At 40.4% G+C, this 532,955-nt stretch overlaps 2 protein-coding genes across 5 annotated transcripts; both read right to left on the bottom strand.

Annotated features, from left to right (window-relative positions):
* Positions 1–65,792: 65,792 nt before the first annotated feature.
* Positions 65,793–88,566, bottom strand: MTNR1B (melatonin receptor 1B; the record flags this gene model as incomplete). The annotated part of the gene is made up of 2 exons (XM_084302251.1): positions 65,793–66,661; positions 88,350–88,566. The coding sequence occupies 2 exons, from the start codon at positions 88,564–88,566 to the stop codon at positions 65,793–65,795; spliced, it is 1,086 nt and encodes a 361-aa protein (XP_084158377.1).
* A 110,050-nt stretch (positions 88,567–198,616) lies between these two features.
* Positions 198,617–523,914, bottom strand: FAT3 (FAT atypical cadherin 3; the record flags this gene model as incomplete). 4 transcript variants are annotated; one of them, XM_084300861.1, is made up of 28 exons in its annotated part: positions 198,617–199,236; positions 199,880–199,915; positions 202,296–202,355; positions 206,168–206,281; positions 207,811–208,466; positions 209,579–209,732; positions 219,416–219,884; positions 228,942–229,099; positions 230,103–230,237; positions 239,890–240,688; positions 243,180–243,377; positions 243,928–244,071; positions 246,707–246,844; positions 247,439–247,653; positions 250,755–251,144; positions 261,616–261,849; positions 263,296–263,449; positions 264,515–264,711; positions 271,369–275,442; positions 278,283–278,493; positions 280,080–280,355; positions 290,445–290,584; positions 299,829–299,897; positions 300,320–300,530; positions 302,485–302,799; positions 328,969–329,030; positions 424,904–425,218; positions 520,620–523,914. In XM_084300861.1, 28 exons carry the CDS (start codon positions 523,912–523,914, stop codon positions 198,617–198,619), a joined length of 13,839 nt encoding a protein of 4,612 aa, XP_084156987.1. The 4 variants fall into 4 exon arrangements, with proteins under 4 accessions (XP_084156987.1, XP_084156988.1, XP_084156989.1 ...); XM_084300862.1 differs by lacking the exon at positions 299,829–299,897; XM_084300863.1 differs by lacking the exons at positions 199,880–199,915; positions 202,296–202,355.
* Between the last annotated feature and the right edge of the window lie 9,041 nt (positions 523,915–532,955).

The following is a 532,955-nucleotide window of genomic DNA, read 5'->3' as shown; positions in this document are numbered from 1 at the left end:
TGCCCAGCCAGTCATCCCATTATAGGAATCTATAAGCTTGGTTAAGCATGATTTCCCTTCAGTGAATCTATGCTGACTACTCCTGATCACCTGAGCCTCCACGTGCTTGGAGATTACCTCCAGGACAAGCTGTTCAATCACCTTTCTAGGGATGAAAGTGAAGCTGATGAACCTGTAGTTGCCTGGATCCTCCTTCTTGTCCTTTTTGAAGACTGGAGTGACATTGACCTATTCTCCAAATAATTTGCTCACTCCCTGTTGTGTTCACTTATTGTTGGTCTTAGAAAATTGGACTATGCAGCACTAACAGCATGTAGAATTAGTCTCTGGTTGTACAACTGCACAATAACTGGCTGCCAGTCAGTATTAGGTACAAAGATGTTAAAGAGTTCCCTCCTGAAAAAAAGAAAAAAAGAAAAAAAAAAAAAAGAAAGAGAAGTAGTGGGAGTCATTTTCTTTCTCCAAAAATTGCTGTCATTCAGTTTGTCTGAAATATTCCCTCCTACACCATGTATTATGTCCAACCAAGTAGGAGTTAATAGTATTTCACTGATACAAGGTATTAAAGTAATTCTTACTGGTGATGACACAGCACACTCAAGAAACTTTGCTCCCACTTTCATTTTTTCCTATTTTTCCAACGTGATTCACCCTCCTACATCTTTTTTTTTTTTTTTTTCATTGTCTTGAATAATTTCTCTTCAAATGCCTCAACAAAATGTAATGCTGTATAAAAGCTGGAAACTGCTGCTTTTGTATTGTAGTTACTATTAATAAGACTGGTGCGAGCAGTTCTCTGATCAACGCAACCTAATTTTTCCCTTGTGAAGTGTAATGTTCAGTTTGTAAAAATTGGACAAGATACAGATCATTCATTAACAGTTTCTCATAACTTGAGCAGGGTCTCAGATATTCCCTCTGCTCTAGTCTGTCATTAGTATAAGTAGGTTCCACACGAATACCCTTTTTGAGGTAAATATCATTCCTGCTCTGCAGTGATATTGTCAGCCACGTAGTAGAAGCAGTATGAGAAGGTACAACAATCCACGTGGCATTATGTTTTCTCCCCAGTCTGGGCAATGAAATGGATACTCCTTTGAACAAGAAGGTGCTGCAGCCTGGGATCATTACAAAGACAAGTTAGTCAAGTTATGTTCAACAAAGTCTAGCAATGTCCCAGCAGTGATATAGAAAAGGGAAGCCACTTATCGGCTCATTTATTTCAGTTTGTTTAATGGCAGCCATCTGAAAATAAATCACTAGTTTCCCTTTGCTATCGGCAGAGACAAGGGCACCTTAAAAAGCCATTAATGACACCCCTAGGTGAGACAACCCTGTGGAGGTGTCTGTTTCTCTCCATTCAGTGTAGGAAAGAGAGACAACTGTGAGGAGATGCACAAAATGCAAGAGAAATTCTACTCTGCATGGTACAAAACTGAGAAATGTCAGTGGGAATTTCTAGCCTCTCAAATCTTACTAAGGGAAGAGCTAATCTGGTATCCAGTTTAAATAAAAGCTGTACCATTGCTGGAATAACTGAATGAGCTTTTGAACTCCAACAGCTTTGAGGGGAATATTATTACCACGATTTTTCCCTTTTAACCAATACTGAGTGAAGAAAGGGAGACCTAACCAATGTACACAGCTTGTAATACAGAAAAATCTACATAATAGCCAAATGCCTAGGATGCTGTAATTTTGATCAAATGTATAGGACCAAAACAGAACAAAGGCCTTCAATGATGGGAAGGAACATTTAATTATTCAATGTAAAAATGAATAAATAAATACATTTACATTTATGATTCCAAGAATTTTGTACTGAGAGAACAGAGTGAGAGGTAAAGTCAGAAGAGTAAGTCAACAGCTACTATTCCCTGTTACTGCTGCACCCTCATACTGAGTCATTCTTGCAAGGTACTGAACGATTGCTATGGGTTATGAGTTATCCTACTACTGCCATAGTTCCTAGCTAGGAACTTTTCCACCTAGTTGAAAATAACCATTATGTTTGAGCGGGATGCCCAGACCCCTTGTACAGCCAATGGTGAGAGAAAAAATCATCAGAGATGAAGGATTCATCTCACCTCTCCTACTGCCAACTCTTAGAATATAAAGAGATGCCCTCCAAAAGGCTTTTCACAGTTGTTCTCTCTGCTTGTCATGAAGAGCGGGAAAAGAGGTGCTATGTGCCTCTTTTAAATTCTTTTGACTGACTTGAAGATGACTATCTTCAAAAGCAACCCCTGTTGCCTCTCTGGAGGAAAGGACTAGTCTAAGAGGGGAAGCAGCAGTCTGAAAAAAGCCAGCTGTTTTTGTACCAGTAAGAGAAGTACTCAATGCTGTACATTGCATGGGCAGGAAAGAAGCATAGCTCCAGCACGCTCGTCAGGTCCTTTGCAGAGAATTAGCAATGACAATGTTGTTGCTGTAATGCCCTTGGAAACAAAAACTAAATTGCATTGCAGAAGGTGATTTCCATGGTATTGAAAATAAATGCAACAAAAAGACTATAATTGTATGTCATAATAACAGTTGTAAATGTCAGGCTGGTGGAATGGGTTATTTGGAGGAATGCAACAACTTCATAAGCCTTAGATTTTTCTGCTTTGGACTTAACAGTGTTACTGAAACAACTTCAGAGATATTGAAGGTTCACCAATAAATTGTTATGCTGTGGAAAAGCCATCTGCTGCTGGAAAATGCAGATTATCCTTCCAAAGCTACAAGGAAAATTATTTTTATTTATTGCTCTGGACAGTTTTCAAAAGAAGTGAGCCTGTGTCTCCCAAACTAGATATGGGATGTATGAAATGACCACTGTGACAGAATGCTACTTCTGCTATGTATTTTATCCTCTGATTTCTTTTAATTTTAGTCTATTGAAGTCATGGTGACATTCCTAACCTTTAAAAATGAATCTAACAAAAGCTACATAGACATGGAATTCCTAATTTAATTCCTTCTGATGAGCAAAGATTTCTTACTGTGAGTAACCACTTCCCCTCTTTGAAAGACAGCAGCCCATTTTTACCTTGAGAAGGGTATGCACATGCAATCTACTTTTACTGTTTGTCTCAGCTTTTTACATCACATCTATCTTTTGGGGAATCTGGACATCTCAGTGCTATATTAGCACTGGTGATGCAACATTTTGATGTGAAACCTTAAAATATCTGAATCTACTATTTTAATATAAGGTAACCTTTTCCATCAGAATACTGAAGTCATTCAGATACTGAAAGATAGATTTTTAATTTCTCTTTCCATGCATATATCTCTTTGTACTTTAAAGACTTGTTGCAAATCAACAGCAGAGTTAACCTTAAGAACTTGACCTGTATGGAGGAGTTAGTAAATGGCATTAGCTCCAATGAGGATGCTAATACAGATGGAGTGCCTGATTGGTAATGAGAGATTAAATGTCAAGTGGCACTGTAATAAACAACTGATGCTGCTGTCACTCAGATTTAGTCATCACTTCCCTAATCAAAACAACGCAAATTCAAACTTAGACTGACAGGATGGGTCAGAAGCAGGAGCAAGAGTCGTAGAGTCTCACCAGCTTTAAGTAGATGCACAAATGTGAAAAATTACATTGGATTTTGAAACCTTCAAGACCTAGTTTGCTTCAGTTTTCATAAAAAAAAAAAAAAAAAAAAAAAGAATTGTGAAGAATTGTGACTAGATCCACAATGTGGCATCAACAAAACAAAGACTAGAACCTAAACTAGCAAAAGAGCGGCTGAAGGGTAATGAGACAGGTTAAACATGCCAAAGTTGTCAGTGAAATGTGATAGACAAATCAATCTGGTGAAATTTGTTGTTTGTTGATTGCTGAAGCAATCTCAGAATTTCTACTAATTAGTTTGGAGAAGTTCTGGAGGGCAAATGGAGCCAAGAAAAAAGAGAAAGCGAAAAGGTTTTGGGGAATAAATTTGAGTAGCCTCATTTCAAATCCAGAAAGATGTCAGTACAATAATGAAATTATAAATTTATCAATCTTGGAGGTGAGAAGGGAAGTAAAAGAGAGACATCACAGTTTTGTCAATGACAATTTGAGCCAAACCAAACTAATTTCTGTCCTTCCATGTAGCTGGCCTAGTGGACAGGAAGGAAGTCATCGTAATTAAATCTTCTGGTTTTGGAAACAATGTTGGCACACCCCTGTTACAGAAGACAATACAGCCTACCTTATCTTATTATAGTGTGGATAAACTGTAGTTGGCATTAACAAGAATCCACAAACTTGAAAGACTTTTAGGTAAGGTTCCCCCATGATTTTAATAATCTTTTTCAATGGCCTAAGGAGTTAATTTGAATTTGCAGATGACACTTGCCCAGGAATGACTGCAGAAACTATTGGAAACTGGGTTAGAATTCCTCAGTCTTTTTCTAAGAAAAATAGCCTGAAATCACCTGAAATCAATGATACAAAATGAAATTAAACAAAACAAAGCAAAACAACAACAACAAAACACAACCAAACAAACAAAAAGAGAGACTACTTAGGGAAGTGAATGGACAAATAGAAAAGGTAATGCACAGAAAATAGTTGGGAAAATAGTGAAGCACTAAGCCAGAAGAAAAGGATCTGGGACAGCATGAGACAAGTTATCACAAGCAGCTGGTGTGACAGCTGTACAGAGATATGCTCTCCCAGACACCATATGCAAGGTCTGGCAGCCAAGCAGTCTTTTCTTTTTATTCTTCTTATCTTCATCCATGCCGATTTGGCCTCAGGCAGTGTGGTCTACTTTGACATCATGTTTTCAATGTACAGATGTGCATTTTTAGAAAGAAACACACAGTATTGAAAGCCGATACGACAATGATAACAATGATGAGAGATATAGAAAGCAGAAGTGAAGGCTAAGCAGTTTGCCTTGCTGATTCCAGGAAAGCAAAGACATGACAATTGCATTTGATTAAGGTTTTTATAAGGAAGGCCTGTCTCAGCAATATTGTTAGTGGAAGGCATTTTGCATTACTTCTACACCTTGTGCTGGATTCAAGGCTGTCAGAGTGAACTCAGAGCTTCTAAGGAAATTCACTGGTTAAAATTTGATACAGATTTTTAAGGTTGCATCCTTCAATTTAGGTGCCTACTTACATTTTAGCATGGGTTTAAAAGAAGTGCCTCAATACTTTGGACCAGACTGATTTCTGATATTCAAATACCCAGTGTGCAGAAAGCACAGGATTCCAGTTAAAATTTGGGCAGTGTCTTACAAATAAATACATAGGAGATGCTGGTCAGCAGGAAAGTGGTTTCTTTTGCTTTTGCACAGCTGCTCAAATGGGTAGTGGGGTGAAGTGGCGCTCCAGGGCTGTGCTGAAGTTAGGTGTGAGATTTATGAGCAAGCCTTCCTCCTGCCAGCTCCCTGTCTTGATACCGGGGAGCTGCATGAAATGAAGATTGCCATACTGGAGGGATGGTGATGTTAGGTAGGATGTCTCGGGAAGGTATGCATGGAGAACACCCATAAGAAAAGGTGAAGAGGCTCCCTGAGATAAGAGGGCTTAACAGTGTCTGGGATTGGGTGAGAGCTTGGGCTGTTGGTGTTAATCTGTTGTTGTTGTTGTTGTTGTTATTGTTATTATTATTATTATTATTATATTTTAATTTATATTTATTTCATGCCCATGTGCTGACAATGAGCTGCAGGAGGGTGCAGCCAGCAGCAGGACAAGGCAGTTGCTGCAAGAGGGTTTAGTCAGGACCTCAGTTCTGGACACAGGCACTTGAGTGCTCTTCTATATCAGGCTCCAAGTGCATAAATGCAGAGATGATAATAAAGCCCTCCATCTTCTTTAGCAGTGATCTAAGAGTACTCTTGACATACTGTTTTATCATTTTAGAAAATGCTTGAGCCCATTTTTGACAGAGATATAGCTGCTGGAAAAACAGGAGGTTCTTTCTTCTTCTCACATCAGTGCCATCAATAGGCCACAACTTAAGGCCATATTTTCTACCGCATAGTGCAGCTCCCTGGTTAGGGAGAGATGAGGTGGTGCCAAGTGAGCTAGGGTATCTTCATGGCAAAACTCAGCGTCTGCATGTGTGCCAGAAGCAGCAGAGCTCTGCCGACTTCTGTGTGCACCTTTCTGAAGTGAGCAGTCTGTGGGGTGGAGATCTCCCCACAGGCCCTGTGTCCAAGTCTCTACCTTTAATTAGTCAGGATCAATCTTGTCCTGCATTCTGTACTTCATACACAAAGCTAATAATTGTTTATAAACCCACCAGTTATGAAACATCTTTCCATGCTTCAAAAAGTCCTGCAAGGTTTGCAAGTGTTAGATAAGGTGGATCTCTGTTCTTGAGATGTCCTGGTTTTGGCTGGGATAGAGTTAATTTCCTTCCTAGTAGCTTGTATGGTGTGATGTCTTGGATTTAGGATGAGAATAAAGCTGATAACACTCTAAGGTTTAACTGTTGTAGAGCAGTGCTCACAAAAAGCCAAGGTCTGCTCAGCTCTTGGTGCTGCCGTGCCAGCAAGGTACCTGGGGGTGCACAAGGAGCTGGAAGGGGACTCAGCCAGGAGCTGACCCAGACTGGCCAAAGGGATGTCCCACACCATGTGGTGTCATGCTCAGCAACAGATATAGGGTGGCTGGCTGGGGGACAGGAGGCCATTGCTTGTGGGGGGGAGGAACACTGGTCAGTGGGTGGTGAGCAATTACATTGTGCACCATTTGCTTTCTATATTCTATTTATAATAATAATAATAATAATAATAATTATTATTATTATTATTATTATTACTACTATCTCCCCTTCCTTTTCCATCCTGGTAAATTGTCTTTATCTCAGTCCATGAGCTTTTATCTTTTTTTCCTGATTTTTTCCCCTACCCCACTGTGGGGCTGGGGGGAATGAGCGAATGGCTGCATGGTGCTGATCCACCTACCAGGTTAAAACACACAGCATTGCTTTAACTGGAGAGAAACTAAAGAAGGTGGGTTTGATTTCTAAGAGCTTTGAGTTGCTGAGCTGAGCTGTATCACTTAAATAAATAAATAAATAAATAAATAAATAAATAAATAAAGGGAAGTGTGACTATGAATGAAGAAATAAAAGTTAAGTGATAAAGTGTTAAGGAATGATCATTTATTTTCCCTTCGGGGTGTGTACTTTTCAGAAAGGTTTTACCTTTCTGTGTGAGATGGTCTGAATGCAAAGGATTTTCTGCTGTAAGTTTATGTGTTGTCTATTATTCTGTTTAGAAGGGAAATGCATATTGACACATTTAGTAGGTGATTTACAGAAGAAGAAGAATAAATCTGATTTTTCTATTCCAAGGCTCTTGGAAAAGTATGGGTTTAAGGAGTGGATAAAAAGATGGATAGTTGATAAAAACAATAAATAATGAGATTATATGAAAGCAATAAGAAAATGGGGACAGAAAACATGATCTCAATGAAAATATGTCTCTGGAAAAGGTAAAGAGAAACAAAGAGAATGAGGAGGCAAATAAATTGAAATTAGAAAAAAAAAAAAATTGAAACTTCAGGACAAATATAATATGTCAATAAGAACAGTGAATTTGATACAACTATGATGAGTGCAATAGGGAGAGAACCTCTTCTAGCAAGAGGGCCTGGGTCTCGTGGCCCATTGTTCAAGGACACTGCTCATCTCAGGTGTGAAATGCTGCAGTGCAATATGTCTTTTTCAGGACTGAAGTCTCCAAAACTAGTTAACCCTATCAGAGCAAAATGTTAACCTCTCATTCAGAGTCTGCTAAGTCAATACAAAGAGTGAGGGCCAGACATAGATATCCACATCTGACAGGTCATGTGAGGCTGCCTCTGTAGGCCCTAGAGAGAAATGGGCCCTGATGCACCTCATACTAAAGCAGTTGACTGAAATTGGCCAGAGGAACCCCGAACTGAAATGGTGTTTCACTCCACGGGTTAAAAGTGCCGACTGAAAATCTAGATTTAGGTAAAACAGATTTAGTGGGACAGATTAACTGGCATAGTGTGGTGGCGAAGTACGGTTTGTTAACTTCAGCACAGCACAGGGATTACTCTCATCTGATCTATGCCCTGCTCTGCTCTGGGTTTTCATAGCTGTGTGTACCTGTGGTCTTGCTATCTTGTGTCTTTCCTTGGTTCCACTCTATCACTCTGCTCTTCAGAGGGGCAACAAAGCCCTCAAGTGTGACTGGGGAAAGCCATCACAGTCCTTGTCCCATCATGTTGGGTGGGCAATCCATTTTGTGTATGAAGTTGTGTCTCTAATATGGGAGGCCTAATTTCCATTACAGAACTAGAGACATGTAACAGAAACTATTGAAAGTAAAAATGAATGGTATTTATTTGGATAAAGAGTACTGTGCCATCACAAAGCAAGTGGTATTTTCAGCTCTGCTTCTGCAGCTCTCAGGCTGCTGACTGCTGTCAAAGCAGCAGCAGTGAGGAAGCCAGCAGTGACTCGAGGTTTACAGAGTGGGCAATTAGCAAGCAGTTTTAGACCATCTTCTCATGCAATCAATAGTGCTTGATGGTCATTGATTTTTGTAAAGCCAGCAGAAGGCATGTTGTCGCTATTTGCAGTGATCTCCTAGCATTTAATTTAAAGTGTGACAGAAACTAGGGCCATGCCAAAGCAGTCATTGGTGGCTTCTACAAGGGCTGCTGAATCCTTGTCCTTCTGGGAGCCAGGCTGTCCCAAGCACAGGTGGCAAACACCATTTTCAGGTAGAAAATAGGCAAGGCTCAAAGAAAAACAGCCTAAACTAGTCTAAAATAAGAGTATTTAGCCCATACTCTCTTATGTTGTATTGCTTCCTACCCTCACAGAAAAGTAAGTTTGAAACTTATCCTCCAGGCAATCACTACCTAAGTTTGTGACTTCTCTTGCATATTAGAGAGCTTAGACTATTAAAGAATTATGTACCGGGTTTGTAGCACAGAGGTTAAATAGACCCTTATTTTTTGTGGGTATAGCACTGCAAAGGTCCTTAGTGGGGTTCTGTTAAGAAGATGAGAAGAAAGCACAAGAACTGCATTTCAAGTAGTTGTGAGTCTGTAAGTAGCCAAAAGTGACTCCAACTTAGTATCTTCACAGATCTAGTTTGGTACTTCTAAAGTGACGAGGACTCTGGCTGTTTTGCAGGCTTTCTCTATAACCTTCAGTGACTTCTCCCAGCCAGACCTGCAGAGAGCGACCCGAGGTGCTCCTGCACCACTGAGCATCCCTGTCCCTGGGAGAAATTCACAGAGCGGAGGGAGGTGTAACACAGAGGAGAAAAATGTGCTTTCGATCCCAGTTATACCCTGATGACTTGTTTTCTTTTACAATGTATCACTGCATCTCAGGAAGACTGCATGTATCCTTTATTGTCTTGGGATCTAGGCACCTATCATCCTTTTTAATTACAGATATTTTACCCTCGTTTTTTTCAAGAAAGTAAGGGCAGCATTTATACTACCCAGCTTTTATGTAACTGCTTAGTCAGTAAAACACTTATTCAGACATAAGGGATTTTTACATAATAACATGGGTCCTGGCAAAGCCCCATGTTATGATGAAAAAACTATTCACTGGAGAAAAAGAAAGAAAAATAAAAAGGAATAAAATTCAAATTAGATATAGTATTTGAACAATATTGCTTATTTATTTATTTATTTATTTTTATTTTTTGCATTAGTTTGCCTAATTTTCTCATCAGAGTTCCACAGATTTTTTGGGGGCAGGATAGGTTTTGTTCCAGATCTTATATCACATTTATTTGCAGATATCATATTAGTGCATTAAGGAAATCATTTGGTTATATGCTCATAGGTTAAAAAAGAAAATTTAACAGAGTTGTAATTTTCTCTATGGCCTTTTATAATGAGAAACGCTTCAGGAATAGGCAAATTTAAAAACCATGATGTGTTTCTCCCTCTAGCCAAAAGCCTGCAGTCACTGATGTAAGGGCCTTTCTGCTCTGCAGCGCTAATGCAGAGTGCGCATCTCCATCTAACCAGGCGGGGGGCTATCAATTCATGCCAAATATTCTGGTACTCTTTCTTTACCCGCAGGGGACAGGAACAGCTGCAACAGAACAACCACTTTTTCCCTCCCTGAAGGTCTGAACTCCTTCTCTTGGTGGAAATGGCATTGCAGTCTGTGAGCCAGATGCTGGGGCCAGTCCTAAGCAATTTATCCCTACAGATGATCTATGGCGATGGGAACCATTTGCTGGAGAGATTCCCCTGTTGGAGGGGAACAAGAGTTATCAAACCTTATTCACTCTGCAACAGAGAAGTGGTACTTTTGCTTTGTTATGTTACGTTATTAGGTCATGTTACTTCACGTTGCTTTGAGGTCATAAGGGGATAAGGGAAGAAAAGATTGCAAATGGTCACAGAGTTTTTTTGTTGTCACGTTGAGTAAAGGCCCAGACTTGAAACAATCACTCCCCTAAAAAAAGATGTCAAAAAAGGCTTCCAAAAGCCTTCCCAACCTTCTGCTACAGCTCTGAGATGGAGCCCTAGTGGCAATTGTTATGAATAACAATTTTTATTGTTTTGTTTTGTTTTTGGTGTGAATAAGTGTACAGGAACCTGTTTTTTGAGTAAAAAGTGGTGTTGCATCCTTTCCCTTATTATCAGTCTTTCTGATCTATCACAAACCCACTGCATTAACATTTCAGACTCTCTTTTAAACCCTCTTCTCTCTTTCAATTTTGCAGTCCAGTGGAATAGCTTGTCTTACTTAAATCTCTTGGCACTGTACTGCAACCTTTTTTTTCTGAAATTTGCATCACTTTGAGCAATGTTCAGTTGCCAGCCTGTTGTCTTCTTTCTCTGACCCAATTAATTTAGTCGTGGTCCATTTCATCCTTGGATGGTTTGCAGATGATTGCATTGTTGCATATTGTGTACATCTTTCCCTGGAAGTTTCTCTGTTGGTGTTGCCAGCTGCCTGTCAGCCCATGTTGCACATTCAGAGGTACCATTCTTCCACAGAGCTCATGCCAGCATCTCAGACAGAAAATAAGGGTGCTCTTCGTTCATGCAAACCTAAGCCAGAGTTACACTCAGCCTCTCCCACAGGACTGACATAAGACTTGCATGATTCCAAAGCAACTGCTTTTGCTCTGTGTAAAAAAAAAAAGTTTACAGAATAATTTTAATTTTAAATAATTTTAAAAATATTTTAAAATAATTTTGTAAAGACATTGCCTTTATATGGGATTAAATCTTGCATGAATAGATCACACTGAATGCAGTATGTGGCTGAACGCGAGGTGGTGTAAAAGATGTCTTTTATTTCCTGCACAGGATCAGAAACTCATTCTTGCTATGCAAATACAAGTTCAGAAGGCCCATCCTTAGCTGCTGCACACAAGCCATGTCTGCCTTTTGTAGCAGAAATATGCAATGCTTTCTGTGTCTGGATGGATGATTTATTCTGCACCTTCACAGATATGATGAGGAGATGTTATTTGTACTTTTCTGCAGCACTTGTGTGGAATTTTGAGTAGGTCTAGACCAGGGCTTTCTACACGTCTATTTGTTTGCCTGAATCATTTTGGAGAGTGGAGGAAAAGAGCCAAGATGATCTTTTTCTTGAGTCATTTTAAAAATTGTAAGGCATTTCATCAAGGAAAGTTAGTGACCTTCTGTAATCTACAGCAGTGTTTATGAAGGTATGAACCTGCTGTCAGTAGGAAAATGAATAGCATTTTCCAGATTAACATTTCAAAGGGAGTTTTAAAGAAATTGTTCCAGAGCCAGAAGCTTAACAGAAGAAAAGGATAAGAGCCGTAGAGCATAAAGCAAGCAGTAGCAGGAGGCTCAGTAGCAGGTAGTACTGAGGGTAGCATTTAAAATGGTTACATCTACATGGCACTGCCATATAAAAGCTGCAGTCATAGGAAAAGTCCCTTTAGCCCCTTTAGAATATGCTTACAGTGAGGTAGGTGATGAGAAGAAAGCAATGAGGGACACATGGAGCAGTGGAAAGCTGATTTTGACGTGGTGTCTTGTTATAGCCAACCCAACCTTGACATTCCCATGATTTCTATGGAGATGTAAAATGTTGAACAAAAACAGTGTTCCCACAGCAGTGCTAGCATTTTAATAGCAGGATGGGTATTTGAAGGGTTACTGCAAACTCTGTCCTATGCTTGGATCCCATCCTTTAAAATCCTGTCCATTCACAAAGCCATGTAAGTTGGAAGGGACTTCCAGAGATTGGGTAGTCCTCAAAGCAGGGCCAGTTCAGGCAGGTTACCTTGATAGGATGAGTTTTGGATACATGTATCTCTGGGGATAAAGACTCCTCAGCCTATTCCAGTGTTTGGCCACCCTCATGGGGAAGGCATTCTTTTTGTTTTTTCCTTTGTTTAGCTATCTGGAATTTCTCATGCTCCAATTTGTCAGTTACTTCTTGTTTTATCTCTGTGAATCTCCAGAAGAGCGTGGATGTGTCTTCTCTGTATCTCTTATTGGATAGTCTGGACAGAAGTATCCTGTCCCCATGTTAGATTTCTCTTTTTAAGGACAAGTAAACCCAGTTCTCTTGGTGTCTCATTTCATGCCATGTCCTCCTGTCCACTAACCACTGTTGTCGCCTCGGTTGGACACAACCCTGTATGTCAAAGATATAAAGAAGCCAAAACCTGGAAGTGAAATTCCAGATCTATTGTAACAATTACTTTTTACAGAGATTGTTTATTAATCCCACAGCCAAAGGAAGAACATTTATTGAGACTTTATTCCTTGTGAGAATAAAAGAAAAAAAAAAGATTTTTTTTTCTCTCTCTTTTTTTTTTTTTTTTTTTTTTTTTTTTCCTAGAGGTCCAAGAGAAAATTTATTGACAGGAAACTGTTTAAACAAATGGGAAAGTCTATAGATTGGAGTTAAGCACAGCATAAGTGCTTAAACCCAGTGACATATTTATCATGCTTTTTCCCTTTTGTTTAGAGTCCTACATGTTAGGAGGTAGAACTGATAATGAAAACAAATATTTAATCACTTCAACCTCATTTATTAGCCAAGAGCATTCATGCCTCTGTCTCCCAGAATATTCAAGTTTTAAACAAAGGAAAACCTTTTCTTAAAGTCCCAATGGTCTTTTCAGGTAGATTTTCCCAGTTTTCTATCTTCTTCATTTTAATTTCATTTTCAGCTGTTAATCTCCCTCACTTCTACATTTACTCTCAGTAAAACAAAACTGCTGTATTCACTGGCTGCAGTAAAGATTTAACACAGCTTATATTATTATTTACTATCTGTGTTGATCTTAAGCCTAATAACTCAAAGCCTTGGCCTGATACAATAATGGACAGTAGACAAATGTTCAACACAGTTCTTTCATCCTAATAGAGACAAGGCACAAAAAAGTCCTCTAATCTGAAGAGACATGTCACTTATAATGTGGGATCAAAAGAGTTATAAAAGATGATGGACTAGAGGGCAGATATTAATAGCAGGATTTTCAGAAGATTGTGAATTATCTCTCAGGGACTTGAACAAAATGGCAGGTCTACTTAAAACTGCAGAAGATTGATGGCCTCTAAAATAAAGTTTTAAGAGGCATACTAGCATCAAGCCAAAAAATCAGTAGTAAGGAACTGAATTCAGATTTTCTGACTCCAAGGTAAGCACCTGTCTAGAAACTCTATGGGTAGAATTGCAGTCTTTGGCAAAACCCTGATTACCTTCAATAGGAAGGATTTCATTCTCAGTTTTTCTGTGTCTGTCATACAATACTTTACAAATATCCCATCTATAATATATAAATGAAAAGAAAAAGAATCACCCTTGCAAGGTGGTAAACAACTCACATTCATCTTAATGCAATGTTAACTTTAAAGCTGCTCTCTGCCTCCCTGTCGGTGTTTCTTCCTCCTGTGGGTCCATCAGGAAGCCCGGGTGAGCACACAGGTAGCATTCTCAACAAAACCAATATACCAAGCTGTGTTTAATCTTATAGCTTTTCCTTACCTCCATTGTGGAATGCATTTTTTTTTCTGTATAGTAGAGTAGCTTTGTCATCTGTCAAAAAGCTGAAAAATTTCTTTTGATGGAGAATAAAATTGATCTGCTGGCAAAAAGAAATATTATTTCTCCAGCCCAGAAAACTGCAGAATGTCATATTTTGCTGAGAGAAGAAAAACATGAGAAACTGGAAAACTGAATAGAAAACAAATATAGGATGTCTTTGTCTTGAAGATTAGGAGGAAAAAGAAGAACTGGCCTTAAAGAGAAACCAGGGAAACATCTTCCTTCCCAACAGGTATCAGACATTCAGAAAAAAATGAAAGAAGCAGCACAGAGCCCAAGAACACGGAGATTCTGCCTGGTGGACTTACATGGATGGAGGAAAGAGCTGCCACCTGTGCTGGAGGTTCAGCAGGACTTACTATGGGTCAGCCCAAGCTGCTACTTTTGCAAATATTATGGGTGTTGTTGTCATGAGCAAAAAATACCTCTAAGAGGTTCAGTAAGAATTCATGCATTTATAAAAGTAACCCAAGGCATGTGTCCTGCAGCAAATTTATGGGTCATGGCTTTTGGTATCAGGCTGAAAGTTCATTGAAGGGGCTGGGGAGGGCTTTGCAAGCAGCAAATTTAATCAAAACTTTAGTAGAATTGCACATCCTACCATTAGCTTAAAAAAAAGTGTTGCATGCCTTTCCATCCTAGGGTAAGAGTTATGTGAGCCCCCAAATGACCCCTCTTTCTTTTTGTCTTAAGACATTTTAAAAACTCTTCCTTAAATTACCATTGCTGTCAAAATTAATTTTGATTTCATATAGAGAGATCAGATAAGCATGAAGTGTGATTCTCAAACAATGTGGATGGGTATGATTTAGTGATGTCAGTGTACTGATACAAACTCACTGTCTCTAAAATTTTAGCCTTCATTGTGACAAGTTTTCTTCCCAGTAAAAGCATTCTGTGACAGCCAACACAGACTTTGTTGCCACTCCAGTCAGTAATAATAAATACTTGAGCACTATTATTTCATTTGTCTTCGGTGACCTGTATTTTATTCGTGAGCGTTTATTGATGTCTTTAAGTTGCAGTCATGTCTCTTAAAAAATTCATGCTTTTAAATCAAATGGCACTTTACTCTTGGCAAAGTGATAACCCTAACACTATTTTCATTCATCTTTGGACATGAAATCTTGCTGCTATGATCATTTTCTGTTAGGGTCTAATGAATCTCCTTCTGATAAATTATTCTTATTTTTCAAATTAGTTAATCCGCAATAAAAAATAACTAAGATGGCTAAAATTGAAAATAAGGAAACATTAAAGAGGGAATTTTTAAAAAACAATGATCAATTTAACTGTGCTCAACCATCATAATATGAGCTGCACTCTCTCTTGAGATATCTTAGATCTGACTTGTGCATCATCTGAGATTTTTCTGTTTTTAGCTAAACATCTGGAGCTAACAGAAGGGAGGCAGAATTGTGACCTGGAAGAAAGAAGCTTGCACTACTGTCTTTTTGGGAACTTGTACAAATGAGCTGCACCGATGTCCTTCCAATCTGATTAGCTGAAAAGGGGGCCTGGAGAACATACAATGCCCCTGGCATCCTCAGGCTGTCCTTCTGGCAGGGTCCAAGGTCGCTGGTAGAGAAGAAGAACCAGTGGAAATGAGGCACACTTGTGTACCACGAACTAGGACTTGCAGGAAGTGGTTGAGTGCCTTTCTGCTGACTTCTTGAGCAGCAAAGACACGTTTTTGGAGGACATTTGGTATAGTAGGTTTTGCCAGTGGAGGAACTGATGTTGTAGTTTCCAATCTGACAAGCACTGGTGTCCCAAGATGCCAAAACCCCGTGGTTTCAGCAAGGTGGAACATGCTGTTTTGCGGCTGGACAGCAGCACACACCATGCTGACTGCTGTATTATTCCATCAGCTGTCTGCTATTTCTGCAGGTTTTCTCTGCTTGGCTGCCCCCTCTTTGTTCTGCTTCTTTTTTTTCCCAGCAGGGCTTTTATTCAACTACCCCTGTAGAAGTTACCAAGAGACACTCAAGCACTAGAAACCTCAAGAGTCTGTAGTAATTTTTTATTGTAATACATGATATGCACATAATTATACATCATGATATAGATAAGGATTTAATTACACCTTATTAAATTGATTTGCCATAATAAACCTGAGCTATAGTGTAATGAAAATTAAACAGGAAAAATATTTGCTTTCGAATAATCTAAAGGGGATTTCAGGACAAACTGAAAGAAATTCAAGCACACAGAAGTATGCAACACACCTCACAGCTTCCCATATGGGCTGTGTGTATGTCTACACTGAAGATAGCCACCTTGAGCCCTCTTTTTAAATTGATATGTAAAAGATGTTTCAAAATCAAGGTTCATCTTTTCCAGTCTAGAGGTCTAATTTGAGAGGAATTGAAGTGTTTCATACTTATGCCCATGTCTCTTCATCAGCTACAAAGGGAACCTAAACATGGGCACTAGACTTTCAGATTGCTCCCCAGTCTAAGTTTCTCAAGCCACCTGTAGGCATTAGAGACAAAATTTTCTTTGAAACTTTCTTTGAAATGTTTTAAAATTTCATTAAAGATAAGAAGTATTTTGTCAGTATGTCCTGGACATTTTTTGTTGAAAATACTTTGACAGGAGATTTTTGATTGGGTTTGTGTCTAATCACTTGTCACTGAACTGAAACCTCTGAAAAGTAGGAAAGGACATGTTTGCAGAAAAAAATAATAAAAATTAAAAAAGATATATATATGTATAAATAAATATAAAATTATTATTATAAATATAAAATTATTATATATATATATATAATTTGTAAGTGAAAAGGGAGAGTTAGTTTGAGATATTTTTGTGAATGTCTCTTATTTTCACAGATGTGGAGGAATGTTTGTGAGAAGTAAACTGTTTGACCTGCAAACAGGATGCAAGTATTTATGTTTAGTGGTGAATTGCATGAATCCATACACCTAGCCTGCTGCAGGACAGAAAGCCTGAGCGTTTGGAGTGTTTTAAAGCACGATCTTGATAATTTCATATGTTCCAGGAAACCTGCTGAAACCAAAAGAAATATCAAGAAATACACTGTCTACAGGTGTATTGACTAAAGTAGCAAGGAACAAATCTAATGATTTCTGATTTTTTGGCCTCAAGACCACACACTCTGCTGGCTGCCTACTCCTGTGAGGCCTGAGCAGTATTTTTAGAAAAATAGTTCAGTGCAATGTATAGGACAACACTGTTTTATTTATTAATGTACTCGTCATATAAAAGGATATAAATAGCCAAAGGAATAGAATATTCTCTAGGTTTGTCCTGAAAAATCCAAATCAAAAGGAAAAAAAAGTCCTCAAAATAAATTGAAAGGACATAAAACGTAAAACAAGAGCAGTAAAGTACTCTAGGGAATGTGTTCATAGATCTATTACTTCCATTGCGATACATGCTTCAAGGCCTTAAAGGGAACAAGGCCTTGCTGATGTGCATAGAATAGCTAAAGAAAACATGCCCACTTGTGTCTTATTGCTTAATTAAATGCTATATAAATTATTGATGTACCATGATGGTACACAAGAGAATATAAAAAAGAGTATTATAGGAAAACATCAGTTCAAACCAGCTGTCCTTTTCTACAGATTAGCTGATGTTTTCAGCACCTAAAAGGAAACTAAATGATGTATGAATGAGGGAAGGAGCAGACAGCCAAAAGCAATACAATTAGTAAACTGTCACTATGTTTTTAAAGCATAAAATTGCCATAGATAGTACTGCCTGGGGGAAAAAAAAATTATTTTCAAAGCTCAGCTTCAATGAGAGGATATTTTGTGGGTGACAGTGGTACTTTTCAGCTGAAGTTCTACAAATAGTAATAAAGATTAATGGGATCTCTCTGTTTAAGCCTTTAATAAGTCTCATTAACTCAGTTTAAATGAGTGTATAAGCAAAATGCTAATTCAGGATTTGGAAGAGATATATTTTTTATAATGAATTAAGAACTATGGAGTGGTTCCAGCAATGGCTGGTCCAAAATAATCTGAGTCAGAAGTGAGCTGGCCAAGCAAAATAGAGACACTCCATTTAAGTCACTAAAAAAAAAAAAAAAAGGCAACTGGTCTATAAATATATGACTGTCTTATCCACAAGAAACTGAAAAATGTGTTAGAACAACCACCAAGAACCACCAAAGTCTTCAATTTCATTGTAATAATCAAAAGGTTACTGATTTGTTATGATAATGTTGAATTTGAATTCTGAGCTTTCCAACACAAAGATTTACATCTACTTTGAGTTCTTATTGGCAAGACAGGTCTGAAATAAAAGTTTTATCAAAGGGAGAAGAATATGGAACAGGAGTTCGAGCCATGAGTCAGATTAGAGCAGGGTGAAGCCTCAGTTCCCTTAAGAGGGTATTTTACTCTTTCGTACTTACACTGTCTTCTTTTTTTCTCTTGTCTATGGGACGAAGACTTCCTAATGTCGAGCTCCAGAAAAGCAGCAGGAATGGGGCTGGAAACAAAGCTCACTGTTGCAGTTATTAAAATGTAACCCGTCAAGGACACATCAGATGAGCAGAGTCCATAACTTTGTGTACCAAAAGGGAACACAACACAGCTTCCAGTTCTACTCCAGTTCAGATGCTTGACTTGAAGTTGCCTGTTAGACATTCCTGGATCCAAAAGCAAACCAAGGACTCTTCTTCCTTGGGAAACCTCAGCCTCAGAAATGTCTCAGGTGCCATGGTCCTCACTTGACTTTAGCTTTCTTTTGTCATTCTGCTGAAAGTTACTTGACTTCTGAGAATGCAGGAGTGGGAAAGAGTGAATACTTAGAGTCATTTGCACTCAGCAAGGATTTGCTAACCCATCTTGCTGCCTTATGCAGCACACAAACAGAATTATCCATCTGTGATACATCAACTCTGACATTAATAGTCAAGAGATTCAGATCAAAATATGTTTTATTTTGGCCTTAATTTTGTCATAGGATAGTTTAATTTTTTATATACTGTATATATATATCTATTCATAAGAAAATAACAAAACATTTATTTTCAGATTGCTTTTAGCCAGATGGTTCTTCTAATGGCTAAATGAAATACATCAGTGGAGTCAATATTTCTACATTCAGCTCTTTCTACAATCAGCTACAAGCACTTCAGTGCACTTCTCTGTAACACATTTCCTCTTGGGATCCTTTGGGTTTGGGTCTCCGAAGACTCATAGGTAGTGTTCATTTTTATCTGACTAGCTATTTGATTTGTTGAGGACACGGGGGACATATATATAATACTACAAAAAGTAGAGAGTCCATCTCAATGACAGATTCTATATGACAATATCTTTACAAATAGTGGTTGGTTTCTATTAAAAACTGTCAATAAAAACTGCTGATATCATACCGATTTGAAATAGTAATGGTTAATTCAGTGGTTTATATATTTTTTAATACTTTTTATTATACTTTTTAATATACTTTTTTTTTTTTTTTTCCCTTCAGACATTTTATAATGTTCCAATTCACTGGCTCACATTTTAAGATAAGTTCCCTTGGAATCAAATGCACTTGGGATCATTGCCTTTATTGAGGAGACCGGGGAAGAGAAGATTTGATAATAAAATGTGTCTCCTTTGGAGCTCATATTATAGGGCACTTGAAGAAATTGTTGAGAACTTTTTTCAGAGGTTGTAGAAATGTGCCGTGCTTGTGCATAAAGGGAGTATAATCTAGTTCTCTGTAATAACATGAAAATAATAACTAGAAAATCACTTGTCTTTGTAAGGATATCAGATTTTAAATCTGGTGACACTTTTCATTTTCCCATATTTTTATCATAAAATCATATTCAAGGCAATTGTTTGCTCTCTAAGGCAAAATAAATGTAAGAAACTAATTTCCAGGGCAGAGAGGAAAAATTAGAATGAAAACTTGAGCAAAACCAGTGGCACTTATTTATTATAATTCTAACACCACTACCATCACTACCACAACTCTCTCTCTCTCTTTTTTTTTTTTTTTTTTTTCAGTCTGTGATTTCAGAGAAAAGTGGGCTGATTCATTTACTTTTTTTTTCAGGGTGGCTGGTAATATGGCCACTGCAAAGTGCCAGATGTTCAAAGCCCCAGATGGAAAACATGAGTAATTTAATGTTGTTTCTTCTTGTTCTCAATATTCCACATCCCCCAGGATTGCAGCAGTGCTGAGCATCCAGAGGGTTTCATGAATGAGTGGCTCATTCAATGGGTACACAAAGAATATTACTAGAGATGAGACTGAGATAATAGTGTATTTTCCACATGTATGCCACAAAGAAAATGAGTTATCTACAGATGTATGCTGGAGAGATTTTCAAGGATGGTTGGGTTCAAAGGTAATAAGGTCATAGGTGTGAAAGATAGTGGAGGGAATGTCTCATCTGGAGTCTGATCTTGTGGGTGCAGAAGTGAATGAGCCTCAGCTTCTGGATTTGGTAGGCTGCAAGAAGTAAGGCTGTCTCTCTGGCAAAATGACTAAGATGACCTTTTGGCAACACCTTTGAAGGATTAGAGCCACTGGAGGATAGAATAATGACCTTGATTAAGGAGAGATGAGTAATTGTACAACATCAGTCCATGCATGACCTCCTGGATGAAATGTATAGTCTTTTCCTTCCATGAATTTGTAGTAAATACACGTATTTTAGTAGAATTAAAGATTTATTTTTCTTCTGGGAGGAATGATAGAACTATTTCATGACATGAGCAGTAAAGGCATCCCTTTGAGGTGGTAAAATCTAGCTGGGGGCTGCCTCTTGCAATCCTCTGTGAAAAATTTTCCCTGACATTAAAGCTGGCAAAAGAGGGTTGCTGTTAATAGATCCACTGACAGTTTGGTAATGAAGCTATCTGTCACTATTGGATGTATTGGATAGTATTTGATAATGCAACACCAATTCTCACCACCATATTCTTGGAAGAAAAGGTGACAGAAAACAAACACCTCTCCCCCCATCCTGTGGCTTCCCTTTAGTTATCATTTTGGTAACAATTACATCAGCTTTCCATCAGCATTGACCTTGTTGCAGTGTCTTTGTGCTGTCATTTTAATAGTGTAATTCATTTGGCAAAAGTTTTCAAATGTAGTGAAAGCGCTGCACCAAGAAATAAGCCAGACTGTAGTAGACATACTCACCCAGTCAAAATCATTGTCCCATTGACCACTCCTGCAGACACAGACATTGAGGACAACATTTTCTGTGGTGGTAGCATAATGTTCCTGTTTTTCTTGTGCTTAGCCTTTTTCTTGTGAAAAAGTGACAAATACAAGAGCAATAATAATTTCAAAAATGAGGTCATTTTGTAATCACATCTACCCAGTATATGACAATACCTAGTACAATAGGTATTTAATCATTTCATATTTAATATTTTTAAATGGGACAACTTGATATGTATCACTGTATGGCAACAACAACAGAATTCTTTCTAAGAATAAATATTTACTGAGGTTTACAACCATAACACCTATGACATGCAGAAGATAGCTTACCACTTTACATTTCCTATCAAATTTAATCTGTTTGATTAGTAGATAACCTGGGTATAATCAGTTCAGCAACATGCTATTCCCTCTGTCATGTGCCAAATAATGTTTGGCAATAAGTCATTTGAATGATGTTATATTAGATTAAATTCCTGTATTGCCATTTATACTAAGATTATAAAATATTACTGTTTCGTATTTTGCTTGGTTCAGAAACATCTTAATGTTAGAAATAATGATTTTGTGCTTTGGATCAGTCCATCAGGGATTTCTCTCCCAATGCTCTAGGATAAAATCAAGCTGACCTAATGTTAGGGCCATGTGTGGACAAAAGGCCTGAGTACTGAATTCAAAGAACCTAAGCTCCTCTTCTGTTTCTGTAGGATCTAAATGATTACCTCTCTGTCCTGGTTTCAGTTAGAACAGAGTTATTTTTTTTCCTAGTAGCTGGTAGAATGCTATGTTTTGGCTTAGGATGAGAAGAGTGCTGATAACACCCCGATGTTTTAATTGTTGCAGAGCAGTGCTTACACCAAGCCAAGGACGTCTCAGCTTCTTGCTCTGTCCTGCCAATGGGCAGGCTGGGGGTGCAGCAAGAGCTGGGAGGGGACAGACCCAGGACAGGTGACCCAAACTAGCCAAAGGGGTATTCCATACCATCTGGGGTCATGCTAAACAATATATAGGGGTGGCTAGCCGGGGGGAGGGGGCCGGACTGCTCGGGGTTAGGCTGGGCATCGGTCAGCGGGTGGTGAGCAATTGCATTGTGCATCACTTGTTTGTACACATTATTATTAGTAGTACTATTATCATCATTGTACTATTATTATTATTGTTATTATTATTTTCCTGTCTTATTAAACTGTCTTTATCTCAACTCACGGGCTTCACTTTCCATTTCTCTCCCCCGTCCCAGAGAGGGAGGGGGGAGGGTGAGCGAACGGCTGTGCGGTGTTTAGCTGCCTTGCCGGGTTAAACCACGACACTCTCCCTGTATGATAAAGGACAAAAGGTAGGACCAATTTAACCTGTGAACACTTCCAGATTTGTGGAACTGCTGTTGATAGGCAGGTTGTGGCAAAAAGCTTTTCAAAGCTCCTGAACTGCTTTCCAGACTGGGAGAAGGAATTCCAGTATTCCCAGTTGAGTTGATCCTTTCTAAAAACAAAACAAAACAAAAACAAACAAACAAAAAATCACTGGAATGACATAAAAAGAACTGAAACAAGGTAGGATGGGATGTGTGAAGTCAGGCAGCATCAGGCTTCAACATACTCTGTAGATAACAGAGGAATGATATTGAGATGACTTTTCCTTCGATTGTAGGAAAGATTGTTGAAAGAGATGATGTGCCATATTTATTACATAAACTTATTGTCTTGTAGTCAATCTCAGATTCCTTATCCATTGCTTTTCCTGGACTCTGACATGCTTCATTATTTTTCCATGAGAGATTTCATGGTATTGAGCTGTGCCTGGGGCCCCATTTGTCAATGAGATCTCCAGTTCAAGGAGTGATCACATTGAGGCCTCCTGTGTCTCACAACCCTGAGCAAGGCCTATGTCAAGGGCAGGAGCAGAGAGTACCCACCACAGTGGGGGCTCTTTTGTATCTCTTTTGCCCAGTGAGGGCTTGTAGATAATTAGTTTACACAAGATAAATCAGCTTGATAACTCAAAAGTTACAAAAAGGGATTTGATCATAAAACTGAGTGGGGAGCTTTTCAACCTTTTGTGGTTGAAACTATTAAAGATTAACTTCCCCCTAGGTAACCAGAATTTAGCCAGGAAAGCAAATACAATAATGTGGTCCTCTATCCTGGAGCTCCCAACTATATGTATCTGACCTGAACAACCAACTGGTAATGGAGATATTTCCATGCTAATTAGTGACGTTTCTCTGTCTGAACAGGGTATAAATTACTGAATGCTCAATTTTTCTGACCTTACCCAGAGAGAAAGCCTTTGGTGATAGGCGGTAATAGACCTATTAAGTCTCAGAATGATCTATGACATGATTTACCCATTAATTTAGCTGTCACATCACTTCAAAGCATAATATAAATCTAGACGGGAAAAAGGGAGAAGGGATTGCCTGGTAGAAGCAAGCAGGAGAAATAACAGCCTGAAGCTGGGACAGTAGGAAGTCTTTGTCATCCTCCTGCAGGATGAAAGGAGAGGATGACTGGTGTGAAGATGTGACAAGAGAAGAAGGTAAGGGTACAAGGCAGTCCCTGGAGAAGAGTGGGAGATGGCTCTGTGAGGTGTATGGGAAATGTGTATCAGTCTGATCACTTCATCTAAACCCATCACCCGAGTGAAAAGGTTGTGTGGAGCTGAAGTTGTGCTGTTGTCAGCATCAGCTGCGAGGGAGAACAGCAGTCTTCACTTCTTTTTCATTGTCTATTTGTAACACTTCTTCTCTTTTTAATTTTTGGATACTGCTCCCTCCTGATCCATCATCAATAAGCAGTACAACAACACAAGTCAGTGTGGTTCGATAACTGTACAGCAGTATACAAGTTACTATAGTTTCAATAACCTTAGGTTGAGAGTTACCCACAAAGAGCAGACCAATAAATTCTGGAGTATGAGCTCTGCAAAAGATTTTACTAAGAAAAGTTTGAGCAGATGGAAATACAAGTTTGCTTGAAGGCCAAAGATTGGAAAGTCTTGTGATAAATAACCTCTATCAGTCAGCACAAAACAAATAATTTGTCATAACAAGTTGATTTTGACTGCTTGTTTTCAGACATCACGTCTATTAATTTTTCTGATTAAATGAATCTCCTAATGCAAATCATAAATTATTTTAAATTTGTCCTGTTAGATTTTCTACAAGTTTCAGCCTTCCTTTCTATAGATGTACACTGATAAAAGTAGTAATATAAATGTATAAATTGCATGAGAATTAGCTTGTACAATCCATAGTAGAAATGTGTTGTGGGTAAGAAAAAAGTACTGAAGGATTAATTCTAGGTTTCAGCATATGTGGTATTTATTCTGCATTGCCATAAAGATTGAGGTGTGAAAGTAGAAAGAATGGTAATGTTGAGAGTTTGTATTGAATATATAACTTTTATTTTGATCACCATCCTGCTTGAGACTCAAACAGCATTGGAGAAACTTTTGTTTCCTTAAATATGGCTAATTTTGTAGCTAAAACAATCAGGAAAAGAACATTGGAACAAATGCATATGTATAATAAGGAGGAGTAAGTATGGTGTGAAAAAACGCTGCTGCTGTACTGCTGTCAGAATTTCTATGCTATAGGGATTTCACAGGTAGTTATTACTACATTTCACTTTCTGTTGGAATGAAATAGTTTTGAAATGCTAATAATTTTCAGATAGTAAAACTGAGTAGGGTTCTGTCATTAACAAAGCAGGTAGTAATCTTTCCTTCTCTCTGATGTATGTACCCTTCCAGAAAAAATCACTGGAAATAACACTTTGCTTGACATCAGTTCTTTTCCAGTGTGGCCACCACACTGGAAAAGGATGCAAAGGGTGAGGAAGATATGGGGAGTGCATGGGACACTGGGAGTTTCAGAGGAAACATATTCTATATGTAAAACAAGAATTTATTGTTATTATGACTGAAAACTTAAACTGTCTAATCCAAGAATCAGTAATAGTCCTCATCTAATAATTACTGAAAAAGAAAGAATATTTCAAGGCAGAAAAAGCTTAATATAATAATAATGTAATAATTATCATTACATTGTTTTTTTTTGTTGTTTGTTTGTTTTTTAAATTTATTTATTTATTTTTTATAATTTTTACCCTGCCCAGTTTCTAGCCCTTTTCTTTCTCACCCCTTCCCTGCTTCTCTGGGTCCTAAGGTCAATGGTTTCGTTTTGGTGGTGGTGGCAAAGTGGGGCTATGGCCAGTTGTCAACATCTGCAGTCCTTTGGAGGAGTAGGGTGTTCACAGTGGTGATTTCCTCTTCATCATTCCACAGCCCACCTGGGGTCATGTTTATGGGTTTACTAACACATCTTTATACATTGGTCTTTCTTCATTGGTCTGCAACTCCATATTGCAGCCAAATTTGTTGCATGTAGTGCATTTTACATATGTTGGAAATTCTTGTCATTTTCTCTTTGTTACCCCTAAAGGCAGTTTTGTCCAGACCCAGCTTGTACAGTTTGTGGAGGTCAAGAAAAGTACAGACAGAGCAAGCCTGACCAACCTTCTCCGGAGGCCTTGAAAACTCAGTACAAACTCCATCACTTATTAGTGGTAATGGCAGTACAGCATTACAGGGTTATGATTTTTTTTTATTAATAAACCTTTAACATTAGGCATATTTCCAAAGAATAAATAAAAATTTTCAGAGATAATTTGACTGAAAGTTGCCTTTCTCTTTGTTTTTCAGACCTCCCAAATTAACTGTGTGCTCCATCTGTTTACTGTTGGGTTAAGGACCAACTGGGTAAAAGAAAGAAATTGAATTCACTAGGTTTTCATTGTACTGCAGACTCCATAAGAAATGACAGTTTTGTCTTAATTGTCTGTAATTGACTAAGAACATGAAGGGGCTCATGTGGTTGGAATCTCATCCAAATTACTTGGCAGGGGACCACTAATAAATCAGATTAGTAAAACAGGTAAGCCCACTGCTCCTGTCATTTTAAATTGAATTAGTTTTCAACCATCCAATTTCTATCTATTGAAGATATTCCAGGGTGTTCAGTGATGACTCACTTCATCTGAAACATCCACCTAAAGAAAAATACTTGCTGCAGAAGAAAGAAGACAAAAGGCAGATAAATGGGAGCACAGCTCACAAAGGGCCTGAGAATATTTGCTGCCTTTTATATGATTATTCCTGGTAAACAGAACTTGGATTATGTTGAACTGAGACACCTATAGCTGAGATGGTTATTTGTTGCTCTCTTTATAATTAATGGATAAAGGAGGTTTCAGTTTTTATGTTTTGCTTGTTTTTGCTTTTAGGCTACAGTTCATCTCATCTAACATAGTGCCGTGAAAATCTCCCAGGGAAATCCCTGGTGTGAAAGAAAATGAACACACTCTTCAGGAAATACCAGATCTGGGATCAGATAGCAGCATTTCACAAAGCACAGTCCTAGCTCCAGTTACTCAGGTTTCAAAATTCATAATAAATTCATCAGAAACAGAGAAGAGTTTTTTTTTGTTGTTGTTGTTTTTTCCAATTTATTTTATTTTTTTGTTTGTTTGTTTTGTATGTGTATATGTGTGTGCTTTGGTGCTGTTGTCGCTGTTGTAATTATGTTTCATAAAGAACTGCTAGAAAGCACTGAGTCTGAAATCCACCAAGCACTCACGTAACACCGTGTTGCAGTGGTGCACTGTAGCACTGTTTTTCCCAATGGTATCAGCCATCTGGCCCTTGAAGTTGGGTATTTTTATAGTTCCAGCCTTCCAACCCTCAGCCTGCTCATTTCCTGCTAGAAGGGGTAGAAGTGTGTCCTTTCAGCAGAATTGTATCTTCTGCTCTCCAATGTGCATCTTTGGTTGATAAAACTATTTCAGCCTGGCTGCCAAGTATCTCAAAGCAAACAGATCATTGTAAGGTCTCCCTGGAGCCTTCCCTTCTCCAGGCTGAACAACCCCAACTCCCTCAGCCTGTCTTCACAGGAGAGGTGCTCCAGCCCCTTGATCATCTTTGTGTGGTCCTCCTCTGGACTTGTTCTAATACTTCCATGTCCTTCTTGTGCTGGGGGCCCAAGAGCTGAATGCAGGGCTCCAAGTGGGGTCTAATGACAGAAGAGCAGAGGGGGACAATCCCCTCCCTCACCCTGCTGGCCATGCTGCTTTTGGTGCAGCCCAGGACATGGTTGGCTTTCTGATCTGCAAGCACACATTTCTGGTTCCTGTTGAGCTTCTCATCCACCAACACCCCTGGGTCCTTCTCCTCAGGGCTGCTCTCAATCCATTCTCTGCCTAGCCTGTGTTTGTGCTTGGGATTGCCCCAGACCAGGTGCAGGACCTTGCACTTGGCCTTGTTGAACCTCATGAGGTTTGCACAGGCCCACCTCTCAGGCCTGCCCAGGTCCTTCTGAATGGCATCCCTTCCCTCCTGCGTGTCAACCCCACCACACAGCTTGGTGCCATCAGCAACCTTGTGGAGGGCACCCTCAATTTCACTGCCCGTGTCACTGATAAAGATACTACACAGTCACACTGCTGTTTTCTGTGTTGTCTGGTAGGAAATGATGTGGATTTAATGGGAAGAAAGGCTTAAGGGAGCCACTTTCTCCTTCTGGCCTTATTTGCACCAGCCAGTCATACACATAGGCTGCTATCTGTAACCATTGTCCCTCATATTCAAGATGCTCCTATTAGATAAATAAAGTATAACGGCCCAGTCACAGGCAAGTTGCATGGGCTGTGCAAAAAGTCATGTAGGATTAGAATTCAAAAGTAATTCTTAGCTGAAAATGTCACACAATCCTCTGGAAAACACTGCTGAGTTAAAGAAGTATAATGTGCCATAAGAATGTCTTTCTCTTGTATACCAGCATAAGAAAAGTGCGATGAAACTGTTCTCTAACCCCAAGAAGCTCTTGTAAACTTACTTGCTGCAAATATTTATGACATTCCCTCCTAGGACTATTCCTGTCTGAAAGGCAATAGTATTATTTATCCTCTCACCAACATTTCTAAGTTAATATTCTTAAGATTCATGTTGTAGAGGTAAGCACATGATGTGTGTGTGAAGTTTCCTTGCAGATGGAATCTGCTACAAGAGATGAGATGTAGCTGATGGTTAAGGAGTCATGAAAGAGGTACTGGGTTGGGATAAAAATGAGGGTGAAGGAAGAAAGTGGGATGAGAGTTTTGCAAGCAGAATGCATGGAGATGGAGCAGGGGAGGAAAGAAGATAGACTAGAGCTGGTACTGTGAATGTCTGAGCCAGAAGATCTATTTGAGCAGGGCAAGAGATATTTTATCATGCAGTTCTGCATTTCATCTGCTACACAACTTTCATGTCCTACAGATAGCAGCCACTGACATAGTTTGTTTCTATCCTCAAAGCAGAGCTCCCTGATGCTGACTAAAGACTAATTATAAGATACATAAGAACAAGTCTTGCATGGGCAACATCATTTTTTTTTTAATTCTTTCTTAACTTTTGATCACTTGATTTTGAAACTGAATCAAGGTCCTTTGTCAGTATAACAAACACAGAACACATAAAACAGTACAGTTTGATAGAATTACTGATCAAGTTTTTATTCCTCTCATTTTTTTTTGTCATTGTGAAATCCCCATACTAAAATTTCAATAGGCAGTTAAAGAGCTAATTGATGCAAGCAAATGAGGTAAGTTTAACACCATTAGCATGTCTTAGTGCTAATGGCATAATGTTTACTTTGTCTAATTAATTACTGCATTTCCATCCCATTTGAGTTATCTATCAGAGCACATTTCACTTCATAGCATCAGCTAACAAGTTTGAATTTTAAGGTTAATATAGTAGGATAATTCAAAAATATTGGAAGTAATGCAAATAAAGAGAGCAGATAAAGTGACTAGGATTGACTTACAGGAGTAGATACTTTATTGGTATACAAATTATCAGAGAAAAAAATAATTATCTTTTGTCTAGAATGAAGAAAATATCAGGCCTAATAGCACTGTCTTTATTAGCTTGGTACTCTGTGGATGGTCCTTGTCAAATTTTAGGGGTTGAATATAAGTTAAATAAAATATGATCAATAAAATGCTTAGTTGGAATGAGGGGAAGAAAGAGTATAATGGGACAAAAGAGCAAAACTCATAGTTTGTTATTTCTGAGACTCTGTGAATAATAAATTTGTTATCTAATTAATGCTATAGAATAATGCCAAGGTACACAACTAATCTGTTTGTCAAGCAGGATAGAATGTAGCAATGATCTGTAATAGACTCATGTGGTGGTGATGAGCTCTCATCACTGCAAATCCTGTTCTTTTCATTGAGACTAATATTTATGAACATCAGTGAGAGGCTGAACTGCTAGTATCAGGGAGCACTGTGTGGTAGGATTTTGTGATCAGTCATTTTTACCACATTCTAAATATTGAAAGCTCACATTCTTACACATTAGCCAGTGAGTGTGCAGGATGATTGATAGCAATGTTCTGCAGTATATGTAAATATTTTCAGGTCATGGTAATGATTCAGTGTGATAACAAGTGGAAAGCACTGTGCCATTTCAGGTGTCCACCTCCTTGCAGTCAGCCAATTAAGCACAGCAGGGAAGTGCAAGATGCCCCACAGAAATCACCAGGAGGCAGTAAGAGTAACTGGGAATTTCACAGTGTCACTTCAATTAGCATGTTTAACTATGAGTGCTGGCTGGATAGAATGGTGGGGTAGCTGCAAATGCAGCATTTGCAAAGATGCACTTCAGACTAGACTGCATGTGAGAAATGCTAGATTGAGTGGAAGTGCCTACTTCTGGATAATTATCATAGCACTGATGTGTGACGGCTTATTTGGGTCAAACTTCAGGTCAGGCAGAGTGTCTTTGTAGGGGACACAAGAATAACTGCCATGACAATGCAGTGTGTTTCTCTTTTCTGTTTGTAGATATAATCTCTGCAAGTGATTCCATCAGAGCCACTGGAGCATCTTGTACTGGTGTAACTGGTGAAGGATTAGCCCATGGAAGGAACTGGGCTATTGTTTTGCCTTTTCCAGACCTCAGGGAAGCTAGCACCCAAAGCTTTGTCTTAACCAACAGAAGAGTACTTCCCAGTTTTGGGGCTTTGGCTTGTATTTAGGTAGCAAAATCAGATTGCTGATTATTTTTGCATGCTAATTGTTCCTTAATGTTATTTCTTATTGGGAAATCTCTTGTTAGGAATTTCTGATAAAACAACAGTGGCCTGACTCATTTCCTCAAACTCAGTGGGGGGTCCTTGCATTTGACCTTGGTGGATTTTTACTATGTAATAGGAATATTAGATGTGAAAAGGATTAGCAGTTTAAACTTCAAAAAAGTAGTAAAATATTTGTTTCCACCAAGGGGATTTTGCAGTTAGCAGGAAAATAATCAAGATTTTATATCTTTCATTTATAGCACTAGAGTGTACACAACAGTCTTTTATATGAATAAATATCAACACAGATACTGGGTATTGCATTTCCCTAAAGAATTATTTTCTCTTCTTTCTGTTTTCTTCCACCTGACTCCCACCTTTTTCTTACTACATAAATGATGAAAAGCAAAATCATTCTTTTTTTTAATTTATTTTTATTTTACTGTTTTTTTTTTTTTTTTTTTTTCAGAAAAATGTTGTTTGTTTTCCTGTTGGTAATGGATGCGTGGAGAACAGCCCCCTCCTACTGGATCAGAGTTTTTGCCTCTAAAAACTAATGACTGAAGTAAGTGCTCAGCAGGTATTTCAGCACTAAGCAAATACACAGTTTTCCAGAAAGGCTGGGAATTTGGAGGTCTGAATTCCCTTGCAAATCTGACTTTAGTGTCACTGAGAGAGTCATTGATATCTGAGCAGTTATGGCCTTAATGGATGTGGAACATTTTTATTTTTTTTTTTTTGCTCTTGCCAATTACTAGAATTGCACACTTGAAAAATAATTTCCTAAACTGCTTCCTTTAAAGCCTGTTCAAACAAACAGGAACTTTTGTTTCTGTTATTGGCTTTATTTAAAATTGACTTAATTAGTCTATTTCTGATATACAAAGGTAGCCATTAATTAGCTCGCTTTTTAACAGAAAAGAAGCACTGGACTGAGGAGGATAGAAATGCAAGTAACTACTAACGATCACTGGGATTAGGATATGTATGGAGGACACAGTGGGATGCTTTCAGACTGTCTGCTGTTCAAAATTTTGCCCTTGGCTTAGAGAAATCAGGAACAGATTCCCTCCAAAACACCAGGGGGAAGACATGCTCCATTAGGAACTGGCAGTACACTGGTTCTGTTATTTTTAGCTGACTGCTGACCAAACCATCATACTACCTACTTCTTCAGGTTTGTCAAAAGGAGGAAATTCCAAGACAAATTAAAAGTTGTGATTTGGATAAAACAAGATCATGTCACGTAAGTACCAGTCAGGGAGTTTCTCAGGATTAATATGCCAAGCCTTCTTATGCTGATGTTCTGGTGAGATCCATTAACTGCTATTTGCTCTCTTCTCCCAGCTTGGAGACATCTAGCATGTCTGGGCAGCTGCTACAGAAACCATCAGTGAGCTAGCTGGTGGTTGACTTTTCACATGAGACATTTGCTCTCTTAATCTCCAGCTTTATGATGGTCTGTGTATATATTTTGTCAGCTTTGCCAACAGCTTTGTGTTGGGTTGTATGGTTAGTTTATTTAACCTTTGCTGCTTATATAATAGGATTAGAACCAAATATTCATAAAGTCCTCCACAAATAAGCATACATTTCATCTGTGGGAATGGACAGTCCTTTTTCAGAAAATTCATTTCAATATGGTTTAATTACACTGTCTGTTTTCTACAAACCCCTAAACACATACTCTCTCCTTTGTAATCAGCTCCAAGACCTCAGCAAAGCAGCTAGAAGTTTGTGTGAGGTCTGATGACAGCTTTTTCTATAAGCATGCTTCGCAGAGTAAACACCTGAAAAAGTAAGAAAAGGTGTTTTTAAAGGGGAATAACTTGAATTTAATTTTGACATTTTTAAAATTAGTTCTGCAAAACCTATCCATTCTCTTAAAATGGTTCAACAGATTCTTTTGACAGAGCTCTACATAACTGATGCTGAGATGTATTGTGCCACCACCTTCTGATGGTGATGGGCTCACTAAGAGGGCAGCTTAAAAGATGGTGCTACTAGCAAGGAGTAATTTGCATTAAACTACTATCCTTATGGAAATAGCTTTTCATTTGTTCTGGGCCACTACTTTGGACATTACTTTGAAGACATAACTTCCACCCGGAGGACACATGTTGTTGAACATCTAAATCACAAGGTGCTTCAGAACATTTTTTCTATTATTTCAAGCAGTTTTATGAAGTAACATTTTCCAGCTACTTGGGTTTGAACTAAAAACAAAACAAAACAAAACAAACAATCAAAAAAAAAAAAAAAACACACCACAAAAACAATCACATGAACAAAAAAAAAAACCCACAGAAAATAGAAAAAAAAGAAGTCAGATTTGGAATACATACAAAAAGTATGGAACTACCTAAATTTATGGAATTTTTAAGTGTGCTAAGCTAAGGAGCAAATCTTATGGAAAGTCTTTATGGAAAAGGTGGCCTAAAGTAAAAGAAATTTAAATTCTCAGATGGAAGATCACTGTGTTTTAAATGGCTCAGGATTTAAATTAGGATTAAATAAAAAAATAGGATTTATTGAAAAAATATAAAGGAATAGAGGTAAGCAAACAGCGCTGGGTGCACCGGGAGTCTCCGCTCCACCAGGACGCACACCAGTTACATCAAGCAGCTGATTTTTATGCTCCTAGACTAATACATATTCATTACTACTTCAAAAAAAATAGATTATTATAATTAACTTCCGGGGTCCAGTCCCTCCTACTGGAGCATGCGCAGTCTCCTCTGGGGGTCTCTTCTGGGGGTCTCTAGGGGTCTTTCATGCTGAAGGCTCGTAGTCTTTCTCTCCCCCTTTGTACTTACTTGGCACCATACCAAGTTTATAGAACATTCTCTTCAAGTCTTGTCTCCCAGCCGTCCTTCAGCTTCTTTCTCCTTCCTCTTTATCTCTCGGCCCCCCGTAACCAGATACCAAAGATCTGCATAGTATCCCATAACAGTCACTAGTTGTTATCAGTTGTCCTGAAACTCCCAGACATCAAACACAAACAGCTTCACGGGTAATTAAAACATTCTTCCCCAGCCATTCACAGACACATCTATAGCAGTGTTAGAAATAGAAGTCCGGAATAACAAAAGCAAACAGGTTCATAAATTTAAGGAGTGATAAATTGACTAGAATGAGGGGGAGACTGGGACACACTGCAGCTGTGGTTCAAGAATTGAATTGCCAGTGCAGGGCCCAGAGGCAGACAGGATTCAAACAGAATTGTTCTTTATGGACACAAATTGTTAAAACATTCCTCACAACTGGAAAATCCCATCTCTTGTTATAGACTTCCTAACAAAGGAAGGTTAACTTACTGACAATTTATTTGTGTGTAATGTTAGAAAATGAAATACCAAATCTTTCTACCCTATATATCATAAGTAATGCAGTAGGGATTAAGAAAAGCAATAAAGACAGCACACTTCATTGGAAACTTGGGGAGGCTGTAGGCTTTTCTGCTCAGACTGCCCAAAGCAGGGCATGAAAAATCTACCTACAATCATTCTCGATACCCTGTGCCTGAGTGGTAGGTTTAGTCTTGGCTACTGCTGATTATTAGTGATGTGCTGAGCTGAAAGGTTATGATGTTTGTACTCTTCTCATGGTCCATGGGTTGGGGCAGAAAGTTCACAGCACATACTGGTCAGTGAGCGGCAATGATATAGCATCATCCTGTTGATCACAGGTTGCAAGATGGGTTATGATGCCAACCTGTACAATGTACATGTACATGAAAATGCTACAAATTGTACTGGATGAATCAGTAAAGATAATTTTTTTGAAATTATATGAGGTAGCACATCTACAGCAGAAACAAGATAAAGAAAGATTTAAGAAATATATAGCCAACTAGGACTATTGAAATTAATTATTTTTATGCATAACATTTTAACAACTTGTAAGCAATTTCTGTACACTCTTAAGAAGCTTCACAACTCTTATTCCCCTTGATTCCTAAAAATAAAACTATTTAATGGACAGTGTATCAATACGTATTTTCCAAGAGCCATTTTCTGTTTTGCACAATGCATTACATAAATACTGATTTATTTGTATAAATTTTTTCTAATCTTTACTTAGGCTAATGTATAGCTATTATGAATAACAGGAGATATGCAGAATTCTACATACCTCCTCAAGTTTAATTGCCATCAGGCTTCCTTCTTTATCATTAAATACAGGTTGTACTCAGCTTGTAAATGACAGTAGATTTGCATAAAGTTCCAATGTAACTGCTTTAAGCATTATCAAGTGTTAAGGTTGCTCAAATTTAAAATAACTGATAAGCTGCTGTGTTAAGTTTAGGGTTTAATTTTAAGCACATAACTCCTATAACACACATACAGGCTGCATCAGACAGAATACCTTCCCTTCTGGTGAATAAACTTCACATCTTCAGTTAAGATTCAGTTAAGCAATACCCGTCCTTCATTAAGCAATTCAGTTAAACCTACAATAGCCTTAACTGCTGTGACTGCATTAGAGACTGTATTGCTCAAAAGTGTTGTGTTCTGTGTACCTTTAATCTCAGCTGGATTGGTCTCCAATGCTAGAGTCTTCCTGAATCAAGCTTTCATTGTAGATTTAAGACAAAATTAAAATAGCTAGATAAAAGTCTTCAGTGCTTCATAAGAAAGTTCATTTGTGCATAGTCAGTAGACTCTGACATATGGACTTTGAGGAAGATAGCAGCATTTGCAAATGCTTAGGCTGTTTAGATTAGGCAGCAAGAACGACCACAGACCCATGGCTGAAACACACAGAGGAAATTTGTTTTCATTACCTTGCCAACTGGGGGATCCCCAAAGCGATGCTCAGGCAGAGCAGGGATGCAGGCACACAAGGGGATGCAGGCACTGCTGAGCTCAGTCCATGCTAGGAGATCACCAGCCTGCTCTTTACACCCATTTATAATGGGTTTGTGCAGGTGCACTTTTTACCACCATGCTGTGATTCCCATTGTGCTTCTTTGATCTTCTCTGTACCAAGATCGGGAGCTCAAGCACATCTGATAGGGTGCCTCTGAGTCTGCCAAACACCTGTGGTATCTATATACAGAGCACAAAAGGTAGTAGGTAAATTATATGTGTTTTTTTTCTATATTACTGCTCCCCCACATTTATGAATTTCCAGCTGCAAGGTCACTTGAGTGTATTTACAGTCCTCACCAATCTTCCATTCTCATCCTGTCCTCCTTGCCAATCTTTTGCTTTTAACCCGTTCCTCCCAACAACTACTTAGACAGAAAAATATTATTTTTCATTATTTTTCCCTAGTCCCAGATTGGCAGATTGGTGTCATACTAAAATAGCCCTTGTCTCAATAATGGAAGAAGTGTAAATGTATACTCTTTAGTTGGATCAAGTGGTTGGTAACAATGTCAAGTGTTCAGCTAAACTTTAAAAAATAACCTTACTTCTCCTATCTTATGTATTCCACCTTGGCTGCAGTGCTGTGTCCTCCTTTTACATAATAAAAGAGGGAATATATAAAAATTTTGCAGTCTTATCTGCTACATAAAGTGTCAGTAAGTGCATTGCTAAGAGACTTTAGAAGTAGTTATGGTTCAGTTGCTCTCTGACTGCTGCCTTCTTTGTGTATAGAACAACCTGATCTGTCTTGATTTTCTGTGATTCATCAAATAATTTTGCCAAGAGGAAAAAAAATGGAACATTTTGTGATTTGTCATCACAGCAGGAATCTTGAAGTGAGGAATAAAATATGGGAAGGTTTGTGACAGGATTTCAAAAATTCAATTTAAATAGTGTTATTGCATATTGTTCAATATATTTTTAACCGAAGAGCTAATATCTTCCTTTAAGAGAAATGCTGGGATAGTTACATGTATTCTGAAAGAGAGCAACAGGGTAGGATACTGGAAGTATCTTCCAAAATTGCATTTCTCCTCTTTTTGCTGCCCATTTCACAGTTGCTCCACCTTCAAGTCCAACTAACTGCACATTACCGCTCTGTGAGGTTTTTCTTCCAAATTTCATGAGGATATTTCTCCCATTGCCAAAAAACAACAACCAAATTCTTACAGAAATAAATATCAAAAAGTAAAAATCACTTTACTAGTGATTTAGTAATTCAGTGACAGTGGTTTAGAGATGTGATAGAAACTGTTTTTATGATGGAAAATTTCTGTGGAATTTCAAGCAGAGCTTAAAAACCATGCTGAGCTCCCCTTGCAGCAAAGCCTCCACCTAGGCAATGTGCCCAGTTCTGTACAAGCCACCAAATGCAAGCAGCACATTGCCATGCTGCTCCCATTCTCTTCAAGCACAGACAATTTATTTTATTTTTTTTTCCATCTCCACAGCCTAAATTTGTCACTGGCTGAGTTAATTTGAAATTAATTGCCTTACTGGTGGAAAATGACAATTCATTTAAGAAAAGTCTGTAATGATTTAGTGCTCAAATATTTATTTTGAAGCAATAAAAATTTATATAAAAATATTTATATATATATATATGTAATTTATTTATATAAATAAAAAATTAAAATATTTATATATAAAAATAAAAAAAATATTTTGAAGCTTTTTGGTCAGAGGTAAAAAAAAAAAGAACATGTGGCCAAAGGACTGTATGAGGAGGAATCCAACTTTAATGAAGAAAACTAACACTAATAATGAACTTTTTGAGCTTACAACTTGAATTATGCTTTGACTCCATTTCTTATTCTGAAGTTTGCAGGCAGCCTGTGCCCTCTTCAAATGAGCACTGAATTTGTCAATGTCCATAGGTTCCACACATCAATTTCTATAGGATGTATTTAATTAATATTTGTGGCAACTAGTTGTACAGACCATAAAGTTTTATTTAATCTGGTCATTAATATTTCCCTCCTGCTAATCTCTCTCTCTCTCCTGGTTATATGTCCACTTCAATAATTGATGTGAATACTACTTGTGATGCCTTTCAAATTATAATCTCAAAGTGTGTTAAGGACATTAATTGATAAGCTTCATCCAGTGGTAATTATATAAGGGAATAATTTATTCTTGTGGATTAAGTAATGCACTGAGAGAATAATCTATTTCATCCATCCTAGCTTCAACAGAAGAAGCTGTAAAATTCCTGATTCATCTCATCCCAGCTGTAAGGAATACACACTTCCAATGACTAAAACACCCACAATATCCCAGTGCAATGATCCCATCTTTCCCCCTACAGCTTCCAATAATATGACCAGATGTCTCAATTTTGAATCTGTTAATTATGCTGGTTGAAATGTACTGTAAGGGAAACAAGCTACTATTCTATTTCAGACAGCATCTGATCCATATTACTGTGAAACATAAATGCAGGATGTTGTTAAACAGAATAAGAAGAAACCACTCTTGGGGGAACATTGGACAATTCTCATGCAATGTGAGCTCCATGACATGAGACTGTCCTGGCAGTCTGAAAGCTGGATGCCTGTGAGGTGTAGGGAGTTAATGGTCTGAGACTTAGTGGTAAGAAAAGGCATAAAATGAGAGCTATGGGCCAAATGAAGGGTATCAAACAAGAGTTGAAAGCTAGAGAAGGATTTACCACAGGAACAGCAACAACAGTTGATATGTTCCAGCTCTGCTTCAAGGCAGTAAACAAGGACAAACTTCAAGACTCAAATAAACAAAGATAGCCAAAAATACCCAAAGCTCAGATGGTAAGACAGGCAAATCTATCTTCCAGCATTCACCCTGTGTCTTCATTTTTTTCCAGGGAGGTTCTTCTTCTCTTTCTCTGACTACCTCTCTCTCTTTTTTAATGTAAGAGGTAAATGATGAAATAGCAATCAGAAGGTAAATTGGAGTTTTCTATTACCGGGCTGGTGCTGTGTGTAGGAAATACACATCTCATCAGACCAAGGTATCAAACTCACAATTCTCTGGAGCCTTGTACTCCAAAGGGTTACTCTTCAAAGCCACAGTGGAGTCCCATCAACTCGAAATAGTGTGAGGGGAGCTGTCACCTAAATGAGGTTTATATAAGTGTTTGTGTGGGGGGTAAGAGGAAGAAGGAAAGTATGGTATGCCGGGGTGAGGAGCAGGGCACACTTGCATGAGGCTGTATTTTGGGTTAACTTAGGGGTTTGGGTGATTGTGATCATTCAACTTTGGTACCAGCTGAGCACTTGCTATGATCTGAGTATACAAGTGGCTTTTTAGAAGGAGCCAAAAAAACATGTTTCTATTATTAAAAATAGCAGTAACCATTTGCTTCAGTACATTCTGAGGAAGTTTAATCAGAATAGTCAGAACTTAGGTTCTGGGCAGCTACGAAAAATATATGACAAATTGTACAAAGGAATACATTTTATTGCTATGAACACTAAGCTTCAATCAATTTGGTGTCCTGTTTGATTTGTCTGAATGCCTGAAAAGTGATGCTTTTGGTGTGACCTTTTGTAATGCAAACCCATATGACATGGTGCCTTTACTGATTTATGTTAAACAGTTGGCAGCTCTCACCTGTTCTGGATCCGCATGCTTCTGATCTATCCTTTTCTTTTGCCAGCAGTAAGGAATGAGACAGAGTCCAAATTCAGGCTGAGCAGATTTCTCCATCCATATTGGGTCTCCATCCGTATTGGGTCCCAAAGGCATCTGTTGTGTGGTGCATTATGACACACAGCAGGAAAACTCCTGAGCTAGAAGTGAACATGGTCAGCAAGATCTTGCAAAGAGGGAAAATCCCATAGCAAACATTTACCTTGACAATGAATATAAGAGAGAGAGCTGCCTGCAATGGGAACAGAGAGTAAGAAGCCAACGGATTCTGCCAGTTTGACTTTCTTCTTTTTGTGAGTACAGTGATGGCTGTATTTAGGGCTGGCAAAAGCTGAGTTGCAGGATGTCTGAACATCTCAGCTGCATTGTAGGAGGAAGGGCACAACTTTGTTGTCTGCTTTGAAGACACATCATGTGCAAGGTGATAGCTTCACTTATCTACACAGTCAAGCATGGTAAGAGAAAAATACATGAAGTGAAATTTGGGGTTTGAAGGACCTATGCTACATCCCCAAAGTCAAATATCCTCCAGAGAAAGAATAATGGGATGACCCCAAATGTCTTTTCTGGTCTCCAACTCCCAGAGTTGAATTAGACCCAGAGATCCTGTGATTTGACAGCTGAAGCACAGGTCTTCCTTAATACTGTTACACAAAGTACTTTGAAGGTCCATGGGAGTTATAAAGCTTTATGTTGTTGTTGTTTGTACAATATCTGAGGGCTATTGAATGTTTCCCCTGCCCCATCCCAACTGGCAGAAGAGACATTTTTTGTTTCTGTGATAAACTTTAGTGTGTAAATCCTGAAGATTAGAAGGCAGAAGGCTCCTAGGAAAACCAAGCAGGACTTCCAATTGTTATCTTATAAATCTTATGATTTTAGTCTCCATTTTGCAGGGATCTGACCTGTCACTGTTTTCACATGAGATTTGGCCAGATAGTTCAGGCTGTTGACTGTTAGCTGGAACCTGGACTAGAAGCAAAGAGTTGGATTTTGAAGTGAGCAGAGGAAATCATATGTGTCAGCATATGTCTGATTAGAAAAGTATTTTGCTCATAAGCTCTACCTGCCAGGACAAAGGATACTTTGCATGTGCTGGCAGAGCAGCTAAATTACCCTTTTCTACACAGGCAGTATCTATCCTTCTCTCTTAGATATGCAAGCTTTTATTCATTTAAAGAAATTGTTGTTGTAAAATGATGAACTCTATCTTGGTCTGTGTCAAATTACACTGTCTTATCCCTGAGCATAGGAGAAGAAATACTCTGTAAAAGATGCTGCTGCTCTCTGAAGCTTTTCTCTTTTCTGAGCTGGACTCCTGACACGTGCAATTTCTGTCCTCAGTAGGTTCCCATTACAGGCTCCTTTTTGTCTTCCTAAACAAAATTAGCTACTTTTCTGGCTACTAAAAATGATAAAATATGCTTATGAATGTGAGTCATATCAGCCATGCCATATATTTTGACATTAAAGTGGGTGGTCAGAATTTAGCCATGCTTTGGATCTAATCTCAATGTGACATTTAAATGAAAGCTGAGGTCAGTGAGGCTATATTAGCTGAAATAACAGGAAGAAAAAATCATCAAGATCTCTGTGATGTGATGTTGACAAATTTTAATGGCCCTTCAGTGAGCTCAAGCATCTTTTAGAGGGACTTAACATCTCAAAATAAGTGCTTCCTTATGAAATAATAATTATAGTGTCTGGATTTGCAGGTACATGATGACAATTAATTTTCATCTCATGCTGTAGAAGAAAATGAACCTTTCCAAAGTTCATTCTGTCAGTCATCACAGTCAGACAGCTTAGACTAACATCCTATTTCATTAGCAATTGTTGTATTTTCAGGTTTTCATAGTGGGTTGCTTTTAACATGGATCAGGGAGGAAGGAGGGAAGGAGGGAAGGAGGGAAGGAGGGAAGGAGGGAAGAAGGAAGGAAGGAAGGACGGACTTTTTGTGCATGATGTTAAACATTTCCAGGCTTGAAGCCTATAATCTTTTAATCCTGATACCCCTCCCTGCTTTTGACAAAGCCCACACAGGTGCAGAGCCTTATGGTGTTGGGTGCTCTACAAATGCAAAACCCAAACAGGTTCAATTCCAGACACTGAACTTGTGAGGTTTTGCAGTCATGCTAGGGAAGAAGGCAGCTGACTTAGGAGTATCCTGTCTAGTTTTGGGGTCCCTAGCACAGAACAAATATTAACAAACAGGAGAGAGTCCAGTGTAGGCCTGCTGGCATGGAAATGAGTATGACTTATGAGGAAAGGCTATGAGAACTGGCTATGATTAGCCTGAAGTAAAGGAAGCTAAGGAGTGATTTGATTGCAGTTGTCCACTCACTTAAGTAGAGCTGCTGAGAAGATGCTGCCAGCATTTCCTCTGTGGTGTGCAATGAAAAGACAACAAAGGAAAATGATTCAGCATAAGGAAACAGAAATCCTCACCTGAGGGTTGTGCAGCTCTGGCATAGGGAAGTGTAGAGACCTCCATCTCTGTGAATGTTTATAACTCAGCTTGACAAGGCTTTGACAACTTTAACTTTGAGGCTAGTCCTTCTCTGAGCTGGGAGTGAGTCCAGGTGACCTCCAAAGATCCTTCACCTTTCTGTGATTCCATGACAAGTTTCATCTTTTGAAGGAATTCCTGGAAGTATTGCTACTACTGGAATTGCTGGTAGTGTCACCACTGGAAGTAACACTGAAAGTGTCACTAACAGCATGGTACCTTAAAGTGTTGTCGGGGGTGCAATATAAGGATTGCACCCCAGTGAAAAGTGGGGAATACTCATTGCTGAAGGGGAACCAGAAGATGTTACTCCATTAATGAATTTGGAAAAATTACTGAAAGGAATTATTTGCTTGAGGGATATTGAAGGAAAACACTTTACTGACAGAAATAAATGGGAGATTGCTGTATATATTAAAGGCCTTCAAAATCTTAGTTTTCATGAATATCCGTGCATACTACCAAAATGCTACAAGGAATTGGCAGGTAAGCATCTGATGTGTCTGCTACACAAATTAATAGAATTTGTTCTGTTGTGTATAATAGGTTATGGCCTTCTGTTTTTCCCCTTGCTAATGGAAAGATCCTGGAAAAATCAACTACACCTAGTGTAGTTGTGAGTGGCCACTGTTAATTTGTCATTCTGTTGTCGGTACTTAAATTAACTCTTCTTGGGCAAGAACTTTGTGTAGCCAGGACTTGCCTGCTGGCTAGGTTGCAGGTGGGCTTCTACCAACTCCTGTTGGGAACAAAGACTATTACCTAAAAATAAGAAATTTACTAACAGCAATAAAAAAATTACTTTTAAATTCAGCCTGTAGTTCTGATTAATTGCATAGAGATTAAAATTTCCCAATAACAGAAAACATATCATTTAGCCTTGTATTGAAGGCAGTCTGGTGCTCTCAGTATGTGTTTGTTACTTTAACTGTGCAAAGATATTTTTTAGACTAACAGAAATGCAGACAGAAAAGAAGCAGACTTTGAAAAATCCCTTTCATTAAGACTCTGGCTTCTTGATATAACTGAATTCTGGGCACAATCCACTGAATTTGGCATGTTACCCACAGAAGTACAGCAGTTTCCTGTGGCAGAGACTTAACTGCAACAAAAAAAATAAACTGGAATTGTTAGTTGGAATTGCTTTTGGCTAAGTACAAAACAGAAGGCAAATGTAAGGTAGTAATAAAGTAATGGTCTTAACACAATATGGTGATAAGGGTTTGGCTGACAAAATATAAATTAATTATTTGGCTTTTCTGCTAGAATTTAGTACTAAAGCATCATTAAATGTATTGTTCAACAAATACATTCTGGAAAATGATTGGAATTCAAAATATGGACTATATAAAATAAGTTATAAAAAGCATTTCAAAAGGGATTTCATTTGGAAATTTCTTTGGGGTGAAGTACATCATTATCACCACATCAGCATGCCTGTAGCTTAGAAAGGTTATGCAAGGCTGTAAGCATGAATGTAAAGTGGAGCTTGTTTTGTTTTGTCCCCTTTGGTACTGGGATGAGACACAAGAGCTTTAGATTCTAGATTCAAGATTCTAGAAATACAAAAAATATTAACTTGTGTCTCATTTCCTATTTAGTAGACCTAAGATACTGTTATAATTTAGAGGAACTATTGGCTAAATAACAAAACTTAAAAAACACTTTATTGTCCTTTAAAATCACATACAGGAAAAATAGAAGATACCTGAAATCAAAAAAGCACAGCTTTGTCCTTATTGCAGGTTCTCTGAAGCTATTCAATATTATTGTCTGGCAGGGACAATGGGTTATCTGGCTCTTGTTCAATCTCGTTAGGAGAGAAGAGAAATTCATAACATTGAGAAGATATAACAAGTGCCTTAACTTGATTACTTGGGCTTTATAACCTACAAGCTACGTGCCTTTCAGATCTTGCCTGGTAATCCTATTTAACAGTGAACCAGTGTCCAGTTGTGACACTGAAACTCTTAATGTTATCATGCCCAGTTCCTGGTCTGAAACATCTTCAAATTCTGTGTAAAAAGATAGATATAAGATCTCTTTCAAAAAAAGTAAAGACTGAAGGCTGCGTTAAATGATATTGGAGTTGTATCAGATAAAAGCAGGAAGCCAATTCTACTATTTTTAGAGGAAGAAATGGTAGCAACTCATTGAGACCTTCAACTGATCACCTACAGAGAATGTTTTATTTATTTATTTATTTATTTATTTATTTATTTTTACTGAGGAGCTTTGGCTTTTTGGAAATACAAATTAGGGAAAATCAGGATTAGGAAAATTACTTTGTGTGAGGGAGTTGCATGGCAGATATGCCAATTTACAGTAGTAATCTTACGGCTTAGGGGATTTTCAGGGACCTTATCTGCAGGCTAATAACCAATTAATAATGTATATTTTTGTTAACATTTTTAAAATTCTTTACTAGACTCAGTTTTGGTTAGTAATGAAATGAAAATTAAGGGTTCTCATGGTAGGATTTAGAAATATAGTAATAAATGCTGATAAAAATATTAATGTAGCTGGTAAAAAGTGAGGCCTAACCTTTAGATTAAGAAACACATAGAAAATGAAAATGCAATAAAAAGCATGCAAAAGCCATGTTTAAAGGAAGTTTTCTCAAATCATTCTCCAAGTTCTGAAAGTTTTGTATACTACATAATCTGCCAGATCCTTATCTCTACCTCTTGATCAATAGCTGTTCCCTTTTTATAATAGTTTTGTTGTTCAGCTGGGTAACCTGTGCTGCCAAAGGGGTGCAGACCCAAGTGGGTGAGTTTACAGCTGGGGAATCTGGGATCAAAATTGTCTTCTAGGACAAGAGGGAATGGCCTCAAGTTGCGCCAGGGGAGGTTCAGGTTGGAAATGAGGAGACATTTCTTCTCAGAAGACCAGTCAGGCATTGGGACAAGTTGCCCAGGGAGGTGGTGGAGTCACTGTTCCTGAGGGTATTTAAAGAAAGGTTGGGCCTGGTGCTTAGAGACGTGGTTTAGTGGGTGACACTGGTTATAAGGTGATGGTTGGACCAGATGCTTTTGGAAGTCTTTTCCAACCTTAATGATTCTATGATTCTAAGAAAAACTGAGTGCCAGCAGCCAGGAAACAAAGAAGAGAGTCTGTCATTTAAAGATAGGAATTCAGGGGAAATCCACAATATTTTGAATAAACTGCATTAAAAAAAGTGAATTCAACATCCCCCTTGTGTGCAGCTGTGACCACGTCACACAACATAAATTCTGGATCTTCAAGGACAAAGAAGTGTACAGCTGCAAGGTCTGCAGCAAGGCAAGCAGCAGAGGAAGAATTAACTGCTGAGGGAAAGGCCATTTGCTCCAGGTACCCACTGAGAGTGTGCAGGAGCACAGCTCTGAAGTGTGTGTCCATCTCCACTAGAGTAGAAGCTGCACACCACAAAGGGTGAGAGATTCACAGCTGTCTCCATTTCCAGGCAAAAGCAACAGCTGTGATGTATGGAAAATCCCATGCAAGGACGGTAGGCACAGCCTGTGCTCAGAGGCCTGGAAACTCCTTGAGATATGCCAGAGAGTACCTGCGAGGTGAAATATTACAGCAAGCAGCTGGGGCCTGAACTTCCAGACTGCAGGCCAAGACATGGTTCTGCTCAGTCATGTGAGCCCTGCTAATGATCCTGCACAGATCCAAAGTGGCTGTGAGATGCTGGAAGGAGAAGGAATTGACTGGGGTCTCCCATCTGTCCCTTCAGTGAAGGGACAAAGCACATCCACACAAAGATGCATCCAGTAGTATAATCCAGAATGTATAGCTGAGCAGCTGGTGCTGTCAGGAGGGCTTTCTCTGCTTCATCCAAGAATATGTCGCGAGTCATTCATTAACTGATGACACAGTCCAAAATACTAAAGGGGAAGGAGAAACTCTGAAGATTGCTTTGCAAAACTGTTGAGGAAAAAATTATTCCAGGACCAAGACTAGTGTAGGACAATGGACTACAAATGAGTATAAACAGTGCTGACTTGCTGACTTGGACAAAAGCCTAGAAACTAGAGGAGATGATTAGTTACTATAGGGCTGTAGGAGCAACAAACAGGATCAACGATAGGCTGCCAAATTTTGTGAGTTTCTGTATATAACATAAGAAACATGAGGATTATATTTGTGAACCTGAAATTAACGAATGTAGGTAATCAAAATGGGATTTAATTTATAGAATAGACTTGGTAAGAAAATTCACATAATTGGTATGTAAATATAAAATGGTATAGCGTGTGGACAAAAGGAAGTAGTTGTTTCTTGCATATCAAAAACATGTTAGATCTGAGGTCTTGAACGTTGTAGGAGGGGTGTTATGCTGAAAATCTCTGGGCAGTGATGAAGAGGAAAACAGAGATGACACAAGACTGGACCAGCAAATGAACAATGTGGATGACACCTTGTGAGAAATAAGCATAATCATCCAAAGCACAAATCTTTTGAGATATGAGGAATCTCTACCAGCTGTGAAAGGAACATGGGAACATGGATGCAATATCTGCTCTGCTAAACGGTGGTAGACAAGGACTGATCTTCGTGTCTGAGGACAAGCAGACACACTAGTTTGCTTCTTTGCTGTTGAGAATAAACCTTGTTTAGAGCAGATGGGCCCTGCATGCACTCCACAGCGCTTGGCCTTGAGTCTGCTCTGCCCCCTCAAGGCCCAAGGCATAACCATGATTTTGTATGTCATCTTCCTTTGCAGCTGAATATGTCTGAAATCACGCAAGGTATATCTTGCCAGGCTGCTGCTTTCATAGTGTGCAACTGAGAGCACATGCTGCTTACCCTGTGGGTAACATATGAATGTAGAGGCCATTGAAAACAGATTAATTGTCATATGCATTCATTTGTCAGATGTGGTTTAGCTTACTTTTTTTCTCCTTTGGAAGAAGAGTAAAATTCAGCAGGCTTTTTAGGCACAGTTTTCCTGAAATTCCATGATTTATTGGCAAGAAATGAAGAGGGTGTGGAGAGATAAGGCAGAGAGGAAAATTTAGAAAATAAATAAAATAAAAACATCAATCTCGAAGAGAAAAAAAAATCTAAAAAGATATTTCAGTATTGCCCAGTGACACGTTTTAAAAGGAAAAAAAAAAAAATTTCAGAAAATACATAAATATTTTGGTAAACAATTTTCTGAAATGTGTTGGTCAGAAAGCCTCTAGCAGTTTGAAAATATGAATGTCCCTAAAACACGAATGTCTCCTACTTTCCAACTTCAAAGTTTCCCTTTTGTGCTTTTTGTATAGTTAATATTCTACATGTTCATTCTGGGTTTTGTACACTTGAATTTTCTGTAAGAGGTCTAAAAACTTACCAACCACTTCAACTCCTTATTTGAAATGGGACATATGAAAAACCTATATTGTTTGCTGTTTTTTTTTTTTTTTTTTTTTTTTTTTGAGAGAGAGAAAAGAATGATTACCAGGATCTGGAAGCTCAGTCTATTTTTTGAGGTTATTGTATCTGCTTGTTGCATTCATTTATTCTATTTTTATTATTTGTTTATTATTTATTTATTTAATTAATGTATTTAATTAATTTATTATGGTGTCTATAACACCATCAAGGGATCTTTACTGTTTTTTCTGCAAATCTGGAAAAATAAACAAGCTGACTATATAAAGGAACCAAGAAAACCAGAGATGATTCAGGATTTAGCTAGTGAGGAACACAAATGTATGAGCAAATCCCTAGAGGCCTGGCTATATTTTCTTCTGTAATTATACTGAACAATACTGTTACAAACCTATGGATTTTCCTCCTAATTCCAAAGTAAACTATCAATCACCTTCATTTCAAATAAATGGAAATTGGCCTGGCTCCTATTGATCACCTTAATCCTCCTTTCAGAGGGAGAAACTCCCATCTCTTTCAGCACAGGAAATATTGATTTCTGTAAGAGCATGACTCTTACTGACCCTCCTATTTGAAGGCTCTGTTGTTACTCCAGGGAGATCCCTTGGCCTCTGTCATCTGTTGTGTGCTAGAAGAGGACTGGAACCACAGCATCAGTCATCATGCTCCTCTTATAGCCTTTGGGGTTTGCTCACCCCACAAAGTAGCCAATGGGCACCCCCAGACCCTGAAGTTTTCATCACTGGAGGGTCTGGAGTCTGCCTTTCCCAAAATACCTAAGGATGTTTTCTTGTTGTTCAGACAGCCCTGGGAGGTACCTTAAAAAACTGCAGTGTGTTTATCTGCCTTCAGAAGAAGGGCTTCAAAGGTAGCTCTGTGGATGTGACCCCTTTGTGCCTGTTTAAACACATACTAAGTTTATGAGAGATTCGACATAGTCTTTGGGTGAAAGGGCAACTCTGTTTTACCTAATTGTTTTCCAGGTAAGAAATCTCCAGTATTTTCAAATTATCTCATATAAATTGCATAGCAGGAGTCTATTTCCTTAATAAATAGTTTGGTCCTCTTCAAGAAAAACTGCACTATCTGCCACAGGGAACATCACTCTTAAGGCTCTACAGGAAAGAGTTTCTCTTTTAGGATTATACAGCCTTGCACTTGTTCGATTCCAGAGAATTTTTGAAGCCTTTATTTTGGAAAATATATATAACTCAGACCATGGCACCACACACTTATCCTTGGTTTTGAAACTGGGTGAGTGAAACTAATACACGTCACAGTGAAGCTAATAGAAATTCACTCCCTTCCTCTCTCGGCAAGAGATTGATTTAAAATAGTTGCCCATATTATACTGCAAGCAAACTCCTATGTGGACAGAATCTTTGTGCTATAATCTGAACAGATTATAATAGTAGTCTGAATAAAAGATTATTTAACATTTTCTACAATTAAAATTAATTTATTGCTATTAAAATAATGTTATTTCACCACTTAGGAGAGTAAAGATCTCTATGTTTTGTCAGGAGGCTTCACATTTGACAAAAAACTTGCTGAAGGTTGCTAGCTGAACAATTTCTTTCCAGCATAAAGGCTGTGACACTCCTGTCTGCTATCAAGGAAAATGCCTCTTGCAGAGCAAAGCACATACCTGACTTCTGTGTGTTTGAAGCAATATAGTTAGAAAAAAGCATGCATCTTCCCCTTGGAGATTATATAACTCTTTATGCTTTGCTGATACATGCTGCCAAGTGTGGTGCCTCTGCTTCATGACACAGTTTTAGAATCAACACACACAAACTAGGCAGTCTAAATGAAAAGAGTGGGGTGGTATGAACAAGGTAATTTACCATTTCACATCTCTTGAAACTGTGTGTTATTGCTGTTTATGTCTGGTCATTTGAAATAAAATTTCCAGTTGTTAATCTCTTGCTTTAACAAAGATTTTATTTATGGGGCCATACTTACACAATACTTGAAAGTAAAGTAAAACAAACAAAAAAACAAGCCCACAACAGTTGTGTTTACATGAAGAAAAAGGATTCTTGATCTTAAGTTTAACCTATATGATATCCATATAACAATTATTGCTCCTACTTTTCTGCATAAAACACAAAGTCATTACTGTATGAAACTTGCCACCTACAAAGGCAAAAAAAATGTTTGGAAAGAAAAAAAGATGCAAGAAGGAAACATAGCAAAGTCTCCATATCACATTTCCACATTATTAAACAACTTTGTGTAGATATACGTTTAGGAAAGAAGGCTTGGGACAAATAGTCAATGGTAGGTTCCTTACTTTAGCTTTTTGCATTTGTAAAGTAATATATTGAATGGGAAATCAAAAGAATTACCAACCATCCAGCCAAATCTTTATACTGGTAAATGTACTGAAAAGCAAATATCAAGCACGGGTTACAAAATTATTTCAGAATGTGAATGTTTAGGTTTTAGACAAATGGCCAAGACAGTCCTAAATTTATCCCTGCATATCTGAGGGTCCTTCAGTTATCATACTGGATTTTCCTCTCTTACTCGGCTAGTATGTGGAACACTTTTTTCATGCCCTGATTAATCCTTCTTCTTTACACCATTTATAAGTATTAGTGGCTTATCTGTCCCAAATAATGAACCCAGAAAGAAAGGTTAAATGATTCTGGTGATACCTTTCCAGCTGCCAAGCAAAAGAATGCAATAATTGAGATTTGACCTAATTTTATAGATCTCACAAACTGAAATTAAATTATATTGAAAATATAGGATACAGGAAAGAAAATGGCAATTCACTAATTTTTTGAATTCTCAGTTTTCTGATGTTTAAAAATACCATGAAGGAATGACTTTTTATCACTTTTTTGGTTAAATGAAACACATATTCTTATTAGTTTATTAAGCAAAGTTATAGTGATGAAAGGTCAAGGTAATCAAGTACTATTTTTACTCATAGTGTAAGTTACCCATCCTTTCAAAAAGAGTTGGCTCTGCCAGCCCTCCTCCCACACTGTCAGTGATAAGGAATTGTTTTTGAACAGAAGAGCAAGTGACGTATTACAGCTAATCAAGATATTGATTTAACACTTGCCCACAGGGAGAACTGAGCAGAATGCATAACAAAAAAATCTTTTATTGTAAAACTTTAAGATCTATTCACAGTGAGTAGGCACTGGCCTTGCAAGTTGCCTCAGGCAGCCGGTGCTTCTCACTGAGCTGGGCTATCCTCTGTCCCTCAGGGACTGTCCCTCAAAGGGTCCATGCTGGGACAACTACTATTTAATATAGAATCATAGAATCACAGAATGATTTGGGCTGGAAGGGACCTTAAAGACCATTCAGTTCAAAACCCCCTGCCATGGGCAGGGACATCTCCCACCAGCCCAAGTTGCCCAAAGCCCCATCCAGCCTGGCCTTGAGCACCTCCAGGGATGGGGCATCCACAGCTTCTCTGGGCAGCCTGTGCCAGGGCATCACCACCCGCTGAGTGAAGAATTTATTCCTAACATTGAATCTAAACCTCCCCTCTTTTAGTTTAAAGCCATTCCTCCTTGTCCTATCCCTACACCCCCGACAAAGAGTCCCTCTCCAGCTTTCCTGTAGGCTCCTTTAGGTACTGGCAGGCTGCTGTAAGGTCTCCCCGGAGCCTTCTCTTCTCCAGGCTGAACAACCAGGATCCAGCTTTCAGGTAGTATCCTACAGCTTAGGAAATCCATGTACAATTCCTAGTATTACAACAATTTTGTACAACTTTAGGTAAAACCCTTGTACCTTCCCAAACCCTGGTTCCCATTTATGAAAGGGGGTTTATAATCTTGTTTACCTTCCACCTGCTGTCAGCCTTTAGATGCTTGTTTTGCAGGTCAGACAGAGCTGTGTGTGGATAGCATCTGAGCACAACAGGGCTCCAAACTCCCTTGCAGTCACTAGCCTCCAGTAACACAAGCTGTGAGTGAATTAAAAATGAAAAGCTCTGTATCTCTGTAAATGCACAACACTCACAATGTGGCCTTGGCTAATCTGAAAGCACTGGGGATGCTTTCCCCTGTACAGAAGAATAAAAATTCTCCTGTTTCAATCTTTTTTCCTGTCTGACTTTCATAAAGTACTTACCTCTCAATGCCTTGGTTTTCAGAAGTGGATGTAGTATTTTCTGGCAGAACTGTTCAAAAGATTTAACGTCTCTCTCCTTCTCCACCTCCCCTTCCCCCCCAAGCACTTTATGATTTCATGAATTGAAGTACTGGTTGCTGAAAGATCTTGGTTGCATTTTATTCTGAACCCAAGATTCTAGCGTTTAATTAATACCTGCAAGTTCTTTTCTTCTGCACTGGTTTAAGGGATAGGTTCATGGTTTATTCTTCACAGAGCCCCACCCAGAAGGGTGCACACTTAGAATCATAGAGTCATTAAGATTGGAAAAAACCTCCAAGATCATCTGGTCCAACCATCCCCTTACCACCAGTATCACTCCCTAAACCATGTCCCTAAGCACCATGTCCAACCTCTCCTTGAACACCCCCAGGGACGGTGACGCCACCACCTCCTTGGTCAACCTGTCCCAGTGCCTGACTGCTCTTTCTGAGCAGAAATGTCTCCTCATTTCCAACCTGAACCTCCCCTGGCGTAACTTGAGACCATTCCCTCTAGTCCTATCACTGGTTACCTGTGAGAAGAGGCCAACCCCCAGCTCCCCACACCTTCCTTTCAGGTAATTGTAGAGAGCAATGAGGTCTCCCCTGATCCTCCTCTTCCCCAGACCAAACACCCCCAGTTCCCTCAGCCACTCCTCACAGGACTTGTGTTCCAGTACAGTTCCACTTACAACGTGTGATGTGGTTGTGTGGCTGTCCCTGTCTCCTCAAGTAGGTCAAGACAACAGTGGTAGCTGATTTAAAAAGGCTTTAGCTTCTCCTTTCTATCTCAAACCTTGTTGGCATAACCAGTATATCTAAATACAATATTCACACCTTCCGAAGTTTTGGTCTTTTAGTAACATTAATTTCTGGGGGAGGATAAACTACTACTTCACATTTTCCCTTTGAATCTGTATTTTGTCCCTCTAAAGCCTTTTCTACAACAACAGCAAATTCTTATCTTCTTCTGAACATCTCCTTCGTATAGTTAAGTCTCTCTTGTTCCCTTGGAGAGCAATTCCAACTCCATTTGGTTTGTGGGAAGGGGAGCTGGTGTCAATGGCTTGCAGGAGTTATTTCAAGAAATGTAGGTCCCAGACTGAGAAATATTTAGTGTATGTAAAATGGAGGATCAGAGACCCAGGCATAAGGTCCTCCTCCAAATTGGCTCGTAAATTGCTTACTCTGCATAAGTCAGAATTTCCCCCCTATGCTCAATTTGTACTGCTCAGTCTTTTGTCAATGTCAAGAGGACCCAAGAAAGCAGATGGTCCTTCTGTCATAACTAAAAAAATCAAGTCACAAATCTTTTCAAATTCAGGGAAAAAGAATGAAAGAGGAGTAGAGGGGAGAGAGAATGAGAAGAAGAATTAAATTCATATATAAAAAAAAGAAGTATATTTAAAAGAGACTGCTGTTTATTCCATTACATATTTTTTCTGTTTTGTTTTGAAAAAAAAAAAAAAAAGAGAAAAAGAAAAAAACAAATAAACAAACAGAAAAAGAGAAAAACAAAGTCCGTATGGATTTTAACTTTTCAGTACAATACTATTACTGAGGAATAAATGTGCAAGGTAGAACAGAACAACTCCTGCTCCATAACTAATAGGCAAGGAACAATTACAGTGTGAAATTGAGCTTAAACAGCCAGGAAACATCCGTAACAGATGTACCTAAGGAAATGAAGGTTATTAAGTTTTCCTAATAGTTTGCCAGATTATTTTACCACTTTGGTGTAGTCAGACTATCATAAACTTGCAGACAGATTTTTAAAGTTGGAGACTGGGATTTTCAAAGAGACTTCCTTAACCCACTGGCTTCAGCTGGAGTAAGAGGAGTTTTCCATTGGCTTCATCCAAATCAGAAATAGACTAAGACATCTGAGAATTTTCAAAAAACATAATGATCTGAAAACATTTTTTCTGGATCTGCTGCTGATGCCACCAAACAAAAATTTGGAAATCCTGAGTGTCTGTGGTGGTTTTACCGTGCTGGGCAGCTAAACCCCACAACCGCTCTCTCACTCCCCCTCCTTTAGATAAGGAGGGGGAGAAGTAAAGCAAAGAACAACTCACAGGTTGAGATAAGGATAATTTAATTAAAGGGAAATAATTATAATAATTAAATAAAGACTACCATGAACTAAACAATTTAACTAAGGGGAAATAAAAGGGAAAGGGGAAAAAGGGAGGAAAACAAACAAACAAAATAAATGAAAGCGATATGGAAGTGCAGAGGAAAGAAATTACTCTCTACTTCCCACAAATGAGCGATGATTGACCACGTCCTTGAAGCAAGGCCTCAACGCACGCAGCCGGTGTTCGAGAGGAGGACCGACGTCTTCTCAACGAGAGCCCACCCCTCCCCTCTTCTTCCTGTTTCCACCTTTTATTGCTGAGTGTGACACCACATGGTATGGAATATCCCTTTGATTGGTTTAGGTCAGCTGCCCTAGTGATGTTTCTCTCCTCACTTTTTTGCCCACCCCCTAGGAGGGTTAGAGAAAGGCCCAATGCTGTGCCACTGCTGCTCAGCAGTAGACACAACACTGGTGTGATAACACTGCTGTTCCAGCTACAAGTACAGAGTACGGCACTGAATGGGCTGCTGCCGGGAAAGTTAACATTCCAGCCAGACCCAGTACAGTGTCATGAGGTCATGTATGGAAGGGCTTCCCACCACCAGTGAAGCCAAGTTCTACAAGAACCTTCAAATATGAGTCACAGGGAAAAAATTCCAAATTTTAAGACCACATATGTCTTTTTGAAATGTGTGTAAGGAAGCGTGTGGGATAATGAGACCAGGTTCAATGGTCCAGGTGTCTTTGAGACATATATTCCCTAAGTCCTTTGAAAGATTACTGAATTAAGCCCGCAAGAATCTGATGTACACATTAGACAGTTTAGTCTGGTTATTTAAATTGTACTTCCATATTTAGGCTCCTAAATAAATGTTTTGGTTATGAGACACAATGAACAACATTTACTCACTTTTTGATTAAATATCAAGATGCCTAAATTGCAGAGTTTGAAAAAAATGTCCCTTTTTCTTGACACCTGGACAGTCATTCAGATTGGGACAGGAAATACTGTTTTTAGCAGTACAGGTGCAGGCAAAATACTTTAAGAGAGGAAGATGTTCTTATGCTAATTCACCCTGATTTCTGCAGCTGAAAATTTCATGAAAAGAATTATTCTCCAAATTTCAATCATTTATCTAATTTTTTTAATAGTTAAAAGTGAAAAGAGCATTCTTTGGATGTTCGAAAGTATTTTTATAGACATAAATGCAAGATAAAGGAACTGCTCTGAAATCAGATCTGTAAACAAGTACTGGAGTTGCAATATGAAAACAGTGAGCAATTTATAATACTACTTACCCTCAGTACATCATTTCTGTTGCTTACCAAGTGATAATAGAAGAGAAACTTATGTTTCTAAAATTGAACGGGCACTTTATTGGACAGTGAGATGTTTATCAAGATAATGTGACAGTTTCTTGTGTTCCCAGCTGTTCTTTGCATGTCTCTGGGTTCTATTCTAATTGTTACTTTCTTTTCCAGTATGGGTTCTGTTGCTTTGTGGAAGGGTTTTTTACCCAATATCATAGACTTTTAGGTTAATTTCAAATTAATGCATTTTTCTGATAAATAGCTAATAAGAATAAAGCCACTGCCCCATTTTAATGACTTAAAAGCTCAAAGAGTAAAAAATATAAACATAATAAGAGGTTATTTATTCCCTTTCTCAAAACTTATGTTGATAGGGAGCTCTGTAGGACAAGATTCTCTTTTACTCTGTATTTGTACTACAGCCTCTCACTCTCTTCTAGATGCGACTAGACCTCTTGACTGCTGCAGCTGAAGAAGAAATCCTTGTGAAGGCCAAGCCGTCACAAAAATAAGACAAGCTTCAAAGCTTGTCAGGATGGTCATAACAGAAGGATGCAAATGCTGGACTAGAAATGCCATTTATTTTTTGCCTTTCTTTTTTCTTTTTTTTTTTCCCCTCTGTAAAAACTCACAGCTTCTTCAATGTTGCTTCTATTTGAGATTCACTTATGAAACAATGATTTAGCAAGACCTTCCCCAAGAATCCTGTGTGCATTTAATCATCATTTAATATACAGCCACCACTAATATCTTAAAAGAGAGACAGGCAAATAGCAGGACTCTCCCTCTGTTCTGGCATTTGAGCGGACAGGCTGAACTCTAAGAGTGCACATTTCAGTCGTCATATTTTGATGTAGTATCATCACCTTTTAAGTTATGAGATTGTGGCTGGGCTCTAGCAACTGTTACTATTAGATTTCTGAAGTTAAACTACTTAAAATGTTCAAAGATTTTGGTTTAATCTGTCAAAAAATATATGGCACTTACTGCGTACTAACAGCAGAGCTAGTTATTGATTAGACCTCTCAGAAGTGAAGAAGAACAGTACATGTTCTGGTTCCTCCTGATTTTTCTAAGTAAACAGCAAATTCTGAAGAAGAATAAGTTATATCAGAGCTGTGGGCTGCACCCTAAGCTGAGTTTTTCTAAACTTGCATTAACCATTTTATTCAGCAACACTTAGTGATATATTTTGTTCACTTGCCTCTGCACTGCCTACCCTTGGGCAGAGGTGCCTGTTTGGAAGACCTGTTGCCACCAAACCCAAGCACTGTAACCTGCCTGGAAGGCACCAGGAAGGATATCAGTTCTTTCAGCTGCAATTTCAAACTCCAGTTCTTTCTTTTCAGGTTCCTACTCTTGAAGTAGGAGACTGAAACAGACTGTCCCAAGTAATGTCACACCACATCAGTTACCTGCATACAAAGAAAGATGAGAAAGATTCTCCCACGTTGTCTGCCATCTGAGGTCAGATGTCTCCAGAGCTTAGAAGAGCTTCACTTGCATCATTTTTCAGTGAGCTACTAATGCTGACTTTGAACTTGAGTAAACACTCCTTAATAATTTCCAGTCTCAGTTTATGAATAAGGCATCGTCTGTATATGCTGGAAACAATATTTAGCTCATCCAGCCTTCATCAGTGCTGACTTTTAATACATTTCTGAAAATCTTCTGCATGAGCTCATCAGAGTAAAATACTTTCTTCACCTCTTATGGTTTCTTAGATTCACTCATCCATGTGTGGCCACTGCTGAGCTAAATAGAAGTTTTAACACCCTATAGCCTGCATTTATCTGCCCTTCACTATTCTCCGTCTAAAATGATCATGTCTCAGATATACCACCATAAAGTATTTGTGAAATTTCTGTCTAATCCAATTCATTAGACATGATTTAGCTTCTTTTGTACTGTTTAAAGTAGATCTCTTGTAATTCTAGTTGTAGTGACTAAATTCTCTTAGGAAGAGATTATACAGACAGTTATCCCAATGGATGGGAAGAGCTGTTGGACACAGGCCAGAGACAGAAAATCTTTCATCAAGGTCAGCCACAGCCAAAGACAGGATTTGTGACATCAATCTCAGGATATTTTGCATACAGGTAATATATGTGGGCCATCAAGGAACAGATCCTGCTATTGAATACACACCAAGGTGTCAAATTGACATTGAGATACAAATTACTGAGATTAGCGTTGAGTGGATTTGGGGATTAAATCTAGCCTAACAGGTAGTTTAAATGAAGAGCATAAACAATTGAAACCTCAGGCCCAACCTTAAGATAGTTCCCTTCCTAAAAAAGAGTGGAAGTATTTCACCTGGTTATTTTAGGAACCATTCTTTCTTCCTCCTCAGAGAGCTGACAGTTTGCAGAATGATGTGTCAAGTCCTCCACAGATCAGCTCTATCCTCCACTGACAGATGAGTTTAAATTTATTAAGCTTTCAGCATATGTTGTGTTTCTTAACCCTGGGAATTGCTTTTGTTTTAGATGTGATTTTTCAGCCTGAGGTCTCTGCACCACTGGGGACTATAGATCTATGATCTGTAAAAGCAAGCCAGTTCTCAGTTAGCTTATTTAATTTTTAGGGGTTCATGGAAAACATCCTAGAGGTTTGGGGTTCTTTCATAAGAAAATGATTGAAAGAGGAATGCTTTGCTCTGCTTTTTTACATTAGACATAATTATTACTGTCAATTAGTTTTGATTGACTTTCATACATTTATTTAATTTGTTTAATCATTTTAAGTCAAACTCTTGTTAAAAGGAGTTTCTGTACTGCTAGGTGTTTGTATTAAAGATGTTTGCATGAAATGAAGCTGACAAATTACTCATTATCTGAGCTGTATTCTCCAGGAAAATTGGTGATTTAGGAATATGAAGAAATTTGAAAACATCATGTGTTACCTGAGTCAGACCTGGTTGTGGTGGATGTGTAGGCTGTGCTCAGAATTGGTGTGGTGTTCATGGTTATCCATCACTTTCCAAATCTCCCAAGCCCTACAAGACAGAAGTGCAAATTCGAAGTGCTTTTTGGTATTAGTTGTTCATTATTAATGTTGTAAAGCTTTAAAATCTGAAACATTTCCTTTTGTTTGTTTCTTTGTTACATCAATTGCCTGCCTTATACCTTGCAAGATTCCCTGCTAAAACCTTCCTTTCTCTGGGGGTGAGAAGCCCCCTGAGGCAGCCAGGGAGAGGCAGCAGGGAGAGCTGCCCACCTCCCTGCCTACACTGTGACTCAGACCCGTGTAGGAGAGTCTCTAAATGCTGTATGGAAGGCTCTTGCCTCCACCCTGCTGTCGTAACATGGGGTTTTAACTCACCTACTGTGGATGTGCTGTATTTGTTTCCAAATGAATAATGAACAAACTGCAGGTACTATAAATATTCTGTGTAGTTGTTTAATGAAACACAAATGGCTGTCAATAAAAAGGACCTTTCTGAATTAGTGAACTACTTGCCCCTCAATTACAACCACACAGGATGTCAAAAACCAGTTAATTACCTTCTTTAGGGCTCTGTAATTCTGTTTTTAATGACTACTCCTCCCTATTAGTCCAGTGCAAAAAAAATGCCCCTCTGATGAGTTTCTGTTTTTGATTAAAGGAAAGAAACAGCTCAAGGAGGAGTCTTGCTGCCTGTCCATCAGTCCCTCTTGCTCACCAGAAAATTTGCTGTTGCTTGTTGCTTGTTTTCAGGGCTCGGTATGGTGATGAGCTGTGGTGGGATCAGATCTGACAGCAACTGAAGTCACTACCAGTGAGACTCAATTCTAAACTAACACATCAAAATGAAAATTGTTATGTGTGAGACAAGTGTCTAAGCTCACATCTGAAGCCAGTGGAGACTCTCTCATAAAATGTGTGGAGCACTGAAAGCAAACAGCTAACCAACTCTTAGGGGCTCAATTCACCTACATATGAAGAGATATCTTAGGTGATTTGGAATGCCCTAGGGTTTCTCCAGAATGGTTCCTGAGTCCCATAGGTCTTTTACCATACATGCCTTAAGTGTAGCCTCAGATATCACAGCTTACTGGAAACAACATTAAATAACTTTTTTTTGATTTAGGCAACTACAGAGTAATAACATATCCTGAGTTGGAAGCAACCATCAAGAATCAAGTTTAGTGGCAGCACGGGAGATTGCAACGGTCTTTTCCAAATGCTTTTTATAAATGCTAAATGCAATCTGAGAGCTACTGACCTCTGTTCAAGTGTAGCTTCTCAGTTAATAACTTGGCTGCAACCACAAGTACATTTTCTTCTGCTGAAAGGTATCTGAAAAATATCTATGGTTTAGTTTGCTCATTCTTTCAGAATAAGCTAGTTTAATACATGGGTGACCAAAGGATCCTTAATCGAATCTGCAGCACTCATCTCTGAATGAGGAGTGAGAGAGCCATTATCCTTCTCACAGCTAATATCTCTGAAAAAAACATAGGAAATGATTCAGCCCTTATTACTGTCACATCTCATACAGTAGAGAAGTAATATGAATTTTACAAACAAAAATTGATCCTGTTTTCCTAAAGATAACTTGGGGATCTGTTTCTTCTTTCCTGGTGCTTCACACTGCAGATGAAGAAGTCTATCAGCAGATCTAGCACAGGCAAAAGGAACCACACAGTAGCTGTGAGGTAATAAAAAAACTTGCTTCCCAAGCATTTTCTTTTAAGAGGTTTTCAAAAATAATTTTCCTTCATTCTTAAGTGCTCTGTTACAATTTATCCAATTATCACTCTGAAGAAACAGCCTAAATGCAACAGCCATGTAAGCTGTCAACCACTAGGAAAAAAAGACCTCATTGACTATTTATGGCCTAATGAGTAAGGATTATTCTTACCTTCCAGGAACATACATCTCTTGTATAAAACAGAATTTCTAAAGAAATAACTGATTTCTTAATATGTAAAGCTTTGTAAAATTTAAGGTCTGCATTGTTAAAACCTATACTTTTTTTTTTTCTTTTTTTTTTTTTTTTTTTAATTCTGGTATTCAGTGATGTATGAGGAGAAGAATGAAAGAAATTTTTACTGTTATAACTACAAAAGTACTTTGGTGTCTTGGTGTTTCCAGGGGGAAAAAATATTTCTGCATGCTTCTGTTGAAAAGTGTCATTTGCATTGCAGAACTCTTTATCCCATTATTACCAGTTCAAGTGGTCACTTTACCATAAAATGGAGAAAACAGGGTAACAAGATGGAGCATGAAATTTTAAGTGAGATTTTCACACACTGTGGGATGAGTGGAAGACCTAAAATCAGACCTTTTAACAGCTAGCATGTCTTTATTTCCTAATTGCATCCCCCCTGTGACCTCCAAAGGCCTATGGTGGCTTTGTAGATGGAAAAATACGAGTCTTTTATGGCATAACAGCTCTAGGGATCTTTTATATATATATATTTTTATGGTATTATATGTTGACGTATATCTGTAGTTGATAATTGTAAACTATCAAGTGTTTGCTGCCAGCACACCAAACTCTCAGAGCAGCTCTGCACACCAAATCTTTCTTAAAGCACAGGCAGCACAGGGCTGGTGGGGAGCACATCTCCCAGAAAGATTTAAGTGCCTTTGAGGATTGAAGAACTGCACATTGTAGGGCCAAGGTCCTCTCTTCAGCCACATCAGTGCTGTCCAAAAGTGCCTGAGGTTGTGGAGTGCCCCTAGGGTTTGTGTGGGAACAGAGCCCAGGACCTCAATGGAGCAAATCTGGGAAGCCAGAACTGAAAGCTGGTGGAAGTGCCGGCTCTTTACCTTACCACAGTCACAAGGAGGCCTTGTCTAAGCTGGGAAAATAATACTTGTAAGACACTGAACCAATACCCCTGCTTCAAGTTTTCCATGGCATCAAGGAAAATACAGAATGATTTAGCCTTGTGTCATTAACCTTTAAAGCATTCCATTCAAACTAATAAGAAATATCATCTGGGAAAACAAAACAAAACAAAACAAAATAAAACACAAACACAAACAAACAAAACTCCCCAAATCATTTTTTTTTTTTTTTTTTTTAATTCTGTTTGTTTCTAACACTTCTGGTTGGTTTTATCTCTACAGTAATAACAGTTGTTTTCTTTACCATTTAGCCTCATGATACAAATGTTAGTGGCAGCACTGAGGCAGCAGGACAGTAAATTTTGCTTCCATAGTCATTGAGGTCCCATGGGCTTCTGCGACCATTTCCTGAGCAATCTGCCATGGTCTGTAAAATGTTTTTTTGCGAGCATTTACTTGTCTCCCATGGGAAAGTATGAGAAGTTCAGCAGAGTGAGAGGTGCTGTTATTTGTAAATATCGTGAGAACAGAGGCATTTTCCAGAATGAGAGTCTCGTCACTCTGAGAACCAGAAATATGCTGTTTGCTTGATCATTTATCTTACAGCAGCTCACAATAAATTTGTCCTCATAAGCAGTACAATTTGACCTCTTACTCAGCATTTTGCTCTCTACAGCAGTATGATTTGTAGTGTCAGCAGATTTATAGAGAGCAGTGAAAAGAGAAAAAAAAAAAGGCAGAAAATCGGCTTACCTGGGTTTCATTTTCAGCCTGCCATGTAGGGATAGTTTCAGTAACAGAGATTCCTGCTGCTCTAGAGAGCATTCAGTATGTACAAGTAATAGTCTGCGTGTGGTGTATAAGGTCTAGGAGGTTCCCATGCCATGGAGATGGCTTTATGATTTTTCAGGAAGCCATGAATAAAAATTTTGAGACATTTCTTTTCATTAAAGACTGCCTTCCCAGGAGTAGCAGAAATTTAACAGGAACAAAATGATAAATTCCCTGTCTTTTGTATATTGTCCTGTTTACTGCGTACTGACTAAAGACAGACAGAATGGATTGGATCACAGGAGTGATTCCTGTACAACTATGAGAATTCTGATGGTATTATTGAGGTTGAGAGGGGAAATTTACAGCTACTCATATACTGATTACCACACAGATGTGAATGTTTAAGGCCAGAGGTAGTCTTTATTTTAAAGTTCCTTAAAATTATTTTTTTTTCCTTTTAGTAAATTGTCCAAAAACATAGAAAAAGTGCTAACACTAAAAGCAAGAGGCTGCGAGAGAGGTTGTCCTTCCTAGATAGCTGTTTGCATCAGGTGTAGGGACAGATTTTAAGGCCCCTCAGCCATGTAAGCAACGTGTCCACCTCAAGGCTGAGGAAGCAAGGCTGGACCAAGCTATTCCTGACATGAAGAATGTAGCAGCATGAGGAAAAGGTATAAGTGCAGGGAAGAGCCACAGATAAAGTCCTGGAAAATTGCTGCCAGTAGAGGATTCTCATCCTCACCTTCTATATTCACAGCAATCAGGCAACATCTGTTTTGTGGAGAAAACAAAAAGCAGTGAAATTCTCCATGTCTGGAGACTGCTGTGCATCCTTGTGTAATCTTTCACATTTTGCTATCATGTTAATTCCATGTATGTCTTCAGTGTTTCATGGGGACTTCTGAAGGTTAGAAATTCTGAAGTGTGGGTGTCTATGGTAGAGTACCTTCTGTCTTGGACAAGGATTATATTATTTTATTGTCTGGACTTTTGGCAAAACCTTTTGGATTTCTTTTTTTTTTCCATGATGAAACGGTTACATTTACACTAAACACATACAAGCAGGTGGTTTGCCACAGGGTTTCATTGTAACGCAATTTAAAATTATGGTCACATGGCTTGTTTTCACAGGCTTGGCTTTTGTTTTGGTTTGTTCTGTATTTTTTTTTTTCTAGGGAAAAAACACCAATGTTTATTAGTTTTTAATTAAAAAGCACAGTTGGCATCAATGAAACTCACTTGTCACTACCTATAATTTCAGTTGACATACATTTAGTGAATTTTATCACAACTGTAGGTAGAAGGGAACTTCAGCAAGTTTACAGAAGAGTAAAATTAGTTGGTATATATTGCAGACATAAAATACAATTTTAAAAATGTTGTTTCTGTAGCCAGACCTTTATTCTTGCAAAGAATAATTATTTATGCAACAATTTCAGGGTTTTATTCTGCAGCCAATGAACAATTTGGAGTTTTGCGTACACAAGAACATGAAATTGTTCTGTGAGTGGACACCAAAAATATCCCGTGGGATGGTCCCAAATGTCATCAAGGACTGAAGTCCTTGGGGCTGAACACAAATCTCTGCAGTTAGAGTGTGGCAGTCCCACCTCTGTGACCAGGGCCAGAGAGACACAGAGACAAAATTGGTTGTGTTCTTTGTAGTTTCAACCTCCAAATCTAGCTGTTACTTTCCAAGTATCTTTTTTTTTTTTTTTTTTTTTTTTGACAAAGCAGTTAATGTGGTTCTTACCCCAAAATAAATTATTTACAAAATTATGTACAAAAAGGTAGATTTAAAAAATATATGTTTAGCTATTTTTCTTACTATGACTGGAGGCGTTACTAACGAGAGAATGAACAGGAATCAGTTATACCTCTTAAAACTGATATCCACAGCAGTCTCTATACATGCTCATTGTAACTTGATGCAAAATTTTAATTTATTATTATAGACCATGTGCAAGATACACATAAAATAGCAACATATCAACAGATGACTGAAAATAAATTGTCTTCCATAATTTCCATTAAGTCTACAAATGTCCTTAAATGACAGAAATTGTTCAGATGAAGAAAGTTTTGTTATATACATATAAAGAAATACATACAATCTTCCATAGATATTCATTCATAGTGAGATTCCCAGACCTGTGCAGTTCTTTGAACGTATGAGCAGAAAATAAAAGTAAACATTTTAAATCCAAATATGTACTTAAAAGAAGTAATGGAGAGACTGGAGTGCATTTCTACCCCTGAGAATGAGCCAGATAGATTTGTTCTATTTAGCCAATAGTTTGGTATGAAAACCTGATCTCACTGAAGTCAACATCAATATGATTGCATCCTTAGCCTTAGTTTTAATTCTTCCTTGAGCATGACATTTTCACTTGCACAGAGAGACAGCATAAGGCTATTGCATCTCTTCAATCTCATTTGGACTTTACCACATTTCCATTTCCCTCCTTACTGAAATAGGATTTAGGAGTGGTCTTCACCCACGTACGTAAGGATAAGTTTTCTTCTAATAAAGCTCTATTGTAAGAAAAAAATCTTGAATACAATATTTATTTTAATAAACACAAAACACAGTGCTTTTTAATAAAGATAAAATTCAATATTTGAAAACACAACACGTTTTCTACAAACAGACTTTGTCCCTAAGGCCCTGGTATTGCCTTCACTAGTTAGCTGTGCAGAACATTGGGTCTATGACTTTCTTCCTTCTTTTGCTTAATGTATCTATGTCTGCTGATAGAAATACTTCTGAGTCTTTATAAATGAAATAACAACTTCCTCAAAGATGCGTAGATCTGTTGATACATTCTTCCTGAGTATACTTTCAAACCATTCTTCCTGAGTATACTTTCAAACCATGTTATAAGCATATCACCTATATTGATGGTTAGTTATATTTTAAATTGCATTTCAATTTTTTCTTCATATAGGGAAAATGGATTTTAAATTGTAATAAGTGAAGGGAGAAAAATAATTTAAGGCATTTTATGGAGGTAAATTGATACATTACTATATGAAAAAATACTGTTACATAAAGAGGTTTCAGCATGGAAGAGCTGTATTTAGTCATCTAAATTAATTTAAATTTTATAAATTTATTTGATTTCCAGGTCAAATCAAATACAATTATTTGGAGTAATGTCTAGTATAAAAGCTTACTTTAAGAGACATGAGTTATTGTCCACATGTCAGGACTTAGTATCTGTCACATTACATCTACATTTATTTTGTGGCCACCAGGCAGAGCAGAATCCCATTCAGGAAATGTCGTGGTGTAGAATCCATATGTAATAATTTAGAATTGTTTCAACAATATCCTATCATTTGTGAAAAAGGATCAAATTTCAAGCATTTCTTTCTCTGAACAACTATTTGTTCATTGCATCCACAGCTTCTCTGAGCAACTTGTTCCAGGGCTTCACCACCCTCTGAGTGAAGAATTTCCTCCTAACCACAAATTTAAATCACCGTTCTTTTAGTTTAAAACCATTCCCCCATGTCCTACCATTATCTGCCTAAGAAAAAGTTGCTCTCCATATTTTATAAGTTCCCTTTAAGTATTGAAAAGCTGCTATGAGTTTGCCCTGGAGTCTTCTCTTCTTCAAGCTGAAGTTACCTGACAAATTTTCATAGGTCTTAATTAACTACTTCTTGTAGTGGATTCTAAATCTCTAGACCTTTAATCTAGAGAAAATAGTTAAATTTCTTTATATATCTATTCACAGAGTTTGCATTGCTCATCAGTCTACATTAGGTTACATTGGTTTAGACACCAAGGGTGGATTTTGTGCAAGATTACATCTACATATGAGGCAAGTATCTCAGCTGCAGTTATAATCAAAAGGGCTTCCTCATTTGGCCACACACTGGAGTCTAGTGTCATCTAGGGTATACTGCTTGGTGTCCTGTTGCCATTCCAGATTATAATTTCCATCATGTTGCAAATGTGTCATGTATGTCAAAGTGCATCAGATGATATTAGTTGTATATTTTTTGGGGAAAAAAAATGGGACAAAATGAAAATTAATTCTTCTCTAAGGGAAGAATTTTGCCTAAAGTACGTGTGCAAGAAATCAAACACTTGTATTATATTCTCTCCTATAAACTAAACTACAGAAGATAAACAATAAATACACTGAGATGGGGAATACAGTGTATGTAATTAAAACAAATAAACAAACAAACAAAAAACTGTCAGGAAAGATACTAATGTTAATATCTGTGATCATACCAACATTCTTCTCTCCAATTCACAAGGTTGATTCAAAGATACAACTACTGCCACCAGTACATGCACAGAAATCTGATGTTTGGCTTACGAATGGAAAATAGAGTATCTATTTCACCCTTTCACAGAATCACAGAATGGTTGGGGTTGGAAGGGACCTCTGGGTCCACCTGGTCCAACCCTGGCTCAAGCAGGGACAGCCGGAGCAGGCTGCCCAGCACCACATCCAGGCAGCTTTTGAAGTTCTTCACGAGGGAGATTCCACAACCTTTCTGGGGAACATGTGTCTGTGCTCTGTCACCTGCACAGTAGAGAAGTGCTTCCTGGTCAGAAGGAATCTCCTGTGTATCAGTTTGTGCCCATTGCCTCTTGTCCTGGCAATCAGCACCACTGAAAAGAGCCTGGCTCTGTTCAGTTCCAATAGTAAGGAGAATACTAATTTGCACAAGCTGGTGTCTCCATAGACAAGTACCTTCACTGCACCTTGTAAGACCTGAATCCCGACCTTTGGTAAAGCACACAAAGCTCCTCCTGGAGAGAAAAATGCCTCATGTCTTGGAGCAGAATTCAGCTCTCAGAACTAAAACAGCTTGCACTCACTTGTTACTTTAATTTTGAAATGTATTTTCAATTGATATCTTGTATAAATTATGAGCTGAGAGCAATGTGCTTTATCAAGAAGACAACATTACAGTCACAAAGTGCTATCCAAATGAAAAGCCCCCAAGCAAGCAAGAATGATGAGAACATTATAACTATATTATTGGAGCTCTCGATGACAGACTCTTGCATTGACTATCACACACTTACAAAGTATCAGTTTTCATTTGGTCATTGTTATTTAAAGCAGGAGAAGGCTTGCTCTTCTGGCCATCAGTTCCTCCTTTGGATGTCTCCTGGAAGAAAAGCCTTGGCATCCACAGTGACATTAAAATTCGTTTGTATTCATTTCTAAAATTCTGGTTAAGAAGTCCATATATTATTGCATTAAGGCAGCTGTTGAAATAGGCCATGAAGTAGCTTATAATGAATAACCATTCAGGAACTTTTGGTGCCATTTCCAAAGGATCGATGGCTACTGCCAGTCCTATGAAGTTCAGAGGTGCCCAGCAAAAGGCAAAAATCACGAAAACCACAAACATGGTAAGAAAGTTTCTGAAGTCACTTGGCTTCAGTCTCGGCTTTGTTTCTGACTTGACTCGTCTTCTAACTTGAAGCACTAAAACCCAAATTCGAAGGTAGCAGAAACTCACAACAGTGATAGGGACGATGAAATGAATTACCACAACAGCTATTGTATAGTAGGAGCTTGCAGTCTGAACAAATGTGCATGAATAGATGCGTGGATCGTACTTTAAAGAGCCAACAAAAAAATTTGGTACAGTTGCAATTACTGTTAATACCCAGACTAAGGAGACGTAGAGCATTGTGTTCCAGCAGCTATACACTTTATCATAGGCAAAGCTATGACATATATAGCAATATCGGTTTATTGCAATTGCAGTGATGTTGAAAATGGAGCCTATTACACTTAGTCCCATCACAAAGCCGCTCACTTTACAGTGCATTTCACCCAAAGTCCATCCATTGTGGAAAATAGCTAAGAGCACCAGTGGGTATGGATACAAGGCCACGACCAGGTCAGCCAAAGCCAAGCTCACCACAAATGCGTTACCTAGGGAAAAAAGAAAAATACATAGACATAAGTCTGTAAGCAAGTGTAGTTGTGAACAAGAAAAAAATGTGTTACTTTATTTTGGATATCTGCAATATTAAATTATTGATGATGTCAGCAAACAGCAGCTGTATAGCACCGATAGGTCTGTAGGGGAAATAATTTTGTCATTCAACTTAGACCACCACAGAAATAGCTACGGCAACGGGATGTTTCAGATCTTTTGGTGACTGGACTATACTCTCCTTTCTATTTTGATCTTTAATAAACATAACCATCAATGAGCCATTACATAAGCACGTGCTGAGGTGTTTCGGTATTGCTAACTTTGCAGCTGGATAGAAAAGGAGAAAAAGAAAAAAGTCTAAATTGCTCCAGGTGGGCAGGTTACTATGTCATTCTAACCTATAACTGGAAAACTAACAGGCTTGACAGTTATCAAGGGGAAGAATACATAAAGGCTAAATCTACAGGGATTAGAAGAATGCATTGTTTTAAGTATATCCTGAATTGCTACACAATAAACTGTAATATAGAAATTTTCTGCATGAATGGCCTACCCTGCAGTTATTTTGCCAGTGGATTGACTAAGGAAAAGTGAATTGTCTTCATTATCTCATGTAGAAAGGCATGTTTAATTATATGCACATGGTAAAAATGTGCAATTACAAGAGAAAGAAAGTATTCGAATGCATAGAAGGAGCCTTCAGATCATTTTCTGCTGATTATATTCAAAGAGATTTTAGTGATATGGTTGAAATTTACTGTCTGTCTTTAAATGGTGAGCTGTTAATCAGTTTGAAACTTCTGGATGCTGTACTTAAAGTAACTTTAATAAAACAGTGAGATATTCAACAATGTTCCTGAAAAATCGGGTTCTTACCATGGCAAGTAGTGTCCCCCTTGCTTTCTTGGAAAAATAGGAAATAACTCTCTAAGAATTTCCCAGGAGACAGAAAGGAGTGGTATGAACTTTAGATTCTTGGTAGCATTAAACATATTTCTGGCTCCCAAACTCAATTTTTGCTTCAAATCCTTCACAGCATGAACTGAAGTGCAAAAGACACAACACCTTTTGAAACTGTGTGGGCAACACTATTTTTTGAAAAGAGTAATTAGGTGATTAATCCTACAAATTCTGAGCTTTCTAGTCCTCATCAAACCAGATATTCTCCATACATTTAACTTGAAGCACAGAAATACTGCTGTGGATAAGGAGACCATTAGCTGGGAGATGGAAAATGCAGAACCCTGTAGGATTACTGTTTTAAAAATGGCAGAATTTCACTTGTATACTGTTTTTTTTTCCACTCACTTCTGCATCTGTACGTTGTTTAATCAAAATGAAAGAATGGGGAACCCTCTTTCTATCATACAGTTTAGGAAAGGGGTGAGCATCAGAATTTCCACACAAGATAGGGAACTTAATGGAAAACAGGATTATTAATGCATAGCCACAGAAACTCAGCTCATCTCAAGACAGGTGTACAGTTTTAGAAGTTTCCTTGTTATACATTTGGCAGCCTGTCTCTCACTCTCTTTATACTTTCAAGGCCACATAAGTGTTTTCACAGCTACAATTCACTGACATGGTAAACCCTAGCTAGAGCTAATTTAGAGCAAAGCAAATATCTATTAGTTTTTTGATCTGTGAGGAAAGATTGAAAAAAATACAGAAAAAAAACGAGGGGTAGATGATAACAAACTTCAAGTAAGTGAAAAAGGAAGGATGTAATATATTCCCATGTCTGCAGTGAGCACAATCTTCATTTACAACAAAGATGCCTGTCTAGACTTGGACAAAGATATTTTAATGGCATGAAGAAGGTGGTGCTGGAACATCTTGCTTTATGCCTGCTGTTGGAAGTTGTAAGAAAAAGTTAAATAAACAGTTCTCAACACTGGCTTACTGGCCCAGCTGACCCCTGTTTTGAGCACAGGAAGGATGAAACATGACTTTGAAGGTCTTTTCTAGCCATATGAAAACTATGGTAAAATGTAACGCTAACAAAGGAGCAGGGGCATCTTTACCAGCATATACTTACATCACAGCAACAAGGATTACTCTTGCCCTTTTTTCTTACTGTATCTGACAGTAGAAAATAAAGAAGTCAGGAGAAACAAACTTTTTTTTTCTTTTTTTTCTTTTTTTCTGTTTTTTATAAGAATGCATGCTAAAATTAGTCTATTAAATCCCTCAGGCCTCCTAGCATCACCTAATAGTTAAAATGTAAGTATTCAGTTAAAATCAACTGAGCAAGCCGCTCTTTCAACCATATTTGAAAGGCAAGTGAATTTCTAAATCATGTATGTAGTTTAGAACTTCTTGAAAATTCCATCTACCATGAATAGGGGCAGTTAGCAATGAACTTGTCAAAAATATACCACTTTGCTACATAGAAGAAAGATATTGTAATATGTATAAAGACCTCAAGCAATCTGTCATTTTTACAGCTGTTCACAAGTTTGTGTGTTTTCACTGTGCACCACAAAGTAAGATCAAAAGTGTTTTATTTTTTTATTATTTTTATTTTTTTTTCTATCTTTCTACATGTTTTACTGCAGAATGAAGTTTAATATTATATTACTGAAATGAATAATCTAAAAAACTAAACAAAACAAACAAACAAACAAAAAAACTAATTCATAAGAAATGTCATCAACATTTTGGGAAACCAAAGGTCTTAGAGGCCTTTTAAGTGCTTGGAGAAAGTAAATGTTCCTTGGTATACCTAAGAAGCAGCATTTGGAATGACTTTAATGATATTGATAAGTTAATCAGAGGAAACTTTTGGCTATCTTTAACAAAATAGAAACCACAGAGTGCTCATCTAGTTGGAATGATTATTATTGTTTGTTAATTTACCCAACAGATTAAACTCCTAGATTTCATTTTCATCAGATAGAAGATTATATTTATTTATAAGAAACACATTTGCTCAATGGAATGGAAAGGCCACTTAATTGCAAGAAATAGCTAGTAAGATCTTGACTTTAATGATGCAAATAGGAGTTTCGTCATTTTAAAAAAATCACTCCTTGATCATTCCTTGGAAAAGTTCACAGTAATAGATATTCTCAAGAAAATGTTAGACTGACAGACTGTCCAGGCATATCTCTAGTGCTAGCTCACTCTTCAACCCCCTTTTTTTATTAATTTGCTGGACTCTCATAACCTGTCCTCAAAATAATCTGAAAAAGAGAGTTCTGGAAGTCTTCTGATAGCTTTCTAGTTGTGATTGGTGTATAAAGACAGCATCAGGGCACAGTTTGTAGACAGCCTTCTAGTCAAAGGCACAAGGTGTCACTTCATGGACGTGTTGTTTAATCCACCTGTAAATTACTTATATATAAACACTAAGTGTATACAATATTTTTTTTCTGCTGTTTTTTGAAATGGTCACAAAATACACAAGGTGTGTCTAATCCTTTATTTCATTCCTGTAATTCATTAAAGGGGAAAAATATCTTTTACAGTCTCAATCGGAATTCCAAAGTTTTGCAAGTTATATTCCACTTGCATAAAAAATCCCTCCTCAGTTGTGATATCACCTCTTTCTAATGAAGATCCTGACATGAGGTATGGTATGAAAGTTGCTGGTTGCTTACAATTTTTGTTTCTGACTACCAGAAATGGAAACAAAATGTTATTTCTATAATGTTGAACTCAATGTTATTTCCTTTACTGTTGGTATAAATTATCTGCCTTTTAAGTCTCCTTAATGACTGCTGAAGTTAATGGGAAAATTGCCATAGACTTAAAGGAGTCATTAATCAGACCATTAAAGATAAAATAAATAAAGACCTCTTATTAACAAGAACATGAATCGTTGAAAACATTTGGTCCATATAACAAGAGCAATAGCAATAAAAAAACAATTCCTAGAATTATGCTTGGATGTAAAAGAAAAAAAATATAAATCAAAGTCTAAGCCCCTTTCACAGCTCCCAGAAGTTTTCAAAGAGCAAATTTTATCATCAAACAAGGAGAAATGAGTGTGTTACCCCCGAGGCATGTTAGCCAGGATTCATTACAACAAGTGGCTGATTTGATCTATTGTTTGAGTCTAAACCAACATGGATGGAGATCAAGGAGGCATATGCAAAAATCTGAAGAAAGCAAGCAGTCCTTCAGCCAAAATGACTGTCCCTCCTTAATCTCCCCTTGTCTGTAATTAATAATAGAAACTATGTAGCTCTGTTACATGGAATTTCTCTTGTGCATGGTCATCTTTTTAGGTCCAAGCCTAAATACCTTTTCCAGACCCCAATGTGGAAAGCAAAACATGACTCTGGAGGGACTGAAGAACGGGCACCAGGTAGGTAGTCATTTTTGTTTCTGTTTCTAAGATGCTCCCAGTAAATTTGGATCAAACAGCATGCCAGGAGATGTTAGCTGCTCCTGGAGACAGGCTGATGCTGATGCTTCTTACGTCCCAGATGAAGGAAAAGGGAACAGGGACTGAGTGTTAAACCTACACCATGATTTCATTCTCTGTTGTTCATGGGATACTGCAGATACTAACAGCCTTGGATTGGCAAGTGCTGTTCTGGGACATAACCAACCACAGAAGAGAGAGCATTACATGGTTAATATCAAGCAAATTAAACTGGAACTTATAAACAGAACGTGGATGTCTCATCTTCCTCACTGTTTTTTTTTTTTTTTTTTTTCTTTTTCTTTTTCTTTTTCTTTTTCTTTTTCTTTTTCTTTTTCTTTTTCTTTTTCTTTTTTCTCTCTACTTTTGGCTTATTTGATTGGTATTTTTAAATATATTTAAGATCTTGCAGTATATTTTTTAAAGTATTTAAGCACCAGCCTCTTAATCTGTTTAAAATCACCTGTCTTTTTTTTTTTTTCTCACCATGTATTAGGAAGAATAAATCGTAGAATCATAGAAACATTTAGGTTGAAAAAGATCTTCAAGATCACCACGTCCAACCATCAACCCAACCTAACAAGTCCCACCACTAAACTGTGTCCCTTAGTGTCACATCTGCATATCTCTTAAACACCTACAGGGATGGAGATTCTACCACTTCCCTTGGCAGCCTGTTCCAATATCTAAACACTTTTTCCATGAAGAAATTCTTCCTAATATCCAGTACAACCCTCTTGTGATGCAACTTGAGGCCACTGTCTTGTGTCCTATCACTAGTCAGCTAAGAAAAGAGACCAACACCCTACTCACTGCAGCCTCCCTTCAGGTAGTTGTAGAGAGTGATAAGATCTTCCTTCAGCCTCCTTTTCTACAGGTTAAACAAACCCAATTCCATCAATCACGCCTCATAACTAAATTTTTAGTCCTTTTTTTTTTTTTTTTTTTTTTTTTTCTCTGCACACAGTCAAGCAACTTAACATCTTTCTTGCAGCGAGGGGTCCAAATCTGAACACAGTACTCAAGATGCAGTCCCAATAGTAACATATACAAGGGGACAATGACCTCTACAGTCCTGCTGGCTGCACTAGTTCTCATGCAGGCCAGAAAACTTGGTCTTCTTACCCACCTGGGTACACTGCTGGGTCATGTTCAGGTGGCTGTCAACCAGCACCAGGCAGCTTTCCAGCCTCTCTTCCCCATGCCCATTCCACTGCATGGGGTTGTGTTAGAGGAAGCACAGCCGAAAGCACAACAGACACCAGTAGAGTCAGATCATGCTTCATTTTATTGCCCGAATAGCCTAACTTTTATAGTGAACTTAACAGGGGCGGACAGTGTTTCACACAAGATTAGTGGTCAAAAGCACTCAGACAAACAACTAGAAGAAAACATCCCCACCTGCAAGAAAACAACCCCCCTTGTGATTAGCAGTCACGTAGACCTTTTCCTTGAAGCCAGCTGCTGGTAACAATATTTTTCTGAATTCCTCAATTGGGCAATGTGGCAATCATTGTCGTGGGAGTTTCTCATAGTTACTCTGGTAGCTTGGTTTGCTCAGCTACAGCAGGCCATGAGATTTTCTAAGGCCTACTCCTGGTTGCTTAAGGCAAGCTCAGATCGAACAATTGTTCCACGGACTCATGTCCAGGCCCTGTATGCCAATTCCCAACAGGGTTGTTGTGCCTCAGAAGCAGCACCCAACACTTACCCTTGTTGGATGTCACACAGCTGGATTCGGACCATTGATTTAGCATATTCAGATCCTTCTGCAGAGCCTCCCTACACTCAAGCAAATCAACAGTGCTGGCTAACTAGGTATCATCCACAAACTTTTGGAGGGTGCACTCAATTCCCTCATCCAGATCACTAATAAAAATATTAAACAAAACTGTTCCCAATACTGAGCCCTTGGGAGCAACACCAGAGACCAGCTGCCAAGTGTACTGAACTGCATTCACAATGACACTTTGAACCTGGCCATTCTGCCAGATCTTAACCCAGTGAACTGTATAATCCTGACTGCCCAATGCAGATGAAACTCCACTTATATCAGTAGGAATGAAGCCAGCAGAAGTGGACACTAGCAGCAGGTGAAATAGTAGATTAAGTTTTTCACAGACTGACATTTGAATTCCCTGTGACAATACAAGTCACTATGGTAATCTTTGATTTACTGAGAAGTGTTAACGTAGTGTAATGTTCAACAATGTGTTACTAACAGAAGATTTACCATAATGCTTTGAGAAAGTGTCGGACAGGTTTTTATTTTCTTTGAATATGACTTTTTGAAAGCAGTGATGCACTCCTTTGTAGTTTTGTTTCATGATATCACATTTGTGGGACATACTGCAGATCTAAATGTAATGGGAAGGGACAGGTGATAAGTTTTCACTAGAACTGCAGTATTTTGGAGATTCTGGCAAAACAAACAAACAAAAAAAAAACATAAACAGTGAATTGTGGCTGGACTTTTGACCAATGGAACGTTCAGCTTATTTCTTTTTAGGAAATATATGTTCTCTGAAATTGTTTAAAATATTTGGTGACTTTAGTGTATTTGAATTATTTTATGCTATGTGTAAGGGAATTTCTTTAATATTTCTAGGAGTATTATATGCAGAACAGAAGGAGAATATTTACTGTAGGAGTTATCTTTTTCATGTGAAGCTACCTATGGGCTTTGAGAGAGCTTTCTGTTCAGAAGAAATTCAGGCTTAGATACCTTGAAAGTCAGAAGTTTGTGTTCCCCAGTAGTTTTCACACAAAAGTCCAGAATCTAGACCAAATCGGGTTTAAACCCTAGCCATCCACATTCTGGACAATGCTTTTTCCAATCTGATTTCATGCTGTTATGCAGAATATGAGAAAGGCACTCCTCATTTTCAGATAAAACAATATGAACACCTGACTTTATTTTATTTTAGTGGAGAATGCTCTGTACACTTCTTTTCAAGATGTGCTCCAATGTAAAGAATACAGGATTCACAGGATTAGAAGCTCAGAATGTAAAAGGTAGCTTGAGATTGTAGTTTAGAGACCAGCAGACTGCTGGACTGGGACAGACTGGTCTTCTTGGCTCCACATTTGCAACTGTGAATTGAAGCTGGAAGCTACATTTGAAGGAGTTGAATTTTAGGCCAGTAAGCTATAGGTCTCAATTGCCAACATGGTCATGATGAAAAGAGGCACCTAACTTGAACTGCTGATTAGTATTTCTTGGAGATCATGACTTTGGCATGCTGGGCAGCTAGGTATTAATATAATTCAAGTGAGCAAAGCTTCAGTTTTTTCTGCATGCCCAGACTTCTCCCTGTGATTAAACTAGTACCTGATCTGAGTAGTTTCTGAGTAGTTTACTAGTGACCTAGATCACTAGTACCTGTTCTGAGTTTGCCATCTGCAGGTTCAAAAAAATATTTATAATGCTGTGCTGTTAAAAATTTAGTAAATGCTTGAGTTTTGTAACCCATAGGTTTGTAATTTTACTAGTCTGTGGTTTCTCTGGTGCAATTATTCAGAACAGGTAGGGACGCTGGTGACTCTCTATTGCCACCTACTGCACCAGAGCTAGCCAAACCAGAGACAAGAAATTGTACTGCATTAACACTAAAAAAAAAAAAAAAAAAAAAAAAAAAAAAAAAAAAAGTTTGTTCTTCCAGAGCAAAAATCTGATCACTACTCAGATAGTACATTTATGGGGTGATAAATATTTTTCTGAGTTTCTGATACTTCCTAAGACTGAATAAACTTTCCTAGTACTGTGTGTTTTTTCTGAGAGAAAAGGGAAAGCCAAAGATGCAAGACAGTCTCTTCTAGAGAATCCGCTATTGCCTTAGTGGTTAGAACACTTCAATGGTAGAAGACCCTTTCTTTGTAAAAGGACTTGAGACTATGTCTCCCATAATCCCAAAACAGTGCGTTACTCACCAGCACTGCTGCTCTTCTGGGGTTAGCCTGCATGTCTCTCTCTAGATTATAATCAAGAATTCCACCCTGGAACCACAACACACAGGATATCATTTATACTGTAGAGTGCTCTTCATCACTCTGTGTGAAAGCAAAAAAAAAATAAAAATCTTATGACTTAACAGGTGGGAAACTGAGATGACAGATGCAGGTACTCTCCCAAAACAGAACTTTGGAAGAACACTCATGGTTCATGAGCCTTTTTCTTCACTAATGGATAATTCCAACTCTATTAGGCACAGCCTGCAAAAAAATGTGTGCCTGTCCAGCATACTGCTCCAAAATGACACCACAGTGGGTTACTGGTACAGAGGAATGGGGCGACAGAAGAATCAGAGCTATTAAGTAAAGTTAGTAGGGTTCAAAGCAGACAGAAGGAGTGGTTGCTGCAATAGGTAGTAAGCTTGTGGAACTCCTTAACAGAGGAACTTGCAAATGCAGAAAGTTTACTTATATTCAAGGGAAGGTTGGAAAAGTACTTGAAAGAGATATAAATCGAAGGTCACTGAACAGATAGAACATACTAGGTTCAGTATATCCTTTGAGCTGCAAGGAAGCACAAACTGAGAGCATAGAGGGGAAATATTATTATGGTTGTTCTGTTCTTATTTTTTCCCTGAGTATTTGATTACATCTACAATTAAAGAAAGTGTATAAGGCTAGGTATGACCCTGGTCTGTATCAATATCCCTACTTTTATGAAGAGGACACTAGGTTTCAGTGACACTCTTTGCTGCTGACAAAGAGTCCAATATGGAAAGCTGTAAAACACTATGGGTGCAATCTAGTCAGACCCTATAAATTGCTAGATAACCTATTTTTGTTAATAATGTACATTTTTTTTTAGTCTTCCAACACTATGTTGTATTTCATATACAAAAAGTGAAATGCATAGCACTTTTAGTGCGTTCTTTTGTTAAAAATAATAATAATAATAAAACAAACCAAAACCCTGAAGCCTAAAACTTGATTCAGATCAAGACTTTTAGTGGTAATTTCCACGAAGATTTAGTCAACTACTCTGCGGGACTCCTAATAAAGGTCAGGTTTTATGGGACTTTGAGAAACCTGCTCTAGTGGAAAGTGTACATGCCCATGGCAGGGGGGTGAAATTAGATGATCTTTAAGGTCCCTTCCAAACCAAACCATTCTATGATTCTATAACTTGCAGTGTGTGACAGATGCACAACCAGTAACAAGCACATGCAAGCTAGTTACAGCTGCAAAAAAAGAAATCAAATCTAAAGTAGTTATTGCTGCTACATATTTTTAGGGGTTCCTGAGTTCAGACATGGTGGGGGATTCTAAGGCAGTCTTGGAATTATTAAAAATGGTATCTGATACACTTCAGTAAACATGATGTCTAGAAACATCTAATATTGGGATCACGCAGGTTGAAAAGTTGCCAATGCTTCTAACATTCTCTGGAGTCCCTTCAGTATGACCTTGTCTGTCTTCCTTCCTTCCTTCCTTCCTTCCTTCCTTCCTTCCTTCCTTCCTTCCTTCCTTCCTTCCTTCCTTCCTTCCTTCCTTCCTTCCTTCCTTCCTTCCTTCCTTCCTTCCTTCCTTCCTTCCTTCCTTCCTTCCTTCCTTCCCTTCCTTGTCTCTCTCTTTCTTTCTTTTTAAATCCCTATTTTTTTCTCTCCTGTTTCCTATTTTGACAAAGAAGAAAATCACAGAATCACAGAATCATTCAGGTTGGAAAAGACCTCTGAGATCATCCAGTACTACCTTGAATAGATGACACTTGATTAAAAGAGCCATTATAAACCTTTCAGTAAGGAAAACTCTTACCCTTCTTGTTCTTATATTTTAGAAGGCCCCATCACTGCACATGCATATGGAGTTGAATATCTTCAGAAGATGTTGTCAGTCTGTGCCATCTGCTTCTTTGGAAACAAGGTCTTAAAGTAAAGTATGCTGACATGATTCATCTTATAATGATACTCATAGGTTTGTAAACAACATTTAAACTGATGAGTAAATAAAATGCTTTTATAAAAAGTGATCATATATTCTCTTCTAAAGCATTGGCTGGTTTGTGCTTCAACTCAATTTAAACAAAGTGTATAATGATCACTTCCTGAATTAAGGTCTTTCCTCTGAGATGCTAAAAGTGTTGCAAAAAGACTGGAAATACACTCAGTTTGTTCTGAGCCCATGAGTCATGATATTGGTGAGCTAGTTAAGTGAAGGTAGTAGACATAAGCTTATAACCAGAGAATCATTGAAGTTGGAAGAGATCTCTGGAGATCATCTAGTCCAAGCCACCTTCTCAAAGAAAGGTTCCTACAGCAGGTTGTTCAGGGCTCTGTCCAGCCAGGTTTTCACTGTCCCCAGTCACAGATACTCAACAGGCTCTCTGGGTAACCTGCTCCAGTAAGGTACCTGATCCAGGTAGGAGCAGGTATACAGCACATTTACTGTTCTTACTAGGGAATGGGGGGAAGACAAAAAGTATTGATCTACTAAATAGCAGAGGTCACCTAAGAATCTACCATTTATTATATAGGTAGGAAAAAAGACATACTAACAAAGAGATGGAGTTCCTTGGTCAGAATAACAGGTCCTAGTGCAGATTAGAGCAGGTTTTTGAGCATTGTTTTGACTGTGCTTCTTTCCTCGCATTCCTTATGACAGTAAAATCTGAACAGTCTCTGTCTGGATATAAAGGTCTGAGACCAACAGAGAATCTGTACCAGCAAAAATTTACAGACCTGGGAGGCTGGGGGTGGAGTGTGGTGAGGGCTGCACAGAAAACGGGAAGAAGCACCAGATCTGAGCAAAAAGACTTTTGAAAACCAATTCCCACTGGCTTGGGCAGGGCCAGAATTTCTCACCTCATCTAGATATTCAAATGCTAGGTTCAGCATACCCAGTTTGCAGAACCCCTTCACATATGCTACTTTGATCATCTTTGTGCACCATGAATTTGCTGAGGGTACACTCTGCCTCATTTTCTAGGTCATTAATAAAGATATTAGGGTATTTATCTCAGTGAACCACTGGGCACACCAGTAGTGACTTGTCTCCAACTGGATTTTTTGCCACTGATCACAACCCTCTGGGTTCAGTCATTCATTTCAATCCACCTCACTGCCCACTTATCTAACCCCAGCTAGTCTTAAGAATATGTTATCAAAGAATGTCCAAATCCTTACTAAAGTCAAGATAGACAACGTCTAGTGCTCTCTTTTCATTCACCAAGCTAAACATGTATTTGTAGAAGGCTATGAGGATTGGATAAGCATAATTAGGCACTTGTAAATCCAAGCTGGTTACTACCAATCATCTTCTTGTCCATCATATGTATGGAAATGTTTTCCACGATCAGTTAATTTACTATTCATTACCTTAATGCTGAATCAAAAGTGTTACCTTCTTATAGCATCCTGTATTTTTATTGACTGCTTGTCTTCCAAGCATTAATTAAGTCAAACTTTGCTTAGGATACGATATAATTAACCTAAAAAATAACATCCAAGAACAGGAAAATAATTAGAAATGTCACGTGTTCTCATAGGCTGATGCTACCCACAGATCTGTCTTGTACATTATTATTACAAATAAAATTTCTGGAAGTGACGCAGAAACAATTTCAACTCTTCGAATAAGTTCTGTTGGCCTCAGTGGTACTGGCAGTGTTTGAGAGTAAAAGAGAATACACAGTCACATTTCTTAGAGTTTCTGAAGTATTTCTCTCTCAGTCTTTGGCAGACTATTTTTATTTACATTTCATGTATGAAGCACAGAGAATTCAAGAGCATTTACTGAAAATAGAAAATATGAAAAACTTTGGTGGAGCTACTACATATTGGATAGTGTAATTATCTGGTGTCTGTAGGAAGGCTTTGGAAAAAGTAATCTGTTTGCTTCAGAATGTATAGAAGTATTAATTGTGTAAGGAGATTGACATCTGGGTTTTGTAAATTTGAAGTCTGTACATAATGGAATTAAGCAATCTTGCACGTAGCTGTGATGTGGGGCTACAGATTTTGAACAGCTTGACATCCAACACTGGGAAATCTATTACCTTCATTTCATACTTATCCAGAAGTTGTTGGGTACTGCTGACTCCTTGTGCAAATCTCTACATCCGATATGGTGGGTGACACCTGCCTTTCTTAGCTCTTGGCTATGTGAGATGGGGTCCTCAAGCCAGAACCCAGAACTGATAACAATCTCAATGAATTAGGCTAAAAATGCCTGCAGTGATGAGTGGCTTTATCTCAGAGCAGTGTAGTAGCAATTACTGTACATTTTACTACATCAGAATGGATTTGCTGAGATTCTTTTGAGAAAATATAGGAATTAACTATACCTGAGAATCTAAAAAAGATGGCTGTTTATTTTTAAAGGACAACATGGAAGAATGTACAAAGGTGTGTTAAAGTTGCAGGCTGCACTGCATTTGCAGATTCAGTCACAGATGGTTTGTCTAAGTGGAGATAGAAATTCCAGTTAAGGTGCTGTGTGAAACTTTTCCTCTCTAACAATCTACAGTTTGCACTCTGTGCATTCCAGTGGGTAACACCCGACTTCAAATGAGTTTGCTGGAACACTCGATCTTCAACTTAGGTGCACAAGAGTGTTTCAGAACCACAAGTTGTAGTTCACATAAATAACTCCCAGTCGGCACGTACTGACTACACCACCTACGTATCTTGCCTGATCTTGAAGTGAAGCATCATGTCCTAATAGAACATTCTCTTATTTGTCAGTAGAAAAGCTGAATAGAGTTGACTACTTGTAAGAACATCCTAAAAAAGAGCCCTAAAGACTACATTGCTGATGAACCTCACCACAGGCAGGATCACAGTGTGACTAGATTAAATAGCTACATTCTTTCTAAACTATGCAGATAACATTCAGTAAAGTAGATTATTTTTACTTTAATGAAAAGGACTGTCCAAGCTATGAGACAGAAGGAAATAAAAATGCCTAGATTGATCAGATAACAATATTCGTATGTGATGACCATAATGTCCTTTTCACTATTTGAACTCAAATTAAATATTGTGTATACTGATATAATTGGAAAAAAAAATAATTGTTTTTAGTATGAGAGGACACTGAGAATTTCAGGCAGGCTTTAAGCAACCTTGGAGATATGAGGATGTCCTTTATAGGTCCCTGTCTTTTATACAGGAATATATTTTACTCTTCAATGTTAGCTCTGAATTTATACTTTGTTAACATAATGATATTTACAAGGCCCATGTATTAAGCAGATATTATTTCTTATTAGCCATACTGCTAACTCCAGCAGCTGCATGTGATTTCCTGACAGCAGGTGTTGCGCTCACTGTGCAAATACAGCAGTCTAAAAGAACGGATGAACAGATGTTGTTCTATAGCAGAAAGAATATGATGCTTGTGGAAGTGATGCAATATTGGTATAGTCTTCATATGGGCATTTAAACACTGAAAATTAGCCCAGTTCAAGTCCATAAATAGTGGCTGAAGAAAATTAGTATCTTTGTGAGAATTGGTATGTTTTTTCTCTAGACATAGTGTAAGCAGAATTTATTAGACAGTATAATCAAACATCTCTATAAATAATAAATAATTAAGAAAGAATCCCAGCAGTCCAGATACCAGCAATCAATAATGCCGTTCAATGAATGTGTTTAGGCTAACGTCATCACTTGTCATACCGAGACATGACTGTTCCATACTCAGCTGCAATGTCAGGAAAACATTGACCAATACAGCTCATTCGCTACCAGTATCGAGGCCAGCAGGACTCCAGAGCTGCCAAAGTAGCTACTCTCGTTAAAGAGCACAATGAAGCTGCACCCACAGTGATTTAGACATATTTTTGTTAGCTTTTGCTGGAAATCTGTTTCATGCCCATATGAAGGTGGAAGTTTAAGACCAGAGCAACTGCTCAGACTGATTTTTAGAAAGATGTATGCTACCGTAGCCTTTCTTCCTCTCCACAAAGGAGAAAAAGGTTTCATTTTATCAGCTCCAGATAATATGGCTGTTCTCATAGGTATTCTTGGGAATAAATTAATGTATTTGACACTCTAAAGCTAGGTACCAGTACTTCCTTCTAAATGATAATTTAGAAGAAGTTAAAATCTGGAGCATATCTAAAGATAATGTTACTCAGAATAAGTCTGAGTTGGAGTAGGAGTAGGATTTACTCCTAGAGGCAGAGCATGGTTTGTCACTGATTTAATGAATTGACTATAGTCTCCCATAGCAACCTCCATATAATAGTTCAAGCCACCTGGTAAATATATGTCTCCTAAGAATACTTGAAAAATTACGGCCTTTTAACTTCAGCTGTGCTGGCTCTCTGTGAGTAGATTTGGTCTCTTAGCTCACTGGTTGGTTGTGTCAAAGAGCACCATAAATCCTTGAAGATCTTCTGCTGGTCCAACGAAGAACAGAGCTTTACTGCAGAGAGGTCACGCCTCATGCAGTCAGTGAGTCTTGAGAAGGAAAAGCCTGTCCAGAGTCCAGGAGAGAGCTGGCTGCACAGGGAGTGCTGCTAAGAGACATAGGAATTTGCATTCTCAGCTGCCAAGAGGTCTTTCTAATTTCTTATCCCTGAGAATATGTTTGCACTGTATGTTTCAGGGAGATTAAAGCAAGCTTACTCATACTGAATTGATACTAAAAAAAAAAAAAAAGGCTGTGTGACTGTGTTACAGCTGGATCTATGGAGAGCCTGGTTATGGTACTGCATGCAAAGCATCACGCTTACATCATCATTTGGCTTTCCTTTAGCTCAAAGCATGAGCAGCGTAAGCTTGTGCCAACTGAAACACACAGTGTAAATATATCCTTAGATTCTTCTCCTACAGGTTCAAGTAAACCATTACATTTCCCCAGTCCAACTAGATGCTTATCATTCTCTTTCCTCTAACGATAAGAACACCAATAGCTCTATTTACCCAGTAGAATAAAACTTGACATTTTTTTCTAAAATAGAAGTATCTTGGAGTTGATCTTGGTGATATGTTTCCTATTCGTTTATCAAGAAATAGACTACTTTCTGTACAGGATTAAAAAAAAAAATAATAAAAATTTGGAGCTCTCATCTAATATGGTATTGCCAGGTGCTTTGAAGGAAGACACAAAATACACTACAGTTGTACAATAACCTACTTCAGATTAGAATTTTATTCTAATCCTTAGGTGTTAGGATTTGGTTTAAATCTATCAGTAACACATTTTGTACTTTCTCCATTTTTTTTTTTTTGTAGCATTAGCTGCTTTGACTTTGTTGGATATTTGAAAATATCCAACAAAACTCCTTCTGTTAAAAAATAAACCAACAAACAAACAACAACACACATTTGGATAAATAAAACAAGATATTTAAGAAAGAGAAGTCAACTGTTTTGAGGACCTGAGGGACTTGAATGTGGAGGAAGCTTGGCATTTCTTCATATTGGAGATACAAATAAATAAATACCTGGAACTTGCATCCAAAACAAGGAAAAATATAAGGAAAAGTTCCATATCTAGATGCAGGAAAAGTTTTCTCAGCAAAGACACCATGGACAAGAAAAGAGGCTAGATGGAACTGAAAGATATTTCCACCAAAGAAAACTTCTAGAGAGAATAATATGGATAAAGTGGGAACTGGCAAAAACCTAAACTCAATTGGCTTTGCAGAGACTTGTAATGAAGTGCCCACTCACCACACATAAAAGGAAGGAGGAGAAAGGAGTTACCGGGGGAGAAAGAATCTGAACAGAGACTTAAAATCAACTCAAACCAGCGGCTGGTCTGAAGAGAGATTTTGCTACAGTTTATAAAAAGGACAGTAATGGTGAGCTTAGGGACAAGGCAGTCTGTCAGGTGAGGAATTATCATACATGCAATAAAGCAAAAGTGTCTGCAGGTCAGAAAGATTGATTATACTTGATAGCAATAATTTTTTAATGTCCTTTATCTTAGAGGTGGTGTCATGGGCTCTGACAGGACAGAGCTACTTGTGGGATGTTTGAAAATGGGATGAAAGTGCTCTCTTGTTCTCCTTTCTGGTCGGGAAGTCCTGATTTCTGCCAGCCTGTGGCAGAGAGCTTTGTTCTGCATGCACCCTCACAGCAGCTTTGCCATGGTTCCCCTGCAGCTGTGATGCTCCCACACTTTAGTACCCATCTCCCCCTTCCTTCCCTGGTGCTGGTTCAGTTGCTGTTCCATTTTGCATGAATGGTCCTTGCAATAAGTTGGGTAAACAATTATCAGGGAGTAATGAAAAACTTATTAATACTTGTAAAACTTTATTAATAAAATACTACTAATTCCCCTGGAAGATCCATTTGCTGATCATATCCTATGTGGTAGCATGGCACCTGAATTAGGTGGGGAATTAGCTGGAGAGGATGAATGGATTGAGAAATCTTTGGGCTTTTTAATCTCTGGACTTTAACTGCAGACAAGGCTATAGAAACAACATTTGGAAGGGAAGAAGAAACAAAGATGAAGGTAAAGGCTAATGGTATAAATTTCAATGTGAATTTATAAAAAGAGGCAGTACAAAGTAATCTGATCATCTTTACTTAATAAAAGCTGGACTTTCTGTACCTGGAAAACTGCTCTAAACTGATCTAGCTTTGGAAGCATATTTGCCATGGTACCACACATTCTGCTGCCACCACTGCCTGGACAGTGATGAAAGAAAATTGCTGGACCAGAGGGAGATAACCTACATTAGACTAACTTTACTTCAGAAAAGTTAGGTCACTGAACAGAGAGAGGATGGATGAATTTCTATTGTAACACAAAGTTTGGACCCCACATTGCTATAGAGAATTGTCAATATATATATTTTTTTTTTCCTTGAGGATTAAAAGAGTAGAAAGTGGATAGAGTATAATAGTATGAGGTCAGGTAAGAAATTGTGGGGACTGAAAATACATAAGAAAAAGAAAACCTGTATTAGCAAGTTACTGCACCAAGAAGAGTTATCTATATGATGCTATCACATAAAACAGGTATCAAGACATACCACGTCTATTCTGTCCACCCAGGGAAGGACAGAACAGAATAAGATGTCAATATTATTTCAGTGAAAGTATTGGTGGTACTTCGTCTTTGTTATTTTTATCAGTTCTGTCCCCTCTTGTTCAATAAAGATAAATTCAGCTTGTATAGGTGAATTGAAATGTATGAGACAATCAGGGAAATGAAGAGTGTGTAACGGAAAGTAAAAGCATTTGGCTAGTTTACTGTAGAAAAACAAAGGCTGAGAGAGAAATAGTTGTTTGTTTTCTATTAATATGGCATAAAAGTTCTCAATAGGGAGAGAAATAATATATCCAAGTTAAACGACAATTTTAGTTCCACAAATAAAGCCCACTATAAATTAGCAACTAATAAGCAAAAACTTAAAACTATATTAAAAAAAAAAAAAAAGCTTGAACCACAGAATTATTATAATGTGATAAGATGATAAAAGAGCTTTATTTTAAGTGTTGGGTTCAATGAACTTTTGAGAACATTGAAGTCATGTTCCCATGAATTCCTCAATATTGAGTAGCTTCAAGGCTAGAGATCCTGAATGTGAGAAAGAATGTGAAGGCTGGCTGGCCATACACACAGTCCTAGGAAAAATAAATCTACAGATCCAGGATCCAAGAAGTCAGGAATACAAAAGTTCTGCTTAGTGTGGTCCTACCTGAAACCATCATAAGTTGATTTCATCAGTTGAAGTGGATATCTACACCGAGATAGTCTGTCTTCATTCTCATTCTATTTAGTGGAGATTAATGAACAATGTTGTGGGCTGAATCATGTTGTCCAAACAGATGTCAAAAAATAACATGCCTGAACTGTGCACTAAAAATTATGTTTCCTCTCCCATGATTATAAGGGGATGCTAAAGGAAGAAGCTCAGAAACAGGTATCTCCACTGTAGTCTTCTAAAGTTAGGTAAGATAAATTCCTTCCCAGCAGACAGCTGTCCTCTATCCCATTGCACAGGAATAATAATAGGAAAGGCATACAGTAGGGAAAGAGAACTGCTGTAGTCAAATATATGAAGAATAACTGGAAACAGGGTATAACAGTGGAAAAAACTATATAACAGACAGAAACATGGAGTGAAGAATACAGAGAGGGAAACAGACAGGAAGAAGAGTACAACATTTGGTTATATTACAAAACATTTTTATTTGGTATAAAGACAAGTACAAAATTATAATTACATATGTAAAAATGTTTCATTTCATGCAGATGTCTATGCATATGAGTAACATGTCCAACTCTAACAGCCACACACACATACACAGTCATTATTTAATCAAACGTGCAAATGTAGCTGTGTTCATATGGGTGGGAACAAAACCCCATGAATTTTAATTTATTTTCCATGGTAAGATCATCTTGCCATTGAAAAGAAATCAGTCCTATTGCACTGTGTTAGTTATATATAGAAAGGAAAATAGTGGAGGAAGAGAGTAAAGAGGGCTGACACAATGCACTAGAAATATCACTTTCTGCTAATGCATTCTTTGGCAGTGCACCAAGATTAATAAATATTAGTTCCCAGGTCTGCATAATTATTTGAAATTATATTGCCTAATTCTCACCTCACTGTTTTCTGCTGGCTTTAAGGCCAGTAAAATACAAATGGTTTGCTTTATTTCCCTCCCATAGGAGATGCCTGGTCAGTTCCTACTTCCTGAATTGCATCCAGTTAGGCTGTTTCCCAAGCCCATAATGTTCTATAGCTATGCCTATACAAGCGTGTCCTGAAACTCTTAAAATCATCTCATGATTTTGAACTTGAAACACCTTCAGAACACTTGACCATTCAGCTTGATTGTTCAGCACAGGTGAACTTTAGCACTTGAAAAGTTTAGCACTTTAAAAGCTGCTTCCAATTAGGCATACTTAAATGAAGACACCCAAAATCAATAGTCTCTTTTGAAAATTCAGTACACAATGTCAAATAGAAAGACAGGCTAATTTATTTAATCTCTCTGATATACAAGGTTTTATTTAATTTTCTAGGGTTTTTACCAAGTTATTTTCCCTCTAAAATTAGAAATGATAAAAGCAATAATTTCTATAAAATTGGTCACTTTTAGAGATCAGAAATTGCTCAGCCTCTCACAAGCAGGCTGGGTGCAGTTATGTAAGACAAGCATGTTGATTCATACCAATTATGCTGTGTGTTACTTAGAAGAGCCTGCACAAGTTCTCCCCTCCCCCTCCGAAAACATTGAGATGTGGGAAAGAGGCTTCTGCATGATATGAAATGATTTTCCTGTTGTAAGGCTGGCAAAATTCCCGCTGCTTAAGGAGTGAATGAGCAATCTCTACAAACTTCAGTTCTACCCATTCTCCATTTCTCGCCTACTGAGCATAATACTTACCAACAGAAAGGGTAGTGGGTCATTTTATTTCACTCCATCCTCATGTCTCATGTTATATAACAACATTAAAATAGATTTGCTTTTGACCATGCTTTGATTTTAAGGGGAGTGATGTATAATTAAATTGTCTGCAATTATCAGGTTTCTTTGGAAATCCTAGAAGAGAATAGTGTTGATAAGTCCTGGAAGTATGATAAAGCCCTGATTTGCTTTCTGAAGGGAAGATTATTATCTGTACTACAGAAGCAGGCAGAGCTGCCTGATTTATTTCTTATAGAACATTGGCTTAATTGAAGTTCCATACTCTCATACCTATCTAAAAATCTCTCTCATTAACTTCTTCAAAGAATCAGGTGTTCATGGTGCTTCTCCTTGTTTCTGCAGTCATCCAGACCCTCTCTCCTCTATCACAATCATTACACTAGCTTCACCTGTTTGCTCTCTGATACTGCTTCCTACAAGTCTAACCCCCTGCACATCATTTTCCCCTCACCATTTCATTTTCTCCCACATACTCTTGCTAGTGCTAACACATTGTTTCTGGTCTGCTCAGAAAGGAGCAACTCTAAGTCCACCTGTGGGCCATTCTTCTTTCCTTGTCTGAGACCAAGGGCTCCCAAGCACTGCCTTAGATCTCCACCATCTCCCCATTCCCCCATCACTCCACCTGCAGCCCCTTATAACTCTCTACCACTCTGCTCCCTCCTTATGAATTTCTCTCTGGAAAGACCTCTGAACATTTACCAAACTTCTTTCAGCTTTACCCCCAAGATCCATCTCCCCCTGATGGCAAATTAAAAGCTGGCCGTTTATTTAAGGTATTTAACTTCATGAAGATTACACAGAAGGGATTCCCTGATGTTTTTCATTGTACTTATCAAAGATGAAGAGATGGTTGTGATAGGGTCAAGTGACATCACATGAGGGATGATCCCAGAAGTAGTTCAATTAGTGTATATTTGAATTAGGTAATAAGGCCATGTCTTATTTCAAGAGTCTTAGGATGCCATGGAGCACACTGATCATTCTTGAACCTTATTCTCCCAGGCAAACTCTCCCAGTTCAACCCTCCCTCTGCTGAGCTTTGAGCAAATGAAGCTGTTCCAAAAGTCCCTCTTCTGCTCCCCCTCCCTGCCAGGATTTGATGCCAGGGACCAGCCTCCCTCTCCAGCAAGAGCATGAGCACACAATCCTGCTTAGCAGGTGCTCTAGTCACACTGTACTCTAGAGGAATTGGAACCCACTAAAAAAAGAACCTGGAAATTCAAGCCCCCAGTGCCTCCTCCCTTCTGTTTGTTTTATTAAATTAATTAAAGCACCCGGTTGTTTAATTAGGTGTGAAGTTGAACAGATACAATGCAGAGCCCCCGTGCACCTGACTTTGCTCAGGCAAGGTTTTGTCACCCAGACCTGCACACCCATCATGAAACAAGGTCTTTAGGACCTGAAACAGCAAACAGCAGCTGCTTGGTGCTATGAGACCTTGGGCAGGGACAGGGGACAGAATCCCTACCCCACTAGCACCGGGCAGGTGGGTGAACCTGACAAAATAAGGCGGTGGAGGGAAGCAAAAAGTTCAGCACTTAAAACACACGGAACCACATTTCAGAGTATACAAACACACACAAAAACTATAGACACGAGTGAGAAGAAAGCCACTTTATTTCTGGTTGCAGGGCACTGGGTGAGCAGCCGAGAGGACGGTGTCCCAAGGATGCTGTGAGCTCCCACACCTCACAGCCACGCTTTAACCAACTTCTTTCTTCTTTCTTTCGGGCACTCTTAGCTTCTGGTATTTTAATATTTTAGCTCCACGAAGACTACATAACGCCTCATTAAGAGCCGCTTAATGACCTGCAACGCCTCCTTAAGTGCCAGGGCACGGCACAGCCGGGCAGGGCTGAGCTCCCTGCTCACGCTGTTTGCTCCGATAGAGGGGAGGCTTTGGGGACCCCTGGGCTCCCGCTGCCCTCTGCCGGGGGCTCGACCCCTTACCTGAGTTCCTGAGCTTGCGGTTCTTGAAGACGGAGACGATGACCAGCAGGTTGCCCAAGATGTCCACCACCGTGGTGAAGATCAGCACGCTGGAGAGAGCCGACACCACCCAGGCGGGCCGCGGGGAGCCCGCCGCCTCCTCCTCCCGTTCGGCCGAGCCGAAGCGACCCCTCCCGCCCGGGTCGCAGCAGTTCCTCAGGGAGCCATTCTCCAGCATCGCCGCCGCCGCCCGGCGCGCAGAATCCCCACTTGCCCCGTGCCGCCCTCCCTCCGCTGACTGGGCAGGCGGCGGGGCGGCAAGGCTTTTAACGGCCGCGCCGCGCGCACGGCCCCGCCCCGCCCCTCCCCTCACGGGGCTCGGGGCAGGCGGGGGGCGGGCACTTCGCTAGGCCACGCCCCCGGCTCCTGAGGGAGGGGAATGGAGGAGAGGGAAGGGAAGGGAGACAGGTATTGGGATGGGAGGTGGTGGAGTCACCACTCCTGGGGGTGTTTGAGGAAAGGTTGGACCAGATTATTTTAGAATCACAGAATCATTAGGGTTGGAAATGATCTCCAAGATCATCTGGTCCAATCATCCCCCTCCACCAATGTCACCCACTGAACCATGTCCCCAAGCACCACATCCAACCTCTCCTTGAACACCCCCAGGGACGGTGACTCCACCACCTCCCTGGGAAACCCGTCCCAGTGCCTGACTGCTCTTTCTGAGGAGAAATGTCTCCTCATTTCCAGCCTGAACCTCCCCTGGCACAACTTGAGGCCATTCCCTCTAATCCTATCACTAGTTATCTGTGAGAAGAGGCTGACCCCCAGCTCCCTACACTTTCCTTTCAGGTAGCTCCAGAGAGCAATGAGGTCTCCCCTGAGCCTCCTCTTCTTCATACCAAACAACCCCACTTTCCTTAGCCGCTCCTCACAGGACTTGTGCTCCGGAGGTCTTCTGCAGCCTTCATGATTCTATGAGACAACTGCAAAAGTCACCGACAGGACATGCAATGTAACAGCTCCAAATGTATCAGCTTTGAAAAATACATGTATTTCAGTTTTTCCTTTCAAGCTGCAGAGGTAGACAGTGGAGTGTGAATGAACTTTTTTTTTTCCAGAAATTAAGTTTGAGATGTATAGCTTGGTTTGAGGTCCCACAGTGGCAGGTGCCTCTTATTTGCATCAAATAAGATCTCTGGAGATCCCTTCCAACCTCAACCATTCTGTGACTCTGTGTGATTCTGTAATACAAGGAAAATGCATGGGACAGAAGAGGACAGGCCCTGCATGTCCTTGTGCCTGGCTTCCAGCATGGCAAGCACAGTTACCAGGTGCCACTGATGGTGTATCAGTGGGTTCACATTGAACATGCTGACAATTAGGGCTGCTCACAGTGGACATAACTCCAAAGGGTCTTGTGCTTTGTATTTTTTTCAGGGCCAGACCAACTGGGCTACATTGGGTCCTTCTGCTTCAAGGTTTTGCCCCACTTTCCAAAATGATGTTGAAGCTACATCTTCAGAAGAGGTTACCGTGTAGCTATATTCTTCCTCTCCGTGTTTCCACAGCTCAGAGGGAGAGGTATACCCCATCGTTTTTCAGGAATTAGATCTTGAGTTAACCCACCTATGTTAAATTAATCTGCAAAAATTGTGGAGCAAGTTTCTGTCTATTCTAGCAGCACATATATGGCATATTGCTTCTTTGAGACTTACCTCTACAGAGAAGTGCACTGGTTTATTTAAAATACTATAAATTATTCTAGGTACTTCTTTTTCCAGTTTAAAATAGTTTATGGATGTCAAATTTTAATGTATTACTAATCACTTAGATACACTAAACTAATTTTGGTTGGAATCTTCATAAAAGTGCACATGTAGATTTTTGCACCAGTCTTATCTGCACCAATTAAAAAAAAAAAAAAGCCATACCTCAGATACATTTTTTTTAATGTAGAAAGGTATATAAGGTATGTGAAGAATCCTGTTTCTTTTCAAACTACAGATGATTCATGGCTTGAACCAAAGAAGGACTGTCTTCTGAGAAGTATCACTTCTGAATAGTTATTTTGCAGTTCTGTCATTGCTATAGGAAAGTATTTCACATTTGCAGAGCAGACTATTTCTTAATGTAAGCAGAAGTTTACTTGATTTTTCTTTTCCTTCCTCCAGAAATTTAAAAGGAAGTTTATCCAAGGAAATGCCCATTTTCTATATTGATCAGTGCAAAAACATTTTTTTTCCCAGTGAATAATAATCCACCTGTAAGAAGAGTTTTTGCCCTATAGAGTCTTCCTTTATCTGCCTGTGTTCCAATTTCCCTTTTCAGAAAGTTGTTATCCTCAGTGACCATCATCTATGTACTACTCTAGTCTTATTAATGAGACAGTACAGGCACTGTCTTATTTTGAAGAACATATAAATATTATCATTGGTTTACATGCCTAGGGCTCTTTCTGGGCATCTTTCCAGGGTCTACATAAGTGCTTTTAGGAAAAATGTACCATTTTGTTGTCCTCGTGTTATTACTGCAGGATTTATCTTTAAATGTTTGTTAAAGGCTTAAACTGTCCCTGAGCATAAATGTGACTTTTGAAGATAGGCTGTACTCCTGGCAATCTCCAGGTTTTATGTTTATCCACCCAAGAGGAGTGCTGTACATCTTTGCCTGCCACACACAATTGTTATATGTCATCACTCATTTTGTTTTATAGCTCCCCAAAGTGTGCCAAGTGATTTAGAGAAAAATTAGAAAGCTACAACCTGGACTTGGCCTGAAGTACAAGCCTGTTGCAAAATATGAGATGAAGTAAGTGTTGCTGGCTTTGTAACAGCAGCCTGTCTTCCATGCTTGCCCTGCAATTTGACAGTGACAAAACAAGTAGATCGGAATCAAAATGGTAGCCCTTCTGCCTCAGCAATCTGTAAAGAGCAGGTTCTTCATCTCATATGAATTCTCACTCTGTTCATTTGTATCAGTAGCATAAGTCAGAATGCTTATTTAGGGTTATCTATACAAGGATATGTTATAAAAGTTAATTGGATTTGCTTTTTTAAATGAGTGATTAAACTGCATTAAAACCCTGTGGAAGTTCTTAGTCAGCATTTTAGTGACCTTATTTCAAATTAATTCAGTTCTTTTCAAAAGTGAAATGTGTGTTTAAACATATTGATTATTACAGTTAATATTATCATAGAATCATAGAATGGCCTGGGTTGAAAAGGACCTTAAAGTTCATCTAGTTTCACCCCCCCTGCCCTGGGCGGGGTTGCCAACCACTAGAGCAGGCTGCCCAGAGCTGCATCCAGACTGGCCTTGAATGCCTTCAGGGATGGGACATCCACAGCCTGTCTGGGCATCCTGTGCCAGTGCCCCACAACCCAATATGATTTATTTCATTGCAGAAAGCATTCCATGTCAAAGAAAGGGGTAGAATTTTAAGACCCTTCTAAGTTTGGGGAGATTTTTGTATAATTCTTTTTCTAGGAAAAGTAACTGTTTTTTGTGTTTATTTCTGACAGCAATCCCAAAAGTTTCCTAAAGCAAACTGTACTTGTGCTGTAGGCTGAGACTGGGAATTGCCTAGATGGTGGAACAATCAACTATTCCATACATCACTCTGTGGCCAGAGGCTGTGCTCTCATTTACCTTTTTTTTTCCCCCATTCTAAACACAAGTGGTTGCTTCCTAGAGATATGTTCATGCTCTTTGTTTTCTGGGTTTTGTTGATTTGATTTTTTGAAGAGACTTATCTTTAATTGGTTACAGAAGTCAAAACTCTTCATGAACATGAATGAAATTTCAGAAGACAGAAATTCCTATTGGCATCATCTCTTGAATTTTGAGCAGCAGAAGAAATTACATCTCTGCTATGCTTATGTTATCACACATTTCCAGAAGACCAAAGGACACTCAGAGCTAAAAAAACACATTCTAGAAAGTGTTCCTACTCTTAATTTTATCAGCTTGAGTTAACTAATTTTATAGTGTACACCATGGCTGAAGCTGGAGTTTGGGTTCCTGTAACACTTCCATTTCTATCTTTTTATTTATTTATTTATTTATTTATTTATTTATTTATTTATTTATTTATTTATTTAATAGTTCTATGTAGAAGTTTGAGTGAATTCAAGCCAAAGTACCATTGTTAAAACAAAACCTGTTTCCCATCCATTGCTGGTTTACTGATTGTGAGCCTGAACAGAAAATTTGTATTTCCTTTAAGAAAGGAGTGGCTGTCTTTATAGAAACAGAAGATTCACTTGACAACATTTTCCACTCTGAGTTCAATTTCTCTCACTGTGCAATGTTAATATTTTTAGGTAGAAATCTAAGTCTTAGTGGGGCTTATTTTGTTGTCCATAAATTTCCATCCCTTTTTTTCCTGCTAGAAATTTCCTGCTGTAAAATGAGATCTGCCATCTAATTCTCAACAATTTGTTGGTATTTTAGTCAGATTGATTTTCCATTGCCCATAACAGGATCCTTTTGCTATGAAATGTAATAGAAAGAGTCTCCTAGTTTTGAAACTTTCATCTAAATATTTTGGGCAAAAGAAAGATGGGGAGAGTGAAGGGGTTCAGGATGGGTATATCTCATCGCTTCACTTCAGCCACTTAGTAGTAAATTTGTCATCTGTCTTGTCTGTAAGTCAGCTTGGGAGAGTTGTGGGGGTGAGGAGAAAGTAGGAGAGAGAGGTGAGGGGGCTAGACAGAGGGACGGGTAGAGAGTGGGGAAGAGAGAGAGACATCCAAAGGGAAGTGCATGTCTGTCACTGTTGGATAGGTGTTGAATGCAGTTGGAATGGAGTGTTGGAGGCACAACCTAGGGCCTGCCTTTCTGCAGAAACTGAAGAGGAGCTCTGATGACCAACTTTGACTAGATACTTCACTGTTAGGTGATTAAAAGTGAGTCTTTCTTTCTGAAGATTACTCTAAGGAGTCTCAGCAAGGCCAAAACAAAAACTTGGTCTCCTGATTCTGATCCAGTGTCATCATTTCAAATATGCTCATCTATTCTGCCTTGCCTATTCTTTAGTGTAAGCATATATATACATAGTGTAAGCATATATATCTATGTATGTATATACACTTCCTCTGTATACCTGTATACAAGCTACTGTTGCTATTTCACTCCCAGGACTCTTCTACCAGATTGTGTGGTGCTTTTCCAATGTGCAAGCATTAGGCTTGGAATGAAAGAAACTGATTTTCATTTCTGACCCAACCTCATATTCCAATTTATATTTTGTGGGGGTGAAAGGCTTATTCCATAATCCCACAGAACCCTTTGGCTAATCCCATTTAAGATGGAAAATGGAGGCAGAAGAAATTAATTGGTTTATATTATTAAAGTGAGCTACCACAATCCCTTGTTTGTATAGCATTCAGGAGTTGTTATCTCTATCCTTCAGCGTATTTTGCAAGCAGCTGCTAGTTTTTCACAGCCAGCAGGCCAAGATGGGCTGGAGAGAGCTTTGCACCAGCAGCCAGGAGCTTCTGAAGTCGTAGCAGTGAGTGTACCATGGATTTGCCACAGCCATGGCAAATCTGTTTTCATTCCTTTGTCTCTTTTGTTGCATTAAAATGAGGCTAAGAAAACGCTCTAATGTATGTCTCAGAAGGGAATTGAGAGTTAATTAGTTAATTACTTAAAATGTACTTAATTTTGGTGTGCAGCGTATTGTATTTTGCTTAAGTTAATGCAGAGAAGCCATGGATGACCTCTGCTGCATTAAAAATAGGCTGTCTTTCTCTGCCAGTACAAGCAGGAACAGATGATTTGCTTCACAAATTTGACCATGAGTTCAACAACAGCTGAAATTTCCAACCAGGGAAGAACTGGGTTTGGTGATTCAAACTAGGTCACAACTAATATAATTTTTTTTTATGAGGAGGTGGGTCAAGTTTCATCCTTCACAACCTGTTTCCATCAGTGTTGTCCCAAAGACAGTATGAACTGTACTGTCTTGAGCTCTGCAATGGTGGCAAGGTATCAGCTGAGAGAATGGAATGAAGCACTCATCCTTCTGGGTGTCTGTGAGGCTCCTTTTTATTGGGCAGTGAGTTTACCCCTTCAATTCATGCTGTTGAATATGGGAGAAATAACCATTAGCTAAGGATTAAATGTAGATATGACCTCTGGAGTTATAATAGTAATCAAGCTGGACAATGCTTCGGTCGGGTATTTGATGCCAGATCTCCCTAACAGGAACAAAGAAGAGTAAGAGAAATTTCATGCAAAGTCTTTATCAAATACAGGCTTGGGGAAAACAGTAGCAAGTAACTGTATTCAAGATTTTATTGAACACTAAAGATGTGTTGTTTAGAACATAGAGTGGGCATTTGAATTGTATGCTGATGACACCAAGAAGGACTGAGGTGTAGGAAATTTCCTGGGGCTTAAGGGTCCCTAGGGCTGAATGGGCTCAGTTGCAGCCTGGGACCATTGATTCCTTTTTAATCTCCAAGAAATACTCTGTCCATAATTGCTTATTGCTTTTGTTAACATGTAGGCTGAAAGTTTCATCTTCATTCTTAAAGATAAAATGTTTTAAAAAAGGAAAAACAAAACACAAAAACGTGACATATTGAGTTTTATCTTTGTGTCAGAAAGCCAGGGTGCAGATTTCTTTCATTTGAAGAATATGGGTAGTATCTATGGAACTACTATCCTGTATATTTCCTCGTCAGGACCCTTAATATCATCTTCCAGTATTTTTAAATGCAACTGTTATGCATTGTGCATCAGTTAAGAAAATCAGCAAACGATTAGCTGCTGTATCCGTAGAAAAAGTCATCCACATCACACTTTCTATTGTTAAAACTCAGGATAAAAGGAAATGGGGAGAGGCAAGAATAGAATTACAGATCCCTTTCCTTCTAACCAAGTTTTAATGCAAAACTCCAAGGCTGTTCCACAGTCTACTTTCTTACTGTGTCTTTCCCGTGTGTTTCTTTATCCCATGGTTTTCTGTTCCATATCCCTAATCTTCTAAGTATAACTCCTTATGTCCACAGATACTTTTCCTGTTCCCTCTCCACTTGGCATGGCAAACATGACAAGTTCCTATAGGCTTTGTATGTTCAGGTTGGTCTGGCTGTGTGCAATGTAGACTGACCAGGTGGCTGATGCAACAAAAACAAGGCATAGAGTTATAACAGCCTTTTTCTCAAAGGAGTGGAATTTTGGCTCTTTCACTTCTAGCCAGCTCCCGATCTTCACAAAACCACTTGGAATATAATAACCTGGAGTCAAAGCCATGACTCAAATCTGGTGTGCTTTAGCTAATGTTTAAAAGTGATTGGGAAAGACTAACAAAAGAACAGATGTGTTAATAGAAGGCTTGATTATCATAAATCCCATTTCCCTGGGAAATTCAGGTTACATGTGGTTGGTTACTTAGGGTTCTTCTATGCAGATTACCAGGTGCTGTATCCACTTGGTTCTTGTATGCCAGGGAAATAAGGACTGAAATTGGAGTGGGAACATGATGGACTGGTGGGAATAAAAATGAAGCCAGACTTGGCAATTGCTTGATTAGAACAGATCATTTTCTGACAACCAGCTTCACACTGACCAAATAACATGCTTAGCTGGGTTTGTTTTTTCACTGTTACCGTATGAGTCAGAGGCAAGGGTCTGCGCTTTCACTTTGATAAATAACTAGAGTACCAGTGAGTCAGCAATGGATGATCGTACGGTGGTATTCAGTTGAAGTAAAAGATGACAACTCTCAGGGTTGGGAGACAGAACAACAGATTATGTAAATTGAAAATTATTGTCTGGATTAATTACTTTGCTTGAATAACAAAAGCTGACCCACTAAATTATCTGCCACCCTAGTTACGGTTACTGTTTTGGGGAAATGCATTCATGTGACACTTTCCAATGAAAGTTAACATGAAGTCTAAACACTGCTTCAGTTACTATAATAGTGTTTGAGACAGAAACTGAGACTACTAAGGTTTCTCTCTCAAACACTATTATACTGACTGAAGTGGTGTAGTGCTCTTGTGAGCACTTCATTCCAGGTGAATTTCATCTGTTGAGGTGGTTGAGGTGGGGTGTGGTTTTATGGGTATGGGGTCATTCACTGCACTAGACTCTTTCTACTTACTGTTGAAACTATACATCTAGTTTAGGATTTCAGTATGTCAGTTTCAGAAAGGACTGAACAGAATCTCAAACTATTTTTTCATCTAGGGTGCAGAAATAATTATGCATTTCTTCTGGCACTCTCATAGCACAGAGGACAAAATCAAATTAGAGGACAAAGTTATATTTATGGTAGATGTTAACTATTCATGCATTGACTGGAATTCATTAACTGGACAAAAGGCCTGGAGGTATGTTTGCGGAAGTGGTTCAGAATTGTTTTTTAACTCAGTATGATTATTAATTCAATAAGAAATGAAGTACTTCCAGACTTCGTATTCCTGACATGGAGGATATGATTGAAAGCAAAATATCAAATGAAGACAGAACCATAGAATGCAGAATCCATTTGGAACATGGTATAATGGCACTATGTTTAAAACTAACAAAAAGGAAAAAGTCAGAACAGCTAGCTTTATAAAGTGAAGCTTGGCTGGCAGAAGGTGAGGGTTGCATGGGTTACAGAGAAATGGTACAGGATATGGATGAAAGATAGGAAAGGAACAGATGACAAAACTACTTTTCCAGTTTTAAAATTTAATTAGTACATTATTGAAAACAGGATACTTGAAAAATTACAGAATTCTAAAGTGGTTTGGGTTGGAAGAGACCTTTAAAGATCACCCAGTTCCAACTGGGAGTGGGATTGTATCAAAGGCTTTGTACAAATCAAGGTATCTGACATAAGTTGCTCTCCCCTTATCCACCAATTCTGTCACTCCGTCATAGCAGGCCACCAGGTCAGTCAGGCACAATGTGCTCTTAGTGAAGTTATGTTGGCTCTCCCCAGCCACCTTTCAGTCTTCCATATGCCTTAACACAATTTCCAGGAGAGTCTGCTCCATGATCTTACCAGGCACAAGAGGTAAAGCTGGAAGGTCTGTAGTTCCCCAGGTTCCCTTCTTAACCTTTTTAAAAAGTGGGTGTTAAGTCTCCTCTTTTGCAGGCACTGGGGAGTAAGATAAGCTCTTATTCATCAAAATAGGATCTTCTTGTCTTCAGTGAGACTGGAAAGGCTTCAAAAGGAAAGGAAAAGTAGCCCTGCAGTACTGTGTCATAGGACTTTTCCATTTTTGTAACTTGAGAAGAAATACTGAATGTTCAGTAAACTTTACTGATGTTGTGATGAGTTTTCAGTTCTTAGAGTGCCCATGACCCATAACTTGTGTTTTGCTGTGTGCTGCCTGCTTCTACTTCTGGTATTTAAAACTGGATTGTTACAAGCTTTATTTGTTTGGAAAAAAAAATAAAATCAAATGTAGTACCGAAATAAAGTATGTCTTTCTAAAATTTGTGTTGTGTCAGCAAAGCCTTTCTGAAATTCATGTTTATATAAAATAAAGGTTTTGTTAAGAAGATTCCACTAATAGTTTAAAATGCTATCTGTAGCTTGAACTATTTTTTTTCCATGTTAGTTTTACTGCACTTGTCCAGCTTGTTCTTCAGTTTTAAATGCTCTACCTCTTCTTAGTTTAGGTATTCTCTTTTTCTTCCCAAACCTGCTGGAATGCATTAGGAGGGGCCTCAAAACTGATGCTGCGCTTTTTTACCTTTTTTTTTTTTTTTTTTCTTTCTACTTCTGGGGTTCATATCGTGTGTGGCTCTCCTATGTAAACCCTGCTTTACTCTTATCCCTCTTTTTCAGGTCTGATTGCTGCTGATAGTTATCACTGTAAGTAACTCATGGACTCATTCCTGTGTCTATTATCCTTTTGAGTCTTGTTAATCTCTCAGAATTATCCTTGCTTGTTGGAACCTCTGTGCTAATTCAACCAAAGAAACGGTTACCAATCTGATTCAGTGGCTGCTGCTCAAGCTAGGTTCCCATACTGTTGCTATTGGTTTTCTTTGCGCGGCTGCCTTTATTGCAGAACTGTTTTTTCAATACTGCACTTTGTGGTTCAAAACTCTTCTGTTCCAGATTCCCCAGCATGATCATCATTATCAGTACCCAGTGTGGATGAGTCTGGATCATTCTAAGATGTTGATAAGCTTCAGGCAGCTCTATGCAGTCCTGCCTGCACTTAGTCTCACAGTCAGAACAAGTAAATGCTACTTTCTTGCACTTGCACCCTCTCAAACATTTAGATTTCAGTTTTGCCTCTTAAAAACACATTCCAACAGAAATGGCTATGTGGAAGGTGTGCAAAGAGGAGCTAGCATTTGATCTAAAAGAAATGATGTAAATGTGAGCAAAGGGCTGTTTTTGTCTCCATCAGCCTTCTGACTTGCTTCTTTCCAGTCAGTGAGGTCAGCAGTGGACTCTAAGGATGCGAGTAGGGGGAGAGATTGCCAAGTTTTGGAAACTGATTATAAATGGAATGCTTTCACATATTAATATTAATGCACCCTGCCTACAAATAGCAAAAGAAGGTTAATTTTAGATGACTAAGTCCTATTCAGTGGAATACAGATCTGAAGAGGTGTTGTATAACTTAAGCATCAGAACAGATATGAAAAAATGAGTTTTGTGTCTGACCATTAGGCCAGGAAGTTTTATCATATTAAACCTGTAGGTTTTCATGAATGGCTGAAGGTACATGAATTCCTTCATCAGTTTCACAGCAGTTTCATATCCCTTCCTAATGAATTCCCTCATCAGTTTCACAGCAGTTTCAAATCTGTTGCAACCAGATTTTAGTGAAGTTGGTTACTTTGCTATTAATTATTAAATGAGACTATATTATCCCTAATGGGCTACTGAGCCACAGTTCCGTCACCAAAAAATGTTTTGGCTTCCATTTCAACCATGCTAATAATAGCCTCACCTGTCTTGTTGCGTGCTACAATTACTGTAGTGTTTTACTTGCTGATTACTCTAGAGGCAACAAAACCTATTTTCGTAGCATTGTGGTAGAATAGATACAGTAGCAGTACAATTTTGTTTTTTTACTGCCTTTTCAATGCCATCACATGAAATCTATTAAGTGCTTACAGTGGAAAAAGAATGACATATTCATATGTCTCAGTGACTCAGCAGCAGGTGTATTGATTTCACAGAAAAAATCTAATTTTTAATCCTGCAAACTCAGTTTTGATTGTGATCATTAACTGTGTTCTTGACTTCCCTATTATCTCCATAATTAATAAAGAAAACATTTTGAAGTGAATACACTGTGCTTTGTTCTTTTTGTCGCCTACGAAATTGTTCTGACAGCTTCCTATCTTCTCCACAAAGGTAATTCTGAATTGATTGTGAGACTATAATTAGAAGAGGCAAATCTTACATTGATTTCCAGAACCCCTGCTGAATAAACAGGATTTACAATTAAACAACCAACCAACAACAACAACAAAACAACTATGCTTTTTAAAATTTGAGACTCAACAAATTTGATACTGAAATCAGTGAAAGAGTAAATAAAGAACTCCAATTCACCTTGTAGATTTTTAGAATACTTTAGTTGTTTTAGCACCAATTCTGATCCAAAAAAAGAAATATTTAAGTTTGAATGTGTTTTAGTTCAACTGTGTGACTGACTATCTTGACCAAAGGCAAGTGGTAATCTTGGTAGTGATCTCAATTTGTCAAAGCAGAAACAAGAACTCCAAGAGCTCTTAATTCATGAAGTTGTTTCATGCTAAACTTCAAATCACATATTCTGAATTGGTCTCATATATTTCAATAAATTAAAAGGATTTTTTTTTTCTTTAATAAGCTAATTACCTTTAAACAAGGGATCAATCAATATTGTTAATAGTAGAATCCTTGCAATACATCTACTTAATCATACCCATTTTCACATAATGATGCATCTACATGCAGTTTGTTTAATAAGACCTTTTCCCTGTCTGCTAGATTAAACAGTAGCTGAGTAACAGCTTTGTCAGAGGAAAAGCACTTTTCAATTGCTATTTCTTCAGAAGCTTCCCTTCCACTAAGGATTAGGAGGCTGAACTCTGAACAGCAATGAATTAGATAAAAATTTGGAAAGGGCACTGCATGGTGGTAGAGTTTGCAACAGTGTGGGGAGCTCTACTGTATGTATGCTCTCCAGAAGGACCTCCAGAGGCTGGGAAAATAGACGGACAGGAACCTCATGAAGTTCAACTAAGAGAAGTAAAAAGTCCAGCACTTGAGGAAGAACAACCCTAGGAACTAGGACATGCTGTGAGCCACCTGGATGGAAAGCAGCACAGCAGAAAAGGACCTGGGTGTCCTGATGGACAGCAAGTTGAACATGAGTCTGTAAAGTGCCTTTGATTCTAAGAAGATTAACAGTATTCTTGGCTGCTTTAGGCAAAGTATTGACAGCAGGCCAAGGCAAGTGATCCTCCCCTCTGTTCAGCACTGGTGGAGGCCACACCTGGTGTGGTGTGTCCAGGTCTGGGCTCCTCAGTATAAGAGAGACCTGGGCATGCTGAAGAGAGTCCAGCTCAGGGCCACCAAGATGATGAAAGGACTAGAGCACCTCTTTTATGATGGAAGGCTTAGACAGCTGGGACTCTTAAACAGGACAAGAGGATGCTTGTGGGGAGCTCATCAATGTGTATAAATATCTGAATGAAGGGTGCAAAGAGGATCGATCAGGTCCTTTACAGAAGTGCCTGATGCCAGGATAATAGGCAATGGGCACAGACTGGAACACAGGAGGCTCTTTCTGAACATAAGGCAATACTGCACTGGAACAGGTCATCCTGAGAAATTGTGGAAACCAAGGATGGGGTTTGTTGTAAGTTTTCAGGATTCAGTGGGATAAAGGCCTAAATAACCTAGTCTAATCTTGTAGGTGATGCTGCTTTGAGCAGGAGGTTGGACTAGAAACCTACTGGAGTCCCTTCCAGCCAACCAACCAACCAAAATAAAACCAAACCACCAAAACAAACAAACAAATCCACCAAGATAATTTCATTAGAATATTGGAATATTGCTTACAATCCAGGAGAGCTCAGTGTGGTTCCCTGCTCCTTAGCGCACCAGAGCCAATATAACTTGATTAGAAGAGGAACTTGTTTTGCTTAGTTAAGTACTCCGCCATCTCAGAAACATGGGGGGAACAGCACTGAAAAAGAGAAAGTGACATAATAATATATCTGCTTGCCTGATGTTGGTTGTATTTTAAGCATGCTAGAGATGAGATATATGTTTTAGCTGGTTACTGTTTCATTGTGATAACAGAGCTAAATTTCACTTTAAAAGCCTGGGAATGATGCTCCGAGTGTGTCCATGTTATTTGTATTGGTATTTTCCACAGAGTAACAGTGAATTAAAGGACCAATGAAGAGGCACATATAATTGATACTACAAAATAACTGAGGTACACAGTGCTTTGAGTCAATAAAAAAAAAAAAGGAATGTTAACTGTGACCAGATACTTAAATGAATTTCAATGAAGAGATAGAGGTGCAGAACAAGATAGAGCAGGGAGGCATTTAAGACCATTTAGATAAATTAAATGGATTAAATTTCTTGAGATCTGCTGAATTTCATTCTGAAGTCAATAAGAATTCAACTATTAAAAACTACCTCCAAGGATTTCCATAAGGGAAGAGATCTGAGCAGGCTGCAGAAAGCAAAATTTAAAATCAACAAGACAAAATTAAATAGAGACTGTTAGGAAGAGGAAATTTAAAAATGTGAATAACTCAGCTGAAGAGCTGCAGCAAGTGATACAATAATTCAGAGACAAACCCAACAAGTTAACATGTCAGAGAAACTGAGGTACGCTGCAATGTTGTTTCCAGAAATATAAGTTCTGTGATACATTAGCACAGCCAGATTGTATTGGTCATTGAGCAACTGAAGAGGAGATGCCCCTGCCTACAGCATCTCCTCTGGTGTTGGAACTAGTTGATCTTTAACAGTTCCTTCCAATACAAACCATTCTATGAGTCTATAAACAGAAGACTGTTTCAGACTGTTTTCTCAGAGCTCCCTCCAAGAAAAACAAAAGGATTGGATAACATGATGTGAGATGAAAGGTCTAAAGGAACTGAGTATATTTAGTCAAGTAAAGAAAGCAGGAAAACAAGTATAAAAATAGCATTTTGGAATTTAACAAGTTGTTATAAACAATGAGCAATTGTTCCCCACATTCACCATGATTCTGGAAGACAAGAAGAAGAATTCTTATTAATTGCAATAAAGAAAAATGAGTTTCTATTTTAAGAAAAGTTTTTAACTGGAGGTTGGAAGTAGCTTTTTGTGGGGAGATAATGAGACATCTAGTTTAAGAGAGGAAAACCAAGCTCAGAGAAGAGGCTTAAGGTTTGTTGCCAGAGAGCTAGGTCCTAGGAACAAGGTGAACATGGACTCTAATACAGAATTTGTGGAAATTCTTGAATACAAGTCAAAGAAAGTCATAACTCATTCATGTCCTCCCATAGACAGACCTATGAAATAGGTAATTAATTACTGAAGTGCCATGCAATGCTATTATTAAAGAGTGTCTGTACAAGACATGGCATACTGTGTGAAATGTGCAGTCTTGATATGGAGCAGAGTACATATTAACGAATGAATGAAAATACAGAATGCAAGACAGTACATCACTTCTGAAAGACAATGAAAATATTTTAACGTCACTGCTTCTCATTTATGTATTGTAATTGTGTTCCCATTTGTTCTATTTCCAGTTTACACCAGGAGTCAGCCCTAGAGTAGGAGGGGGAAAAAGGTGGAGGAGCAGAAAGAGAAACTATTGGAGAAGTTGACATTGTAAGGCTACATTCAATGGCAGTGTGTATGCCTGTGAAGGGGTGAAAGACTACAAAGCCATTACAGTGTTCTTTAATTGGAAGTGATAATAATACAGCTGCTGTCAAACTGAACACCCAACCCACCTCTTGTGCCTGTGTATGAATGCCAGTAGGGATGAAATATTACTCCTGAGGAGGTTTGTGTGACAAATGATGTCTGCTTTTATCAAGGGATGTAGGAGCAAAGAAGAAAGGAATAGGCTCTATGTCTTACCAGCTGTCCACACTTCTATTCTTTAAAGATGGATTATGTAGGTGAAAATGCTAAGGGAGGTGGTGGGTGGGGTGGGGTTATTATCATCTGAAGATGAGGTCTTGTGATCTATGTGGAGGTTTACAATAAGCCACTGTGTTTGTATGTCCAAAAATCTGTATTCCAATGTCAAGCTGCTTGATTGCCCATGCATCTAGAATGGATGACCAGTACATCTGAGGTCATTATAAGTAATATCTTTCCCTTAATGAACTTTGAGGTTATGAACTCAGAGTTAAGCTGAGGAGCAGAATAATTCTTCAATTATATCAGAGGTGGATGAACTTTCTCCTTTTTTTTTTTTCCTCATCTGCTTTTACCTTTTACCGATAGAGGCAACAGGTTTTACATGGCATGCTGTACATAAACACAGAGAACAGGCCAGGAGGCATTTTTGTTAATATTTTTGTTAATTCATCACTTCAGCTCAAGATAATTCCTTGATGCCTTTAGTGGCTGTTCTTTCAGAATATCTGCAAGGTGATGTAGAGTGTTTATGAATATTTGCAGAAGGTATCTTGCTCACTGTAATTATTCTTACACTAAACAGCTGAGAGAAGCAGATTAGTCTTCAGTATCATCACTGTGCTGATGAGTCACTCAACTATTATTCCAAAGGAGACTGGGCAATTTATTTTGCTGCCCCTTTGTCTTCCAAAGGGTATCAATATTACCTGGTGTCTGTTGAGCATTGATAGTATTTAATGTTTTTTAGGATATAAAGCACAGTTCTTCCTGTTAGAAGTTAAAATCCTACAGGAATCTGGTATTTGGTATGCAATCTCACTGTGAAACTGCAAAATAAAATTGATCGCAATTTTTAATCATTAATTGTTACAGATTTAATTGACCATTTTATTGAGGACAGTATGGAAAAATATAATGAAGCTAGGATAAAGCTTAAGTGAAATGTATAATTCCATACATATATATATATATATTTATAAGGTCATTCTTAAGCACAACAGGTAAAATCTTCCACAATGAAAAAAAACATATCAAAGAAACAGGGCTGTTTCTTTTGAATGAGTGTGTCGTGGTTCCGCTCGAGTGGGCAGCTGAGCTCCACCACAGCCGCTCTCTCACTCCCCCTCCTCAAACAGGAATGGGGAGAAAATACAATGAAAAGGGCTCAAAGGTTGAGATAAGGACAAGAAGATCACGCAGTAATTATTGTAATGGGCAAAACAGACTCTGCATAGGGAGATAGTAAGATTTATTGCTTATTACTAACAAGCTAGAGAAGTGAGAAACAAAAAGCACCTTCCCCCCCCCATACACCCTCTTCCACCTCCTACCCCCGAGTGGCTCAGGGGAACAGGGGAATGGGAGTTATGGTCAGTCTACAGCACTTTTTCTCTGCCGCTCCTTCTCGGTCACTCTCGTCCCCTGTGCTGTGGGGTCCCACCCACGGGATGCAGTCCTTGATGAACTGATCCAGCGTGGGCTGCCCACAGGCAGCAGCTCTTCCAGAACTGCTCCAGATATGGGTCCATACCACGGGGTCCATCCCTCAGGAGGAAACTGCTCCAACCTGGCTCCCCCACGGGCAGCAGCTCCTGCCAGGTCACCTGCTCCTGCATGGTCTCCTCTCCACGGGCTACAGGTCTGGCCAGGAATCTGCTCCGGCAGGGGTCTTCCACAGGCAGCAGCCTCCGTCGGTGCAGGGCCACCTGCTCCAACGTGGTCTCCTCCATGGGCTGCAGCGTGGAACCCTGCTCCACCGTGGTACTCCCTGGGCTGCAGGGGGACATCCTGCTTCACCATGGTCCTCACCACAGGCCGCAGGGGACTTCTGCTCCAGCGCCTGGAGCACCTCTCCCCCTCCTTCTAAACTGACCTTGGCGCCTGCAAGGCCATTCCTCACTCCTCTCACTCTCCCAGCTGCTGTGTGGCACAGCGTTTTTTTTTCCTGTCTTAAATATGCTCTTACAGAGGCGCAAAACAACATTGCTTATTGACTCAGCTCTGGAAAACAGTGGGGACCTTACCAAACATGGGGCAGCTTCTAGATCCTTCTCACAGAAACCACCCTTATGGCCCCCTGCTACCAAAACCTTGCCACGTAAACCCACTACAGTGTGGGATATTTTCAACTACTTGTTCATAATCCTATTAAATTTAAATTAATGAAGTGGGCATTTCTATGGTAAAACTTCTTTCTTGCTGAAATAGATATTTAAAATAGCTCAAGAGAGCCACAGTTCTTTCACCATAGATACCTATAGTTGAGTTGAATTAGATCCTTGATGAGTTTCTCATTACGACTTCTTGCTTGCTCGGCCTGGGCCAAGAAGAGGTTTTCTGGACAGACCTTCGAAGAAGCAGATAAATGTGAAAATTGAGAAATAGGTTGGCTTTTTAATAAGAGTTACATATGGGATGTTGCTAAAATCAATTATATGCATTTAACTACTTTCAAACTGTTATGGAGATACTATATAAGAATCCAAGAATAGTTGGTCTCTGATAGGGCAGCAATATAGTTTGAAGAACATTTTGCCCAGATTAGCATCTACCATTGAAAATTCGCTTTCTCTCTTAAAAGGAAACCTAACCTCACAAGCTCAGAGGTGGGTATGTAAAGTTAGACAAGATGAGTGGCTCAGAGTGCACTAAGAGATTACTGCAAATTTGTAAGCTTTGCATGACTGCAATGATTAAATTCAAGTTAGGTAAGGCAGGGCTGAAGTGGAAGTGGTGAGAAAGGCAGCATCTGGAGAAGTCGAGGGGAGAAGCACACCTCCACTGAGTAGAAAAAAATGCATGTACCTTTGCTAGCTTTGCTAGCTTAGTTCAGTATTCTAATCGCAGCCCTTCTTGTGTGATCTGAGGACACAGGAAAAACCACTAAGGAGTTTTTTTTCTTTTTTTCCTAATGCTTCTTCTTCTAGAAGCATATTACCCCAGACATTTCTTGCTCCAGCACTCCAGCATAAGAAGCACTTTTTTTTTTTCTTTTTTTTTTTTTTCCACATAGCACACACAGCATGCAAGAATTTATCAGTCTCCACATATTTTTGTTTTCTGAAGTGTGAAAGGAAACAGTGACACAATTCTGTGCAGTTCCCCTCTTCCTGTAAGGCCTACAGCCGCGGTCTGGAGGTGGATAATTCTCAACCTTAGACCATCTTAGTCAGATTGATGGCATGGACTCTTGCCTTCAGGCATGCTCACACAGCACCTGTTTTTACTTCTCAACTCTCTCCAGTGGGGTTGAGAATTTTTGGTGCTCTACCTCATAGACATAGAGAAGAAATTAAAAAAAATATTATGGTCAGAGCCCAAACATTCATCAGTAGATATGCTCAGGCATTGTGTAGGAACACAGAACTGGGGTAATGAAACCCTATCCACGTGTCACTGAGGACAATCATGTATAGAAGTTAAACTGAGAAGTTGCCACAACATGGGTTTGTCCCACAGCATTCCTCTCTCACACTGCAAAGATCTGATAGTAGATCAAATGCTCAGTGTGTCCAGGATAATTCACCAGAACAGGAACAGTTTGCCAATATACACCTGACACAAATCAGTGTTTTCACCATGGTCCATGTGATTTGGCAGTTAGAGCTCCAGTAACATTTACTCCTTGAAACAATGATGAGAAAAACCTCTCACACAACACAACTTGCTTTATCATAAATATGCATGAGCTGAAGTCCATTCTGTCAAATTATAATTATAATTCAAGCTATGTGGAAGACAAAAAGTTATTTTCTTTCAAGACTTACTAATTAACTAAGCAGACAGATATGTACCACAGTGAAGAGGGTATCTGACTTGCAATTTATTCTTGTCAAATAGAAATGTTTCTCACTCTCTTTTTTATTTTTCTTTTCATATCTTTTAGTAGAAATGAATTTTCTAGTCAGAACAACAGCTAAACAATGCAGTTTGCAGTAGATAGTGAATAAAAGCTCATGTACTGTCTTCACCAAGGTCTAATGACTCATACAGGTGTTAACGATGAGTGAGACATGACTCTTAATGCAAGATCACTAGGTCGTTGGGTTCATTTATTTCACATTGTCTTCCTCAGGTTGTCAGGAAGAGTTTGGCCACGAAGTGCAGTCACCATTGCTCATTCCACTGAGTGTCATTGCTCTTCGTTATACCATGTAATGGGTATGAGTGTAACTCATTTTCTCCCTTTTACTTTAAGCATCATTGACTGTTTTGGGTCGCTCCACAGTTTTCTGAAGTTGGCTGATCTCATTTGTGGCATTTGAATACACCAAGCTTGGTAAAATACAAACCAGAATTACCACAAAACTGTGACGGATTCAGTTTGAAATTAAGATCTTTAAATCAGGGTGTCTTCTGTAACATATGTACTATGTTTATTCCTCTCCATTTCTTAGGAAAAATTGGTTCAGTGATGATGTGCTCCTTATAATTTCTGGTGTGAACTCCACCAGGTCTCACTGACTCAAATTCATTATTTGATGTGTCCTTTTTGTGTTCCAGCCTGCATTTGTACCTCCCTGTTGAAGTTCATGTGAATCATTAAGTCTTTTTTTCCAAATAAAAATCTAAGAAGCTACTGAAAACTTGACTATTATCTATATTATCTCTCATTTGCTCTGCAAATAATATCAGGTGTTACTAGACCTGTCCTATCCTTTGTTCTTCTAATTTTCAAACATTATTTGAAGGAATATTTTCTTATTGCTTTTATGTTACCCACTAAGCAAAACTCACTTTTTACCCTTTTATTATTATTATTATTCACATAAGCTTATGGCATTCTTTATATCTTTCCAAGTTATGCTCACTATTTCCCAGTCGTATGATTCTCTATTGATTTTCAAGTCTTTAAAGATCTCTGATGCAGTCACAACAGCCTCTAGCTATATTTTTCTTCTTCAGTAGGATGGTTTGCTATGTTTCATCTATTTCGGTAACTTTCAAATCTTCTGCTCTCATATTTCTCTTAGATTATCCCAGGAAGTTTTCCTAGTTCCCAGCTAGTGGTACAAACTTTAAGCTCTTTGAGTTTGACAAACTGTGATTCTCTGAAGTTGACTGTTGATTGCAAGAAAACATGGCAGAATCATTCTGGTTTGGAGGGATGTAAGGAAATATCTTATCCAACCTCCTGGTAAGGCAGGGTCAGCTGTGAGATCAGACCAAGTTATTCTGTTTTGTCCAGCTGGGTCTTGAAAACCTTCAAGGACAGAGATTCTAAACCTTTATGGACCATTAAATTATGATAAGCCCCTTCTTGAAAGAGCATATCTGAGAGCTTCACCACCTGGCAGGAAAACAGTAATGTAAAACCAGAGGATTAGGGGGTCATGTTGTCTGATGGAGTCATGTCCACATCACAGATATCACCTTGAGAGAACTTTTAAAAAAAATAGCTATAAGAACTATATTATTGCAATTCAAATGCATCCAGAATGGGAGGGAAGGGAACTGGAAATTCATCGAGTGATCTCTGATCTTTCTTTTTTTCACGGCTGCTTTAAATGCAAGAGTTGGACACACCCAAGGATGGATCCATGACTTCCAGAAAGGTCTAATTGGTGGAAAGTGACATTAAGGACTGAAGAAGCATGAATTAAAAATGAGAAGCTTTAATGCTAGCTACTGGGACCTACTATAGCAGATAGAGAGATCGTAATTTTAGATGCAAAATTAACCCAGTTTTCCTATGTCAAACAACACTGTGCTTCTCTTTAAAACAGCTCTATAGATTCTTGCAAAATATGTTTTCTTGTTTACAAAAAGAAATAAGAAATGATGTATCACAGGGGGCATAAAAAGGATAAACTCTTTTTCTCCCAGATGAGACTCTATAAAAAATGCAACAATCATGATTGAATTTAAACTTTCCACTCACATAGTCCTTAGTGTAGTTGATGCTAAAAAACAGAGTTGGGAAAATGGTAATACGGGCACTGAGAAAAGGCAGAGGCATAACACTTGCAAGTGACATTGGCAAGGAAGCAGCTCAGTGGATAGGGAATGTGAAGGTGAAGTGGGATATATACATTTGCCTATATGTCACTCTAAGTGAGAATACAAGTTTTGTGGAAAGAGTATGGGAGACAGACTTTATCTGAAAAATGAATAAGGCAATCTGGTGGAGACAGGGTGAGTTTCAAAACCAAGGGAGAAATTTTCATTTTAATGTTCCTCTCCAAGTGAATAAACTTGCAAGTATGCATCTTGCAAGATACATACTTCACATACTTTGCAGCAAACAGCTCCACGGTAGCAATCATTCTTAAATCTGTGTGTCTCTGTATTTGATAGGTGTTTCATCAAGCCATAATGATTTTGAATAGAATGTAAAAATACATTTTGATAAAACTTGTTCTCGTGTAGTTGCTGGAACATATAGACAATGGGAATGGTGTTAAATCTGAGTTAAGAAAAAGACATGTAACTTCAGACATGTAGGGGTCCACAGAACCACAGAGATGCTCCCATACAGGGTAAGACCCAAATTTGCTTGAGATGCAAAAGTGTTCAGTGAGTTTGTCCATTAATATGGACACTACAACAAGCAAATTGTTCTGAATTATTTTGTGATATTTTGATCAAAGCAGAAGCTATGGCTTTAGCTGAGCTTTGATGTACATTATTATTAGCAAAAAGAAAATTTGTCTGTTACTCTTATATGCAGTAACTTTGGTACACCATCATTTTTTGCATGTAATTTACCGATTTGGGATTAGGATTACAAGGCTTTATTGGGTCAAGTCTGTTGGAATGAATCAAAGTCTTAGACACATGTTCTTTCTTGGTGAAAGAAAGAGGAAATTGACTTTACAAAGCTCTGAAAATCCCAGATAAAAAAAACGAATGACTAAGAAGTTATGAAATATCATTTCTTACAGAATCTTAAAATTTCTTACAGGATTCCTGAGACATGAAAAACCTGTTCCTGACCTTGCTGAACATGCTAAAGAACATGAGTGACAGATTTTTCATTGTACAGCCAGGAGGAACAAGAAGCATCGACAAGCTGTTTTTGTCTACTGAGAACTAAAGGAACAGAGCAATGTTCTGTGCAAGCAGGGAGACAGACAAGACGTTAGCATCCTTACTCTTACCTGATGGTCATAGAATTCACTTCAACAGTAGCCACAAATAGAGTTGCACTCTGATGAATGAAAATACTAAAGCAAACTTTCAAACGAGGGATAGATTTAACTTTATGTGGTTGTTATGTGGGAACACAGTTTGAATACTCAAGACAAATGTTTGACCTGTTAGAAAAACCTTCTAGAAATGTGAATATAGACTTTATCAGATGAGAAGTACAGCTTTGGGGAATAAATATAAATGAACAGAAATACTTCAATAAATAAATACATTTAAATTTATAAATTTAAAATAAATAAGCAAATAGATAAATACTCTGACAAAATCAGCATTTTTATAATGTCTGGTGAGTCAAAATGTGATGATAGCTTCTAAATTAATTCTCTCCCTTTTTAGATTGCCATTCGTCAGAATAAATGAATGAGCAATAAAGACTGGACTAGATTTATCACTGAAAATGACTGGTTTTCACTGTGTATATAGTGTTGCTTTGTTTCTTTTGCTTCTTTTAAACCTCATATTAAAAAGAATCACTTACTCTCCCATCTTCTTGTTTCTGTTAAGAAACACAAGAGTCATGCAGTCCTTGGTTATAATGTGTAGTGTCTGCCTTAACCTATTCTATAAAAGAGATGGATTCTTTCACGAGTGCAATTCTAAAAGACTTAACTAAACAATTCCTGTACAATTCCTGCAACTGTAACTCTTGTTAATACATCTGTAGTATATTACTCTGATGAAAAATAGAAGGAATTTTACTTTGTCTAGATCAAATGATACATGCATAAACAGACAGATAGATAACCAAACAGATGTATGATCTTGAAGGCTCTGTTATAATCAAGACTCTGATATTTTGATCTCTCTTCTGTCTTCAGTCACAACAATAAAAAAAAAAAAAAAAAAAAAAAAAAAGCGTAACATTAAGAAGTAACTAAGGTGTTAAAGGCATATTAATATCAGACTTTGACATGTATAGCTGATGTTTCTTCCAAGACTCCCAAAACAGACCACCCTTGGTTTTGAACTCTGCACACTTACTTTATCATATGACCCTGGAAAACAAGGGCAGGACCATTCTGTTGTCACAGCAAAACCCACCCAGAGAAGTACCCCAGGGTGAGCTGTTACCTAATACAACTCAGGATAAGAATGTCATATGTGTCTGTACAAGGTATTTTGAGAAGAAATAACAGATTATAAATTAATACTGAGATTACTTAGCCATTCAGTTGTACAAAACCTTTTATTCTCTTGCATAAGCATGTACTAAACAGTTGTTCGAATTATATGAACAACTGTAGTTCAACTTAGTCAAAATACAGCAACTTGTTGAACCTCCAGTTTCTGTGAGTTTGTCAGAAACAGTGGAATGAGGTCTGAGGTGAATAAACCCTGGCATCCCTTCTTCACATGGGTTATAGCACATTGCCCACTGCACTGCAACGTCATTCAGTTCTGCTAAAAGACTGGAGTACTGGGCTGCCAGATTTCAACAGCATTTCATTCTTCAATTAATCCCTAGCACAGCCACTTCCTTTCCAGTATTGATAGGATGGTTGGCAGCAATGGAAGAAACAATTGCAGCACATTTAACATTCTCAAAGTCTTTATCAGATTAGGGTTTTTAGCTAAAAGGTGAGAAATAATCTGCTGCTGAGTGGATTGGTGCCCCTAAGCAAAATGCTGAGGTGCATGTATTGCTGCTCAAGATAGCATCTCTTTGATAGCTGCTCTGGACTTCTGCAGTTTCCTTGTTCTCCAGATGCTGTAGGCAATTTGGAATTCTCTTAATTGAAACCTTAAGGTATTGTGGGAGGATAGCAAACATGTGAAGAACATTGCCAGATATTTTTGTATCATTTTACCCTTAATTAAAGGCATAACACAAAATAATGTCAGTAAGAGAAAAGATCTTTCAATACCTATGAAGTTTAGAAGCAATAAGTAACAGTTTCAATAGCTTCGTCCAATTGACTATAAACATTAATTTACATAAAATTTTATAATTTATATAAGCTTTCTGTGTAAGTATATTATGTATATGTAATAGTGTTTAGTCTTTTTGTTGGATCTACCCACACTATTCTCCAAAAAAAAAATTACTTGGAGAACTATCCAATCAAAATAAAAAATTCAGTCTTCTACTCTTTTTAACATATAGAATCTATGAATAATGATTCTATGATTCTAAAAGTAAAAAGAGTAGAAGATTGAATTTTTAAAGCTCACTCTTCTTGCATCTTGCTTTCCTCCTCCCTCTCTTGTTTTTGGGCAAAGAACTTTTATGATACCTACAGTGTAGGGGACATGACATAAACGGAACTCCATGAGCCAGTTTATTGAGTGGAAGAATAGAGTGAAAACAAGTCTGATACTACTCCAAGCAAATGAAAAATTGATTAGACATTCTACAATACAAAGATAATTCCTGAAAATTAAGACAGATCCAGAGGATAAGGATATATAAGAAAATCCATATACAGCTTTCAAAAAGTGAACTGGCACTATATGCAGACATAATTATTTATTTGTTCTAGCATTACAAGGTACCAGATCCAGGAAATGTGAAATTCCAGGTTATGGAACAAAATACATTTTATTTATCCCTTCAAGAAAGTGTTGGATACTAATGAGGCTCAGTGAAACCAGAGCAGAGATAATGCAAATCTCTGAATAAGTGATGTGTGTATTCCTAACTCAATAAATGTAGTTTAAAATCTGTGGGTATTAGTTACAGGATCAAAGAAGAGCAGAAGAGCTTAGTCTTGTTTTGCCTTTCTACAATCAAAATAGTTCTCTTAAAGTAGTGTATATTACCAGTAAAAATATTACATGTTCCAGAAGAGTAACTAACAACAGTAATTATCTTGTCAGATATAAAGGTTTCAGAGAAAAGAGTGCCAGTACATATTGATTCTGATGGAAAACCTCCAAAATCTGCCATGCAATTGCTACAACAGGCAGTTCAGAAGCAAGGCACCATAAGCTTATGACTCATCTGTGGCCTTTAAGAGGTCAGAGTGTGTAGGATAGAACTGTCTGTGGGTTTCATTTCTTAGCAGGAATGGAGCCACAGGATATGATCAGCTGACGCAACAATACAAATAATCTCCCAGACTTCGTTAACAATTGCATACTCCAAAGAGACAGTGTCAGAATAGATGAAAACCCACCAAATTCTGCAAAAGACATATTGTCAAAGCTGGCACACGATTTCATGCTACTTTCTGTTTTAGCTTGATTTGCTATATTCCGTTGGTATTACAGCACTTTCAAAAAGGAACATGCCAATGAATAGCTAGACTACAAAACAATCTTTATGACCCTATGCTAATATAGGAAAGATATGCCAATGAAAGAATAAAAGTGATACAATGAACATTTGTCTAAAAGTATGTATACAGTCAAAATGTGATGTAATGTAATTTATATGTAGCACATAATTTACACACTTTGCCAAGTGTTAGAACATGACTGGTTCTGTTAACTAGGTGACATTAACTTGTTTTTCCTGACTCTGTGTGTGATTATAAAGTGATAAATTCAAGATCTCCTTATTTTTGTCCTATTTCATTCTCCATTGGATGCTCTCTTCATCTTTCTTAGGTGGACCTTATTTCAGTTAAAATCTCTGCTAACTGCAACATTCCTACTGCAAGCCAGCAAGCTTAAATCTGAAAACAGCATGCAGTCTGTATGAAACCATATGACTGCAGTCTGACATAGACTCATCTTTGTGTACACATGGCTTTGTTACATGCTCACCCTTGCAATGTGAAAAGTTTTGTTCCCATTCAATGAAAGAAAAAACACACAAATAAAACAGAATTATCAGACTGTATGGTTCTTTACGTGGTGATTTCTCTCTCTCTTTCTTTCTTTTCTTTACATCCCAGAAAAAAAAAAAAAAAAAAGAGCTATGAAAATCTGAAGTAGATTGCCTGAGAACCAGTGTAATAAAATTGTCGTGTTATTTTAATAATATAAGGAAATAACAAGAGTCTTTCAGCAGAAGATGATGGAAATGCATTTAGGAGGGAAAGTGTTTAATCTCCTCACTATATAAAATTTTCATGTTCTATTTCCTCCTGTAGAGTAAGAACCTTAACCCTGATGTGGTGATAAAAGTAGAAGATCTTTCAGCAAGGAATCATATTGATTTTTTTTATTAACCATGTGTTCTGAATGATATATATATCATATCACAAGTATATATATATATATATATATATATGTATATATATATATATATATATATAAACTTCACTTCTTGAATAATCGAGAAAAAATCTTCCAAACTGCATGCTATTGCATGGAAAACATTATCCAACTGATCACAGCTTGGGGTGGTGTCACAAGTTAGGGTGGTGTGACTGCACTCAGTTCCACAAGGCACCTGGCCAAGTCCTGGAAACTGCAGGAAATTGGAAAGAGGAATTGGACAGTCAGACAGACTGTCTGATCCATCCCCAATCCCATCTATTCCCAAGAAAGGGATTCCAGTGACTTCTGTATGTTACAGACATTTGTAGATTATCTCATCCTATAAAACCTATGAGCACTGCTGAACTTACTGAATACAAGATGCCTAAATTAATTTTGCTCTTCAGCTGCTCAGGGCACTCATGATACCATGACACCACTACTTCTCATGTATTAATGAACATTTCCCACAGTGCCACTGATAACAGGCAACAATTACTATCTTCATCTGTACTTGGGGAAATGCATCACACAGAAATGAAATAGGATGCAGAGCCAGGGGCAGAGATCTAAACATAGGTGTAGAGGTAAGCTAAGTGTCTGAACTCCTGCAGGAATTAAAGCCCGGAGAGCAGTGAAGCTCACCTTACAGCAGGTATCACTAAATTGTACTGTAGCCTCCATTTACAGAACTGTTCATTCACTAATTATAACCATTGCTTAATTTCTTGATTATAATTGGAGCTTAGACACTTAAGCCTGTTCAGTTATTTCAACACAGGTGTCTAGGGTCATCTGAGGTCCCCTTTGACTTCCAGCTACTTCAGCAGAAGCACATGGGTCTGATATGATAACCCTGCATAAATGTGTCAGTTCCCCCAGAAGATGTAATTGGACAAGACTCCTGTCTAGGAGCAGAAGAACGAGGAGCCATGTTCTTCTATCAACACTCTGCAATTAGGCGCATTAGTCTCCAGATTAATTCCCACATAACCTTCCTGTGATCATAAGGAAAAAGAATCACAGCCAAGAATTAAACCCAGCTATTGAAGAATTGAATCAATTTTAATACTTTAATCAAAAGACCATCTACCTCATTTCATCTACCTCATTGGAGTTTCCTGCAGCAACCACAACCTGTTTTCCCTGTGTGCTTTACCTGAGTACTTAACTTGAGTGATGTCTATCCATCTGTAGTTCATGTCACAACCATAAAGCAGTTCTTCTTTCCCTGAGGAACACTGATAATAAGAAAGAATTGTTTTAAAACCCTGATACACTTTGCATTTTTGACTACTGCGTCATTACTCATGCCACTGCTTCTGATGAGACAAATGAACCAAGCCAAAACTAGGTGCTTGGAAGTCACAGCTGCCCAACATGTGAGAGACACTGAGAGATAAGAAGGACCTCCTGTAGCACATGGGCTAATGCTTCACCGTCCTTTTTCCTAACTACCCCCAAGTCTAAGAGAGGGAACCAGGGCACATCATTTGGGGATTCAGTTCTTTTAGCTGTCTGAAAATAAATCACTGCAATGTGATGTATTTGTTTGTAGGAGGAAGCTTCTCTTGTTAAGAATCAATTTAGCTCAACAACAACTATAGTAGCATTTGAGATGCTGTAAGATCTACCTAACTAATGGATGCAGGCATCTTTCAGGTTCTGTGCCAGCCTTGCGTGGCTGCACTGGGTGGTGTCACAGGGTGACATCCTGAAATGACATCAGATGTCTCTGTGGGGCATCTGAATCAAGCTTTTCTTGTTGACTAAGACATTAGTGTTTTTTTATTGATAAACACTCTGGCAAGCACATACTGTGTTTGCAAAGCACCAGATCCCTGAGGTTCTGCTCTACACTGCTTGCTCATTAAATACAATTTTATTTTTTTGACTGTAAATATTAAATAATAGCCCATTTGCATTGCTAGTGGTTTTAAGCTAATTCAGTCAGAAGCAGAAACCCCGCACATGCTTTTGATTTTCTTTGGCTGATGCATTTATGCATAACTAGGCTGGCTGAGAAGAGCAAAAGCAACTTCTTTCTGTTTCTGAAATGGCAATGTTGGCATGCTGGGCACTTGGTATTTGAGTCTTGAGAGAAGAAACTAAGAAAGTGAAATGAGTAAATTTATTTTGTCCAGAAGTGAAGTTGTGCCCATTGGCTAGATATGTATGATGCACTCTCCACATTCCTTATAATGCATGCTTTCGTAGGTGATGGGACAAAAATGACTCACTAGCGTGTAGGTGGGCTACCAGCTCAACTGAGATTTCTAACTTTGACAGTGCTTCTTAATTGAATCTGACAAGCCCATATCTATCTTTTATATAATATTTTATAAAGCCCTAAGGTCAAAATGCAAGTTCCATTCCTCTTGCTTATCTTCTCTTACAGAACACTAAATAAATAAACAAATAAATAAATGGACCAAACCAGCTGGAACTATGTATTATTTAGGATAATACATAGAAGATAGAGTAAAGTAATATTTTTTTTCCTTCCCAATTAAACTCTGTAAATATCAGCAAACCTGGGTTGTTGTTATTGAATGTAAAGCTAGTCAGATATTATTCCCCCAGTGGCTGGAAGGCTGCATTGATTATTGGCTGGAGAAGTCACTGTGTGTATGCATGTGAAACACCCACGGCTGACGGTATTGCTCTGCAGTGCAGGGTAACTCTCAACTTTATAAAGTACTGTAGCTATAAGGAATGCTAATGCTTAGAGTTAGGGAGTCAACAATAAAATGATGATTTTAAAATAAAATCTTCTTTACGAATATGACTCTGTTCTAAATAACTAGATGAATTGTTTACAAGGAGCTCCTCTATGTATGGTTCTGTTCCTCTACCAACAAGAGAAAACTGATTATCAGGAGTCCTCTCTCTTTATATTGGATTACAGAAAACACAAAATTTGGCAGATACAACATTATACAAATATTAACTACTGAATGCTAAGGATGCCAGATGCCTAGGCCCTTGAAATAGTGTTTGTCTATCTAATTTTACCCATTTTGGTCTCAAGTGTTCAGGCTAGTCATCTATTATCCATAGGGAAAGAGAGTGACCTATGTGGTCCCTCACTGCTGATTCATCTCTCCTCAGCCATCTCTTTCAGAGTAGGATTAACTGTCCTCTGGATGCTAATCTCTCTCTTACTATCTTAGTAACCCAGATAGACAGGCTTGTAAGTAGAAAGAAAGATAAAGCAAAACAGAAGAGGTAGAGTTTGTGTTACCGATGTATATTTATCACATGCTTCAGTTGCTGCAGCTCAAAAATGAATTCACCTGTTTTAAAAGTAGTGTGGTAACATCAGCAAAACTGCACCTGAAGAAAATGAAGTCAAAATTGAGTCCAGGAAAACCACAGCAATTTGTAAGTTTGAATGAGAGGTAAAGAGAATTGCTTTCAAGGAGTCTCCCAGTAGCTTAGTGGAAGGCTAGCATGGTGCACTGCAAACAAAGTGAACAGCTGTGTGCTGGAGAATTTATCAGTCATGGTGCTTGCTGTGCCACCCCATCTGTACACCACCATCTGTGCAGATTAGGGGGTATAATTCTACTAAGATACAACATGACCACCCAGCACAGGGAGGAGGATGGGAAGGGACATCGGAGTGTTGGCAATAGGTGTGAGTCAGCAGGAGATATGCCTGCTGCTGGTGGTACTCCTCATTCTTTGGAGTTGTCTTGCAGTTCCCATGAGGAAACGAGGGGTTACAACTGTAGGGGAAAAAAAAAAAAAAAAAGAAAAAAAAAAAAAAAGGAGATGGGGGCAGTATCAAAAACATTGAATCCTGGTGAGAATGCAAGAGGGAGAAGATGAAGCAGTGCAGCCCACAGGCTCAGCAAAGATTCAGCAGTTGGTGGGGAGCATGAAGAATCTCATCACACAAATAAAAATTGCCTGCTCTCCATCCACACTCCCTGCCCTATTCCTCTCATTCCCCAAATACACACCTCCAACCACCATTTCCCATCCACTCCTTGACCTATTCACTTTGTCTGACCACACTGATGGGTTTCACTCTTAACTGAATGGGAGGCCTGCACTGCCTTAACCATATCTCATATTCTTCTATTGAAGGGTTTACTATGTTACTCAGCTTCAATGAGTAATTAGTTTTCTACAGCAATTTACTACTTCCAATGGGGAATGGAGGATTTCTAGCTACCTCCTAGGCCCCCTAAGTGGTTAACTCATGGCTCCTAACACTACTGTGAGTTGCTGTGATAACACCAGTGAGGAGCAGGAGGCAGGCTCAGAAATCCTTGTGCTGAGAGCTGTCACCAAAACCAGGACCTCAGACAACAGAGCACCTGGTACTATAAATCCATCTATCTGTGAAAAATATGAAAGTAACATAGTTCATTGGCCAAAACCCCAAAACCGTGAGTTTTTTTGTTTGTTTTATTTTGTTTTGTTTTCATAACTAGTATTAGGGTCTGAAGACAAATCAGTGATAGATGAGGTCTCTTGTTCAGGAAGCTACTCTAGTATGAACCTGACTTCCCTAACTGAGCGCCCCTTCTTGGGGAAAAAAAAATTGCTCTAGGTTAAAACTTACAATTTCTCTTGTCTAATTTAAGAATCCTAATTGCAAGCAGAGAATTAACACTCTTTAAGGAAACTATTTTATATAGAGACTGTCTCTCTATATTGGCGTACATGAACAGTCTTTGTAATTTGAATAACTGACGTCTTAATACAGACTTTAGAATAATTTTAAATCTCAAGTTGATGACAGTCATCAGGTAATAAAAGTACTGTTCTGTTTTTTAATACATCTGGTAATCAAACATTAAAAATTCCCAGCCAAGCTGTGAGGCCCGGGAGAACATGACAGTAGGCAGTCTGAGAGGTACTGGAAACATCAGATGAGTGTATGAGACAAGTAGACTTGTGTGGGCTGGCAAGTTTTTAATAAGCATCACAGTACTCTGTAAGTTTCCACACTCGCTAGCAGTTTCTTTCTCACATATCCAGGAGGGTCTGTCGTGATGCCGAAGTACACATTTGTTTCAATTTTCTTCCATTCAATTTGTACGTTTTCCTGTTCTAAGTGCTCTGAAACCCACACTCTTAAAACTTGCCTCTTTCTGAAGATCCCAGATCATTGCATGTTCATCAATCTTACCCTGGTAATTTATGGTCTGCTACAATCAGAAAGTTGTTTCCAAATTTGCTAGGAATTAGTGTGTGTTTATTTTTATTTTATTTTATTTTTTTTCTAATACATATAATCAAAACTACCTATGTGGTCTGATTATTTGCATTTTTAAAAATCAACAGCAGCAATAACAACAAATGTCCTTGCAATTTTCCTTAGATTCTAAATATGCATTAAGTTAGTGGCTGTCCAGCAAAGTATGAGACAATTCTTCACCTAGATTTTATCTGAAGTCTCACTTCCATGTGACTGCAGCAGATAAGAGGAAGAAGAATCTTGGAGTTTCACTGATAAGGAAAAACTGGATTTACAGCTACATTTAATATATTCTCCATCTTGAGGGAATTGCAAAACTGTGGAGAATCTGCAGCATGTATGAACTTTGCAGAAATAATTATTGGAAAGAGGAATGTCCGTGCCCCTTCTAAATTACATGGAAACAAATGCACCCCAGAACCTGATATAATTAATTAAATCTAAAATTTACATTACCCTTACTAGATATCTTTGTGCCTTCCACTATTCAGCCACTTCTTGGAAACCAAACCTCCTCAGCGATGAAGAAAATAAATACCGGTAATGCTGACAGTGATTTCAGTAGGTGCATTATGAATACAGCCCTGCACTTTGCAATTACAGCCCTGCACTTTGCAATTACAGAGTGACAATTAATTCTAGGTATTTTTATTATGTCATTAAAACAGTCACTTCAGAGATGTTGGGAACTTGATTGCCCTAAGCAGACACTACATATTGTTGTCCAGGAACGTTTATTTACATGAATAGGCATTTAACTCTCACTTGCCTTCATTCATGATGAAATGCTCTGTTTCTTTAGCCTAATCTCTGCTGTAACTGTAGTACTTTAGACTTAAGCGAGTTAATAAGGATCTTCTGACCAGAATAACTGTACAAGAAATAGCATGGACTAAATAGAGGGTTTGAAAAAAAGACTGTCCATAACCAGTATTATGCATTTGTTGCCAAGAATGAAGATAAAGATAGGTTTTTTTACTCTTGTAACTGTTAATGCTTAAAATTCTGTTTATGATCAAAGATGCACAGCTTATGTAAATACATATATATATATCCAAGAATTTATTTTTAGTATGCTTGAAACATTATTGGTAAAATCGTTATTAGTTCAGGTATAATTGTTACAGAAAAAGAGAGAATAATAATGCAGTTACACCAAAAGCACGTCTGAGTCCACAAGACCCAGAAACCACAGTTGGAAGCTTCTCCATCACTTTGTGTTTGTGAGTCAATGTTGCACAATTTTCTAAAACTGTTCCGCAGGAAGGAAGGAAGAAAGGAAGGATGCAATAATAGCTGCTATCAAACATGACAGGGTAAAATCATAAAAGTTAAAGTTCTGCAGGAGGACAAACAAAATTGTCTATCAAAATTATGTTGTCACCCAAAGCAGAAGCAGTTCTTTGACATCAGCAGTGAGAGGAAGCTGTCCTCAGCTGCTCCCTAAGAAAGATCCTTTGACATCCATTTTCTTCAGAGAAGAGGTGGGACAGGCATGCGGAGCCTTACTGACATCTTTTGTTTCCTCATGCCTCCCTTAAAAAGCAAATGTACCTGAGAACCCGCACCATGTACTGGCCACTTTCCCTCATCCCCACCTCAACCCCATCCATATCTGCTTTTCTTGCCTCATTTTTCAACCACAGCATCCTACACTTCTCTTCCAAATCTTCCCCCCTCTCCCCAAACACCCGTGGTCTCTGCCCTCCGTATGCAGACTTCCCAGGGACAGGGCTCCCATCCTGCCCAGGGAAGAACAATTTCTGACTGTGTCATTTGAAGCCTAGATGAAGTCCTGGATTTAGCCATTACTGCTGATATTGGGAGATATCCTGTATCTCTACCCACTTTGTCACCATTTTCTATGTACCCTATAATACACCTATAGGCCTGTCACACTGTTGGCTTCAGGAGCAGACCATGGAACAACAGGAGAGGCCATGTGATGTCCTGGTTCAGTTGTAGCTAGCTTATTTGGAGTCCTTGGTACTGAAGCAATTTGTTACATTGCATTACTAGAAACTAGTATATTTCAACTAAATATAAACTTTAAAACTAGCACCACAGAGCAAAATTTCAAGCATGGGATAGTATCCATGGGATGCAATAAATGGAGTTAAACAGATCATTTTTTTTTTTTATTTAAAATTGCTCTGAAATCTGTGAAGGGAAAGGAGCTCATAGCATACCATAAAGTTTTATAAAGAAAAATAATGAGAAAACTTTCCACTGTAGAAAAGGGAAAGAAAACCTAGTCCCTATAAAATGATGTAATTGACAAAAAGTGTTTGCTTTTTACTGTTGTTTCAGTAACGTATTTATAGACCCTTTGATTGCTAATCTTTCCTGTGGGTCTGGGATGTTTCATATATCCCACTGAGTGGTAAAACCAGGCGTTAATGCTGTGGGCTTAACTATCCCTCTTGGTCAATCAGCCTTGGTCAATCCTGGCATTTCTGAGTGGTATTCTCCCAGATTATGTAGCATTTTCTCTACTCTCTTGCAATTTGTACCCGTTTTGAAATTATCCGCTTCCACAGCTCAGAATCTCATTTGAATCTCTCCAGTCCTTGGGGTTTCATAGATGAACACACAGCTGGTATAAATCTCGAAGAACATTCTGTCTACAAATGAGTTTCTGTGCAGTGAATGTCTGCAATAACAGCAAACTGGACTAAGGACTGAAAATGTCTCTTGCTGCCACATTCATGCTGGTAGGAACCATTATAAACAAAACATTAAATTCACCCTAACAAGTTACTGTCTGTCAGCTCAGCCAAAGTTGCTTGTTACAATTGGTATAGTGGTACAAACCCAAATCCGAACAGATCAGCTTAAAATGACACAAAACATGAGCCTCTGTCCATAGTTTAGCTACTCTCTGACCTATGAACACCCCATGTGTCATTAAAATCACTTGAATACTGGCATACAAGTTTACTGTGCTGAAACTCTTCTCACTATACTCATGAGTTTTGCTATTTTACTAAAATACCTAGGTCTTGGGGTCAGGTAAATGCCAACAGCATCTTAGTTTCCTTATCAGAATGCTTTGAAGTCATTATGTGAAAACAAGAAAGTAAACGAAAATCCTTCAACTCATAACCCAATTATTTTCAAAAGCAGGAAATCAGGTAAATAAAATTTAGACTATATTATTTTTAAGTACAAAAATTTTGGTAAATTCTCAAGACTTTGCAATGCTCTACTTAGATATTTTGAAGTCTCATTGCCATGGCTATTTCTAGTTTGGAAAATGTTAAAATTGAAGCAGTGAAGTCATGTTCTATGATAACTATCAATCCCATCAGTCAGGTATGTTGGGTTCATTTATGCCACTCTGTTAGAACAAGTTCATCCTGCCCAGGAGCACACACTGAAGGAATACCAGCCAGCCCCAGAGATAAGCTTTGAAGACCTGGTTGCAGGGCAAATGGCAAAGAGCCACGAGAGATCTGCATCTACACAAACGCACGCAGACACGGTTGGACTTGATGGCATTAGGGGTCTTTTTGAACATAAACAATTCTATAATTCTATGGTAGACTGGTTGGAAAAGGAACTTTGGAGTCCACATCTGAATAGCAAGGAGGGAAAACCATCCCCCGAGGTAGGGTGCAAAGGGGTACAGTTCTTGGGAGACAGCCATGGTGGTGGGTCAGGCCTTGCTAAAGGCATTTTTTGTAACTGTTGAGCTGCTGGCTGTGCTTCAACTGCCCTGAGCCCAACCAATCCCCCTTCATTTAGGCAAGCAAAGGGTCAGTCATCTCCAGGTGTGTGTTTGGGATGTGTCTTTGGGACTTTTGTCATAAGGAAGAAACTGCTCTGACCACTGCCGCTGACTGCTGCCCCCCAGAGGAAAGATTTGCCAGAGGAAAGGAGGGCAGGATGGGCTTATCTGGGGACACACATGGTGGACACATTAGCTCTGCTCATAGCTGTTCAGCAGGCAGTGTGGTGGCAGTTTAAATTTCTTTTTTCATTCATATTTTACTGCAAAATCTTCCCTCTCATCAGAATGGCACAGAAAGCTCTATGCCTATGAGATTCCCTGTTTAAAGATTATTTTCTTTACAAACCACAATGTCACAGTGTACTTTATGCTCTCTGCCTGCCCTTACTCTCATACAGCCCTCTCATCCTGCCAGCACTTCCTTCACCATAGCTACAAATCCCATTAGGTGAGGTTACCAGCTTGAATTAAGAAAAATGTTATCTTTTCTACATTTCTCAGTGTCACTTCAAGCAAAGAATTATTATGGCAACCATCTAGGTGGTCTCCAGGAAAAGAAACTACGTCAATTTTGAGTAATTTTTGCAAAAAAGAAAAAAAAAAAAACTAGCAAAACATTACAGGCCATGGAGCTGTACTCCACTGTTACTGAAAAGCTATTGTGTTATAACAGAAGCCATCAGCTGCTGCTGCTTAAATTCAACTTAATGTTCACCTGGCCATGGGAAGCTGATCATTTTTTTTGAGCCAGAAGCAAGTTTTGAGCAGGCATCACAAGAAGAAAGGTAAAGCATTAGTGTTAATATTATTATTTTACTTAAGGAACACACCTTGTTGTGAATTAGAGGCAATAAAGTAATTTTCACTGAAAGAAACGTCTCTTTAAAAAAAAAATAAAATAAAATAGAGGCCTTACTTAATAAGATAGCTTTTTGAAATGTAATAAAACTTATCCTCTCTTCACCTCCTCCTGATGAAAGCAGTGATTCAGAACCTGACTGAACAGTCACTCTTTGAACAGTGACACATCTTGCCCACTGTTGACATTTGCAACATCTAGCTTTCGGATTCCTTCCTGTCCTTTGGAAGCAACATACAACTAGAAAGCCTCCCTAATATCTATCCATTTAGTAGCAGGGATGCCTTTTGGTTTTAACAGTAATTATTGGCCAGGCTTATGAGTTTGCTCTGCATAAATGTATCTGCATCCTTTTTCTTTGCTTATGTGCAAAGTTGTCTAAGACATTAAATGCTAATTACACTGAAACATCAGTGTGTTCTTATGTGACTTTAAGTGTTTGCACACTTGGATGCAATGCTGCTAATAATGTCTTTCATAGACAGTAGATTCACTCTCACTTGATTTTTTTTCCTTAGCGTTTTTGCAGTGTCCATTTGTATTATTTTCTTTTTTTTGGTAGACTTCAGCAAGGAACTTTTCCTAGAACCAGAGGACAGAAGCAGAATAACTCTCTAAGGTGTTGCGTAGCAGGAATTTTCCAAGAAGAATGAGCAGTAATGCATCAAACTGGAAAGCTACATTGCACATAAAGTGGAATAGTAGCGTATTCCGTTTGATTCTAGTTGTATTTGCTTGATAATCCATTACCGTCTGGATATTCCAGTCCCCTAAGCATTATCAAACCCACATATTTTTAAAATCTTCCATCAGAAAGATGTATTCTGTTTGTCCTCATAGATACAGGAGTTTTGCATACACTAAATTATTTCTTAGATTAACTTCACTGCAGGATGATCAAGATTCATTTCTGAGCCAGGAACATGTTTCCAGTATACAAATTTCAATAACTGAAATCTCATCATTCCATATGGACAGAGATTGCATTGTATTATAGGGAAGCACAGACTCTGACTTTCCTAAGAGGACATATTTGAAGGTATCAGACTATCATTCCTTATAGAGGGGTCAGTTTGGAGGAGCTTTTATGAATTATTTTACACTTAACTTTTAGGGTTAATGATAGCCAAGGTATCTAGTAGCATGTGTGAAAGGTTAAAAAATAACTTGAATACTTGAAGAATGAAAAATACCTGTAAAATCTCTAAAGTAGTATTTCCTATGTAGCATATGTGCAACAACTTAAAGGTTATTTGGCAGGCTGAGATTTTCTCCATAGGCTTTAAATCTTTGTTTCCAAAATGTCTGAAGGTGGAATTTCTTGGTGTGAACTTATTCAGCAAAATTCTGGAAGACTTCAACTATCATCTTCCATGAGAAAACACTAGTGGATTTTACCTGACATATATGAAGTTCTTCATGCAAAGAAAGTAAGACAAGAAAACAATGAAAAGCAAACCCATTGGGCAGGTATTTTCAGACATCATTTATGTGTAATATTTGCTTTACTCTAAGTTTTTTAGGTAAAAAATATCAGTTGCCCACACAGAAAATAATGTACAGTATATGAGTGACAAGTAGGCTAAAACTGCCTCGTAATTTATGTTCATACTTGTGCACTTCAGGTTTTTTATCAGGACAATCCTCTTAAACTCAGATGATTACTATTTTCATATTTTGTTATTTTTAAATATAGATAAATTTTTTCTGGTGTTCATCTTTGCCATACATTTTCTACGCAAGAGTGACTTTAGGCCCAAGGAAAGTGCTAGTAATTATGCCTGTCTACATCACATTGTGAGGAAAACAGATATTGGTAGAACTCAAACTAAGATTTATGACTTCATAAAACACAGCATTTAGGTGACTAGATGTTCTAGGAAGACATAGGTATAAAATTTGCAACCAATTGTGGCTATCTGCAGGCAGCACATCACTGATGAGATCTCATGGAACAAAAGTTCTATAATTGAATGGATTTCACTGCAAATGCGTTTTCCCAATATATTTTCTGCTGAATCATCTCATGCACTGTAAATTGAAATAAATGCAATGCATGGGCCTCCTCAGTCACAGCAATTCAGTATCAGAAGCTATCTGTGCTTTATAAAGGCAAGAAGTGAAACGCCTTAACTGTACAAACTGCATCTGTTTTCTTTTCAGCTGAGGTTTACAGGAAGGAAAAAAAAAAAGTATTCAGATAAATACAGTCTTTTACAACTCAAATGCATGAAAACATACAAAATTTGGAAGAGCAGTTTGGGATATATCTAGTACCTTCATGTAACCAAGATAAGGAAGAACCTGGAAGTTAAACAGTTTAAATGCTTATCAAGAAACAAGAGTTTTAAAGCCAGCTTTGCTGTACCTTATATGAACTGGGGACATGTGGGAACCTGGAGTGTAGCTGGCTTTCAGCAAGCTGAGTGTGGCTTTACATAAGCAATGAGCTGGGAAGCTGTCCAGGGAATATTGACTTCTGGTCTTCTGGATCCAGGAAATAATACTGTGAAGTCCTGAGGGACAAAATTAATCCTTATTTAATTAAGAATTTTGAATAACTGAGTTTGGATAAACAGAGTGGTAAAGTAACCAAAATATCTTCAAAGCAAAATAAGGGAACTGAGAGGCATGTCCTTGTTCAGCCACTCATCAGTAAGGATACCTTCTTTGCCTTCCTGCCTTTGCACATGCTGGGGATAAAATGGCAGGCTGTGATGGGATCGGTGGAAGCAGAGCTGTAAGCAGGCTTTGGTGGATTCATGAAAGGCATCTATCAGCAGTGTCTTTATAGGATTTACTGTGCTACCATTTGTGTTAGAAGAAAAAATGAACCTTTGTCTTGGGTCTGTTTGGGATGGAGTTAATGCTCTCCACAGCATCCAGTATGGCATTGTGCTTTGGATTTGTGCCCAAAACTGTGTTGATAACACATCAGTGTTTTAGCAATTGCTGAACAGTGTCCGCACAGTGTCAAGGTCCTTTCTTTTACCCACTCTTTCTTTTACCCTTCTGTATGCTAGGGGTGCACAAGAGATTGAGAGGAGATGCAGACAAACTGACCAAAGGGCTATTGCAAACTATATGATATCATGTTCAGCTACAAAAGGTGGGAAAAAGAAGGAGCGGGAGATGTTCAGAGTAATGGAATTTGACTACCCAAGTAACTGTTATGCATGATACTAGAATCATAGAATGATTCAGGTTGGAAAAGACCTCTGAGATCATCCAGTCCAACCTTAACCTAATACTGACAAATCTACCACTAAACCATGCTACTAAATTCTACATCTACATGTTTCTTGAAGACCTCCAAGAATGGTGACTAGACCGCTTCCCTGTGCAGCCTATTCTAATGCCACATAACCCTTTCAGTAAAGAAATTTTTCCTAATATCCAACCTAAACCTCCCCTGGCACAACTTGAGGCCATTTCCCCTCATCCTGTCACTTGAAGCTTGCGAGAAGAGCCCAATCCTCACCTTGCTACAACCTCCTTTAAGGTCCTTTACTATTATCTGTAGCAAGGTAATAGTAAAGGTAAACTGTGTAATTGTAAAGTATACTAAGGTCTCCCCTGAGCCTTCTTTCCTCCAAACTAAACAACCCCACTTCCCTCCAGCCCCCAGCCTTCATTTTTACATGCTTTTCACTTTTAACTTACTCAAAATATGCTCAAGAGACTATAATTGACCTAAGGGAGAAATATGTAAACACACAGTTACACGCTTAATTCTTTTGCACAATTGTGCACAATTGCAAGGACACATGCAAAAGAGGCATGAAATCAGCTGCTTATTTGACTCTGGACCAATCATTTTCCAAGTTATTTAATATGAGTGATGTAACTGCTCTGTTTCTGTGACTGACCTCTAGTTTAAGTCCCCTCAGAACACCACGCCAAAGGCTGTCCTCATTTGTAGTTGCACAACTGCATTGATTTCAGTGATGTTGCACAGGAATGGCTGCAGACAGGAGCTCGCCTGGGTCACATTCCTTCCTCCACTGCACAATCAGTCATTGTTTAGATCTTATTTTTGCCATCTTATTTACTAGCCACTTGCATTACTAATGCAACAGTGTATGGGTGATTATTTTACAGTTCTCCAGCCTCTATACTGCTGCATGCCAGGTCATCCTTGCCTGGGCAGGACTCCCTCCTTTGCTTCCTCACCCACTAGTTTATCAGCATCTTCTTTGCAAGTTATCAGATAAAATTTGATTTTCCTGCTTTACAGCAGTGTGAGAAGAATTAATTTAGTGGGGCAATGATGGAGAAATGCTTGAGGCACTACTAAAGTTTTCTATTAAAATTTAAGGTAGATTGGAGTTCAGATGATTCCAGTCCCACAGTTACTCTCTCACTCATTCAACATATTTTGTGTTCATATAAGACCATTATGGTACATGCAGATCCCCAAACTTTGTTAGCCAATTTGCTTCAAGCATTAACTACTATTGTCACTGTTAAGAACTGCTATTTTAGTTCTAGTCAGGATATATCTGTCTTCAGCTTTCAACTGCTGGATTCTGTCAGAGGCCTGAGAGCTTGAAAACCTACTTTTTTTTTTTTTTTTTAGGCCATGTTATCTTAGCATGGTAACACAAAAATCCAGCTTCTTCCCTTTTTCTTTTGACTAAATTGGTTTCACAGTTATGTAATAAATTACCACTTTTTTCCCCCCCCTCAGCTGTTTACAGGATAAAGTTTTCATACATCCACATGAGTTCAGCCCCCAGGTGCCTGTTCTGGAGGGACTGAAACCATTTGCATCCATTTATAGAATAGGACAGGTTTTGCTGTTTTTCAGACCAAACTGGGTGATATGGGATAGATACCATGTACATGAAGACAGCTCAGACCATGTGCCATCAGTAGCAGCACCCAGAAGCTAGCACAGCCACTAGGAGCTTTGTAATGTCCAGCCAGCAAGGGGAAGAGCTGGCATCTGTTGCATCAGTATCTCAACAGCAGTCCTTTCTCCACACCATGTTTGAGTACCAAGCTTGGAAGAAAGATATGTTGGTGCTTATAAGGAAGCACAACCAAAATTCATACATTTGTCCCCTTTTTTTTTTTTTTTTTTTTCAAAAGCAGACCCAAATCCAAGGAGAGACACACAATAATTCATAGAGAGGGTTGCATAGGCCCCTGCTCTAACAGTAGATGTGCATTAATTTCTTGAGAGGGCTAAGTAAGTCACTCTTCAAGTCCCTGTACACATTAATGCCCAGGGAAGACCAACTCTATTAAGGGTATGTTACTTTAAGGGTACTTGGTCAAGAATTCAAATTAAAGGGAGAAAAAAAAAAAGGTTTGTAAGAAAAGCAGGAAGTCGTAAACAAGAACCTATTGGGACACAAACCTGAACAAAAAATGATAAGGGAGGCAATGATGAGAACCAAATCTGGTGATTGAAGAAGGGACATGGGAGTGTGAGAATGTTCATTGCAGCAAGGTTATAGGATCAGTGGTCTTGTCAACCGGGAAACTAAGGAAAAAGGGGGAAACCAGAAAAAAAAAGAGACAAGCCTGGCAAAATAGATATAGACACAGTAACAAGAAACACACCTTGCCAGTCATACTAACTGATGGGCTATCAAGAAACCATGGGCCCTACTTCCAAGAAGATTTATCTGGGTTTTACAACTGGCAAGACTGTAAATCAGGGGAGGCCTCAGGCAACAGGCTGCAAGGGGTGCAGGGATTAACAGAACTATACAAACCCATGAGGAAACATGCAAAGGGAAGGGGAAGCAGGGAGGAGCAACTCCAGCCTTCTAAAATGAGGCCTAGGAGGATGGTAAAGTGAACAACATAACTGAGGAGCAAGGTAAGTTTGAAAGGTGTTTAAAAAATGTTTGCAGTCAAGTTTATATGCCATTGCATGTTGTTATCAGAGTGTGCCACTGGTCTCAAACCTATGTCTGTTTCTCTGCCTACATTTTTCTTGTCTCATTGCCTCCTTACACCATAACAATGCAATCTCATTTTCTGCTCCCTTGGATTCCTGGTGCAGTCAGTCATCCATGTGAGGTGCAATGCCATTGTATTTTTCATCCCTTTCCCTTGTTTCCTTTTCAAATCTTTTCAATTGAGTAAGGACCCTATTACAGAAACTTTATTTCTTGGAAAGTAATGTGTGCCATTATTATACAAAGCCATAACCTCAAAATGTCATTTCAAAGTAAACATGAATGGTTTAGTGCAGAGTCTACCAATGAAGGACCAATTTCATAAATACCTTGATTTTTTAAAGTCTTTATCTCTCACACCGTACGTCCTCAGAAGCTTTAATGGCCTGTTAGAGGCAGAAGTCAGAAGGATGAAAAACTACAGTGAAGAGAGAAGTTTACTAAATACACAATTCAAAGCCCGTTTCATCCAAAGTCTTACATTAGCATCTATAGCTTACCACCCACGAGACACAATTTAAATGATGGATACTGCTATCTAGAACTTCATGGCATTCAGTTATGCAGAATAGCAGAGACCATTGTCCTCAAGAAGCTACTTCATAGCATCTTGATAATTTTTAATCTGGGACATACAGTGGAGCAGGCTGGAGGCTCCTTTAATAAACCACCAATATGTTGTGCCTACACAAGATCAGCTGCCTCAGCCCCTTCGCAGCCCTGACCATTTGCTCCAAGATGTTTCAGGGACAGATGTTTATTGGTCCTGGCAATGCTGCCTGCACCAGTGCCACCAGCACCAGGTTCAGAGCCTGTTTTCATGCCAGAGAGGAGCCAGGTGATCCTCTCTATAAAAGCGTCTAAAAGATAAGATTTTGCAATTCTAAGTCATTTTGACTGTTTGTTTTGTTTTGTTGTTGTAGTTAATTTTTTTAAAAAAGTTTTTTTGACTGTGTTACTGCCTGCAGGATTGCCTAAGGGCACTCACCTTTTCTCTCTGCCACCACAGGGACAAACTGGGTTTTCCATGAACCTAGCTTAAATCCTGAAGAAATCAGGTGCTGACTTGCAGTAAAAGTCACTGTAGACTAGGCCCCAGAGACCTTTACCAATCTTATTCTCAGAAAACAAAGTGAATCAAGGGTTCACTCATTTATGAGAGTGTTAGGAGGGAGATGAAATAAGCTTCCATGGGAAGCAGAGGACAAAAATAATAATTCAATTGTGTTTTTTTTTTTTTTTTTTTTTGTTCAAAAAGACTTGATGATTTAAGTCAATTTAATCAATTTCAACTGCCTGAAATCTGGGTATCTATTTTTATTAAAACACTTTTGTTATATATTTAAAGTAGGTATCTATCATTTCACTTTTCAGCAGACCACAGATGACTCAATGAGACTAGATGCATTGTTTTTAGGAAGCAGCTGTAAAATGGAATGAAACCTGTCCTTGGGGACAATAACTCCAGGAAAAGCTTAGAGAGCCTAGTCCATACAAGCTGGAATAGAAAAAGAAATCTTTTTAGGTAAAAGTCAGGTGGCAGATACTGTCTGTGTTTCATTCATACTGTGCTTTACACCTTTGGATAATGGGCAAGAAAACTCCAAACTGTTCCAAGCTAAATCATGTCAGCAAATGAACCACTGGCATCCTGCATAATCTGAAGGATTGGATCTCTGAAGGTAGTGCTCTGAACTAGTTACTGGCTCCTGCTGTCAGCTTTCACCCATCAAGGTATGTTTACCTGTCCTCCTTTGCCTTTCCCTCCCTATTATCAGAGGTTACAAATCTCTCCTTTCTGTGTATTTACTTTCTCATGAACCTGTGCCTTCATTCAGAAGCACGAAATAATCCAGATTTTAAAAATATGTTTGAAAAAGAAGTATTTTTCAAAACCAAGACAGAAGCAGGAATGAATAGGTGGGTTGGGTTGGGTGTGGGAACCACCCACCCTAGGTGCAATAAACAGAGTTTATTTTTTCTGTGCTGTCTCAGTTCTTTAACTGAGACCTTGCTGCGGTGTGCATCTGTCTCTCTGTAAGAACACAGTCTTGTTTGAGATTGCTGAAGAAGACCATTTACTTAGGGAAAACAAAAGAAAAAGGTAGAAATAAAAAGTAGCTCTTCTCTACTTACTATCCACATTATACCACTGGGTGTATAAGAACAGCAAAATGACAAGTTCCTGTTCCATAAAAAGAATTTGCAAGACCAAGGCCAAAGTAATGCTGAGAGATACATTGATAAGTAGACAAATGAAGCTACATATCACATTCCTGTGACTATTGCCTAAGTAGGTGTTGGGGAACATTTTAGTCACAGTAGACTATTCTACCTTCCAGCTGCCCACCTGGGCAAGCATAGACCTTATGTAGGACCTATGCTATAGTTGCATAGAGATATCCTATAACATCCTGATAAACCGCAGCATCTCAAGTGGATCTAGTCACTTCTTTTTAGACAGCTAATTTTGTTCCTCTCCATCTGCTTATATTTTTGGTGGGAGAAGTGTCTTAACAATAATTTGAGTCATGGAAGAGGTAGGAACACTGGAAAGAAAGGCAAAGGGAAAATACAGATTTAAGGACATTTGAAAGGACTGGAGTATCTGTGGGTGGAGTGATACAGATGTTTTCTGTGGATGCATACGATGTGGTTTCCATCATACCTCAAGTAGATCCCTTCTTACACGTTGCACACTCCAGATGCCCCTCCACTCTGTGCAGCCACACAGAGGAAAAACAGCAACCAGCTTCATTAGTTGCATACATGGAGCAATAAGCTGTGCCTTATAGGCAAGAAACAGTGACTTGAGCAGAAACTTTGTTTTATCCATGTCCCTGGAGAAAAACCAGTGAGAGATTTCTGTAGCTGAGCTCAGAAACCAGAAATCCTCCATCCCAAAGATGGACTTGTGTGCATGTTGTCACTGTGTTCAAGAAAAAGGGTTATTTATGAATGACCTGATGGGAAGGGTAAATTAACTTGCAAGGTGAAAGCCTTTTATTTGCTGTCTCAATAAGGCCAGCAGTCCAGGGCTTAGAGTGAGCCCTCATACCTCTCAGTGCTCTCTCATACAGGCATTTCACTGCTATTAATTACATGTAAATGTTTCTTTGCCCAACATAAACTTGCAGCTGTCAATACAGCCAACACTAACTACCAGGAAATCATTTGTCTGAGAAGGAAATGTTGCAAGCTATCAAGTCCCTGTAGTGTGCTAAAACATCCGTAGAGGCAGACTGCCAGTGGTTTATTATAAACTATGGACCATATGTTCTCCTGGCTTCTACAGTTTTGAGCAAGGAAATGTGTCACTAAATAATCCTGAAGGGAAGGGATAATGCCCTGTGAAGAGTCATAATGACATTCTGTTGGAATGGTACACCAACAACTACTTTCCGGAAGACTATGAGGACTAAAAAGACCAATAGAGTATAAAAACTGGGTTGTTATTAGTGTGCATAGGAAGAATGAACTTGGCAGGAACTGCACCGTATGGCAGCTTTAGGAAATTTGATAGATGTCTGAGGAATATCTGTTGTTATTCATGCTGATACAAGAAGCAATAGTCTAATGCATGTATCTTTCTCAGCGGTAGTCAAGACAGGTAAGTCAAGACAGTCAGGACAAGTATGTTTCACAAGACTCAAGGTGAAGCAGGCACATATCCTTACTAACGGTCTTACTAACCGTGCTGTTGAACCAGCTTCATAGGATGCAGTGTATATACGATTGGTGTTGAACGAGAACTGAATCTGGCAAGGCAAGTTCCACAAAGGAAGCAGACTGAACTGAGGCTACATCAGCCTTTATCATCCTAACCTGGTAACATTTCTTTACAGGTTAATGTAAAGCTGCTATCACTAGTACCCAGAATGACTCTCACAGTTTGGTGCAGAGTCCTTTAGAGCTTGAAAATATGTTGACAAATCAGGCACTGAGTGAGGTAAAGAAGAGTGAATTGGCAGTGCCTAAGGTGTAGAGACAAACCAGTTCACTAGAAATGAAACTGAAGTACATGACAGATAGCTTCAAGAATGTGCTTCTCACTGGGCTAGATTAGGGGAGAAGTCAAGTTTATTCTTGCAAAGTATGAGTTTGGCCACTTGATTACAAAATTACTTAGTTATGAAAAACACCTAAACCAAAATCATAGATCACTGTAGCGCAACCTATCTGAAGTCATTGGGGTATATACATTGGGTGTCAGTGGCAAGGTTATGGATTTATGGTAGCAGATAAGCAGTACAGAAAAGAGGTCAGGGGCTGCCCTTGCCAGACACTCTGCAACAGACACATCCAGCCACAACTGAGCTCATCAGCCAAGGTGGTGGCACCTTTGTGAAAAAAATATTTCAGAAAGGTCAGAAAATGATGGATGAACAGAGTAACAGGCAAAAAGAAGTTAGAAACAACCAAGGGAACACCAAGGTGAGAGGAGGAGGTGCTCAAAACTTTTTACAAAGTCAATTAGTCTGTTGACTACAGGTCAGTGTGAAGGACCGCATGCCAGAGCAGATTTTCCTGACAACACTGTTGCTGATGAAGAACCCATGCAGAAGCAGAAAAGTGTGAGAATAAAGGAGCAACAGAGTAAAAATGTTATGTATTGACCATGATCCTCCTCCACTCCATGCCATTTATGCCAAGGGATTCTGGAGTGAAGGAGTGAAGCTGAGCCTGGGAAAGGGTGGAGAAATGGTGATGCTTTAGTGCTTCTTTGTTCCTCACTACCCAAATCTATTTTAGTTGGCAATAAATTAAGTTTATTTTTCCCCAAATGAAGCCTGTTTCACCCACAGTAGTGACTGGTAAACAAGCTTCCTGTCTTTATCTTGAGCCAGGAGCCTTCTCATTCCCGTTCTTTTTGTTTTCCCTGCTCTCCTGCCCTCGTCTCAATGATGGGGGAGTGAATGGACTGCTAGGTGGGAGTCTGGTTGTTAGCCAAGGCCAACCTACCACAGTATAGCATCCATACACACTACATAGACAACAGACTTAGCAAATAGTGTGTTTTTATACCACATCTTACTGCCACAGCTTTCGTCATTTTTGGAGCCTATTATGTACAGGCTTTTAGATGCTTAAAATGATGTCAAACAAATCCCCAGACAGAAAACTGCAGTTCCATGTGTTTGCCTCTGTCATTTCAAAATAAACTTCAGGAGATCTAATTAAAAATAAATAAGTAAATAAATAACAAAAATGTCAAGCTTTAATATACACATTCTTAAAATTCATTCATTAAGGTCTAGCATTTCTATCCTTTGAGAAAGTATCAAATTCAGTTGACAATCTCAAAACAAAGTTGTGTTTTTTGACATGTCTCTGAATCGCTCTTAAACTTTGTCCAGTTACAAAGTTTTAGAGCATCATTTTGCATGTGCTGTAGAGATTGGCCTAACTGATTGCAGCTTGTTTCTCTGACTACTGCATGTGCATCCATAGGGTTCATGCATATAGTAACATGCTGCCACCTCAACGTGGGATGTTCAGCTGACAGTCAGGTATTATTTCAGCTTATAAGGTTCCTCTTACACTCACTCAGTTTATACGCACAGAAAGCATACATAAATGCTGTGTGACGACAGTCCAACCTTATGCTTGACTTCAACCTTAATGACACAAATTACTTATCTCAAAAAAGCATGGCATGCCAAGGAATTCCATCCTGTGTCTTGACTCCCAAAATATTTTTGCCTATGTAAAATGTTTTTTTTTCTTCTTTTTTTTTTTTTTTTTTTCTTCCCATTTTTCTGAATTGGAACTAATAAAACCCACATGGTGCAGCTGTGGGAGTGACTCAGCAGTATGGCTTGGCATCTTCATGCATATGACATCCTGTGACATAAAGCAAAACATTTTCAAGATAAAATTCTTAGTTAAATTATTTTCTTCCTCAAGGGCAGTTAAAATTATTTTGAAGGAGAAGCAGTAAAATTGAGATTCCAGTACACCAATCTCTCAAGATGGTAAGCATGAAAATGATATCAAGAATGTATTCTACTTCAAATTTTATTTCATTCATAATTATTTTCATGTTTTCCAGGCAGAATTTAGGAGTATTTGAAGCAAGGCTTCTAATAAGAAGCACATGGCAGATGTAGTCATGCTGATAACAATGGGGAGTAATGAGAGGAGAAATGTTTTGCTAACAAGTACATTTTACATTGTAGATTTTTCCCCAGGATTAAGGAAGGAACCTGGAATTTAATAGCTAAAAGAGAAAAAGGGTAGATTTCCACTGGACTTTGAATTAGACCTCTCAGAGTTCATAGTGAATGCTATCATTTCTCATTTAATAGAAAAAAAACAAAAAACAAAAAACAAACAAAAAAAAAAAAAACAATAATTGATGAATTCATCTGTTTTGATTTTTTTTTTTCTCCAGATCAGAGATGGTTCTGCAAGGCCTTGCAGTATAAATAAGATTCACCTGCTTGAGGTTAAAGAGGCTCTTATTGGTTAAGTTTCCATCTGCAACTTTTTTCCTCTTTCAGCATCTGTATCTAATGTACAAAGGTTTATAAATGTCTAACAGACGTCTCTCACATATTCACACTCACATCACCTCAAAGAAAGACACCTAACACACTCTCAATTATCTAGCACCAACATTCCTAATGTCAAGATATTCAACTTCTGTTCTAACCATGACAGTTCAAAAAGACAGCCTGCAAACAACCTCTGATACAACACATACTCATCGTTTTCTGTGGTAAGCTAACAAACTATGCTGCAAGGAAGACAATATCAAGAACAGGAGTTTCACTGCAGCCTTTAGTTACCGTGGCTGGTTAAGAGAGTGTTACTGGTTAAGTTACTGGTTAAGAGAGTGCTCATTGGCCTTGGCCAGAACAATGCTGGAGGCATCAAAACAATCCAGACTCCAGGGCCCCAGAAGATTCCATAATAGTGTTTACATCACTAATATGGCCATACCCAGTGTGTTCACCTTGGTGCATGCCCTTGCCTCTCACCATTCAGAATAGGCACTGAAGGGAGTCTAGGAGGTTAACTCTATGCGTGTAATGACTTCTCATCTTCCATTCATACTCCTACTTCATGGGCAAACTGCACCAAACTCCAGGCAAAAGACAAACACCATTCAATTTTTATGTGAACTCCTTACCTCTGAACAGTCCAGCCAAAGCCACCATTGTCCTGGATGCCAACACTGTGCCACAAGCTCCTTCTAGCACCAACTGCCTAGTCAATGACTTCTGGGGAATCTCATCAGGATTTGTGAACTTACATTTCTTCTACCTTTGAACTTCTATTCCAGCACGTATCAATACTTGGAAGCTGTTCTTTCACAGCATTACCACATAAGGGCCATATAGAGTTACTGTAATTGGATCCACATGATTAATTCCATGGCTATTTGTAGCAACCCATCCCTACATCTCTGCCAGACTCAGTGGGTTTGTCCACAATGAAACAAATACTTGTTCTTTGGGAGACTGTACTTTGGACAACTGGTCTATTACCCAAAACGTATGACCATAGAATCATGATGGAAAAACTTGCTTAAGATTTCTGAGCATATGCTGAAGGAGCCTATCTTTTGCTTTCAAAGACATAAATGTATTATTCAGTAGTCCTCCGTTCTATACTGAGGTGGGGGTTGAGCTTAAGAGAGAGAGAAAGAGATGGTAGCTTAATAAGATAACTGCTTTATTCAGACAGAATAATAAGAGGAATATAGATAGCAAATAAATCTTGGATATCAACATCTAAGTTCTATCAGATGTTGGATACATGCAGCATTGAAGGGAGCCTGGCAGTATTTTCCCATGGCACACTGTGCAGAGTAGATCCTGTCCACAGAGAGAGGTTCTCCCCTTTGGTCATTTGATATATAATTTGTAATATCTAATTTCCTTAAAAGAAAATAACCTAGTTCCTAAAGGATGTTCACAAGACAACTTCTTGCTCCACTTTTAGATAAAGGCAAAGCCATGCAGGTAGTGTAATCACGGGTACTGAGTCCGAGTGCTTGAACTGCTCCTCAGCTACAACCAGCTGGCTATGTTTTTTGTGCAGCCATGGAGTTTGTGCAGCACAACACAGGCCTGAAAGCCTGTCTTTCATTAAAGAGGGTGAATCCTAGTGAAGAGAACAAGAGTTTTCAGGAGTCAGAGATTGCACAGCATGCTGTATCAGCTGTTGTTTGCAGTGTGCTCAGTGCAGACTCACTTGCACATGTCTGTATGGAAGCACTCTTGAATTATAGATATATTATCTAGCAGATGAAGGACTGGTTCTGTGTATCCTCACAGTGAAAGCTGAGGATAGCCTGAAGTGAAAGCACTTGCTTTGTGTGGGAGGAATCTTAGGCCACTGATACACAATTACCTCCTACACTTTGGCTGGTATGTGTCACACTTTGAAAAGGGTATTAAACATTAGACAAGACAACAGAAAAACATTCAGTCAACTGGTATTTTGTTCTGCTCTGTCTGCACTCCCTATACTCCTCTGAATGCCATCCTAGTATACCCCTTTCAGCAAAATTATAGATTTTTAGAATCTTCCTTTTATCCAGTGGAGCTCCTGCAGGTCTCTTTGTTTTGCAGGTGACGCCTGGATCACTCTAACAGTGTCCTGTGAGACCACTGGTCTTCCCATCCCACCAACTTCCTTCCAGGGCCTGGCCACCACCTTACCAATAGACAACTTAGCTGGTCTCCCACACGTATACCAAGCTCTTGCAGTTATAAACCTTAGCTAAGACTGCAGGGGAGTTCAGCTTTCAGAGCGAAGTGTGATCCTTAAGGTACAGCGTGTAAGGAGAAATAGACATGCTGTACCTTGCCCTGCAGTGCATCTGGGCTAATACTGCATCTGAAGTAGTGGCTGTGAAAGATGATAATTAGGGAGAGACTGTGAACCTGCCCTATGCAGTCAGTAGCTTAAGGTGTTGAGGTCAAGTCCCTGTGTTGTCCTGTCACTTATCTGTTCATGTACCTGCTTTCCAAGAATTTATCAATACCTTTTTGGACCTGCTGTAATTTTAACTGCAGAGTACATAGGCATAAAGCCTAACACCTGAATAATTTTCTGGTCACCCAATTCACAAAAGGTAATTGAAGTCCACGCACATTCCTCACCTCCTTGTTAAGTCCAAAGATGTAACTTACAATAAGCTACTTCATTTCTCATGTAACCAAACTGTATCCCATCCCACAAGGAGAAAATGCACCCACCCATCATCCCTGCTTCTAAAATGACAAACTGTATAAACTCTTATCAGAGTATTTGCCACACTGGTTTCGCCACATATGGTTTCCTTTTTCTGGCTTTGGCTGGTATTTGGTTAGTAAAAGAAAATCAACAAAAAGAAATTCAGGGTCTCTGAAAGCAAGGGTGCTTGGCAGGGAAAAATAAATAAATAAATAAATAAATTATGCTGGTCTAACTGAAAAGCAAAATTTAGATATATCTGTTTCTTCCACTTTTTTTTTTTTTTTTTTTTTTTTCCAAGTAGTCTCCCACTTCTGTTGCATTATTCACCCTCTTCCTCCTCCCACAAGGTTTCCCTTAAGTCATATTTCCCTCAAGGCTCTGTTACATGTCTTTTCCAAGAACATTCTGTTTTTGAACTCCTCTGATACATTATACCTGTCAGAATGAGGTAGAGCATTTGCCAGGGCAGGAGTCCTGACTTATAACTTGATGTGGAGTGTTAGGGAGATTTACAATGCTACAGGGGTTATCAACAAGTCTAAGCTCTGCTTCATTTTTTCTCCCATAAATATCATTTTTGCTCTCATCAATGTTGAGAGGTAAAGTTACAAACAGTTACTGTGCCTTCTGGTTACAGCTGCATGGCATCTCTTCTAAGCCAAGGATCTCAAAAGGTTTGCAGTCCTGTGGCATTCTGTTTAAGAGACAAGTGAAGTTTATTATTGCTTGTTGACACATTGAACTTCAGTGATTTGATCAAGACCATATTTGTCAACTGCATGGCTAAAACCTCACCCAAACTTCCACCATTTATTTCTCTGATGTGAACAACTTTTAGTAAGATTCAGTTCGTCTAACACTAGCAATCTCACAATGCAATGTGGCTTTTGTTACTTAGTATAATGAGATACTGGCTTAGACCAAAGCCTGGCATGTAGATAATAGAAAATCAAGTGAATCCCAGTGTAGGTTGCCTTATCATTATTGAAACCTAGGAATTCTCTTAAGTCAGAAAGAAAAAAAAAAAAAAAAAGCATAAAAAAAAAGCATAACAGTCTGAAGGTAAAAACAAAATCTCACTGTTATGTTTATATTGCCAAAAAGGCACTGGACCAGTGCTGTGCTGCTAGTGTGCTTGCAGGCTGGGCTGGGGCTCTGCTCTCTGACACTGCCCAGGCACTGTGCAGGCACAGCAGATGGTCTAACCAACTCTGGTTAAGCCAAATGAGCAAGATTGCATCAATTTTGCCTCCTTCTGCAGCACATAGCCCTCCAACAGTATCTCAGTAGTCCTTACAACCCAAACACTCCCCAGTGTCTCTAGGACTCACTTTTTCGGGTAAGCAGCGCATATCTTGAGCTCCTCACTGTGAAAACATCTTCCTGCTCAGCTGGGGCACAGCCCCACATCATGGATCTGAACTTGTAAAAAAAAGCCCACACGGGAGCTAAGTAGTAATTATGGTTTAAGGGATACAAAAGACACACAACACTGCACTGAGAGAAGACCAAGGGCTTAGGGCTTGCAGCCTTTCTTCCTGGCCTCATGGCAAGATGCCCCCCAAATTCAGGTTTATTTAGCATGATAGGTGTAGTCTTTGATTCAGATGCAGTCTCTGATATAGTCAAGACTATATAAGCAAAGCATAGAATTATGTGTAGTGATTCAAATATCCTGAACATAGGATTAAATAGCTTTAGATAGGGACCATATTAGGATTATCTGACCCAACTCCACTCTGCTATGATCCTAAAAGGTTGAAATGACCATTATTTAATCATATGAAATAGCAAAACTAATGGGACCAGAAGAAAAATATTCTCATACTTTTAGAAGAGTAAAAACACTATTTAAATGGAAATAATCCTATTACCTCAAGCTTTCAGTGCTTTTCCTACAATTTAGAAGACATTTTCAGACTTTGCAAAAGTGATACAGACACTTAACCAAGAGTTGAATTCTCAGTAGTATGAACTGGCATAGTTCCAGCTAAGCTAGTGGCCTTAGAGCAATTAAATTCAAGCATGAATCTAGCCCGAGAACCACAGAAATTATCTTCAAATTGTGACTGAAATTGTGTGGACTGCTAACTCATTAAATAGCATTTCAGTTTCTCAGGCCAGCATCAGTTGTAATGCAAATGAAATTGCACGGCTCTTTTGAAATCACATTAATGAACAAGGGATGTTCTTATCTCACATGCAAATGATAATTCTATGGTGAGGGAAACCTGCACATTCTCTCCCTCTGCCTCACACTGTCAGCTAATCACAGGCGACAAAGGACACCCGGGGATTCCCAAGTGCTGGAGAGCAGCCGGCAGCAGGATAATGCAGACGAACTTGAATGGAAGGACAGGATTCGGGACATTTCAGGAGGATTTCTATGCTCAGCTAAATGTCAGAACCCATTGAAACTCACGCAGGTGAAACCATGTTCTCTAATGAGCCAAAAGCAGATTGCTGCCATCGCCACAGCAGCGCAGTGCTATCCAGGACTGTCCTTTGCTCCACATGGGATATTGAGTGAAAGACAGGCTCAATAAATCATTAACGTATTCACTCTGCAGGCAGGTCAAATGGTAATTAACCTCGTGCTCGTCCCTGCTGCTTTGAGAGCTAACTCAGTATCTACCATGCAGCTATAATTTGATCTGATAACTGCTATAATGGGGAGGAGATAAAGGGAAGCAGAGCATCACAGGAGCCATGAAAGGAAGGGACAGGCTGACCAGGCACTTCTTTGACTAGGGTGGACCCAGCCATAGGGACCATTGTGTTCAGAGGCTGCTGTAGGCAGTGGGACAGCCTAGGGAAGATGGGGCAGTCTCCAACAGTGCCTATGCTCTCTCAAGCTCCAGGGCTTGCCGTGTCAGCCGTCCCTCCTCAGGCCTGATGTGCAGGTCCAACCTTGCCTAATGGCTGAGATGTTCAGAGGCAGCTCTGCTAATGGATGTAGCCTTCTCAGGCAAAGACCTTCATTACTCCCATGGCAGCAGTTTTTCTTTTAGAGAAGGAAAGGTTGGACCTGCCAGTGTGTTTTCTGCAATGCTGCTTCTCTCTGGCAGACACAAGAAGCTTCATCAGCAATAAAAATAGGCTTAGTGCCATGTCTTGGAAGCACTCTTGATACTGCAATGTACAAATAGAGAAGGGAAGGCAAAGGTGCTTTCTCTATCCCTTTCTCCTGTGAAAGGTTTTCTGCTTTTGTGCTAATGGCAACTTCTATTTGTGGAACAACTGGAGACACCAAGAATATATAGCTCTCCTGCTCCATGCAAAACAGTTTTGCCTCTAAAAGACTATGGTATCTTAGAGACTGAGGGAGAGGAATTTGCAGCCCCACCAAAGGCTGGCAGACCTAATGCTCCTCTGACTTTTTAATGCCTTCTGAAAGGCTGCTTTTCAATCCTGACTCATTTTTGGGTAGATTAAAACTGGAAGTTAAAACTGTCCAGAGAGATAAAAACCACTGAACAGAGAGCTTTTCCTAAAGTGTTACACAGGTCAGATTGTCTCAGCAAGACTGGCTTGGCTGATTTTTCTACTGGCATACTAGACGTGTGAAGAGGCATTGCACTCCTCCCTAGAACTGATCAATCACCTTTTTAAAATGAGGATGTGTTAAAGATATAAATGCTTCTCTTCAGAGCATCACAGAAAGGCACAGGTCAGCCTAGTTAAAGTGCTGGCTTTTGAAAGTACTTTATTTGTTCCCTACCTAAACACAATGACACGTGGGTTCACAAGAAGGGCAGGGTCATTGAGCCTGCTGTTTATTTAATGTAAGGGAACACACATGCTTTACCCAAATTAGATGACAGGAGATTACTGAGGTGGGATGAGTCCACATGATGATACTGCTTGGAGAAATGTCTCTAAGCCCACATTGACATAATTTTTAAGTATTGTCACTGAGCTTGCTTGCTTTTTTGATCAAAGTAGCAACTGTGGGGTAGAGGTCTTTTTCAGTCTAAAGGATTCTATGATTCTATGACTGAATGATAAATACTCTTTCACAATGGTGGTTAGGGTGGAGAGTGGAGCACAAGGCCCAGAAGGTTGGAAAGTAGGAGAATTTTTTTTCTCAGAAAGAGTGGTTGGGCATTGGAATGGGCTGCCCAGGGAGGTGGTGGAGTCACCATCCCTGGAGGTGTTTAAGGAAAGGTTGGACGTGATGCTTAGGGACATAGTTTAATGGGTGATAGTGGGGGGGGGGGGGGAAGCGGGAAGAGGAGGGTATGGTTGGACCAGATTATCTTAGAGGTCTTTTCCAACCCTAATGATTCTATGAATCTATGATTTCATAATTCTATGATTCTGCGAGGGGAGCAGCTCCTTAGGAGCTGGGGGAGCACAGGGAGGTGTTCCTTACAGAGCTGGTGCACGGGTGGCTGTTGCTTTGATCCCAGTTTTGCTTCTGGTTCCTTCTGCCGCCCACAGCACAGATACAGAAACGAATCATTTCCCACCTCAGGCTCCATAGCACTTAAAAGACACTGTGAAAAACATTATTCTTTGTGGTAAAACTTTTTTTTTTTTTTTTTTTTTTTTTTCTCCTCCACTGATGAATGAATTAATGACCACAAAGTGCATGCACATTTTAGGATGGTGGGTGCTCCATGACATGTGCACAGTGTCTTTTATGTCAAAATCCGCTACCTCTATTTCCCAGCACCCAGGCAGCACAGGGATAATGTTGGCCCCAGGTAGGAAGGAGCTACCACAACCTGCTACACCTTCCAGTTGACAATGGACCAAGAAGTCCGTTCCCCGTCAGTCTGGGAGGCAGCCATTTTGTGTCAGTCACCATTTTGATGGCAGGGAGCTGTGGCTGGCTGTGGCAACTCCCAACCGCGCTGTGCAGTCAGCAGCAGGGGAGAAGAGGTGGCCCCTCTCACCATGCTCAGGGACACCACCACTTTTGGTCCCCAGCATTTTGTCCATCTGCCTGAAAATAGTGGCTAATAGGTAATAGTTGAGGCCCACAAACTCCCTCTTTCCTGTGGCTTGAAGAGCCCCTTGCTCTGCAATCTCTACAGATCCTCAGTGAATTGAAGATAGGCAGCTTGATTTTAACTGATAAAGCGTTTTTCGTGGTGACACACTGGTGTTCAACTTGGGAAAAAAAAAAAAAAAAGGAAAACAGGAATGATGAGACTTGTTACACATTCATTCTCCTTGTCTCAGTGTGGATTAGAACAGTTGCATTCTCCTTAGTACACAAAGATTCTGTTTATTTGTTTAACTTTACTCTTTTCTTTTTTTTTTTTTTTTTTTTTTTTTTTTCCTTTTCCAAACCTAAGTAGTCAGCAATGAAAAAAATCAATAGTAGATTCAATAACAGCTTCCCTCTCCCTGGTGTTGAAATGATCCAGTAGTCTGAAGGAGCACTGATGGAACAAATTAGGCAATTGCAAATTGATGTTCATCATGGACTCTGCAACCCACGATTCTCCTGAAACAGAAGGCTCAGGTTTAGATGCTGAGGATTGAACTTGAATTTGCAGAGGACCAACACTTGACCAAGGCTGAAAACTGACTCTCAGGGTCCTGAGGCTCACAGGCTTGGTTTGGATTTTTTATGACCCGCAGTAACTTCTCTAGAGAAGAAAGACCAACTTTTGGAATGGTTCATGGTGGTTAGTCATTCATCATCTCCAAACCCACCAGAACAGAATATTTCAAGTTGGAAGGGACCCACAATGATCGTTGAGTCCAACTCCTTGCACCACATAGGACTACCTAAATATTAACCATCTGTATAAGAGGTTGTACAAATACTTCTTGAACTCCAGCAGGGTTGGTACCATGACCACTTCCCTTGGGAGCTTATTCCAGTGCTTGACAACCCTCTTGGTGAAGAGCCTTTTTGTAATAGCCAATCTGAAATTCCCTTGACTCAGTTTTATGCCAGTCCCTTGCATTGTATCGCTGGTCACCAGAGAGAAGAGATCAGCACTTCCCCCTCCACTCCTGCTCATGAGGAAGTCGTAGACCACAATAAGACCACTCCTCAGCCTTGTCTTTTCTATCTGAAGAAACTGAGTTATCTTAGCTGCTTACCATCGGTCTTGTTCTCTAGACCTTTCACCGTATTTTTTGCCCTCCTTTGGATGCACTCCAATATTATATCCTTATGTTGCAGCACCCAAAACTACACTTAGTACTCAAGATGATGCTGTACTAGTGCAGAGTAGAACAGGACAGTCACTTCCCTCGACCTGTTAGCTATACTGTGTTTAATGGACCCCAGAATACAGTTGGCACTTTTGGCTTCGAGAGCACACCGTTGACCAATATTGGTCTTACCATTAATGAAAAACAAAACAAAACAAAACACACCTTTCCTTTCTGTGGGGCTGCTCTCCAGACTCTCAACCCTGAATCTGTACAAACATACATAGAACTACCCTATCCAAGGTGCAGAATTCAGCACTTGCTCTTGTTAAATTCACAGGGTTGGTGATTGCTTAACACCCTAATCTATCAAAATCTCTCTGCAAGGCCTCTGCAAGGCCAAGAGATGTAATTAATCAAGATCTTTCTACTCTCAAGGGAGTAGACAGCTCCTCCTAATTTAGTATCATCTGAAAACTTAGTGTGCAAATGATCAGATGTCATTTTATTGTGCAACACAGATATTACCTGTTGACAATAGTCGCAATGTGTTTGAAACACCAAGGAAAATTAGATTACCTGAGCTTATATTAAGGTGTTCCTATATGAAGCCAGTAGGCTCTAGGCTGCAGAATGCATCTCAGCATGCTTCATACAATTAGGGAAGGCACTGTACTCAACCACAAAGAGTCAGGAAGGCTCCTGCCTTCACTTTACGTTCCAGTGAAGAGCAATACTAATGTTCTGAGGCCACCTACTGTTTACTTTTTACACCTACATGTTAATGTATAGGATGCTCTCCAAGAGAGCAGTCTTAATGACTGGAAAGTACTCCTGATAGTCCTTAAGGAAGTCAAGGTGCATCAGAAATAGGCTTGTACTACTTTAATTAGTAATACGATTTTTTCATGGAAAATAAGTATTACCATCTTGATAGTTTTTTACTTCATTATCATTTTATGTAGTCTCCATAAGAATACCATTAAAAGACACAGATTCTCCCAGAGCATCCACTTTCAAGTACTCAGGAGGAGTCGAGATGCACAGAGTGAAACCCTAGCTTCACTGACTCACAAGCAATTACTCCCCTTTGCATCAGTAGAGATAAGTTAGGGTTTTTCGCTCTCACATTTCATCATAACAGGAATTTTCTGATCCCATGCTGTTAAATCCATCTGCTGCCTCAAGGTTTGGCTTGAAGCACAATGAATAAGAGAGAGAGAGAAAAGGAGGAGGAGAAACAGAAGCTGTTATCCACAAGAAAGTATCCCAGACTGAAAACCTCAAGCCAAGCCTTTCAAGACCAACCATTGCAGTACAAATTGAATGAAAGCTGAAACTCCAGCCACTGCTAACTATTAGTAGTGGCAGAAATAAGTTAACCATATTATACAGGGGCTACTTTTCATTTACAAATTTATTACACATTCTCAGCTGCTATTAGGCATGAGTGTTATAACATAGGTCCCACTTGTCTTCTCATTAAACAGAGTCAATTGGATGTTCAGCCCTTCTCTTTCAGTGTCAGGTAGTGAGCTGCAGGATGTTCAGGTCTGTTAATACCAGGCCCTCTGTCCAGCATCTGGCTTATCAAGGCTTCAGTGCATCAATCACTCAGTCAATCATCAATCAATCAACTAATCATCGACTTATTCCCTTCTGTCAATTCTACTCCTCTAAAGCTCTCTTTTACCTATATGTCAAAACCATATTCTTCAGGATTTTTTTTATTCTTCAACAAAAATCTGTTTTTCCAAAGTCATTTCTCCTTAGTTTGCTGTACCTCACTGGCTAAAAAAGCTTATTTAGACTGGATAGCAGGTCTAGTTGTGCAGAACCATTGAGTACAGTCCACAAATCCAATGGGAGAAGTTACATAGCATGTTCCATAGAGGCGCCATCATCCACCTACAAGGAATATGAACACAAGCTGAAGCATGTGTAAAGCCTTGTATTCTATTTAACATTCTTGTTTAGGTTTAGGGGGGAAAGCAAAAACTAGATATGTTTGCTACCCATAAACACTTAAAAAAAAAGTAAACACTAAGGAAAAACAGAAGAATAAGCTGAAAAAAAAAAAAGAAACCACAAGAAAAAAGAAAAAAAAAAAAAACAAACAACCACAACACACTAGCCATAAGTCACCCATAGGTAAAATTTGAAATGTTATAAGAATAATATCTTTAACAGTTTAGTTAGAGTGGAAAAAAATGGAAATAGATGAGCTTTGAAAATGCAGCTTATTAAAAATAATAATAATAATAAAAGAAATTAGATGATGTAGTATTTCCAACACAAAAGATGTGACACAGTGACTTGAGATGTGTCTATCCCCCCATTTGGTTTTATATTTGTGAAGCTGTTGCTATCTAAACACATCTCATTGCAGCTTTGCAGGCTCCAGAAACCAGGTGAGAGAAAAGGACTACTTCCCCCAGTCCTGATGTTCTTTGCAATCACTCCAGGGTTTAACAGACTGATCCTGGAAAAAAAAAAAAAAAAGTCTTTTGAAGTTACTTATACCAACACTGACTAATGATAGAAGCTGGGAATTCTGGCTAATGGGAAGGAAGGTTATATAATTATCATTGCTGAATGTGGGGAGATAATTCTCATGATTTGAAGTGGAAGAATAGAGTTCTTCCACTGTGAGCACCAAATTAAAAAAATGTCTTCCAGGCCATGTATGGGCATAATACATGTGTATCAGTCAGCACTAATCTTGCACAGTGCTGCCATGTGCAGTACACAAGAATCTTAAGTAGTCAAAATAATAAAAATTAAAAATATGTTGGGCTTTAGTCCCTTCTTTGGAAGAGAAAGGAGATCAGCTAGTGGAAATTAACAAAGACACTGGTGGAAAGTAAAAGTGGGAAATCAAGGAAATAATAATCTATGCAAAATGTAAATTGTGCATAAAATAAAGGAAATGAAAGGGAAAAAATGTAATAGTGTTAGCAATAAAAACACTCTAGCAATGACAGACTCCCATTATTAGGTGCAGATGGTGTAATGCCCACATACAGTAGAAAAAAATAAAATAAAATAATATTTCCATTCTAATCTTGGTTTCCATTCTACTGCTAAAGGCAATGATACCTATTACTTGAAGTCTTTAGAGGATTTAGCTTATTTAGGCATTCCTGTTAAAACTCAGTACTGTGCCACAGAAAACATACTGAACGGAATAAGATCTTGGTAAGTGGTTACATCCATGTCATATTTGCAAAGCCAGGACAATTAAAACTGCTAGACACCATTCCACTCACTTTTCCTTTCCCACACAGCTGTAGTGCCACTTACAGGCAGTGTGTGAGCCACATGTCCAGTATCTATGCTGATTAAAGGCAGTCTGAGAAGAACCTGTGGAGTCCAATCAGGACTAGCAGTATGTCCCAAGATTTATCTCATGAACACGCTTGACTTGGATCTAAGCAGGAGAGAAGGTTGCAGTTCAGGATCAAGAACAGCTTTAGCCCACACACTGTGAAAAGGTCTGAGATATAAGAGATGATAGGAAACATAAATGGCCGTCAGAGGTTGGACTCGATGATCTTGAGGTCTCTTCCAACCTAGAAATTCTGTGATTCTGTGATTCTGTGATGTGAAACATTGGTATTATCAAGTGTAAGCCTGTTTAAGCCATTAAATCTCATCATCACGTCTCCAAAATCACAGCAGACTGTAAAACTGCACATTAAGAGAGTCATGGTGAACAAGCAGGTGCAGACAGAATAATTAATCAGTAGTGCTTAGTATCCTTAGTTCATCCAAGTGGTGCTTTAATGAAGTTATGCATATATGCACAAAGTGGTAACACTGTATATAGAACACGTAGAATGGAAGAGTGGATCTGGTTATGAAAACGTTTTACAGACTACATTGAACAAACAGATGTTATGGTACAAAGAGCTAGTGTCACCTCTGAATATGATCAGGTCAATAATTATTAGACATAGACTGCTTTTTCCAGGGAGTATTTGGCATAAATTAACCTAACGCTGGCGTACTGCATCCTATCAGGGTTGCTTCTTAAAAACTGGAGGTCATCAATAAAGAGCCACAGAAATATGAGGGGTGAAAGAAATTCTTGTTTTGGACCAAATTAATGAGCTTAATGTATTTAGTTTTTTAAAATCAAAATGGGCAAATGACTTGTTTCCCACCCATAAGACCGCAGCGGAACACCAAACTCTAAAGAATTAGAAAGGAATAAGAAGAATCAATGCCAGAAGATGGAAACAATCATTAAAAAAATATGGAATTAGGCAGAACTTTTTCTACTGGAAGTTATTAACAAATGAACAAACCAGCAAGCAATGAATGGGCTGTTCCTTATGTCTTCATATTTGGCTAGATGTCAGTTTGGAAGGTTTCCTTCAGTCTAGAACAAGACTTAGTCCATGTATGCCTGGGTGAAATGCAGTGGTCAGTGTTATGCCAGGCTTTGTGAATCACTGAGTATTTTACCTTCCCCCTACTGTTGTGTCTTCTGTTGCCTCCCATCTCCAGCTTGCCTGCATAAACACTGAGTATAGGAAACCTGAGCACTTCAGACCTTTTATTATTATTTACCCAGTCCACAGGCCATCTCCTTGAGTGCAGGTTGAAATGATCTCTTCAAACATCAGAACACAGACTCACAACTATCCATGTATTAATCATAAAGTTCTGTAATCACGGGTTCCGTGCTTTGAAAACCATCTAGTGACTCATGGATGTTGTCAAGTTATGCAATGTTCACAATACAGTCTACTCAGTGATTTGTTTTTAAATTTTTAGCAGGCTGCTTACAAAGATTTTTTATATCAAGCATTGACATAGAAACAAGTGATATTAATGAAAGATAACCAGCATCTCTTCATAATTAATACTACCTAGTCATCAGCAATAGCATAACAAAGAATCAGGTTGACATTTGTTTCAAACCATTTCCAAAATAATTTTGCCTACTATAATTACATCTGCAGAGCAAGTCTACTTTCCATATATGGTGTGTGCTCTATTTTACTCAAGATATTACCAAACTAAAGAAAAATAAATCAGTTTAGTGTTAGTTGTCAGTTTACCATGCCTTTGTTTATTTCTTCAGACTTTTAGTCTCTGCTATAATATGCCTACAATTAAATTTGAGCAACCTGATTTAGTGGCAGGTGTCCCTTCCCATTGCAGGGGACTTGGAACAAGATGATTTTAAGGTCCCTTCCAACCCAAACCATTCTATGATTCTATGAAAATAAGTTTTGATGACAGCTCTTCCCTAATGTGGAATACTAACAAGAAATCTTACTTGTTTCTCAATCAATTTGCTTCTTTTTCAGAACATTTCATAGCAAGCTTTCATATATAGTTTTCATGATGTAAATTTGGGAAAGAGAATGAGGACATAACTGTGTGTATGAATAAAATGATCAAAAATAATTAAATGCATAATTAAGAGACAGTCATGCATTATTCCCTCTATGAATAGGACAGTGTCTATAAATGTGGGAGTGGTTAGGTGTGACCATCGATTTGTGACTCTCTTTAGTTTCCTTGTACGTTTATTTACTCTTGAAAGATGTGTTATTCTTAGAGTGAGAGGAAGTTCCCTTGAAGGTGAGGTGGCCAATTTGTATTCTGTGGTGATCATTAAATTAATTTCTTGCCCACTGCTGGTATTTCAGCAGAAGCCAAAACTGCTACCTATTACATCCTGTGCAACTCCTGTGACTTTTGTAAGATTGTATGAACTATAAATTAGTGCAAAAATTGGTCCAATCTTTATAATATTCTTTTAGGAACTTATAGCACCATTTCCCAGTAAAAGAAAAAACGTGTTTATTTGATAGAAGAGCTACCACCTAGAGTCCTTAGTAGCATATGGATAGAGTAAACCACTTGGAAAAGAAGTGTCCTTGAATTTTCTTGCACAATCAAAAGTGCCATTTTAAGTGGCATGATTCATAACTTCGCAAATTCTATAGTTTTGCAAAGAGCATTTATACATGAACTTAGAATACAGGGTGTTTAAAATGAGTAAGTAGTGCTTAGGGTTATTTCTATTAGAATAGATCACATTAATTAGCCCTGGTATGGAGGGAGGAGAATTTTCTCTTGAATGCTGTACTTTGCAGTGCATTATTAATTTTCTCTTTCATTCCTTTTTAGCTCATTAGCTTTTAAATGTTATAGCTTGATGCTGAGGTGAAGCTGGAAGTATCTGTTCACTCTGCCAGCCATTTCACACCATCTCACAGTTGTTTTCATTAGTATTCATTTATAATGTGGTAGTGCCCGATCTAGGTTAAGAGTGCAAACAGCTCGTAGGGATGACCATTATGAACTCTTAATGAGAGATTTCTTTCTATGCCATGTTAACAACATTTTAGGGTCAAAATAAATTAATGGAAGTAATGAATTAGAACCCAAATAACTTTCAGGTTCTAAATGCAAATGGCATAGAGGGAGAACAGAAATATGCAGTGGTGAGATTATGGCATACAATGACTAGGATCTGGAAAAAGAACTGAAGACTGGAAGATTTCCCCTCCAGGTGGAGTGTTGCACTGTGTAACCACATCACTTAACACTGTCTTTGGGCTCTGACTCATGGCCAAACAGCTAACATTTAACAACTGAACTATTCTTGGGAAAAAGTTGGTAAAAATATATAAAAGCCTCATAAAATGTAACCAGCCTTATTGACAATGTAATTTGGATGCATAGGGGAAAAAACAATATGCTTACACACTCCAGTAGTCTCACCTTTTGAGACTGAAGAGTCTGACATTCCTTTCCTGTGACAGAGGGAAGGAATAGCTAGTTATTATAGCATCAGGACATTGAACCTCATGCAGTGTTTTAGTCAACAAACATGCAACCAACTGTGGTACAGTGGAGTTTTAAATTCAGTTGTTAAAGGAATGCGAAAGTAAAGGGAGAGCCAGACTGTAAACATCTTTGCTATCCAAATACTGATACTTTATTTGGAAATTTCACACCATAGTTCCATATTGCCTATGGAAAATACATGTTAGCAGATAGTGCTAAGCAACTGCATCTTCCCTCTCTTTATAGACAGCAAGTGCAAGAAGGAAGCCTTGTTATAAGTTGATGATGACAGTATCAACAAGATGGGGTAAAAGGGTTTTATTGAAAATGGGAGGCAAGATTGTAAGTGGGATAAGAAATGGCAAAGGGCAATACACCACAATCCTAATGCCATATGGAGTAATTTTAATATACAGAAAGATAAGTGCAAGGTAAAGAAAGACAAAAGGAATGAAAGGATGCGCTGGTTGTTGCTGCAATGTGGAAAATTGAAAATGAATTGTCTGTTTAGAGGAAGAAAACAAAAGATTGAAAGGGAATTAAGTACAGTCAGATTTAAAGTGAACAGTGTGTCTGAAAAGAGGGCATACCTTGAAAAACAGTTAGTGCCACAATTTAAGGAGAAGGAGAGAAAACACTGTGCAAAACTATTACAAGGTAGCATAGACCCCATGAAGGTTTGGACAGCTATGTATGATTGTGATTGGGGTAGAGACATTTGGGACAACCCAGATGAATGTGATGGGAAAGTAAGTAATTCTGTATTGATGTGACCTCTGAAACAAAAAATCACTAATGGTGCCCCACAAGAGGACAACCCACAGAAGCCAGAGACCACTAAAGTTCAAGATTTTAAAACCTATGATCTGCAGAAAGCTCCAGGAACATATCAAAAACAACCTGTGGAATCAATAGCGGAACGGTTATGCTGACTTTGGCATAATAGGGTGGGAGGAGTGTCTCCATTCACAAGAGAGGCAGATGATTTAGATCCCTAAAGAACCTGCCTGTGTTGTATCTGGTGACACCTGAGGCTGTAAACAGTTGTCCTGGTTTTGGTTGGGACAGAGTTAATTTTCTTTGTAGAGGCTCGAACAATGCTGTGTTTGGATTTTTAATGACATTAGCAATGATAACACCCCGATGTTTAGCAGTCACAGAGCAGTGCTCAGAGCCAAGGACTGTTCAGCTCCTGGTGCTGCCCTGCCAGCGAGGTACCTGGGGGTGCACAAGGAGCTGGGAGGGGACACAGTCAGGAACTGACCCAGGCTGACCAAAGGGATGTCCAACACCATGTGGTGTCATGCTCAGCAATAACAGCTGGGGTAAAGAAGGAGGAAGGGGGAGATGTTCGGTGTTTGTCTTCCCAAGGAACCATAAGGTGTGATGAGCCCTGCTTGCCTGGAGGTGGCTGAATACCTTCCTGCCAATGGGAAGCAGTGAATGAGTTCCTTGGTTTGCTGTGTTTGCATGCACAGCTTTTGCTTTATGTAGTAAGATATCTTTATATCAACCCATGAATTTTCACACTTTCACCTCGCTGACTCTCTCCCCCCCATGTGTGTTGGGGGGTGAGCAAGCTGCTGAGCGGTGCTGAGCTGCCTGCTGGGTTAAACCACAACAACAATCCTTTACATTATTCTTTTGACATACTCCATGCTACGAATGTCATAAAGCTCTACTTAACTGACCTACAATTTCTCATGGATAATTTCTCAACCTACCTGCAATTTCGCCTTTTGTCAAAGAGGTTTGTGTCAGGTACACTGCAGAAAGTGTACCTCTACCACTGTGCCAGAAATTAAAAGCACCAGGATCTGGTGTTCTTAGGACACAGCTGAAACATGTGAGTTATCTGAGTGCACTAAGATCTGTCTTTTATGTGTTAAGAGTGTACTGCCAGAAGGATTATACAGGACGACAGGGAAATATTTTCAGGCGGATAAGGTTTCTCCCACACTGTGAAAAACATATGACTCATTCGATGTTAATCACATCATATTTTTGTGGTGGTTTGTGATAGCAATTTCTTCAGTTCTTGTCAGTAATTTACCTTCCTAATAAGGTGGAGCTACTGAAAGGGAACTGAGAATCAGTAGATTTTGAAAGTCAGTGAAATCTGAAATGTGAACCTAATGATGAAGCTCCTCAGCTTTATACTTTCTCCCTTGATCCTCTTATCCCCCTTCAAGTCCCTTCTAGAAATCTGCAATATTTTGGAGATCTGGTAATTTTGTTCCTGAGTCTGACCGTACCTCTGTTTTTTGCACTCATTCATGGATTGAATCAGCACACCTGCCCTTGGATGTCAGCTGTAAAACTTGCACATGTTGTATGGCTTTCAACAGGGGTACCTTATTACATGGCTTTGTGTCCCCTACCTGGAGACAGATGGTTTTCAGTAGTGCCAAATCGTCTGTGGACACATCCTCTCTAGGAACTGGAAGGTCATGCAGAGGTACAGAACCAGTAAAGACTTGAGGCAGTAAAGCTACATTATGTGGTACAAGGTGGCATGGACCTCTGTGCCTGGTAAGAGCACAGTCTTGCTTCCACCATGATGTGTGCAAGCTGGGAACAGCCCTACCTTCCTTCCCTAGCTTAACAGCACATCTTACCCCATGATGGGTAACATGTTGGGCACCAAAAAGGACTGTGGTGGTTTTACTCAGGTGGGCAGCCAAGCTCCACCACAACCGCTCTCTCACTCCCCCTCTCCTCAAAGAGGAAGGGGGAGAAAATACAACACAGAGAACTCGAGGTTTGAGATGAGAAAGGTTTAATTAAAGGGAAAGGGAATGGGGAGGAAAAACAGAAACAAAAGAAACAATCAGTCCGCACGGAAGCACAGAGAGAGAAAAAAAAATATTCTCTACTTCCCATCAACAAGCGGTGTTCGGCCACGTCCTGGGAAGCAGGGCCTCAAACGCGTAGTGGTTGTTCAGGAGGAACAGCCCCCTCCCCCACGAGAGCCCCCCCTTTTATTGCTGAGTGTGACATCAGGTGTTATGGAATATCCCTTTGGTTGGTTTAGGTCAGCTGCCCCGGTAATGTCCCCTCCCCATCACTTGCCCACCCCAGCCTGCTGGCTCTTGGGGGCTTGGAAGGAGTCCTGATGCTGTGCCAGCACTATGCAGCAATAGACACAACACTGGAGTGATATCAGTGCTGCTCCAGCTACGAGTGCAGAGCACAGCACTGTGTGGGCTGCTGCAGGGAAAAGGTGACTCCAACTCAGACAGACCCAACACAATAGGGAACTAGCTTCCAGAAATACATGAGGTCTGAACAAATCCTCCATGCTGAAGAGGCTCAGGACAGTAGTCTTGCTCCCAACACAAGTATGTCCTTTAGGAGGTGGCGGTATATTGTTATACTGACTGGGTAGCTCTGGATCTAATGGTGCCTCCCAGCTCAGCAGTTCAGGTACAGCATTGCCCCAGGGAGCAGTCCTATTCCCAGTGAGGGCACAATCCACAGACCTCCAGTTTGGGGTTAACACTGCATTAGAGCTCTCTGTGCCTATGGCACAGGTAGTCTGAGTCATCTAACATGGGCCGTTAGGTGACACGTGGAAAGGAAAGCATTATATGTATTATAATGTTCCAGGGAACAGAGTGTTCATTCAATTATAAATGACTTTGTTAGCACAATTCTCGAATAATTATTCTCTTGCATCACTTTTTTTTTTTTTTATCTTTGCTATGATAATAGTTTTAGTGTATTTCATTCTAACCCATTAGAAATTAAGTTTCCAGCCTCCAGAAATTAAAAGTTTTGCAGATTCATTTGAGCAATGCAGTGTGTGCTACATCATAGATAAAATACAGATTACAAATTCATCCACAGTTAATGCTGTTACTATATAAAATAAATGGGGAAGCAGAGATTTAGGTAAAGCTTAAAACAGTGGGGCCATTTCAGCAGCTAATTCAAGATATAAAAAAAGGATGTTGATGCAATGAAGACATGGCAGCCCTGTGTCCCTGAACTCTCTTCTAGATCAGAAAGACTTTTACTTCTACATGTTCTCTTATTTAATTCCTAGAAATATCAGCTTTCTGAGTCAGCCAAGGCCAAACCATTTCACTGACAATTTCCACAGCACTGAAGGAGGTCAGAGCCCTTTCATCAGGCCAACTACTGTAGTTCCACCTACACAATCTCAAAATCAACATTCTGGATGGTCCTCTTCATTGCACAAAAGCATAAAATACTTTCAATGCAATTCATTCAACATAGTGTTTACAACAAAATATAAGTGAGATGCAGCTGTTACAACAAAATCTTCCATTTCCTATGGCATTGGTATAAATTCCTTCCCTTTCCCTCTGCCCCCAAATCAGTAATCCCCCCCCCGTTTTTTTTTCTTTGTATATGTATGTATGTATGTGAAGAAATGAATAGAGAAAATAAAGACACTTGGAGAATAGAGAAAAAATAGAGAAAATACCTGCTTTTTAGCTGAAAGGCCTATTTTACATAACCTGTTTCTTCAAATTTTCCCTTTTTTGTGTGCAACAAGCTCTCTGTCAGTGTCCCAGCATAGCCCATCTGAGTCCTGCCCAGAGAACAGTAACTCCCCACCACGTCTTCTTTCTCTTAATTCAGAAAAGAGAGGCTGGGAGAACCCTACAGAGAGACCCTCTTCCTTTGCAACATGGATATGGAAATTTCAGAGTTATCCAGCTGACTGGGCATTGAAGAAGCTTGGCTCATCTTGTTTTTGAACTTGAGTGTATTGCAGTTAACTGATGAACAGTATGACAAAGAATGAGGCATAAAATTTTTTCTCTTCTCCCTTTCTCTCAAGTGTTTGTTCATTTATCTTTTGTTATACTGGAGACTCATTAGAGAGAAGTGCTCTGAATCAAGGTTCACGTGAGTCATCACATTAGCCATGCTACATGGTAGTGGAGGTGGAAAAAAGTGGAAGAGAAGATTTGAGTGAGAAACTTGAGCAGAAGGTAAAAGCCTTAAGGCACCTGAAATTCTCCAGAAATGCTGCTAACTGGAAACATCACTGGCAAGAATTTTGTCTACTCATGAATGCAAATAGAGCTTCTGGAAAGGAAGACATGCGAAAGGTAGCTATTTTTATTTTAATATTAATGGGTTGGACACACTAGATATAATAACTATGTTTAAGTGAAGAAGAGCATGACAGCTAGACAGTCAGACATTTGAAGAGTTCTGTGCTCTGGGAAAGAATGATTGCATTTGAAAGACATTGGCTTGATAGAGAGAAAGGGAGGAACTGCTGCATCATTTCTAACAGATTTGAGGTCGCAGGGCTGAATATGCAGTTTTGAATGTCTTGCAGAATATGAGCCCAGATATTCAGGTATTCAGATATGTCAGGTATTCAGAAACAGAATGGCTAAAATTACTCTTTTTTTTAAAGCTGGGAAAAAGAAATCAGAATCTTTCAGGCCGCAAAAAAAAAAAAAAAAAAAAAAAAAAAAAAAAAAAAGCTGCTTGGAAGGAACAGAACAGTGCATAGTGGACTGGATCAGGAAGATCCAACTAAATTTACAGAGGAAAAAACAAGCCACACATCCTGAGAAATGCAAGATAGATTTGCAAGAAGTGGCAAGATAAATAAAGTGAGAGTTTGTCTTGAGGAGATCTAGTATGCCCATAAGAGGCAGTTATTTTGCAAAAGCATGAAAAAAAAAAAAAAAAAAAAAAAAGGAAATAAAGTACTTAAGGAAAGGATTCCTAGTCTATTCAGACAACCAGAAATCCTCGTGAGAGTTGTTCAAGATACAAGTACATCCACTATATCCACTATGTAGCTATTACTCTGAGGAAAAATGGAACCCCTATAAATATGGAAGCCCTATAAATAGGCTCAAATACATGGGGTATTGTGCAGAGAATATTTTATATATTTGAACAGAGGAAAAAAACAACAAGTGTAAAATTATTCTTTGTGATTGTAGCGTAAAATCATTCTTTGTGATTGTATGTCTCTTACTATTTCTTTTTTCATTTTTGCTCAGGAAATAGTTAAAAGCCAAAAGTTATTATTATTTATTTATTTATTTATTTATTCTCCCTCAAATGTTACCTATTATTGAGTTGGAACTCAGCCTGCACCAGGGCTGGGAACAGTCTCACCTAACTTGAGATGTCTTCAGTGTAGACATCTTCACCTGAGCTAGCCCACTGTGTCCCCTTATATGCAAGAGTGGAACAAAATATTTTTTAATTTAAAATGCAACCAATGCATTTATTTTACATGTCTGCATCAGGGTGGAATGAATTGTGCCTAAGAATTTCCCATTTCTCTCTGCCTGTTGGGACACAGAGGGAAGGTGGCTCGCTTAGATGAATTCTGATAAATCCCACTGAAGGTCTCAATGGTTTGTGCTTTAGGAGGGTGAGAACCCAGAAGGTTGCAATCAGTCTGTCTTCTGGATTCAGCAGTGCTGAGACAGAATACACCTTACTATCCCACTTACAGATATTCTCAGGGAAACACGACATTGTGTGTAAAACATTGGGCTTGTTTTTATCCACTGGGGAAAAAAAAATATTTATCCATATCCACTTCCAGAAACCGTCGTGGGTTAAACAGGACATCTTCTTTATTAATATATTTTTACTGATTATGATAATTTGTATGACAAACAATACCACTTATAATAATGGGAGATCGTCATAATTGGATCACGATGATTTGAAGTGTTTCACACAAATACTGTGATTTTAAACATTTGCAGTCTAAAGTGTACACAATATAATGGTCTTATGGGGACAAAAAGCTGTGTGTTGTGATGGTATGAGTTCAAAAGACAGTAATTTCTTGTGAAATGGCATTTCCAGTGACAAATCTAAACTGCACTTCTGAAGACTATGTGTATGGACTGGCAGCCACCATGCTGTGAGGAGATTTTCCCTGGACTGAACAGTGACACGATCTATGAGTGGCTAAGCAAGGCTAAGCAAGGCTCTATTGCATACTGAAGGGTTATCTCGGGGTTATCTTGGGGGTTATTTTGGTTACAAGCTTCCTAATATAATTCTCTTAACCACAACTGATGTACCCTTGCCTAACTACTCTGCTTACGGAGCTCCAGCCTTGTGTCCGGGCTATGGTGACTCGAAAGACTTTAACAAGTTCCTGTCTGCTGCAATGAGATCATTCTCTCCCTTAAGAACCACGTTCCTAAGTATTTTTTTAAGGAAAGCTTACGATAGAATGTTACAGGATTGTGGTGACTCTTCTTGTAAGCCCATATGACTTTTATGCATCCCTCTTTACCTTTTATATGCAGCAAAGTGAAAAGAGCAATAATTCAAAGCAGGGACTGGCTACAGAAACATCTATGTGCAGTTAAAGGCAATACCAGTTAGGGGCTGAAAATTAAAATTATACAATTTTCTACCCACATTTTCCTGCTTACTCTAAAACACTGTTTATGCACTGCATGAAGTCTGGTCAGGGGTTGTAAATGAGTGGAGCATCAGAAAATCTGAAATAGCAAAGAAAGTGAGTGTACCAATGGGTCACCTAGCTGAGCAGTTGTTGTCTGATCTCTGAAGCCTCTACCCAACATGGCACAGTTGTACCTGAGGAGATCTGCTGCCTCACACACAGGCTGAGCTGTGCAAAAAAGGCATGAAAAACTCCAGTAATGACAACATGGGCTCCTACCAGCAAATGTCCACGTGGGGTTTTGGCATGTTCATCATGCTAGACCTAGCTGTACATTCTTATGTTGTGTTCAGTTTTCTGATTTCTTCAGTTTGGCTGTTCTTTCACTCCAGTTTTTATCTAGGCAGATAAACCATAGAATCATAGAATCATAGAATCATAGAATATCCTGAGTTGGAAGGGACCCTTAAGGATCATCAAGTCCAACTCTTGACACCGCACAGGTCTACCCAAAAGTTCAGACCATGTGCCTAAGTTCACAGTCCAATCTCTTCTTAAATTCAGACAGGCTCGGTGCAGTGACCACTTCCCTGGGGAGCCTGTTCCAGTGTGCAACCACCCTCTCTGTGAAGAACCCCCTCCTGACGTCCAGCCTAAATTTCCCCTGCCTCAGCTTAACCCCGTTCCCGCGGGTCCTGTCACTAGTGTTAATGGAGAAAAGGTCTCCTGCCTCTCGACACCCCCTTACGAGGAAGTTGTAGACTGTGATGAGGTCTCCCCTCAGCCTCCTCTTCTCCAGGCTGAACAGGCCCAGTGACCTCAGCCGTTCCTCGTACGTCTTCCCCTCCAGGCCTTTCACCATCTTCGTAGCCCTCCTCTGGACACTTTCCAACAGTTTCATGTCCTTTTTATACTGTGGTGCCCAGAACTGCACACAGTACTCGAGGTGAGGCCGCACCAGCGCAGAGTAGAGCGGGACAATCACCTCCCTTGACCTACTAGCGATGCTGTGCTTGATGCACCCCAGGACACGGTTGGCCCTCCTGGCTGCCAGGGCACACTGCTGGCTCATATTCAACTTGCTGTCTACCATGACCCCCAGATCCCTCTCTTCTAGGCTGCTCTCCAGCGTCTCATCGCCCAGTCTGTACGTGCAGCCAGGGTTTCCCCGTCCCAGGTGCAGGACCCGGCACTTGCTCTTATTGAACTTCATGTGGTTGGTGATCGCCCAGCTCTCCAACCTGTCCAGATCCCTCTGTAAGGCCTTTACGCCCTCATTTGAGTCCACAACTCCTCCAAGTTTGGTGAGTTGCCCTATCAGTGCTGCTTGCCTCCGCCTAAGAGTTTTGGGTAGAGAATTAATTTGAGATATAAAATGAGAGGAACAGTCATCCCGCTTGACAGTCACATTAGTGATTACTCATATTTTCAAATGAGTTATGAATTAACTTGCTTTTCTGGAGTGTTTCAAGTTGTTTGAACTGCAAACTTAACTTTCCCAGGAAACAGAGGGTAAAAAATCTCTAATGCAACAGGGCTCCACAATAGGGCTTCTTCTTGTGGGATGCTTTGCATTTTTCAAGGTAGAGCTGACAAGTGAGGCTTTGCAGTGCATCAATGAAAACAACAATGAATTTACCTTTAATCTTTGAATTGATAATCCTGATAATAGCGGATAATGAATCACCACATAAACAGTCATTTTGTAATTTGTCATGTTTTTAAGAGTAGTATTTTGCTTTCCCAAGTAAGAATCTTGCAGTCCCCTTTCCTATGACTGTCCCCAGGACTGGACATTTTGAACATGCTGGATACTAAACTATTACATGCAATTATATATATATAATATAATTCTGTTGTATATTAATTCTTTCAAGAAACACATTTTTGTGAGTATTACTGTCCAGGGATAGAGAGATGTCATCATGCAACAAAGATCTCCACCACTAACCATGTATTTTGAAGTACACAAGTGGGAAGAACAGGTAACACCTCTATTTCTCCATGCGGCAAGGCTTGAAAAAGTTGTGCTTGCATATGTGGTTAAGTCTAGTCTGCCAAGTCAAATTTGCCAAGTGTAGACAGCTGTGGTGGTGTCAGATCTTCCTGTCTTACAGGGTTTGTTACAGCCCCTTTGCCATTGGAGTGGGTGAAGCTGAGTGAGTGCCCATGCCTCGGTTCGCAGTGTGCGTGCCATGACTCCTGTGCATCAGCTGAGACAGGGACCTGTAGTTGTGCACAGCTTTAGACCTTCAGGTTTTTAATGTGCTATTCAGAGGAAAAAACCCAGAGGAAAAAACAAACAAACAAACAAACAAAAAAAAACACAACATGCTTTTATTAAAGATTGTATGCAAAGATTCCAAAAAGTTCTATACTGTATGTGAGATCAGACTTGAAGTTTTCAGGAATAACCTGAAAATATTTTATTCTTTCCCAATAGCCTTTTTCTTATCTATTAGGGCTCATTCTCCTAGCAAGCTTCCAAGGAGGGTAAGGAGACATCATGTGTTTCTTTGTTCCTCCTTGTGGTTGCCTATAGCCCCCTTCTATACAGAAGGGAGAAACTGTTAAGAAGATGCTGTTTCTGTCTCAAAAAAAATGTTCCAGGATGTAGAAAAATAATTAATAGTTTCATATCTGAATTCAAAATCTAAAATTATTTTTGTAAAGAACTGTGACAATATTTTGGTTTCAGCTAATAAAAATACTAGCTTCTCAGTCATTTAGAAGGTCTTAGGCACATTTTAATGTGCATAAATTAAATTTTAATTTTTAATGTTTGTGGCTTAAATTAAATCTGTAAAGGAAAAGCTCCTTTTTCTTGAAGAATATCAAATCCAACAACACTGCAAAGAGACGTTTAGACAAGTTGGATTTCTAGACTTTTGCCTGGAAGGAAAAAAAAAAAGTTTGGTTTCACCAAATTGGCATTTAATAAGAAAAATGCAATGATTTTCTGAAATGTTCATTTGTTTTCATGAACCCGAGTCCTTTGTATTTTCTCTAGCATTATCCATCTGAATTGCATTGGTAGAGAGAGTGGAGTAAGGTAAGGGACTGGTTAGCCTAACTTCCCCGTCAGTGTTTTAGGAATGTGCAAAATACTTTGGCAAATCCTGGTAGGAAATGTAATGTCTCCACAGTGGTTGTACTGGGGGTGAATGCATTAGTCTTAAAACTGTAAATTCATTATCATAAAATCCTTACTGTATGGCTGCACAGCATCATGTCCAAAAGAGCTTACTCTCATTGGGGTCTTGAAGCAGAATAATATATGATATATATTCTGATAGCAAAATATATATTCTGGTATAAAAGATAATAAATAATTAAAGGAAAGGAAAGCGGAAATGTGAAAGTTGCACCTGTGTGATCACTCTGTTGCTCTGTTACACCAACAGAGATAATTACCTGCCATTCATATTTTTCAGAGGATAAACTATAAAAGTATTCAGATAAAGAAATCCAAATAAGTCTTGTACCATCTTCAGTTGGATTCTAGTGTCTTACAAAACAAATGAATGTCTTGGGACTGTCTGAAGGAGAGCTAATATGTTCAAAATGAAGAAAACTTCCATCCCCAAAGTGTCTTTTCAAAGTCACAAATGTTCATGAAACACTTGAACTTGTTTTGAAATTGTCATATTTTCTACAAAGGGGTTCATCAGAGGACAGTATGTACCTGCATATTTTTCCTACAGTACAACAGATGCAACCAGCTCACAATATCTGCGCCCATGTCGATAAGCTAATTGCAGGTGAATCAGTGCAAATGTTGTGTATTCACAACTGCTTAGGGCTAGGCAGTCACATGGGAATAGCAATTTCAGCACAACTGTTCCTAAATAACTATCTGCATAAAGACGTTTACTTGGGAATGAGTGTTCATGCATGAAATAGCTACTGTCCTTTATTTTCATAGCACAAATTAATCTGACTTAACTGCTAGATGTAGGTGTATGCATTATAAAAATCTAATTTTCTATTCAAAGTTGAATATAGAGTAGAGAGACAGGAAAGGATTTAGTTAGAAAAGCAAAGCTTTTTTTATTATTATTATTATTATTTTTCATTTTTTTCCAGCTTCAGGCTTCAGATTCCCTGAGAAAAGGGATTTTTTCCTTGTTTTGTCTTAATCCCAGACCAGACCATAGCACAGTCCATCCTGATCCCTGAAGAATTCTGTTGGCACAATGAGGGAGGAAAGGGAATTGTGTTGCTCATAAGGATATACCATGAGTGAGAGGAGGTTTGAAATTAGTAGAAATATTCATTTTAACCCCTAAAATCTTAAAAATCTTTTTACCTTTTTGTTCAAGGAATTTCCATGTTTCCTAGACTGCAGATTAGGCTGCTGTATATGGCTCATTACTTTTTAGCCCAATAAATGAAAAGGGCCACATTAGTAGAAAGTGACACTAATTTTATTAGAATATTATTCAAGAACATTAGAAAATATTATTGTCTTTTTATGGTTCTGGATTTTTTATATGCTTTCTATTTTATCTAACAAGGATCATTAACACTAAGAGAATAGTTCTGTTTTCTTGCACATGCTGCTAAACAAGTCTTAATACTTCAGGTATATTAAACAGAATGCATCAAAATGAAAGACCCAACTTTTAAAAGCTCCCAGTACCCTCATCATTATAAATGTCGAAATTTTGATACTCTTATTTAAAATAAATACGAGTTGAATATATTATTCTGGAAGCTGCACCATTAAGAATAATGGAGTAGTTTACATAGCAATGTACTGCTCACCAAGAATAAGGATATCTGCACAGCCCCTGTATGTAGGTGATAAAATGAAATAAGGATAGTAATATTAGCAGGCCTATGCTGAAATAAAATGTTTTATCAGACATTATAGCTCATGGGAGACAAGTCTGCTTTCTACTTTTTCAGACAGCTGTTAACCTCATCTTCAAGGACTGGTGCATTTGTCCTCATCTTTTCTTGCATTTTCCACTGAGAGGTCACACTCCAATATATTCCTCATCAGAACAAGTGGTAGAAGTCAGTGGTAGAAGTATTTAGGGCAAAGAAGACATCTAAACAGAGATAAGTGGACACTTTATGAGCAGAAACATCCTGCTTTAAGTAAACACATACCATCCCGTCACTTCTATGTGTGAATGAAAGAACTGCAATGGGCAGCACTTTGCATGATGGACTCTTTTCCAGTTTGTCTTCAGCTGCAGAGATGATTTCCTAAAGCTGCAGTGATGTGGGAGGCATTTGTGCTCAGGTGAGACTGAAGCACTGCAGAGGCCAGAGTCTCCAGGGAGAGAATTGCCTCACTCCATTTTCCTTTTTCAAGCATGCAGAAGTCATATGCCTATTACTGCTGTTCTTTCATTCCCTCCCCACCACTGGCTTCTTTCCACACTGCCTGCAAGTTCATGCCAGTCCTGCAGTGCTTTCTGCAGATCTCTGCACAGGTCCCCATGTCATCACCAGGAGACCCAGATATGCTTTGGCTCAAAAGGACTGTGTAACACCCCACTCCACCCCCCAAATACATTTTTTTTGTTAGTTAGCTAGTTTGTTTGTTTTCCAAAATATACCCCAGGAACCTGTGAAGAGATCTGTGGCTGAGTCTCAACCAGAGACTCAGCAGCTCCAGAGCTGCTGAGGCACTGGCAGTCCATCCCCGAGCAGCCATCAGACCCAGGCTTTCATTTATCACTAGTGCGTAGCTTCCAGATACCACCAGCAGGTTCTCAGGGGTTGCTGCTTTTGCATCAGCTTTCTTTTAGGCACTGGAAACAACAGCAGCTGCTGCGTGCTGAACAGAGCTGAAAAAATCATCACACTTGCTAGCATTTTGGGAAATATTACCCTTAGTGGAAACAAGCAAACACACAAACAGAAATCTGGGCAATGCTTTGCAGAAGCAGGTGGTCCTTTTCAGCAGAGAGCACAGGAGACAGGCCATGCAGTGGACTGGATGCTAGAAGGGGCTTTGGGAAGTCATAGGAAATAGTCATTTAGGTTGGAAATGGCCCTTAAGATCATCAAGTCCAGCCATTAACCCACCATTACCAAGTCCACTACTAAACTGGTGCCACGACCACACGTCTCTTAAACCTCCAGGGATGATAATGCCACTACTTCCCTGGGCAGCCTGCTCCAATGCCTATCCACCCTTTCCATGAAGAAATTGTCCCTAACATACAATCTAAACCTTCCCTTGCACAGCTTGAGGCCATTTCTTCATATCCTAAGTCCTTGCTGTGGAGTGCACTACAGACTGCATGAGGCCTAGTGCAGACCACTGAATTCCTCATCAGCAGGAGATGCAAGGTCACTGATGGACACCTCTGTATCTCAGGCCCAAACGGGTCATTGACAGCAAGAGAGAACTGAGGGCCAGAAGAGTCAGTGTGGAAGAAGGCACAGAAAGTAGAAGGTTGGACACAAGGAGAAGAGATCTAATGGGGCCAAGGAAAAGGAGTAAAATGTAGAGAAATAGAAGGCAACTTCTTGCTCCATCCTCTCCATCGTATACCTCTTCCTAACATTTTCCCCATATTTTGATTCTTGAAAATAAGCTGAAGAGCTCTAGTTATGGGATTATGAAAATCACCGTGAATCCATTAGTCCAAACCAGATTTTCTCTCCACCTTTTTCACACTTTTTAATACTGAAGGAAAACCTGTTCCAGAAGACAGAAGTTTTAGGTCGAAGTGACATACAGAGAGACTCCTGCTGGAAAATAACAGTTGATAAGGAGCTGATGCTCTGAGTCAGTGAGCTGCTGACAATAGCATTGCTCAGGCACTTCTATAAACCACGTGCTGTCCACAGCAGACATGCTACTAGCAGATAAAATACACCCTTACCGGATGAGCTGGATTAAAAATCTAATCCAGAAAGACAGCCCGCTAAAACTTTGCTATTAAAAGGTAACTGCAGTTGTCCACTGCTCAAACTAAAGACGAAATAGAAAAGCAGGACGAGGCAAAATTCAGGATTTATCCTTTGCTCCAGAGACTGCAGTTTTCTGCCCCGAATGTGGGGCTTTCAAAAGTCTGCTCACAGAATTATATGGGGATCCCTGACCCAGAGCCATTCATGGAAGCCTTATGTAGGTACTGAAGTGCCACTGCCTTTGTCAGAAAAAAATACATTACTAAGGAGTATGGAGTTTCCATTCTGAAGGCCTTGCAGTGCCTATCACTTGGCCCAAGTGGAGCACCTTAGCTGCTCTTTCCTGTTTAGGGTTCCCTCAATAGGGAGCCTTGTGCTTGGCAGCTCAACCATGGAGCTTTCAGGCTGTTCTTTCTTATTTCTTCATGCCTGTGACATGTCCTGAGGCTGGAGCAAAAATATACTGACCTTTCACAAGCGGGGGAATACCTAGCATTTAGCTCTTGAGACTGGGATGTCTGGTAGCTATTGCTTCCGAGTGTCTGTGACTTTTTCTATGATGATTATTATTTTTTATTCTGTGATTATCCTACTGAGGAGCTCTCAGCCTATGCATACTTGGTGGTCTTCCATGCTGTTGTGGTTTAACCCAGCTGGCAGCTAAACACCACACAGCTGTTCACTCACCCTCTCTCCTCCCTCTCTAGGATGGGGGAGAGAAATGGGAAAGTGAAGCCTGTGAGTTGAGATAAAGACAGCTTATTAAGACAGAAAAATAATAATAACAACAATAATAATAACAATAATGACGATAATAGTACTACTACTAATAATGTGTACAAAACAAGTGATGCACAATGCAATTGCTCACTACCAGTTGACCGATGCCCAGCCTAACCCCCACCTCGGCCCCCCCGCCCCGGCTAGCCACCCCTATATGTTGTTTAGCATGACCCCAGATGGTATGGAACACCCCTTTGGCCAGTTTGGGTCAGCTGCTCTGGGTCTGTCCCCTCCCAGCTCTTGCCGCACCCCCAGCCTGCCCATTGGCAGGACAGAGTGAGAAGCTGAAACATCCTTGGCTTGGTGTAAGCACTGCTCTGCAACAATTAAATCAGCATGTTATCAGCACTCTTCTAGTCCTAAGCCAAAACATAGCACCCTGCCAGCTACTAAGAAGAAAATTAACTCTGTCCTAACTGAAACCAGGACACATGCCTACGTTTGTATCTTGCTTTTGTGGTGGGCCTTGGGAATACATTACAGAAACACACACACACACACACAAAACAAACAAACAAAAACAGCAACAACAAAACCCACCAGCTTTACCCTGTGATATGAGTGAGGATTTAACTGTTTGTCATATGAAAATCACATCCATTACCAAGCTGGTAACCCAAGCTGTCAAGACAGACATAAAAAGACCTCATGGTAATGAATAATTAATTCTCCTGTCCCAGATCAGACTCACTGATACGTTGGTGGAAAAAAGAAGTAAAATATTGGAAGGCAAATAGAAAATACACTAATTAAAATACAAAGTCTGAAGCACGGAGCAATGTGAATGGTAGGATCCTCCAGGAAGTGCTTCAAAAGTGATAGCATTTTCCTCTTTTGAAGTAGAAAGAAGGAAGTTCTTACTGTTTCAGGTTCCATTAAGAAAGAGGAGAGACAAATGGCATTTAAAATAACCAAAATTCCACATAGGAGTCAACAAAGTACAATTTTCTTGGAGGAGTCATTTCACCCTGACAGTCTTTAAACAGTTATTCTGGGAGATCTTTCACTCACCAGTCATAACTGGCGTTAAACTGTGTATGTCTGTGTCCTCCTGCCTGCTATGAGTACTCCTGGCATTATGCACACCGTGTAGGGTTATATCTTAAAGTAAGTGCCATTTTGAAGGCCTCTGGGGAGAGGATACTTCTCCATTCAGGAATGTCATTTTGTCATTGCTGTATATGTATGTTGTTTTCTACCATAATCTTTAATAGAGCCTTAGCAAGTCTAACTGCTGAGATTTACCATTTGAGTGGCCATGTTCTGGTGATGATAGATGTGACTAAGTGTCCATTTCTGAGGAAAATGCAGAGTTGTCCCAAGTGAACTGAGATCCTTGATCTGAAAATGACACAGCTGGAGACACTGTGCTTGCTGAAAGGTTTTCCTGCATTCTCTGCAATGGTCAGTTAGATGCCCTCCAGTAATTTCTCATTCCCATGAAAGCGAATATCATTGTACAAACAAGAGATACAGTTCATGCAGTTTACTGAGAAAAAAAGGTCATTTTCTTTTTATTCTAGACCTGCTGGCAATGCCATTTCATTGGCATGGCTAAAAATGACATTTCCTTGACAAAGGTATATTTACTATGGAGGCTAATTGCAATCTATCAGACAATATTTTTATTTATTTATTTATTTCTACCATTTGAGCTTATCTTCAGTGCTTTTAACAGGTCAATACCTGATTTCTGTCCCCATTTCTGAAGGCAGGGTTTCTATTCCTATTGCAATGGTGTCTCCTCAATAGCACTGTATGAACTGGGTTAATGCGTCACTGCTTCCCTGCTATAAGAAATGGCTACGTGAGATGAAATAATGGTGGGTGGATGTCTTGCCTCCTCAGATAGAAGTGGCTTCTTGGGGTCTCTAAGAATCCTGGAAGTCATTTTTTCAGTACCTGAATGCATTTACTGAAGTTAAGTATGGGAATTCTCTGTCTAGCTTTTCTCTGGAAAGGGGATGATACCATAAGTCCTGGGAGAGAAGCTCAGCAGTGTTTCCGGGCTTGGGGGGGGGAGGAGGTTTAGAAAAGTTTCTTGGCTCAGGGACTGGACTGGATGCCCATCTCCTGACTTATTACTGAAACAAGGTTCAGCTCTGTACAGTCTGCCTCCCTCACTGGGTCTGCTTTGAAAAAAAAAACACAACTCATCTGTGTGGGCAAGAGGTTTCATATTTCTTTACCAAACAATTTTAACTTGAAGTCCTTATTTTTTAAAAATGAGCAATTGCTGAAACTCATCTTTTTCTGATCAGAGAAGGAGGGTGAGGTAACTCAAAAAACTCCTTATGAATTTCTCATAAACAAGCTTGAAAAAAAAATATTCTGTTTTTGTTTTTAAGCAAGCAGGATCCACTGATGCAAACTCTTTAAGCATCCTTATATTTTAAAAATACAGTGTGCTGCCAGAAGAAATAATAAAAAGCAAAGTGAATCTCTGCCTCCAGATACTCACTGCATCTAATGAGTCATCTAATCAAATGTCAAAGCAGATGCTTGAAATCAGACTATACTTGAATGCAGAGGAGTGGCCTTCTTGAACCAGTCACCAGTATCACAGTGACTTAGTATTGTACTTGTAGAGTCTAAATTACCTTTTCTTTCATGCAGATAGCCAGGCACTCTCAAGTAAGTTCACCTTTTGTGTATTTTCTGTCTCAGATCCATCCTCTTATTTCTTTTAATATGGAACGTAAAGGGCTGTCTCTGAGAAATAGCTTCATGCTAGAGCACAGGGCTTCAAGTTTTCCACAAAGAAATCAGAAGTTTATTTTTTGATGTGATGAACCCACATTTTTAGGACAATCGTAAAGTGAGACTATGGACAACTGGCCTCCTAAATCAAAGTTTTTGTTTTTGTTTCTTTTATGAAAGTCTCAGATTTGAAGTGAATTTCTTTTCTTCCTGTTGCATGTCTGTAGGCACTCAGCACTACTATCACATATATGAGACATAAGACACAGATGTGAGGTTGCAATTCATTTTTGTCTGCTTATCAATAACGCAGTTCTTTATAATTAGCACTTAATTCTACTGCAGAATGAAAATTATCAGAAGAGCTCATTATGGAGTGTAATCTTTTAAGCCAATTGTAATTTTTTCCATCAAAACTTTTGTTCATTGAGATGAAAAAAGCATTTATTCACCATAACAAAAGGTTGAAGGGAAGAGAGATAGGAAATATCTCTCAATATTTTAGGAAAAAAGCTAATGGAAAAGAATCTTGGTCTCAATGGGAAAAAGTAATAACAAAATTGGGTGATATTCAAACCACCAACATATTCCTGTGTCCCAGTTTAAGTGGCTCTTGCTTATCTAAAGCTCAAAGTGTTTCTAATGTGAAACCAAATTTTGTGAGTTGATGTTGCAGCAGACATTATCAAATGCTCTCTTCCCACTGTAGCTGCCCCGTATGCTCATTTCATTCAGTTTCCTGCATACCTAAAGTGATGTGCTGAGGAAGGTGATGTAGAAATGTCAATGGACTTCACAATGCTGTGATTAAAGCAGTTTTCAGGAAACAAGTGACGTGGCTCTAGGCATTCTTTAAATCCATGAAGGGTTGATGCCATAAGTTTCCTGTTAAGGGAATCAAAGATGGGGGACTCTAAAACTCCATGGATTTCACCTTTGTAGCTCACTGCAGATGATGTTGGTTGGGCCTAAGATCCCGGGAGTTCCTCCAGTCTCAGTTCAATAGATGCAACTGCTAAAATGCTGGTACCGACAGAAAAACAAACATCACTGAAATAAACATGGATATCAGACAACCCGATCCTCTTTCTTCCTTTGCTGAGGGGATGAATTTGCTAATGGTTTCTCTCACACACACATCCATCCCTTCAGGAGCTGGCACTAGTGAATTTGTTTATTCAGTATCTGTCCCCTCTACAAGCTCTGCAGGTCCTGGGCTCCTGAACTCTGTGTACCTATGATCTGTGGTCCTATCTTCAGTTGCTGGACCTCAGACCCTTCATCCTGCTTACAAGATAGTCCACCTTAGTGTTCACAGTTAACTACACATGCCTACAAATACACACAGAATACAGATTGCTCTCATACAGAAAAAAAATAATATCACAAATAGGGTTTAACAAGATGTAATAGCCTGCAGTGATTAGGTGCAGGGACAGGCAAAACAAACTTAAATACCATCAACTTGTTTACCCGTGACCAGATTTGTTTCTGCCTCTTCCTCTCCATTTTCACATGATCACTAACCTGATTTCCTTTTATGATAAGATCACCCATATGGTGGACCAAGGGAAAGCAGCTGATGTGATTTTTTTGGACTTCAGCAAGGCTTTTGACACGGTTTCCCATAGGATCCTACTGGACAAAATGTCCACCATACAGCTAAATAAAAACATCATACGATGGGTGAGCAATTGGCTAATGGGCAGGGCCCAAAGGGTTATGGTAAATGGGGCTGCGTCAGGCTGGCGGGCGGTCACCAGTGGGGTCCCTCGAGGCTCCATTTTAGGGCCGGTACTTTTCAATATTTTTATAAACAATCTGGATGTAGGAATAGAAGGCATTTTGAGCAAGTTTGCTGATGACACCAAACTTGGAGGAGTTGTGGACTCGAATGAGGGTGTAAAGGCCTTGCAGAGGGATCTGGATAGGTTGGAGAGCTGGGCGATCACCAACCGCATGAAGTTCAATAAGAGCAAGTGCCGGGTCCTGCACCTGGGACGGGGAAACCCTGGCTGCACGTACAGACTGGGCGATGAGACGCTGGAGAGCAGCCTAGAAGAGAGGGATCTGGGGGTCGTGGTAGACAGCAAGTTGAATATGAGCCAGCAGTGTGCCCTGGCAGCCAGGAGGGCCAACAGTGTCCTGGGGTGCATCAAGCACGGCATCGCTAGTAGGTCAAGGGAGGTGATTGTCCCGCTCTACTCTGCGCTGGTGCGGCCTCACCTCGAGTACTGTGTGCAGTTCTGGGCACCACAGTATAAAAAGGACATGAAACTGTTGGAGAGTGTCCAGAGGAGGGCTACGAAGATGGTGAAAGGCCTGGAGGGGAAGACGTACGAAGAACAGCTGAGGTCACTGGGCCTGTTCAGCCTGGAAAAGAGGAGGCTGAGGGGAGACCTCATCACAGTCTACAACTTCCTCGTAAGGGGGTGTCGAGAGGCAGGAGACCTTTTCTCCATTAACACCAGTGACAGGACCCGCGGGAACGGGGTTAAGCTGAGGCAGGGGAAATTTAGGCTTGACATCAGGAGGGGGTTCTTCACAGAGAGGGTGGTTGCACACTGGAACAGGCTCCCCAGGGAAGTGGTCACTGCACCGAGCCTGTCTGAATTTAAGAAGAGATTGGACTGTGCACTTAGTCACATGGTCTGAACTTTTGGGTAGACCTGTGTGGTGTCAAGAGTTGGACTTGATGATCCTTAAGGGTCCCTTCCAACTCAGGATATTCTATGATTCTATGATTCTATGATTCTATGATTATTCCTTCCTCAGCTAGCTCTATCCCTCCTTTTCCCCTCCTTTTCTCCTTCCCCTAAAATGTTCCATAATACATCTTGCACATCCTCACAGTCCCATTAAAACATTCCATAACTTATTTTGCACAACCCCACAAGTGCCTCAAATATTCCATAGGAAGCTTGATTTTATAGATGAGACCCATGCTAATCTTATTCCTCCTATCCCTTCTTAACTTTTCTAGCCAGACCACCTCAAGAGAGCTCTTGAGTAGTTTCTTCAATATCCCACAAATGAGGGACCTGAAGGTTCTGGTCTATTATATTTTCTCTGTTATCTATACCTTCTTGTGATTTGTGTGGCAAGATGTTTAATTTATTGCTTCTTCTGTTTCTTGTCTATGTCTCCTATGATAAATAGATGTTTAGCAGGTATTCTTACAAACAGTGATAATATGTATGTAATATATTTCACATACACTTCCATTCGTTCATGTAACCATGGGCCACAGATTCAGACTCTGCCTTACTTAGATTCTCTTTGGCTCCTTAGATGTGTTTGAATCCACTCAAGCAAAGGAAGACCCAGCATCCTGATCACCTTCTTTCTGGGCAAGTCTGCCAACTTCCAGATTAATAAGCAAAGGCTATTGTGTAATTGCATCTTCTTCTGCCTCTTTTGTTAAAAATCATTCTCTGAAAGGTCTTGTTGTTCCTAATATTACATAAACAGCAGTGATGGCTCCAGTTCAGGCCCATATTAAGACATAGTCTGTGTTTTTTGTTGTTGTTGTTGTTTTTTTTTTTTTTTCCCTTGCTAGTTGTTTCTCAGTGTCTTTGTTGCTCAATATCAAGATGTTGTGAATCAATCTGTAGAAGCATGAAGCTCTTAGGCATTTTGTTTAGTCAATATAGAGAAGTAGATTCCTTTTTTATGTGCTTTAAATCACTCTTGATAAGAACCAGCATCTCTTCAAAAGGTGTGTACGGCAGCTAGGTGCCTCACTTGGGTGCTCCAAATCATTGGTTTTAGGTAATGCAATAGCCAAGTTAGATACCAGAAGTATGCCGGTCTGAAAACAGCTCCCACTTCACATTTTACAATTCTATTGCTGACAAATGGGTCAAGGGGAATTTAAAAGCGTGAGTATTTCCTTCCTATCCACTCCCACTCCTTCTCTTTGTGTTTGCATGAACAGAAGTGTCTGTCAGCACTCAAGAATGATGTTTGAATCTGTTGCTGAACTTCAAGTAAGTCTATCAGAGAGTTACAGGGCTAAACTATGGGAAGTGCTCACAAGGTTTGTGAAGATGTGGGGCAGGTGAAGGAGACCCTGAAATGCCTCTACAAAGGGAAAGCTTAAGTACTACCAGTTTAGACATCATTGCCTACTCCTGAGACACAAAAACATTGTCAAGAAGGTTCCATTGACTTAGTTACTTAGAGAAATACTTGTTGCTTTAAGCATTCCCCCTTATTTTTCTGATAGAAAAAATAAAACAAGTCAACACAATCATTCCTCATACACCAATGAAGTACACCTTTTAAAACTTTTTAACAAATAAACATTTTTTTTAAATGAAAAAAATAAAATATTATGTCATACGAACATTTTTTGCTGTGAGATAATCATTCTCATTTGACATTTTAGATGACTTTTTCTCACATGGTCCCTCCCAACCACTAAGTAGTCCAGAGAAGTTGTGGAGTCTCCCTCCTTCAAGGTTTTCAAAAGCTGCCTGGATGTGGTCCTGGGCACCCTGCTCTGGGTGTCACCGTTTGAGCAGGGGGTTGGAACAAATGGTCACCAGGGGTCCCTTGCAACTTCAGCCATTCTATGATTGTGTGATATGGCAGATGTGCTGGGAAATAGGGTTATGTCTACCTTAATTTAACATTTTTGTTTTCTTTGCATGTTTCCACATGAAGGTTTGTATTGGGTTTATGTGGCAAGGTGTTAGTAGTGGGGAGGCCGGAGGAGTGGCCTTTGAGAAGAATCTAGAAGCTGCCTCATGCTTCCTCTCATGAAAAGCCTACACCAAAGAGCAATTCAGTCCTGTGTAGATATATCTACATAGCAGTTGAAAGCCTCACAGCTAATGAATGATTTCATCAGCACAAAAAGCCCTGAATTATTGTCTTAGTTTTACTTAAAAGAAATTGGTCAAATCAGTATGAACAGGCAATGAAACCCCACATCAGTGAGGCCCAGATCTCTTTCCTCTTAGTAGACAATCCTTCCTACGCTACTTTGTAGGTATTGCACGTCTGAATCTGTTCCAGGAAATAATATGAGCTAAGAGCCAGTTCTTCAGACTTAAGGGTATATGGCATGACACATCTTGACCTCAGAAAAGAGTGTCCTCATGCATGCAATTGCCTGAGAAAAGTCCCTGGCATGTTCTGACCTCATACCCGGGCATTGCTTGGTGAAATACCATCTAGCGTGGGCCAGAATCAGACAGCATTACTTATGGTGTCATGCTGAGGTTCTCTAGAGGGGAACAGTTGTCAGAGAAGCAAGAAAAGGTGTCTTATTTTCTCCTCTCAAAGTTTGATCTTGATTTTTTATATCTATGTACTTCATGTCCAGATATGCTGATGAGCAAAAAATCAATGCATAATTAATAATGACGAATACTGACTAAACAGTAAGTCCTGAGGGGATTGCAGCAGCACTGGAAAAAAAATAATTTTGCTACCAACAGCAACATTCTCTTTAGTCTTATAATTTAAGAAAGAAGTGGTAACCTGTAGATGTTTCACTGTGTACTTTCGATACTGTCACCTGAGCCCTGGTTACCAACAGCTTGTGGTGCTTTTATCAGGCAGCACATGAAGCACAAAGCTACCACTCCATGCAGAAATATGACCTGTTCTCAAAAACTGAGAGTGACACTCACAGAGTAAAGGGTAGAACCACAATATTCACTGGTTTGATGTCACAGCTATGAATTATGAATTTCTTAGTCATTGCCTCCAGACTGGTATGCTAATAAACAAGTGCAATTTCTCTCATTCATTTACTGTGGGTGTTAATATAAAGAGGCTTTTTTACACATCTTTAGCTATCAATGCAGAGAAGCTTTTCATCCATAAACAGAAGGCTTTAAAGTTTCTTACTATGTTTTAAGTGCTATTATGCTGGTTTTAGCTTCAAAAGGAATCAATAATTTTGGCTGCCTGTGTTTAGGAAGTCTCACTCTAAGTCTGATTTTCTCAGCTCTCAATATGGGCTGAAAGCCTTTGTAATAACACCATATCTCAGAGCAACCTTCAGAAAGCCTGAAGGTCAGAATGTCGTCACCTTTTTCCAGCTACAGAAATGACAGCATACAGCCCAGAGAGTATCTAGCAGAAAACCAGAAAACCAAGCCACTTTTTTATTTTATTTTTTTTTTAATTAAAGTTTCTTGCACTTGATTTTAAAGGGACTTTCTTGAAAAATATACGCTATTCCAAATGCAGATGTGCATGCATATATTTGTCTGTGTAGATTTAGATAGTGCCTTCAGGCCTTGTTCAAGATCAGCCTGCTATATACAAAAATTGTTATAAGAAATGCTTTCCATCCAATCTACTGTGTAGGATAAGGATCTGTGTAGTTAGTTGTCTTGTGCTGTTCAGGAACATAGATCCTCATCAATGACACTCCTCAGGACTGCAGAATCTTTACCCTTATGAGCAGAAAGCCATCTCCATCCTGCACTGTTTCTGTCCAATGTATTCTGTGTGAGACCTTCCATTTCCCTACAAGCAGAGGACAAATCACATAGATTGGGCACACGTTCACCAACAAAGACAAAACTAGCTGGGACATGTTCACACATGGGATCATACAGTAGGTGAGGTGGTGATCTATGAATTGAATTTTAGTTGTTGAAATGAGAGGATAAAAAATAAGAGCTGTTGAGTATCTACTTATACTGCCTGGGACACTCTCCTGCTGCTTCACAACTTGTTTTGTCCACAAAGTGGTTGTAGACCTGTAACAGGTTCCTGTAAAATGCATCTGATTCTTTCTTCCCATAATAATAACAGTTCCAGCAAGTCATACCTCATCTTCTGTTTACCTGGTTCAGACCCACCTGCCTATGTATCTGTTGTTTCTTTACCAGCCTGATGTTTCCTTTATTCTTTCAAAAAGGGATCCCTTCGCTTTGGACAAGTGCCCAAGTACTTTCTGCTTCAAGAGAGAGCTGAACAGGCTCAATCAGCCATTACTGTTAATTTCTAGAGCTTCCTGATTGTCTCTTTTCTTCATTTGCTACCTTCATGACTTCCTTACATAGCTTTTACAAACGAAGCAGGCTGATCTTTTGATGTCTCATACTTTGTGCTGTTGGATGGAGACTAAAGATCTTCACCTAGCCTCTGAATTGAATGGTTGTTTTTTTTTTTTTTTCAGACTCTGTAAACCAGGACAATCCAGAGCATTACACACACGTGCAGAAAACAAAGCTTTTAGTGTAATGTGCAGAAAATGTATAGTGTTCCCTTCTCTGCACCAATATCACCACTTCACGCAGACACACACATACACAAACGCATCCTGTTAAATATTTTGCCATAGGATATCATGCATACTTCTGCATGACTGACAAGGGAAAAATGGGCTTTCAGGGAGATTTAGGGAATGTATGTCAAGTGGATCTAAACATTTCAGAAGCCGCTGGGCATACTTTAATGACAATTCCTCTGACAATCTTGTTCGCTGCTGTAGTCATGTGAACCAGACGTCTGATCAGGTGGTGAGCTCGGTGTCACATTTGTGATTTGATAATGTAGAGAAACTTGGAGATGAAACTGTGGAGTTATGGTAGTGTAGGAGACTAGGGGACCAGTGTGGTAATTCACAAAATTCAGTTTAGAATGTTAGCCCAAATGAACAGAAAGATCAGGAAAGAAAAAATACTAAAAAGATAAATTTAAATATGAATTTATGGGTGCAGTTATCTAAATGAATATGTCTAAAATAAATTGGATGATTTATGCCCTAAAAGTGCTCATTTCTTTCTTTTGAATTAAAAGGGGAATTTGATAGTATCTAGCTCAGATGCCAACATACATCTATATGATATTCTTGAACAAAAAATGATAAAAAATAAGTTAATAATATCAACTCACATTGTAAGGGAGCACTGGGTTTTGTGTTCCATAGCATATTAAATTATGAACATAAGAATGTAGGATTAGACTAATAACCCATATGTCATGTCTGCGATGGTGGCTAGTACAAGATGCTCTAAGAAAGAATAAGAAAGAATATAAGAAACAGGATAACTTTAATATGTAATGATCCTAATTACTGGAGAGGACTGGGAAAATCTCTTAGGAAACACCTGAACCAGAGTTTTTATTCAAACAGCTTCATTTAATAACCACCAAGGGATCTATGAAACATTCCCTTTTTAAACATAATTATAATTCTGTTCATATTTTCAGTTCCATTTATACTTTAGACTTCATAACTATTTTAGCAAAGAGTTTCACAAGTTAATTATGTGTAAAAAAATTACTGCCTTCATTTTGTTTCAAATCTACTGCCTAATAATTTCATTTGCTTCCTCTAATTCTGTATTAAGAACAGTGTATGATCATTTCCTAGTCATGCTTTCTAAAAAACACTCAAAATTACAGATGTTTATAGGTCTTTATTGTAAAACCTTTTGCTCTTTCTAAGATGAAATATTATGAAATATTATGAAATATGTAAAATATATTACTGTATGGAAGAATACCATTATTGCTATCCATTCCTGCACCCTCTGTAGTTCAGCTAAGTCTAATGTGAGGTGGAATACCATAACAGCATACAGACATAAAGATAAGGGTGCATTGTGTATTTTGAAAAAAGCATAATTATGTTTTTGCTTGTATTTTCAATTGCTTTCCTAATAATTCCTAACGAGATTTCATTTTTCAACTTCCAATCATTAAGTTGATATTTTCTGAGGAAACTTCATTTTCTCAATGACTGCTCATGATGACTCCTCTACTGCTTTTCTGAATAAAAATACACAATTAGAGCCCATTATAAATGTAGTCAGAGTAATTTTGTGTTGCACAGTACCTGACATTTATCAACATAAAACTTCTTCTATTTTATAACGCAGTTACCCAGAATTGTGATAACCTTCTGCCTGTTTCCGATCAGCTTTAATTTTGACTATCCTGAATCACTTTTATATTATGTGTAAACTTCAGTACATCACCTCTATAAATAATTTATGAATATGCTGCACTGCCCAGGTTCTAGCAAAAATCCTTCTGAAATTATTTTTGTAACCTCTCTGTAATATTAAAACTCATGACCTCTTCTAAACTTTTATTTCTTATGTTTAAAGTGTTCTTCCCCAGAGGGATTTCCATCTTTGCCTATCAGCTTAATTTCTTTGGTGAACTTCTCTTGATGGACCATACTGAAAGCTTTTTAAAGGTCCAGGTAAATCACATTGACCAGACAATTAATACAGCATCTTCACTGATGTCTCCAAAGAACTCAAGCAGACTTGTGAGAGATTACTTTTATTCACCAAATCGGTACCAACTCTCTTCTGATACATCATATTTATTCACATGTGGCTTAATTCTATTCTCTTTCATAGTTTCCCATTAGTTTCTTAATGCAGTGTTTGGACTTCTTTGCCTGTGGTTACCCGGAGCTAGCTATAAAAACTGGCTTCACAGTTGCTGCCTTCCATTCCCCTGCCACCCTTATTAGCTAATGCAGTAAGTGTATTAGTTAGAAATGCAACATTTAAGAAAAAGAAAGATAGGGGTAAATCCTAGCTAGTCTAAGGAGATAACATATCAATTCATGATGGGACAATCCTGGCTTGTTGGTAAATGTGTTTAAAGAAATTTAAATTACACTTATTGATCATATCTGATGCTACAAGAACTTACCTCCAGAAACGTAAGGGTTTTTTAAGCCCCAGTTAGATGAGAACCTTTACCCTATGCTTCAGTTTTGATGCTTTCAATAAAGTAGTACAAAAGAACTTCAGTTTTAATCTGTCTTCCTCTTACTGCTTTGCTTATATTATGCCAAGGAGCAAAAGCTAAGGCCTTCCAAACTTTCAGTGGTCAAATGTTCATGCAATGGAAGAATTTTTAGTATATTTAGAATATTAGTGGGGAATGTCATACATGCTCGTTCTGTTGTTTCCATTCCCTAGGCATCCATTTATCGCCACTGAGGATTTCTTTTCTCCCCACCACCTCAACCCCCTTCCCCAAGAATTAGGGATTTGCAGATGCTGGACACAGCATGTTTCCTTTTGGAGACACCTGTGCTCTGGCCACAGCAGCCAGTGATCGCTGTGTATTAGCCTCATGTGCTGGCTTCAGAAGTGGAGCAGACATCCATGCTTTAGGATTTCCACAGATATTCCAAGTCCTTACACAGCTTCTGAGCTGCCAGTGCCATACGTGTTTGTCCATGCATGCCATCCTTCTGCTGAGCCACATGGACCTTGGGCCTGAGCTGCTGTGGCTTTTTTTTTTATGTCCTTATAAGCCTAGGCAAAGCTCTAGGCAATACAGTCCCTACGTGGATTTGAGTCTTACCACATTGCTTCAGTCATTTTAATTTGTCACAATATTATGAAGCATATTGAATATTAAGCAATTGGAGTTTGTTTGCTTTTATTTTCTTTTTTCTTTTTTTTTTTTTTTTTTGGAGGGTGGTGTGTGAAACTTAAACCTTTAATTTTATTTTGAGGGTAGCATTGTGGATGGTAGTGGGCTTGTCAGCACTGGATTCTGTTCCCAGCTCAGCCACAGACTTTTAGTGTAACCCAGTTCCTAAGTTCCTGTTGTAAATAGATTGATTTGGTGCATTGAGAGTTAAGTTTTTCCATACTGAGCTAAATTCTAATTATCCCTTCTACTGTAAGTACCCAATTTATTTTGGGAGACAATGGTATGCAACTTAGCAAAAGGGCAGCAAAATTATTGCAATATTAATAAAAATGCATCACAACAGTTGTGGAATAAACTATAGGACTTTAAATCAGAGAAGTAATTACAGGCCTATTATCCAATATGGCTACAGCTGCTCTGTGTATTTATACACACAATTGCTTTCACATATACACCAGGAGGATTAGAATGAAATAAAACCCATGAAAGGAAGTATTTATCCAGGGAGTTAGAGCAGAAGCAAAGATTTCCTTTCCATACCAAGAAAAATGGAGCCAAGCAGCTGCTCAGTTATTTTGGATTCTTTTTCTTACTTGACAATGATTAAAAATGTTAAGAGCACCAAAATGACACATCAAGATAATAAATGAGGTTTTCTTTGTGATCAGCATTTGTCGTCAGAATTTCTATTCGTCTCAGCAGTATTTGGCAATTTATCAGAAATCCCTCCTTCCAAAAACGATTGCACTGAATTTGCTGCTTCACATAAGTCATTTATTTTCATTTTTTTTTTCCCCTTGAATATTGATATCTTTTTCATCTTAAACCTCTGGCAATCCAAAGAGGAAAATGAGGAAATCAGTCAGTAATAAGGGATCTCACAAATTGTCCATTTTAACTGAATGAAAATATAAAGCCTAAATAGATGAAATGTTTGTGGGTTTTAGGCTGGGGGAAATCACTGCTGATACAGCTATAAACTCCACTGTGGCCTGGCATCCACTTTCCTGCATTTCTGTTACGGCCATGCACAAATGTTTCTGCCATGCATCTTTTCTCAAATGTGATATTCAGTTGCATTCTGGCCCGATTCACAAATTATGTTTTTAAACGCTGCCTATTTACTGATAATGCTGCACTTTGGCATGGTGTGGTTTTATGTGGGCACAGAACGGTGTTTTATCCCTTTAATTTGCTTTTAGAGAAAGAAAAAAGCACATGAAAAGAACTTTGAGGAGCAAAGTTTTTATGCTGCACTCAGGAACTGAGGGACAGCAAAAGACAGAAAGACTAAAGATGAAGCTGCATGCCCAGAGGTAGTTTCATAACCAGCTCCACTACAGAGCTACCAAGCTTTCCTTGCACTGCTTTGCAGGACAGAGGTGACACCACCATACACTTTAAGAAGCGATGAAATATACACCTAGAATAACATACCATGAAATCTTCTCAGATGGAAAAAGCGTAGGGAGGAGGAATACCTCAGCTTATCACAGCCACCACAGGCATGCTGGCTCCTGACAGCACCATCTTATCATGTCTTGAACAGCGGCTCCCAGGCAACTGGCTCCTTGCAGTGCCGAGACCATCAAAGAAGATTAGCTCTGAAAACAGTTAGTAGGACAAAAGCAGGTGTCCTGGGATCCTGCAGCATCCTGCTCTGCCAGAAAGCTGTGATATAGCTGACACCATGAACCCAACCTGAGGACAAGAAGAACCCCCGGGGCGTAAGCAACAGAAGCAACAAAGCAAGGGGAAGTGATGGTGGGGAGAGGTTATTGCTTGGTGGCAAAGCTGCATGGATGGAGTGCACATAGCAGGGAACCAGGCATCAGGATGTGAAGGAAAGGGCATGTGAGGGTTGTTGGCTGGTGAGCTGCATTGTATTTGTGCACTGGGCTTACACCAATGCCAGCATCGCTGCTGTGACTGTCTCGGGTCATGACCAGAATCTTCAACTGCCCAAGATGCTGCAGAGAAAAGTTCTTCTTCAGCTTGAGTATTGTCTCCTCCTTGAACCTTCTTTCAGTTAAAGCTGCTTTTTCATTCAGTGTGATTTCCCTGAGCTATTCTTTCCTGTCATCTCATTCCACATCGTTTATATATTCTCTGCTTCTTCAACCAAAAAGGAAAGCAAAGGTTAGAAAGGAGACAAGAATTCAACTAGGGGCTGATGAAAGGTCCAACCTTTCAGGAAAAAGGAGACAAGTATACTGAGATGGGAACAAACAAAAGACCAGAGTAAACATGGAGATGTCTTAGTGCTGGACAGAATGGACAGCTTCTGCCTTGCTGCCTCCTGTGTGGAGATTTGCTCTTTGCCTGTCAGATTGCTCTGGGCAGGAGGGCAGGAGACATTGCTGGGACTATGTAACCTTTGAGATGAGTCAGTGTATATTATTTCAGTGTTGTCTATCACATATTAGGTATTTGACAGCACGTTCATGAGAGTTTTACATCATTGTGCATTCCTTCATGTCTGGGAGGGACATGAATCTGGGAGTTGATAGCAACATGCTGAAAGATGGTTAGGTGAGCCAAGACATGGTAAATTTTTAAAGCACTTTGACTTGGTTGCAGTTAATTATGTAGCCATCACTTGAAATAAATTACTTGGATTTTGTTGAATTTCCCTAGGGCCATCATGGAATCTGGATGGGTAAACTCATTACTTACTTGCAAGCCTTCAAGTGCTTATCCAGTCATACGTGCTAAATGGGTAGTTGATTTTCTTCCAAATCCTAAAAACCCAAGCTGACACTGAGTTTTTCAGCAGGACATTAACCTGAAATTCAGTGAGAAATATGTATCTGACTTGAATCAAAAGTGCAAAACTCAGTGACTGGCTTCTGCTGTTGAGGAAAATTAGTGTGGCAGTGTCTTTGTGAGCACTTACAGAGCACAATAGTTCTGTGGGAGGCAGCAGTAACACCTGACACAACAGCTTTCTCTATAATAAATCTCAAGATGTCATTGTCCTGTCACTCCGACACATATTCTAATTCCAGGACCTAGCTGAAAGCCCCAACTCTATTGTCTCCTGTACTGCCAAGGGTGTAGCTGTGATCATTCCTTATCTGTCTATGTGTGGGAACATGCCAGGGACCTTTATGTTACCTAAAGCATTCAGTCAGAGCTTCTACTGAGTGCTTTGGACAATTTGAAGTTTTTCTTTTTTCCTTAGTTCCTGTAAGTGATGAGTAATTCTCCCCCACATGATAAACTCTGTTGCCCCCCTGAAATGAGTCTCCTGTGAAGAAATCACGTCAAGGCAGTGATCTAATGTCAAAAACATCTCTGGCTCAAAAAAAAAAAAAAAAAAAAAAAAAAAAAAAAACAGCAAAAAAGAGAGAAAATAAAAGACGGAGAAAAAAACACCTTCCCTGGCAATTTACAGGAAAATTTATTTCTTCCTACAGAGTACATGATGAGTGATTCATTTGCAAATGCTAAATACCCTCAGAAGGTGTTTTGGAGTAATATTGCTGAAGTCTTCTGCTCTCCATATTACAGGCAATATGATGAAACATCCCTGCTGGATTAAAAATATCATTTTACACAAGGAAAAAAGGGGGGTGGGGGGAGCGAAATAAGAAAGAAATATTACAAGTGACAAATTAGTGCTCATAAATCAACTACATGTCCCTCAATGGCTTCTAGCAAAGTTCAGGACTGCTGCAGCTCCGGCTGCTCAGGCACATGCCAGGGACGGGCAGGAGTACTGCAGGGGGCTCTGCAAGGCCCTAAGGGTCCTCTGGCCAGGTGCCATGTGGATTCTGTATTTTACATGCTTTTTGTTTCCTCTCTATGTGAATTGATCATTTATGTATGTATGTATGTATGTATTTATTTATTTAATTTATTAGCAATGGGAGGAATTAATTTTGATGACATTGGCTGGCTTTCTGTGTACCACAAACCAAACAAGTTTCCTGGGTGATCTGTCATTTCTTTAACTATTAGCTGAACCACAGCTTTTCCACCAGAGGGATAGATGCAGAATGGATCAAGATCAGACAGGTGTGATCTAAAGATGTCCAGTGATAGACACTCAATCCAAGCTCTATGTGAGTGATTTCTAGATGTTAATTCCCTGCCTTTGCTGTAGATCTAATCTAAAATAGGAACTTTTTTTTTTTTTCCCCCCTGTGGTTATTTTTACCCATCTTTTGATACTAAATAAATAGAGATCCCAAACTTTTATTTTGTCACTGTAAAATTTGGGTCACAACTCTCAGACCCATCCTGTTGCTTTTCTGAATGCTTTGCAACTTCACAATCTCCCTTTTTGAACTGTGAGGATTTGAATGAGTTATAGTAAAGATGGAAATATTATGTACCTATTACCATTTGGCATTTCCAAATATGCAGCCAAAGATACTACTTCTACTACTTCTGAGTAGTTTACTAGGACACAATACCAAGCCACACTTCCTTCACCTTGTGAAACAGATGTATATTCACTTCTCTGAGATATATGATTGCATGTATTAAAAAGTGCATCCTAATCAAAAGGTTCTGGCTTGCCATATGCTCCAGCCTTCTCTGTATATTCAACCAGTTTTCATAATCATTTACCATTCAAACAATAGTTCTGTGTCATTGCATCATAAATTAGACAAGCAAAGACTTTACTAAGTCTTTTTAAAGACTTCCAGATAATTTTTGTATCAGTAGGACTTGGATAAGAATGGACCTCTTCTCTGTTCTTCTGGAAACTTGTGTGCTGGGTGATGATGATCCACAGATTTAACACTACAAGTCTGATATTTAAGTTATGTTACTTCAGTAACTTTGTTTTTCTTAGAACGTTTTCACCAAGTTATGCCAGCCTCTGTGGTCTGATTCAGCTCTAAATGCTGTGCATATCTGCCCTTCTATTTTCTTTTAGTTGAGACCTCAATGATATTGAGTTCCAGCTTTGCCCACATTAGCTGCCATTTAGTGACTGAACTTCACAGAAGCCTAATGCCTACTGGCCATACCTTCAAAACATATCGTACTAAGGGGCAATACAGCAACTCTACACACACAGGGCAGGGAATGTGTACCGTAGGGTGTGGAGCTCAGCCACACAACTGGATGAACATAGCCATGGTCAGTGCTTTCTGGTTGTACTAAGATTACTGTCTGTGTTCATGTGAATTACGGCGACTGCAGAGAAGGAAAGCAAAAAAAGATGATTGTGGTCTTTAATACTGTGCACGTGCAGCCCAGCAGCCCTGCCATTTGAACAGACTGTCATTCAATTTTCTTGAGGAGAGGAACAGGAGGGATCTGGGAAAGAAGATTTTTAAGGAGCTGGGCTGAATCAGTTGCCTAAATACAGGCAACTGAGCATGCATTCATCTAAGCCCAAGACATATGCACGTGACTGGCAAATTTGGCACAGAATCTGTAGATGTTTGTCCTTCTATACCAGAGCCTAGGTGGAATATCTGTCATCTGAAATGACACTGAAGTAAGCAGCTGAACTGCACCATAATGTTAATCCAAACGTAGGTGTCTGTGAGTCACCCAGGTGCCTAAACTCCTACTGTAGTTAATGGCAAACTAGTCAAGTAAATGACTCTAGACCAAGAGTGAGCCCTTGAGGACAAGATAGTCAAAGGGCATTGAGTTTACTTCTCTTCCTTTATGTTGAAACACACAGTGCAACCATAATCAGACTCTGTAACTGCACATGTCTGTAGTCTGCTCTATAAGGGTCTACATATTTTGAAAGTTCATTCTACCATCTTCTCAACGGTAAGGCTGGTAATAGTTTGGTATAACTTCTGAACTGAAATAAATTTAGGCAGCTATTGAGCTTGCAGTTCGCAAGGAAGAGATACAGTGCTAGCAAAGCAACAGAAAGAAATTTCCCATAAGGAAATCCCCAGAAAGATCAAGGACAGTGAGGCTTGGGCTCATTGGATCCCAGCAAGACCCAGTGGCACCAACCACAACAGCTCAGGCACCAACCACAGTGGTTCAGGCAGGGTTTCACAAAGCCCAGACAGAAGGAGGGAGATGTTGGTACCGGAGGCACCAGATTACTCGCCAGAGTTATGAGGGCCTGGAAGCTTTGCTCAGGGGGAGCACAGCACCCTGTAGGGCTGTAAAAGCTGAGGCAAGCTGTGGCAAATGTCTCAGCTGTTAGCCTGGACTGTCTGTATTTCAGACAATATATGACAATTGTTGCAGAAGGTAATGAGAAGCTTTCTTATCATGGTAGAAAGTAGAAAATACAGGATCTCAGGGGAAAGAGTAAGAAGCAAGATCTAAGGTTTATCCGTGCAGCTAGGGCAGTGTTTAGGGGATCAAGAGAGCACACAAGGCAATAAGGGCACTATGTTGATCATAAATTGCAGGGTTCTGGTAGCATGGAGGTTTGGGGGTGACCTGTGTGGGAGGAGGTCAGGAACTGTCCACTATTAGTCACAGCTGGTTCTGTCCAGCTCCAAAATGATGCAAACAACACACTGGATGCCAAAACTTTGTGCTCAAAGATGTTTAAGGAAAAATGTTAGCTGCAAGGGTCAAGCAACATGGGAAGAGACACGTGGGAAGACATGGATGGAGGCATTGCTGGGGACATCTTCATGCCAGAGAAGGTACCTCAGGGGGACTGCGGCCATGGGACACCCACACCAGGGTGAGGACATGACTGGGGACTGCAGCTTGTGAGATAAATATTTCCCTAGCATTTTGTTTATTTGGTTATGTTTTTCTCTTCTTCTTCTTATTTTTTTTCCTTGCTACCCAAATGAGTAATCAAATTTTTGTGTTAATTGGAAGTGAATTAAATTAAGCAAAATTCCCTAAGTAGAGGCTGCTTTGCAAGCACCAACCTCTTTAGTATCACTGAGTGAAGCAATGCAAGTCTCTGTGTTCTCCAGACTCTTACCTGGGGATGTGCTGCTCTGCACCCAGCTACAGGCAGCCTGAGGGAATAACCTGACTGATGGTGGGAGGAGGCTGTACTGTGGTCACCAAGCTTCCTTTGAAGAAGGTGATCAAACTGCAGTATCCAACACTCTGGCTGATCAGGCCCTCATACTTTAAAAATGAAATGATTATATTCTTCTCAAGTTACTTAAGTTATTTCAGTTTGCAATTACTCACTTTTTTTTTCTTTTTTTTTTTTATTTTATTTAATTAATTAATTTATTTATTTTTCATGACATGGCTCTGATTTATTGCTAATGATAATCAAAGAAATATAAATATCCTCACCTCTGGCCTGGGGAAAAATCGATGCCACTTTCCAAAATGAGAGGTCTTTATAACCCAGATGAAGCCTAGCACTTAGCAATATTACAGTATTATATTCACATGAGATCTCACAGCACTGCAGTCCTTCTGGTACTTCTGGATGTGGTCCTGCTGTGTTGTGAAGAAATCCTTCATCTTTGGAAGAGCAGGGTAAGCTCACATTTTCTTGCCATACCAGAAGTCACCCATTTTGGCTAATGGATATTCAGTCTTACTGTTTTTTGATGTAGATTCTTCATATATCAGGACATAGTGTGCTGATCTAGGACTTCGTGGTCCAGGATCTCCTCTGCTTCTTATGTGAATACCAGCACCAGCTCTGTGAGTACCTAAGCATCCTATTCCAGCATCCCATTCCTTGCAGTTACACCAGCAGAGGTTTGTGCAAGCCCTATTCCTCACAGGTGGAGAAGATCCAGCTTTTTTTCCTGCTCTAGGAGAATGACATTGCTTCAGTGAACGTCTGTCCACGAGCCCACACTACCTGGTTCACAGCTGTAGGCCTCCAGAGAAAGCAACTTTCCTAAACACTTCTAGGTTTTTAAAAGACAGAGGGAGGAAAGAGCTAACCTTCTGGTTAACCTAATAAATCCTGTGTACTAAGCAGGTCTCCCTGACTGCCCAGGTGTATTGGTGTTTATCTTGAGTATTGTTGGCTACATCAGGCTATATGTGGATCCGTTCAATAGGAGACAATGTTAAGACACCATCTGTCAGCAGAAATTTTACAATGGGAACTAGGTCTTAATGAGATCTTTGTCTTCTTGCTTTAGGAACATATATATTTTTTCATAGAGTAACATGACTTTGAGGTTTGCATTAATTACTGCTGCTAGAACTGAACAGTAAGCAGAGATAATTTTTTTTTTTTTTTTTTTTTTTCCTGAGGACCTACTAAATAAGATTTAGGTTTACTGTAATTCATAAAAGGCAAATAACTTTTATACATGGCAACAGATGGATTTCAGTTGAATAGAAAACATTTTATTTCTTAGGACGGAACACACAGAAATAGAATCATAGAACCGTGTAAGTTTGGTCCCTTAAATTTTCCCCATATGTCGTATGCTCCCAACCATCTCAGTGGCTCTCCTGCCTCTGTCTGGTTTGCTAATCTCTCTGACTCATGAACAAAGATGCTTAAAACAATTACATGAACAACAATTCCCAAAAGCAAAACATGCACTGAATGTGGAATCCATAGGATCCAAGATAGAAGTTTGTGGCTGAGGCTATCATCTGGAATCCTTAATTGCCACTGAAGACACATGAGCTCTTCTCAGCTGTTGTCCTTCTAAAGTAGACATTAACAATGGATTAGGTGACTTAGCATCCTGAAGTTCCTACATCCCTTCACTGAAGGTAAAGCAGCCAAGGATGGCTGGGTCAAATGGAGGTGCCAACACTGGAGACATGTGAGGAGCCCTTGGCCTGTGACCGCATTTGTTCTTTGCTGGGAAGGAAACACAAGGCACAGTTTTTGTGCTGGAAAACCTGCAGGGAGCAAGCCCTAGTGCTCTGGGTATTAATCTTTGACTAAAAGATGCACAGAAGCTGTTAGTCTTGCTTTGCTCAAAGTGGGATGGGGAATGGCAGGCACTTGGTTTCCTTGCAACCTGTCAATTCACACCTACATTGAACAAGGGTATTTAAGTTTCTGAAAAAAAAAAATCCAGGAGAAATCCTTCCTGCTTCTCTTTAGACAGTGATATAGCCTCTGCTGTGTTGTAAACTGTGATGTAGCCTCTGCTGTGTTGTAAATTCGCCAGGGGAGTTTTAGGTTAGATGTTAGGAAGAACTTCTTTACTGAAAGGGTTGTTAGGCATTGGAACAGGCTGCCCAGGGAAGTGGTGGAGTCACCATCCCTGGAAGTCTTCAAAAGACGTTTAGATGTAGAGCTTAGGGATATGGTTTAGTGGGGACTGTTAGCGTTAGGTCAGAGGTTGGACTTGATGATCTTGAGGTCTCTTCCAACCTAGAAATTCTGTGATTCTGTAATTCTGTGAAACATCCCATTCTCAGGGAGACCCAGTGAAGTCAGACACATTGAAGACAACAGGAGTGACCTAATGGACTTAATAAAACCAGTATGTCACCTTTTGTCTGTATTAAAGTTAAGTTACTAGCGCAACTTGATTTCTCATATGATCACCTTATGACATTATGTTTAATTAATGTATTTAATTTTCTGTATTTTTTTAAATAAAATAAATCACTTAAAGTGACTTGAATAAAAAAAGTTTGTTCTCTTTTTCTCTTTGTTATTGTCCATACAAGTGTCCCTGCAAACACTCCCAGGTAACTGATCAATAGGCCATAGCAGGCAACTGCTTTCTCTGCTTGGCCAGTTTACAGCAGCATTTATTCCCTTGAGAGCAATTCATGACACGTCTGAGCAAGCCAAGCATCAGCCAAGTGGGACAGCGGGAATTGGCTTCTGTGCAGCTTCTTTGTACCTCTTCTCTTCCCTAGGCAACATCACAGCAGCTGAGTTGTGTCCACAGAGCTCAGTGGATTTACCTTGGCTTGCACCAGAGCACGTCTCCTGCAGGAGGTGCCTGCTGCTGTCCTTTGGCTCTGGTGGGAGCGCAGGTGAGGTGTGCTGCAGAGAAGTATTCTGGGGAGAACATACACCTGAAAGAATTAAACTAAAAGAGAAAAAAAACTGCTGTTACATTTTCCTGGCCTCCTCTTGCATGGAACTGGGCATGTTTCTACAGCCAGGAGCCTTTCCTCCAGCAGGCTGGTGTGCCCTTTGGAAAAGGCTTTCTTCCCTGAAACACATGATTGCTGGCTGAAAAGAGGCAGGGGGCTTCTGAATTGCTTTCTCTGAACTCGAGAGAAAGTCAAAGTCATTGCACTGACTTTTCCCCATTGAGTGGTAAGAGTGGGGGCAAGCAGCATGCAAAGGGGAAGCAGAAAGGATGTTACCAACAGGGAAAGGTCTTTGATCTGAAAATTGAGATTAAGTTTGAAGATAGGAAGGGCAATCTCCTCTTCATTTCCTGATCCCCAGAGAACTGTGGAAACCCCTGATTGTTTCTAAAGGCCTGGGAATGCTGGCCCTGCTTTCCATGCTGTTTTGCATTACAGGTATTTCTGTGGAAATAAAGAAGATTCTTCTGATAAAAACTCAGGTCCACTGAAATCACCACAGCCATGGTTTCATCACCCGCTGCTTTCCATTTTTTCCCATTAGATTTTACCTCCTAACGTTTAGACACCATGTCTGCTGCTGGGTGATGTTTTATTCTCTGGCAGCACAGTTTGTGATAATGGGGGAAGCTGTTTTCCACTATGTTCACCTGGTTGTGCTGCAAAGTTGCACAACCTGTTACTACAACACATGGCAGGAAGAAATAGTTCATTGTTGGCGTGAGTTAAGGGGACAACCAGTGGTGGAAATTTTTGACAGGACACTTGCATGAGCTTTGACCTCTTTGCCACCCCAGTTCTCATCTTTTCCATCCTAAAAGAAATACTGATGTTGTTCTCTAGCTCTGGACATTAAACTGAGGCAGGAATTTTAAGTCGTTCAGTCCTGAATGTTCTCCAAACTAGTCTTTCCTGTCTGCTTCTCTGCTCCATCTCACTATACCAGTGAACTTCGCTGACCTCTGGTACTACTTCCACTGCCATGAGTGTTTCACTGAGGATCAGTCAATATCTGCTGGGAAAGGTGGAAAAGCAGAAAAGCTCTTCTACAAGCAGGGAATATACAAACAGTGATATAAAAAGGAAACTGGCTTACTTATCCATTCTTGGAAAAATCTTGTTATTCTTAGGGGAAGAGAGACTTTTAATGTTGACTTGGTATTCTGCCTTTCCACAGTTTAAATCCTGTTTCAAGAATGTTGAAGAAGGGTATTTGTGCCTTGGCTAGCAGGCTTAGTTCAAACACTGCTCTGAGTCTCACATTTTAATAGGATACCACAATGCAAGCAGCATCCCTCCTCCTTGGTAGTGCAAGGCGTGCTCCTAACTGCTTCATGGCAGGGCACTCAAAGAGCCCTGGAGGGAACACTTCTTTCTGCACTGGGCTGTGGAGTAGATCAGATGTGTTCAAGGAGAAGTAGATGGAGTTCATCCCAGAATGAAGCCCCTGAGCAGACCGAGTATTGTGCCCAGCACAATGAGGGCTCTGTCTGGGCCAGTGCTTACACACCTGAGACCTCCCACCTGAATTTGTCCCAGCTGCTAGTGCCATGATGCTGGAGGACAGAGAAGCCCATCACAGGAGGCAAATCTGTCCTGCTGCGCTGCAGAGTGGGCTCCTGCTTTACACACTACCTCCGAGCACCCATCCCTCGTACCCCTGCTAAGCAGCTAACCCAGAACAGCTGAATTGCACCTGAATATGGCTGAGTTGATGAAGCTCAATGCCTAGATGGCTACATGATGTGTTGACACCCTTTGCATTGTTTAAGGTTTGTTGACAACCTTTGCATCGTTTAAGACTGTGGTTTTAATTAGGTAACCACATTAGTGTACACACACCAGCCAAGCAACTCTTGGCAAGGATCCTGCAGTGTGAGTAGGGGCCCCTTTGGAGGAATTGCCATGTAATAATGAAATGAATTTGAAGAGTCCAAGCAAGTAGCATTTTCTGCAATACTGCACACAGTGAGGTAATGAAATGCTACATTCCTTGCAGAACTGATGTCTTATCTTGTTCCCTCCTTTGAAAGTAGGAGAAAAACCAAGAAATAATCAACACAGCTGGGCTTTTCTTTTTGTTTACTTGGAAAACTTGTTTTAACCATCAACTTTAGCAAATTTTGGCAGTTACAAACCTGTACACTTTTTTTGTTTTGTTTTGTTTTTATAGCAAAAGAACACAAGACAATACTGCCAACAGCAATTATGAAGGAACAATTAGTTTTCAGATGAGGGACTATACCCACTCAAAGTGATAAACCTTCCCTTTTGCATAAGGTTTAATCTGTTGTCATTGGAGATATGACATCTCTTAATAACTACTTGAAATGGCATAAAACTCATATCTCTAGGGTTGTTGTTTTTTTTTTTTTTTGTGCAAAACACATTGATTTAAAAAAAGTCAATAAAAAACATCTTCTTAAAAACAGAAAAAGTTAAACAAAAAGAGAAGAACCAAAAGAAAAGTTACAGTACATTTTGAAATGATTAAAAAGTACCAGTTTTCAAATCTAAAACTTTTTTTTTTGCTGTTACCTTAAAAGTTTAAACCAACTTTGATGACCCTTTAGGTTTATACCAAACAAACAGACGAACAAACAAAAAGAAAATTAAAGCGACCTGATTGGCATCAAATATCTACAAAAGCCTGGTAATTTGAAACCATTATATACATTATTTTATAAACTTCTTTTTAAACACCAAAACATACATCTTTTACAAACCAGCCTGCTTGCAACAGGTAAAATTTACAAGACAATCTTTTCTGATACAGTGCTTTAAAGAGAACTGCTTTCATTCCTAAACATCTTTGTCACTTCCTGAAAAGCGGCAGCATGGGCTCATTGCATTGTTAAATAACAGCTATTCAGGTACTCCTATGACAGAAGAATGCTACAGTTCTGAGGGCTCCAATCTCTTTCCACAATACAGTTCAAGTGCACTCTTAACACTGGTAAAGATTACTTATGGCCTTTGTGTAATACGACATACTTGTAGTTATTGCTTTTCATTATTACATAATGAAATGAATTTAATTTCATTTCCTCCCCATCCACCCATCCCTGTGACGATGCAGCTGATTTACTAACTGAATGCTCCTTCTGGTCATGGAGATGTTAAATGTCAAGTTTATGAAACACAGGCTAAAGGCCATGGATAATGGGCAATACTGTAAATTTCTAAGGCTCTATTCGCAGTTTAGTGTATTGAGATGGACAGAGATGCAAAAAGCACAGTTTTACTGCATGGCAAATGATGGTAAATGATCAGAGGATGAACTTTAAGATGTAGCTCTCTCTTTGGAAACCTATGAAATATCCGTTATTATTCAGTTAATAGATCCCCCAAAATACCAACAAAGCATAAATGTACTTTCACTACTGGCTTTAAATTGCCTTTTTTTTTTTTTTCCTCCATTATTAAGCATGCAACCTTTCCAAATGAAGTGTAGCAGAACTGGTCCAGGGCACCTTCAACTCTCCTGTGTCTGCAGTTCTAGTGGCTATGAGGATGCACTATAGCATTCCTTTAGCTTTTCAAACAGGAGCTTGATGAGGAGTAAAGCCATATTTTTAACCATTTTTTCTGTCCTGCCCATATGTTTCTTTACAATGGATGTTAAATTGAGCCAACAGCAACAATTTTCATGTCATATTCTTGAAGATTACCACCTGTCTGGCTCTCAGAGACAACAGGCTGCTGCCTCCCTAATAATCAGTGTTTCGGTGTCATGCATTGCCTCACCATGCTGTATCCAGGCTGAGTTTCTCACTGAAGAGGGCACCAATACATCAAGGCCAGCACTACTTCAGACTATACTAGAGAATTTAGAAAAGAGAAGAAAAATACCAAGGACCTAAATCTAACTTGCCTGTGGGACATGCAGAGGGGTAGAGCCCGTGCTGGAGCACACAGTTTTCTTCTGTCAGGAAAACAGAGGCAGCAAGAAGCCTTTGTCTCCTTCCAGCCTTGTGCTGCTCTACAGGGTAAAGAAAACCACAGGATAATTCAGGATCAAGGATGTCACCAAGCTTTAGGAAAATTTCTGGGCTGTGTGGAAATCACAGTACTGTAGTGAAGCTCTGCTGCCCCATCTTCCTGGTTGCTCTCCTATGCTGTTTCCTACAGGAGCAGCGATAGGAAGGCAGCTTTATGGTGGTCTTCTAGCAGGGCTATCCATTTGGCCCTGTGGGAGGGAGGTGATGTTGTGTCTCCTGTCTCCTTGGGCCCTGTGCCCAGCTATAAGATACTGGGTCAGGATAGCAATCACATGCAATACCTTTGGGTCTATGGTTTGTTTTGTTTATTTTGTTTTTAGGATGTTTATAACCCAAAGGCAAAGTAATCAACATATTTAAGTACATAAGCCTTTTGCACAAGGCCACTTATTGTGGTATTGGCAGCATAAATTACGATGTCAGTCACTTTAAGGCTCTTCCCACTGCCAGAGTTATCAAAAGGCTCTCAGTGTGTATGGCATTCGGACCAAAACACGGAGAACATGCATCCTTTTACTCCCACGTACATCCCTCAGCAAAGTCAGTGATTTTTGACACGAGCATGCATTTGCATTTTAAAAAGTTGCTTATTTCTTGGTTTGCTTCTTTACAAAAAGCAAAAACTGTCTTGATCCTAAGGGTTTTAATCCACTGATAGTGCAAAGCACTTAAGTCTATGAAACCTCTCTTACAGCTGATCCTGAAAGAAAACACTGTGTAGTGGAGCCATCTACAGGAATGTGAGCTGAAATACAGACACGCAGGATCAAGGCCAACCAGATCAGCAGATGACAAGAGTAACAAAACTAGGGAGCTGGCAATGGCAGCAACAGCGATATAAAAATAACCATACGGCAGAAAAAGAATTAAATGTTGGATGGAACAATGTAAACACTAATTCTTACATCAGGTTGTGCATGTGTTTTTTATCTTCCAGCTTAGAAAATTAGGGCTTGTCCACATAGAGCAGTAATGAAAAAGAAAATGGTTTGGATTAACAAGAGGATGTTAATACGAAAATCTTACTCCCTAAGAGGTATTTCACCTTGGGATCTGCATTCAGGTTCTTATCACTATGCAAAAGGGCCAGAACAAAACCAGAAAGACCACATCAGTACCAATATCCACAGAGGGGCATTTGTTTGAGATGGAAAAATTAGATTAGGCTCATTTGCTTTGGAGGGGAGGAGATACTGAGGTATAGAAATGAGTGGGACAGAGAAGGCTGAACGGTGATCCTTGGCATCTTCCCCACAGCACTTTAGTTTGTAGACGTTCAGTGAAATGAAATGGCAACAACATTAAAACAGAAAAAAGTACTATACATTGTATTTATGCATATTTACTAGTAAAATTCACTATCAACAAGATATTACTGAGGCAACAAGCTTGGTAAGAAACATTGATCTTTTCTGTATGGCAATTGCTAGGCTCCTGTGGTGTTCTCCCTTGTGACACTTCTGATATGTCCCAGTAAAGTTTTGATATCAGAGTCTTACTCAAGATTTTTCATTGAAGAAAAGAAGATGACAAGTACACTTCATAACTAGCTGGGGACTAAAACAGAAGTAATTGCATAATAGATAAAAATGTCTCACACCAAAACTGAGTAGGAGCAAACCCCATGTAAACTACAACTGGATGCTAAGAGACTATCACATTCTCAGAAAGTCATACCAGCTTTAAAATTGCTTCAGAGCAGCTAAGCTTGCAGCTTTGCTTTTCCAACTCAGTTGTACCTAATCTTGAAGAGACATCAATCTAATCCTTGCATCTCATTTCCTGCAACACAGACTTCATGAACTATGCAAATCATCCTCTGTCTGTGCCTCAAGGCTTGCCAAACCACTTTGTGGTTTATTGACAAATCCCTCAGTTCCTTGCAATCGCGATACAAATTTCCATTATTCTTTTTTTCTTGAAAACACAGAAAGAATAGCAGGGAAAGGGAGTTGAAACGTACCGTGAGCACATTCAGAATATATCACCGTTACAGAAGCATGTTTACTTCGAGAAGACCAAGTGACATTCATAAATTCAATGGACAGAAACTACTTGTGGACAAGTACTTGATAATACTTGTATGTGCAGTACATGTTATTTCCAGAAGTTCACTCATTTTTTCATGTACCTGTATAAATGAGATGTTTTCTAATGAAGAATTGCCGCATATTGTACCTACTCTGAGAATTTTAGAAATCCTGTTTTATTAAAAGTGTTACAAGCTGCAATTATTTCAATTATATTCTATTAATAATTTCTTCTTGTTGGGGGTAGTCTGTGAACAAACACTTTTTGTATGTCAAGAAATGGACAACAACTTAATTTTGGGTGAAGCTTAAGTCAGTCAAGAACACGCCCTGGAATACAACTGATGAACCTATTCAGTTAACATGTTTGACTAAGAGACAGGATATGGAAAGCAGCATAGGAAACCTGTTAATGAATCTACTTATTAGCAACAATGACATGCATTCAATAGCTTTTCAAAATGACTGAATTATGCCATGGCAGGAATGGATGAAACTGCAGCAGTAATGCAGACTACAGACTCACATTCATTGTATAAGGTATAGAGATGCTGTAAAATGAAGTGGTAGAAACATTTTCATAGCACTGAGCAATGGGTACATGTATTCTGCTTTAATACATTGAGCAAAAATGCTGTATATCCATATTGCACTTAGCTGCTCGGGCCAATCACTGTGAATGGCCATTTACTCCAGTCAGGCTGAGGGAAGAATAAAAGCATAGTGATGCCATGGTTTTCCTCATTCCATGATATTCTGATGTCTGCAAACAACCTTTGGAAGTCCTCAAATCCTACGAAATCACACAGATCCAACAGAAAATCTAAAACCGTATCTCTGGCCATGGCCCATCCGTGCAGTTCCACCGACTCAGTCACTTTACAGCAGCCGACAGCTCATCCCATAAACTCTAAGGATGGACATTTGCCAAATGATGTTAAACTAACGATTTGAGATTATAGCAATATTTTATGCAACTTAATTGCAACTAATTTTACTGCAATAATTGTAGCATGATGACTGCTGTTAAAGAGGTGATTGCCCAAGCAAGGAATTTCAGAAAAATCAGCCATGCTACATAGATACCTAGGTTTGCTAGCTGTTTTCAGATCCATGTTCACGCTGCATACAGAAGTCAAGAGAAGCTGTAGGTATGCGTCTGAGGCAGAACCGGGCTGCTAATGAACCAGACTCTGACATTGCTAGAAGTTCTCATGGGTGAAGTTGTACACACGCATCTGACATCAGGTGTTAAAACACGGCAACCAAAGCGGGCCAACTTAAATATATAGGCTGTATATATGTTGCTGTATATATGTTGCGGTATATGTATACAAAGTAGAATGAAATGCTATGTAACAAACAAAAGTGTAGATAAATATTTATGGACAAATGACTGGTAGCTTGGCTTTGATATATCAATTTGTAAGTGCTGTTTTTTAAGCCATCTGACATGTTGTACATAGCAGCCTCAGCGATCAATTGCTTTCACTCTTTCACTGACATAATATTTCATGCAATATTGCATCTTGGAATGATCCATAGCAGTTCTTTAATACTGTAGGGAGATCATAACACTGTAACACTTTTAATAATACAATACCAAAAAAAACAACAATCCCCAACCCTGGGTAATGGTGGGAGGGAGAGAAGGAATTTATTTAGCAGTGAGATCGTTTCCTCCTTCCTCAAAAGCTCAGTTTTACTCTTGGTAATAAATAGAAGGTACATACTCTCCAGATTGTCTGTAACAATTTTGTGATGTGTAATACTTAACACAATTGGTCTCTTCGCGTCTGCACATACAGTATCATTTCTGAACAAGTTAATAATGGGTTATACTGTATTTTTGCATTGCCCAATATATATAGATACACCTTCAGCAAAATTTCTTCTCAATATTTATACTATTAATTGGACCAAATGACAAAAAATAAAAATAAAAAAGGAAGAAGAAGAAGAGGAAGAAGAAGAAGGGAGCTTCCTTTACACTTGTGTCTGATGCTGGGTCTCCACAAATGGAATGTGAACATTTTCTAGGTTGAGTTCCTCCACGCTTTCATAGTCACTCATGGCTACTTCGGAGTCATCAAAGCCACAGCTGGCTGAGACGTCAGAAGAGGAGGCATCTAGGGAGTTGTGCAAGGATAAGGGCATCTTACCTGCACTAACGTTTTCTGTGTTCTGGCTTGGGCCAACAGCAAAAGTACTAAATTCGTTACCAGTCTGAGCCCCTGCGGTGTCCGTCTCATGGGGGAACTGGTGAGGAGGGAGGTATTGGCTGGGGTGGAAGTGCGGCCGTCGTCTGCAGTCGGGGCTGAGCGTACTTGCCATTGAGACTGGCTGCGAGGGCGGAAGGGTTTCATATTGGTCTGGATAATCCTCTGGAAGAGGAGGTGGTAACTGGTCCTGGCTCATGAACTCCTCTTCGTGAGGGGGAGGGTAGTCGCTGTCGATGTCGTAGCCACCAAGGTAGTAATCTGTTTCCAGCTCTCTGGTGCTGCCGTGGTGAGCTGAGCCTCCATCTGCTGTCTCGAAATTGGGCACTTCTTCGATGTCGGATAAACGAGCGCTTGGCATCCAGTCAGAGGTATCCCAATGATACGCTGCAGTGGGGAAGAGAACCAGAGCTGTTAAGATGGGGACACTAATGGCAAGGGGGTGTTGAGCATGCACTGGAGTTTGCTAAAGATCAAACTCTCAATCCTCACAGCACGTTTAAATCACAGCATGCGCCACAGGCCATCGCCGCGGGTCAGCCATGCTCTGACCAGAGCGGTAGGAGAGAAGGACGAAACAGCATGATGATGCTAATGCAAACAAGCAGAGAAACGAAACACAGCTAATCTAAGGCCGTGTTCACATCTTAGGATGTTACTAGGTTGTATTAGAAACTATGACGCTGACAAATCAAAATGACAAAAATCTCTGAATTAATGCTTTTCACAGTTAATTGGAAAAAAAAAAAAAAGTCAGCATGCTTATGATACAACATCTAATCTCCCCTTCCACCTCCAATGACTTTGTTTCAAGAAAGGAAGTGTGCAAGCAAACAATCTGATCAACCAACAGACTGAGAACTGGATCCTGAAATAACAAAAAAGTGTCTGGCCATTCTCATGCAGCATTTGCAACCCAACAGAATTCAAACAAAAGAACATGTGAAGCAGTTCAAGAACAAACAGATCAAGTCAGTGTCCTCCCACCCCAGCACAGTCCAACAGGCAGAAAGGGTCTCAGAAAAATCACCTCTGTTGTAGTTCTGTCCTTGATCCATAACAGACACTGTTAGATACAAAGTGAAAAGTAAAAACTGGTAACTTTGAGCGTGTTACCAGCATAGTCTTACACGTGAAAATACAAAACTCTGCATGCATATTTCTAAAGTACACTTGGCTCGGTGTCATTTTAATAGGATTTTAAATTGTTCTTTATTTTAACGTACAAGATAAGCTTGCCCAGTCAAATGCAGACATACATAAAGAAATGATTGTCATGTGCATTATACTCCTTTTCTATCATATCTTAATTATCTACCCTCACTGAACAGATATGGAGTTACATTACAGCTGGAATTCTTAATACAAAAAGGGCTATCCACCATCTCTATGGTTTATAATTGCAAAGTACATTTCTCTCTCACTTTGAAACAGAAAAATAAGAATCTACCATTCTCAGGGCCGGTTCAAACAAATCTGGGCCCACCTGGGCTCAGATACCATGGTGATGGGCACGGTATAAGAACCTGAATAGAATAGAATACAAAGCCATTTAATGGGGCCGTCAGCTACAATGCCCCGCAACCCCGTACCCACCTCCCACCTGCACTGCCATGCTAGCTGGTGGGAAAGGAGGCATTCCAGTATGGAGAGGGTGCAGGGGCTGGGGAGAGAGCAAGGAAAGAGGTTTTGTGTGACAAGAGCGGGGAATAAGCTGCAGCGTTTTCTAGATGGGATGCTCTTGTTCAGCCACATGTTATTGGGCTTCATGCAAGAAGTCACCGGGCAAGGTCTCTGGATTGCCTTGCCGGAGGAGGTCTGGTCAGATGAGCAGCACCTGATGGCATGACAGTCCTTAATCTCTGGCACAGATGATGTCAGAGAAGGTTATTCTCCAGGCCTCCATCTATTAACACCACTCTTGCCCTTGCTTATCACCACATATGCTGCGTGGTGACAGTGATTTATTTGTTAGCTCGTTAGTCAGATAGCAGCTTTCTACCTGCTCTGCATTAGCCTGGGCTGAGGAGGGTTAGGGCTACCGCAGCTTTAGCAGCACTGTCTGAACCGGCCCTAACCACTCTTCTCCTTCGTCATTCCTCTCTGCTGGATGAGGATGTTGCTGTCTTTTAGTCAGTGTAATGACATTGCACCCGAGATGTGTCGGGTCCTTCCGAGCTGCATGGTTTCGGGATCCAGGAGAACCTCACTAATGTGCTGACTCGCACCACCTGCTGCAGCTCCCTGGGGCAGGAGCCCAGTTCTCCCACCGTGATGCACCTGCAGCCCCTGTGCAACTAATGATGCACTGCTTCCACCAGCTATGCTGCTGGGCATTCAAGATTAGTAACCCTTATGTAAGGAACTGGGAAGTGGGCAAAGCATTTTCAGTGACAGCCTCTTGAAATTGTTGCCAGGTTGGCTTTTTCTGACCTGTAAAGCATGATAGGAAGCCATTGTGTTTGCTTATGCTTTCCTTTAGGAATGCAGAGACAATTACAGTGGCTGTGCTTTCATTTCAGTGTTTTTTTATTTTATTCTATTTTATTTTTCTGAGTGAGACTTTCTTTTTAAGTTAACCTTGTCTAGTTCATTTTATACAACAGCCAGAAGAATGGCAATATTATACTTCAGAAAACACACTATGGACTATATTTTGGACTTGTGGATAACCAAGTTGATACTGAGTTGACATTTTCCCAAGAATAGCATAAGTGCTCTACAAATAAATAATACTAATATTTATTTTTGGTATATCACATTTCCTCAATGCTTTATCAAAGAGGCAAATTGTAATGTTCTTGTTTTACCGTTAGGGAAACCACTTGTAGCATGATGGGATTACCCTGAGGGCCAATGGCAGAGCTGAATGTTCAGCTCTGTTCAGTAGGCAGAGCAACCTCAGGGGAAAGGCAGTGGTGGGCAGGCTGCTTGCTATGTGTCATACCTGGAGTTGTGTCTATGCATCTGTTTGACACTATTACCTGGGAGAATCCAGCTACCTGCCCACCGCCACTTTGCTCCTCTCCACATAGTCCCAATGGAGTGCATAAGCCAGCTTTACTGCAGCCAGGATACTTTACAGCCTTCCTGCATCTTCTTCTGTTTCCCATCCTCTGTAGATGGGACAATCTCAATGACTTGGCTCCACTGTCAACCTCATCCTACTCTCTCTGAAGGCAATGGCAATAAGCAAGCAATAACATTGACTGAACAGAAGATGATGATGGCCTTGACACCTTTTCTACCACCTCCAATTCCCCATAGATATCTTGTGTTACACCACCCTGGTGTTCTTGGGTTTGCTGGTGAATATGCTGATTTGCAAATCCCAATCCCCACCACAGGTTTGCTTGTCAGTGTAGATTAGTGAGGTTCTACTGGAGTGTTTCACAATGAAAACAAGAAGCATTGTTGCATAACAAGAAAGAAAAAAAATTAAATACCTTCATTTTCTATAGTGTCAACTACATTGTTGACAAGCTGTATGACAGTCACTATGGAAGCTTGCAGGGGAGGGAAAGCAGAAAATAAAGGGAAGGGAAGGACAGCTTCAGGTTAGTATTTAAAACACATGTCATATGTTACCACAATAAATTCTCTCAAACAGACAGAACTGACATAGAAAAAAAAAGTCTGCCGACCAATGCATGATTTATGCAGTGGGTTGCAGGACATTTCATTTCAGATAATCCAATACATTTTCAGAGTGGTGATAAATTCCAAACCAGCATTTCCAAAAAGGCATACGGCATGATGTGTATCACCTCATAAATTCAAGCAGACTGGCCAGCTGATTCAATTAAACAAAGCAGTATCTTGTCTACCTGACACTAATTTCTAATTCATTCTTGCTTAAAGGTCTCCAGAGACCATGCCATGTGCTCCAAGGGATCATTATCTTTTAGACCAACGCACCATCTGAAACTGTGCTAAGCTTAATCTATTTCCTAAGAGAATGTTTTACTTATTTACGGTTTGAGCCATGCAATGCAATACCTCTGGGACATAAAGCAGTACTGCCATAATTAGAAGTACACAGTCAAGTAGGTTTGGTTCAAATTCAGGTCTTTGCTTGACAGAATATTTTCATAAATGCCTTGTGTGTTCTCAGCAACTATTTAATCAAAATATACTTTTTCCTTGAAATAATTAATATATGCCACACAATGTTTTAACACAGAGAGGAACAGTGTGTGATCTCCTAGCTGATCTGAATTTTGGATAAACTAACAACATTGTCTTTGACTACTCGAGATAAAACCCAGTGAAACAAGAGGGGACTCCCATTACTTTCAGTGGGTACTGGGTTTTCTGACGTCTTTAGCTAAAAGAAAACTGATTGCTTTAGAATAGGCTAAGAAGAGGACCCGAAATGTTGGGCAAGAAATACATTGCTGTTTCACACAGCTGATAGACTTAGAGGTCACAAGAAGCATGTTGAAAGCAATTGCAGCTTTCAACTTCATGATGAACATTGAGGGGACTGTGTTAAATTTTGAGCATAGGATCAAGTATCTCATCCAATTTCCTCAGTCCTTGTGAGTGCTTGGCAAAAAGTCTTGATAAACCAAAGAAACCATGTTCTATGTCTCTGTTGAGTGTTTATGACATCAGTGGCACTGGTAATTGTGTAAGCAAGGGAGGCTTGTATTGGCTAATGCAAATAAACATTATGGAAGAGTAGGTGGCACCATGTAATTAGCTGTTGTGTGGCTGGAAAAAGAGGTGGGCAGCAGCCAAAAGATGCATGAGGAGCCTTGTCAGAGCTAGGGGGAACCACTGCTTTGGCAGTAAAGTTGCAGCCCCATCCTAGTCCTGGCTTCCCCACATATTGCTGATGTGAGTGAGACAAAGCAAGGAAGGGGTGGAAAGAAAAAGAACTCCACCAAGAAGAAAGTCCACTACTGGGAATGTAAGCCAAATGGGAGTGGGTAATATGAGAAGGAAAAGTGGTGCTTCTGCCAGGGATCTGGGAGCTATGGACAACTGAGAGTAAAAACAGGAGGTCAAAAATCAGGCCCGTTACAAGAGTCTTTGTGGCAGATAAAGGATGGCTCTGGTGAGAGCTGAGCAGAGAAGGGAGGGAAACTTCCACCCCAGGCAGTTCAGTGTAAGAGAACATCCAAATCTAGCACTTCCAAGGGTGGAAAATTGGCATCATCAACAGCAGTTCCTTGGACTGTTCAGCACAACCAGCAATTCAACAGCAGTAATAGTAACCTAAAAGTCCACTTTTGCCACATTCTCCTGTTTCCAAATTGCTTATTATGGAAACCTGCAACTTGCTTTTGAAGTGAGTTTTCAAAACATTATTGCTGAGACCAGGCAACTATTTTTCTCTGTGACCGTTAACAAAAATTGTTTTTTGATCACAGGGAATACCATTAAGTACTCTCTGCAAGACTAGGGGAGCTGAGAAATTTAAATGAGGTAGATATGAGAGTACACTTGGGCTCAATATCACACTCAAAATGTTTTCAGGGTGAAAAAAAAAACAACTGTTCAACCTAGTACTGCAAATCTGAAGACAAGGCTCCAAGCAACATGGAGAGGGTGAGTGGAGGTTGCCTGCACCTGACAGTAACTGAACAACATAGGGCTGGTCACACCTTCAGCAAGATGCATCCCAATGCTTCTCTGGTGAAAAACAGGCTTCCCCAGCCAGAAATGAATCACAAGTATCACAAGAGAGTGTTGGCACATTTGTACAACAGCAAAACAAAAGCCTGTCCTCCCTGTCTAGCCACATGGACCTCAGCTTTGGAGGAAGAAGCCTGGCCTCTCCTGCCTCCCCAGAATGCTGAATTGTACCCATTGCTGTTTCAATGACAACCTTTTAACCTTTGCAGGACTGTGAAGCAGAAAGAATTAAAATGACAGGAGGGGGAAGAATTTATGGTTTCAAGAGGGATATCCATTATCCCCTATGTACAACTATGTGAGTGTGAATATGCTTACTTATGCTTGTATTTGTATTTTAGGTTCTTCCACTGCAAAACCAACCTGACACTGAAAGAAAGCCAGAGCATGCAGTCTTGCACTGACCTCTGAAAAATGACTCAGATGATTTAAGTTACTTTCTTCATTCTCTCTGAAGTTATTGATTTGTTTAGACCTTGAACTTGAATTGTTACCTTTAAAGGCCATATTTTCATTGTAGGTTTCAGGAAAAATGAGTGGGCACAGAAGGCCCAATTCAATTTCAGTACCGTGCCACTGCCTGAAATGGGGGCAGGATAAGATGCTTGAAAAGCCTTATTAGAATTTGGGGGATATAAAAAAGTAGCCATGTACAATAAATGAACACATGGATAATTATTATAGAAACAATATTACAAAAGGTTTTTTTTTGGGGGGAGGGGGCACAGGAAAGTGCTGAGAAGTTTAACAAAAATATTCATGATGCTTCAGTCACAGCTGAACCAAAAGGAACTGCAAGTGCCCTTCACTTTAAGTGCTTTTTCCAACATTCAGGAGTACCTAGGGAAGAGCTGCGTGACTTGACTGAGGAACTGAGTCTCCTGACAGTTCATTAACTGGCATCTGAGGAATCTAAGTGCAATGTCTTTGTGCTAATCTTTTTCTGTGTATCTGCATGAGGCTTCCCAGACATCCATCATCCCTCCCTGGCAGAAACATCAGGGCTTTTCTCAGCACCACTGCTCAACATGCATGGGACTTCAGAACAAAGGTTTGGTCTGACTTTGCACACTGCTTTCTGGCTGCGTATGGCTCTGCCCACGTCACCCACAGAGATAATGATGTAGGACATGAGAGGGGCAACTAGTATGCACTGAGCAAGGATTTAATAGCGCTCTATTGTTAGCTGAACTGTGATTGCCAGGGAGAGGCCAAGCCACCAGGGACTGTCCCATCCACTCATTGTTGCGTGCTGAGCACCAGCAGAGTTTTGTTGGGACTGTGAATGAGACCTGGCAAACTGCAGAGAAATTCCCTTTCATTTGACTCACGAAACATGAAAGTCATCCTCTTTCAAGAGAAAAAATGATGGAAAATCTACAGTTTAACTTGCTACCTATTAGTCAACTTCTATCTTGGCAACATGAGTCTGCTCTATCATAACTCTGATTTACTGTAAAGCTTGGTACTGAGGCAAGAGCTCCAAGAATCAAGATTTTAATTACATTCCTGTAATTTAAAAAATGGCCACAAACTGAGGGTTTGATTCCAGGGCTTTCTGACTTCCAGCATCATTAAACGGTTTTCCAGATGTCATCTAATTGTTTTTAATAATGTTAGAAAGAGAGTTAAATGCCTTTGTCCCCAGCATAATAAAGAGAAAATCATTTCTTACCATTGTCATCACCCGAATCAGACTGGAAAGAGCTGAGGGACTGTACTTCAGAGTTGCTGCCTTTATTACTTCCTGCAAAACAGGTCACTTCTTCAGCGTCATCAACCCCTTTACCTTCATTGACAGCAAAAACAAAGCACAATGGTACTCTATATGTATGAGCATTCGCCTATTTATACCACGGAGCCATCTAAATGCTGCCCATAGGTAGTCTTCTATTATTTTTGTCAGAATAAAATTATTCCCTCCAGATAGAGGAATTGATCCATCGGTCACGAAGGCAGCTGATGACAATACCCAGATTTCTGAAGGGTTTGAAGCCCAAACAGTCTCTTGAGTAGCTAACACCATCATAATTTAGGAATAAACATCTGTATTCAGATGCTTTTGATACCACGTAGTCTCAGTGGCAAAGAAAATGATGACTTTAAAAATGTGGTATAAACATCTTATACAAGAGATTACAGTTGCATTTATCTTTACTGTCCATTTTCTAACTTGAGAGCCTTTTTATAGGCTCACTCAAAGCTCAGAAAAGTTATTGGGCATCTTTTTATTTACATCAGTGGCCCTTGGATCCACCATAAATGTAGAGTAGATTATGCTACAATTTAAATTGTTTTTCATCACAGACATTTGGTCTTGACAGCTCTTCTACAGTTCAGAAATGTAACTGCAGCCTGTGGTATAAGTTCACATGTAATTAAAAACAGACATTCAAATACACATTCTATGAGTGATAACAAGGAAAACACATCATTCACAGTAAGCACTGAGAGACAGATGTGTTAGTTAATTATGAATGAACACACTCAGGTGCTGCAAACAGTCAATCCAGGTAAGTACAGCTCTCCACCTGCTATCTGTAGATATTTCTACCCAGCATGGGGCACCTGCATATAGTAACAGCTGATTTACTCCTGCTGAGAAGCAGGGTATATAGTGGATGGAGTGAGTGCTGCAGTAATGAAGCTGCACTGATTCAACTCATTGACAGCTGAGGTCCATCCCCATGGTGTGGCATCATGCTGTGCAGAAATTCATGCAGATACCAGAAGCGTCAGTGGCAAGAGCACCCAAGAGAATACAGAACAGAGCACGTATGGAGGCTTACGTGCTGATACTTTCAATCAGCAGAACTATATTTAATGGCTAAAAAGGTCAACCACAACACAATTGTGAAATACAGCCTGAAGGAATGAAAAATGCTCTATTCTTTCACTAGAAGACCTTGGCCAATGTGCTGCCTTAGATGAAAATGTGGAGGTTGGATATGAGGCAGTGCTAGGTTCCTCTCTCTGATGTCTGTTCTTATTCCCTAAAACAATAAGGCAAAAAAAAAAATCCTAGATCATGGAGTTTTAGTTGACAATTTTGATCAAAGTTGTGTCGCAACGGGGTTGAACACTCATTAGGAAATATTAAAAAGAGGAAGCATGGCTAAGAAAAGAAACCCTGTGCTCTGCTAAGGCAAACATCTCTCAAATAAATCAAATCCCTTCTTTGAGAAATATAACAATTTGAAGTTTGTTACCCTTCAGGATAGAGCATTAAGTGTAGCTGTGCTGCTCTACCAGCTGCACCCTGAAAAAGACCCCTAGCTATGGTGGGGAAGAATGAGGACATCATGCAGTGCTACTTACTTTCTGTCCCAGCATCCCACGTGCTCTTCCTGATGGAGTCACAGTCGGAGCGACAGGGAGACACGGCGGGCAGGTTGGGAGCCACGCTGCACACCACAACACCCCGCCTGGCTGTCAGGATTCGAGGGGACTCGGGATGAAACGTTGTCATCTCCTGGTGCTCCACGCCAAGCCCATCCACTATCTTGTCCAGGTTATTCCGCGAGTCACTCTGGAAGCATGGGGTATAGGCCATTGGCCTAACGGGCACCTGTGGAGGCCCAACCTCTTGGTAGATGTTCCTGCTGTCGCCGCTGTTCCTGATGTTCTTGAACTGGATGCCGTTGCTCTTGTTGAGCAGGGCGGCAGTGGCTGGATCCTGTACAAGCGTGATGTTATTGCGGGAGTAGTTCTTCCTGAACACTTTCTTGCGAAAAATGATAAAGAGGACGATCAACACAAATATGACAAACAGGACCACAGCTATTCCTATCAGCTCCTCCTTGCCGACGTATGAATGCCCAGCTTGTATATTGGGAACCACCACAGGGCGAAGACCACAGTATTGTCCCACATAACCAGGCGTGCAGTTACACAGAAATGAACCAAATATGTTGACACAGGAGCCACCATTTTCACATTCTTCCCTTTCACACTCATTGATATCTTCTTCACACCTTAAAAGAAGAAAAGGAGAACATAGGGTCTGGGGAACACTTAGCAAACAGCCCAGCTTATAAGTGGTGACTTATCTTCTCAAAGTGGTACAGCTACAGTGAACAGCTTGCTGGTGCTTGGCAAATTATCATATTATTATCATATTATTTAATGGCATTTAAATTTTTCTGCAGCTATTCCATGGCTTTTTAAGACAATAAAATGAAAATGTCAAGAATGAAATAAGAGTTTAAAACATCGGATAGGAAAAGGCTCCTTGATCCTAATAAGGCTCACAGAATGTATTAGAAAATATCAGAACTTTTATATCATTTTTGGACCATAGGATGGGATTCAATATAAATATCAGGGGGATTCAAGGAGAAAACAGAGTTGAGAAAAAATGTAGTAAAAATATTCAGAGACTACTAATTTGAGAGAAGAGGAGAATATACTGACTTCTACAATTTATTTAGGACTGGAGATAGAATGAGCAAATATTAGAGAAGTGGGAAGAAAAAATACAGGAACCCTAAACAGAGAGAAATGGGGAGAAGAACAAGTGATCAACAAAAACGCAAAAGAAAATAAAAAGTCCAAACAGACAAAGCAAATGAGAAAAAGGCAGAAAGTAGGTCAGAGGATTTTTTGTTTCTACAGCAAGTATATATATGATCAAGGTTTGAATTTAAAAAATGAATGCAATCTATTAGGTTTTTATGCTAGGTCTAAGGTGACTGAAACTGATCCATTAAAAAAAATATATTACATACCAGCTACCACAGACTTTAATGGATTTATCAAAAAGCCTCTAACAGTGAAAACCATTTGAAGATCATAGCCTAAAACAAAACTTTGGAGCCAAGTTCAGAAACCTCATGGATTTCTCATCTCTCTTTAGCTTGCACTTGTTATAAGGACTAACTTTGGGGTTGTTCTTTTTGTGGAGGAATCAAAGAATCGTCTAGGTTATAAAAGACCTTCAAGATTATCAAGTCTAACCATTAACCCGACCTACTGAGTCCCATCACTAAACCACGTCCCTTAGTTGAGTACAAAATGGCTAATCAGAAAATAAATCCCATCAGTGAACTGAGATGCTCCCGTTGCCCACCTGGGAAAGTTTACTTACGTTACTCCAGTCAGGCCATTCTTGCAGTTGCAGATGAAAGCGTTGCCAATGGGATCGCATGAGCCTCCATTCCGGCAGGGATTTGGGAAGCAGGCTGTGATCTCTGATTCACAATTTCTTCCAGTAAACTGGGAGAGGCAATTGCACTGGTAGCCTGGGAGACAAGGGACACAAAGAAATACATCAGAAGTCCACCGCTGTTATCTATCTAGAAGCAAGGGAATCCATTTGGCTATTGTCCTGGGGGGGAAAGAGGATGTTTATAGACATTCTGGTACATCTCCATGGTCCACACTAATTTCAGTAGAATATTTGCTTATCTCAGATGTCTGAGCAATTGGAGCTTATTTCTACAAGCAGGGACAAAAGCAATCAGTGCAGCTCAAACTACTCTGAACATCATTCATGTAAGAATAAATGTCCTCTGTGAACAACCTTGGTTGTGGTAAATATTCTGGATATGCGATATATCTCTCACTTTTTTTGAAACAAAAGACCATATTTTTCAATAGTAGCAGCCAACACTTCTGTTGGGGCTCTATCAAAGATCAAACACATGAGCTGAGAGCTCTTCTACATCTGCCTTTTACAAGGACAACACAGCAGGGATGTGACTGAAATAATAAAACACCTGATAGTGACACAACGCTTTCATAAGGTGCATCATGCAGGCACGAACTATAAACTTCATAGCACCAGCTGAACTGGGCAACACCACCTCTAATCAGAGCTGATTAGGTGCCATGTGTGCTATTAAGAGATTGATTAATCACTAGCTGCAGTAAATCATGTGTAGCACCACTCAAGTGGAGGGGGACTCTACAGAGGATCAAAGTCTTTCTTCCACGCTTCTTGCAGAGAGCAACATCACTCAGAAACAGTTCCTGAAACCATCAATTCAACACCCAAGTACCAAATGTCAATCTTTTTTTTTTTTTTTCCCCCCTTGTGACTTCATATGGCAGAATGACATTGATAAGAACCTTATTTAAGATCATAAAGAAATCCAGTGAGACAATGCATATCTTTATGTTGTGAACTGGATATTGATATCTGAGTGCTTCTTCACTTGAAAAGAGCAAGGAACACCTACTTTCAAAATCTAAGTGTCCCAAACCAATGCGTAGGCAAGTTTCAAGCTTCAGTTATGGGATTCTCAAACCAAAGCAACTGAAAATGGCGTATTAAGCACCTGTAACAAGGAATCTTCCTGCCATTAATACTGTTGAACCTAGAGCTGAAACGGTTCAATGCAGCTCAATTCAATGTCAAAATTACAGGAGATAAAGCTGGTATACCTGAAATACTGTGTCACAGTGGTGAGATTTTAAAACTCTTTTTTTTTTTTTTTTTTTTTTTAAATCCCTATATCTACACATTTGAAATATATATATGCATTCTCCTAGTTCTAGGAAACAAGGCAGGAGTTTCTGGCACAGTTACAAGAAAGAGAATTTCACATCAACAGTACAGAGAAGCCCAGTGGTGGTATGAGGCAAAAGTAATTCTGAATTAGGACCCACACATCTTTTATGTCCTATCCAGTTCAATTCACCCTGCTCAGTTACCCTAATTGAATTTTTTCATGAGGACAGCTTTAGAGAACAAACTTGGAACCAGATTTACCGGCTTATTGAGTCAAGAGTCCAATCCCATCTAACTGAAGATATATGAAGTAGATACTCAAATACAATGCTGTTTCATTGTCATGATCAAAAAAAAAAAAAAAAAAAAGGAAATAGAAGCACTGTTGTTTTTTTAAAGTTGCAGAATTAAGAAAAGAAACAATTCCACTTTAAGGATTCCTAGAAGTCGTGTTTTGGACAGCACAAGAAAGATGGGATTATTTTTGGTGTCTTATACACATCTCACTCAAACAATGCCAACAGCTTTCTGGACCCGTAGAGAGCTGGGATTGAAGAATTACAAAATTGTGACTGCAGCAGGCATCACATTTTGATGCCATTCTTACAAAAGGTTCATTATTAGCTGGTAAAATACCTAATCTAGAAATGCCTGAGGTAGAAATCATAACATGAATAAGTAAGGCTGTTTCAGTGCTACTTTTTATGACTGAACAGTGACATCTATGGTTCAAAAATTTACAGTAATGTTTTGTATACTTTTATGGTCTCAGGGAGTTTAAGTGAAATGAAAATGTTCAGTGTTTGTTGCCTTATGTAATAGCAGAATAGATCTGTTCTTTTATTTGTTAACTGACATTTTAAAATGATATAACTTTAAAGTGACTTTAAAAAACAGCTTTCTGCACCCATGTTGCTAGTTGGCAGTCAGCAGGAAGACAAAGCCTTCAAATCATTCTTAACACCTCTTCTATTTGTTTCAGCTGCACTTAAGTTCTGGGTTGTCATCCTCTAACACATTCTGTTACATTTATTCACTGCAGACAACCTGAGAATTTGATTCCTTTTTTTTTTAGTTGAAAAAAATCCTTTTTCCAGTAAGTATAAAAGGAAGATGGACTTATTATTATCCTTGCCAATTGTTTATAATAGAGATGCACTAATTTCAGTTAGCATTTGGTATCAAGAGGAGATAGAAGTGAATGCACCAGATGGGTCAGAGCTCTACTGGGTGATGTATGAGCAAAACTGAAATGAATAGTCTGCTTACGAAAGTCAACATTCTTGACTGAAGTTGATTTAATGATGGTGCAACGCAGTCAGATATTTGAAGGCTGAAGTATTCGGCATGGATTCTAAGTCTAGGGATCAAAGTTAGTAATAAAAAGGCAACAAAGCTAGGAATAAAAAGGCAATAAAACAAGGCAGTGTTAAATTACAATATTTATCACTGACTTTTCTTCCTTTTAGAAGCGCTGCCATACACCTGCCAATGCTGAGCCACTGGCAAAAGACATCAAACTTTCCCATGACACACACACACTCAGAGCTGTGAGGCATTCATCCGGGAGGGCTCCAGCACAGCAAAGCATATGTCCAAATCCATGGAGTAGGGAAGCGAAGAGCCGATACCATGGCTCAGTTCACAGCATGGGTTGACTCGGCCAGCAGACTTGCCAGACCTTTTATGCGTTTCCAAACCTCTCGGCAGAGGCTGTAATTTTGCCTGGTGCTGCACATTGTGGCCACATGGCCGTGGACGAAGTGCAATCCTAAATAAAACCTTTTTGGTCAGGACTGCATCCTAGGTCTAACGAAGAATTTTTATTACATTTTTATTTTAATATCCAGGCAATGTATCATGTATTTCTTCTCATCTGTTTAATGCAAGAATAATAAGCAAACTTCCCGTGTCCAAGGACAACACAGCTGAAGAAAAGGCCAAGTGCCCCTGTCCTCTCAGTCCAAAAAGAACATTACTCTTTCAAGAAATCTTGGGCTTGCTCCTGTTCACAATGAAGGCACTGGAAATCTTGGAAATTCATCAACATTTAAGATCATACAGTCCATCTGGCTTCCCTCCAAGAAATATGAATATTTCATTTTGCATACTGATGCTGAAGAATGTTGATACGCATTCTCCAAGGCAGCAAATCTTGTGCTGTCACCATTGCATGGCTTCAGAGGGAACCAGCAGAGGAAGACAGAAAGCTCTGACAAGCACATGTCGTAGGGTAGGACCAATGCTCCCAGCATGTGCCACAACAGCCTGTACCAACAGCTGACCTATAAGGAACCACAAGCAATGAACAATACTATTGCCCAACACTTACACAGACATACCCCTCTACTGCCTACATGTAGTTTTGGGCATTCCAGTTCTTTTATTAGGTTTCTCTCATGCTCATTCACTAATCTGAGTGTGTCCTCCTCTATCCCTCCTCAGGTAGCTGTGTCACATCCTCTGACTCCAGCAGCTTCTCTTCTTGACTTCTTGGTATGTCCCTCTTCAGTCATGTAAAGAGTCAAGAAAAAAAGGGCTTTTTCAGCTCAGACTTTACTGAAGAGCAACAAGCGGAATGTGAGGACAGCACACAGGCTTCCTGTCTATACCTATGTTTGCTTGGCACTTGGTAAGCAGCGACAGTGGCAAAAGGCAGGCACCATGCCATCAGCAGATGGGATGCTGTTATGCAGTGAACATCTCTGTTGGTAGAATTCCCAGCCTGAGCATCTGAATGTCTGTCTATCCTCAGGTTTACTTGGCTTTATTGAAGAGGATGCTCCTAACTGCTGCCAATTCTTTTTTTGAACATGTGTATGCTTCTCTTTCTATCTATCACATGCAAGAGGAGCTGGCTTTTATTTGCTATGTGCATTCGCTTTTGCATTTGATCTCCCCATGTAGTTTCTTCTCCTGCTGTGCTGCTAGACCTGACAAACTCGATGTCAAGAAACAGGCCTGCCCTTGGCCCTGCTTACATAGTGTCGTGTGGTAAGTTAACTGATGGGAAAGCTGAAGGTGAAAAACATCTTTCACAACATTTATGTTTTGGTGTGTTTAGAGATATACCTGGCCAGCTTCAAGAACCGTGTATTCTTCAGCCATACATATTCCTGCCACTTCAGATTAAACTTAACTGTCTTCAAAGAGATGATCATTGCTCTATGTTACAACTTGGTAGGGAAATGAGCCTCAGCCTATGTTGAACTGGTGTTTTCTATGACAGGATTAGTGTGTATTTGCTTTGAAAGTGTGAATCTAAATCCAGATGTCTAAAAGCATAGCTATAAGTAAGATTGAAATAATCAAGGATATGTAAAAAAACTTTAAAAATGAACTGATGCACATTTGGTACTAACTCATGTCACAGCATTTTCGTTTGTTTGTGTTTGTGTGAAAGAGACACCCAGAATAGACAGCTGGTGAATTCACAGCTATGGCAGTAATCCACACATTTTCCCCGATGTCATTATTACCAACTATCTAGACCTCAAAAACACCCATGTGGTTGATGTTGCCAACTTGCTTTAAAATGTATTAAAATCACCACCTAGGTATCATGCCACATTTTTCCTCCCATTGGATTTTAACTCTGTTCATAAAAACATAAAATGAAGGAAGAAAAAACGAGGAAAAAAAAAAAAAAAAAAAAAAAGCACTGACTTACTGTCCTTACACTGTGCCCACAGTCCTTGACTTCCTTGATATTTTTGCTCAAATGCTTCCTATTCAAATAAAATTGCCTACTCATATAAGCCATTTACTTCAATCAAAGCCAGATGTATATAGGACTGATCATATTAAAAGGAAGTAACTATACTTCTAATTGTAGGCTTTACAAGTACGAGGTTTTCTCTGTGGTTGGAAAGCTTGGCGCAGTATTCAGATTTGATTACAGTAAAGCTTTCTATTGCTGTGATTGCTCATGTTGTTATTCAAGCAGATAAACATACACTTACTATTGGCAGAACTAGTAATGCCACTCTATTATTAAGGTTGTGTGACATTTCCCATTTTAAGACCTCGTATTCAGCAGCTTATAGCTTAACCACACTTTAAACACTTGGTTGAGTTTTCTTGGGAAATTTCAGTCCGAAGAGCCAAGTTGTTAAGGAACGCGAGGCAGTTTGTCAGGTTTCAAAATGCTAACAGCTTTCTTTAAAAATAGCTTTACTGACCCATACTTAAGGGCAGAGACTAAAAATCTGGAAGAATGTGGTCTACATTACAGGGTTGTGGTTTCCAATGGCTCCAAGAAAACTGTACTAAAGCTGAAGTCTCCTTTTGCTGGGATTCTCCTGATTGTTAGCAGCACTACTGGTGAGTGTTTTTCCCCCTTTCCCAGGCCCTTTTAAGCATGCATGAGATGTCCCCGTGGGGTTCCAGGACACACTGTACCCTGTTTCAGCTTTAAACAGATAGCACTCGACATCTACTGCTGCCACGGGACTTAATTCAGACCTGTGGAAACATGTGAGAGCAAGCTGAGGTTCCTGTTGTGGCCACTGGTCCAGAAATCAGATTTTGGAAGCAGAGAAGCTCTTCTGTGCTCCCAGCGATGTCTCAGAGCATCTGAGCTATCTATGCATCCTCCTGTAGCCTAAGATCCCCATCTTGTCCTCCTGTTCCATACCTTCACACTCCTCGTGCATACAAAGCACCACTTTAGCAATTCCCAAAACAGGGCCATAATATTACCCTATTCCCATAGCTGCAGCATGAACTAAACAGCAGTCAGAGGCAGCTTTTTATTAACGGGGAACAGGACAGTAGGCATTTACACTGAAAGGAAGAACTCACAACAGGAGTACTATTACTGAGTTTGCATTTTAGATGATCAATTTATGCAAATTGTGTGTAAATTAGACACGGCCCCTTTGATTTCAGGCGTCTAGCCAGCAACTTTCATGTTACAATGTTGGATAACCTTTAGTTGACTGTTTTCTTTTAAAGTTAGCTACAAATATGTGCTTTCTTTTTCTCTCTCTTAATTTCCTTATAAAGCACAGTAGGGTGCTTTTTTTTTTTTTAAGAAAAAGGATGTTAACAGCATATGAAATCTGCTCTGTAAAATTCATATTAAAGAATTCATTTATTAAAATAAATCCTATTATTATTCCAAGGGACCATTATTCTCCAGAAATGCTAATAGGAAGAAAATATCATATTAGTATGATATTAGTATTAGTAAAGAGATCTTGATGCTACTGAACGCCCTGGGACTGGAAATGTGACTTTGCTTGCACAGTGTATTTTTAAACATTTCCTCTCCCAGAAAGCTGCTGTTTCCTTTCTTAAGATAAAAAAAAAATGAAGATTTATTACATTTTTATTCTATTTTAAATGAAATCCATTTGCTAACGTCTATGTCAGCGAATACGTCTGGCGATTCTTAAATGCACATTGCAATTTGTGGCTCCGTAACTAGCATTTGCAGTGCTGTTGGGCTCTCTGCTCTAAGGAATTTAATTACATGGTCTTTTTGTGCATGGAGGACACTAGCAACAGAATTGTTTTGCCTGGTGGAAAAAAAAAAAAACCTGCCCATGACTTCTCCTGACGGGGCTGGGCTACAGAACCACCGATGTACAGTCAGGGCCCATTGCGCTGGAATTATGGCTTTATAACAATCCCGTATTTACATACGCTGCTGAGGCAGTAAAAACAGCAAACAGATTTTTGAACGGCAGGCAGCTGAAACATCCCCACAGGGCACATGCCCCCTCACCGAGGCAGGAAGGCAGGCAAGTTAAATCAGCTCTGCGTCTGCATTCCAGCAGCGAGTTATGTTGACAAGAAAACTGTGTGTGCCATTCCAGTAATAAAATGGGTCCAACCTTCAGAGCCACTGGTTTCTCCCCACCCCACTGCTCCCCTCAGTGTGAACTGGCATGCACAGGGAGCTGGGAAAAAAACACACACAATTGCTGTGAAGCAGTTCATTAGAAAGGTTTCAATTTACTCATCACGAGATCGTTGAGCAATACTGTAAATAGGCTTAAATAAAATCAGTAGAAGGAGTTGTTCTCGTGCTTCCTAGGATGCTAACTTAGGGAATGGTTAACCTCATTTATTAAGCATGAAGTCTGAATCAAAGCTGTGTTATGTCCACATACATATTACAGACCTATTTCCTAGGGATTTACGTAGTTTTTAAATAATTCTATCAGTGGCCGCAGCATCCTTCTTCCTCGGGATGAATTTATTTTGCCCTTGTTGTGCAGCTCTCCTTTTCTTGCCTTTCCTCAGTAAATAAAGACCTATAATGGCAAAAGCAAGCAGCAGCATCCATCCTTGTGCTGCACAGCCCTGTGTCTCATTGCTCCCACCTGACTGCACATCTCCATCCACCAACAGCAACGCCGATGGCACCCCTGCTGCACCCTTCACCCTGCTCACTACAACCCAAGGCAGGGTAGCAGCCCAGCCTCTAACATTTAGCAGGCAGAAGTGCTTGCTGGGCCAAACTACAAATAAATCCCAAATGAGCTGTGGACTGATTCTGCCTGTGGCTGCACAAGACACCCCAGAAAACAGCGTGGCTACACCCTGTGCTCTGCAGAAGCACAATCCAGCTCCTCCACTCAGTACAAACTCCTCTGTTGAAGTGCACTGTTAAATTTTTGGAGGGAGATACGAGATCACTGGCATCTATGTACTGTTGGAGTTCAGGACAGGCATAAATGTATGCATATATGTATTTAATTATTTTTACTAAAAAGGCATGGCTTGAAGATGGCCCAGGGTTTCTTAAGGTAGAAGGGTCAGAGCCACAAAATCAACTAACTATGGAGGACAATGAAAGTAAATGCTGGCACAGGAGATGACAGCTGAATCGAAGCCAAGGATCCAGAGGGGATGCTAGCTGAGACCTCGGCATCAGAAATCCACACTGCTGGGGCTTACTATATAAGGACAGAACACTTCTGTCTGACAGTCAGTTTTGCTCATCAGATTTCAGCCTTGAAAACTAAATTAAACTGTTCTAGGGCTTAGGAGGTTTCTGAAGTTTAGGAACAAATAAATAAATGAGTAAATAAATAAATAACCAACAAAAGCAGTTCTGTGAACAGGACCTTCACAAAAATACCCAAATTAAAAGCACCACACAGGTTGGGCACAGAAAATCTCAGTCTTGGTGAGGGGTTGGAAGGACTTTAGAAGATACTGGTGCCAGCATTAGGATGCATGGGGAGGACAGGGAACGTGTCCTGCAGCTTCCTCCAGGTGTGCAGGTTTCAAAGACATTCTGAAGTAACAGCCAAACACTCAGCTAAGAAAATGAGCTAGAGAGTGCAGCAAAACACCTACTCCTGGGGGAACTAGGAGGGAAATATGAGAGTGAGGCTGAAAACAATGAAAAGCAGAAATTACATTTACAGGTATGGGGGAACTGCATAGACACCGTTAAGCAAAAAGCCCTGGACAGTGGTTAGATGGTTCATAAAAAAAGCCTAGCGGGATTTTCCCTAGGGAAACATGAACCAAACCACTAACAATAAGTGAATGGAAAGCTCTCTGCTTCCAGAAGACCTCCCTATTAAGCATCCTCCTTTCTGGACTGGAAAATGTCCTTGCCGGGACACGGGGAACATCAGATCTTGTCAGTTCACTGTGGCAAATTTTTAGTTTGCCAGAAAAGGTGAATAACACTTTCTGCTAATACAGTGTAGGAAACTGGATGGGAAAGCTGTACACTGCAGAGATAGAACAGCCCTACAAAAAAAGGCCCTGTATGTATGCCATTTGCTTTTTTCCTACTAAGATATTCTTACGGTCAGGGTACCTTGTGCATTAGATAACTAGGTAGTAAGTCACTATCACCAAATCACGCAAGTCAATGTATAACCACTGGATAGTAAACCCTAACATGAGCACCGTTTAAATCAATGCCCTATAAACTTTGGTATTACTCAGACCTTGAAGCACTCAGGCCTCCAAGGAAGCTGTAAAATATACTTCTGGGGGTTTATAATAGTGCGGACTCACTCTTCTACATGCAGACATGGAATCAAATTACGTAGTCACAAAAGGTGTTTGTAGACAGCTCAGTAATTATTTCTGACAGCTTCAGAAACAGAGAAGGGCAACAGTACCGCTGCATCTGTGATGGACGTTCAAAATCACCATCTTCGTGTACAACCTTCGATGCTGTAAATGGATCCTGAAAAATCCAGCTGAGCATTACAGTAATTGCAATTCTATTGGTTTCTATAGAAATAGGATTATCCTAACAGCCAATAAATCAATTTCCTCCTGGAATACTAATGCAATGAGAAGGGGCATGGTTTCACCCTTATTTATAGAGCAAACAGCTTTTACACAATTTGCAATATCCATCAGAGTTTTATAGAGTTCATTAGATTTTTTTGTTTTTTTTCAAACATGCTGCTGCATAAAGCCATCTCTGACAATAAATTGTAGAGGAAAACGAGGGGGAAAAGCCATAAAGTAATGCAAAATATTTACCACCAGATGGCACGCTCGTACAGGTGCCGCCGTTCTGACAGGGATGCCTCTCGCAGGCGTCGGGGTAGAGGACACAGCCAAGCTTTAATTCGGTCAGGCCAACCACTTCTGCAAAGCTGCTGCGTTTGTTTTGGAGCGGCAGCTCGTTGTTATTTAGGACAACTGAATCCAGGCAGCCCTGAAAGCCACTCAAGACCTGCGTCGTTCTCTTGTCGGTCAGGCTGCGGACGTTATCCACTTGGACCTGGGCTCCGAAATAGACGGAGCTATCCGTGCTGAGAGTCTGGAAGTAGAGGGGGGCTTTGCGGCGCTCCACGTAGCTGTCGTCCAGGGACAAGCTTGTGAAATTGCGATTCAGCTCCAGGAAGACAGAATGCCAGCTTCCGTCGTTGACGGCCCTGCCAGAAATCCCCAGGATTCCCGGGCCGCTCCCGCAGTCCAACTGGAACCAGAGTTTGCCATCCACAATCTGCAGGAGGAGAACAGAAATCAAAGCGCTTCAGACACTCAGACGTCTCGTAACACGCTCTCAGAGAGAATCTGCAAACACAGAGGATTTCCAGTCTCTGTACAGTGCTAAAGATGTCTCCTACATGATGCTGAAATAGCAAAAGCTGTGCCTTTATCATCAGCAATAAACAAACAGTGGTTAACCATTACTACTTAGAATTCACCAAAAGCCAGTTACTGTAGGCAAACTGCAAATACGGAGAAAATACAGAAATATAGCTGCGAAACACATGGGAAGACTGGGAACCCAGGGTGTCTCACTGAACAGGGCATGGACCACAGGACTCCTGGTCTGCTGTAGTGCTGCTGCTATGCCGTCGTGCTTCTCTGAGCAAGTCCTGCTGTCCACCTGTGTGCTGCATTTGTGCTGTCGGTGGTTGATGCTACCAGACAGTGCCTCAGGGCAAGCAGCCACCTCTGACGGAGAGAGATGAAGTCAATGATCACTGCTATCAGCTGTGATGTTACGTGCTCTGGTCACGCATGAATCCCGTGCTTCCATAACCTTTTAGAGCATCTCAGCAAGGTGTGCATTTGTCCCTAAGTTCAGTTCCTCTAGGGATAACAGTGATATCGATGGGGAAGGGGACACCATCAGGAACACTGAGGTTAAGCCAAGAGATGGTGCAGCACTGCCTGAGGGTGGCAAGGCTAACGGGAGCATTTATGATGCTCCAGGGAGCACTGAGAGTTCAGGAGCACATCCAAAATACTTGTATACCAACACACAGTATGAAGAATGAATGGGACAAAGTGGAAGTTCTGGTCCTTTTCCAGAGCTATGATACCATTGCTACCAGTGGGATGACTCCCACAACTGGAGTGCTAGGAGGGACAGGCAGAGCAGGCGAGGTGGAGGTGTTGTGCTGTCCAAAAAGGAGAGATGTGGCTGTACAGCCTTTGTCTTGAGGATGGTGCAGCAGAGAGCCTCTGGGTGAGGTTTATGGGGACAGACAGCAAAGCAGATTTCATCCTGGATATCTACTATTGACAGCCCACCCAGCATGACAGCACAGATGAGCCATTTTATATGCAATTAGGGGAAATCTCTGGATCAGTTGCCCTCATCCTTAGGGAAGATTCCTTCTTCAGAGCCATATGCTGGAAATATACTGCTATGACCAGCAAGCCTGGGAAATGCCTAATGCATGTTGGAGATAACTTCCTGACACAAGCACTTAGTGAGCCAAGGAGGAAAGGTGCCCTCCTGGACCTGCTGGTTGGGTAGAAAAGGCTGACTGATGTCCCATGCCTGTCAGTGCTCAAGAGACATTTGGATAATGCCCTCAATAACATGATTTATCTTTTGGTTTGCCTTGAACTGGTCAGATAGTTGGACTTGATCTGTGTAGGTCCCTTCCAACTGAGCTATTCTAGTTCCAGTTCTAATTCTAATATTCTGGTTTGCCAGAAGTCAGTTATTTTCCAGGGAGGCTATGCTATCTGCTCTGCATATACCTCATGTAAGACAGCTTCCAGTTTTCCTCTTTTCCTCATGTTTATGCTGGTTTCATGGCTTTAGAACAACTTTTGTGACTTCTTATGATTGAGACACTAGAACAGGTTGCCTAGAGAAATTGCGGATGCCTCATCATTAGAAGTGTTCCAGGTCAGGTTGGACAGGGCTTTGGGCAGCCTGGTCTCGTGAAAGGTCTCTGCCCATGTCAGGGGTTTGGACTAGATCTTTCACAGTCCATGCCAACCCAAACTATTCTATTATTCTGTGATTCTATTTTACGATTCCTCCCTCATGCCCCTTGTCCAGGAGGGTGGCTATAAAGGGAATATGGCTGACAAGTGCTAGGCAATTGGCAAGCTGGAGTGCTGGAGGAGAATGGGATGTAGATGTGCTTCCCATTTAATCTGCCCATGCATTGACTATAAAATACTATAGCCCTTCCCCCCTGATAGGGAAGGTCTAAAAGTAAAATCCATCAAGAACTATCTTATGACATATTAATTGGATTCAAGCTATCTGAAAGTTCTTGTAATTATTTTACCTTGATGCCATAATCTAAGATTTATTTATTCCTGCAAACCCCATCTCAAGACAGTTCTGTCCTATTATTTATCCCTCTGAAAAGCTCAAGGTGCTGTGTCCTTTTGCAGCCTTCCCTGCAGCACAAACTGTGCTGTGCACCACCTTGCCCGTAATGCAATGCTATTGCTCTCCTCTAGCAAAGCAGGGGTGCAACAGCTGTCAATTGCTCATAGGTCAAAATACTTGAGACCATACATTTTACTCTAGGCAAAGAAATACTCCTCAGATTACAGTCTGAGTACTGTTTGCCACTTGCCAGTACTCCAGTCTTCACTAAACTTAAGTCTACATCATACATTAAAGCACAAGTTCCCCCTTGATAATCATACTATTGTTATTGTCAGCACTTTACTGCCCTTGGAGGTTCACAAAACTACTTGGAGAAAAACTATGGGTAAAACCTTGACTTCTCATGATCTCTGGACTTCGTGTCTCCACTTTCCAGATCTTAGTCTCATAACCAGTTGAATTTGAACCAGGGTGTAACCTGAAGCCAAGCCACATGGTCCAGGTGAGGTGCCACCACACCACACTGCTCCACTGCTCTGCAATTGCTTGGACAGGGCAGATGCAGACACCAAACACAGTGAGCTCCACACAAATGCCCACTACCTAAAATATTCTGAATAGCATGAGGGATGAACAGCATGTTGAAGGAGCCAAAAGAACAAGAATTAGGTCCTGCTACGGGCAACTGGTTATATTGAAGTCCTTGACCTGTAGGATGTAATGAAACTGAGAAGAAATGAGGTCTGTGATTGTAACACATGTTTGAGGGATGGATGTTGCTTGGTACTCCTACAGCTCAATCAAAAAAAGGCTAATGGATGCATAGAAAAGTAAGTCTGGACCATTTTTCATTAGAAAGTCTTTTCTCAAAGGACTCAGAACTCAGCTATAAACTATTTCTGTAGATTGAAATTAGGCCTATTAATGGATCTGCTCAGGAGGAATCTCAGTAAACAAGATGCCCTGAGATGATTTCCTGAGATGGAGCAATAGCTTTACTTTTCTCTGTGCAACAAAATAGTCCACAAACCTTGAAGGTGCTGCTCAGAAAGCATGGTCTGTCTCAACAGGAATACAAATCGCACAGAAAAATACATGCCAACATATTACACTACGAAAAATGGCCATCATTGGATAGCAGTTAACTTTCCTCTTATTCTAAAGATTTTTTCCTATGGAAACTGTACTACTGATTGTATATGACATACATATACCTCCCCTAAGACTACTTATACCCTGAAGGACCTACTGCCTGCATGTCTATTGCCCTTATTCACAGAACATGCTTTTCCAATTATCTTTATAAATACAACACCACATATGAGCACCTGGGATAAATATTGCAACATTTATATATGGGAAACGATGATGTATAAGATTCACCATTAAAATATGTTTTATACATCTTTCTCATCCATTTTTATTTCTTTTTGCCAGCAGATGATCTGACATACACGATAAATGTATATTATCTGAAATGCTGTGCTTCCTTCCTTTTATTAAAAAGGCACTAGTGACCCCCACCTTAGGCTAGAGTGAAAGATGGGAAGGATGGTCCAATTTGCAGTACTAGCCTAAGATATGATAGATATGCATGGGAATCCACACTCTGCTACACTCTTCCTCTGGGATCTCAAGCAAGTCATTATTTTCAGGTCTCCATTGGTAAAACAAGGGTAACATCATTTCCCTACCTCACACCAGTGCTTTATGGATAAATACATTAAAGACTCTGACATGCACAGAATCCCCTAGCACTGGGACCATAAAAATAGTTTTATTAAATGGATGGTCACAGGCCTTGCTGTAGTGGGGCAGAGTGGAATTATTTGTCCCCTGCTGGCCCCGAGCCTCTAACAAGGTTGAGGAACACCAGAGGGCTCCTGTCCTGCATACTCAGCAGCTAGGCTGGCAGGGCAGGGAGGAGAAAGGTCTGCTGCAGAAGGGCAGAAAGACATCTCCTCCCCTAAGCACTGAGAATTCAGCTGCAGAACTTCGATTCAGCAGTTAATTCCTGTGATTCCTCCTAACTGATGTAACGTCAGGGGCACTGTTTCATCCTCAAAGAGGAATCCTAGGTTATAGCCTGGACTTTGGTACCATGAAAAGCTGAACTTTAAGTAAACTTCTGACCAAATGAGGTACATGCAAACAAATAGTATGGAAATCCAATAAAAGACCAATGCTTGTGCCAGGGCTCAGCGGTTATCCAGACAATAACCTCAGAGAGATGACTAGACTGACTGACAATTTGTAGCACCAGACTCTCAGCTCAGGACTGAACATGTGACACTGCTTTTTTCTCCAGCTATGTGAAAATAAAACAAACAAAAAAAAACCACAGCAGAAAGCTTGAGTTATTCTGTCTTACAGCAGAGACCTGAAAACCCTGCAGCCCCTTGGTAATGCAGAGACCCTCTGCATCTAGATGAAACTTAGGAGATGCTGCTTCAACCACAGGGACACACAATTCCCATGGCGCTTCCAGCTGCCCACCTCTGAAAGCTTTCTGGGCTCAGTTATACTGCCTCTCATTGCACTCATTAGGACAGTGAGGTAAATGCACACTTAAACATGTATGCTCTTGTAGACACAAAGTTCCTCACATATAAAGTGGGCAGAGAAGTACAAAGAACGGAGACGGCTCCAAAAGGTGATGCAATCTGTTACATTTCAGTGGTTTCATTCAATGAGCAAAATGGAGCCAAGCACATACTGTAAATTATATTAGAATATTAGCCTGGCTAAGATGTTTGGCTAACATTCATATTTGTGTATCAACATAGGTAATAAAATGATCAAATGGTTCTTCTGAGACCACCTTAGGCTCACACAGTCCATCTGCAGTCACACACCATGGATACAGCATGCTGCCTACTAATCTATCTGGGGAAATATTTCATTAGCTGAATTACATTTCGGGTTCGTTTGTGTAAAACGGTATATTTAATTAAAATATTACTTGTTTCAACTCCAGCCATAGCTGGGATCATATCCAAGCTTCAGTCTTATCCAGCATAAGCCATGCAGCAGTAATGCATTAAAATGTATAATACACACTTAACTAAACCATGCAAAGTTTCACATTAACTGCCTGGACGGGAGAACATATGCTTGCCTTTTACCATTTAACAGCTATGTTTCTGGAATGAGGAGAAACTCTTCCTTTACCTATTTTTAATCCTTTGAGTTTTAGAAATCAAACCAAATCTTCACTATATTCCTTTAAAAAATGAAATAAACTGTGGAATTTTCTTTTGGAATGGCCTCATTACGTTTTAAATTGTTAACTTTTATTTTTCCCAGATAGATGCTACATAGGAAAAAGGAAATGGTGATGCTGTTTTCGGCATATGAAATCCTCCAAAGGAAAAAAAAATGGCCATCGACCTGCATCTCATTTTGCTCCAATTGTCTTAAAAGCAGGAGTGCACAATGAAAAAATGGCCAACCTCTCAAAATCGATGGATGAGCTGCTTTATTTGAAACAGCTGAATAAATAACACCCTTATTATATTGTATCAACACAGTGTAGCTGGTAGGCTTTCAGCAAAGTAGTAGACAGGCAGTTTGCTCTATGGAATTGATTATTCATCCAAGGACACCATGCTATGATTATGAAATATTTCCATCACTAAAGTTATCATAAATGTATGAGTTCACAAAATTAAGCTGGTCATTTAAACAGTGAAAACCATACTGCAGCATTAATTTTTAAATAGACTGCAACAGGGGAGACTTGCTTGAAAAAAATCAATGCCACTATACACCCCAACAATAATGTTGGCTTCTGCCTGTTCTCCCATGGGTTTGTACTATGTGGTGGGTCTAAACTTCTTCCAACTCCACCTTCGTTTGGGGTTTAGTGTTGGTGCTGGGCCTTCTGGTGCTAAACCAGCAACATACTTAAGTATATGCTTAAAATTAAGTTATGTGAGCAGTTCCAATTGCCTTCAAATACAGGAAGTTAAGCAAGTGATTAAGTGCTTTGCTGGAGTGGTGCCAAGGTGCTCAAAAGAGCACAGGATCCCATCCTTTATCATTTATTTGGAAACCTTCTCCTCATGTTTAATTTAATTGAAAGCAATGCTCAAATGATAACAACTTCACATTTATAGACCTCTAATTAATCTACTCAATGGCCTCGTTTCTGAGAGCCTCCCTATCTCACAACATACGTACTTGGTTAAAAGAAAAAAAAAGAGAAAGCTTAACCTCTGGATTACAAATGAAAAAATATAAGCTCAGAAGATCTAAGGGTAACTTACCTGAAAACACTTGAGTAAGGGATCCCCAAAGTGCAGTTCATGAGTCAGTTGATATCCTTGAAGAGTCCTGCTAGGGCCACATCCCTTGAGCAGAATGCCACTTGGCTACCATTGAGCACCTTTGTGAGACCTTAGTCTGATGCTCCTCTGCTATATGAGCTTCATGAACAAAATTAGGAATTCCTGACCTTTTAAGTGATACCACATCTCCAAAACCACACCAAATGTAATGCTTTTCTTTTCCTTAAACCTTGTGCTTATAGAATCCAAGGGACAGATCTGGGAAAGGACTTACTTCAACAGAAAATCCTGCCCTACCTAAAAGATGAAAAGCAAGGTGTTAGACTCTAGGAGGGGAATTCCCTGTGTCATTCCCTGCCTGATGCATTGGAGATAATGGTACCCTTGCATCTTAGCACTGCATACGTGACCCTGGAACTCACCCATCAGACACATGATGGGCCCAAAGATTAAGATTAAGTGTCATGAGATGGATTCAGATCCTTCCTTGCAGCTAGGAAGCAAAAAAAAAAACAAACAAAAAAAAAAAAAAAAAAACACAACAAAAAACATGACCCTGAGATTGGCCTCTGAGACAGGAGCAGAACACCAACTGTTCTTGTCACTGCTCCTTCAATTATCATTTTGTCTTCCCAGTACCTTTCAAAGCAAAATGATTAAGTGATTGTGGGAAACCATGGCCAAAACCATGAAACTCCTAATCCAGAACTAAGAACCCAACCCAGACCACTGCCATGTGGGGCTCTCTTATTTATTTTTATGTAACATCATGAATTTTTCGCTTTTGGCTCCAAAATTGCCTGGCTTCAGCTGGAGATTTCCACTCAATTGCCTACAACCCAAAGATTATCAAACTTCTCCAGAAGGAGAGCAGCCTGAGTTCAGTCCATCAGCATCAACACATCTCCCACTTTGCAGCAGAAGCATTACCCAAGTCATAGAGACAGAGGTAACAGAATAGTGAAGGAGCAATGGCAGGTTTTAATCACTGCAGCTAGGTCTATTCCCAGAATACTGTCAGATGAGCTTCATGGGATGTCTGGTTCCGAAGTAGGCTTTGGTGGCTGGCTTAGCTGTTGCAATGGTGATTCTGGACATGCTTTCTCCTAAAGCCTAGGATACCTTGGGCTCAGGGGTTACTTCCCTAACCAAAGCTCTACCGAACTGCAGTACAGGATGGATTTCCCCATGGAAATAACTTTTCCTATCACCAAAGCAAGGGTTAGTGTTTTTACTTTCATCCATGCCTTCCATAAAACTAGGAATAATAACAATGATAATAAAAATTGTAATAATCAACTCACTTAAAATAATTATGTGGAAAGGTAGATGTACTGCAGAGTCCACTTGTTTGTAATATTTGAAATAAATGTTATCTAGAACAGGCATGATTTAAAACACCATCATCCTGACCTGTTGGACTCCCTAATCACTGCAGTTTTATACACTAAACTCTAAAAAAATAAATTTTCCTATAAACACTCTAACACCATTTCAGTCTGCTTCTGTATCATCTACTACCATTTTCAAGTGGCACCTTTCACCAGGGCCATTTGTTATTTTTATAAGCATTTTTCAAAACTAAATTGCAACATTCCCTACTGATAGATACTAAGAGCAACCACACTGGAGGCTTCAAAAAAGATCTTCAACCTTTCAGCTTTTTTTTTTTTTTTAACAAAAAGTATATTAAAAAGTTCAAACAGTGCCTTTCTACATGTCTCAAAGCAGACTTTAATCGTCTCATACAAATCTCAGCACTGCTGAGAGTTCCCAGAGAATGAAAGACAATACTCCTGCTGATGAAATATTTCAGTCCAACAGCTATAAAATCATTTGTTGCTTGTTAATAATAACTCATCTAGCAATTTTAACATTACCATTCAGCCAAAAGTGATGTGAAGACTGTAAATACAGACACAAAAGGCTCTGTGGCATCTCTCCCACTGCTGAATTACAGGACATGGCTGAGTTACCAAAGTCAGCATCTTCGTTTTGTACCCTACAGGCTCTAGCAGAAATACTACACACACATCTTGGATGAGCCCATCCCTCCTTTTCCATCCAGCAGATATTTGCCATTCAAAACAAACAAACAAACAAAAAACAAAACTCAACAAAGAATGAAAATGCACTGAGCTTATCAATTAAATATTGATCAGCTATCAATCTCCAGCTACCCCATGCCTCTCTGACAAATAATTTTAGTTCACATAAGGTAGAAATCTACATATTCAGTAGGAGACATGTTCTAAGCAGTTGGTTTCTGGAATTCACTCGACAGCAGCAATGGCATATTCTCTAACCACAGGCATGGACACAGGGGAAGAGCAGCTATTTCAGCATGCCTTGTTTTGACTATATGGTCATATAAATGGCCAAATCTTACATCTTGTGCAGATTGGCTCCTGCATGCAGACACATATAATATTCTCATAATGAACAGTGCCCAATAGAGCATTTTCCAAGTAAAGTACCACTAACAAGCTGCTTTTTTGATTGTTGTTGTTGCTGCCATTGTCGAAATTGCTGTTTTTTCCCTGTTAGCATCAAACTGATCAGGCTTCATCCTCTAAATCTACAGCTGAAATGAGAACAACATTCCCCAAATCAAGAGCCAACAGGAAACATATAATCAAGAAAAAGAACTGCAGAAAAGATAAGTTATTTTAATTACCTTCAGAATTATACAGGGATTCGCTCTGGTGTACATTATAATCCCATTGCTTTGCAGAGTTCGCAGACGTAGAGCCAACTTGAATTCCTCTTTCTTGCTATTTTCAGAAACACGGTATTTAATGTAACTATTCCCAGCAAAGCTAAGGGAAGTGTGGCCTGAAATAATCATTTTGAAAAGACACGTTCTTTTAGTGACACATGAAAAAATTCCATAACTGTCAATCTAGTTAATTACAGCAAATGAGAATGAGTTTAGGATGAAACTTGTAAATAAACTCCAACCTTGATGGGGAAAAAAAGCTTGCACCTACTAATATATATGGTATTTTTTCATGAAATTGTTTTTCAGTGGATGGGGGAAAGGTCTATTTCTCCGTATTTATAATAAAAGAGGGTTTTCTCCAAGTGTTCAGCATTTTTAAGGTTATCTACCCCTGGTCACACCTATCTCTCCTCACTTGTAACAGAGGGAGTTAAAGACAACCATGTTTGTACAGCAGGGAGTTGAATTATGGGTATAAAGTCTGGTGTGGGCAGATGGCAGCCAAACCTGTACAGTTAATTCCCTGCAACCACTGCCCACGACCACTGTGAAAGAACTTATTATCTGCTGTGCTTTTTCCAAGAACACATCACGCAGCCTTGGATTCACTGAAGTAAATGGAAAGCTCCACTTCATGGGCTCCCTACCGCTCTCTTTGTATCCAAGGGAACAACACAGCTGCAGAGAACTGACACATGTCCTGAAAGTTTCTTTTTGGGATGCTGTAGTGTTTTCATTAGTAAAGGCTGGAATTTTGGTGATCTACATTGCAAGCAGGAGTTAACTATAGAGCTTTGCCCATGGCAGGAAAGCATCTAGCATAACAGTCTCTAGGAAAAGTCCTGTTTACTCATCAGCCTATTTCAATGATCTGGGATTCAACCCAGTCAGTAGGAATTTCCCAACAGAAGCTTGATCATGGTCTTCATGCAGCCCCGTAGCTGTAAAGCCGATTTTCCAGAGCGTATGAACAGATAAGATAGACCAAGTGCCAGTGCTGACAAGGGTTAAACAGTAGGTCTTCTGTTTACTTCAGTGGCACCTCTATCTGCAATATGAGAATGACAGCCCTTTTTTTTGTTCAAGTATATCCCCCTTTACCACTGTGACGTGCACCTGAGCATTCGCCAAGCTTTCCAGGTGGGCATTGGCAGATGAATGGTCTCCGGTTAGCTTCGTACCCCACACACTGCATGTCCCCTGGACACGGCTTCTCCAGACAGGGATCATTAGACCCTGGGCACAGTCCTCCTGCAATAAGTTAAAATACTGTCAAGGACACGGTGTAAAACATGATCTTTAGTAATGCAGAACTAATAAAAGAAAGACAATTATTGATCTTGCTCTTCAGTACAAGCCAAGCATGGCTTAAGAATACTAATAAATAAATAAAAAATATTTCAGGAAGAGATGCCCTGCAGACAAATACTTAGCAAAACACTGCTAAGTTTTTTTCAAAGGGTGCTCTAAAACCTACGGCAGAATATTATGAAAACTGGCTATTATTAGCAGTGACTGGATATACATTGGTGTTGTGATGCTCAGACCAGTCATTTATTCACAAAGCCTTGTTTACAGGGAATTTAGGGCTACCAGAAAGCAAATAACTTGTAGTTACACAATCCTTTTGCCCAAGCATGCCCACGTAAAGCAAATTTAGAGAAGTAGAGTTCCCTGAGAGACAAAATAAGAAAAAACAATTCCCTGGCTATGGAATGACAGCTGAACTTTTCATCTTTGTACTGCACAGGGCACACCTGCAGTCTGAGCACAAGGCACAGGCTCTGTCTTCATGTTCCTCCTGGCTTTTCCAAGACCTCACATCCAATTGCACACCTTGCCCAGGCTGCCAAAAACCTATCCTCCTTTCTCATGGTTGTAACTACAGAACTTCTGTTGCATATGAAACTCCGTATGTCCAGGCCAAGACCAAGCAAACAAACAAAACAACAAACAAACACACACACACACCAAACCAAACCAAACCAAACCAAACAAAACCAAACCACAACAACAACAACAACAACAACCAAACAAAACAAAAACAAAAAACAGCAAAGGAGGAATACTTGTCTTGGACACTAAAAATGCAGAGAAATTTTGAAAATAAAAAATACAGTGACTGTATTTCCTGATATTACCTAATTGAGGAAAGAAACAATTTTAAATAGTTAGTTGCAACTGATGATTACAAAGGGGGAGAGTGTAATTTGGATAGAATTAGTTTGAATGCCGCTGTTAGCTCTTTCCTTATATGTTTTTAGTATGGAATATAATTTTGCTCAAGAAAAGGTGAATTCAAAACTACTACTAACTTCAAAATAGAAGTAATATGAAGAGACAGATGCATACTGTTTTTTAAATTCACTTAGAATACTATCATGTGATACAATTTCATTAAGGTTCTTTGAAACCTAAATTTTTAACGTGTAACATGCTGAGTATGACAATCATAGAATCATAGAATCATAGAATATCCTGAGTTGGAAGGGACCCTTAAGGATCATCAAGTCCAACTCTTGACACCGCACAATGGCTAACTTTAAAGCCTGCCAACATTATACTTCTTGGATAGAACTTCTATATAACTTTTTCAAAGTGTCTAAATATATGTTTCAATTGCTCTAATCTTAATTTTTTTTTCAAGCACTACCAACAGTATGCAAAACACAATACAACTGTTCATGCTCAATTTATGAATTCTCAGGATTACATGAATTTCTCAACAGTTAGCCTTTTGCTGGTCGTAATAAAGAATTTAGTACATGCAGGGTCAGCTTCTACCTCTGGATGTCTGTGTGCAACTGCTATGAAGTTATATGCTTTCAACTGCAGGAAAAGCCATTCCCATCCTTGCTTCTATTGATTTGCAGCCAGGGCTTGAACTAAGAGAGACCCAGTTGCTGGGAATGGACTGGCTTCTCTTTTTTTTTTTTTTTTGCCTATCAAATTCATTTACTTCGAGTAATAGATACAGGCGATGATATTAATGATAAAAAGCCAGCACCTTCCTACCCATCAATTTCTGAATATTGGCAGTTCTTGGTTATTGTAGAACCTTAGTCATATTCAAATATTACTTTATTTTTTGAGCATATGTATTTTATTTACAATTTATAAAGGAAGAAATCAACCTGTCATAGAATAAATCCCTAAAGTAATGAAAAAAAGAATCTTATTGCTCTCACATTTTAGTACAAGCCAAGCAGAGCTCATAGCAAGCATAGCTGAAATTACCTGGTACTGTAAGTATTTTCTGGAAAAAGAAAAATTACCGCTGCAGGTTTCAAAGTGGACATGGGCTGACTACAAATATGGCAAGGACTGTAAATGTCTTGCTTGATGTACAGCACAGTCAATTTAATCTTTAACATCCTCCCCTCCTTTGTCAAACATTTGTTTGAGAGGTCTATGCAGTAAACGATTTACAGTACTGCCTGTAGCACTGTTAGAAAATGATGCATGGCAATCTTTATTAATCAGTTTAGTAGGTAACATTAACAGGAATAACAGCTGCAATATACAGTCACACTTTAAGTCTCATCCTATCAAGAAACAAATGTTAGTTTCTGCATTGCAGAATTATATTCTATTCAAATACAAGGTCTACAAAACTTAACCAAGAATATGTTTTTTATAGCTAATTTTTTAACCAGTTCTCTGGAATTCAGTAACAAGTTACAATTACTTCTGAAATTATATTGGGTGATTAAATATCTATATGCTGGCTTGTACGTTCTACTTGGCTCTGTAGGCTATTTTAATTTATTCTTATGTGACAAATACACAGAACTGTGCTGTGTGCATAGATTCTCTCTTCCCTGAACACACTTAAACCTTATGTGAAGCTGTAATTCAAATGAACCTCTGCATAGCTGACAGACAAGTCATTTGGACAAAGGCCCCACAGCTTCTTGGTGCGAAGAAGAAAGGGACGGAGATTCTTGAATATGGCTCTCCAAATTTTCACAACCCCTAACCCATGACTGCATCTTTGACATGAAGCAATAAAGCAACAGGTTACTTTGTTATCCATCTCTGCCAGTGTTTTAGCTGATTCAAGCTCTGATTTGTACTTGGGAGTCATCTTTCCAAAGTCCAAAAATATATGGAAAGGATCTAATGTGTTTAGTATAACTGCAGATACACTAAAGAACTGCTTATCCTGGCAGGCCAAGAATAGTTCTTCTGCTAAGCTACAAGAAAATCAACTTTTTATTCATCCTGCTGCAGCAGGATTTCATAGCTGTCACAAAAGTTTTAAAATATTCAGACTTGGGAGAATAAATGCTTTGTGCCTGTCTGTATGGTTATAAGTACGTAAGTTACAAATCTGTATTATTGCTTTGCCCTAGCTAACACGCATTTTCAGGCTGATTTCACAACTGTGTGAAGCAAAATTGTGAAATCGTTCAAGGGTACTTTGTCCACATCAAAGATTTACAGCTTGAGTTTAAATAAAATTATTCTAATATTGCATTTCCACTCCAAAGAACAGTCTATTTACCATTCAATAGAGTTTCAAGAAATATGGATTTGAATTGATCTCTTTTTTTTTTTTTTCCTGTACCCAAGTCCAGAAAACCCATGGTATTCTCTTGAAACTCACATTAGTATTAATAGAGCTGTTCTCTACAGGATATCCCAGAGACGTAAGGGATAGTGTCAACCAGAGCATGGCAGGGAAGGTGGAATAGGCCCACTTGATTCTGACAGTTCATCTTCAGTTTAATTGTCTGAATCAAGCTAAAAGTATTACAGACTCCCTACTGGTATACTGAGGAAGAAAACATATCAAAATGAGACATTTATTTAATTACTGTACACCCAAAGAAGGATCACTTCCAGGAATGTAAACATATTTTTTAAATTGCGTGCTTCATCAATGTTAACTTGAGCCTTGAGGTATTTGGTGTGTTTTTATAAGCCCATTCTCCTGAATCTCTTGGAATATATATGTATATATTCAGTATTAGCCCATTTCTCTCATTTGCAGAAAAAAGCTGGAAAGGTGACTCTGAAGGTCAGTCCCAGAAGGCAAATAAAGGGAAGTTCCCATCTGCTACTTTTAAAACAATCTAATGATTATTTTAGTGATATATTGGGTTTATATGGCAATGTTTTGGTAGCAGGGGCAGGTTGCAGCAGTGGCCCAACCTTGGGCTTGAGGAATTTGAGATAAGGGTGATAACTACATGAGGTAACGGACAAAACATGGACTGGACATGGTTGGAGAGTGCAATAACTGTAGAGAACTCGTATCGTAATGTGGTGGAGCAGCCCCCAAGGTGATTGCAGCAGAAGGGCAGGAAGTGCTCCAGGCACAAGGCAGCACAAGTTCCCCTGCAGCCCCTGGAGAGGCCCCTGGTGGAGCAGGCTGTCCCCCTGCAGCCCATGGTCCCACATGGAGCAGATCTCCACACTGCAGCCCCCCCATAGGTGGAGGAGCCCCCGGTGGAGCAGGTGGATGTGGCCTGGAGGAGGCTGCGGGCCATGGAGAGCCCCCGCAGGAGCAGTCCCTGGACTGGAGCTGCAGCCCGTGGAGAGGAGCCCACGCAGGAGCAGAGGGTCTGGGGGGAGCTGCCGCCCACCCGTGGGGGACCCGTGCTGGAGCAGTTTGCTCCTGGGGGATGGACCCCGTGGGATGGAGCTGTGTGGGAGCAGTTCCTGAAGAGCTGCAGCCTGTGGGCAGCCCCTGCAGGCTCAGTTCGGGAAGGACAGCATCCTGTGGGAGGGACCCCACGTGGAGCAGGGGCAGAGAGGGACCGTGAAGGAGTGGCGGAGACGAAGCATCAGGGACTGACCGCAGCCCCCATTCCCCGTTCCCCTGTGCCTCTCAGGGGGAGGAGGTGGAAGAGGGTGGATGGAGGGAAGGTATTTTAAGTTTGCTTTTATTTCTCACCGATATAGCTTGTCAGCAAAAGGCAATAGATTATATTAATCTCCCTAAACTGAGTACGTTTCACTTGTGATGGCAACTGGTGAGTGATCTCCCTGTCCTTTTCCCAAGCCATGAGCTTTTTTTATCATCATATTTTCTCCTCTTGTTCCTTTGAGGAGCAGGAGTGAGAAAGTGGTGTGTTGGAGTTTTGCTGCTGTGGTGTGAAACTACCACAAGCGTGAAGGGAAGACAGTCAACCCATGATACTTGGGTTGACTTGGTTAGCTTCTGTTGAAGAAGACTATGCTTGTTTAGCTTTAATTTGCTTTTAGTTTTGGAGCACAGTGACCAGGTATTGTAGGCAATGATTACAGTACACATATAAATGCATACACCACAAACTTGGTTCTGCACAGGCCAACCATGGGTTTCAGTTAGCTTGAGAGCCCCCAGAACACACTCACGGTATGTCCTAAGTATGTCCTACCACACAGTATGTCCCAATGAATCAGTTTCTCTTCCAGTTTTAGAAGAACGGAAGTTTGGCCTACTCCATCCACTGTTTGGTAACAGCTTCCCTTAAGACCTAGGTGACAGACAAAAATCTCCACTCTCCCTGATTCTACAGTCAGGTCCCCACTTCATGCTTCAGCTCTCCTGGGTTTCATATGAGATCCTGCATTCTCAGTATAGGTCTTAAAATAGAGAATATTCTTAGGGAGAAACATCTCCCCTTACACAAGTGCAATGTTAAAAGGACTGTAACCAATTTAATGAAATCTATCAAATTTATCTGCAGTTCTTTGTTCCCAAGCATAGACAAGACACCTTTTCCTTTATTCTTCCTGGCTGTCTTGACAGGACAAGTCAAGAGGCACTAGTATGTGTGAGCTTCCTGGAACTGGAAAGAGCAGAGGTTGTTCAGGATCCTGGTATTAGGACTGGAGTTGTACAGACAAGAATCTGGGTTCCTTATGCCCAATACTGCAAAACACTCAGGACTCTATGAGGTGATGTGTGCTCTGAGGAACTGAGGAACAGACCACCATTTAAGATTAGTTCCTAGATAAATAGCAGGTCCTATAATGCATCACAGTCTATGATTTCCTTTTGTGAGAACATTCACGACATGCTAGAAGTGGCTTCATAAAGTCTGAATTGCCTGGTTTCACGAGTGGTCCAAGACTGCTATTCACTTGATTAAATAACATAGATGTGAGTGTCTGCACTTTCGCTGAACACTTCTGGGTCTATTAGAAAAATTCTTTCAAACTATTAAGCCAGAACCATATTAAACACTTGAAATGGAATTCATCTCATCTAACTTTAGGGCATGATTCATCCGACTGATTTTAGACATCCAGGGAGAGATGTATCACATCATTAAAAATACCTCATTCTTTCCACTGTCTGGAAATGAGGCCTGGAGTGACCAGCTCACATGTAGATATATACCCACATTTGTCAAGATAATTTCAATCAAGCCTTCTCCCGTATTAATGGAACCTCACTTTTATAAGGTTATAACACAGAGCCATCCACTATAGCAAAGTAGACCCAACAAAACCTGCTTCTTTCCTGCATCTTTGTCTTAACACAAAAGAATTACTTTGCCACATGAAAAAAGCAAAACAAAACAAAAAACACAGAAAAAGTGAAATAGATTTCTGCTTCTGAAAAATGAGAATGTCATGAGAACTATTTATTATATATACTTATTCTGGTCCTCCTATCTTTATTTCCCACAAGCACTGACAGATGTTTGCATGCCTTATATCACGTGATGGGAGATTGGCAATTGCATAGGCCTTGTAGACCCACTGAAACAAACCCCAGTTTGTTACTATATTTTTCACATGAACACAAGCAGAAGAGCCAGAAATCTAAGGAGACAGTCTGTTATTGGAAAAAAAAAAAAAAAGTCATTCAATTTTATTGATTTTAAAGGCTTTGATTGATATAGCTGAACTTTCGAACTTATCCTTCCAGAACTGAGCTGCTGATCCTTAGAAGTTCACACACTGCCTGCTTTACAGTCTCCCTGCATTTTTATGTTAGATAACTCCGTTTGCTCACAAAGGTAATCTAGGTAAGTTATGCACAGCTGGCATGCATAAATTGTGCATATCTGTGACATCTGCCAGTGGGAAAAACACTCCAAGTATGATACATATTTCAAGAACGAGTGAATTAGCTCAAACTCAAGCTTTCAGGGTCATAATTGAATCAGACCACTGAAAACATATGCGATATTTTAATGGGCTTGTCATATTTCAAGCTATTAATATTTACTGGACTGGGTCATTAAACTATCCTAGTAACAAAGGAAGTATAATGCTTTTATTATATTGATAGTATCTTGATAATGCTGTCTTGTAAAAGGAGGTATGATAGATTTATTCTGCTATTCTGTTCTCTTTTCTTCTGGTTTGCTGCATTTATGTCCATGTACAAAGGATCAAAGGAAATATTTGGATTTTTCTGATCAAAGGAAGTATTTGGATTTTTCTAAGTCTTACTGAGCCTAGACCTTAGTATTCATGAAAGTAGTGCCATACTCAAGTTTTCTAATTAATATATCCTCAGAAGCCTGTTAAGCTCCTAAGGGACTAAACAAAGTGATGTATCTGTGTATTTACCTAAACAGCAAGACATTTCTTGTGGCTCCTTTAATTAAAAACATTAGAAGAGGATGACACATTAAGTAATGTGCAGAAGGGCAAAGCATGAGGTTTTTTACTTCCTAACAAGGTCTCTTATTTCTGCACAAGTAATAGGCACCTATAGATCAACTATTTGGTGACCTATATATTTAAATCAGCGGCTTTGGATGAATTTCTGTTACAGTCTGGATGGTGGACTTGAGATGCACAAGCCCATGCTAAGGCTTCTGGATCAACATGGGAAATCTGCACCTAGCAGCTTGAATGGGAGATGTGGGACCCATCCAGCTTCCCAGCTGGACAAGGAAATATCTGCACCAACTGTTCTCAACAGCAGTCTTCATAGCCATGATAGATGGTCCAGAGGCTATGGACCACAGACAGTAATTTAGGCAGCCTGCAATACTTAGAACCACAGAATGGTTTGGGTTGAAAGGGACTTTAAAGTCCACCCAGTTCCAACCCGCTGCCATGGGCAGGGACACCTCCCACTACACCAGGTTGCCCAAAGCCCCATCCAGCCTGGCCTTGAGCACCTCCAGGGATGGGGCATCCACAGCTTCTCTGGGCAATCTGTGTCAGGGTCTCACCACCCTCAGAGTAAAGAATTTCCTCTTTATATCTAATCTAAACCTACCCTCTTTTAGTTTAAAACCATTCCCCCTTGTCCTATCCCTAAACTCCCTGAACTTTTTGAGGATTGATTGGTACATGACAGAAAAAATTAGAAATCACTGTCCTAGCTGATTTTTTGTGTTTCCATTGCAAACTTGCTGAGCAGAGAAGAAAAAGGGGAGAGCTGCTGGATCAGAACTGTTCTGTATTGTAAAACCCTTTTTTGGAGCTAAACTAATAGATTATGAGGCACATCCACTCACTATTAGTTTCTGAAGGGAATATACATCATTACTGACTTTAATAAGTAATGAAATGAAATTATACACAGTGAAAATCTTGGCTGCCAGAAAAACAATTTCTGACACAGTGAGGGCTATCACCATCCCTATGGAGATGAGGATTTGTGATTTCTTGGTACATAAATGAGACAAAGCTATGACTTAGGGAATATAAAAGTGTTTTGCAGACAATGCTCCTGCATTGGCTCCAGGACTCAGCTGGAGGATATTGCAGCATTGTCCCTTTCAAACCTGTGAAAATCCCTTTTTATTTCAGAGCCTTTCATGTGTAACAAAAAGCCAAGTATTGTTATAATAGATGTATCTGTTCAGAACCTCTAACGCTATTACTTAAAAATTGACCAAACAGTCTGCTCTTGACTACAGAAAACACCGCAGATAGAGAATTCTGATATTTTTATAGAGATGAACTCCTAAGGCATTACTATTCATGTGCTGCAGGACACAATGATTTCTGGTTAAGTTTTATGCATTAAGGCCTATTTTCATTCCCACTGAAGGCGATGGTGTGACATGAAGTCCTGCTGACTGCTGCAGAGACAAAGGTTGGCTATTGAGAGACACAGCTACGGAATTCTTGTACAATTGTGTGTGTGTGTGTCTGCATGTGTGTTTAAGATGAGGGAGACTTAGATGTATTGATTTTACAGCAGCTTTTTTCTCTGCTCTTAAATGAAGTGGAATGAGGAGCAAATAGCTTGGCAAACAAAAGAAACAGAACTATTATTATAACTGCCTGAGGTGTTGTACTCCAAGTACAGAATCATAAGGAAGATTGGCTCTTGAGTCTATTTGTCATATATACCCATGCAAAATCGCTGCCAAAATGTGGAACAGTCTGAAACACAGAAAAAAGAAACAAAAAAACAAAACAAAACAAAAAAAAAAACCACCCTGACACCTACTGTAGCATTGAAGGTCAGAAATGGTGCTTGCTCTCAGTTACTCAGTGAATTATTTCATTGGTTTCCGCTCCACTCTGCAAAACTGGAGAAAGGTCTTTCCACCTGCATTGCTTAGATCATGGGTCCTTTTCCTTGGGCATTCTTGGTGCACTGCTGCAGACCAGGCTATTCTACTATGACTACACGACAGCTTTATTCCGGTGTTGTTGGAGACCGAGTGAGAAACCACATCACTCCCTCTCTTATCCTTCCTCTCCCCTTCCTTCCCCTCCCCTGGAAGTTTGTTGATGGCTCTGATTATGGAGCCTCCAGGAAAGCAGTCTTTGTCATAAGAGGCCAAAGTTCATCAACTTCCATTTACATCAGTAAACACGAACAATTCTTCCTGAGCCTGAGAAATCAATTCCCACAATACATCAGCCAGTCGTGCTTTAACGGGCTGAATTGAAATGCCCCTTCTAATCTGCATCAGAGGAATAAAAACAATCCTATCGCATAATGTGTAAAGATGGGAGGGGACGAGGGAGCGGTACTCACCATTGCACATGCAGCGCACATTCCTGTAAAAGCGGGGGCACACAAAACTAATTCGTGCTGTGCTATAGGTCATCAGGGAATGTGAATCAATAGATAGACTTTGCTCACAGTGTTGTTCCTGACAATCCAGTCCAGAGCAATTCTTCTCCAAGATAGCAGAAATACGAATCACATTTTCCAAGTGTCTCCTTGCATTGGTAAGCTTCTGAATCAAAAAGGCAGGCTTATAGAAACCACCGTTGTGCATCTGAACTGCAAACAGCATGTCAAGCTGATTGTTGCCTGCCACCGGCTGAATACTGATGATGTGTAGGCTGTCTTGCTTTTGGGAGAGCACTGCGTTTCGCAAGGTACGCCGGAACCCATGCATGTGAAGGCCCACAAAGTCTTCTGGGGAAACATTCTCAAAACGAATGGTGACGGTGTTCTGCAGCATTTCTTGAAGCAACTGCTCGACGTGGACCACAACGTCGATGGGTACCTGGAACCGGCCATCACTGACAGAGACATTCAGGACATACTTGCCATTATCGAGCCCTCCAAGGGCAATGATCTTCCCATCATGGCTGTTAACCTTGAACAAACTTTTCTGCTCTGATTTCAGTGTGTAAGTGAGGACATCATACACATCCTGATCTGTGGCGTGAATTTTCCCAATGACTCCACCTGGAAAATCATCTTCTATGGTGACAATGAAAATCTCCAGTGGAATGGCCGTCGGCTTGTGAATGCTCTCTTCAATAACCCTCACCTGAACGTAGGTGTGGGAAACCTGCTGAGGCTTCCCAGAGTCCTTTGCCTAATATAATTAAAACAAATAAAAATAAGCCAACAAAATATGACACACATACAATGCAGCTGTCAACCATAACTTTTTGCTATATGTATTTTCACAGCATCAGTAATTCTGAAGACCTCTCATAAGAACTTCCCAAACACATTTGCAAAATACATATGTAAAGAAATGTCTCAGCCATTTCTAGCAGTGGAACTTACAAACTCTTTAGGGAAGCACAGATATCTTATCTAAGTGGATTGCAGAGAGAAATGTGTCAGCACTATGTCTCATTACTCAAACTGAAATGTTCCCAGGATCCCACAGCTATCACTTGCCCCCTTCACAACACAGCTATTTGAAAATGGTATATTCTGCAGCAAATGGAGTTTGGACTCACTTCTACTCTGGAAACGACATTGCATCTCAGTGAAATACCAGCAGCAGTTTCTGTGCTCCTTGGTGTGCACCACAGTGTTTCAGACCTTGCTTAGCTTATGTGGATACAAGGGAGTTCAGAGTTTTTCTCAAGCGCTCTGTGTGACTTTCCCTGAAGCAATCAAAAACCATGCTTGAAATAAATAAAATTTATCATCCTCCAAAAGTGAAATAGGGTGCCTGTGCTGCTCCTAACAATAAAATATGAGAGAAGCACTACACTTGGACAGATGACTCCATGACCCAGAGCACATATGATAGCATCATTTGCACTTTTTTATAGGGAATAAAAGAGCAAATATGACAAAAAACCCAAGGCCATCTTGACAGAAAGGTGTGCAAGCTTGAATCAGTGTCCTTTTCTGCACTAAGAAAAATGCTTCACTGAAGCCAGTATTAAGATAAACCACTCCAAACATCCATTTGCTTCAGAGAAGAACAGACGGTTGAAACATCACTGGGCACAGACTTAGCACATATTGAAATAAGTTTGTATTTGGACATGGAGAGGAAGACTTATAAAGAAAAAAAACAGGCAGGATGGCAGTACTAATATGGACATTACCAGGAAAGGATTAGTAACTTGGAGACACTAAAAATCATGCTTCCTAACCACGCTGGATGGAGAATTTTAGAAAAGATTTTATGTAGATGTGCATATACACATACAGACACGCATACATGCAGAAATTATTTCCCGTTCCATTTTCGGTTTTAACATTACTTTTTAATAAACATAACACAGAGGAGGAATCTGATGGTGGAAAGGGAGAAGCAGCAATCTGGCACATATAAATGGAAAAAAAGATTTCTATATTCTATACACAACAGAAAACTATAAAATATGATTTCACTGCAGAAATCCCTAAAGAAAATAAGACTGGGAGGAATTGGGCCTTCACAATCCAGCTGCGTGGTTTTCTGAATATTTTGGTGCATCTCAGTGATTGCGGTCTGGCTAATATTTCATTTATATGACATACTTGGATCTATATAGCTGAGGATGCTGCTTAAATGTAATTTACATGCCCAATTTTGGCTATACTGGAACTTTGGCTAGTGAATTGTCCTGAAAGGAGGATATTTTAGGATGAGGACATGGTAAGAATGAAAGATATATATATATACACACACACACATATATAGATTTTCTACAAGGCTCAAAAAATGGGTTGCAAGAATATTAAATTGCAAACCTGTAAAACATTACTTTCATATGAACTGCTAATTAGCAACAGAGCTTAAATTTTTTGAATTGTACCTAGCTGAGCTTGTTACTGCTACAAACAGTATTAAAAATACTCATAATGGAGCAGTTATGCTCTGTTTCGAGAAATTAACTCCAGTACAGCAAGCTGAGGAAAACTGCATTTTCAGACTTAGATGATATGACCGTGTCCCATTTCAATGAAAAGGTGCAGTTCACTCCTTAGACCTGCATATTTACTGAACCCTATTACATTTTCTCTGGTAAACCTGAAAAACATGGTCCAATTACTCTTGGATTTATAGTTTTCGGTAAACAAAATTACCGTGGTTACAAAGTTCCTCAACAACGACTCTAGAGCTACGTTTGAGCTTGACTGTTATATGTCTTCTTTTTACATTCTTTAAAAGCTAAGCTGACCTTCGAAATGTGATTTCATGAATTCTTGGTAGGCTTCCAAAAATTTGTGATTAAATTTACGACTTAAAAGCAGAAGTGATTTTCCTTCCTAGAACAATATTTTGCTGTCACTCGTTCTGTAGTGTATTTATATGTATATAATGCTTTTTAGCTTATTTTCCTCTCTTAGCTACAGAAAAAAAAAGGATGAAAATCTTAAATCATAACAGCTGCTGCTCAGAAAATCCATTTCATGCAGAGAAAATTGGAAAGGTGGCTGGCTACCTATTTATATTTATACAAAATTGGGTTTAGGGACATCAAAGGAAATATACTATATTGTGTACACATAAACTGGAATGCATGGTATTTACTTACAGAAAAAAGTCAATTAAAACCAACCCTTACAGGCAACTTGCCACTATGAAGGCTGTCTTTCCTTCTGTGCAGACACAAAAAATCAGGGCATACCTGCACACAGAGCACATATTCGGTTGCAACCATGTGCTTGAAGATGACTGCAGATCTCAAGACGCCATGAGGGTCCAGCGTAAACTCCTCCTCTTCATTGCCAGTGAGGATGGTGAAGGTAAAAGGGGGGCCATTGTGGAAAGAGTCTTTGTCCGTCACTACCAGCTGCAAAATGCTTGTGCCCACTGGTTTATTTTCCTTTACACGTATACACAGCATATAAAGTAAAGGATTAAAATGATACATCTCATCACGATGATAAAATACCACATTTCACTATCAAGAATATGCAAGTAAATGCTCTTTGGCCAAGGTGTCATTTCACTGTGGCATTTATTTGGCACTGCTGCACCCCATGGACTAGCATCAGAGATGGAGGCACCCACTGCATTGCTGGGGAGTGGTCGATCATACCCCGTCTGATCAGGACCAACTAACCACTAAATCTTACACCCTGAGCAAGGTGTAGAGAAGTGCAAACTCATCCCAGCTCAGAATTTTGGAGGCCAGAGTACATACCCTGGTGCAACAGGGATGAACAGTAAAATGTGCGACAGATGCTGAGGTTAAGGAGTCTCGGCAAACAGAAACTTATCAAAGAGTCAAGAAAGACGTGTTTATACTTTCCTTTAAATAAGATCATTTGATACATCTTTGGCAGATAAATCATCAAAAGCTGCTTAACTGAAACCAAATGCTTTTGCATTTTAAAAGTCAGAGAAGGTTTTGATGTGCAGGATGAACTTACTTGAATTACAGCTGTATAGTTAGCTGGAGTAAATACCGGGCTGTTATCGTTCACATCAGAAATATCCACGTTGACCGTCACAGAGGAAGACAAAGGAGGGGTGCCACTGTCTCTTGCCTGAATAACTAACGAATAACCAGATATCTGCAAAAAGGTGAAAATATTAAATCATCATGAAAGCGGTCCTAAATTTTAACTCATGTTCTTTACATCCACTGCACCACCTACCATATTCTAGGGAAAGATGTCTGGCCTCATTACCTTCCCTGCCCTTTGTATAACATTAGACTGTTTATTGCCAGATTGTGTCCCAAACTCTATTTTATAAGGCTATCAATAAACCTAACACAGCTTCACTGTATTAAAATATCTTTACTAGATGATGCATTCCTGAAACGAAGGGACAGACATGAAAACAAAGGACGGATAATATCCAAACTCAGCCTAGATGTCAGCTGGGATATGTGACCTGATTCTATTTAACTTATGGGTGGTTTCCAGGATAATATATGTTACTTATTAGAGGAAGCCTCAATTTGACACAGTGTTTCTGACACGGTGATGGAGATCCAACAAAAGTTCACAGACAGTTGGCTTACACACACTGAAAAACATTTGGAATCACCAGGGACAACACATCCTCTGTAGCAACAGGCTCTTATCCACCATTCAGTAGAAGATAAGGGAATTTTTGAGCATGCTTGTTTGCAACAGGCAGAAACAAGTCAGCATAGTGTGGGCTGTTCAGTGCATCCCACCAGCTGCATCACCCACGGGCCCTCTACATAGGGATGTGCACGTGCGTGAGGTGTGAGCATATATGGCGATTTGGAAGAGATCTGTGCACAGTTTATGGATGACAGTTTGATTTTATGAACTACATCCTTATGTCGGCCTCCTGTCTTACGACCATCTTCATGTAGTGCTCCATGCTCCCCAGGGAGAGCTGCCGACACGTCTGCCCGTGAAACCTTCAGAGGGGTGGAAAACAAAGGATGACCTGTGTATGAGATAAAACACCCGCTCCAGCCTCTTGGAGTGGGGCTGGGGAAAAGCATGGTCCCACAGAGGGCAACAAAGAAAAGTTAAAGGTATTTTTTAGGGTGGGGGAAATCCAAAAGGACACAAAGGTCAAAGCCGTTTGGGTAGGAGGGAAGAGGACAGGCTAAATGTATGAAACAAGGAGGATCTTCTGGGCTGTGGGACCAAACTAAGTAAAAAGGGAACATTTTTAGGTAGTTTATAAGGAGAAGAAAGGGTGCAATTTGCTGAGTGTGTAGTGACAGAGTCAGGAGGAAAAACCCGTAACTATGGAAGGTCAAGAAACTGAGGCAGAGCATTAATAATTTTTTTCCCCTTCAAGCTTTAATTTTTACTGCTAGTCAGGATTGACACCTTTGTGGGATCTTTCCCTAATTTTGTGAGAGTTTGTTTTCATTTCCATATATCCCAGAAAGGCAAATGGCAACAGACATGGTTTGTACATGATTAGAGCTCTGGAAATGAGTTTTCTTTAAACTGCTAAAACCTGGGAGTCAGCACTGCCTTTGGGGATCTACAGCAGATGGGGCATCATGTATCATTTCCCCTGACGAGGTCAGAGACACTTGTGTCTAGGAAATGTGCCAAGGAAGCAAAGGAAAAGACAATATTACAGCTCACTTTAACTGAGAGAAACTTAGAAGAATGCAGATCCGAGAGTTGGCCTTAAACACGCACAGATTGGTGAGGGTGAAAGTGTGTGTCTGAATGCAGACACATATGCATATATCTCGTAGCTATGCCAAATGCAGAAACCAAACACAGTCATGCTAAGAAATTAAGCCTGTGCCATATAAGAAAACTACCTAATAGCAAATATTCAACAAGCACAGCCATTATTACTTCCTTGTCCTCACCAGTCTGCAGTATAGTCGTTCTGCCACCAGCCACTGGCAATTTAATCCTGCCTTTGTGATAACACAGAAAAGATATTTGCCTCTGTTTCAAGCAGTAGCTCTGCTTCCAGCAGAGAGCTGTTCCAGCTGAGCCCATATTCTGGGGATAGTAATCAGCTTCCTCAGCCGCATGGCTAGGGGGAAGGAGGCGTGCATTTCTTCATGTGTTGCAAGACTTCTGAAGTCATGTAGTACTCTCTTGCCCTGCTAGTAGCACAGGCAACTGTATTCATTTATTTATTTATTTTATTTTCCTAAAAGCTGATAATTGCTAGCTATGACAAAATGGTGATAAATCACCCTGAATGAATAATCCAGTGAGCAAACAAAGCTGCAGACGCCATTTAATGAAGCACTCTTTCACTTTTGGTGCAGCCTGGCTACTCCATAACATCACCTCCCCAGTGACATGTTTTGCAGAGCACTAATTAATGGCTGAGGTCTCGGCTCGGTGCTTGGTGCCACAATCTGCAGCTCGCTGTAATCAGTCCGTTGCATACACTGCTGCATGCACGTGCAGGAGAGAGGAGGCAGCTCATTAACACAGCAACAGCTGCCGGTGGCACTACAGGAAAAATCCAGGGAGGCTTTCTTCCCCAACCTGGCTTCTGCGGTTGTGTTGGTGCAGGATGGGAGAACTTCCAGGGCAGTTGGCTTGCAAATACAATTGGGGATAGGGTTGGGGTGGGAAGAAGTGGAAGAACATTTGAAAGACCTGCTGGAGCATCTTAAGCTGATTGCTGCAGAATGAAAAGCAGCTTCTTCACAACTGGCTAGCAGCAGAGTTGAAATCAATACACATCTGTAAGTCATTGTAAGTTAAGAAATCCCACGTGTCTTACCCTTTCTCTATCCAATTTCTTTTTAACTTTCACGAGTCCCAAGCCAGGATCAACCGAAAATTCATTGTCTCGATCACCACTCACTATGGAAAAATGAATCTGGCCATTGGAAGGACTGTCCAGATCTTCCGCTATCAACTTTTTTGAGAGAAAAGTGAAAATTAGCAAAACAAATATTAAACCATCTGTATGCTCCATTAACTGCTCAATGACCCAAGAAGCAGGACTCCATACACTGTCAGACCAGTCACATCCGAACCACACACCACCACTGCATCAAGCCAATCAGCTTGTCACAGAAGACTCTCCTTGGACCTTTTCAAAACTCTAGCATTAAAACATATAAAAGGTTTTAATCTCAATGAGCTATATAACAAATGGCATATAACATAAATACAATATATTTCACTGAGAAGTTGAATTCTGTCTTCCAGTAAAACACACTTGTTTTAAGCTGGCTCCTGAATTACACCTTAAACATATCATTGCTCTTTGACATCATATAGGGGAAAAAAAGAAACATTTGGTACTACTTTTTTTTTTTTTTTTTTTTTTTTTTTTTGAGGGGGGAGGGAAACAGGCAGCTATTGGGAAAGCAGTAGCAGATGCAGAATATTGGTTAGAGAACTGTTTGGGTGATTCAAGATGCAGTAGTTGCCATTATTAGCGCAGCAGTATTTTACTAAAGGTCAGGCAACAGAAGGCCTCATCCTGCCTAAACACGGCACTCACCATTATAACAGAATCACCGACAGCGGCGTCCTCGCTGATGACTGCACTGTAGACCACCTGGCTGAATTTTGGCGCGTTGTCATTAACATCTGTCACATTCACATTCACAGTCGTAACAGCGCTCAGGGCTGGAGTACCTCCATCTTTCGCTTCCACTACTAAGTAGAAATCCTTACACGATTCATAATCCAAAGCTTCAAAAATGGAAATGGCTCCTTTGAAGCAAGGGAAGGAATGTCAACATACAGCAAAAAACAAATACTGTTGTGGATTAAGGGATTTGACTGTAGTAAACAGTACAGCATGCTATTTATCGCCACTGCACAAACACAAAACATGTTGTTCCATCTTTAACACTGCCCAGTCCAATAAAAATATTTGGTCAGTTTTCTGCTGCTGTCATTTGATTAAAGAATCATGCCAATTGCACTTGGGTTGCCTCTACCAAAAGGACCTTCAAAGACATGAAATAATTAATGGTTTCTCATGAAAATAACTTTTATTATGCCAGTACTGTAGATGGAGAAGTGGATGCCGTATCCATCCATTTGCCTGGGCTCATGTACAGAGCCCGTGGGAGAATTGGATGAAGACTCTGGAAATCAACACCGACAAATCAGCAGAAATGAACTCCTACGTAATTAACTTCTCATGAATTAAATACTAATAAATGTGGTATGAATCCCTTTGAGAAATGAGTTGTCTATCATTTATGTGATTAAACAGGGACTTCCTCAATAAACTAGGTTTAAAAATTTTGGGTTCCTGCACCACACAACCAAAACTAAGATTATCTGTAACTTGACTCACTCTCTCCTAGACCTCTTTTGGCACAGAAATGCTTTTTATGCATGTTCTCTACTTGTCTTCCATGTATGCATAACTTTATCAAGAAGGGGGGAGTGGGTCGTGCACAGATTACTAGTGATGACTTGAAGGAGGTGATACTGGGCATGGCAGGAAAGACTTAAAAGCAAATCCATAACCTCAGCAAGCCAAATCCTTTTCAGTATAGACTCATCAGGAGAAGGGATGTACAGGGCTTAAAGGTCATTTAGTCCAACTGGTACACAGCAAAGGTCAGCTAAACCTAGTAATTTTTGAAGGTACTCATTTCTAATGTTCTTAAAAAACACCAGCAATATCACTTTCCTGTTCTTCTTAGGAAATGTATTCAAGTACTTAATAATCATTACAGCTAGGAATTTCTTTCTGTCATTTATCTGAAATAATCCAAATGCAATTTAAGCCAATTCAAAACTTCTTTTCTCATGAGTGGACACAGAGAACAGTTTATTCCCCTGCTCTTTGTGGGTACTTTTACATAGGTAAGTACTTTGAATACTATCAGCATGTCTTCTCTTTCCTAGCTTAAATAACTTTAATTCTTTTAGTTTTTCCTGGTAAGCCTCATTTTATAAACCTCAGATCATTCTTCTTAATCTTGTCTGGGCTCTCTCCAAATGAATCCTACCTTTCAGCATGACTTGCTGAAAGCAGAAGCCCTGAAGAGAAGCTTCCAAGTGGCTAGCAGGGAGTCCCCACTGATAAATGGTGTGAGAAGCATTATTTTTCAAGCCCTGATCAGGCATGCCACATCAGTACCCGGCTGTCTGGAAACTCGGCTCCTGCCTCTAAACCGATAATAATGGAGCTGTCACACATTAATGAATAATAAATAGTTTTTTTTTTTTCCCTGTGTGATTAAGCTTCATTATGGGTTTTTATTGATTTATCTCCTTGGCTTCATTGTCAAATGTGAAGTTAAGTATTGCCGTCTAGGCGTATTTATGTTTAAATTTTGTTAGCACTAATCAACATTATGAAGATAGGAGACAACACACAATTATGTTATGTTAAGGCCCTTATATGTAAGGCAGTAGCCTCCAAAGAGACTGGAGAGAGATTTTTGCACACAGTAATGTAAATGACACAATGCATCATTTTGAGATTTTCCAGGTTACTGGTTATTACAGCTGCACTCAAACAAGTGCTACCTTCAGCTTTCAAAATCCAGACTGTTCTGCTCAGAAGCTCTGGTGGCGGATTTGCACTGGTCATCCTGAATGGCATAAGAGTAAGGGCATCCACTACAGGAAACACAGAAGCATCACCCCATGTGGAGCAGGGGCAGAGGGTGACTGTGAAGGAGTGGCGGGTACGAAGCGTCAAGGACTGACCACAGCCCCCATTCCCTGTTCCCCTGTGCTGCTCGGGGCGTGGAGGTGGGATAGGGTGGACTGGGGAAATGTGTTTGTAGTTTGCTTTTAATTCTCACTGCTCTAGTCTGTTAGCAATACGCAATAGATTATATTAATCTCCCTACACTGAGGTGTTTTTTTTTGCCTATAATGATAATTGGTGAGTGATCTCCCTGTCCGTATCTCAAGCCATGAGCCTTTTTTCATCATCTTTTCTCCCCCTGTTCTTTTGAAGAGGAGGACTGAGATAGCAGTGCAGTGGTGCTCTACTGCCCATCAGTGTAAAACCACAGTGATGTACAACCAAAAAAAAAACCCAAACCAGAATGGCTGAAGTCAACTGTCAGACAAGACAAATTAGGAACAAAAAATGGAGAGCAACTCTTTGTTCAATCAGATAATGACAGGACAAGGGGGAATGGTTTTAAACTAAAAGAGGGTAGGTTTAGATTAGATATAAAGAGGAAATTCTTCACTCTGAGGGAGGTGAGGCCCTGGCACAGATTGCCCAGGGAAGCTGTGGATGCCCCATCCCTGGAGGTTTTCAAGGCCAGGCTGGATGGGGCTTTGGGCAACCTGGTGTGGTGGGAGGTGTCCCTGCCCATGGCAGCGGGTTGGAACTGGGTGGAATTTAAAGTCCCTTCCAACCCAAACCATTCTGTTAATCTTGTCAGTTGAGCTATACAGAGTTGTATAAATCGTGTGGTCACTGCCTGGCAAGGTAGGGCTGCCAGCTATTTGGTGCTGATAGTACTGTCTGATGCTTGCTGTGGTCCAGATCTTTACTCAGCTGATAGGCAGTTAAACATTACAAGTGTACATTACTGACAGGACTGCAGAGTTTGGCTAATGGGCTGTCACAACTATGCTGACTTCAACAGAAATACTAATGGAGAAAGCCATTCTCCACTCAAGTCAGGGCAACTGAGTGGGACTGTAATTTACATCCACATCCAGCATAGCATTGGTTTCTAACTATGCAACTAATTTCACATTGACAAGCTCTGAGTCTTTGTCCTTGGAACTTTTTTTATGGTCCAAGAGGTTTATCCAAAGCACTCACATTTTTTCCAATGCTTTCATGTTGTATTACAAGTAAGAGCCAGTTTACAAACCTGTTTTTGAGTTAATCCTGAACTTCCCCTTCTCATTCCCAGATCTGATGAGATAGGTAATCTCAGCATTAGTCCCAATGTCCTGGCTTGTAGCAAAAACAGACAGGACTTCAGTGCCAGGTGAAGTGTCTTCAGGTACAGTAACGAGATAATCTCTTCTTTCAAAGACGGGGGGATTGTCATTAATGTCTAGCACTGTAATGGTAACCGTCGCAAATGAGGACAAGGTCAGCACAATGCTCTGATCTGAGGCCTTTACACTAATGTTATAGGATGACTGAAGCTCTCTGTCAAGTGGATGCTCCAAAATAATGATCCCTGATGAGCGGTCAACTGAGAAGTAACCATCTGCCGAGTCTGCGAGGGAATAGGTAACTTTTCTGTTTACACCTAAAAGAGAAGCAGATGTGAAAATGATAATGTGAAATAAAAAATATTTTTTTAAAAAAGCAAAACAACCTTATCTCTAACCACCTAATGGAAAACCTAAGGAAAATCTGCTATCACACTCATTGTTTCCAATTGGTGTGGAGCACATGGAGGTAATGCTGTACCTGAAGGTACAGCATTGCTGAAGGGTTTGGGGATCAGGACATGCTCTTCTCACATGTCAGATCTCTGTGGATGACTTGAGTTCCTTCCCTCATCATGATGCTTTTTAAAATGATCACTTTGCAGAAGTGCTGCATAACGAAACCTGAAAGTATCCAGATTGTTCCTTGCCCAAAAAAGCTTACAACTGAATTAGGTAAGACAGGCAGAATACTGAAAATGGAAATGTCTCAGCGCACATCCAGAAGGAATAGAAATGTATTTAAGGGAAAAATAAACACATAAAAATTCATCAGGTGGCACAGAATGTACTTGCTACCAGTGCTGCCTTGATTCCTGTGTTGAGAAGCAAAACATTGTCAGAAGATGATACCTTTTAGACAAAAGCTTCATCAAACAGCTCCTGCAAGAACATGGACATTATAGAAAGAGAAGTCCCCCGCTCCCCCAGTTTAAGAGCAAAAATTGAATTGTACAATAGCCCATGTTTTTCAAAGCCTGCCTGTATTTCCCAATACATAACAGTTATCCTCCTGGCTGCTGAATATGTAGATCCATGCTAAAGTTGCTAGTAATAAGGCCTGAGGGGAAGGTACCGACTTGGTTGTTTGCTGTACTACAGTGGGATAGCCATTTCAAATCTAATTAAATGTGAACACAAATGCAACCTCACTCAAGCTCCCTTGGTGCTGGTTGTGTCTGTGCTTTGGTCCTGGGTTCTCTGCTAAAAGATTATAACTAAAACACAAAGATCCACTAAACTGGAGTGTCTCTGTTTTTAACATCTCTCACTTGAGCATTTGCTGCCCTTTTTTGCTGGAGAACAGACCTTACAAGCCTGACATTACTCAGATGAACAAGAGCTACCAATCCCTTCTAGGCATATTTTGTTAATTTAAAATTTGTGACAGTATTATTCTGCTTTCCAGCAGCAAAGCATCGTAGAAATGACTGATCAAAAGCAGCACAAATCACATTTGTTTTCTGCTTGACGTAGCAGGAGTAGAGCATCCACACAAGGGGGAGCTGGGAGACTCTTTTCTTCAACCATGCTCACACAAAAGCTAGAGCAACTACAAAGTCCCAGACCCTACTCAGATAGCATTAGGAATTACTGTTTGGCCTCCTAAGGGAATAAAGTTTTTATGCTGTGCTTGAGACACCAGAGGATATTTCAAACGTCCAAATGCCTTTAGAACTAAGAAAAGTTTAAATGCCAATATTGTAATGAACCAGATTTTTTTTTTTTTTCCCCACAGCATCACAAATGTAAAAACTGCAGAGAAGCTCTCCTTCAGCAAAGCATACGAGGCAGATGAGGAGACTTTCTGTCTTACACACTAAGAACTGAGCTCAGCACACAACCTAGTTGGAGACTGTTGTGTGTGTTGGGACACCTAGATCCCGAACACCCTGCAGCCTGATGGAGACCATGCTCATATCTTCACTTCAAATGCACTGCCACCTGACAGTCAACTAAGGTGACTGAACCAAAGAAGGAATAAAACCCTCTGGAGGGTGGAAGGTTTTGAAGGTCTGAACGGCTGGAGATATGTCTGCATTTCTGTCAGGATCTCCTGCTAGAAATCCTCCTCTAACCTCCACAGGGACAGAACTGACCAGAACTGTTAATGAGCTGTTAATTGGAATTGATCCCTAGGGATGCTGGAAAAATGGATTTTGCCTGATTAAGAGCATGCTGCTGAATAGCCAGCTTACACACACACATCTCAACTTTAGAGCTATTTAGAGTTATGTACTTGGATCTCTTGGTATCTTCCAGCTTCTATATAGAATTAAGCACTTCTCTTAAGCAGGGACCTTAACACACATCTTCTGTGCCTACGTGCCTGTGACTGCATGAGAGGCTGAGATTTGTCTTGGTTTTTCTCCGGCATAAAGACCCTGTTTGATACTCATCACAGTGTTTCTTCCCACAGAACTTCCAGGGGTGTGGGTTATCACATAGCAATCTGTCCGCATTAATAGATTGATGACCAAAACAGTCTTATTTTTTCCCACAAGACCTGGAAGAAAGACTCTTACAGGTGAATTTATAATTTTATGCATTGAGATGGAGAAAATCTGCGCAGAGGGCCTGAGCTGGGACAGCCACAGGTACCACTCCTTGGTGGCTTCCAGCCTGAATGCAGAGGCACAACAGAAAGAGAAATACATATCTCTACAGTGCTTAATGGGGCTGCAGCTTAACACTTGTTCCTTGGAAGGACAATGAATTCAATGAAAAGCTGCAGCAGAAACAGCACTTTGGAGGAAGTGTTGTGTTGTATCAGTAGCTGTCTCCCCTCAGCTTCCTGGCTCAAGTCAGGAAAATAAATGGGCAGGAGGCAAAGATGAGTTAGAGAGTTATTTCCACTGAAATCCAAAGTACTTGAGTGTTTAGGGTTACCATATGCCTGGACAGAAGCATCCACCAGTTCATGTCAGTGGCAGCCCCGCTGTGGAGTTGATGGTAGACTCTGCTGTGATTATAAACTTTTTTTCTGTGGAAAGGACACAACTGCTCCAACACCACAGTTCCTGGATTGGTAAAGAAAGCAATCCTCCCACACTGCTTGCCCACAGCTGTTGGGGGATTAATGTTTGCAAACTGTGTTCTGTCTATTCACTTACTCACTTAAACTTCTCAGATTTCTAAGGTGAAGGTGCCAATCACAACCATAAGCTATTTGAACATGGAAAGCTTTGCAGGAATTACTATTCCTATAGGAGGATTGCAGTATATTTTTAAAATAAAGGTAAAAGCTACCACATTTTACATTTAGACCTGTATTAGCATATGATAGAATATTGCCCTTTGCCAAATCTCTGGTGTGAAGAGCTTGTACAACAGCCATCTAGTACCTCAAATGTCATCCTTCAGCAGGGATTTTTCTAGTTTTCTTCTGTACTAAAACAAAGGAACATATACTGAATGTCACATAATAAGATCTTCTATGTCATTACTGCTTTGAATAGAAACAGGGAAATAAAATCTTTCTCTTTATAATTAAGAAAATCAAATTGCTCCTTGTCTAAGTCAATTGAAAATGGTGGAGTTACAACACAGGTTGATCCAGATGAACATCACTAAAAGGCTGAGCATTAATACAAAAGGCACAATCCCCATATGACAGTGAATTTCTGCAGTGGGCATTACCTGCTTACTGCATCACACATGATTTGAAACTTATACATATTCAAGACCTTATATAGTGTGTTACTCCTCTCTAGTTGTCGTCTGTCACCTGAACTCATTTTTTAATGTTTTTCCCCAAGTATAGCTAGCCCACTCATTCTTGTTTATCTGTGGAGAGTGAGACTTAACTTTGTTGTCTGCTCACTTACATTTTGAAAACCTTGGGAAAGAAAAATAATGGCAAGCATTAAAAATAAACAAGCAAGAAGTAAAAAAGAAAAAGTGTCCAGAAAGAAAGCTGTAAAAATTGTTATTGCTTATCAACTCAGCTGTTAAGTTTAGGCATTTTACCTGATTATTTATTGTGCTTTGTCTTTCTTCTGTTTCATGGTGTGATTGTTAACAGTGGCACCTATCATATTTTGTGATCAACTAAATGTTAACTACAACACCAGTTACTGGTAGGTAGAAGTCTACAACTTCATTAACAACAAACAAATACTAAACCAGATTTTATAATTCTCCATCATTTTGAGATGAAAGGGAGAGAAATCTTGACAAAAGTACCTTGCTGAACTCTAGAATAATTTTCAAGTTATTTTTTCAATTTAAGCAGAAAAATCTAGCCAAGTTCAATCCATAACACTGCTACTGAGACATGCTTTCACTATGTTGTTCCTTTTCTGTGGAGAAACAACAGCTTTAACTCCAAAAGCAGTTTTCTGGTTTGGTTGGATGTTGTCTTCTTCAGTAGGAAGACAAGGTCTTTCTGACTAGCTCTTTCCTTCTTTCCTTCTTTTTTCTAGCAGGGATTTATATAGCCGAGGGTGTGGGCATACACAAGTTTGTTTCCATCCGTGGTCCTGAGTGCTTCACTTCTTCATGATTATCAGGCATAAGCTTGATTATGTTTTCGAAGTGACGAGAGGCTATGAAGTAATTGGAGGTGTAAACACCATTTGGATACACCTAATTTAGAGTTATGCTGGCTGCAGTAACACTGCATCTGACAATACTGACAATTTATCACTATGCTGAAATAGTGGTGTGTAGCAGGAGAATGCATATATATGTATGTATGCATCTATGCATATATATACACACACATAGACATAAATATGTATGTTTCAGTGGCCCAATTCAAACACAGGCCTTATTCAATCAAAGTAATCCAGGAGGTGCAATTCTTTCTGTTTGTCATGCATCTAGTTCTCTGACACCATGTTGTTAATAATGTCTTGGAAATCTCAAAAATAAAAGAAATTAATGGGAACAACAAAGTATAAGGATAGCACCTAGGCCATATTACCCGTGTTTCTTTCCTTTCTACCTGGCCTCTTAGGATGTTGCAGAAGGAAATAAGAGTGTTTTGATGACTTCTGCTTGCTGAACACACACTAACTCTGAGCCATCTCAATACACAGATACACATTATTGTAATGCAAGATGGGTGCTTGAGTTCCCCTGACTACCTATTTGCAGCTTTAAAAATCTGACCCTTTGAAGGATTCAACAATAGGGTCGCATAGTCTGACTGCTAGCAGGATTGGGTCTCCTAAGTGTCAAGGCGTGGGAAGCAAAATATGGAATACGAAGTAGGGCTTATTTAGGTAGAAACCTGAGTTTTCTACAATAATCCCCAAACACCTTGTTTGTTTACCTCCTAACACTAGAGAAGTCTCAACTCCACTGAGTCTGACTATCATTTTTTATTTGGCAATTTTTCCGGGGCCCAAAGTGCAGCATCTCTGCATTCCTCAAAGTGCTCCTGACTTTATTAGAAGGTGAAAGCTAGGTTTTCTCCTGAACTGCTTTCTGAGTTAACTTGAACCTGTACATGTCCTCAGGACTAACCAGTCTGCCTTGGCCAACCTGGTCTAGTAGAAGGTGTCCCTGTCCATGGCAGGGGGTTGGAAATAGATGATCTTTAAGGTCCTTTCCAACCCAACCTGTTCTGTGATTCTATGATGACAGTTCGGTGCTCTTTTATAATGCAATAGTAGCTAAAACTTTTTTTTTTTTTTTTTTTTTTAAACTTAGCTGGGGAGGATGTAGGGCTTTGCTCTCCCACTCTCCCTATGCAACAAAATTCAAATGCTTAGAGCACCTTAAAGGAAGGAGGAGTAGGTACATTGCTATAGGCTATTACTTTTCATTGAATAAACCCTGGGGTACAGAGCACAGAACCCAGTCACCCACCATGCTACAGAGCAATTCTCACTTGTGTTTTTTTTCTCCAATTCCTGAAACCTTTTTCAAAACAGCTTCAGTGATGATGGAAAAGACCCTCTACTTCAACTGTAACCTGAGTCTGCATAACCCCTTACTTATGCAATGTTGTTTTGAATAGCCTCAAAAAGAGGAACAAATAATTCAGGTCTTCCATATCCTGCATTAGTATACTATCCCCTGGACTATTTTATAAGGCAGTGGGGCAAAGAGGTGAGTAAATATACAAGAAGCTCCACATATGTTTTTTAGAGAATGAGCCTTCCTTGCCATCTTTTTTATAAACGCTCAAACAACATCATCTAGCTAGCCGTGGCTTCACTGCTAAAGCTATCTACCTAGTAGCTGGGTTTTATTACCTCTTCTATCCTATTATTTGTGTTATCCTTCTTATGCACATTTCAATCTTCATTTTCTTCTTTTTCAGATCCTGAATGCCTCAAAATTTTCCAGACCTGCTTTAAGGGACCTGCCTAACATAAACAAACCACATTTGAAGCAGAAGTTTGTTGTACATTTGCTTTGCCAGCGAATGTCAAAATCAATGTTGCCTTCAGTATTTTCATGTGCCATTATGCATTATACAGAAATGTGCTCTTTAATCAGGTTGTGACCGCCTTGCCTGCTTCTCTGCGATCTCACCTGGCAGCACTTAACTCTTCCCTGTGTGGCCCAGCTGGGTGTGCAACAGGCTCACTTGCCCTAATTCCTTCAAGAGCAAAGCCCATTGCTGATACAGCTGAAATCTTGACTAATTACTTCCATACATGTGTTGCTGGAAATGGTCACCACTGAACCACCTTGGGTTGTGCTCACTGACACTTTGATGCCACTTTCTACAGGCAAGTGTTTTGTTTCATAAACCCCAGAGTGCTATGTCCCTTGGCCATTATTTTACAAGTATTTAGTTTTTATTCTTTTAATTGATTCTTCAGTTTTCTTGTTGACCCAATGAGAGTACAAGAAGGAAAATAAGGTATAATACTTTTCCTGCGCAACCCTCCTGGGGGTAGATACACTCCAGACTGAACTGACTGAAATCTAAAGGAGAGTCTACATTACCATTCTTCCCTAGGAAATAAAAAAAATCAAAAACATCTCTTATTTCCTGTGCACCTGCCTTACAAGTGTACATGGTAAGGGATTTTATTGTATTTTTTGGCAAACTTAGTCTTTATTGAAACATCAAAATTCATTGAGGCCTAAGACTGCTGGGAAAGCATCAGTTTTGTCATAGATTTATTTCAAATCCAAGTTAAAGCTTTCCATCAGAGGCATAAAGCAAATGGCACTCTTCCCCCAGTTCACCAGTTCCCCAGCAGCCCACCGTGCAGATGATGGGACACAGTCTGCTCCCCTGCACTTAGTGGTGGAGGGCAGGGTTAGAGAGCAGATGTCTCCCAACAAGAAGGTCAAATGACTTCCCCAGACGGGCTCAGTCCTTTCTGCCACAGCTCTTTCATTTTACATGAAGAGGTGAATAATTAGTTTCCCACACCGAGAACCAGGCCGATTAAAAGCTTGATTGATTAAAACTCTCCACATTAAAGGTACTAATCAGAGGGCTACAGAATCTGTCTCATAAATCTTGGTCCAAAGAGTATTTCGCTCTACACAACTCTTTAAAAAAAGCACAGCCAAACTCAAGCACAATTGACCTGTATAACCTGTATGTATAAACTTAAGGTAGCCTCAAGTATTATCCCAGCTCCCTGAATTAGGCTTTCAACACCCATTTTTCCCTCCAACCTACCTGAGTACTGCAGCTTCAAATACTGAGTTTGTTTCTGACCATTCACAAAAAAAAATCAGATCTCTGCTTTTCCCTATTTTTGTCACAATACGTGGTAATTTTTGCTTTTTGTTCAGCCTCCTTTTCTTTTCCTAAATGAGCCAAGGTCACGTGTACCCGTGCTACATCAACACAGCCTCGAGGGGCATCACACAGCCAACATGGGACCCACGTGTCCTGGACAATGTGCCCAGCTCTGTGCTGTGAGGCTTGTAGGTTTGCAACCAGCTCAGTTCATCTCATTCTGAGGCTCTACTCCAAGCACACAGTGTACACACACACACACTGAATACTCAGTTCATAAAATTGCCTAAACATAAAAGTTTTCCCAGACAGCACTGCAATCTTTTTGCTGCCTGCAAGCACCATAACCTGCTTTAGTTATAGCCCAGGAGAAATACCCATGGCCAGAAGAAGGAAAGAAAAGCTTCAGTGATACAACTCAGTACAAATCCTGCACAACTTGGGCTGCAGCACTGTATGCAGGCAATAAAACATGAGCAGCACTGAAAATGATTATGGACCTGCAATTCAGGTAGCAATTTGGGCTCCATGTTTATTTTGATGTTTATCAGCTTTCTAATTTTGTGCTTGCCACAAAGTCCCATATACGTTTCCTCAGTGTTGCTGCTCTAGCATAACCCTAATTCCTTTGAAACAGGCTGATATTGTAGTTGTCTGATGAGCTTGCTCAGATAATTACACCTCAGTGTTCATGCCAGCGCTTCTTGTGCCCTAATTTGAACAGAATGGAGTAATTTGGCACTTTGATTTGAAGACAGTGGGAGGTGGAAAATCTACCTGCTCCCCATGAACTTCTCTAACAAACTGTAAAATCAGCACTTGCCCTTCATTTCTTAGTTTGCACATATCAAAACCTGATGGTGGCAAGTTAGTAGGAAGTATTACCTTGTGGAAATATTAAGGTTTTCCAATGGAAAAAAGGATAGGAGAAAATATTGTTCTATAATAAAGTTATCAATATTTTAACAAAGGGATGTGTGTATCCACTCTCTCTTCTAAGCATTCATTTAACTTAAGATACCTAGATACATGGAGAGGTTAAATGGAAACCAGCTTGCATGCTACTACAGTTAAGTTCTCAATAGCTAAACCCATTTATTTTTTTTTCTGCTGAATACTGTAAAGCAAAATCACAGCTCTTCTTCAGTATGTCCAGCTGGTACAGGCAGTTTCTAAGCATGTAACCAAATTACAAATATATGAAACAACTTATGCTCCAGTCCTGAAATCTCCCAGAATATTATGAGTTCAGGAACTTTAAGAGACATCAAAGGCACAAAGCAGATACAACACTATTTTCCTGTTACTAGAAATTATCTTAATTATCCAGCACTGTCTGACGACAATATTTCCAGTTTTATGTTAAATGCTATTTAGTTACAGGCAGTTGCAGACCACAAATTGACTTATCTCAAGTTTTATCTCAATGGATTCTACATCAATATTCTTACCCTTATGGTACCTGGTTCTCCAAAACCTAGAGCATAAGAACTGTCAAATTTTAAGATTGATTGTAAAATGTTTCCTGAACGTCAAAAGTTGATCTGTATGATGATTCCCAGCTTCATTTATGTTTTTAGGATAACTCTCCACAGGACCCAACAGGAATATCGTATTCCATGGAGAATATCAATAATATATTTCTACTCTGTGTTGGGAACATTACACTACGTAAACTTAATCATTTTGCAGCAACAGGGAATCAGTGATTTTGGTATCAATAGAATAAATAGTATTAATAGAACAGTAATTGATATAAAATCATATTTTAGAGAACAGAGTCACTATTATATGATAGTGTCTTGTCTGATTTTCAAATCTAGTCATTAAAGGAAAGGCGTACTGTTTTCTTATTCATCCCTGTCTTTAACTTATCTTGTTTCAGAAAGAAGATGTAGCAATTAGATCATGGTTTTTTTTTTTTTTTAATTATTATTATTTTATTTTTTTTTCCATAGCTAACCATCTTATTATGCAAAGTTGGTGCTAACAGGAACTTTTATTGACAACTTTCAACCCTAATCCCTTGTGACTCTCCACTCCTTGAATGTCATCTCACCTATGAGAGAAATGGTAATTAAGACAATGGAAACGAACAACACTGGGTGTTCAGACTGTTCAGTAGCTAACTACCAGTAATTGGCTCTTCACTGCAGGACAGTGTCATAAATTTTAATAGTGATTTTTCAGCCAAGCATATAATGCAGCACTTCATAGATACTTTAATGAACGCTTTCTGCTCCTTTACTGATTACTGTATATTTACACTATCAACCTGAGTAAAAATTGGGACTTCCAGCATGTACTGTACTTTAAAAAAATATATTTAATTATTTTTTATCATTCAGTGAAAGGCCTGCTTTTTATGTGAAGCTACTTAAGCCACAGTTTTTACAAAACATCTCCAAAACCACAGGAAGAAAAAATAAATTATGGGATTTATTTATTCCAGCTGAAGTGAATAAGCTGAGAACAAAATCTGATATTCATCAGGTTTTACCACTGTGCTATGAAAAATATCTTTAAATATTTATAACTGGGCCTAGATTTCAAGGTTAAGGTCCTCATATAATAAACTATTCCACTTCAAAAGAATCTACATTTAAACAGCTAGAACATTTATAGTGTATATTCACAATGTACAACAATAGTTTCATGCTAAGGTAACCAGCTGGAACAAATGGGAGTTATAGCAGTATAAAACTCCAGCAATATTGTGATTAATCACATATAAGTCCCTATAGCACTTAACTATATTATTTGCCTACGTAGAGGCATGGGTATCCAAAACCATGGTTCAGGAAAGGACGTGAGACCACTCGAGGAAGAAAGTTGGAATTTACCCAAAAAACTATCACTGATCAAGAGAATAAAAGACTACACACTTCTGTAGCTGCTGCAATGCTTCTTCTGTTTGTAACACCATCATGCCAAGCTCAGCCATGAGCATTGCAGGGTAACAAAAGAGAAGACAGAAAAATGGGGATTATCCAGAAACAAGGAGGAAAGAATGAAGAAAGATGAAAGACTGAGGAAAGAGGAAAGAAAAAGTCATCTGCATTGCAGTTCCAACAACCCAGAGTTTTCCTGTACATTAGTTACTGTTTGCAGTGTCACTCTCTTACCGACATCGGGATCAGTGGCTTGGACTCTTGTTAGCAAGGCCTTAGTGGCAGTATTCTCATAGACACACGCGGTGTAGTGATCAGATGAAAACACTGGTGGGTTATCATTCACATCTTCTAAAATAAGATGGATTTCCGATTGGCAAAACCTGCCACCACCATCCGTAGCTCGGGCAATCAGGTTGTATGCAGGGATTTTCTCTCGATCAAGTGGCGCCAAGGATTTCAGCTCACCTGAAATTGATTAAAAGCAGCAGTTGTAATTACTGCTGTAGCAGCATCACTAATACTAGACAGTGGGAGTAGCTCAAAAACATGTATTTAACTGGAATTTACAAGAAGAAAAAACAACCTTGCTTATTCCAATGAGCAGATTAAAACCCCACAGCAGTGTCACTTCTCACCCCTCTCCACCCAAATAATTGAGCTGGTGGCATGACTGCAGGTAGGACAAGCCACTCATGGTGGCCTTTGAGAATCTGCAACTTCTAAGAGCATAACATGGTATGTTTTCTGAAGTCTGTCTTTTATTACTCTCAAGATTTATAGACTTCAAGACTTAGAAAAGTCACCATGAATCTACTGATGACAACAGCCATAATGAACTGCAAAGTTTTCTAATGCTACCATTCGAGACAGAACCAATCTCTTCTCCCACATTTTAACCTCCAATCACCTCTGAATTCCTGTAGATGCCTCTGGCATCTAGCTTGAATATGACTTCTTATTCTTATAACACAATAAACAATAGCAGCAAAGACAGTTTCTCACTCAGACTGTGAGAACTTTACCCACAATCTGCTTTCCACAGCACTGATAAATGACAGCAAACGTGGCCACATCTGCAAACAGCCATTATTAGTCAAAGGGTAAGTTTTGGTTTATTTTGGTAAAGGGAGTAATTTGAAATAAAAGACAAGATTTGGTCTTAAGGAGGGCAAAACTTCCCTTTCCACACACTGCACAGACCTCTGAATGCCTCTTGTCGGTAGCACTACGACAATATCAGGTGCTGCCTCCTGCTAGCCAGGTGGAGGAGGCATTGCACAGGGATGGACTTAGGCTGTCATAACAGAAACTAAATTCCCAGAAGTAACAGAAGTAACAAAAGAGTGGGATTTTTATTCATGGAAAAATTATTTTATTTAGCTTTACTTTATAACAAGCATGAAATCTGGACCTTCGCAGAGATCAAAACCTTTTTCAAGACCCTCTGCCAAATGAACAACACCTTTGTAGCACTCCCCTGTGCCCACAAATTCATTACTGATATCCTTTTTCTACTCAAGTCTGAGTATAAAAAGAATGTTGTTGTTACATGGTATAAAAGCCAGTAATTCCAGATCAGGGTGGAAGACATAAAGTCCAAATGTGAAGGAGAACCCTGCTGGCAGCTTCTCCTGTTCTGCACCAAGACAACTCCAGGACAAGGGCCCCATGTCTCTGTCCTAACTTGAGGTCTGGCTGGGAAACAAAAGGGTCAGCTTCTACTGTCCTGAACACAACACTCAACCTGGCCAACAAACGTCCCACCCAAAATTACCACTTTGGAAGTGGTCATCCATACCTGCCAGAACTGGAACTGGCTGATAACCAAATGTAACCTAACTTTAGTTAAGGAAATTGGTACCCGCTGAGGGATTAAGAAGGCTATCTGAAAACGTTTAGTTGTCATCTTACCATTTTCTGGATCTAAGAAAAATTTATTGTTCCCAGGACCGTAGAGAGAGTAGCGAATTTCACCATTGGACCCAATGTCAGCATCTTTAGCTTTGATTTTTAGAATGACTTTGTTTGATGGAATATCTTCAGGAAACAGTGCTGTGTATGCAACCTAGAGAAAAAAAACAAAACAAAACAAAGCAGAAATGTAAGCTATGCAATAACAGTGTTTTATAGCTATTGTACAACTTTTTTTTTTTTTTTTTAACTCTCTGTAGTGTATTTTTCTATACAGGAAGCAATTTTCCTTTATGTAATACAGTCCTAGAAATTCAAATTGCTGCTAAGCCTTGAGGTGTCACAAAAACAATGCCAAATTATGACTCTTAATAGGGCTAGTCTTAGGTGTAAAATGCAGTCACATTTTCTGTCTTCCATTTCTTTCATCAACACCCATGAAATGGATGTGTGCTAATGAAGACAGCTGTTTTTATCACATCATCCAGTAGTGTTGAGGGAGATACGGATTGTGATTCCCCAGAGTGGTGCTTGTAATGACAGCAGTCCATTGGTGATAATGTAATGATGGGAATTACATGTGTGTATACATATGGATATATAAATAAGATTCTGCAAGCTGTACTGTTAAGGAAATCTAGTATTTATCGTGCCTTTTGTTTCACACACACCTTCCTATCACAGTAATACTGGTTTCCCACATTACCTCTCCATAGAATAAGAGACAGCTGATGCTGTGAAAGCTGTGGTCAGGCCATACTGAATGCATGCCTGACAGCTTGAGAGCAAGCTATATTCTTCTACCTTTTCTACTGTGTCTCTGGCTGCTAGCCACCTGACACATTTGGGAAGGCTGGAGTTAGATTAGACTGAAGACATTTTCACATTGATTGTGAAGGAAAAGCATTTTTTTTTCTGTTGGGGGAAAGTGGCTGCCCTATAGCAGTGCTACCTCACAACCCTTTGCATTTTAGAAAGCCAGCTAAGAGCATATTGCAGAAGAGGGAGGAGACTCCTCCACTGCCTTTGCCAGGCCATTATCCTTTCACCTTGGCTTCACAAGACTGTTGTATCCTGCTTCCCTCCACATCACTCTATATCCCTCACCTAAGACCTTCAGGATGAAAATGGGCATCTCCTGTAAATACAGCAGTGTCATCCACTGGGAAACCATCACTTCCAGCACCACAGAAGATTGCAGAGGGTGTTGCTAACTCACCCGCTCACAGACTGGGTTGTTATCATTAACGTCAGTGACCGTCACTTCCACAGCAGCTTGGGTTACAAAGAGGCCATCCGTGGCAGTGATGTTCAGGTAATACACATCTTGTTCTTCCCGATCTAGTGGCCTTTTTACATAAACCTTCCATTCGTTCTGAACCAGTCCCAGAGCAAACTTCCCTTTGGGATTCCCTCCTGCAATGAGACAAGCAACTCACAAAAGGTTAGGGCATCCCTCCAGGGCTCCCACCTGATTTAAGCACAAATACAGACTCATCCTAGGCGACCAGGAATATGCAATTGTCATTTGTTTTCCAGTGACAGGTGCTTTCAAACTTGCAGATTCAGGAAATCTGTAATGAGATTACGTTCCCTGTGTTTATTGCCCCCCAAACGGCTTGTATGAAAGTGAACCAATAACTTTCAGCGGAAACAAAATCCATTTAGCAGAGCTGAAGATGATCTCTTGTTTAGTTCCCCTTAAGGGCAATCAAATTCAAACTGTGAACAATCAATAGTCCTCTCAGGCTGGTACAATTGTCTTTCCACTTAGTCTCGGGAGAGGATGTAATACACCGCAGCTCTTGTTACCAAGACAATTTCATTAGCTGTTGATTATGCAATCAAGGACTGGAAGTAGGTTCTATTAAGGAATCCTCTAATGAAAGCTTTATCATACAGCTGTGCCTTTCTTCTGCTCATTAAAATTCTATTTTTTAAAAAAGTTTACACGACAGAAGAAGACACATTAGTATTAAATAGTCCTAACAAGAGGTCATTTGAGGAGCAGTTGGAAGATAAGCACTACAATTAGGTCAAATGTATCAGAGAGTGAGAGCTGGGGAAAGCCAGTGAGGAGTGCAGGAGTCAAAGCGGAACAGCTTTTTATCATGCTGTAACACCAACAGCGAACCTCGTAACATTGCTCTTTCACATCATTAAACCACATGGGGGAAAAAGCAGGCTGGAAGAGGGAAAGATTTGATCCACATCATCCTCAGGAAGGAAGGAAGGACATTTCACATGCCGAAGGTACAAGGAATCAAACCAGGGATAGCTCTTTAATGTCTCTCACAATTATTTACACTTCCATTTGAAACAGTACCGTCCTCTGCCAGCTCCACAAAGAAACCACTATCAAGCACCTTTCTTTGAGCCTGTTTTCAACCCCCTTGTCAGACCAGACAGAAGACCTTTTACGCCAACCACCCAGTCTTCTATGTCCAGTATCTAACATGTTTGGTCTGTAAAAATATATCTGCACATTTAAGGATTTAGGATGGAGCACAAAATAGTTATAGCAAACTTGTGTGCTATAGGAACTGAGTGAGGACAAAGAAAAAACGATCACACTGCTCCACTGGGTAAACTTTAATTCCAGCTAACCTGGTACTAACTCTTTTCCCACCATATTAAGCTTTCTCCTGTGCAGAAATGCAATCTGAGAACTGCTATCCATGTTTCTCATGTATAAAAGTGGTATAAAAATATTAAGGGAAAGCTTATTCTTTCTTGTGTCAGGATCAAGAATGTCAAACATGCTAAGTTTGGCTTTGCTCACAACTTATTCAGGGTCCTGACATGTGTCAGGGGATCTGTCCGAGCTTAATGGAAAGACCAGGTTCTTAAACCTTCCTCTCTAGTTCAATGTTTGAGTAAATTAGTGTTTAAAAAAAACAACAACAAATCCAACAGAGAAAAGATGTATTTGAGCTGCCTCTGCTGTCAGGAGATTAGGTGTCACTGCTGTTGTTTCTGGTGGCACAATTCTGTCAGTTCCTGGGGACCAGCTTAGCAAAAATAAGGCAGAGAAGATCTGAACTTAAAACTGTGCTTAAAATGAAGCAAAAAAATGTAATGCACATTTCATGCCTTCTTTGTACATCAAAAAGCAAAAAAGAGGTCACGGGCTGTAATCTATGCCTTTTTCATTAGCTACCAATGACAAGTTAGACTGGTTTCTATTTGATATGAACACTAAGTTAGTTGAGATGGGCTGAGGAAATCTTTCTCGTTAAGCATCACCATTTGAGCTAAGTGTAATTGTGTCAGAAAACAACGTTGTAATGAAGAAGATTTCCCGAAAATTAGTCAGATATGCATTATAATTGTAAAAGGCCCTGTAGTCATACAGAGCACAAAACAGATATGTCACAGATATTTGCTGTTGATAGAAAATCAACTTTTTAGGTCACAAAACCAAGCTGATCTCAGTTTTCCCACTGATTTCTATGACAGTTTGGAGTAACCATCATAGGACTCAGACAAACCTTGTTTAACCTACTGTGTGATATAAACTGACTTCCCCTAAAGAGGGTTACTTAGTATGTTGATGTGCACTGCAGGCCAGTCTGAATACAACCCAAGGCAATGTGAAGCTGTCCACTGACTTGAGTCTTAATGTGATTGTCAAAGAAGGTAGACCCCTGCTGATTAACATTAAATTCTCTCTATTCAGCTCAACATCAGCATAAAAAAGCTTAATGCTCTTTTAGAAAAGGCTGTAATCTTATCACAGTGAGCTTAATGTTGTAAACCATTAATAAAAATGGTCTTAAATACTCTTATTTAGTTTCATGATATCAGTCAGTGCTTTCCTGCATATTAGTTCTTTTGTAAAAGGAAATGATTAACTGTCCTGAGCTACTATGAAGCAATGCACTCAAGGTATGGATATCCCATTGCTAAGTAAAGAGGAAAGGTAAAATCTAATTAAAATCAGCTGGTGGCTTTTATGGCTGGCAGTAACACTAGCTTGGAGCAATTTTAAAATCACTGTTGCTTTGTTGTTGATGGAATAGCTTTTGAATCACACAGGAATTTTGGGAGTATATATTAAAAAATGGTCCCTGGAATCCCTTTCTCTCCTCACTTCACTAGAAAAGGATCGATTTCAATGGCCAAGAAACCTGTGTAATAAGCAGCAAACATGTGAAACAGTTTATTTGCATGCATTTTTCATGAGTGCTACCTTTCTTCTCTCTTGCTTCTCAGGACTGGCTATATACTTTGTTGATGGAAGACAAAGGAGGAAGTTGTACTATACAATGTAACAGAAATAATAAGATGTAAACAGTAAAATAATGCCAAGACATATTCTTAAAAAAAGAAATGCAAGAAAAAAAAATCCACACTGTGGCCCAGGGAACCATTTTCTAGTACTTCTACATATGTCTCGATGCAGATCTCATTCTGCAGTGATTAATTAACTTTTTCACTAATATATGTAAGCAGATTCAGTATCCTAGGGGCGTTCTAATTAATTAGTTTTTCACTCTGAATAATGTAGCTTTTCTAAACGGAAGCCTCCTGACTACATGTATTAATGGATTCTTTAAAATCTGTTGGCAGTTTTCTTATGTTCTACTTTGAATGTCACAACAGTGAAGTGCTAGCTACAAAAAACACTCCAGTAACTTTTTAGAATGGCTTTGAGGGTAAAAGAATCAGCATTATCTTTTATCTTTTGTTACTTGAAGTTTAAATAATGCTCTCCCTCCCTCCCTAGTCAGCAAATAGTACAAAGCCAAATCAAGCTCAAGTTTAAGAAAAGAAAGAAAACAGCTAGATACAAATGAAATGCAGAGACACAGTGATCCAAAATAAACGAATCCTGACACACATCATTACTAAAGCACACACAGAGGGAATTATAACGGCTAAAAGGGAACTGAAAGCTAGAAGCCAGCAATATCAGTTTTCACTGCAATGCTGATCTGGGAGGGAGAACTGAATATTTACTGGCTTATTTATTTAGATTCTCTCTTACATTTATGCATCTATTTAGATACATTCAATTCCTAATTAGAACTCCGGGCATTTGTAACTTAAAATCAATAGGTTTACCCCCCACCCCCCACTTTAAGATGTTGCATGTTTACTGAGCTGCCAAAATTATAAACCCAATCCTCTTAGCTTTACTATTGTAAAATATGCATACTGTTCTTCAGCCTGCAGTACAAGTCTTCCTCAAACATCTAAGCAAACATTTCTGCAGAACTCCAGATCTCAAATATAAAATAGAAGCAAACAAACAAATTTTAATACTGTTGTCTGTTCTTACATTTACATGCCTGATGGAGCCTAATTAATTCAAAACACTTTACAATACCAAAGTCCTAGCAACTGACATTTTTCTGATGGCTTTTCCTTGTTTTCCACTGTTAAATCTCAGTAATACCTAGCTGTCTTTAGGCTGGCTAAACATCCTAGCTAAACATTGACATATCCCTGTTGTTTGTCAAACTACCACAAATTATAAAGGCAATGAGTTTGAATGAGCCTTCAGAAGGAAACTACTGTGCTTCCTAAGTGCACTTGTGTCAACTAAACTTTCTAATGGCTTTCTACTAAGATTTTTATATCAAGCTTTTCCTTTGTGAACATCTCCACTTGTTATCAAACTCCAAATAACAAATGAGAAGTGCAAAATTTTTTTCCACTATCAAATGCAGATTAAAATGGCAGTTTGAAAAATGGAGTTTGAAAATGGCGACTACTTGCCAGTAATCATGGACACATGTCCTAAAGGGAAGGAGTTCAAAACAGAATGTATATTTACCCACCAGAATGCATATTTCCCTTTTCAAAGTTGTTCAGAAGGCTGCAATAAGTGTTTGCATTTCCTAAAAAAGTGCAAAGGGCTCTTAAGTGATCACATCTGTCCCAGAATGTTTCCTCCTTTCATCTCCTGAAAGATGATTTTTTTCCATCTTTTTTCTGTGTGCTACTTTTCATGACGTGTACTTGCACAAAGCTGGTTTTGATGGATTCAAATGTTGTAATTTGTCTTCTTTTCCCTTTTTATCAGTGTCCTGTTTTTCCTCAGAAATTGTTTATTGTATTCATGGAGGTTTCTACAGCTCAAAATGCATCCAAAAAGATACAACATTTGAATAATCACCTGGCTAATCCGATCCATGAAATATTCAAATGCAGTTCCCAAGCTTAATTTGGGGTGTAGTGTGAATAGACTATTTCATTACTTAAACTATGTCTTAATATCTGAATCAAAAGAACCTAGTTTCTCTATGTTCATTTCCCAAATTCAAAGGATATACTCAGACAGTGGAGTTTCTGAGCTCATATGCTCTAGTAATTGTATAGTAGGCATTAGAGAAAGTTTGTGGCTTTGACATCTAATGTTTTCAGAAACTAAAAAAAATGGCAAAATAACTGACATATTTTGAACTGTGTTAATTAAGGTACAAAATGACTTGAAGCTTTTGAGTCATATACGACAATTATTTAAAAGTCCAATTTTTGCTAAATTAACAGCATAGGAATGTGAAGAAAACAGATCAATACATAATTAAAAGCATAATTCATTATAAGAGATGACAAAGTTTTCAGAACAAAGAAAAAACAGTATCTTTGATTAACAGGGCATGCTAAAATATTTTTGTTACAAACCTTAAGGGTTTGCATTTCCTATAGCACTTTATATACTGGCATCTCAAATACTTAATATTACAAATTGCTTCAAATATTACAAAATCACTAAGGTGAAGCACTACTTATTTAGTTTTAGACATGTGGAAACTGAGGCACCAGATAATGCACCTTGTTTACAGCCTTCAAATCCTGTGCTTTACTCACAAGCCTAATTTTTGCCTCTAATTCTAGTATCCTACAACATGTCGCACTACAGACACACTAGCTTTTGCAAGCCTTCAAACTGAATCTAGGCTTTTATGGAAACTATGAATCTCTGGCTCCTTTGAAAATGATGCTACTTCAGATGCATAACATGGGCACTCTGTAGATTACTGGAACATCCCACTTGTCTCTATAAACCATCCCACAAACATTTCCAATTTAATAGCCAACATAGAAGTAGAAGTCTTGTACTCCAGAGCAAAATAAACAAACTGTTGTCCTGTGAGTTGTCAGACTTTTCATTTTTGCCCATTGCCTTCTACTTGTGTGCAGTCTTGTGTAATTCTAATCCTATCCAATGAGATATATGTGAACTTGCCCAATAATCTGGCTATTACTGTGTACTTAGTATTGGCTCTTGGACTGTGAAGTTTAGAGGGAGTGACGAAGTTTTTCCCTAAAAAAAATCTATTGGACAATGCAAGCTGTAGGCAGAAAAATAACTGCAGCACCCCATCACTCACAATAAACTCACACAAAATCTATCCTGAATCTTGGGGAAAAGAAGGAAAGAGCAATGTTACCACACTTTGAAAAATATGTTAGTAATGCAATTGAAATTGCCACATGCTGTATATAGCAATGCATGGCAGCTAACTGGTTCTTCAGAATGGATTACCATTTCACCAGCCAGAAATCTGGGCTGATAAGAAATTGTATCCCCATCTTGTTCCAAGGTTGCTCCAATGTGCAGTTTTCTTAAATAGTGCTATTTTGAAATGGTTCCTACATGCACTCTCCTCTCTCAAAAAGAAAAAGGCTATTCCAAAAAATTTAATGCTTGGAAGTGTGAAGATTTTCTCCTTAAGAATGAAAAGTTCTTCTTCCCTTGGCTGGAACATTGTCATGATATTTTCCAAGCTGATATATTAATTATGATGGGTTGATGGTTCATGTTACATTGCACTGCAGCAAATCATGAAGAATTATTCTGGGAAGTTAGAGAGAGAATCACCTGGACAGACACAGACTGACACAAACACAAACACACATTCCCTTCCCTTCTCAGCTTTGCTAGTTGCTGCAAAAGTCTGTCCAAACTAAAGAAAAAAAAATTGAAGGGAGATGCATTTGTCTGAGTCACAGTGATAACTTAGCTGAAACCCTTGATAATTTTTCTCCTTAAAACTGGACACATGCACAGTTCTTCAGTAAAGCTGTTTTTGGGAAGAAAGCATGCTTGCCGTTTCTTACCTGTAATATGGTAGCTAACCTGCCGGTTGACATCAGATGTATCTTCATCCCAGGTGCTAAGTACAGCCACAACTTCCCCTGGAGCATCACTCTCCTTCACTGATCCTCTGTAGACCTCATGCTCAAAGACAGGTGCGTTATCATTTATGTCTGTCACAGTGACTGAGACCAAGGTGGTTGATGACAAGGATAAGGCTTCCCCTAGATCTGAGGCCACCACTGCAAAAGTGAAAGCAGGATCTTTTTCATGGTCCAGATCCTTCAGTGTGCTAATCCAGCCACTGTTGCTATCAATGGTGAAAGCTTCTGTGATCTTCTCCAGCTCTGATTCCAATGCGAGTGTATAGGTGACCTGCCCATTTGCACTTGAGTCTGCATCAACCGCTTTAACTTGCATAAGTTTGGTTCCTACGGGCATCCCTTCCATTATTATAGCATCATAGCTTACTGTTTCAAATATGGGCTTGTTGTCATTTATATCCAACACCTTCACCTCCACATCCACTGTCAACACAATGTCCACTTTGTCCAACTGAATGGTAGCTGCAACTTTAAAGTGAAATGCAGAATTTGTCTCATGGTCAAGTCTCTTATCCAGTTTTAAGAGTCCCGTGTCTTGTTCTATGATGAACACACCATCTTTGTTGTTTTCTGACAGCTCACCATTAACTGTGGTGTACAAAGCACCCTGATTAGGTGTAACATGAACAATGTCAATAGTACTGCCTATGAGGGTATCTTCTGCTATGGTGAAAGAATACTGGGGTTGGGAAAAGGAAGGTAAAATGGTTTCTGGAGGTAAAACATGGATGTAGACAGGAATGAGGGAGTGCTTTACAGGAATGCCACCATCAACTGCTTTGACAAAGAATGACAGAACTGTGTTTTTCAGTTGGTTAAAGCTACCCTTGGTGACCATCCATCCATTGTCTGGATCTATTTCAAGCAGATCAGCTACTGAAACTGAGGCCTCGCTATAAAGAGAATAGGTAATTCTGGAATTGGCTCCATCATCTGGATCTACTGCTTGCACTTGGGTCACCAAGTAACCCTTCCCAACATCTGCTTTGACGCTTGCTCTGTATTCAACCGTCATAAACTGGGGAGCGTTGTCATTCTCATCCACTACTATCACTCTCACAGTGCAAAATGTAGTCCTGCCACCCCCATCAAGTGCTCTCAGAAATATACCAATGTCACTTTCCAGCAGGTTCTCCCGGTCTAGTCGCTCAGTTGTCAGAATCTGGCCATTGTTATCAATCAAAAATCGGTCCTTGGCAAAGTCATTTATTATGGAGTAGCTTATCTGGCCATATACACCTGAATCCCCATCTGTGGCCTTCACATGAAGTACCTTAGTTCCAGGAGCTGCATTTTCTCTAACCTCTGCAACATAAACACTCTGTGAAAACACAGGGCTGTAGAGGTTGGCCCCAAGGATCTGTATATGCACCTGGGCTGTGCTGGTGAACAACCCATCTGAGACAGAGACATTTAGGCTGTACATGGGCTCCATTCGTTGCTTCCGATGGTTGGAAAGGGTGATTACACCACTCTTGCTATCCATAATAAAACTGGTCCGATCGTTTCCTGATAGGATGCTGTACTCCAGTCTGTCAAAATCAGAGCTGTCAGCATCTGAGGCTTGGACGCAAGTCACAAAATGACCCCGAGGTGCCAGTTCACTCACATACGATTCATATATTAGCTGGTTGAAAATTGGAGGGTTGTCATTCATGTCTGTTATTGAGATACTTACAAGAACTTCACTGCTAAGTGGTGGGAACCCATTATCAGTTGCTCTGACTTTCAAGCTGCACTGCTGTATGAGTTCATGATCCAACATACGTGCTGTCAGAATTAGGCCACTTGTGCTGTCTATATGGAAATAATCTGTGCTGTTAAAGGTGTCCTGGACTATCTGATACTGCACAATTTTGTTATTGTCAGAGTCAGCATCAGTAGCAACAACCTGCAATACAGGAGTCCCAATCAAAGATGCTTCAGATAAAGTAGCATTATAAGCTGACTGATCAAAAACTGGAGGGTTATCGTTCACATCATTAACAATCAAGTCCACAGTGACCTCAGCTCGAGCACCAGTGAGAGCATCGCTGGCTCGCACCATTAGCTTAAAAAGAGAATTTATTTCATAGTCCAGTGGGCTGATGACACTCAGAACTCCGGTATCAAAGTCAATATTAAACTGATTGTAAGGATCTCCATCGACAATGATATAAATGATTCCCTGGCCTTCTGGACTGGTTGCATTTATGCTTAAAATTGGTGTGTGAATTTCTATATCTTCATTTACAGAAGCTGTATAGAAGGGCTTGTCAAACACAGGCATTGCTTTGTTAACAATAGTAATGGGGAGCTCTACTGAAGCAGACAGTGATGGGTTGCCACCATCTTTTGCAAGAATGACAACTAAATACTCTATATTAGATAAGTCAGAATTGAAGGCTTCTTTGAGGGTGACACTACCAGTTCCCCTATCAATTTCAAAATGTCCATAATCTTCCTTCAGAAGATATGACACATCACCATTTTCATCCTTATCTTTATCAATAGCTGTCACTCGATATATCAAGGTACCAGGCTCAGCATCAACTTGCACAGCAGCGTAGTATGGAAGGCCTACAAACACTGGTGCGTTGTCGTTTATGTCTTCAATGTAAACCCTCACGACCACTCGAGCAACACGAAGGTGATCTAGTTCACGGCTTGCTTCCACCACCAACTCATACAGCTCTTGTTCTTCTCGGTCAAAGGGTATGCCAGTCGTCTGAATGACTCCTGATGTGGGTTTGATTTTAAATTTGTTTCCTGGGTTTAATATGCTATATTTCAAGGGCTCATTAAGACGGTTACCAACAGCATTTACCACAGCGATCTTTGTGATATTGGTGGTGTTTTCTGAGATAGACGTGGAATAAAAATTTTGTGTGAAATGAAGCCCGCTATCCATGGCTTCTTTTACCATTATTGTCACCATAGCAGTGCTATAAAATTTCCCATCAGATACTCTCACTATTAGCATATAATGGTCTTTGGAGAGGCTATTGTTTTTAATTGTGAGTATTCCTGTGCTTGAATCAATCAAAAAATGGTCCAGATTGCCTTCAATTAGACTATATGTGAGTTCAGGAGGGATCTCTGAATCTGGGTCTGTAGCCTTGACTTTGAGAACCTCAACACCAACATATGTGGGCAGAAGCAGGACAGTCTCAAATACTGCCTGGCTGAAGACTGGTGGGTTGTCATTGACATCAGTTACCTCAATGGTTACTTCAACAGGGCTCTCTGCTGTAAGCTGAGGATTGCCACTGTCTCTAACATGCACATGGAAGTGGAAGTGGGCTATTGTTTCATGATCTAAATTTGCAATGGTTCTAATTGCACCTGTGCTGGAATCTACTGTGAAGTACTTTTTTGCAGTAGATTCAACGATTTGGTAGACGAGCAAAGCATTCTGGTTGCTGTCAGCATCAGTGGCACGTATCACAAGGGGGCTGTTATTTGCACTTCGGACTATGCTATTTACAGGAGCAGCTTCGCTTATGCTGCCTGAGTACTGAGAGAAGAGAAAAACTGGTGGGTTATCATTTTCATCAACAATCTGAATGTTCACAGTGGCATTTGATGCCATCCCTGCCATATTTGTTGCCTGTACAATGAGCTGATAAGAGGAAGCACGTTCATAATCAAGGGTCTTTTGACTGGTGATGACTCCAGAATATGGGTTTATAGTGAAGACTCCATCCACATTCCCATCTTTAACCTCATAAACTAACGTGGACTGACTGATTGCAGAAAGAGAGATGACAGAAGTACCAATATCCATGTTTTCATTAATCTCAGCTTGGTATTCTTTGAGAGTGAACTTAGGGTGGGAGTTATCTGCCATTGTCACAGATATCCGTACAATTGCTGTTGCAGAAAGTGGTGGAGAACCTTGGTCAGCCACTTTAACCGACAGAACAAACTGTCCCATTGTGGTTAAGTCTGGCTCCTTCAGTAATGTAATGATCCCTAAAACTGGTTCGATCTTGAATGTGTTTCCTGTATTTCCTAAAATGGAAACATTGCAAGAAAATTATAAATGAAATACAATGCATTTAAATGATAATTAATAAAGGGAAATTATCTGCAATTTGTCAACGACAATTATTTAAAACAAAAACAAACAACAACAAAACAGCAAACAAATATAAAATAATTATAAAGGGCCTTTTAGTCTTTCTTTCTGAAAATCAGGCCATCCCAGTAGGCAGTGCAGGTGTTCAAACTTTCAAAGACTCAGATGCTGCTGTTTATTACCTTGATTCTCAGTGTCAACATTTGAGCATGTGGTGCATGTATATTACTACCACCAAACTAGGAAAAAGCATCCCTAAATTATGGGAGTTAGTCAAATACATGTACACCTAAGGCAATGAAACTAGATCAGAGGCTAACAAGCCAATTACATGACAAATGGATAACAACTCAGTCTCTTAATTGAAGGGGATATTAAGCAACCGTAGAGAAGATTACAGTAGTTCAAGACTCAAAGAACTGAATATAAAAAGGTTAAAGTGGCATTTAGAAAAATAAAACTGAACAAATAGCATAGAAAAGAGATTAAAGTATCTTGTGGCACAAAGGTTTATCATACGATCTCTGAGGAGGATGAATCTAGATGAATGAGATTTAGAAGAAAATGTCATGAAATGTCTGGTATAACATGCAAGCAGGGATATCACTGCACAAAGGTGAAAACAGCAAGTTTGGATCATGGACCTTCTTTGGGGTCCTTTTTTTTTTTTTTTTGTCTTTTTCCTTTTTATATAGCTGCATTGCCTACCTCTTCTTTAGCAAGACAGATTCACATCTATTGCTATGTATCCCTATCCTGTAATTAGAGTTGCTTTTATTAAGCAATCAGTATTTGCTGGTTTCTTGAGTGTCTGCTTGAAAGAGGACATTATGTGCATATATGGCATGAATAAGCATACAGACTCTTTTTCAGAATTTGATTCTAAAAATATACAGCATGTACTGAGTTACAGCGATTCCAATCATTATAACATGTTTCTGATATTGTGGTAGTTTATACTCTAAAATGTAGAACTACTTCCAATCCATCCATGAAGTGAAGAGAAATATGTCTCATGAAACTGGTGATAAACAGATATTTTTTTGAGTGGTGATTGCTACAGGTGCTGTGCACAAAGAAATAAATATGAGGATTGTAGCTGAAATACCAAACACATAGAATCCTAAATGAAGTGAGTTAATGTATATTATTTTATAGATGCAATTCACTATCTGCTGTAAATTCTGGTACTTGGAGGCTAATTTAAGCCACGTAGTACTGTATGTAGTTCAATACTGGTAGTAGCTTTCTATTTATATCAATCCTTTCAGATCAGTAAAGTTTACTTGACTAGATAAAACAAAAATTGTGCTATTCACTGAGGAGCTGAGGTTCTGCCAGAGCTACAAATTCTCATAAAGAACACAGTATTTGTCCCACTTGCAGACACTACAAATGCTGCTGTAGTTGTTTTGTCAGTGCTTGCTAATACAAAAGATTTGTAGCCACTGATTGCCTTACGTAAGGCCAGAGCTCATTCTTCTCCCTTAGGAATCTGCTATGAAATTAAACAAAACTTACTTTCTCTACCATTTGCTCTCTTCACATGTAAGGTGATGTAAGTAATTCCCCTGAATGAAGGGGCTGTATACTATTTGAATGCTGCAGTTAAAATTAGTATCCTTAACTGCACAGATTTTATGGATCATACAGCAGCAAAAGGCTGAATTTTGATGCATCTGGGATTTGAACATCTGTGGATAATGAAACTGCGGGAGTGCATGGCTTATAATAAATGGAAGTTTGAAGTCTGACACTGCAGAGAGAACTCGATGAAACAGCAAAAGGCTGTAATAGGAGAGAGAGCCTGTAAGAAAGAAAAAAACACGCAGACTGAAAAAGAATCATCTAATAGCCAAAACAACCTTTCTAATCTTTGCTTTTTTTTTTTTTTTTTTTTTTTTTATCTGCATCGTGTGTTCTATTACCAGTGGAATAAAGCCATACTCCTAGCATGTCAGAGGGCTTCTTACATTGTGGTGGCACCTAAGAGTGATTGGGTTGGAGCCCATCATAGGAACAAGTTGCCAAGAAAAAGCTGCTAACAGGCTTGAAATACAACACTGCCCCAGGAAGCTGTGTGGTCTACTCAGGGTTTGTTCTGCAATATACAATGCTGTCCTGTCTGGGTATGTGTAAAACATTAAAACAATAAAAACTCCAAAGGTTACAAATTTCCACTTCCTCCCCTCTTTTCCAGGCACCCGTCTTGGATATAGGCTAATGGTTTAACTTAGAGATAATGCCTAACTTCAGATTCATACGAGCCAGAGAAAGTTGCATTTGCTTGTGCGTGTAGCATAGATAATGTGAATTTCCCATGACCTTGCTGTTATACTGACAGAGAGATGCTTTTGCTGTTTCAGTTTATATGGTGAATATAAATATATGAGGCTTAACAGCAAAAGCAATTTTATTCTGATATCACTATGGCTTCCCTTAGGCTTCTGTTGACATACAGTTGTTTCAAGAGCCATTGTGCCTCTAAACAACTATGGCTTTGCTGGCAGAAATTTTTAGTCTCCATGCTCCTCTGATCCTAATATTGGCAAAGATGCCAGGTTGTACCAGCTGTTGTGGCATTGGTTTATGGAGGATCACTAGGCACTAGACTGAAGCCAACAACCTGAAAACTGTCTCTATCAGCAGCTTTCAATAACTATTTTCCATGATGTTTTTGAAGGAATGACTTAGAGGTAAAAGGCTCAGTAGCCACCTAGTGAACGTCAATGAGATTCAGGGCTGATGCCACATTTTCAGCCTCTGTCCTAACCTGCTTCAATAGTGTAGATAAGCTCTGCATTTTCTCCTTTATCTTTGTCCAAAGCCGTGACTTGCAAAACTGCTGATCCAATAGCTGCTGATTCAAATACTGAGGCTTCGTAGAGTGGGCTGGTGAAGTATGGGCTGTGGTCGTTGGAGTCTTCCACATTTATGATGACTCTGGCCAGGTTTCTTCTGTAAGGGAATTCTTGATCTCGAACCTATGGAAGAGGTGCATGATACACTATTGGTATCCATTTTCTAAAACTTCACAAATTTTAGTTATCTGAGTGCTAGTAATGCTTTCAGTTCAGTTGAATACAAAGTAATAATAAATTACATTTGATCCAAAGAACCTGCAGTCTGAACCACAATCACATATGAAAAACAAGAGCTCTGAGACTTTTTTTTTTCAATTGTGAAAAAATGAATGGTAAGTAAATATTGTGGCATGCATTTTTGGAATAGCAACCATATGACATCTTAAATTCAGTTTTCGGATTGCAACACATACCTTTTTTTTTTTTTTTTTTTTTTTTCTATACATGTTATGTGGTCATGCCCTTATGCTAACTCTCCCCACTTTACAGCCTAGTGGCAAACATGCCTTGCACACTGCTCCTTTCAAAGAACTACAGAAAATTTTACCCACTGTCATCAGTCAGGTCATTGAGTCGAGTCATTGAGCACTCGTATCTGCCAATGGACTCTTTCAGCATTATATATGTACATTCCATTTTGAATATGATGATAACAGTAGCAATCAGACTAGGAATAATCTTAAAAATTGTTAAGCACTCTCAGTGTTAGCATCATTTATTGCCCCTCTCTCAACTCCATACTAAAGATCTCTGTACACTGACAATCCTGCCAGCAGCCCTGAAATTCGGTTCCTGATACACAGGGCAAAAAAACCTACTCCATCAGGTAGAGATCAAACAAAAGCACTGAGAAGTGAAACCCTCTGTGGTTCAATTTATATTTATTTCTAATCCTGCTCACAAAAGAGCTTGCAGCTTTTTACACAGTGTGCTCCAACCCTGCTCAGCTCCTGCTCACTGTGTCTCCCAGCAGCTCTCAAATCTTGGGCTCTCCCACCCAAAGCTGTTCCTGTACCTAATATGTTGTGAGAAGTTCCTTTACAGAACTTCTCTGCAGGGCTATTGGGTATTTAAAGAAAATAGCAGACTACAATGTTTAAACGAAGACAGATTTTTTTTGTTTTTATTAACCTCCACTTCACAATATACAACCTTCACTTGAAAACTGAGACACTTATGTTCTGTATCTAGGCATACGGAGCAAAAAATGGTAATTAATTTTCCCTGCATACCCAAACATTTGGAAAATGTAGCTGAAAACTGTATTTATATAAACAGTTTATGTACTGAAATACGTCCGTAGAAGTAAACTATAAATGAGGCTTGTATTCAGAAGGGCTGTAGCATTCTGTATGGCAAGAAAGCCGTTATCTCCCTGTGAATAACTTCTCAAATAACTTTCAGCCTCACTTCAGAAACTCTGAAAATTACCTTGAGTGAGAAGACCAGATGCCAAGAGATTAAATAAATTCCTGCTTGCTCTCCCTTGAGATGGCAAATCATTTCATATTAGATACAATGAATTGACTGTAAGATTCATAGAAGTCCAAATAAAAAGGTAAAATAAATACACAGCAGGGCAGGCAGGATGAAATTAATGACTATTTACTGCAGCGGAAGTACTTTGCTCAGGCAAAGAGTGAGGCATGTTTGCACCTGAAACATCAGTGATTGTGTCTTGAGCCAAGTGAATATTGCATTCTTACCATGACATTAAGGATGTGCTTATCTTGAGCTTCATGGTCTAATCTCTCAGCAGTATAGAGAACCCCAGTGCTGGGATCAATTCTGAATTTTCTCACACTGACTGCATCGATGCTGCTGTGAATAGTGTAGCTCAGCTTATGTTTTTCATCTCTGTCTATGGCTTCAATTTGCAGAATTTCAGTGTCAGGGAGGATATCCTCTGAGATGGTGACATCATAACTTGGTTGAGAGAATTCTGGGCCATTATCATTGTTATCCAACACTTTGATAAGAACCTACAGTTAATAAAAGAAAAAACATTTGGAGTTATTGAAGTCTAGTCAGACTGCTGAACAGGCACCTGAAGAAATGTAATTTACTTTAGATGGCTGATGATGTTACGTTGCTGTATGGTGGGACTGAGAACCATCATTTAATGGAAAATACTTACTGTTCAGATCAAAACAAATAGTAAGGATATGACTTCGGTGGCAAAATGTTCCTGATTACAATATCTACTTGGAGGCTGATAAAGAAGTCCATGTGAGAGATTTTCCATATCTACAGATTGGCAAATACTCCTGCAATGGTAAATAGTAATGGTTCTGTTGTCCCTTACAAGTGCGCTAGTTACAAGAGACTTCTGCAGCTATTATGGGATTTCCTTTTCCCCTCACTGTTAGTAAGGCAAGAAAAGAATCCTTTTCAAGTTACTAAAATCCATCTTTTATACAATCAAGAGTATAAATCCTATGAGTATAAATCCTGCATTGTTCTCTGCCCCGCATATTGTGTTGGGGCATACTAGCACTATCAAACCATGCCATCAGTGGAGACTCCAAGTTGTTGTTACATCCCAGGCTAATGTCAGGTAAGACTTGATGAGGACAGACCAGGAATCACCCTGCCACGACGGTGCTGGCCCACCCCACACTGTCCAGGACAGATAACCTCAAGGTACTGGTGCCAAAGAGGGATTATTTTTATGGTTTCACCTTTGCTCTTCCTTTGCCGGTGATGCTTGTCTTTATTGCCAACTAACACAATTTCCCCTTGAACACCTACTCATTTCCTTTCCATTGCAGTTTATGAATGGCAAGACTGCTGCTAAGAATGTGAATGAACACTATGCCACTGGCTTCAAGCATGTCTTAAACCTTAGGTACTAACCCTTAAAGAAATGCAGAGAGGGGAAAGGCAGCCAGAATAATGTTGTTGGTGCATACTACACCCATCTCAATGCATCACAAGCTGTCCCTGGTAACTAATAAGAAATAACTGGTAACTAATAAGAATCACTATTTTCCAAGTTTTGACTTTGGACAGTTACATTATGCAATGTCATATGTGTGTGGCTCTGATGAGGTTTTGTGTTTTTCACAACTGGAGGAGTCACATAGTGGTGAAAATTTGCTTTCCAGACTCTCTAAGCTGTAGGTTACTTTGGGTGGCACAGCAGCAAAACCCTTGAAAAAGAATCTAATACTGAAAGATGCAATGCAAAGAGTTGCCTCTTTTTCAGTACTGAAAACAAAAAGTATCCTTTGCAGAATATGCCCATGAAAACACACCTGATTTTATAATGAAGGAAGTGAAACAATCTTTTTATTCAAAAAATTTGAAATGTCAAATAGTCCAATGAACTGCATGGGAAAGGCTGTGCCCAGGACTCTTCCTGAAGATTAGATGACTTGACTCATCTCTCATAATATTTTCTTGGTTGCTCTGGAAAGTACCTGGCTCATTTTTAAGAATATACTTTATTACTTTGCTTGATCAAGCCCTGTAAACCCATACATTCTTAACGGAAGAAAAATACACTTATACTTTTACTACAATATTGCACAAACAGATGTTGGCCTCAGAGAGAAATGAAACTTTAGATTTCCCTGATCTTGGAAAGGTTTGCAGAACACATTACCAGAAGGAACATGAGGAATTGTAAGCAGCAGTCATAATGAACTAGCCTGGGAACTGTTTAAAAGACAGCTGAAATAAAATGTTCTGTAAGTTAAATGGCATAGAACTTCAACTGTGCATTCCATACAATTTAATTTTCAGCAGATTATGGTACGCCAGAGTGAAGCAGGGAGAAACCTATATTAAGTAATGCTTCAGTCTTGGACAGATAGCAATAAAAATGGGGTGAAAACATACGTTGCTGGGACTATAATAATGATGAAAAGTTACAAAGCTTTTTATATTTTTATCGTTGCTATACAATATATCAAGGCATGTTTCTGACCTGACTCAGAAGAAAACAAACAATCAAAAAAACCCACATCTGAAAAGGATGTAAAGAAATGAGTTGAAATATATGAAAGAAAGACTCAGGGAAAAATAAGCCTCCATTTCTACTCTAATGGGACACAGAGCCAGTGCTGAACAACTTTTGTTAGTGTAAGGAAGGGACATTGAGGCAATCTGAGCTTGGGACAATATGATTATTGGTTTTTAGCATTTAAAGGCACCTTCTCGAGCAGTTTTGATACCCTGAGTTCTTGGCAAGTCCCACTGTAACATGGGCAAATTATCTTACTGCTGCATTGCTAATACAGACAACAAAAAACACATTTAATTTTACTTTTAATTGGTGGCCAAAAGCTCTGTTATATATTGTTTTATATATTCTAACAAAGAAGGAAAAACTTTTCAGATGGTTTTGCTGGAAAACACTGCAATTTTGATTCGGCAGATGCTATTACAGCACGGTCTACTTTGAGCAAGTAAGCTGCCATCTGGGGGACAGGCTCCTATGTGTGACTTTGTTTTTAACATTGCTGTGTGCAAGCTCAAACTATTCTGTGGGAAAAAAAAAAAAAAAGAAAAAAAAAGGTAGAGATACACAGCAAAATGTCTTAGAGGTACTGCTAGAGCAGCAATGTGCTGTTTTGTTACTGTGTGGTGTGCGACCACCCCAGTGTGGGGCTCACTTCCCATTATAACTGGTGCATTTTGGGCTCATTCTGGCAAATTATGAAAGCAGAGAAAGGCATAAAACTTTATCTACCACAAAGCTTGCACCGTGACTGTGCAAGCCATGGCTCTGTGATTTATGCCTTTACAAGACTGTGTAAGCTAAAGAGGGTAGGACTGCATCACCGTCAGAGACCAGGCTTAAGCCATGAGGCTACAGAAAATACAGTGTGAATTCATGAAGCAGCACTTCTTCCCACTGAAAAAGGCATAAGATAATGTCTTGACACAAAGATAGCGATCGTGATGGTGCCTGCAGAGTGGAATGGGTAAAGGGGAAAGATTAAAAATGAGGTCATCAAACTGTGTTCAGCAAACTCACAGGGAACTATGTGCAATGTTGTTTTGATAGTTTCAAGAACAGAACTTTATTATTATTATTATTATTATTATTATTATTATTATTATTATTATTATTATTATTATTATTATTACTATTATTTCACTTCCTGCCTACTGTAAAACTGATCAAGTGCCTGTTTAAGTGGCAGGCGGTTTACTACCTAGAGATGACAGCATTTTAGTGATTTGTCAAGTGATCCACGTTGCAATACACATTATTTATTACATACTCTGTGTTTCAACAGCCACTTCCATCTGGAGATGAAACAGTGGGTTAGAGATGCTAATGAATAAAGAGGTCGTTACTGATTCATAATTTCTTCTATCAAAACAGAGTTAGAGCATTTCTTATTTTCGTCAGCTGTCCCTCAAAATCCCTGCGAGTCAACTGTGATTTTAAGGTTATGGTCTCTCCTCGCCGGGGGCTGGGGTGGGAGTAAATCTTCCTTGTGACACAAGGAAATCAGACTATGTAAGTGACTACTGATTACAGTGTTCTGGCAAACCTTTCAGCTATGGAAAAAAAAAGTAACTCTATGTTCTTCAGAATTTGACAGTCTTAGGATCTACCTGAAAACAAATAACATCAAATAAAATGGAACTTAAGGGCCATTTAGAGTAGATATTAGTCCTTCAGTCCTTATAGCATTTTGGCAGAGCAAGTGACTATTATTATCCTCATCCTGTACACATGAAAATACTGCCTGGCAGAAAGACTAAATGATTTAACAAAGCCATGTGAGAAGTAAAAGCGGGGAAGAAGTTCAGGGTTACATTCTTAGGTTTATTTTTCAGCCACCCCACTTTTTATTAGTTCATTTTAAAATCCCACTTTCCTATGCAGAAATTTCCTGCCAGGGCAGCATGACTTCTAGTAAGGTGTTATTTAAAAAGAGGGGAAAATCTTTTCTTTTAATAAAGGACAAATGTTACATTGACACGAACACCAGGCTCATAGAAAATCAGATCCTACAAACATATGTGAGACTGAGCAAGCTCAATTCCACCAGATCGTTAATATGAGGAAAAGTTACTCAAATTCATTTAATGGCTGCCAAACTTGGACATAACATCTTGGTACTACTGGCAAATTTCCCACTGACTTTACAAGGGCCGTGACTCTGCTCCTTGAAGCTTTGAGCTTTAACCAGCCTGGAACATGTCTTTCAAAAAAACACCTAAAATCAAGTCTTATCCTACCGAAGGCACTCAAAGACTCACAGCGTATGTGTACTTTCATATTTCCTTCAGATTTATTTCCAAATGGAATATAAGACTAGAATGAACTGTGTTACATAAATATCATTTATTATTCCGTAGGTGCCCAAGTGTTGAGCTGTGACAATACCCATTCTGCAAAAGCCAAGACAGGCTATAACAGCATCTTCAGAAGGTGACAAATGGAAATGCTTGCTGTTTGTTTGCTGCTAAGTAGGGATTCCTCTTGCTGCGGACTATGCAAGGTCCTAAAACACTAAAACACTTTCCACAGATAAACATTAGCTGCGAGTCTTTTTTTTTTTTTTTTTTTTTCCAAGCTCATAAAGTAAACCTGCAGCAAAGCAGTCTCTGCCCAGTTCTCCTTGAAAGCTCGGATCTGTTCCAGTACATGGCGGGCTCCAGAAAGGCAGGCTTGCCGATTGCTGCGTCCATTGTGCACGGCCTAATTTATAGTCCGAACCAGCGCCTCACTATAAAAGATCTGCTTCTCCCCGCTCACTTCCTATTTCCCACAGTTAAAGCAAGTTTCAAATAAAGGATTCACGGGCCTCCAAGCTTACAAATTAGGCAAAGTAACACTCAGACCATTTGCGAAGATTTTGTATTCAAAATGGTAAGTGAAAGGCCTAGAGAAATACAATCAAATCAAGGCAGAACAAAACCTAATGCAGGAAGTCTCTCCAAAGCTGTTTTTAATGTTGCCCATCACAAATACCTTTGGTTTAGGCACAAACGTATTTGAGTGAAGACTGGATACATGCCAGGAGCTGCTTTATAGACATTTGAAGCTGGAAGAATCTGCTTGGCTAATTGCTTGGTCTGGGCACAGTGTTGTAATACAACCTATTAAGCGCCTGAATTGCGTAAACTCAGGTTACGCTTTTGTACGGGTTTTTGAAAACCTATTTTGATTTAATATTGCTTTCAACAGTGTTACCACACAGCTTTATTTGCTACTTCCTGACAAGTTTTTCTCTCTCCAAGCCCCAACCTTAACATAAAAATGCAAACAGTTTCCCTGTGAACTTCAATGGCTTGTTATTTATACTTTACCGTGCTCCTTGTGTTGTATTAAAATAGGGGGGAAAAAATCTTTGTTTCCCAGGCAAGCCAGTGCTGAGATTGCTGGATGGGTCAGAAAAAAAGTAGGATTAGGATACCTCTAGCTTGGAAGAAGCATTCAACTGAGCAGAAGTAAAAAATTGAATGGAAACACCACATCTTCTTCGTCATCCTATAAGGATCCACTGTCTGCAAGGGCACTGCTCAAGGTGTCTGTCTTCGGAGGAGCGATTTATTCAGAAGCAGTCGACATCTTGGCATATTCCCACTCTGCTGGAGATGTGTGTGCAAAAATGCTGAATTTCGACTTTTCTGAGGGCTTAAACTTGTTTAACAGCTGCAGACTCACCAAAGGGCCAAATGTCACCGTAAAAATGCCCCTTGTGTTCTGATGTCTTATCTACTTAGTGGTCACAGTCCTCTAAGTAGCACTTTTCACAGTTTAGTTAAAAGAACCACCTTCACTCAGTGCGACTGATCAGCTCCTTGTTGTAAAAAAAAACACAACACCTTATAAAAAAAATGTTTTCTGACAGGTGAGAGCAAGTTTGCTATCCTGAAACTTGCAGCTAAAGGTCAATCCACAGCAGCAGAACGAATAAAATTCCACAACCTTTTGCAAGGAGAGACAGGAGGGGCAATGAGTGGTAACTTCTCCCTCCTGCTCTTTCAGCCTCGTTGGTTCACGTTGAAGGCACTGCAAGTGACCATGTATTGATCTACAAACACTCAGGGGGAAGTATATGTTCCCCTCTGAGTGCCCACACTAGGTGAACTGCCTTCACCAGCAAATAGTGAGAAGGTTTGTAGTAACTGAAACTGAGGCATTTTTTGCCTGCTAGCTTGGAAGCATCAGGCTTCATGCTTTAAAGCATCTTTTTTTGAGTGCTAGGATGATGAGAAACAAGGAGGAGGCAAGGAAATATATGAAAGAAGACTGCCTTTTTATGTATAATATTGTGACTCCAGGAGTTTGTTCTTCAAAAAATAATTGCCTGCTAGTACAAGATTCTCCATTAAAGTGAAAGATATCATCACTTAGATGATCGTTTCCCAGTGTGCTGTACTTTTGTGGGTATTTTAGCAGTATGCATTATTAAAAAAAAAACACTATTCCTATGCTATGCTTGGAAGTAAAGGATGTGAGCTGTCCAGTGGAGAAAAAGAAAACCAACAGCAGAAATTTTGGTATAAACCTGAGGCATGACCAAGAGAATCTCTGATGCCACTTAGTCAAAGTAAGTCAATATTCTGGCAGGAATGGGTGTTTAGATACCATTACATACCATTACACTGGTTTCTTGCTGGAGGTTCCTCTCTCTGCTTGTGCAAGGACAAAAGGCCCCCTCCCACCCTGCTGGTGGCAAAGAGCAGGCTGCTCCAGAAAGATGTGGTCCCAGTTTTCGCCAGCATGTGGAAAACAGAAGCCCTGTCCCCCCATCCCCTCCTCAAGGCCAACAGCTCGCCTGGCAGCTGCAGGAATCATGTTTCGCAGGGATTTAGGGCCAATGTACATGTTCAGCCTTTCATAAATTACCATGTGGCCTTGAGCAATGATGAATTAAGCTAAGGGGAAAAAAAAAATACAAAAGCTCTCCGCGGCTTATTCCTGACTTAGCCTTCCTAGAAGTTAATCAACCTGACAGAAGCTTTGAACCCACACTCCAAATATATAAATCAAACTAGTCAACATTTCTTCATCCTCCCCCATCACCACCGTGCTCGGAGCATGGCAGCACGGTGAGAGGCAGCAGCTCAACAAGTCCTGCTGCTGTGCTTCTCACCTGGGAGCTTGCATTCCTTTCTGCTAATCGCTCCCAAACCGATTACACCTTTGCTTACAAAGGAAATTGGTGATTTTTTTTTTTTTTTAATGTTCCTTATGTTCTCTTCACCTCTTTTCACAACAGCAAACTGTTAATACAACAGATGTAGCTTTTAAATCAAAATCGTTTCCTTCCTCTGATGGTAGAGCAGTGAACCATGTGTGCAGTAAGGCACGAAGGAAGCAAACAGTTTATCAGAATCCAAGGCGTGCAGGAGCATTGCTGAAGACCGTGCCAGGGATCATGTTACTGAAGCAAAAATCTTTGGCATTTTTACGCTGTATTTTGCCACCTCCAACTGCGTAACAGACAAAAGGCCAGAAAGAGATAAAGGGGAACAGGTGCGGTGGAATAAAAAGCAAGACTGTTCCATTTGGCACGCTGATGATCAGCTGCTTCACAATGAACCACTGCGCTTTTGGGGGGCTTTGTATTATTTGATTGCTGTACAAGTGGATGAATTTATACATTTGCTTTCCTACCACTTCCTCTTCTACTGTATCTTTTTGCAGCTATAGTTAGAAATGCAGGTGGTGCTGTGCACATGAGACAAAATAATTCCAAGGTCATTTTACCGGAACTCAAACAAGGCCACTGACAGCCATGAGCAGATGCTTTTTTGACACTTTCTATGACACTTGCTATGACATTACTTATCAGTTTTTTGTATTTTTTTTCTAAAAGGAAATGATGACGAATAAGGTCACCAAAGGCTCTGAAGTACAGTCAAAAATACAGTCTGAAAGTTTTGTAGCATGGAGGGATAATTAGGCAGGCCATCGTTCTGGCAGGTTAGAGATAATGATTGCTTTTGAAATCTCTGCTGTGAACAGTCAAAGAAACAAATTCTCAGATGTCGTTCAGGCCACAATTAAATCCCCAAACAGTAACCATGTAAAGAGAAGGAAGTGGAGGGAAGGAGGGCTTGTACCCATCACTGATTATCAAATGCTATGCTATTGCAATCTTAGATCACTATCTTACATTTTTAAAATAGGTCACATCACTGTTACAAAGAATGTTGAGGCTTCTTTTAGAATGCAACAGCTTTGCTGAAATATGTTTTTACCATATGTTTTAATTAAAAATGTAGGGTTTTCATCAAATAGCTTTTGAGGACTGTCACAGGGGTCATTTTATTAAATCATAAGCAGCAAAAACAAGAAACACAATATCCAGGAAAATACAAATTATTTGCATCCAGCATGTTTGAAATTCCCCCTGCTTTTTAATACTTGTTTGGCTGATATGTTTGCAAGAAATAACTGTTGGCCTAGGGATTCAACGCCCCACTTCTGAAATGTGGCCTGAGAATGTCGCCAAGACTGAAAAAACAAAACAAAACAAAACAAGAAATTACTTGAGGGCTGAAGAAACAGCCTTATGGAAAGAGAACGTAAAGAGGTCAGTCATTCTCCTGCACTTGTCTGCCAGAAGACTGGGAGGTGAATTGACTGCTCTGTGTAAGTGCCTTCCTGGGGAGAAAATACTGGTTTTTAAAGAGCTCTTTAATCGAGCAGAGAAAGGCATAACAGGGAATACAGGCCAGATATAATCAAGTTAAAAAATAAGGAATGTTTTCGGCCGAGAGGCAATTAATTACTTAAACTAACAGGGAAAATAGTAGATTTCCTGCCACTGAACTTACTCTCAACTGATGTTTTTTTATCAAGACTGGATTATCAGGAGAAGTTATCAGATAGGGATAATTAGATAGAGATTTTAGGGTTGGTTATAAACAAGAATTTGGATTCAGAAAGCACTCAGTGATTTAACGCTCTCTTAGGAACGTCAGTGTTGCAACTCAGTGCATACAGATCTATATCTGAACCTTTTGAGCACAAAGGCAAGGTAAGACAGAAGAATCTACCTGTAAGTGTATGTATCTATATAAATAAAAAATGTTCAGGCTTTCTTTCTGCATTATCATGTAACAAACAATGTCACAACCCTATTTTTTTTTTAATTTCCTTTATAAACCATATTTAAACTGGGATTCAAGACTGCACACAGGTGTCTTGTACAAGCAAGTATGTGTCTCTCCCTGTGTCAAATAATATTCAGGCTATAGCAGACTTTACACTTGGACACTAATTCTGATGTAGGATTTCAGGCTCTAACTAACCCATACCCCACAACTCCACCTATTATTGGGTTTTGGAGTCATCCCAGCACTGCCTGGACCGAGAAGTCCTAGTCCCAGTGTCATGTCCCTGTGTCATCATGTCCCGATTCCAGAGTGGTGCAAATTAGTCAAATGTCCAACCACCTTCCTCAAACTGGTTCCTACTGATCAGACACCCAAGCTGTGTGTCAGGATCTCCCCCAGGGATGTGGCAGAGCCAGCATTATCCTAGTCCTTCACATTTATCTGGCCTTTTTAATTGCTGAAAGGCACTGACCCTGATCAGAAAGACTGGTTTTAAAGGGTTGACTGGGGCTGTCCCCCAAAAGACAATGTAATCACAGACAGTGACATTAAAAGGAGAGATCCTTTAAACTTTAAGTGTCCCCTCTGAACAATTTTGTCTCTGAACAATTGATTTGGTGTCACACATTTGGGTCTTGGGAGGATGAGAGGTATAAATTCCTTTTAATACAATCAATAGCAATATTCCCCAACATCACAGAAGCACTGTTGTATTTTGGACCATTATGTGGTGATACAATTGTCAAAATCTATCATTGCTGCTGGTGATAGGGACTCCCTCAGCTGGAGGAAGGCAAATTACTTTTATGTGAGCACGAAGAGGACAAAAGGAGAAATACCACTTTGAAGCATTCACCAGTCCATTCTTTACAACCAGACGGAAAGCCTCTGAAAAATATCCCCTCCATTAGTTAACAGTGGTCTCAAAGGATGAGGTTTTAGTTGAATGGCAAAGTTATTAATTTTTATAGCATATACATTCCACTAAAAAATGAAAAACTTGCCAGAAAATGAATGTGATATTCTACCTGTGTCGTGGCAATGTTTGTTCCATCGGTGACTTCCACAGTCATATTATATATTGACCTCTGCTCTGCATCCAAGGGTTTTGCAATGACAATAGTGCCCACTCCCTTCTCCGCGTCGAAAGAACTATCGTAATTCCCTCCTAATTGTTGCACAAAAATACAATTAAATTAGCCATCTCTGGAAAATTTCCATTGCAAATGTTCCTACAAGTGGGCATATCTGTTTACTGGCATCCATCTTAATGGCTTGCCTTAGCATACACAGTACATCTACTGATATTTCTTTGTTCGTAACTCATTTATATTTCAAAGCACAGTTTGTATATTGGAAAGCAGATATCATTAAAATGCACTGCAAGAAAAAAATCTAGCTGTATATTTAAGTGAACCATAACTGAGTCTATAAAAAGAATGCAATGGCTATAAGCCCGTAAGATGTTGCCCTTGCAGTTTGAGTAATGAACAAGCACAATAATCTTTTTGTATAAAAATCATTTTAAGATGGTTTTGTTCCACAAATTTTATTTTCAGGAATTTCTCACTGATGCTTGTGGGTGCGAAGACCATTGAGTCTAAAAATTACAATTATAATAAATTTAAAAAATGCAAATAGAGATTTGTTATGTTAATTTCAAGGACAATGAAAATTACTGGCAGCAAAGGTCACATTCTACTAGTCTTTTAGGAATTATTTAAATAGATCTGACAGGATACACATCATAAATTCCTTTCCATTAAAAAAACCCTCACAAAGCACTGTTCTGAAACTAATATCCCCTTATCCTGTCACACACTGAATGATGCAGCAGTGAAAAAACCCTCCTGAGTCTCAGGTAAAAGAAAAAAAACAGTAAAAGAAAAAAATCTATTAAAAAGTAGGAGAAAGCCATAAATAATTTGAGATTAAAGGGTTACAGGATTTCTCAGCCACAGCTATAGTTTATAAATTAGAACCACTCATTATGTTCAAAAGTAAAGCATACACTCCCTGCTGCTAAGCTGCTTCTTACTCACTCAACTCTAAAGTGAAATTTATTATGAGTTGAGTCTGTAATTTTTGGAGGCTGGGGACAGGAAGAGGTGGAACACAACACTGCTGACAAACGAACTCTTAAGGTATATTCATCACACAGCAATGCAATGCCACTAGCTACAGACTCTGACAATCCAGTTCTGCAAAGTGGTAAAATGCTTTCAAGTCCCACTGGCAATAAAACTTGTGTAAGAGCTGCTGTCTTGGCATTAGATCCACAGGTAGAAAGACATCTCCATTCCACTGACTTAGTTCTTATGCAAAATAAATATGTATATATATATTGTACCTGCTGTATTATCACAAAATGTCTCTCATTTTAGGGCTGGAGACAGAGAAGAGGAGGGGACAGTTTTCCTTGCTCTGCCTTCAAGTCCTGTATCTGCATGGTTTGCTGATCAATAACTGGACTTATTCTCAGAAATAGTCATGCATTTAGTGAGAGGAGAAAGGCTTTGGGATTCCAAGAATTTTCCGATTTAGAGGAATAACTGCAGGTGAGCAGAATGAAATTGCAGCCCCTAAATACCTTAACATGGAGAAACCTTCACTTCTCTCTCCCTTTTGCTCAAGTTACTTCAAAGAAAGAGTAAGCTAGAAGAAGCACTGCTTTGTCCGTATCTGCCTTGGAGGCCATTCAGGTAAGGTGAGAAGAATAGGGGGGAAGGAATAAGAGAACAGGTGATCTATGCAAAAGAAAGACAGAACCAGTGAACTTCTGCCCTTTGAAAAAAATCCAAATATGATCATTTCAGACTTGACATCAGGCTTCCCTATGCTGAATATATGTATATACATATTTATAGCTCTGAGCCTAACAGATGCTGTTGTGGTTCTCCAGGAAAATACTGACACTGGATCTGCTGTGATTTATGGAGCATAGAAACATTGCTTATTCCCTAACCTCCTTCTGCAAGCCCAAGTTGCATATTTTTTCTTGACTGTTATATATATATATATATGTTTAAAATTATTTGACACTAGGAAAGAAAAGTAATTGTCCTTGACATTTAAGCAATACTGAAGTATTTGGACATTGATCATATGTTCATTTTATTATTATTATTATTATTATTATTATTATTATTATTATTATTATTATTATTATTATTATTATTAAAGTTAGTCTGGCAGAAAAAAGATGTCATCTCCCAATTAATGTTTTAAATTGATTTACTTGAGAAAAACTGTACCATGAAAAGTAATGCTGAAAAAGCATCCTTTGAAGAAGAGAGTTTGAGATTCTTGCGAGGAAATCTCTGCTGAAATGAAGCTAGCCTTGGGACAGTAGGCACTTTACAAAGAGAATGTTTCATACTGATAACCATGAAAACAAAATGAAAGCCTATACTTCAAGATGCATAATAACCATCTTAATAAGCACTCAAAAATTATATGCTATCAACTGGCATACATGTCCAAAGAAACCCTGCCTTTAAAAGTTCCAAGAAGGAAAATGGAAGGATTAACAATAAATGTTTCAAATGCCCTTCTTCTATTGGCTTATTGCAAGGTGTGGAAGGCACTGTATGTGTATTGCAAATACCCCAACTTCTTAAAAACACTTTCACAAAATGTAGTATACTCTTCCCATAAAATATGAACTGAATAAATCATGAAATCACGTGATTTTTTTTTTATATGGTATAGACATCTTTCAAAATAGTCTAGAGATAAACAAATAAATCTTGGGCACCAGCCACCCCACTCTAGCCTATACTTGTAACTAACCAGGCAATGCACTTTATTCCATATTGATTCATCTTCTATTAAACAATGCAGAAACTGCATCAAAACTGAGTCAGGGATGGGTCAAAGAACAACCCATTGTGAGATCTGTGGTTATTATATCTTCTGGAGTGAAATACTGATTTATATTTTATTCAGCGTGGTACACTTTAATAGACCACAGTCAGCTGTTGGCAATGAAGAACTTGCCAAATGGTTGAACTTCTGGGAATAACTTCTCTTCTGGCCTGGTATATTGTGTCCTGCTGCTCATCTAAAGTACTAGGGATGGTCTGGAAATACTTTGTACTGCTCCTCAGCCTTGACATACCCTCAAAACAGAACCTCATATGATGAATTATTTTGAAGTTACACTGAAGTATAATTATTGAATTAGGCATAAATGCTAAACTATAAGTCTTAATAGATGTGTAAAGTATGTGTAAGGCCTGTTTGAAGACCCCAGAGAAGCACTCAACAGAATTATATTTGGAAGACGGGTGCTGAAAGTGTATAGACAGAGAGGAGTCATATTAAAAAAACAACAGGATTTTTCTATTAAAAACTAGTCCAGCTGAACTATTCTGGGAATTGCATGGGAAGCAACTTTCTTCCAAAATGTGCTCACATCGAGGACAGAGGGCTGAGGCTGTAAGAGGTGACAGCTGAGGAGGTGTCAGCGTTACACATTTCTGGAGTACTGAGTATTCTGAGGCCAGTTTTCAAAAGCATGCTGCTGTGTAACTCCAAATCCTTTTGATGCAAGTGTATTTGCATTGCTGTAAACTTCAGCAGTATCAGTTTTACCAGTGTTACTATTGACCATTTAACAATTTCTTTGATCACAATCTTAGGATGAAAGCAGGCTAAGGATGATGAAATTTTGTTCATCTGTTCAGTTTTATTAATGTGAATTTATATTACTTATTCCATTTTCTAGCACATGGCACATGCTTTCCTTTTTATTATCTAGTAAAACCTGCTTTCAAATACAAGATATGTAGAAACTGTCTTTGCTAATGTGCTTGCAATTGCATTAGGAAAGAAATATTTCAACTGAAGATCAAACACTGTGAGTTCCTTGGGCACTTTAGGAAAATCAGTGATAAAAAAGGCAAGTTAACTGAATGGGCAAAGTGGCTACTCGTTGTCCTAAGACATTTTAACACTGAATGACTTAAGAGAAATTGGCTGTTGTTGCCAATACACTGCAGGCTAAGATGTAATATTGATACATCTTCAATACAGATTAAAGAATTCCCTTAAAATACCCTGATAAACTGAAACCCTTAAGGTGGGAAAAATCCACATCTAGTTGCAATGTCATCTTTAGGTGAGACTGCATATTGTGTTTGGATGTTATAAATTAATCCAGAAAGTGTTTTGTTTCTCTAATTGACTATTAAGACTCCCAAAGACAGCTAGCATGGATATTTATGTCTATACTTCGGACATCTAAAGTGAAATGATATGATTTCTACCCTTACTTTCTCGAGATTGATCTTTATGCTCTTGCATAAACTGTGGAAGCAGTAAATTTCCATAACTAGGAGATTTTTATGTTATCTGAAAGCATGTTGTCATTTATATAGGATTTTCCAGTATAACTGTAGCCAATTCCAGATGTTATCAAACTCAGGACAGCTGCAGAAGAAGCCCCTGGTACAAAGGAGCTTATTTGTTGGTCCTTGCTACAGCTTCATGACTTCTTTCCAGCACAGCCCTTATTTTCAATTTGGGAGATGCTATGTAGCACATGTAAGAAGGAGGTATCAGGGAATTGAACCTGAACACCTCTGATTCAACAGCCTACCAGTTGTGTTCTTGGTTTAGATTTTTTTGATTACATTTTTTTGACTGAATCTGGAGTGTCACCTTGTTTCTTAGCTCATTTCTGGGCTTCATAATCACTATCAGCATATTTTTCTTCTGAAAAAAAAAAAGTCCTGCATGCTAGAAAAAAAATAATTTTCCTTTTATAAAAAGAGATGGCTAAGAAAAAAAAAAAAAAAAGGTATTGAATCTTACATGACTAACAGGAGGGGTCTTCTGACGTCAAGCTTACCACACATTTTGTGCAATTTGGTCAAGGAAAGATTCCTGAACTGTTTAAAAGGGATTTCTAATGAGATTTCTAGACATCAACTAGAAAATTCGTGTAAGGAAAGATACAGTGCAACTACCACTATACCCTTTTTAGAATTCAAGAAAAAAAAATAATTTTCATGCATATTCTGCTTGCATTTTGATTATTGTATTTGCTGCAAGCAATGAAGGTTATTTTGTAGTGCTCGTCCTAGATGGAGCTTATTTTTGGTAGGAGGCTGAGCCTCTTTATGTTCCTATCAGCTGCTGATACGCTGTTTTAGACAGGATTATCCTGCTGTGAGAAATCATTTCCTCCTCTGAGAAGAAAACATGTCAGCAAACCTGGAGGAGTTGTAGGCAAATGAGTCCCATCTGAGGGCCTTTCTTCCTTTTTTCCAGTGGAATGATCAAGAAGAGTGGGATTGAATATACACCTGAGAAATGTCTGATGACTGTGGAGATTCTGAATTGCTGGGTCTTAGATGCCAAGATTAATTACTCTGAATTCTGGAGGAGGACATCCCCAAACGAAGACCCTTCCTTCACTGGCAGATAGCAAAGAACATACAAGCTAAGCTACATGTTCAAATGTAAAAAAGCCAGGATGTATCACAATCTTCACACAAGACTCATTTGGCTTAACATGACGGAAGAGCGGAGAAGAGAAATACAGGAGACGACCTAATTTAGAGAGTAATACTCTGGGACAACTTTTCTCAGAGCAGAAAGGATTCTTACTTGTCTTGCCCCAAAGTAAACTAGCAACACTGAGGACACTGATGATAAAGTGGGTCTATTGCTACAACTCTCACGTTGCTCAGAGAAGAGACTCAGAGGAGAATACAGAAAGCAAATTCACCCTGACTCTCACGGACAAGTCTGAAGTGCCTCTAGGATTTCCAGGGAAAGAACCAATAGCCAAATTTCAAATATTTCTGTTTCCAAAAATAGGAAATAAACTTAACGATCACCTTATGAAATACTCATTTGACTACAGACTTTTGTTAATTACAACATAATACATATTAGTAACATAACATGCAAAGATTTATTGTCTTATGTACTACATCACTCTAAGAAGAAGAAAATACTGCAGAGTTTAAGTTTTCAGAAAGATAAAACTATTGCAAGGAGATTCAAAGCTCTGGGTTTGCTGCTAAGAAGCCAAAGGTAAGGGCAAAAAAGCAGAAAATAAATTAGAAGGTATATTAGCTAGTTCTCTGAGAATATAATTGAAAGGAGGCTAGGGAGGTACATGTTTTTGATGTTAAGGAAAATTTGCAGAACTGTGAATTATATGGACTATTAATTAAAATTAATAGATCTTAAAATTATTGCCATTTAAGCACCCTTGATAAAAAACTCCAGATGTACTTTAAAATTTTGTCTGTTTTATTAAGGCATGGGCTGGGAAAGATAGAGGGAGGCCAATTTGGAGAATCAGAGAGATGTTATGCAACATGCTACTTAAGCAAAAACTAGCACCATGCAGCTTAGCTCCAGTGGTCAAAGTAATCATCACACCATTTCCACCACTAACAAAGGAAGAAAGAAACAGAGGGTTCAATTTACCTGGGAGAAATAAAGATGTCATGAATTATCTTGGAACTTCTTTTAAAATTTTTTTTTTTTTTTGGAAATGACTGAATAAATTTAACATAACTTAAACAACCTGCATTCATGTCTTTTGCATTGTGTGATCTGCATGAACTGAGAATGGTATTGAATGCATTCTGAAAACAGAAAACAGCAGTGACATCTCAACCATTCCCAATTAAACAACAAAATAACCAACCAATCCTGTTTGTCTCTAGTCTCCCTGTCTGCAAGGCACCATTCCCTATCTTAGAGGTGATTAGCTGAAGAACAAGCAGTATTTTAAGGTGCATACAATGTATGTGTAAATTAGATACTGAAGTTAGGCAAACAGCAGCCTAGAAAGCCTAATCTTCAGCCACCCTTCCCCCCTTCTTTAGCTTGGAGAAAGTGCATGTTATGCATTAAAAAAGAGGTCCTCTGGAATTCCAATGCCCATTTAGTTTGAAAAGGTCATAAACATAAAGGTCAAGCTGCAAACTCTGTATTAAACCATGCCTCTACATAAGCCTTCAGGGCTTTTGTTGACATTACTGTGAACTGTGCACAGAGGTCCAAAATCACAAAATACCAGATGGAGTGGGATCAGGTCTAGGTTTTACAACAGCATAGCAACCCTCTCTTGCATCAGCAGTCCAGTACAGCTTTCCATTTCCTAGAACTAACTTCTACTAACAACCTATATCTTTCACTGGGCTTTTCATCAGGCACCATTGTTAGAATTGTAGAATCACAGAATGGTTTGGGTTGGAAAAGAACTTAAAGCCTATTCCATTCCAACCCCCTGCCATGGGCAGGGACACCTCCCACCAGCCCAGGTTGCCCAAAGCCCCATCCAGCCTGGCCTTGAACACCTCCAGGGATGGGGCATCCACAGCTTCTCTGGGCAGCCTGTGCCAGGGCATCGCCACCCTCTGAGTGAAGAATTCCCAGTGTTCCTCCAAAAGGAAAGTATTGATATCTCTTTTTCTACATGATGATATTGCAGAACAAGAAGAATAAGTGTTCTTGATACTGACACTGACTAAAGGCAGCAAAGATAACCTAAACATGAAACAGTATCTATAACCCTCTCAGGGTGGACTTTGTGTTTGCAGCCTGTATGCAGAGCGTCTGAACAACAAAGTCATCTGCATGCCTGGGATTGCTGGCTGTTCATATTGCAGAAACGGGGGCTGTTGCTAGCGCTGTTGTTAATAACAGCAGTAATATTTAATGGCAACATTCATATGGCAACAGTACCAAACTGGATGGTCAGGGTCATCGATTTCTCATTAAGTCTAGGGGAGCTCTGTCTCCGTGACCCTCTGCATCGTGCAGCATCAGGAGCTATAGCCTATAAGGAAACCATTAGCATTGTTTGAATAGCCAAAATCTTCTAATCCATTTGAAGTATTTTAGCCATAAAGGTCACAGTAAGTGACAAATTAAAGGCTTAAATTTCATTATGTTCTTCCCATCACCTCTGTTTGTGAGGCAAATGTGAAATATTATTATAAAGTGTTGCTAGATTGCAAATGAGTCTAACAATGTAAAAGAAGGCAGCTGAAGAATGGGGGCTTCTCTCAGTGCTTAACACAGGCAGCATTTTAATGAGTCGGTGAATTCACCAAGGAAAAGACCAAAAGGCTGTGAAGGGCAGAGGAGTCCAGCAAAAGGTTCAAATGGGAAAAAAGTGTCAATAATATCAATAAAGACGGATTTCTCCTGGGACGAAAGTTAGGGTCAGTGAGGAAGAAAAAGGGAATGTAAACATTAGCTAATAAATTGCATGCAGCATACTGAAACAGCCAAGGGAATGGGAGGGAAACAGTAGGAAACATATGCTGTCCTTCCCCAGAGGCTAGCAGGAACCCCGGAACATGATAATAGCTTTGGGTTTAATTTTAATGCTGTTGGCACCAGAAACCTTGCTACAAATTCAAAGAGGAAATGCAGCTGCTTCTGCCTTTCATCTGCACAAATTGGCAATAAAAGGTGGATGAAAATGACTCTGACAGACCCTTTCTCTTGTGGTCCTTGCCCTTCCTGTGGGCTAAACCCATCCACAAATAGCTATGCTGAAATGGAAGCCGGGCTCAATCCCTGTAAATAAAGACTGCTGATGCACCCTTTCCACTAAGTCTGTAGCAAAGGCCTTTGTTTCTCTAATCTTTCATATAGTATTTGCTTTATAACCCTTCATTTAAATAACACTGCTTTGTGCAGACAGTGTTTGACATCCCAGGATACACAAACATTACCTACAAGTATCTGCAAATATTAAATACCGCTGTAACTTTGCAGGGTCATTGTGCTGCTGGGGGAAGTCTCGATTTGGAGATCTTTTATTTTAAATGACGTAACCGAATTAGCAGCAGAAGCAAGGAAACAATGCTTAGGAACATTGACTCCTGTTTCTCCACTGCAACCAAGTGAGACCCTCTAGTCCCTGTCTTTCTGGCAACTACATCCTTAAGTGCATTTCACTGGGATTTTAATACTTCTATGGCATTCCCTCTGCTTTGCTAAGTATACTTCTCTCTCCCTATTTTTGTAAGCAATTTTATGTGAGGCAATTTTGTGGTTGAAATCTCACATCAAAACACATTTCTCTTTTTCAGCTTGCATTCAAGACAAACTTTTGGTGGCTCCATTTGTAACCCATATGTTGATGCATCCCATTCTGTTTCACAGTTAAATGGATGGCACTGGACTGTGAAAAGTTTGAATTAATTATTTGTGATAAACTGTGGAAAATCCGTGAATAAAATGATAATAATTGGACACAAATACGGTAAAAGCTGTCATAGAAAGAAACGCAGCACATCCATGTGTCGCATTGCATCCTGTCACAGGCACTTATGAAAGATGTAATATAAATTGTCTCAAAGAACTTGCAAAAATAAAAGGCAGCCTGGATAGTTGTATTTTAGCAAATGTGTTTGCACTAAGGGTACCTTCTGTTGAACAGTTCTGCCCACAAGCTGTCTGTAGAATATAGAACATCTCTCGAGCATGCTTGCCACCTTGAAGCAGGGCAGTCGGAAGCAGAAAAAAAAGAACAGAATGCAGAAAAAAAGGTGAAGAAAGAGAGAAATGAGGGACAGCAAGTCTAAGTACCATAAATACATTTAGAAATGAGATTAGCAAAGTATGACAATAGAATTTAAATGACAGACAACATTAAGATTGCAGTAAATAACATACTATGAAAAAAAACAATTCAGCCATACAGCGCTTTTTTCAGCTTAGCTAAGGAGTCATAACAAAAGCAGGAATATTATTACTATTGTTATTGCTATATATATATAGCATTTCCATTTCAGCATTACAAAAGTGGTTTTAATTTTGGGGAGACAGTTCATGTTAGTTGTCTTGCTCTCAAAACCACATATCCATACGCTTTGCTTTTGAAGCTTCTTCCTATTGCCACTGGCTCCCAACTTACCGACAATATCAAACCAGAGAGGGATGTTAGATGGCTGCACAGAGACCACCCCAACGATTTCCGTCACTTTATCACTTTCCATGATGGTGAAGTTGTAAAAGGGTTCATCAAAAGTCAGTGGCACTGGCGAGGGTGCAGGCTTTTTTATCCACTCGATGTGGAGGCGTGCAGTTGAAGATTTTTGGGGCCGGCCGTTGTCCACTGCCTTTATCTGGTGGGTGTAAAGAAAACAGGACCCAGACTGAGCATCCCAGCTTGGCAGTTCAGACCTAATTCTATCACAAGAAGACACCTTCTTGGAAAATGGCCCTTTAATTTTTTATGCAAAATCCCAGGGAGAAGAAAAAAAAAAAAAGAGGGATTTAAGCATTTACTTCACTGTTATTCATTTTTTCCATTACACTTTGACTTTACATTGAAAAGACTGATTTAAAAGTGAAATATTTTGACAGAACTGATGGTGTGAGGCCTCCTGGAGATGTGCACCATACCCAGATCCCTGTCTCCAGAGCTGGCTTCCCTCTCTGATGACATCTTCCAGCCAGTTCTGTCTTGCAGCAAAGGTGGCAGTCCCTGTGTTTTAAGCCATGCACTTAACAACACATGCTCACCCAGACCATGTTTGATTGCTTTCAAGTCATCAGTATTACAAATAAGATTGGTATTCCTTATATTACCTTCATTAGTATTATATTTGAGTTAAATATGTTTCAGATCATTTCCCCCATTTTCCCAAACAAATATAACTTAAGATTTTCCACATCTATTTTCCTTGTTTTCGTTTCTCAGTAGTGTTCACTAGTGCCTCCCAGCTTGGTTCTAATTCTTTATTTTATAATATACACTAGAGTGATGGATAGACTCAATATTTGCCTGTCATGCTTTATGATTTTAGACAAGATGACCAGTGACAAACACTAGGGATAAGACAAGGGAGAATGTAGGTTACAAAATGGGTGCTTCAGTGAACAACATCAATGCTCTGGGAGTACGAGGGATTTTTCTTTTATAAGTAAATGCTTCTGGCTATATAGGACCACCGGCGTACAAAAATGCTGTTACTATGCCTGTTAAAATAGGAAATATTTTCCTGAAATACCATACCCTATTTCTTTCTCTGGAAATGTGTTAAGTGGGTTTGGTGTTAGCGCTCGTCACCCTGCTCGGCTCAGGCTGGCAGGCCCTTAGGGGAAAGAAGCTGAGTAGAAGACCTTCAGCTGTTACATTACAAAGGGGGCCAGATCCCAGACGTGCCTTCCACCTCTGCACAGTGAAAAGCATTCACTCAAAGGGTGCTGGCCTCTGATTACTGGGTATCTCTCAATATTTTGGTATTTATGCTTTTGTTTTCTTGTCACAATTTTCAACCCCATGAAAGTATCTCAACAGAGACTCATTATAAATGTAAAATAGAATGTAAATGTCATTGCTTCCTTTACTACAGGCCTCACTGTGGACCTCTGACAATTTTCTGTCTATTATTTTTTACATTTTTGGTGAACTCCTCCAATACAACTGTGGCTTGTTGCTGTAGATGAAGATTACACATGCAAGCTCTGTCTTTCTTCATATCAACAATACCATCTTGTCTCCTTTCTGTCTTTGGCCACGTTTACATGGTTTGAATTGTGGCAGAATAATTTTGACAGAGATTACTTTTAACTGAAATTGCTGCCACACTTAAATCTTTTAATGCACCAAGAAAGGTACTATTACATACAGTACACAGTACTTCCCTTCCCTGAAAGCTTCCAGATTTGGACAATATAAGGACCTTTCTATGAGGGCAAGCAGTTATGTCCACACAAAAGTTGTATATCCATTTGTAGCTGCATCAGCCCAGTTCAACATGATATAATTTTGTAAGCAGACAAGCCCTTGGTCTTCAGTTTTGTGCATTTAAGGGAATGACTTAGTTCAACAATCTGCAAGCTAATTCTGAATAGTCAGAATAATTCAGTATATGTCACAGCATGAACACTCGCAAACTCGATTTTTTGTCTGTAGCTATATGTGAACATGAGATTTTTAAAACACATTTAGATAATCTATGACTTTATATATAGGTCACAGATTAAACAATCATGTATCACTCTTTATATAACAGTGTCTGTTTTTTAAAAAAGTCACACCATGGGTTTGTATACTGATGGAAGAGTACTTACTGTTAAGATGTCATAACTCCCTGCTGTGAACTGCTTTCTAGAAGAAACCATCCCTGTTTTAGGATCAATAAAAAATTTCCCATCATCATTTCCATCCACAATGCTGTATGAGATTTCTGCATTAGGGCCTTCATCTTTGTCAAAAGCAAAAGCTCTGTAGATTGGCTCCCCTCTTTTCTTACGGTCCCTCTCTGGCAGTTTGATCTGATAGACTTTCTCCGGAAACTGTGGTTTGTTATCATTCTCATCCAGAACCTGAACCACCACCCAAACCGAGGACTGCTTGGGAGACGTGCCCCCATCCGAGACGGTTACCTGAAAAACAACAGCAGCAGAGGCATTATTCTGAACGGGTAAAGCAGAACTTCATAAAAGGGCATCGTGAAACATGAGGAAATATCCCTCTTTCCCCAGACCTAACCTGTAGTTTACAAGGTCTTCTACGTGATAAATACTTCTACCCAAGACATCCTCACTACAAGCATGCTGAGTGCGTATCTGTAATACACCCAGAATGGCAAATAAAGGAATCAGGAATATTTTTCCTTTTGAGATGAATCTATAACAGGTAAGTTGTGGAGGAGGAACCTATTCCTCAAAACAGCAAATCCTTTTACCTCAAACTTGGCAAGACTTTATCTCAGAAGAAGAGTGAACTGGAATTAAGCCATAAGCAGTATATCTACTTTTTTTCCAAACATATTTTAAAATTTCTTCAGTCACACAATGAAGAATTTCTTCCTAAATCCTAAAAGAATCCCTGTCATTTTTTCCCATTAATTATTTGGAATTTCTTAAACAATGACAGGATTTTCTGTCGGTTCTTTTCATTCATTACCTGGGATTTGACAGCTCATTACTTCCAAAACTACTTTATATGAGTGTAAGAAGCACAGAGAGGCATGTAGTAAAAAAAAGTCTGCTGCACTTTGTAAAGAGCACACTATGCTGGCACATATACTTAAGAAATAAAATCTTTGAGACAAAAGTTAATTAACAATTTAGCTGCAACTTAAACATAATTACTAATACTTTTCAGTGTGAAACACTGTGAGAAAAAGATGATCAAAGTTCAACAAACACTCAAGAGCTTCATTAATATGCATTCAAAATGCAATCAATATGTTTCAAGCTTCTCCCTAAAATTTTTGATTGGATTTCCTAAAGATAAAGAAATAATACAGAAAGTTATTTCTGTTTTCATGAAAGAAGTTCAGATTTCACTTTCAGCTATGTATGCTAACATGGAAAATGCCACAGCAGCAACTTTTTGTGATAGCAAGCCAAGATATTATGTGCAGTTGCCTGGCCTGTACCCATCCTTGCACATCGATTGCTTTGCTGGTTAACTGCTCAGTGCTTTATTTCTCCTTAAATGTTTCTGTGCTCCTTTACAATAATATATTCCTCATGTCCAATCCTGAGGCAAAGCAAACATTTTCTGGGAATCCTGTCCCATGCTGTTGTTCTTGCCTTGCAACAAGATATCTAAACTTACAGTAACCCTGATTTAATACTGAGATCAGCAGAAAAATAACATTTTCAAAGAGAAAAGCAAAACACCATTTGTATTTCCTGGTTTTAACTCTACTATTGAAAACTGATACATTAGAAGTGACTAAAGCCTTAAGGACTTAAATCCCTTATTTACAGATGAATAAATAGTGTGGCAATATACAGCGGCAACATAAAATCCCCCAAATCAGTCTGAAACTTATTCTCCCAGAGATGTGTAATGGCCTCTTGCTCCTAACATTGCCACCAGGGTTGGCAATTAGCACCTGCTGGGATGGCCACCTCATGATGGGGAGCTGAGATCCAGTCGGGATCCAGTCCCCATCATGCCTTCCACCAAGGTGCCACCTGTCAGCAAAGGGGGCAGTGGGTGCTGGCAGGTTGTGGGGAGAGCAGATTCCACTCGACACACTTTCCAAAATGTCATTTATCCCACCAAACGGCAGCACATGTGGCTGTGGATCTGCCTTTCCATCACGAGAGAGCAATGCCACCGGGGAGCTCAGCCATTCTGCTTTACCGCTCCAGGAAAACTTCAGAATTTTTTCAGCAAGTAAAAAGCCAATTCTACCAATATTCCCCCTTCCTATTACAGGCAATGAATAACTTTTGACCCACTTTTAAGGCTGATCCCATTTTTGTTCTACTTTGGCAGAACTGGCTGAGCTCTCAGCAAAAACACAGGTTAACAAAGAAAAAACGCTTTTGGGATTTCTGCTGACTCCACAGACAAAGTATTCAGTGATACTGGGCAGTACAGGACAGCTGTACTGCTCAGAAACAAGGGGAGACACACTTATTTAAATGTTGGACAAGAATACAAAAAAAAATAAATGTATTTTTGGTGGGGCTAAGGCTTTTAATGTATAGGAAATACAATTAAGACTAGGGAAACGTGTTTTCTGAACAGAACATGAGTGAAAGTTTTAAAAAATAAAACAAACACATTTTCCTCAAGTTTTAAAAACAATTACCTAAAAAAAAAAAGGAAAAAAAAAAAAGGAAAAAATGAATCAGGGTGGAGAAAAAATTTACAAATAGTAGTAATAACAAAATCTCTGAAAAACAGTGATACAAGCAGCCAAGCAACTGTTATGAAAAACCTGTTTAAGTCAAGATGCTGCTCGAGAAGCTAAGCCATCCTCATGTCTTACCAGCACACAGTCTCACAGTTTGTTAGGTTACTGCTGAAATCACAGCTAAAATGGTATGGCAGCAAATAGGTACAGGCATTTGTTTGTTTTTGAAAGCTAAAACTTGTGGGAAATCCTTTCTGCAACAGAAAAGTTGCACTGAAAATATTTGCTGACAGCTAATTGAAAATACAAATGGCTAAAACACAAAATGACAAGCAATTAACAGAAATTAACAGAGAAGTCCCAGAGTTAGTGAGTTCAGCTCTGTCTAAAATTTTACATCCCTGGAGAGGACGACATACCAGCTAAGCCCTTTTCTCTGGGTAACACTCAAAACTTTTCAAAACGACAGGTTCCAGCTCTGCTCGAAAAGCTCCGAGTGCCAGACATGGGAAGCTGAAGTGTAAGTTAAAGCCCTCTCATTGCAGGCGTGTAAATTAATTAACTAAGCCGCCCCCATACCAGAGATGTGATTATGTGATTATTATGTGAATATGACCCTCTTTTCTCCTTCATCAGCCTAACCCCAGCCCAGGCTTTTTATATGCCAGCTATGAACAAGGTGAAGAGCTGCAGAAATTTCCTCTGCCCCCACAAAAAATAAAAATTAAAAAAAAAAAAAGCTAAACCAAAGCAACAAAAAAATAGCACCACCACATTAAAACAAAATAACTTCTTTTTTTTTTTTTTTTTCTTTTTCTTTTTCCCAGACAACCCAGCACAGTGTCAAAACAAACCATAAGGAACTGGGGTGACTGGAGCATCTGCCCAACATTGCTCTGCAGGTACCACTTCCATCAGGACACTGCATCACGCCAGCATTTAGAGGCCCCTCTAAACAATGCAATTTCAGTTCAAACAGAACCATAGTTCTCAGCAAAATTCTTAAAGAGCCAGAAATCACAGAGAAAAGTAACAGAGGAGGGAAGGGAGTTTGGGACATTTGTAGGACACAGAAGCTAATTCGCAGCTGGTATCTCTGGAAATGAGAAAGGCAGATGTGCAAGGCATCAGCTTGCCAGGAGAGAAGCTGTCATTCAGGACCAGCAAGGTCCTTTCATTTAGAAACCTGCAGATGGCATGGTGGGAAGAAAACAGAGAAGAAAAAAAGGTGATATACATCAATGACAGAGAAGACACTCTTGACATACACTTGTGAAGATATGGCATCAAAAACCCCAGAACAGGTGAATCTCTGAGTCATTAAGGTAGGGAAATTAGCTAGGTCAGCATCAAACCTTCCCAGAGGAGATGAGGAATTGCTGCTTGGTCGGCTTGTGCTTTTCTAAATGCTGAACACCTTCTCCAGCCATGCTGACTCTGGTATCCAGACACCAATGGATGCAGACACGCTGATCCTTGCCCAGGTACAGCATGAGATGGGGTTCGCCAGCTGCTATTCCTTCTGCCCTTCTGGTTACATATCACTGCTAAAGCTGTGTCAACACAGACTAAATGGAGGTCACCACCTCCCAGAGCTGGGATACAGCCATGGAAACAGCTGAGGTTTAATTTCTTGACCCACCATACAAAGAGCTGGTCCCCCATTCACCAAGGCAGAAATATCTTAAAAGGAAAATGAAAACATGTTTTATGGGGTCTGATGGCACCAGATAGCAAGAATATGAACTTTAGATACCACTTTCATGGTAAACTCTTAGGTATCACTGCTTTTTTCCCATAATCTAGACAATTCCTCTGTAATTTTCTTCATAAAATGAACAGTTTTTTAGGTATGTGAATTCACCTGTTAGCTTTAATGTTTATTATTTTACTGAACCATGTTAGCCAGCATGGCTAGCCTGCTGGCTAACATGGTTCAGTAAAATAATAACAAAACAGGCTGTTTTGGTCACCTGGAAATCTCTTTGGTAGAGTAACAATAATGTACCTTCAACAGGTACACAGGTATACTTCAGGACATAACCTCCTGAAATTTCTTCTATTTATATTAGACATTTTATTATTATTATTATTATTATTTTTAGAAAAACACACAAAGACTATCTCCTTCTGCAGAATACAGTAAATTCAGTATAACAACAGACCTTTGAAAATCCGGGTAAGGCAATTTCCACCTCTTTTGCAGTGCGTTTGGTCTGCAGACTTTAACACTACCTGAAATAAGTTTACAGGAAACCAGGACTGAGAGATACTCGGTCATATCCATTTTTATGCTGGAGCCCCAGAGATCAACTACAAAGACATTTCAGCAGTGGTGGACCTTCACAGTGAAAACCAAGGTCAACGTTATTAACATGCAACATCTGGAATGTTAGATATGAAAACTTCTTATTTTTGTGACCATGGAGAAGGCATGGAGGAGACTCTACTGCCAAAGTATTGGTTAAAACACGGGCTAGGTCTAGCTGACCTCAATGCTGGTGACATTAATCATTGGTCTTGAGACAGTCACCCCTCCTAGGAATTGGAGGGTGACACTTAACTGAAGAAGGATTAGCACCCAAATTTTTTCAGAATACCTATGCATCTGTGAGGACCACCTTCCTGACTTTGAAGTACAATGCAGAGCCTCATTAACAAAAGCTCATGACTTCCAAGATAATTATTAGCTCAGCTGGAGAGAGTAGCTAGCAGGGATCTTACTTTAACAAGTACAACAAGACAATCAGCAGGTGTTTAATACAAGTTATCAAGCCTTGAGAAGAACAAGAATCTTCTTCCATATCATTCCTTGGCAGGAGGAAATACTCAGCCTACCAAATTTTTAAGTCAAGAGAGGCTGCCACATTACTGTCATTAGCATTGCAAAATGCTGAAGATGTCATATTTGCTTGTTTACTTTCCTTCGTGTGATACTACTTAATGCAAAAAGACTGAGCCGAGATGCCTGCCTCTCATCTGAGGAGTGTGCATAATGAGGCTTTCAGGTAAAAATTTCTCCCTTCCCTCAGCAGCAAAGCCAATTTTGCTTAGAAAACTTAAGAAAAGAGAATCTGGTTGAGTTACTGGAGACAGAAAAATGATCAAAGGGAGTCTGAGAGCTGAGGCATACCCCCGCTGTTAGTGACTAATGGGTTTGTTTCTTCTGCCAATGCGCAAACGAGCTGCAATACCTATTGTAAGAGTGTCTGGAATCCAGCCCAAGTAAGAGAAATAAAAGACGATAAAGGAGAGCTCATTGAAAGCTGAATGAAACCTTAAAGTCAAATACACTGAATTACTCTCTATGCCTACTTCAGAGAGAGACTGAAGTTTGCAGCTAAATTCTTACAAGGAAATATTTTTCTGAAATACATAATACTACTGAACTACATGTCAGATTATTGGTACAAAGTGAAGGTAGCCAGGGTCAAAGACATACAAAATAGAATAGAAAAACTCCATGTTACATATTTTATTTATTTATTTGTCCAGCACAAATACTGGTTTAGCTGTAGCAAACTGGACTTTTTTTTTTTTTTTTTTTTTTTTTAAGCCTTTATTTGGCAGCTTTGGAAAAGAAGTGGGCATCTGTTTATTTCACTTACCCTAACAGAATTTAGCGCTGTCCCAGAAGACAAATTTCTTAAACACTTCTTGTAGGAAACAGTGTCAATCATATCAATATGATCTTTCCTGATTTCCTTTAAATGTGTTAATAAGGGGGACTCTTGTTTTCAATCATAAAAAATTAATACATTCACTCTGGCCAACTATGAGAAATAAATAATTTAGAGTACTTCTAAAAACCAGATTATTACTGACACAAACTCTCTAGGTGGCTGATTAGAAAAGTCAATGGCTTCCAGCCACAACCAAGCTAGAAAGCAATGCATAATGGTCTGTTACACCATTTGAGAATTAACGATGACATCAGGTAATTTCAACGCTGTATTGCCAAAAGACAGGAAGGAAGGAAGGAAGGCTTTTTCATTTGGAGTTAAATGCTCCCTCCAGTATCTGCAAACCTAAATATTAGAAGAGTGTGCTGAAGAAAGTCTTACAGGCTTCAAATCTTAACTTTTGTCACTCATGGTACTGAGACCAGAAGATGGTAAACAGATGGAAAACTATGACCAGGTAGTATGAAATATCAGAATGGGTGACCTGAACGTCCAGAAATACTCCTAATTGAAATTAAAAAGTCCCTTATTTTGTGTTCTACTTTATTCTACAAGCTTTTTGAAAAATTAAAAAGTAAACAAGAGCCATAAACTCTGAAAAGAAACTTTGGACTTACATTTTACCTTTAGTAGCAACACATGGAAGGATCTGCATAGCTTTCAACACTGAGTCTATAAAAGAAAAATAATTTTCCATGGGCATTACTTTTAAAACTTGTTACAGTTTGGAGACACTGGCAACCTTTATGCATTAGGCTGTGTTTAGAGTATTCTTCAATGGGTATGTGCTATGATGAGTGCAGAACCAGGTATTGCTACATCAAATTCCCATGATGACAGAACAGTCTGCTCCATTTCACAAGTAACTCCTTTAGGTAATCTCAAAATAGCATCTTCCCCTTCTTTTCACTAAGTAAAAAGAAAACTATAGTCCTCAGGAGTAACAAGCTCATCTAATTTTGTCTGTGACAAACTGTAGATAAAATTTTGCCTGGAAGTGACTCTACGCTGATCACTCCCCTCAAGTCCAAATGTGCCTCCTACTTCCCTAGATGGTGTTAAATACCAATAACCTTTACCTCTACTACCTAACAGTAGCATGTAGTCAGTTATCATTCAGGTGACAATCATCTGTTAGGAGAAAGTATTGTTCTGACCTCTTAGGCTATACCGCCACCAACTAAAGTGACGCTTGATCTTGATGTTATCACATCCCATGTCGTGGAGTTCGTAACTAGAGGAGTGGAAATTTTGAGATGATCATAGTAGGACACCCATCTTTGTCTCCAAGTAACAACTGTAGAGGCATTTTGAATACATTAAAACTTTCCTTTTTCAGTTGAAGAGGCTACAATAACGAATCTTGCTAACCCAACATACAATGAAGGGAAAACTGGAAAGCTGAAGACACTCCAAATAGTCCTCTTATAATATCTGGACCCATGAATGTTTAATCAGCTTCGAACTGAGACCTTACAAACATGATAAAGACTGATACGTGATTGCTTAAGAACAATTTTTAAAGGGATTTAGAACTTCTTTAGAATAACCTATTACTAAACAGAAGTATAACTACCCTCATAGCCTCTAAGCAAGAAAGAGGATAAAAGTTGTGTATTGATCTTCACAGCAAACTTTGAAGAAGGTGTTTAGCTCCTGCTGATAGTGAAGATTAAAATCAAAGAGTTTTGTGAACAGAAAATGATGAGTAGTCAAATCTGAGAATATTTCACTTCAAGCAGCTTTAAATAAAGTCAAGCTTGCAAATTAAGATCCTAAGGCAGTTTACTGTTAGGAGTAATTTCTATGTTGATTGTAATTCCATTCATACCTGAATATCTACTTCAGCCATTTGTGGATTTTACTTTTCTCATAAAAAACACTTGTGATCAAATATTGATATGTGAGACCATTCATCTATACTGTATCTACTGCTACGGATAATGCCCTTCTCCAAAAATCTTATCTCAGCACTCAAGAAATACAGCAGCTCTCAGTCTCCGTGCTTCAGAAGAGGTATGTATCAACTTCTAAGCTCACTGCACTAACCTTTTCTCAAATATTAAACTACCTTTCATTTTCCATCCACAAAACTCACTTGATTACAATCTTCACTATAAGCAGGAACCAAACTCCTTCTTCAGAGTTTACTCAAAATTATGAAGATTGTTGCACATTACCAGTCTTCTCTTTTTCATACTAGACCAGTCAATATGTCTAATCATGTACTAGTGAGAGAACTATTTAATAAAGATACAAGATTTTATTGATGCTTCCAAGAATTTTTCTTAGAGCTAATGTTAATAATTTATTTTATGTCTCAACTATCAGCAGAAAGACTATGCTCAAAAATACATGCTAATATATTGCCAGAATTTAATCAAGCTATAGTCATTGTGGAGTTAATTAATCAAGCAGCAAAACAAATTATACTTTGCATACTTGCTCTGGTGTGCAGCTGCATCAGTTTGTAGAGTACGTCCCCAGATATTCAAACTGATGGGAAATTAAAGTACAGCAACTCTTTTAGCAGAAACTCTCAAATACAGTGCAGATGATTGACTCTGTGTGGCAATACCCTTCCAAATATTTTGCTGTAAGTCAGTAGCACTGCCTCCTGCTAACACAGCACATGTTGCTGAACTTACTCAAAGAAAAGACATAATGTAGGAGCTTGTTTTGCATGTCTTTAGAGATATCATATGGCATGCAGTTTCTGTTACAATAGAGTAATAACTTCAAAGAAAACTTTCGGTATTCCAAGGAAATGTTGTCCTCTGTTCTGAAGTATAATCTTAAAACTTACTTTTAAACAATTTTAGGTGTGCCAACAGCCAGTGCTTACTGCAGGTTGATGAAACAGCCTTAGGTGAAGCTCTGTGATGGTCAGTCTTGAAACAATATTTCTATTATTCAGTAGGTAATACATTTATTTGGCTACCACTGAGTTAAAAGATATATGCTGTAATTCTTTAAAGTTATTAACTTTATAGGTACAACACATCCAAATTCTATTCTGTTCTGTGAAGCAGAACTGTGTATTTTCAAAGGAAAGGTAGCAGTATTTTTTGTTTTGTTTTTGTCTTTTTATTTTTTTTCCTTTCTTTTTAATTGCTCTAACAAGCAGCCCTAGGTTGTGTTAACAGCGGATGACACCACCTTGTCTCTGGCAGATAGGCAGATTAAGATGCATCCATCCCCATCTCCAGCTCCTCCTCCAGCCATTTGTTCTTCCCCTGTCATCGGTTTGCAGCCACCTTCACCCGTCAATAAACTGTTTGTGCATCTGTGCTACAGACAGGATTACCGAAATAATCAGGGTTTAAAATGCACTGCTGAAAGAAAACAAAATCCCCCCAAAGGCAGATGGTTAACTAGTCTTGGGGTGGCAGTGAGGAAGCAGAACAAGGCAATGAGCAGCAGGTCCCTAATTCAGAGGAGGGAGAAATTTCTAAGAATGCTTTAGACACTGAAGGAAAATGCATTGTTTAACTACAGCTTTGGTGAGGAATTCTGCTATTTCTCTACAGATAACCTCTTACTCATCTCCCTATTTCCCAAACCCTACCACAGAATTCATCGCTTAACAACAAGCCTTTGATTAATATCAAAGTAGCCTAAACCAGAACCAGACATCTCAGGGTGAAAGCCATAGAGTCCCCTCAGCAATTGCCATAAACATCCGATTTCCATCTTACACTATTTTTCTGCAATGCACAAGAAATAATGAATGCTCTCTATCCATGCATATGCTGGGAAAATTCTATGTAGAATGTCTCAAAGACAGTTTTATAGCTGATAGCCTGACTTGTAGTCTCTGACATTTAAATGCAATTTTTATTTTTCCATGTAAAAATGAAGCTTCTAAAGTTTTATGTTCAAAATAAAGCTTATCAGTTAAAAATCTGATTAAGAAAAAATGAATTTCTTAGTCAGGTAGAAAACATATAAAATCAGACCCTTAAGGGGTATAGTTCATTTCCAATTTTTGATCCTAGGGAGATATTTTAAATTTGTAAAAGGCCAAAAAGGACTTTTTATACCTCATAAATTTCACTGGTTTTAGTGAACTGTCACTCAGGAAGACTGTTGTGACCTTGCTTATTGATCTAAAAGGAAAATAAAAATCAAGAGTTTTTTTGGTGATATTCAAGTTATCCAATATAAGTTTCTTTTATTGACAATGAGGTACAAAGTAAGATTTCAGTCCACTTAGATGAGAATATAATTGCAATTACTACGTAATTCAAATGTATGTTTGAATAAAGTGATTTTTTTAGTTAGGTGAGGACTAAAAAATGCTCAGAAAAATCAGGTTGCAAGATAAATATAATAAGATAAAGGAGATAAGCACAAATAAGGAGGTTCGTTGTTGGAGCTGTTTCTAGAGTTGTGTTTTTTTAACTGCAATTTCATCCTGTTTTTGTCAGACCAAGTTAAAGTAAACTAAATCAATATTTGCTTTGATTTTAGCAATAAAAATACTACTTGACTTCTTGATGTCTACTTCACAACTTTCTGTGACAAATTAATTTTAGACAGATAATAAGCATTAATTGGGCCGTATTTAATCACAGTTTCATCTAATAGGCGACACAGACAAGCCTGATTATCTCGCTCTCCACTTGTCTTCATTTCGAAGTGTCTATAAATATCTACTATCCAGTTTGCATTGACATGGGGGTCACTTCTACAAGCTGGTTGAGAATCAGCATGGGACTGTGAGCCGGGAAAAATTCAGATGCTGATTTTGGAGCAAAACTAACATTCATGGACAACCTTTTTACTTCTTCCAAACTCAGTATCCCAATTTGAAAAGTCAGCCTGGAAAGCAGGCTCAGGAATGATGTCCAAGACAAAATATTTGAAACTGAAATTCAGCTAATTGTTCCATCAGTAAAGGACAAGAGCCACTGGTTCCTTACCTGATGGGTGCATGAGGTCTCTGAGTTTCATTGGAAAGAGTAAAACCTTTTTTAAAACCTTTTTTTTTTTTTTCCTTTCCTTTAGACAACACTGACACAGCAAAGCATACATTTAAGGATCAGTGCACTGTAATACTTTTTCATCAGTTCAGTTCTCTTCTCAACTTTCTCTCTGCTCAATTACTACAAACATTCACAAGTACCTGATTAGCTTCGGGATCCCAAACCACACCAGGGACAGTGGGGTATGCACATACTGCATGGCTAGAGATACAGGTAAAGTCTAAAGACGTGTTTCCCTGCTGAATCAAGCTCATGTTATCTGAGCAGCCAAAGAATTACAGATAGCTGCTTGGTGGAGAAGGACCGAGCCAGCTGTGGAATCCTCTGACTTGGAAGTCAATGGGAATTTTCCCATTGACTTTGGTGATAACAGGGTTTCACTAGAGCTCAACAACCTCAGTTGGGCTTGTTTTTATTTCTCATTCAGCTTTTGCCCAGCCCTCACCTCCAGCTGTATAACAAGTGAAGTACCTGAAACTTGTACACCTTCAGCTAAAGGGTAGAGAAGATGTGCACCACTCTAACAGCACCACAGTAGGTATCAGGAAGAATCATACTTTTACACCCTGGCAAACGTATTATGTTTTAAGAAACAGTGATATACATAATTTCCGTCTTTATTTATTTATTTTTTCCTGTTGGAAAGATGTTTACGCATATAGCTAGTGATCTTGCAAAGAGCAATGTATATGAATAATTTTCAAAATGTCTTGAGACCATATTGACAACATAAATAAATAGGTGTGAGTATAGGAACAAGGTCATCTTGGGGATTATGAAACTCAACATGAAACTCAGTCCCGCAGTTTTAACATTCCAAATGTGTTGCAAAGAAAAAAAAAATCTTGGCCAGAAAACTGGATTTCCCTGAGTAACACTCAGAACCCATTAAAAATGTTCAGTTTATTAATATTAATTAATCAATTAATACTATTATAATTAATTAATTATACAGTTGCCTGGAGTCCTGGAGAGGGATCTTTGTGTGCCTGAATAATAAAAAGATGACATTCTACTCCTGCAATGCATTAGGAATTTTAAAAGAACACAACTTTTAAAATATTCTTAGCACTTCTTCTGCAGTATTAGTCTTTAACGTGCATTTGATTTTTGCAGCCACAGGATGGCATTAACTGCTGTGCAAAGGGGCAGTGAAATGCCATTTGACCCTGGGCAGAGTACTTTCCATCCGGGGAAGGGAAATATTTCATTAAGAAGGATTAATATAAATTCACTACTTTCTACTGATGGCAACCACTTCTTCAAGAATGCAGTATCAAGATCTTACCATGCACATTCCTGAAGGTTCAAGTTCTGAGAGTGTGGATATCAAGGCCCTCAACAGATACTTCTTTTTCCTGACTTCAGTAATTTGGGACTTTCCAAAACCACAGAGCAACAATTCCAACTTCAGTACCAACAACTGCATAGAGCACTTTCACTTCCAAGGTTTATGGAGTCATAGTAACTCTTTAATGGATTTATATAGGCTCATAATTTACTGTTTTTTTTCCCCATTAAGGCTGTATATAGAGTAGGTGGTGACACATGGCATGCCAGCGGGAAGACAGTTGGACTGAATGAATGGCCAAGGTGACTGATAATTGGATTGCAAATGTCAAACCGTGTGGTTGAAAAGCTGGGTATATCAGCCCACACATCCTTTTCCCAGTTGTGAAATTAAAGTTAGGAGCAGGCACAATAAGCTACAAGTAGTTCCGATTTATAGAGGAGGGTCTGAAGGCAGCAGTAAGCAGCATCCAATTAACTTCAGTAGAGATGTCCAAGGCCACTGGTAAAATGACTGGATTTAGAGTGATGAGCAAGAATGTCAGACCAAGAGACAACCTAGCAATGCTATTAACCTTTGTGAGATTGCCCTGCCGATAATGTGATCTGGGGGACAATAAAACATGGCATGAGACAATATGCCCAATTTGGTAGTGCAAGACTGATACATGGGAGAAAAACAAGAATTTTCCTTGGTTCATTTTACAGGCCTCCAATTAGCCCTCAATAGGTGAAGGGAGAGAAAGGAGGGAAGCAGAAGGAGTCCCTCTAATGAGTTGCTTTGTTGGTTTGTAGCAGAAGAGATTGAAAAAGAAAAGTTTTAGGAGCTGCTTTGCTTTTAAGGAAGTCTCAGGGGGTGTTAAATGGGCTGGGCACTTTGCTGGAAATAGCCGTGAGAAAGCTCCTGATTTATGGGAGTGCTTGAACAGCACAAGTGCATCCTGTCAGGCTCAGTACTGGAGGCGTGATCCCTTGGCACAGGGAGATCAGATATGTCAGCCCCATGTGCTAATTCCGATGGTTAGATGCTAGGGTCATGATGCGCTGATGCTTACCCTTGATGACACCATCTATAACACCACCACTGCTTCCTTTGGGAAACTGTACACAAAATATGCAGATATTATGCTTGTTCTCTGTAACTCCATCTAGTTTTAGAAGTGGAGGATTAAGAGAGGGTCTAATCCATGGATTACTGATCTGACAAAATATCTAAATCTTATTCACAGGCTTATTGCAGCAAAGGCAGATTGTCAATCACGAGAAGTTTAAGATGCAATTCCTGCTTTGCTTTGTGAATCTGGTGAATCTATGTGCTCAAGAACCTTTACAAAATAGAGCATGAATATGTAACTGATTGAGCTGCTTCTGTTTAGGCATCCAAGGACCAGTAGAGCATGGCTGCACACCTAGAGAAGCCGGGGGCTCTGAAGTTGCAGAGCTTGGAGGTTTTCAGTCCATGCTATGGCAATGAAGAGAGGGATGGGACACCAAATTAGCCCTGCAAGAACTGAGGAGCTGAAAACACAGCCCACAGCTCCAAATAGGATAATTTGCTCTGTCAGGAAGCAGAATAAATGACAGTCCCATGCTGAGCACCATGTTGCAGCAGTGTGGATTTTTTCAGGAGCTCAGCAGCTTTATGGAAGTTGGATTTCCTGTCACTGGTGTCATCTACAACCAGGCAGCCTCCAAGGCATGCAGAAAAAAACAAAATCTTCTCTATGCATCAGATTCCTTTTTATTAAAAAAGCCACAGCTTTGAATTAATGTGTTGATACTGAGAGTCGGATATTAGAATTAAATGCCTGAACAGAAGACACTTAATGCAAATATTATTTTACTTTTTAAAATGCCATTCCTTGGCGGAGATGCTTGAGTTAAGACTTCAGTCAGGCTATATGCAGTGGTTTGCAAAAAAAAACATGACAGATCCTTAGCTGTAGATATACTTGGTAAATACCAGTGCAAAAAGGACAAGATCAAGCTTTAATATTTTAGTTTATCCCACAAACATATGTCCAAAACTGCAGCACAAAGAGCGAATTTGTGCAGGTCCATTGAAAAAAAAAAAAGTTTTGTTGGGGAGGATGATATGCAATTGAACCTCATGTGTCAATTAGCACTTTTATTCCTTCAGCTAAGTGTTTTGGACTTCTTTTGAGACTAAGGTAATGCACTTATCTTGTTCAGTCAACAGAGGCCACACCGCTATGGCACACTTTGCTGTATCACATAACAAGAAATTGTCTCTGTTGAGATAAAATGGGTAGTCTAAAACTTATGGCTTTCTGGAAATTTTGGGGGTATTTTTTAAACTATGGTCCTGTTTTTTGAAAAAATAGGTGCCAATAGAAAGTGACAAGTTTAAAATCTCCATGTCTTTTTCAATTAAGTCTTTTAAATACCTTTGTGGCCTTGAAGGTTAAGAACACATTTTTATTTATACAATACCTTAAACGTTATCTGGAATGGTAGTAGAAGGGAACAGGATCCACAGGGAAAAACAAATATATCTTAGGCTATGACAGAAAGTATTAAGCTTTCTATTGATATCTTGATTAAAGATAACATGTTGGTCTTCAGAAATGTTGAAGTCATAAATTGACAGACCACTATTAGCAATATTTGTATTTTTTACTTTCCCAGGGAATGTGAGAAAAAATAATTCACTATTTTCATTCTGACATTTTTGCTCTCTGTTATTCATGTTAATCCTTGCTTTTGAATATTTAGAATATTCCTTGCCAAAGAAAGCATTATTTTTTTGCCAAAACATAAAATGTACTCTAGAACTGCTATGATAACATTTTCAACATCTCTGTATCATGAGATTAGCAAACAGCAATATTACATTTCAGAATGAGGAGATTAATCTGTTTTCTGACAACCGAAATTCGTTAGGCTGGGAAAAGAAAATTACTGCTTTTGAGGGCAGATTTCATTGCACTTGATGCTTCAGGGCCTTTGTACTTTTCTGTTTAAATCATATCTTCATAAAAAGCAAAAGAATTGTTTGGTATCTTATTATCAAGCTGAAGTCAGATAAGAAAAGCATTAGGATTCTTATGTTCCATGATAATATATTTAGAGAGAAAGAAGGTGTCAAATATGCTTATTAAACTGATTCTCAACCTGATTAGATGTTTTCTTATCTCTAGGCGTCTAGTAAATACTTTAATTTGTGTCATGTTACAAATTATGTTAAATACTCCAATCATATTTCACCACATATCACACAATGATGCACTTTTGCCACAAGAAATTATTCTGAAATACTAGAGTAAACAAATTTTGCGGACTACCACATTTTTGCATGACATTTTCCTGCCCTTTTTTCTATGTCTTTTTGCTCAAACTGCATGTTGGAGGATTATGTGGCAGGGGGACAGGGTGGCAATCTGGTTAAACAAAAGTACAGACAAAGAGAAAAATATATAATATCAAAAGACATTACAAGATATGGTGAGGAGACTGTAAGAGATGTTATAAGACTCAAAGAAAATGTAGTGAACTCAAAGTATACTAGAAAGAGGTTCTCACGAACTGCACAGCCTGGTGAGGCCGTTTTGGGGAATGAAGACCTCCCAGTGCATCACCAATACTGGACACTATGAGACCCTGGACAATATGAGCATTAACAATGTGGAGACAAAAAAAAAAAAAAAAAAAAAGTCAGAGGAAGAAGCAGACAAAATGTGGATGATGCAAGTGTGGACTGACAGATACTATAGGTACTCAAGGGAGTGGACCTCAGGAGTAAGGATGGTCTTAACCATGATGGAGAAATGAAGGTTGTAGGGAAGATAATTCAATCTAACTGAACTTGAAAAAATTGTTCTAGCTTTTCCCTTGCAAGGGGCTTCCTGGAAACCAAAGGGCACACAAGTGAAGTGGATCTGTGGGTGTCCTGGGAACCATCTGCAGTCAGACTTCATGGACACTGCAACAGCCTGGGATCAAAGAGCATATCTCAAACCAGCTCGGAGTCAACGCATGTCAAAGGAATTGCAGATTTAGTTGAGATCCCAACAGGATATATCACAGGGTGGTTGGATTGTGTGTGTATGAACAGCAAGTGTCCCTGAAAGCACACGACGGATAGTAAAGATGTGAAAATACCCCAGGTTCAACTTTTGTTAGAGATAACAGGCATGAATTCTGAACAGCTGAGTACAGATCATCCCAGAAGAAAGGACGAAAGGATGCAAAACTTGTGTAATGGCATGTTTCTAAATTCTGGATTAATTAAAAGGCATTCTAGGTTTTTCTGTGCCCAGAAAAGACTTTAGCACAGATGCAATGTATTGCTAATGGAGAAAAAGATGTTTCCCTGCCTTAAATGCAATACTTAGCGAGAGAGGCACGAAATGGAGACCTCCACAAAATGTGTGTGTGCATGCATGTGTGTGTGCTCACACTTACAGACATAAATTAGCAGTCTGGCAGCTGATGGGTATTGCAAATGCTACAGAACACACGATATAGCACTAAGGCAGACATGCTTCAGATAACACAAAGACTCTGTACATTTAAAATAGATTCAAATCATGTGAAAGATTTCCTGCTGCTTCTGCAGAAGATTAAAATATTGGTACATTCATAACACAAATGTGAAATTTAGTAAAGCCGTGTGCCCTTCACAAGGACTCTGTCACACAAAGCACGGAGCCTGGCACCAGAGACACTCTGAAAGCACACATTTGACCAATTTGGGGCTGGTAGGTGGGCTCCACCCCACAAGAAAAAAAAAAAAAAAAAAAAAAAGAGCTACAGGTCTTAAGAAACATACAACAAAGAAAAATCCTGAGCTTATCTCTGAGGTAATCCATCAGCGGGAAAGCAACATTAGAACGAATTCCTAAATCCTGACAAAAAAGAACTTAGTACAGATTAACCACAGAATTTGCCTATGTAACCTTAGCCTGAGGAATGATTTATAATACAAGAAGGAAGACCATTAATATATCCTTCTCTGTTTCAACAGCATTTAACACATGGCTGCAGACCTAATTTTCAAACCACACAATAATGTTTGGTGTTTTAATAATACTTTTCCATCCCATTTACATTGATCTAATGCTCTGCCATCACATAGTTCTGCAAACAGAGCAGAAAAAAAACAGGTGTTGGGTATATTTTAAATTGCTTTTCTCTCATGTGCTAACTCACCCATTTCCAGACATATCTGGGGAAATGCAGCCATGGGTGCCAGTGTTTAATTCCCTCATCCTGGGTATTACCATGGATAACATCAAGAAAATCAATGCCTCTAAAACAGGACTAAGTGTATCACTCAGGGCAAGCAAGAGAACTCAAGACTTTTCCCTCTCTATGCTGACAACATATGTAACTTAACATAATACTAGTTAACTGAAAGGTCACTTGTACTATTTGAATTCACAGCTGCATGATGCTAAGTCTAGTGAGATTTTAATTAGGTCCAGCAGGTTCAGAAAATGCTGATGCATCTCTCTGCTCCCAGGAGATGCTCAAGACCTTGCTGGGTGGCAGCCTGCAGGCTGGATTTGTGTTCTGGAACAATTCTACCCTTTCTATTATGCTTACAGAAGAGGTGGGAAACACCTGATAAAACAGCACATGAAGCCTACACACTGAGTATCTGCTTCCACACGTGCATGTGATGAGGTGCTTAAAGCCAAGATCTGCTGCTGGATTGCTGTGGGTCCACAAGGAAGATCCTAGAAGAGGCATTTGATGCCCAGCATGAAAAAGTTGACAGCTCTATGCTTTACAGATTTTCATTTCTTCATTTCATGACCCAACAGCTCAGGTCAGTGATTCATGAAATCTGTAAAACAAGCTCCCTCCCCTCTGACAGCTCCAGATATATGCAAATCGTTCCTTCACTAAGGCAAAGCTCTAGGCAATCAGAAATGTGATTTTTCAAGTGAGACACAACACTTGTAGTAGACGGCAGTGTGTGAACCAAAGCACTACCCCTGGACAACTCTGATCTTGCCATGAACTTCAAAATTTGAACCTGAATTCATACATGCAGAATCATCAGTATTTTTATACTGGATCAAACTGTAACTTCTCATCTAAATGGCTAATAGTTTTCTAAACCCGTGTTGTAATAGTAATGGTTCAGTGCTCATTTCTAGGCAGACTCATTGCCCAGTGAAACACTGTTTTGTGGAAGATATACCCAGGGCTGTATTTCGCTGTGGATGGATAATCTGTCATGATATATTTTGATAAACTGGGAAAATCAAATCTCTTACTAAAGGAGAGAGCAAATAATAAATGAGCTGTGTTTCTCTATTTTAATACCCAAATAAGTTAACACAAGCTTATAATGTATGTATATAAGCTGTGTAAAGTATTTGACTCATTCCTATAACTGCAACATTTGTAAGAAAAACAAAACAAAAAACAAAACAAAACAAAGTTCTGCATACTGAGTTATCTTTGATTTAGGAAGTTCATTGAACATAGAAAAGTGGATTGCTTTTCTTCATTACTCTTGGTATCCCAAATCAATAGAATAAATTAACGAAACAAGTGTGGGAGATTTTTAATGTTGGCCTGAAATCCTGCCCTGTAACTTCCATGCAGCATCAGATTATCTAGATGGCTAAAGCATTCTCCACCAGAGGCCAGAATCAGATATTTGAATATAAACAATGCACTTATTGAACTATTAGTGGTGTGATCATCCTTTACATCATCCTGGTGATAGCATGTCTAAAACATTTTAAAGAAAAAATAGTCTAATCTTGAGAGAGCTAGAAGAATTAGATTAGTAGTGTCTAAAAAAATAAAGACTGAAATCAACCATAAGCACAAGGCCAAAAGCAAACAAAGCATTCACAGGAGTGACTTAAAAGTCTACAGATGTTGTAGAAATGTCACAGACATCCTTAGCGCATCCAGTCTCTCAAGGCTATTGGTATTTCACTGAATAACTGAAATGAACTGAGGGTCACAGCTGTAGATATACACAGACCCATTCTTGCCCCTTGCCTTTGGTCTGTATTATGTCATCAGGGTTGTGAGCACAGTTCCTGTTGGCTATCTGAATTTCACATGGGAAATTAAGGAATTTAAATAGAAAACTTTTTTTTTTTTAAATTAAAATTATTTTTCCCTACTATAATCATTTCATGGAGGTTTCTTTCTTATTTAACACCAGAGCAAAATTAAAATTCCACACGCATGAAGAAAAATGTTATTAAACTCCATCTTCCCAATGCTTAGGCTTTGTCGTCTGTGTTACTTCTCAAGTCGCTATCTAAAATAAAAGGACATCTGGGAGCTATTTAAATTTGCAATAATCAAGGAAAAGAGAAGAATCTGTAAAAATGCCGTGCCTTAATTATTTTGCAGTTTAAAATTCCTGTTCATATCTCTTGCACAGAGGCCAGTGAACTACTAATATTTTCAGTGATGCACTTGACGATTCTCCATCTTATTGGATCACATTAGCTAGAGATGATAGTCTGTGCAGGGAGACCACTTATCAGTGCAGACAGATGAATCACACCAGGACTTTCCCCATATTTTGCTGTGTAAGACTTTATGCCTGAGTACATATGAGAAGCAGCATGCAATGTCATATGCAAATCGGTTTCTGAGAGTTTTAACCTCCGGTCACCTCCTGTCTTTGGGAAGTTGTTGGCTTCTTCTGAAAACAGCAACTTAATGGGGAAAAAAAAAAAAAAAGGAGTGAAGGGGAAGAGGAAGAAAGTGAGGCCCCTGCGTTTCTAGAAAGCTGGTGCACAACAACTCTCAAAGAACAGAGTGTGCAGGATGGAAATCTGCAGCGTGGGATGGGTGAGCTCAGTGTGTGACTTTCTACACCATGAACCCAGGTCTCAGCTAGAACAACCACCTCACCAACCTGTCCCATGAGCAGCTCCACCCTTGGGGCAATAGCCTCTGTTGATAAACCCACAGAAGACTGGTATCAGATGAGAATTGTTTTGCTGGTTTTAGAACTGCATCTTTACTTCCCTTTGTTTTTTCCCTTTCCTTCCCCCACCCAGTTTAGAAGTTGTCATCCAAGTTCAAAGCATCACCATTCAAAGTGGACATCATGACATAGATTTCATTGACTTTACTCTCTATACTTATTGTTGTTCCACTACAAACCCTTTCAGGCAAAATCAAAATAATAAAAGGCGGCAAGCACTGACATTCTGCAAAACTTTCAGCAATCATTTTTAAACTCAAGCTGAAAATAAGAAGCTGTTTACCTACCCTTTTAATCTTCCTTGCATCATCTGAAAGGCTTCAATGTTAAAAACAGAAAGGCATGTGCCTTTGGAGCCTTTAAAACCTCAAACAAAATGTTCAATCAGACACACTACCTCATTTTTACCCCATCACCAGCATGTCACCAAGAAAAAATGCAGCTTTCTCTGCCAAATGTGGGCAATGCTAAAGATCCATGAAACAAATGCTTACACAGATTCCTAATCCAGGATTTTAGCAATCAATGTTCTGTAGAGTACTATTCAGCTACATAAACCCAATGAACTTCAGCTTTAGTACTTCTGCTGTGAAAAATACACACAAGCATATTACCACACTGCTGTCTATATTTTACAGAAAACATGCCAATTTCTCACAAAGGACCACTTGCTTTAGACATCATCAGCAGTGAAGGATACAGCCTAAATGAACAGACTCAAAAGCAAAACAAGGTTAAGTATATTAAGTTCCTGTGTGGGAGAACTCAGAGAAAAAGAGGAGGATGGCAGAGAATGCAGTGTTGGTTCAGCGCTGAGCCACCAGCGTGGTGTTTGTGGGAAGAGCTGAGGAGGCAGAGCTATTTTTAAATGCTGCTTTTCAACATTTTAAACCCCCCTTCCCCCAGAAACTGTGGCCACAAAGTTTCCAGCAGCTCTTCCCCCTGTGATATTCCTGACCAAATTCCAAGGGGAAAAATGATAGTCCCTCCATCATCCACCCCCCCCTCACAATTACAACTTCCCATTCAATGAGTGGAAATTTGAATTCTTTTTAGAAGGCTACAATTACAGCACATTATTACTTTTTCCTCTAATTACTGCATATAAATGCACGCTATGTAACAGTTTATTGCACCCTGTTAGTGTACTTACAGTAAATAGAAACCAATATGCTTCATTCAGCCCATGTATTTTGACACTCACATCAGATTTACCAATTTATCTTCATTACAACCCCTTGCACTGTTACTGACATCCTTCTCAGAGCTATGCTAACGCATCACAGTGGGAAGATTGATGAGGCTTGTATATACTGATTTGCTGCCGACGCAAGGCACTTGAGAGGCACTGTTATTGTTCTGATAGCACAAAGTTGGCTAAAAATTAGCTGCACTAAGCCAATGCTCTGCTCTCACTTCTCCTCCTCATTAATTACGGTACATGGCTTGGACCTTGGAAGGTTAAGTCTGTTGTAACTATGTTTTTAAACTTATTGTCTTCAGTTGCTTTGTCACTGTGGCAGAGATTTAAAGTTCTGACCATGTCTGTTAGCAACTACTTTTATTCCTCAGATCTAAATAGAGGCTCTAAATAGACAGATTTTCCACCATGACCGATATTAGAAGACATTTCTGAATGAATCTACAAGGATACATTTAAACTTAGTTTGGAGTAACGGAGATCTGATATGGCTACAATTTTCAAAACCGGCTAAATGACTTAAAAGCCTGCACTTTGCGTTGTCATCAAGGAGAGACAAAATAGCCTCAGCACTTTAAAAGCACCGATCTATTATATTCCTTTATCGAGAGGATGAAGAGGTCATATCTCACCACAGATAATTTATCTCTCCAATCATAAAGTTACGGCACTTCAAAGACTTGCTACAGCTGAACACTGCAGCCTGTAGCACTTCTGGCTCATTCTTTTACTGAATACAGGTCTTACACCCCAGCAGTTCCCAGCAAGCTGAACTCTCCAGCAGTGGGTATGTTTTGCAGAGGCTTTCCTTGCTAGATGCTCAAGTAAAGTAGCATCTCCAATAGTGCGTTCAGAAACCACTCAGACTGAGAAAAGCACACACTCAGATCTACTTTCCAGGCTGAATGAGCAAGTCAACGAGCTGTAGCCTGGATTAAACAATCCTCTCCTACCAAGCTGCACATGTACGCTGGAAAGCAGAGGAGGAATTTTTCATATTCTGGACATCTCGAAATCAGCTGACATAATACAAGGCTACAGATACTGCAAGAAATGGTTTTACTCTTTACACTTATTACTGGACCTCCAACACTCCAGCAGCTGTTTGCATATAATCACATAGCAAAATCAATATAGGTAAAGCTGTCAGACCAGGATTAGGAGGCATCTACAAAAAAAAAAAAAAAAAAAATTGGGAAGAAAAAACTGGCAGACTGTTTTCTGTGTTTTTCTATAGCTCAAAATCTTCTACCATTCTCCACTTTCAGCTTCTTATTTTTACTAAATTGGTGTAATACAAGAGAAGATAGAGTTAAGTGTTACAACAAAAATGAATAGAGGAGAACAAATACCCAGAAGACGAAAAAAGTGAAAGTGAGTAAGAAAAGATGGGAAACTTATAGCCATAGAGCTGATCTGTCCAATTACTGAAGCAAAATAAAGACAGATTACCAGAAAAATGCAATTGCACCTCTCTTGGAAATACATTGTTATTTTCATTTCCTTGCAAAGCAAGCAGGTAACTATTAGAATTGCCTTTCTTGTTTCAGATGAGTATTTAAATATTTCATCCCTGCTACAGACTATTTAAAAAAGTCTGTGAAATATTTCTAATGTGTTTGGTTTGCTTCATGTGGGAATGTAATGTAATCAAGCGGTCATTTTCCTCCCATTTCAGGCAGAAGTATTCCATTAGTAAGAATCCACTAAAGCAAGAGATCATCCTGTGTAAAATCCAGTGACATCCAATTTCAACCTAGGCAGAAAAATGCTACTTGATACCAAGTGCTGAATAAAACCTACAGCCTTCCAGGACATTACAAATGTGTCGAAAAATTCAGCCCTCGACTTGGGACCTGAAAAAAAAAGTAGCATGGGCAATGCAATGCCACAATCAGTGAAAGATCTAGGAGAAGGAATATGGTTTTTTTTGTTGTTGTTTGTTTGTTGTTTTTGTTTGTTTGTTTGTTTTGTTTTGTTTTTTTCCTCCTCCGCAAACACACAAAACAAAAATACAACCTCTACAAACAACATCACCAAAACAAGCAAAAAAACCCACAAACAATTATTATTAAAAGGAGTCCGGTTCTGACTTCCTGATGCATCCTTTAACCCAGGGTCTAGAGATGCTTTTGCATTCACTTTGAGACACTCATTGGTAACTTCAAGCCTCGCAGCACAGCCCTGTGACAGGAGCCTGGGGGTACCATTAGAAAAGTCACACAGACAGATCTGTTCAGAGAAGGGAATTCAAGGAGGAAGGAAGAAGTGATGGATGGAGGATCTGGGCTCAGAACTTGCTTTGCTAGAGATTTCTTGTGTAGTTACAAGTGCAGCCATTTAGATTCACATTTCCAACCTTGGCAGACAAAAATACACATACAGCCCTTGCTGGGAATTCCTGTTTTCTCCAACATAGACAGGGACAGGCTACTCCAGAAGAGTCACCCCTATGCCATCACCTGGAGATGAGCAATGGCACTACACAGAATTATAAGGGCTAACATCTCCCGTGTTATTTGACCTAATTTTCTGAATAACTTCTGCAATGAAGTGGAAATGCTGTCACTAATGGAATCTGCTCAGTAAACACTGGCCAGTGTAGTATAGCATCCCTGTCAAATTCAAGTGGGAAAAAAAAACACAGGCTTATTAAAAATAATTAGCAAGTTGTATCCAGAAAAGGTCTGTCAATGCCTTGCACATGCACTGGGCATAAGGGACCAGGGGTTGTCAGGTCAAGCCCTATCAGAGCTTTTCAAAGGGAACCACATTTGCTGTCTTATAGAGCAGACAGACTACTGCAAGGAGGGTATGAAATGAAGCTGAAAGGGAAATACTGTACTACTGGGAGACTGCGGTTGTCTTGGCAATTAAAGCTTACCCAGGGGGTTAATTACACAGAGCCAGAGCCAGGCATTTTATAAAATGTGTTTTGAGAGTGCCACAAGAATGCACACACCTCAGCCAGCCCAGCTCTGAATCTCCAGCAGCGAGTTTGCTCTGATCCCAGGGAACCCAACTTCCAAGACGTTTCATTAGCAGCTCAAAAGATCCATTTGGCCATTGAGGTTGTGTCTCCACCACTGCGTGGTTCCCTTTCTCACACAGCATTCCCAGTTTGGCTTTATAAAAATGTGGTCCCATCCCTGCTTCTCCAGGAGACTGTCACAAACCTCCACGTTCAGCAGTTTCTCTGCTCTACAGCCTGCCCTCCGTTTCATTCTACTGCTCCCCATTCTACTGCTCCCCATTCGAAAGTCTGGGAGCAACCTATGACTTTACTTTCCTTCTGCTGTGTCTTCAGTCTTCAGAATATTATACACCATTATTTTTTTCAGATGAGACAAAAAACAGAGGAAAGAATACATTAGCATGTATTATATTGTCAACTACAGCTTCATTCTTATATTTATTTTATTTTTATTTTTTTGCTATTAATAGTAACACTTTCCCATCGCTATGGGAATCCTCTGGCAAGTGTGATTTTGGCATGTTTCACAGAGCTCTTAGGGAGGCACATGAATGTGAAAGAGACTTATAGACCTAAGATTTTCATCAATAGATATATTTCAAAATCAATGCTAATTTCATTCAGTTTACGATCTTCTCTAACAGTATAAACTGGAAAGCTTGCAGTTATTTGAACACATGATTACTTAACAGTTTCCAGTGTAATAAATCCTAAAAAGGGCAAAATCCTTTTATTCCTTCCATTTATTTATGGCCTGGAATGTGTGGGAATCTACAGTGTATTATCAAGGAAAAAAAAAAAAAGCCATGTACAGTAGTAAATTAACCCTTCACTTTTGTGTTCTCCATTACACAAAAATAATATTGGATTTATAACAAACTAAAATAATCATAGAATAGATAAACGTGCATTTTACTGCATTTTACTGCCAAACAGTGATTGCATTGGGAACTATTTTGTCTGGATGTTTTTTAACTTGTATGGATTTGAAGAGTATTTCCTAAAATATATAGTAGGAATGATTGATTGTTTGGGACAATATAGTTTTATTTCATTTGCACCACTATGAATCACAAATTTCTTATTTCACAAATCGATTAAAAAAAAAAAGTCATGGACCTTCTACCCAAAGGAAAAAAAAAACAACACACACTATGGTGTACAGCAATGCTGAAGAAAACACATGTAGTAATACCACTAGTATACAAATATATCACTCTATATCCAACATGTGAGCTATTTATAAAGAAAAACTTTCTGTTAAGATTAGACCAAGAATATGGTTGATACTTAGAGAACATTTTTTTTTTTTTACTTGAAAATTGTCATTGGTAGTGCCAATAAACAAAATTAAGAAATTATACATTGATTCTGATGATGCAGTGAAAGTGAGAAAGGTCAAAGTTGGCTTTCATCCAAAAAAATATTCTTAGACTTGAGATTCAAATTTTAAACTTTTCACTTCAGGGGCTGGAAACAGTTTGGTACACAAATTGCAGACTACGCAAGGTGTATGAAGTAGTGCCTATGCAAATCTTGCCAGGGTTGGGGTGATGCCACAAATTTTAGAAAAAGTATTTTCCTCTGGAATATTCTACAGTTCTGTTAAAAATAAAATGTAAAAGCTACAATAAAAGAGGTAAGTGAAGCAGATTTGAGGTGGAAAACAAATGTTGTTCATATTTGTTCATTTTTTTCCTGAGCTTGTGAATTGCAAGATGTATTATTACTTCCATATAATCAGGCACACATCTTTGTGTGTGTCTGTCAAACACTGAGAGAAGGGAGAATTCCACTCTCCTGGCATAGGAAGAAGTTATTTTAAACTACAAAAATCAGTTAACCTTTTAACATATATTTTCCACTTAATCTTACCTCCAAAAAATGCTCTGCTTGCTGTTCCCGATCCAATTTTCTTGACGTTGTTGTAATCAGACCTGTGAAAAGAGGATGATATTTGATTGTCAATACCCGTTGAAAAATATATGTCTCTATCGACCAGAAGAAACAAATTCATTTTTCAAACACTCAAAAGGAAAAAATCTATTTGAAGCTATATCAGACACAGATTTCTTGACATCTGTCAAGCCTTTTCTTTTGCAGCACAGCCATTATGACTTTCTGACTAACAATAAATCTTAAAAGAAAATAGCTGTGAGAAAAGTAACTGAAAAACAGTTAGCTGTGTATCTACACTTAACATGCTACATTTATTACACTGAATAAAACACCTTACTAAAGAATCACTATTTGTCTTATGATTAAGTGCTTCAATGAATCATTTGCATTTGACTGAAATCCTTCCGTAAAAAAACTCATTAAAGATTTCAGAGTTCTCAAACAACTAATGGGATAGGATGCTGATTACTTCCATGCCAAGAATACTTGACAAAGAAGGTTATTTCTGTAATAACTACTTGTATACATAATGATTTCCAAATGTAATCATTCTAATGCATTAAAGGTTTTGTACCACAATTTCATCAATTTGTTCCATGCTCAAATTGAGTCTTTAAAATAAAGTACCCTTTTACATGAGGATGATCAAGATATCTTTTCTTTTAAAGCAATGCATTTTCACAAATGATTAACCTCTTGTGAGATTTATACCAAGTAAAGAAAATTAAGAACTTCCAAAGTTCCCTCAAGAAAAGTAATGCATACTGTTCTATGAATACAACTTTTTTTTTTACTTTTTTTTGGTAAAGATTTAAAGGTTAGACTTGAGTTTTCCCTCCTACAAAGTGTTTCTTTGGATAGGGAAATGAATTGTTTGTCTATTTCGTGATAGATTCTGACAAGAGTAAAGGGACCAAATTTTCCTATAGGTATGTAAGTTTTTGGAGATAATGCCAGTGGACAAAGTAGCTCTCAAGAATTCCTCCTCTGCAAGACTACCAAGGAAGATAAATATTTCATGGATTCCCTATAAGACTTAGTTATTTAATTAGATTAGACAATCATCTAAACACATATCCACGATGACCCTGAATTCTTCAGAAAAGAGTTGCAACAACCTCTTACATCTACATAACGCCTTTAGTCCCAGAAGGCTTCTACAGCTACTGCTCCTCATACATTGTCACCTTCTGCCTAGAGGATCACTTCATCTGTTTTGGTCAGAAAGGGGGGTAAAACACATTGTGAAAAAAAGGTGAAGCGTTACTTGAAGTAATGGAAAGGAAAGTCCATCCTGCCTCCAATATTTCAGGCTCCTAATGAGATCTACCAGAACACAGAAGTGACATCCAAGGGGAGGTCAAAGACATCAGAGTGGGTTGTGACAACAATCTCTGTAATATTATTACATGGAAGAACAAGGTGCTGGCAAAAGGCTGAAAAAGCGAAACAACTGGTATTTCCTGCATTGAGCAATTGTAAGTATTCAAAACAGTTACACCATATGGGAGACTTCTACTCACTGCATGAGTTTTAACAGACATGACAGAACGGATGACAAATTGGTGTCATTCACACAAGATCCCCCATGTCTAGAGAGAATGCAAAGATACAAGGAAGAAGTTCTTAGTTATAAAAGAAGCTTAGCCTCAATAATTGGATAAATGAAAGAATTCAATTGTGAAATAATCTTCTTTGTCCCACGCATGGTCACTAGGGACATTTATCATGACCTAACCACAGTAAGGAATATGATCATTTTTACACCATCTTCCATTTTTTTCCTCCTTAATATGCCACTATGAACTACATCTACCTTCCTTTTAAATAAGAAATGTTTAGGGTACTTAGTATGTTGAATATTAGTTAACATCCAGTCTCCCCCCCAAAAACAAACAAACAAACAAAAAAACAAAAACACAAACAAAAACTACCGAATGCCCAAGCAATGCTTTAAATCATAGAAGCTCTCTGTCCTTATCATCTCCTTCAGGCAAAGGATTTCACATTTGTTTTGAAGACCAAGAGCTAACATCTGACACTGAGCATCACTAACTGTCAGAATTTATAGTACTTGTCTTTCACTGGTAGAACTAAAGCAGTCTCACAGAATCGCTGTTACCATTATAGGTTTGGGATTTTTCTTTGTTTTCTTTTTTTTTTTTTTTTTATTTTTATTTTTATTTTTTTCAGTCTAGAGCCTTTTGGATTGCCATAACGGTCAGAGCGCCTGCAGAACAGGATTTACTTCTAAAAGAGGTGTATGAACATATGGCAAGTCTCTACAACAAAAGTGCATATATCTTAAAATTAGCAGATCTTAACAGATGTAGTAACGAGACTTAGCAGCCAGACCTGAAGGACAGATAACCAGGCCAATTAAACAGAAACAACAAAACCTTGGACTGAATACTAAAATGCAGTTGTCTTTGATGAGTGTCAGGCAGCATAAATACAGAGCTCTACAACACAGGATACCACCACAAGCAGTTCTGCAAACCTGATCCTGAAGAATGGTGCTAGCACAACTCATTGCTTCTGCTGTACTCTTGCATATGCATTAACTCTACATACAAGCTCTACCTACAACTACCAGTTACAGGCAGATTCATTAGGTTGTTACAACAAACTGGTCATTTGCAGAGGGGTCTCTAGTTTTGGTTCCTGTACTCTGGAGGATTCTCCCATCTGATCTTCTTGGTTGCCCCATTGCAGTCTCTGGACTACTCCACAGATGTTCTTGAAGTCATTCGTAGATCCTTCTACACAACAGTGGTGCTTAAAGCCACATACATGTATACATAAAATAATAGCTATTTGTTAATACTTATTTAATTGTGGTCATGTATTAATTCAAGTAAGAATTTGTTCCTTTTAGATTATAAAACTGTATTTCAGGGAATTCTGTCTAAGACAACCTATAGCTTTACCACACCAGTTCCTTCATGAGTTTTATGAGAACATTGCTGTGTCCCTTCTGTATTCATTACCCCGTGCCACAAATTCATAATAAAAGTAATATTTAGCAGGATGTACAACTTTCTTTTACAGATCCAGGGGCAACTGAGAGAAACTTGGTTTTGCACAAGGGAATATGTACCAACTTTAGTTCTTCTCTAACTGGATTAAATCGTCATACTCTGTTATGATATGAAGACATTATCTAAAGAAAATAACTCACAGAGAAAAATAAGCCCAAAGAAATGAAGTTAGGATGTACTGCAGGTTATGATATAAAATCACAAGGGGACAATGATGAAAAATGACCATTTCTTTTTTTCCCCATCTTCAATTTGTGCCATAGCTCTTCTAGACACACCATCTGGTCAACTGTCCAAAGCCAGCTGGGAAATATAGCAGGCATTTATCACAAAATAGCAAAACCACTAATAAACTTCAGAAAGCATACCACACCTCTCAGATGGTTCCCCTCAAATTTCCAGTGAAACACTGTGGTCCTGATAGGTCCAGGAGATACTTATAACTGTGATGATTATTGAAGAACAGCCACGACATTTAAGAGAAAAAATGGACAGTTTTCTGACTTAAAACTCTCTGTGCATCCTGGCCATGTAACAGAGCCATTTTGTCAAACTCCAAAACATTGCTTGATCTGGTGTTTCAGCCTGGAGATAACTGTTCTTATATAGTTTGCTTTTCTACAAAACCTCTTACTTTTGATACTGGAGCACTTCTCCCATCCTAAATAAATGAACTGTTACTCTTCTCCTGTTACAGAGTTTGGAAATGATGGAAGATGAATAAGCTCGCCCTGCAGAATATGTCCCTTTGGCTTGCAGGACACAATTCCCAGCTAACACTGACTGCAGAACACCCTTCCAGCCCCTCACTCTACACTAGATAGGACTATCATCCTTTTCTGCAACCTTTCCCTCAAAAAGGAAACTCAGCCTGTAGATGGAGAATAAATTCCACTGTCCTTCACCACACTGCCTTATAACCTCCATGAGAGAGCTGAAGAAGTGGTGTGAGCAAGAAGGCAGGCCTGCTCACAGCTTAGGTACAGCCATAGCAATACAGAGAAAAGAACAGGACCAACACTAAGAATTCCTGACACTTTCACCAATACATCAGCCTACCCAATTTTCAGCCAATGCATCATCTTGGAAACGAATCAGCAGTTATTAGGGCTCAGACATGTGCTCAAGACATTTAAACAACACTTAGCACTGACGCTTGGCAAAATGCTTTAAGTGCACTGCAAATGCAAGGTGAAAAAAATAAAACGTTCACTGAAAGATTAAAATCTGTATGAGTTAACTTTGCATTTGAAATGAGTGAAGCATGACGTTTCTAGTGAGCAAATGAGGAAATTTAACTTATTACTAAATGATAACTTGATCATCATGTCTTAGAATTAGTTGCAGATATGTGTGTCTGTGGAGGCATACACATGTATGTTTATATATATGCAGAATGAAGACGACATAAAGTCAGGAATAGTTATGAATTCAATAGTATGATGAATCCTTTAGAATTATTTTTATAAAAAGGTATCTTTATTAATAATAAAGCCAGCAAACCTTAAAGAGGAGCAGCAGCTTATAGGTTCTATTGAGTTTATATGTTTTATTATTCAGAAGAGGCATGATGTTCTGTCTAAAACTGAGTCTTTTGTGATTTTTTTTTTTTTTTTTGAACTGTAGTTCTGCTTGGATGCTTAAAGATGTGGCTAAGCCAAATGTCTCTATCTGAGTAATATCCCACAGCATTCATTGCTTTCTGATGATATGCAGGTAGTAGGCTCAATCTAGTGCAATTCCACTGCAATCAAAGCAGCTCTGCAAATTTATGCTAGCTAAGAATTTGCTTAAATGACTGTAATCTTTGCATTTTTTAGTCAAAAATACATGAAAAAAGGCACAAAATTATTAGTTTATTTAACATAAACAAAGCAAGGAAAACAAATTTAGAATCAAATGTAATTTAAGGCCAACATCTTTCACTTCAAAATGCATATTTGCATTTGTATATCCAAATTATTCCTTCCTCAGAAGGCTGTAATACTGCTATTAAATCCAACCATAGCTCCAAAATTTAATTTAAATTCTACCATTTTTGCCAATCTGTATCATAATTTCTATTGGACAGTACTAAAATGTAAGTGATGGTCTGAAGCTAAAACAGATACTTAAGTTTATTGTAATTTTTGTTATTAACTTGCCAAGAAATGCAAGGTAATATGCAAGCAGGGTCAGAATCTTAGAGATTTGTCAAATTTTATACAATTATAGAATGGTTTGGGTTGGAAGCGACCTTAGGGACCATCAAGTTCCAACCCCCCTGCCATGGGCAGGGACATCTCCCACTAGACCAAAACCCCATCCAACCTGGCCTTGAACACTTGATGCTGATCAAAGTGAAGGTGACAACTAAAGCTGGGGGAAATAATGCCAAAACTTCACTAGTCCAAATATTGTTATCCGAGGATCCTATATTTAATAGGCAACACTATTTTATCAAGTCCATAAACTATCAACTAGTCAGACAGTGTAGACAATGTACATAAGCTTTAATTTATATGCTGGAAAAGTTAAGCATTTCTTTATTTTCTTAACAGTTATACAGGCCAGCATGTCTAGACATTTCACCAATTACTTTCTCTAACCTTCACTATGAACTGCTCAAACTCCTGGAATAATAGGTTTATTATGGCAGATAAGAACTGAAACATCAGTGTGACGAGCACCATAATGAAGAAAAATGAGAGGGGCATCCTGGGCAGCAGGGGCAGACCAAGGGATACAAACTGGCTGGAACTGAAAAAGACACAATTACATTGTCTATAACCTTTTGCACCTTCCCAGACAAACAGGCATCCGACGACTCTATCTAAGAGCAGCATGGATGAGCTGGGTAGGCGTTGCTCACCAACATGGCAATGACTCAAACACATCTCCAGAACATTTTGTTTTCTCTTCTGGAAAATTCGAGGCACTCACAATTGCTCTTGGAGACTGAAATGGTGATGGCATGTGGAGAGCTGCAAACCTGTTTGCTAATTCAGATTTCAATGCTTTAATTATAGTGGCCAATTGCCAATTGGGATTTTCCAACTGAATAATCCATGTTCTGCCTTCAGTTAGCTCTCTTCTATCAAAGAAGCGTACTCATACAAATGAATCATAGAATCATAGAGCCACAGAGTGGTTTGGGTTGGAAGGGACCTTAAAGCCCACCCAGCTCCAACCCCCTGCCATGGGCAGGGACACCTCCCACCAGACCAGGTTGCCCAAAACCCCATCCAGCCAGGCCTTGAGCACCTCCAGGGATGGGGCATCCACAGCTTCTCTGGACAGTCTATGCCAGGGCCTCACTACCCTCTGAGTGAAGAATTTATTCCCAATATTGAATCTAAACCTTCCCTCTTTTAGTGTAAAGCCATTCCCCCTTGTCCTATCACTGCACACCCTAACAAAGAGTCCCTCCCCAGCTTTCCTGTAGGCCCCTAGATACTGGCAGATCTCCCCAGAGCCTTCTCTTCTGCAGGCTGAACACCCCCAGCTCTCTCATCCTGTCTTCATAGGAGAGGTGCTCCAGCCCCTTGATCATCCTTGTGGCCCTGCTCTGGACCTACTCCAACACTCCAACAAGTCAATGTCCTTCTTGTGTTGGGGCCTGAGCACGGCACTCCAGGTAGAGTCTCATGAGAAATCCTTATGTGTCTTGTGTGCTTAAGGAGATAGACAATATTATACAAATACATATATATGCATTGTATATACAGTTGAATATTTGAGCATACATATGGTATGCATACCATGTAACATACACAATGAGTGAATGTTAAAAATTATCCTAAAATATACTCTTTTACAGAGGTATATTAGCTCTGAGGTTTACCAATTTTCATTCTTTCAATATATATTGGTTGTCTGAAACCTTTGTGTCAGAAACAAATTAATCCCTGGACTTAAGAGAGTCACTGAAGAAAAATTCACGAAGGTCAGTTATACACGAAGCCTATGGCAGAGAAAACTTCTAAGCACTGAATCACTTGAACTGTGCACAGAGGGAAACATTGCTACGTTTGCTTCTTCTGATGCTTATTCTCTATGTGTCCAGACCGGCTCACGGCTGCAGGTGTGATCCTGAACTAAACTGACCTTTGGCTTAGAAGAAATTCACATATTTTTCAATACCATGGCACTTTGGGACCAAAAATCAGTTTGCCACAGGCTATTTTCTAACACAGATTGAATTTCCCTAATATGGCTATGAAGCCAAGGAGAGTTCAATAGCCTTCTCCTTAGGAAATTAAATTATTTTCATTCAACCTGTAGATGGATAACCTTACCTGAGCTGTGTCCTGAAGTACTGCTTAAAAGATAACAGAACCTGCTACGGAAAGACAGCATATTTTACTGCTGTCTTTGGAAATACTGCAAATTTTATGGCATAAAGCATACATTTTTTGAAAATGAAAATTTAAAGAACTCCTTTATTAATATCTCATTTCCAAACTTGATTTAGATGAGATATGAAAAAGTATGTATGTAACAGGTAACAAGCAGGCTAAAGTAAAAGAAGCCCAATATGCTCCTCAGTTTTAAGCCAATGACTGAGTATCTCATAGAGATACAAAGATGAGTAGGAAAGCAACTTCCTCCCCTTCCCCAGAAATTCTAACTGGATACAATTTACTGCATGCTTTACTGCTCATTACTAAATCACTTTTTTTTTTTTTTTTTCTTCTGCCATGCCTATTTATAAAATCAGTGAACATACTGTTTGCCTCGGAACATACTGCCTAGCTACAAGTCATAGCAGAGCATGCTTTACATCTTCTTCATTTATGGTGTTGGGGTCTTCTCCCAGAAGAGCCAGGCCAGCGCAGGACCATAAATCTCAGGGCTTGTCCATTACATCAACACGGCATGGTGTAGATGGGTTAGCCAAGGTCTTGGCTAGAAACTTTTCTAATATCTGGTTATTGGGGAAAACTGTCTCCTGATTAAGATACTGATCTCCGTCTTCACAGAAATCAGTTTTGAAATGGAAGTAAAAAAATAAAATTAGAGAGGGTTCTCTGCAGAGGTATTGTGCCTCACTAGATGCTTATCCTAAAACACAGACACTATCTTGCCACAGTCCAAAGTAGATGTGCTTCCCAATCTTTCTCAAACATTGTAAAGAACTAGAATACAGAAGGAAAAGCACATGAAGATATCAAAGGAAACTTTCTGTAAAGCTGCCCTTGAAAGCTTTGCTTGGGGAGAAAAATGCCTTGGGATTGTTTGCTGAAAACATGGGCCTTTTAACCCAACAAGTTAAACAGACAAAAGGAACTGCTAAAGCAAACACTACTTTTCCAAAAATGCTCTGTAAATTCAGCAACTGGTTATACACACCACTCATTTCCTCAGGCTGATTTTGCAGAAATTCATATGGGAATGTATGGGTTTACTGATGAGTTTTCTAGAAATCTCAAATATTTATTAACAGTATACACAAAGGTATGAATACAGCCTACATATCCTGAACACAGAGAAGAGTACACAGCTGTTCAGAAATAGAGCCATCATCTGTCAACTGTCCCACTGCTCTTTGATAGTATGAAAGTAAATTTAGGACTTTAGATAGAAAAAACAAGGCAGCCAAAACAAATAGCATCAGGATTTTCAACCTAATTCAGGAAAGTAAAACTATCAAGTATTCCTGACCATAGAAATGCAGAAATGAATTGCAATAACCAGGGTAATTTTATTACCCATAGGCAGTGAGAGGCGTTGTAAACACTCTAACAGCACATTCATCTCCTGCAATAAATTAGGGATCGACAAAATGAAATTGAATTTCAAAGATAAATGATAGAAAATGATGTAAATTTTACTTGGAGATGTAAACAAACATATCATTTTATATAATTACACATGTAAACCTCTAATTTAGGAAGGCTGTATTCTGATCTAAATGAATGATACTTCATTGAACAAGAGAAAAAAAAAAGCACAGCAGGCAAGCCTGTGCAATTATGTGAATGACTGCTGCCTTATTGTTTTTCCGGAGGTGACAATGAGTGAAATGACCTCTTTGAAGCAAGCTATGTATAAAAAACGATTGCTTTTAAAAACAGTTATGTTTTCTAACACGTAGTCATGTCTGAAAAAAAAAAAAAAGTGAAGAAGGAGCTGAAGAAAAATCTTTTAATTCCTTTTTAGCTGACCCTTCTGTCTCTCGTGAGACTTCTCTTTGCTTTTCACTGAAAATACCAAAACTCTGCATAAAATGCAAAGCAAACATTTACTTTAATGAAGAACTTGGAGTACGCTGTTAAAGCTTTTTGGCTTTTTTTTTTTTTCTTAAATTATGTTTAAAATGGCACTATGGTGTGACAGTCTGTTCAGCCTTGTGAAACAGAGAACTGAAAGGGACTTCCCTTTTTCCCTTCAAAAGTCAGTAAGTGCAGACTTCAGCTCCTGCAGGCAAACCCACCAGGTACACATTCTCATAAATACTTCTTTTCTCTCTAAGAGGTCAGGTTTTCTGTTCCCACATTGCTCCTGGAAGGCTGTTTGGGAACATGACTGCTCTCATCAGAACCCCCTGATTTCCAGACCAAGTGCATTTCTGGGCACTTTACACCTATTTATTCTTTTGCTTTCTGGCACTGAGAGGGCCAGAGGGCAAACCTGGGCCATAGACCCCGGATCAAACCTAGGCCATAAACCCCTGATCACTCACAGCTTTCTCCTTGGCTCTGCCTTCAGCTGCAACTAAACCGACCGAGCTCCTTTGGCTTCCTCTCACCTAATGAATTTTCCAGTGCCCCTCTTGCACTGTAGTTCTAGCACGCTCTCCCCCCCCTAACCTGATGGATGGGGGCTAAACACCGTGCTCCAGATAACATCTCCACAGGCCTCATGAAATAGCCTAATGAGTGCCTCCAGTGGATGCACTGTGAGCAGAGAGAGGTAGTCTTGTTATTAGACCCCCAGTGCAGTGTTTCCTTTACTCTGTTAATGAATCTCATCCCATTTCTGCTCCTTGAACCCTCAGGCGTTCATTCTTTCCTTCTTTCTTCCCCGGCCCCTGCGAATTCTGGTTGGGAGAAAACACCCACTTCTGAAGCAGGCATCCCTGACAGAAACACCGAACAAGATCATTTGTCTAGCCAATACTTGGAAATAATTTGTTAATGTGTGCCCTTCAGCATGCAAATTCCTCTTTCAAGACTCATCACTTTTACTTCCTCTTTAGTCAGACCCATATGCACATATCAACTCTCCTATTAATCTCCATGTCCTCATGCCTCATAAATTCCACAGGGCAACCATATCAAATGCATTACTGAAGTCCACGTGGATGACACATACAACATTTCTTAGAACATCGTTTATCTTATCAGTGACATCAAGATAGGCTGCTACGATTTATTTCTGGTAAACATATGAGCACTTTCATCCCATTTTCAGTGTATTTCAATGTTTTTAATTTTACTGTTCTTCTAAATATGTCCAAAAGCCTTGCAGATGACAGAGGTCAGACGAAAAGTACTGTGACCACAAGGCTTATTCTTCATGCTCCTGCCTGCCTGCTCTGTATCATGGACATTTCATTTGTTATCTGCCAATTGTACAGTTCAACTCCAAGATTTGATAATACCACTCGATAAATTACTGGCTGCCTGAGTTCAATGTAAGGTGCCGCTTCTTTCACATTTCTGGAATGGAGATTATCATTGTTATTTTACTTGCTAAAAGAGTGATGTCAGTGAACTGTGTTTCGCCGGGTAGAAGCCAAATCCCAAACAGCTCTGGACAGCAGGACACAGTTGCAAAGCTGCCTGTGGCATCCTGCAATCACCACTTGATCCTGGCCACTTTAGACCATAAACAGTGCCTGAACTCAGGTGGGCTGCAGCCAGTGCTTCTGCCACCCCAAAAAGGCTCCCCTCAGGGCAGGGTGGTGGAGCCACCACCACGCACACTGTCTGCAACCCACGGCTGCAATTTTAAAATGCAAAGACCGATAATACACAAAGTGCCCAAGCTGTGCTGGCTCCTCCAGCACAACTGATGGGCAATTTCTCCGCAGTGGCATCGCCGCCTGAGTCATCTGTTAGGGCCATCGTGCTGTGAAACAATTGAGAGAATGCCCTTGAGGGACTGTCATGCAGGGGCTTAGCTCTCCTAAAACACTTCACATGGAAGTTCACTGTTTGCGGGATCAGGGTTTTTAAAGTTCATGTCCTTTATTTAAGCTTAAATGAAACCATAAGAATAGAAATGGCATTCGTATCTTCTTTTGTTTTCTGCTCTTAAAAAATGCAGTGCTGCCTAAAAACCTAATTGCTAATACGATGCCTCAGCAGAGATTTTAACATCCCCTTGAATCGCTTTCATTTTCAGGGAGAAATTACTGAATTCTATTTGGGTTATAATTAGCATGTAATTATTACTTGCAGGAATAGCTATAAATATATATAACTGGTGGCTAGCTTAGTAACCAGCGCACATAATCATTATACAATTTTCTTTAATTTTTTTATGCACAAAGGCCTCATAATTCTGCAAAAGTGACAACAGAGCCTAACTAGACTCCAGTTATAATTTATGCTAATTAATTTCACTGTTTGCAAGAAAGAAGACTTACATAACATGGGAGGTGGGGGTAGGTGGTGCCACTTTCAGTGGAAAGGGGCTATGCAAATGTTCCGCATCCCATCCTGCATGTTGAGCCTTGTTCAATCTCTTTCTTTGGCATGCTATGATATAACAACAAAGGCAGGAAAAAATAATAACAACCAAGTCTCCAACGTACGCTTTTGTGTAACACATGCATAGGTCACTGCATGATGAAGTCCTGGTATTTGCTTTTCTCAGTTGAGGAGGAGGTGTGGAGGTGTGCAGGGCACAGCTGTCAGTTCTTCCTCCTCATCAAGACGCCCTCATTACCTTTTAAAGAGAAATGATTTTGCGTTTTTCCACATACACCCTCAATGAGTGCTGTTCTTGACAATGGGAAAACAAGCCCGTGTTTCTTCCAACTGCACTCAGAAGGAAGGCGTTGATCTTTCTTTCCCGGCAATTGTCTCCCGCTCAGCAAAGCCCCCATGCTGGGAAAGCAGCGCCTTGTGCTAACTGCAGATTCCGCAGGTCAAGTAAATCTCATCTTCATCTCCAATAAAGTATGATTCATTGGCGAGGTGACCTTCCTGATCCAAATGAAGAACGCAGAGCTGCAGAAAGAAGCCTCGTAGAAAAGATATATGGCCTTGTTTCATGACATACAACTCGCAGATAGACCTATGTATATCTCAACACTCTTAAGATCCACTGCCCTTCCCAGGGTGGTCTCCTGCCTAGAGACCATATAGAAACGTGTCTGTTTATTTCCAGCTCACCCTCTGCCTTGGTCTGTAACCTTCCATGTGACATTCGATGTCTCTGTGCTTCAGTTTCCCATCCCATAAAACTGGGATAATTGATATCTTTCTCTGTAAAGTGCCTTGTGATCAATAAAGGAAAAACTCAGTTATGTAAGGGTAAGATATTATTATTAACTAACAATCTCATAAAGATCTCACTAAGCATTTTCCAAAATTTATTGATAAATAAGTAAAGAAAATCATTTAGTTAAAGAATGAAATGGATCCTCTGCTTTCTTTTTTAACTCCTCTGTGCAGGGATTTATTTAAATTATTATCAGCAGGTGAAATGTAGCATTATCTCTGACCCCCACTTAGTGGCTCAGCACGTAACAAATACCAAAAATGCACAGTGAGACAGGAACAGAAGCAGCAACTGCTTTTCTCTGCAAAATAAGGCCAGTACGTCAGCTTTGCTGAGCAGCTGTCAGATCAGAGAGGCAATGTAGTGGGCCCTGAGTACCAGTGTATCTTTGGCCGAGGAAGAGCAGCAGAATCAGTTGATTGCAAAGAGCTCTCAGTTAGGCACCAGATGAGAGGAGGGATCCTTCCACATGTACAGGCAGATGGAGCAGAGGAAGGACAAGCAGACCCAAGTTGCTCAGCCTGGGGTCTTGGCAGTACCCTGAGCACTGTACCCTGCTGGCTGCCTTTTAAAAATGGCACTGATTTCTTTATAGCTCCTTGAGTGACTGAGGAAGAACCTGAGGGTACTGGGATGAGAGTGTAGAAGGGATGGAGGAACTAGGAGGTGCGCAGAAGTGAGAGGATGTGGGCGTGCATCAATCCTGTGAGACTGTGCTGAGCAAGTCTTTGCCACTGGTGGGGCAGGTGACAGAGGAACAAGGGCCGGGTGTCACCAACACAACCAGGGCTGCAACATATTACTGCTGGAGAACAAAACCACCACATTCTTTTTATTTTCTGTCTGAAGCCCAGGCTCATTGTATTTTATCTATCACTGCCCATATACTCCTTTTATGGCTCCATCTTCTTTCTATGTTCTACCTTCTCCTTTCTACTTTCAGTTAGCACACAGGTCTTCATATCCCACTTCTTCACCCTCTGAAGGCTACAGACGATGTTGTTCACCCACCCAGAAGAGGGCTGAATGTGACTTGAATGAGGCCTCACCTGTGCTTCTTTCCTGGTCATACTGATGGAGCTCTGAGGCACTCCTGGCACTACACGACAGAACCGTGAGGCCAAGCAGCAACTGAAGCCACTTCTCTCTTCCTTCCAACAGAGTAAATCGAATTTTGTCCTTAGCTGACTCTCTCTTGTAAAGATCCCTATCAGAAATATATTTAAGATGGATATGGGTTAAGTAGGAATGGAAACATATGTGTGTGAAAGCACTAGAAGAAATGGCAGTCAGGCTTAAAAGAAAGGTCCTTGTCAATAAACCAAGGAGGTAAGTGACAGCGGGCAAACTGGTAAAGTGAGGAATGTGCTGTTTACATCTGGGCAGAGAGCACTGATAAGGTCCCAGCACTGATGACTTGTCAGCAGAAGACTTGTGGTCTGATAACAGGAGGGCAACAAGGTTACAGGACAACACAAATCCCATCATCCCAAGAGAAAGACAGATGATGGCCCTAAAGAAACCAAAGATGAGAGATGAAGTCAACAGGCCGTGATTAACAGAAATGGAAGAAAGCAAGCTTCTGATGCTAAGATAACTGTTAATCCCTAAATGCTTTAAAAGACCTGTCCAAACTCAATTCATTGTCAGTTGGGAGGAACCTAAGAGACATAGTGAGGATTTCAGCTTTGCACGCAATTTATCTTGGCCACAGCAACTGGACACATGCCCTGAGTATGAAAGTGTGAGTAGCTAAAACCAACTTACAGAACAGGTTAAATAAAATAAAACATCCTTCTAAAACATCCCTGCAGAAGGTCTTGGACTGAATTTTGTATCATTTACCTGTAGCACTCTTATTTCAGCAAGTTTTAATCTAGACAACTTTTCTACCAGCTTCTCTACAAAGCAGATGCCACTTTTCCCTATCCTGCTGACCAGAAGCTGAGGACAAGCACGAGGATAATACACACACACGTTGAGAAATCTATTCTGTACTAACCTATCATGACTCAATAGCTAGTTGTTATTGCACCACTGGATACAAAGGCTCTGAAGCAGAGTGGGATGCTTGGTGTGCTCATTTGCATCTCATTACCCAGCATGCTCGTCCTCCTCAGAGTTATTTTCATAGCGGCATTGTTGTCCGAGCCCTGGGAACAAGTGGAAAGATTTGGTGATTTTGGATGCATGCAGTTCTTTTCTACTTACTTTGCTCCCCTTTTACAATGAAAGGCTTTGCAAAGTGGTGAAAATGAACCATTTTTTTTCATTTTTAAAGCTGGATGGGTGTTGTTTCTTTCTTTCTTTCTTTTTTTTTTTTTTTTCTTTCCCCAGTAGTTTAAGCTATCAGGAACAAATCTTGAATAATAAATAAGATTACGGAAATGTGAGCCTAATGTTCCTCTCTACAAGGTGCTCAAGCATGAAGGTTTTGATCACAGAGTAAGAAATGAGATTGAACTTCCTTCTGATTTAAGTTTCGTTTGTACAAAGAACTATTCCAGCAAAATGTGATTGCAAGCTCATCATTCAGTGAAGGGCAAATATCTTCAATCGCAATCCAGTAAGATTAGCAGCTTTCTGTGTGCGTTACAAGCCTCAGTGAAGAGAACTGAACATACCGGCTTCTGTCATTGTCTGCATCTAAGACTGTGATGATTTCACCCTGTCCAATTCATCTCAAAAGCTGTAGCTTCCAATTAGAAGTATGAGTTGTCAGCCAGAATAAGTGCCTATCATTTGAGCCAGAGCAGTTTTGGTTTCTGGCAGTTGTATTGCATCAAAGGGTTGATTTACAGATCAGTGTTTTTTTTGTTTTTTTTTTTTTAATCCAGTAGTAAAGGGAATAACACTGCCTCAGACATAGAACTCAAAACAACACCAAGTTACTTAAAATTTCCACAGTTCTCTGTATGCTTTGTAAAGTTGGAAATAAAATTTCATTCCTCAATGACTTTATAGTTTTTCAGAGGCACCTCAGAAATAATAAAAGGGAATAAAATCCAGGAAAGTCTAAGAACCTCAACATCATATTCTTTAACATCTATCATACAAAGATTACATTGTACTCCATAAATGTCAATGAATTCAGCATCAAAAGCCAGTGTGAGGTTTGGAGTTAACTGCTCTATGGGTTAAACAGATTTCTCTCATTTTACAGATAGGGAATCTTAGCTATGAAATTAAAAATGTGTTGAAGACTGGTGCAAACCATAGCAGCAGCACATTTGTAACTCTTATCTTCAGTCTCTCAGGTTTGTGTTTTAAGAATGAGATCAATTTTGAGATTCCTCTTTGGGATAAAAAGTGCACTGTGTGGCTAAAAATCATACAAATATATGACAGAAAATCTCCAAATAAGAAGAAACCACTAGTGAAAAAACGTGTTTTTAAGGGTAAGATTCAGTACCTCCTTAAAACGTTCAGAGCATTTGCTGCAGGAGGCTGAGTGGCATTTCACAGCAGGATTGTGTGACGATGCTTTTAGTGTTCATGCTGTACAACCCTTGATGAATCAATTAGGCATTCTCACTCACCAAGTTATTCATTTTACTAGCAGCATTGTTTTTACAGCACAGTGCTACATCTAGAAACTGGTCCTGTAGGATCCAAAGGGATCAGGTTATACCTGCTTTAGGTCCCCAGGATGTGCTTGCTGAAATTAATACCAACCCAGAGAAATCAGGAAAATGGATTAGGCATTTAAAACTTTTTTAAAATGCAGGAAATCACTGCCAGCTTCTTTAAAACCCAAAGCTAACACTAGTACAACATACTGCATTCAGCTTGGAGCCAGTGAGTTGGGGCATCACAGAGATGTGCAGGCACTGGGAGCAGAGACCAGAGACCACTTGGCAGCTGGGACAAGGCTCCATCAGAGCCAGGAGAGGCACAGACCTAATCACATCAACAACAAAACTCACATCCCATCAGGATTCCAAAGGGCTATGATATTTGGTATTTGATGTTTGGTTACAGCAACACCCAGAGCTAAGCGCACCGTTAGCAGCCAGATGATTGTGATCGCTGCTGCACAAGGCATGGTGGTGGTGGTGCACACACAGGGGCACACAAACCTGCTGTGTCTGTTTCTCTTCCACAGGCAATGCTTGTAAGGAGCAGGTGGAACTAAACCCAGTCAGAATGGCAACAATGCAAAGTAAGAAAATTGCAAACAGTAGTTCAGTAAAAAATGAAACGAGCAACAGTTCATTAAAAGTTCACTAAGACACACTACGCCTGACAATAATTTTGCTTGGTCAGTCATAGGCAGGAAGGCAAAAAAAGAAAGATTAAATGTCTTTTTAATAAATGGATTAAATGTCAGTAAGCATTCCTGAGTCACACCACTGCAGCCCCTCTCAAAGCCAGGGGTTAGTGCAGGTGCCCCAGACCAGGGTAGGATCCAGGTTCAGGAGTACAGACAGATTCACTGCACTCACCTGCTTCTTTCCTAGTTACCAAATATCCCTGTATGGTGAAAGGAAAGAACTGGAGACTTCTTGAGAATGATTTATATGGTTTATTTCAGATATCCAAGCTAAGAAGAGATAAAATGCAGCTTAAGGGTGTCTATCTCTCCAGCCACTACGGAGGCAGTTTACAGAACCAGCTCAGGTGTGGATACCTATGGAGACTGATAAGAGGACTCTCACCCTCTGTGTCCCAAGAGATAAAAAACAGCTGGCAGAGGGAAGCAGAAGGGGACTATCCTGCACTCCCAGATTTGGGGCTGTCAGCGTGGCCTTATGCCATAAATTAGTGTAGCCCCAGAAACTGTCTGGGAGCTGCAAAGCAGCTCTGAATCAAATCCTTTATTTTTCTAGGCTACATCACTCTCTGCCCTCACTAATATTTCTGCCCACTGGACCCTTTCCATGCCTGTGTGCAAGGTGCAGGTCAGGAGGGACCTCCTCCATCCCGCAGCTCCTGCAGCTTGTTCATCCTCTGGCCACCAGAGGTGGAGGAAGGAGATAACACCTGTGACCCCTATTTCTGCCGCGGAGATGATTTCACCTTTCTATTCAGTTTTATTTCTAGGTCAAGATAAGAATGATAGATTAAGAACAAAAATAGCTGAGCATTCAGTCTGGAAGATGTTGTGCTGCTCATCCAGCCGGCCGCCCCCCCCAGCCAGCCGGCTGCCTCTAGCTATGCCAGTTATTGATTTTTGTACCCAAACATTTACACTGGCACAACCCCTAGCGAGTGCAATTATGTGGGTATAAAGGTGCTTTATACTAGCATAGATTATGAGATAAACAAGCTCATTTATACTGCCGTAACTGAATTCACTTCAGGGTATTTGCGCCACTTTAATGGTACCAGCGTCGTTAAAGCAACACAACTTGTGTCTCCAGACAAGACCTCAGCCTAACAGTAATTAACACAAACACTTCCAGCCACCCTGAGCAGCTGAGGTTTATGTTAGAAATAGCAAGTGACCCATAACAATCTGCAGCTGTATGAGAAACCCCCACAAAACAGCTCAACCTTCACTTGCTTTTGCCACTTGTACAGGAAGGATGTTTTAGCAGGAGGCCTGAGAGCTGAAAGCCGCCAGCGACCACCTTTCTCTTGAATCTGGGCAGCGAAACAAACAAACAATCCATTCAGCCTACAACATTTTGCTGTAAAAGCACTAAAAATGGGGACGGGATGTCGTGTGGCCACAGGACCTACCAAACGGTTCACTCGTTGAGGGCTTTGGATAGACATCAAGATTGGTTTGGATGGGGCATGTGTCAGCTCATCCTGGGAGAAGCTGTGCCCTGCCTGGTATGAAACGTGATAAAGGGAAAGGAGCAAGAGCCCCCCTCTCTCTCAAAATCCCTCCACAGGTCAGACTGAACTCCAAAACACAGAAAAACAGATTGCGCCTTCCGCTGAGGCTGTGTTTGCCAAGAGGCTGCTGAACCCATCAGTGAGATAATGGGTAAACATTTTGCTTAGCTGCATATTCCCAGTCTCTTTATCGCTTTTTCCTAAATGACACTAGAAGAATCTCATGGGAAAGTACAAGAAATTCCTGGTCCAGAAAGCACGAGATCCAATAAGCTGTCAATGCAGACACGTGGGAATGCTGCCATGCGACAGGGAGCTGAGGCACAGCACGGAGGAGCTCGGTGACTTGCTCGAGGTCCAACCCTTGTATGCATGGACAAGGCAACACCAAAGCTGTGCCTGCAGCAGGGTGGACACTGAACAGCCACACAGACTCCTGATTTCCAACCATCTTCCCCTTCCCCAAATGTTTGGGAATGTCATACATCATCAGAATAAAGTGCGTGTATCATTTAAAATACACATGACATAAATATGGAAAATGCCCAACAAAACTGACACGTAGAGTAAAAATCGTGGGGTGAAAAATGCAGAAGTTCTATTTGGAGGTGTTGAGTTTTTTTCCTTAGGAATGGAGATGGGGAAAAAAACAAAAACCCAACTTTCTTTGTACAGGAAGCAAATCTGTAACTGAAAATACAGTAATGCCAGATGGGAAAATGAAATATCAGATGGGACTCCTCTTGAGATTAAGACACTTCCATTTTGGTGTCTACATGCGAGATAGGGGACTCATCAGTACTTGTTTGCCTACATGCAACCATCGTGGCCTTAGGGTCTTTCTGCCAACATTCACTGAAGCGATGTGGCCCTCCTGCAGGTCCTGTGCACTTGTCAGCCCTACAGGTGGATGCTCAGGTGTCTGAGGGCTCCTCATTTCATCCCCACGTCCATGTCTAGCCCATGTTAAACCCCTCGTTGCAGGGAGAAAAGAAAACGATGCCCCACCTGGTGTATCATGGCCATGTGATGACAGGGGCTTCAGTGGAGTCCCTCCCACCGAAGAATGATATAGGACCCTACTTTTGGCAGTCTTAATTTCATTTTCATCCTGCATGGCCTATTCTCTGGACCTTATTTAGCATAGAGCTGTGCTAATTCTTACCTCCCTATACTGCTCACCACCACTGATAGACTCCCTCGCAAATGTTTTTGACAAAAATGGGCATCAAAAGAAGTGCTTTTCTCACTGAGTCTCAGCTTTCCAACACTTTTTTTTTTCTCCTGAAAAATCCCACACCTCTTCATTGCAGTGTTTTCAATTTCCATATCTTTCTCTAAATTTAGGAGTTTGGATTTGAGGATCCCACTGTGATGTCTAAGTGATACAGTGTAGGTTCCCACAGCCCTCGTATCAAGAGGACAAAAACTGGTGCTCAGAGCAAACAGTCTGAGCAGGTTGCCCCAGTCTAGAGAACTGTAACCTGCAGAAAAAGCAGCTGGACTGCTATTCTTGTAAGAGCAATGAAATGCTTTTTACTTTGATTTTTCATTTAAAGAAAAATGAATTTGTATATGACATTTGTAACAGGAAAAGAAGAAGAAGAAAAAAAAAAAGACGCAGGCTCTCATTTGCTTTACACTGTGATACATAATTTTGTGGCATGTCACCAACTGAAAATCGTCCTTGCAGAAGGGATTTCTTGGCTGACACATATTTGGTTCTTGTAGCACTGTCATCCCTTGACTGTGCAATACGTCCGATTCAGAAGGACTGTGGAGCTGAGTCAGACCCTCAACAGCTCTTGAACGAGCAGGTGCTCAGGGCTATAAACAGGCATATATATTTTTTCCTGTCCTTTTCAGTAAGTAGCTACCACCATCAGCAGCTCCTGAGTGGGACCTGCTCAGTGTTTTCCTGCCCTCCTGCCTGAAGAGGCAAAGGGTTCCCTTTGAACAGGGGGCTGGGAGATTCATCAGCCACAGGGGATGCTGTGCCACCATTCTTGCTGCACCTTCCACAGGAATAATGTTTATATGCAGTTGTTTGATGACTCTGTGTTAAAATATCTTCTATCTAGAAAAAAATACCTTTCCCATAAATTTGTGAGAGCTATACCATGGCAACACTGTGCTGTCACAGGAAGAGAATTAATATTTCAACTGATATGAAGCCAAACAGCGCACAGGATGGAAGTCATCGTGTCTAATTTTAACTGAGTAAATCTGGGTGTCCCGTCTGAGGCTGTAATTTAGGTTTCTGCTGTAAGAGGCACAGGAGGAGCAGAATGGCATTGGGACTGTGGCTGTCTCCCCACTGCCTCCATGTCTACATGCCTGCCTTAGCATGGATGCCTAACTCAAATGGTGACACAAAAACAGGTCATTCCCATCCTTCATGGCCAGGGACACAACCACAAAAAGCTTTCCTCACCACTTCTTGCTCTTCTCCCCTCATTTCCTTCACCCACTCAGAGAAGCTCAGTATGTCTGTGGGCAGCAGTGTGCTGGTATTCAGAAGTTTGGGCTCCTTTTGGCAATTCAGTCCTGAGGTTTAACTGTTTATATGGGAAGACTTAATGAGTACAGTTACTTGTGTGAAAACACAAGCATCTGTGGTTGTGATTATGGCTAAATTCAGACTGGAACCTCAGCTGTCAATAGTTTATTATCTTTTCCAAATTATTAAATTGCATCCCCTAATTATAAACGGTTTATTTTGAAAAGACTGAGAAAGGTGACCTGCACCTTGCAGGCAGGAGCGTGCTTTCCGTGTGACCTTCCTGTCACCCGAAGCATAACGATGCAGAAATAATTGGGAAATTCCCTCCGATGTCACCTCTCGGATTGTTCTTGCCGCTCCTCGAGCCTGTCATCGCGCTGCCGCCTGCTCTTGGTAATCGCTGCTGGCACGGGCCGTGCTCGCACCACGCTGCATTATTAGCAAGCTGTCAGACACCGGCAGCTCACAGCCCAAGTGCCAACACGGGGAGCTATAGGGGTAATAATGTTGTGCGTTAGGTAAAAATAACTGAACTTTTAAAGTTTTAAAAAAAAATAAAAACACCACACACACTTAAAAAGCCCCGGGGATTTACGAGGTGGTCGCAAACTGATGTTGAAGAGCAGTACTTTATTTGCGATTCATATTGCAAGCCTACCAGGGTTGGTGGAGGGGGTCACTGCTGCGTTTTAACAGCTTTTTACAGGCTGGATGGTGCCTGCAAGCCAAACCCTGAGAAGGACTTGAGCAAAATTTGCACCTAGTACCCACGCCGGCAGGCACCACGACTCAAGACACGTGCTCCTGGTCCCAGACATCCCGCGCTTGCAGAGGCTGTCATCCACCACGGGCCTGTGGCAGCGACAAAGCCAGCACCACTCCTTTGGCTACAGCTCCCTGCAGAGTCCAGAGGAAGAAGGAGAAGCTGCCAAGGTGCTCCCCATCCACCTGCACAGGGACACAGGAGGGGACAATGATCCCCTGCAAGCCCGGCCTCATGTTTCAAGCAGCCTGCAAAGGATGGGGGAGGATTCACACTCTGCTGTAAAAAAATATCCATCAGGAGTCAAAGTCCAGCTGTCAAACAGTTCATTCCTCTATACCATCTTCCCCTGCATAAGGAACAGCCTCTCAGTTCAGTTTTCAACCTAACACCTCATTTAAATCTCTCCTGAAGCCCATAAAAATCTGTGAAAGGCAGTAAATATTTCAAGAATAACTCCAAGTTGCTTCCCTCTCACCAACTTCCCAGCATATCATTTCCTCCGCCTTCCTTGTTTCTCTTGTAAACCCAGGATATGGGAATGCCATCAACTTGCAGCAATGATGATTGTTCAAGTATTACAGAGACAACAGGATAATAAAACAATTTACAAGCAACTTGAAACACTTAACAGCTGACCTGCTCTCCGTGCCTACGAAATCAATAGCCAAAATCTTCCCTCCCACAACAACTGCAGTTTAGGAGTTTGGTCACTGTACTTCACTCCATAGTGCCTGCTTCCAAAATACTAAATGCAAGATTCATTTACAAGACACAGGAAACTGGACAAAACCTGTGTGACTCCCAGAAACAACAGAGAAATACATTTCTCTCTTGCTTACACAGATGATCGATACTTGATTTTAAAGGAGCATTTTAGCCACCACCGATTTTTTAAACTGGCACTTAGGAGAACACTTTCACTTATTATTCTCCTGGTATTGAAGACCTATTTTACCAAACTGAGCAAAGGTTGTGTAGATGCTGAACCCCTAAGACATAAAGGGCAATTCCTCTCGCCAAAACATCTTTCAGAAAGAAGATAGTGAACAATATACTGGATGTGCCTGAGCCAAACTTTAATTTGAATTTTGGCTCTGCCATATCAAGTCACTAGCCAGTTGGCAAAAGGATAAATCATCAGTCATCTGTGCCCATTTTGTCAAATCTTATCATGTTTCTTAGTACAGGAGTATGACGTGATGTGGTGACGTGGTTCCCACCCTTGCAAATCAGAGCCAAAGGCCAAGACAAGTGACCACAGGTAACCAGGCCTTGCGTGTCTTGAGCTGCATGGGGCTCCACTGTCTTCTACATACATGCAAAGTCCACACAAACATCTAGGTCAAGCCACTGCCAAAAACTATAAAAAAGCGTGGCCCTGAATGGCTGCAGTGCATCAGCATGCTGACAATGTCTACTTCTGAGCCAGCTTGCCAAGCACACAAATCTACACTTGAAGGAGTTATAGGTAATTGAAGTTAATGCTCAGCAGGAGGGTTTATGTTATTATGCACCTAGGCATAAGGTACAAAGCTGTATTTCAATATTTCATATAGTTTTAAAATGTAGTAATTTGGGATGCTTCAAACAAAGGTATCTTAAAAAGGTCAATTTTTTAGAAGACTAAAGAACAGCATCTTCTGAAATCAGATCCCTGCTCATTATTTCATTTTGGGTGCCTCTAAACCAAAGTAACTATTTTACTTTTCAAAATCTGTCTGAATTTAGTTAATGGCTTTAAATTAGGATAGATAATACCTGCGTGTTTAAATTTAGCACCTGGGAAAGACTCTTAGGAGTCAGTCCTATCTGTTAAACTCCTCTCTTCATGATGAAGTCAGGTGCAGATTTTACCAGATAGAGTGTCCCTCCCGTTAACCACTGAACACTTGTTTGTGCTTTTTGCTTGATGCTCTGCAAACACACGGTGACACCTCTGGCTTCAGATCAAAGGCCATGGGTAAAGACTCTTAAGCTGGAAGCTCCCCTGATAAAGGGGAGTAGGCTTACTCCTAGAGCCACTTCTTCACGTGCAGTGCTTGTCAGAGAGAGGTCCAGGCAAAAATGTCCATCTCTGCAGGCAATGGAAAAATGGAAGGAAATACACTGCTGCCAAGGGAAGAGGAGATACAAAAGTTGAAGGCTCCTGAGCGATCTCTACAGACACTGAGGCAGTGTAAGAATCTGGCTGCCTCTGCTCTTCAGACAACCGAGGAAGTAGGTAAAATGGGGTAGACTGGGGTAAAAGAGCTATTAACTATTGCTCCTCTACAGGTAGAAAAGGGAGGAATCCTGACAAGAAAAATAAGAACATAACTGTATGCACATATATAACACATGAAATAACAGAGCTCTAAGGCTATAACCTATGTAGGTCCTGTGGGGAATGTATTAGGCTTCTCTGCTGAATATGGATGGGAGGAAAGCAAGGAAAGGCAATGCTGATGGGTGGCCTCTCATGAGGCAGCTGATAGATCAGATAGACCTGTCTGATTTTCCTATGAAGTGGAAGTTTAGAAAATATTACAACCATCTGTATCTGTTACACCTGTCAGAACATGATGGGTCCAGTCAGTCAGTGATCAGGCTGACAACTGCATCAGCTTCTCCTTCGCTTGGGTAGCTCTAAGGAGTAATCAAAGCTGCTGTCAACTGGAAGCCATCATTTAAATTTGGGGATCAAGCACACCTTTCCTCCACAGTTTCATGGGCACCCTGTTCCGTGCCTGTCTGCAAATGAGATATTTTCTCAGCATAAGTTTATCTGAGAGCTACACTTCTGCTTGCCCATCTGGTCTTACGAGATAATTCTTGGGCATCTTTTGTTCTCCTTATTCCTAATGCACTCTTTGCTTGTTTAGCTAAGCTGAGGAATAACTCAATTTATTCTGCCCTTAAAACGAAATATTAAAGAAATCTACTTGTTTCTCTGAAGAAGATAAGCTATCCCTTTGAAAATGATAAGCTATTTCTTTTGTAGACAAAAATTAAAAACACCATGAAAAATCCCTCTGGCATTAACATGTCTTCACGTTTAAATAGCTAACAGCAAAATATCCATTTTAGTGGACAGTATCTTTGTATCCCATCAGTCCCCTTCTACTAAAGACTGGACTGTCAAGAGGAGTGACCAAAAGTCCATCCCCAGCGCCAGGAACACAACTTTCCATACCTGCTTTCCTATAAAAAAAAAAAAAAAAATCTTAGCTGAGAAGGGGTTTGCATTGAGGATCTGATCAGCATATAAGAAAGCATTATTAATTCAAAGACACCAAGGCAGTAGTTGAGTGTGATACCAAATACACAGTGGACTAAAAGGAAGGATTTAAACAAACTTGGCTCTGACTTTCCACATTTACGCTTCTTGGTTTTCAGTCTTTGCAAAGAATGCTTTCTTTCTCTCTCTCACAAACATAAGGAAGTAAAAAAGTGAGTGACTTGTAGCCATAGGGAAGAAGTTTTTCTGATTTTTCAAGAGAACAAAAAAAGTAGTTCATGCTTGCACCTATGAAAGTGAGGATATGCTGTGGCTAGGCAATCTAGCTAGCACACGGAAAGCTACACGGGGGATCTCTACCGGATGCTGTAATTATATTTGCATCACCTGGGCAGTAGGAAAAAGGTGGAAAGAAGCAAAAAGAAAGACTCAGATAACAGGTTGAGTTACAGCTGCTCTGCAGGTCTTCCATATGGTGAATCCTTTTGCAACCCGGCAAGGGCAGCTCCTGCAACTAGAGCCACTGAGCTTTTAAAAGCTCAGCTTATCTTTCCAAAGGGGACAGAACTAGGATTTAGTAGATACTACTCTTTTCCTCCATCTGAAGATAAATTAATCTTCATATATTACAGAATACACTGCAGGTAATCTTTACTGATTCAGAACCAAAATATGAGATGCAAGCTTGAAAAAAGCTGTAGATGGGGCAGAATATCTCAAGATTGGATTCTGGGGCATTAATATAAATTTAGGAACCAAAGAAATGGAAAGATGATTGAATAATATATATATTTATATATATATATACCAAACTGTAGGTTTTGTAGGGAAACTTCAGTATGATTTACAATGTGATAATGCAGCTGAAGACTAGCTTAACTACATTGGCTCCACTGCCCCTGTTTCCCATTCATGCCATTGTAATTTGTGTGAGAATTAGACCTGGCATCCTAATGAAATTTTAATTAATTATTCAGCACAAAACCTCAAGAACATTTTAAAAACCGCAGAAAGCGGAAGCAAGTACAGTGCAGAGACTAACCAGTTGGGAATGCTGTAGTGCTGAGACAAAGAGACATTGTGTCAAATGTATTTTTGAAAGTCTGAAGCAGCCCCAAAGAATACATCACTGACACAGAAAATTACTAAACATTTATAAATAATACAGTATGCTCAAACCTATCACAGTGCAAACAAAACAGATCAGCAAGCTATCAAGTAGCTGATGAGAGAGGAAGACATGAAGTCAGCCTGCAGTCAGCCAACTGATGACAACTGGTGTAAGCAAGGGGGCAGGTGAACCAGGGTTGTAACAAGGGCTGTAGCAAGGCGGGTGCAATGGTGCTAGCCATACTCACTTTCCCGACTGTTCTTACAACCACACTATGCTTCAGTTCCTGCAGCTACAGCCACTGCTGACACTCGTCAGCCATTGGGAAATTCTGCAAGAAAATCAAGGTACAGGGAGGAGAGGGATAAGGGAGTGAAAGGAAAGTTGTGATGCTGAAGATTATTTCCAGCAGCAAAGTGGAAATGACATTGAAAGTAAGCTTCACGGATAAAAGACAAACGCAGTCGAGAAATCCTAAGTACTACTAAAAGGCTCTGCGAACGGATATGTCTATTATGAGAAACAATATAATTGGCTCTCTTGAAGTTTGAATGTCACTCAGAGAGTTTAACAAGACAAAGAAGTAATAAATTGTATCTAGAAGGGGAGTTTTTCACTAAACCATCACTGAACAATAATGCTAGATAATACGTCGTAATGCTATAATTTAGTACTCCTGTCAGATAGAAATTAAAGTAAAGCAGCATGGCTTTATTTATAGAATTTGACCGACAGGGTCAAATCATCACTATATAAACAAAATTGGTAATGAAATATAATAGGTTGCAGCCATATTAACTACTTTAAGATGTAAAAAACCTTTTCCCCTATCTTTTTGTTGATGTCCAAATGCCAAAGGCAGAATGATACTTACTTCATAACTTACTCTCATTTTCACCTTCTTTTCTGAGGTAAGGAGAGGACATGATTGTGCTGACTGATAAAAGCCCTCAATAGCTTTGAATAGGTGATTTCAACAAAATTTAACACAGGGGTGTGTGTCTCAATGGTACCGATTCAATATATTTAGGTTGGACTAGATGTTCTTAGACATTTTTACCAACTTAAATGATTTCGATTCCGTATTTTGGGAAAATGAGCAGCTGTAGACAGAAGAGACCCAGGAAGATCAGGGTGGTTACAGTGGACCTGCTTGTGATGAAATGTAGAAGCTATATTGCATTTATGTGGCAAGGGTTTGGTAGAAGGGAGGGCTGCAGAGGTGGCCTCTGTGAGCAGAGCTCAGCAGCTGCCCCATGTCAGATCAGAGCCAGCTCCAGACAGCTCCAAAAGGGACCCACTGCTGGCCAGAGCCGAGCCATGAGCGATGCTGGGTGGGCCTCTGGGAGAGCAGATTTAAGGAAGGGGAAATCTGCTGTGCTACAGCAGCTGGGAGAGAGGGGTGAGAGCTGAGAGAGAAGCAGCCCTGCAGCCCCCAAGGTGAGTGCAGCAGGAGGGCAGGAGGTGCTCCAGGCACAAGGCAGCACAAGTTCCCCTGCAGCCCCTGGAGAGGCCCCTGGTGGAGCAGGCTGTCCCCCTGCAGCCCATGGGTCCCACATGGAGCAGATCTCCATGCTGCAGCCCTCCCATGGGTGGAGGAGACCCCAGTGGAGCAGGTGGATGTGGCATGGAGGAGGCTGCGGCCCATGGAGAGCCCCCACAGGAGCAGGCCCCGGGCTGGAGCTGCAGCCCGTGGAGAGGAGCCCACACAGGAGCAGGGGGTCTGGGGGGAGCTGCTGCCTGTGGAGGACCAGTGCTGGAGCAGTTTGCTCCTGGGGGATGGACCCCATGGGACGGAGCCATGTCAGAGCAGCTCTTTCCCTATTCTTCCTGTGTTGCTCAGGGGGAGGAGGTAGAAGAGGGTGGATGGAGGGAAGGTGTTTTTAGTTTGCTTTTAGTTCTCAATGCTCTACTCTGCTAGTGAGATGCAATAAATTATGTTAATCTCCCTATGCTGAGTCTGTTTTGCCTGTATGGTAACTGGTGAGTGATCTCCCTGCCCTCATCTCAACCCTTGAGCCCTTTGCATCATATTTTCTTCCCTTTTTGTTTGAGGAAGGGAAGTGAGAGAGCAGTTATGATGGAGTGCAGCAGCACAGCAGGTTAAAACCACCACAGAAGCCTAAGAACAAGCAGGCACCAGCAAGGATATCCAGTCCTGAGCTCTTGATTTCGGGTTGTGAATTTAAAACTTGCTGTCCTACCTCCTCAGAGAACAGCAAAACCTCAAGGCATGTTCATGAAAAATCTTGTTCACAGAAATCTCGTTCTTTCCATGGGCACTACAACACAGCAAAACAAAATATCTAAAATTAATTGGCTCTGAGAGAAGGCACAAACTGGAACACAAATCGAGGAGCTCATTTGTGGAGAGTCTCACCTCAGAAATCCTCTAGTTCTGTGTTGGGCATTTTAATCCAGTTGTGGCTAAGTAAGAAACACCAAAGCAGCCTCAGCAGTAAAGCACAGGGTCTAAACATACCCTCCCAGGTAAACGCTCATGACGCTGTGAGGGAAACTCACATTTCTCTTATTGCTTGCTGTGTTTCCCCTCTCTCCTTCCATTACAGAAAGTGTTATTTTTATATCGAAAGCCAGCATAAAATAAAGGATACAGCAGTTATCAGTATAGTGCATCCTACCTATTACATTCTCTGATGTGGAAGCCAAACTCATCTCCTGGAAGAGCACAGATGCCAGCTTGAACCTTCAGGGTGAGAGGACACTGAATTTCCTGGACGAGTGCTCTAACCACAGCACTAATTCATCAGACACAGAGATTCTCTGTCCTTCCTACAGCCTTCTTCCAAAACAGCATGGCAACAGCAAGGTGCAGGGAGTCCAGCTCTACCAGCAGGTGTTCCTTACGCTCAGAGAAAGCATCCTGGATTGAGTCCATCCCATTTTATATGTGAATTACAAACCAGGCTGATTAGCCCTGTTGAGACCACAGCCATCCAGGAAAGAAAGTCTCAAGACCCTGGGATAGGGAGGAGCATTCAGCAAATGCAAATGATGTGAAAAGCTGAAGTAGCCTCAGGGTTGTGTGTAAATAATTACAGCTTTTGGGACTGAAGTTTTAGATTTGGATATCTACATTCTAAATCTCATTTTAGGCAATCAAGACATTTTCTGGATCGTGCCTCCAGTGGCTAGGTTTCCTGTTGCCTAAGTGTAAAATAATTACTTTCTACTGGAGAAAACACTTGAGCATCCATTTATAACCAATGGAGCTTGGCTCCAGAACTGCTGATATTTTGGATGTTGGTTGAACAATCCCACTCCAGGTGTTCATTTCACACAGAAAAACAACACTATAAGCCCCATTTTCATCCTCAACAGCAGTTTAACCAGCACCCTGGAGGTAGTGCGTGCAGATTTGGTGATAATACTGGGGGGAGGGAAGCAGGCGATGTTGGCTTGGATACTTGCTCAGAGAATTGGAACAACTGCAGAGAGTTGTCCCCTTCAGAGAGAAGGGGACAAGAAAAGAGAAGGTTTTGCCATGCACTGTGCAGTCTGAATGCTCTGTCCCAGCATTGGTGCTAGCCTCAGGCACACAGCATGTACTTTGATCACCCTTGCATACAGCAGGTCCATCCATCTCACACGCACAACACTTTCAAGACTAATCCCAAGCAATTTCCTACAGACAGTTATAAAACTCAAACAAGATGATTCCACAAAAATCCCCAAAGCAATTCTTGTAGTAAAACACTATTTTTTCCCCCCCATTACAGTCTGTGTTAGGAAGAAAACTCACCCATTGTGTCTCTTACTGTACAGCTTAACCTTTTGGATGCCACACATGGTGACAGGGTTGCGTGTGGTCTAGTTTGAGCAGTCACACACTTCCATGCCATGAACTTACTATGCCATGAAATATGCCCCAAACACAGCCTCTAGCTACAGCCTCCAGAAAACTTCCAGGGCCAAGTGTCTGTTTTGTGCTCAGTGCTTTACAACACAGTGGTTATGCAAAAGTGATACCAGCAGAGTTCAACGGCCAGAAGATCTGGGTCATAGCTTTTCATTGGGAGAGCAGCTGGTTCTCACATGAAAACACCAAGATTACACTCAGTGTACTTAAGGAACACTGTCTACTTCAAATCTGTTGTCTGTAAGAAAGGATAAAAATGAAGGTAGTTTGCAGCTATTGTATAAAGCCATCAGTGTGCCTTCCATCAGCGTGTCTCAAAGCAATTAAAAAATAATTTTAAACAATACACCCACCTAAGACATCCTACAAAACATACTAATTTTCCAGTCCTGTTTTGCCATTTAAATACAAATGTGTTCCCATGCAGATACAGATTTTCAGCTTCTTTTCCCAGATCCCACTTTCATGGCATGGACTGTATAAAGTCAGGCTATTACGGGGATCCCCCTGCCTGCAATGGAGATTGGTCCAGTGGGATGTGGGGAGAGGCAGAGTGTGATGCTGTGGTGAGGGGTCATACTCCTCTGCTGGGGGCCAGGAGGCTGATGGATACACAATGTGTATGAGCCTGGACACCAGGGTTGCATAGGGTACAATGGGGCAGATGGGTTAAGTCTTTAATAACTAGAACGAGATTCTCAGTATCCCTATGAGACAAGTTTTCCAGGAGAAAAGACCTTGTAGACATGGAAAAAAAACATGCAAGATATACACAGAACACATTCAGACTCACGCTGCTCTGTGTCCTTCCCTACTTTATTTTCCAAACAGAAAGATGTAAGAGATCTGAGTGCGGGTAAGGGCTGTGCGCTGCTAAATGGAACTACATGGTAGTAACAGAATGGAGCTTAAAAGCACAAGAGATGTTAGATTCCAAACTTAACAAATAGGAGAAAAATAATTGAGAAGGAAAGCCTGTCACTTGGACAAAGAGAAGTAAAGGTACCCAGTATTGAAATATTTCCCACAAAAGATTCAGTTTCAGGACAACTTGGTGCTTTAAACATGGGACTGTTGTCAGATTCCAAGGTTTGGACTGCTGCAAGGACCAAGACAAACTTTAAGTGGTCAAAGGATAAGGAAGGTGTCCAGAGTGAAGTGAAGGGAGACTAGATTAAGCACTTCTTATTTCAGTGAAACAAATTCTGAGTTTCTTAAGTCCTTGGCCTGCAATTGGATTTGCACAGCTTGAGCCTTGAAATCCACGTGGCTCCATGGGCAGCATCAGCAAGGTTACATACTTCTTCGGCTACCACTGAGTGGAACTGTCAGAAGTCATCAGTCAGCGATAATTTTCATAAATACGAAACTGATTGAAATTCATAATAAGAATTTTCCTCTTAGAGAAAAACTCAGAGAAGCCCCAAGATTCCACTGGGAGAAATTCCTTCTCTGTAAAGCAGCTGGCAGAGCCTTCCCATGCAGCTCCAGAAAATCACTCAGACTTGACCATGTTTGAAACCTCGCTAGGGCTTGGGGTCACTTTTGCTTCTCCATGTTTTGCAGGTCCCCATTAACCCTTTCCACACCTGTTATTGCAACTTTTTCTGCAGTTCAGCACCACTCTGCAGCCTGGGAAAGATCCTGCTGAGGCTTATGGAGCTTCTCAGCAGAGAGGTACTGAGATCTCTCCCTAGACCAGAAAAGGTATTAAACTTGTAACTCCATAGTACTTGTGTTTGACTTTCACAAGACCGCAGAAGGACGTTTTGTTGGAGCAAGAACACAGGCAGACTGAGATGGCAAGCTTTAAATCCTGAACAAGGGCATCAGAATTAGTCCTTCTATTGCTGTGAAAGAGACCTTTAAAGTACTTCACTTACTGATAAACCCTTCTCAACATATTCATAAATTATTTTTGAACCTCAGAATGCTGTAAAAAACAGATGGAACAACTCAGATTAAAAAAAAAACAAAAAACAGTTTAAAACACTGACCAATTTGTAGTGTAAAAGATTAAACCATAAACTGCTTTCCTGCACACCTAGAGGTAGCCAATGTCTTTAAAAGGAGGATAAAAACCTAAACCCAGCAACAACCAAAATGCAGAGCTTTTCAGCATTTACAGGTTATTCCCTAACCATGACTAGATGTATTGCATCATAAAATGTCAACATCAAAACAATATAGAAAAAATAATTACAGACAGTGTTAGTGTTGTAAGCTGATAAGGACCAGATGGTCTTTTGTATTTATGGTTTGCCTTGTGCATACAAATGCTTTTGGGATCTAATTAGCCTTCTACAAAACTCAAACTGGGTAATTACTATCATTATCCCCTTTTCAAATAAATCTGAAGTCTAAACTGCAATTAAGTTTTTTATCTTACAATTCATATCTATGCATTTTAAGAATTGTTCTTTGCTATCTTTTCACAAATCTTCTTTTGGTGATTGACATAAATAAAAGGAAGGAGCTGAAAAAAAAAAGGAGGATGAATTTGTTCAAAGATGAGTTTTTGGTTAACAGACTTAAAGCATTTCAGAGAAATGCAGCATTCATGTTGAACAGGTTACTGATTTCCTCAGCATTCGATTCCTCCACCTTCATGGCTGTTGAATGTCTCATATCCATATTGACAGGAATCACTAAAAACAAAAAATGAGGCACAACCAGCAAGAGCTGATGACAAATGCATATAAGGAGATGTATTACTTCTCCTGTACATACAGTGATCATCTTTTATATGACACGAAGTGGCAGTCATTCTAATTAACTTTTGACTTTCTCCTCGTAGGCAACACATAGGTTGATGATGGGCTATGAAAGGGTAGTGGTGCAAATAATAAGCAAGAATGTCATTTTTATTGGTTTCTTGCCCTCAGGACAACTAATCACATGACAAAGGTAGCACGCTACAGAAGAGCATGACAGTATAATAATGTACACCGCTGAATTCGTTTAATGGAGAATTAATCAAAATCTGTCCAAAAATAGATAGCAGATGAGATTACCGTGTTATAAGTTAATCATCCTCCACCCCCATCCCAGACAAATGATTACAGGTTATAGAACTGTGCTGCCATTTCTTCTTCCGTGAAGGAAAGGACTGAGCTAAAAGCTGATGCTGTAAGAAACAGCACTTCTGGAGATGAAGGGAGTACATATCAAGTGGCCGAAGTTTTGATGTAAATGTCTGTTTTACTGCTGGAATGTTTTCATTTTATTTTACTACTTCTGTGAAGCCCATTAATAAACAATCAAAATCAGTATTAAAAACAGACCAAAAGCTCTTATATTTCAACCTGGATGTATCCTGGAATAATAACACCAGAGGCTTCCCAAAATAAACTTTTACAAACATCATCTTCTTTCTCACGTCAAGTGCTTACACTGGAAATACATTTATTCTAGATTATGCTGTGAACAAGATTTTGAGGATTTTTAACATCCCCAGTTATGTCAGATGCTTCTGCTCAGGACCATGGGGTAATTCAGGCTGAAAAGGCCCCCAAGAAGTCCAGTTTGCTGCATTTTCCACATGACTGCTCATCCTCTTTAAGTTATGCATGCACATGCACGCTTATACATGCCTATGTACAAACAAGGTTCACAACTGCATTTTTTATTAACATTTTCACAACACAAAACCTTGCAACTTTGAACTCAGAAGAGAAATGCAGGCTCCTGAGGAGAGATTCCCCAAACCCCTGCTAGGTTTCCACCCAGACACCTAAATTCCCATCAGTGCCTGCATTCCTGAGCCTGCATCTGTCGTATTACGAAGAAACAGTTTCACACCTGGCTGAATCTTCATGCGACTAAAATTAGGCACCGATTTGTCTATCACCTCATTCATTTGAGGCAGTGTTGGGTAAGTGTGCTTAGAGCTTGCCTAATCATACAGAAAACGAAAGGCAGCCCTGTATAGCCATCTTGCCTTTCCTACCTCCTCACCCAACGATTTAATCCCTTCTGCTAAGGTATATGAAATCGAAATTCAGCTCTTCCCTCCTCCTCCTGCCTGATAAGGACCAGAGATTTGCATCCAGGTCTGAAGGAGCACTGCAGTCACCTGGCAGTAGCTTTCTGAGACATACCCTTTTAGTGAATCTGTTTCATTAGAGAAAGAAATAATTATATATTCATGGGAGCAGGGGCAAAAAAACAGATTTCTCTTTTCCCAGTTGAGTGCCTGTATCACCTGGCTACTGAGTCACTGTCACTCTTTGTGGCCTAATTCTGTAATGATTTCCATGACAACAGAACGATTCCCTATTTGAATATTGTGGAGTCTGAAAAAAATCTTTGCAGGTAATAATGCAAAGAAATATCACAGATCATATTAAAAGCAGAAGAAAAAAATGGTAAAAACAGCCACTACCCAGGAAGCAATCATCATCTCTGACTTCAGCAGGCAATTTCTCTGTGTTTGCAGGCTAGCAATAGAAACTGCTTATGTGCATCAAAATATCTTTTCTGCCATAGGGAGATAAATACATGCTTAGTTGCTGATTTCCTAATCTTCAATTAAGAAGTGCAGCATGTCAAAATGCAGCCTTCCTTGGCTCCTTAAATATCTATCCTTTGTGTTATTTGTTTTTTTTTTGGGGGGAGGGATTTTTTCACTTGTATATTTGATGTTTGTGGCATGCAAGGCAATCTCGTTTTACATTAAAAAGACTTTTTATAATTGGGAATTTATAGCTGAAAAAGGCAGCTCACTTCTCAGGAGCTGGAGTTCTTTGCAATGTGCTTGCATTGCATGCACATATGCATCCTATGTGCCCAATTCATTCAGCTCACAACAATTTGTTTCTTTCCCACTATTTTTCACAGAGCACGTCTGTCCTATCTCTCCATGTGTTGTACATCAAAGGCAGAAATTCCGGCGCTTCTTCCTCCTGTCATCCCTCCCACAGCAGACCCCAGAACACCACTCCGAGAAAAGAAGGAGGCAAGGCAATACAGTGCACACATAGGAACTGCATTGTAAAAGATTCCCTAAATAGTTCCTCAGCCTCTGCCAAATGCTCGTACAGATGCACAGACTGCAGAGCAGACCCCAGCCCTCTGTAAAGTGAGCCCTGAAGCTCTGAGCTGGTAGCAGCTGTGGGAGTACCCTGGAGACGCATGCTGTTGAAGCCACATCAAGCACCATGCTAGGGTTTTAGGAAGCTTCAGAGAGGGGCTTTGCAAAGGTCAGGAGAAAAAAAAAAAAAAAAGCTGCTTCATGAGCTACAGTGAAATAAACTGACCACTGCAGCTGTGTTGAGGCTTGAGAGGCTGCTGCAAACCTCGATACACACGGAGGTTAAGTGAAGAGGGTAAGTCAAGTCAGGTTCGGTCAAGTTTGGGGCTAATATCACTGTGATTTATATCTTCCTGTTATTCAGATCCATATCTATAATGATTTCAGGAAAGGCTCCGTTCAGTGAAGGTAAAGAAAGAGGCTTCTTTTTACGTTAAGCAAACATGGCAAATCCTCAGAAGTGAAATTAGTATGCAAAAAGAGACAGAAGGCCTTGCATCTCCCTTTCTCAACTAAGTGTTGTCCAAATCACGTGCAGGGACTTCAAGCAATGTTTTTGTCAGTAAAGATGGGCTTAATTTGATGAAAAGTGAATGTCTGTGTGTGGTCCTCTCTCTAGTCAATACAAAGGAAAAAAAATAAAAGAACAGCACCATGAACTTTTCTGGGAGACCTTCATCTCTCCCTAAGTGATGCATCTGTAAAACAGACTATGTCTTGGAATGGCCTATGTCTTCCTGCTGATCACAGAGGAACTGGAGGAAAACAATATAATTCAGGATGAAAGGGTGTGTGGAGGACATTTAGCTCAATTCACTGTTCACGTTAGCACCAAAAAGATCAGTTTGCTCAGGGACTGGTGTAATCTCCAAGGAGGTATACTCCATAACTTCTCTGGGCACATGTTCCAGCGGCTGACCACCCTCATGATGAAAAAGTTTCTTCCAATTTACAGCTGGAATTGCCTGCACTGCAAACTGTAAGCCTGGTGTGAGAAACTCCGTTATGGTTACAGAGGCTGCAGGTGAGGAGAACACAATCCTGGGTGTTCTTCCACTGGTAGTACAACTAATATCCTTCCCTGACTTTCCTGACTATCTGATAGCAGATGTCCAGAACATGCAGCATCTGTAGTCTCTAAAGACCAACAGAGTGTTTTGGCATTCTGGCATCAGAAATCAACACAGGGCTGCAGTTTTTGCTGTTTTTGGTAGTGGTGTTTTTTTTCCTTATCTTCAGAGCTTTACACCACAATCTCTCATGTCTTCTGGCCATGGAAACAACTGAGAGAAAAGATTGGTGGTGAGAAAATAAAAGAGGACCATAGCCTTGTAAGGGCCTTGCCAGCCTTCTGTGTGGGCAGGGTATGAGTGGCAGACATCTGCCACACAATTCTTGTGCTTCTTGCTCTTCAATGGGAGGATGAGACTAGCTGGCTGAGCGCAGACTGGTGCAAATATACCCCTGAGGTAAACTTCTCTGACTCCTCCATGGGAATCTGTAAAGCTGGACTTCTTCTTCATGTGCTCCTCCATGCCTCCAAAGACACACATCTGTGAGGCTGACAGAGTGATAAGCACTTATCAAATGAGGGGGATGAATCAGACAATCTAAAACTCAAATCAGAAACTCTTGTTCTACAGCAATGGAACGTAAAATACAAGCAGAGGAGGATTCATGGTGTTACAACTACACATCCTTGATGGTGTGATCTGCTTACGGAATCAATACTTAAGTGGAAGGAAGGCCCATAGCCAAAACAACCATTTTAAGAGGGCAGAAGATGTCTCTAGAGCCAAAAGTCTTGGAGTGGTGAGCTGGCAGCAGGCAGGCTCAAAGTCTCAGGAGAATTTCTTTCAGAGGGATCCCATGGCTTCTGTGGGAGGTGAAGATCACCCAGATCAGCAGGTGTTATCGAAGAGAGAGCCTGGAAAGCACATCTCTGTAGGCAATGCCAATGGAGCAGAACTAGGAACAACTTCCAAATGGAGTTGGAAAGATGGGAAATTCATGGCTAACACTTCTGGACCAGCACGAAACATTAAAAAAAGTGCAGTTGCAGCTGCATCTTTCATGAGCATAGTGCTGTGAAATCAAGTGACACCTCCAGGCACATCAATACTGATGGAGAAATGTGAGGAGAAGTCTACCAGTATGAGACACTGAAATTCACCATGCAAAGACACAAAGCCATGCTTGTGTCAGACGTGCAGTTGCTAGCAGCCAGAAGAGAAACTGCATTTGCTTTGTACTTCCATACCTTCCAGAAGCTGAAGAGCAGAGCTCTTCAGGGAGCTGGGCCAGCATCAGTACAGCATCTGTGGACTGAGCACCACGTGGAGCTGCTAAAGTTGAAAAAGCTGGAAAGAGTTTCTCAGAGAACCTTGCAGCCAATTTCTCTCTCCGAAAAAATGTTCTGGCCTTGGGTTTCACTACAAGCTTGTGCCCACAGAAGTTACTGCATGCAGCTCAGTCCTCTGCAACACGAGCAGACTCCATTAGGCAACCTGCAGTCAGCTCGCAATGTGCTTTTTCCTGTACAAAACATGGACAGCACACAGATAGCACAATTCCCATGTACACAGGAGACCATGGAGATGGATTCATAAAACCCATTGACCTCAGGAGAGCCACAGTGGAGACTGGAGAGTACAAGTCAGTTAGGAGATGATGGAGGCATCCTTATTTACCGAAGACATTCAGTGCCCAGTGGAAGCACATCGTGTCTGAACTGATGTTGGCCCAAGCTTTGAGCTTGAGGTTGGCCTAGACAACCTCATTGGGTCCATTTCAATCTATTTTTTTGTTTGAAATGATTCTGTGGATGAAAACAAGTCAGAAGAGAGAGGAAAGGGAAAGGAATGCCAAGTAAGTTATTCACAGGACATCTGCAGAGTGTGCATGCTCTGTCTAGAGTAACAGCAGTCAAGGGGAGCAGTAAGTATGTGAAGTCACCCATGGCTCCTTTGCATGGGGTACTTAGAGCATCTGGCTATACACATGACATACAGATATGCTAAGCAAAAAGCCTTAGCATTTGTGTGCTGGAGGTGCATGGAGGTCTGCAGTGCAGTGTGCATGCAGACAGGCACTCTAAGGATGACTATATTTTATTCCCCAGCATAAAACTCAATTGTCCCAATAATGGCATGGCTTGCAGCCAACAGTACTGTTGTGTTTTGCTCCAAACAATAATTGAGTTGACAGTCCATTTTTTCACTAGGGGTTGAAATATCAAATTTGATCAGATATTAGTACTGATGCTGCTGCATTTTGCCAGCTTTCCAGTTTTTCTGGATGACAGGTGGATTTGTGATCACAGCACCTTTCTGGATGACAGGTGGATTTGTGATCACAGCACCATGACTGAGGTCCACAGCTGCCGCAGGAGATTGCCTTGGTCATGGGTTCAGAAACTTGTGCTGGAGAATATAATACAGTGCAAGAGTGGGAAAATGGGTCAGAAAGATAGGAGTCAGACTCATGAGTGACAGGAGGCTTTGCTTCAAAAGTCAGGCTACTGTGAATCCATAGAGTCAGCGAAAATGTTGTGGTCTGTGATACCTTTGCTGCAGTTTCCCAGCCAAACTCCTGCCCCTTTTGGGCTTTGTTTGAATTAGTATTTGGAAGAAAAGTGAAATGCAATACAGACAAGGAATATTACAACATGCTTCTTCTGTAGCTTTGTTAAACTTGAAGCTGGTGACTACATTTCCAGTCACTGAATCTCAGATTTTATTTAGGCTTTTATTCAGGGAAACACACCGTACATATGGTTTAGTCTCCTTGTTTTCAAGAACATGCTTAGCTTGAGGAGTGTGCTTAAATGCTTTCTCAAGCTGCTTTGCGATATGTGCTTTAACGCGGGCTGGCATAACGGCTTAGCCATGCAGCAGCTCACCCAAAAAGTTCTTACTACCCAGATGGCTCATTACACCTCTCTTTTGCAATCTCTGCTGGATGCCAAATGGCTCCTAAGTGAAGCTTAAGGAGTTGTACTTGACCTTCTATTGCCATGTAGAGTTGATATTGCTTGGGAAACCATCCCTCTTCCCCTTTATAAAGGCCAAGCAATCACACTCTTCTGATGCAATGGTGGTGAACGAAGCTGCTCAGCATAAAAGCTCCATGATTTGAAAAGGATGAGAGCAGGTAGGGAGTTCTTGAATATGTACGGCTTGATGATACTTCCTCAACTGTGAAATGCAGCTTTCCCCCTTCAGAAGCTACACCTGCTGACACTCTGCAAACCTCACACAGTCCCTGTTTCCAAAGAACTGAGAGTTAAGTGAATATATTACATGTGCCTGTCATTCTTCCCCAATAACGTTTCTTTTTTTTTTTCTCTCTTAGCCAATTTTAACCTTAATTTGACAGAAACGAGAATCTTCTATCCAAGTTCTTACGAATTTGATGAAAACAAGCAGCCAAGAAAAGGATGGAGGCCCACATTAATGCCTCTCTCTGCTCTAAATGTAGCACAACTTTAGCTGACTTAGTGGTAATCAGAGACTCCATGTGGTAAAAAATGAATTATGAATGGGAGAGTCACGGCAAATCTGCAACTCATCAGCCACCAGCCCTGAACAGGAAGCAGGACCCGGTAAACTGCAGGCCTGAAAGAGCTACTGTTTTGGGGTAGAAATGAAGATGGAAGAAGGGCAAAAGTTATTTTTTGTTAGAAGAATATAGGGATGGTTCAGTTCATTCTGGAATCAATAAATATGTTTTCTTTTCTGGGAGGAACATTGTAAGGACAATCACGTTTCCTGCACTTGGTGCATCCTTGATACTCTTGTGATTTTTTATCCTTTTTGGCCAGTATTAACCAAGCATGACAGAGGGACAGCTAGAGAAAGGAGAAAAATACCCAAGCATTCATTTCAGTTCACTTCTAAAATCCCATCAGTTAATCTCTGCAGTTGTATATAGCAGCCCATGTGTCACTGTCAGAATACTCTGAGAACAGGAAGGCAGAAGAGGGGAATTCGAGAGATGTATACAGGGAGAAGAGAATCATTCTCTTTTCCAAACTTATGAAGTATTTTGGTTGTTTTTAAGCATGATTTTGATTAATGTTTTTTCGTAACACAACAAACTTGTAACAAGCACAGCAGAGGAAAACATCCTAAATAGCACAAAAAAAAAAAAAAAAAAAAAAAAAGTATTATTAATAATTACCATCATTATCATCTCTCTGGAAGAGCACACTTTTCTTGCTGTCAGACATAGAAGTTCAGTCTGAGGTAATACTAAGGACTATCAGTAGGTGTACCAAATGTAAAACCATTAATCACTCTAGTTCCAGGCCAGTAAAAGAATAGGGTAATTGCACCCAACTGACACCAAAGGAGGAGGAGAACAACCTCCCTCAGTTGCCCTGTACCTACCGTTCTTTGAGGAAACTTCTCTTGAGAAGCAAACGCCCAGTTGATGCCTCCAGGTTTATGGCCCTTTCTGGAGTGGAAACGTGCGTAAACCTACAAGCTGGGAACAGGCCCCTGGGCTAACCCTCAGCACCTGCTCTCAGTTCTGGTACAGACCTGAGCCAGCAGCTCTTTCAGGTGCTCGAAGACTCCCCCCTATTTTGTTACAGTGCTTTTCTTATTCAGATACAGGAGGGCAGTGAGGTGCAGTGCACAATACTCCCCTAACCCCAAAACGTTAGCACCCATTGCCTAGCAAAATGATCAAATGTAAGCAGAATTTTAAAATGAATTTAAACAGATGAAATGAGCACAAGACCCAACTCCCTTCTCCTACCAACACTAGATGCTAACATTTTACTCTTGGTCGCAATGGCTTTCACAAGGGATGAAGTTCACGCATGTCCTACGGGCTGCCGTAGCTCTGAAAGAAAAAAGCTGGGTTTGCATTCCAAATGATGATGCATTCACAAATATCCTCCCCATGAGATCTCTTTGGAGGAGCGATGATGACACAATTATTACAAATAATCTCGCTTCATTTGCCAAGCTGATTTGATTCACAGAAATGACTGAGCCATAAACTCAGTGGAGTTTACACGGGACTTTGAGCTAGAGATAACCAGGGACTCCAAGCAGTGCATCAAATGAGGAGTGTGCTGCTAACCCCAAACTGCTGGTGTTGGCTTCCCAGTTGCTCAGAGTGTGGCTCCTCCTTCACAAATTAGAAATGCTAAATTTAGTTAAAGTTAAAGGGAACAGTACTGATATAGAAGCAAGGGAACCATGTAACCTGATGTACTGGTACCAAAGCATTGGCTCAGTCAGTGATCCTTGCATGCAATGTATCTCTTTGTCATTTCTGCCCTAACCAATGGGTCTTCCATGCCTTAGCACAGGATGCTTGATGTTATGTGGCTCAGACGATTTCTCCTGGCTTTTCAATTCACATGTCAATCTACAGCTTGCCTATTTACTCTGGTTTCCATTGGAATTCAAAATTAAAGGACATTAAAGGACTAGTATAAATGAGCACTGTTTCAGTGAAACCTCTAATCATTGTAATAGAGCAAATCTACTACATATCTCTGATCAGAAAGGTGGCAACTCTAATCCTCCTCATCACTCAACCCTTGCTTCCTCCCAACTGTTGCAAGCTCGACAGGATCTGCTGCCATCGATCTGAGAGTAGTTTTATTTCTTTTCTCTGCTTAGACTGTGTTTTTATGATATTTTATGACCATTCACACACTGTCAACAACCACCTGCATTTCAGTATTGGACCTGGAATGTGAACTGGAAGGAAGATTGTGTCTGTGCTTCTCTCTTCTCACAGACTGTGCCTCTTGTAGACCAGCTCTGCCGAAGGAAGTAGGGGGTGTCCCCTGAGTCAAAGCCAAGTGACAAAGATGGACTGGGGCTATATAAACCCCTCCAAATGTTTTCCACTAAAAATGCCTAGTGATACACAGCCAAGTCCAGAATGGTGAAGTAACATTGTGTGCTTCAAGCATGAAGGAACAATGTGAAAAGTCTTTCAGCAGGGAATTGTCTAAGACATAATAAGGGGCTGCCAAAGAATTCAGGTTCCTAATGGTCCTACCACTTCATAACAGTGACATCTTGAATGAATGTCTGTATTTGATTAAATTATACTGTAACCGGTGTGCTTTAAGGCACTTTAAGGCAATTGATCTCTATATTTGCAAGTACTCCAAGCAAGACCATATATGACAATGGGTAGCCTGCTACAGAGAGCATGCTGTCTGCACTCCAGCCTCAAGAGCTTTGGATCTGTTAAAATACCATGGAATGTATGTTAATATATCCATGGAAAGGGGCCATCATACTGACTATTACCCTTGCTGTTTCATTGCCAGGCTCTTTCAGAGCCAAGGCAGGACATTTCTTTGAGCATTTGTATTTCACTGTGCCTTCACTCCCATCAAGCCACCCGTAACACATATTGCAGTCTGTTGCAGGCTTCTTTATACCCTGAGGGAAGAGAGAGGTGTGAGCTGTTCAGATCCAAATCCTCACATAAACACGATGCAGCCTTTTAATTCTGCTTTTGTTGTAACTCAGTTCCCGAACTCACCTTTCTGCAAACCTGAGAGAGGCAGGACTTGGTACACACAACACGCCTGGAGGCCTCTGGCTCAGCCACAGCCCTGTTGTCAAACTCTCATGCTCATGCTGTGCCTCCAGTTTTACAGCAGTAATTAGATATAAGATCTATGCATGACCAGAAGCTTTGTTAGGCTTTGTGGTTTTAGTTACATTATTAACTAATTTGCTTTAACTTCAATCTTGCTTAACTTCATGCAAATGCAGATTGTCTCCCCCCCAGAATCATGCTCAATACAGAGAAGGATTACCAAACCTAAGTAATCATGATACAACTAACCCCATGAGTCAACAGAGTGCAACTTATGAGCTACTCTAGGGTTGAACCATGGACAAGTAATTCTGAGTGAACCAAAAACTCAGGAGAAGGAAATTGCTATCATCAACATCATACTCCTGTTGCAAAGAGCAGATGGTACTGGCAGCTCACCCTCCTAATGCATCAGAGAGTGGGAACGTGACACTGGAGGAAAGAACATATACTCGTGGACATGGCTTTTCCATGTTACTAATGATCCTTTACAGAAATTTGGTGCTGTGTATTAATGTTATAACTTGTCTAACAATAAGCAGTTGTTGCATTTTGATTGAACCATTAAGACATTAATTAGAATAAATATAAATTTTGATTCTTGCATTCTCCAATCAGATATCTTGCTTTTGGTCTCCATTTTGTATGAAAACATTTGAAATTCTGTATGTAAAATAAGCATATGTATATATACACTTAAAGTGATTTACAGAAGACTTGCATTTAACAGCAGTGCAGCTGTGGAAACTATCATAAGGTTGAATCATGAATTTAAAGTTAATGAGACTAACTCAGTTGCTAGAAGATCTCTACACTGGTATGAAAATCAGTCGATAAATTGCATGAAATATCTGTGAAAGTGGTCCTCTGAATCCCAAAGTTATATACTTTTCTAAACTGACTATCAGAAATTATATTCTTTCCATTACTTAAAAATATTTAACCGTAATTTGTGCTACCAAGACCATTTTTCCTTCTTAAGAGAGATGATCCAGCATGAATCAGAAGACAAGAGCTGCTTTTATAGCTAAAAGGGACCCAATCAATCAGATCTGTGTTGTTCTTAATAACAACAAAGCTCTGAATTCAGTCCTTAACCCACCTAAAATCCGTAAACCAAAACAATCTCTTTTCTTTATTTTACTTATAAGAGTCACTACAAAAAAGAGCTGCTAGTTAAATGAAAATCTTATGAAGATTTACAGTGCTGACCCTTTCAATGCTCTTAATTTTTAGTGTCATATCAATTTCACTCTCATTGTAACTATTATCATCAAAGATAATCACTCTTTATAATCAGTCAGAAAAGACTTCTGAGAATTGCCAGCAAAGAACAGTTAAGGGAAAACTTTCCCAATTAATAGACTATTTTCCCTTTCCTCCTGAAGATAGGTTATAAAATCTTAACAGTAGATTACGGTTAAAGGAAGTCTTGGTGAATATGTGACAAATTTCATTTGATAAGGGGTCAATGAGTGCATTCACAATTCATTATTAGACTTCGCAGCAGAGGATGGGTGGTCAGCCCCTAGCTCTTGCCACAGTCATCCCTCCCAAGGTAAAATCAAATCCTCCAGCTCCCCTGCTGTTTCACGTTGCTCAGAGGGCAACATCACAACACTACAATCCCCTGCAGATTTTTTCTCGGCCACCTTTTGCCCCAGTGAGTGATTACTACAAGTACTACAGAGTACTCTGCTGAAGGATTTATTCAGGCTTGCAAAGTGCACCCATTTTACCAATGCTTTAATCATCAGTTAGTACACATGCTGCAGCTATTAGCTCATTACAACTTTATCTATGGCGAATAAAAGCCACCAGCTTGCTTCTGCTTTAGGAAAGGCAATGAGAATGAGGAGCACAGCTCTGGCTGAGTTAAACAGTAGCTCTGTTTTTATGAAGATAACCATGTCACAGGTTGGACAGAAAGCAGCAGGCATTCCTGGTTTTCAGGAACTGGACAAATTGCTTCAAAATGCTTCAAGGTCAAAAATCTTTTAAAATACATTCCAGCCAAGCTCAAGATTTAGCATGTCTTTTATCCTGTACTGCAGACAATTATGGAGTAATGCCAAAGCAATGTTATATGCAGGCATAATGGTGAGCTGAAATCCTAAACCTCTGCAGGTGATTTAACAATATATGGCGCAGCTGGTTTTACTGCACCTTCCTTTCTCTGTGCATTGGCTGATTCCTACTTTATTTATATCTTGGTCACTATTTCACCTGCGTTTTCAAGCACACATCTGATTTCCTGGTTCCAGTCATATATCAGCTCTTCTTACACATTTTTTCTCCAAGGTAGGGGAATCATTCCTCCGTTGACTAATTAATAAAATTCAGCTCCACGTAGAAATTTAATGTCCTGTATAGCAATGTGTAATCAGCATCATCATCTTCAAATTTATAATAGCTAACCAGTGCCCTGAGCAATTCTTATTTCTGCCAGCTACACTTTAACAGGGATAAGCACCAGCTATTCTTGAAAAAGTTGCAAGAAGCCATCAAAATATGTACCTTATGCACTGTGGAAGTTTCTTCATACCTCCCTGCCAATTAGTGGCTGGTTCTTAAGCATGAAGGTTTATAATTCTTGTTTTTTTCTCTTTATCCTTCCTAGTACAACTGCGGATATTCTCATTAGCTCGTTTCCTATTAGTTCTATACCTTGAGGCCACAAGCAGCATAGGTTCATTATCTGGCATTACTTTTAATTCTGATTGTTCAGTGCTTGAAAAAAATGAATAGTAAAAACTTCTAAATGCCTTAATGACATGAGATTCTCTAAGGGTACTTCTAATGGGAAGCAAACCCACCTTTTTTCACAAAGAATAAAGTACCGGTGGCAGATAAACCTTACCATGACCAGTAATTGTTCCTTACAAGCCACAGACATGCTTTTATGTTCCTAAGTTTTTTTGCTAAACATTTGTTATGTGGATACAACTTCTCATCCTACTCTTTGCTGAAGATATTTCAAAAACATGTAAAGCCCTAACAGCTTTAGTTTCTTCTTCTTTTCTCTATTTTTGCAAGCAAAGCAGCAATTTAAGTCCACATAACAGACCCAACAGATTTGCATTAAAAACATGTGACTTGAAAACAAAAACAAGGAGCCTTTTGACAAGCTTACTCTACAAACTGATGAATATAGTGTACCTAACTGTGATGAAATATTTAATACTACAGCCTATTTGCAGTTCACTTATAAAAAGCCACTGACAACTTTGAGGAAACTGTGAAAAACATACTAAAGAATTCTGCTGATGAAATACATTTTTAAAGGGAAGAGTCATCCTTATATTTTCATAACTAACACGGTTAGCATTAAGAAACTGCTATTGTGACTTTGACAATACCCTCCTGTGGATTCGCCCTTACCTGCATTCATAGCCATGTGCTTATGACTGTGCAAGCCCGAGTACTACACAGGGAACAAAGAATCACAGATGTCTGAGCATGAAGTTGTAGAGCAGTTGGTGTAGACCAGGTCTACAAAGACTATTTTTTTCAGAAGCTTATGCCAATAAGAGCACCTTTATCTTGGATATATCCAAACACAAAGGTTCCTCTTAGTGTGATAGCTCCATATTAAAGAACTGATATGATACTGGGGAGGAAGCTGGAAATGGCATAGGCAGAAAAGAAAGACTCAGCAAACACAGAGAAAAGAAAGCTCTCCGGTGGATAATATCCCAAGTGAAGAAGCACAGCCAACATGTTTTGGAAATGCAGGGGTAGAAAGGGAGCGCAAATGAGTAATAGTAGTGCTGCAAGGATGACGATTAAACCCAACGATGGTTCAGGAGAGGCAAGGGGTTGGAGTCCTCTCTTATGGAGGCATGTACTGTACATGCTCTCTACAGCTTGCTTTGCTCCCCAGAATAAATCTGCAGTCAGTGAGGAATATGCTTCATCCTCCCACAGAGGCATAACTTAGGTCCTACTCGCTTTGACAGCGCATTTAGGGAACTGCAGGAAACTAGCCCAAATGCAAATATCCATACTAATGTTTTTAAAAATTAGATGATGTAAATTCTGCTAACAAGTCTTAAACAAATGGCTCAGCATTTGTTTACTGATTTTGAAAACAGATGTCTGAGAAGTTGTTGGAAACAAAGCATGGACAGTTGGAAACTTTGTTTCCAACTAGGAGCACTTTTTAGGAAATGTCAGTGAATTCTAAAATTTAAGACTTTTCATAATATAAGTGTTCAGTACTTGTGATTGCAACTCCTTACTAAAAACAAAACAAAACAAAACAAAAAACATCCCCAGGATTCATCAGAATGTTTACGTAAAGCAGGAAAACATAAAACAAAACTTGATTTTGATAAAGCAAAATTAGTCCAAACGGTAACACTTTAAGCATGCAACCATCAGCTAAGAGTGTAAACCATGATCAAATGATGTGCAGATTTTTATCCCACTTACTGTTACTGACCTGGACATACAACCCGGATATAATGACTTGACTACTGGCAATCCGTCAGTACCTTCAAAATGTTAATCTGATTTACTTTGTCACACGTCTTCTTCCATCATAGTTAAAACTTACAGCTGTGTACATATTCATAGCGAACCTGTCATCCACAGCTATTCAAAAGCTCTATTGAAAGAGTGTATCACACTTTCTCTTTAACCCAAATCATTTTATATTCAGAGACTATGAACAGTTGAAGACACAGGTAACTTCTGGAAAGTGGCAGGGAAGAAAGCTTGTGTCCCAACAGGAGCTTGCAGTCCAGGTGATCAGGGACAAGATCTTATGTCAGCTCAACAATCTGTCACCAGACAGATGTGACTTCCAACCACAGAGTCTACATCAGGCAGGCAAACTGATTCAGACTCTTTACAAAAGAGATCACTAGGGATTTCTCAAAATCAGGTCAAAGTGCTTTACTTTTACTCGTCTCTTATATGGGTTGTTCTCCCTCAAGTAAGGTAAAACAGACACTGAGCACAGGATGCTTGTTCATCTGGGGTTGGCAATCTCATGCTGGCTTTTTAGGGATTCTGAAGCTACCTTATTTTTGGTGTAACAAAAAACAAACAAACAAACAGATTTAAATGTACATCGACATTTCATCAAACTATCTGTGGCTACAGAACATATGTCCTTACGGAAGGATGACCAGGAAACTTCATCTCTACGGATATAAAGTTATCTTATTTACAACAGCAACTTCCCAGATCAAACATTAGTACTGGGGAGGAAAACATCATATTACATCATAGTAAATAAATAGTTTTATTAATATTTATATAATTAAATTACACAACTATACAAAAACATAACATAAAATAAAGTAACAATGAAGAATTAACATATCTGAACAATATTAAGTTATCGAAATAATGTGAACAAATCTATCAGTACCACTCTGCAACAGGGTTTGCACCTTCTATCCATGCACACTTCAACACAAGCAAAGAAACATCCATGATTATAAAATCAGAGATGGATGCCCAGCAACACAAGAAAATGTAGGAATGCTTGTGAGCATTCATTTATATCATGAATCAATCTAGCAGATTTAATACTTACACAGGATAAATTACATGACTGTTGAAATTCAGCTGCTTATAAATGCTCCGTGCTTGAAAATATTTGTTATTTGACCTACTGATTTCTATATTTAAAATGACAGTTTCGTGAGCTGGTTAGGAGTTATTTACCCATATATGCTGCACTTGAAAATGGCTGGACTCCTATCCCTCACTACAGAAAAGAACTAAAGTGTTCTCTTGGACCTGATGGAAATATAAGAGATCCAGTATCTGGCAGCAAATAATCTGACAGCAGTGAGTCTTTTGTCTTTCAGCCAGTTTTCAGAGAGACTGGCAAAGGTGGATCCTCTTCATTTTAAGTTTTATCAGGAGCTTCTTGACTTGAAAATAACCATTTCTCTTTGGAAATGGCTAGTGCCATTCACAGGGTCTATTCACATCACCTTTAGAGCCTCCCCATTCCAGTAACTTTGGTTTTTGAAAAGTCACAGATGAAACCACACTCCTTTGACACAGCTTAGGTCAGGTATTGTCTCTGTCATCCTAAAATCCTCATTCCATGAGGATTCATGAAACAATAAACTAAGGAAAGCAAGATTACCAAAAAATAGAATGGAGAAGAAACTGTCAGCCACAAATTTAGTTAGGTATATCCAAAGAGGCACAGATATTGTTGGTTTGCAGTTTACTCTTGGTTTGCAGTTGGTGGTTTACTGATAACAACTTTCTAAGGATCACACAGAGTAAAAACCCTTCCATGTGCTGAGCCTGGATATATAGCCCTGGTAACATCAATGAAAAGTCATCACTGCCTTTGAAAATTCACCTTACTATGCTGTTCGTTTTATTACACATTTCATTGCTCAGACACCCACGTCCAGGCTGAACAGTATGTTCAGAACAACCCATTAATCACCAGATTAAATGAAAGAATATGGAAGACAAGACCAGAAGGACTTTAAGAAGTTTTGTCCATCTCACAACCTCAAAGCTGGCTCACCAATACCTAACTCATTCCCAACAGATGTTCTTTTTCCTCCTCTTACCCAGCTTCTGAAGATGTTTCATGACTTTTCATGTTTCCTTACTTCTGTGCTTTGCTATCCTTACTGTTACAAAGTTTCCTATAAAGTTTGGCCTAAATCTCTCTCATTACCATGAAACTTACTGAAAAAAAAATGAGCCTGGCTTTTTCTTTTGATCACAAGTCCAGGGAAAAGGTGTCATGTAAAAAAAAAAATGATGTAAGAAAATCCTTTGGAAGCCTCCAGCCTGAATATCAAGTAAAGGAGAAGAACAGGAGTGAGATGAGCTGTTCAGGCAGCGCACGCCTGCAGAAGGGGCAGCAGCATCACCATCTGCTGGAAGGAGTGAATTTAGCTAATGTACCAGTTGCCACCAAAGGAGGAGTGAGAAATGCCTTTGGCAGATACGCAGCATAATGAGAGGAACACGGAGAAATTGTACACTGCCCAGTTCACAGGAAGTGAAAAGTTTAATGGCTTTCACAGACCACAGAATAAATCTACACGGATAGTCTTAACTCAGGGTAATTTCAGATGTTTTGTATTTTCTGTATTAACTATCATTCAAATAATAAGCCCAACCTTTTTAAAATTCACCTCCCTCCTGTAAGAGGCCTCCTGCTATTGTGGAGGACTCTCTACCCAAGCAGACCCGGTGCAGGCCCCCCGTTGGTGTGATGGAGGGGTCAGGACAGCAGGCATGCATGCACTTCACGATCTGCCCATCAGTTTGGGGTGAATAAGAGCAATGGGAGTGTGAAAGGCTGATAATCGCCTCGGGAACAGATTGGGATCCTGCTGAGGAGGAATTTAGCACTTCTCTGCAAGCACCGCCTGGTCAGATGGTGCTCCTTCTCGCCGCAGCTCCGTGTGTGTGGTGCGACAGCTAACTTTCACAGTATTTCCCTGATATCTGTTCTCCTCCTCATGACCGTTGTAGTAGCTCCAGGGGTCCTGTGAGGCAGGGAATGGGAGGCCTCCCACACAGTCGGAATCGGAACTCCCTGTGGGGGAGCTGGGGAGGTGCCTCCGGGGCAGCTGTGGGAGTGTGAGGGAGTGCAGTGCTCTCCAGAAGGACTCACGCCACCGCTGATGACTTCAAAGGCAACTGAGACAGAGAGAGCAGTGCCTCAGAGCACTTGGCCGCTAAGTTTGGCAGCCACAGCTTGGCTCTCGGTGCTGAGGCCTTCCAAGAGCTCATGCGGAAAGCAAGTTTCAAGTTTCTGCACGCTGATTTCACAGCCCGCGGTATCGCTGGTGGTGGTGAAAGCCCAGTCTCCACGAGGAGCTGAGGAGGGTTAGCACATCAATTAACCTCACCTTTTGTCGCTGATGAACGGTGTTGTGAGGTGTTGTAAGAGGAGAGTGCACAGATGGAGAACAGCAACAGCCATCGGGGATCCAGCAGCCACTTTTTGTTGGCTCTAGCAGTAAAAAAGGCTGGGAACTGAGGCTGAGAGAAGGATGCAATCACCAAAAAAGTCATTCCTGCTGCACTGCTCTCTTCTCATCCCCCTTCAGTACCACCAAACCTTTCCAAAGCCGTGGCCTCCCAAGCCCCTACACCAAGCCGCAGTAAAAGCCAGACAGGAAGGCGTATTTAATTTATGTTAGTGTACAAACGAAGTGGTGAGAAGGCCCTCTGGAGCTTGTTGAGACAGGGAGGATTGCTCCTGGTTAGCTTGCTAACAAGCAACATGGAGAAGTTGTCACCACCAAAAATTTTAGAGCAAAGCAACTACTGTGTGGTAGCTCACTCTGGGGCAAAATAAAGCAATGCATCTGTCTTTGTGTCACGGGAGATGGCCCCTGGGTCTCCTTCACACTTTACCCACACAGTCGCTCTTCCCCCATGTCCCTGGCCCAGTGCCACCATCACAGTCCCACGGAGCTCCCAGCTCAGCAAGGCACCTACACATGCTCTTCTGATAACACCCTTCCTATCACAGCCCTAATCCCAGGAAAGTGTGTGTCAGTGAGTTAATTCCAGTCCCTCACACCTAGCGGTAACACTCCATTTACCAAGTTTTTGTGGTATTCAATAGCGGCAGCTATCTGCGGCCCACACTCTGCAGTCTGCTGAAAGCTGGCTTTGCACTACATCACCAGAGCCTTCACCAGCATCTAATATTGGAGCTATTTTTAAGGCATTTGTGTTTTTCTTTTGCTGTAAGAAAAGACCAAAACCTTAACGCTTAATGCCTCCTCAGAGCCCACAAGGCTGAACAGTGAAAATGATTATCACCATGTGCCTGAAATTGCTACATTTTATTAAAGCTGGCATGTCACATCCAAAGATTCTGCAGCAAGCAGGCTGCCTCGTGGATGTTATTACTGTGGAATCGCAAGTGTGAGCGTGGCACCACTCTGCAAGCTGCTAGGAAGGCTGATCAGATTTCAAATCTAATAAAAGATGGGATACTGAACCCCTCCTAGCCTGTACTGCTAATTGCAAAAAGCACCAATCTGCTGATTTCAAATGCTTCAGAAGCAAATGCCCTAGCTCACAGTCCCCAGAACTTTATAAACAACATGAAATAAATCCCTACTTATAGTAAACAATGTCATCATCACCCTGTCATGCTTGATTACTGTCCAAAAAATAATGGTTAAGCATGGCAAAACATATCCCTGTGCCATCCACTTTTTAGGTGATACACCTACGTCTGTATTTTCAGCCTCTGGTGATGTTACCCTTCTGTAGCCTGTATGGTCATGGACTCCTGGGTCAGACTGGACCCAACAGGTGCTCTGAGAGTGGAGATGAGATTTTGTCAGTGCATCACTAACACCATGATGGTTTACAAAGATGACATTGTTTACTATAAGTAGGGCAGCATTTTGCTGCCAGCAAGGCCCAGGAATAGCAAAAGCAAATTCCCTCAGGTTTTATGCCTTGTGGTAGATCGATGCTGGTGCCTAAGATGATGGAAACAGAGAAAAATTGCCTTGTTACAATATTTCAGACTCCCTCTATTTTGTGCCCTTCCAGCTTTTGACTTGATTGCCCATCATGCAGATTTTCCAGTGTCTAGTAAGTCATGAAGGCGTAGTACATGCTTCTGTCTCTTCTTTTTGTCCTGTCATTTCTTATCCTTACATCACTTGAAAGAACTTCATCATCTTCATGATGCTTATCTTACCGCCAAGGTCGGAGCTAGTCAATGAATTTATATATATATATGAATATATATATATATATTAGGGGTATGCTCAGCCACAGAGACAAAGACACAAATCAGATGATCATGGAAGAAGGTAGGCTGTAAGAAATCATTATGTGGTGGAAATATATTTGATTTATACCAGGAACCATGTCCTTCCTGTCAAACCTTTTTTCAGAAAGCAGAAATAACTGATTTGAATGATGAAGAGCATAAGGCTCCCTTCCAAAAGTTGCCACTATATTTCTTTAATATAGAGGTTGGGGTGTATTTAGAAACGTCTTCCAGAGTAACACTTTGTATTTAAGTGAGGATCTCCAGAGAGTGTTAATTCTGAAAGCAAATATGATATTACAAGGGAAGCTACTTGTAATTCACAACAGCAACTGAACTAACATCAACTTCTTCTCCGAGTATTTACAGTTGCAGAATAATAGCAGTGCAGGAACATGCCTAGAAATAAGTCAGCATTCAGGCCTATACCTTCTGTTGTTCTGCACTCTGGATAGTCACTTAAAACAATGAAAAATGTGTATTTATCATTGCAACTCTAGGTGAAGAGCATGCTGTGTTCGTTTCATGAAGGCATGACTGCAAACAGCTCAGTTCTGTGGCAAGCCAGGCTTAAAGTGCTTATTCATTTAGGACACAGAAAGCTGATGCCAGTATTCTCAGTGTGTTCTTTTGTGGTAAAAAGCCAAGAAGACGCTTTTGTCTGAAAGTAACATACTTTCTATTATTTCCAATAATGAACATTCAGAACTGTTTTTCTTGTTTTGTTCAACTCAGTTATCTAGGTATGACATTAAGTAACGCCAAGCAACAACACTTGTGACAGAAGCACAAATTATAAACGGATTAAAAAAATAATCTAAGTGATGTAGAAATCTAAGTTTGTGGTTCAGTGAATATGCTATTTAAGATAAGACTTGCAGAGGTGTTTATGTATCTGAATATTCAGACAGACATCAGGATATACAATTGCACTAAACCAAAAATGGCAATCAAGTGCCTGGACTGTGTTCTGAGGCACCTAATTAACACCCATGAAAATCTGAATTTTGTATTTTCCAGACATTTTTACTCACTGTCCCTTCAGTTATGTGTCATACTGGACCGCAAAACAGAGACCTCTCCTGGGGAGGTACCAGTAGTTTTCAAATGAATACTCTGTCCTGGTTCACAAGGGCTCCCGGTGGTCACCCTAACAATGATGATACCTTCCAATAATTATGACATGATGATAAATAGGGTACCATGTTCTGATTTAAAAGATTTTCAGTATGAATCTCTTCTGATATTACTGCCCCTGGGAACAACTCTGTGTTCTTACCCTAATCACACCAAGGAGTCAGATTAAGTGATTCCAGTGTTTTCACACATCTGGGAAAGACGTTTCAAGAGCAGGAAAAAAAAAAAAAAAAGAAAGAAAAGAAAAGACTAAATGATTTATCACCTGGAGAGAAGAGATTTTAAAAACAAAACAAAAACAAACAAAAAAAAAACATGCAGGTGTTTATACATTTAAGTAATATCAAATGTCTGCTACAGAGGAAATGTCTTTACATGTGGTAAGACTGACCCAGACTTTCAGGTACAGGTCCCTAGCAAATGGATAGATTTCATCAGCGCTGTATAGCTGAGGTTCCAGCTATTGCAATGGCCAGTTATGGGCTGCTCAGTGCTGATGAGAACTGAATTTTGTACTCTGGTGTCCACAGATATAAGGGTTTACCAATGGGACTACAGGTTTCCCCATCATCCCAAAAATTAATAAAACTCCAATCACAAAGCTCTGCCCAAGAAGAGTTTTTACCATGAAGAGGGAGAAACGTCAAAGACTTTATGATGTCCACTTAGGGCTTTGGCTTGTGAAGGAATTTCAACAGAAACAATGGCAGTGCTACCTACAATGGCATCAAATTCGGGGAAAGTGACAAGTGACCAAGACCTGCTGTTGCTCAAGAGTGCCAGACAAGATTTCCTTGCATTGACAAGGGGCAATCAGTGGGCTCAACATACAAATGAAGCCTGCAGTTCTTGGGCTTGAATACAGTGCTCAGCATAAACCCACAAACTGGCATCCTTGCAAAAGAGACTGCTCGCATTTTTCATCACTCTTGCATTCAGACATCAGAGCAAGTGACTAAGTTTGACACAGTAAATCATCTGAATACAAGCTATGTAATTGTTTCTGATTTTACATGGAAAAAACTTGGATAATATTGAAAAGGGTATCAGAGACATTTGAATAATGTTGTATTAAAACAAGTCAAGCTCATGAGCAACAGAAAACACAACACTAGGAAAAAGCAAGATATGTAATAGTGTCAGGAGGTACCTCTTCACCAGAGAGTTCACCGTGTCCCATTTGATTCAGAAGCCATTACCCTGCATCTGTATGTTAACGAAGCAGCTGTTCCACTGCTAATTGCTCTTCCGACAAATTGCTTTTTTCCAATTAAGATTTTATTATAGGATTTATCATCTCAAACAGAAATAGATGTATTTCAATTTTAGAAAGACAACAGAATGGTGCAATTATCCCCCAGTCTTCCAGAAGGGCATAAATCAGAATCCATAATGTCAAGGTTTTACAAGTTCTTTAGAAGTTGAGCAGACATCTAGGTATACACTTCTTCTGTCAATGTCTGCCTCCACAAGGATACTCAGATTAGCCTGTTTCAATTGGGTTGCCTCAAGCCAGGCATTTAAGTCTTTATCTAGGCATTTAGGCAAATGGCTTGATTTTTCAGAAATGCTGAATGCTTACAAACCCCATCCCCATTGCAGTCTGGAAGTCTCACATATCTGATTCCACAAGGTGAATTAAAGTAATAATTACTTTTTTTTTTTTTTTTTTTTTTTTTTTAAAGTCCTCTACTATAAGGCTGTCTCTCAAAATGGTATTTTTTATGGTCACTTTTACATGATCTGAAACTGAGTAAATTGAAGTCAGCAACACCTAAGGAATATGGGATCTGAAGAACCTCCTAGTAAGTGTACATCTCAAAGTTCCTGCAGTGGTCCAACATGGCTGAAGTACATTTCTCTGCTCCTTGTTTCTCAACAGAAAGTAACTTCAGAAAGTAACTGAACACTGAGTTAACTGCAAAAGCTGTGTAAGTGCGGTGTCCTCAGGTGGAAGATGGAGGTATTGATAAGCCTCCAGCATTGTACCAGGATCCCAGTTCATGCAGGTCCTCAGGTTTGCAAGTAGCCTCACTGGAGACAGAAGAACAGCTTCTGTGCTGGGCAAGAATGAGTTTAACTTTGCGGCACTGGAGGAAGCTGTGATACCTGGGACCAGGGGTGTTTAAGTTAAAACTAAGGAGGAGAGTAAAGCATTATTTGGTAAAAAAATAATAATAATAAAAAAAAATAATTGAGAATTCTGCAGACACGTGTAATTTTGTGAGGATAGCATTTCTAAGACACTGTATTTGTTTCAGGAAGACAAGAGAGGAAAAATTCTGACATCTATTTTTTATATTTATTCTTTGAAGAAACTGTGCTTTATAAACATCTCCCCAGCTCACAGAGATGTCATAGAAAATTCATGCAGTATGGAGGTGTGATCCCAAGTTTTATGAACTTAAGTACTGGACTATATACATCTTACAAAATACTGCTACCAAGACCCTAAAGCTGTGCGCACTCACTGGACTGGATGAATAATGTTATTTTCTCTTCAGAGGAAAGCCAAATGGTTACCACAAAAATAAAGTATTTATCATCCTTGCAGAAAGATCTGAACACCAATTTCCTGTTCAGAAATAGGGTGCACAGGCAAACCAGAAGAGTTTCAAGGGCGCAGCTGCTTCATCCTATTGCTCACAGTAAATGTCTCTGTGAGAAGCCAATAGTACACCAGCAATAGTACACGAGCTGAAGGGCTACAACTGCAACAAGGATGGCCAGTCAGAGACAGCTGCCCCTCTATTGCCAGTGCTTAGGAATGATTAAGGGTAAATTTATTTTCAAATTAGTTATTTTTTGTTGGTGTTCTGTTTATGAACATAGAAGATGCTTCATTTTTTAAAATTTCAAAACAGTGAATTTTCTAAAGAGATTTCAGGGGCTTTTTAGACAGCTGGAAACAACTCTGACAGCAAATTTATAACTGGAAAAATGTAACTACTTTAAATACAAACGTGGTAATAACCATCCATCTATCAAGCACCAGATTAGAGTAATGGATTACAGAGAAGAGCCACTTTAGTTAATCAGGTTGGACTTTGTAATATTTTTGTGTTCCATAAATAATTTCTAACAGGAGCATTACTGTTAGAGACCACTTTGAGCAAATGGTGAAAATAAGTCTGTCCTCTGCTTTGTCAGAAAGTATCAAAGGAAAAGACACACTGATGGATACCTCTGCCCTTTGAAGCAAACTATTAGAAAATCAATCTTGTAAAAGATGACCTGCACCAGTACCAAGGAAGACCTAGCAGCTACAAAATCATACACTGACTGTCTGAAGTAACAAGGCTAAAAGGGGCAAGTCACAGAGATGCAAATCTGGTTATTTTCTTCAACGTAAAAGGAAAAAAACAATCAATCAGTCAATCAAACAAACAAACAAACAAACAAAAAACATCATAGAAAAACACTAAAACTTTCAAGGTCTCAGGCATGACTTGAGAATACAACGTTCACTAAGGCACTTTGCTGAATGTTATACTAGGGGTATATGATTAAAGGGTATGATTAAGTGGTCATGTAAGAAGAGCATGGGTATTTTTATGTACTGGTTTTTACCAAAATTGCCTATACTACATCATATTAAGCTGAAGTATGGCAAAGCCAACAAAATTTATAGAGACTAAGGAAAGTAAGTTTCCTTAATTATGTAAAATCTTGGATTCCCCAGAAACATTATTCTGGGCTACCCTTAGGAAATGCATCAATAATATAGTAACAGCAGTAAGTTAAAATGATGAATCCATTTATGGCAAAAGAATCTGAAAAGCTTAGAAACGCTGCAGTCCTGATGCCTTCAAGCTTCACATGCCCTTCAGGAAGATGCAAGCCTTTCAGGAATGTGTGTTGTGATGATCAGAAACTCAATGTCATTCAGTGAGATGCGTGCCGCCAAAGAGGCATTCCCCTGATGGATAGGTAGTGCAGCGTTGAAGGCAGTAGGCAATTAGTAAACAGCACATCATGCAAGACAAAATTCTGTCTGAAGTGATCTGGCAAATTTCTGCTGTTACGGAAAGTGGTAATGGAATGTAATGGCCACATATATCAGATGAGGTCTCAGTCATTAAGATCTCACCCAAGAGAAGAAAACAATAAAATGGGCAGTCTTTAATCCACATAACACGAAAGGATAAACACTGAGGTGATTCTGCCAAGATTTACATCCATGGTTCCAGGAAATCAAGGTATTTTTGGCTTGATGCGTAAGGTTAATAATCAATCTCGTCTGGCTGCTCACGTATCTTTCATCCTGAAATATTCTGTAGCACTTAAAAATAATATACAAATCGAAATTTCTATTCATAGGAACATTCACTCCTACTCTTCACAGTTAAAGAGCTCATAGCACATGCTAAGAAGTAATGGACAGGGGCAACTTGATGTTTTATGGCCAATGAAGATCATTTTATGCTACCTGTAACATTAAATAACCATACAGTTATCCAAGCTCTTCCACCAAGAAGTAAACAACTCAGTCTGGCTCTTGGGTTTCTGTAGCTTTCTTTCTCTTGCTTGGAGTGCAGGCCATAAACAAAATGGGGATACACTGAAATTAGGCACAGGATGAAAAGACAATCTTTGATACAGAGCAGGGTAAACACATCCCTGTCAACTGTTATTAAATACTTCAGTATTAGCCACTACCTCAGGAACACAACAGCTCCTCTGATAGATCTATAATGAACGCAACTGAAGTTGCACGCAAGTCCATGCTCTAAGGTTGCATCTTCAAAAAAAGAAAAAAAGAAAAAGGATTAAGTAAAAAATCTCTTCCATGTAATTGGTTCCTATTTCATGAACTGTAGCTTTTGTGAACTCAGGAACTAGCCACAAGGACTTCTAAATATCTATAATATCTATGGCCAAAACCAATAAGGATGCATGGGTTTCACAAGAAACAATGAGCCTTGCCTTCCGATGTACATGCATTTTTAATTCATGTAACCCATACTTTGCCCTTCATTAATCTCTTCTCAGTTTCTTTGCTTACCTGAATATTATCTCCTCTCTAACACTGTTAAGACAATAACAATATTATTTGAGAGAACTGAGTGGTTCATTGAGAGTAATGTAGTATTATACTTCCAAAAATGCCCAGTACTGGATGCTTCCTATGGAGGTGCACTGTAACCATCATCTGTAGAAGACTAGACTCCATGGAGGAAAATAGACTTTTTAACTCTATCATAAGCATACAATTCTTTTCCCTTTTCCCCCAAAGCATAAAATCTGATATCACTTACCATTTTTTCCTCCCAACTGTAACTGTGACCGTAATATATATATTATATATATATATATGATTTATATATTTCCCCCTGAAATAGTTCTACTTCACATCACCAGAATTTCTGAAAACAGCTCTGGGAAGCTCTAGTACTATCACCCTGCCTGAAAGAGGATAATACCCTCAGGAACCTAAGAGTAAACTATATCTTTTAAACCATACTCTGTCAAGCCTATCAACTTCCCAACATGAGAAGAAAAAGGGCTGCTTGTTATTTAATAGTTGGAAAGGCAAGTGACTGAGGTTCATGGATCTGACCAAGAGTCACTGCTGCTTAAAAATAAAACTGTGGGATTCTAAGTGAATACATTTTTTTTTTCTGAAGCTCAAATTCAAAAAACTAAGTTTAATTTCCAGACTGATAAATTTGACTAAAAGCAGAAAATACGCAGAAGACTACACCTTGACGACATAGGTTGACATCTCCAGCAAAGAGGAGAGACAAGCACTCATCTGTCCCCCAAATTATATTTCATCAGTGAAACAGAAAATAAATGTGTGCCTCATAATGCAACTTTGCATCTAGAGTAACTTCCTGGGAAGTCAGCAGATTTTTTGTTACTGAAAAACTTTTTTGTTACTTTTTATTACAGAAAGCTTAACCTGAAGAGCAATCTTGATGAAGTTATTAATAGCTACAAGAGTAAGGTAAGTGAAATAAGCTCTTTTATATAAGAAATCTGCCCATATTCACACTAAACAGGAACTATTGGTTCAGTATATCACCAGGAATGCTAGTTAGCACTTCTGAACAGATCATCTCAAAGTATCTTTACAGAAAAATTAAAGGAGGTTTCTGGACCTGGGAAGACACATTTGTCCTGCAGGTCCCAAGGTATTTTGGAGATCACAGAATCACAGAATCACAGAATTTTCTAGGTTGGAAGAGACCTCAAGGTCATCGAGTCCAACCTCCAACCTAACGCTAACAGCCCTCCACTAAACCATATCCCTAAGCTAATGTGTCACTGTCGATCCTGCTTAAGCTTATATCCCCTATCCAGCTTGACAAAGACTGGTTTGGGTACTTTGCTTAAATTTAAACAGCAGAATCATCTTCAGCAGCAGTAAGTAGCAGGCCTAAGGACACAAGTAATGACCTTCTCTACACCTAGCAGAAAGAAGAAAAAAAAGAAAAAAAAAAAAGAAGCCATAAACAGCAAAAGATCACATACTCTTCCAGTTTCTAATGCCACTGTAAGAAAATTCAACTTCCAAATTTAAATATATTGTGAAGAATTTGCCAGGTGTGTGGATGGACTATTTGTTGGTGTGTTCATTATGAATTACTTTGAGTGAAGTAGCTGGCCATTCTATCTCTTCCTAACTTCATGGTGAAGGTAGTACCCGAGACCTTTCCTTTCTCCTTTCTGCTGGCTAACCATGAGAGAAGGGCAGAGGAGGTGAGCACCTCTGTGTGCTGCTTCCTTTTGAGGAAGCAAAGCAAGCCCTGGCCATTCCCAGAACTAACTCCTGAACCTGATGGCTGCTCTTCAGAGACTAAATCAAATGCCACAGCTAATCCATCATTTCACTGCAACAGGACTTTCCCTAAGAAGCACACACGGAAGGCTCTGATACAATAGTTGCCTGATTACACTTCTGAGAAAACCCCATTTCTTCTTTTTTCTTTTTAAGAAAAAGTGCTCTGTAGTACAAAACCTTGACAAATCCTACTTGTTGCTGCATAGACAGACTACAGTAAAAGCTCTCCTCTTTTTCCAAGGTGCTCTTCCTCCATTTCGGACAGATCTGTGATTCGCTGGACAGCAAACCATTGACTGAAGCACCCAAATGCTAGCAGGAAGCCTGTTTAGGAGTAGGTGCGTAGGAGTTCTACACTCCCATTAGCTTCTGCGAGATTGATTTCCTTTACTTACGCTGCCTTGCATGACAAATTGTTCTTGATGCAGAGGCTGATGGAAACATGAATGGCCCCACTGAGGATTCTCTTTATTAAGGATGTATGAGAGGATGCACAACTTGTTTAGCTGAAGGAGAATGACTCAATCCCTTCTGACATTAATGTAAAAATCCTTTAAAGTGTAGGTCAGTCCCTTGGTTATTTTAGGGACCCTGACAGCATAATATTGGTTCTTTAAGCTGTAAGTTTTTTTTGTTTGTTTTCTTTCAGAAATGCCCTTTCCTTTAGGAAACTCCACTTACTACTCATTAGGGCTAGATACTACTAAAAGACTGAACTACAGCCATCCTATGAAACTACCCCACAGCCTTACAATATGTGATGAGATATATCAATAACCTTCTGAATGTCCTTAATCTCAGGAGTGCCATTATTGCTCTTTGATAGGTTTGAAACAGAAGTATAAAGAAGACAGGACAGCACATTTTACATTCCCCTTTGCATTACACATCACCAAATTTACTTATCAGAAGAATTATGATTGTTCCAAAAAAGAAAAAATAACCTTGGATGTTTGACTGAACAAAATCTGTGCATTTTCCACCTCTTTAAAGTCAGTCAAGGAGCTTCTCGTATTCGTTCTTTGAGGCTTTAGGCAACTGATATTCAGGAAACCAAAGATTTCATTATGATCTCTTGTATTTTCAGTAATGGTTTGATGGAGATTAACCTCTGGGTTACAATGAAAGCTCTCATGTCTTCTGTTTGCAATGACTAAAAGAATTATCCAGCTGCATAAGATTATTCCCTTTAATGAAACTGAAAAGGTAACACAAAACTTCTATTGTACAAAGCCAGACAATACCATATATTGTCATGCTGAATTGTGAGACAGACAGAAGGACAGAAAGACAGCCATAAGCAAGGTGGGGGCAATCAAACAAATTACTGCAGTTTAAAGACTTATTACTGACCAACAGTAATGTACTGAGTGCATGCTCCATCCCTGCTGCAAGTGCAAAGGAAAGCATGCAAACTTCAGCTACCCTCATGGTGATTTTTGCATTGTAATGAGTCAAGAGCATTTGATGTCGATCACCATGCTCTGCTGATGAGAGTAATTCATTAACCACAGCAGCTGTAGTATTTACATCTGTCAATACCTTCCTCCTACACAGAGCTGGGAAGAGTTGTCAAGGAAGGCATCACTACAGTGAGGAAGGACAAATGAAACAAAAGACATTTCAGACAAAAAAAAATCAATACGCAGGGTGAATAGAGAGGCCAAAGGAAACGGTAATTAGATAACGTGCTATAAACGTACTCTGTATAAGCAGAGGGAGAAAAAAAAACATGCTCGAACAACCAGTGAAGGGAAGAGGACTCAGAAATGTAATTGTGGTTAACTAGAGGCAGTTCTGTCATTGTGGGAGAGGAAATAATGTCAATAATATCTCTGGACTTGAACTGCCAGTCTCCAAAGCAGTCAAAACTATCTAAATAGAAGTGACTTATATCACCCATTTTAATTGTGATTTAAATCAGCAAGAGGGAACAATTCATTTAAATAATCAATTCTAATCTTGTTTTGCAGCAGCGCTTCTTATGTATTTCCCTAAAGTGAGTTTTGGTCGAGTGACTGGTAACCATTAAAATACACTAACTTGTGACTAAACTGTAACTACACTAAATTGGGCACATTTTTCTAACCAGGACTGTATGTTAAATCTGCACATATTTTAGAGAAGTTCTATGCCTTATTATGCTAGATTTGAGAATTTTATATTCGCTAGATTATTTTTATTACTTCACTTTATATTTTACTCCTGTATCAAGTCACACTGGGAGGCAAACTAGAATTCAATTACCAAGTCCATAAACAATTTTTGAAAGTTACGTGTTACTTACTAAGAAATGATAGATTAATTGTAGGAAATATGCAATAAAAACTAACTGATTTATTAGGTCAATGAAATGTTCGTCAGCAAGTTGAGCTGCTGGTTTCTAGCCACGGTCTGTCTCAAAATTTCATTTTTTGTGAATCTCAGTCTGTGCCTCTCTAATCTAGTCTGACACTTAGACAAAGCCATTTTCTTCCTTTTTGTACTTCAAACATGTTTCTGCAGAACAGGACACCAAAGTGAACTACCAGGAAAAAAACAAAACAAAACAAAACAACAAAAAAAAAACACAATCAAACACAACACTAAAAAGAAAACTAAAGTAAAGGCTCAGACTAAAAAGAAATGGTTCCATTCACTGACTTGGTGACATCCAGACATTTGGCAACAGGACCTGCTCTGAACATGGAGGAATTTTTAGCTTTGTCAGAGGGCAGTGCTCAGGAACATGAGCCCATCTGCCACATGTGATGCTCTGGGAATGGGAGCTCTCCTATGGCTCTCCTATAGCCTGCACAAGAGGCACATGAGAAATTTTGAACATTTTGGTAATTTTGGATGCATTTGCTACCAAATTTATGCAAAGATCATGACACTGCCAATCGTATCTGTCAGCATATAAACATTACTGGATTGCTCTAGGAGAGAGAAGAAAATGGCAATGAGATCAGTGTATAAACAGATTCATTATGCAAGATATCCTTGCTCTTCTGTGATGATGCTGCTATGTGAGGCATCAACAAGTATATCGGTTTTTAGGCATTTGTAATACAGGGGTGTTAGGGAACTTCACAGAAATTTACTACTCATCTTACAGGAAGCTGGCAGAATCCATACAGTACCAAATATCAATATATCAGTTTTACAGACTGTGAATAGATTGGGATCATGCTGGTCATCAGAGTGACACGGTGAATAAGGCGTATTATAGGATTTGCACAGATGTGTTCTGGCTTGCACTCAGTGAATCCCAGCTCAGAGCCAGGGGAGGCCACATGAAGCAAGCCATCCCAGTGGGGTGAGCCCATTTCGGTGCCCTGTGGGCAGGCTGCAGCCAAGGGACCCCACAGCCTCCTCCCTGGGCAACAAGGGGCTCTTCTCAGGCACAGAGCATCCTCCTAACAGCACCCACAGCCCACTGCAGGCATTTCAAATGCAAATGTGGTTAATTGTACTTAATGATGCACCATACTTCTGTTTGAATATTTACCAGTTGAGTTCAAGGTACTTAGTATTTTAATGCCCCTGCCCTGAGCACTGAGCAAATGGAAGCAGCATGTGAAGGGGCACAGAGGCCACCGGTCTTGCCTAATGTGTGCTACTGAACAAATATAACATAATTGCTACTACCAAAAGAATTAAGTGAAAAAAAAAAGCCAATTCTCATTCACACGTTATCTTTATGCTGGAAATTTCGAGTGGTTTTTCTGCGTGTGCGTAAGGTTTTTACTGGATTGTGCAATGGGTGAGGATTCAAAACAGCTCAGAAGTCATTAACAAGAGAAGACACAACTGTGCCTTATCTTAAGCTGCTGCAGAGAAAATGACTGACATGAGGAAAACAACAACATAATAATGGGATGTAAGCAGCTGATGTTTCATGACAAGACCGATTCTGCTCCAAATCTGGATCTGTGTTGTAAAAAACAACCAAATCAAATAAACCACACTTCCCTCACCTCAAAATGAAGATTTCATACAGCTCTCTGCTTATTAACCTATTAATTGTGTGCAGAACCAATGCAGTCAGAGGGCACAAACAACTGCTGGTGGTTTTTTTAAACACAATCACAGGGTGTAAGGGCTGTTTGGAAAATGTAACACATTGCGTTCAGCAATGCTACTAATTATAATACTGGAATATCACAATTGTACTCATTCTGAAAGACAGCAGTAATTGCTGCCTCTCTTCCGGACTGGGGCTTGTTGACTTTTTAAATTGTGTCAGATCTAAACTTCTGGGAGGACTGCCGAGCATCAAGTATAAGGGAAACAGCAGCATGGCTGCTCCACTGCCTCTGCTTTTAGGATCTCTGGTCATCATCATACTTCTTTTCGACTCAAAATGTCGTCAGATCTGGATAAAATGAAAGGGATCAGTCCTGATAATTTAAAAGTCACTCTCAGGATGACATTTCTGAGTTTTAATAAAGCTTACATATTTAGTTACATTTATCTTGAGTTATTAACTGTACTTATCAACCGTCCCTGTCATCAGCACATTCTATAGAATACTCTGCATTATTAATGGGACTGAAAATTGCATTTTTAATGTAAAGTACTAGCAATATTGAGCTTTTCCTTGCACTAATTCAGAATAATACATCCAATTATATGTCTAAAACACAAATGACAGAGCTGTATCAGACAAGAATATTCCTAAGTATGTGTTATTCCCATTTTTTCTCAAGCACTTTTCTTTTTTTTTCCTTAACTTGCAAGTAACTGAGTAATGTCTACATATATATATATAACACTGCATCTTTTTTTATTACTATTTTTCCCCACTTTTGCTATTCAGTCATTAATAATGCAAGAGATGAATTCTATGCTGACCTTTAAGACATATAATCCTAACTGAATCATCCGAGTTACACCAATTTGCAGTCAGTAGAGAATTCTGTTTTCAGGAACCATGCTATATTCAACCCACATTTATTGCACACTCTCCTTTTGCAATAATGAAATCAAATTTCTTTGTAAGTACAAACACAGCTGAAGAGATTTAAAACCCTTAGATCAGAATATACAAATCACTTTCCCACAGAATGGAGATTTTGTTCTATTTATTGATTTTTAAAACATTCAGTGGGGAGATACATTAGCCTCCTCTGCTGTTTCTTGTTTCTTCTTTTGTATCTAGCTTCAGCCACAAACTGGGACAACCCTAAATAAAGTTACGGTAAGAAACATGATTCCAGTAAGAAAGATTACTCTGCAGTTTTTTTGCTTTGGTGGGAAATTGTGTATTCAAATTCAAAGAACAAACCCTCTCATGGTACAAACTCAAAGTGCAAAGACAGACCATGAGTTCCTTTTTTCAAGCAGGTAAGAAGATAAGCAGGTAAGCAGAGATGAAAAACTTCCTTCTCTTCATCCCGATTTTCTGCAGTTGTAAAATATAACTTTTATGGAAAAGACACTGTAAAGACAAATGTAATGGTTTTCCATTCTCCTAAAAAGCTCTCATATCCTGACCATGTCTTACCCTGTCTTGTTCCCGGAGCCCATCCTAGTGGATGAGATAGCCAGCTCAAAGCCACAGGACAGAACCTCCCTTCAAGGAACTGATTTTAGTGTGAACTGATACAACTGTTATTGCTCTGGACATGACATTACAGACCTTGGTGGCTGCCTCTGAGAACCATACGTCAGACTTTGCAGAATAAGTGAATGAGGAAAAAAAAGAAAAGAAAATATTTTGGTGAAAAAGAATTTGAAGATCCTATTGGCATCCTTACTCTAGATACTAAAGGACTAAATGTAGCCTGCATTTCCACCTACTTTTCCAGAATGACAAAAATACCACTGTGTTGCAGAAACCCTTATGTGGACAAAAAAAAAGAAAAAAAAAAAAAAAAGATTTACAACTTTGGGCTTCTAACAGATGTCAGTGAAAGGCCTTTTAGAACGCCTTCGAAAAAACTCAATACGCTTTATCAACTGGGCTACCCAATTCATTTGTAGAATGCCACATCGGTTCTGGAGACATTGGTATCCTTTACAAAAGCTACACTACTCTACTACTCCACTGCTAGTATGTACTACACTAACTGCTGTTTTAGGTTTACTGGCCTGAAATTCCTGGAGGCATCTTTGTAGCTTTTGTTGAAGACTGCTACCAAACACTCTAGGTTACAGAAAACTGAATTCTGGATTGGGAGGTAGTAGCCTTATAAAAAAAACTAAGACTACATAAATTTGTGAGATGGAAACTTGTAGAAAAGGTACCATGTACCACAGTGGGAAAAGCTATAAACAGCACTTCTGGTTGAGACTACCTTTGAGAGAAAACACATTAGTCATTTTTGAAATAGTCTAATAATGATAGCAGAGAAAATGATGCTGTAGGTGAAAAGACCTTTCTTAAAACAGAGCCCAAAGCAAATCTAGAGTAATTCCACCATTTAGCTCTCTTGTTAAAGTACAATCTCAAAGATGTAACTGTCTTGCACAGATACCTTTGTTTAAAGAAAAAAAAAATTGTTTCAACCTATATGTGAAACACATAGGGAACGACTAAAGTGACTTAACATGCAAAATACATTGTCTATCTTGTCTTATACTAAGGAAGTGACTAGAATCTCTAATGAAGCCAAGCACACCTCTCTCTTTCATATGCTCAAAATGCCCTACTTTCCTAACAGCATTGCCTGCACTAGAAACATCACCCATGCAGAACTGCTCCTCGTACTACGCTGCACGCCTTTCCAAAAAAAATTATCTACAGCAGCAGACTCCAGTTTATTCACAGGAGTGTTTTTATTGGATCCTCCTCTCCTTTATCCTCGTACAAACTTGAGTTGAGAATAATGTGCATATGCGCTCTGCTTTCTCTCCAGGAGTTGTTGGTATTTTCTATGTGCTGGCACCTGGGGAATATTTTTTTTGAAAGCCTCAGGCAAACTGTCTCTAAGATTTAGACATTCCTTTTATACTGGAGAGCTTGTGCCTCTCCTTGAGCAGTTCAAATGCTGCAGTATAAGGTATGTCTTTTGGGTGCTGCCTTGTAGCAGTTAATAAAAGTCAAATCTGAGAACCTTAAGATAAACACAGCAACAAGGATGAAAACAATAATAAACAGGGAGAGGTGTGCATGGACATTTTAAATGTGTATGGCAATGAATCCAGGATACAGTGGCTCTTTCTCCATATAAAAATAATGCGACAGTATTCCGATGTCCTGTTGAACAATGAATTTTACAAAGCTGTTTCTCACAAAATACAACTACAAGTGCTAAAGATTCTTCCCCGGTGACCTTTTGGCACCAGACTGCCAGGTTAACTTCAACGTAAAACAATTCATATCTTTCATCTTATGCTACAAAAATCCAGCAGTGAACACACTAAGTATTTTTTTTTTCTGATAAGATTAAATTAAATATTAGTTTAATATATGACACAAGATTCAGGCAGGCTATAGCTTATGCAGTGCATCTCATCTGTATCCGCACCCTCAGTCCTAGTGAACCTGTAGCATTAGAATTAAAGTGCCACAAATATGGTTGGTTCTGTAAAAGAAATGACCTATAAAAAGTTTGCTCTCAAACCCAGATAACCAAAGAGTTATAATATATATTAAAAGGGAAAAAATAATAATAATAATTAAAAAAACAGTTAATGTATATGCTGTGACTTCGCTGACTTTTCTGCTGAGTATCATAAAATTGATGCTTTTTAAATATGGAATGCCTTTTTTTCTCTCATTCAGGGCCAGCCCGAAGTGGTTTGTTCCAGAATGCTAAACTATATACTGTGTGATGGAAGATTGTCCAAGAAAAAATAACAACATATATATATACTTATATATATGTTTTTATGAAAAGATCCTACAGAGGTAGAATCATAGACTCACTTAGGTTGGAAAAGACATTCAAGTCCAACCTGCTGTGTGACCTTCCAAGTGTCATCACTAAACCGTGTCCCTTAGTGCCACGTTCACGTCTCTAAAATACCTCCAGGGATGGGGACTCCACCACTTCCCTGGGCAGCCTGTTCCAATACTTGACCAACTTCTCCATGCAGAAATTCTTCTTAATATCCAAACTAAACCTCTCTTTGCACACCCAAAATCTTTTTGTTACGAAGAAGAAATAAGACAGAATGGTTTGAAGCCCCATACACCGTCGCTTCTGCCACAAAGCATACATGTAGACAATCTGCTTTTTATGTCTGTTAGCACAACTAAGTGAGCAGATCTTTGTTTCCAGATTTCCCAGTGGAGAAAAACCTCAAACACAAACTTAATGTGGAGCAAAACAATGCCGGAGAGCTCTTTGTGGCATGTGTGTGCGTGACAAGGTGTCATAATGACACACTGACGAGCAGGCTCAGCCTCTGCTAACCTCCTTCACCTTGTCACAGAGACATTAATCAGGCTTTGCTCTTCTGCAAGGATTTCAGGATGTTTTGGTCAATGTCAACACTGTGAAAATGAGAAGTTTGCCCTTTTATTAAACTTGCCTTGAGAGACATCTTCACCAATTATGTCTAGGGGCCGTTCAGAAAAAAGCTCCAACTGTATGTGATTTGTACTAAAGTACTTGACAGCATAAAAAATGACCAATGACTCACAGAGTTCTCCTTCCTGTGTTTTACTGTCTCTTTAGATCTTGTTCAAAAGTACTATGCAAACCTATATTGTTCGTCATTAATCCACCTCCTAACAGCTTACTGTGGAGCTGAGGAAAGCTACTTGAGAGCACTCTGAAGCTGCACTCCTTGTTCTTTGTAATCCCAGCAGTAATTTTGATCAACCGAAGTACAATACTGGGACTCAGGTTCAAGACATTCATTTTAGGTTTTAATACCAGGAGAGGGTTGCTTCCAGCATCCAGAGGCAGCAAAAGAGAAAACCACAATGAAGTGTTATCAGTATGGCCAACCTGGAGAATTCAGGAACTATGAGGTTGCTCTAAGCAGCATGCGATTTGTAAGCAAATGTAAGCAATAAAACACATGGGGTGGGCTGGTAATCTCTCTTCTCGTTTTCATTGATTTCTGATTACAGCCCCTGGACCTCACAACATGAAAGTTAGCAGACATTCCCCATCTCCCTTCTTCAGAGTCTTCTCCATCTTTAACTTATTCTGCACCACAATGGGAACAAAGAGAGCCCAGGGTGGATATGCTTCTCCTGCACTGTCTGCTCTGAGTTCGTAGTACTGGGACGCTGTCCCAGCTGCTACCAAGCTGCTTGTGTTTTGTATGGAAGATTATAAAAGCTTCCTCTCCATCACACACCTTTCCCATCACCAAACCTTCCCGTCTATCACTCATCTCCTGGCCTTCTTCTCCCCACACCTATGCACACAGACGATGCTGAGGCACTTGCTGTGTGGTATTTTTGAAAATGTTAAGCCTGATCCAGAACCCTGAACAACAGCAGTTTGTGCAGTGTTTGGATGTCAGCCCATACCTTATGCCTACACCTACACAGCCTCACTTAGCCAGACTCTGCAATGCTCCCCATGTCGCTAGTTAAGTGCTGACTGGCTGGCTGAGTTTTATCAGCATAACATGATTTAAAACTTTATGGCCTTTGACACACAATTCATATGAGCATTGAAGAAACTATGTTAATGGAGTCATGTGGTTACAGCCCAGAAGTTAAGATAGTAAATCACAGAATCATCACAGAATAGCTTGAGTTGGAAGGGACCTTCAAGATCATTTGGTTCCAACTCACACCTCCCACCACACCACTTGCTCAAAGCCCCATCCAGCCTGGCCTTGAACACCTCCAGGGATGGGGCATCCACGGGTTCTCCGGGCAACCTATCCCACTGCCTCACCACCTTCCTAACCTCTAATCTGAATCTCCCCTCTTTTAGGTTAAAGCCATTGCCCCTTACCCTATCACTACACCCCCTGACAAAGAGTCCCTCCCCAGCTGTCCTGTAGCCCCCTTTAGGTACTGGCAAGCTGCTGTAAGGTCACCCCGGAGCCTTCTCTTCTCCAGGCTGAACAACCCCAACTCCCTCAGCCTGTCTTCACAGGAGAGGTGCTCCAGCCCTCTGATCATCCTTGTGGACCTGTTCTAACAGACCCACATCCTTCTTGTGCTGGACGCAGCACTCCAAGTAAGGCCTCACAAGGGCAGAGCAGAGGGGGACAATCCCCTCCCTCCCCTGCTGGCTACCCCTCTGTAAATGCAGCCCAGGATGCAGTTGGCCTGCTGGGCTGCAAGCACCCACTGCTGGCTCATGTGGAGCTTTTCATCCACCAGAAGTCCTTCTCTGCAGGGCTGCTCTCAATGAGTTCTTCTCCCAGACTTTGCTCATGTCTGGGATTTCCCTAACATAGGTGCAGCACCTTGCACGTGGACTTGTTGAACCTCATTAGGTTCACATGGGCCCAGTTCTCAAGCTTGTCCCTTTGGTCCCTTCCTTCTGTTGTATTGACTGCATCACTCAGATCAGTATTATTGGCAGACTTACTGAGGGTGCACTCAACCCCAGTGTCTGTGCCATTAATAAAGATATTAAACAGCACCAGTCACAAGACAGACCCTTGAGGGACACCGCTTGTCACCAGCCTCCACCTGGAGCTGTTTACTGCAACTCTGGATGTAGCCATCCAGCCAACTCCTTATCCATTGAATGGTCCACCCATCAAATCCATCTTTCTCCAATTAGGAGACCAGAGAAGGCCACCAGATTAGTCAGGCATGATTGGCCCTCAGTGAAGCAATGCTGGCTGTCTTGGATCACCTCCTTGTCCTACATGTCCTTTGACATTGCTTCCAGGAGGATCTTTTCCATGATTTTGCCTGGCACAGAGGTGAGGCTCACTGGTCTCTGTAGTTTCCTAGGTCCTCCTTTCTACCCTTTTAAAAAATGGGAGTGATGTTTCCCTTTTTCCAGTCACCAGGGACTTCACCTGGTGGCCAGGACTTCTCAAATAAGATGGAAAGAGGCTTAGCACCTCCATCAGCCAGTTCCCCCAGGACCCTGGGATGCATGGCATCAGGCCCCACAGACCTGTACCTGTTCAGCTTCACCAGGTAGTCCTGAACCTGCTCTTTGCTTACAGTGGGAGGGACTTTGCTCCCCCAGCCTTTGCCTAGAGGTTTATATATTTATATAAATATATAATATTATATATTTATATATAAATATAAATTTATAAATTTATATTTATATTTATAAAATATATTTATTTCCTAAATATAACATACAGTGCTTGTTTTGTTTTTAGAAAACTGCAAATGTCTAACAAAGCTGAGGCTAAGCTGCAAGACAATTGCTAACCAGCACTGTCCGAGTTTATAGATAAAGCGTCTCTTTGCACTGGCACAGAGATTCTCCTTTGTTACACAAGTCCCTGACAAGTCAGGGAATGTAACTGGGCATCTCCTACTACAAAAGCCAAGGGGTTTTACAGTTTCTTCTCCAAATGTCTGGCTGCTGCAGGTGTGGAGAGTCTCCACCACCTCGGTCCCTTCTACTCGGCTGCTGCATGTGGCCACCTGGCCCCAGCTCTGCTCCCTGCCTGCAATGCTTCCCTTGGGAAGCACTTCAAAACTGCAGTGTCGAAGATGTTATGGTCTGTGAGAGACTTCACAGCCAGACTTCTTGAAAAACCCACACAGCCTATTTATACCGCAACAGCTGCAGCAGAGGCAGAACAGACTGAACACTTGCAGACTCAGGAAAATAACACGGCCTCATTTCAGAAGATCATTATAATACACAAAATGTATAGCTCTTTTGTTCATCCTTAAAGGAAAAGCTAAAACTGATCAATCTGCTCTTCGCGATGGCTAGAATGTGTTCCTCCTTAACGACTTCTGAATAGTAAGCGCTTGCTGGAGCCCAGAACAACTGTGAAGAAAAAATATTGAGCCCTCGATTTAAAAAATGACTAGCAATTTTATCTGCTTCAATACCCGAGTGGTGTACGTTTGCAGTCGATTAGTCACTGCAGATTACTTTTCAGCCCACGTGGCAACATTTTTTTTTTTCTTTCTCCTGAGAACAAGGAAAACCAGGCCAGAATGGTGAAATTCAATCCTAATTTTCTGATGTCCCCCAAAATATAAAATTTCCTGCTTACCTGTAAAACTACAGCTACACATCTCAATGGTATTATGATAAAAAAGTATTATTTAGTAATTAAAATTGTACTTTTTCAATTGTATTAAGATTTGGTTTAAATACACAAGAAAAAAAAAAAAAGACAATAATGCCTGGCATTGTATTCCTCTTAGCTTTGATTTCTAATCCTTAAGTAACATCAGAAGAATATTCTTTCTCCAGAAACTGCCTTCTGAAAGACAATTTAAGTATCAACTGGATTTGCTATGTAAATTAAAACTTGGTAAATCTCAGTATCTTTTTTTTTTTCTATGCAACCTCTTCAGAAGGATGCACTCTCCATTTTACTTTTCTCATTAATGTGCCAAATCAGTGGAGGTTGTAAAGGTTGAAGATGTTTAATTGTTACTAGATGACAATCAGTCAGAAATGACATTCTGGCATGTAGCTGGATGGCAAAGATGTTGCATTTTCAGATTCACCCCCCCTAATACTTCCGTTCCCTTCGGAATTTATCATTAAGCTGCATTTATGTGTATCGCATGACATGTACAGTCAGGAATCAATCTGAAAAGCCAAATCTGAAAGCTTCTTGTCATTTCTCATTTTCTGTGACCAAGTAAGGGAAAAAACCTACATGATTTCTTTGGTGGAAAAGACCAGCTTCGCCATTTTCATAATTTATACTATGACAGCCCTCAGAGGCCCCAGATGTGGACCAAAATTAATTCTTCCAGACCCAGCGTAAGCAAAATATGGAAACAGGCTGGATGCCAAAATACATGTATATATGTACGTGTGTATAATTTCCCACCTCTTTTTCCTCTCCCTTTACTGAAAGCGTTGCTGAGCTAAGTTAGAAAGGAAAGGGAAAGGAGAGTAAAGGGCTTTCTCATGCTACCTGTCCTGTGGCACCCAGCAGTGGTGGGTGACAGGGCACAGCAGGACAAAAGAGGAAGAGTTGTATAAATTCCTTCCCACTCCTTTCTCATCTTGTCCTGATCTGGAGCCACGTATTCTGCCATGCTCATGGTAAGACTCCAAACAGCTGTGTTAAAGCACCCAAGCTCTTTCATTAGCACCTTCAAAGAGCCATTCACCCCCTTCTAACTAAAACCGTAATGGGAAGAACTGCCCTCTGGAGGGCTTTCTCTCTGTGCTTTCATTTCAGAGGGAAACTGAAGAGTTCTTTCAGGCTTTTGGTTTACACAAGCTCTAATCCAACTGGGGTATTAAACAGTATATTAATATTACTTATAATTCAAAATAAGCCTCTATCTTCCTGGAGATGTTAAATGGGGTGGTTCATGAATTTTGAAAGGTATTCAGATGCTGTGGCATTAAAAGATGATGCAAAAATCTGAAAACAACAGAGCATAATGCAATTTAATATACACTACAGTACAGACAATACAGTATTTCAGGCACCAATTTAAGCAGCAAATGGTATCTTTTAATAACCTCACCTCTGCCTTTGATCAAAAAGAGATAAAAAACGCACAACAAGGGCAGAATAGTCTTGAAAGTTGCACAGTATATAAAAGGTCACAGAACCGGATGGAAAAAGCTCATTCCACTTACATGATATTTTGAAATTTGCACTTCTCCAGATACTGAGTGATACTGCAAGGTCTGCAAAACTTGGTGAGAATGGGAATGAGCTCACGGCCTTGGAGGGCTGGCAGGGGCATGGGCACAGAGCCCTGAGAGTGAGCAAGCCCCCAGCCCTTTGCTGCCATCTCTGTAGAGCAGGGGCTGCGTTGGAGGTGGCAGAGCAGGACCAGGGGCTCAGCCCTGCAGGTTTGGGCCCTGCAGGCAATGAAACACCCTTGCTCCCCTCCACGTCCCCAAAAAAAACCCTGCATTTTCCTTAACTGGTTGTATCAAATCACAGCAGCTCCTTCCAGCCTTGAAACCTAGGGCACCATGTGTTGCTTTGGGCTCAGGCATTGGGAAGAGAACAGGCTGTAACAGGTTATCATCACCGACAGTAAAGCCACACTTTTTAACACCTTTGAAAGCAATCATAAAAATCTGTAAAGAACTGGAGTCAACAACAGGGATGACCCAAAGGGTATCATGGTAGGCTCTCTGTAGCAAGCAGTACAAAACCAGGCACCGATGGAAAACAGAGAACAGGTACGGCAGCCCGAGGCACATCACCCTACACTGTACCAGGGAGCCCTACAAGCAGGTGAAGGTCTCAGTGAAAGTGCAGGACCAGCGAGCAAAACCAGGGCTGGAGCTGTGTCCTACAGCAGGGCCAGGGCCTGAAGGTCACCACGCTGCACCCTGAGGGGCTGAAGATGGAGCAGCAGCAATGCCAGGTGTGACTTTGACTCTGCGGGTTGACTTTGGTGATGGAGAGCATTTACACTGAATGCAGATTGCATTTTAGTGAAATCCAGTGCCGCAGCATATTATATCCTTCTAAACAATATTATTAAACTACCATAATAATCACCCTGCTCTTCAATCCAAGGTCTCAAAGCACATTACAGGCAGTAATGAAATAACTCACACAAGACCACTGCAAGGAAGAAGGGGATCATTACTGCCAGTGCTCGCAGTCATAAAGTTGTGCTCAACAGAATTTCATTGCAAGGAGCCAGGCACAGAAGTGGTCACTAGATATATACTTCTCTTTATGGAAGTCTGAGCTCAGTATGGGTTCTGTCAAGGATTTATCATCCCTTCCTTGACATTCAGTATTTTAACTGAAGTTCCAGGTCTTGAGACTGTTGTAATTGCAAGAGACTCTCAGCTTTCATTTACAAGAAACAAAATGAAAACAATCCCCAGAAAAAAAGCTATATTTGTGGAACCAAAGTTGGAAAATCTGTTCAGTCTACTCTAAGACAGAAGGCAAATGAAAACAACAAAAATATATTTTCTTTTTGTGCTTCAGATACTCCCATTCTCTAAAGCAGTCACAGTATCTTCTCGGGGGCTGAGTCACGATTTCTTTCTGCGCGTGGCCACCAGCCCTGTCCAGCTGGCATGAAGTCAGCTGGCTGGGACGCAGCCCTGACCTCTGTACTGAGCAAGCTGCCCCGAGAGACATTTCCGAATCAGGCAGGAGCCTTATGGCAGAACTAAGGAGGGGATCCAGGCCTTAATTACACCACACTTCACATCAACAAAGAACTGTTAAGACACAAATGAATTAACTGGCAACACGTTAGAGGAAACAGGATGCAGCATCTTGCAATTCAGACTTTTAGCTGGAGTTCAGAGGAGCTGAGTTCAAACTTGCAACCCTGTCACAGCTTTCCTGCATCACCTAAGGCAAACCACTTATCCCTAGAGCCCCATTTCTCAAAAACATGACTCCCACTGATTTGTTTCTGTGCCAATAGCCACATTTTGCTTACGGGTGACAAAGCGAGCATCGCTCTGTACACACAGCAGAGCCGATGGCTTGATGGGAAAGCACCAACCAACAGCCCGGACTGCAGCACTGGTGCTTTGGTGGACAAATGTGTGACCGCAGGGTTATAAGCACCTGGGTCAGACCTTGCTTCCCTGCTGCAACATGCATTGATTGTGATCAATAAACCCACATCGGTCAGGCTTCCAGTGAGTGCAAACCTGAAGGCAGTGGTAACAAAGTAGAAACAAATGGGAATTTCGATAAGCTTCTGTCATACATTTCAGAAATTCCAGAACTTGTGATTTTTTAATCCCTTTTCCTTTAAACCCATACTATGAAGCACAGAAAGCTAGTATCTGTCTAGGTTCTGTGTCCCCAGAATGCTTCCTGTGTGTTTAGATGCAGTACCAATTTTTCTAGCTTTCAACACTATGTAAAGCATTAATTGGGGTGGGGAAAAAAAGCTGCAAAAACTAAAACACACACACACAAAAGCCCCCAAAACTTTCATCTATAGATGTAAGAATAACTCAGTGATTTGCCCTTGGGGAGGGAGGCAATGCACACAGTGGATGACAAATGACTAAACCATATGCATTCACTTCCTATCTACCCTGAAAAGAAATTAAGAAGCTATCAGCTTACCGTGGAAGCCAGAGACACAAGCAATAATTTTTGTGAACGATAACCTGGCACGTCTCCTCAGCTGCTGCTGCTCATGTTGGGGAGGTTCTGGGAGCTACTTCGGACTCTCACAGTCACACCTGACCCTGGTCTATCCTGCATGCTGGGACTTGGACAGGAAGGACTTTGGAGGTCGCTGCTGTACTGTGACCACAACTTTATGGAAGCAGAAGAACCTATGTTTTCCTTACAAGGAAGTCAATTACAATCTGGCACTAATTAAATCAGTGTTTCTTTCCCACTCTCTGCATTAAAGAACTACACCATGTGTAATTAATTAATAATTGGATTAATGCACATAAGTACCTGCAAAGGTGTCGTGGTTCCGCTCGAGTGGGCAGCCGAGCTCCACCACAGCCGCTCTCTCACTCCCCCTCCTCAAAGAGGAATGGGGAGAAAATATGTGAAAAGGGCTCAAGGATTGAGATAAGGACGAGAAAATCACGCAATAATTATTGTAACGGGCAAAACAGACTCGGCATAAGGAGATAGTAAAATTTATTGCCTACAACTAACAAGCGAGAGAAGTGAGGAAACAAAGGAAAAAAAAAACAAAAGCACCTTCCCCCCATCCACCCTCTTCCACCTCCTCCCCCCGAGCGGCGCAGGGGAACGGGGAATGGGGGTTATGGTCAGTCTACAGCACTTCTTCTCTGCCGCTCCTTCTCGGTCACTCTCGTCCCCTGTGCTGTGGGGTCCCACCCACGGGATGCAGTCCTTGATGAACTGATCCGGCGTGGGCTTCCCACAGGCAGCAGCTCTTCCAGAACTGCTCCAGATATGGGTCCGTACCACGGGGTCCATCCCTCAGGAGAAAACTGCTCCAACCTGGCTCCCCTACGGGCAGCAGCTCCTGCCAGATCACCTGCTCCTGCGTGGGCTCCTCTCCACGGGCTACAGGTCCGGCCCAGAATCTGCTCCGGCAGGGGTCTTCCACAGGCGGCAGCCTCCGTCGGTGCAGGGCCACCTGCTCCACCGTGGTCTCCTCCACGGGCTGCAGCGTGGAACCCTGCTCCACCGTGGTACTCCATGGGCTGCAGGGGGACATCCTGCTTCACCATGGTCCTCACCACAGGCCGCAGGGGACTTCTGCTCCGGCGCCTGGAGCACCTCTCCCCCTCCTTCTACACTGACCTTGGCGCAAGGCTGTTCCTCACTCCTCTGACTCTTCCGGCTGCTGTGTGGCGCAGCGTTTTTTCCCTGTCTTAAATATGCTCTCACAGAGGCGAAAAACAACATCGCTTATTGGCTCGGATCTGGAAAACAATGGGGCCCTTCCCAAACATGGGGCAGCTTCTAGATCTTTCTCACAGAAACCACCCCTATGGCTCCCTGCTACCAAAACCTTGCCACGTAAACCCACTACATTCCACCCCTCGCCTCTGTTAAAAGCATATTTAAGACTACTCACAACATACTCTTACTTTACAATTATCACAACAACCTTCACAAAATTCACTTAAATCAAAACGAAAAAGAATTCACCACACCAAAATAAACATAACATCATCACAGCACCGACAAGGTGGACATTTTACACACACACCACCCCTCGTCCCTTCACCACACTAACAGTTACTGCTTTCTTAATTCTTCACAACTTGTACATTCCTAACAATCATCCTGCACATATTTTTGCCCGTTACTTCTACTAACTATCATCCTTATCTCAAATTCCTCGAGCCCCACGTTGGGCGCCAAAAAAGACTGTCGTGGTTCCGCTCGAGTGGGCAGCCGAGCTCCACCACAGCCGCTCTCTCACTCCCCCTCCTCAAAGAGGAATGGGGAGAAAATATGTGAAAAGGGCTCAAGGATTGAGATAAGGACTAGAAAATCACGCAATAATTATTGTAACGGGCAAAACAGACTCGGCATAAGGAGATAGTAAAATTTATTGCCTACAACTAACAAGCGAGAGAAGTGAGGAAACAAAGGAAAAAAAAAACAAAAGCACCTTCCCCCCATCCACCCTCTTCCACCTCCTCCCCCCGAGCGGCGCAGGGGAACGGGGAATGGGGGTTATGGTCAGTCTACAGCACTTCTTCTCTGCCGCTCCTTCTCGGTCACTCTCGTCCCCTGTGCTGTGGGGTCCCACCCACGGGATGCAGTCCTTGATGAACTGATCCGGCGTGGGCTTCCCACAGGCAGCAGCTCTTCCAGAACTGCTCCAGATATGGGTCCGTACCACGGGGTCCATCCCTCAGGAGAAAACTGCTCCAACCTGGCTCCCCTACGGGCAGCAGCTCCTGCCAGATCACCTGCTCCTGCGTGGGCTCCTCTCCACGGGCTACAGGTCCGGCCCAGAATCTGCTCCGGCAGGGGTCTTCCACAGGCGGCAGCCTCCGTCGGTGCAGGGCCACCTGCTCCACCGTGGTCTCCTCCACGGGCTGCAGCGTGGAACCCTGCTCCACCGTGGTACTCCATGGGCTGCAGGGGGACATCCTGCTTCACCATGGTCCTCACCACAGGCCGCAGGGGACTTCTGCTCCGGCGCCTGGAGCACCTCTCCCCCTCCTTCTACACTGACCTTGGCGCAAGGCTGTTCCTCACTCCTCTGACTCTTCCGGCTGCTGTGTGGCGCAGCGTTTTTTCCCTGTCTTAAATATGCTCTCACAGAGGCGAAAAACAACATCGCTTATTGGCTCGGATCTGGAAAACAATGGGGCCCTTCCCAAACATGGGGCAGCTTCTAGATCTTTCTCACAGAAACCACCCCTATGGCTCCCTGCTACCAAAACCTTGCCACGTAAACCCACTACAAAAGGGAGAAATTACAAGGGAGTAAAGGGCTCTTTATTCCAGCAGAGAAAGGTAAAACCAAAGCCAACAGCTAGAAAGAAAAGGCAGACAAATTCAAATGACAAATAAAGCAGAATGATTTCAAAGAATGAAGGAGATAAGCATCAGGAAAAAAAAAAAAAAAAAAGGTGTTGTAGCCTTTAAATCAATATCTTCCTGGAATATAGGTTTCAGTCAAACACCAGTTAGACGTGTCAGTGTAGGAGTAATTAGGTGATTTTCCACAACTTGAACTGTGCATGGGGTCAGAACAGGTGATCTAATAACCCCTCTGACCTTATGACTATGAATCTGTTCATTCACTACTCTATCACACTGAGAAACCTCTGCTTCCACCTCTAAAGCAGAAAATAATGTAAGCAGGAAAAACAGAGGGGCTCTCATGCACTATCCTGGAAGGTCTGGGAAAAAATGACTTCCATCAGCAAATAAATAAATAAATAGAACACAGTATCAAAAACAGTAGTATAATACACAAATAATGGGATTACAACTATAGCAACAGAAGTATCATCTTCAACCCATTAATTTTTTTTTCCTGAAGCTAAAATAATTCCTTAAATGCAGTAAATTTCTATAGGCAGAGAATTCAAAGATTTGCATTTTTTTCTGTGTTTTGTTACAATCCCCTGAAAGGGAAGAGACAGATATGGGGGAATGGGTTATTCCATACTCATGACATACTTTATGGTCAATACACTGGAAGGCCACAGAGATTAGCTACAACCATTATCTTAGATGAGTATTTGTATCTAATAGTCTCATATAAGCCCAGCTAAATATATTTTCTCATTTCACACTCAGACAATCACTAAGGGTTCAATCCCACACCCATCTGCGGCAATGGCAGAAATCCCATTGACTTCACTGTGAGCAGGATAAAACTCATTCCTTGTAGGTGTTACAGCGCAGTTACAGTCACTTTTTTTTTTTTTTTAAGCAGCCATGAGACAAAGGAGTGGGACTTTATTTTTCCTTTTTTTTTTTTTCTTTTTTTTTAAGATTAAAGAAAAAGAAGATGGGCTTCTACACCAGAACTGAGTTAGACCTAAACTAACAGTGTAAATGCCAAAGCGTTTAGCCCATGGGCTGCGTTATAAGACCACATGTAAAACTGGGCAGTAGTATTTTCATAGAAACAGAATCACAGAATGGTTTGGGTTGGAAGGGACCTTCAAGCCCACCCAGCTCCAACCCCCTGCCATGGGCAGGGACACCTCCCACCACACCAGGTTGCCCAAAGCCCCATCCAGCCTGGCCTTGAACACCTCCAGGGATGGGGCATCCACATCTTCTCTGGGCTAAAGCAAAGACCATCTAAACTTTCAAAATTCAAAGCACCTCCAAAAGCATCTAAAATGGCTTCTCACAAGTCACTCCTAAAAATCATTCACTGGTATTTTTGACGACTTTACTGTGGTCGCTGTGCCACCTATCTTACGAATCAATCTTGACCAGACAGAATGAACGATTGCATCAAAATTCAAGGTGGGGAAAAGGATAAACTCTAAAGTAATAAGATCGGGCTGTTATTCATTTATGGTACATTCACATCCTGACAGTTCCACAATTTCTGGGAGAGATTTATCTTGTCTTAAAATCATTTCTCAAGTGTCATGACTCAAGTGGACCTCTAGAAGAAGCTGGGCTGAGATACGTGAGCCTGCAGGGAGCCAAGGACTGCCCTGGTGCAGCGCTGTGTGGCACGGATGCAGCAACTAGAGGGGAAGTTTTGGCCTGAAGGGTACAAAAAATGATCTTGCGGTCATCCTGACATCACACCAGCACCAAAATGATCACCGAATCGAAACAAGTTAGTCTTATCTTTAAAAAACAAAACGTGTATGTAATTTGCAATTACAATTCAGTGCGTATTTTATGGCAAGGACTCACTTATGAAGGGCACTTCACGGACTCTAGTTTCTTTAAAGCATTTCTAAGCCACTCAGAGCTACATTTCTACCTTTTTCCATTTTAAAAGCAGCTGAATATTCAAATGCACTTTTGTATTTTAAGTGTAATTTCTAATTACATGCACAATTGCTAATCCATCTGTTTACTACATACTGTAAATGTCTGTAGTTATATATGCTTGAATAATTATTGAGAATTAAATATCGTAAACAGTCAAATTAATTTCTCTCAGCATACCAAATTGCAGGAAGTCTGCAAGATGATAAAATATTACTCGCCCCCAGAAATGGAAGAAGTCACTCCTATCCCACACCTCACTGAATGTGCTTATTGCTGTGCTGTAACTGATAGGAAACTTTTTAATCCAAAAATTTGTAACAAGAAGAGTCTGAAAAGCTCCATTACACTCTGCTATCAGTGAAAGAGTGATTTAAGAAGAATGTGGTCTGCAAATGTTTCAACTGTGTTGGAACAAGAAAATGATGTTCCTTATGTGAGGCAAGTTGCTGTTAACATTTTCTTGTTTCTAACAATCCTGTTAGAAGCACTGTAGGAATATATATCATAAAATAAGGAAAGTGCCTATTTTCTTTTATTGATTTGTTTATAACATTGCATGGCAAAAATGCTATTCAAGAAGCCCAGAGCAGAAAAACACGGGAACGCACAGATGTATATTTGAGTATACATCACCTGTTCCCAGAACACACACAGCCTTTCCTCCAGCTTTCAGTGCAAAAGTGAGCTGTGCCACAGTTCCCCTCTACTCTACAACTACAGTCATTTTGTGTTTAAACTTCATTTGTTTTTCATTAATAGGTTTTCAGTGCAAGTAAGATCATCTCTTCTGAGCTCCTACATAACAACATTTATGCAATTTTACTGTTTGGCTCCTGCTCCTAGACCATAACATCAGAACAGCATCTTTACAGCTAATACTACTATCCTGAGCCAGAAAAATAAGATATTTTTTTTCTGGTCTGAATTTCTCTAACTTCACCTTCCACTGACTTTTATGCCTTTTATCTGTTAGATGAAAGAAAACTTTTGTCAGAAATCCTGTCCCTGTGTAGGCACACACAAACCATGAAGGCATCACCTCTTGAAGTTTTCTTGACAAATTAAACAGACTGAATTTTTTCAGCTTCTTACAATAAGGTGGTGCAAATTTTAGATTTTAAAAAAGGTGACTGAGAACCTCAGTGGTGTGATCCTTTCAAGTACACGGCTTGACACAGGATCCAGACATGCTTTAAAAGAGATGAGGAGCTGGCTCTAAACTTCTAACTTCATCATTTAAAAGTGAGTCCTACTGTCTAAAGAGGCAGCTGAAGAACACCTAGGTTCTTAATTCTATGATGCGTGTCTACAGCTATCACTGCTGTCATCCACCTAGCAATGGGAAGTGCACAGACACCTTCCCAAATCTCACCATGGCTGTAGACAACAGGACTCTGTAAACTCCCTCTACAAAAAAAAAAAAATAAAAAAATCTCAAGCTGCGGTTTTGGAGGAAAAGACTGGGATACTCCATTAGATATTTCATTTTTTAACTATGGTGAGAAGACAAGCCAGCTTTTCCAGAATACAAAGGAATTTCACCTTTCAGAAGCACAGCTGGGTACCATTTTTGAAAAGCTCAGCCTTCCGGGGTGGCTTCTCCTTCATATTCTAAAGAAACAGCAACTAAGCTTTTTTATTGTAAGACTCTTGCTGTCTTTCTTTGCTTATGAAAAAGGATGAGGAGAGGAGGGAAAAAAAAAAAACTAAAATTATATACATGCCATGGAAGGAAAACTAAAAGAAAAAAATCCACTTCAAATGTTTTTGTTGAAAAATCCTTCAGTTTTAAAAAAAAAGCAAAATCTAAAAAAAGTACTTCGCAAGTCGTGCAAAAAATTTTGGGAAAAAAAAAAGATACATATAAATAAAATATATGCTATATTTTATGCTCTGTATATATATATATGTATATATTAAGAGACACTTGAGAGAGGCAGAGGGAAATGTCTGTAGATGTAGGCACCCGCTGCCAGCTCAGCTGAAGGCAACAAGGAGCTGAGGAGCAGACACCCATGAGACAGAGAGCGGGGAGGAGGCCAAGAGCATGCATCCACTGTACCAACAACCAGACAGAATTACCAGCCACGTCCTATACCCCATTTACACCATGAGACTGACGGGGAAGCTGTTGAGGGATGAAGGTGCAGGGCAGGCAGGGAGAGCAGCGCGGGGCCAACAGCTTGGATGCCCCACTGCCAACACCTTCCCCTCCCCTGAAGGCCAAAGCCTTCACCGAACCTGGCATGAGGCTGCTCTGCCCTTTGGCAAACATAAATTCCCCTTTTAGTGGGGAGACAGTGCTATGTGAGGGTGTCTGAATTGCCATGTGCTTGAAGTTATGGCCTGGATGTTACCTGAGGCAGCGCCAAAACTCTGTCCCCCATGAAGCACCTAAAGGAGAGCTGCTGGGAGACCAGGCCAACTCCTCCAATGCTGCTGCCTGTACACAGTGTTCAGAGCCTCCTTTCAAGCATACAGGTGTCATACAGCTTATGAAACGCACATTTTATAGTTTTTCAGGCTGTTTGAGCACTTTCCTCGTGGTGCCAACCAGGCAGTGTGGCCTGTCCCCCGCTGGAAGAGAGCAGAGGGCTGCAGCAGTCCCAGCATCATGGGGCCAGTCAGGATTTAGTGAGCATGGCCTCCACCACCCATATGCCACCAAAGCACCATTCCCCTCTGCCATCCCTGTGATAATTTGGGGTGAAGCCCCTCCAGCTGCTCCTCCCTGCTCTGCACAGTGCCAGGATCTGCAGCCCCAGGACAATGCCTGTGGTGCATGCAGGCACACCAGCACCATGCCAGCGAGGGACCGAACTGCCCGCTCCTCCATTTTAACAGCATGGTCTCGACTCACTTAAGGCTGATCAATACCGCCTTGGTTTTAATTCTGCATCCCCATCTGCTTTTTCCCATCTGTTGTCTCAGGCTTCCTTTAGACTGCGAGTTTTTTGGTGCAGCGACCATCTTTTACTCCATCTACGCTGCCAAGCTCAGCAGGGTGCTGCCTCATGACTGTAGCTATAAAGGTGCTACAAGATTGCAAATAAATACTTAAAAAAGTCATAGTTTCAGATTACCAAGAGGCAGCACAGGTTTTGCTTTTCCTCACAGAATTCTTCTTAGTTCTGAATTATTTCTAAATACTAAATGAAAAGTAAAAATGAAACACAGTCTCTCTTCCTTTTTGTGCAGCACTCATTGTGGAGAAATTAAGCTATGTTAAGGGTACAGGTGTTTTTTTTTGTTTGTTTTGTTTTTGATTTTACTCAAAAGCACTCTCATAGGTAAGGGTGAGAGTTCTTGATGACACAAGCCAAATACACACACGGTCCATAGTTTCGTGTGAAACAGTCTTCAGAGTATTTTCTGTTTGAGACAACTGTCTTTATACAGTCACTTCATCAAAACATGTATTATTTTATTCATGTTTTCATCTCTTTCCTCATATATATTCATAAGCAAAAATGGCGTCTCTCTACAGAAATTTTCCCTTCTCTGACATTTCTGTTTTCCTATTAAGTCTTTTATCACATTCCCAGTGCTGTGTATCTGTTGTTAACAAAACCACAAGTTAAAGAGGTTAGGCTGATGCCTTGCAGGGTGTTCATAAAATCCCAGTTATTCTGCACAATGACTCCAAGTGAAAAGCAAGAACAGAAGTTTTGGAGGTGGAGAGGAAGAGGCTTCCTCTCCAGTATAAATAACTGGGTGGAAATGCCGTTTTGATCCTCCCTCCTCAACACCAGGTAGCAGGAGGGGAGAACAAATCAGACAGATGGGAGCTGAACTCATGGGAGGGTGATGAAACCACTGGTGAAAGAGTGACTACATCTAAATCCTGCCTATTTGCCTCTCTGACACCATGCTGGTCATCATCCGGTGGACGACTCTCCTCACCAAACAAACCCAAGTCAAACTGAGGGGTTTCCAGACATAAAAATTCAGATCATGGGCATCTTACTGAGGCAATGCTGCAGTTTGCCCCTGTGGACTACTTTAGAGTTAATTTTGGTCATGTGGTTGCTTTATTTTTTCTCCTTTAATACATAATATTCACCTAATCAGTTTGGATTACATTAAGTATTACAAGAAAGAAAGAAAAAATGAGATAAATCCCATAAGAAATTATAGACTCATTGAAAAATATCTACAGCATCATACAATTTTAAGCCGTTAATGCTATCTAAGATTTTTCCATCCTTGCACCTATTTTGGGTAATCTTGTGTGTGTTTATTCTCTCTGTTTAATCAATCTAATTCACACATACTCAATAAATTAAATTTAGTAACAATTATTCCCCGTGTCATTTGTAGTATGTTCCCAGGTTCCATCTCAAGAATTGCCTTAAATTTATAGAATAATAATGAAAACAAGAAACTTCTCCATTCTCAGCAGCGTCTCCCAAAGGATCTCTCTGAATAATGTAAATCACGGGCATACAACATTTCTTCAGAGATTAAAAAAATGCCTTGTTCTCACATTAACAAAAATAACTTGAACATTTTTAAGTAATGACAGCATCCTGCCATAATAATACCCGTTTAAGGATAAGATGGCCAGATCCTTGGGTGGCATAAACCATATAATTCAGCTGAAGCTGTAGTACCATAAGCACCCGTGCTTCTCTAACCAACTTTATCTCTCTCTATATATATATACATATATATATATACACTGCACATTTTATTACATAGTGTCTATGATTCAAATGAAGGTTAGAAAATATGAACATATGGTGAAGGGATGCAAAATTAATTATAATCAAAATATTCTCCTGCTGACCAGACTTACATTTATCTTTTGTGTATTGTGGCTACATTAAATAAATGGTGAATGTGCATTGATGTTCATATGCTGTTATTAAGTTGAAGTTCAAGAAATATGCAGTTTTAAAACCAAGGTCTGAAAAGCTACTTGTTAATTACCATACAAATAGATTACTGCAGCACAGATTCCGTGCACGTAAATCATCTGAAAAAAAAAAAAGACATTTCTCTTATATGACAACAAACCCACAGCAGATAATGACATTGACTCATATTTACAGGATGCAATGAGCACAAATATTCTTGCAAAGCAAATACAAGCAAATGTACTATGGAGAAAGAAAGAGTACAAATGTGCGAGGCCAGCCTGGGACTTCAGAGCTCTGGGTTTGCCTCCTTGCTCCACAACAGTATCAGGCAAGCTGCTGTGCAAGCATTAGGCTGACAGCGAGAGGTTTCGCTTCACACACCCAAGGGACATGAGTCAGCTTGGTCTTTACATGCCTTAGAGGCTTCATTAGTGCCATCCTGGTCCTGTGCCTGATGCCATTAGTGCCATCCCTATACACACTGGAATCCTTCTTTGCCTTTGGGCAACCCAGGGTTGCCTTTGGGCAAGTGAGGAGGAGGTGAAAGACAAGGATGGGAAATGGTGGGCTAATTGGAAACAGGATAGGAAATAGGATAGGAAGCAGGTGAGGCTCCTACATGCCCAGGTAGTTTCTGCGTAGGTTGTAGGGAAAACAGCATTTGAGGGGAAAGAGGTATGGGGTCAGCCTAACATTCAAGGTTCAGTGGGGCAGGCTGGTCTGGACCATCGCCAGGAAGGTTTTATATGTGGCCAGTAGTTTTGAAAGCAAATTAAGACCAAATCTTCATTATTGGCATAGGTTGTTAGCTGCTTCCTTTGCCTCAGTTTCTTGTTTGCTCAAAAGGTACAGCAGTGCTGCTCTGCCTTACCATATGGTGTGGAGGACTTACCATCAAGGGAAGAGAAAACATTTAAGCACAACTGGTGAGGAAGTACAGGGATTGTTGAAGCCACAGGATGATCAATGTGAAAATATAGCTACAAGACCAGGGTCCCTTGCAGGGAATTTTTTTTTTTTTTTTAATTGAACTTCAGAGATGTAAGAGTTCTGTAGAAAGTTTTGTATAAGATGAAAACTGTGATTAGGGGGGTCTTCCAATATTTAACCCCCAGATACTGCTTTATTTTTATACATATATGTCTTCTGTTAAATTAAGCTCTGTGCATCTAGACATATGGCGACGCGATCTGTACAATTATACTGATAAGGTCACATACTTAACTGGCAAGAACTGGCAACAGCATTACTAACTTCAAAGAAGTTGTGTCAATCTTCACAGTGAGAGAAAAGCACTCTCATTAACATAAAGGGAAGGGGGAAAGTGAGGGGAGAATAATTTCACAGGAAATAATTATCTTTGGATATAACAGTGTAACTCTAATGGAGACAGAGAATCAGAGAGAGACAGAAGAGGAAAAATAACACTGATCTACTATTAACCTTAATTTTCAACAGACCAGTTCAGCTGTATTGCAAGGTGATGAAGCTTTGGAGGTTTATTAGGTGCTGACACAACCTCCTACGTGACAGAAGACAAAAAAAAATTAATAGTTTGTAATTACTGACATCATGATGGCTTATGCAAACACACCTGTCTTTACAGTTGCCCTCCCTTCTTATTCCCATTTCCTGACTCTTTTTTTTTTTTTTTTTTTTTTTTTTTTTTAATATTCACACATAGAATAGGTCAATCTCATTCTCTCAGAGAGGAAATGTCTCCACCTCTGCTTTTTGTTAAGTACTGAGGACCGGATGTTACCCTGAGAGTAAATTATGGCTGCAGGCTTTGTTGCTAACTTCCAGTGAAGTCAGTAAAGAGAAATTAGAAAATGCTCATACAGTAAGGTGAAGATACACCACTCAAGCCAAGGAAGTGTGTGTCCTAAGATGACAATATGAATATATTCTGAGCAGCTACGGAAGAGGGAAACATGCTGATTGATCCTTGTATTGTCTGATCTGATTTGCAAGATCTAAAAATCATAGACAAACAGCGTACCTCTGACTGTTGAGCAACAGCAAAATGCAAGTTACTTGATTGATTAAAAAGCAGAAGCAATAAAAAGAAAGCAAAAGTCAACATTCCCCACCCCCAAGCCTTCACCTTATCTGGCCCAACATCACAGCTTTATTTTCCTCCCCGGCAGCTCCACACCCCTAACCCTGCATGAACATCACACTCACAGGCTCCATGTCCCTGCATCCATAACTCACAAACCTAATTTCCCTTGCCAGAGTTCAGGCTTGGGCCACAAGCAATTACTGTAACATAAGGGCATTCACTGCTATTACCGTAATAATGTATGGCAGGATATGACAAGTGTCCATAGCATGTGTATGTGTGCATATGTTTAACAGGGCTGTGACTCAATACTTATGGTACACAGCTTCACCCAATAATCTCGATTATGCTTGTCATTGATAATAATTTTATCAAGAGTAGTTGGTTACCTGAAAGTGAATGCAACAGCCCTAATTACAAATCAGTGAAGGAACAAAACAACTTATAGATGGTTTCTTGACCAGTTCTGACTAGCCGTGGCTTCTGGAAATGTATGAACAGAGAAAGTGGACTGACAGACAAGGTAGAAAAATCAGATATACAGCTAAGGCGATAGCCAGAGTTTTGAATACAACAGAAGCCTGTTTTCCTGGTGTTTTTTGAAAATTATAAATGACTGTTGTAACATACAACAATGCAGATTTATGGGATCAGCGGCAAAATTCCTGCTGTTCCAGAATCTGTATTGGGGCAGGACAGGAAGGAGTTATTTTTCTGCAGGGAAATGTTAAAAAGAGGTTCACCGTGGGATTGTCACTGTGATTGGGGGTGGACTAATGCTCCTAACATCAGCAGGGGCATTCCTCCCCACTGGCATGGCATTAACTTAAGATCAGTATTTCCCTGCCTCTTTCTCTTATCAGGCAGTAACCTTCTCCAGGAGAAAGCACTGACTCGCAGGCCCACGCCACACTGCTGCCCTTCAGACATACACCTCTACTGAAACAGACGGGGAGTTCAGGTTAAAAACTGATGTCTTATTGAATAAGGATAACAATGGCCCAGTCGAGTCAATGGTAAAACTCACAAAGCTTCTTACCATGAAAGAGGGCTAAAAAGGTCATCATGGAGATCTAAAGAAAGGTTAAAATTTCTATATGCCACGTTTAAATCTGCTGATTACAGAAAAAAAAAAAAAAAGGCATTTATGAGCACTATTGTATCTGCTAATATAATTTTAAAAGAGACACTTGATATCAGAGTCATCCAGCAAGCTCAACTGTATTCAGTGCTTCACGAATCAAACCCCACTGCTAGCAGAAATCAGGCCTGCTCAGAAGAGGTGATAAAGCTGGATTTATTATTTTATTAATAGCAGCATTACTGTAGCCTCAACTAAGGTGACACAGCTCACACCTTTATCCCCTACACAGATAACACATACAGAGTAAGGAGAAAATCATTGCCAGAGAAAAGGGAAGAAATGGATGGGCTGAGCCCATGTTTTCTCATTTTCTGTGGAATCAGTGGTCTTGCCACGAGACTATAGCTACTTAAATTAAAAAGGTTTTATATTCCTCTTCAACCATTCTAGAAGTGATATTCCTTTTTCTTTTAATATGCCTATGAATATATGACTGTGCATGGATGCCTATTAATGCTGAGATGCCTGAAAAATCAATAGTTTGCATTTTCAAAGCCTATTTGATCTGCAAACTGGACTAATTTCCAGAACAATCACATAAGGTAAGAAAATATTTCCACTTACACCAAAAAAAATAGAAACAGAGTGAGGCTACGTGACTCAATCAAAGTCAAAAGAAGAGTTCGTGTCACTGCTGGGCTGCAGCTCAGGAGTTAATTGAAAATGTGCTCTGGGGAATAAACGTGCACTGGCAAGCAGATGGACTTGATGATTTACATCCTTTCTTTTTTTTTTTTTTTTTTTTCTCCCCTAATTATTATTATTATTACTATTATTGTTGTTGTTATGACAAGCTCCTTAAGGCAGCAACTTTGACTAACATGTTGTACAATGCCTGATGAGCTTCTAGGTCCCACTGTGATTTAGCACATAACTGCAACATCCATGGTCCTTTGATTTGCGAGCTGCTAACCTCAGGCTCAAAGCACTGGAAATATGGTGTCAAGTAAAGAATGAGCCATCCCAAACCAGAAATTAAAGCTTTTAAAATACTCAGAAGCTCAATTTTTAACAATGAGCACATAATAAAGAAGTCATTGAGAGTCACAGTTAAAAATATTGAGAGGTGAAAGAAGAAAGTAGATCATTTAGCATGTGTTGATATAATATAAATTACAGAAAGTGGAAGCTAGCTAATGTTCTAAGGGAATTACATTGTAAAAATCTGTGTTAGTTATGGGTAGTTAACAGATCAGTTATCGATATATTGGGCTGGATGGCGCAACTGTTAGAGAACTCAGTATTTGTCCAAAAAAATGCTGGATACCACAGAAGAGAGACAGAAGTCCTCAAATTCACCATTAATTTAAGAGACCTACAATCAATGGGTGCTTGCTCCGCGAAGTTTTCTACAGTCTTGGGCAGGGCAGCTGAACCACGGGGACACGTGCAGTATGAATGGCAGTGGGCACAACACGATCTGCACAGCAGTGTTACAACGCACAGAGCTACCGGATACGGCACTGTGCCAAACACACGGGCAGGAGGTGCCACCAGATGCCCTCCAGAAGGAGCCTCCAGCCTGGAGGGAGGTGACTGCCCAGTTTGATCTCTACTGCAAGTAAAACGTGCCCAGGAGGGAGATGGATGGCAAGTTACACAATCACAGGGGAAAGAAGAAAAAGAGACCACAAACAAAACAAAAAACTAAAGGTCTTCATTTACAAAATGTCTAAGATGGGGAATTTTTTTAAGAGTTTAACAGCATGAACAGCAACAAGTGCAGTCGCAGACATGTCCCCCACTAATGCAGCAGAAATACCATAACAGGGGGAGGAGGGAGAACCAATGCTCAAGAATGAACACTTTAATTGTCTATTCTTGAAGACTTTAAAAAGTAGCATGAAATGCTTCTTACAGACCAAGGTAGTACTACATTTAGTCTCATGCTATTGATCCAAAGTCCCTTAGAAATGTTATCAAAAAATAATTTTGTTTAATCTTTTCAAATGGCTTGGCATTTAACTTTGATTATGATATTGTGGAAGGTTTTAGATGCCCCTTGCTTTCCAGAACCAATAAATACTAGCCTTTCCCCTAACTCAGTGCAGCTTGGATTTAAACCTAAAAGATGTGAAAGGCTGTAGCAGGAACTAAGTTGCCTCCACTCCCATTCGTTGTCCATATGGCTTTTTGCAGCACCCAAAGTACAGCACAAATGTTAATAACTGGATTATTAAGACCACCAAAATGTGCTTCCAGTGCAAGGTGAGTTCCCTTGAAATGTTATCTACCCCTAAATCCCAACAGAATTGAAAAAAAAAAAAAAAAAAAAAGTGGCATCTTTAACCATCTTTCTTTGTCTGCTCTACAAAAAATAAAACAACAAACCAGCAACAACATGACAAACTTGGCTCTTGGAGATCAAGAATTTATTGCAGAGTCCCAGGAGTGCTCTCCTGAATATACCAGCCTCAGTCTCTCTCCTCACCGGCATACCATTACTTCTGGGCTGAGCAGAGGCACTGGGCAGCCAACAGCAGTACTGGCAACCTTCAGGACACGGTACAACAGCTGAGCACCTGGCTCAAAAAAAGGAATACATGTGGGGATTTCAGGAAAAACAAGATAAAAGTATCCATAAAAATCGGGAGGTATGGCAGGAGGGTGAAGTACTGTTTTCATATGGCATTGCAATTCAGCCCCAGCAGGATCCTGTGCTGTCTCAGTAAGCGCTAAAGAAAGAAAAGCCTGCTTAGAAGAGGTATCTTCCTTAGCATTCATACCAATTTAAACATGACACTCGCTATTCCCACATTAGCCTAAATAAATATTAATATTACTTCAGTATGAAAATATCCAGTCTCTTTCCAAATCTAGGTGCAGCATGTGACAGTTCAGAGACGACTTCCAGAAGCGGAGAATCACTGCTCTGAAATGATGTACTGACCTACATACACAATTTCTAACCCCACTAGTGCAGCCTGCTTTAAAGCTGCAGCAAATACTATTTTGGGAGTGCCAGAGCTCTGTCTTTGTTAAAACACTGCCAGCAAGAGCCAAAGCAAGGTGTAAACAAAATTCTCAGACACACCAGCGTGAATTTAGAGTAAACTCATTACCATCAACAGAATTGCTGTGCATGAGAGCTAAGTTTGGTCTGCTGGCTTGTTAGTTAAAATATCTCTTAATCTCATCTCCATAAGGCTGAAGAGAAGCTTATGGGGTTTCTCCAATATATGTGGAACACTAAAAAAAAAAAAGTGATGGCTTGAATTAAAATTCATTGTTTTCTTCAGAGCACAGAAACTAATAAATCAATGCAGTAAATTACCACTGTGCTGTGCTGTGAAATTAACGCCTATATACATGAAATAAAAATAAGAATTTACGCCCCTAATCAATCTTCTTTTATATATAACTCCATCATACATTTTATTTACCTTCTTCCACCAGCTTCTCACCCCGAAATAACTCACCGGGCTGGGGGCTGCCGTGGCATGCCACGGGCTCAGCGGGGAGCCAGCCGCCCCAGCTGCCTGCCCAGGCCTTCTGCCCGTCTCATCCCTGGCTGCAGCCCCAAATCACAGCCCCAACCAGTGCTGCTGGGAGCAAAACCCAGAGGCCTCGTGCTCTGATAAGGGAAACCGAGCCTTCCACTGCACAAAAGTCATGGTAAGAGGGAAAACCCCCGGCTCCCACATCAGCCCCATTAGGTTGATCCTAATGACAGGCGTTGTGACTTCTAAACACTTCCATCACTGCTGGGTGCACAGTGTCACTGGGAAGCAAAGGCACTGAAGGAATTAGTGTACCTTTCCCTGCAGTAATATAACCAGGAGAGTCACTTCAGCTACTTGAAAAACATGTTAACTGCCCCCTCACAAAACAGCGAACTGCAATACTCCTTGCCCACTAAAGGAAAATCCAGATTTGCTCTCTTGGACGTGCTAAACTTAGAAGACGGCTCCACCAGGTTGCAGAACAAGGCCCCCTTGTTCTCAAGCGTGGGTGATTTATGGTTTCACACGTACTCATGTGCTACATTATCCACTCAGTGCTTGTACCTATGAATATCAGCTCACAAGGTAAAAATGCACTCCGAGGTGTAGACTGATGCTGGGCGGTATGATAGAAAAAAAATAAAAAACACAAAGGAGGTGACAAAAGAAAGACCTTAAAGGGTGGTGACACCGGCTAGCTTTGTGCAGGAGGGCTGCATGTGTCCCTGTCCTCCTGAGGAGCAGGCACAGAGCTACTGGAGCCCCCCTGGCATCCCCACAAACCCCAAACAGAAGCCAGCAGGGCCAAGTCCCAGTGGCCCACTTGCACTTCTATTAAATACAGTTGGGAGCTTGAGGGACCGCAGATAAGGCACAGGAGGTTGCACAGAGGTGGAGAGGGACACAGCACGACTAGGGTGAAGCAGCACCCAGCGCATTTTTCTTCACACAGGCAAGGACTCTCTAAAGAGAAGGGATTGCCCACCTCGCTCTGTCTGTGCCATTCATCAACGCCACAGACATGTGGCAGAGATGTCTGAAGTAACACCCACCCTTCACACAGCCATGATACACCCCGTGTCCTCTCTGCACTTTGTAGGAAAGCAGGTCCTGAAAGACACAAAGGAAGAAGGCACAGGAGGCCAAGGCCAACAAGGCCTTGTTCTCCAGCAACAGGGGGAGATTTGTTGCTGAAATATATCCTGATGATCTAAGGAAGCAAACCATGATCACTGCTTCTTTGCTGCAGAGGAAACAGGCCTCCTGTCATGCCTGTCATCCCGGCCTCCCCATAATCTGGGTTTAGGGGACATTTATTTCTGACAGCAAATCCAACGAGAAACTTAACCCGAAAGCCCCATGACTTGGGCATCTGAGAAATGTCTGATTGCCACAGAAGCACCCATATGCTCCAGCCCATTTCCCATCTCCAGTCGAGGCCAATTTCTGCTGCTTTGCACTGAAGGATGTGAAAAACGTGATATGGGGCCTTCGTGCTGCCTCTTGACACCTGATTAGTCACAGGAGAAAGATGTCAGTTTTTTGGTGCTGTTTAAACTCCCAAAGTGACAAAGAAAACAAAAGATACCTCCTCACAAATGACTGCTCTCACTCAACCCACACACACTGTCATCATCACTTATTTGGGTTCACATTAAACCTTTTAATCTTGACTATACAGCACACGGCTGCACTTGTGGCTGCTATGCAAAGTGCTGGGTGAGTTATGGCATCGCTGAATCCCAGCAAGGACATGGGGCCGGCACACTTCTCCTTTCTCCTGTGTGTGCAGAAGTCGCATCTATAAGCAATTGGAGCGTAAACCACTGCCTTAGAGAAGGTAATGCCCTGTGAGAATGTACCGGGGACAGATATCTCAGGGAAACTTTAATGCAAACCCATCCTCCTCCTGGGACGCCAGACTCCCAACACAGAGCACGGGGCAGGCAGAGCTCGCCACGCTTCGCTACTTCACAAGGGAGGAAGAAATCCTTGTGTTCAAATGACAGAACTCCCTTTTTGGGGATCAAGGGACCTCAGTGCACATGGACTCCATCAGTCCAATCATTTTCAAAGGAATAAAAAAAAAACAAGAAAAAAGCAGCAATGCCCCTCCCCAGGGGTTGCAGAAATAGTGAATTGTTAACTATGCTGATGCCCTTAAGTTCTCTGACAACAATTTTAGCAGCACAAAATGAAGATGAACCTCTTCAGCACCACCTGCAATTCAAGAGGATGACAATTTTCTTACCAGATAAAACTATTCTTGCCCTCTGCTCTGGCATGGGGAAGGGCCACCAAAACACCTGGTGCTACCAGCAGTGGCACCCAAGCACCCATGGCTGGGACTTGTCTGAAACTCATGGCCATGAAGAGACATGTGCTGAGCAGGATGCTCTGCGGGAGGAGCTGATGGCAGGGATGCACGTGCATTAAATGTAATTAATTAAATATTGCAGAGTCCTAACTCTGGTATTTTGTCCAGATGGGATTTATGGGGCAGGGGGAGGAAGGGAAGGGATGCAGATGGAAGAGCCATCTTCGGCCACTTCAAGTGTTAAGAATAAGTGAGATATGTGCCTTAGGGCTCAGCAGATTGAACGGTGTGAATACACATGCTCTATGATTTCTTCACCTGAAGAAAGGCTTATGTCTGAAACGTTCCCAGCCCCTTCTTAAGCTACACATTGCAATAGGATTGACATATGTTGAAAAGTTATTTAGCGAATATCATTGCCTTATAAATTAAAAGTGTTCACTCAGGTATATTTCTTTTGACTTCCTAAGCTGCAGAAAATACAAATAAACACACACACACACAAAAAAAAAAAAAAAAAAAGGAAAGAAAAGAAACTTAATCAAAACCCCAGAATAAAGCCAGAAGCATTGCAACAAGCACAAGAACTTGAAGCAAGCATGAGCACCGGGTGTACAGCAGTGTGTCTGTGACACTGCCCACACAGGCCACTCATCCCTAAGTGTTACAAATCAATGCAAATGCATAGATTCTTTTAAGGGCCGGAAGGACTTTCAGATTTACTCATCTGTCTTTTTGTATGAAACAAGCTGTAAAATTACATCCAGCTCATGTAACACACAGCCTAATTACATGTACTTGACAACTGTAGTGCCACTCACTTCAGCGGAGCTATGCCGGATTACAAAGGACAAGGCTCTGCTTCACGAAATCCAACAGCTTGAATCTGCCTGTTAGTATTGCTCTGCAGACTCAGAGCAACAAAGTCTCATCCCTACAGACATGGAAAAGAGGCAACAGCCAGCAGCTATTCAGTGACCTGCAGACGAGCGATTGCTGCAGTAGCACATGTGCCCCACATCAGCTGCCGGCGCGCTCATTTACAAGTGCACAGCAGGATGCTTCAGACAGATAACTAACAAGAAAACATAGGTTGGGAAAAAATACCGAAAGGAAGGAAGCCAATAAATATTTAAATTGTGTTTTTCTACCATGACAAGGCAGCAGGATTTTGTTACCTGTTTTGGGATTGATTACAAAGAAATTCTGGGGATTTCCACTTGTAATCCGGTAAGTCAGCTTTTCATTGGTGCTGGAGTCCGGGTCCTGGGCTTGGATCTGAATGACAGATACATCCTTCGGGGAGTTTTCCATGACAGCTGGGTAATAGATAGGTTCAGAGGTGAGAGGGGCATTGTCATTCACGTCCTCCACTTCAATGTAGACTTCGATGGTTGTGTAGAGTGGGACGACCCCATGGTCAGTCGCGTACACCGTCAACCAGTAGGACTTGGTTGTCTCCCGATCGAGAATATCTGCTGTGTAGATAACTCCTGCAGAAAAACAGCAAGCAGAAGATCTCAGGAAGAGGATCAATGAAAAAACACATCTCTTTTAATTTGGCAGTACTATAGAAATGTACTCAGATTTATTAAATGCTTCAATCTTACAAAAGCTAAACATGCTTATAAGTAAAACAGTCATTGCTTCCTGAACCCTGCTCAACATCTCAGTCCTTTGTATCACAATTTTTTTTGTGTAAGAAGATGGCTCTTCCTAAGTGTCCTAGTGTCATAACCAGTTTTCTGCTGGGACTGCAGCTGGCTGAGTAACAGAAGAAATGCCATCATCTTCTGCCAGTGGTGTGAGCTTGTATGAACTGTGGTGGAGAGGGAGATCACCACTGACAGTGAATTGCACAAGGGAAGGTGGCTGCTCATTTAAAAATCTTGCCAGTGCCCTGCTGAAGAAAAGGCCCTAGAGGACACTTTAAAATAATCCATTCGAGTTCAGAAAATAGACAGCACATTAAATATTGAGAAAAGTCATTGCACATTGCCAAAATCCCAGATAATGAGCAATTGAAAGCTAGCCTTGTAGTAGCTCTTAGACAATCAGTATATCCTCCTTCAGCACAGAGGAAGGAAAGGTTTGCCCATGCTACCTATTGGTGTAAAACATCAGATGGTTTTCTTTGTGCCCCTAAGAAACCAGGAGAGAAAACATTTGTCTGTAACAGAGCAAGGGACTTCAAGGCACCTTCAAGTCTACCTAAAGTGATGTAGAAAGCCATCCTCCTTCTGAAATGAGCATTAAACCCACCATGACTTTAGCAATATCAGATACAAGGCCTTTCTACCAGGAAGACCTGCTAGCACTAAAAGACCTGCTCATATTTGTGTACTCAGAGCCTTCACTGCCTGCAAACACACAGAGGACCAAGTACACCAGCAACACACATGCATTCACACCAACATCAAAATAAGCAAGTGCCCTTTCCCACAACTTTTGCGACACATGTCCCAAGAACATTTTCCTATTCTATCCAGCACTAAATCTTGGACAGCACATGAATATGATGGGTCTCAAGCTTGAGATAGATATATTCAAAGGACAGTTTGCAAACAAGCAAATTATGTCATTAATAGAGAGGAAATAGTAAAGAAGTAATGCAAGAAACCTGAATTTAGTCCCAGATGTACTTGATGCTGCTTAGAACAACCTCACCAGTTAACTCCAGAGGAAAGTTAGGAAGGGAGGTAGGTGTCTTTTTTGCCTTTAGTTTTATATATTTTTTTAATTATCAGACTGCTCTAAAATTTCCTAGGACATCCTGATGTCTTAAAGAGGCTTTAAAGATCCTGGAATGTGCACAAACAATTCTTCAACCTCCCTGCCAGCAGCGGCATCCAGAGCTGCATGTGAGAGGGGTTTCAGGCAGGCTTCAGGTGCTGCTTTGCAGTGGGCTGGGTGTGGGATGATGAGAAGGGCTCCTCCTTGCTGGTCCTATCATGAATCCTTCTTAATGGGCTATGTGAAGTTCAGCTGTAATTCATCTACTTTATTCCTTGCCCCAGTCTTACAAGTTATGCATCAAATTTGGCTTTGTAGATAGCAGCAATTATTCCATTTACGACACTAGATGAAGCCATGACCTTTGGTTTAAAAGCGAACTGGAAAGGCTATTCCATTTCTTGACAAGCAGCCATGAAAATGATGGCCCTGCGCTTGTGAGACATCAGCAGAAGGAAGGGATTTGATGGCCTGATAAAGCTTCTGATCTGTAATGATCTGAACAGCCCTGGTGTGAGCTTCCCTGGCCATTTGATAGCAGAACCCATCCTATGCTCAGGGCTACCAGTGAAGTCACTGCATTGTTTTCATAAGGGGTAGCAGCAAGAGGCAAAAGAGGTAACTTCCATCCTCAGGGACCACCACTCCCCAGCGCAAGACAGAAAGTCCCCTAAGAGAGAAGAGATGGTGCCTGTCCCATCCTGATGGCCCCCATCCAAATCTGTGCTGAGGTGGGAGGCAGCACAGGACTCACCGAATGGATGCCTGTTGTATTAGTTCTTGTCTTCTATCACAACTCTTCTTTTTTATACTTTTTTCAAGTTTGGATTTTTTTTTTTTTTAACACTAGTCTGAACTGGCACATATTTTCCTACAGTTTCATCAACCATACAGAGAGAAGACAGGGAAGAAGGAGCAGCACCAGTTCCAGACATGTGTAGGCTTAGGTCTCTTTGCAGTAACACCAGGTCCATGTCCTTCTTGCTCATATTATTCACAAAACAAAGGTGAGCAACACGGCACTGGAGGACAAAGGCAGAGTGTATTCTAAATATTCTTGTCAGCAGCAGGCTGTGCTACATAATGACTTTCTGTAAAACATGGGTGAAATATGTAGCAGAGTGTGATGAAAATGCCTAGAAGTCCAGAAGAGAAATTACATCGCCAGGATGAGAAGAGCCCATAATAAACAACACCCCCTGGAAATAAATAAATAAAATAAATCCACGTGGGCAAGGATGAGGCAAAAAAGATGAACACTGGTGCTTCTGGAGATGTTGATTTATTCAGATGACATGAAGAATTATTTTAGATCTTTGAGCAAAAATTGAAATGAGTGGGGTTTTCCCCCAGTGCGAGCAAGGAAGATTTTAGCAAATTAACCTCTGTTTATGAAGCTGAATTTCAGCAATATTGAACTGATAATAAATCTATCTTCTGAGTTTTTCCTTCATTTTATGACTCCTGGCAACAGTTCCTTTCCATTTGTGTATTTCAGAAGGAAAGGATAATGAAACAAGTGTTAGCAGCTGCCAATGGGTCTGCTACACTGATTCTTCCTTTTACTTTTGATTTATTAAAAGGTCCCAGATCCAGATTAATTCCTTTTGCTCAATATGTCTTGTCATTTAACCTGTCAACACACAGCGGCTTGATGGATAGAGAAGGAGGTCTTTGTTCCCTTTCAGGTTTTCCATGTGGAGACCCTGTGTCAGCCCTGGGATCCCCTTCCCCTTCCACTGCACTCTCAGTTTTTCCAAAGTTCCTCCCTGCTGTCTTCCTAAATGTGGGTCTGAAGTTCGTACCCACAAGAACACATACAAGAATATTTAACCAATATCTCCATGTAGATTTGGGTAACGCCTTTCGAGCACATGTCAAATTTAATTTTCAGATGAGGTGCTAACTCTGAAGACTGATGATGCCATTTAATTATCACCATTTCTTCATCACTTAAGGAAAAAGGCTGATAGTGCTGGTATCAGAACAGCAAGATATTCCCTGGGGCTTTCCATGGGTAGGCCCTGAGGTACCTGAGGTTAGCTGAGTGGAAGTATAGGAAAGAATGAGAATATCCCTGGATAAGACCACAAGAAAATCAGAAAAGACCTCACTTATTTCAAAGCTTATTAACAGATACTAAAGAAGGCTAAAAGCTTATTTTCAAGTTCAGAACAGAAAGGAGGAGAGGGTTTGGGGAGCAGCCATACAGCTCTTCTGGGATAATTCTTGTGATTCACTCTTCCCAGCTGCCTGCTAATTAGAAGAGAAACATGGACAAGGTAATGACACCTGAGCTAAACAAATCGAGAAATAAGAAGAAACATCAGCAGAGATTCTGAAAATTTTGAAGTGATTAAAAAGACAAGTTCACGATTTTGCAGACACATTTATGAACGAGGCAGAAAAGCAGATGCTCCCGTCCACCGGGATGCTCCATCAGTGAGGCACTACTGCATTGCCACATGGGGCAGCTGAAATCCAGGTGAGCAGGCTCGAAGCCAGCTCTTTACATCCCCCTCAGCAAGAAATGCTTGATTTTGCAGTATCCCAAAAGAAATGAAGCCAGCACTTCCTCGGGCTGCTGGCACCCTCAGAAAGAAAGCCGGTCATCCATCAGAACAGCAGTGCCACAGATATGCTTTCCACTGCAACCCTCAAAATCCATTTGTCCTACACGATCTGCAAAGCATCACGTGCATTATGAACACTCTAAGTGAAAAATAACAACAGAGTGCACTAATCTCTGATTAAAATCCTGGTCACATTTATATGTAAATTAAGTGCAGCCCTCGGGCTCGGCAATGTGCCAGAAATGCAAAGGTTGTGCACTTCTTTCTCTTAAAGGCTTGTTTTCCCTCTTTCCCCAGGAAAATAATGGGGTAATGCTTTCTGCACGGCTCCCGCAAGTGGCACGCAGTGAGGGGCTGCATTATGATGGGCAAAGGCAAAAAGGGAAAAAAAAAAGGCAGTGAGAAGCTAGCGGCTATTAAGTGGACAAAAATCAGCAAACTGGATTTCCTTCTTGCCTCTCCCACTGATTTGCTGCCCATCTTTCAGCAGACCACTTCAAATGGCACAGTCCACTCAAAAATTATCAGAAAGTTATGTATTTACTACAGCCACAAGAAACCCAAGAGGCTCTTAAAACAAAAAGGGATTAGAGAGAAGCATTATTTCTTTCCTAGCCTCTTTTTGCCCCCTGCTTGTTTACCTTACACGTCTGACAGTACTTTGTGTATAGGTCGCGTGATGAATGAACCTGACACAGCTCTGGAAGAGAGTGTTTACTGGAGCTGTCAGTCCGCGTGTTTACATAGGTGCCCATCGCCATGGATATCTGCTTCGCACATACGTTCCTCCTAAGAGTCACACCATCCTTCATGAATACCCTCAATAGCGCAGACACTGAAAGGAGTTCAATTCTGTTTAGCTTTTTTGGAAGGCAAGATTAAAAGACAACTTGGTGGTCTGTAAGAAGCCGGGCAGGGAAAAGACAGAGGAGAATAACGAGGCTCTTTAATCTCGCTGAGAAAAGCAAATCAAGGTCTGATGGTTGGGAGTTGATGTCAGAAAAAGGAGAGTGCAAACACGCACCGTGGAGGATACCTGGCAGGAGCACCTGAGTGATGGAGATGGGCCAGAATCTCCCACTGTTTGGCGTCTTGATACTGGGATGAGGCACTGTAACCTATTCTCCTACCCACCCATTTTTATTGGCATAGATACAAAAGTATTTTAGTGTGTGATTTTGCTGAATAGCTTGGTAGCACGTGTTATAGTTGTCAGTGGAAGTCATCATAATCTCATGGCTTCAGTAAATGAACGAGGCAGGCTCCTGAGCAGTCAGGAAGAGGACTGACTTGGAAGCATGAGCCACTCCTCCAAAAACTTCTATCCAAAAACTACTTCAGGAAATCCCTTAGTTACTTCTTTTCCAAAATACTGCAGTGATTTTGCACAGGGGCACCCTGCGTAATGGCATCAGCTCTCCTTGGTCATTCAGTTGATAAGAGTGTCAGTGACAAGATCATAGAATCCTAGAATCATTAGGGTTGGAAAAGACCTCCAAGATCATCTGGTCCAACCATCCCTCTACCACCAATGTCACCCACCAAACCATGTCCCTAAGCACCACGTCCAACCTTTCCTTGAACATCCCCAGGGATGGTGATACCCCCACCTCCCTGGGCAACCCCTTAATGCCTGACTGCTCTTTCTGATTCCAACCTGAACCTCCCCTGACATAACTTGAGGCCACTCCTTCTAGTCCTATCACTAGTTACCTGTGAGAAGAGAAGGACAATCTGCACCTCAAACTGGGAAATTATGAAGGGCCAGATGAGGTAGCCAGCCCAGATGCTGACCCAGTACAGCACAGAGGCAGGCAGGAGAAGTGGTGGAGGCAGCAAGGGCAGAGCCTGTCCCCATTAGGAGCTGCCTGGAGGTGAGCCCACACCAGCATGCTCCAAGTGCTCCCACTTTCTGGGTGGCTCTGGGAGATGTATGTAGGAGTACAGCACACTCTTTCCAAACAAAGTCAGCTCCTCGCCAATGCAAATGTGATGTCTGAGTAGCTATAAAAATGTATAAGCTTTAGGAAGGACTGAGAATCATGCACATACCTTCTGGACCTACAGACTTAGCACCACTGTGTGCAAGGGCAAAACAGCTTCAGTACAAAACAGCTACAAAGTAGAAGCTGGTCTCTGCCCAAATTAAAATGATGGGAATGAGGCAGTGTCAGGAATGAATACTGACAAGAAAATATTCAGGGCTCCGTTTCATCACTCAGTTTCAAAGGAAAAAAGGAAAAATCACTGATTCTGAAATACCACTAATTATTTATGACCCTCAATCAAAGGCTCTGCCAGTCTCCCGGTAGTAAACACAACACCTTGTTTGTCACCGAGCTGCCACCCAACGGCCCTTGCTTGCGTTTCCTTGTTGGGAGAAAAGAAGTAAGCAAAAAGACGCAGATAAAAGCTTTATAATGACTTTTTTTTTTTTTTCCTTTCAGAATTTCAGTATAAAACACAGAGGCACAGAGGGGAAGAAGGCGTTTACCAAGTTGTTCCAGCCTTCCCAGTATGAAGGATCCACAGCCACCTCTTGGTGCTCCTACCCCCAGCTGCCACCATGCCCAGAGCCAGGGTCACGCGGAGATCTGTGAGTGCAACCCAAACGTCAGAGCTAGTCCAGATTCCTCACGGGGAATAAGTACGTGTTTTCTGAAGGATGTTTACCAGAGAGCTAACGCAGGCAGGAAAAGTATAAAAATTATGGAAGCCCTTAATTCATCAAACCAATGAACATAAAACCAACTAAAATAGCATGATTTGTAGACGGGAATTACACTTCCAATAAAGAAAGGAAATTTATGATTTAAAGAAAGCTGACGTTACGCATAGTGCATACACTGTTTTATTTAGGTACTTCACATAAAATGGCTCTGATGTGTATAAAAGCCAAGTGTATACCTCTTTTAGAAGATATTTCTTCCATTACCTCCATTAAGGGTAAACTGTAAATATAACCTACAGCACTGAACTTCTTTAGAGTAACGAAGATGTGCAGTGGATCTGAGCACCAGTGCCTGACAGACTGGGCCCACTGGAGCCAGTGGGACAGAGAACAAACCACATGTTATATTCACCCCTTTTCAAGTCCTCTCAAGCTTTGAATCACCAGGGCCAAACCTGGCTACGGATGGCAGCATCACATCAACCACAAACTCCACTGGAGCGTGAAGGCGGCTGGCCGCTTGTGCCACCCACTGCTCCCAGCAGGCAGCTCTGCAAATCAGGCTCCTTATTCTGGTGATTAAATGCTATCACAGGACCTTCATTTGAGCCCCCCCACTGTGCAAAGTGTGTCCTCCCATTTTTACTTTATTGCATGAATTTTGTAAGCTTTAATACATATTAAAACGCAAACCCAGCTCCTATTGAAGTGAATGGAAATATCCCCATTGACTTAAATGGAGATTAGATCATGCCAAGGAACGAGTCCAAAAGCAATATTAACTTTGTGAGGTTATAGGTATGTAGAACTTTCTAATATTCTTTTGTCTGGTTCAATTGTAAAACATACATAATAAACCATGTTTGTCAAACAATGCAGGACAGGTAACACTCCTGTCTAGGGCTTAACTTTTAATTTTCTCTTTTTACTGATGTTTTGAATGTACAAATCTGCTATTACCTCAAAATGCAGTTTCTGCAGTGGATATTACATCTAAGTTCCCAGGGCAGTAAAAGAGAATTAAAAATCCAATCCTCAGCAACGTTATTTCAACTGACACTGGATTAGTCTGCAAATACACCTTTTATCCGGTTATTGCATGCAATTGCATTAATATCACATCCAGTCAGGATCATAACCAGGACATTAACATTACTCTTAGTAAATGTAATATACCTGCATACAAGAGATAGATAAGTAGATAACATGAAGGTTTACTGCTCTTACTCTCCATGACATGCCACCATACATTTTAGGGGAAACTTCACTTCAAGCGTGACTCTTTCCGAAGGCTGCTGGGGTGTGCACAGCCTTTTGGGTGTACCTCGGGGCTGCAGACAGCTTTCGCTCATAAAACCAAACACAGCCATGCAATGGTTTAGACAAAACACGTTCAGTTAGTCAGAAAAAGAACAGATAGGTACAGGAAAATTCATTAGGTATGGAAACTTCACCTAATCTCTGGGTTTTGGGCCAGCCAACTGAGGTCAGGGATACCCCGTGTGACTTGGACACATGGTGTAATTGCATGGCCAGTCTGGCAGGGGTCTTTAAATCAGGTGCAGCCCCATCAGCATGGCTTTTGTGGGCCTGACCCTGACACGGAGCTGGCGATGGTGTTCCACCTGAGTACAGACCCCGGCCAGCCCTGCCTCGGGCTGCAAAATGTAAATTTAACCTCATTTGCAATGGTTAGGGGGGAACTTCAACTACTTAAAGGTGATACTCAAGCTTAGGTCTGGCCAGTGCCCTCTCAAATCAATGTATCAATAATAAGAGGGAACATATGCATTTTTTCATATTTTTTGCATATATATGTGCATCTGAGGCAAGTTACAAGGTGAATGTTGTGCCCTGAACTGACAGTGCAACCCAGCACCGGATCTGGGTTTTCTCATGGGACTGACAGGAGCTCCCCAGGTCTCACAAGGCAGCACCGAGCCGGTGGCACTGCAGAGCTCCTGGTAAACAGCACCTTTATGGCACTGGAATTAAAGATTTCCTTCTTTACCTTCAAACGACTTAAACCCGATGTGGCATGTTTTCTTTGCTTGCTGTGTTTGGGGCACGGAGGTGGAAAAAAAGGCTTACAACTTCAAATCAAAATGAGCTATCGTTTAAATATGACATCTTCAAGGTCATTTACACATCAATTTCAGAGTAATTTTCCAAACATATCATCAAGACATTGAACCAGACACCTAGTCAAATAAATTCTCTATCTTCTTCCATTTATGAATTAAATAAAATAAGATGTGCCAACATTTAAACCTGACTAGACTTTATTATACTTTCTATACTTTCCATTACATCCTTCTATTTATTGAAGAAATATGTATATTCTGCTTGCTTTAATGTTTTTTTTTGCTTGGGAAAAAATCATAAAGATAATCTTATATGGATAAACAAAAATACACAGTGGGGCATCTCCAGAAGAATCAAATTGCCTTCAAAAGCACAAACGCTATAAACCCCTCTCTAAATTATGAATAATCTCTGCCAAAGCCTCGCACACTCCATCACTGCCGAGCAGCGCACTAAAACCCTGCAGTAAAACCAGGCTGTGAGGATCTGGGAAGCCCCAGCGATGACTGTATGCTACCACATGCTGCTTCCCACTCGGTGCAATCGGAAAGTGATGGGACCGAGTGTAACACTGCTCTGACAGATGGGATGTGCTGCAAGGCTGGGTGGCTTCAGCCTCCTCCTGCAGCCTTGACGGACAAGGGCTGCTGCTTTTTGGTCACCGAGACACAGCAAAAGGTGATGCCTATTTATGGGATCTGCTTTTCGCTATTTGCTGGACCCGTGCAGGCTCAATTTTTCAGCCAGCAGAGCAACCAGAACAAATGAAAAGTGCAATTTTGTGACTGGGGAAGGTGTCTCCCCAAATTCAGACACCTCAGGCACTTGTAAATGCTAGAAGGAAGATGCAATGGGGTAACATTTGCTTAAGATAACTCCAAAAGGACAACAGCTGACTGTGTAATTTCATTCTATTGATAACGATTTTTTTTTGCCTTTTTTTTTTTTAAAGCACTGGTGGCTACTGGGTTTCCAGCTACATGTGAATTATAAACTGTGAACTCTCTCTGACATTACAGCACATTTGTACACATTTATGCCTCTGTATCTGTTTATTTCTACAGCAAACTGAGCTCTGCTTTGTTTCCTGAGCCCTGCTCGGATTATAAAACTCACCTGTGCAGCCCCCCAAAGGAAGGGGAAGGGACCACAGGAAACCCACAGCCAGTATCAGCAGAAATTCTCCCATTGTTAGCACCAACAATGGAAGTTGTTAAACCTCGATAATAACCCGCTTGCATGGAGGCACTTTTTCACAAAGGGCCTGCCTAATGCCCGGAGTAACCCAGATTTTCTGTACATCCTCTTTAGTAGATTAATAAAGAGATCAAAGTCCGACCCATGTGTCCTCTGCCAGGAGGACTGGGAAACTATTTTAAAAAGAAGGGTTTGCTCCCGGTTATTTTAGAAACGAGATCAGAAGCAGAGCAAAGCCAAAGCAGGAAGAGGAGACAGAGAAAAAAAGGCATGGGATGCTCAAAAGGATATTGATGAAAGTCCTGGCCTGAACAACAGCAGCAAGGGACTTCTGTGCAGGTTCCTCTTCCTTTATGCAGGGCTTTGCACCTTTTGTGTTGCCTAACATAAGAGGGATTGTTTTGGGAACCCTTCTACTAAATCTGTCCCAAGCAGCTTCAGGTTTTTTGTACCTCTGGGGAGGGACTGAAAGGCACTGGAGGCAGTTCCGTGGCAGAGTGTGGCTGCCTGGGGAGGCTGCCTGGTGCTCTGTGCCCGCCCTGCACCACGATGCCCATGGAGGACACGTGAAGTTGACTCTACCTGGGCTGAAATAAAGCATAAAAGGACATTGACTCCTCTGATGGATCTCGGTGCCAAGCACAGTCAGCCTGGGATGGCTGGCCAGGGTAAACAAGGGACTGTCAGGAATACATCTCCCCGTAAAAGTCTTTCACCTTGGAATTGACATTTTATTATACTGGAAATAGAGTCTTTTTGTTTTTCCTCCTTTGCCGCTGTTTCTTTCAGCTGCCTGTCAGCCTACAGCAAATGGGTAGCCCTCTGAAAAGAGTAATAACATCAACCCTGAAACACGCCTTTAAGTTTTTCTCTATTCAAAAATAAACCCAGAGGAGTAGTCAAACAGGAGAGAATGAGTACCTCTGGAAGGGGTTTAATAGTCACGCTGTGCTCGAACACAAACGCTGCGGGGAAGAGGCGAGAGTGATGCTCAGTGTAAGCACCAGAGCACCGCTTAACCCCTCTGCCAGGCACAGCAGCATTCCCTCTGTCTGGAGACATTGCACCTGACTCTGCTTTACAAAGCACGTCAAAAAAATCGGAGAAGATATAAAAAGAAGAGCTCCACAAACAGCATGAGAAGCGGGGAGAATGATTTACAGTAAGAGAGTTTAAGACTTCGATCTGCTAAGCTTATTAAAAAGAAGATGGAGAGAAAATTTGATTATAAAATCCATGCAAAGTTCACGGGGAAATATGGGAAACTAAAGGGCTCTTTAATCTAACAAAATAAGGTGGAGCAACATCTAATGATTGGAAACTGAAGCCAGGAAAAATAAAATTAGCAATCAGCTTGATACCCTATTTTATTATTTATTTTTCTAAAGTGGGTGATTAATTCTTGGTATAATTTTTCAATCTCTAGATATCTGCCAATGAGGTCTACAAGCTGTTGGGGGAGAAAGATTTTGTGGAAAATGTATGATATGCTTCAGTCCGAGGGAGACTACTAAATAGAGAGGTAAGAAGGTGAAATATAATAGGCAGTATTGTATTATATCCAACATAAGAGGGATAAAACCAGACAATCTGGTCCCTTCAGGACTTTAAGCACACTGAATCTGCAAACACTGCCATGGTGCGCTTACTGAAGAATCCTGGAGAGAGGAGGTTCCCTGTATGGTGCCGGGTGGCTCCATTGGATTGCCCAGCTTGATCCCCCAGACCACCATTTGGTTGTTCCAACAGCCTCTGCATTGCCATCCCCATGGAGGGGAAAAAACACATATAGTGAAAAAACAGCCCCTTGCCCACCTCAAAATCCTGGCCACCAAAATAGTTACGTCTGTAGAAAAGTACCATGTCCTACACTAGGAGGTAATTTGGGATTCAAAGCAGAAGTTGCACCAAGCATAGCGAAATACACAGTTCTCAAGCACACAGATGTGAGGTGGGCGTCCAACAGCACTGCCCAGGTGGGCACTGAGTGTGACAGAGCCCAGCAGTCACGTCCCCTCTCTTTTTTTAAGGGGTTAAGCCAGAAGCTTACTGGTATCTTCTCACCAGGTCATGCAAGAAACCCACGAGCCTGTTCTGGAGATGTGCACAAGCCATTAGAAGCAGCACAGCTGCTGGACGTGAACCCTGGTGAGCCTGGAGCAACATTTGTCATTCTGTCCATGCCAAGCACCGGGCCAGACAGACATGCAGCAAACAGCCTGGTCCCCTTCTGTGCTTGAGCAGAAACTCTCCGATGACAAGAGGCTCTTACACAGCAAACCTGGCTTTGTAAGAACAATTGTTTGTTCACTCTTGTGTTTCTGAAAATAAATTTTCCAATGGATAAGGGCTCTCTAGGCAGTATACTTCATAAATATTTTCCATAATGTAGCAGAATATTACTGTTTTGTAAGGCTTTACGCTGTGAAACACAAGTTGGATGCACTGAAACCTGCAGTTTTATCTAGACCCATTTGCAGGGATCTCCCCAGGACTAGAAAATTCAAGTTTTCCTTCTGTATCACAGATTTGTGTATGTGGGCCATGGTAGCAACAGCCAGCATGTCAAAGAAGAGGCATCTTATTTTGAATCGGGATTACTGTATGTACTGTACAAACCACTCAAAAGCAAAGCTTTCCATTTTTTCTTCAGTACACTTTCAGCTGTACTCTCTCTTCTCTAAAGAGGCTGAGAAGGAGAATCCCCTTCTTATCCTCCATGTCCAGGGGGAGTAAAAATACCTCAAGCTGCTGCTTCTCCTCTGGGCAGGAGTTTAGGTGGCTGCAGCCGAGGAAATGCAGGAGGGTTTCCTGAATGCCAAAATTTAGTTCAGGCCTCTGAAGGAAAGATCACTTGCTAAAGCCAAGAAGACTGTGAGCATCTCTCACCATTCACTTCAGGAAGGATGTGAGTTCAGTTTCCCTTCTTGAATAGACAAGAGACCAGAAACACAAGAGTGGTTCTGGTCTCACTCCTAAGCTTACCAATAGGTCTCACACGCCAGACCCCTCTCACTAGTGGGGCATTGCCCTCCATAAGGAAGTCCCCAAAAGACATCCTTTGCATAAATGCTGCACCTCTGCAGGGAAACCACAGTGGCATCATGGTCTTGCCCACGCTGTCATACCTGTAGTACCCTAAGGAGGCCACAGCCACCTACAGAGGGTTAATAATAAATAAAATAAAATAAAATAAAATAAAATAAAATAAAATAAAATAAAATAAAATAAAATAAAATAAAATAAAATAAAATAAAATAAAATAAAATAAAATAAAATAAAATAAAATAATAAGGGTGAAAGAACTAGAATTGATTTCCATTATGGATTTTTTCCAAAACACTTTGAGCAATCTTGTGGCAACTCTGCAGGAAAACGCTGCACATGATCATGAAGGGAGTCAGAACTTTAATTTTCTACCTCGTGTAAAGTGTGGCGGAAATGGAGCTGGGGTTATAACAGCAAACCTAGCACAGACCCTAAACAAGCAGACAGTAAGGGCACTTCTATTTCACTCTCCATACTCTGCATGATAATAAATCGAAGGGTCAAAGAGTATATGGGAATATGCCGGAGTGTATTAGTGGAAAGTACTATTCTTTTAATCTTCTGGTAGCTTTAGTCTGAAATTTATCATCTTCAAAAATATTCTGAAGGTAGAATACTCTTCTTCAGACAAGAAAATGGAAGGAAGCTGAGATACCCAAGGGACTGTGGCAAATCAGAGGATCACGATAAAAGCCTTCAAGCAGACAACCCTACCGTGATCATTGGGAATGGTGCCAGTGACTCAGTGGGTGCTTCCTTTTGGCTCAGAACAGAGAGAATCAAATAAATGTGCTGTGGCTGCGTTTCTCCTAAGTACTGTCTTTCATGTCAGACAGAAAACTCAGACCCTTATCTCACCAGAGTCCTCAGAAGTCATGGTACTTTCTGCCAGCTCTCCCTGCCCACTCTTCCAGGAGATGATGCAGCTCCATTCAAGGGGCCGGGAAGCAAAGCAGGCAGTCTGGCATCTGAGGGGTACCAAGACATCAGCATCTGCCCAGATGCTCCCTTCCCATTCAGGGCAAGGCTCTGATGGACTCAACGGAAATAAGCACTGTATTTCCCAGCTGATGTATACATACACGCACAGGAACTGCAGCAGCTCAATTTTAGAGTCTCTTACGATGAGGTGGACTGAGCTCCCTGAAGAGGTGGGGAAGTGAACGTCTTGATAAAGCAAATAATGAAATGTTGCAGTGCCAATATACATTCTCTAGTCCTTTGAGAGAAACCACAAGCATGAGACATAATAAAAGAAGACACAGAAAATAAGGGCTTTGTTGTGGACACAACCCTTATGTGCTCATTATGCACTGCAGTGACTTGTGTCTCTTTCTGACACTTAGACACCTTGGTGAGATGTTGTATGTATGTACAGGCAGATATGATACGTGTAAAAATACGTATACATACACTTGCACATACATCTATCCTAAATGGAAGAGGGCAAAAGAAAAGTGATTTATTTTCATTCTGTAAATGGCCACATCATAGACACATAGTATGCTTCTCTGCATGGCTTGCCTTACATCATCAGATGTAGTTTGAGGCACTCATAAGCACTTAACATTTGAATTAGTGTTTGTGAACATTTTAGCTTTTAAAAACACCCTTATATTTTATGCTGTAAATTCTTGAACATTTAGTATTACCAGTGTGGGCTTTGCCTAGGGCTAATCTATAGGCTGCACTTAAGACAGCAAAAATCCATTTGTCTGTTTATACACTATTTTGAAATGGAGTTTATTTTTTTCTCTCTGATATACATCAATTTGAGCAAATCATGAAAAGGGTGATTCAATTATTTATTTATAATGCAGCTTGGCCAACAGTGGAAGCAATAAAACCATCCAAACAAAAACCAGGAAATTATCCCAGATCCAGGAGCAGAAGTAAGCATGGCTCCCTCTAATTGAGTTTCCTCCGTTCTTATCTCCTATAGATCCCCTTAGATTGTTTTCCAATTTTCATTTCCATTTCTTCCATTAAACGCCTCTAACCTATGACCTCCATTTACTGCCACCCATTTATCTTCCGCTTTTAATTGAGATGTAACTTGTCCACTTGTCCAGCACTGAGCACTAAAACTCTGACAGCATGCTTGATAAATACTGGCTTCCTTCAGCAAAGCTTACTTGGGAAAGCGCAATTCAGAACTCGACTTGAACATCACTAAAATGGGGTTTACCTTATAAACATACCGCAGTGAAGACAAATAGAGCAAATAATAATATCCTTGGCTTGATTTGCTTTTTCCAATACAAGACTGGATTAGATTTGTTTTGACCCTGGGACAGCGAGGGGTGGCAGGGCCAGTGGGAAGACAACAGATAAGGCAAGCTTTCAGCAGTCAATCATTTCTTACTTTCAAATAGAATAATTTTAAATGTGGTGGTTTTCAATCAATTTCCTTCCCCCTGAGAATCAGTATACAGGAATTTTGGAAGGATGGCATTGTTTAGAAAACAGTTAGGCCTCATACAACATCACTGCAGGAACTCTTGGCAAACATTCGTGAACTCCCACCAGCCAGTTGCCTCGGCACCATTTAACCGAGGGGCAAGGCCAGCATTAGGGGAGTCAGAAACACAACACAAAACAAAGAGTAAAGCTCCAGCTACTAAGCAGTTGTTTTAATCCTGTGGAGGACTTCTAAACCAAAACCAGAGAGAACAGCAAAAGCTTAGCCTCTTAGAGCAGTACAGCAAAATTTATACAGCACTCCAGGCCACTACTAAATTGTAAAATTTAAGAAAACGTACTGTGGTCTGGCATTCAACCACTCAAAACAAATAGATGAATCACTCCCCAATTACTCTAATGGCTTGGTGTTTGCACCAGTGATTCCAAGCAAAACATGACTTCGCTGGAGTCCTGAAGGTGAACATCCAGGAGGAACATTTTTCATCCACAACCATCGTATCAGGGCCTGGGCTGGAAAGCACCATGGTCAAAACACCTGAACGCGGCACTCTCATGCCACACAGGTGTGACTGAAAATGGTGCTGACACAGCCCAGATAGTTTCAAATTAAGGTTAAAACTTGGTAGTGACAGACAGAGAGGTGCAGCCTCAAGGCCCTGAGAAGGCTACATGAATCACACCAGGGTTGTGGAGCCTGAGGACTGCTCAGCACAGCAGTGGCTGCCAGAGCCCATGCTAGGCCTCTCCCCAGATACAGTGCAGAGGAGAAAAAGGTGTCAAGAGAGGTTAGAGAACTTTGGGTAGCAGCCAAAGGCATCCAGGGACAAGAAATAGGGGCTGCTCTATCTAATTTTCTGAAAGAAGGTGACAGGCAAACCAGCTCTTCCCCCTGTTGTGCAGTAGAGTCTCCAAAATTTTTATGCTTTGTATGGGTGCCATTTACACAGATAGTGATGGATAATCAGGTGTGTATGTGGCTCCCAGCAGAGCAGGATATTGAACTTTATATTACAGCCATCGACAAGCTGAACACTTCCCTGTGTCTGGCTGCCTGGCTGCCACCATGAATCTCATCTGAGGCCCATGTCATCCATCACCGGCATGCCCAAACTGACTCCCAAAGGCTTCAGTCTGGTTGATACTGGAGCAAGTTGGTTGGCACTTCTGCTACCTGTCACCCTGACCATGATATTGAATGGCAGCATGGACTTGGCTTTAATCCCTGTTTAAAATTCCAAGGGGAACTGGTCTCTTGGAGAACCACCACTTGGGCCCCCCTAGTGATGACTCCAGAATGGGACCTGTCAATGAGATTTATCACCACCAGTACTGTTATACAGCTTCTGAACCTGCATGCTGATGGAAGAGATCTTGGGAAGACCCAGTGGCATTATTCCTGCTTGTCAGTAATTTTTAAGCAACGCATAAGGTCAGGCAAAGGAAGGTCTGATGGAATGGTCTTTGTAAGGGACTTGAAAGCACAAGGACAAGGAAAGCAGAGCCTGAGGGTTAGGAGAGACTGTGGATGGTCATCACAGAGAGCATCACTCTGAGAACAAAACGAGGGGAGGTGGCAATGGCACTGTGAGGACATTGGCATTCTCGGCATGAGCCCGCCTTAATTTGCTCGCCACCAAACAAGCATCTGGTGCCACCTAATTAAAACACCAGTTCCAGGAGGTGACATCCAGCATCATGAATCAAATGAAACATCTGCTAATTCTTAAAACAGCGAGACAAAACAAGCCAAAAAATGGCAAAACAAACACAGATACATAGACATTACTAACTTTGGCACTCATATCCCCACTGAACGTAAGAAGCATCTAAAATTCCCACATTATTAACCAGCGCATCTTCAGTTTAACTGATCGACCGTGCAAATTTGCTACAGCACATGTTCAGCGGTTCAACGGGCAAAAATGGATCAAGTTTTCTAAAAGTGGGTGAACGCCTCACCGCACAGCATTGCTCCGCAGAGGGGAAGCCTCCCTCGAGCTCGCACAGTCTGACGGCACAAGCTATTAACTCAGATGATTGAAGGACTGGAGAATGCAGGAATCTCAATACATGCATGGCCTATAATAGAAAAACGCATGGTGTGTTCTCCCCAGCGACACACAGACGCTGTATTTTTCTTTCTGCTATAAATAATTGTTGTTGGTTTTTTTTTAATAGGTATAGATAATCAGGCATTTACATGGTTTCCAGCAGAGCAGCAATATTAAACTACTACGTTACAGCCATTCATAAACTGAATACATTGCTGGAATTACTTTTTAGTGTCATTATTATCCAACGATCTCTACAATATGTGTTGTTACCACAGCAGTAAAGTGATTAGATTCCGAACATTGCTGGAAATCTGTAAGTAACACCATGGTAGTGAATCCTTAGAGAAATCAGGCATTTAAGGAGAACTTTCTGGCGTCACTTGCACAAATCTTTCACCAGCAACATTTCATTTACTTGGTTTAACCCTGCAAATGAGCCTACAACACAGGTGTGTAATGGCACTTTTTAAAGTGTCTCATTTCAATACATAATCTTGTTAACGCTTTGTTAATTCTTATGGTCTCTCTTCCCACTACTCTTACACAAACCAGTTGCATGTCTTGCTTTGAAGTCGTCTTTTTTTTTTTTTTTTTTGCTCTACTGCAAGACCTTACAGGCAGAGGATGTGTTTAACCTGAATGAACCCTCTGGAATGTAACTTTGCTTCCTTACTCTGGTACTGATTTTTAAGCAGCATTTTGTATAAAAGATGTAATCAGAAACCGAGCAAAAGGAGAAAAGATATTCTACTTCTACTCCAGAGATCACTAGGTCAACCCGGCACTAGGGCTGGAGATACATGAGGGCACTTTGGAAGTGCTGCAGAAGGAAAATCCTACAGCAACCTTTAATGACCTATCTATGTTAAGTCAAAGAGAAAAAGAGCTTATCTCTATTTTTTTTCCCCTATGATGGAGAAGAAAATAGGAATTTCAGGAAGGGATAATATGCAAGCTGATTGCAGCAAGTTGCAAATGAACTAGTGGGGGGTATCTGGGAATAGACACTAATTTCCATTCCAACAGGAATGGAAGTTTCCATATTAAAGAATATTATTTCTGAGCAGTCAGCACAGAAGGGGAAGCTGGTGCAATAAAACATGAAATTTCTAAGCGATCAGGAACAGAAAGAAAGAAGGAAAGTAACTGAGGCTGCAGTCCTGCTAAATACTAAGATGGGGGGGATATGGAGAAGATGCAGCTGCCAAGGCAGTCGCTGAACAACACACTTCAGAGATAAGAGGCACCAGCCATTCTTCGAAGAAATCGTGGCTGCCAAGAGCTACAGAGAAAAGAGTGAATTGAAGGGATAGAGAGGTCAGCTGCAGTGAATACAAAAACAAGTCAAGGCCAAGGACAGGCAGACGCTTTGGGATTTGGCCAGGAGGTGATAATTTGTGGGTTTAGTTAACTGCCATCTCAGCGGAGTAGAGAGGGCAAAAACTCGATGAGAAAAGAGAGAGTTGGCAGCAAAAAACCGAAGGCAGCCAAAATACGGAGCAGGAATAAGGAGCTTGGGTAGGAGAGAAAAGGAGAAGGGGCGTCTGGCAGGAGCAGATATGCTTGGAGAATTGTGGGTTTTTCCCAGTCTGGGGGACACAAAGGCAGATCTGAAAACTGAAGTGATGCCAAGGGAGAAAACAGGGTTAGGTGAGGTGGCAGGAACAGCAGTGAATGAAGGAGGTCACAGGGGATCACAGGCGGAGCTCAAGAGGGAAGTCAAGAGTGGAAAGAATGAGGTTTATCCAGTGCAAGCAAAGGAGAATTTCCACCTCGAATCGCCACTGACTGCTATTCTTCAGCCAGGGGAAGAGCCGTGCTCTCTCACTGCATCCTGTTCGATCATCCCTTTGAGGCATCATGCCACATGCCAGCAGTTTGGGAAACGACTTTCTAGAATTCCTCAAAGAGCAATAGCATATTTTCCTGTCTTCTGTTTGAAAAATCTGAACTACATTTCTATAGTGTCTATGTGAAAACAAGGTACAGTATATCCTTATTTTATCCTAGTATTCCTCCCAGTTTAAACTCTGTCTAGTGACAAGAAGCAAGGAATTTGACTTGCTGTCATCTGCCCTCACTGCACTGACGGAGGAATTCAGTGACAGTTCCATGGAGTCTACCTGCCTGAATTTCTCTCAGGGCAATGGCAATAACCTCTAAGCAAATGCTGCATGAAATCATAACCCCTTTTATACCAACACTAAACCTCTCATGCCCTCTGAAGGAATCCAGATCTTACTCTCTGCTTTTAGAAGTCTCCTGTAAGAGAAGCAATAACCAACAGAACATAGCATGTACTGGACATGGTATCACTTATGTGTCAAACGGATCACTGTTCTCACTTGATATATTTATTACTAACTTCAGGATATAATTTCTTATATTTAGAGAATGCAAAAATATGTGCTAACAGTTTACAGGAAAAAAAAAAAAAAAGTGCTATGAATAGACAAGGACAACAGCATTAGAACCACAATGACAACAAAGCTGCACTTATTGACCCCAGCAACAAAGGAAGACTTGGAGGAAAATTCTTTGTAATATTTTATATCCTGAACTAATTAAAGATCTCATTCCCCAAACAGCCAGATAGCAAACATAAGCAGTGCCTCCAGATGAAGAATTCCTATTTTGATGGTTACTGTAATGAGCACACTCCCAAAGGAAACAGCCAATAAAAAGCATCTCCTATCTGGAGGATGCTGAATGAAAGTTGGACTTTTCTTCATTTTACAGCAATTCCTTATTGCATCATATCAGCCTCCACCAAAGGTCTCAGTTCAATTTTTCTGTAATGAATTTGGAGACTCCAAAGAAAGATTCTATCCCATCTTCGCTGGCTAAATTTCTCTCTTTGACTTAGAGCTGACAATGATTACGAGAAAAAACACCATTTTTACATCACTGTATGCAGTTTTAATTAAAGTTTATTAACTTGAGAGAAACTATCTTCTTATCACCACCAGACACTAGAACAAAAATGCCTTTTATTGTGTTATTAAACTGATGTTTTGTGCAGAACCATCTCTACAGCACATGGTAGCTCAATTGCCTAGTGGCAAATTAAACCGATCTTCTCCATCCCCCACTCTTTCTTTTCATGTGTGTTGTGCCTCTGGCAAAAAAAGATCACATCAGTACCTTCTGCAAAATTTTACACCTACAGCCTGTGTCTGTGGAATCACATAAAGCTTTCCTTACTGAATTGCAGAAGGAACGAGATCACTTAGGTCAGAACTATGCACCCTGCCCACTTTTATAACACAAAAAAAACATACACCAGGGGCCAAGCTGTGATGCATTACGCCCAGTACCACATTCACAAAAGGGTATTTGGAGTGACTATTTGCAAAGTGACAGCTGGGGTTAAGAAAGCCAGAGTGAGAGTACATGAAACTAAGAACAACTTTTCAAAATACTTGTAGAAAAGCAGTCATAGAATCATAGAATATCCCAAGCTGGAAGGGACCCACAGGGATCATCAAATCCAACTCCTGGCTCTGCGCAGCACCACCCAAAAATATGATCGTATGCTCAGAGCATTGTCCAAACACTTCTTGTTCAAACACAGCTCTGTCAGGCTCAGTGCCATGCCCACTGCCCTGGGGAGCCTGTCCCAGTGCCCAACCACCTTCTGGGTGAAGAACCTTTTCCTATCACCCAGCCTGACCCTACCCTGTCCCAGCTCCATGCTGGTCCCTTGGTTCCTATCACCTGGCACCAGACAGAAGAACAAAACTTAAAATGCCAATGAATATCACCACAGAGGTTAAGCAATAGGGAATGATTAAGGGAGCTGAAAGGGTGAGTGGTAAACCAAGAGGACTGAATACTCCAAATGGGAAGAGAGTTGAACATGGATTGGGAAGATGGTATTTAAGATGATGATCCAAGAGAAGAATTACTAGTGACCTTGCCAAGAGTATCTCCAGAGACAGACACAGAAGAAATTAGGAAAAACACTCAGAACATACTTAAGGTACTTGAAAGTGCATGCTGGAGATGTTATTACAAATGAAAGTCCTTAATCTGGGATAAGAGTTATGAAGAAGAGGATATCACTTGAGCAGGAATGGATGTGGCTTATATCAAATAAATAGACACAGGGGGGCAATAGGTGAAAGAAGAGAGATGTCGCAGGTTTGACTGCAGAGGAGAGTGGTGGGACTGAAGGCTGCTCAGCCAGGCAATGCAGGATGGGGCATGGCTAAAAATAAGAATAGGAAGGAACAAGCAGTGCTCTCAGCGGTGTAACTTGCGAAACACAATTTACTGCAGGTTTTATTCATAATGTTTTTCTTGTATGGGGAGGAGAGGAATGGGGACCACAGACAAAGATAAATACAGCTATCATGTACACAAATCTTGTTTTTACTTTACGAGCAAAACTAAAAGGTTAGCAATGGCATGGGGGTGAGGGGAAGGTTTTTCTCTTTGGTGGAGAGGAGACGGGGGGCTTTCTTCAGCACTAGATCAAGGGCAGAAAGCACAAAAAAAAAGGCTTCCCACAGGGAGAGGCTCACTGGCCTGAAGTGGTTAAAGAGGGAGTAGGAAGATTAGAAAAAGCAGAGCAAGGAATCAAATTGTTTCAGTGATAAAGGACATTCAAGGTGACAGAAAATACTCTGCAACAGGTATTTACTGGAGCAGATTGAGTTGAGCGGGATCATTTACGTGGGCTTTGAAAAACAGTACGAACACAGCAAGCAATTACACTGCAATAAATAAACCAGTAGCACACGTGCAAATGAGGAAGCCTAGAAGAGTGCACACGGGAGATACAGCAATCGCCAGGAGACTCGATAATTGCTCCTCGGAGCCTGACTTTAAGGGACTCAGAGGGTGGAACAGAGATGTTGTGTCCATCATGGGCACAATGAAGCAGCTGTGGCTCTGCACAGCCCTTCCCATACTAACCTGCTACATCCAGACACAGAAAAACAAATGCCCAAACTCAGCAAAAAAAGCATGCTTTCAATCCCCTTTCTCACCTCCCTGAAGATGACCTGCAATGCTAGGCACACACTGAGCTAGTTCAGGTTCCCAGTCCCAAAAAACATTCCACCTCAGTTTTAACAGGGTTTTGCAATTTGCCTTGTTTAGGTTCCAGCAAATTTTTGAGGCTTCCTTTCCTTCCAAATATTCTTAAAATCATAACCCTTCCTTCTGCCACATGGCACTTGTGGGACCGTTCACAACTAACACAGACTCCAGAAGGCCTCGGTCCCCCACGTGGATTCCTCCCTGTGCACGCGCTACCAACCGTGGTAAAACGTTAAATTTTGGAATATAGCTATTTTCACCCATTACCTACAATTACCAGCTCTTAACCTACCATTTCAGCTTCGCAAAAAGCCAACACAAAGCTCTTGGCAATCTCCCCACCCGTTTTGGCTGGTAACAGTCCACAACCCACCGATTAATCCCAAGGCCAGGCCTATTCCACTGAGAGCACACCTATTGCCAGGAAAAGTTGAAAGCTGACAATCAGTTAATTCTGTCTGTAAAACCTAAGGACAAAACCACAGAAAAATGAGGTAACAAACCACTCCTCTGTATGTCCACCCCTTGATTGTGTTCAGGAGCTTTCGGGTGAAGGCTGAAGTTGAGGATGACCTCAGGCATGAGGGAGAGAATGAACTTCAGAAAACTACTGCTTGTACTCCAAATCCATTATTTTTACCCTTTTTCAAGAAAGCTGGAATGTAAACTAAAAGTGTCTTTGACTTTGTTGCTTTCCTGCAATTTTCTAAACAAGTTTCAAAACCACATCTATTTTGCTACTTTCCTAAATCACTTTTTTGTCACTTTCCTAAGTCACTTTTTTGTGTACTGGCTCTTCCTTTGGCTGCTCAGTGTCTGGGAGATAAAAGGGATAGCTTTACAACTAGCTGGTAAGAGACCCAAGAGATGGACTCTCCACACGCTGGCAGAGCTGGAGTTGTGCAGTTGCACTTGAGCTTTTTGCAGCTCTGAAGATGTGCAGAGCTTCGTTTTCACCGCCTGCCTCCCGGCAGCATCTCCTGCTAATAAGCTGCAATTTACACTTGAAAAAGCACTTACCCTTACAGCATTTCTGGGGCTCCCATAATTCATCTTGCACTGTGAGATGTCTATGAAAATCCCATCGCCTGAATAGCAAAAATGAGTGTTTGACATTAACAGGCCATCTTCCTCCTACTTTCTGCACATTTATGATGAGGCTGGGGGCGATACTACCACCTCGGAGGTAGAGCCTATACACAGATCCACTCACCGAGCTCAAGAAAAGCTTTTGTCTTCTTTACTCACAAGCATCATGACTTTGTCAAGCTGCCTGTCTCAACTGAAAACAATCCGGGCATTGATTGGCACTGGGATGGGCTTTAAAGGTGGCAGGGGAAAAGTACTTTCCCACTTGTAAGCTCAGCGAATTTGACAAAGAAGTGTGCTTGGTCTCTTTCTACAAAATCAGTTTTCAGAGTAAAATCACCCAGCAAAGGCTTTTTCCTGACAGTCACAAATAATTCCAGCAGCAAAGTTATAAAGTGTCTAAAAGATGTTTTAACCTGTCTCGAAGAACCTGTATGACATCTTTGGCTGTCATGAGAAGGACGAGGATTGAAAACATAGTTACTGGCACTAGGAGCTGTTCTTAGAAACTGGAATAACAGGCACACCAAAAAAAATATACAGAGAATGAACAGAAATTAAAAAAGAAAAAAAATAATAATTAATAACTCCAGCAGCCTCTAAGGATGAGTCCCCAAAACAGATACTACAGGAGCCTCTTTTCTCTAACCCCTGGTGCCATCCTCATTGCCTCCTGGATGGAGAAGTCCCACTAGAGACGAGGTATTCATGTCCCCACCTCAGCCACATGCAGCTGTAGAGACATAAGTGACACTTCATAGAAAAGAGAGAAGAAGAAACCACAGATAAACACTTCACTCCTCTGTCCTGAATACAGCTGGGGAAAGCCATGCCATGGAACGAACTAAAAGCTAGCCATGCAGTCCAAAAAATGGTATTTTCAACGTTTTGATAACGAGCCCCTCAGCTCTGTCAAGCTTCCTGCCTTGTCTTCTTGCCTCTCCAAAGCACGTGTCTGTGCTGACCGCTAACATGCAACAGACATCTAACTACGCAAAGTCCGAAATAGGAAACACAAACACACAAATCACAAGCACACAGACAGCCGGCGTTCAGGCTTATTATCATCATTACTTAATCACATGTTAAACGAGCTAAGAATTAACAGTTAACACATGAAAAAAGTTGGCTTTCCATCAAAAGCAATTATAATTAATTCCTAAGAAACGTATTTCTGGATGCCAAATCAGATGGAGGAATCGACTGGGGGATAGATGCACTCCTTCCATAGCTCCACTCAAAATTCTAATTAAGACCAGAAATACAAAAGTGGTTGTGGTGGAAAGGTTAATAGAAGAGGAGGAAATCTCAAGAGAAACCATGCCAGATATTCAGTCCCTGTTTTTGGCTCTTCCGCACTTTTTTTCCTTAACAGAAATTCCCTAGAGACAAGAACACACGTGTGCACGCACACACACTCTACCATGTGGATATTTTAGAAAAATAAGATGCCCACAAAACAATACGTTCTGCCAGCCTAAAGGTCTTGTGGAGAAAGTGGCATTGAAATCTTAGTCTCGACTGCAGTCAGAAAAATCAGCTGTGTCACAAAAGTTCATCTCCTCGAGCTACTGAAACATGGAGAGAAAGGATTTGTAACGCTGACGATACTGAGCGTGCAATCTGCCCCCTAAGCAAGAGCAATGCTGAACAATTAAAGTGTAGGCAACAGGATGATGGCGCTTGGTTCGGAAGAGCGAGGAGAGCATTTCAGCTAAAAAGCCCCTTTCTTTTGCACAGATTCTCCTGAAATATTCATAATGTAAAGAGAAGCTGGAGAAAAGAAAGGAGATTTCTAGATGAAACCATCTTCAGGCTGGGAGAAAAAAGAGGCGAGTGCTTCCGGCAATGCTTCACGCTGCAGTCTCCAACTGGGGTGCAGAAAAGTAGCTTGAGAGAAGCCTTATGAAAACCTCCGAGACTGGGCTGGGTGTCACCAATTTGCAGTTTATGTAAAAAAATAAAAAAAAAAAAAAAGGAAAAGCCAGGACTGGCCACCAGGAGCAGGAACAGCCTGGTTAAAAACAGACTTTTCTGAGGACAACAAAAAGAGGCTTGGGGGAAAGCTATCAAAAAAAAAATATTTCAAGAACTTGTCATTTTTCATCTGCTTCTTCCATTCATCAATGCTTAAAAAGACAGGGAGGAAGTGAGGCATTCCAAAAAAAAACTCTTTGCCATCTCCCAAATCCTCGTGCATATGTTGCACAGTGGCAAATTCTCCTGAAGGGAAAGTACAACTTTCAGAAAATATGAAACACTGTCCTGTGGGAAGTGATTTCACAAAGGATCACAGAACTGAGCTGTTTTTTATACTTCCATGTAAGATATTTTTCTCTGAGAAAGAATTTTCTCCGGCAGATCCCCCCCAGCCGCAGCCACTGAGATGCGCTATGAGCCTCCATCCTGCCTTCAAGCGACCAGACCTCTTGTATTTTACATCAGTTCAGTCAGAAACAAAAACTGTCCATTAGGGAGGCTTTGTACTAAAATGTTCACCTACAACACCCTTTTCCTTACCAATTCTCTTTCAAAGCCTTCTGTCTCAAGGTACTGCCCCCAAAATCCCTAAACTCAGAAAATAATACCGATTACCATTGTTATACCTGGTAGCCATGCACAGTATGAAAGGAGCTGTACAAAAATGAAGCAAGCTGGCTGTAGCTTCAAAATCTGGTAGCAAAAGGCAGAAAGTAAGGCAAATCATTGTGGCTATGTTTTTTTAAAGCTCACTGAAACACCACGTGCCAAGAGGTGCGGATCCCCAGGTGCTATTCTCAGACAGTGAATCACTTCCCAGTCCCAGGAGAATCTGTCTGTTCCTCCTCCATCTCCTCCTTCCCTAAAGGCATGAATGGAACCTGGGGTCACCAAATGACTTAAATTAATGTAGTTAAAAAAATGCAACACCTTACTGAATGTGCTTTTTCTGATGACTCAAATGTCATTCATCTGGAAACAAACACGCACAGAAGTCCCACTGTCTGTGACTTTAATAAATATTTAGGCTGTCTTACCAAAGCATCCTAATGCTTTAAATACCAAATCCTAAAGGTATCTTTAGGATTATTTTATATTTGCCATCTTATCAGCAGAAATGCTTCCCTTCCTATTATTTATCTTGCATAAAGTGAGCCATCAGGTTTTTTTTAATTATTATTTTTTTTAAGAGTAATTTATTGGAAATTCTCTGTCTGCATTAAGATTAATTTAAACCCAGTAAAACTGATAAACTGTTGTTATTGGCCTCAATCCACACTACCTTTTAAATCTTTGGTTTTTCATTCCAAGGCTCTGATGAAAGATTCATTCCAAGCACCTAAAGTAATCTCTGCTTTCTACTCCCTCTTCCACACTCCGCTCTCTTCCAGTGTAATCCATTTTATGGTTTCAGTTATAAAAACATAGTTCTGCCTACCTGGCACTTCAGATAACAGAGGTCCCATATAACACAGTCTGCCTTGACCATGTTTAATGCCAATCATGGGCACCTTCTCTCTTATTGATGCTGGTCACCTCATGCTTGGTGTAAAGACAGAGGGTTGAACTATTTCCAAATTCAAGCTGGAAAAACAGAAATCATGCCTCTGCCCCAGGTCTCCACGCTTCAGTAAAACACCGTCTATAAAACATTACAAATCTATCAGTTTGGGGATCAAACCTGGTAAAAACTGACATCCTGAGGAGACAGGACAAATTTTACTCAAATGGAGGTTAGTTCACACTGTATTTCTGCTGTTCTTTTAACTAACTGAGATTTAAAAGGTAAGTGCTGTGTACAACACTTCCTGCCACTGAAAATTATGAATCACAATGGAGGATTTCTGTAAAACTACTTTTTCAACTACATTTATTTTTTTTCTTTTTAAATCAAAAATCTCAGCACTCTGGAAAATATCTGATGCCACAGGAAATAATTACCTGCAAAGAAGCCTGCCAGCTGCCAATACTCACCAATGCACGTGTACGAACACAGTTTCACACTGAGAGCTTTAACTTCACGGGAGCTGGGCATATAGCTGAAGTTCAGCATACTCAGCTACATAATTTCATGCTAAATAAGCATTAAAGCTAAACTAATATTTAGTGTCTTTGTGATGTAGGACAAAAAAAAAAAAAAAAAAAAGGTCAGAAACATAGAAGCTTCTTCCTAATACAATATTTATACGAATCAGCTTTATTTTTTATGACACCTTGCAAGGCATAAAATGCTTTAGAAGGTTAAATAATAAATGATAGGAAAGAAATGAGAATGTTGTAAGGACTAAAATTTGTATCATCTGATGAAATGTATAATGATATGGGCTCACTGAAGGAGTAAGATACAAAGAAGCTGCCCCAGATAGGGAAACCTGGGGAGGTTCTTCAGTGTGAAAAGTGCTTGCTTTCTCATTTTCACCTTTAATTTCTTTTTTTTTTTTTCTAGGATAATACAGTATTCACAGCCCTTCTTAGGGGTAAGAGCTTTGTGAAAGGACAACATTTATTAAGTTACTATCAAATACTTTCCATTCATATTCTCTTGCTTTTTCAGATTGTAGATCAAAATTTAATTTTTCAAGCAAGCCTTGCAGCCTTCGGGTTACTTGCCCCCCATGAGTGCATACCAAAGGGAACAAGGGCACGTGGGCACCTCACAGCCTCTCTGTTCTGGGAGGGGGCAACTCAGACACTGCTCCCCTCCTGCAGTGACTGCCACCTCTGCTGGAAGCATCGCCTGCTCCAGCCACCCAAAATACCACCTCACAGGCTCTGCTGAGCCGATGGTCATGCTCCAAGAAATATTCCTACCAGATCCAGTGAATTACTTATGATACCAAAGTTTCTTACCTATGAGAGTATCACATTTCACGATGAAGTTTCAGCAAGATGGTTATGGGACTCCTGCAAGGCTGCTGAACACAGTGCTCACAAGGTTATACTGCATAAATAACAAGCATTTTCTTAACTGGGTCTTTCAATTATTTAGAAATACTTGGCAAATGCGCTGCTAACAGATGTTTTATAACAGATTTCATGGTACTGTACACCTGGTGCTAATGCTTCAGCATGTCTAAATGGTTTTCTAAAGATTACACAATCAAACATCATAAGATAAAATCACGGTAATTGGAGCCCTCATCAAAGAAGAAATTACTGTTACACTTTACAAACCATATCTATTACTTTCCAAAGCTGAGCAAAAGGTAATAATAATACGATAGCCACAGAGCCAGAAGATCTTTCCTGACCTCTCCCCAAACACAGGGATCCTGCAAGAGGCATACACCGTCCTTGTGATAATAGGGAACATAAAAGCTATCTCTGATGCACCTACTCTATTCTAAGCAAAATAAAGATTTCAGCTAAAAGTCTGCAGCAGAAAAATATCTGAAATATCGTGTCACAGACCCCTTTTTACTTATCTGGTGGCATCTCTAAAGTCAAAATATATTAGTGACCTTTGAGTCATGCCTTAAAAATTGATTTCCTCAGCACAGATATCATGTTGAAAGCCTTTATTCTGATCCCTAAATACTACATAAATAAGTGGATGTTTTTTAGATGCTGAATATCAAATCAGTGCCAGATAACTGTGAGCTTTGCCCAGGTGTTTTCAATAAAATGAGCTGGGTAAAAGTAATGCAATACAGATTTACTGAATCTGATGATGGCTTTAGAGCATTTGCCATTAAAACAACACACGGGAATCACACACGTATCTCCAAGTTTATAATCTGTATGTGATTTCTTAACTAGGAAGAGAATTTTTAACTATGTTAATTTTCGCATCTATTTAAGTGCTGCAGAATTACGGTGACTGTGATTTGCACAGAAATGGCTCTGCAGATGGCTACATGAGCAGATATCTGTACCAGGTGAAGTCCCAGGTTTGTCAAAATTAATGCAACACTTTCATCTAACTTCAACAGAGGGTTAGAACACAAACAGATTATGTTAGAGGAGCTCACATTAGGTCGCATCAGATCAAAGATGGGGCTGAATAAAGCAGTAGGATGACTGATGGGCAAAGCCATGGGCACAGAGCAGTGTGGGCAGCTTCTGCATGGGCATTCAGGCACCCTCCTGAGCTGGGAAACCCAGCAGGGTCTAAATGGGAGAGTCGCTACTCTCCTTGGTTAATTCCTATGGAAAATAGCTCAGTATTGGTCAACGAATGAAGCAGCCTCTTCCCTGCTCCCAAGGACCATTTCACAGGATGCATTTTAGCTCACAGAGCAGAGCAGCAACCTCTTTCTCAGTGCAGACCTTTTCTCCACCGCCAAGCTGAAAGACTTGGTTCGTGGTCGGCATGAATGAACCCAAATGCCCACCTACTTCTCGGAGCAGCTCGACATGACTGAGCAAGTTAAAATAAAAGTTATCCCGATTAACCCCATTCTGTTGTTTTCCCCTTGGGGAGTCACACTCCCACTCCAAAAGGCTGGAAATAAACTGTTTTTATTAAATCACATTCAATTACAGCAGCATTTATTAAAACCAATAACTGCAACTGGTAAGAATCCCCCTGTGCTTGTTTCTAGGTATTTAAATTAAGTTAAATGCACAATAAACTTTGCATTGTTTCAATTTACATGACCCCAGAGTCTTTAGACATCCCGTAGGCAAAATTCACAGACTTATAAACTGCTATTAAACATGAACATATGGTGGACTCAGTGTCCTGCACTGTATCTGCTCTTAAAGGAGTGCTGTGGAGTGCCTTGCTGCCTCTAAATCCACGAAAGCAGCCTTACAGCAGGCCAAAATCCCCCTTCATCCCACGGAAAGGTTTCCAGCAATGTCTCCAGTGAAGCAGTGATGTGCCAGGCGCCAGCTGCTTTGTCGGACCTGTGTTTTCCACTTCAGATTCAACAATATCTCGCTCACTGGGGCCACTACAGCAGCTCATGGACCTCAGAGCCCACCAGGAACATGGCTCTGAATGAGCTCAGTGACTAGTAGGAGGAAATTTCCTTACTGAAGGATGGTCTGAAGCATAGCAGGTGTTTCTCCTCCTCTTAGAGCACCACCTCACCCACTGCTCTTGGGCTGGCACCCAGGCATCCCCACCACCCAAAGGACCCAGCTGCTTCTTGTGTTCAAACACAGATTCCCTGCCCTCACTCACCATCTTCTCGCTGTTGTGTGAGGCACTGCTCTGTAATCCTTTTGCTTGGTTTTTCATCCAGAATAGAAGCAAATCACTGAACTTCTTTGGTTAGTTCTCCTGGAGCATGCCCACAGAAGGGCTACAAAGCTGGTGAAGGGCCTGGAGCACAAGTCCTGTGAGGAGTGGCTGAGGAACTGGGGGTGTTTGGTCTGGAGAAGAGGATGCTCAGGGCAGATGTTATTGCTCTCTACAGCTACCTGAAAGGAAGGTGTGGAGAACTGGAGGTCGGCCTCTTCTCACAGGTAACCAGTGATAGGACCAGAGGAAATGGCCTCACGTTGTGCCAGGGGAGGTTCAGGTTGGAAATGAGGAGACATTTCTCCTCACGAAGAGCAGTCAGGCATTGGGATGGGTTGCCCAGGGAGGTGGTGGAGTCACCGTCCCTGGGGGTGTTCAAGGAGAAGTTGGATGTGGTGCTTAGGAACATGGTTCAGTGGGTGATATTGGTGGTAAGGGGATGGTTGGACCAGATGATCTTGGAGATCTTTTCCAGCCTTAACAATCCTATGATTCTGCTTTCTCCCTTTTGAGCCACACTGCTGGATTTAGTTCTGTATCACATGCAGGCAAGCATTCAGTTTCATCCCATACCCTTAGTAATTCTGCCCATAACATTTCTGTCAGGTTCAAAGTTTCCTGAGACACTTTTCACATCTTTTTTTTGCACATCCCTCACTGCAGAAGTACCACAGTTTCCTCGTTAAAGACAGCTTTGTGTCCTATACTAAGAGCAAAGCCCAAGTTACACACAATGTAACAACACATCTTCCCTAAACAACAGAAATCTCAGACAGTATTTTCCAAGGACTCTCAAATAGGGTCATTTGTCATTTTGTGAGTTAAAATCAATTGAAAACGGGTAGGTAACAACCTCCCTCAGCCCCTACTCTAACCATATCTTCATCCCGCAGGCACAACTTAAGAGGAAAACATCATTTGAAAGACCAATTTAATCTGTTCCGGGACTTTAAAAAGAATAAAACCCTATTATTCACTCACCATAATTATACAGATATTACACAACCTCAATACAGAACGGAGTTAGGATTCTTTGGGTGAATTGATTGTGCATTTCCATTCCTTTGTATGTTTGAGTTCTCTTAAGGTTAACCTTACCTCTACATACACTGCATTTATTAAGTTTGTTTTGGAATAATTGCAATATCCCTGTAATGTGCCTAGCCCTAAATTACTTCCACATACTCTCATCCTTAACTCCATTTTAATAAAACTTTCATTCTGGAATATGTTTTAAATTATCCCCTTGCAGATTACAAAGAAAATTCAAGTTTACTTTGACTCTGTGACTCTTAGGAAACCTTTATTTGAAGTTGATTCACCTTTTAATGTGTCTATTCATGTCTATTTTGCTTTGAGAAGTTCCTATCTCACTTCAAAGGGTAAAGAGTGTCCAAACAAGCTCATTTCTTGCTCTGAAAACCCAGCCTATACTGTTCCTGCTTCTGCCATCTGTTTCCTATATGGTTTTGCTCTTATCCTACGATACAAAGCAAAACTCATTCTACTTCTAGCAGCCGAACTCAACACCACAATACTCGTGTAATATGCTGGTGCAGAAAGACCAACACTATTTATTCAGTCATCTACGTGATCACCTGTAGTACCTGGGTTCTTCACTATTGGTCTCTGCCAAGTGTTGATTAAGTCTCTTACTGCTTATCTCTCTTCTGTAGGCATTACCTGGTAAAACTCAAAGAATGAAAACAATAATCCTAGTCCATCTCATAAGAATTCTAAAATGGCCATTAGTCATTAATCAGTAGGCCCCTTTCAACAAACTTTATCTGGCAGCCTGACAAAATCACCAGTCTGTATCTGTATTAAAAATAGAAGACCACAGGAAAAATCCCCAAAGAAATCTGGTACAAAGCCATAAAACTCATATACTACTTATTAATTTTGACATTCCTCTCCAGCCAAATAGCATCATAACCACGGACTGTGTATAACAGATGTGGATTATCCATATCCAAAATGGATAATGGCACATAATAATAGTTTTTAAGGTCCACAAGGATCATTAGACCACCTAAACTGACCTCTGGTGTAACACAGGCAACATCATTTCACTCATCTGACCCCCGACTGAACTTCATAACTTGGGCTATGTAGGTTGGAAAGGCAACATAATAATAACAATCCCTTAAGGTTTATTTTCCTGAAAAATAGGGATATAGCACATATGCTGTCCCAACAGTTGGTTGTTCATACTTGGGATTGAAATGTAGCACTGACATCCAACCTCAAGTTATTAGGCTGCAAGTTCCCCTTTTGGGGTTCTTTCTTTTCCCCCCCCTTTCTCTACTGCAGTGAAGACCCCAAGGTACCCAGCGCTGTCTCTAGGTTAAGGCTTTTACAATGTTCACCTGTCATCACTTGATCTGATTTGATAAACTAAGCCGCATATTCTCTACAGTTTTCAGATTTCTACCTGTAAAGCATCTTCACAAAAACTCCCAATACTGTTTCCTTACCAGCTCTTCTGACTCAGGCAAGGGCACAGATATCCTGTCCAAGCTCTCATCTCCAGCACCATGTTAGAAATCACTGATTATTTTTCCCTTATTTCCTCTCACTGTCAGTCAAAGATGAATTATTTCATTACAGCATCACCCAACCCAAAGCTTAAACACGTTGTTCTGAACAATATAAAACTAGCCAAAATACCACTGTAGGTCTAGACAAATAATAAGCAGACCTAAATGGATGTTACAACTTGGGCCAAAAGGACAGCCCTCTCCACGCACCCAACGCTATGCTGTGTGCTTCCAGCCTTCATGCCTGTAAGCTTTATTTGCTGGTTTGATCCTTAATCACCAAGCAGCTTGGCAGGCTGCACTATCCAGCAGCTATGAAATGCATGGAAAAGCAATGGAAAAGTGCTGTGCTGCTATCTACAGCACTAGTTGACTTTAAAAAGAATAAAGAGTAACAGATACCCAGCATATCATCCTAGCATCCTGCAGCAATAGGTGCCAGTAGAGAGGGAGCATGAAAAACAAAGGTAACTTTACACATTGCTTCCTTCTGAGCTGCAATTCTACTCGTTGTACAAGCATCTCATTTCATAAAATCTTGATAGTCTATTGCACTTGTTTTCTTGTTTACTGCTACTGAAACTTCTTCCTGTTGCCATCTGCTTCTAAAGGTCCATCTCCCCCATTCCTTGGACAGAGAAATAGTCTTCTGCTCTTGAGGGCTTTACTTTTCAGCCAGAAACACAGACAAAAACTATAAAACCTGGCTAGCTCTGAGGCTGAGGTGAGGAAAAACCATCTGTAAGCTTTTAAAAGCACACGCGCACACACACACGCAGATAAAACAAAGAAACCATTTCAATGCGGAAGCTGTAATAAGAACGGTTTGTATCAGAGTCAGAAAAACTTATGGCAGGAGGCCTGGAACAACCAACAGCAAGAGGTATCTTCTCTTTTTTTTAATTTTTTTTTTAATTTTTTTTTCTTTTGATAATTTAGATTCAAATACAGATTTCTCAAACAAAAAAAAAAAAAAAGAAAAAAAATGTGGTTAGCAATTGCTGGCTGCTGGGCATGGCCATTAATCCAAAGGACCATGGTGACGTTAGCGGCAGCATTTTCCTCCGGACTTGCTTCATGAGGAGGGGAGGTGTCACTTCTCATTGAGTCTCTGGCTGCCGGAGGGGAAGAAACTCAATGAGCTGGACCCAAAGCAGAATTGCTTTTGGGATGCTGCAGGAAACGTGCATTTTTTAACTTTTTTATTGAATGCAAAACCAAACCAATCAGCAAACGTGGCTATGTGTTATAGATCACATCTGTGAGCTGTCACACTTCGACTATCAAAAATTGTTATATTAAAATTGATCATGTCTGATGAAGTCAGCACGCACATTAGGTAACTATTTTGCTTTTTCCCATTGATAACATGGTGTAACAGAGAAGTGGGGGAGACTACAAGATTCACCCAGGACAAGCATTGTCTCTTGCCTTGTGCCTGGTCTGGCCTCACGATTTCCTAAAGGTGCCAAATCCAGGAGGCTGCACTGCAAACATCTCCTGCTGCCCACTGAAATAGCTGCTGATGTGAAGAATGGGTTCTTCCACCTGGTGGAAATGCTTGTAAGGTATGCTACAAGGAATCTCTGAGGTCAGCATGAGGCTTTTATTTAGGATTTCTTCCTGGAAAAGTTTTCCAAGCTTGGGGGCCACCAAAAAAGACGATTCTGTAAAGAAGACCCATAAACAATGTCATGGGTAATTGCCACTGACTCACTTCAGATGAGAGAAATTATTAATATTAACCCAATTATATCTTACAAATTTTATCTTCCGCTCCTTTGCTCTGCCAAGGAAGGCAGATGGCAAGTCAGCCTACAAATAAGACATGAAGGAAAAAAAAAAAAAAAAGCCTTCAAGACAAATAAGTGCAAACTGACCTACTTCCAAACAAGAGTTTTAAAGAGTTCTGGGTTTTAATTACAGCTATATTAAATAAATGTCTCCTCAAAAACTTGTAATAATATTAGAAAGAACTGATCTGAAAGCTCAGCAAGACAACAGACACTGGGATGGGTGGACTGAATCAGCCCAAGCTCTGTTTTGCTGGTGCATGGAGCCAGATATAGGGGACACACAGAGTACAGGGGCACCTCCCCAGACAGACCTCAGCAGCTTCTGGCAACCTAAAATTAGAGGTTTCCTGAGCCATGGGAATCAACTGTGCCTTTGTAACTAATAGTTCGTGAAAGGTTTTTCATCCATGAATTTCTGCAGCCCTTTTTTGAGAACAACTGGATAGCAGAGCAGCCCGCAGGTGCTGGGGGAAAATGTCCTCCCACCTGTTTGCTCTCACTTTGCTGCCTGGTTGTCTCACTCGAGGTCCATAGACCTTTCAGCAGGCAGACCCATGAAAAATCGTTCCTTTCCACCTTTTCTTTTTGCCACTTTGGAGCCTCCACACACCTGGTGTTTCCACCCTCAGCCTCCCCTTGCCATCTAGCTCCTCTCCTCCTGCCCAAAGCCTTCCCACGCACCTGGTCCTCACCATCCCTTCGCCGCAGCTCCCCCGACACCACATCCTCGTGATGGGCATGTTTTTGCATGTCTGTTTTATTTCTGCAGTCTCAGTGTCTTGGCAAAAGGGTAATAGTGATGACTCAGTCTCGCACAGCACACACACAGACGTACGCGCTGCGCACCCGCTACATAAGGGGAATGTGCACTTCCAGTCAATTCCCCGTTAAATGCGTGCGCTCTCAGCCCTGGGACCCTGCTCCTCAGCACTCTGCCAAACTTTAATGATTCAGTACTTAAACTTTGGTAACGGAGCTCTGTCTCACAGCAAATTAATTATCATCACTCTTTCTTTCAGGCCAAAGCAGAAATAGCTACTATTTCTCTGGATCAAACGCTTTGCTTTATACATTTAGTGAGGAAAATCTCAATTTTCACGGGATGAACAGAGATGCGTTTGTGTTAGCCTCCTCAGGATGCGCTTGGTGTCTGAGCTGCACGTTCAGGGTGAGATGTCCCTGTGTCTGTGGCTGAACTGGGAGGCAGGGGTATTTTTACACGGTATATGAAGTGATAAATGAAAGGGAAAAATTGGGAAGCACTGGACTGGGAAGACAGTGATGGACTAGGACAGGTAGGTGACATGGGGAAAAGGAAGAGTGAAGGCTTGTGATGTCCTCTTTCCCCATGCCTGGGACTGGAAGTGTCACCACTCTGGTGTGCCTGCAAATATCTGCAAAATCCACAGGCAGTCAGCCCCTGCTAGCCCTGCTGGGGCTCACTAAACACATAAGGGAAAAATATAAAAATAGCAATAATAATTTAAAAAATCAACACTAAGAATACTAAGGTTGCAAAGTCAAGCAGTCAAACTTAGAAAATTCCAGAAGTTCCTACCATACAAAACTTAATTCATCCCTGATTCACACATCTATTTTCTTCAGCAGCTTTTGTCTAGCTTTAGGCACCAGAATGTGCATCTGCTCCTCCACATGGGTCCCACAGCAAGACCCACTGAATCCTACCAAAAACATATATGCTCCCCTGCCACACACAAGCTCAGCTAAAGTTACCAGCACAGTAGTTCACCCTGTTTATTGTCTTGCACACAAAGACATCCTGGCTCCTATCCCTATACACAGGAAGTAACAATGGGAAGGACAATAGAAAAGCCCTACAAACTGCAGTGATTTACACAGTGCCTTTGTGTGAAAAGACACCAGCACCAGCACAGTGTGCTGCTCTATAGGGATGTACAGAGAGGGTGCACACACATGGCTCTGGATAAAGGCTTACCCACAGGATCCATCTGTAGGCAAGGAAAGGAGGCCCAGAAAGCAACTCCCTACACAAGAAAACCATCAGCACCACATCGTTTCTGCCATAGCTTTACAGTTTTGTTCCCCAGATTTGTTCCCAAGTTTGGGGTATTTTCATTTCTCTTTTGAAACTGGGGGGGGAGATAAGGGACCTCTGCTACAACATGCTTCTGTGTACAATGTTAGGAAACCCGTGTGCACTTTAAAAATCATGACAGTGTTATTGGTTTTGCATGAACTTTGTGGGGCAAAGCAAACAGGAGTCTCCCAAGACTTTCAACATTCAAATATAATTCCATTAGTTTTCAATTAGCAGTTTGCCCACGTACATGCAAAATAAATTGATTTAGCACCTTAGTCCTGAGATACCAAAACCTAAACGGAGGGTTTTTTTCTTCCTCTATTGTATCCTGTCTGCAAATATTAGTTACCATACCGGAATATCACGTAAATCAAATAACCGCCTCTCTTTCATAATCACGCTGGCAGCTGCAGTGCCATGTTTCAATGGCTATCCACTGGAACTCATTAAGAAAGCATTATGTATAGTAAATTAAAATGCAGGGTCTCTGATCTGCAGACAAAAGGATGACAAAGCTTATCAAATGTGTGCTGTGGACTTCTCATTAACTCGGGGCTTTAAACGGCATTGTCCTCCCTGAGCAGGTTCCTGCGCTCGAGGATATTTCGCTTTGTAATGAGCAGCCTGTATCTGGCCTCGTGGAAATTGCTCTGAAGAGAAAGCCGTGTTCCTTAATCAAAATAAGAAGAAATTTTGATTGGGATGAGATTGCACTCTGAGTCAGCTCCGAGAAATGTGGCTGCTGAGGGGAGAGCCGGCAATAATTCACTCTCTGCAACCGGAGCTCAGCGGGGACGGGCGGCCTCAGAGGACATCAGGTCGCAGCCCCCGTCACAGGGGAACACGCTGCTGCTGCAGTGCCACCAGGGAAGCTCAGGAGGGCTTCCCCTCCTTTTTCACAGGGGACCAGAAGCAGAATCCATCCCTCTCAGCTTATAATACTGTGGGGTTCATGCTCTCAGCGTCCCATTTCCTGAGCACTTTCAGCATCGTGCTCCCAATGCCCCAGAAGCGCCACTGCCACTGATGGAGGCACGAGGCTTTTGGAGCAACACGAGGAAGTTTGTCATGCAGTGCACAATGTTAGTTCCTTACGCAAATTAAATCCTTGCCTTATAAAATGTCACGGGTTAGTTCCACAAGCTGTGACAGTCTTCTGTTTTTCACTCCAATTTCGTGTTATGGGTGATTGTCTTTTACATTGCGAATGGTGCGCAGAGCATCCACACCTCACAGCACGACAAGCTATTGTAAAAACAACCCGAAATCCCAGTGGTTGACACAAATTTTCACAAGTTCCACGCAGGGATGCACAGAGCATTTCTCAGTGCAGCTGACAGATGCATAATTAGCTTTGCCCATAAGCTTTGCTATAACACTGCTGGACTTGCACCGAACATGACAGCGCAGACAATGCTGGTGTGCTTCAGTACATCTCTGATTTCCCCAATGACAGCTCTCTTTGAAGAACATCATTCATTCACCAGAAAATTAAAAAACACATCAACAAACTGCCCAGACCCAGACAAGTGCTTAATTATCTACAGCCTCTTTAATACAACTGGGGCTATCAACACTTACGCCCCGTGCCTCACCTCTGAAAAGAAGAAGAACCAAATCCACCTCCCAGAGATCATTTATTAAAAACTGCCATCGAAACCTCATCTGGGCTGCAAAATTCACAAGCAGAAAAATGCAGGGAAGGAGTACGTGCTGGGGACTGAAAGGTTAATAGCTCTTCTTTAAACCCCAACTACTGTACATGCCTTAGACCTTTATAAATGAAGGAGAAAATTTGCTGTTTTCAATGCATTTTCCTATCTGTTCTCAATGCATCTGGAGCAATTACTTTTTGGTCCTTTCTGGTGCTCGGCATGCTGACAAGCAGCGCTACAGAAAATAAAGAGCAGCAGCAAAGGAAATAACGTATGGCACAATCATGCGTTAAAACTGCAGAAAAGTTGTATCTGAGCAGACGCCAACACAGAGGTTTCCTGTTAGAGTAAAGCCGCTGTAATGCCAGCAAAACAGCCTCCAGGACTACCAGGCTTTGGCTCTGTCAGCCTTTCCAAACCCAAATTAAGGCATTGCCAAGGTGTGCTCTCCTGCGGTCGCCCCACTTCCATGTGCTAATGCCTCCCTCCTGCAGAACCTGGACCACAGGCTCGTTGCTGGCAGGTTAATTAAAGTGGGCACCCACAGCAAAGCAACCACATGACATTTCCCTGTTTTCCACCAGCAGCTTCCTGAGCAGGGCTGATGGTGCTGAGAAGCACAGCCAGGTGTCCTCCCGCACCACTTTGGCTGCTCTGTCTCTGCATACAGACCTTCATCACCCACAGGTGGTGGGTTACAGGTGGGTACATTTAAATTCACTCCCATGTCCATACTGTGGCTATCAGGCAAGTATTTGGTCAACGAAAATGTGCTAAGGGGCAGGCACGGCTCTCCCATAGGGGATGCTCATGCTCATGGGCTCTCCCATGGAGGATGCTCAGCAGATGCTCCCTTGCCCCAGCATGGACATCACACAAACTGGTGGGAGCAGGGACTCTCCTACAGCAAAGCCAAAGCCGGGATTAAAATCTGGAGTCCTCCTGGAGCCAAAGGAAAACTTTGTTGTGTTGCAAGAGACCACATCTGAGCCTGTGAGGGAAAATCACCCCACAGGAAAGGGCTCTGTGGTCAGACCACATCAGCTGTTCAAACCACTGAGGTCCTGTTTCAGTTTTCACCAAAAAGTCCAGCTCTTCAGTGCCATCCTAAAGGCCCTCACTGTGTGATTTGTCCCTTCCTTCTTCTCCCCCTCTTGGCTGTCTCCTATGTGAGGCTGAGAAGGTTTTTGTATTTATTCACACTATGGGGAGATAACAACAATGTGGCCAGACAAAGAAAACTAAAATGGAGATTGCAGCCCCTGAGCTTTGCCAGATGAGTGAAGCTTATACAAGCATTGCAGTTTTCTCCACTGCACACAGATGTGACTGAGGATGTGGCATAGTTAATGCTCTTCTGAAATACTCATATGACATTATTATTGACTGACAGTGTGGAGGCTACAAGACCCTACAGAAGCAAAGATAGGGAGAAACCTTGTGATGCTCAGCCCCACTCCTTAAATTTGGCATAGGCTCAACACTTCCCATGCCACATACTCATTGTTCAACTGAGCCAAGAGATTTGGAAAATGCCAGTAATGGAGATAATATTGATGCCAACAGCACTGAAAAAACAGGAATTCCTGACAGCTTGGGACTTGTAGGTAATAAGGACCATGAATACAGAAGGACACAGAAAAGGCGGGTTTACCAAGAAAGCAGTTTTGATGGGATGAGTAAAAGAAGCATAACTGGTTGGGAAAAACCTACTGCAGCACCTGGTTAGCTTCTGAGTCCCAACGGGATTTAGCATTTTCAGGGTGCTCCTCGGGAGGAGGAGGAGAAGGAACAGAGCTTGTCCTGCTTGGCCCTTTATTGCTGTTTGAGGCACTGGCCAGGCCATGCCATGGGGGGCTCCAAGGGAGTTGCTGCCCTGCTCCTGGCTCTACTCAGCTGCACAGGAGCTCCGGGCAGCTCCCCGGGGAGCACCACAAACTGCAAACATCTGCCAGAAGCAGACACATGCTGCCACCGCTGTGACCTCAGGAAGGTGAAAGAGAAGACAGGGCTTTAGAAATAGGGATGGGAGGAAATCAAGCACATTGTAAAACCCACGTTTTAAGATCTCATGCGGATTTATCAAGAATTTGTGTGTTTTAGGATTTGGCTGAGCACGCTGACTCCCCAGGGATGGAGCAGAGGCTTCCTGTGCTGCTCGTTCAAACTCCAGGATGGGGCCATACGGGGTTGATGCCGGGCGAGGGCCCAACCTTCCTGATAGAAAAAATACACAAAACTGTAAAAAACGCAAGTGGTTTTAATCTGCACTGATGTCCTTGTGGAGTTAAGAAGGCCAAAGCAAACCTGCACTGAGCCGTGCCACCAGGCAGCGAGGACACCGCCACGGCTGAGGCATTTGATCACTGATGACCCCAGGTTATAGCAAACAGACTGTAAAAATATTCAGATGTGGGTGTTGGTTTGTTTTTGTAAACATTTCCTTTTTCTTTTTCTTGTGGGTGTCACTAGATGGCAGAGCCCATCACCGGGCTTCCTAATGACACATTCCTACAGCTTTCAATATTTGGATTTCAATTAAGCTGTAAATTCCTGAGGTTTTCAGTGGCGATCTCCGGGGTAATTACAAAATCAATGTCCTTTAAAACAAACAAAGAAAGTTTATAGGTTAATGATATGAGTGATCGATCCACCTTAATACACTGTATGTTTGGGATGATGACATAAATTTAACCTTTGATTTAAAAATTATTCAAAATAGCACGCTCAGAGAAGTCACTTTGGTGTTGAAATGACCCGAAGGGATGAACTTTGCTGATGCTCTCCAGAGCAAAGGCATCTGGAAAGCACAAGCTCCTCATGCTGGGAAGCTTCCCCTTTCCACGGCAGAGTAAAAAAAAAAATAATAAAAAAAAGAGCAGCCTTAATGGCTAACCTGCAGCTTCTTTATGGACTGAAGTTATCACTGGCTGAAGGTGACGAGGGAAATTCACCAACAAACCGGGAAGCAACTGTCACAAATCCATCGTGCAGAGTTTGCAGAGGCTGCATCTGTCTATCATTTAAATCACCTGGGCTGAAAACAGGCTTTAACACACTGCTGCTTTATTGTCTAAGAACCACTTAAAATATAAATGATGGGGAGTGAACTCATTCAAGAGACTGAACCGTGTCCTCAGCACCTGTGGGTGTGCAGGTACCCCCTCCACCAGCTGGGGTCAGAGCATCGCAGTGCTCAGCATCTCCTCTGGCTCCAAATTCAGCCTCCAACACAGGACCACAATTGCCAGTCACCACAACTGAAATACTCACATGCAAAGATGCACACGCAGGTGTAGCTTATGTATGTGCAGGAACAGGAGGGAGCAGCTCAGCCATCACTACAGTTTGGAACAAGAGATTGCTCAAAAGAAGCAGAATCCTGCTGTGCTCGTCTCTGGGTTGCTTTGTGTTTGTTTCTATCCATTTTCCAGTAAAGATCCCATTCATAATGTAATTTACTGCAGGAAGCTATACATTCACTGTCTGTTAAAGCTCTTGGAAAGGAAGACAGAGGCAGTTCTTATAAGAGTTCAGCCAAAAAATTCTGTCTTCTCCCCCCAAAAATAAAAAAAAAAAAAAAACACAAGATCAGGGTTTACACAGGTTGTTGAAAATTATTCTCCAGGAAATTAAACCTCTGTAACACCTTCATCTTATTAGCCTACTTGCCAATTACTTCCCTCCCTGTGATTACAAAGCATTCAAAAACCAAACCAAGTTGGAAAAGCAACCTGTGCTGCTCTACATGAAAACCCATCATTACCCTGCTCGTGACAAGGGAAAGCTCTTGTGTTTCAAGGACCGTTCTTTCTTTTTTTTTTTTTCCTATAACTGCTGCCTGCTGGGACAGCCAGCCTTGCCAAACCCTCCTCGGTCTGCGGCACGGCGGGTGGCCCAGGGGGACAGCGGGTCATGTCCCTGGGACTTCAGGATGCTGAGGGCTGCAGGCAGCGCACTGCCTGCTCTCTTCTTCATGCTGGGGTCCTTTTCTTTCCCCAATAGATGCATGTCTCACTCCACAGCAAAAGCTGCTGAGGTGGGTCCCAAGGAATTCAATCATCTCCTTAAAAGCTGTTCATTTTAATTAATCTCCCCAGTGTCAGTGAAAGCAGCACCACGCTCAAATGCACAGAGTACACACTCAAAGACACACCTTCAAAGTCCAATCCTATGCTGCCCCTTAAGGATGCTGAAGCTGTACTCTTGAGGATATGACCACAATTGGTCAACAGCAGAAATCCATGGTAATATGGGATCATCGAGAAACTCACTGCCTCTCTCTCTACAAAACTGCTGTACTTGAGTATTTTCTTTAGGAGTATTTACTGTAGAAGTAAATATTACTTTAGGACTCCTAAGTGCTTGCTTTGATTTCATTTGTCCCAGAATTTCTTTTGCTGCCTGAGGAGGAGAGATGGCCCTGGCCGCTGAGTGCTCCCAGTTACCTACTGGAAAGAATCTCCTTCTCCTTTTTTTTTTTTTTTTAATATATTTATTTATTTTATGTTCAGCTCCTTCACAGGGCTCATCAGAAAAGCCCACCAGTGGTAATTAGGCATGTAAATTGCCTTAGCTAGCCAAACTGAAACAGCTCTTTGAATATGCATGATGCACATCCACGGGAGCAGTTTTGAAGGACATGAGACCTGCTGACAGTATCTTGATTTTATAAATGCTGTGGCCACTGAAAAAGCAAAAAGAAAGGATAAAAATCCATGTTCCCATTTAACTATGTATGAAAACCAGCCAGAATGCCAAGATGCATTTGCTAGCACACAGAAAGCAAACCTCCTGAGGAAGAAACAGCTCTGTGAAATGATTGAAGATGTTAGTCCTTCCTTCAGCTCTCCAGTCTGCCAGTCTGAATCTCACTGAATCTCAGGGTAGCACTGACAGCAAACGTGGCTATGGTAGGGCACGTGTGATAGCATCAGCACAGACCTACCGCTGTGAGGGCACAGGAGAAATGCTGTTCTTTCCTTTTTTTTTTTTTTTTTTTTTTCTACTCTGCCATGCAAGTTTTCAAAAGGAAGCACTGTAAATGTGTGCTCTGCATTGACAACGTGGGCCCATGCATGGGAGAGGAGTTCTGTGACCTCAGGTGTCCTTCTCTTCTTTTAAATCTGAGCCCCAAAAAAGAAGGAAGCCGTACACACAAAGGAAATCTCCCCAACCTGCACCCTGTGTCAACTCCCATGTATTTTCTCAGCCAGCACGTTTCACTCAGTCTCAGGGAACATGACTTGCCATCACCATCTGAACACTTCAGGGAATGATTTTGCCAGAAAAGCTTCCATCAGGCCTCCTGCTCCTCTGCACAACTTCCTACCCCCTGTGCACCCTCCCTCCCAGATCCTTATAACACATTATTTTATCTCGTTACATCCCAACGGAAAAATAAGTCTTTAAGTAAAAGTAATACATCCACACAGTCCTGGATTTTGTCTATCAGAGCAGTATCCTCAGCAAGTGACACCTCTCAGGGCTCAGATGTGATGGTAACACTATCACAGTGACTGACAGGAACGGGCTCTTCCAGTGCCCATCATGCACAGCCACAAACACAAGCCCCAGAAACAGGCTGAAGCTAAAACTCTGCAAGCTGCCATTAAAGGGATGTCCCAGCTGGCCACTTGGCACAAGCAGATTCTTAACTTTCCCTGGGACAGCTATATCTAAAGGTGTTTTGTTTTTGTGGTTTTTTGGTTCGCTCTGCAGGTTTGGTGTCATGTCAGACTTGTGAGGCTCCATGGCTTTACACGGGACAAGACATAGGAGCAGGCATTCTCAGGATCATTCAAGACCACAAGCTTGGTTTAGAAAACCGAACAACCACCTTGACTATGTCCTCAAATATCACTATTTTTCTCCTCAGAAAGAGCAGTCAGGCATTGGGACGGGTTGCCCAGGGAGGTGGTGGCATCACCATCCCTGGGGGTGTTCAAGGGAAGGTTGGACGTGGTGCTTAGGGACATGGTTCAGTGGGTGACATTGGTGGTAGGGGGATGGTTGGACAGGTGATCTTGGAGGGCATTTCCAACCTTAACGATTCTATGATCCTATGATTTCCGAATCAGCTTGCAATGGCACAGCCTACGGGTTGCACACAGGTGGATAAATACGTGGTGACTTCAAGGATTTCTTACTGAGCAGCAAGACTTCTTTTCGAGCAGTGTGGAAGGCTGCTGAGAGATGCCAGGGTACATTTCAGTGCCTACTTCAGCCTTTCCACGCAAAGAAGCTTCAAAACATCAGCCCCACTTCACAGAAAACACCCTACTTGTTGGCAGCTTCAAACCATGTCAAAATCAGCAATAAATACTACCAAAAACAGAAGCTTTGGGAAGCAGAACGTACCTGCAAGGAAGCACAGGGTATTTGGAAGCAAAGTATTATTTTTACAAATATCTGTACAATTCTCTTTGAACTTGAGTATGCGAATGTGTAAAATATGAAACCCTGTACTTAAAAACAAGAACAGAAGTATCAGTCCAGAGTTTTCATTTTTAATCTTTTACATGAGAAGGGTTGCTGTTATTCACAGATAGAGAATGTATAAAGCCACATGTATGTAATTATACTATGTTTCATACTGCCTGTCCATTTCCTAAATTATTTTCCCTTGGGACTGGATATTGTACTGTTACTATATTTGTTCTCCTGTTATTTATATTTCTCCAGATTTATTTCAAAAATCCTACAACAGATTATAAATTTCTGGCTTGGACTGGAATTTTCTGAGAGAAATGTTTTGTTACATTTTGATAGAAGTGTAATTACAAAAATATAAACGTGCAATTTACATACAATAGATATTAAAAAAGTCAGCATGTAACCCACTTAAAATAGTTGGCAGGCTATTTATCTAAACTATTTCAATTTAACGCAGATGTGCCCTAACAAATAAAATGTGCTTTAAAACCTGTCGTCATCCCCAGTCAGATATCCAGTTGTCCATGCCCTTAAGTTGATGTATATTTAGCATTAGAAGAAAATGTTGAGGATGGTGACAACACTGTTAATCATTCTATTAATCAGTAAAGCTGGGGAGGAACTCTTTGTCATGGGTGCAGTGATAGGACAAGGGGGAATGGCTTTAAACTAAAAGAGTAGATTTACATTAGGTATAAGGAAGAACATTTTACTCCAAGGGTGGAGAGGCCCTGGCACAGGCTGCCCAGAGAAGCTGTGGGTGCCCCATCCCTGAAGGTGCTCAAGGCCAGGCTGGATGGGGCTTTGGGCAGCCTGGTCTGGTGGGAGGTGTCCCTGCCCATGGCAGGGGGCAGGAATTGGATGGGCTTTAAGTTCCCTTCCAACCCAAACCATTCTGTGATTCTATGATTCTTTATTTATGTAATGTTCGTACCCGTGATATAATGCTGGTGACACACTCACACAGTAAATATTAGCAAATGCCCCTGATAAAATTTGCAAAACTCAAAAAAAAACACCCTCAAGCATCTTCCTGTCCGAGTGAAAAGCGAAGGGACCCCGGTGCATTTACATTGCAGCCCAGAGTCTTTTCGTCTATTGTGTCAGCTTTCAGTTATCCCAAAAGCACTGTCATTCACATGCTGATTACAATTTTTGAGATTTTGGTTTGTTGCATTAAACAGGACCAAAACCTTATGAAATCTAACAGAGTTCAGCTGTACCAGGTGCTTGAACACAATCCCTGTGCCATGAGCATTTGCCTCAGCCACATCAAGTGGTTTGATACAGGTCAGCAGCAAATGCATTTCAGGAATTTCAGCTACTGGCATCATCTGCCAAGGGTTGCAGAGATGGGCGGAAGCAGGAAAGGTCATTTTTAGGAGTGAGAAGCATTCTTTTGCATTTATTTGTCCCAATGTTGATATAAAGTCTTGTTAATTGTCAGGTAAAAACATGCCAGACTAAAAAATTATGTTTTCAGCAAATCTAAAGAGTTATCACTAACAAACTTCCACAGCAAAACAGCTTTAATTGCTGTTACAGAGAAATGGAGCTTAAATCCCAGCACATTTGTAGAAAGAGACATTAAGGGCAGAGGAGGTGCTTGGTCAGTGCAAGTTTCCATTTGGGTATTTGCAAAGACCTCAAAGCTTTTTAAAAGCAGAAGTGCCCCACGCAAGGCCAGCGGCAGCTCTGCACAAGCCTCCCAGCTGTTGCTGGATGTCTGATGCAGCAGTGTCACTGGTGTCACCTGGAGCAGGGCCACCCTCCCCACCACAACCCCAGCTCTGATGCAATCAACCCAGAAGACCAACCCAAAAGGAAGCCGCACCATTTGGGAGCACGAGACACCCCTCGGAGTCACTCACAAGGCCACCTTCCCAAAATGATGGCTTCAGAGGTGACCAGCTCACTGGGGGTCTCCCTGCAGCCGGCGGTGATTGAAGGTTGAGGACCAATTCCGCCTGGTGTTGCACACTTTGGAGCAGCATTTACAGTCTCCGGGTAATGATTTACGGGGTTTGATTACCCATTTTTCATTACGACCAAAAGTGAGATTAAAATGTTTTGGAGGCAACTGCTCATATCAATCTCCCGGGCGCGGGCAGGGAGCGTGGCTGTCACTCCGGCAGCGGTGGCACGGCAGCTGCCAGCGCCGCTCCGAGGGGGGGGGATCATTAAAAGCAAATACCTCCTCGTAAGATGGACCGGAGACAGGGAGAATTACAGCCAGCCAAAGAGGGTTTCTGAACGCTGGCCAATGCACACAAAAAAGCAGCCAAAATGCACTGACCATCTTCTGCTGCTTTCATCTCAGAACAAAAAAAAAAGCCTGAAAGCACCAAAACAATACGAAGCATTGTATAGGAATACCACATCTACTTTAAATACCTGTATTTAAATCACCTGTGCCTTTGCACCTAATCGGGAGCAGAAATTAAAACACAGGAAGGATCGATGGTAGCAGCTGGAGCTGCTCCAGTGAGGCAGGGCAAAGAGGCAGTGAAAAGAAGGAGAGAGAGCACCGAAGTCTCTTCTCAAACTTCGAACTGCATGATGATGCCCACTCAATGTGGGAGAAAAATTTAAAAAATAAACTAACACCAAGCCAAAAGTCACAATCCCTTTTCAAGGGATTTTGCGAATACCTGAGCAAGTGCAGTTGCTAACAGTAGCTGTGTCCGAGTGCCTGGTCCAGCACAGTATGATGCAGCTCAGAGGGGTGTTGGGTGTGCTGCACATTAAAACTAAATAAATCATAATTATAGACTGCTTTGCTCTGTTGCAGGGGGAGACAAACATTGCTTTCTCTGCCTGTCTACCCACCCCCATGCCTGACATTACCTTTTTTTTTTTTTTTTCCTCTGAAAATGAAAAATAAAAACAAAAGCCTTTACTGTAATAATTTACTGCTGGGGTCAAGAACATGCTCCAGGGGTGGTAGTGGCAAAGAGGAACTACAGTGGGAATACAAACAGATACTTTCCTCCTAAACTGCTTTGATGTGCCATTCCTACGAAGACTGGCCTTCTTCCCTTTATAGCTTTGGGCCTGTGAAGACTTTACACTTTTTTTCCTTCTTTTTTTCTCCCAGATATCCTTAATGCAGGACCCCTTCCTGACCTCACAGTAATAACAAACAGGAGATGAAAAAATCCGCGTGCCTTCTTATCAAAGCCATCTGCAGAATTTAAGCTTTCATTTAAAAATAAAAATTAAGCTTCTAGCCTTTAAAGGTCGTAGAGATAACCTTCTCTACGTGAACTGATCCACAGCCATCCTCTGTTTCTACAGAAGGATAACTCCCGTGTCAGATTTCCTTCAGGTCTCTGACTGCTCCCCCTCTCCAGACTCACTATTTGGGGAAAGGAGGTTCACAGATAACGTTGTCCTGCCTTTCCCAAGTGACAAAGCACCAGCTGCCCCCCACTGATGCTTAAAGCTGATAAGCAGAGGGAAAGTAAGGCTTTTTCTGGAATCCCCACAAGTTCAGAGGAGCCAAATGTGAACCTCTGTAACAAACAGGCATGTTTGTACCTGAGCTCAGTGCCCAGGAGTCTCATTATAGCTCACCAATAGAAAATAGAAATATCCTTTTGGGGAGGATTCATCTCGCCAGCCTTCCACGTCTGTGGGCACATCTAGGTGAGGCTCCTCAGGCAAGGCTCCTCAGCCACTGACCTGAGGGTGAACTGCTCTCAGGATGCCTGAGGCTGAAATTAAGGATTGCCTCAGTGCATACAGCCCCTACTGGAGACGAGGCAGGGAAGTGATTACAGCAAAAATGTGCAACATAGCAGGGAAAATACAGCAAAAATGACTGCCCCAGATGACGGATGAGCCCCGCTGAGGAGATGAAATTTTCCCAAGTCCTCAGTTAATCACAACAGGGAAAAACCTTCCCTGGCTTCAAAGAGCCATCGCTGTGATCTTGACCACAGAGACAAGCCTTGCTGGCCAAATTGGTAGCAGCAAGCATTCGTTCATCATGTTCAGTCTCTTATCTCCAAATGAGGCCCCTCTCTCCCCTGAGAGTGCAGACGGGAAAAAAAAAAAAAAAAAACAACAAATAAAAACAGACATACAGAGAGACCAGGCACATCCCTGGATAATTACATATTGAGAAAGAAAGTGGTCATTCATCCATTCTGACCCTGGCAGACAACAAGTTCTAGAGGAGAAATATGGAATTGATTGTGTTTATCAGCAGCACAGAGAGACACAAGTATTAACAATTTCCTGAAGGCTACGCAGGTAATCTTCATTCTGCTCAAGGGCCATCAAGGGCCAGGATGAGCAGATGGATATATGACTTCCATCTTTCCAGGTCAAGAGCATGAAGTATAACTGCCCACTAATACCTGTATGCTTTTCTTTTTCAGAAATAACTAATCCATTCAAAAGTCTTCAAGCCATGGGTTCGTTACCTTCCTTTGTAGACATTCTGATTTTTTATGACTTTTGTTGGTAAGAAACAGATTTCTCACGTCAATTCTGAGTCATTGTATCTTGTCGTGCTTTCACCAAGAAAACCACAACACCTTCAGCAGCCCTCCTGATTGTATCCACCTGGAGGGGTGAAGATACTGGCCAGCCTTCTCTTTGATGAAAGCAAATACAGCGAGATCCTTGCTTTTGTGTCTTTTTGCAGGGGCTGAAGTTTCCTCTGATCTCTGTTCAGCACATGCATTACCAGCGCTAGAATACGGAACAGTTTTTTTTTTTTTTTTGGTTGTACCCACTTTGGAGACAGAATCTCTTCTTGGCTTCTCCTTTTATGCATCAGAGGACTGAATTAACTCTTTTTGCTGCAGCACTGCACCTCCTCACTTTTCAGCTACCTTTATGCCATCTGCAAAGATGTCATACCACCATCTAGGTTCCTGCTAGAAATACTGAGCAACATCAGCCCAAGAACTGTTCCCAGAGGCATCTAGTGAGAAACTACTTCCTTGCTGACATCTTCCCTCTACCTTCTACCTTCCCCCTACCAAATACAGTATGACACATGTCATCAAAGTGTTTTTAAACCCACCTAGTACATGCTGTTATGTCTATACAGGCTTAACCAAAAGATCTGGTGTCACCAAGTCCAATGCCTCGGAGAAACACAAGTATACTGCAACGGTAGACTTCGTATTATCAAGCAGGTCTCTAAATCCTGGACTGGCAGAAACTATCTTTATAGATGTGGTATTTTCATAACGGAGTGTTATCAAGGGAGCTTTTGCTTTACCTAACAAAATGGTGAAGTATGAAAGAAGATGTAGGAAAGAGACTGAAAAAAAACAAACATAGTTCCAAAAAGAAGCATGTATGGAACAACAGATAAAGGGGAATAAAGAAGAAAATGAAGACAAATTCAGACTGAATTCAAACTGAATATTTTGTTCACAGTAGGAGTAAAAAAAAATAAAAAATCTGTAAATTGGTCTATTGTTTCCTAGACTAAAACTGTCTGTCTAAGTGATGTGTTCCAGCACAAAGCTGTAAGAATCACTGAGTTACATACCATTTCCATTATTCACAAAGGTTAATAATGGTCTTTTTGGGTCTTAAATTCTTTGACTTTTTCAGACAGAATAAGTCTATGCCTATGTTAACAAGAGTATGAGGTAATTGGAGTGGGTCTGTAAAGCAAAATAACTTGTACTGAGGATCCCAAAGCCATACTGTGCATCAGGGAGATGTGCTCCAGCCTGCACTCGTGGCTGCATGCCCACACTGCTGGAGAGCACCAGGTGTACCTCTCCTTGCTCAGTTTTCAAAGCAGAGGCCAGTCTGGGGATTCTGGGACCATTCCCCAGCCTGAACAAAAAAACAGTAAGTGGGGACAACCAGATCAGCTTCCAAAAGACCCTCTTGACCCAAACAGATCCACGCATGTGCCTACAGCCTGGAGAGTTAAAAGGAAGATAGAGGCTGGATGCAAAAGGTGAGCAGGTATCACCAGGTGACCTGATGTGAATCAGGGCAAAAAGTTCCTTTAGTTAACGATGACTCTACTAACAAAATGTAAAGCTGTTAGTAACAGGCCTAAGTAGGAGCACACCATTAAGAAGCTTATCAGTAACAAAAATACCTTGAGGACTCCACTAGCACCGTGTCCCACCCCATCAGCCACTGCAGAAATGGTGGGATGCTGCCTCAGAAAGACAGAACAGCTTGGTGAGCTCACTTCAGGCTAGTAAAATGCAGGTACCCGTGTCTGAGTCTGCAGGAATTATGGTTGGTTGTATCATGAGTAACCCCCAGGACGTGCCCAAGTGCTCATTCCTGCAGCTTAGTGCTTCCTTTAACTATTGTGTAGGAGAGGAACATGGTCTCACCACGAAGCCCTCAATGTAGATGAAAACCAAGCATAAGGCACTTGGATGACAGCTCCCACCAAACACTGCAGTATTTCAAAACACTTTTTTCCCCCAGCTTTAGGCCAATTTTTTTTTCTCCTTTTTGTTTCTGGTACTCTTTGTCTGAAATTGTCTGAGCTTTGGCCAATATATTTGATTATTTCTATTTTTACCACAAACTAAAAAGGCATCGTCCATGGAGAGGGGCACACCACTCTTTATTTTTTTTTGGCTTTCAAAGCATCCATTTTCTCCATTAGATCACATCTGTTTGCTTTAGACCTCAGAAATAAATAGCAGATGACATTATGCTGCAGTTACTGTAACGTGTTTGCTTTATCCATTTTTGTATTTATTGAAAAAAAATATTAATTGGTGAATGCTTCCCCAAATGCTACCCTTCCCCATTTGTATCTGTGTTATACACATGTTTTATACACCCTGGAAATGATGTACCCCTTGTTTCTGGAGACAACCCCACACTGTTCCCAAATGTTGTGATGAAACTTGCACAGTGACCTTTCAGTACTAAGAGATTTTTCCTTATTGTATTTTTATTTTTTTGATTCAGAATCTTGGTGAGTTTGGCAATGTTCCTTTCAGCTGGGCCTTCTTAAGGGATGGGAAAGAAACAGCCTTGGGTTAGTATAAACCAAAATGTATTTAAACAATTCTCAGAGGGTGCCCATTTGAAAAAAGTAGAAAACAGCAAAACCCACGAAAAAACAAAAATCAGATTTGTCCTGCCATCAGTGCTGCTGTGCTGCTTTGTGGCACAGCACACTGTAGAAATCTTCCCTAAAGAAATGTTAAAAAAAGATAAAGAAAAAAAAAAAAACCCACACCACAAACACAAAAACCAAAAACCCCAGCAGCAAGCATCCTCCTCCAGGACCTTCCCAAAGAAAGCCACCAGGAGCAGAGGTGGAGCTCGCCACATCCAGACACAGCTTTCTAACGCAACAAGTCTGAAGGCTTTCACTCAAAACAGTCAAAAGCATAGAAAAAAACAGGGGTCTGACTGATGGGCAAGGCTTTGGGCAACTTTACAGCTGCCAGACGCTCGATTTCCTTCAGGTCAGCCAGCTTCGTGCTGCAGGACTGGGTCTGTGCTGCCAAGGGCACCGCAAAGATGCTGTTGTGCGTGGTGTCTTCTCACCATCCCTCCCCACCCAGCACCCCGCTCCTTGCCTCAGGTCCCAGGTCCCCAGTGGGGCTTAGCAAAGAGAGCAAAATGTGTCCTCTGCATCTCTCCTCATAAAACACAACTGTGAAAGAAGGTGGATGCTCCTCTTCAGTCCCCTCCAGCACAAGAGATGTTGCCTATGTTAAGGGTTAAAAACGAAGTGTACAACAGTGAGAGCCTCCTCGGGGCCCAGGCCAAGCCTGCAAATGCAATTCCTCCAGGAATACAGGCACGGAGCAGGCATGCATATTTAAAAACAAAAGGCAAAATGCTACCAAGGAAAACATTTCCCTGCACGCACACGCTGCTCCATGCGGGGAGGGAGCGAGCCACACAAGACAAAATCTGGCCACCTCACTCAATGCCCTGGCTTATATTTAGGAAAGCAGGGAGGCAGCTGGGCCAGATGATCAAAAGAGACATTATTAGAGCATCACTGCTAATGCCTAAAGCAAACATGAGGGGACTGCATCTTAGCAATGCGCGTAGATTGGAGGGAAAATGGCCTTACTACAGAAAAGCGAAGGACACAGAGCGGGTAGCTCCCCATGGAGTTGTACTTCGTGCAGTATGTGTTTGCATGCCGTATGATCTGACTAATTTAATCTTATAGCCAATATACAGCATGAGGGCTTTGTGGTGGGGAAAGAAAGAAATGTGAGGGGAGGGAAGGGTTCCACTCATTTTTGTTAGGATGCCTAATGACTTCTGGTGTTAGAGAAACAGAAATAGCTGTATCATCATGAAGCAGAGATTAGATTTAAAATAGATTTAAAATATTCCTTGGAATGCAAAAACCATTTTCTTACAAAGGTCTGGATTGACACATGTGGAATAAGGCCATTACTTGTCACGATGCCCAAACAAGTGGCACGTTGTGGAGGGAAGACTTATGAGAGCGTTCCTCTCTGAGACAGCTCTTTGCTCTTCAGGAACAGAAACACATTGCTATCTCATCTGGAGCAAGAGTGATTTCCCTCTTTAATATGCATGTGAGAAGGAAAGTAGATCAGCATTAAAAGTTTGCTTGTTTCTACGTGCAACAAACATCAAGCTTCACAAAATAATGGTTTTGATGGTGGTGTGGTTTGTATGTTTTTTGTTTGTTTGTTTGTTTTTCTTTTTGAACGAAAACTCTCAAGCTGTCAGCACTAATTTTCTGTTCAGTGATCAGTGACCCATTTAAAATCATCCGCTACAGGGCAAAGCACCCTTAGGATGGGCTCGCTGAACTTCAGCAGGTTTGGTATCAGTGTCTCTGCTGATTCTTTCTCTCTTTGCCCGGAGTGTCCTAAAGCAGGGTAACTGGCAAGCTGTTGCATACTTAGGCTGTGTTTTGGGGATCATGAGTTACAGTAATATGCGCATGGCAGGAGTCCTGATTAACATTTTCTTAAGAAATCTTTACACTGGCATTAAGAAGCTTTTTTGAACTCTTGAGCACGTGTACCCCCCTCCCACCTCGCTGGCAATGCGATATAGTCCCACTGTGTGACAATGTCAAAACCTTACTCTTAGCAGCCCGCAGGATCCCAGATGAACGAGACTGTCAAGCCTGTCACTCGTGCCTGGGGATGAAAGAGGACGGCAAGGCAAAGCCGAGCCTAAACAGCTCAATTCTTACAAAAATGTGCTTTAACGCTGCACTGCAGTGCTTGGAATCAGCCTCGTGGCTGCTGGTGGAGGCTGCTCTCTTCTTCTTTCTGCTAATCCAAAAAATGAGAAAGCATAAGTTTCGAAAACTCATCAGCCTCTACCATCATGAGAGAAGTATACCCAGTGCCTTGAGGAGGAAGGTGAGATTTGCAGTGGTATTCCCCAGGGGAGCTGTTTCGGTGTCCCAGCCAATTGACTGCAACGGAAGCATCATCACGCCTCAAGTGTCCTCTTATCCATGGAGGGCTCTCATCTCCCCTGCACCGGAGCACCTCACAACAGCTAATGTATTTCTTGCCAGCATCACTTCTGCAAGAAAGGCTTTTATCCCTGCTTACAGGCAAGAAGTACAAATCTGTGCAAGTACTCGGTATCAAACTCCCTCCAAGATCAAGAGGAGCTTCTTCTATGCTTGTCAGGATCTTGGACCTACGTGACTTGCTGAGAAACTTCCAGTGTTATCACTTGCAGGGTAAGAAATGGAGCCTGCAGCCATCCTGCAGCCGTTCGTCCTCTCCAGGGCTGTCACACAAACAGGAGCCCAAAGGTGACCAGTGGGATGCTGTCCCCGGGTACCGAGCGCTGCCTACGCACCACCCACATCACATAAATCTGCCCCAAATCAGCTCATGAATCCTCTCTACCATACCCAGGAGCTGGGTAAAGGAGAAAGACATCAAAGAGCCACAGGTTTGTCTCATCAACATAGGCAGGGATGTGTTCGGTCACAAAATTGATCTACCCATGAGGAGAGCTAGAAACTGCCTTAATTAATTAGAGAATGATGGCTTTGTCCTCCTTCCCCAATGTGGATGTTACAGGACTGTAGACTAGAAAAATATTTCAACACTGCAGATGACCACAGCAGTCCAGAGCCCACACAAGCAGTCTGCTTTATTCCCAGCTCAGCCCTGACGAGCCTTGCCAATGCAGCACCTTCATTGACTTAAATAAGAGATTGAAACAGAACATAAAGCTATGGCATCTCTAAGTCCAAACGTTGCTACAAAACCTGCCCACTGAGCACTATGAAATATAACCAGCAAAAATGGGTTCCTCAGGCTCGATATTTAGGGACAACACCATTTCCTTTACACTGCTCTGATTTTCACAAGCTGAGTATCTGGTCACATATTCATAGGACGTTCACTGCACACGGGTGGATGGACTGGAAAGAAGAGAGGGCAGGATGGATGGATGGGTGTTGACAGTACATACCACTACACCTACAAGCATCTCATTTGGGTTCTCTTTCCTTCAGTGTCCCAGCTCTACATAGTGTGAAGAAGGACATGGTAAAGACAGCTCTGCAGAGATCTTTTCTTAATGCAGAACTCTCAACTGTCCGTTCAGCAGGTATCAGTTTTGAGAAAAAAGAAACAACACGATTTTTTGAAGCAAAACCAGAAACATCAGGTAGCAGAGCTAAAATCTCTATCTGGTGTGGGTTGTTTATTCTTACACCTGTTAGGAATAATAATTCCTACATCCATCGTCTGTTTACTTGTCATAACTAAGATAAGATGAAAAAAGTCAAATAAAGACCATGAATAAATACTATATATGGACACAAAAGAGTGCTGTTAAGCTCATTTGAATCATGCTAAACGCAACTTCTTTACAATTAACCTATATAAATTAACAAAAAACCTCTCAAAAATTAAGACATTGATTTGATATCAAAGACGAAGACCTCAAACTTCGTTATTTGGAGAAGTCCTCCATAAAGGAGGCATGATTCTTCATACTGCATCTCTAGTGTACTGTAAGTTCTTAGGCTTCTACAACACCGAAAAAACATCATGTACACACAGTATGTGGGCAAGGGAAGTATCATATGTATCAGCTATCCTGCATGACACCAGGACAGGACACCGACACCTGTCTTGTGACCAGCTCATGCAGTTCTCAAAGTATCCCCTCCTGGTGGCCATGGGAGACCTTTCTAACAAGTCCAAACAAACAGAAATATAAAGCACATTACTTTTTATTGTGTAAGCGCAATGATAGGAAGTAGAATGATTGATGGGACCACTACAAAATCAGCTCCAAAAAAATATAGCTGCATGTTTTTTTTCCCTTCTAAGTGAGCTTCAACAGACCATTCAGCTGCTTTCTCCTTACACCCTCTTTTTTTTGTTGTTGTTTAAATCCCTTGGGGCAGAGCCAAGAATCAAAATGTGCCACAATAACCACGTTTACTTATTTCCAACTTGTATCTGTAGTATCATATCATATCAGCTCAACCTGGCATCGACATGGTGCTTTTCGCCGATGAGCTTAGTAAGGAATCCAATCTGTTCCTCATTATGTGATGCTTGGGAGATACGGGAGGGTAAAAAAATGGAAAGGAGAGAAAGGGGAGATAACCAGGGCAGCAGTGGACAGAATGAGAAATTGGTTAAAAAGGGGTAATGACAGACAAAAGTGTGAGGGAAAAACATGTTGCTGGGACGTAGAAAGAGTGAAAAATAAAAATACGGTGGTGAAGCAATGAGGAAACGGGATGGCTGGGAAGGAGAAAAGCAACAAGACAGCCTGAGTCAGAGTGAGAAATCCTGTAGAAAACAAACCCTGTAGGAAAGGAGTCCTGTCCCTCCCTCAAGTGTAGGCTTTCTGAATACTTCTTCCCAGAGCTTAATTTGCTGACAGAATTGGAAAGAAAAAAAAAATAAATCAGAAAACAAAAAACTTTCAAGGCAGGTGAAAAGCATCAACCCACTCCCAACAGTCTGTGATTTCCTTTAATTGCAAGTGAATAATCAGGTTCCCCCCAGGGCAAGATGTTAGTGAAAAACCAGAACTAAGCAAGCAAGGGAACACCTGCTTAATGAGTGGATTTGCCTTTCCAGAAAATCTGGTGTATAGGTACATTATGCAGAGCCACAGCAGAGTTTAGGTGTGGGTGTGAGTTTACACAGTCGATTAAGCATAATTTAATTACATTTAAATAATTAATAATGAAGCATGCTTTAATTGCATATAAATTCTATGCTGTACAATGTTGGGCACCTCATAAAGCCTAGCTCGCAAACATGGGGCAGTGCCAAGTCCCTGCATGCCTGTGCTTTGGACACGGTGTGCAATTAGCCCGATGCACGTCATTACTTCGTTTGCACCCTGCCTCTTGCAGGGCACAGAATGGACACAACTCCAAGGATGAGGGAGCCATTCAGCATTGGTTTTAATCTGCCACATTATATTATGGGCCACAGAAAATAAAAAGGCAGAGGAAACAAGTTGATGACTAACTAAACTGAGCTTAAACTGGCAGTCAGGCAAAAGCATCCACATGATACTGAAAGTGTGGTCTCATCTCAACCTACAGGTGCCTCCCTGGATGTATTTAAGATATACGTGGACAAGGCATGATAGGACAAGGCTTAGGATGGGACTCGGTAGGTTGATGGTTGGACTTGATGATCTTAAAGATGTTTTCCAGCCTCAATGATTCCAGCATTTTAAGATTCTCCTGAGAGTCTTCTCCAGAGTGCCTCTGCAAGGCTCCCTGCTCAGCACGCAGATTCAAAGACCATTCATTCCTCAGCCACAAGCCTCTTTCGTTTTTCTTTTTCTTTTTTTTGATACGATAAGGAAATCCAGATGCTTCATTTCAGTTGCCTGCTGGAGCTCCATATATACTGCTGAGGCTTTATTTAGCTATCAGAAGTATGCAGGTATGGTTCTTGTCCCTACGCTTTCAAGTCTTCCGTTTCTAAAACAGCTGCTGACTAGGTTTGCCATATACGGTTTGCATGATGGTGTGATTAATACCACTTTCCCTGGAACTAGCTCAGGTTGGTTTCCACATCTCACAGCCAATTAATCAAGAAACAGAAGAATCTCTTTTGGGCCTGAGGCTGATCCACATAGGAGATTCTGAGCAGACCACAAGATAAGGGCACTGAGAGATGCCTGAGGCAGTTGCATTGCAGAGGAGTGGTTATTTAACTCCTTTTGGACACCACCAAACTTCCTATGGCATCTATGTCTGGACACAGTGAGGTCCCAGGTCACCTGGATGTGTCAGTATCTCAAAACTCACCAAAACCAAAATGTAAGGGTTATTTGCTCCAACATGCATGAATAAGCAAGCTGGAAAGCAAGGGAAGGGACACGATGGATACCTTGCGAAGCAGTATGGATAAGCATTTGCTGTTAAATTCACAGTATTTAAGTTCAGAAAACTCCATCAAATCATGCAGAGTGATCTGTACACCACAGGTAAGTATACAATTCCCAGCCACTCCTGTACAGAGCCTGGGAATCTGTTTTTCATTGAAGCATAGCTTTGTTCAGCTAAAACAAGAGCCAGCAAGACAGCCAGCCTAATTTGAGTACAGAGAGAAAAATCCAGTGCTTTCAATGATAATTTGTTCCAATGGATTGTGACTCTGTTAAAAATGCAGCTCACTTTCTATGTGAATTTCTCTGTCTCCAGCTTTCAGAAACCAGTTTGTGCTATGCCTTTCTTCGCTGGATTGAAGAGCCCTTTAGTGCTAAATGTTTTCTCTCCTTGAAGGTCCTTAATGCTCACAGTAAAGAACTAGCCATTTCAGACAATTTTCCTCTCAAAGCCTGTTATTTTAGAGTAACTGCATACCAAAGTTAAAAATCACAAAGTGTCTAGACTAGTGAATTCACTCTGATAATGTGCTTACCAAGCAGGATTATTGGCTAAAGCTCAACTTAGCTGGTCAACTGTGTAATAATGTCTTGTTTATCTAATACTGTTACCAAAGGCTTTACAAATTGCCTGTATGAAGTCTGCCCATCTCTGAAATCACTGCAAGCTGGTGGCTGTTTAACAAGCCTGAGCAGCGCTCTGCTCATGGGCGAACGCAGGCCCACTTGCTGACACTCCTGCTGACAGCACTGTCCTGCCTTTCTGGGCTGCTCAAATGATGTTAATTACCACAGAGGTTATTAGATTTCATTGTAACAGCAGCCCAAAACCAAACTGATGTTTTAACCTCACTTCTACGGTGAGGCCCTGGCACAGGCTGCCCACAGAAGTGCATTTCTCCAAGGAATGCCCCATCCTTGGAGGTGCTCAAGGCCAGGCTGGATGGGGCTTTGGCAACTTGGTCTGGTGAGAAGTGTCCCTGCCCATGGCAGGAGTTGGGATTACAAGGTCCCTTCCAACCCAAACCATTCTGTGATTCTATACAAGAAAAGACTGTTTTGATTGCCATCCACATTGAATGCTATATGGGCAACAACCGGGTGTGCACACACACCAACCCACGCTTGTTGGAGCGGTGGTCAGTACCACCACCTGTTGTTACGGTTGCCCTAAAATCCATTATACAAACACTGTTTTCAGTGGCTCACTTGCTACTTGTCCAACTGTAACCACTTAGCCTGAGATTTTCCAGGCCTGAGTGTCTGCATCACGGTGAGTCCTTTCAAAATTGTTACTGAAGACAGTATAACTACTTCATTACAAGTGCTAATAAAACAGAGCTGTCTGAAAATTTCCACTGTCCTTGTGTTTGGGCTTGAAGTTGGCAAAGGGAGCAGCCTTCATGTCAGAGATCTATTTGCTTTCTTTCTCTGTTTCAATGCTGGCTGTTTTCTCTCCCAAAGTTTGAAGTGTTCCAAGAACTGTCGCTCACAAATGCTGGCTGCTTGTTTCCTAGAAGCTCGGAGCCCATTTTGCAGTGTCCCTGCACTGTTTGGTGTGATCTACCCCATATAAAACAGGTCACCTCACACTACTGTTGGTATAGGCAGCGCCAGGCCTCCTGCTTGCTCATCCCAGAGCTGAGTTCGGGCACTGCGCACGCTGATGCTCTCAGCGGTCTCCCAAGACAGTGAAAGAAAGAAACATTTTTGGAAGCATGCAGAAGTTTGTATAAAAAACGAAGCCTGCAAGTGTGCAAGAAAATAGGGAGAAGAGATTATGGCAAGGATGCTGAGGAGGAAAAGCAGGGAATTAAAAACTACAAAGTAGGTTCAGGAGATTTGAGACTCCCACAGAAACAAGAATGCAGCTTCCTGAACACCATGAAAAAAAAGGTCTGCGACCATGAGCCAAGGTAGGAAAACTGCAATTACACAGAAATGAAAGAATCCCTTTTGCAGAGTCAAATACTGTGGAAAAAAAAAAGGTTAGCTTCCAATGTGCTTCGACACCTGAGCTCTTCCGAAACTATTCTGCAACAGAAAGAAACCTTTGGGGAGGTTAATCATTCTATACTCAAGCCCTGCCCTATAAATGTTGATTAAATAAGTGCCTTACTTTGAACAGGGTGGAAAAGAGATCTTGACAGTCAGTTCAAACCCAGGCACCACCCAGGGAGGGGACTGCATAAGGTGGCAGCCCGCAGCAGCCCCGATGACATGATCCTTTCAATTCAAAGCCACACACAACGCAGGACATAGGGCAGGCAGGGTACCACCAGCAGCCCTTAACCCAGCACGATGGCACCCTGAGAGCTCACCTTCCCCACCCTGGTAATCCTCTCGTAGCAGACCTGCCCGCAAAGGACAGGCAAACAGGCAGCTTGTTCCCCCAAAGACAGGAAATTTGTTTTTTTTATGACTGCAACAACTTCCATTTTTGTTAAACAATGAATATGTATTATTGTTTTGAAGTTTACCTGATCAAACCCATCAGCAGGTTGTGTTTGCTTTTTGCTACAACACATTGTTTTCTAACAGGAAGGCAGAATTATCTGGTAGGAAACACAGCTAATGTAGCACAAGCAAGTTATTAAATGGAGTCCAACTGGGCGCATGATGAGCAATCCCAAAAACACAATTCAAGGGGTGAAACACCACCATGCAACTGAGCATAATAACCTGTTTGCAAGGCTTAGAGACTGTGCGACAGAAATAATTTTAAATCAATTGAGTTACTGTTTCTTGGCAATTTGATAGAAAGGAGAAACAGTGTAATTGGCAATCAAGTACTCCTTTGGGAGCTTCCAAACAGCCAGCTGGATTTGTAAATGCATGGTAATCTGCCGGGACCAAATCCTGCAGCTGCTTAGACAGTGGTGTAAATTGCACACTGGGTGTAAATTACTCCGAACATGGATGTAAGCAGCAAAGCACTACCATTGGTATGTCAGAGAAATGCTGCTTTTGTCCCGAACTGTAAACACAAACCTGCTTTCACTCCTCTGCCAAGGCAGGGAGTGCACTGAATGCAATCAAGCACAGATCTACTTACCCTTTGCTTGCTAAGCTGCAGCCAAATATAGCTCAGGGACGAAGACACAGTCTGCATGATTAATTAGCTGCCTCCTTTATCTAACTTTCCTTCAACCTTTATACGCTTAATAATATCTATTTATTAAATCAATGAGCTTACATTTAAAACCAAGTCCATCAGTTTATTTCAAGTCACTGTATAGATGGGATTTCATTGCAGGAGCAAATAGTGTGGGCAAACTTCAGCACTAAGCTGGAAAAAGTGTCTGGGAGGAGTGAGAGGGATACAGATTCTCAGCTCAGCTCAAAAGGACGTGCATTGCTATGGTGCTTTAAGGATTGTTACAGGGTTTACTTTGAAAAGAATCCCATTTCATTTGTGCTAATAACCTGTTTGCATTCCTGGAAATAATCTCCTTCTAGTATTGATTGTCTTTATTTGATAAAGGCAAAATTTAGCTAATGTCCCTTGCCATCAAGGAAAATGAACTGGAAGTGACCTTTCTTGCTTACCAGTCAGACTGTTGGGATGAAAAAATTCAAAGATAAATTTTCTCCAAAGAGAAAGGCACTTCTTGCCCATGACAGCATCTCAAAACCAGCGACTTCAGGTACCCGACTGAGAAGGACAGCATTGCAGAGCTCCTCTCTGTCCCTTACAGCCCAGACAACCAGCCAAAATTATGCATTTAATTCTAAATGACTAAAGTTAGGTAAGATGAAGCCACTCCATGTGGTCTCTACAGGATGCTGATTCACAGCAAATCACCAGCACGTCTCTGACAGGAGGGCGGACCTTCCACAGAGCATCTCCAAAGAGCTTCCCTTTAGTGGATTCCTAACAAAAACCCTTCTTTTACATAAAATTAATGAAGGTTTCTGCTGTTTCTCTGTATCCATACATCTCTTCTAACTTCTCTGAAAAGGTGAGAGGGTTCTAAATCCTAGTCCCACAGCAGCTCAGCTGTTTCTTGAGAGGTGTTTGAAGTCACTCATAAAACCAGACCCTCCAGCTGCAGGGGCAGGCATCCTGCAAATAAATCCTCCAAGGTTGCTGTGGGATGCCCAGTGGCTCAGCCAGGCCAGCACCTTCTGAATGCCCTCCGGTAGTTTGATATTCCACTTAACGCTGTATTTCAGGGGGTTACAAGCCAAAATGGGGTCAAATATGAGAAGTTTAGGGAATGTGCCCAGCTGACAACTAAGGTAGGACTGGTCGTTTATAAGCAACACAAACAGTGGGGAGGAATAAATTCTTCCCAGGCGAAGAATAAATATAAAAAATAACCTACTCCATACACTTTTATACCAGTACAAAACACAGGCTCCAGGAAACTGAATTTTCTATGCTCCCGTAAAATGCCACTCTCCATGTTAAACAAGGCAAACAAATTGTACAAATGCAACATAATTCCAGGAAAGCAAAACAAAACAAAGCAAGTTTCACATCCCCTAAGGAAGCAAAATCACGTAGTCCATGGCAGTTCCAAAGGTTCAGACTGAAATTAGCTGCCTCCAGGTGTAGCAATTCATCAGCGTGGAAACTGAAGATGACTTCTGTTATTCTTGAGCCATTTGAGAAAGATTACTTCACTCTACATCTGGCCTGAGCCCGTTATCTGAACGTCTCTCAAGAAAAGTGCTCTAACGTCCACAAGAAGTGAGTGTTTTAGAACCAGAACAGACTAAACAGTAGAAAATACAACGGGAAGTAAAATACAGCACTTTTCCCCCAGAGATGGCTCCATTACAGTTTTCAGTAGTGCGAAGGACCACAGAATTACTTCCTTTCTCCTGGTTATGATTAAATGCTAATTCGGAAAAATGTACCATAAAAAAAAAAAAAGGAACTTTAAGAGTTGAGGAAAGAGTCTGATGGTCTTAAAGCCAAGACCAAATCCCACCACAATCGATACAAGCTGCTGCCGTCCATTGTTTACTTTTTTTTTTTTTTTCCCTACATTTGTACCTTTTTCTTAGTTTATTTGTTGGCAAGCCTCCAAATTTTCCCATCTGAGCCCACAGCTTGCTGGAAGACCTCCAGCCCCTCTTGCTTTGCATCACCTTTCCCATGATGGAAAACTCAGGTAAGAAAATCTCCCTTGGCCAGCCAGGAGCAGGTCTGTGGGAGCAGCCCCTCAGGCCCCCTGCTTTCTTGCAGAGGGGATCTAGATGTGGGTGCCCGGGTGCTACTGACAACGTTCAACCAGGCATATCGTATTGCAAACAGCAAGCAGACATTGAGGTGGATGTCCTGGCCTTTGCCAAGTGGAGTGTAAACCTGCAGTCATGGATACGGGATGAAAAGTAGGGGAATTATTCTGTTTTTTGTTTTTTGTTTTTTTTTTTCACTTATAACAAGGATGAATATTGTGCTAAAGACTACTGTAGCATCCCTCCAGGAAGCGAAGCTCAAGCACAGAAACACCAAACCCAGCAGTCCCCTGAGATAAAGAACAAGAAAAGAGCTCCCTGGAAGACCTTGGAGAAGAAGAAGGGAGCAGGATAAGACAGTTTATTTTTGGCTATGACTAATACAGCATTCAGAATAAATGTTTCACACAAGACTTGAAAGAGAAAAAAAAAAAAGAAAGATCCATTTGTCTCTATTAACAACCATAAATACAGTACTTCAGCCTTCTCTTTGACTAATGCTGTGATTAAAAGGTATATAAAAAGAGCTGGGATTTCACATTTGAACCTGAACAGCAGGGATAGAAATCGTCTTATTTTAGCTGTTTAAAGATTAGGAAGTCTATTGTAAGGTAATCATTTTAGTTCCCATTATAATTCCTGAAGAAACAGACCCCCTACGTGTGCCTCCAAAACAACTTTTTGACTTACAACATTAAAATGCTATGAATACTGTTGCTGCTAACCTAAGAGACGACATCGGGAAACATTTGAAGACTCTCCTGTCAGTACTGTGCCTATTTGCTAACCAGATAATATATGACATTTACTGACAGGAACTTTTATGAGTTGGATAGGACTAGTTTGGAATTTTTCTCCAAAAACAGTTTTGAGGTGGAAATATCTTCTTTTTCCCCTCCCTTCCTTCTTTCCTTCTTTACTTAACTAAAACTGAAATTAATTCAATTAATTTAGACTTTATAAGCTAAAAAAAAAAAAAAAAAAAAGAAAGAAATTTTCTATTTTGAAAGTTTCAGAATTCAGAAAAAATCAGTTTCTCAATTCAGTGCAAAAATTCAGCTTAAAATGCAAGGTTACCATTCAACACAAAAATAAAAAGTCTTGAATTGAAATAGTTCTCTTAACCCTCTCCTGAATTTTCTAGACTCTTCGTTTGTGAAAATGTTCAGTTCTGGCTTTTTGGATCAATTAAATAAGAAAAAGCCTTCAAAATACCAAAGCTAACCCTTAATTAAATCAGTTCCTACCTAGAACATACTTTTGTGGCTCCTAGCCACTAAAAGTTTGGGGCAAGATTAATCATAGCCAACTGATATTCTTGTTAGTTGCTTGGCTTTCAGCTTCTAGAAACTTCAGTAGAAGGATAAAATAATAATAAAAAAATATCAGTGCTCCCTCCTTGTCTAATAGGATGAACCTGAGCAATCTCTGCAGTCAGTCTTTCATTCCACAATGCCAAATGGACTGTGAAATTGTTTACCTTAATGGACAGTGCTGGTTTCTTTTAGAAATAGAATGAAATTTATTGGGTAATCTAAACCAAGATCACTGAATTTGATTCATTTTTAGTGAAACTGCTTCTGTTGTTTTTGTTCTTTTTGGTTCACATGGCCAACAATTCACTAGGGAAGGGGAATTTTTAGCAGTCACGTCTGTACCTTTGTTAGGCACAGGGAGCAGTGGTGCAAACCTCCATACTGACACCACTTGGGGTGGGAGGGGAATAGCCCATTTCCTTTCTTTGTCACCAAACCCTTTGCTTTTTCACTGAGACATACCAATACAGGCAACACAACCTGCTAAACAAAATACAGGACACTCTCTCTGGATTTTAATCTTTGATGCAAGAATTACCATTTCCAGTGACCACAATGTTGTGTACTTGAAATTTCAAATACAATAATAAAAACCCAAAAGAAACTAAACATATGATAAAAAATAAAAACAGAAAAATCACCGTGTTTTCATCTAAACAGGTTTAGACTCAAAATATGTTTAGTGCCCTGGCCTACTTCAGGGATTAGATCATCAGGCCCCTTTAAAAGGAATAAATGGAAGAATCTCCTCTTTTAAAAAAGACTGCATCTGGACATCATTGCTCTAACCCAGAGTCTACAAACCACAATTAGGGTTATGGCAGTGATAAATGGGGTTACAGGCCATCCAAAATTCAATCTCATTCGATGTTCATGTTAGTATTAAAGTAACATAAGACCATAACAGAAAATAATTCAGAAACTACTGGACAAAACTCTGAAGGACAAGATCCAATATCCCTTCTGAAATTAACATCAATGATGATAAATCTTCTTGGTCTTAAAAATCTCTTTTTACATACAAGATAGCTTCAAATCACTTCCTGCGAGTTATCAAGCTGATATCAGATGGCAACATTATCAGCCCAGGGCTATAAATGAAAAAGTCTGCTTCCACAAACAATGCCATAAGCCCTCATACATTTCTTCAAATTTCTCTTTGGAAAACGCTGCCAGAAGCAATCATGCAACACACGACAAGTACACAGCACGCGAGGAGAAATCCTCCTCCGTAAACCCAGGCGCTTCCCTCGAACTTCTGAAGCAGACAGTTGCAGCATTTGGGTTCTTCTTTATTTTATTTTATTTTTTGAGGGAACATAAGAGGAAAAGAAACTTAAGATTACCGAAACTGCTATAAATACCAGATGGAGAAAATAAGGCGAGTTGTAAAAGATACAGGGTAGAGACAGAAAACAGGAAATACTCCAGGATAAATGATTCCCTGATTCTCCACCCGCCCTGACTGTCCCACACCATGGAAACAAGGGCACCCAGGAACCTCACAGTGTGAAAAATAATGAAAATAGAGAGCAGTTGATTTTCAGCATAATGTAAATGCCACAAACAATACTCTCTAACTTCTGAATAAACAAATTCAAATCCAAGGAAAATTAGACAGAAAGCATTAATGCTCCCTACTATTTATTCACATATAATTTATACAACCAATTTATAGAACATATGTGAGACGTTCTACAGGGTTTGCTTTTAAATCTGTCTTCCTTTCAAATTAAAAGAAAATAACATATTTCAACTTCAAATGCATTTAAATTAGGGTCTTAACCTGAAATCCACTGCAGAAGAAAAAAATCCAAGCCCTTATCTTGAAATCTAATGGAATAAAAGCTCCTCACTGCAGCTTACAAAATTCAGACATGATTCTAGGTGAAAGACAAGGAGAGAAAAGATTCCCTTTCTCCCTCCCAAGAGACAAAACCATAGAACAAATCTTTTTTTCAGCGAAAACACTGGAGTTCCTACAAAAGGCAGTAAAATAACCTGGATAAAATCACCACAGTCCTCTACACTGAAATTATCATTTCTATAATCTCAGAAGCACAAACCTTTTGTCACACATTGCCAAGACTAACAACAAAATGAAGAGCCAGCATGCACCAAAGATCATGGCATTCAAACCAGACAGCGGCAGAAGTGAGAGCAGAATGGGAAGGTCTACTGGACCTAAAAATGGAGCTGGTGGGAGAGAGTTGCTCCTTGGCCTGATAATTCAGGGTCCCGAAGTCTCACCACTTATGTCCCTAAGGTTATATCTGGATGGTATTTCTGGATGGTCTTCGTGTTGCTCCCACCATGCTGTCAACACATCGGCCCTCTGGCCATGCTGCTCATCCTGCCTCCATCTTGGGGTCCAGCTGGTCTCTTCTCCATGGACACACCAGGTTTTCCCTGGTTGATGTGACTTGGGCACAACACAGTAAACAAAGGTTAAGGCTGCATATCACAGAGCCTAAAACCACAAATCGAAAGTTTCCTCAGCCCAGCTTCCTCATGAGAGAGGCAAGCTTTAAGAACAAAAACCAGTGACATTTTCTGAAATCCCGGAAGTCAGTTTGAATTTGATATAAGGTTATCATTTCTCTCCATCTACCGTTACATGTCTAAAAGTTCAGTGTCTAGTCCAATCTGGTTTGATAGACTCACTTTGCAGCCAGTGGAAAGAGACAGCCATTTCCAGAGTGCAAATCACCCGCAGCACCTCAGCAAGGCCTATTACAGACAAAGCCCAAATGATGAGATGAGACACAACTCATAATTTCTAGATGACCAACGTCAACTGTGTGCTACATCACCTGACTGGCAAAACACAATGCCATGAAGTGTACCAAATACACAAACCTCTTCTTGAAGCACTCTTCCTCCCAGAGCCAGCATGAATTTTGGTCCTTCCCACTGCCTGGGGCTTACTAAGACTAAGCCTTCACTCAGCACAGAGATGTTATTATAAGATAACAGGAGCTGATACAAAGTGAGCTGATACTTATATCACTGTGAAGAAGTATTTTAGTAAATATGACAATTGTTTCAAAGTAACTTCTAATGAAAATAATCCAGCTGTGGATTAACATATGATGATTAACAATGAAAACTCTCATCACAAGCACCAAAAGCCACCTTTTCAGTTCAACATCATCTTTACAACCTGCTTTCTGCTTTCACCTCGCAATAATTACGATTCACAACAATCATTAAACTTAGTTTATTTCTATACTTAACATAGGGAAACAGCTAATCTGAGAGTCACAGAATGGTTGAGGTTGGAAGTGACCTCTGGCACAGATTGCCCAGGACCGTGTCCAGGCACTTTTTGAAGGTCTCCAATGAGAAGACTCCACAACCTTTCTGGACAACCCATGCCAGTGCTCTGTCATCTGCAGAGCACAGAAGTGCTTCATGGTGTTCAGAGGTAACCTTCTGTGTTCCACTTTGTGCCCACTGCTTCTTGTCCTGGCAGTGGGCACCACTGACAAGAGTCTGGCTCCATCCTCCTTGCACCTTCCCTTCATGTATTTATAGACGTGGATGATTTCCCCCTAAGCCTCCTCTTTCCAGGCTGAAAGTACAACTGAGAGTTCCAGCAGCCTCAGCCTCTCTTCAGAGGAGACGTGCTCCAGTCACTTTGGTGGACCTATGCTGGACTCTCCCCAGTATGTCCAGGTCCCTCTTATACTGGGGGGTCCAGAACTGGACACAGCACTTCAGGGGAGACCTCAACAATGCTGAACAAAGGGAAGGGATCATCTCTTTGGACCTGCTGGTGATACTCTGCCTAATGCAGCCAAGAATACCATTAACCTTCTTGGTTGCAAGGGTACATTGCTGATTCATGTTCAAATAGGCGTCCACCACAACCCGCAGGTCCTTCTCTGCAGAGCTGCTTCCCAGCTTGGTGGCTCCCAGCATGTCTCAGTGCCTGGGGCTGTTCCTCCTCAGGTGCATGATCTGCATTTCTCCTTGTTGAACTGCATGATAAACTGGAAGTCCTGACACTTGGAGTTCCTCTCACGTCATAAATTGAGTGCACACATGTAATTTTATGAACAAGTTTTATTAACTAGGCCTAAATAGTCATGCTGCAGCACGGACATAAGATTACTATAAATTAATTTCAGAATTATTTTACTTGTTTGAAAGTTTGCCCTATTTTTTCATTAAACCTTCTGTACCACATACTTGCCTTCAACTCAGTCTCTTCCTGTATTTCAGCCTAAATTAATACCATCTTCAAGAACTGCATCAGTGAAAAAAAATGTTAAAAAAAAATATTTTCCATGAGAGACCACAGCATTTTTATGATGCACACTGGAAATGCGTCTGAAAGTGCTGGGGGGGGGGTATGGAAGCAACCCAAGTCCCTGCAGAGCCTGCTCCAGGCTGGGTCTGGAACCCACCGCAGGTGAACAGTGGGCAACCCATGATCACAAAATGAGCAAAATGGGCTCAGGAAGCAAAAGGCAGCCTGAGAAGTCGTCAGACAAGAAGGAAATGCTGTGAGGGTCTGAGAAGGTTCATGTTGGACTTTCCACTCAACCAGGAGTACTTACGGCGATGCCAATGGGACCTGCCAAGGGGATGTTAAGGCAGGAGCTGGCTGCCGGAGACTGTGCACTGGCATGGACACCACTTGAAATACAGTGACAAGGTGCCACAGCTCACACAGCTGAAGCACTGCCATTAATTTTTGAGATAAACAGGCAGAGATAAGGAAAAGATAGAACTGCATGGAGGCCCTGGCGAGCTGAGAGCCTGAAGCTCTGAATCAACACAGAGGCACCATGCTGGCATCTGCGACAGTCTGTCCTGTAAAAAGAAGACGTGGATGGAGCTCTCTTTAAACTGGAAGAGAGCTACAGTCATAGATTGTGGTAGTCATGGCGGGTTTACTGTAGTCAGATCAAAGCTTTACTTTAACAAAGCTTTCAGTGTGGTTTCCCCTATTGCCTGTAGCCCACTTGAGGGGATCTGCACTGGATGGGCAGACTACAAGACGGATGAGTAACTGGGTGGACTGATGGGCCCAAATAGGGCCCTAGTTTAGAATCACAGAATCACAGAATCACAGAATTTTCTCGGTTGGAAGAGACCTCAAGGTCATCGAGTCCAACCTCCAACCTAATGCTAACAGTCCCCACTAAACCATATCCCTAAGCTCTACATCTAAACGTCTTTTGAAGACTTCCAGGGATGGTGACTCCACCACTTCCCTGGGAAGCCTGTTCCAGTGCCTCACAACCCTTCCAGTGAAGAAGTTCTTCCCAACATCTAACCTAAAACTCCCCTGGCTCAACTTAAGCCCATTCCCCCTCGTCCTGTCACCAGGCACGTGGGAGAACAGGCCAACCCCCACCTCGCTACAGCCTCCCTTGAGGTACCTAAAAAGAGCGATAAGGTCGCCCCTGAGCCTCCTCTTCTCCAGGCTGAACAAGCCCAGCTCCCTCAGCCGCTCCTCATAGGACTTGTTCTCCAGGCCCCTCACCAGCTTCGTTGCCCTTCTCTGCACCCGCTCAAGCACCTCGATGTCCTTCTTGTAGCGAGGGGCCCAAAACTGAACACAGTACTCGAGGTGCGGCCTCACCAGAGCTGAGTACAGGGGGAAAAGAAAGGAGCAATGGATATTGCAGAAGGCTGGGATGCTCTCCAGAAGCATCACAATAAGATGGAATGACATGAAAATGGTTGACGTGAACCTCCCAGAACTTCAAAAAAAGCCTTTGCCAAGTGATGTATTAGGATGCAATAAGCCAAGACGTGGTGGGAGCAGAGTGGCAGAAAAAGTCATGGTAATCCTGGTGGACAACAAACTGAGCATAAACCAGCACTGTGCCCATGCAGTGATGATAGCTAATCAGATACTGGGCTGCTCTGGGTAAGCCAGAAGAGTGAGGGAAGTGAGGCCACATCTGAATAGCATGTCCAGTTTTAGACTCCTCAATGCAAGGAGTTTAGGACAAGTTTTTGTGCACCCAGTGAGACTTCTGGGGAGCAAAGCATATGATGTAAAACAAGAAGCTAAGGACCTGGGTTTCTGTAGCTTGGAAAGGAAAGGTTAAGTGTTGCAGCGGGGACTCTCATTGCAGTCTTTCCCCACCTAAAGAGGTGCTGTGGAAAAGAGAGAGAACAGAGAGACAACAGTCACAAGTTGCAGCAGAAGAAATTCCTCTTAGACGTTAGTGAAAGGTCACAGCAGTAAGAGTGGTCAAGCACTAAACCAACTCTGACAAGGCCTGGAGCAAGAGTATGGGATGGAGGACCTTCCAGTCTCAAAGTTTCTGCAATTTTATGATGTTCTTTGATGTATAGATTGATATATTTTCTGAAAAATCAGACCTTAAAATTGCTGTATACATGTATGTTCTGTCTTCAACTTGTTGGGCCTCTGCTGCCATCTGCAATGTGATAATAACATCAACATTAAGGATGGAATCCAGCTCCAGATTCACATTCCTAGATGTAGGTATCCACACGTGAGCCAGACACCTACGTTCCCCTCATACTCAGTGAATGTCTAATACTTAAATCAGTTCCCTCCACACTGGCATTTAGTGCCATTTAAGGTTCCCCAGCATATCTGAGACATCCTCAAGGGACTGACAGATATGACAGAAATTGTGCACGGACCAGTGCTCCTCCGCACTTAGAGCAGGAGACCAGGTAGGCTGTACTGGGGCTTATTAAATGAACTTCTCAGGGCAGTTCAAGTGGGTTCAGCTGATCAAATGCAGGTTCATACTCAGGAACTCCTGATGCCAAGCCTACAGGGCTACACCTGCAAGTCTGAACCTGGGGCTGAATCCTAACCACAATTTCCACAACAAATTAGGGTTCTGATGAAAAGAAGTTGAGACACAGTGAGGAGTGAAGAGCACCAAAGGAAGGTATAATGTAATTTATTCTCAGGAACGTTAGAAAAAGGTAAACTGAGCCCCAATAAATGAAAGGGAAGAAAAACAAACAAACAAAAAAATGAACACAGCAATAAAAACACGAAGTAATGAGCAATCTCTAAGAAACTGTGCTTTGAATGAGCAACATCATGCAAAAAATACCAGCACTACTACTAACGATGATCTTATAATTATCGAGTGTTTGATAATGCAAATCCAGAGAGAACAAATCAGATTTGCATAGACACTTCCCCAACTCCCAAGTTTTTTGACTTTGCCACCTTGATCATACTCTTTTTTGTGCACTTTCAGTGTGTGGTATTCCAGGCACAGTCACAAGTACACGAATACTAAAGGATGAAGTTTTCAAAGACACTCAGTGTTGGATTAACATTTCTCTCCCTGAAGACCAGGGTAATTTCTTTATGCTTCTGACATCTTCTTCCCCCTCCTCCCCTTCCCAGCCTGAGATTTATAATGCAATTTCATACAGCCTTACTTTTTCTTCTTGAAATCATTCCTGCAGCTTTATGAATTACATCCATAACACCACATTCCGAATACCTATTTTAAGGAGTTTCTTTTGTCCTAATAGTTCATACAGAAAAGCGTCCGAAGCTGGCAAAACTCCAATAAAATCCACATTCAGTTATTCCATTAAGGAAAAAAATGAGTACTTTTGCATATGCACTACGCTACAATATAAACTAGCACATAGCTGTGAAATACTGTCATTATTTTACAGCACTGATCTAATTTTCTACTGAATGCCCTAAAATGAAGGGTTTCTTCAGAGTACAAAATGCAAGGACTGGAACTTAAAAATGATAATTTGGTGGCACTTAAGTCTTTTTTATTATTATTATTATTTTATCTCCTATCATTTTAAATAACACCAACTGACAACGACTGTACATGCTGAATGAGTCCAGATGCATTTGCTGACTGTAAAGAATCACAGAGATGTAATGCGGCAAGAGACTGGTATTGTGCTCATTAGATCACTAAGCAGCAGCGCTTATAAACAGAATATTTAACTAGACTCTACAAAGATATTCAAATGTAGCTGCCAGAATGTACTTTGAAATTTTCCACCTAATACAAAAATGCAAGAGATGAGAAATTATCTCCCTTTAAAGTAAAAAGTTCAAGGTGAATGTTACCTGATTAACTCACTTTGTTATTAATTAAATTCAATAAAAGTCCCAAATATGGCATGCCATCCTTTATTAGCATTTCTGCAGAAATAAGAACCACGCTTATAAGTCAGCCAACAAAATTTAGCTGGAATTCATGAAATATCAAAGAATAATCCCATAGCAGAGGAAAGAGTTAAGCTCAAAATATGACACTGAGGGGAAAAAAAGAAGCATCTCCTAGAGAGGTTTATTAAGAACTGAAAAAAAGTATTGCTATGCAATTTGCATGTATTTATTTATACATATGTAAGATGTATATTTATATTATATACTCTTACATACCCTATATGCAATTCATAATACAGAAAGAGTAACTTCTTTGAAAGTGGTAAGATATTTTAAGGAGAAAAATGTTAATCTAAGACTGAGAAGACGTGAGAGAAACAGTTCCTTCCTCTCCTCCCCCTCTCAGTTGGACTTGGTTCTTGATTCAGTCATGCAGTTCTTACCTCTTAACCATACACTGCAAAGTTTCATTTATCTGTGATAAGAATTTGCCAAGAAATGGCCCAGAAAATATTTGTCTATGAGCTCACTCTAGTTTCAGCATTCATGTTATCCACCTACCACACCTTTTCAATAGGGAAGACAGATACAACTGGGCAGGGAAACCGGGCAGTACTGCCCCATTTATTCTGCACATTATTGCTGAGTGCTCTGATTAGCCCTGGGAACTTCATAGCTCTGCTGCTGTGCCAAATTTTTGGGGTATAAGTAGGAAACTGCAGTCTTCACAGGCATCTTTCAAAAACACAGAAATGAGCATTATAAATGTACATATTCCATATAAATCTGTATTTCCATATAAATGGAAAATTAAATTAGTTGAACTTACTTTTTTTTTTTTTTTTTTTTTGAAGCTCAAAATACTTATTCCTCAGGAAGATACATTTCCAGTAAAAGGAACTTTCTGTGGTACAACCTGTACTAGCACCAGGACAGAGAAGGATCTCCCCAGGTATTTGTGGAGATGGGATAATACAGCAAGACTCCCTTCATAATTTAGCAAGAATTAATGCCCACTTAATATAAAAGCATTGCCAAATCTGTGACTTAACAGAAAGCTATAACGGGTATTAATTGATGTCATCTGTACACAAGTAAGAATCCATTTGTGACACAAGTGTCATGAAAATCAACATAATTACACACTTTATCGTTAGGGTGATTTTTCCATTAAATTAAGAGTTCAGAGTGTGACTACAGCTTCATCATTTGATTACCTTTATCTCACGGTGTACATTTCCTTCCAGTTAAATCCGGAGATCAATGCCGGGCATTAAATACATGTGCAAACTATGAGACACGTAAAGGACATTAAAACCAAAAATATGCCATTGTTCCAGTTTAGGAATTGGTAGTTAACCAGGAGGTACAAGAAGCTACCAAAATAACACAATAATGCTGAAATATAAGAAATAGGTAGCTCCACCAGGGAGAATGGTGCCCTCAGAGGACCAAGAAGACCATGAGGAGAAACAGTAAGAAACTCCACCCAGTCCCTCCTCAAGGAATGAGACAATGGTTGACTCCAAAAAATACAAGAAACCTCCAAAAATGTGAGATTTGATTCAAAACATAAACTTGCCCCAAGCTAAACAGTTATGAAAAATGTTCCCAGTAAATTTATCCCTGAGACAAATCCATCATTGCCATACAGCAAGAAACAGATTGTATTCAGGAGACAGAGAACTGCATTCTCTCATGGCGCAAGTAATTTGGGAGGCACCATGGTATTTATTTAGGGAATGACTAATTAGGTGTGAAGCCAAGGGGAAAAAAGAAAAGGCAGGGGGGAGCTCTAATGTGCTAAAAATATAATTATTAAAAAAATGCATGAACTACAGCTAAAAACATGCTCTTTGGGAGAGCCTAGGGACACGTCAGGTTTAAGCTTCAGCTCTCTGAACTAGTGACGCGTGAAAGGGTTTATTTGTCACCACGCCAGGCACCTGGACGTCACTGAGGTAATGACGAGGCTAAGGAAGGGGGACCTGAGTGGCAAAAAGGAAATCCCCATTTATTATAGAATAGAATAGCATAGCATAGCATAGCATAGCATAGCATAGCATAGCATAGCATAGCATAGCATAGCATAGCATAGAATAGAATAGAATAGAATAGAATAGAATAGAATAGAATAGAATAGAATAGAATAGAATAGAATAGAATAGAATAGAATAGAATAGAATAGAATAGAATAGAATAGAATAGAATAGAATAGAATAGAATAGGTCCAGTACATGCTGTGGGAAGGAGGGACAGGTATCTGGGCATGAAGGCACCCCAAGGCAGCCACTGTGAAGAAGGAAGGAGAAGGCTTCCTGCGATGGGGAAGGCAGGAGCACTCTGCACTCTGCTTGAGCACCCAGAATTATTTACACGTAAATGCATCATGGGTTTCTACCCCCTGCCCAAACAAAGTCACAAATCCCTGTGCTAGTAAAATCCTGCTTGGTGAATGGAAGAAGCCCCACACTCAGGACATTTAAAATGGGGGTCTGAGGAAATAATGCAAGGGATCAGCAAATGCATAACATGACCTGCATGGTCAAGATGATTTGAACCACTGATTTTTACGATTTCATCAAGTGCTCAAAAAAAATTTGGGACTGAACTATTTCTATTTAAAAAAAAAATGACATTCAGCAGGCTTCTATACACCCACGCATGCACTTATCCAATGTATTAGTCATGTACCACTACCAAAACAGAATAAAAATATATTTTAACAAATCTTGCAGGAAGTCAAAACATTAATTCCTTTGCAGACATGTTAGTCCAAAACCCTCTTTCATTCAGCTTAGGTTGTCAGAATTTCTTGTGGACGTCTATGTCATAGATCTGCCAAACCTGTAATTCACTTTTTGACATTAAGTAATAAATACACAATGCAGACACACATTTGTCCTTTTCAAAATTCAGCTGAAATCCATTTCCTTAGATAAGAGCATGCCCTGTACAAGTCACCTTCCAAAATTCAGCAGATCTCTCTACTGAGGCATTCAATCCCATCTTCAGGTCTTACCAAGTACTTGGACAACAGGAATGATGCACACCCATGCATTTGACCTGAAAAAAGCGATTTATTCCTGCTGCACATGTCACTGGCACCTGCAAATGCCAGCCCTGAAGAAGAGTCCTGTTGCAGAGCTTGCTGTAGAGGCAGAAACAGAGAACACCAGGATCCATAATGAAAATTTTCATAAAGAAAATGCTCAGAAGCCTGCTCCCTAGCCCAGGAAATGCTTTATTTCAGCATCTTTAACCTTAGATGATGTCTATTCCCCTGGAGGGTGGTGGGTTAAGCTAATAATGAACTCTGCACTTTGCAAACAGTTACACTCACATTGTCTCCTTAAATTTACTTCTAAGAAATGAAGCTGGTGTTGAGACAAGAGTTCACATGTAAGTAAACACCTGGCTCTCCACTGCTTAAAAACATTAGTGTTGCCTTTCCAGGGCTAATGTAGATAGAAAGGGGGGATCTGCACTCCGTAACGCCAACAAAAGTTCCCAGATAGCAGCCCTGTGCTCAGTGCTTCCGTTTCGTAGTCAAATGGAGGTCACTGCAGTCGATGCTTTTCAGGGGAAATGATTAGGATGGGGAAGGATGTAGGGAAGATTTGCAAGAGATGAAAACAAATGACACTGGCCTTGTAATAAAAATTCAGAGTGCAGCAGGGAGGGGAAGATGTATCATCATTAGCTCATTTACCGGTTGTGAACTACTGAGGACTCACCGCCGTGAATCTTTCCATGCCGCATGCACATTTGTAAGAAAGCAGCAATCTCTAGCACGCATTCCTAAGATCAGACTCAATGATCACACAAGTAATGTGCACCCAGATCGGAAAAAAAAAAATAAAAAATAAATGAAGTTTTCTAGCTTCCTAGCACACTTCTGACTCCATGGACACTCCATGGTGCAGCAACCAGGGCCAGCATCTAGGAAAAATGAGCCGTGCTGTTGCGGGAACCCTCCACTTACAGAGGTGAAGCCCATCCCAGCCACTGCTGTGCCAAATGGGGACTAAGATCACTGAAACACTGAGCCTTACCAAGTTCAAACACTAACTCTGATCCAGGAATGTGCAAAATTAGGCGCAAAGGAAAGCAGGAGGGCATTGGCATTCTTGTGGATTACCACCACCCGTCCAGAAACACAGCTGGATTTTCAAACCTAGCAGAAATATTCAGGAAATCTGACTTTTGGTGGCACTGGTGCTCCTTTGTTGCACAGAGAACAGCAGTGACACAATAAGGCTGAGGTTGATAAAAGAAAGATGAGACTCTGGGTTCGTGCAAGGCGAGACCCTTTCAGGGGAAGCCACCACTCCATCTGCCACTCCTGCGAAGAAAAGCCAGCAGTTATTAGGAGAAGCAAGAAAGAGATCAATGGAAGAGACAATTCAACGGTCTGGCAGCAATTCAACAGGAAGATTTATTGGTCGTGTTTTGTGAGTAAAGGCAGAGGATGTCCTCATCTCTCAGCACTGGCCCCTATGTACAAGTAAAGACTTAAGGATCACACAAAAGGAAGAGGAGAAACAAACAGCAGCTGTGAAGACAGGAGGAGATGGTGTGGGAAAGAGAAATCATCCTCAGTGAGGACATCTTCTTGTCGGGGATGTAAATTGAAGGCTGGCCTTTACTTCTGCCCCATGCCCGCTCACTTCCTTAGCCAGAAAGAAGTTGGTGCTGGGGAATTGAGGAGAAGGTGGGCTCAGCAGCACGGGGCAGTCCTGGGACCAGCTCACTGGATTTGAACATTGGCAGTAGTGGTCTGGATCTACAAAGGAATTAAAAAGCCTAAACTACAGTGAAGCAAGGCTCTTAAACATAAAAAAAAGTGATCGCAAGCTGATTGCAGGCCAACCTTTCTTCCCACCTTCTCCCTGGGCCTCAGCCTTCCGTCTACACAACAGGACAACTTTGCCTTCATTTGAAGACTGAAACATTAAATTTATAAAAGGCTGAGTTCAGAAAAGGGTAAAGCTAATCCCATTCTAAGACACTCAGAGAAGAGATTTAAATCCCACTGGCTTCATTGGGTTAGCAGCATTTAGCTGTATCGGCCCCAAGCTGGTGGCAGGGACAATAAGCAAACCTGTGACAGATAGGCAGGTGGAGGGGACATGTACCAGCATATGCATGAATTCGCTACAGAAGGCTTTGAAAGGCAACAAGAGAATTAAAAAATGGGAGAAAGCTTTCTAGTTAATTGAAGATTAAGAAGAAGTAGAAATGGAAAGTGTAACACAGCTGAAGGTATGAGAGGTTCACAGCAGAAGGAAGGAGATTACTTAATATTCTTACACAATAAAATTAATTCCTTTTAATCTTTTTATACACATTGTAAACAAGATCTCTCTATCCCATGAAAATTACCTTCTAAAGACTGGGTAAATACATTAACTAATCCTAAAATCCCAGAAATCCCAGTTTAATTTTTTCTTTTTTTGAAGAAAACAAAAGCCAAGCAGGGAAGAGCTCTGTAAACAGTTTTGACCTTCAGAGAGCCTGACACTCCTCTTATTTATTCCAAAAATGAAATGCTGCTAAGGGAAGAAAAAAAAAAAAAAAAGGTCATTTAAATGGAAATGGCTACACCTCATTTGCAGTAAGCAAGAGAATGAACCCTAAACATTTGCAATATTACAGAAAACCCACAGAGCAGATAACTGGTACCAGCAGCAAGAAGTGAGGTGGAAGATAAAACTCTTCCTTCTCTTTTGGGGAAAACGCTTTTAAAACCAGCCTAGAACAATCCAACAAGACATGGCAAAGGAAATAATTTTGACGGCGGCTCCGAGTTTACTACAGACAATTACTTAATTGCTACTATTCATGTTCCTGTCTGCAAAATATCGTAATTCCTGTTGCTACAAAGCAGACCCACACTTGTGCCCTGGGTAAAGCAGCAGCACCCCGTGCCATCTGGCTGCAGACCCAGAGGGTGCTCGTATGCACATTTTGGGGGTGCTGTGTGCACAATTCATGGGTGCTGTATGCAAATTTGGGGTGGACCCAGCCACCCTCAGGGCCCAGCAGTGTCACAGCTTGAGCCCCCTGGCTGGGGACGCACAGCACAGCCCAACCCCATGCTGCTCCCAACCACGGCCACAACACAGCCCTCTGAATTGTCTCATTTTACTTTCATGGAGTGTTTCTTCAGAGCGGAATATCCCAATGAATAATAGAAATACATTACACTCTTTCTTTGTAAATGTAATCAAGCATTTGAAGGGAGAGTTAAAACATGGCCATGCAGTGTAGTAATCTAAAGCTGCTCAGCCACACTGTGCGTAGGAAAGTAGAAAGGGAAATTAATAGCCATTAAGAAGTTTTATAGTTTTGGTTCCCACTGTCTGCAGTGGGGAAAATGAAAATCAAGACAGCAAAATGTGAGATTTAAAAATACGGGCAATATCATAACGCAAAAAAAAATACTTAGGATAATACAAGGGACATAGTGTATGTTTCACTTTGGTCTAAACATGCAGATAGTCTGTGAAATGAGCAGGAATGTTACTTATAGCCCAAATAATTCCTATTCCACCCTAACAACAAAATCAGAGTCCCATCACGTTCAGCGATACACAAATCTAAATTAACACCATAACATAAATGCTCATTCCTCTTGGAGCTGCTTCATGAGAGCAGAGCTTTCAGTCCGCTACTTACTGTCCAGCTCCCATTCAAGAGAGAAGCCATCTAAATAAATAGCTAGACGTGAAAACATTGATGTGTCCCAGGGCGAGCAGCTCCGCAGGCAAATCACAGGGAGGTTACGGGATGCAGACGTTGCTGATGATGAGAAACATGGTCTGGAGGATTTCGAATTGAAGTTTCAGGACAATAAAACTCAGATTCAGCAGCTGCTGCTGTGGTATAACAACTGGCAAGACGGTCCTTTTTTTTTCTATTTTTTCTTCTTCTGTGATACTGTACATTTTGCTGCCATGACAACTGAACATTTTTTGCCCATCTGTATGGTGACAGAGTAGATATATACATCTGTTCATGAATCTTGTTTTTAAAAGACAGATAATATTTTCCCAACTTTTGTATGTTTTTAAACGTCTCTTCGGAATGAAGCAGAATATTGCAGCTTCTCAAAAACAGTGGTCCATAAATCACACTGCCCAGGCAGTGCATTGCCCAGGAGACACTCCAGCATCACTCATCGCCACCACAAATGAAAAAGTCGAACAGAGGCTGGTGACAAGGACCAGGAAACATTACCCTGAGCACACATCCCCTACCCTTGCTGCCTTTGCTTATCACCATTAGCAATATAACTACTGGCTGATTAGAAACACAAAGCCATTTTCACAGAAAAAAAAACCCACACAATATATGAATGATTAGGGACAGGGAAAGGTATTTTACTGCTGTGTAGTTTAATAATTCTTTACAATATTTGTAAGGTCTTCCATCCCAAGGCTTCCACATCTCTAGAACGCATAATTCAATAAATAAATTAACTTCAGTGACATCGAGCGACTCAACCAAGGCTGTAGCATCAATAATCTTTGTGTTTGCCTTGTCCCTAGGCACTTATATTAAATCAAAACTCCTTTTTTGCACTACCAAGCCCCATAGCCAGGCCAGGTTGTGACACTGGGACATGAGCTTATTTCCAACCATATAAGCAACAGATCCTTGAAATCTTTTTAAAAAAATGTCCAGCCCTGTGCTGTAAGTACAACTTAGTGAAAAATTGGGGGGGGGGGGGGGGAATAATTCTGGAGTTAAAAGCACTGCAACCTGGAAATAACAGTTTTGATGAAGAATACCTTGAAATTTAGATTGACCAGGAAAAGAAAAACTAAAATGAAACAAAAAGCAAAACAAAACAAAACAAAAATCCAACAAAGCAAACAAACAAATAAAAAATCCAACAAAACCAGAGAAGGGCAAGCATCGCATGTAAGAAAGGAGTAAGAAAGGAGTAGTTTGCAGATCTGACCACAGAGCTCAGACTTGACATCTCTGCACTGGTTCCCACTCCCCATGTGACAGAAGTCGATACCTTTATCAAAACAGAGCCCCCTCCAGAAGGGAATAGCAGAGCTATTCCTTAAAAGAACTTCTACAGTAGTTCTATGTGGTCTTCTAATGCCACATAACATAGAAGAAGTTTTGGCAAGGTCCTGAAACTATGTTAGACTTGTCACTTCAGCACATTTTCAAGCCAAACCATCCCGTGCTGCAGGCACCACTAATCTGCTCCCCTTTCTTCTGCGTGCTGCCCTCACATCGCCTGGCCCGAAGCCCAGCCACGGGACTGAGCTGCTCAGATGAATTCCTGTCACCTCTCTGGTGAGCCTTAAGCTGTATTTAAAACAAGGACACAGCGGCAGGGTTCTTTATTGACACGGCAGTTACTAGAAGAAAGCAACACCTAAGGTTAGCTGGTAGCTGCCGAAACTATTTATTAATGTAAATCAAGAGAGAAACGGAGCTCCGGGCGTGCGTCGCCCTCACCTACAGCCATCCCGCTGTGCTCTGCTCACGCTGCACACTTCAGAGCACAGCACAGGGCAGAGGCAGCACTTTTGGGGGCTTGGTTTCCATCCCATGGGGTCTGGAAATGCATTTGGGGTGGTGGCGAGCGGCCACACAAGCCTCCATGTTCCTCCACAATCTGGGACAGAACCCACCACAAAACCTCCCCTTCTGATTAGTAGTGGAGCCTGATCACACTCCATAATTAATTTACCATACCCCAAGTCCTCATTAATTAATTTACCCTATCACAGAAAGTGCTGTCTGCCCCGTAACACCCAAGCAGCAAGAGAAGCACAGTCAATGAACAGCAGCGAGGGTTTGTTTGTCTCACTTGATACTGAAATTAATTTTCCATTTTGTTTTTGCCGTGCATTGCATCGAGACATGTTTCAGGGTATCATTCACCCCCAGAAGGCTGAAAGGAAAGATTGGGCAGCCTGGCTGTGGCTGTTGGGTACGCCCAGTGCAGTCAATGCAACATTTTTACAGTTAATTATTTGGAATAAATGTACTAGCTTAAACAGATCACCGAGACGCTATAGTTTTCCTTGGAGATTAGAATGGAAAAGACGTGAATCCTGAAGGGGGTTGTGCTCTAACACCCTCCAACTTCAAATACCAAGTGACTGCATTTACGCACGGCCGCTGCAATGCATTTTGATATGTGTTTCCATCAAAATCATTCATAGCATTTTAAAGCCATTAATCATGCGAGCATCACAACTGGCACAAAAATGCCTTTGACAATGTGATGATCATTAGGCTTATTGTACAGACAGGTAAAGCGAGGCATGAAAAGGTTAGTCACGCTGCCAGAGGGATTTTGTATCTCTGTAACATACAGTAAGCAGCTTTACCCATCCGATAGCTGTTCTTGCTTGTGATACCAGCTCAAAGCTCAGGGGCCCACGCCATAAACACCACTTAGCAAACAACCATCCTATTCAGCTTAAAACACTAATCTCCATTTTAGCACACATCCTTCTTGCTCTGTCACAGCTGCTCCTTCCACGCCAAAGCCTGGACAAGGCAGCAGCTGATATGTTTGATGAGGGAACCGACCCTCTCACTTTTCTCTCCAAAAGATGAGGTCTTCCCTGATTGCTTTCTTGAAGGGGCTCAGCAAGCGGCTCACGAAACAGCAGAGCCCTGCAGGGAGGTGGCAGGAAGCAGGAGTCAGGATCGTGCCTTTATCATGGTCAGAACAGATACGTGCCAGGCTGAAGGGAGCTGGGAATCACAGCCTTATTTTATTGCAAAGACAGGATTCTGCAACAGTGATTCAACTTAATCCAGAACAAGCTGCTTGCTCTGTCTGGATGTGGCCTTCGGGGACCACGCTGGGGAAGACAGCATCTTCCTGGAACCAGCTGACCCGAGGAAAGGGATCACAGCTCCTCTGGCAGAAGTTCCCAATCCCTCCAGGGACTTTCCAGGACAGCCTAAACCCTCTTGACAAGGTGGACTGGATTATAACTGGCAGTGCAAAGCAGCACGGCTCCCCTTGCTCTGACCACACGGTTAATTCTGACCACGTTCAATGTCTAGACAGAGCTTCTAACCAGTATCAGAGGAGTTTTAATTTGTGGGTATGGACAAAGAGAAACAGATTTTCTGAGAATTAGATGGATTTTATCTTTGCCAGTGACAGATTAATGTTCATTATGAAAGACTAAGCAATTAAGGGAAATCCCCATGAAATAGCTGAAACATATGCAAAAAGTTTCCAACACTGGTGTGTTTACATGAAGGCAACAAAAACCCTTCTGTGCTCTTAACAATATAACAGTACAGCACTTGGCATTTCAGGAGTGACTACAGCCTGCGACCTCTACCAGTAGAAGGCTTTTTTACTTCCAGCATCAACAAATTAAAACTTCATAATTTGCAATTCAGATCTTGCCTTCCATGTTCAGAAGGAAGCAGCAATGATTTTGACAATAAATAGAGGGGGAACAAACTCCAGAATCAGCAGTCCTAAATTCATTAGGTCACATTTATTAAACAGATTTTGCCATTTACCCCTTGGACAGCACAGCTAAATGCCAGTCCTCTTCCTTCCTCTCCAAATGTCACTGTGGGCACACGCTTCCTTTCTGATTATTTTCCCTTTCTGTAGAAGGATGCTGTGCACCTCAGAAGCTGCTTGCTGCCCACACTGAGCCACACACTGCTGAAATGAAGATATCTTGTTAAAGGCAGAGCCACACCAGGATGCAAAGGAGCTGCACGCTCGTAAAAAGCACTCGATCTCATTAGCAAATGGCTGGTGTAACCGCTCATCACAGAGATGAGGACACATCATCAATTTGCTCTGCGTGTAGGTACCGAAGGCGCAGAACGCACTTCTCCGTCCCTGGTGCTGCAGGAAGAGAAATAACACATTAAAAGTTTGTGAGGCTTCTAATGGAAGCCCTATGGGTATTTCGCGTGGGATGAATTTGCCATCCAGCAGCTCTACAAAGGGTTTCCTTGACTGGGAAGATGAGGCGGGCGTCTCTGAAGAGCAGCGATGAGCTGACCGCCGCTGGGAAAGGTTAAAGCAAGAGACACGGCCATGGCTCCAGGAAGGAGCCCACAGACACTCGCTGCACTGAGTGCCTGCCAGAAGCATCGGCCCCAAAGCCCGGCCCCAAAGCCCAGCTGAGGTCTCACCCAGAGCCCCTGAGGCTGCCAGCAGCTCTGAGAGCCTGGGGGGCTCCTGCCGTCCCCTGACCAGGGCTAGCTACTGGTGCTTGTGGTTACCAGTGCTCTCCCCCAGTGCAAAATATAGGCTTATAGTCCCAGAGGAAGCTGCGTTAATCACTGACTTGGACTGCGATCTGTTATCACCTAAGAGTTACTGCCTAATGATAATTAGGCGAGGTTAACATAAAAAACCCTCAGATAGCCAATGAGAAGTAGCACAGCACAACACGGTTCTTCCTTACACAGCATCTCAAGAAGAAATAATACCAGATGATCTGGAAGGTCTCTTCCAACCTTAATGATTCTATGATGCTAACAAAATCTGGTCCTCTTAAAACCAGCTCCAAGATCCTGTGTAGCAGAAGATGGGTGGTCTTGTATAGAGAGACATACTGCAGTCAGAAGAACTCATCCCACTGTATGTTCTGGCCAAGTATAGGTTCGTAACGAAGATGTTGAACACCTGAAGTTCCAGCTGTTTTTAATGAATTTCTACATTGTCCCGCTTCCCCCTCAAAAAATCAAACTATTAACTTATCTACACCTCTCACACCCTATCACTAAAATGGGAAACTACACAAACATCACACATCAAAGAGCTTCCTTCATTAAAATGTGAAAAATAATTTGTGTACTTTAGATGAAAGGTATTTGGGGACTGTGAAGTATCCTGGCAAATTTAATTAAATCCTATAGTTATTCATAAAAAATAAAGCTTTTTGGGAAAAAAAAAAAAAAAAAAGTTACTAAAATTTTAACTGATTCACAGTTAGGATTTTTTTTTTTTCATTTTGCAAAATGTCACCTTATAAAGTGAGCCAGTGGTGAGAAGCAAAACTATTTTTAATGAGCTGTGTGTGAAGTTACATTTCCAGGACATGAATCTTCAGTAAAACTTTCAAATGAAATAGGAGGAAAAATCCCCAAATAAACAGGCATACCATTCATTATGGGCTGCAATGATCTAGAAGTCAGAAACGAATCTGATAACGTACATTTCAACAAAACTGAAAAACCAAACGCTTCAATAGCGAAAAAAAAGAAAAGGACCAACCTAGCCCTCATATTGTGGAAACAGATGGCTATTTAAAACCACATACATTCAGATTACTCTCAGGCCAAAGTAAACACTTCTTAATAATTGGTCCTCACATTATTTAGAGCAGTTAGGTTGAAAGTTGTTCCTTACAGTCGCTAGGATGATTATCCATCAGCGTTGGCCACATGGCACACAGGGCACAGGCACCCACGTTTCGCTCTGGACAGAGGTTGTGTTTCTGCCTCTAACACAACCCAGAAAAAACTCCTGTTAGTTCACCCTTGTGTCTCCCCACCCCACTGAGCCCAGCACCCAGATCCTTTTGGGTAAGTGACCCCTGCAGGGTCCTGGCTACAAATCCTTGTCCCTTGTATTGCTTGTTGCAACCTCCTCGTCAGCATCCACCTCTTGTGCTGGGCCCCACTCCTGCCATCTCAGCACAGTGAGCACGAGGAGTCCCATCCTTTGTGCTCGTTATCTTCTGCAGGGGAAGCTCAGGTTGGTAACTCAAAACTGGTATTTTTGCTGGAATAATCAGCCACCCTGCTCAGTCCAGATGCAGATCTCTGAAGCTCTGTAGCCTGAAGCTGCATACATCTCAAGTCTGTCATTTCAGGGAACTATCAATCATACCTGTAAAATGATAACATTTTGCTCAACTATCAGTGAAAATACCATCAAAGTAACCGAAAAGCATCTTCCAAGAGAAGAAACTCCAGGGCACCTCTCTTGTGAGGTGGGTTTCTGGTCATCACCTCTAAACAGGAGGGAACAACTGCAAAGCTGAGGCATAGCTGGCTGTGACAAAGTTCGGCTGCTACCTTCAGATCACGGCACAGACACTCAGGAGCAAACACCACCTGCAGTTGAACGGGGTGGGTCAGATGAGCTCTGCAGCCTGTGTCTGTCCCCCAGTCACGTAGACGGGATAGGCTGGAGGCTCCCACAGCCCTGTGTGCCCCCATGCTCATTTTCCTTCCACTCTTCGGAGTAGAATGGTGAAGGGAACACAGGGAGATCTGTATTGGGTTTACACGGCAAGGTTTGGTAGCAGGAGGGCTGCAGAGGTGGCTTCTGTGAGCAGCGCCCAGCAGCTGCCCCATGTCAGATCAGAGCCAGCTCCAGACAGCTCCAAAAGGGACCCACTGCTGTCCAGAGCCGAGCCATGAGAGATGCTGGGTGGGCCTCTGGGAGAGCAGATTGAAGGAAGGGGAAATCTGCTGTGCTACAGCAACTGGGAGAGAGGGGTGAGAGAGAAGCAGCCCTGCAGCCCCCAAGGTGAGTGCAGCAGGAGGGCAGGAGGTGCTCCAGGCACAAGGCAGCACAAGTTCCCCTGCAGCCCGTGGAGAGGCCCCTGGCAGAGCAGGCTGTCCCCCTGCAGCCCACGGGTCCCACATGGAGCAGATCTCCAATAGTTTCTCACTGCTCTAGCTTGTTACTAATAGGTAATAAATTTCATTAATGTCCCTATGCTGAGTCTCCTTTGCCCGTGATGTTAACTGTTGAGTGATGTCCCTGTCCTTATCTCAACCCTCTAGCCCTTTTCATCATATGTTTTCCCCCTTTGAGGAGAGGAGGAGGAGTGAGAGGGTGGTTGTGGTGGAGTTCAGCTGCCCAGCTGGGTAAAACCACCACATTACCCAGCACAGCCCTGCATCTGCACACACCTCCTACTCCCACAGTTCAGCACAGAAGGGCTTGTTAAAGCCAAGAGCACCCACCTAAGACAGGCCCAGTCTGACTCTCTCAGCTTTCACCACCTCCTCAAGACTCACCTCACCTTAGCTGAGCTATATGTTCATGTCCAACCTAACTTAGATATTTAAGCAGGTGAGCAAAGGCCAGTGAGATGAGCACCACCTCATGTTATGTGGCTGACTTCACCTCCATGTCATCTACACACATGCCTGGAAGACCAGGAGCTGCAACCTGCAGACCATGCAGCTGCCACCCTGTGCTGCTGCCCTGTTCTCTGCAAAACACTGGGGGCATGGAGCCTGCAGGAGTGTCCTGAAAGCAGACACAGAAAAAGATGTGACAATCTGCTAACTGCATGTGAACATGCCTGGCAGTTTTTATTAGGTGTGGATAAAATGATCGGGTCAATGCCAATGGACAAGTCAAGTTTGAGAAACACAAAAATGCATGGGCTCAAACGCCTAATGCAAACCAACTGCAGTGAAAACTCCCCACCCACATGCACAGAGTTTGGCTTTCCCTCAGTTATTTCTTACTGGCAACACTTCAATGCTAATAAGACACCATAAGTGTATAAAATGTAATAAAGATGTTTACATTAAACAGCAGACTACAGATTAAAAGAATCTGTTCCATGAGCTATAGAAGCTCATCTCTGAACATCTATCTTCAGGTAAGCCTGTATGTAAAAACAGAAAAATATCTGATAGTAGGAGTTGGCTTTTTTGTTTGTTTTTCTTTTTCTTTTTCTTTTTCTTTTCACCTTGCTGACAAAGACCTAACAAGTTCCAAGACTTGAGTGATGAAATTAGCCAAGCTCAGCCTTGAAGTATGACACAATTTTTAAGCAGTGAGAGCAATGAAAAATTTGGAAGAGCTTTCCAAGAAAGTGCCCAATTCACCATCACTTACGGTCCTTGAACAGAGAACAGCTTTGTACATAGCATGCTTTAAGCCAGCTTCCAAGTTAAATCCTGGAGCCTGCACATATACTGTAGTAGGGTGAGAGATATATGTAATTGCATTTTTAATTGCTCCAGTGTTACCACCTGTCTGTGCTCCAAACTAGTCCCAAAAATTCCTGACCAACTCTGTCCAGTTTTATTGCTCCCTAAAAAGTCACATAACCCGCTGCAAGGGTCAGGTTGGAGGATACATCCTCAGTATTACTGGCCACTAGAGAATCCTCTTTCTTGGACTTGTTTCAGGAAAGGATCAGGCAGTGCAGCGAAGTGGTTCCATGTAATCTTACACACTGCTGCAACATCCATCTTCCTTCTCCTCTGCACATCCCAGGAGGACAGGACTGCTTGCATTGCCCTCAACATGCTCATCAGCTTGCAGTTTTGCATTAACAACATCACTTCCCATGCCTACAGGCTTCCGCTTGTGCCTTGGAAGTGATAAAATGGATTTTTCCCATCAGGTGTTCAGCTGAACTGCTCAATTACCACAAATCGCTCATAAGGGAAGGTAGATCATGGTCTGAGGTGATCCCAGGATAAAGCTGGTGCTCAGACATTCAGACTGAATGGCAAATGCTGGAAGTAAATTTTCCCTCAGTCCAACTGGGGCTACTGAGTGGCTTGGTCCCATGGCTGACTCTTGGGTATGAGCTTGACGCAGGAGCACCTGGTTGTAATTTAATGGACTGTGATGCACAGGATAATGCAGGAGTCACTTCTGGACTGAAATACTAGGGGACAGAATAACAGAACACAGCAATGTAAAATAGTCTTGAAAATAAATCTCAGGAATGATAAAGGTGACAGCTAGGAGGAAATACAAACAGTGTATTTCTTTATTAAATAAATTAAGAGATTGAAAAGAAATGTCCTATCATCAGGAGCCTCCTGAATAACAAAGGAGGTTCTCTAAACATTTTCCAAAGAAGGGACAACACGCAAATAACAGCTAACTATAAAAATTGTACATCATGAGCTGTTTTATGCAGTACAAAGCCAAGAGAGTTGAACAGCTTGAATGGAACAATTCTGCATGGCTGGTCTCACTTAGGAAACTTTCAAAATATGTCAGAATGATATTAAGGACTCTTTAAAGTAAATATTTTTGTAAGCTGATGCATTGTTTTAGGGTTCGTGTTATTAAATAAAATCTTAACAAATTCATTCCAGTGAAACCAAGACAGGCCTTGTTTCTTTACTAATTTACAGCTACAAATTATAAATACACGGACACGGAATTTATCAAAAAAACTTGTTTCTCCACCGCAACTAATTTTAAAGAAAAAGAAAAATGCGAACAATTACTTTCCCAAAATTGGAAATCATAAATGAAGGAAAGATTGCCCTATTAAAAGCTGCCAGAGATAACATAGAGTAATGATAACACGTTACGGCAGACTCCAAAATAGCTGTTCCCAGGAATGCTTTATTCATGCCTGACACAGATAGAGGGTGACAGATCAGAGTTTGGCCAGAGCTGAGCTGCGTGATCCATCTGGCGTGCTCCTCCCCAGAGGGGACCACGCAGGAGAGCCGTCGTGGCCAGGCTGAGCGCCAGCAGCTTGGTCCTGGGTGACCCCTGAGAGCATCCTCCTCTCCCGAGGCAGCACCCACCAACACCACTGGCACTGCTCTGGTGTCTGGCCTGAGGTTACTCTGAAAACTTTGTTTTTGGAAGCCTAGGCTACTTAAACGGCTCAGAACTACTTGCTCTGGGCAATGAAATTTTCCTACTCTCACCAAGAAAATGAATGAAGTCTGTAACACTCACACCTCAAAACTCTGCAGTGAATTCAAGTCTATGGTGAGTCTTCACAGATTTATCCACTAGCTCTTACATACTTTCATAAAATTAAACAAGCAGGGGGAAGAAAAAAAAACAGCACGTTTCACAAAGCATTTTCATTTTTACTTGATGTTGTTTCAAGGAAGCGCTAGTGATGGTCTCACATAAATGTTTTTCAGACCACTCAAATTGTAATAAATGAAAGTATCCTTCAACTTGCATACACAATAACCAAAAACTATTTTAGAAGACAGCAACAAGATGCAAGGAATCTGAAGCAATAAATTTATTCCCTTCTGCCAGACAGTTTTAATGGTGCGAGCAGGTCTGTTTTATTATAAACTGTATCTTCTGGTGTTTCTTGTTTCCATTATTAGTCATTTGAAGCCATTATTAGGGCTTTCCAACACCAACTGGCTTCTTTTTCAACTCCCAGCAACAGTCTGTCAGTAATTTCAATCACTCCTGAGGCACCTTAAAAGGTCTCAGAACAGAACATCAGACCGCTGTACTTGGCACCGTAAATCAATCCATGGACTATGTAATAATTTGAAATCCACCTCCACTTAACATGGTCTTTAAGATTTCAGTGCTGTGAAAGACAGGCTTGGCTTATTCATTTGAATTGTTCAGGGCTGAAAACACCTAAAGATAACAAGTTATCAGGGTCATCTCCAGCTTGTGTTCTTATTAGAGGGGCTCTGCAGGGGTGGAAATCTGTGCCATCTAATGCCAAAATTTAAACTCTCAACAAAAATCAAGGAACTCAAACTCCAGAATAACCTCAGAAAAGGAGGCTAGTAGGTTTTGAGTGTTAAGTCCATGCTTCTGGGCTTTGCAAGAACATCAAAGATCCCATAAGCATTTTGCTAACAGCACTATTGTGTCTCCATATTCTATTTCAGTGCAACTTAAGATGTTTTGATGCTTTTGTGAGAAGCTGCAAAAGACTGACTGCTTCAGCTTTTCCACCTATGCAGTGGGGTTAGTCATTCTTTGCATCCTGGGGCACCATCACAACAACTCCTGTCAAGCCTGTAGAAGTGTCTGCAACAGCAGATGCTGAGTGTGTCTAGTCTCTGCTCCTCCAGAACTCAGTTCATTCCCCTTCTATTAGCAGTACATCCACGGGTAAAGTTGGGGTAAATATAGAAACACTTCTAGTGCCAGGCTGTTACATCAACTGCTCAAAGAGTAGAAACACATGCCAGACTGAAAAGTGGAGCTGGAGTCAAAAACACTGCTGTTTAGTGAAACCACAAATCATGAAAAAATGAGAAGGAAGACGTCAGCATTTAGGCTAGAACTGATCTCATCTAAGTCAACCTTTTGAGAAGTCAGGAGGTCTCACTAGCTGTCGAAGTTCCTGTTGCAGCCAGCACAGCAGTACAGCTGGATGGCAATTAGTCACCCAAGGTAGGTGGTATCATACATGTATGGCCATGTGCGCTTGCTGGAGTCACCACAAGCTCCTGAGACAGCAAAAATACACCACTTTTGCTGTGGTATCAGCACTGCAACCATGTATACACCAGAGCGGAGAAAATCCAGGATTTTAAGTGAGTAAGGGACTTCTGACAGAGACCACTTCCAAAAGACCAGTTGTATCTGTTAGAGCTCTTGCTAGGATGAAAACTCAGAGCATGCTGCCATCCCCCTAAAAACTGTTTATTTTATATTCCAACACTCTAGAAATAAAGACAGTTTTTACACAACTCTTTTCTAAAGAACTGCAATTAGCAGACTGGTGAGGAGCATGGAGAAATACACCAGGTGACGAGGGGTACTAGAGATGAAGAAATGTCTCCATCTTCTCCATAGCCCAAAAGCTGCATAAGGGGAAGCTTACCACCCATTTCAGCAAGTGAGATCAAAGCATCGGAGTTTAATGTCTTTCTGTAGATGGAAAAGAGGGTGGGATGCTCCTGTCCAGTGCATTTTCAGAGCATGACTAATCTAATTTATTTTTTACTACAGTGTAATATGAATAATTTCTCCATCAACTGTTTTTCTCTGTCAATTATAAGGAAATCCTGCAGTGACTACCTCTGACTGTGCATGAGCACATTTCATCATGTAGATTACATCTCAGGAGTCCAGAGAAAGGGAGAGATGTAAAGAAAAGTGGTTCTGAATGGAAGACAGAAGGAAAAAGAGAATCCATAAATGGCAAAATCACGTTACATCTCTCAGTGCGGGGTTTTTAAATGGCAAGCTTGTGACATTTATACCAGCAGTCAATAAACAGACCAATGAAGAAAGAAAATCAATGAGTTTGAACTGCACACATAGGCTGGTGACAAACTGAATGTCCATTGAGGCAGGCATCAACAAACAGAGTTCTCAATTTAAAAAAATAACCACTTTTTTCCTCCTGGAAAAGTCTTAAACCAGTTGTTTGTTTGTCCGTTAATGGTTGTTTGGTTCTTTGTTTGTTTGTTTTTTTAGGGGGTGTTGTTTTTATGCCAAGAATCATGAGTTGTGTTGTAAACCCAAGAAACATCTAGTGTGATGGCTAAGGTGCTAGTGTGAAAGTAGAGATGGAGTTGGAGGAGGTTTGAAACTACTGCCTTCTACAGCAGGAGAGTTTCTATTGATTTAGAGATTTGCACTGGCTTCATCTCCTGGTAAGAGAAGTTACAGTAAACCCAGAGAAACAAATTAAGAAGTAATTCAAGAGGCTGTGGGACCAAATATATGTAAAATTCAACTTCATCAAATACTTCTAGCTGGCAAGTGCTCACTATGCTTCTGGTTACTACCATCTGTGAACTGGAGTACCTAACAGTGAATGCTGCCATGCAACGTCAATCCTCAACAGTGGTCCTCCATGACACAAAACAAAGGGACACACTGCAGGAAGAAAATCCCCAGCCCAACCCTACGACTCATCTCATATCAAAAATGGCAACAGCATCAAGATTTGCACATATACCCTTTGCAGAGAGATCCACCTTGGCCAATATGGAGAGACTCCAGGCCTGCAGACCACAGACCACTGCTCAGACCTGAATGCAGAGGACCTGTTGTGGCACCTGCACCAGCAGTCAGCTCAAGCTCTGGAGAATTAGATGCACCTACATGCATCTGTATGTACCTGTAAAGGAATGAGAACAATGCCAAGAAGCACGTGGCAGCAGGGCACAGTGAGCATGCACTATGCAGGTCAGATCCTCCTTGGGTATCTCCATACCCTCTTCCCCTCCTCAGTACAGACGTGCCCCAAGGAGCACAGGCACAGCTCACTCAGCACACGGGGTGACACCATTACGATTGAATATTGTGAAAGAACAAAAATAATGCACCCAAGCAGAAATATGCTGAAAGCACAGACTTGCTTGGAGTCCAGCCTGCTCACATCAGGATGAATTTGGCCCAGTTTATATCCTAATGATTATAATGGATACTGCAGTCTTCTTTTCATTAAGGCAGCAGCCAAAAATATTGATTTGTTGTACTTCATGCTCCTGCTTACCTTCACAAATTTCGTGAGAGACAGCGTATAAGCCAATAGAGTCGGTCAGTTTAAAAGTGACAAATTAACTGCACTGAAAGTAAATAAACAGCCATCTCTTTGTAAATTAATTCAATATGCGACTTGAGCTCTTTTCTACAGCTAGATAGCTGATTCATCATTCAGCAGTGTTTAAGTTGCCACCAGTTCAATAGCAGACTATTAATGTTTTGTCCTATTTGACACAGCAGGTCAAATTTGGCACTCAAGTTACAACAGCACAACAACAGTAGGGTAATACCTGAACCCCAAATCCTGCTCTCCATGCATCCCTGGCCCAGTTGTGCACCCAAGCGTTCTTCAAGTTGGTTTTGAGATGACTTAAGATGTATCAAACAGCTGGGGAAAGTATACAAGAAGAATCTAAAGATATCTTGAACTACTGGATTATGAAATATCTCCTGGAATGGCTTTGTGAGACAGCACAGGCAACAGGGTTGGCTCTTCAAAATACTCTTGAAAGAGCAAAAGACAAAGATATGCAACTTTTAAAACTCTGTTTTATTGTGGTGTGTTTTTTTTTTTTCTTTTAATAACTTAGTTTCTTTCTAGAATTGAAATCAAGTACATTTAATGTGTAATATCAAGTATGACTCACACTCATCTCAGAACATGATCCATGTTTTTCTGAAGAGGGGCCCTAACTCGGTGCGAGCTATCACCCTTAATAGTCTAGACACATGGCAATAACTTAGGTTAATTTATTAATGAACAACACACATACTAATTTATCCTCCTGGAAGCTTGTTCCCTAACAATTCCTTTCAGTTCACTAAGTATTGAATCCCAAGATTTTCAGAACAAGGCTGAAGCATTTAGACCAAACTCCCATTGCTTCAAAAGGAACCCTTTTATCTGAAGTCCATGCTACTCAATAAAGTAGGCTAACATTTTTAAATGCCGGAGCTTAAAATTGAAAATCATGTTCAACCGCCTAAATAATGTTTCCCAAATTCATTCAACTGCTATTAACACTGTAGGATATGTGAGTTCTTAACATTTCTAGAAATTTGAGTAGGTGCCCTCTTGACTTCTGACACTCAAGTTTAATGTTTCTGGACACAAGGTTTTGACTGTCATCTGTGCACAGCTGCAGCACAGAGACTACAACACAAATAGAATAAAAATATTTTCAACTGCTTATGTTCAGACGAGATCCACAGCATTTGTAATGTCGTCTGTTTTTCATAATGTTCAGTTTAGAAAGTTGACATTTGATTAAACAGTTTGAATTTGCCAAAACATACATTTTAATCTTATGCTTTAATACCACATTCTCAATTAAAAGCTTCAGAAAAAAAGACATACAAAGTCTGCTTAAACCACAGTAAGCCCACAGACCCAACATATTTAATATAATTTTTAAACTGTTGACTAATATTTTCTAATGTCTTCACTTCTTCTAGTACCACAGCTGCACCATTACTCCCAACAGCTATCAGACATATAAACAGCCAGATCATTAGCCGTGTTTTACTAGATAGCCTTTTATACTTGGTGTTTTCCACATTTTCCAATAGGGTGTGGTAAAAGTGAAGATTAACATCTTCAAAACCTTCACTCTGTTAATACTACTGCCACCAAGGAAAAGTCAGCACAGGCTGAGTGCATCTTTCCCTGTATTTGTACCCTTCACAAGCACGCCTACGCTGATGAAGACAGCATGCTACAAGAAAGCATATTATACAGAATGGCACATCATTCCAGACTGCTGACTCCCATGAAAAATTACTCCCAGCAACAAGGACAAGACCAAAAATAAGTTTTAGGATGAAATAATTCATATTTCCTGCCCCTCACTTCCTTCCATTGGGTTTAACACTGCATTCAAGGCCATGAGTGTTATGACTCTGTGGAGGTGACCTGAGTAATTTACAACGATCAACAGATAATACAGTGACTACAAGAGAGTCATTACGCACCTATCACTGCTTCTTAAATGGAGTCATCACATAGCAGCTGAAAAGCCATGTGCATTATTTCACACTCATGGAGTAATGAATGCAACCAGGTAATTAAATCATGTCATCACTGTGCCTGGAAAATCCTTATTTGTAATTTTATCTTGCCTGTTATGAAGAATCAAACTTCTTGTAATGTGCAGAAAATAATTATGCCTAGGTTTCTCTTTTGCAAGAACCTCCATGAAAGGCAAAGGAAATTAGAAATGAAACTCACCTGTTTCTTCATCTATGCTGAATCTCCCCAGCCCACTGCCGTCCCTGATGGAATACTGGATCTCTCCATCCCTTCCAGAGTCCTCGTCTCGAGCAACAACTTGCAAAACACTTGTACCAATACGCGAGTTTTCCTTTACAGATCCAATGACAGCAAAGTCAGGAAAATAGGGGGTATAGAGATTTTCGTTAACATCCACTACTTCAACTTCCACAAAAGAAACAGAAGAGAGAGAAACCGGGCGCCCTTTGTCCTTTGCACGCACCGTCAGGTTGTAGAACTGCTGCTTCTCATAATCGAGCTCTTTGCTCAAGCGGATAGCACCGCTTGCTTTGTCTATCTCGAATCGCCCGTTGTAATCGTTCACCAGGGAGTAACGGACTTGACCTCCCAAGCCGAGATCTGGATCATGAGTTTCCAACCAAGCTATGACAGTGCCAACTGGCAGGTCCTCAAGGACCTTCACATTGTAGCTGGATGGTATAAAGGCTGGAGAACAATCATTGACATCGTCTAAGAAAACCTTCAGAGGCACAACAGAAAACTGCTGATGGCCACTGTCTGCTTTGTCCCTAGCCTCAATTTTTAGTGTGTAGTTTGCTTTTGTTTCCCGGTCTAGCTGATCGGCCACGTACACCACTCCCGTGGAACTGTTGATGGCAAATTGCCGGGTGTCCGTAAGCACCGAGTAAGCCACCTCCCCATTGGATCCTAGGTCTTTATCTCTGGCTTCTACTTGGATAATCTCTGTACCAAGACTTGTACTTTCTAAAATGTTAACTGAGTAACTGTCCTGTAAAAAAACAGGCTTGTTATCGTTTGCGTCCTCTACAGTGACAGTCAATAGTCTCCATGCAGATTTCTGTGGATTACCTAAATCATAAATTGTAATATTAAGGAGATAGAGCTCTGTTTTTTCACGGTCCAAGGGCATAAGAACTTTAAGTACCCCTGTTTCCATGTCAATGTTGAAACAACTATCTCCGTTACCATCAGAAATTGTATAGACTACTTTTCCATTAAAGCCTGAGTCTGCATCATAGGCTTTTATCCTTAGGATGGTGGCACCAACTGGCAGATCCTCTGAAACCATCACATCAGTAGGGAAGGTTTTGTCAAAATGTGGTGCCTGTCTGTTCACTGAATAAAAATCAAGAAAACCGTCTTCCAAATTCAGCTTCACATTTGCTTTTGCCTTTTTAAGCAATTTTTCTGCTAGCTTCTGAGCAACTCTAGTCTCTCTACAGCTAAAGGTCTTTGAAGACACTTTCCCATGAACTACCGAAATATTAACAAACATAGCATCAGCAAAGTTCTCTCCATCAGTGGCTGTTATCTTAAGGCCAAAATTGCTGTTCTTTATGCCAGAATTAATTAGAGATTTTTTAAGTTGCAGGACACCAGAGTCAGGATTTAAATAAAAAACGCCAAGCTCATTTCCAGAGATTATTTTGTACTTTACAAGCTCTAACTCATCTATGTCTATAGCAGAAACAGCAGTAATGTGACCACCAACGGGAAAGTCAGATGAAATCACTCCCTGACATGCCACTTTTTCAAAGAGGGGCTTGTTATCGTTGACATTGCCAATGTATATGGTGACATTCACTTCGCTTTCATGGCGGTAAGGAGAACCCCAGTCAGAAGCCCTCACAATGAACCTGTAGCTTTCTGGTGAGGACTCAAAATCCAGTTCTTCAGATGTGCTGATGATACCTGTAAACTGGTTTATTATAAATGGTAGCGAGTTCAGACTGGCGATGCTGTATGTTATGTATCCATTTTCTCCCCTGTCTTTATCGACTGCTGAAACTGCCAAAACGCTATAGCCCACAGGGACACTTTCATTGACAAACGAGCTATACGAAGGCTGCTGGAACTCCGGAGTGTGATCGTTGGCATCTTCTATCCTGACAGTAACCTGTGCTTTTAAATCACCACCTTTGTTTGTATATACTTCTAATTCGTAGAGGTCCTTCTCTATGATTTTCAAAGGACGAGCGGTAGTAATAAGGCCTGTGTTGGGATTGATCTTAAAATAATCAGCATCCTCACTAGGAGATAATCTATATTCCACACCCAGTGGCTCAGGCGTAAGCTTAATTACTGCAACCACCACACCTGGAGGTGAAAATTCATTGATCGAAACATCATAAGTTTCTTTTTCAAACTTTATGGGTATATTTTCTTTTTTGGGACTAGCAATGTGGACCAATTTGACCGCAGAAAATTTCTGAGGAGATCCTTTGTCCTTTGCTTGGAGAGTTAGGTTATAACCATACGGGAAACTGTCCCAGTCAATCGGCTTTCTTTCCTTTATTTTGTACTCATTCATCCATTTACCTTCTTTAGTCAGAAAGAACTGTTCTAGCGGATCTCCTGCCACAATTGAAACAGATTCAATTTCTCCATTGGCTCCTTCATCTAGGTCGTCAATGTTAACAACTGCATAGGTAGGCTCCTTGTCTGATGGGAAGGGAATATGCGTTACTACATTTATCGTTGGAGCATGTTCATTTATACGTTCAATGTGAACATAAAGCTTGGCCGTACTGCTTACACCGTTGTTTCCATAAAGCTTCATCCCACGGTCCACAGCCAGAATCTCAAGGTCATATCTGTTTTTCTCATCGTAGTTTAGCCGGCCACTTAAGGAGATAACACCACTCGTAGGATGTACTGAGAACAGATCAACTTTGTTTTTGAAATAATAATAAAATTCACCGTTGGACCCAATATCCGCATCTGTTGCGGTCACCTGTGCAATGCTAGTCCTTAAAGGAGTGCTTTCCGCTATTGTGACAGAGTATGTGGTTGGTGAAAACAAAGGTCTTAAGTCATTCATGTCCAAGACCTGGATGTTCACTTTTGTCCACGCTTCTAAGTCCTCACCTCTGACGGACCCTTTCACTATCAATAAATAGTTGTCCTGAATTTCTCTGTTTAATATAGCAGAATTCCCACCTTTAGTCCTTATTCTTAGGAAACAAAAGTCAGCAATGATGACTTCCTCTGCTTTAAAAAAGCCCTCATCGTCGCCAGATACTATCCTGTATTTGATATCCCAAGAAAGGTCGGCCAAGGTAATGCCCATTCTCGTTTGACTGTTGACATAGGTCCTGGCTGCCGAATTTTCGTACACGGTAGCATTGTAAGTGGAATGTGTGAAGTGAAAGCCAAGTGGTACAGTTCCATGAACTACCTGGCAAAGGAAGGCCAGGAGCTTGACAATCAGAAGGGCAAGGCAAGACGGAGGTGGCCGTGTGCCTGACCAGCGGCCCATATTCACCTCCATCACATCTTTCTTTCACCCTGTGACAGAGAGAGAAAAAGTGAGATAGTTAATCAAGAGATAAAACAGGTACTGGAAAAAGCATTATTTCAATATTACTTACTAAATTTGTACCTGAAAATAAAATATACAAAATAACTAGTTACTACATATTTAATAAAACAGAAAGGGAGAACACTACACACAAAAAAGCAACAGTTTTGCATTCTTTTTTTACATGTGATAACATATATACATAACCACACATATATACATATGTATACACACATGTTCATACTTTTTTAATATAAAAAACCGCTATGGTCCCAACCGCATCTGTATGTACATGTGCACAATACAAAATAATAATCACAGTAAAAAAAAATAAATAAAACACATTTGGGTAAAAAATATATGGATAATTCACACTGAAATTGTTATTTTTATTTAACAGTAGTTGCAACTAAGTCTAAACTTGTTCATTTTTAGAGCATATTGGAAGACTCCTTTTCAGTCCCAGCCTTTGGGGATGAGACAGGATTTTCACTATCTATGTAGCATTGTGATAGTCAAATTCCCGATAGTTATCAGGTTTAATATGGACAGTTAAGAAAGATCAGATGGTTAGTGAAATTTGAGCCACCAAGAAAAAGCAGTACATAAAAATCACCAGCCAACCATTACTGCAATTACAGGTGCCTACAGTAAAATCAAAATAAAGGTAGAATTATGGCTATTTAAATGCAATCACATACACATACCCAGATAGTGAGAACAGACAAAATACAATGAAGAAAATAAAACTACTCAATAAAGTTCTCATGTAAAGAGTCAGGTTAGTAAATGTCACAGCTAAGATCAGACTTAACTCTGCCCTTTTATATGGACTACAATGCATCTGTAATTATGATCACTGCTATCCATCAAGTACATGTGGTAACACACAGTAAATAAGGACACAGATGAGCATTTTTGAACACTGATGAACACTGAACACATTCAGTAAATGCTCCATTATTTATTTATATCACTCCCATCTTAACCTAAGAAAGGTAAAGACCTTCTCCAGTCTGCTGCCTGTCCTGCTGCGGAACGGCCATCCTGGCTAGCAAGAGCATGAAGACATTCTTAATTGGATAGAGTCAAATCCACCTTGCACCAAATTTCACTCCAGCAGCTCCAAGCAGAATCTGGCTACAAATAAAGCACGTGGCTCCATCGCCAGCAGTCTTAATCCACAGGTGGTTCCATTTCAGCCACCTCAAAGTAGCAAAAGCCCTTCCAGCGAGAGCCCTTCATTGATTGCAAAAGGCTCATTTTAAGTATTGAAATGCAATTAGTTAGCAGCCATTTGAGGAAGATATGGAGATCCTCCATACAGTCCCATTGTGCATTAGTCCCACTGCCTCACTTCATATATCTGAATTTCCAGGTTAAACGGAGACAGGGTTAGCGGAGACACTGGCTTGAGACTGCTGGAGGGTGCTGCAGCAGCTGTGCGCCAGGCTGCTGCTGATTGCTTTCCACAGAAGGAATGGAAAGGAAAGGAGCCCGAGGAAACTAGTCAGATGCTTAAAGTGAGGCAGTGTGAAAAAGCTTCTTTGTTACAAAGTACGTTCACCACTACTCATGAAAATCTTAAAAATCAATTGTAAAAGGCAATTATTAAAAGACCCACCGCACACATACATTGTTCTCATTGTCATTTAAAAGCTGCTTGAAAATGCAGTTTTCTTCAAGCTAGAATATAGAGTGGATAGGAAAAGTTGTCGATAATGACAGGAGTTAATTTGAATTTCCAACATGATTTCAGCATCCCCTAGGAGGTTTATAAATTGCAGGCAAGTTTGGGAATATGAATTCGTGTTAGTTATCACTTCCAATATAACTGAATGACTACGGCATTTTTAAGTACTAATGACAATCAATTTATTGCACTGATGTTATAATGTTCACACAAAACACTTAACTTCCTGATCCCACAGTCTATATCCCATTGCTTAACACGTTAATCAGTTTGATCAGTTCTCCCAAGTATTTGTCAAGGCACCCATCTTTCAATACACTTATTTTCACATACAGCCTCCCCCAACCCCCCCATGTTTCTGATTTATTTTCCATTACACCAACAAAAAAGGGAACTGTCCATATTGAAGATAAAAATCTAAGATCTATCACCTCTTGGACTTGCATTTCCAACTAACAGGCAAATCCCCACAGAAGTACTTGTGGCACTTCCTTTTCTGAATATCACACATCATATAAATAACATGTTAACCCCTGTAGTTTATACAGAGAAGATGTACAAACATAGACTTCTCCAGCATGCTTTGTGTATGAGCTCCCCATGCTCTACCCATGCCCAGGGTGATCCCCAGAACACCTAAGATGAAATTCTTCAACTAGGAAAGACTTTTTAATGTTGTTGCCATTTCACTCTACTAAAAGATCAGAGCAGTGGCACCTTATTTTTCAGCACACTAAACATTCATCAACTTAATCCACCCGTGTGAAAACATCAGAGTCCCCTATTTTCATGGAGCTTTATGTGAATCACTTTGAGCACTGCCATGAAAACTGCTGCTTCAGCCTACCGTGGGAGAAGATGCTCTCAAGTAGAAAATACAAGCAATATACTGTCTGCTGCGTAGGAACAGCCAGCCAAGGAAAATGAGAAATCCTAATGGGAAAATCCCAACTCATGACAAAATAAAGGGCTGTGTCTCTTCTGTGAAGTGGCACTATTAAAATCCTCAACAGGCAAGTCACTGTGCTACCACCACATTTTACCAAGAACACATCAGCATCCTCTCTCCATACTGCAGTACCAGCTTTCCAGGTCCTCTGTAATCAGAAATCAGCTACTCTGAGAAATCTGTTGCTGCGAGCAAAATGCTACATGCAAAACAAAATAAACTGTACCTTCAGGTTAGCCATACACAAGGTTACAGACTCCACAGTGGCAGACAGGCACCACTATATATGTAGTTACAAAGCTCTGTGACCAGGGGAACCTAGCAAAAAAGTTGTGCATATCCCAGGTAATATGACAATGTCATGCTCCCACTCCGTTTATTTATTTATTTTTAGAGAAAGCCAGGGCTGAGACTTCATCTTGAATACACAGCCGCAAATCCAGTTACATCAATGGTCTATGAGGTTTGTGGTGCGGTGCTGAAACACTCGGTTTCCACCTACAAACAATGCATGACACACACATGCATACATGCGTATGTATACATAGCATGTGTGTTTGTGAATGCACTTTAGTTCTGTATACATACATAGACACAAACACACAGTTTGTATATTTTTAAGTATAATTTCAGGGTTGGCACTGGAAAAAGTGGGCCTTCCCATCAGGCAGCACTTTCAGAGTTTGATTTCACTTCAGATATGGTATGTAGTGCTGTAACAAGCTCCTCACTGAAGTTATTCATCTATCCATATATTTATATGGCCATCATCATTATATTATTGGAAAGTCCCAACAGACAAGCTATTAAACTGCCACTTGGACTACCCAAGAATGTTTTATTCATTTACTGAATTCCTTTCTTCTGGGATATTTGTTTTTAAGAGCTCATAATACATACATACTTAATGCACAGGAAATGTAATGCGATAGGTTACAGAAACAAAGTACAAAGCAACCCACCGTAAATTAAGAGGCATTTCTTTAAAGGCACTTCTTGTCAAAAAAATGTTATGGTTTCGAGTGAAGAGAAAGATTGTAATTACTCGTGGCTGATTTTGAAACGTTTGGGCAGGAGCTACTCCAAAAAGGAAAATAAATCCCCTGATACTGCTCAACATAGTCTGAAGAAGCAAAATAGCTCTTTAGCAAGAATAGAGGCTAAAACACAAAACCTTCTAAGTACCCAAAGAGGCAATAAGATGACACAGAGAAGGAGTCCAGCATCCTTCCACTTTAGCTCACATTAAATCCTCTGGTCTTGAAGTGAAAAGAAAGAAATGGAGAAATAGAACAGCCATTGATTTTTAACTCTCTTAAAAATAAAATTGAACTCTATGATTTAGTTCTCATATTTAGTTCTCCACTCATCCACTTGTCCTCTGTTCTTTGAACAAGAATTATCTATGTAATCCAAACCTTGTAGAGTTTTGTACCTGTAGGGACCTGTAGGTGGCTGGTGCTCCATAGAGGAGCTGTGAGAGGTACGAGTGTTTTTTCATCTCGGCTCCGGCAATCTGCAGCCTGGGCTGTATCCAAACAGACTGGGAACAACGACACCAGTCCCAGGGACTGCCAGGATTCCCACACACCGAATCTGTGGGTCTGATTCAGTGTGCAGACACAAAACAAGTGCTGTGTGATCCTCTGTTTGATTTCCTCTCCCAAGGCTAATTCTCCTCATCCCAAAGATCTCTATACCATAAAATACGTGAAGATGAAAACAATATATATATACTCTTGGGTAAACTCTAAAATTATTAAACAAGTGCCAAAAGGACTTTTAGAGTACATAAGGAAAACAGCAGGTAAACTTCTTCAGCAGGCAGAAGGAATAAGCTTTTAACAAGACACTACAGGGAAAAGAAAAATTTCCTCTCTCATCCTTCAAGCTCAAGTACGTCCAATGAGATAAGAGTATTTTCAGCTGACCATTGCATAAATGATCTTAGTGAATGTAAGTATATAATACAAATATTTAAGAATTTCTACAGGTCCTTTGAAAGGGAAGAGAGAAGAACCCAATCTGCCCTTCACCTCCCATCTTCAGCTGAAGGACCCAATAAAGCTCTTATCTAAAGGATCCTCCAGGCTTCAGTATGCTGGGAGGAGAAAAAACATATTTTAAATTCAGATGACAAATTTATGAGAATCAAGGTGATTATGAGCCTTTGTGCATAGGGGTAAAAAAGGTCAGGAAACAGGGTTTGGTCTCATTTAAAGGTTTTTACCATGATTTTTATGTTTCCAGAACAACCTGTGAAAGTCAGGCTGCTTCCTCAGAAAGGACAGGAGTGGTGACCTCTAGGTATGGAATAATACTACAATTCAGAAATACTACTCTATTCTCAGGAAAGGAGTCACAATTCTCATTCAAATGGTAGCTATTAAAGTTCTATTACATAAGCAGCTTTACAGCAAAAAGGTGTATAGATGAAAACATAAAGGACTTTTTTTTAAAAGGCAGGAAAACATTAGCTTCACATGTACATGACAAATAAACAGTATGTATTGAAGTGATGAAACGGCAGCAGGAACAGCAGCAGATTTTGTTGTAAGTGACCTCAATCTTGCAAGTAACTCCTTCCTATCACTCAAATAATGTCAACATCAGCAGTAGTCTATCTCTTCTTAGGGTCTAATCATCAGAACAGCAAACCTACAATATCGCCATGCGGCTCCATCCACCTGAACAGAGCCTCTTATTCTCTGTGCTATTTTCTATCAACAACAGCAATCTGCCCCTACAAAAACTTCTGCATGACCAGGTCAAGTATACCTGCAAAAAGGTTAAAAAGCACTCTTGACTCTTTTTCAGTTGTTTCCTATTTAAGTTCCACATCAAGCTGCAACATTGATAGGAAAAGATGTTTTTCACAATGCTGTCAATGTCAAGACACGGAGGGGGGACCCGTGTACGTCGCTGCCCTCTCCTGGAAGGAACCTCCTCCGTAGTGCAAAACTATGGAAAACTTCAGAACTCATGGAAATTAGTATTTAAGGCATATGGGAGATGGTGATCTAGGAGTTGGATGGATGTCTGTCTACCAACCTTAGGCACAGACTAGAGACAGCGGTGGATTTTATCCTGTCCCCTCAACATGCAGGCAGTATCATTAGCACGTGGTCAAATGAGAATAGGGGGAAAAACATTAATAATGGCATGTTATTTTAAAAAACAAACAAACAAAAAAAAACATACCTTAAAATGGCACATTCTCTACTCAGATATCTTTCCTGAACTGCACCCAGATGTACCCCACAATAACTTACCCAGCTAGGAAAGGCTTAAAATTTACTGGCCAGGAAAAGAAATTAGAATATACAATAAGAATATAGAGTTTGTGCCATATGGAAATGAATTAAAAATGCATGTTCAGCTCTAGGCAGGAGGGAAAAAAAACGCCTGACTGACATTGACGGTAGATTTATGCCAGGGGATATATATTCACGGGGCTACCTGCTCCCTGATGAATACAAAGATATGATTTTCCATATAGATTATTACATCATGATGTGTTTATCCCAAAAGAGAAGATGAAGACAAACCAACCATTTCTGCAGAATAACCCCTTGCAGGAGACAGCGCTATAAATCCTAACCTTCCTTGTAGCTGCAAATCCTCCCGCTGCCTGCATCTATTTCACAGGAGAGAAAGGCCGCTCAGCATGTAGCGAGTGTAATTCCAGGCCGACCCTAGGAAGTGAAGATTTAGCCACCCAGCCGTATGTTGTGAATAACTGGGGTTTGCTAGCAGGTGCTGGGGATTTTTCCATATGACACCAATTCTGGACAAGGATCAGTTCATCAGCAGATGCGGATGATAGTTGTGAGCAGGAGCTGGGCATCTGTCTTCCTGGGGAACTGCTGCAAAGGGTCTTTGGGACTCTCCCTTCCCCCTCGAGGACGAAAAACAGCTTGGGGAAAGAGTAAGGGGGGGGAGAGGGGAGGAATAATTTGCCGCCATGTGAGATTTGTCAAAAGGGAATTCCAGGGAGCAACCTTACAAGGGATTTGAGCTTGTCCCTTGGTGGTCTGTCCCGCTGGAAACAAAGCCTGATGGCCAGTTTTTATGCTTTATCTCCAATCCCCCCTGGCTCCTGCTTCTTAATCACTGTAAAATGGGGAAGCTCTGGGGCAGTTTCAAAACGAGCAAGCTATTTCCACTGGGGCTACATGCTCCCTCATGAAACACACTCAGAGATGCTATTACTTGCTTATTTGGCTTCTCTCTTTTTTTTTTTTTTTTTTTTAACTTTATCTTATAAACCTACTCTGACCCCATTCAGGGAGCCCTGGTTTGAAAGCCCCTTCTAGACACAACATCACGATAAAAAAATCTAGGTCTGGTTAGTGTCACTTGTGTCACTGCTGGTCCTTCCCATCTCTCTTTGGGACCCCAAATCAGTGCCCTGGGACCCCAAATCTGCACTCTGGGCAGGTGCCTGGCACAGGCAGACAGAATCCCAACCTGCCACACTGCAGCACCCAGCTGCATCATCTGGGACTCCAGCAGGATTTATGTTGGGCAACACAACTGGGCTGTTTGAAAAAAAAAATTGCCCTTACTATACTGAAAATAATATAGGCAATTAAAACCAGACCAACTTTTGTAAAAGACCCTGGAGCAAGCTGATCTCTAATTTCTATGCCTGGTGAAAGGCAGCAATGGAAGGAGCTCCAACCCAACGTGATCAGTGACACAGCACCGAAGCAAATGTGCAGGCCCTCCTGATGAAAAAGCATCTCCCACCTTTCTCACACAAAGCCCTGTGAACAGAGTCTCTTCCACGGCAGCTTCCCTTCAGACCCACGACTCCTAGGCGCTGCCGGCCCCTGCAACCAGTCTGCTCTGTGCTCAGGATCCTGCACATACTCCTCCTGACAGTTTGCACTATCTTGTATAAACTATTTGGCTATAGTTTATAGTACGAAAGAAGTCTATCAGATTTACAACTACTGTTTCCAGGGCCATAATAGGTATATAGGTGTAAGGACTGGAGTAAGCTGTTACTCTCAGAGGGAAAAAAATACTATATATCTCCCTTGGCCGCTCTGTGTGTTGAGGCCAGGCAGCTCAAATGGTCCAGACTATTATATACGGGCAAGAGGCGGCTGCTAGGAAAAGAGATGAATATACGAAAGTTCTTCCCAGTTGACAGCCCCATATTAAAAAAAAAAAAAAAAAAAAAAGAGAGACTAAGAGAAAAGATTACAACGTGGCAAGTCAGAGTAATGGCAGTCCAGTGAGGATTTCACAACAAAAAGGACTGCGGAATAGTGGGGGTGGAACCAGATGATCTCCAAGGTCCCTTCCAACCCAGACCATTCTATGATTCTATGAATACAGCATTTCACCCCACACCAGAGCCCCGCTGCAGGTTTGTCCCCAAATGACTTGCTGAGTTAGAGAGAGGTGGTCTCAGCAGGACTGCTCCCTGCGGTGGCAGTCAGTGCTGCGAGGGCAGGTATGGATGGAGGCCATGGGAACAAGCAGGGGCAGCCAGGAGAGGGATGCACAGAGACAGCATGGGACCCAGTGTCCTAAGCCAGCAGAGTGCCATTTATCATGTACAGTAAGAGAAACGGAGGCAGAGGCATGTTCTTGTCTGCGGCACAACCAAACTCATTCTCCAGAAGTTTACCCTGGGTTGCTGATCCTCTAGTTTCTACCATAAAATGATAGTTTTCAATCCATGCAGGAGAAGCACTCAAAGTGAACTGAGAAAATGGCACTGCCTGAGCAATCCGGGGAGAAGTCTGCAAAGAAAACATATTTTGGATGTATCCAAGTGAAGCTTAGGAAATAATAATAATTAAACACAAAACTATTTGAGAGAGAGCTAAATCTTACCATGCTGAAGGGGAGAAAAAGAAAATAAAGTTTTTTTCTTTCTTGAGGCTAGAAACTGGATTGTTGTTTTTGCAAGGCTGTTTTTCTTCAAGATGGCTGTGTCACATGGCAAAAAAGAGAGATCATACTTGAAGCACAGGGAGCAAATATTTTGATTGAGATTCTCAACAAGTTTGAGATTTGAGAACGAAACCTAGATTTAGCAGTGCTGATTTTCCTTTTGATAGGGCAGGAATCTGCAGGGCGCTGGCACCTGCTGCTTCGCAGCAGACATAGCACAGAGCTGCCTCCAATCCTGAGCAACCCACTTAAGATGTCTACAACCAGCTCTAAATGCCTACAAGGGTCTGACTTCCAGGCAATGCTGAGCAACCATCTTCTGAAACACAGCTCCCAAAAAACTACCTCCCGCTGGCCCTCTTATAAATTAGCCTCTGACAATTTGGACCAAGCCTGAGCCCTCAGATGTCTGTGTAAAACAGAGAGAAATAATCACCAATAAATACAGCCACTGGT

Source organism: Netta rufina (genome assembly GCF_964035555.1).
Source record: "Netta rufina genome assembly, chromosome: 1".
Lineage (NCBI taxonomy): Eukaryota > Metazoa > Chordata > Aves > Anseriformes > Anatidae > Netta > Netta rufina.
Note: the sequence above shows the minus strand (reverse complement) of the source record. Positions and strands in the feature narration are given on the sequence as shown.